Source organism: Lontra canadensis, unplaced genomic scaffold, assembly GCF_010015895.1.
Source record: "Lontra canadensis isolate GAN:19392208 unplaced genomic scaffold, GSC_riverotter_1.0 scaffold13, whole genome shotgun sequence".
Lineage (NCBI taxonomy): Eukaryota > Metazoa > Chordata > Mammalia > Carnivora > Mustelidae > Lontra > Lontra canadensis.
This window is the reverse complement of record NW_022631007.1, coordinates 15987741-16558964: the sequence shown is the minus strand read 5'-3', so window position 1 is coordinate 16558964 and position 571224 is coordinate 15987741. Positions and strand designations below refer to the sequence as shown.

General features: G+C 50.3%; 10 protein-coding genes and 2 long non-coding RNA genes across 32 annotated transcripts; 5 read left to right on the top strand and 7 right to left on the bottom strand.

Annotated features, from left to right (window-relative positions):
* Positions 1-198419: 198419 nt before the first annotated feature.
* ASB1 (ankyrin repeat and SOCS box containing 1) lies at positions 198420-214089 on the bottom strand. Of its 2 annotated transcripts, XM_032857646.1 has the most exons (5): positions 214039-214089; positions 210327-210468; positions 208007-208309; positions 200214-200599; positions 198420-199003 (listed from the first exon to the last, which is right to left on the bottom strand). In XM_032857646.1, exons 1-5 carry the CDS (start codon positions 214085-214087, stop codon positions 198876-198878), a joined length of 1008 nt encoding a protein of 335 aa, XP_032713537.1. In that variant the 5' UTR covers positions 214088-214089; the 3' UTR covers positions 198420-198875. The 2 variants fall into 2 exon arrangements, with proteins under 2 accessions (XP_032713537.1, XP_032713538.1); XM_032857647.1 differs by lacking the exon at positions 208007-208309.
* An 18770-nt stretch (positions 214090-232859) lies between these two features.
* TRAF3IP1 (TRAF3 interacting protein 1) lies at positions 232860-291131 on the bottom strand. 2 transcript variants are annotated; one of them, XM_032857628.1, is made up of 18 exons: positions 290940-291131; positions 287587-287655; positions 287052-287213; positions 285114-285257; positions 284582-285016; positions 283477-283548; positions 282553-282622; positions 280167-280268; positions 278707-278802; positions 273914-274015; positions 271665-271685; positions 270661-270745; positions 270124-270207; positions 267398-267521; positions 267157-267193; positions 264152-264228; positions 235057-235280; positions 232860-233091 (listed from the first exon to the last, which is right to left on the bottom strand). In XM_032857628.1, exons 1-18 carry the CDS (start codon positions 291060-291062, stop codon positions 232926-232928), a joined length of 2193 nt encoding a protein of 730 aa, XP_032713519.1. In that variant the 5' UTR covers positions 291063-291131; the 3' UTR covers positions 232860-232925. The 2 variants fall into 2 exon arrangements, with proteins under 2 accessions (XP_032713519.1, XP_032713518.1); XM_032857627.1 differs by lacking the exon at positions 280167-280268.
* Positions 291132-309813: 18682 nt separating this feature from the next.
* Positions 309814-347316, top strand: PER2 (period circadian regulator 2). Of its 2 annotated transcripts, none has more exons than XM_032857619.1 (23): positions 309814-309918; positions 319990-320219; positions 320691-320753; positions 321933-322084; positions 324496-324617; positions 325453-325654; positions 327328-327379; positions 328276-328418; positions 329987-330065; positions 332143-332249; positions 332805-332958; positions 333214-333322; positions 333819-333944; positions 334271-334352; positions 335531-335690; positions 335786-335907; positions 336753-336917; positions 337729-337968; positions 339826-340664; positions 342567-342753; positions 343827-344019; positions 344922-345072; positions 346845-347316. In XM_032857619.1, the coding sequence occupies exons 1-23, from the start codon at positions 309913-309915 to the stop codon at positions 346992-346994; spliced, it is 3834 nt and encodes a 1277-aa protein (XP_032713510.1). In that variant the 5' UTR covers positions 309814-309912; the 3' UTR covers positions 346995-347316. The 2 variants fall into 2 exon arrangements, with proteins under 2 accessions (XP_032713510.1, XP_032713511.1); XM_032857620.1 differs by lacking the exon at positions 309814-309918 and adding an exon at positions 310414-310537.
* A 4452-nt stretch (positions 347317-351768) lies between these two features.
* HES6 (hes family bHLH transcription factor 6) lies at positions 351769-355237 on the top strand. 2 transcript variants are annotated; one of them, XM_032857649.1, is made up of 5 exons: positions 351769-351855; positions 353044-353165; positions 353712-353798; positions 353910-353991; positions 354217-355237. In XM_032857649.1, the coding sequence occupies exons 2-5, from the start codon at positions 353121-353123 to the stop codon at positions 354642-354644; spliced, it is 642 nt and encodes a 213-aa protein (XP_032713540.1). In that variant the 5' UTR covers positions 351769-351855; positions 353044-353120; the 3' UTR covers positions 354645-355237. The 2 variants fall into 2 exon arrangements, with proteins under 2 accessions (XP_032713540.1, XP_032713539.1); XM_032857648.1 differs by lacking the exons at positions 351769-351855; positions 353044-353165 and adding an exon at positions 353508-353621.
* Positions 355238-374948: 19711 nt separating this feature from the next.
* On the top strand, positions 374949-398093 carry ILKAP (ILK associated serine/threonine phosphatase). 5 transcript variants are annotated; one of them, XM_032857639.1, is made up of 12 exons: positions 374949-375063; positions 383258-383323; positions 383796-383852; positions 386817-386936; positions 388233-388359; positions 390440-390546; positions 390909-391002; positions 391291-391378; positions 392668-392789; positions 395641-395760; positions 397524-397605; positions 397819-398093. In XM_032857639.1, exons 1-12 carry the CDS (start codon positions 375009-375011, stop codon positions 397960-397962), a joined length of 1182 nt encoding a protein of 393 aa, XP_032713530.1. In that variant the 5' UTR covers positions 374949-375008; the 3' UTR covers positions 397963-398093. The 5 variants fall into 5 exon arrangements, with proteins under 5 accessions (XP_032713530.1, XP_032713531.1, XP_032713532.1 ...); XM_032857640.1 differs by having other exon boundaries at positions 397793-398093; XM_032857641.1 differs by lacking the exon at positions 383258-383323.
* A 2940-nt stretch (positions 398094-401033) lies between these two features.
* On the bottom strand, positions 401034-408789 carry ERFE (erythroferrone). Its single transcript, XM_032857645.1, is given in 9 exon segments — positions 401034-401179; positions 402323-402401; positions 403145-403235; positions 403319-403427; positions 403511-403700; positions 403702-403753; positions 404869-404971; positions 406200-406322; positions 408595-408789. Coding segments are annotated over 9 exon segments (1041 nt in total). The 3' UTR covers positions 401034-401080.
* A 6948-nt stretch (positions 408790-415737) lies between these two features.
* KLHL30 (kelch like family member 30) lies at positions 415738-426198 on the bottom strand. 2 transcript variants are annotated; one of them, XM_032857630.1, is made up of 9 exons: positions 426112-426198; positions 424643-424883; positions 423453-424269; positions 422063-422198; positions 420141-420227; positions 419432-419587; positions 418252-418440; positions 417598-417743; positions 415738-416145 (listed from the first exon to the last, which is right to left on the bottom strand). In XM_032857630.1, exons 3-9 carry the CDS (start codon positions 424224-424226, stop codon positions 415894-415896), a joined length of 1740 nt encoding a protein of 579 aa, XP_032713521.1. In that variant the 5' UTR covers positions 424227-424269; positions 424643-424883; positions 426112-426198; the 3' UTR covers positions 415738-415893. The 2 variants fall into 2 exon arrangements, with proteins under 2 accessions (XP_032713521.1, XP_032713522.1); XM_032857631.1 differs by lacking the exon at positions 424643-424883 and having other exon boundaries at positions 426112-426189.
* Positions 426199-432237: 6039 nt separating this feature from the next.
* Positions 432238-458929, bottom strand: ESPNL (espin like). Its single transcript, XM_032857651.1, has 9 exons — positions 458538-458929; positions 457277-457467; positions 455520-455706; positions 453120-453302; positions 444501-444632; positions 437807-437918; positions 436694-436806; positions 435792-435980; positions 432238-433952 (listed from the first exon to the last, which is right to left on the bottom strand). The coding sequence occupies exons 1-9, from the start codon at positions 458829-458831 to the stop codon at positions 432348-432350; spliced, it is 3006 nt and encodes a 1001-aa protein (XP_032713542.1). The 5' UTR covers positions 458832-458929; the 3' UTR covers positions 432238-432347.
* A 1853-nt stretch (positions 458930-460782) lies between these two features.
* On the bottom strand, positions 460783-496128 carry SCLY (selenocysteine lyase). 7 transcript variants are annotated; one of them, XM_032857632.1, is made up of 12 exons: positions 496015-496128; positions 493138-493253; positions 488492-488592; positions 483530-483710; positions 476199-476326; positions 475329-475493; positions 474304-474410; positions 465790-465826; positions 464241-464324; positions 463616-463718; positions 462305-462380; positions 460783-461025 (listed from the first exon to the last, which is right to left on the bottom strand). In XM_032857632.1, the coding sequence occupies exons 1-12, from the start codon at positions 496101-496103 to the stop codon at positions 460872-460874; spliced, it is 1341 nt and encodes a 446-aa protein (XP_032713523.1). In that variant the 5' UTR covers positions 496104-496128; the 3' UTR covers positions 460783-460871. The 7 variants fall into 7 exon arrangements, with proteins under 7 accessions (XP_032713523.1, XP_032713524.1, XP_032713528.1 ...); XM_032857633.1 differs by having other exon boundaries at positions 493138-493250; XM_032857637.1 differs by lacking the exon at positions 493138-493253 and adding an exon at positions 489002-489099 and having other exon boundaries at positions 460784-461025; positions 488492-488588; positions 496015-496084.
* A 1704-nt stretch (positions 496129-497832) lies between these two features.
* Positions 497833-499081, top strand: LOC116867816. Its single transcript, XR_004382667.1, has 3 exons — positions 497833-498291; positions 498596-498867; positions 498986-499081. It is a non-coding gene; the product is annotated as an uncharacterized LOC116867816 (long non-coding RNA).
* A 6933-nt stretch (positions 499082-506014) lies between these two features.
* On the top strand, positions 506015-506919 carry LOC116867800. Its single transcript, XR_004382666.1, has 2 exons — positions 506015-506195; positions 506281-506919. It is a non-coding gene; the product is annotated as an uncharacterized LOC116867800 (long non-coding RNA).
* UBE2F (ubiquitin conjugating enzyme E2 F (putative)) lies at positions 506693-562102 on the bottom strand. Of its 6 annotated transcripts, none has more exons than XR_004382665.1 (11): positions 561574-561703; positions 556993-557126; positions 546653-546682; positions 543108-543173; positions 527134-527201; positions 520514-520584; positions 516314-516371; positions 513595-513627; positions 511267-511329; positions 506892-507498; positions 506693-506797 (listed from the first exon to the last, which is right to left on the bottom strand). XR_004382665.1 is itself a non-coding variant. In XM_032857614.1 (11 exons), the coding sequence occupies exons 3-11, from the start codon at positions 557108-557110 to the stop codon at positions 507448-507450; spliced, it is 558 nt and encodes a 185-aa protein (XP_032713505.1). In that variant the 5' UTR covers positions 557111-557126; positions 559927-560241; positions 561574-561680; the 3' UTR covers positions 506871-507447. The 6 variants fall into 6 exon arrangements, 5 of the variants coding, with proteins under 5 accessions (XP_032713505.1, XP_032713507.1, XP_032713504.1 ...); XM_032857614.1 differs by lacking the exon at positions 506693-506797 and adding an exon at positions 559927-560241 and having other exon boundaries at positions 506871-507498; positions 561574-561680; XM_032857616.1 differs by lacking the exons at positions 506693-506797; positions 561574-561703 and adding an exon at positions 562002-562102 and having other exon boundaries at positions 506871-507498.
* Between the last annotated feature and the right edge of the window lie 9122 nt (positions 562103-571224).

The following is a 571224-nucleotide window of genomic DNA, read 5'->3' as shown; positions in this document are numbered from 1 at the left end:
CATTGGCTGGGCTGTGACTGTCTCTCATTGGCTGAGCTGTGACTTGTCTCTCGTTGGCCGGGCTGTGACTGTCTATCATTGGCTTGGCCGTGACTTGTCTCTCATTGGCTGAGCCATGAATGTCTCTCATTGGCTCGGCTGTGACTTGTCTCTCGTTGGCTGGGCCGTAACTGTCGCTTATTGGCTGGGCTGTTGTGGGAGAGGGGAGGAGGGTAGTAAAGTACTGTCTACTTGCCAGGGTGGGCTCTCCTGCATTGGGTCTGCAACTGAAACCCAGGGGCAGGGCCGAGAGCCCCATTTGCAGCCTCCCAAGGCCGCCCCAGGTGAGGTGGAGGGAACAGGAGCTGCTATAGACGGAGGGACACTGCGCTGGGGGATGGGTGGGCAGGTGCCAAGCTCAGTATCCTGGGCCGGGAGCGGAGTCTGTGAGCAAAGGGCGGGCGGCGCCGCAGGGAAGTGCCCTCCTCAGTGCGCTCGGTCTGTGGGGATGGGGCTGCCCTGCTGCTGCGGCAGACGCGTGTGCTGAGACTGGACGACTGGACGCTGCGGAGCAGGTCGGGGGGAGCCAGGTTCTCACCGTCAAAGCTGAAGGGTCTGGTCAACGAGGGGAGGAGGCTAGACTGACCCGCGACGTACTGGACTGCGGGCGGAGACGTGGGTGAGGACTCGGGTTCAACCTTCCGTCTGTCTGGACATGGCTGCACGGATGGCTACACGGAGGGGTGTCTGCAGAAAGAGGGGAGGGAGGGGGGAGGGAAGAGGGAGGGACGGAGGGATGGAGGATGAGACGGAGGGAGGAGGGAAGACGTCAATGAGGCCAGGTCAAAGAGACACAGGAGGCTGTAAGAGCCCCAGTGCCCAAAGCAGGAGCCATGCGAGCAACAAAACCATGCAGGATTGGGTTATAACCCAAAGTATAAAATAAACATCGATGAGTCCGTAGTGATACACATAACTGATGACATTAACAGAAGGGTAAGAAGAGACAAATGTACATCCTGGAACCTACAGTTAATAATATTTAGCATGTATATGGGGGCACCCGGGTGGCTCAGTGGGTTAAGCATCCCAGTCTTGATCTCAGCTTGTTCTTGATCTCAAGAGTCGTGAGTTCAAGCCCCACATTGGAGTCTAATTAAAATAATAATAATAATAATAATACTTAGTGTATATTTGAAAGTTGCCAAGAGAGTAAATCTTGAAAGTTCTCATCACAAGAAAACAATTCCGTAACTACGGACAATGACACATATTAATGAGATTTATTTTGCTCACTTAGCAATATATGCAAATATCAAATCATTGTGTTGTATTCCAAAACTAATATAATGCTGTATGTCAATTACACATCAATAAAAAAAGTAATGTGTAAGAGACAAATCACCAGTGCAGAATTCCAAATAACACTCGCACATATCCCACTCTGAAGGGAGCATAACTCCCAGCTCCTGAAGTGTGCTCGGTGTGTGGAGATCCCTTCCAGAGAGGACAGTGTGGAAGGGGGAGAGAGAAACTTCACGGTGGAGAAACCGGCAGACACTACCTCAGCCAGGAGAGCAAGGTGGTCATCACTGCCCACAAATCATGTTGGTAGCCTACTCTCTTTTTTTTTTTTTGACATTTTTTTATTTAAATTCAATTAATTAACACATAATGGATTATTGGTTTCAGGGGTACAGGCCTGCGATTCTTCAGTCTTCTATAACACCCAGTGCTCATTCCATCACATGCCCTCCCTAATGGCCATCACCCAGTTACCCATCCCCCACCCACTTTTCCTCCAGCAGCCCTCAGTTTGTTTCCTATAATTAAGTCTCTTATGGTTTGTCTCCCTCTCTGGTCTCATCTTGGTTTTTTTTTTTCCTCTTTCCCTATGATCCTGTTCTGTTTCTTACGTTCCACATATCAGAGAGATCATATGATAATTGTCTTACTCTGATTGATTTATTTCACTCAGCATAATACCATCTAGTTCCATCCATGTCCTTGCAAATGGCAAGATTTGCAAATGGCTGCATAATACTCCATTACATATATACACCATATCTTTATCCATTCATCTATTGATGGATGTCTGGCCTCTTTCCATAGTTTGGCTATTGTGGACGCTGCTGTAACATTGGGGTGCAGGTGCCCCTTCGTTTCACTACCTTTGTATCTTTAGGGTAAATACCCAGTGGTGTGTTGCTGGTTAGTAGGGTAGCTCTATTTTCAACTTTTTGAGGAACCTCCCCACTTTTCCAGAGTGGTTGCACCAGATTGCATTCCCACCAACAGTGTAGGAGGGTTCCCCTTTCTCCACATCCTCGCCAGCATCTGTCATTTCCTGACTTGTTAATTTTAGCCATTCTGACTGGCTGGAAGTGGTATCTCACTGTGGTTTTGATTTCTATTTCCCTGATGCTCAGTAATATGGAGCATTTTTTTCACTCTTGATGAAATTGACACTTTTCTCTGGGATCTTGTTCCCATAATCCCAGTCTATTCAGAGGAAAACATCAGACAAATTTCTCTGGAGAAGCAGCCTGTAATACATCTGACCACTACTCCTCAGAACTGTCAGGGTCATCAAAGGTAAGGGAAGTCAGAAATTGTCCCAGCCAAGACAGCTGAGCCTAGGGATGTTATAGCTGCATGCAATGTGGTATCCTGGGTGAGGGCCTAGAAGAGAAAAAGGATATTTGGTAAAAACTAAGAAAATCTGGGGGCACCTGGGTGGCTCAGTCAGTTAAGTGTCTGCCTTTGGCTCAGGTCATGATCTCAGGGCCCCGCATCAGGTGGGGAGTCTGCTTCTGCCTCTGCAACTCCCCCAGCTTATGCTCATTCTCTTTCTCTCTCTTCCACTCACTCTCTCTCTTAAATAAATAAATAAAATCTTAAAAAAAAAAACTAAGAAAATCTGAATAGAGTATTTTGACTTTAGTTAATAATGATGTATCAATATTGGTTCACTAATTGTAAAAAATGTAGATTAGAATGTAAGATTATGCAGGAAAACTGGGAGGTATGTGAAACTATGTACTGAGTTCCTTTTTTCTGTAAATCTAAACTGTTCTAAAAAATGATGCTTATTGCGGTTTTTGTTTTAGGTTTAAGAAAGTGGGGAGAAACAAAACTTTCTGGAAGGTTATGGACTTTCTAGAAGGCAGAGGTTGTTCGAGAGCTCGGAATGGAATTTTCACTGATCATATTCGGCCCCAGGTAGCTTTGGGTTTGCACCACAAACTTTCCACAACCCCACACAGCTCTAACGTCCAACTGTAAAGAAAAGTCCAGTTCCTTCTTTCTTTTTCCCCAAATGTACAGTGAGCTCTAACTGGGGTTCTGCTGCCTATGTCCAGCCAAAGAAATCCTGGTGGTCGTTCTTCTTGGACTTTCTCAAACTCAGGGTTATGCCATCATTGTCAATGGACCTCACAAACTCCTCGTCTGCTCTTACTTTGCATACACATGTCAGAAGAGAATCACTCGTGGTGCCCTCTTCCTGCGGTGTTCCTCAAGGTCACAGCTGGCCCAGTGAGCGTCTAGTGTGCATTGTGCCTGCAGGGGCCCCCTGCCCGTCTGTTGTCTCCTTGCTGCTTTATCAAACACTCGCTGATCAGCTGTTGTTTTTGTAAACCTGTAAAACTTGAAAGCATAATGTACCTACTGCAAAGTCCACAAATATTTTTTTAATTATTTGAAATACAGAGGTGTAATTTATATTCACTAAAATGCATAAATCTCAAGTGCATTTATTCCTCTCAGTGTATTTTTTACAAATGAAGAGACTCTTAGAACTGCCACCAGGCTCATAAAATGGAGCATTGCCAGCCGTGTGTGTGTGTGTGTGTGTGTGTGTGTGTGTGTAACGTGCCAGCTGGAGATGGAACAGATTTTCGTGACCCCTATTGTTCTGAGTTGTAGGCACACTTCGACTGGATTTCCAGTTGAGTTTCACCATTTCCAGTGTCCTGCCTCATTGGAGTTCATGTTAAATGTTTCCTGGCTGCTGGTGACACTGATTCTACCCTGCTTTCTCTCAGAGAAACATAAAGAACTTCTTAATTTCTATTCTTCCAATAAGAAGTCTGATCCTGCTTGCCCTGTGGCTTATCTTTAAAAACAACTGTGTTTCTCGTAGTGATAGCTGAGGCTTCACTGAGTTTGAGCTGAATTTACTGATGAACCAGGAGGAGGGACCCTCCTGCATTCAGCCACACACCGTGAGCTGCGTGGGGACATGAGTCTGCAGAAGGGACCAGACTGTGCTCCATCTCCCGCCCTCAAGACCCTCCATGAGGTTTTCTGTCTTTGCTGTGAAAGGAAGGAATTCTTCCCAGGGCTCAGAGCTTCCAGAACTTTCCATTGGCTTTGGGATCCCTTTCCCTGATCCAAGGTTCTGGCAGACCTCCTGGACAGTGAGGTCCCAGGGCTCCCTTACAGAGACACCCATGGTATTGTGGTTAAGCCACAGGCTTCAGGGGCAGAAAGATACAGGCAGGCCACTACCTAGCCCTCAAGTGGAGGTTGAAATTGGGATGTTTCTCATAGGGTTTATGCAGGTTTACATGACTCAGTGGAGATTAAGTGGGGAGCATGGGGTCTGGCTGATGGCAGCCACTGCTTTTCCCCTGGACCTCCTATTGGGGATGGGGAGGGCAGGGGTCCTGGTGGAGCTAGACTGGGATCAGCCCCTCCCAGGCACCCCTGACAAATGGGCAGGTCTGGGGGTCTCATCGGGGTCACTCTGTATTCACTCAATACCTCAGCCTCACAGTGAACAAGGGGAGGTCCCTCTGCACCTGGCTCACCCCGATCCCAAAATCCTCGTCACACTGAATGTCAGCAGTCCATTTACCCATGCCTCTGCTCTTAGTTCAGAGTTTCTCAACCTCAGCGGCTTTATCAGGTGCCCCCTGATTGTTGGTTGTCGGGGCCCGGGCTGCATGTTATGGGACATTTAGCAACTCCGCTGGCCTCTCCCGCTGGTTGCCTTGGGCACCCGTCACTTCAAGTCAGAGCAGCCAGACCTGTCATGGGTGTTGCACAGCGCCTCCGGGAGGGAGACCGGCTTTACCCAGAACCACCAAATTAGATTGGGAGCTCCGCCAGGGAGTGCAGTCCGCTCTTTCTTGGTGTCTCCTGGGCCTGGCACACAGTAGGTGTTCATCAGCAGGAAGATCAGCAGGCCCTGGGTCTCTGGGCTGCTTAGCATCGGAGTTTGAACTTGAACTCCACACTCTGTCCCGTCTGATTGGCCGTGCTGAGGCCAGATGACACCTGCCCCATAGCCTTCCTCAGCGCATGGGGTTGTAGCTCCCACGTGTGTCCGGCCCCATGGCCTTGCCAGGTCTCCATCCGTCTGTCCCTCCTCTCCCTCACTGAGCGCCGGGTCCTGCAGGCCACAGCCCTCCACATGAAGCCTGCTGTGGAAGGCATGACTTCAGCACAAAGGCATGCTTCCCATTAAGGGCAGACAGTTCTCGCCTGAGACAGGGACTTCCAGTGGCCAGTCCTCCCGTGGAAGGACATGAAGACTGGCTCGAACGTTATGACAGCCGTGGAGAAATGGGTGCTAATGACCACACAGAGCTAGTATGTGGGAGGAAGCTCTTGCCAAGGAGAAAGCCAAAATGAAACAGGACTCGGGTTCTGGAACAATGGATACATGAATCACAGTAAGTAAAAAAAGTGAGTTCGCTTTCCCCCTTTCATCGACATAGTGATGATCTTAAGATAAATCATCTTTGGAGAAGAATCAGAATGATTGGACTGAGTTTAACTGAAGCATTTCTGGCTAACCTGGGATCCAGTATCCTAACCCAAGGACTGACATCTGTGGGATGCTGGAGGGTTCATCCCACTTAAGGTGACATGCCTTGGCTCACACCGCGGAATGCCAGTGGGAGATCACCCTGAACAGAAAGGCAGCAAACATAAGGGACAGACACACATGCTCTGTTTCCTAGAAATTATTCCAGGTTTAGGGATCATAATTCAAAATCCATGACCCACTTATAAGCAGGTCAAAATGGCCCCAGCTATAAGCAAGCATTTTTTTTCCTAAACTAGAGGAATGAGGCAAGGATCTTGAAGTGACCTCCCAGTTGTGGAGATTTCCCTGGTTGATGGCATTTGCTCCCGTGAAGTGAAATGATCTTCCCGTTGCTGAGATTTCAGTAAATGCAAAAGTTCTCCTGGGTGCCCTCCAGGGAGGGATTTCACTCTCCACGTGTACTCAATGTTCCAGAAATACCCTGAAACTTGTGAGCAAATCCGACATAAAATTTCTAACTAGACCCTTGGTGGTAAAATTTGCCAAGAAGGGACAGGAGAAATAAATGAGCCCCTCTCCTGACAGAGTCTCCCCCGCCCGCGGGTTCCCCGTGATGTGGCCTCTGTAGGAAGACAGCCCTTGCTCCCCACATGCCTTAAGATGCCCCCGCTGTGCTGAGCTCTGTGTCACTTGCGGGGGATGGGGGACTGGGCCGCCCGTAGGGGCAGTCTTCCCTCTGTGGCCTTGACCCCTGTGAGGAAGGGGAGGGTAAGGAAAGCAGATTTGCACACAGTGGGAGACGGAAGCTAAAAATGTGACAGGTTCAGAAATGAGGCAGAGGCGTGCCAGGTGTGGCCTGGGATCTGGGTTTCAGAGTCCCACAGAGCTGGGTTCTCGTGTGACCCAGCTGGGACATCTTGGCAAGTCACTTAAATTGTGCAATCTCCTGATTCCTCACCTGTAGACCAGATGTTCTCATAAGACTTAAATGGCATGCTGTTCTCCCTAAAACTAAATATCAACTGTACACACATAACCCACAAATGAGTCTAAGTATCATTACATTCAAAATTGTCATGAGTTACTGGGGGTCTCTCTCGCCTGTGAGAGCCTATGCTTCACACGAGTGAAAGGGTCCTCAGTGCTGTACCCTGGGCCTACTATCACACAGACACAGAGGGGCTCGATGAATGTTAAGTGAAGGATGAGTATGGTCCCCTAAGTGAAGGAAAAGCTACCCCAGCCCACCCCTGGGAACCCTCACCCCACCCTGCTCTGTGTGACCCTGTGTTTCCTGCCACCTGCATGGGATAATTTTCCAACAAACATGGTGAGGGTAAAGAGGCGCTGGTCAAAGGATAAGAAACCGGTGTTTGGTATCAGTCCTGTCACTCATCACACGTGTGGTTTGTGGGGTGTCCCTTCCCTGCTCAGGGCCTGCGTTTCCTCATTTGCACAAAGATGGGGTTGCATCAGGCTGGTGGTTTTTGAACTGTGCTCCACAAAACCTGTAGATGGTTTTCCCACCAAGACCCCTGGAGTCTTAATCTCCAGGACTCCACACCCCGTGTTACTGGAGTATTTTCGGTGGGACAGCTTCTGAGAAAGACAACACTTGAACCAAAGACTTCATTTCTAAAAGAAGCTTTATCCCTCTGGGCTGAGAGCCTCCTCCTCCACTCTAACTATCAGGCACGAGGCCCAATTTGGGGCTGTGAGGGACAGGGATGTCCCCTTATGGAGACATGTTACCTCTCCCAGGACATCTGTGATTCAGCACGGGAGAGCTCTGCCTTCCATGAGAATCTTCCAGAGCATCTTCCAGGTGTCTGGGCCCATACTCCTCAGGCAGTGAGCCTTCCCATGGGACACAGACACCCATGCCACCTAGCATCACCCAGCACCTGTCAGTTCTGTCACTCATGGTTTCCACACTAACCTTCTCCCTCTCATAAGTGTTCTCTCCACCACAACCCCTGGAAAACCTTGCCCATTTCTCAGGGACAGAGTGAACCCCATCACATGTGCTTCCTGCCCCCTTTGTCCCCCGGACATTTGTGTCTCCACACATTACTTTCTGTGAAGCCGTACAGCTGTCCCCAAGCAGCGGTGACCGCTGGATCACAGGTTGGCTGAAGCCACCCTTGCATGGGTTCAACCAGCAAGGAGAAAGTTGTGGATGGCTTGTTCCTTACATAACAAGCAGAGGCAGTGTCAGCTTCCTACCTCCCAGGCTCATGAGAGGACACCAAACTGGAGCAACCAGGTGACAGTCCCGAGCTGAGGTCACTCTGTCACAGCAGACCTGATCCTAAAATACATCTTAGTGACCTTCTGGCTCCAGCCTGTGCCCTACGGGGGACCTGGGGAAGTCTGAGTCCCACCAGAACAGGGAAGGACATGACACACTGTCCTGGGCAGCCTCTCACAAGACAGCGAGCCTCCTTCCTGCAAGGCAAGGAGGTAAGTAAGAATGGCCTCAGGACTAGCTCCTCCAAGGCTGCCTCCCTCGCCATATTCCTGGAAGGATCACAGGCATTCTGCCGAGACTCAGATCAGACAGCAGCGAACCCTGACTCCATGGTCTGCATGGGATGTGCAAGGGCCCTGTGGTACAGTCCTTCCCCTTCTTTAAGAGCAAGGATCTGTCCTCTTGTCTAAACATAAACTCATTCTTATCTCTCTGGATTTTACCACACCTCTCCTTGGAAACCCCATTTCATCAATGGTCTCTTCTCCCCTCCAAATCTTCATCCTACCCCCGCTGCTGGGTATATGGTGTTTAACCACAGCACATAAACATGCTTCATATACTTATCTTAAAAAGACAATAAACTACTAAAAAACAGACTTCTACATCTGCCCTAAGTCTTCATTCTGCTCTGCCGCTCCTCCCTTCCCTCTCTCCAGATGTGCCCACCTACATGCCAGCTGTTACCTTTATGTTGCAAATTCCTCTATCCCACTCGACTCCCACCCCATTCTCCCAGTTGCTTCCACAGAGCCCGTTTTCAACTGAGTTGTCTCCACCTAAAGGTCCACCTGAAGGCTCTTCCAATTTAGTGTGGCTGAGAAACAGCAGCTTATCTTCCTCTCAAACCTTCTACTCCTCCTGGGTATAACTCCAAACACTTTCAGGAACCAAAAATGTGCCAGACACCCTAGGCTTCTCTCTCTCTTGTTCCTAATGACTAATATTTATGTGGGGACTAAGTCTTATGAACTCTTAAACATTTCTTTCCCTTTTAAAATATTTCCCTTTATTGGCACCATAGTTCCTGCATCGAGATATATAACCTCTAGAGCAGGTATCTTTTGAAAGCTGAGTATTCTGTCAAAAAAAAAAAAAAAAAAAAAAAACTTCAATATTTATTGTATGTAACCTGGACCCACTTCCATGGCTATCCCAGATAACTAAATATAGGTAACTTTGTTTCTCCTGCTTTGTATTCGAACCAAGGCCCCAGGAAGATTGAACCACATAAAAATTATTTTATAAAGAATTGTTTTATACTGAAAATGATGACTAATTTTAAGCCAAACTGCAAAGGAAGGATGGGAGTAAATAAGGGATATTTTCTTCTAGAAACAACTTGTAAAACATTCTAGCCCATTTTTTGGTCCCAAAATGGCTTTAGGAAGAGGTAAAATATCAATACAAGCTTCAAGATACTGTGCGGGATTTCCCCCTTCTAGCCATAATGTGGTAACTAGAAAAAGACTTCCCCTCCAGGTAGAAAATTGGACAAATATGTAAAAATAAAGGCACTTTCTTAAAAAGACATTGGGATCAGAGCTGTAATCTCTGTGAGTGAGCAGTGAACCTTATGATTACTTAAATTTGTACCTAGAGGCACTTTCTGGACTGTAGTGCAAGGGTCTGGCAGTCTTGTGCATTGTGGAGTGAGAGACCAGAGTTCCAGAAGGCTGAGTAGGCAGAGATTCAGAGAGAAAGGAGCTATGCAGAGAAAGAGCCGCAAATCTCAAAGATGTCCCCTAGGCTTCTTGCTCCACACTAAGCTGCTTGTGTGTGCAGTGAAACTCCATGAGGTAGGCTGAAATTCTGGGGAATTATAAGTAGACTAACCCCCCAGAACTCACACAGGGTTGGGAATACATGAGTTCTGACCAGCCAAAGTGGATAGAACACTGGGGGAGTAAAGACTCACGGAGATCTACCCTAACAAAGGTTATAAACAAGCCTAAAAATGATTAGGTGGATTCACAAGCAACTCGAATACTTGACAAAACAATCGTCATTCTTTAAAGGGAGAGAACACAATCCAGCACTCAACAACATATGCACAACGTCCAGCAACTGACCAAAAATTACTAAACATGTTAAGAAGCAGAGATATGCGGCCTGCAGCCAGGAGAAAAATAAGTCAAGAGAATTAGGGAAATAAAGAGATTATGGAATTAGAAGAGAAGGGCTTTTCAAGTAACTATCGCAAGTATGCCCACACTGTTCAGGGATTTAAAAGAAAATATGAGAAGAGAGATCAAAGAAATTGTTTTTTAAAACATGAAATTTATAACTACAAAAAATACAATACCTAAGAAGAAATTCTTACTTAATGGGATTATCAGTCTACACTTCAGAAACTTGATTAATGGGGCACCTGGGTGGCTCAGTGGGTTAAAGCCTCTGCCTTCAGCTCGGGTCATGATCCCAAGGTCCTGGGATTGAGCCCCACATCGGGCTCTCTGCTCGGTGGGGAGCCTGCTTCCCCCTCTCTCTGCCTGCCTCTCTGCCTACTTGTGATCTCTGTCTCTCTCTGTCAAATAAATAAATAAAATCTTTAAAAAAAAAGAAACTTGATTAATAAACCTGAAGTCATAGTCATAGAAATTATCCAATTAAAGCATCAGGGATAAAAAGACCCCAAACAAAGGAACAGAGCCTCAGAAACTTGAGTCCAATATCAATACATCTAGCATGTGAGTATCAGAAGGAAAGCAGAGGGGAGAAAAAATATCTGAAGAAATAATGGTTGAGGGGGCCTGGGTGGCTCAGTGGGTTAAAGCCTCTGCCTTCACCTCAGGTCATGATCCCAGAGTCCTGGGATAGAGCCCCGCATCGGGCTCTCTGCTCAGCAGGGAGCCTGCTTCCTCCTCTCTCTCTGCCTGCCTCTCTGCCTACTTGTGATCTCTGTCTGTCAAATAAATAAATAAAATCTTTAAAAGAAATTAAAAAAATTAAAAAATAAAAAGAAATAATGGTTGAGATGCTTCTGAATTTGTTATAAATTATAAATCCATAGATCAAAACAACAAACCCCGATGAGTAAAAATAAATGTATAATGATATGTGTCAAATATATATATATATATATATATATATATATATATATATATATATAGTTTCATACTATAGAACCTTATGACCACCCAAAAAATCCTTTGTGCTCCACCTGTTCATCCCTCCCTTCCCTCTACCCCTGGCAACCACTCATCTTCTTATTGTCCACATAGCTTTGCCTTTTCCAGAATGTCATATAGTTGGGATCATACAGTATGTATTTTTTTTCAGATTTCCTTCTTTCACTCAGAAATATGCATTTTAGATTCCTCTATTTCTTTTCATGGCTTTTATTTCATTTCCTTTTAGTGTTGAATAGTATTCCACTATCTGGATGTACCATAATGTATTTATCCAGTCACCTCCTGAAGGACATCTTGGTTGCTTCCAATTTGGAGAAATTATGAATAAAGCTGCTATAAACATCCGTGTGCAGGTTTTGTGTGAACATAAGTTTTCAGCTCCTTTGGGTAAATATCAAGGAGTACAGTTTCTGGATCATATGCTAAGACTATGTTTAATTTTGTAAGAAAACACTAAAATTGTCTTCCAAAGTGGCTGCTCTATTTTGCATTCCCACCAGCAGTAAGGGTTTCTGTTGCTCCAGAACCTCAGCCATATTTGATGGCATCAATGTTCTGGATTTTGGCCATTCTAATAGGTACATGGTGGTATCTCATTGTTTTAATTTGCATTTCCCAATAGCATGTGGTGTGGCGCATTACTTCATATGCTATTTTCCATCTGTATGTCTGCTTTGGTAAGATGCCTGTTAAGGTCTGTGACCCAGTTTTTAATTGGGTTGTTTATTTTGTTGTTGAGTTTTAAGAGGTCTGTGTGTGTTTTGGATAGTAGTCCTTTATCAGAGTATCCTTTGCAAATACTTTCTTCCATTCTGTGCTTTGTCTTCTCATTGTCTTGACATTGTTTTTTTGGAAAGAAGAAGTTTTTAACTTTAATGAAATCCAGCTTGTCAATGATTTCTTTCATGGATCACATATTTGTTGTTGTGTGGAAACAGTCATCTTCATACCCAAGGTCAAGTAGGTTTCCTCCTATCTTATCTTCTAAAAGTTTTACATTTTTGTATTTCACATTTAAATACAAGGTCTGTGGTCTATTTTCAGTTAATTTTTGTAAGGGGTGTAAGATCTGTGTCTAATTGTTTTGGGGGATGTGTGTGTGTGTGTGTGTGTGTGTGTGTGTGTTGCATGTGGATATCCTGGTTGTTCCAGTGCCATTTGTTGAAGACCACCTGCCCTATCGCATTGTCTTTGTTCCTTTGTTGAAGATCAGTTGACTATATTTATGGAGGTTTATTTCTATTTCTGGCCTCTTTATTATGTTCCATTGGTCTATTTGTCTGTTCTTTTGCCCATACCACACTGTCTTTATTACCATGGCTTCATAGTCAGTCTTGAAGTCAGGTAGTGCCAGTCTTCCAACCTTGATCTTCAATATTGTCTTAGCTATTGTGGGTCTCTTGCCTTTCCATGTAAACCTTAAAATAGTTTGTCAATATACACAAAATTACTTTCTGGGATTTTGATTGAAATTGCATTGAATCCGTAGACCAACTTGGGGAGAACGGATATCTTGATAATATCAAGTCTTTCATATAAATTAACTTGAAACCTCCCTCCATCTCTTTGAATTCATTCATCAGTTTTGTTATTTTCCTCATAGATTTCATCCATATTTTGTTAGATTTAGACCTAAGTATTTCATTTGGGGTGGGGGTGCTAATGTAAATTACATTGTGTTTTTAATTTCATATTCCACTTGCTCATTGCTGATATATAAGAAAGCCATTAACTTTTGTATATTAACTTGCATCCTGCAATCTTGCTATAATCACTTAATTCCAAGAGCTTTTGTCAATTCTTTTGGATTTTCCACATGAAAAATCATATCAAATCTTATCATCTAAGAAGAAAGATAGTTTTATTTCCTCTCCATAGGAGGAAGTCTATGTACTTTTTATTTATTTATTTATTTATTTATTTTGCCTTATTTCATTAGCTCAGACTTCCAGCACAGTGTAGAAATAGGAGTTGTGAGAGGGGAGATCCTTGCCTTGTTTCCAGTGTTAGTGGGAAATCTTTTTATTTCTTACTATTAAGCATGACATCAGCTGTGGATTTAGTAGATATTCTTTATCAGGTTGAGGAAATTCCCCTTGATCCTTAGTTTACTGAGAGTTTTATCATGAGTGGGTGTTGGATTTTGTCAAAAGCTTTTTCTGCATTTATTGATAATGATAATGTAAGCAAGCCGCTGATGTGATGGATTCCATTAATTGATTTTTGAATGTTACTCAATTTGTGCTCACAGTTGCTTCTTTCCTTTCTTTGTTCATCTCTAATTCTTAATGATCAATACCTACCCCTCATTGTGTATCAGGACTCTCCATCTGGGGATGGGTGTTCAATCTTGATTTATCTTCTGGTAGCCTACTGTAGGTTTGACATGACTCTCAGGAATGAGGGTTAGTGGAGTGTCTACATCTTTGCCTTCCTGAGAACTGTTTTACACTTGTTTCCATGCACAAAGTTTGCAAAATGCCCAGCCCTGATCAGTTCTGATAGTTGAGAGGCACTTATGTGGCTCTAACAGACTGAGATGGGAATGGGTGTTGTGTTGTCAAGGTCTCTAAACATGCTACAGTATCTGGTCTGTGAGTCTTTTGTTAGTTGGTTGGTACAAACGTAGGACATACAATCCTTCACCCCCTTGCTGGCCTTATGTCCTCTTGTCCCTCGGGTGAGCCCATTGCCCTCTGAGTGGGAGGAGACACCACTTACCAGCTCTCCTTTCCCTATGCAACACTGGGTTGTGTGGTAAGAATGGTTGTCTCATCTAGCTGAAGTGAGAGGAAGGGATAAATGTGAACAAGTGTGGTGTCATCCTGCCCTACAATGGGCTATATTATCAGGTGTTTCCAGAGACTTCTAGTGTTTATTGGATTTTTCATTCTTCATCAGTCCAATTTATTGGGGCAGGGGGCACACTGATTCACAACTTGGAAGTATTCCCATTTGCTTTTTTGCTTAGAAACATTTGCCAAGTGGCCACCGATGCTGGCTGTCACAGAATTTGTAACAACCTTACTCTCTTGTGAGACCTCCTCCAGCTGGAGTGACCTTATCTGGTTCATCTCTCCCACTTTGGTTGAGGAGATTGAGACCAAGGCACCAAGGGATCTTGCCCAACACCCCCTACCTTTTCAGACCCCAACTCAGATCACTTTTTCAGAGTTCTTTTCCTTTACAACACAACCTATTCTAAACATGTGGATTATTTCTGCCATTTAGGTTTGGTATGGCATCTAAGAAAAAGCTTCCTTCCTGAAGGGATTAAGATTCCAAATGTTTGGAAATATGCAGCAATTTGGATCTTCTGCACATAATTGCTGTCTTCAGGATGCAGGCTGGGCTTGTGCGGATGTGTGAGGATGAGGTTGAGCTGGCCTCTTCTGCACAGCATCTGTCTGCCCGCTGTGGGCTTCCAGCCAAAGCCCTGTGCCTCTGCTTTTACTCAGACACACACATGGACCCCTGGAGACTGCAGGCGGGCAGCCCAGGAACACGTCAAACACAAGATCCTTAATTTCTTAGCACACAGAGAAAGGGGGGGAAATGCTCACTTAGAAAATTCAGTCTATCTTACACATTAGGTTTCTGATAGTTTTAGCTCTTGTAAGTTTACTAAATCTTTAGCATGATCAAGTGAAACCCACACAGCTCAGCTATTTAGAATTGGACATATGAACCTGAAAGCCTTGCTGCTTCTGCTTTTTCAGAAACTGGCAAGTCTTAAAGCCTCAGACAATATCTTATACACTGCAGAAAAATGTAGAAATGCACATAAATCAACTTGTAAATTAAATATTGTTTAAGAGGAGCAACTTTTCATAAAATTTTGAGGCTACTGGGGAAAATGTGTGTGTGTGTGTGTGTGTGTGTGTGTGTGTGTGTGTGTGTTGTGGATATGGATGTGGAACTTTAAAAAGTATTGATGTATTTGCAATACTTAGACGTCAAGAATCTCATCCTTGGTCTAAGAACACTGAAAGTTATACTAATCAGTTTGCTTTTAAATGATCATATCTAAATACAGAAGATGTAGAAACTGCTCCCATAAAATAATTATGGCAAGATTTTTAAAAATACTTGGGGATAAAAATTTTGTTAAGGTCTCCCTCCCCAAAATATTTTTTACCTTCGCAAATCTGACCGTTCATCCTTGAACATAACTGTAAGGAATTATATTCTTCCCCAACTCTGAAGAGTAAGTGGCTTTCTGCATATGCGGTTTGTTCTGCTTGGTTCCCCTTCCCTCTCTGTGCTGACCCACCACATCTTTCCCATCCAGCGGCATCTCCACCCCTTTGGGGATGCAGTGAGGAGTCAGTTTGTGCTCTGCTCCCCCAATGTCCCCAAATATAGTTATTCTCACCTTGCACTGAGAACACAGCTCAAAGTGTCTCCCCACTGAGCTTTTACCCCATGAGTACAGGGTGTACTTGCTTTGTTCCTCCCCCCTTGCTCAAAGCCCAGCCAGTGCTGAACAGGAGTGGGGTGAGAGAGATGGTTACAGCAGTTGCAAGGGCAAGAAATGGGAAAGGAAAAGGACCTTAGAAAGGTAATAGGTGTGTGTTCCAGAAAGATGCACTGCTACTATATTGCAGGAAAAATGCCTCATGGCAGTTGACACAGATAGCTTCCTATGGCCCCCATGAACCCACAGTTCCCCTGGATACTCTCCTTCCCCTTCACACTCCTCCCCCTTTGGTGCTGCTTCTCACCCCAGTGGTCTCATGCTGTCTTCTCACCTGCTGCTACTTTCCCCACTGCTCCTGTGGTGACAAGGACAGTGTATATGACAACATCTGTGACCCATTTCAGCATTGTTCACAACAGCCAAGGCATGGGGACACCCAGTGTCATCAGCAGATGAATGTGTAAAGATGTGGTATAGTGTATACAGGGGAATATTATTCAGCCACAAAAATGGAAGGAAATCCTACCATTTGCAACAACATGGATGGACCTTAAAGGCACTATGCTAAGTGAAATGAGTCAGATGGAGATAAATACCACATGATCTTACTTCTATGTGGAATCCAAACAAAACAAAACAAAACAAAACTTCTAGACACAGAGAACACATCGGTGGTTTCCAGGGAAAAAGCGTGGGATGATGGCTGAAATGGGTGAAGAGGTCAAAAGACATGAACTTCCAGTTATAAGATAAATAGGTCCTGGGCATGCCATGTACAGCAGGTGATGATAGTCAGTACAACTGTATTATATATTTGAAAGCTGCGAAGAAAGTAGATTTGAAAAGTTCTCACAAACAGAAAAGAAATCATAATTACGTGAAGTGAAGGATGTTAAGAAAGCAAATTGTGGTGATTGTTGTGCAATACACACATACATCAGTATTTGCACATGTTCAAGTAATACAACCATGTGTCAGTTATATGTCAATAAAGCTGAAAAAAACAAGGTTAGAAGCCTTCAGTGGAATAGAAAATGAAACTAATATTTAATCGAAAGTGTTTATCAATAATAAAATAAAATAATAAACTAACTTCTGAATCAGATATAGCCAGCTACCTAGCCAGCTAGATAAGAGTGAGAGAGAAGATAGATAGTAGATAGATAGATAGATAGATAGATAGATGGCTGGCTGGCTTCCAGGAGCCAGACAGTGAACTAAGTTTATTACCATGTTTTATCTTACTTAACTCCCTAACCAAATCTAGGGTATAGACAGTGTTCTGGATGGAGTTCAGGAAACCTAGTTACCTACATAAAATACTCTGTGAACACTGGGCTCACCACCTCCAAACTATCCCACAGGATCCTCTCCATCTAGCTACATTCAATAACCACATTTCTTTTTTAATTTCATAGCCTCCAGAGGACTCAGCACTGGAATAAACATACAGCAGATGCCCAATAAAGGATGGCCCATGATTGTTACCAAGGTCACTGGTGATTCAGGTGGACTGAAGGCATATTGCAGGGTATGCTATATCCATAGTTATTTGGGCCTCCTACAGGCAAATTCTGTCTCTCTTAAAACTTAAATTGATGATAAACATAAAATTGAGAATGTCCGTTTAATTTTACACATTTAATTACATAGATTAAGTCCTATAGATAATAGAATTGTGTTATAAGTAAGACATTTGGAAGCCCCCAAAATTGACTAATATCACTGGAGCAATGGTTAAAATAAAAAAATTCCTGTACAACCAAAGGATTTGTCTGTTCCCATAGGAGAGATTTGGCCCCTTCATTCTTGTTCAGACATACCAGATCATGTGCTTAACACGCAAGCTAAAAATCCATCTATAATTAGCTCTGCCTAAGAGTGAATAAAAGGCATTCCAGAAAAAGGTCTTCAGCAAAATAACATTAAAATGGCCATATGTTTAACTTGGCTTCAAGTTGCAAAATATCACAACATTATATGCTATTAATGTTGTAAACTTATATGGGTCTTTCAAGTGATCCAACAGCTAAAGAAGAGAAAGTTAAGTTAAATTAAAAGGAGGCAAAAGTTCAAGATACATGGAAAGAAATACTCAAAATGTTTATTTTAAAAAAACAGTTCAGGTAATTCCACTGTCCATATTGGAACTTTCCTATTTACAAACACTGGACTGATTTTCAGAAAGTCTTTGGATTCCTGATATATATCAGGGCTTCAGTACAGACATCTGGTGGACAGAGCAGCTAAATATACATTCCTTCCTTGTTTGTAGTCTCCTAGTTATTCTGTTTTCTTTTCCTGCAAAACTAATGGATAGTGAACCCCATAGAGGGGGGCTAACCGGCCCCCATATCAACAACTTTATCTCTTTAATGAAACACAGAGTACACTGAGCAAGGGTCCTCTTTCATAGCCCATTGATATATTCCTCTACATCTATCTGGTATTTTTAATTCCTTAATTGTTTATAATTATTAAATAAATACATATTTACTATAAACAAAATCTGGAAAATGCCAAATAGTATGAAAGTTATCCAAAAATTCTTTTTCCAAGAATGATAGAATAGGTAATTCCTGCCAACACTTCAGCTGAGAAAAAACTAGAAAACCTGGACCAAAAAAAAAAAAAATCTATTGGAAGACATCAGATGGCTAATAATGTGAAGAAACATAAGGCAATGCTCCAGGAAAAGAAAGAAACTCAGAAAGCCCAGATTTTTCCCAGGGCCATATATCTATTCCATAAAAAAGTTTGAGAAGCTGAGCAGTGCTTCAGAGTCACAGGGATAAAAAAGAAAAATAAAGACTGCCAAGGAGAGAGTTTAAGGAATATCTGAAGATAATAGAGTATACAAGTGAACCAGAAATAAATAATTCTTGCAAGGACAGCACCCAGCTTCCTCTCAGACCCTGATCAGTTAAAGTCATCTGGGATTATGAATGCCTGTAAACACCTTTCAAAAACAAACGTAAATTCCCTCTGGAGAAACAACAATGTTATTCCATACCTCAATTACCTCCACAGTTTTTCATACACCTTATCTGGAACTCAGTAAAAACAAATAAACAGACTTATGAGATGATGAGGAATAAAAAAAAAGAAGAGGAAGAGGAAAAAGAAAAGAAAAGACCAATCAAGGGAAACAAATGGACCTGAAGGGGTTTGGATAATGGCATTATGAGACAGACTTTAAAATAATGATCATGGAGGGATGCCTGGGTGGCTCAGTCATTTAAGCTGCTGCCTTCGGCTCAGGTCATGACTCCAGGGTCCTGGGATGAAGTCCTGCATCGGGCTCCTTGTTCAGCAGGGAGTCTGCTTCTCTCTCTGCCTCTGCCTGCCACTCTGCCTGCTTGTGCTCTCTCTCTCTCTTGCTCTCTCTCTCTCTCTCTGATAAATAAATAAATAAAATATTTTTTAAAATAATGATCACAAGTATGTTTAAGTAAATAAAAGACAGGATGGAAGTTTTTTTCAAAGAACTTGAAACTTTCAAAAATGGAAATTGTGACAGTGACAAAACAGAACACAGGGACACAGTGGATGAATTCAGTGGAAGGTTAGACACAGCTGAAGAGAGAATTAGAGAACTTAAGAACAGAAGGAAATATCCAGACTGACAAACAGAGATGCACAGGTAATGAGACGCTTGATAACAAGACCTAAGGCATTACTCAGTTTCCAGAGGGAGGAAAGAGAGATGTACCAGAACTTCAGCAAGCACAGAATGTAGTGAAGGATTCTTCAGAATGAAGAATCAGGATTCTTCACAGAATGAAGCACAGGATTCCTATAACATCTGGAAACACAGAAAAATGTATACAGTGTTTTCAAGAACATCTTCGTCTCTAAAAACAGAAGTATATCATTGTCATTCCCAGATTTATAGACACAGTATGGAATCAAAACCACCACCACCAAAAAGCAGTGAGAGTATGAGTAAAAGCCATATGGAAATGTTCATATGCTTTGACAAAGGGGGAATAGGTTTTTTGATTAACTTATAGGTAATAAGTGGTAATGAGTGGGGGTCAAAAGATACAATTCAGACTAGCAAACTAAGTAGTAGAAGCTTAAATAGACAGAGGAGGGAAGGAAAAGATACAATTCAGACTAGCAAACCAAGTAGTAGAAGCTTAAATAAACAGAGGAGGAACGGACTAAGGACATTATACGAAGGGATATAATGTATAAGTACAAATGTTATATGAATATAAATATTTAAATACTACAAAATTATATAAAAACACAAAATTTCCTAAATACTAAATGAATAACAAAGAGATAAAAAATAAAACAGACAATATGGTAGAAGAACTGCAGTGGCTCTAACATATTTTATAAGATCAATATGCATTAAAGAATATGACGGGAGCAGAGAATTCCAAGTTCAGTCAGTGGAGGAAGGTAAAAGGGAAAAAATTACTGATTAGAAGGAAGATACTTTAAAACTAACTCAAAAAGCCAAGCCAAACTCCATGCTGAGTGTAAGAGACATGCCTCACAGAATGTGATTTAGTAACGGCAATACGAAAAGAGAACAGGCAAATGGAAAGAAAGCAGGGGTTGTGCTCTTGATATACAACAAGGTAGAATTCAGGCAAAAGAGTATCAAATGAGACAAGAATAACAGTTTCTAGTGCTACAAGCTATAATTAAGAGGGGAGATGAAATAATACTTATGTTCCAAATGATGCAGCAAGACTCATAACAGTAACGACAAAAGATACAAGGAGAAATGCTAATCAGGAAGGTTAGCATCAGTGTGCAGCTCTCAGCTAAAGATGGGTTCAGTGAACACCAACAGACCAAAATGGAAACAGAAAACCTACATGGTTTACCCAGCAAGGTGCACGTCAAACCCTGATCTTATAGCAAAGACAGCATGTGTACTTAAAACATTCTTGAAAACCCGTTGACTTCCAAGCCACAAAGCAAAGCTCAGGAAATCCCAGAAAATAGAATTAATATGAACAGTATTTTCTGTTCATAATGAAACAAAACCCAAAATTAATAACAAAAAGTCCTTTCCATGAGACAATTAGAAAAACCTGTCAATTAAAAAGCCTGGGGTCAAAGGCTAAAACTAGACCTAAATTGTAGAATTTCTTAAAAGAACGATGATAATGGAAAGGTCGCAGTGAAATCAATGGAATAAAATTAAAGGAGTAATCAGAAGAAAGTTTATAGTTTATGCTTAACTAAATCACTAGAAGATGAAACAGTAAAAGGAAATATTCCACCCAATATACCAGAAAAAGGAAAAGAAAGTAATTTTTTTAAAAAGCAGAATGAAGAAAATAAAGATAAAGGCCTAAATTAATTCATTACAAAAATAAAAATAATGCAATTAATAAATAAATTTAAATCCCTGTTATTTGAAAAAAGAAAGAAAAATAAAGCAAGCCACAAGCCAAACCAATCATAAAAAAAGGAAAACACAAACACACAAAATAAGAAATGACAAGGGTGATAGTCATTGAAATAAAGGAATTTTAAAAAAACAAGAAACCACTTTGCAAAACTAAATGTAAATAAATTTGAAAATCTCAAAGTAGTGAGAACTTCCTAGGAAAACACAATTTATCAAAACTGACCCCTGTAGAGACAGAGAGTTTCCTTAGACCACTCCCAAGATGAGTCATGGAACACGATCACAGACCTACACCCTGAAAAGCACCGGACCCACCCAGTGAAGTATGTAGAGTCAGCCCCCAGATCCAGCAATCTGCCTCACAGACAGATGCCAGGAGCATCTTCCCTGGGCTCAGGCAGGAAGGAAGAGTCTCTCCAGCACCTTGGCCACTGCCCACACCAGAAGGGCTGTACCTTTCACACGGTGATGGCATTCATTTCCACGGGCAGTCTGGACAACCAGACAAACTGCTTGTCCCTCCAAGTATGACTGCAGACAGCGGGACCTCATTCCTGTCCAGGGACCACTGTCCCACTCCGCTTGGGAAATGCAGCTTGGGCAACTCGAAAGCAGTTCCCATTCCATGTTTCTTTTGTTGGAGTCAGTGTCCCGCGTGGAGCTGCCCCAGGGGCCTCAGCCCGAGCCTCACGGCATTCCAGAGCAAGCCTGATGAAACAGATGGTTTTCTTCAGCTTGCAAAGAAAAGAGGCTTGGATTAAGTTTTTTTAATTTACTTCAAATGCATCTATTATAAGAGTTAAGCAATTTTTGTCTTCCGGTTCTAGAATAATCTTTAAAGTTTGAAACTGTGTGTGTCTGAGTTAAGTCAACTCTTTCTTTGTTGTATTTTTTTGTCTCCATTCGACATTGAAGAAAAAAGCCAACTGACAAAATCCCAAATGTTTACCCTTCCAAATGACCAAGATGCAAGAGTGTGCCTCACAGGGCCATTCCTGCTCTAGAGAGGAGACAAAGGGGAAATCATGTCTCCTCGCCAGCTCCACTGTGGTTCACACACACAAGTCGATGGAGTAGGAGTCGGGTTGTTAAAAATTCAAACTCAGCAAAGCAAGCATTTCTGCTAACGTGAACGTTTCTTTGCCAGCTGGCCATGCCGTGTTGTGTAGACCATCCAAGGCGACTTGCTAGAGTTTGGTTACTCAAAGACTCCTTGCAGAATGGAGCCAAGATGTGTCCTCTTCAGGTTGTGCTCGGGTTCCAACAGACAACGGGGGAAGTACAATGTGTGTCCAAAAGTAGAAATAGCTTTCTTCCCAGAATTCTGTTTCTGAGCCACAGGCCAACGCTTGAATCCCTTGGACACAAGAATCCATGAGCTCCATAAATTATAAAAGGTCCCATCTCACACAAGACCTTTGGTGAGGGCTTTCTCAGGACCCTCCAGGCTCATTGAGAGCAACTCTGTAGAGGTCAGCTGGCTGACTGGCTTAAAGATGCCCCAGCTTTGGGGTTTGTCTCTTCTCAGCTACCACACGGACCCTAACAGCCTAGGGCCCACTGACAAGACAGAACTCTCAGCACACGGAGGTCTGTTTGGGGTCCGAGGTACCGGTTAGGGAGGAGACCTGCATGGGTTTAAGCCCACGCTGGACCTCGTGCACCGGGGCCTTAGTGTGTCTTCATCAGAACGTCTTATACCTTGTAAAACAGAAACCAACCACAAGCAAATCATCCTAACAGTCTGTTGTGGGGGGGACATAGAGGGCAGAAGAGGGTATCAGGGATGAAAAGAGGGAGTTGGAGAGATGAGGGTGAGCAGCTCAGCAGAAGCTGAGATCCCTCCCCTGCCCCAGAAGCAAACGCCAATTTGGCTGGGCAAGAAGGCATTCCTAATAGAAAAAGAGCCCACAGCTCAGACCCCGGAAAATTCACAGTCTGGCTGGAGCCGTGAGAGCTGAGGAAGGAGTCACAAGAGAGGACTGAGACGCAGAGTCAGGAACCAGAAAACTCTTGATAAATACCAAGCAGAGAAAGGCACACACAGGTACAGAAGTCCTGGGACAGAGAGTAAAGAAGACTGGAGGGAGCCCATGTGGGGTGCAGTGTGTGTGCGTGTGTATGTGTGTGTGTGCACGTGCGGCGTGCAGGGTGGGGGAGGGCTGGGCTCCTGGCTCCAGGAGAGGTCGGGGGTTGGGGGGAAGGGTGGTCTGAGGTGGGGTGCTGCGGCCGGCTGAGCAGAGGCTAGCTCGCCCCACTTCTCTCCCCATGAACATGTAGCAAACAAACGTATGGAACACATCTCTTGATCAAAAAGCTCTGTCCTCCATCCTCAGGAAAGGTCGGGCTGCGAGAGCTTGGACCACAACAGACGCAGGGAAGCTTGGCCCGTGGTCTCTCACGAGAGAGGAAGACACGCGGTCAGCTGCGCGGCAAAGTGCTCCCAGATGAGCCGTTGGAAACACAACACACGGGAGCCGCGAGCTGTTAGACTTGGAATCACCTTTAAAGGCTGGTGCTGGGACTTCTGAGCGCTGAGTGCCCTGCCCCCGACTCCCCCTGCTCTCTCCCTAACCCCCCTTGCTCTTTCTCTTTGAGCTTCCCCCTCTCTGACCCCGCCTCTCTCTCCCTGACCCCCCCTTACACTCTCTCTCTGACCCCCCCACTCCCTCTCCCTCTCTCTAACTCCCCTGTCTCCCTCTCTGTCTCTCTGTCTTTCTGTCTCACATCTGCTGAGAGTCCTGATGGCCATCATAAACCTGAACTTGGTTTATGGAGCCAGTCGAGGCTGCTGGGCTGGGGGCTGCCTCGATCCTCAGCCACATCCCACAGCCCAGTGTCCCCTCTCCTCCTGCTCCCACAGTTATGGGGCTTTGGCCCCCTCTAACCTTGTCACCCCTCTTATAAGGACCCCATGAGTAGACTGTGCATTCGTGGAAAACCGGGATAATCTCCCAGCTCCACATCTCTGCCTGCAACACACCCGGAGTCCCTTTTCCATCTCAGGCAGCATCTCAGATTCACCCATCCCACACATTGGTGGTGAGGGTGGAAGGTTATTATGGGGCTCCCCCCCTTCTGGAAAAGAATCCTGTGGGCAAATTCAGCTTCCCGTGAGCCCTGCTGACCTGGCCACGTGGCACACAGTCTGCCCCAGGCACTGGGTCTCGGAAGCGAGGGAGCAGCCCCAGGAGCCCACCCGGGAGGCTGCCACACGGGGGAGATCAGCCACACGGGGCAGCAGGGGACCGTGTGACAGGAGCAAATGGTCTTCACTGAGGCTGACAGATTCTGTCACCCAGAACAGAGCCCAACACAACCCTGGGGAGAGCCCAGTTCCTTAGAAACACCAAGGTGGCCCAACGGGTGTGGGGGTGCCCCTCGGTCCCCACCAGGGCACCTCCTGTGCTCCTCCAGCCTTCCCCCACTCCTTCCTGGAGGAGGCACACCCATGCCCGTCTGCGGCGTGTGGCATACGGGATCTCGCTCCAGGCCTCGCAGCTGCCTGTAAGGATGAGCCTCCTGAGCGTTGATGGGACAGCCCCTTCCCCAGGGACTGGCACCAGGGCCAGGCCTGGGCAGGCACACCTGCTGCTGGAGAGAACCCACCAAGGACCATGAGCTGGGCAAATAGGAGACAAGTGCCCCCATCTGTATGGGGCACATGGGAAGTCTCTGTACTAGCTTTCTAATTTTTCTGTAAATCTAAAATGAGTCTTGAAAAATGAAGTTTATTCTTAAAATCTCTCTTCTTGTGTGATCACCCCATTCTTCTGTCTGGATGTCTAAGACCCTAGGGAGGCACTGGGGGGCCCCTGGGCCAGTGGCACAGGACACTCGGGTCCACCAGCTCCCCTGAGGGCCCCGAGGTTCCACACGTGCCCCCCTCAGACCGAGCACCACCACGTGGAAGTCAAATGTCCAAAGTCCAAGAAGATGTGAGGACGGCGGGCCTCTCTGCGGCCTGAGACAGGCCCACCTTGCCCTCTGCTTGGCTTCTCTCAGCCAAGACTCCTGAGTTTTAGGGCATGATCTCCTGAGCGGGCCCAGAACCGAGGTGCTAGGGCTGGTAATTCCAACATGGGTCCACGTCTAAGTGGGGGAGGAGTTCCCCTCAGACTCACAGCAGCTTGGCTCTGAGAGGCTGCGGGATCACCCACCCCCAGAGGCCCTGCCACATGCTGCTAGGGTCCCTTCCACCAGGACTGGATCCCTGCTGTGCCAGGACTCACTCCCAAGCCTCTCGCAGTTCCCAGAGGTGTTTCCTGGGGTCTGAGTAAGGGTTTCCCTCCGGCTCCCACCTGCCGGGTCCTCACAGATCTGAATTTTCATGCTCCTGGCCTGGCTGCAGCTGGGGGTCCCACTCTCGCCGTGCCGCTGCCCTCACTGGGGTCTTCCCTTGGTGGATCATGGCTCAGGGTCCCACAATGTGCCCTGAGCTACCCCAGTCTCCAGTTCTTGGGAGAAAGGTGGGGGGATGCCCAGAGGATTTCCTATATTGCACTTCTCCATAACAAGAAAGGCACCCAGCATTTAGGGCAGGATTCTGTCCAGGAAGGCGGGGCTCACCTGCAGCCTGAGCTTTCTCAGGAACCAGAGAGTAAAGAGTGATCCAACCCAGCCCTTCTCAAAGCACGAAAGCTGGGAAGGAGCTTGGTGCTCAGGTGCAGGTCTGATCGGACCTCTGTCATTGCAGGCACCATACTTCCCCTTGTGCAACTCCACATCCCGACAGCCTCTATCCACTGCCCATGCACTGAACTTCCCAAAATGTCCAGAACAAGAGCTACACGTGCCTTCAGCCCCAACCTCTACCCCAGCCCGAGGCAACGAGGTCTGTAGGAAGTGTGTCAGAGCCATGGGGAGGCCTCTGGGGAGGGTGCCATCTGGCAGGTCTTTGGGAAGGGACATCTCTCCTGTAACGCATCCAGATGGCTCAGCCCCTGACCTCCACCCCCGGCTCTGCCTCCAGCCACTGCTGCGGGGACGGGTCCTGCATGTGCGCCAGTCAGTGGCACGCAGGTGCACCCAGCACCCCCCCGGCAGGGAGCCTGGAAGCCCAGCCCGGTGGGGGAAGGACAGGAGCTGGTGGGGGCGGCTGGGGCAGCTGCTCAGTGAGGGCTGTGTTGGCAGCGTCCACCCGGGAAATGAAAACCAGCCCCCAGGAAATGAGTGTTCTTCCTTTGGCCTCCTCAGACTTGAGAACACAAGCAGGAGGAAGAGCCAGAGACAGGAGAGCGCAGCTGGTGGGGCAGGAAGGGACCATAGGGCTCCTCCTGATCACAGGAGTAGGGACGCTGAGGAGCTGGGGACCTCTTGTGGGCTCAGCCCGCCCAATGACCTCGAAGACCCCAGCACTCGGGGTGACTGGGGCTCTTGAGTTTGCCCCGGCACGGGGGTGGGGGCAGGGCATCCCTCCCTTCTCCCTCCCTCCTTCCTTCCTTCCTTCTTGGCTCAAGACTACAGAGATGCCCTGAGACCCCCAACAAAGCAGGAAAGAAACTGTGGGCGTTGGAGGTTTGCTGCATTCTGTGGCCCCCAAAAGCCAGACTGGACACCTCCCAGGCAGCCAGCAGGATACTCAGGGACCACACAGATGTATTCGAGCTGTGACAGACAGTCCCCGTGTGTCCAGGCCAGCCACAAGATGGAAGACTGTGCCACGGCTGTCCCCACTCTACCGACGAGGAGGCAGAGGCCACGAGGTTGAGCGACCCGGCTGAAGCTCCGCTGGCCACCCGGGCCCTGCTCCTCACCTGCGCCCCGGCAGGTTGTTCTAGAAGACGGTCTGACGCCTCTCCGTGCCGGGTTGCCGTCCGAACGTCTGGGTCCTGGATGGACGTGAATTGTAACCATTTTCTGCCTCAAATTTGTTTGCCATTTGACTTCTTTTGTTGTAAGTGGATGATCCTTCTAAGAATACGGTTGTCATTTTTGTACTTAATGGACCCAAGCTCTTGGTTGCTTAACTTCTCTGAGTCTGGGTCTCCTGTCGGGGTGAGGCAGGCTCCGCGGGCGCTCGTCGCGGGGCTGCTGGACGCCCGGAGCCCGGTGGGCCACAGGAAGGGCTGCGTTGCTGGGAATTACAGAGATTCTTCTGGTCCCCTCTGGAGGTGACCTTTAGAGCCACCAAGGTTGCGCACGTATAGCGCCTCTGGCGGGAGCCCCGGGCCTCCCCGGGGTGAGGTGAGGGCTCCCTCCTGCTTGCTGGCTCTGGTCTTGCAGCAGAGAAGCCTTCTCGCCCCCAGCGTGTAAAGGTCCTCATCCACACTTCCTTCAGAGCCCTTCACCTTGTCATCTGCCACACTGACCCCTTTAACCCATCTGGAATGTATTTCAGTGTGAGGGAAGGACCCAGCGTTGATTCTCTAACTCTAACCCCCTGTGCCCGCAGGCCTGTTGCAAGATCAGTCTTTTCCACAGCAACTGAATTCTCCCTCTTCTTGGAAGGATCAGGGACACCTGCTCGTGGCCTCGGGGAAGACGGCTTGGCCTCCTTGGCCTCGTTGTCCAGCACAGCCCTCGCCTGGGGGCTGGTCACAGAGTCAGGGGCCCACTGAGGAAGGATATTATCCGCTATAACCGAGGGTGAGGTCACGGATGAGGGTTCCGACACCTCTTTCAGCCCCAGAAACAAGGAACGGCGTGTTGCTCTGCTGTTGGCGCAAGTCCTTGGGCCTCCAGCTGGAGGCTTGCCAATGGGCCCCACCTGCACCGGCTTTCCCTGCTGGAGGGTGCCCGCCTCACCCTGCAGGGGCTGCCGAGGGTGCCTGAGTGGCCTTCCTGGTGCAGGTGGGCCACCCTCTTTGGGCCGTTGCCGTTCTCCCCCGACCCCCCGGCATCAGGTTGAACCCAGACCTGCCGGTACTTCGCCTCTTATTTCCACTCACGCTGTGGTCTGGCTTCCCCTGCACCCCAGGACTTGGCTGGCCTAGGGAAGCCCAAGGACTCCGCTTGTCATGGGATGCTCCTGAGAAGTCTTGGGGCTCCCCACCCCTAGTCCTCTGCTCCCAGGAAGAGGGGACGCATCTGCAGAGCCCATTCACTCTCTCAAATCTGGTCTCCCCCCATACTGCACTTCGTGCCGTGCTGACGCTTAAACGCTCCCCTTCCCTGCCTCTCCAAAGGATCAGTGCTCCGCGCCCCCCCGACTTTAACGCTGAGTAGGTCACTCCTTGTCAGTCACAGGGGGTCACTGGCCCTGAGACGTGCCTATTCCAGAACTCATGGGTCAGTATTTTGGATTTAAATATTTCTCTTCATCATTTCATCCTTCAGTTTGCTATTTGTCTTCCCCCCAGTCCAAAATCACATAAATGCTTTATCGTATTTCCTCCTTTTGCTTTACTAGCTCAAGGGTAACATGACTTAGAAGGAAAAGAAATTAGCCCTCAACCCAGGGCTTCTGGGGGGACGTCATATAGGAGGTGTGTTGACAGAGGCTGGGAGGCTGGGGGGTCTTCCCAGATGGGGATGCGGGCTGTCCCCGGCAGAGGGGACAGGAGAAGAAAGCCAGCAGACAGGGTGGGCTGTGTGAGGAGTGGAGGCAGGGGGAGCAGCTGCGGGGCGGCCCTGCGCAAGGACAGGGAGGCTCCAGGCGAGGACACACCTCAGCCCCAGACCTGCGCAGACCTGGTTCCCTGCCTGTTTCTCTGTGACCTTGGGTCTTGGGGGTGTGGGAGGGGCCAGGGGTAAAATGCAGCATGCATTTCTGCCCTACCTGCCCCACAGTGGTGGTGCGGATGACACTTCATGACAAATTTGCAGGCAGTTTGTAAACTGTGAGGTATTCATCTGGCGTGTTTTCTCAAATGTGGGTGAGTGGTGACTCACAGCTGTAACCCCACACGGAGATCCGGACCCTCAAACGTCATCAGCACCATCCATGTCCTTACTCCCACTTACGAAGCATCAGCTGTGTGCCAGGCAGTTCAGCCACTTGGCCTGCAGGATTCGACTTATCCCCCACATGTAAGCTATGTACACGAGTGCATGTGTACTGTATGTGTCCCCACTATTCAAAGACCCATGGCTCACACACAGGTCAGAGAGCTTGTCTGGGTTCACGGAGCAGTAAAGGCAGATCCAAGGTTGGAATCCAATCTCTGTGTCTTCTCCCACAACCCCGTCCGCTTGGTAGAAGCTGAAAGGGTTGCTGGAATGTCATGGCAAGTCTTCCTCGGGAGATACCGGAAGCAAGAAACCATGGCAGAGGAAAGAGGTGCCCAAGCAGAAGAGGAAGGACTTGTAACGTCAAAGGTCATACGCCCTCCACAGCCAGCATCAAGGTAGTACGAGATGCCAGCCTGGGAGGACCAAGTCCTTTAAACCTCAGGGTTCTGAGGTTTAAACCCAGCCTCTGGATTTGCCTCTGAGGTGGCAAATCCAGTCGTCAGTGGGTGTGCGCTGCACAGGGCTACAGAGGTGAGGAGGGAATACCACTAATCCATAAGGGCTGTTACCAGTGTCTGGCTTCCACTTTGCTGGAAGATGAGGGACATCTATGCATGCTTTGAAATGAAACATTTGTTCCCAATATTATGTGACATTTCTCCCCACTTTTTATGAGTTAATGAAGTTTCTATTATTTTAATATGAAAATAGGTAATGAACAAGTCTGAAGACACCAACCAAAGTCTTGGTTCTCTGAAAGGAAATGAAGTTGGCCAATCCCAATACTGGGTGGGTTTTTCAGAAAATCCCACGTGGAGATCCATATGTGACTGTCCCACCCAGAGACCCATCGTTCTCACCTTTAGCTCCTAGGTATCGTCTAGGCAGGTAAGAATCATTGTTGACCTTATTTTGCCAACGAGGGAATTAGAATATGCAATGGCTGAGCCCCAGAGAATTCAGGACCCCCAACACCGTGCTTCATTCTCTCTTGTACACTTGTCTCCCCAAGCCTCACTGTGAGGACACTGCAGTAAATGCCTCTTGCTGCCTTAAGCTTAAAACATTCCTTGCATTTGCATGGAACCTGAAAAGATCCCGAATAACCAGAGGAATGTTGAAAAAGAAAACCAAAGTTGTCAGCATCACAATTCCAGACTTCAAGCTCTATTACAAAGCTGTGATCATCAAGACAGGATGGTACTGGCACAAAAACAGACACACAGATCAATGGAACAGAATAGAGAGTCCCAGAAATGGACCCTCAACTCTATGGTCAACTAATCTTTGACAAAGTGAGAAAGAATATCCAGTGGAAAAGAGACAGTCTCTTCAACAAATGGTGTTGGGAAAATTGGACAGCCACATGCAGAAGAATGAATCTGGACCATTTCCTTATACCACACACAAAAATAGACTCAAATGGATGAAAGATCTAAATGGGAGATAGGACTTCATCAAAATCCTAGAGAACACAGGCAGCAACCTCTGTGACCTCGGCCACAGCAACTTCTTGCTAGACACATCTCCAGAGGCAAGGGAAACAAGAGCAAAAATGAACTATTGGGACTTCATCAAGATCAAAAGCTTTTGCACAGCAAAGGAAACAGTCAACAAAACTAAAAGGCAACATATAAAGTGGGAGAAGATATTTACAAATGTCTTATCAGATAAAGGGCTAGTATTCAAAATCTACAATGAACTTATCAAACTCCACTCCCCAAACCAAAACGTTCAATCAAGAAATGGGCAGAAGATATAAACAGACATTTCTCCAAAGAAGACATACAAATGGCCAACAAACACGTGAAAAAAAATGCTCAACATCACTGGGCATCAGGGAAATACAAATCAAAACCATCAAAACCACAGTGAGATACCACCTCACACCAGTCAGAATGGCTAAAATTAACAAGTCAGGAAACCACAAATGTTGGCAAGGACGCGGAGAAAGGGGAACCCTCCTACATTGTTGGTGGGAATGCAAGCTGGTGCAGCCACTCTGGAAAACAGTACGGAGGTTCCTCGAAAAAGTTAAAAATAGTGCTACCCTATGACCCAGCAATTGCATTACTGGGTATTTACCCCAATGATATAATCATAGTGATTCAAAGGGGCCCCTGCAACCCAGTGTTTATAGCAGCAATGTCCACAATAGCCAAACTATAGAAGGAGCCCAGATGTCCATCAGTTGATGAATGGATAAAGAAGATGTGGTGTATATACATAATGGAATATTACTCAGCCATCAAAAAATGAAATCTTGCCTTTTGCAATGATGTGAATGGAACTAGAGGGTATTGTGCAAAGCGATATAAGTCAATCAGAGAAAGACAAAGACCACATGATTTCACACATATGTGGAACCTAAGAAACAAAATACTTGAACATAGGGGAGAGGAAGGAAAAATAAAATAAGATGAAAATTGAGAGGGAGGCAAACCATAAGAGACTTTTTTTTAATTAGCCAGAGAGAGAGAGCACAAGCAGGAGGAGCGGCAGGCAGAGTGAGAAGCAGGCTCTCTGCTGAGCAAGAAGCTAACACAGGACTCAAACCCAGGACCCTGAGACCATGACCCGAGCTGAAGGCAGATGCCCGACCAACCGAGCCATCCAAGGAGTCCACATAAGAGACTCTTAAGTATAGGGAACAAACACAGTGGCTAGAGGGGAGTTTGCAGGGGGGAATGGGGTAACTGGGTGATGGGCATTAAGGAGGGCACGTGATGTAATGAGCATTGGGTGTTATATGCAACTGATGAATCACTGAACTCTGCCTCTGAAACTAATTTTTAAAAAAGATGATGTTAGTTGAAAACAAAACAAAACAAAAATTCCTTTTCTGGTGAAACACCAACAAAATTTGCAAAAAAAAAAAAATACATTCACATACCCTGTAGATTACATATTCTGTTCTACATAAATGTCTATTTGTTCTTGACTGTAATTCTAAGTCACTGACATTTTGCTAACTCTAGATCTCTATCCAAAAGCTTTCTGAGGCAGGCTAGTACTTTAGAGAGAGAGCACCTTTTCTTGGCTTCCTAAAACTTTAAAAGTTTCAACTCAATCTCCATCTCCACAATGCCAAAGAAATTGTTAAAAATTGGTCCTGAGACAAAGGTGCAATTTCTAAGGTCATTCAGTGTGTCACAAAACAACTTGGCCCCATGGTGCCTCCCTCCCGACATCTTGCTGCATGGTTGATCATGAGCCAGACCTCCTATCGCTGTCTTCACTGACAGCTAACAGAGACAGGGATGGCCTCTGGCCATGGCATGAGCCTTTAGTCCTTCACTTTTTGCCAGGACCTGTGTCTTTCCCATGACGGAGTACCCCTCCCAGTCTCTGCTGTCTCTGGATCCCAAGAGAATCAGGCTGGGACACAGCAGCCAGTATCATCAAAGATCCCTGAAGCTTGCAGGGCTTCTCTGAGACTCCTGCACACCCAGCCCTACTCAGCCTGGCAGTTCAGCAGTGCCCAGCTGTGGGGAGAGGGAGAACTGGGAGCTCGGCAGGGAGGAGACTTCTGAGAAGTCCAGGGATTCAGGTGCCCACCACTAGGGAGAGTAGCATTGTCTCTGTACATCAGAACTTCTCTTTGCAGTTTGCTTAGCCTGGTCTCTGACTCCTAGGTCGGGGATTAATTCCTAAACCCCACAGATCTGAGTCTCTCTGCTGATCGAGGACTATGTGCCAACGAAATGGTAGAAACAAGAGTCCTCTGGCACTATCGATCATCTTATGAGATGGATGCCATTGCATTCAACTCCTGACCTTGAGGGGGGCTCCTAATCCAGATTCTTTGCAATTAGTCCTACTTAACTTTTGCAAAGCGATGACAATAGAACTTAGTTTGTGATCTCATTTATCACTCTCCCTGTCCTTAAAGTATGAGATGCGAGTGCCCCACCCGAATATTTGAAGAAAAGCCAGTGAGTGCAAAGTACAAATTCCTTCCTCAACGTCATTGGCTTGTGGGCTCATCATTAGGGATGGGGGGGGCGCGCTGGCCTTCATTTGCTTCATCTGGGATTCGCTTATGGAGCAAGAAAGGAAATAGACCCAAATCGGAGCTTGTCTTCGGAATCCATCTTCTTCTAAGCCAAATTAAATGTATGTATTTCATTAACATGTGGTCAGAGATTACAATGATGATAGATTTGGCCAATCTACAGTCTTTCAGAACAAAAATGGCAATTGTTTGCTTGTGGGAGGGAAGCATTTGGTGAGTTTTAAAAATGTGAAAATGAGAATAAACATCCCATGACTCATGAATTAGTCATAGAGTGGGACGTTTTTTCCCCAACTCCCTCGGGCGGCTGGCCTAAGCAAGGTGCTTGCTGGCTGAGCCGACCTTCCTCTACCCCCACCACTGAAATGCAGATGAGGCTGGCTTCCCCTTAGCTCACACCCCTGTGTGCATTGCACTGTTCTAGCAACTGCCAGAGTTTAAATACACATCCAGGAGGAGGCAGAGACCCGTGGTCATACAATTCAGTGTTCTACCCTTTGGTGCTTCTGGGTAATTGCTCAAACTCCTCTGGAAAATGTGTTTTGATCATTTTCTTCCCCAGGAGGCAGAACTAGAACAATAGGGGGAAGTTTATTTGGGCTCAATCGAGGGAAGGATTTTCTAGCAAGAGCAGCCCCCTGCCCCTTCCCCGCCACAGTACAGTCTACTCTGAATTCTGCCACTGTGGGAGTATTTTCAGTACGACCTGGACAACAGTCAGTCAGGGATACTTGGAAGGTGTGGCTTGAGTGCTGACAGTGAGTGGTCTTCCCGTATCCACCACCCCCCACCGCCCACGCCCTGGTTTCCAGCTGGAGGGGACTCAGACTCCAAATCAAGCCTTCCTCTGCAGGAGGAGTAGGCTAAAATACCAGGAAGTGAAGGGCCCCTGGGCAAAGTTCTGCCCCCGACCCTCCGCCCCTGCTTTGATGAGCCAGTTCTAAGGCATGTCCTACTTTTGGTCTGAGGTCTGCAACAGGACAGGGCCCAGCTGCCCACAGGAGGCACCGGCGTTCCTGCTGTTGGCTTCTTCCCCATGTCTTACTCTGCATTCACCTGCCAGTGCTTCCTGGAATCACCTCCAGAGTAAATTACTTGAGCCTAAACCCTTATCTCAGGGCCTGCTCTTAGGGGTACCCCGTCCAAGAAAAGGGGTTTGTGCATTGGGGTGGGCAGACCGTCTAGACAGAGAAACTGGTTCTCACCCTCTGGGACCTTGGCATCTAAGCCCAGGAAGAAGACAAAGGAAGAGGATAAATAATGGTTTGGAGAAGAAGTGACTGAAACCAGGGTAAATCAAAGGACACTGACCATGCCCTCAGAACCAGGAAGAACTGCCCAGGTACCCAGTGACACCCTGCAAGGCCCCAGAGGAAATGCCAGTCCAGGGGCACATGCAGTCTGGTTCTCAGAGATGATCACAGAGGAAACCTCTGTAGCCATTTCTTCAACTTCTGCCTCAGGCTTGTTCTGCAAGAGCTTTGTAGCATATATTTATGTAAACATACATTAAATATATAATACTGATGGCATTTCAAACCAATAGGCAAACCATGGGTTCTTTATGAAGTGGTAACCAACAGGTCCAGATTCATAAAGCTAAGCATGGTTTTATGGCTTAAACTAAAATTATTTCAATTGTGTTTAAAACACAAAACATTAAAGAATGATAAAATTATAAAAATCTAGGGGCGCCTGGGTGGCTCAGTGGGTTAAAGCCTCTGCCTTCGGCTCAGGTCAAGATCCCAGGGTCCTGTAATCAAGTCCCGCATCGGGCTTTCTGCTGGGCAGGGAGCCTGCCTCCCCCTCTCTCTGTGCCTGCCTCTCTGCCTACTTGTGATTTCTGTCTGTCAAATAAATAAATAAAATCTTTTAAAAAAATTATAAAAATCTAAAAAGAAAAGATAGCTGAGTATTTATATAACCATAAAATGGGATGAGAAATTTTAAGACTGGCCCCAAGGCAAAACCATGAAGAGAAAAACAGATTAGTCTACACAAGCAGGTAAAACTTCTTGATGTCAAATAGCATGGAGGACAAGGGGAGTTAGAGAGGAAAAGGGAGTTGAGGGAAATTGGAAAGGGAGGTGAACCATGAGAGACTATGGACTCTGAAAAACAATCTGAGGGTTTTGAAGGGGCGGGGGGTGGGACGTTGGGGGAACCAGGTGGTGGGTATTGGAGAGGGCACATATTGTATGGAGCATTGGGTGTGGTGCAAAAACAATGAATACTGTTACGCTGAAAATAAATTTAAAAAATTATAAAAAAAATCAACACACACAAAAAAACATAGGCTACAACAATATGAAGTAATTTTTTTTTTAAGATTTTATTTGTTTATTTGACAGACAGAGATCACAAGTAGACAGAGAGGCAGGCAGAGAGAGAGATTGGGAAGCAGGCTCCCTGCTGAGCAGAGAGCCCGATGCGGGACTCGATCCCAGGACCCTGAGATCATGACCTGAGCCTAAGGCAGCGGCTTAACCCACTGAGCCACCCAGGCGCCCAATATGACGTAATTTAACAAAAAAAAAAAAAAAAAAAAAACCTTTCTTGATGTCAACCATTCAGTAAAATGGAAAATGACAAAATGGAAACAGTATTTGCAATACACAAGACAAATTGTTACGGGTCTTTACCTGGAAAGAGCATTTAAAAAACAATAGTGGAATAAAAAATGGGCTAAGAACCTGAATATAAGTGTTATATAACTTAGGGGCAAGTTTAATCTCATTCGTAGTCCCAGGCGTTCCTATGAAACAGAGAAGGTCTATTAGATGTCTGAGTCCCACATTGGTGAAAATGTGAGAAGACAGATGAGTACAATCTGAAGTCTGGGTAGAAGTAGAAATTAATCTGAACTGAAAATTGTCCATATTCAGGTGCAATAGAAGCACCAAATATAGGAAGACCCCTTTACCTATGAATTTTAGTTCTAGAAATTTAATGCTTTTCTTCTCCAAATGTAAACTGTGTTTAGAAACAGTTTTAAAAGATACCAATTACAAAACAATGTCTCTAGGGAGAAAATACTAGAACAGAAACAGCTCTCTAGAAACAAAAATTTGATTACACAAACTCTAGTACATCTACACAATAAGATACTATATAGCATTGAAAATAACGTTGAAACAATGCACATATTGACATAGAAAATGTCCATAAAACGTGATTAGGTGAAATCACAGGTTATGAAACTTTTTATGGGAAAAGTGTACATAAATATAAAAACAATCTGAAAGCCACCAACAGTCATTTTTTAGTGAGTAGGATTATCATGGGTTTGTCTCACTGTATTTTCTGACTTTATTAAAAATCTACTACTTCAGGGGTAGGAAAAGTCAATATCTGAAGTTTCATTTTGAATGAAAATTATAAACATAAATCATCTGTGTATTCAACTAAAATAGGTAGGAAGGGGACAAAATACGTCTAATTAAAAAATATAAGGAGAAGGAAATAATAAGGAGTTAAAGATAAATTAAGACATTATGAAAGACATTATGAAAAAAGATAAATTAAGACATTATGAAAGATAAATTAAGAAATTATGCCATTAATAAATGAAACCATGTGTTCTCTGAAAAAGCAATAAATAGACAAGAAATCAGAACAAAAATGTGCATATGCACTATGAGCTCAATTATGTTTAAAAGCAGAGAAAATACCAGAAATAAACACCCCAAGATGTTCAGAGTGGGTGCCTCGGGGCATAGTGTTCATATATTTTTTCTGTCATTCTCCCATTTATTTTCCAAGGAGTGTACAAATGAACGTGAACTTATTTTACAATCCTAAAAAATTGATACCTGAAATAAGTATAAAGGAAAAACATAGGTAAGGAGGGTTTCAAGTGGACATGAAAGATAGCTAAAATAAGGCTGGAGTAAAAATGAAATAAGCACTGGCAGAACATCAGACTCAGGGGAGACAGATTCCTATTCCCACTTAAGCCCTGGACTCAGGGACCCTGAGATCTAGTATCTCCAGTACCCTGCCTACAGTACAGGCCAAGATAGGACCCGGAGAAGGTGAGGCAAAGCAGCTGGTGTAGAAGGAGGCCTGGGTTGCATGCAGCAGGAAGGAGGAAATCTGGAGTGCATAGACAAGAGGCAACCTCAGAAGGTTCAGGTCCAGATTCCCAAATAAAGGGGTGATTATGGGCCCCACTAGGAAAGGATTAGGCTCCCAGGTAATAATCATAAGCAGTTGTAAAGGGAAGCTATAAAGAGTCAGAAGGAAGAGAAGAGGATTTAGTAAACCAAACAACAAGGACAGGAGCAAAAGGGACAGGATGCTGTAAGCCAGGGATGCAGGCACTGCCTCTCATTCTTAGAGATGATTTTGTAAATGTATGTGCTCTAAGCCCCTTTCTGTTTCATTAGTTTGTTAATTCTTATGATTAAGTGCCTATTCAAATTGCAAGTTATTTGTATATTAAAAGGTTATAGACATGTTAGATCAAATGTTCCAGATTTTTTTCCAAAGCACAATGATCAAACAGTTGAATTTCAAAACCTATTGGGTTTTCCAAAGTTTGATGACATATTTTTGGCAAAACTAAGGGGAAGCAGTCACCCTCATACATTGCAGATGAGAATATAAAAATGCACATTCTCCCTTGGATGGGAATTTCAAAATACCTAGCAAAATTCCATATTCATTTACCCTTTGACCCAGCAAGTCCACCTCTAGAAATATATTCAAAAGGTGCAGTGGGAAAAAAATACACAAATATGTATGCATATGATGAATCACTGTGACGCTTGTTACAATAACAAGTGCCTGGGAACAACACACAAGGGGGCTGGCTTACTAAACTGCCGGCTCTCTATAATGGAGTGCTATAATGCAACCATAAAGTGGAGTGCTATAATGCAACTGTACAAAGGGAATAGTAAGTATTTCCATATACTGCTGTAGTTAGACATTAGGACATCCTCCTCAGTGAAAAAAACCAAATGGATACATGACCAACAAGTGTGTGATATATTACTATGTATTGAAAACATGAGAGACTATGAAAATATCTAAGTATTTTTAAATCGAAGGATATAATATAAATTTCCACAAAATTACTGATGTGGGGGTGGAGGAACAGAGTAGTGAGGACAGATATAGAAGCTAAACTTCGTCAATAGCATTGTCATATCTTAGGATATCATATCATATGAAATGATATCATATCATATCTTAGGATCCATGTAAATAATTACAACACAAAAAAAATCTGTTAAAAAGCAACTCCTAGGGGCGCCTGGGTGGCTCAGTGGGTTAAAGCTTCTGCCTTTGGCTCAGGTCATGATCCCAGGGTCCTGGATCGAGCCCTACATCGGTCTCTCTGCTTAGCAGGGAGCCTGCTTCCTCCTCTCTCTCTCTGCCTGCCTTTCTGACTACTTGTGATCTCTCTCTGTCAAATAAATAAATAAATTCTTAAAAATCAAGCAAACAAACAAACAAACAAACAAAAACTCCTAAAAATCTAAAGCAAAATGAAGCCAATGAACTAGGCTGTGTACCTGGTTGATGATAAACCAAACAGAAAGCAACCACTGAATGTGACTTTTAAACATAATTATTTGACTGTCTATCCCTAGTGGGTTATTCTTCAGGGACACGCACAAGCGCGCACGTGTGCACGCGTGCACACACACACACACACAGAGTTAAACTATCTTCAGGAATCATATTGCTGCTAGTCAATGTTGGCATTATTATCCTGAAGTAGTTGTGTGGATAAGACAAATTAGCAATTATTTTGGTGTCATGGAGAATGAGAGGGGTTTTTTGGAGAATAATGCTACATATGGATCAATTAAGTTTAGCAAAATGTTATAGTTCTAAATTTGATTTGGAAGCAAAATTATTTAATTCAAGAATTTTGGGGAACCTGGGTGGCCCAGTCAGTGAAGCATCTGCCTTCTTCTCAGGTCATGATCCTAGGGTCTTGGGATTGAGTCCTGCGTCGGACTCCCTGCTCAGTGGGGAGTCTGCTTCTCCCTCTCCCTCTGCTGCTCCCCTCTGCTTGTGCTTTCCTTCTCTCCCTTTGTCAAATAAATAAATAAAATCTTTAAATAAGAAGAAAGTATTTTATCTCAAAAAATTTGCTGTTTCCTTGCTCTGTCTACTGGGAAGACCTAATTATGAGGAAAATACTAGTATCCATGAGCACCCCTACAGCCCAAAGAACAAAAACATCCTTTGAACTATATACATAAGATTTGTGCACTTTGGAAGCAACCCAAGTGAATAAGCAAAATGTGGTGTAGACACACAATGGAATATTATTCAGTCTTTAAAAAGACAGGAAACTCTGGGGGACACTCTGGATGCTAATTACTTAACATCGACCTGGTAAGAGTCAGAGAGTGATTAGTTCAGATAATGCATATACAGTGCTTATCACTGTGTTTAAAATACAGTCAACACTCTATCAATAATGGCTATTAATAAAAATGACAATAGGAATGAAGAAAATATTTTAAGACTTGGGTTTTTTCTGAGTCCAGTTTGGATACATTCTATATGCTCTGATACATAATATTGTCATTGTAATTACTTTTTAAATAATCTGCATTTGAGATGGCCCTTTCCTCGTCAATCAAATACTTATTTATTGGTTAATCAATTATGTGTGTATGTATGTATATATTATTTTCAAGAGGTTGGATTTTTGGAGGGGGCACATGGATGGCCCAGTCAGTTAAGCATCTGCCTTTGGTTCAGGTCATCATTCCAGGGTCCTGAAATCGAGCCCCACACTGGGCTCTCTGCTCAGTGGGGAGCCTGCTTCCCCCTCTGCCTGCTGCTCCCCTATTCTCTCTCTCTTTCTCAAACAAATAAATAAATCCTAAAAAAAAAAAAAAGAAAGAAAGAAAGAAAGAAAGAAAGAGAAAAGAAAAAGAAGAAGATGACTAGAAACTGACCCATGCTACAACATGGATAAACTTGAGGATATTATACTATGTGAAATGAGCCCAACGCAGAAAGACAAACACCACATTCAGCCCAGTATGAGGTTCAGAGAGCAGTCACCATCCCAGGGCCATCAAGTGTGGGAGTGCCAAGGGCTGGAGAAGGCAAAGGGAAGTTGTTTGCTATAGAGTTTCAGTTTTGCTGGATTTAAAGAGTTCTGGGCATGGCTATGGGTGGTGGCGAATGTTCTTAATATCAGTGAACTGTACACTTTGTAGTTAAGACATTAAATTTTATGTCAGGTGCATTCTACCACATAAGAGGACCAGAAAAACACACAGGCACACACAGAAAGAACACCAACCGTATGTCCAGCAATAACGGAAACACGAGGTGACTCAGGTCTTGTCTGACTCACAGGTGCTGGCCGGGGAGGTTTCCTACGTGAAGCATTCCTGTGGGAGTGGGCCGGGTCCCACAGCCCCTGCTGCCTTCTCCACTGTGTTAGGAGCCCTTCCTGAGGAGGAGCTGAGTGGATTCATAGACCCAGTTTGCACAATTTCCGCTGCCTCTCCCTTATGTGCTGCTCCAGATCCTGCTTCTTTCCCTCAGCTCTCTGTGTGCATTGTCTCAGAATGCCATCTTAAAGACGTCCTTATATCCTGCCCTGTGCAGTGGCTCTTCTAAATGGCCTTCCTGACTCCAGCACTCCTCACCCACACTGGCTCCTGGCCTTGGTTCCAGATTCTCTCTCTCTCTCTCTCTCCCTTCACACCATACTTCATCTTGAGTCTTTGTGTAGGACACTAATTGGCTTCTGCTCTAAGAACGGCCACCACATGTGGAATGAATGAGCATGGAATAGAGTATCACTGTGGTCCGAAAAGCAGAGAGCTTTTGCTCCGTCTTGCTCCAGGTGCTCAGGCATAGACTCATGAAGAACTTGGGGAAGTGGAGTGTTAACAATCACAAAACCATAGCAGATTATATGAACCTGGGACTTTAGAGAGCATCTGATTTCATTGCTCTTACACAGATAATCGGACTGCAGTCCCTAAGTAATGTGACGTGGTCAGATGCCATCGAGCCATTGCAAAGCAGAAAACAGAACACAGGACCCTTTACAATGAAGAGTGGGCTCAAACTAGACTGGGTGGGCCGGATACAGCTGTCAGGACCTGCTCAGCCTGCAGATGCTCACACCTTGTAAAGGGGTTTTACCTGTGTGTGGCCAGAGCATCTCCCTATTACCACTGCCATCCCTGCTTACATTACAGCAGCCTACATGAATCCTGCTACATTCTTTTTTATGGCTGCATAACATATTACCAGCAACTCGTCACCCTAAAACACTCCTGTTTATTAACTCACAGTCCCCGAGAGATGAGAAGTCCAGGCACACCATGACTGGGGTCTCTTCACAGGGTCTCAAAAGCTGAAATCCAGGGGACTGCTGGGCTGTGTTCTCATCTGGAGACTCGACTGGGGAAGAATTTGCTTTCAAGGTTGTTCACGTTGTTGGCGGAATGCAGTTTATTCTGGCTGTAGGATTACAGCCCCACTTTCTTTCTGGTCATCAGCTACTCTTCCCTCAGAGGGGCAGCCCACACCCTTTGCCATGTGATCCCCTCAGGCAAGAAGACACTCCTCTCATACTTCAATTCCTCTGTCTCTGACTTCTGGCCCCAGATGTCAAGGGTCACATGCTTGGGTCAGGTCCACATGGTAATCTCTCCCTTGTAAAGTCAGCTACACCACTGACAATCTAATCACAGAGCGAGACCCATTATATTCACACACACACACACACACACACACACACACACGTTGCCCATGGTGTGCACACCAAGGTGAGATTTGGGGACTATCTTAGAATCCTGTCTGCCAGTGTGCCCCAGAGCAGCCCCAAAAACCTAAACATGGGTCCACAGACTTAACACCACCTCATTAGAGCTGAAGTTTGTGTTGGAAAGAACCTCCAAAGTCAGGAAAGTCGGCTCCATAGATTTCCATATGACGCTGGATTTGAACTTGATTCCAGCTGGGAGGTTGGGGGGTACAGTTCTAGTTGGTCAAAGCATAACCAATTCTCTGCTCTGCCTTCTTAGTCAGACTCAAATCTTCATTATTTCCAGCTTGTTCCCCCACCTGCAAGAACCCTATGGAAATTATTCCTAATGGTCCATGAAAAGATCAAGGACCAACCAAACTCAGATGTCTTCAGTTGCCATGTTCTAATTTATTGGCAATATGTTGAGTAATGCTTTCCTGATTATTTCCCTGGTTTGGTTGCTTTACCAGATGAAAAATGGCCAAAGACAGTTATTAATTAAATGAAAATGCAGCAACCAGATGTGAAGATCCTAAACTCTTTTATTGTGAAGTATCGAAAGAAAGAAAGAAAGAAAGAAAGAAAGAAAGAAAGAAAGAAAGAAAGAAAGAAAGGAAGGAAGGAAGGAAATAGAAACACTGGCTAGAAGAGAAATTTGTCATATCTTTTAGCTTATAAATTTATTTTCAACATCCATATGCAACTAACTTCTGGTTTCATTTCCTATCAAACAATGCTTTGAACTTGTTTTCCTTCTAAAATCATCCCAAGTAAACTCATATTAGCCAGGGATGCAGGCTGCTTTTGTTAAAGAAACTCTGTGAAAAGAAAATTGAATCCATTTCCAGAGCTGAAGAGAAAGCAGTGGTGAAAAACTAATTTACAAAGTGCACTGCACTGCTAATTGACGATGCTTGTCTTGTCTTTTTAAGACAACTTTCTAAAACTTAAGCATTTTAGGGGCATGAAGGAACCAGCGGTTCCTGATATGATCTCTTTGTGTTACAGATCAACTGAGACGGAGAGAAATGAAGCAACTTTCTCGAAGCCACCCACCGGGTTAGCGGGTGTCCCAAGGGTCCAGCTTCCCAAGGGCGCTGCATGTGGCCAGGGAGTCCCTGACCCCTGGAGCAGAGCCAAGGAGCCCCCCTAAGATGCCTCCAACCCACTTATGGTTTCATGCAGAGGGTGTTGCTAACGGAAATGCAAAATGACGTAAATTAGGCAGATTCTCATGTGTTAGTGTTTTGAACAAAGACAGAACATCTGTCTTCACTTTGCCCTTGCAGGACAATCTTCTGCATGAGCATGCTTGGGCCCATTCTGATGATCCTTTGCAGGGTGGGCCGAGCAATGAGGGTGATGTATCACTGAGGGGCATCTCAGGGTCGGCAGTTGGACTCCTAGAGCTTCACTCCAGAGTCTGAAGACCACCTTTTCTAGGGAGAGCTGAGGGAGACCCAAAATAACTTCCCAAGGATGCCGTTTTATGGCTCATGTCCCTACAGGCTTTAATCCCTCTACTTGTCAAAGGGTCGGTAGTGATTACTAAGTTATTCAATACTATTTTTTTCTTACTGATAAGAGACATTTTGAAGCTTAAAAATCATTTGCAAAAGAATTATTTAAGTGTGATGTGTTGACCTAAAAGGCATTAATAGTACTTTGTGGTACAAAAAAAAAAAAAAAAGAAAGAAAGAAAAAGAAAGAAAGAAGAAAAACAATTATAAAAACCTATGGGTTTTGTAAAGAATAACTTTTAAATTCTTTTTAAACACTGGGCCTGTCAATCTTAGCACTGTTGGCCCTGTGGGACAAGTAGCTTGTCCTGTGCAGACCTGTCCTGGGCACTATAAGATATTACACACAGGTCAGATATCAGTAGCACAGCCCCTCCCCCAATTGTTATGATCAACAATGTCTCCAGACATTGCCCAGTATCTCCTGAGGGCCGATGGCACCTGTCAGCATGTTATTGAAGATCAGCAGTCCATTTCAGACTTGAATGCAGACAGTATGCTTTGCTATCCAGGGCCAGGGAGCCCGCAAAGGCAGTTTTACAACAAAATCAATATCCAATACCACCAAATATATATCTGAAGTTCAATTTAAAGAAAAACTTCCTAACAGGCAGAACTTCCCAAAGGAAACTGTTGCCTGAGGAAATAGAAGATTGATTATTAATAGATGTGACTGACAGAAAAGAGAGTCAGAAAACTATCTGGCACAGACTGATGGGAAGGTAACAGTAGGTAGAAGAAGAAGGGATATTCAGCTCTCTTCATTCAAGAGACCGGCATCAGCAGGTATTAAAAAAAAAAAAAAAACTTACCAATCTGTAAAACATTTCTTCTTAAAAGCCTGTTTTCCATCGCTTAATGTTTCCAATTGGGTGAGCTAATAATGTCACACTGTAGAAAATTCAGAAAGTACATAAAAGTACAAAGAGACATAAAAACAATCACCCTCAATCTGACCAAAAGAAATTGCTCTTGACGTATGTTTATATTTCTGTCCAGATAATGTTCTCTGTGTGTTTTCACATTGTTGAGCCCAACTTGTCTTGCTCTAAAAATTCTGGATTCAGTTTTCACCCTGTCAAGAAAACTCTGGAAGCAAAACGTATCCTAATGTAATTAAGCATCCTCCTACTTTTGGGTATTTACAAAAGTCACCAAGACAAAAGCAATTTTGGTCCTGATTGATACATCTCATGATTGTAATATACTTAGCTCAGCACCTAGCTTGACACAGAGTAAGTAAAGTTCTCAGTGAATAAGTGAGAGGGTGAGTGAGTGTTGTTATGACATGGAGAAATTGCTTCCCTGACAAGTTAAACTCCCACCAACAGTGAATTTCTATCTCCTAAAACCTTCACTGTCATTAGCTATTACCCTCTCTTCACTTTGCTGTAATTTGATGGGTGAAAATAGACTAATTGTTCTCTTAATTTAATTTGCATTTCTTGACTACCAGGGACATTGACCAACTTGAGTAGTCAATGTGTTTTGTAAAGAAGATCTGCTTATGACCCTGTTTTGAATTTCTTGAAAACTTAGTTCGTTCTTTATTACTTGCATGAGTCTCACTCTTAATAACGATATTTGGTATTAACCTCTATCTTTTGCAGATGTTTGGGGTTTTTTTTAATTTATAATTTTACATTTGCACATGAATTTGTTTGGGGGAAAACTCTCAGACAAGGCAAATTTATGAATACAAAGTACAAAACTCTTGACAAAACCTATTGCCATAGGACGCAATTAATAGAACAAAATCATGGGAGAATTCATACCTAATGAAATAGAGAGAAAATGAAGCAATTTGTAAAGGACTTTGACATTCAATTGCTGGACTGTCTGGAAATAGAAGGAGTGACAACCATTAAGTGAGAACAGACATTTCAAGGTTAAGAAAATCCATTTGGAAATCTAGGAGCTGAAACACACAGTCATTGAAATAAACAAAAAGTCAAAAGATGGTTTAAACTGTATACTAGATATAACAGAAGAGGTAACCAATGAATTAGAACATGGAGCTAAGGAAATCACTCAAAATGTAGCACAGAGAGAAGAAAAATAAGTTCGGAGACATGAATGTTGATGGAATCCAAGATTCATCTAATAGGAGTTCCTGAAGGAGAAAATGGGCAAGTGGGGACACTTAAGCAGATAACAACATAGAATTATTCATAATTGAAGAAATATGAGTCTCCAAATTGAAGAAGCTCACCGAGAGATGAGAAGGATTGAATTTTTTTTTAAAAAGAATCCAGACATACACATATGATGAGAAACATCAGGGAGAAAGTAAAATATTTAAAACACAATAAACAAATAACAGATTAGCAGCAGAGTTTTTATCAATATGAATAGATGCCACAGCCCTGAAATAATAGTTCCAGATGTTAAGGACATAGAACTCTCAATCTTGAAATCTATGCTCAAGTACATTTCTATAGAGAGATTTACAATGTCTAAGAGAGTTTCTGTACATGCACCAGTGGTTTCCAAATTTGCCTGCATATTGGAATCACCTTGGAAGCTTCATAAACACTGATGTCTATGTCCCACCCCCAGAGATTATGATTAGTTGAGCTGGAGTATGGCTTGGGTTTGGGGATTTTTCTAACATGCAGATAAGTCTGGCATTCATTGCCATAGACCCTTGAATAAAGAATGAACTTTAACAACAACAAAAATGAGCCCAAAAAACAACAAAGGAGTATCACAAAACATAGTGAACAAAGAAGTAAAATATTCTGGTCAATTAAATATTAAACTTAAAATAATACAGCAAAAAATCCAAATTGGACCTTTATTATAAAATATAATAATAATAGTGAAAAACATACCTATTTGAAAAATACCAGGAACTAAAATTCTAAATAACAACATGGAAGATAGGAAGAAGGAAGTTCAGAGGGAAATTATTGTGTTCCTGGATTCTTGTCTTCTTTGTAAAGAGGGCTTAGAGTTAATTACCAAATGCATTTGAAAAATAAGTTAAATCAATTACTAAAGAGTTGTAAGGAGTTATAGGTGACCACAAAAAGTACTGATACAAAATGTTTATCTTTCAAAGGAGCAGGCAACAGGAAAATAAAGAAAACTTTCAACCTAACAAAGTCAGGAAACAGAAAAAGAACTACGGAAAATAATGTTGGGAGGGGAAATGATGCTAGAAATAAGTCCCAATTGTGTCAGTAAACTCAATAAATGTAAATGAATTAAATTATCTTTCTAAAAACGCATATTTTTTAAATAAAAGATCAGATACTAAAATTGAAGCCTTGACTAGACACCAAGATAAAGGGATGTGAAAATCCTAAATGAAGTATCAGATTCACAAAGGAAGGAGTTGAGAACAAGTCCACTGGCTTTGAACTCACACCTTCAAGAATATGGTGAGAACATAGATTTGTGGGGACAGTATAGATTTGTGGAGCATGTCTGTGGTGGAAGGGGTGTTTATAGCTGAACCCTCCCAAGAGGGAAGGGTGGGAGGGGTGACACTTCCCCCACCCCCAAGAGAATGGGCTCAGCTGTGGCTCTTGGAGAAGCCATATAGGTTTGATGTTGAGGGCTTGCTCTAGACGGATGACTTCCTCTGGTCCAAAAAGAAGGGTAGCCAGATGCTTTCACGGGAGTGTGAAGGCTCATACAACCAGAGGTGGTTAGACACAAGTAGCCCTCCTATACCAGATGCCAGGCATACAGAAGAGAAGGGAGCAGGGTGGGAGACAGGGGCAAGAGACAGACAAGAAACAGAAATAGGTATGCACATGCACACACATGCACACACACACACAGCAGCTACGTGAGGCCCTGCCCTGGAGGACCACCCAAAGTGCCTAAAGGACCTTGAGCAGCAGAAACCACAGGAGAGTTGCCCTCTCAGATCCAAGCAGAGAGGCAACCTGCAAAGCGGACCCCAGAGGTCCTGCACAGGTGTGCCAGTGAGGGCATGAACAGCTCTGAAGAAATGGAAATTGCCCCATGAGAGCTGTTTAAAACCTCCACTGGACCTGCAAAGAGGAAGAACCCCCCAACACACACACACACACATACACTCCTCTATTCTCTCCAAGGGTTCAAGCCTGGTCAAGGGTGGCACCTCCACAGAGGCTGTCAAATCCACAACCACAAAGCTCACAGGGACAGAGTGGCCAGTGAATACCATCATTTCAATTAACAGCTCAGAGGCACTTATTCGATTTCTGAATTGAGATGTGTTTGAGGTGGCACACTAGAGGTCAGAAGTGAGTATGGGACCTGCCCAAGCCATGACCACCAATAAGCACACTTTACAAAGACAGGGGACAAAACTAAAGTCCTGCCCTCACTATGGCATAAATCATGTTTGCTGCACATACTAATTACAAAATATTCAGCTACACACAGTGCATGAGAGAAATACCTTGAACACCCCAAAGGCAAGGAAACACAAGGTGTAAATAAAGAGACGAGAAAGAGGCAATCACTGAACAAGGAAAACTTACCTGGCTTTATAAATATTGGACAAAAGAGACTTTAAGGCAAAAAGTATTATTAGGGATAAAATGATCATTTTTAAGGATAAAAGCAAGAGCTCCCTGGGAGATGAATAATCTTCAGTACACATACATCAGATAGGACAGCCTTACCACATACAAAGCAAGAATTGACAGAACCATAACAAGTTGGATAACAAATCCAAAATCAGAGCAAAATATTCTAACACACTTCTCTTACTAACAGTTAAATCAAGCTTTCCACATATCAGCAAAAATAGAAAAGATTGAAACATGCTAATTGACATATGGGATAATAGATAGACTGGATATGGAGATGAGAGATAGAGATGAAGATAGCATGGGGATGGAGGTGGGGTAGCGATAGAGATGGGGATGGAGATGGGGATAGGGATGGAGACAAAGATGGGCATGGGGATGCAGATGGGGTTGGGGTTGGAGATAGGGATGGAGATGGGGAGGGAGATGGGGATGGAGGAGCACATGAGGTTGGGAATGGAGATGGGGATGGGAAGGGGTTGGGGATGGGGATGGGGAAAAGATGGGATAGAATGGAGATGAGGACGGAACTGAAGATGGGGTTGGGGATAGGGTTGGAGAAGGGAATGAGGTTGGAGAAGGGAACGGGGACGGAGATGGGAAGGGACAGGGTTGGAGATGGAGATGTGGATGGTGATAGAGATGGAGATGGCGATGGAAATGGGGTGGAGATGGGGATGGAGATGGAGATGTGGATGGAGATGGGGATGAGGAGGGGATGGAGATGGGGATGGGGAGGAGATGGGGATGGAAGTGAGGATCAGGATAGAGATCAGGATCAGGGGTGGAAATAGGGATGGAGGCAGAGAGAGAGAGGAATCTCCCAGAGCCACAGATACAGACTATGCATTATTTTCAAACTCATAAAATATGTTTTTTAAATTTGAGTACATACATAATGGATCACAAAGGAAGTATTAAAAAATTCCAATGATTTGAAAATATGCACTCCACAATGATTTTATAAATAAAATTTTAAAGTCTGCTAAAATACACCCATACATTTGGAAACTAAATAGCATGTTTAAATAATTCGTGGATCTGGAAGAAATTGTAATGGAGATTATAAATACTGAGAACTGAATGACAACAAAGGAACTATACTCAACAATCTGTGGGAAGCAGATGAAAGGATATAGGAATTTATAATATGAATATACATATATTAGAACACAAGAGAAATTTTAAATTAATGAGCTAAGAATTCACTATGAGAATTTAAATACGAAAATCAATGTAAAACAAAGGAAAAACTAAATAAGAAAATAAGAAAGTTCACAATTATGGAAATCACAAATCAAGAAGTAATGGAGAAATGAAGTAAAGTAAAGGAGAAAAGAAAAATCTCAAAAGCTGATTCTTTACAAAGGATTGGTAAAAAATACAAATTCTTTCCTTGATTAACCAAGAAAAAAGGCATAAATAAATATCAGAAATGAAGAAGAAAAGAATCACTGCTAATAGTGATCAAGGTACAAAAATAAATGAACAATTGTGGACTAATATATTTGGAATCTTATATATGGTGAACAGTTTTCTTCAAAAAAAAAAAAAAAAAGAAATTACTGAAGCTTCTCTTGTTAATAACATGCTCCAAATCCTAGAAGAAGAGGGAAGACTATCTCCTTTATGAGGCAAGCCTCCCTATGGCAACAAAACTAGATGAAGCAGGAAAAATGGGAATATTATAAGAAATTTCTGCACAGCGAAGGAAATGATCAATGAGATAAAAAAAAAAAAGCAACGTGTAGAATAGGAGAAAATATCTGCAGACCACACATCTGATAAGGCATTAATATATAAAACGTATTAGGAACTCATACCACTCAATACCAAAAAGGCAAGTAATCCAATCGGAAAATGGGCAGAGGACCCGAATAAACATTTTGCCTGTAGAAGACACACACATGGCCAACAGGAACCTGAAAGGGTATGCACCAGCGCTCACCAATCCTCAGGACCATGTAAATCAAAACTACAATTCACACCTGCTGGTTGGCTTTTATCAAAAGGATAAGTGGTTAAGTATTGGTGAGCAAACACTTCAGAGCAAAGGGAACCTTTGGGCATGGTTGGTGGGAACGTAAATTGGTGAAGCCACTGTGGAAAACAGCCCTATGGCCCAGCAATTCCACTTCCGGGTATACATCCTGAAGAAATCAAATCGGTATCTCAGAAAGATATCAGCATTCCCATGTTCATTGCAGCGTTACTCACGGTAGCCAAGATGTGGAAGCCACCTAAGTCCTAAGAGTCCGCTGACAGACAAATGGGTAAAAAAGATGTGATGTATACATATAAAATGGAATACCATTCATCCATGAGAAAAAAGGAAATTCTGCAGTTTATGACAAGATGGTAGGAGAAATTAAAAAATGTGGAACAAAGGGTACAAGCATCCAGTTAAAAGATGAATAATTTCAGAAAAAAAGATGATTTCTGGGATTCTAATATTCAGCAAGGTCACTACAGTTAGCAAATGATACTGTAAACTTGAAATTTGCTAAGAGAGCAGATTTTAAGCACTCTCACTGCACCCAAAAAAAGGTAGCTACGTGAGTTAATGGACGTGTTAATTAACCTTATTAGGATAATCATTTCATGATGTAGACATACAACTAATAATCACATCATACACCTTAAATAGATGTAATTTTGTCAATTATACCTCAATAAATCTGGAGAAGTTAAGTAGCTAGTTAATTTTTTAAAAAGAATATTACAAACAGAGACTCAAAACACCAAATAAAATACTGGCAAATAGAATCCTAAAACACCTGAGAAAAATTATAAATCATGACCAAGTTAGATGTATCTTGGGAACATAAAGATGGCTTAACATTAGATAATCTGGCGAAGTGACTTGTTCTAAAAACTGGTCAAAGAAGAAAATCAGGATTACCTAAACAAATGCAAAAGAAGGCTTTGATAATACTAATGAATCATGATTAAGGGAAAGAATTCTTGCCAAGTAGGAACAGAAGGTAATTTCTTAGTCTATTAATAAGTATCTACCCAAACCTTCCAGAGGTATTCTAGTGGGAACATACTGACATTTCTCTTTAAATCTCCAAACTGGGGGACATGGAGCAACACAGCAGACTAGATGCTTCAAAAAGGTCACAAAACCCAAAAAGGGAGTGGGGGGGGGGCGCGGGGAACTGTTCTCAATTTATAGAGATTAAGGAGTGGCCCCTAAACACAGTGTGTGAGCTCGGAGCCTAGACCGAGTGAGAAACAGCCACAGGGACCCTCTCTGGACAGACAGCTGGTCATGTTTCTCCAAACTACAGCCATAGAGGATCTTCAGTTTATTAATTTAAACATTATATTTATTTAATGTAATAAATAAATAATGCAATAAATACATTTATTAATGTATACATTAAATGCTCTTCCCACCAAAATCCCAAAGTACACTTGCCTCCTGGAAATTTTCAAATTGTCCCTCAAATTATCTAGGATGAGGACGAGCTAAAGCCATGCGCTGTAGAGTAATGAAGAGGAGGGGTGTGCCTTGCCGAGAGATTATAGTCCTACAGAGGCATGGGAACCCTCCTGGCTCCTGGCCTCATTGCCTTCTGCAAACTCCCCACCCAGGAACTGCCCTGGGCCCCCATTCCCCATGCGAAAGGCCCTTGTTCTTCCCACTCCTGCCTTCAGCCCACCTAGGGCCAGAGCCACCTATTAGAGGGTCATGATGCCAGCCTTTCTGAAGTGCCCATCAAAATGTCACAGTCTGTGGGGAAGGAAAGCCACAGCACTCAAGCTGTCTGGATGACGGTGTGTGGAGGGATGGGGGTCTCCATCCTCCCCCGTGTCTTCCACGTCCCCACGGCAAGGACAGAAGGTCACTGCAGCTCTCTGCACTCCAGCTGCTGTGCCAGGCGGGGGACAGGCCATCTGGATCTCTTCTGCAGAAAGAAACCAAGCCCGGAACCAAGTCAGCAAAACCGAGGGCAGCCCTGCCCTGTCTCAGAGGACTTGCCACCTTGTCACTCTCTCCCAGTCTCCTGGAAGCATGGAGCATCGTGGCCCCTGAACTCTTGTCCTGTGGACTCCTTTGCTCCCCCGGGGGTGGGACTGTTGCACTACTCCAGTGTAGCCCTCCCCACCCCGCCAGGATGCCCATGGCTGGGCTTCCTGGCACTGTGCCAGACCTCGGCCTGTGGGGAGGGGGGCTTCCCTGCCAAGGGCCACCTAAAAGGGACCCAAACCTGAAACTTCTACAATACAACAACCAAGGCTGCTGGGTGCAGGGGGCATCACTGAAGTGAGAACCCCGCCCCTCCAGAGCCCAGGAGCACCCCCTCCACCCCCAGCCTGGGTCCTCTCCAGGAAGGGGCCCTGAGAGCCTTCTGCGTTCACAATGGGAAGAACTCTGCATGACAAGGAATCCAGAAAAGGAAGATTCAGAGGCCCAGAGAGGAGGGTGAAGAGATCTGGGAACTGTTCCTGGAGGTACCAGCTGAGCTGGCTGAAGCCTGGGAGATGGAAGGACACTTTTGTCTCTTCCCGATTATTAGGACCAAAGAGCTTTATTCTCCAACAACAGATCCTTCCAGGGAAAGTTCTACATCTCCAAGGCACACATGGGATTCTTATCAGCATTCATAACCATCTTCCCCACCCATCTGGTGAGGTGGTTCCCGTGCAGCCGTAATCTCCTCCACGCGGCCTCCTGCTCAGCCAGCTTCTCAGCTAAAACTAAAATCTACTCATCAACAAATACTTGAGTATTGACTGTGCTGCCTGAGTGAGGGCTGGTTCCCAGATCCCAGTACCCCGTGTGCAGTAACACGCCATTTGTAGTGAAGTACTGACACGCAATGACACGCAGATGACATGCAAAAACATGCTTCTCTGGAGCCTTTTCTCATGTGTGAAACTTAATGGAAATTAACGGTGAGCCTTTTGCATCGAGAGTGGAGAACGGGGCGTCTCTGAGCTACAGGTGAGTGTTCTCCTCCTCACTTCTTCACCCCCAGCTGGGACCTCAGCCGGACCACACTGCTGTGTGGGTGCCCTCCTGGGGTGACCACACGGATTCCACAGACACACGTGAAGAGCAGAGACAGCTTCCCACGTGGATGGTCTGACATGGAAAACCCAGCCCAATCTATTCTAAAGATGAAGCAAAGTCAAGACCCTCTCCTTACCCCTGTAAATACAGGCAGGACATTTCTCTTTTAAACTCCTTTTCCAGGAGTTTTGCAGAAGGTCCGTCTTCCTTGGCTCTTCTATGTCTCTGCATCTGTCCCCGCTGTCAGGCATCTCTGGGTCTGTCCCCATTGGCTGTCATGCATCTGTGAGTCTGTCTCCACTGGCTATCATGTGTCTGTGTGTGTCTGTCCCCACTGGCTGTCATGCATCTCCCAGTCTGTCCCCATTGACTGTCTGGCATCTGTACATCTGCCCCACTGGCTCTTACGTGTCTCTGACACTTTCAAGTCCATTCAACTTACAGTTGAGGTAGACCCACTCCGGGACAGGCCCCCTGCCAAAGGGTGGGTGCCAAGGTGTACGGTCCTAAGAAAGTCTTGCCCGTGAGGGGTTCCCAGTCTAATTGAGGGGGAAGCAGGTGAGAGAAGGAAAAGATGACACAAGTAAATGCAGGAACACTGGGAGGGAAGGAATTTTGCCCAAGACTGGGGAAAGGAATGCTCCAGGCTCCCCAGAGCCCAGCACTGGAGTTGGCCTCAATGGATCCCTTACACTGCATTTTATTTGCACATTAAGGATCATTCTAACATAAAAACCCCTCATTCTTCATCTGCTGGGTTACTAGTTTCTTTGTTTTTACTTTTTATTTGGTGGCAGCCTCACTACAGAAGGACTCCAATTCTTAAGGGCAGGAGCCTCACCTACTGTCCAAGCCCCCCACCAGCACCTTCATGAAGGCTGCCTAATCATGGTAGTTGGCTTGGCCATGCCTCAAACTTTTCATCTCTGGACTGGACACATTTGGGTTTTGACCTTGGGATACGACATGAGCAAATGAATGCCAATATTTTAGTTTGATTTTGGGCTATCACAAGATCTTTGCAGGAAGAACATTTGGGGGGAATAACCTCACTGAGTTATTGTTCTAAGAAGTAATTGAAAAGCAGCAGGAGAGAGAGAAGGGGAGCAGGAACTGATGTCGTGCCATCAGCAAGACGCTAAGGTAGGAAGTGTTGCCTAGGAGTTTCCAAATGCACCAAAACGTGCCCAAAATGAAAATCTTGAAAAAGAATGAAGCTCCAAAAAGGGGAATGTGTAGGGCTGTGGCACTGCTGGAAAGGGCCTGACTGTCCCTGAGTGGGCCACCCGCATGCCCAGCTGCCCCTGGCACAGAGTATTTTGATCACAGGTCACTAGGCAACTAGGGAGGTCACATCCCAGTGAGCTAGGTTTGCGGGCTCCCCAGGGCAGGGGCCGGTTTCTCTGATGCTTGCTACGGAGATGCTGGGTCCCTGGACCAGGTTCTGCGGTGACTGCGGCACGGTTCACTCCTTGTGCAGCTGCCAGCCAGCCCAGTGGACACAGGGGAGAGGCCCAGTGCCACCTGCTCTGCTCCTGCTGTTTGCTGGGCTGGGAGCGGTCCGGAATGAACTGATGTGTTCGGACACCTCGAGGGCTGGTGTCTGCTTCGGCACCTGCAGAGTGGGGGCAAGACAGCCACTTACTCCCACGGTCACCTCCTCTGGGGTCTTGTCATTCCTTGTCATCCTCCGCAAGCCACAACAGTGGGCCCAGGTCCTAGCCAGGGGACAAACTGGTCAAAATGGTCCAACTTTACAGAAAAGACAAAGGACGGAAGACGGGAGAGCCCGGGAGTAGAACATTGTAGAAGATCCCTAGATCTGATAGGGACCAGAAACTGGCTCTAATGGTGGCCTTGGCCAAGGGATTTCGTCCCCGTGCCTCAGTTTCCCCACCTGTTCTGTGGACAAGTTTGGTCAAAGATTCCCAGGCCCTCCTTGGGGATGAGTGTGCCCATTCCCGCCGAAGAAGAACAGGAGTCCGTGGCTGACTCATGGGGGTGTTTGTGTATTTCTACATCACGGGCTAAATGGTGTGACCCCAGCTCTAGGCTTTGTACACCTTATGGGTGTGGTGTGGGTGATTCTGATGGCCATCAGCTCCTCCTGCCTGTAGAAGAGAGGCAGATGGTGCTGGAAACCCAGATGCAGAGGGCAGGGCAGGTGGGCGGGCAAAGCAGCGTCCAGGGCAAGCTAGGAGAGGACAAGATATATGAGACAGGAGAGGACAGGAGCCTGTGCAGCCGCCTCCCCCAGCACCCAGGGCACTGGCCCCCACACTCAGGAAGCCCAGGGACCTCGGAGACGAGGGTTGGCCCTCAGCTCACTGACACCTGGGGACGGCCGCATTCTGGTTGTCTGAGAGTTCTGACCAAAAGTTGAGACTGATCTCTTTTGTTTTAACCTTTGCTGTTAGAAATCTTAGAAAAGTATGTGGTTCCTTTCCCAGCCTCGGTAAACAGAGAAGAGATGAGGCCAGAGGCTGCTGAGCTGCCTCTGGGCTCCTTTCAGCCTCCTGTCTCAGGAACGCACTGAGCTTGGCTTTCCTGGGGAAAGGCATCTTCTAGGTCGCAGCAAGCTCACCAGGAGGGCAGCATGGGGTCGGCAGGGGGACATGCCCAATGGACCGAGGACCCCAACCGGCTCACCTGCGTTTCCGCGTGTTGCCCCAAGCCCCACACAGCTCCCCCAGCAAGGAAGTCCTTCTTGACAAATGTGACTGAACTGAGACCCCCGGTGTCGGGCTGGGAGAGATCATCTGAGTGCCACTTTCCTTCTCAAGCATTCACCCCGGTTTCTAACGGTGAGGAAGTGAACACGGTTTAATTCGCTGATTCTGTTCTTCTGCCCTAACAACGCCCCAGGGCTCAGCGGTGTCTCTGCAGGCAGGAGGAGGTGGGGGACCGTATCACTCTGGCTGCAAAGGGCAAGGGTCTGGGGAGCGCGAGGGGCGCTGGGTTGAGGCTGAAGTTGGTGCTAAGCCTGAGGCCATTTCCTCGGGGTGTTCGAGGTTTTTGTAAAGTGCATCTTGATTACTGTAGACCCCCTTCCACTGGGGAGACCAAAGGAACGATCAAAGGGGGTGATGGGAGGACTGCAGGCATCTCCTGCAATCCTGGGCAATATAGACTGGGGAGACAGTCAGGATTCGCACTAGACTCCTGCCTGAGTGGCCTCCGTGCCACACAGCTGTGCGCGATCTCTGAGGAAACCTGGGCTTTGCTGGAGCCACCTGCCACCCCGCCTGGCAGACCAGGCTGGGTGTCCTCTGGACAGAGGGAGGGCTCAGAGCTGCTATCAGGTCAGACCGCTGCCCCCTCACTGAGGACTTGCTCCTCACCTCAGATGGTGTCTTGGGAGCTCACGGAGGTGCAGAAGGCCTCCTTGGAAAGTCATCATCGGCAGCGTGACACCTGAGTGGAGACACAGACTGGCTTTGAAGGGTCTGCTGTCTGTGCCCTCAGAGGCATCCGCCCAAACAGCCAAGTGCACTTGTTTCCTGCAGGAGCTGTCCCTAGTCTCCTTATCTCACAGGCTCTCCCACACGCCTGGAGGACAGAGGTCCTACGAGCTCCGGGCTCCAATCAAGCTGCAGCCGTTGCCCTCCCTCTCTGGAAGCTCTGGGGGTAGGTGTGTCTCCTGTGAGCTCATGGCTGGGGATGGAGGTCTCTGGCCAGCCGCCAGCCCTCAGCCTACAGACCTCAGGAGGAGCACCATGGCCTTGGACCCTTCTCCGGTCATGTCTCCCTGACCCTTCTTCAGTGGTGCTCACTCCACTTTTAGGGACCCTGTGGTGACCTCAGGCCACCTGTATGATCCAGGCTCTCTCCCCATCTGGCTCCTGAAAGTAATCCCACCTGCAAAGCCCCCTTGCCCTGCAAGGCCACCTGTCGCAGGCTCTGGATGGAAGTGAGGACTATCAGGGTCCATAGGATGCCAGCTGCAGGGGCAGGGGCCAGAGAGCTGTGCACTCGTTCTGTTACTTTCTCTTTCTTTCATCCTCTCCCCCGTGCCCATCCTACAGGAAGGGCACCAGTGGTGCAGACGGGGGGGGGGGGGGGGGGGGGACAGGCAGGGAGGGACTGACCCTGAGGCTGGTGAGACTCTGTGTCCCCCCAGGAGGCAGATGGAAGTGTCTTCAACTGAACAAGGGCGAGATGGATTCTGGATGGGAAAGGGCACTCGGGGTACACCATTCTCCAGCAGATGTCCTCAGGGCGTTAGTCTGCCTGCCCACTGCTGCCCACTGTACCTCCCAGATCCCTGGATCCCTGGGGGCACTCTCCTTGGGTTCAGCCCATGGGAGGCAAAGGCAAGAGGTGGAGGGGCAAAGAAGTGGAGGGGTGTTTCTTCCCTGCACCCTCCCCACTTGGCTGCTGCGTCTCCCTCCACAGCTAAGGCCAGGAACCCCTCCTCCACTGCCAGCTCCTACCAGGCTCCATTCAGCCCTTGGAGGGTGAGTGGGGGTGCAGCAGCTCCCCTATGGATTCCTGGGCACCTGGACTTCCCTTCGGGCTCCCTTCCCCTGCCCTCCTCCCACTAGTCCTCACTGACTGGAGTCCTGCTTTCTGCCCTTGACTCACACTAACTCACAAAGGCCTTGAGAAGCCCACCCAACGGTGGCCCTGTGTCATCTCCTGAGAACCCCAGCCAGTTGATGTGATGCACGCAGGCCCGCGTCTGTGCCCTGTGCTCCCTGGAGCAAGAAGCCTGCCCCCCACTGTATCCCTGACTGAGCCCTCCTGCTATGCATACCAGCTGCACCCTCTCCTGTCCAGAGCCCACTCTGACAGCCCACCCTCCACAGGCAGGGGTTCATCCTTCAGGTGTGGCCTCTCCACACCTGTGTCATCCCCCCTGTCATGTGATCGCTGTGTCTCTGTGACCAGATCAGGGTCAAGGCACGGGTGTAGACCACATATCCAGCCCCCCAGTGCCCACTAAATCTTCAGGCTGGGGGACTGTCTTGGTCCTTCTCCATCAGAGCTTCTGCTGGTGGCTCCTGGGAGCTCTTACTGAACAAGTCCCCCTGTTGATTCCTACCCATCGTGAAATTAGAGAAACGCCATCCCAGAGAGGCCAGTCTTCAGTTATCTCTGTGTTTCTGGAGCCACACACAATCCTTGACGTCAGCTCATTTTCAGTGACAGTTTTGGATGAAGTTGGAGCAGGGTGTCATTCTACGCACTGTGTGATCCCCCACTCACCTTTGTCACAGAGTTCTAAGGACAACGACAGGACATAAGAGGAGTCCCCTTATCAGAAACTGTCTGGCACAACAGAAAAGACCCCCACACACTGATGCAGATTCAGAGTCAGATCACTGTCCCCAGTCACCCCATGGTGGGACCTGGTGGCCAGCAAGCCCACCACCCTTATGGCCTTTCCAAGGAACAGCCAGCCAAGATCGGCCCTTTGTCTGAAGGAAGCATTGAACATGAGAGACAGAAACCAAAATCAACAAAAAAGATTTTTAAAGAGAACTAAGAAGAAACACATAAAGCAAAAGGCAGGAAAAAAAATCAAGATAAATAAAAAGGATGCCCTCAGAAAGAGAAGAGAAGATTTGGCACCCATGAAATGGGAGGGGATGCTGAAAAAAGGGAATAGAAACGTGCTAGCAGAACTTCCCAAAGGGGATATTTGAAGCTGGGGAAATCCACCAGAAAGTGGAAATATAGGTGAAAAATAAGAGGGGGAAAGCTGAGAGCTGAGAGGAGGTGATTATCAAATAAATATTTCAAAACCTTTCCTACAGCTAAAGAATACGAGATCCCCAGTGGAAGGGGCCCACCCAGCGCCCAGCACAGTGACTGAAGGAAACCTCATACCCTGAGAATCGTTGAGATTTTTCATTGGGGGTAAAGAAGAGCCCAGAAAGTTTTCAGAGAGAAAGAGCTGGTCACTGGGAGAGGCTGAAACCCAGAGTGGCGTAGACTTCTCGACAACCATGCCAGGAGCACGAGGAAAGTGTCAGGAGTCCCAGCCACACTTTTGATCACATGTAAAAAGGAAGGAAAGAAATGTGCCAACATTTCAAGGTAGCAGAAAGTGTACTTCCCATGTACCATTCCATGGGTTCTTATTGAAGAATATCTTCCACGGAATGAAGGGATTAGGTCAAAAGAGGAAGGTATAAAATCCACAAACCCGAGAAGCCCACAGGGTAGTGAGGCTCAGGGAACGTGTCAGAGGACGGAGGAGATGCCCCACAGCAAGCCTTGTGCTGAGGCTGAAGGAGGACCAGACTGGGCAGGAGGTCAGAGGGCATGGGGTCACTGCCAAGACAAAAGAAATTACAGAATGTGAGTGACCACGTCGAAGGGGTTTTAGAGTTTGTAGCAAGGTTTAAGGTTGAATTTAAAAATAGGTGCATAGAAAAACAGATTTTGGGGGGGGGTACATCAAGGAAAGGAAAAAGTTTGTCCCAAGGGGAATAGAAGAACGTAAGCTTTGGGTACAAGTGCCTTCATTGTGAAAAATATTTTCATGAGCGTTAAGAACAAACATCAAATACTGATTTGACCAAAAATTGGGCAAAGACTTGTGATGAATGGGGTGGAGTGGGGTGCCTGGGAGGGAGTGTGTTCTTTCCACAGCAAGAGATCAAGACCGGAAGCTTGTTATTTAGAAACAGCTCCAAGAATTACAAAGACCTTTCTCTGGATACTTCAAGAGAGATGGCAAAGGGCATGAAAGTCTTGTTTGAACTCTTCAACCAAGTATTTCCTTTACTTTGATTAGAAAGTGTTGGTTTTCTTCAAGGGAAAAAAAAAAATCCGGCCACCCTGAGACATTTTCATTATATGACAAAATGCCTGAAATTTGAAAACTATCAAATTTTTAAATCTTTGAGGGAAAAGATGTGAGCAGAAACTCTTCTACCAAGCTCTTGTACCCGGAGGAAAAAAATTAGGAGACATTTTTAGATATGGATTCTCAAGAACAGTCCTACAGGCACATACATATTCCCTTAAACATTACCAGAATATATATCCATAGTTGAATCAATAAAAAGTCACCAAAACTGAGAAGTCAAAGGTATGGAAAATACATATTTTCAAAACTTACGGAGATCAATAAAAGTAGTTTTCAAAAAACATCAGTTTCAATGAGTACCACTGGAATATTCATTTAAAAATGAAAATATTGCAATTATTCTTCGAGAAGACGTTGCTTATGTTCTGAAATTCAATAATAACATCTTGGATCAAACCCCAGAACATAGCACTGCAGGTTAAAAGGAAGGATGAGTGCACAAAGAATTTTTGACACACTTAGGTAGAGGGGCTTGGTACAATCAGAGCTGGAAAAACCCTAAATGGGTGTGTGTGCTCTTTTTAGGGGCACAAATGAAAACAGCCAAAATGTCCGCACAAAGGATCAGACGACCAACAGATTGTTACTGCCCAGAATCTCGCCCACAGTGAAAACAGGAGTCACCAGGATAAGATGCAAAATATATTCTCCTGTTGTCCCCACCCCCTTCTCTTCTGACACCCTCTTATGATTCTCCCCTAGAAACCCAAAAGGAGAATCCAACAGGTGCATGTTGTCCTCAACAGCAACTCAGCCCTGGCCAAGATGGTGGCCTGGGGATGGCCCAAGTAGGGAGAAAGAAACAGGGCAGAGGCAGACGTGGGAGACAACGCATGGAGCTTGGTTTCAGAAAGCACCTTGAAATTGTCCACTGAGGCACTGTGGAAGGATCGGTGACCTGAACTGAGACCCTCAGGGAAAGTGGATTCCGAGCCAGGATTTCCTACTCACTACTCACAGGTTCTCCTGGAGTTTGGGCGGTGGGGGCGGTGGGGGCGGGGGGGCATCCTGGAACCAAGCCAGACTCGGTGTCTTATTCCTGAAGCAGGGGTAATAGAGCGCTCGCCTGCCCCTAGGATGTAGTGGGCCTGCAGTGATGTCAGGAACACGCGGGTGGGACCCCCGGAGCCCCTCTGCGCGCCCTGCCCAGGAGGTGGTCAGGCTAATGCCTTGCACATGGGCCGTCCGTCATGCCTCCCTCCACCTGCCTCCTCCCCCACCCCATCACCTTCTCTTCCTCAATGGCCCCAGTGAGGTAGTTACGCTTTCTTCCTTCCAAAGGCTGTTGCAAACGTTAAAGAGCCATTACTCTAAATTATTAAAGATGCTTCTGTCTGAAGTGGACGTTTGAGCCTGTCAGGAAATTTCACCTTCAAAGTCGTTGAGCTGGTTCAGAACAATCCCTCACGCATAACGTTTCCTTGATGGGGTTTCCAAGCCCCTTGGAGCCTGTCTGAAGTGAAGTAGTCCATGCTGGGGCCCTGGGGGGTACGGGTAGGAAGAGCCCCCCAGGCTGTTGGCCTACTCAGCATTAACTAGGCATGGTACACAACAGGTCTGAAACAGGCCTGCTTTCTCAGGAGTCATTGTTATGTTGAACTCACCAATTAAAACCGCAAAGCCAAGAATAAGGTTTCCTGCAAGAGAAAAGAGCAAGTGCCTCCCTAGGCTGGCCAGAGACCGCTGGGTGCTCGCCCTCCAAGGACTTGGGGGCTGGGGCTGGGCTCTGGGCTTCTGGACTCTAGGCTCTGACAGCCAGAAATCCAGCCAACGCCAGGGGGGCTGCACCTGGGAAAGGCTGCCCAGACACGCATTACCCTTGGACAACAACAGAATATTTACCTCTACAGAGGTTGAAACTGAATTACCACGAGTTTCCCAAAATTGCTCTACAAAAGGGAGGTAACAATGTTCCCTTAAAAAGAAATCCTATCAACCCCCCACAGATCAGAGGTTGCCAGCGGCTGCAGGGCTTGGAAGGGCAGGGGAACTGCTTAATGGTTAAGGCGCTTTACTTTGCAGAGATGGAAACACTTTGAAAGGAGACAGAGGGTGTGGTTTCACAACAGTGTGAATGGATTCAAGGCCACTAAATTGCTCGCTTTAAAAATGGTTTAATTTTCTTTTCTGTAAATTTCACCTTCATAAACTTTTTAAAATCATTTCAAAGCGCTCTCCCTTCCGGCTTGCAAGGCTCATCAGCTTTGGGGGAAGGGAAGGGACTGTGTGCTGTATGCTCTGGGTAGTCAAGGTGGGGACAGCCCCCCTCCAGCTCCACTCCAGAGGGGTGGGATGGCCGGCTGGGATGGAGTGCCCACCAAGGCCTCTTGGTCCTAGGAGGCCAGCGAATGGTTCTTCTTTTAAAAACCCATACATTCTGCTAGATTCCTGCCTGATGTTGAGGTCTTCTATCCATTTTGAGTTTATCTTTGTGTATGGTGTAAGAGAATGGTCGAGTTTCCTTCTTCTACACATAGCTATCCGATTTTCCCAGCCCCATTTACTGAAGAGACTGTCCTTTTCCCACTGGATATTTTTTCCTGCTTTACAGAAGATTATTTGGCCATGAAGTTGCGGGTCCATATCTGGGCTTTCTACTCTGTTCCACTGGCCTGTGTGTCTGTTTTTGTGCCAGTACCATGTTGTCTTGGTGATCACAGCTTTATAGTAAAGCTTGAAGTCAGGCAACGTGATGACCCCAGTTTTGTTTTTCTTTTTCAACATTTCCTTAGCAATTCGGGGTCTCTTCTGGTTCCATACAAGTGTTAGGATTGTTTGCTCCAGCTCTTTGAAAAATGCCAGTGGAATTTTGATGGGAATGGCATTGAAAGTATAGATTGCTATAGGCAGTATAGACATTTTAACAATGTTTATTTTTCCGATCCATGAGCATGGAATGCCCTTCCGTCTTTCTGTGTCTTCTTCAATTTCTTTCATGAGTGTTCTGTAGTTCCTTGAGTACAGATCCTTTACCTCTTTGGTTAGGTTTATTCCCAGGTGTCTTATGGTTCTTGGTGCTACAGTAAATGGAATCGATTCTCTAATTTCCCCTTCTGTATTTTCACTGTTAGTGTATAAGAAAGCAACTGATTTCTGTACATTAATTTTGTATCCTGACACATTACTGAACGGCTATATGAGTTCTAGTAGTTCAGGGGTGGAATCTTTTGGGTTTTCCATATAAAGTATCACATCATCTGCAAAGACGAGAGTTTGACTTCTTCATTGCCAATTTGAATACCTTTTATTTCTCTTTGTTGTCTGATTGCTGTTAGTACTTCTAACACTATGTTGAACAAGAGTGGTGAGAGTGGGCATCCTTGTCGTGTTCCTGATCTCAGTGGGAAGACTGTCAGCTTTTCCCCATTGAGGATGATATTCGCTGTGGGTTTTTCATAGATAGACTTTATGAAGTTGAGCAATGTTCCCTCTATCCCTATACTTTGAATCGTTTTAATCAGGAACGGATGCTGTATCTTGTCAAATGCTTTTTCTGCATCAATTGAGAGGACCATGTGGTTCTTCTCTCTTCTCTTCTTGACTTGTTCTATCACATTGATTGATTTGCAAATGTTGAACATAGGTAACCTCTTCAACATCAGCCACAGCAACTTCTTTCAAGATATGTCATCAAAGGCAAAGGAAACAAAGTGAAAATGAACTTTTGGGACTTCATCAGATCAAAAGTTTCTGCACAGCAAAGGAAACAGTCAACAAAACAAAGAGGCAACACATGGAATGGGAGAAGATATTCGCAAATGACCCTACAGACAAAGGGCTGATATCCAAGATCTATAAAGAACTCCTCAAACTCAACACACACAAAACCGATAATCATGTCAAAAAAATGGGCAGAAGACATGAACAGACACTTCTCCAAAGAAGACATACAAAGGGTAACAGACACATGAAAAAAATGTTCATCATTAGCCATCAAGGAGATTCAAGTCAAAACCACATTAAGATACCACCTTACACCAGTTAGAATGGCCAAAATTAACAAGACAGTAAACAACAAGTGTTGGAGAGGATGTGGAGAAAGCGGAGCCCTCTTACACTGTTGGTGGGAATGCGAGTTGGTGTAGCCACTTTGGAAAACAGTGTGGAGATTCCTTAAGAAATTAAAAATAGAGCTTTCCTATGACCCTACAATTGCACTACTGGGTATTTACCCCAAAGATACAGATGTAGTGAAAAGAAGGGCCACCTGTACCCCAATGTTCATAGCAGCAATGGCCACAGTTGCCAAACTGTGGAAAGAACCAAGATGCCCTTCAGCAGATGAATGGGTAAAGAAGATATGGTCCATATATACAATGGAATATTATGCCTCCATCAGAAAGGATGATACCCAACTTTTGTATCAACATGGATGGGATTGGAAGAGATTATGCTGAGTGAAATAAGTCAAGCAGAGAGAGTCAATTATCATATGGTTTTGCTTACTTGTGAAGCAAAAGGAATAACATGGAGGACTTGGGGAGATGGAGAGGAGAAGGGAGTTGGGGGAAATTGGAGGGAGAGATGAAGTATGAGAGACTGTGGACTCTGAGAAACAATCTGAGGGTTTTGGAGGGGTATGGGGGTGGGAGGTTGGGTGAGCCTGGTGGTGGGTATTAAGGAGGGCACATACTGCATGGAGCACTGGGTGTGGTGCATAAACAATGAATTCTGAAACACTGAAAAGAAATAACTTTTTAAAATTTTTAAAATAAAAATAAATAAATAAAAACCCATATATTGTTCTGGTTCACAAAGTCATAGGATGAAAAAATATATATAATAAAGAAAATACAAAACATCCATCCTTTCACTACTTAGAAATGACATCTTATATTTTAATGTATAGCCTCTTAACCATTTTTGTATTTGCATATATACTTTTGAAAGTGATTTTGGATTTCTCCACTTTTTTAACCAATTTCTTGTGTTTGGTTGTGTGCAATCACATCATAAGCTTCCGGACACCTCTCTCCCTTACTCTTAAGTCATGCGTTGCCGGGTGGTCATGGAGAAGTGGAAAGATCTTCCAGTAGCCTGCCACTGAGATTTGCTCTTTTAAATCTTTTAAGTTTTTCTGGTCCTTCCTTTGTCTTCATGGTTTTGACTTTAAAAATACCAGTTTTCCATCTCCTCTCAGGCTTCTCTTTATCTTCTGTTCTTTGATTTTGGAAAGCTTAACATATGACATGTGTGCGCACATGTGTGTGCTTGTGTGTGTGTGTGTGTGTGCATGTGTGAAGCACAGTGAAAGGGAAGTGGGGTCTGGAATAATTATCTGAACTTGGTTCTTCTACAGATATTTTAGTAAGAAATAAGTCTTATTTCCTTTGACAGGAATTTGCATGTTTGCAGAAGCCACGACTGTGAATTTGATGAGAGCAACTTGAAGTTGAAGGAGCAGCTCTCCACAGACTTGTTGGTGGGAGTCCCCCCTGAGTGTTCCTGCACCCATGGGGACATGGCTTCGAGCCAGGCACCCTTCACCCATGCATGGGGCTTGGGGTAGCACTGTCAGCCATTGGAGAAGGACAGGCCCCCAACCCAATGCTCTTTTCAGGATTGTTTCTAACTCTCCAGGCCCCTCTCTCCAGCTTTCTGGCATGTTGTGGTGTGCCCTCTCCAAATCCAAGTGGAATTGCCCACTGTCACCAAGTGACAGCTGATGGGGTCAGTCCCACCAGGTGAGTGACTGAGTCTCTCTCACAGGGTCTCTTCTCTCTGGCATTGGACAGCAGAATGACTAAAACAACTAGATCTCAAACAGTGGAGCCTTACACAGGTCGGTGGGATGGCTGCTGTGGGGTGGGACCATGAAGTTGGAAGCTACCCATTTTCCCTGCCTGGTGAGGGCAAAAGTTGCTAAGCAGACATTACAAGAAACCCCACAAAGAAGGGAGTCTCCCCTCAAAGAACTTAGAAGCTCAGTGTGCCGAGCTCTCTGAAATGGACTGTCCCTCTTCGTCTTCATGGCTCTCCACAGCTGTCAAATACACTGAAAAGGCCTAATGAGCAAGTCAATATCGTCACTGTCTTCTGAAAGTTTACCCCCAAATCCCACCATTGCCCTTTCTTCTGCTTGGCCTAAAAACCTTGCTTCTGGAAAGCAACCTGAAAAACAGACAGATTGCAGGGTCTCCTGGCTCTCTTTCCTTGCCCTCCTCATGAGCAGAGTACCCAACAACCCCCTGTGGCCGCCATGTGCCCACGAGGATGCTGGCTGGGACAGACCCATGTGGAACCTGAGCAGACAGTGGCGAGACCCCACATGGTGTGAGCAGGGCTTCAGTAATGTTCTGTTGGAGCAGACACCATGGACTGAGGCTTTAGCAAAGGAGCTGCCTCCTTCTGAGCCCAGGTCTTAGCCTTGGTACGAGGTCCTCCCCTGCCCAGGACTATCTCATCTGGAGCTCCGTGACTTAATGTCATTTCACGCCCTCTACGGAACAGCAACCTGACCTCCACTTAGTGAGAAAAACTCGTCCATCTGTCCAGCTTGGAAAGTAATCATGCTTGGAATTCAAGGCACTGCCGCACCCAATGGTTATGGTCAATAAAATTATAGCAGCCCAAGAAATGGCAACGTGATCAAGGATTGGACCCCCTTGGTGGCTGAAAGTCTGAGTCACTCCACTAGGGAGGGAGCCCCCACGAGCTGACGTTCTAGCTAAGGGGAGGGAATTTGGTCTGGATCATTAAACAAGGAAGCCATAGATATTGACCGTGACCTCATGACCCACTCCAGACGTGAGAGCATTGGCAGCCTTGCCGATTTTCTCTTTGCTCGTTATGCGCACTTAGACTTGCTAACTGTTTTCTTTTCCTCCGTCCTCATGAGCATGATTATTTTACATACAAGTTATCACAGGTTAATTTTACAGTTGGGTCTTTAAGGAACAGAATGTTCATTGGGACTGGGCCACATCCTTTCCAAGGAGGTCTTAAGGGAGGGTAATCTTCCTCCAGGTTTCTTTCTCTGGTCTCCATGGCAGCCCCAGAAGTGGTGTTTTGCTCGTACACTTGTTGTATCCTCCATGGTATTCCCTTTAGCCCTTAGTGGGTAACTTCTTTCACTAGTTAGCAACTCCTATATTTAATGTTCTCAGGTCAAATTACTGGTGTTTTCTGTTTCCTGCCAGGAACCCTGGATGTTGTGTTATTATACTATTAGCAATGATACATGTATAATATTATATGAAGGTATCATACAAATGGAAACTTGAACAAAAATATATAAACCTCCCCAAATGCAAAAATATATATCAAAAAATAAAGAGAGAACAAACAAAATAGACCCACATAAGGAATGACAACTTATAGAGACAATCAAGTAAACTGAGAGCACAAATTTATCATATTAAATAAATGCTAGTAGGCTTAACTCATCTACAAAAGGAAAAAACTTTGAACTTGACCAACAAAGAAAAATCCAAGGCTGTGTACAGAAGAGACAGATCTAAGTCAAAGAAATTTAGAAAAAGTAAAAGTAAAAATATGGACAAGATGTACCAGGCAAAGGCAGATAAAAAAAGGTAGAGATAGTAATCTTGGTATCTAACAAGATAGAATTCAGACAAAACAAAATTAAAAGAGACAAAGTAGAACACTTTATAAAACTTAAGTGTACAATTTGCAGTGAAAATACACACACCAACAATGGTAAGCACAACCCTAAGAGAAGAAAAGATAAATAGAAATACATAACAGGAAAATTTAACACACCTCTCTCAATAAATCTAGGCCAGATAGTACAGATACAGGGGACCCAAACACAACCAATAAACTATAAGTAGATTTTAAGCACATATACTGCAGAATATACATCCTTTTCACACGTACAATACAACCCAAAGGATAAAACTAATACAAACAGGCATTCTCCGATGATTATCAACAGACCTATAAACAAATAACAAAATCAAAAAAGAAAATACCCTGCTATCTAGGAAAAAATATTAAATGCTGTTTAAAAATTCTTGAATCAAGCAGAAAGCACAGACTGATAGAAGAGGTTTTCTGGAGAAGAATAATGAAAATATGGCATATAGAAATCCGTTGGCAAATGGCTAAAATAGTTCCCAGATAAAATGGATAGTATTAAATCTATCTATAGGGTCACCTGGGTGGTTCAGTGGGTTAAAGCCTCTGCCTTCGGCTCAGGTCATGGTCTCAGGGTCCTGGGATCAAGCTCCACATCAGGCTCTCTGCTTCCCCCTCTCTCTCTGCCTGCTGCTCTGCCTACTTGTGATCACTGTCTGTCAAATAAATAAATAAGATCTTTTAAAAATAAAAAATAAATAAAAAATAAAAAAACAATCTATATATTTATAGATAGAAATGAAAATCAATGAAATATTTGGTGCACCAAATGAATTGGGTGCACCCAATTCAGAAAGTTTTTAAAGAGAAAAAAAGCATAAAATAAGGGCCCCAAAGTAGATGATGACAAAATCAGAAATTAAGAAGTTGGGGGGAAATGCAGTGGGACTAATAGTAAACCTAAAAGCTGGCTCTTTTAAAATCTGAACAAAATAGATAAGTCGCTAGCTATCCTAATTAAGAAGACAATGAAAGAGACAAAACACAGATCTGAAATTCTGTGCAAACATATTTGAGAACCTAGATGAAATAACTACTTTTCCAGAAAAGTACAATAGACCCAAATTGACTTTAATATAGACAGAAAGTTTAGCCATGCCAATTACCACCGAAGAAGCAGGAGAATTAAGGTGTCCCTCTGAAGAAGCATTGCAGGAAGATGATTTCATGGGAGAATACTATCAAACCTTTAAAGATTAGATAATCCCACTGCCACATCAATTAGTCTAGATCCTAACAAATAAAGAAAACTTCTGATGTCTTTCCACTAAGCAAACATGACTTTGATTCCCGAACCTGATAAAAAATACCCCCAAATGGGCCACCTGGGTGGCTCAGTTGTTAAGCATCTGCCTTTGGCTCAGGGTTCTGGGATCAAGCCCTGCATTAGGCTCCCTGCTTGGCTGGAAGCCTGCTTCTCCCTCTCCCACTCTCCCTGCTTGTGTTCCCTCTCTCACTGTGTCTCTGTCAAATAAATAAATAAAATCTTTAAAAAAAAATACCACAAAATGAAAACTCCAGACAATGCCACTTGTACATATCAACGCAAATGCTCTAAACATAATGTTAGCAAACAGGAACCTAAGATCAATCTGTTGAAATAAACCTGAATTTGTCCTGGACTTAAATTGGAAAAACAGAATGGATTCATGATGCATTTCATCTTTAAAAACAACATGAAAGATTACTGGCTCTGCCGAAAATCCTAGACACAAAGATCGTCCAGCAGCACTGCCTGCTCCAAGGGCCCATTGATCTCCTAACACCATTTCCCACTGAAAGAAACCAGGAGAAATGGCGGAGCCCAGGTATGGAGCTGAAAGGTACGGGATGAGCCTGGAATGTCTTTTGGCAGTCAGAAGCAAGGAAGTTCCCAAGCCCACGTGGGTGGGGTCCAAAGTGGCCAGGAGAGGCTCCCACCCCGCAAAGATGAGACAACCGCATCACTGATAAAGGGAAGGCTGCGATGCTTTGGAACCTACCGGGAATATTCACATCTATGGGTTTGCGAGGACACCTGTAAAACTCATCGGTCAGTTTTTGAGGAGGCCAGCACATCAACACATTACTTTGCGAACTACAAAAGAAGGGAACGAACCAAGCATGTATCCTGCTCCTTATATAAACTCTTCCTCATAGTAACGGAGGGGAAGTTTCTTTTTAAAGAGATACTCCAACTAATTAAGTGAAGAAATTACAGGAAAAGACTATGAGCACATCACTCCCTCATGAAGTAACAGATGTAGCAAATGATCACCCATGCCTCTAGCATCACAGAGAGACTACCAGGCGGGATGTGCCTGTGACAGACGAATACACATCCACTGATGAAGGATTATTGTCCAAAGGACCCATCTGAACCCTGGAGGCTGGTCTGCGTCTTTCAGTGCTAAGCATATCTGTTATGGGTCATTGACTGGCCATACGGGGGGCAGGAGAAGGGCGATCTCTTATTTTCCTCTTCTTCTTTACTTCCCGATTCAAAGAGATTTTAGGGTGCTGTAGGATCCTACATGTGGTGTGGCCACAGTTGAAAGAAATCAGTTGCATCGTTCGTTGGATGTCAAATTCCCAGAACCCTATGAGACAGGTGTTTCTTTCCAGCATTTTACAGATGAAAACAATGATTTCCCTAAAGTCTGCAGTTAGTTAACTGCAGACCCAGGATTCAAAACTGAAACATTTTTTTCTTTCAAGTGAGGGAGCTTGCGCATACCCCAAGTTTCCCGAATAGGAAGAATCGCTTGGGATTTTTCAAGCTCCCTGGAAATGCAACTACCTCGGGCATTCTTTCCACAGCAATGGGAAAAATCATGAAATCAGAAAAAATAAAATACGCTCCCAAATTTTTTGTGAAGTTGGCATTTTATTTATAGTTTTAAATCCCGTGTCTCTGAAGGATAAGCATGTTTGTCTTGCAAAGCCTAGCTTCATAGGAAAAACAAACAAAACAAAACAAAATCTTGGAAACATGTGTGTCGCCCTTAAGAACAAACAGTAATCATTGTTGCTACAGTCATGGAAATTCTGAATGTCTTCACCAATGCATAATTCAAACACATCCGAATACATTTTATTTAAAAGTTCCCCCAAAAGTTGTCTCCTACTGGCTGATATCTTCAACATGTCCATTTGTTTGATTTTTAGCAACTGGCTCTCGGCATTACATAGGAACGGAAGGAGGAAGATTTGAAGTGGATTAGTGAATTTCCTGAGATGTTCCATGTGTCCTTGTTCCCTGAGAACGTCTTTAAGTGGTACAGGTATTGCAGAACCGGGTTCTTTAATATCTGATCCTCAGCATGAGGGGACCCACCCCCAGAACTAGCTTGATCACAAAAAGCACACCACGCTTCTTGGCTCTCCGGAAATACCCGTCTTTGCGGCCTTTTGTCAGGATTGTGTCACCTGAAGGGCAACCTGAGGGAGCTGGTTCCTGGGAGTCAGCTATGACTTTCCTCTGCACCCTGTTCCAGTAAGGATTCGAAGGATGGCTGAGTCAGCCACAGCACCAAAGCTGACCAGTTCCATAAGGAGCCCAAAAGCATTCCATCCCACTTCCTTAGAATCGTGGCACTGGGCTGACCACGAAACAGTGAGGTCACACTTCGCCTGGAAACCAGTGTGTGGAGATTCGCAGGTGACAGCCCAATTTGGATGGGTAGAATCTTCTGGAAAAGTGGAGCCACCCAGAAAACTCTCCTTTTCAACGTCCTCATTTAAATATTTAAGTTCACTTCTTTGCCTTAATTTATATAGGAAAAAGGTCACTGAAGATTTATAAGATAACCACTTTTCTGGAGCGAGCGCAAAGGACTTGGCGAGACGGACATCCCAGCCCTGTGCAGGTGGCTGCCGAAGGGGGAACCATCAGGCCGAACGCGTTGCCCTCTCTTAATGAATCCTAGGAGTAAGTTCTGTTCCTCATGCTTTTCCTTTTTCTCCTGCAAAGTACAATGCACTGGATTTTCTTTTCCGTTTCTTTGAAGGCTTCCAACAGTTGAATTCAAAGCGTTTCAAGTTCTCGTGCCTCTAAACGGAGTCCTGAATGTCGGCTAAGAAGAATCTTTCAACAGACCTCAGGTTCAAGGTGGAGATGAACCAGGAAATCCTATTTTAACAAGAACTGAAACGCTGGGAAAAGTTAATACTCAGAACCCAGGCTGTCAAGGGCTGCTGGCGGCAAACACTGATGATGAAAAGTCGCTTTGTTTTTATTCTCAGTAACATGTAGTAGCTGAGTACATCTTGTTCAGACTTCCCCGAAAATTGAGAAAATTCACCTGCCTGTGGCATCGAGCAGAAGAAATCTAAACCTCAAAGGGGTGGTTTGCCAATGGTCTCTGGAAAAGGAACCCCGGGCAGTTTAAACTTGAACTGTTCCTAAGCTTGGGATTTCTCTCAGCAGAGCCTGTCCTGCCCACGGGGATATAAATACAGCCCCTCTTGCTTAAGCCAGCCGCTGGACCATTCCTTCCCTCTCTCTGGGCCTCTCTTCCTCGCCTGCAAAGAGAGGGCCTTGGGGTCACCATGATCCCACACCTCAGAGCCTGCCGTCCTGCCAGCCCCAGGGGAGGCCTGTGTGCGAGATGCGAGGTGCCTGCGTACCTTCCTTCCTGGCGGGACACGCGTCTCTGCGTCCACATGGGCACCCACGAGCCACCAGGAGATGCCACACTCCTTGGACGCAGGCAGTGATGGGTCTTCACCTTGGGCTCTCTCGACCTTGAAACAAATCCCTTTTCTCAGGCATATGCACTCCATCCCAGACGAAGGGCAGCGCGTCCATGAGACATGCCTGACCCTTCCCTTGCATCCTCGGGACAGCCCCGTCCCACGGGGGCAAGTGAGCCGGGCACCCAGGAAAGGCACCTGGACTCAGGTCCCGCCCAGGGAAAAATCTCAGCCGGCTAAGTTAGAAACCGCGGGGATACTGGCCTTTGCTCAAGCGATGTGGCCCATCACGTGCCTGCAGTCCACCAGCTACTCCCAAGGAAGAGTGCCACACTCAAGCGGCAGTCCCACACCAAGGCTCTGTCCCCTGACGTTCTGGGGTGCTCCCCTCCTGAAGGAGGCCCGATTTCTGCAGGCGGCAAACCTTCAAAGGCGCCGGCGCAGGGAGGACCAGCTGCAGATAATTTAGCCCGTCCATCAAGCGCTGGCCTGGGCCACATCCACTTCCCTCCAAGCACGGCTGTTACATGTCCAAATGACAGCTGTCAGCACAAAGGAGAGGGCAAGGGGGGCAGATTCCTGAAGCCTTCGAAAGTCGGGCGTGACATCTTTGCATGCCTTCCACGCAGGATGCCGAGCGGACGGTTATTTTCCTCCATGCTCTGCGGCCTCCCCGCTCCAGCCGTGCATGGGACCACAGCCCAGAGCTAACAAACTGAGATTTGGGCCGGCCAGGGTTTTGCCTCTTCCCACCTTGGAGTCTGGTTTCTTGTCTCCCAGGATAAACGCCGGGTCTCGCTGCCTCACCAGCTTATCCGTGAAAAAGACTTGGAGAATCCCAAAAGACACCCAAAAAGATCATTTTGGTTTCTTTCTGCTTCCTTTCTATTCAGCAACGTCGGTATTTGGAAGCTTCATGGGAAAACAAATGATGACCCCGAAGCCTTTGCCTTTCCTAGATGCCATGTCAGGCCAGCCTCAGAAGACAGAAGATGCCGCACAACCATGAGTCATGTGACAGACACATCCAGAGCCCCAGTGGTCAGAGACTACAAGGACATGGCAGATTTTGGAGACCAGCACCCTCCTAAAGCAGGTGCTGCTCGTCCGTGCATTTCAGTAACTTACATATAAAGGTGACAGCACCCGGGATGTCAGCCAGCCCTTCCCTCTCATCCCGTAAGTGCACCTTCCCTAGGAGACCGCCACATCCATCTGTCCATCCATCTGGGGAGAGACTCCCCATGCACCTGCCTGTGCAAACAGCCATGGGCCAGAGGAAAACCACCCCCAGATTGCTGAGCATTTTTCCAGCCTTCCTCAGGTAGACTCCAACTGTGACAAAGCACAGGTTGAGCTATTTTTCCTCTTCCCTCGCTGGACAGTGGCTCCCACCCACAGGACTCGGGTCATCCCTCTATCTCCAGATGCCCCTTCCTGCTCTCAACAGAGGCATGGATGGCCCTAGGTTTTCCAGCTTGGGTAAAAGCCATTGTGTTGGCCAGTCCCCCTGCATGCCCACCAAGGTCCCGTCTGACTCCAAGCAACTCTGTTGTCTTCCTGAGTCCCTTCGTCTTTACCCTGGGACACCCCTGCCTTCCCGGCTCCTGACCCTCAAATTGCCTGGCACCCCAGGGCTGCTGCAGACATGCAGATGGTTGGAAAGAGCTCTCCAGTCCCCCCTGTCCCCAGGACCCCCTGCTGCATTCTTCCTGCTTCTGGGGCTCGCTTCGCTAGCCCCTCAAGCAAGCCACCCTGTCCTCACTTCCTGGCTGACCCAGTGGTCCTCTGGCTAAGTGCCCCATTAGCACTGGGACTGCCGATCTTCTGCGCTGTTTCCACCCTCCATCAGCCACCTGGCAGGAGCTTACGTGAAGTCCTCTTAGACCCGAATAGCATGAGCCAACCTTCCAGTGAAACTTGGGGTGGGGGGGGTCTGTTGCACGGACGTGGGCCAACCAGCTGTCGCTTACCAAGCGCTACCATGGAGGAAACCAACTGTCCATTTTATCGAGGCTGTTTTGCTGAGTGACAAAACACTACCACCTCGGTTGGCAGGATTCTTCTCCTTGTGGCTCAGGTCCCAGGTGCCAGCGGCTACTCCACGCCCAGAGGCTGACCACCACTCTTTGCCCCATGGCCCCTCCATGCTCTGGCTCACAGCACAGAGGCACACCTCTCTGAAGCCAGCAAGGGAGCATCCCCCGCGACTCCGTTCTCACCTCCCAGCAGTTGGGAGCAAGCTGCGGGTGCTCCGCACGCTCCGGTGGTGGGGGGGGAGGTCACACAAAAGCGCCAACACCAGGAGGCGGACACCACAGTCTGCCACCACACTGCCTCCCCAATGCAAGCCTTCTCTGGGGCTCTGAGAGCTTGGGTTTGTTTCCTCGTTCGGAGATGTGGGGGAATCCAAGCTCCCAAAGACCTGGGAATTATAACATCAAAGCTGGAGGGCTGGAAAGTTCTCAGCCCAGCCCCCGATTCAGAGCTGGACGGTGAAGAGAGGGAGAGAAAAAGCCTGTCTCACAGACCCCACTGGAGCAGGGACCGGGAGTGAGATCTACGGTGTCCTACCGCACAGCCCCCAGAGGCGGCCTGGTCTTCGAAGAGAGCTTTCCACCACCTCTCTTACCAGGTGGCCATTGGGTCAGGTGACCTGAGACAAGCTGGCGTCACCGACCTTTTGGATTAGCTGCGCCAACTCATCCTTCTTGCTGTGGAAAAACGGCTCACTTCGAGGTCCTGGTGCTCGGCTTCCTGAAGACATCAACAGCTACAGGCCTTCTCGAACTGGAGTCACCCTTCCTCTGGTTCTGTCAGGGCCGAGAAAAGCCACCTCGGGCTCCTCAGCTGGGAGCGCCCAGAGGGAGACACTTTACAGGGGAACAATGCAAGACGGGAGAAATTTAGAAAGGAAATGGCAATCTCCTCTGGGATCCCATAATAAAATAAACATTCCTCCAAGACATCTGAGGTTTGCATGAAAGAGGGGAGAGTTGCTAACACGTGAAGAATGCAAGCGCTAACGCAAGGTCTGGAATGCGGTTCGCGGCCTCCGTGGGGAGCAGATGTCCGCTCTGGGGCTGCCTCTGTGTCACCCACATGCCCGCTGCTGTGTGCACGGCTCACAGCCAACGTCTAGACCAGGGCCCCAAACAAAATAAGGGCGAACACACAGGGATAAGCAAGCGATTGCGGCTCAGAAGGGCCCCCAGGACGTGGCCATTGGCCAGAGGGTCGACCCCACGTGGGGCTCTGCAAGCCCACAGCCCGGTCCCAGCATTCAAGCCAGCCGGGGTCGGACGCCGGGCCCTCTCTACTTCTTGCTAGTCTCTTCAGGGAAACAGATCGAGATGAAAAACAGAACCCCTTCTTTTGGACGGGGACTTGAAAAAATCTTTTTAGATACCTAGCTCAAGCACGCAAATTAGGTGTGTTTCTATTCCAGTAAACTCTCTGGCTATTCCGCATACCATCCCACAAAACAAGAACCTCGTAAAGAACCTTCCGGCAACTTCTAACCAGTGTTCAGAGGCCCCGCCCCCTCCTCCCCCCCGCAAACACACACACACACACACACACACACACACACACACATCTGTTTGTGAAAGCAGATTGCATTCAGCTGATGTATTCACCAGATGAGTGGGACGTGCCCCTCGGCTTCAAATTGTTGAGTGTGTGCTGGGGTTGTGGGGGGTGCGGACACAGATGTCAAGCAAACCTTTTTAGCACACAGAACCTCTGACGCACGAGTGTCTGCTGATGCTAATTTGGGGCGGCATCTCTCCCCATGACTCACCAGTGGGAGGACGCAAAAGCCGCCTGCTGACCTCTGGGGCCATTTGGACCCTTCAGAGTGTGAAATTTCAATTTCTACATCAGACCTCTCCGTGTCAGGCCCGAAAAAATGCTTCATGTGAGAGCAACGTTGATGCTTTCCAGGTCAGTGTTTCGGCGGGGGAGAGCAGGCGAGAGGAAGAAAGGAGTAATTTCTAGCAGGCGCACATCACGTTTGCAAACAGTGTTTAGGAAACAGACCATTCGCCCAGTCACCCCACTTGCAAAAAGACCCCAGGCCCCAACCCATAGGAGGTCTCTGGGCTGCGTCCTGCATAGGGGGCGGTGGGGAGGCGCTCACCAAACTGCAGCTCCCGGGCCCTCTTCCATAGCCGGGCATGAAGGGACACAGGTCCAAGAGCCAGCAGTGCTTGCAAGAGGCCATGTTGTCCTCACCAGGCCCGTGGAGGAAGAAGGTTACCCGGATCACAGCCCCATAGGGCCTCACCACCCCAGACACACATCTGAACTGCCTTCCTGGGGCGAGCCGTCAGCTCCAAGCCCTGTCCATGTTCCATGCCCTCTCCTCTTCCAGCTCTTTCGCACAGCCGTGGGGGATAGGTCGAGGGCCACCCACCTTGCAGAGGCAGCCTCAGGCAGACCTCTCCTCCCCTTGGGTCTCACTGCTCATTTCTGAGGCCCCTTTCGGATGCAGAACTACGTGATGCAAACTCTAGTGACCTCGGGGTGGTCTGTGTGCCCCAGAAAGCAGAGGCTCTGGGACCCTCTCTGTGTTTGGAAGGTCACAGCCGTCCCTCAGTGGCGAGAGGTCCCCAGCATATCTGGACACGTGTCTACTCCAGAGGGAGTCCCCTGCAAGCCACACCAGGAGGACTCAGGACGTGAGCTCCTGGTGTCTCACACTAAGGCATGACCATTGGCGGTGGGGCACAGGGTGGCTAACTGGACAGATGGGACCAGAAAGGAAAAGGAGCGAGGATCACCCTGGATGTGAGCCTGGGGTAGCCCCCGCCACCAAGCACGGTGGCCTCATTCACTCAGGAGAGGACAGCACAGAGGAGGTGACTATGGTGTCCTTCACCGGAGTTCCAGGTGCCTGTGGCACCCAACTTCTCACGGCTGGGTGACTGGGGCAGAATTGAAGACCTCGATCCCAGAGCCATCGGAGCAAAAACCTCCCGGCAGGATTTTCATCTTCAGTGTCATTCCATGAGGAGTGTGGCTGAGTGAGTTTTTGTGTTTTACTCAAGGATATTTACTGCCGGCTGGGAGGTGACAACTCGATGCACATGGACCTGAGGAGACATGATGGGAAGCAACCACATGGGATAGACTAAGCTCCTCCGGTCGCTGTCCCCAGAAAAGAGCAACAGCCAGAGTGCACAGACGACTCTCTGAGCTGTGAGGCGAACACGGGATTTCTGAGGACAAAAGAGTCTGCCTTGCCGCCATCTAAAGCACAGGTGGGTCCATGGCGGGGACGCTGGGCCACACAATGGGCTACGCAACAGGCCACGCAATGGTGAAGTTCGTACTGACAGGAACCGCCATCCCAGTGTTGGAAAGGGAGGAAGGGTGGGTTTGAAGGACAAACCCCAGCGGTGGCCAAGACAGGGGCCTCCCTCGCGGGGCGGCTGGAGCTGCAGGGAGATGAGCCCAGGAGCTTGTGGAGCCCTGGGCTTTCCTTCCAACGACACGAGACTGACTTGGAGAGAATCGCTCCCGCCATCCACCGTAACGGGCGCCACCGCTCCTCAGCGCATCTCAGGACAGCCAGGCCAGAAGCCTGGGGAGACCATACACACCACACACACCCCATACACACTCCATACACCGCTCCACATGTCACACACCACAGACTACACACACACCACACACTCCGTTCCACACACCACATACCACATAGTACACACACACACACACACCACACATCACACTATACACACCACACACCACTCCACATCACATACCACACATTCCACACACCGCTCCACATGTTACATACCACATACTACACACACACCACACATCACACTACACATGCCACATACACCACTCTACACATACTACACACACACACACCACACATCACACTACACACACCACACACAAACCATATACCACACACACATAGACATCTAGTCAGGGGAGTAAGGGCTTGGCATAGCAGATGGGAGTCCAGACCCACTCTTCTCACTTTAAAAAAAAAGGGCTTCTACATGAGACACCATCTAAGAAGGTTTTCAGCCACGTAAAGTAGGAAGCCTCTGGTCTGGGGACAGGGTTGCTGAGTGATGGCAGTGTCCCTCAGAACTAGACCACACTCCCCCCTGGCCATGTGTGCCCTGTGCCCTCCCCAAGCACAGCGTGTGTTGCTCTCTCCTCACGGTCCATTCCCCCTGTCTGGAAGGGTCCCTCCAGCTCTAGAGACAGCGGTCTCTCAGGACCAGCTCAGCGACTCCTCCCAAGGCTTGGGTGGACCAGCTTGCTGCTCTGGCTCCTCCTTCTATGCTACCGACTTCTCCAGAAGAGAACCAATGTGCAAGTGTGACAGTGTCCGGGGAGGTCTGGCTGTCACGTGTTTCAGGGCTGGGACCCCTGCTGCGGGGTGCGGTTCAGCACAGGCCAGAGCACCTCCGCAACCAGCATGCTCCCCCAGGCCTTGCTGCTCGTGGGTGGGATAGGGGCTCCGGGCAAGGTCCACTCGCAGCCTCAGTCTTGGCCACACATGCCAGAGCCCCTCCTTGGCACAACTTGCCGGGTTGACGAACGTGACAGCAGCCAACCCATCCTCCTGCTGTACAAGTCTACGCCAGACAGGCGATTTCAGAACAAGAAGAAACTGGATGACTGTGCGATCGGGTCTAGGGTTCATCCTAGGGTGCTCCTGGGGCTCAGCCGGGCCCCACAGCCCAGCAGCGGCAGACCCTGGAGGCCAGCATATGTCTTCAGGCTCCAGCCAGCTTCTCTGCCTTCTTTTGGAGCATCGGTGTGCCCTGCTCTGCGGCCATCTCCTTCACATCTGTCCCTGAGTGCTGTTCGGGGGCTGCCTAATCAGATCCGTTAGGAGCCTTGCCCCCGCTGGAAGAGGAGGCCCTAACCCATGCCGAGACAACCGGCGTTTCCTCTGGGCCCTGGGACAGTATCTGATAGATGAACTGAGCAGCCAGAGGGAATGAGAAGCAGATCTGGGGCGCGGTGGGGGTACCTGAAGAGAGCAGGGTGCGGATGCTCTGGGCACACGCCCCCTGGAGGCACTGGCGTGAGCCGATGCTCTGTCCACAGTGCTCCCAGCGGCCTGATCGGCACAGCTCTGTGGCCTGTTGCTCTCCTGGTAACCTCGAGGCAGGAATTACTGTCACTGTGTCACTGGCACAGGAACGGCAGGGACAGAGACACGAGAGGCTTCATAACCTCACCCAGATCTCACTGTGGGCAATTCTCGTTGACACCAGGTCTGTCTGGCTTGAAAGTTTCCATTCCTGACCATGGTGGGGTGCTGGAATCTTGGACGTGAGTTCAAACAGATGCGGCCCGGCTCCCTGGGCAGCAGGGTGGGGGACAGTGGGGACTGAGCTCTTCCGACCCCCATGCCACATCAACGTCTCCGTGACTATAGAGGCTCCCTTCAAGCACCCGGTCCTGTCCAACGAGCCTCATCTGCCCCTGCCGCCGCTGCTTAGCATTGGCAGACTTCACTGCAGAAGAAGCCCCGGCCAGAATCAGCTCCATTCTGAGCTCCTGGCCTTTGAGAGAGGCTTAAAGTGTCTGCTGAGAAGGGGCCTCCACATGCCTGTGGTGGTACCAGAGCCCCCCCTCTCAAGAACCTTTCTAAGTACAGGTTCCAACTGACTCAGAACTGTTGTGATCCAGGTGTTGGTTTCTGATAAATCAACATAGGAGTTTATACCATTAGGCAATGATATCAATATTGCGTGCTTCCCTATGGAAGAGCAAAGGCATTTTTTTTTCAATGAATAAATCAAGAGGGTAAAATAAGTAAGGATACATTATTTGAAGTAAAATATTGAACAAATTTAAAAATTATTAAATGCCAAGTACCTCCAGCCTGTCACCTGATGGGACCTAATGCCACCTAGCAAGAGGGAGAGATGAGATTCTCTGGGGGGACGGATTATTTTTAGTATATAAAAGTATGGATTCCATTCCAACAGTGCTTCCCAAACTGAACTCTTGAGAAAACCAGATGCTCATAATGGTATTATTAAATAGAAAGTATGAGAAACCTTATTTAACCCAAAGTGAAATACTGTTCTTCTGCCTGCAGGACTTCTCAGAGCCTTAATAAACATAATAAAGCTCCAGGAGGGAAACAGTGTACAGTGTTACAGTGTTTTCTGACTTACATGACCACCAGGATGCTTTGTGTGTGAGTCATGGCGGGGGAGGGGGACCGGCTGGGATGGGGGGCAGAACGGAAGCAATCCGTTGATGGATTCCAGGGAACAACTTGGTCGATGGAAAAAAGTTTAGGAAATTCTATGTTCTACATATGCCAGTTCCAGAGGGTACCAAACAAAGCTGCCTCCCAGAATCCCCTATCGCTTCCTAGACGGGGCCAGGAGCTGTATCTGCAATTTCCCAGGAAAGAGTCACTCCATGCCTTAAACCATGGTCACCTTCGAATATAGTCCCCACTGCCTGCTGCACCCACAGGAGTTCCACTGCTGTGTCTACTTAAAGGTGGCAAGTTACCGTTTCTTCCCGGGTCATCAGCCACCAAGGGTGACTGGCATCGCCTCAGTGAACCTCTCAGGCTCCCTGATTTCATTCTTGTTACTCATTCGGCCACAAGTTTGCAGGTTTGGGTGTGTGAAAGCACCTCGCTCTACCTCTTCTCTTCTACCTACCTCTCCTCGCTCCTGTCTGCACCTGTTAAGGGCCTCCGGGTGGACCCTGGAATCTGGGCTGTGCTTACATTGCCAAATAGCTCGCCTTTCCAGGAGTGTTCTGAGAGACACAGACTAGGACATTTTGCTCTTTCTATGACTCTCAGTGAAAAACAAGGAGAAAAGGAAAGACCATCCTGCCATTAACTCCTTGTGCAGCCATCCACCCTCTGGCTTTCAGACCCCAGCTCCAAAGACTGATTTCTATAATCCTCCCAGGTGTAACATCCCACATTTCCACAGCTCTTGGAGCATTAGCCAAAGGTCCCACACTCGTGAGGTGACAATAATGGACACACCAGTCGGAGCAGAACCACGCCGGAGGCTGGGAAGGTGTTATGATTTGCAGACATTTAAAAACTACGCAATTGGAATCATCTGCGATGAGCGTGTTATAAATAAGCCATGTATGCACTGGGAGTTTTTTTCCTAAATCCAAAACAGATTCTGATATATTGTGTGGCACTGGTATGAGAGCCGTGGCCCACGTGCAGCGCCGTTCACGGGTCCGAGTGGACCTTCCGTGGTATCTCTGTGATCAGAATTCCCTCCTCCTTTCTGGCACCAGGGGTTCGGTGTCCAGAAAAGCAGCTCAGCCCAGATGCTGACCACGACTATCCACTCCGCTAGTTAAACCAATCATTGGTTTTTCAGAACTTAGGTGCAACGTATATTCAATAGGGAAGTTCTGTATTTAGAGATTCCTTATTATTTTAACATCACACTGTCATACTCTCATAGGGGTAGAGTCAGACTGGGGAGTACCTTTCCATTAGATTGGAATCACAGAGTCGGGACTGGTGAAGGGACATCAGAGCTACATTTCCCAGGTGGGTCTGTTTACAGATAGGAAACAGAGGGCACGTGGAACCCTCATCCACGGTCCCAGGGCTTGGTTCCATCACTGGGTCCTCCGACTCCCGATCTAGTTCTCATCTCCAGAGAGCATGTGAACATGGTCTTCAGTCCATGTGGGAATTTGATCACCACATGCAGATTTTAAAATGTCTCCAATACATCTTCTGTTGCTCAAGATGACTCTGTTCTATGAAGGCAGAGTGTTTATGGAAAATCATCTCCTCAAAAACTCCTTTTTTTTTTTTTTAATCATCATCGTCTGTTGGTGGAGAAACGCAGCTCAAGGATAAACAATAGCATAGGAATTCAGGAGCAAACCAGAGTTCTTTGTTTGGGTTTTGTCTTGCTGTAATACAGAGGATTTTCATTCTTGCCATCCTTGGTCACCACATTGTTTAAAACTTTTCATCCCCAGCTGCGTGGCTCCGAGCTAAAGATAAAGATCGTTTCATACTGAGCAGAGAGCAGAGGTGAGAACCTTTTTCTGTCAAGAGTCATACAGTAAATAATCTGGGCTTTGAAGACCACAGGGTCTCTGCTGCAACTATTCCCCTCTGCCTTTCTCGCAGGATAGCAGCCAGTGGCAATGTGTAAGCAAATGGGCTTAGCTGTGTGCTAATAAAACTTTATTTATAAAAAGTGGCAGAGGGCCAGATTTGGCCTGCAAGTCAGTTTGCCAGCCCCTGATCTCTATGGTGCTAATGTATCTGAAGGGATAGTTCAGTGAAACATTGTGGTAGCAGTGGATCTATTTTGGAATTTTACAAACATTGATCAAGCACTTAAACAATGTACTGATCTTTTAATGTTTTGCCCAGGCATGCCGTCTTGTGTTGTCATGATCACTGTCGCATTTAAGAAGATGATCAAGGTTTACTGTTGTGAGGCGTCATAGGAATATTCAGACACCGATTCTCAGGACATTTGGATGAAGGGTCAGGAAGAGTGAGCTTTGAGTATTTATCAGAGCTGCTCTGCAAAGCTAAGAAGCATCTCTAAATCCATCAGTGACAGTGAAGTTCTTGGATATAGTAATCTATTTCTCTCTCACACCACTTTGTTAAATAATCCTGAGCCTCCCTTTCTCTATGTTAAGAATATTTGTGTGATCTCTAGAACACTTTGCCGCTAGATATCCACAGTGTGGACGGTGGCACATTCGGGAACAGCGTGGCCAACCCCAGCTGCGTGGTGCAAACGGCATGAGCAAAGCCCTCTGAAGGAAGGTCTCCTTCATCACAGGCTTGCCATCCTGAATCTACTGTTCCATACACATCTGTACGGAAGAGCACAAGAAAACCCCAGAGTGTGAAAGGGAGAGACGACCAGGTCGTAGGCTTCTCTAGATCTGTCTCTGCCCAATTGGGCACTTGCTTGCCTCTCTGCCACTCAGTGGGGATGAGAACCTCTGCCCTACCTCATCTCCCAGGATTGTAGGGTAGAGGAAACAAAGGAGTTGTCAGTCATCACTCCTTCCTACAGATCACTCTGTATTTAAATTATAGCAAAACTAAAATGGGAAAAAAATTTTTCTTGCAATAAGCCATATGTTAAATGGGGAAAAAAAAAGTTTATGGCAAGACTGAATACACAAGTGAGCAGCGGCCAGACCATGGGTGACAACAGAACTTGGACCCACAGCCCTGCAGTGACCAACTCAGAAAGCCAAACCACATGTCTACAGTGACCAGCCCAGAATGGCCAGGACGGGGCAATGACCTACTGCATCCCTCGGTTTTGCTCCCACTTCCCAATCAGTACCAGCCAGCGAAAGTCAAAAATGCTTCCCTCTCACATGGGATCCCTACCTGGAGTGAACCTGCCTCCGCCTTCCCACACCGACACCTCACATCAGGTCCCGCAGGGGGCCCTCCCTTTGTCCCCGTTCCCCTGCCTGCCCATGCATCTCTGCCAAGTGCAGGGGCTGGTGGTTGCCTCTCGCTGCTGCACATCTGAGCAAATGACCTCTGTTCTCATTGGGAGACAGTCTCTGTGGATGTCCCCACCATCTTTGTTCAACCCTCAGTAACTGCTCATGAACCAGCCAACCATTGCCTTCGCTGCCCATGCTGAGCCCACAGAGTCCATCTGTGGCTCCAGAACAGCCAGAGGCAGCCCTGCCAGCCCCCACACCATTACCCCTCCACGATGCGGGTAGTACGTCGTATGGTCTCCTGTGTGGCTGTGACAGTGATTAGCTTGTGCCACAGTATGGACTTAATTTCTCCTCACCTGAAGCTACGAGTTCTGTCCTGTTACTCCAATATTTCCAATCTACTTACATCTCTCTGTCCACAGACACTCTCCTCATTCTGCCATCTCCACCTCTCAACTGGATGAAAGAAGCCTGGAAATTTCTATTACAGGTAGAGATGATCACCACAGAAGGATAAAACGTCTGAGTCACCAGAAAATAATTATTGCATGTTTATGGAAACATGACACAAATGGCTTCAAAATACGTAACAAATTTTGACAAATTCGCGCTTAGTGTGGGAGTAATGTAACCATCTCAGTGAATAGGCCAAGCAGGAAAAGAAATCAGTCAAAAATAGATCGGAACATAATTAATGAGCTTAATTCATGGACATATATAGAAGTCAGCCTACAGCAGTTAGAGAATGCACTTGTTCTAAAAGAAGTGTACATTCAACTTCTACAAAGAAAAAGTAATTTTAAAGACCACATTGTAGGCCCCTAAGCAAGCTTCAGCAAACTTCTAGGACTGTTTTTAATGCAGTCCACATTATTGGAACACGGTGCAATTAAGTGAGAAAGATATGTTCTTTATAGCCCATACATATAGAAAATTCTTTAAAAATAACTCATGATGTAGGTGAAGGAGATTGAGAGAACACTCATCCTGAGGAACACTGAATCATGTTCAGAATTCCTGAATCCCTACATTGTACAGCTGAAACCAATGTAACACCGTATGTTAACTACACTGGAATTAAAAAAAAAAACAAAAACAAAAACAAAAAAAACAAAAAAAAAACACCTCATGTCAAATCATAAATCAAACTGGGAGCTTTGACACTTAGAATTAATAATGAAAATGCCATTAGCTGGGATACAGCTGATGTGGGTCTCTGTTGGACATTTACAGAAACAACAGATTAAAAATCAATAATCTGAGTGTCCAGCCAAAGGCAGATTTTTTTTAAAGTAGAATAAATTCAAACAAAGCAAAGAAAGGACCATAAGCCATATACAGTATAAAGGTCTCTTCACAAAAGTGAAGAGAAGAAGACGAGTAAAAGCAGAATTGTGAAACAAACACGAATCTCTAGCTAGATAAGAGAGAAAAACACAGAAATAAAAGGAATATAAAAAGGAACACAATTATGCATAGAGTATAACATGAAATGCTACTTCTTTATTATTCTCTGAAAAACAGCATTTTTCTTCTACCAGTCAACTACATCTATTTTTTATTGTAGGAGGCCAATATAACTTTGACATTAAATTTCACACAGGAACAATATGAGAAATGAAAACTGGAGTTTGCGGGATCTGCATTGATGAACATAATAAAAGACACTTACTAAAAACATCAGCAGGCCAGAGGCAGCAATCCTTAAAAAAGATAAAAAAGATATCATGACTGGGTGTGTGTATTATAAGTATCTCTATAACTGTACATATGTTGAATTTTGTTATTTAACTCAATATGCATTTAAGGGAGAATTTTAGGTTATTTACGTTTTTTGTCATCAACTTGACTAATAATTTTCTACAGTTTGTGTTATGCCTCTTTTTTGTGTTTTCTGGTTCTTCCCTTTGTTGTTTCCGCACCCCTGTTTATTTCTGGCAGACCCGTCCAAAGTGTGTAAGGGAGCCAACGACAGATGGAAAGGTTCAGGGATCTGGTGGGAACCTCTGGAGCAGCGGTGGTCTCCGTGACTTTCAGACCAGAAAAGCGCTCAACAACAAGTTGGAGTGAGGCAGTGGGAGTGAGGGAGCAAGGCCGTTCCTGACTGTCTCTGTGGTCATCCCTGTGCCATTGCTCACAGAACAGAGTAATGCTCAAAGAATAGGCAGTAAGGGAAAGCATGTGTTTAAAACAAAACTCAATAATTTTTAAAAAAGCATAAAACCAAAATCGGGATGACCAAAATAGATAGTGCACATATAAGGTAGACTATTACACTGCATTAAAAATCATGTTCCAGAAAAAGATTTAATACCAAAAATCTAAGTGTTGATTGGGGTTTGCTTTCATGGAAAACAAATTCAGGAGCTGAATAATATAATTCCTAGCACACATAAAAACATGAATTTTATAGACACAAAAAACTTCAAGAAAGAAATAACAAAGTTAGTAGTGGCTTGAGGGACTATGGATGAATTATATTTTTTTTTCATTTAATTTTATTTTCTAATTTCTACAATAAACATGTATTACTTCTATAAAAGCAAAACAAATTACTTTTAAATGAGATTATGAAATAGGGTGTACTGTGTAATTTCTAAATATAGAGAAAAATCATAAGTACTTTCATAAAAATATAACTAGATATCAAAAGATACCACTAAATACCAAACATATCTAACTATAATCAATGAAAGTTAGAATGTAAAATAAAGATATGAGTATGAATATTTCTGAGCCAAATAATACAAAATTAAAATATTGAAATGTAAACTCTTCATAACACAAGGAGAAACTGAGAAAACTTGCCTGTAGTGGAGGATATTACTAAGCATCTTACAAGTCAAAAGGAAATCTTCAATACTGATATTGAAGATTTAAATGATATAAACAAGAAGGCTACTTTAGTAGGTGTATTAAGATTTGTACCTTTTAGGCACTGAATACATACAATTTTTTCAAACTCATGAAGCACTCACAAAAATGGATCATATAGGAGACAGTGAATAATAGGTCAATGGATTTAAAATGAAATGATGAAGGAAATCAGTATGACCTTGATAAAAATCCAGACAAAACCACTGCAAGAAAACTACAGACCAATTTCCCATATGAACACTGATGCAAAAATCTCCAACAAAGTACCAGCAACATCTGAAAAAAATTATACACCACAGCTAAGTGGGATTTACTCCTAGAATGCAAGGATGGCTCAACATCTAAAAATTGGTCAATATGATAAACCATATGACGAGACAAAGGGAAAAACCCACAGGATCATTTTATTTGATGCAGGAAAAAAAATTTCACATAATTCAACTCTTCTGTGACAAAATCACTCAACGAACTAGGAATAAAGGGATATAAGTCAGCAGCCAGCGTCTGCAGGGTAGCCCCTGCAGGGTAGACCCCTACCGTCTGCACTCTTCCCCTTGGGCATTGCTGGTGTGCGGTTCTGAATGCTGTGGCAAGGTAAGCGTTGGTCTGCTTCTTATGCAGGGTCCTGCTTCTGATGGTTTCTCCTGTCAACCTGAGCAACCTGCAACCCACTCCAGCGGCATATTAGAGACCATCTACACCCACCCATCATAGTCCACCCTGGCTTCCTTTGGAAGCTTTGCAGTAGGCAAAGCAGCCCTCAGCCCTCCCCCACTGACAGCCTGCTGGTGCTGAATCCAGTGCTCCTCTATTATCCTGCAGAAGGCAGTAAATATGCTGGCTGTCTTTGATGGCACAGCCAAGCTGAGGAAGGCTCCCTGCAGTCACGTTGTTTGTCTTACAAAGGATGTGGCCACCTATGATGGTCAGCATGAAGAGCATCTTTTTCTGGGGTTCCAAGCAGGAAGACTGGAGCTCCTCCACCTCGGTTCCCCCTAGCCTCTCAGACGCACTCCTCATGATGGAATTGCAGTCCACCTGTTGCTACTTCTTTGCTCCCATTTTCCTACCTGCAAACCTCCTCCTGATGGGAAGGGGAGTTCTTGTCCTTTCTCTAGGTGGGGAAGGATCTCATTTATGTAGAAACTGGATAGATTGCCTCTTGAGTGCTAAGTCAGGAGAATGACTCAGGAAATCTCTTCATCTTGACAAAGTCTTGCTTTCTTGCTGCAGATACAAAATTCCTACTTTTCAAATAGGAAATGAATGTCTTCAATAATCCCAATCTCTCTCCCTTCCTTTCGAGGGCAGGGGATGCCTCTGACTAAGGAGGAGATGAGAGGTCCAGACATGCAAGAGAAGAATGCACACAAATACATTTCAAAATATTTCATCCCTCTGACACTTGTCGATGAATCTTTGACTCTTAAAAACACATTTGGTTGCTTTCTGGTGATCTGTAGACCTCAGTGTAACAGAAGGAATTTTTTAATATTTACCTATTTATTTTGGTAGCTTCCTGAACTCTCATTTTTATAACTTGTCAGTTAGAAAGTTGTATCATTTTCCAATAATAATGGTTACCTCCTTCCCAGTATACTGTCTCTTGTTTTGTTTTCTTTTCTTTTCTAACTGCATTGGCTAGCAATTCCAGAACTATATTTAATAGTAGCAGTGAAGGTAATATTCTTGTTTTGTTTATTTTTTTGTGATGGGGATAGCATTAGCATTTTATCACTCATCTAGACATTGGCTTTTGAGTTAAATGATAAGATTTTATTTTTCTCCACTCACAAGCTAAATGGCAGCATATATCTTAACAACATCTTGGGCAGATTCTCTAACTTTCTGGTCAGTTTTGGTTATTAAAATCTATCTAATCTCTAATTCTTTTTACTGCTCTCCTCCCCCAACCCCCACCCCAGCCCGTTCTGGCAAATTGCCCTCATGCTATGATCTGTGGGCTTTGACCTGAGGAAGAGTCCTGGCTTGCCCTTTTACTCCTCACCCACTCCCTCTTCTTCCTTGGAGTGTCCACTGGGCAGTATATCTGCCTTCTCCTCACTTACCAAAACTTGAGCTCTATGTTTTCAGGACTGTTGGGGAAGGAACAACAAGTTACAGGTGCTGCTTCCCTACCTGGGGATCTGATTGCAATCTGCTTTTTAAGCTGTGGCCACATAGTGGGCTTGTATTAGTCCCTGATATCCTTTGGGGCAGGTGAACAAATGCCAGCTTTTCCCACCTCACTGGATATTTCAAATTTTGGGGCATCTTGTAGCCTGCTGTGCTGAGTGATTCTCTGACATGGGAGTACCATGGGAGAGATCTGGCTTGATCTCTCAGTAGGGTTGCTGGATTTGGCAAATAAAAATTCTGGATGCCTAATTAAATTTGGATTTCAGAAAAATAATAATTTTTTAGTGTAAGTACATCCCATGGGATAGTTGAGACACATAGTGGAAAAAAAATTGTTGTTTACCTAAAATTCAATTGAACTAGGTGTCCTGTATTTTATCTGGCAACCCTACCTCTCACTTCCTCTTTCTGGCAGGCTTCCCTCTGGGTGAGTTTGGTAGGACCGTCCTTGACCTGGAAGGTTCACATTCTTGCTCTACTGCCTCACTCCACCCGTTTCATGGCCAGCTCTCCCCAGCATGTTTCTCCACTGCTCAAATAAAAACAGACCAGAACCTCATATTGCAAGAGTAGTCCAATCAGGAAATAAGATGCAAGTAACTTGCAGGTAACCCCACTCTTGGAGTCTGTGCGTGGGTACACATAACATAAAGAGCGCATATTAAATTTTAGCAAAAGCCTTTTTGGCATCTGTTGAGATGATCGTATGGTTTTTATCCTTTTACCAACTTACATGATTTATATTCATGGATTTCTCATACTGCATTCCTTGAATAATCTCTTCTTGATGATAGTGTTGCTGTTGCTTTTTCCTGAAGACCACTGCTCTTCCTCTCCCAGTTCTTTATATAGGAATTTAGTATGTGTTTTCGTAAGAGAAATCCAGAGAAGGAATTCTGTTTGGTTCTAAAAGAAATTGGAAACATTTCCACTTATTTTAATTTAAATTTTTTACTATGTTCACGAAGACTATTTAACACAGGAGCTATGTGTTATTTGAAAGCTTAAAATAAATTTCAGTAACACCACGTTTTGGAAATAGATTTTGCCTTGTCTTTTCTTTTTACTTTCTTCCTTCTTCATTATCTGTCCAGTTGCCTAAGGGAGGACAGCCTCCTTTCCCTGGGCTCCATTTCCATGTGAAGGACTCCTGGCTACTGCCATCGTTCCTTTCCCCATGGAAGGGCAGTCCAGTCGGTGGGCGGTGAAGTGAACATCTACCTGGGGACTCTTGCTAGTCTGTTACCCAGCTTCAAGCACTGGGTGCTCATCCTTCCCTGCTCCAGATGAAGGTGAGGTCATAGTCCTGGTGAGGGCCCCCTCGGCTGGGCTGCCTTGAGGACAGACACGGGGGATGGCAGGTGTGGGAGACATCAGGAAGCAGCCCCGAATCTTATGAACTATTTCCTTTTTACAGAATCCATGTTAGCAATGTGTTGTTTTAAAGAAGTTCTTGTTTTGAGATTCTTTTTTTCCAAATGTGGTAGCATGAGGCTATTATAACATTTGTTTATATTTTAAAATTTCCACTGGATCTTTTATGTCCTTTTGATAAATCCCAGTGATGTGTACTTTTTCTTTGTTTTCTAAATCATCCGGATTCTCAGTGGTTTACTTGTTGTTTTCATCTTTTCAGAGAACCAGCTTTGGGCCTGATTAATCAATTTCAGTTTTTCTGTTTATACATTCATTATCTCCCATTTTCCATCTTAATTCATTCTTTTCGTATGTTTTCTGTGTCCTCTTTGAGGATATTATGATGCCCTTTTACTCGTCCCTTGACTCAGAGACGTCTTTCATTCACCCTCATGCTAATTACTTAACATTGATGGTAAAATTCAGAAAGTGATTAATTCAGATAATGCATATACAGAACCTATCAATTTGCTTGAAATATAGTCAACACTTTATCAACAGTAGCTATTAATAAAAATGACAACAAGAATAAACAAAATATTTTAAGACTTGGGTTTTTTTCTGAGTCCAGTTTGGACACATTCTATACTCTCCGATATGTAGTATTGTCATTGTAATTATTTTTTTAATAGCCTGCATTTGGGATGACCCTTTCCTCTTTAATCAAATACTTATCTGTTAGTTAATCAATTATTTTTTATGTGTATATGTATGTATATATTATTTTCAAGAGGCTGGGTTTGGGCAGCACCTGGGGGGGCTCAATCAGTTAAGTGTCTGTCTTCAGCTCAGGTCATGATCCCAGAGTCCTGGGATCAAGCCCTGCCTTGGGCTCCCTGCTCAGCTGGGGGGTCTACTTCTCCCTCTCCCGTTGCCCCTCCCACCACTCATGCTCACTCTCTCTCTCTCTCAAATAAATAAATGAAATATTTTTTAAAACGATGTTGGATTTGGGGATATAAATTTTTATTTATTTGTAATTCTACATATCAGTGTTTGAAAATATGACCTGTATAATTTCATTTTCCCCCATTTTTCATTGTGGTAAAATACACATAACATAAAATTTGCCATCTTAACCATTTTTAAGTGTATAGTTCAGTGTCATTAAATACATTGGTAATGTGCAATCATCACCACTCTAGAACTAATCTATCTCTAGAACTATTTTCACCCCATAAAACTAAAACTCTATAGCCATTAAACAATCACTCCCCATCCCACCCTCTCCCCAGTCCCTGCCAACCATGATTCTACTTCTGTCTCTATGATTTTGATGACTCTAAGTAACTTATGTAAGTGGAATCATGCAGTACTTGTCCTTTTGTGACTGGTTTATGTCATTCAGCATAATGTCCTCAAGATTCATCTATGTTGTAGAAAATGTCAGACTTTCCTTCCTTTTTAAGGCTGAATAATATTCCATTGTGTAGATAGATCACATGCTGCTTATTCCTCTATTGATGGACACCTGAGATGCTTCTGCATATTAACTCTTGTAAATAATGGTATTATTAACATGAGTGTACAAATATCTCTTCAAAGCTCTGCTTTCAATTCTTTCAGGTATTAATTGGAAGTGGGATTGCTGGATCATATGGCAATTCTATGTCTAATTTTTTGAGTACGTACCAGACTTTTTCCCACAGCAGCTGCACCAGTTTGCATTCCCACCAATAATACATGAGAGTTCCACTTTTTCCACATCCTTGCCAACATTCATTTTCTATTTTTATGGTAGTGGATATCCTAGTCGGTGTGAGGTGGTATGTCATTGTAGTTTCGATTTGCACTCCCCTAATGATGAGTGATGTTGAGCAACTTTTCATGTGTTTACTGGCTATTAGTACGTCTTCTTTAGAGAAGTATCTATTTGAGTCCTTTGACATTTTTTTAATCGGGCTGTTTGGTTTTTGTTGTTGAGTTTCAGGAGTTCCCTATATTTTCTGAATACTAACTCTTTATCTATATCCATGTGTATATCAGATTTATCATTTGCAAATATTTTCTCCCATCTTGAGGTTTGTCTTTTTTACACTGTTGTTAGTACCTTTTTATGTAGAAGATTAACTTTTTTCATGAAGTCTAATGTGTCTAGTTTTATCTCTTGTTCCTGTGTGTTTGGTGTCATATCCAAGAAATTATTGCCAAATCCAGTGTCATGAAAATTTTGCCCTGTGTTTTCTTCTATGAGTTTTATGGTCAACATCTAGGCCTTCAAGTTAATTTTTGTATATGGTGTGAGGTAAAGGTCCAATTTTATTCTTTGCATGTGGATATTCATTCCTCCCAGTGCCATTTGTTGAAAAGCACTCTTGTCCAAAATCATTTGACCATATATATAAAGATTTACTTCTAAGCTCTCTATTTCATTTCTTTGGCCTATGTTCTGTCCTGATACCAGTACCACACTATTTTGATTACAGTAGCGTTGTAACAAGTTTTGAAATCACAAGTCTGAGTCTTTTAGCTTTGTTCTTTTTCAAGATTGTTTTGGCTATTTAGGGCCCCTTGAGATTCCATATACATTTTAGAATGGGTTTTTCTATATCTGTAAAAACTGGGGATTGCATTGAGTCTGTAGGCTGCTTTGGGTAGTGTTGATATCTCAACAGTATTACATCTTCCAATCCATGAACATGGGATGTATTCTCATTTATTTATATCTTCTTTAATTTTGTTCTGCAATGTTTTGCAGTTTTCACTGTAGGTCTTTATTCTCTTAGGTTAAGTTAATTCATAAGAATTTTATTCTCTCTGATGCGACTTTAAATAAGATGATTTGCATGATTTCCTTTTCAGATTGTTCATTGTTAGTGCACAGAAGTGCAACTGACTTTTGTGGGTTGACTTTGCATCCTGCTACTTTGCTGAATTCATTTACTTAACCTAAAAGGTTTTTGTGTGGAATCTTTAAAGTTTTCTACATGTAAGTTCCTATCATTTGTGAAAAGAGTTCATTTTATCTCTTCCTTTCCAATTTGGATGACTTATTTCTTTTCTTGCCTGATCGCCCTGGCTAGGACTTCCAGTACTATGTTGGAAAGAAGTGGTGAGAGTAGGCATTCTTGTCTTGTTCCGATCTTAGAAGGAAAGTTTCCAGTCTTGTGCCATTGAGTAGAATGTTCACTGTGGGTTTTTTATATATGGCTTTTCTTATTTTGAGATGGGGATCCAAAAAGACCTGCCATACACCTGTCCCCAGTCTCCAGTGCCAACTCAGAGGAAAGCAGGGCAAGGATGGTGACATTCTAAAGATGGAGAGTCTGTCTCAGTCACTCAAGTAGAAGCTGAGAGATTGTTGTAATAACTGAAGAGTGCTGTATGGCCTTACCCTGTAAATCTGTGCAGAAAAAAATAAACATTTCATTTGCACATTGGTGTATTATATGAGTAAATTCACAACACTACTCAGATTACTGTTTTATAACTTGTTCATTTGGATGATGCTTGAAAAATTCTTATGCAAGCATATCCTGAATCACATGGATAGCTAGCTACACTTGGACTGAGTAATGCCACATTGTAAAACCATATTGGCACTAAGAACTTTTTTTGTTAATTGAGGTGTAATTGGCATATAACATTCCATTAGTTTAAGGTATGCTTTAATTGTTTTAGATAACAGAAAATAAGAGAAGGAAATTGGTATATATGCTTTTATGCATTCAACAAATATTTGGCAAACATATGCTAGGCACTGGACTAAGCGCTTGCGATCCAAAAATAGTGAGATAAATGGGTGGCTAGGACAGGAGAGGTTAAATAGATAGGTTACAGTTAAATATATAGAAACTTAGATACATATATAAATTCTGTTAGATTTTGATAGGTATATATAAAAATTTGAGTGGAAGAACACCAGTAAGGATTGCCAGTACAGGCACTGGAGAAAGTTGTTTTCACCATTTGGCATCAGAAACCATACATCAGGTGGTCAGGTAGGAGCACATTAGAGCAGAGATCATGAAAAGGGATGGCATGAGCTGAGTACGTCTACCTGGTGCACCGGTATGTTTCCCCATTCCTACTCTGCACCTTTCTGTTTTTCTTATGCTGTATTTGTCATATTTAAAGCATAAAGTTGTGTATTTTTAAATATATCTAATCTGTCAGCCTCTGTCTTTACCTAGCAAATTCAATCCACTTACATTTCTGCAGTTACTACCCTATTTGAATTGTTTCTGTCATTGTTGTGCTTTCTACCTTCCTAGATCTTATCTCCTTTCCTATCTTCTAGAGTGGGGTGTGCAAACTCTAGCCTTCAACCCAAATCCAATCCAGTAACTGTTTTTGTAAATAAAGCTGTGTTGGAGAGCAGACACACCCATTTGCTAAAATCTTCCCAAAATCTGCTTTCATGCTGCAATGGCAGAGTTGAATCATTGCAACAGAAACCATATGGCACACAAAGTCAAAAATATTTACTATCAGGCTCTTGATAGAAAAAGTTTGTTTTTTTCGGTAGTCCTATAGTCCTATAAGACTAGAGAGTTTCTTTTTTCCCCCTTTTTTTCCTTTTTTTTCTCTACTGCTTTAAGAGTTACAAATTCTACTCTATTCTCCTAATAGTCATAATTAAAATTCCAACATGTGTACTTGATAAAGTCTAAAGTTAATCCATTTGTTCATATGATCATTCAAAGATTTTAGAATTCTTGCATTATTCTCCCATTTTACATATTACTTAATCCAATATATCAGATCCTAGATTTTTTAGACATTTAAAATAAGTTATTGATATTATTATTGCATTCATCATCAGTCTTTACTTAGATTTATCCATATGTTTACTAATTTATTTGTTCACCATTCTCCTTATAGTTCACTCCCTCCTTCTGGGTTCAATTTCCTGTTTGTTAAAGACATCCCTAGAAGTTCTTTTAGAGAATCTGCTAGTGATAAATTCTCTTTGTTTTCATCATTTCTCTGTAATTCTTGTATGACAGTTTAGCTATGAAGAGGTTTCTGTTTTCTCTCAGCACTTTGAAAACACAATTTCAGTCTCCTAGTTACTATTGACAAGTGGCAGCCAAATTAATTGACATTCCTTCATAGATAATCTTTTATTTCTGCATGCTTTAAAGGCGTTCCATTGTCTTTGGCATTCTTACATAGCTCACTGTTACATACCAAGGTGTAAATTTCCTTTTATTTTTCCTTCTTAGACCTATTGTTTTCCCTGAATCAACAAATCCAGGGCTGTCTTCAATTTTGGAAAATTCTCTCTGAATATTGATTCACTCCCCTTCTCTCTATTGACTCCACCTGGAAACCCTATTGTGCTTTTATTGGACCTTCTTAGCCTGTTCTCAATATTTGTTAACCTTGCCTCCAAATTTTTCATTTCTAGGGGCACCTGGGTGGCTCAGTGGGTTAAAGCCTCTGCCTTCGGCTCAGGTCATGATCCCAGGACCCTGGGATCGAGCCCCACATGGGGATCTCTGCTCCACGGAGAGCCTGCTTCCTCCTCTCTCTCTGCCTGCCTCCCTGCCTACTTGCATCTCTGTCTGTCAAATAAATAAATAAAATCTTTAAAAAATTTTTCCATTTCTTTACTTCTGTGTGCTCACAGCAACATTCCACTTTGCTAATTCTCTACTTAGTTTTATCTACTCTGCTTTTTAACCAGTGGGTTAAAATTCAGGGTTTTGTGGAATTCCAGTCTCTATATTTTTAATTCCTAAAAGTTCCCTCCTGGGGGAACCTGGGTTGCTCAGTTGGTTGAGCATCTGCCTTTGGCTCAGGTTATTATCTCGGGGTCCTAGGATCAAGGCCCACATTGTGCTCCCTACTCTGCGAGGAGTCTGCTCCTCTCTCTCTCGCTCTAAAAAAAAAAAAAAAAATTCTTTTTAAATTTTTTAAAATATTTTTTAATAATAAATTAAAGTTCCCTTATTTTTTTTTATTTTTATTTTTCCATTGTGTCTTTAAACCCACCTATTTTATAATCCCTATTTGATCATTGTTTCCTGAAGCTCCTAGGGGCCTGCTCCTACTGTTTGTTATGTCTACAAACTTACTTAGGATTTATTTTTCCTTTTTATTTTTCCCTTCAGACTGACACTTTGGGATTCAAACTCAACTTCGCTGTGGTCAGCTCTTTGCATCTGCCCACCAGGGTGTGTGTTTTGTTCCAGAATTATTACCTGCCTGGGGTTAATTCCTTCTCCATCTGTCAGACTGGCTGCTGTGTGCCACACAGGTAGGATAGGTTTAAGCCCCACATACACTTGAGGGCAGCCACTGGTTACAAATCTCAAGGAAACCATTCCTTCTCTGCAGAACCAGACCAAGGCTGTAACACTTCCTGTCATCTCCTTGGGTCTATGCCTGGACTCTTCCTTTGTCCACGTTGTCAAAGGAGCAGGAAAACTTGTGCGGGAATCTCAGCTTTAACCTCCAGTCTCTTATGAGTCTGAAGATTCATCTCCTATTTCCGTACAACCATTAAAATCCAAGAATTCACTAGTTTCAAAGATGTACAAAGCCATCTGAACTCCCATCTTTGCCACCCCACAGGCTGCCCCCAGCTCAGCCCCATACTCCTCATTTCCAATCCCTCTTTGGTTTGGGCCCTGATGATAAAGGGCTCTTACCTTCTGTTAGTGGCATTAATGTATTTGTTATATTTTAACCAACATTTCTAGGCATTTTGCATCAAGATATTGTTCATGTTTCTGATTCATCAGTATCACCAGAAACACAAAATATGTATAAACACCAAACTATTTTAAACATCACAAAGCAAACTCTAACATCCCCATCAACCTGTCCCTAGTTTGTTCATGGAAAATACACGTGACACAGGGAATGGGGCCTCCCCCATCATGAGGAAAATTTCTCATCCCATTCCTAGGCCACTGATCCCCAATCTTGCCATCAAAGTTTTGCTATCACTGTAATTCTTGAGACATGGAGGCATGGGAGAAATAATCTACTTATGTCAGTGAACTCTGAGATGCCAAAAATAATTGTGAGAGGAAATAGAGCAGCTAATAAGGTGGTAGTCTCTCAGATCCTTCACAATGCTAGAATTTTGTTCCTTTTGGTATTTCTAGAACATGAGAGAGGTTAGTTCCTGCTGAAGTGCTGTGTGTACAATACCTGGGTCATAACAATTTTTAAGTGAGTCAGTATTTTTATAGTTTAAAGAGCATTTCCATGTACCTTATCTCATAGAAATTTGCTGCCACTATGTCCCCCCTTATAAATGTAGCAAATGAGGCTCAGGGGTTAAACAACTGACCTGCCCCAGTTGGTGTTTTGTGGTCAGCAGCCTTAGGACTCAGCTATTTTTAACAGAAAGAAAATAGTGCCCGTATATTCTTGTAAATCAGGCTAAGAGCCAGATTCTGTTCTGCTGTCACACCATCCCAGACACCACCTATAGGAGCTCAAGCAACATTGAAAGTTAGATCAAACAGCTTTTAAAATATTGTCCTAACATGGAAATTATGTGATTTTCAACCAAATGATGCTAGGTCAAGTGTGGACTGTCTAGAAACTGGAAATAAACCAGAAGAGAGCCAGAGGTGTCCAGGCATGGGGAGGTGGGTCCTAGAAGGTGGGGCTTGATGACATTGGATACTGCATGGTCTTGGGCGGACGTGCTGGGGTCCAGAGTTGCCCGAGGCTGGCACCCATGTCACAGGTTGTTCAGGTGGCAGGAGGAGGTGCCTCACTCCTGCCGGGGACATAAAGAGCTAGTGTGACTCACCCCACCTTTCATGTGCATTTGCTCTCTCTTGGCAGGAATGATTTTCATTGTACCAGAACTCAGTGTGACCCAATCTGTCTGGGGTGATGCATTGGCTGAAATTGCTCCTCAAGGAGAAAGAGCTAACACTGGCTTCCAATAGTAGAGGTTTTGCTCTTTGAGTCATGACTTCCTGGCTTTTCCCCATCAAAAACTGGAAGTCTTAGTGCATCAACAGGAGGTTAGCCATGGGGAAGAACTGACTGCCAGCCTCTTCATGCCTCTCTGGCCAGGACAGGGGCTGACCTGAGCGTGAGGCTCCTCTCCAGAGGTGAGCCTTAGGAAAGCCACAGGGCAAGAGCCAGTAGAGGAACAGAAGCCCCAGACTCTCCCAGCAGACATGGACAAGCTGGGGTCAGACCCACAGTAGGGTCCATGAGGTTTCCTCTGACCAGGGCTGTGGTGGCTGCTGGCTGGTTTTCTTTGGCTATCGGGTAATGAAATAGGAGTGGTGGGTCCAAGTGCAACGTGTCAGGGATGGGCAGGCAGCCACTGGGTCACTGGGATAGGAGTGGCCAGAATAAGCAAGTGACGGTGCATGTATGTGTCTTTCTTCCAAGGAATTCTGCACTCACCCTCCTGGCTTGATTTCACGCTCCCCCAAAGGGGCCGTGGTGATGGGATAGAGATGCACGGGCTTGTGGCCAGGCCGGGCTCTTTGGTGAACATGAATTCTTCACACTCATTCAAACACTGATTCACCCATCTGTCCCCCACCCAGGGAGTGGATGGTTGGGATACCCCCTCCAGCAGAGGTCCAGGCTAGGGGCAGGGGCATGTCTGTGGGCTGACCTGAGTTCTAGCTCAGACTAGCTGTTGGTCCAAGAGGAGGGCCCCCAGCCTCCCAGCCCCTATTATGTTCAAGCCCAGCTCAGGCAATTTTCCCACCTGAATCTCTGGCCACTTCTCCCCAGACCTGGAACCAAAAGGATAGACAAGGCAAAGACCAGTCTCCAAGGCAGTCACAAACAGGAAATGTAGAGGGTGGCCGTGGGCTGAGAAGACAGGTTCAGATGCCTCCACAGCCACCAAGACCCCGCAGACTCAGGAAAGTCATCCTCCATGAGCCTCTCCCGTAGGGATTCAACTCATGTCCTAGAGTTACTATGAGGATCAAATGGAACCGAATGTAGCGAGTTTCAAGGTTATTAGTTTTTAAAGCAATTTTAAGACAAATGCAAGCGGGAACAGGGGTAGGAAGTCCACACGGCACCCACACCTGCCGGCCAACCAAGGACCCAGGGAAGGTCCACATGGTGTCCCAAGGACTAGGAAGGGCATCTCAATCTCCTTCAGCTTGGGATAGGGGAGCTGGGGAGACCAAGTCTGACTTTTCCGGGGACTGAGGCAAGCCCACTGAGAGGGGCCACTGCACAGCCCCAGCAGGGGCCACACAGTGCACCCCCCCCCACTCCTGGCCCCTCTTCCTACTGTCCGCACCCACTCTGCAGCATCTGGCAGCCATGGCAGGCCCCCCACTCTGAGGGGGTCTCCTGCAGTGGCTCCAGGCGGGAGGAAGATGCTGCTTTCCCCGTGGGCTCACGCAGAGCTCCCTTCAAGGCATCCCTGCACCCGGGGAGGCTTCCCACCACATTCTTGGCAGGCTGGGCCTGTCTCCATCCTGCATTGCTGTACATGTGGGCCCCATTTGTAGGGGGCTCGGCGCTGGGGTAGGGAAATCCGGAGGGGTGGCTGTTGGGACGGGTCTTAAATATTTCCACCTGAGAATGTGGACAGCGTACCCCCCAAAGTGATGAAAGGGACCAGAGAGGGCCGTGCTGCCGTGCCAAGAGAAAGGGGGGGGCAGCGGGGCCCCGTGAGGGGGGGCAGGAGGCATCCTCTGGAGGAGCTGCACAGTGCTGAGCCCACAGACCCCCCAATAAGAGGGGGACAGGAGTGCCAGGGCACCAGCCGCACCCTCCATCCCAGTTGTACGCCAGCGGCTGTGTGTTCTCTGGCCCTTAGGGTTCACAGATCCAAGGGAGGCCCATCCCAGGGAGGCTGGCGGGCCCTCAGACCCACCAGGTCCCCGTTACAGCCGCCTCCTCCTCAGCGGCACATGAGTTCCCATATTCATGGGGCACCAGCAGGCTCTGCCAGGGGCCTGAAGCCCTGCCCCAAATGGGCCTGGGACCAGCCCGCCCCACTGCACCTTCCCAGATGAACAGGCTAAAACACAAGGCGAGCGGGCGGACCGCCCCACATTAGGTGCAGAGTTAGCTGCTGACCAGTTGGTCAGTGTTGGCTGCCCCTAGCTCTTTTCAAGCATGGGACGCTCAGCAGGGGCTCTCAGCAGACCGGGGCCTTCTGTCCCGGGGCTAATACTTGAAAACTAAAGGAACAAACCCATAAGTAGGGGACATTCCCTTCCAGTTCTGGCCACACCTAGCACCTGCAGTCCGGCCTCCTACACCAAGGCCAATGTCTCCAGAACCAAACCACCTCAACCCAGCAGCAAGCAGCTGCAGGATTCGCGGGCAGAGCTGCAGGAAGGAGAACCCCACTGCCTCCGGGTGGCGGCCTGACCCAAGCATGAGGCACTGTCCACACAGCAGGCCTGGCCCTGGCTGCCCAGCCCTGAGCCTTGGCCTCCGCTAGTTCTTCCAAGTCCAAATGGTCCCTAGAACCTTTTCCCATCATTGCCGCCCCCCCGCTGCTCCCCATAATGCTAGCTCTCAGCGCTGTCCTGGTTCAGAAGTTTAGAGGCATAGCAATGCAGAAAGACATGGGTCTATTTCAGGGTCTGGGCCATTGCCAAAGCTAGAAACAAAACAAAGATAAAAAATAAATTGACTCCTCACTAGGCAGGATCAGAAGACTCAGGTGAGGGGGGCACCACAGGGAGCACGACCCCCTAATCCCTAATTCCCACGTCACCCCAGCCTATCCCAGGATCTCGTCCACCTGTGCGTACTAGGTGCCCTGAGACCTGCAGCCCATGCAGAGGATGGAGGAAGGAGGAGGGAGGAGGGAGGAACCCCACCAGGTCTGGAGAGCGGTTGCCGAGAGGAAACATCAGGATGGTGGAATCACTGTGTGTTTTTGAAGGATCCCCCTGGGGGTTGCGGGAGGCACGGACCAGGTGAGAGCAGGAAGGTGACAGAGACCTTTGAGAAAATCAAAACACGACCCCTCGTCTAGCCCCTGCAAGCTGTTCCAAGCACTTCCTAAGTATTGATTCATGAGATGCCCATCACCCCCTGTGAGGGTCACTTGCGTGACCCCCAGTGTACAGGGCAGTAGTCTGAGGCCCAGAGAAGCAAACCTCTAAGGTTGGAGAACAATCCAGAAGGGAAATGAGCACCTCAAAAGGGTCCTGGGGGATGTGGGGCAGGGAAGAAGGGTCAGACCCAAGTAACATTCGGCAGCCAGTTATGGATGGGAAGCTGGGGTGTCCTGGGCTTCTGGCCGGGGTCCCAGGGAGCCCGGTGAAGGGAGAGACGAACCCTTCTGTAGGGGCTGGACAATCTGGGCACATTTGTGGGGCATCCGGGGAGCTGTCCTGCGGAGGACTAGTCTGGGAGGTCTGAGGCCCAGGGGACCGAGACAGCGCAGCCTCCAGATCAGTCCTGCAGGGAGAGTGTGGATGGCGAGGCAGAAGCCAGGCAAGACCTGCCCGACAACTCCCGTTGCCCAGCTGAGGGCAGAGAGGTCTGGGGAGAGTACGTGACTCTGAAGTCTGAGCCCTGAGCCCCGCCACAGCTCATCCACAGCGGGGTCCAGCGGGCCCAGAACAGACTCCACAGGAGTCCAGCCTCGGCAGCCTCCTGATCCCGCTCAAGGCCGGAGGCGTGGGGGAAGGTAACACTTGGCCAGAGAAGATCCATCCAGGAGGGAGCCCACAGACGGTGGCCAGCGCAGGACAGAGTGGGGGAGAACCCCGCCCGCCTTGAAGAATTTCAGAGGCAAGGAACCTCTTACACTCCCATAAATGGTTTTCCTTTTCAAAAAGAAAGGAAAAATGTTAAAAAAGGAAGAGCCCTTACAAAGGGCGGTGGTGGGGAGGGGGGTGCTAGTCCTGTTTAACCTCCAGGCACATCTGGGTGGAGGGGGGGGCAGGCACAATTCGTGGGTCCCTGGAGCCCTCCAGTCCGAGAAGGAGCCGCAGCCGCTTGGCGAGGGGCCCGCCTGCTGACTGGAGCTTTGAAAAACAACTTCCTGTCAATAAATGTGAACAAAAGTTTGGACCCATCTTCAAAGTGATGAGTTATGCCGAAAATATGTTCCTGTGAGCGGGGGAGTGGATCTTTCGTGGCGCTCTGGCATTCGGGGAGCTTATAAATAACCAGGCAGGTCTGCCTGCGTTGTGCCTGCCATGGGAAAACACACCGCCCCATCGAGCAGAGGGGGACCTGGCAACCAGGAGCCATGTGCGATCCATCAGGAGGTTAAAATTAGCCCAGCGCCCCCCTCAGGCCAGCCTCCCCAGCAGGACCAGCCAAGGAGGTGCCTGAAGAAGCCTGCTCGGCATCCTGGCACAGGGAAGCAGAGGGGCTCCCCGGAGTCTGGAGTCTGAGCTCCGCACTGAGCAAAGAAGTGGACCCCTGGACCTGCTCTCCCCATTTGCATTTTGGAGGGAAAAAAGGAAGGGCTAGGTTCTACATGTGGTTTCCATCAGCCGAGAGAAGTAAAAACATGTGCTGGCATTTTTGGCTAACATGGTCCTTGTTATTTTAATGAGAAAGTCCATAATTAGGGGCAAGAGTGAAAAGGAAGCAACACCACGCTTTCCCCAGGTGCCCACACCTTGGCCCTCGGGAAGCCCCAGGGCCACTGCCCCACTCTCCCCTCTGCCCCTTCCCTGCCCCAGCAGCCAAGAGGAAGGAAGGAAAGCCTGCACAAGGAGTCTTTCCAGCCCTAACAAGTCCTTCTTCAGTGCCGAAGGTGTGGCCCAAGCAGTTCATTTGTCAGCATTTAAACATCATTACAGCATTAACAGGCGCGCTCCGTGCCCAAGAGTGGGCTTTGCACGCCCATAAATTAGAGTACATCAAACTGGAGTTCATTGAGTCTCCGCCAATCAGAAGTAAGACTTCCATAACTTTTTACAATTCTCTGCATTCTTCCAATTACATTAAAATATTTATTTGTACCTTGCATGATATATATAAACGTTTTATTGAGAACATTTGAAAGCTGGTACTTTAAAGAGAGAAGGGCTGCACTGCCTGCGGGGGGGTGCTGGGGCCAGCACGCGCTCGGGGCAGTAGTTTCTTAGAGGAAAAGGACTCCGGCGGGACCTGCAGGGATCACTGCAGGAGGAACCGGCTGGGCCAGCCGCCTGCTACTTATGGCTGCTGGCCTTCCCCAGCAAGTCCCCTTCAGAGCCGGTCTCTGCTTTGTGTCCCCTGGGCCTGTCATGGGCCCGCGTCCCCAGGTCGCAATGCCCCTCCCATCCCTGCAGAAGGTAGGACATTCCTCAGCATCCCATCATCATGGGGGAAGCAAGGCGGTGAGCTGGGTTAGGAACCTGGAGCCCCACCTCCATCCTGCCATCTCCCTCCGTAGACTCTCTCACTCTGAACCTCAGCTCCTCCACCACAAAGAAGGCCGAGTATTACTGATCACACCCGAGTGCCACCCTCTTGCCCCACTCCACAGTCACAGCTGGTGACCTGCCTTGCCATTCCAGAAGCATTCCTTTCAATGCTGTCTCCTTCCTGTCACTACCTCTCCTCCCTGAAGGTCCATCTACCGCTGACAGGCCAAGTTCTCAGGGACATCCCGTGTCCCAGCAGAAGGATTCTGAGGCCTCCCCGAGGCTCTGCCAGGAGGCTTAAGGTGATGCCACTACCAAGAATCCCTCCTGTTTGCTGAGTGATTGCAAGGTACTGAGCCCCAAACAGTGCCATCCCAGGAGTCCTGACCCCAGACGTCCAAAAGAGGGGTTCCAGCTATGAGGAGGGAGCCGGGTCTCAGGGGCCCATACCAGAAAGCTTCCCCTGGCAGAGATCACCTTGCATTTGGGGACTCCACTGCCTGCAGAGGTCCCTGGGGTGGAAACACAAAGCTCATTTTTGTTAGCCCCTCACGGACCACAAGAACTGACCTCACGATGCGTAATGACTCCGGCAAGATAGAAGCTGATTCCTTGTTCCTCCAGCTGTCCGAGGCAGGTACTTCTGATGGGTGGGCCGTCAGTAACTCAGAGGCCAGCTGCCTCCACTCCCCTTGAACCTGGCCATACCACACACCCCCGGCAGGCAAAGGGCAAAGAGGCTGGGAGGCACCACAGGGGTGTCCGGGGGCCAGATCTGGAGGTGGTGCCCATCACTCTGCTTGCATTCCATTGGCTCAACCCCAGTCACACACCACGTCTACCTGCAGTAGCAGATGGGAAAAGTAGCCCAGCTGTATGTCCAGAAAGAAGGAAGAAGGTTTTGGTGGACAAGTAGCTGTCCAGGCTGCAGGAACCTGTTTATCTCACATAAGAAGAACATGGGAGGCAGGTTTGGCTGCTCAGTGATGCCTTTATAGACCAAGTCTCTCTCTGTCATTTCCACTGGCCACCCAGTCAAATGAGCTGTTGCCCGATCCTTGCTTCTTCATGGTGGCAAGCAGCTGCTGCAGAACCAGTCATCACATTTGCAATCTAGGCAGGAAGGTGGGGAAGAGGCAGGGAACAGGGCTAACCACATCCATTCCCTGCTACAGGAAAGCACTAACTTTCTCAGAAACTCCTCCAGCACATAAGCTTCACTGGCCAGACTGAGTCCCATGTCCCCCGCCTCCAGCCTAGAGGGAAGCTGGGATACCAGAGAAGAGGGCTCCCACAATTGCCCTAGTTGGATCCCATTGCCTGCCTCAGGCTGAGCTCATTGCCATTACAACAAAACTGTGGTCTGGCTCTCCAAGAAGAAGAGGGACGGATATGGAAGAGACACCCAATGGGATTGCTACTGTTGGGAAGCCAATTGTCTATGGGACAGCGTGGTGGTTGACTGCTCTCTCCCCAAATCGTGTTTCCACCCAGAATCTCAGACTATGACTTTATTCACAATTAGGGCTTTGCAGATCTAATTAGCTAAAGATCTTGAGATCCATTTAGTCAAGGGATTGGGACGCACACTACGGGTACCTTGGTAGGTAGGAAGAGTGCAGAGCTAGCACTGGAAGTACTAGAAGTGTTAGAAATACTAACAGTACTAGGAGTGCTCCTTGAAGTGGTCATTTCCACGAAGTCACTGCAAACGCTCTTATCAGTGATCACTGAACCACTGTTCCGAGGAGATGCCCCAAGCCTCTGGTCACCACATTTTCATCTGCCGACCAACATAAGACCTTGCTTTCTGTGTCTTTCTATTTAAAGACACGCGATTTGATAGATGTGGCTGATCTGTGGCCTGGAGCTCACAGCCAGAGCTCTGGAACTCAGGCCTGAACGACGGTCGTCGGATGCTTGTACTTTGTGGGCACTTCCCGGCTCCCCGGCTCAGGAATGGAGACATCTCTTTGGCGCTGGGCCCAGAGCCACCTCAAACAGCAAAATCACCAACAAAGGGCACAAAAATGTGAGAGTGTGGCATCAAACAGAGGGCAAAAAGGATCCCTGTCCACAATATCAGGGCTAAAACAGGAAGGTACCCCTTCTTCTTATTCGGCCTCGCTGAGAATGAGGCCACGGGGCAGCTCAAAGATGTCCCCCATCTGCACGTATCCCCCAAGGACACCAAAAGCACCACGAGGGCTGGGTCTGGGGTTGCAATTACACTGTAGCGAGGAGGCCACAATGGAAGAGGATTGATGGTATCGTGAAGGTGTGGAGCTGACCCCCGCCCCGGATTGAGTGGGCCTTCCCATCCCTGTGGAAGGGACAGCCCTGGGGAAGGAGGCATCCCTGAAGTGTGGCCTGCTTCGGGTGGGCTGCCCTGGAGGGCTTTGAGCTGAGGGGGCTGGCATGGAAGCCCCTTTCACTGTGTGGGGGGAGCATCAGGCAAGGGGTCAAATGGCTAGCTGACCATGAGCGCCGTGGGACAAGTCACTGGCAGCAGACTATCCGCATAACCACGTGCCTCATTCTCATCTAATTCACCTCTTATCGACTTGGATAGCCACTGATTTCCACATCATATGGAAAGGACCACCAGTTTCCAGAACTTGGTAATGAAATAAAAATGGCAGCCTTGGCTCTCTTGCGAAGGGACATCTCCTCAGGGTCAAGAGCCCTGAGATGATCCTCATCACTTTTTCAGAGGGGGGCAGGGGGCTGTGCTGGGGGCAGGAGAAGGCCCTCTGTTCTGTTACACAACTTTGTTTATGGCTGGGTTTTAAGTTGTGAAGGTATTAGAGGTTTGGGGGATCCGAGCCTGGCAATCACGACTTCACCTGTAAGCGGAACAGAGGTGATAAATCGGTTGGTCTGGCTTCTCCCTCACAGACTACCCCAGATTTCGGGCAGGTCCTGGGTTTGTTTCCTGGGGACACTCGACTTACCTCCTGGTCCTCAGAGAAGCCTCTCCCACCCCTTGTGAAGGTTTCAGTGTGCACATCTGAGAGAAAACTCAGAAGCTGTAATTCAGAAGCATGATTCAGACCTGGTGAATACAGGGTTCTTAACCCAGAGAGGGCCAAGCCGCTGGCAGTGCGGTCATGGCCAGGTGGGTCTTTCTTGTGGGCAGGTAGACATGGTCCCCTAGGCCCCACTCTTCGTGCCCATGCTTCTTCCTCTTGCAAATGTCCATCCAAATAACTGGCAAAGAGAAAGTAAGGATGCATTCACGAGGGCAGTGCAAAAGGCTGCTCTCTCCAGTGTTGCTAAGAGTGCCAAGCATTGCTTTTCTACTGAATATTTTGGCAATTAATGTCGAAATATGCATGTCCTCCCTTATATCCCTTAGGATGGCTCCAATCAAAAAAATCAGAAAACAACAGGTGTTCGCGAGGACGTAGAGAAATGGGGACGCTTGTGCACTGTTGGGAGGAAAAAAAACGGGGTACAGCCAGCATGGACACCATAGGGCGGTTCCTTAAAGAGGTGAAAACAGAGTTACGGCATGATAAAGCACACCCAAGCCCGTGCATACGCCCAGAAGAACAGACAGCAGGCTTTCAAGAGAGTTTTGCGCAGCCATGGTCAGAGCGCGATTTTCACCACGGTCAAAGGCAGAGGAGTCCGTGTCCACTGAAGCGTGAATGGATCGTGGACGTGCAGTCCACACAGGCAGTGGAACGTTATCCAGCCTTAAAAAGGAAGCCAAGTCTGATAGATACCACAGCGTGAATGAACCACGGGGACACTGTGCTCAGCGAAAAGAGCCAGCCACAGAAGGACGAGGACTATGACTGCACCCACGTGAGGGGCCCAGAGCCGTCACACTCATGAGACAGGAATGGGGGCACCAGCTGCTAGGTGGGGTGGGAAGTGAGTGTTTTGGGGGGACAAAGTTTCAGTTATGTAAGATGAGAAGGTTCTGGATGGATGCTGGTGATGGCTGCGTGACGGCATGGAGGTGTTTAGTGCACACTGAAAAATGATTCAGGTGGCAAATTTTCTGTTATATTTTACCATTATTAAAGGTGATAGATAGATAGATGGACATCCTTTGACCTGACATTTCCATTTCTAGTTTGTTCTTTGACCAGATTTACCCCTGTTGCAGGGACTTGTTTAGCTATATGCACATAAGCTATAAGTTCTTATCAGTAATATTACAGCCAAAAAACAAAACAAAACAAAATCAGCCTGAATATTCAGTTATACAGAGTCAATCAGAATGGTGGGCAAGCATTAAAAATACTTATTTGGAAATATATTTGTGGATCTAATTTTTATAAAAGTGATTATATATTCATATTGATGGAGAAAATCTGGAAGAATTTATAATAAAGTATTAATGACAGATGATCTCTGATTAATGTAATTTTTTCTGATTTTTGCTTCATCTGTATTTTCTGCTTTTTTTTCTTCTAAGCATGTAATAGTTAAAATAATTTTACAAGCCAAAACATTATCCTAGAGGGGTAACACAGAGCTTGAAGTGTTATTATGACAACTGATATTGCTTAACACCTTTAATATGTCGGCTTTTTTTTTAAGATTCTATTTATTTGTCAGAAAGAGACACAGAAAGAGAGCATGAGCAGGCGGGGAGGAACAGAGGAAGAGGGGGAAGTAGACTCCCCGCTGAGCAGAAAGCCCAATGTAGGGCTTGATCCCAAGACCCTGGGATCATGACCCACCCGGGCGTCCCAGTGTATCAGCTTTTATCACACAGATTATCCCACGTAATCATCAAAAAATTCAATGGTACACTGACTTTTTCCATTTTACAGCTGAAAAGCCTGAGTCTCGTCAAGGTTTGGTCTCTAACGAGGTAACACTTTTATGTCACCTGGTCCTTTCTGGAGTAATTCAGCATATGACTGTGTTGCATCCTTGACCAAAGGTAAACTGGGCAAAGCAGAAATTATCTCCACTTCACAGATGGGCAAAATGAGGTGACAAAGTGTTCAGGCATCCATCTGCCCAAGGCCACAGATCACAAATGCCACAGCTGGGCTTGAAGTCTTGCCTCTTTACTGCACTATATTACCTGTCATTTGACAACTGCAAGAAAAATAAGTGATTTCACATCCTGGCAGAGGCTATGGGGATGGGGGAGGTGGGGGCTGAGACCCCGGAGGTGAGTAAGCAGCAGAAAGTTCGAGACCCCAGTCCTGCAGGATGGCCCCTCCTGACGTCTGCCTTTGCCCCTGAGCTACCCTGAGACTAGCTCCATATTAATCGGTTGAAAAGAAGAAAGTAATTTTTTAAAGGCCTTTTCTTTCTCAGCCTCCCATGCAAGCTGCAGGGGGTGAATGGTGGACCCCAAAGGGTATGTGTGATGTGACCTTATTCAGGGAAGGGGGCTTTGCAAATGCAGTCAAGGGTCTCAAGATGAGGCCATCTGTGATGGAGGTAAGCCCAGGCCCTGTGACAGGTGTTTTTATAAAGAAAGGGAAGGGAGATCACACACAGAGGAGCTGATGTGAAGACTGGACAGATGCACCCCAAACCAACAGACACCAAGGATTGCCGGCATGGAGGGGCATGGAGCATTTCTCCCCTAGAGCTCTGCGGAGAGCATGGTCCTGCCAATGACTAAATTTCAAACTTCTGGCCTCCGGAACTGTCAGAGAATAAATTTCTGTTGTTTTAGGCCACCACGTTTGTGGTAATTTGTTACAGAAACCCAAGGAAACCAGTCCATGGGCTCAGACTCAAGAACTCCCATTTGGTGGAAAATCTCCCTAATTAATCTTACAAATGGCTACCTGCCCATCCCATCACTGACCGGGTGTTCCTTAAATTTTCAGTGGTGATTCGGCTTCCAGCAGAGGACACATGACACATGAGTCTCCAAGGTGGGTGCGTGATTCATTGAAATAGGGACGATGCTGGGTTTGCTCAGTGGGTGAGGTCCTGTCTCTTCCTAGCCCCAAGTGCAACAGGAAAGCCCACCATGGTGGGTGGTCCTGCCACCAGACCAGGGGCCACTGAGTGTCCAGGAGATGTATCACTGACTGCAATCCTCACGGCCAATGGCCACTGCTCAAATGGCCACCAGATCCGCCTGTGATGAAGCTTCATGTGTTGGCTCAAATGGCCCCTTCCGAGGACCCCCTAGTCCCCATGGATCCTGCTCCTGTCCCCACCCTGTTTTCTTTTCTTCTTTCCTGTCACTCTCATGATTAGACAATCACAGGTTATAACGGTTCACATACTGATTACATGTGTGGAAATTCCAAGGAGTGGGGGCACTCATCTCTTTGCTCTCTACCATTCCCTAGCCCTCAGGTCCCTACCCAACACCCAGCTGGTACCCCATAACTCATGGATTACATTCAAGTGGTGGAATCATCTAGAACTCGGTTGTCTCCTACATCTCCAGGTTCTTGGTGCTTCTGAGGGAAGAAGAGTGTCATGGACACACGAATGTCCCCATGCACACTCTACCCACTCAGCAGACGACGGTCTTTGTGCCCTTCAGGTGCCCCTTCTCTCTGTTGTCTCCCTGGGGGCTTTTTCTGGCCATGGGAGCTCACTTAGCTCTAGGTAGGGTAGCCCAGAAATACCAGGAATTTATAGTCAGGGTGGTGAGGGATAGGAGTCAGTGAGTAGACACCCAGAAATTCCTCAGAGGGTTTCCAGGCTGAGCCCCAAATTCTACAGCAGGGCCCAGCTCACTAAATGCTTAATCAGGTCCCCTCTCTGCCCCAATCCTCATTTGGCTCCTTTCCAAATCAGTGACTGGCACTGGGGTCTGTTTTTAGGAACGCCCAGACTAACATACAGCAATGTACACCATTAGTCACGCTCTCACTCGACAGCTAGCATGTGCTCTTATAGCTCAGGGAGTCACATGGGTTCTCAATTAAATCTGGAAAGGGTGTACTTCCCAAATCACCAGACGCTTTACATTTTCTGGTAGTAATCTAGATTTTGAATCTGCAAGAACTATTCCCTGCCACGCAAACCAGCCATTCAGAACACGTTCTTGGCGGGTGAGTTTCTAATTCAAAGGCTTGAGACACAAGCCAGAGGCCAGTCTGCCTCCTTTTTATGTTTGAAAGCATTCACATGGACAGCTCATGGGCTCCGTGATCTGCCCAAGATCCGGCTTGTTCCTCGGCTGCTGTGCTTTGAGAAAAGAATAGGAGTCAGAGGCAGATTTTCATGGATTGATTACCTTCCAACTGGGAAACGTGTCATCAAAGCAGGAATGCTGCTCTGGAGTGAGTGCCTTGGACCCACATGGAGGAAGGGACCATGCCTGCCAGTGGGAAGAGCCTCTCGGACCAGCTGTGCCTCCCTCTAGCCCGCCAACAAGACACGCTCCCGCTCCCCAAGGGCTACCATGCTGCTATCTGCTGGCTGTCCACCTGGACACCCATGCCTGGCCCTGCTGTCCCAAACCAGTCTAAGACTGAGAGCTCCATCAGCCTGTTTGTCTTGGCCAGAAAGCCTCATGACTTTTCAGTCATTCTGAAAACCAGCTGATTGCCGTTTTCGTCTTTTTGTTGGAAGAACGTAAGAACTGGGGATCAGACAGAAGCCTGGGCTGAGAGCATGGTGACAGGAAATTAGGAAATTTGCCAAACTGAACAGGAGAACCTCCAGCACCCATAGAAACCACATTCCCCCAAGTAGATGGACCTGACCGAAAAATCTATTATCTACTACATATGGCTCAGCTGGGAGTTGACAAGAGGGCACTTCTCGGGGGCGGCGGTGGGGGGTGGGGGTTCAGTCCAGCAGAGACCTCAAAGGCAGGGAGGCCTGGCTGCAATAAGGCAGCCACTGCAGGGGACAATGGGGGAGGGCAAGGAGACTAGGAAGGCCTTCCAAGATGTGATATTTTATAACATTTCTTCTAAAAATAAACTAACAAGCATTTATATTATGGAAAATTTGGAATCTATAAAACTTTTGAAACACTAATTGAAATTACAAGCCGTGCCTTTTCATGTTGCTTGAAAACTCTTTTTAAACCTACTTTTTGCATTTGTGTGCCATGATTCTGTTACAGTATAATTTCTGCGAGCATTCTCCTGCCATTAGACACAGGCTATTCCCGGATTATTCTGGACAACTCCCATAGACATCTTTGTCCATAAAGTTCGTCTCCCTTTACCCAAAAACATAGGCGCAAAACCTAGGGTCAAAGGTATGACTCTCCATTAAAATTTAATATGGAAAATAACAATTCTCTTCATAGAAAAAGATACATAAGTAAAAAGATAGCATTGGGCTTCCAGTTTCCAATCTAGGATGTAAGGAGCTTGGAAGTTATAACTCCACTCTAATAACTAGTACAAAGCTGGTATAAAAATAAATAAAATAAATAAAAAATAAACGAAAAAGCAGCAACTCTCCCTGGAATCTTCAGAGAAGTGAGGTCACAAGGCAAAATTGGAGAGACCAACAGAGAGACACAGGGCAGAACCCCATTGGCAGAAAGCTCCTTGGGAACCCGTGCCAGGGTAGAGAAACCTCAACCATAACAGGAATTTCTGGAGGCTCAGTGTGGACAAGTCTGGGGGTTAAAACTCCAGGGACAGGGATGCCTGGGTGGCTCAGTCAGTTAAGCCGCTTTCTTCAGCTCAGGTCATGATCCCAGGGTCTTTGAATTAAGTCCCACATTGGGCTTCTTGCTCGGCAGGGAGCCTGGCACTCTGCCTGCTTTTGTACTCTCTCTCCGCTCTCTGACAAATAAATACATACATACATAAATAAAATCTTAAAACTCCAGGGAAACCCAGTCATCAGAGGCCCCCATACTTTTGTGAGTCTTATCTCTATAGCAGTTGAATCGTGTTCTCACAGTGAATAGGGGAAGACAATCTCCTCACGCTTCTGGCAGGGGGAGAGGAGAGGAACCATTTTGTAATATGGAAGAGTGTTTTGTTCTTCTTAACAAGGCCTGACCTGAAGAAAAACTGCTTTACAAGAGCCCAGTGTGATGGAATATTATCAGAGCCTGAATGTCCTAGAGGAAGGGAAAAGCCCACCTCCAATCCATTCTGGCCTTCCAAATGGGAGAAGGGAAATAGCCAATTCCAGCCTACTTTGGCCATCCTGTTCCACATAAAGGGGAGGAAAACCTGAGAAACATCTGTGCAGGTCACGGTCCGGAGTCATGGGCTCACAGAAAGGCTGAGACCTAATCGAAGGACCAGAGAACACTTTCCACTCCCAATCCCTCACTACCACGTTACTAAAGGCCTATTTTAAGAGTTCCTTTTATCCAGTCCATCATATCTAGCTGCCAAGAAAAAGTTACAAGGTAAATTAACAGCCAAAAAGCATCATTTGAAGACAGAACAAGCACCAGAACCAAATATGGCAAGGGCATTGGAATTATCAAACTGGGAATTTAAAACAAGAATGATTAACATGCTAAGGATCTGATAGGTAAAATGGACAGCATGGAAGAGTAGTAAGAAGCAGGATGGAAATTCTAAGAAAGAATCAAAAAGAAATGCCAGAGATCAAAAACACTATAACAGAAATGAATGATGCCTTCGATGGGCTTTTTAGTAGACTGGACATGGCTGAAAACAGAATCTCTGAGCTTGAGAATAGGTCAACAGAAACTTCTGAGGGGAAAAAAAAAAAACTAAAGAAAAACAAAACTGAATAAAACAGAACAGAGGATCCAAGTCTGGGATATTCAAGACCCAACATTCAACTGTGGGACAACTGAAAAAAGTATGCATAATATATGCCTAAATGGGAATACCAAAAGAAGAAAGACAGAAAGGAACAGAAGGAATATTTGAAAGGGACTAATGACTGGGAATTTCCCCCCAAATTGTCAGACACCAAACCACAGATCCAGGCAGCTCAGAGAACACTAAGAAAGACAAGTGCTCAAGAAACCCACACCTGGGTGGCTCTGTTGGTTGAGCATCCAGCTCTTGATTTGGGCTCAGGTCATGATCTCAGGGTTGTGGGATTGAACCCCAATCAGTACGGAGTCTGCTTGAGATTTTTCTCCCTCTCCTCTCTCTTCCCTCTATCCCCTTCTCTCTAAAATAAATAAATCTTTAAAAAAAAAAAACCTCACACCTAGGTACATCATAGTCAAACTGCATAAAATTGCAGATAAAGAAAATATTTTTCAAGAATCCAGAAGGGAAAAAAACCTTACCTACAGAGAAGCAAAGCTAAGAAATTTATATGACTTCTCAGAAACCACGTGAGCAGGAAGTGGAACATACTTCACATAGCAATCGTCAAGAAAAATCAGGGGCACCTGGGTGGCTCAGTCAGTTAGGCATCTGCCTTCAGCTCATGTCATGATCCCAGGGTCTGGGGATCAAGTCCCGCATCATGCTCTCTGCTCAGTGGGGAACCTGCTTCTCCCTCTCCTTCTATCTACACGTCTGCCTACTTGTGCTCTCTCTCTCTCTCTCTCTGGGTCAAGTAAATAAATAGAATCTTTAAAAAGAAAAAAAAGAGAAAAAGAAAAATCAGGAAAGAAAAATGCATTATAATTCTGTGAAGCCATTTCTGTGGTAAATCACAGTAATTAGTCCCTATGTAGATTCTCTGATGCTGTGATTTGGTAAATGAATGAAGCTTAAGGATACTAGTGGTTCTTCTCAAAGTGTGATCTTCATTATCATTTGTGATGCCTGTTGAAAACTTCAGTTGTACTGAATCAGCATCTCTATAACCTCAGAAATGCATGTTTTTATTATGGAAAAAAAGAGAGTGGAGAGAATGTTGAGGAGGGAAAAAAACCCACCAATCTAGAATTATATATCCTGCAAAATTATCCTTCAAAAATGGATATAGAGAGATAAAGATTTTCATAGATAAACAAAAATTGAGGGAATCTGTTGCCAGTAGACCTGCATTTCAAGAAATTTTTTAAAGTTTTACAGAGAGAAAGAAAGGATGTAGTTCAGAAACATGTCTACATAAAGAAAGGAAGGTTATCAGTGAATGAATACATAAAGGTAAAACAAAAAAATTATTTTTCTTATTCACAATTGAACTGACAGATAATTTGTTCAGGAAAATAACAGTAACAATGTGTCAGCTTATATTCACATATATAATCACCACTGAGTGATCATATCAATGGTGAAATCCACCTTTCACTATGGAGTATGACATTAGCCATAGGACTGTATGGCCTGTATTATGTGGAGGTACATTCCTTCTATACACACATTGTTTTTATCATGGAAGGCTATTGAATTTTGTCAAATGCTTTTTCTGTGCCTATTGAGATAATTATTTTTATCTTTACTTCTCTTAAAGTAGTAGATCACATTTATTGATTTGTTTATATAGAACTATTCTCAAATCCCTTGAATAAACCACCATTCTTTTTACTTCATCATGGTGTATGTCCCTACTGTGCTTTTGAATTCAATTTACTGGTATTTTATTGAGAATTTTTGCATCTATATATATCAGGGATACTGATCTATAGTTTTCTTGTAGTGTCCTTATATGGCTTTGGTATCAGAGCAATGTTGGCCTTGTAATATAAGTTTGGGAGTGTTCCCTCCTCTTCAATTTTTTGGAAAAGTTTGAGGAGGACTAACATTAATTCTTCTGTAAACGTTTAATAGAATTTGCCATGATGCCTTCTGATCCTGGACTTTTCTTTATTTGGGAGTTTTTGATTACTGATTCATCTCCTTACTCATTAATGATCTGTTCATATTTTCCATTTCTTCATGAGTCAGTCTTCATAGCTTGTATATGTCTATGAATGTATCCCTTCCCTCTCGATTGCCCAATTTTGTCAGGAGGAGTAAAAATGCCTCTGTTAACAAATGACATGATCTTATATAGAGAATCCTGAAGACACCACTGAAAAACTGTTGGAACTAATAAACCAGTTCAGTAAAGTTGCAGGATACAAAATCAACAGGACTACTGGCAACAGAAACCAGTTGCATTCTTCTACACTAGCAGTGAATGCTCTGACAATGAAATATAGACAACAAGCCCATTTACAATAGCAGGATAAATAATATAATACTGAGGAATCAATCTAACCAAGGAGGTGAAAAATTTATACACCGAAAGTATAAGATTGAAGAAAGAGATTGAAAAAGACACCAATAAATCAAAAGAAATCCCATGCTGATGAATCAGAAGAATTAATATTGCTAAATGCCTACACTACTGAAAGCCATCTATAGATTCAATGCAACCTCCATCAAAATTCCAATGACATTTTTCACAGAAATGGAAAAAACAATCCTAGAACTCATATGGAACCACAGAAGACTCCAAATAGTCAGCAGAATCCTGAGAAAGAAAACACCTGGAGGCATCACACTTTCTGATTTCAAACTATATTACAAAGCCAGAGTAATCAAAACTAACAGACAGGCATTAAAAACAGATACACCAGCCAATGGAACAGAACCAGGAGCCCAGAAATAAACCCAGGCATATACAGTCAGTTCATATGTAAGTCAGAATATCCAATGGGGAAAGGATAGTCTGTTCAATAAATAGTGGACAGCCACACGTGGACTGGACAGCCACACATGGAAGAATGAAATTAGACCTTTCTGGAGAAGATAAAACAATGAAGACAGTAAAAGGATCAGTTGTCACCAGGACTTAGCAGGAAAGGAGAGGTAAGTAGGCTGAGCACAGAGGACTCAGGGCAGTGAAGATACTGAAAGATACTGAAAGATACTGAAGATACTGAAAGTATGATACTGAAAGGGGATATATATCCTTCCACATTTGTTGAAACCCACAGAATGGACAACACCAGGAGTGAACCCTAATGCAAACTATGAACTTTGGGTGATAAAGATGTGTCAGTGTAGATATGTCAGTTGTAATAAATGTGTCCCTCTGGTGCAGAATTTTGACAGCCGGGGAGGCTGTGGGTATATGGGCACAAGGGGTATAGGGGAGATCTCTGTACCTTCCCCTTGATTTTGCTGTGAACTTAAAAACTGTTCTTTAAAAAAAGTGTTTTTGAAATACACTTGTTTTTGAAAGTGTTTTTCAAATAATAATAATAATGGCAATGGCAAGCCCACCTGGTCCCAGAAGGGTCTAGCCCACCCCAGGTATGTGCACTGTGCGTGGAGATGATAGGAGAAAGCAGGAAGAACAGTCAGGAGGCCACCGTCATGTCTAAGCTAGAGACCAGGTTGGCAGGTGGAAGTCATAGGAAAGTTATTTCTCCATTAACTTTTGAGTTAGTGAGAGGTGCTCTGCCGTCTCTCCTGTCAGGAGATGTGGGGTCCTCTCCCTCTGCTTGGAATCTGGGCTGCCTCTATTCTTTGACCAACACAATGTCCCCATCCCCCAGACTGTGTAAGGCTTCGGGTGCTGGGGAAGGGGTATTTTGAGAGGGAAGACTCTAGTACTCCCGTCCTTCTGAGCCACCAGGGCAGTGTGGAAACCAGCCAGGCGCAGGTCTGACTCTCATGCCAGGAAGGATTGGGCTCAGATCTGGCTGCTCCGGAAGGCTTCCTGAGGAGTAGGATCCCATGAGACCAAGACCAGGAAGATGAGTCTGGAAAGCTGGAAACGAGCTCACCCGGTGAAGAGGACTGCACTGGGTGGGGGGGTGTTTGGGACAGGGGGAGGCAGAGAGCAGAATGCTTCTGGCACAGGAGACAGCAGGGCCAATCCCTGGGACACCAGAACGGTTCAGCGTGGGCTGGAGAGCTGCGGAGGGCTCCTGCTAGACGGAGCACACTGCATAGCCAACAGGAGGTTTAAGGGGCAAAGTCATCGTAGTCCATCCAGGTTAGACAGCAGAAGGCCAGACCCTGCTTGGCTAAGCCATGGCCCTTCCCCACCTCAGTTCCTGGGAGGAGGCCAGGCTGCTGGTATGGTCAGGTTCCGTGCAATGCCTAGTCCCCGCTTGTGTCCTCCACAACCGGTCCTTGTTTCCCATACGTGTAGCGAGAGGCAGAGCTCAGAGCTCTTCCTCTTCCTGCAAGGGCCGCACCTTCATGGCCTCATCTTACCCTAATCACCTCCCAAAGGCCCTGCCTTCAAATCCATCACCTTTGGAATTAGGGTTTCAGCAGGGTAATCTGGGGGGACGTAATAATGGGACCAGATCCAAAAAGCAGTGCACACAAGGACATGGAAGGGAGGCTGGCCAGGAGCAGAACAGGGAGAGGTGAGGGTACTTGGCAGAGGTCACAGGTAGGGGGACAGGGAAGGGCCAGCTACACTGAGGGTAGTGGGCAGGGGGTGGTCACAGAGCCACCTGCATTGACCCCCGGAAGCCCCCAGGTTCCTGGGGAGCTGAGGAGAAGGGGCATGGGGCCCCAAGCCTTTGCATTTCTGGAGCCCCTCCTGCTGGGCATGTGGTGGTCTTGTGCCCCTGCCCCCTGCACCTAGACGGCAGGCAGGAGTGGCCACATGACTCATTTTGACCAAGTAGATGTGGGCAGAGTCCCCTTTGTCACTCGTCAAGGAGGCAGTGACAAGCCGAGGAATGACCCCCAGCTCTCCCACATCCTGACAGCAACAGCTCCATCAACCTGAACCCCCAGCCAAGTGGCAGACAGAGGGAACAGCAGACAGATGTGTGTTGCTCGAGCCCCTGAGATCTGAGGCATGTTTGTTACCACACACCACCAAGCCTGTCCCTGACTGTGACATCCCCTCTGCCACTCCGCCACAGGGAGGAGACGCTGCTGGAGCTGTCATGTGACATGTTTTTCCAGAACTGTGCTCTTAGTGGGATTTCTGTAGCAAGCGTTCAGAATGTCGTAGGCCACTTTCTGGGTATTGTTTTGAGGGCTTTTCTTGTGTGACTCATTCCATTCTCACCACGACCCTGTGAAAGGGGTGCTGTTCTCGTCCTCATGTTAAAGACGGGGAACTCAGCCATGAACAGGTGAAGGCACTCAATGGCAGCCACTGCCTCCTCATGCCTGTCCCCATTCCGGCTGGTTCTGCAGCAGCGTCCAACCTCCCCAAGACCCGACGCCCCAGTGTGCAAGACCAGCACTTCCCAAAACGCATTTGGGGAGGAGACGAGGAGACACTCTGTGGACAAACAGCCATACTCGTAAGAGCGTCTGAAGACCTCCATTTCTGCACCAACCAGAGATCGCAGCCTGCATGAGCATACAACCTTGGGCTGACCCAGCATCTCCCAGACTAATGGACTGATGTGAGTTTTAGGAAGAGCCCTAGAGCAGGGCTTCAGGACCCACCATGGTAAAGCCTCTTCTGGGTCACAGTACCCCCAACTGAGTCTCCTTCAGCTGTCATAGTAAGTGGCCACAACTGGAACATCGTACACCACTCTGTTGTCTCAGTTCAAGGCCAGGAGCCTGAAGCCCAAGAGTGGGCAGAGCCACACTCCCCCCAGAGCCTTGGGGAGGCTCCTGCCCCTCTCTCTCAGCTCCTTGGGCTCCCCCATCTCTGGACTTACGGCCCTTTCCCTCCAGTCTGCCTCCATCTCCACGTGGCCTCTCCTCTGTGTCTCCATGTGTCCTTTTTGTCTCTTCTAAGGATCCCCGTCCTGGGGTCTTGGCCCTACCCTGATCCAGGATGATCTCATCTCAAGATTGACTTCATTCTATCCTCAAATGCCTTTATTCCAAATAAGGTCACGTTCTGTACTTCCAGGTGGACATATCCATAGGAGGACACACTCCACCCACTGCCACCCCCATGTGTTAATCCCTTCTCAATTTCCTGCCCAGTAGCTCTGCCTCTTCCCTTGTTTCTGGCTGTCCATTCCCGTTAACCGTCCATCACCCCTGTTCCCTGCTGTTGATAAAACCCTCACCGAATTCGGCCCCGCTGGCCCCACCAGCCCCCAGGATGCGTCCTGACACTCTGGTCAGGATCCAGTGTCTGGCTGCACCAGGAGACCCTCGACAGCTCCTGTCACCAGCTCAGGTGACTCCGGAGCCTGCTGTTTGTTCTAAGTCCACTGCCCAGATGGGGCTGCCAGGGACCTGGGCGCCGTCACCCTCCCTCGGGCCTCCTCCAGCTTTGGCCCGTTCTCCCCAGTTCTGATTCAAGCCACGCAAGACAGGCTTGCGGAGAGAACCAGCTGTCCCCTGCCCCGCCCCCAGCAAGGTGTGTGCCCAAAGGGGGAGTAAGGAGGCCGCCTTCCTGAAAATTCCTCTCAAGTTCAACCAAGTAGGTCCTGATGGGGAGCGCCTGCCTTCCGTCGGGAAAGCTGAGAGTTAGGCCGCTGAGGATTCCAGCGCTCGTTTTTGGCCGGGACCAGGACTGAATGCGGAGGCTAAGTGCATGGGAATATTATTTCAACGGCCTTTAAGAAAACTAGCTCCACGTCATAAAACTCTTGGCGGGCACCTTTGCGCTTAGCTTTCAGCCTTAAATGCCATCAGTCTGTTTCTCAGCAACATTAATTAAAATCCTTTTAAAGACCGGGCTGCTTTCCGCACAGGAAGGCTCTTACCTGGGGAGCACTTTCACAGGTGAATTGGCTCCTTAAAAGCTTTTAAATTAATGTCATTCCCCATAATTCTTATTTTTCCAAAAAGAAAGTCTTACAACTAACTGCACTGGCTTCCTCCCCCTCGAGTGCGTGGTCGGTGGGGAAGTGGGGGGCAAGGCAAGCTCTGAAGGGGGGTGCTCCATGGGAGGCCAGTAGCGCCAGGCGGGGAGCTGCGGCTCAATGACACACTTCTGGAAAGGGAGGTCTCCCTCCGTTTGGCTCCACACGCTGTTTCTGCAGAGAAGAAATTATCCGTTGAGGGCGAATGCCCCCCACGTTGTTATTTTCCTTGAAGACCCAAGAGCAGCCCGGTGCGCGCTTAACCCCCTGCTTCTGGTAGCGATGAGGACGCCCGTGCCCACGCTGCCTCCATGTGTCCCCAGTCCTGGCCCAGGCCTTCGCCTTGCGATCAAGTTCAGTCCTCCCAGCTCCTCTGTGATGCAGGTCCTATCGTTTCCCTCTGTGAATGCAGAGACAGGCTCGGAGAGACCAAGTAACTTGTGCCAGCTAACACAGCAGGAAAGTGGGAAAGCTGGGATTATAGGTCAATTCTTCTGTCTCCAAAGTCTGTTTCATTTCTGCTGTGCTCTGGAGAGTGGCTGGTTTTGTAAGTGATTTAGCAAGGATTAAAGAATCGGGAGGCCAAACGTGCAACTGTGTTGAGAGTCTGGTCTTGCCATCTGCCCCCCAGGGGAGGTCTCAGCCCCTGGTAGAGTCCCTCCCCTACCTGTTGCAGTGAAGGGGCAAAGCCAGGGCAGGTCTCGGGCTCCCCGTAGAACCCTAGGAGGTCAGAATAAAGTGGGGTGTGGAAAGGCAGCCCAGGGGGCCCCAGGCGAGCAAAGCAGCCACACCAGGGCCCCAGAGGCTGTGGGGTGTGGGCAGCAGGGGCTCAGGCACCAGGCAGCCTCCAGGCCCACTTACAAGAAGCATGAGGACTTCTACCAGGTCCACTGAGAGCAGAGCCTGGCTGCTTCCTTGGATGATAGATCGTGACCCCCCAAGCTGGGAGCTAGAGGTAAGAGGGGTCCTGCAGACTGGACCTGGGGACCACCGGCCAGAGAGAGGGCCATCGGGCTCCTCCTCCACCACGCACTGCTTGCCTACCTTGACGTCAGCAAGACATCCAGGGCATGGGACAAGCGGGGAGCCCCAGGAGCCCTGGGACAGCAAAGGGATGCTGGAGGGGCCTGCCACAGGGCCTGCAGTGACACAAGCCATCTTTAGTTCTCAGGAAGGTCCTCATGCTCACGTGCTGCAGTGAGCACATTGTTGGGGGGTGGGGGGGCAATAGTGGGTGGCTGCAGTGTTAAGTACAGACCATGAAGGGCACAGGAGACCAGGGAGCATCGTGAGCTGGGAGGCCCGCCTGCAGGGCTCCAAGAGTCCCCTCTGGACTTCAGAGGCCAGATGGTCAGCAGAGGTCTCTGAGCCTAGATTCCAGCAGGCCAGGGGCCCAGAAGACCAGCATGGAGGCTCAGATCCCTCCGGACTTGGGAAAGACTGACCCAGGAAGTGCCAGCCCGACCTCCCACCACTGTCCTCTCACCACACTGTGGGATCTCCTTCCCTGCCTACTCAGGTCTAATCAAAATTAAAACTTGAACTTCTGTCCTGTCTACAGCTCAGGCCAGACCCATAAAGTCCCCCACCAGCCTGGGAGAGCAGGCAAGAGTCTGCTTCCCCTCCAACCCCTCCCCTGCATTCTCCCGCACCTGTCCCCACTCTGCAACCCTGGTACTCTGGGGGTAGGAGGCAGGGAGAAGGGGTTATTGGAAACCTCACTGGCACCTTCCTCCTGACGTTTGTCCCCATGTTCGCCATGGGTATTGCTGGTGCAGCCTGTCCCTCCTTCCCTTCAGGAGAAGCTTTCAAACTGGCTACAGCTCAGCCAAGCTCAGAGGCACCCCATCAGCAGCTCTGACTCATTGGAGGTCACAGGTGAGCATGAGAGGCCTGACCCCTGGGCAGGTGACGCCAGTGCCCTTACCATCCTCGGGATTGACCGCAGCCCAGGCAGGATCAATGCCAGCAGGCAGAGGCCGAGGCAGAGACCAGGAAAGTCAGATGGGACACCTCCCCGTAGCCATGCCCGGCAGCCCACCCCTGCCCCCACCAAGCCCAGACCTGGCCCTGGGACATGGGAGGAGGAATCCCTGAATTGGCCATCTAGACAACTGGGTTGATCTGGAAGACATTATCTTTCATTTCTGTTATCAGGCGATGCATAGCCTTGATTCCTAAAATAGGTTTGGTTATTAAAAAAAAAATAAAAAGCCCTTTTCAAAACTTCTTATTAAGGCCTACTACACAGACAGAAAAGTGTGCATATGGTGAGTGTGGAGCTCAACAAATTTTTCACAAAGTGGAGACGCCCAATAAAATAGTCACTTCTTACACTTCGTGTGTGTGGCCTCTGAGAATATTGTTCCCAACTCACAGGAAATGAGTCTTCCTGCCAACGAGGGTTTTAACTCCGCTTGCCGGAGCCCCTCACAGACACACACCACCCAGTGAGGTCCTGGTCTCAACGAGGAAGGCGGAGGGGATCTTGTCAGCCCAGTGGGGACGGTGGACCCTTGCATGTGTCCCCTGGAGTGGCAGCGACCCTCCCCAGCGGCTCATCTCATCTGTGTCCAGGGGGTCCACCCAGCCAGTCAGTCCCACCCTCCCAGGCTGGGCCCACGGCCCCCTGCATGCTGTGTGTGGACCCAGCCCCGACATGGGGTCTGTTCTACAATCCCCGTAGCTGCTGTGAGCACGCCATCCCTGCTTCCCACGCCACCCACACCACCGGGCGGAGTCAGAAAATCTCAAAGAGCCATCTGTCGCATTCAGAAACCAAAGGACACCTCGAGGGCCAGGTGGCCAGTGGGCTTGTCTGCTCAGGCAGCCACAGCAAAGTACCATGCCCCAGGCTGCTCACAGCAGAAACTCAGCTCCTTGCTCCTCTGGAGACCAGGTGCCCAAGACTAAGGTCCCCACTGGTTTCTTCCAAGGCCTGGCTCCTTGGCTAGTAGATGGCTGTCTCCACCCAGGGTGGCCACAGGGCCTTCCCTCTGTATCTGTCTGTGTCCTAGTCCCCTTTCCTTACAAGGGCACCAGTCAGACTGGGTCAGGATGCACCCGAAAAACTTCATTTTTAACTCACTACCTCTTTAAAGACCCCGTCTCCAAAGGCAGTCACGCTCGAGGTCCAGGGACTTATTCCTCTCGGGGCGGGAGGGACACAAGTCTGTCCATCTCAGCCAGATACCTCCTACCTGACCCACACAGATGCCTGGGGGTGCCCTGCACCAGACTCTGTCTTCAGGGGACTAGAACATGCTGTCGGGAGGAGCCCTACTGAGACCTGGCTGGGCCTTGTTCCCCCAGAGGGCCAGACCCTGGGAAGAAGCCCCAGACCCAGCTGTCCATGCCGCGGACCCAGGAGGGGCGTTCTCACTGCACAGCCGTTTCAGGCAACAAGCAGGGCTGCCGTGTGGGGGAGGGTGGCCTTGATAAGGAAGGGGGAGGGGTGGGGGGAGGGGACAACAGTCCTGGCAACTCGGCATTAGGACACACGCATCCGCGGGGGGCCACGGAACCGTCTGCCAACAGCTGTGGACACCAAACAGGACCCGGCTGCACACACTAGGGGCCTCACCGCACCCGTTAGGACTGGGGGTGCCGCTCTGGACAAGCGCGGCACAGGGACTCCCTGAAAACGCGTTCCTGTCTGGACTCCAGAACTGCCAAGGTGTTTTATTTCCTGGACCGTGTAGATCAAAGGACCCTGTTTTAAGACCCTGAGCTGCAATTTCCATTTCTCTGGAGAAATCGTAAGAGGCCATGGGCGTTGCTATCAGTATGGGAGAAGGGGAGAGAAGGAAACGGCGGCCTCCCCTTCGCCAGCAGGACCCGACAACGCCCATAGGGCCTGCCGGGCTCAGCCCTCGGAAATGCCGCGCTGGAAATGAGCTCCACCCCGATGGCAGATAAAGTGGGAATTCCTTTGGCAGAAGGAAAAGAAATCAAGCACAGCTACCGAGCCGTCCCGGCTGCGCAGGAAACACAAGCTCTCCGACGCCGTCACAGAGAGAATGTCCTCCATCAGCTGCGTCTGGAGAAGGGCAGCCAGGGTCTCCGGCAACGCTGGCTGGCAGGGGAGCCCTCTGGGTGACCTCACGCCGTCCAGACCACGGGCCCACCATGGCTGCCTCCACCTTGCTCCTTGCGATGGGAGGCTGCTCGGCTGGAATGTTCTGGATAAAAAGAGACGCTTCCTGATCACTTCCACGTACACTGTTCCCATTTCCCTTTAAAACAGCTCAGCGTCACTTGGGTTTTATGTGTAAGGGGCTCCTAAGGCCACCCACGTCGTGGACGGTGTGTTGCCAGAAAAGCTCCTGGCATCCACATAGCTCCCTTCCTCAATCTGTGGACTCGATCTCACTATTGAAGGGTTAGCCTCTGGCCCTAAGGTACAGTTTTCAAACATTTTTTAGCAGAGGAATCCTTTGTAAGATGAAATATTCTATAGCAGCCTAATATACAGAATAAGGTACAGCGGAGCTCTTTGGGCTACCGTGGGCCAGGAGCCTCCTTTTAGCCCTGGAAGGATCCCAGGTAGTCCCAGGTGCCTGGCGCTCAGGAGCATGCTGCCCAAAACCCACAGGGAATGAAGGAAACACCCAGCCTCCTGGAGGGACAAAGGGACAGAGGGACAGCTCAGGGCATCAGCTCCCAACACGCTCCTACATTACCCATGCGTGAGCTGCGTGTAAGTCCTGCAACGTGCCAGGGCTGTGTCCATTTCTGAGGATAAAACCAACGAGTAGGATCTTGCCTTGGCACTCAGAGTAGTGACAAGTCTCTGGGGAGATATGTTGTGTTTCTGAGAAGCTATCCTGTAGTAAGCCAGATTGTCTCAAATTATTTTGAGTTTAATCCTCCTGCAAAGAGTTGACTCAAAGGCCCCAAAGATGATCTGAAAGGATAACCTGATGGGAATAAAAACTGAGACTTCTGGGACAGAGGAGCAGTGACAGCTGTCTGCCCTGCAGGATCTTCAAATGCGCAGCCGGAGACGGCGACGGCGATGACGTCCGCACAGAATTGTCCCCGATTGGCAGGCAGAGTGCACGAACTGTCCACTACAGGTGCTTCAGAAATTGCCTCCTTGGGAAAAAATCCAAGTCAGAGCCTCACTCCAAACCACATCCCGAAATAATTCCGAACAGATCGAAAAGCTAAGGGTAAAAAAAGAAGCCATAACTGTTTTTAAAAGAAAATACAGTTGCATATTTAACTGACTTCGTGGTAAGTTAAGTAGGATCTCTTAAAGTCTGAAAAGGGTATTTTCACCTAAAATGTATGAGTATCTGTACCTCAAACGATAAAACTGAGCAAACAATGAATCAAGAAAACTATGGGCAACGAGGATGACCGAGGGTTCATATCCTTACCCTGGAAAGTGTGTTCTGATGCAGTTGTTTTTGTAAAAGGCAAGTTTCCAAGAGAAAATGCATTAGAGTCCTCACTGGAATTCACCGAAGAAAAACATCAAAATGGCCAATGACTGTCAAAAGGGCATCAAATCCCAGACAGTAACCAGCATTTTCTTCTCTGGAGTTCACTCTACTTTCTCAATTCTGTAAGCGGCCGTGCTACTTTCCTCGTCCGAGGAGAGCACGAGTGTGAGGACTTGCTTACCCAAAGCCGGCAGAATGGCTGTGGGCACCCGGGAGTGAGGGGTGGACCTGGATGCGCAGAGGAAGGTGTCTGACCTCCTAGGAGCATTTGATGTCTCAATCGGATAGTCTAGACATAGTCTGGATTACACACTTATGTACCTTGTCAAAATTCACCAAGCCAAGCATTTATGATATGTGGACTATTAAACTTTCTCTTGAAAGTTTAAGCTCACTTTAAAAAAAAAATATGTGTGTATATATATATATATATATATATATATATATATGGCCAAAGATATCACAAAAAAATAGAAATAAGAAATGTGCAAAATATATTTTTATTTTTTTAAAGATTTTATTTATTTATTTGAGAGAGAGAAAGCATGAGAGGGGAGAAGGTCAGAGGGAGAAGCAGACTCCCTGTGGAGCTGGGAGCCCAATGTGGGACTTGATCCTGGGACTCCAGGATCATGACCTGAACCAAAGCCACTCGCTTAACCAACTGAGCCACCCAGGCGCCCCAAAATATATTTTAACAGAGATGACTGATAACAGAGAAATGCCTAAAATATACAATAAGCATCAACTCATAAGAAAAAGCCAAATACCCAATAGAAAAGTAGACAGAAGATATAAATGGGCAAAAGAAGGGAGTTGGAGCAAATGAATGAATGCCCAGCAACATGAGAAGAGGCTCAAAGTCACCAGAAGTCAGGGAAGTGCAAATCAGAACCACAAAGAGGTACCACTCTACCCTTCAGATCACAAAAATAGAAAAAACTTAAAAACACTTTACAGGTAGAGATGTGGTGAAAATGTTCTCTGCTATACTGCTGGGGGAAATGTGACGTTTTCTGGCCTTTGAGGAAGCACAGTGGTAACTGCTCTTAAAATGAAAATGGAATACTCTCCAGGTAGAATCCAAGATGAGGGAAACTCCATGAGACAAAGTGTTGGTATTTTCAGAGACACCTGCTTTCTCCTCCTTATCTTCAAGGTTCTGTGAGCTAAGCGTTCACACGACAGGTCCCCTGTTGGATTCTCCACCTGTTAATTCATCCTCGAAGAAGGGACTGACCAAGATGGGTGTTTGCTCCTCTGCCCTCCAGGGATGTTCTGTGCCCCTCTCAAGATCCACAGGAGGTTTGGACCAGTGCAGTAGCCTTCTGTCTGGTCTGCTCAGCTGACTGGATGCAGCACGCTGGAGTCAGCAGGAGCCCATCGAACATGAATATGACCGAGCCATCCTCTCTTGGGTGTTCTTAAGTGCGACATTCCTAGAGGGGCCTTCACACTCTGTCCCCTGCCAAGCACTTGGGTCTCATCTCTCACCACCCTGAGCCTGTCCTCCACTGCCCCCCACCCCTCTGGCCTTTCTTCACTTATTGGACTCCACCAAGCTCTTGGTCCCTTGGTTCACTCAACCTCCAGCATTCTTCCTTCACTTCCCTGGACGCCCCTTCTCCCTCTGGCCAGTCCCCAGAGAGAGCACCCCTGTTTCCCTTCCTCACCCCTGTGACCATTCCTGGTCCTTTCTCATTCACCAGTAAATCATGTAACCCCATGTAGAAACGTCCGGCTCCCTCTGAGGCTGAGGCCGTGGCTCCTTGGAAGGGGGACCACACCTCTCCCACTGTAACGATGTGGCCGAGCGCCTCCATGCACCAGAGGCGCCAGAGGCCCCAGCAGGTGGCCTTTGCCATCAGGGGTGCGGACTGCCAACCTGACTCTGTGTAGCCTGAAAGCACTGTCTCCCAGCAGCCCCAGGAGGACTGGGGTCCACAGCTACGGGACAACATGGCAAAGGTGCAGCCTGCCTTCTTTAGCTCCCCCTACTTCCTGTCTTCTGTGGAGACCCCCTGCTGGAATGAGACACACTAGGACTTTCCGGGAACTTTCCCTGCAGCCTCGCGTGGGTGCTTTGCAGCTCCTGACCCTCCGGGTCTGGAAGGGGGGCTGGAACCACCTCTCCCCTCCCAGGCAGGCCCTGAGCAGCAGAAGTGGGGCCCCCCCGAAGCCCCAGCACTGTAGTCCTCCATGCGGCCTGAGCCCCGCCAACTCGCCGTGGCAGCTTTACAACAGGGCAGCGGCCTCGATGGAGATGGAGCTCTGCCGAATGTCAATATCCTGGACAATTAGGAGGGAGATATTTCAAGAATCATATATGCAAACAGTCGAAAGGCAAATGGTTTTAATAATGACTTATTAAAAGGTTTTTTCCCAGACTGAGAGTCCCATAGCACATAAAGCCCAAAGCACTTAGCGTAATGGATTTAAAGCATGTTCCTCGTGTGACTCTCCCGATGGCCATGCTGACACAGGCACGCTCCCTGGGGGTTTCTGCTCTGCTTTCTCTCTCAGCGGCCCGGGGTGCTCAGGGATGATGGCTGGGCGCTCGGTTCCCCTCGCTGCCTCTCCCTGCAGCCAGAAACGAAATGCAAGGATGCGTTTCCGCAGCGTGCGGTAAACCCGCGCCTAGTCCCAACCAGCTTGCCTAATCCTCGCCCTGTGGGTAACATCTGACATGATTTCAGTACCTCCTGTTCCTAATTTGAAAAGCAGATGAGAAAAACAGTTGAGATAATCTCTAAAAGCACAGCTAAACCCTAAGTTAACCTCACCTTATTTCCGCCATCCTCCACATTTTTTTCCTCTGTCGGTTAATAGCCCTTGAGGAAAGCCTGCTCAGCTCACCTGGAGCAGGGCCAGGCTCCCCAGAAGGACGGGTCATGGGAGGGGAGCCCACAGCCTGGTGCAGGAGGCAGGCTTCCGGAGTGGGATGTAGGGGCAGGACCCCCCCAGGGCCTGGGGGCACCCAGCGTCCCAGGAAGACTCCCACTAGCCAGTGAAGTGAGGGGACACACAGGGAACCAAGGCTGGCCAGGACAAGAGGACAAGAAGGCAGCCAGTTCCCGGACTGAGAGTCCAGGCAGCACCTTGAACATAAAATGGGAGGCAAGTGGGAGGAAGGCCAGATGCCTGCCCGGCTGCCGTGTTCCAGGCCCAATGCTAATCGGAGCCCTGGTTCCGCCCAGGCAGTGGAGCCCGGGTGACCCCAGCTGTGAGGGCACCCAGCACAACAGTCGGAAAGGGCTGGATTGGACAGTGCCTGGGAGCACAGAATCCAGGCCCCATCCCACACTGGAGGAAACCGAGGTCCAGATTCTGGTGGCATACTCCCAGCTCTGCACCCGGGAGAGCCCACTCCACCAAGCCAAGCTGCATGAGGCCAGACAGGTTACCCAAGAAGCGAATTCCATAAAACACACATTGAAACCCATGTAAGTAGCCAAGGGCTCACTCTACCCCAAGCCAAAGAGGGAACTCTAAACCTCATTTATCTAAGGTTTAATGAAGTCAAGTTCAAGCCAGAAGCCCTCCAGGACCCTATCCGCCCTGTCCCTCAGCCTGTTCTTCCCCTTCTGGAAGTACAGCCCACCCCCAACCCACCCCACACACCCAGCCCAGGAGGACCCCTCCTCAGAGAGCGCCCCCAACCAGTCCCAGGGCAACCATGGTGACCGACTGGGCAGAGGGTGTCCCCCAAACATGAGACTTCCAGTTTTAAAACCAATAAAGTCCCAGACACACCAGGGCGAGCTGGTGACACTGCCCTGTTCCCAGGGGCCCTTTGGGAAGCCTACTCCATGTACCCACAGAATGTTCTCCCTGTGCCTCCTGTTTCTGACCACCTTCCTCCTCAACCCAGAACCACCAATGTACAGACCAAAGCTCTTCCGTGAGGCTGGGGGGCATCAAGCAAGGGTCTTGTCTTTCTGCAGGGCCTTGACATGGCCCCACTTGCCTCGCAGCCTTCCCAAAAGCAGGAAACGGAACATGATAGAGACATATTTTGTTAAGCACACATGCATTTGAGGCCTCTTCCCACCTGGCATTCCCCAGCGTCCGCCCCCAAAGAGCAGCTTTTAGGAGTTGACTTACGAATCCCGAGGCCGGCATTGCAAGGGGCTCTCCTCCTGCGACAGCACCCGACAAGCCAGCATTCAGCCCCAGGCACAGGAAGGAACTCTGGGGGCGGGGGAAGCCTTTGTTGGGACTAGCTCAAACACCCCCACCCCTGTCCCCAGGACACAGCTATAGGGACGGCCGTGCACCCTTCTCTGCCCCTGACCCGGCTATGTGGGACGGCAGGGAGACACCTCCTGTGGGACCAGCTGCCAGCTGTCCTGTGCCCCGTGTCCTTTCTACAGGGACATTCTGGGCTGAACATCTTCCTTTCTCCCCTTCCCCTCCCCACGTGCACCTTTTTTTAAAAAAGAGGGCAGCAGGGAAGGAAAGAGAGAAGCAGAAAGTTCCAACCCACACCTGCCTTCTGCTGGGGGTCAGTCCTCTGAGAGAGAATCACGAGCAAAGCGTCCCCCTGGGATGTGCCTGACAGTGGGGACCCTGGGACACAACGAGAGATGCTGACCATTCCAGGACATCCTGGCTAGAGGCTGAGCAGAACCAGGGGCTGGAGTTGTCACCACCCACTTTGCAAACTTCCCCTAATGCCCCTGTCCCTGGCAAGAGGCTGGAGACGAGGAGCTAGGAGGAACCCCTCCTCCCTGTCCTTGTCCTTTCTGACCCACCCTGCATCAGGGCCACAAGCCGTCCCGGCCCAGGACCCCAAGGCTCAGCTGCTGATGGACTTGCTCCCACCCTGCGGACGCAGCCTGCTGCTTGTCCCGCCCTCACCACTCACACTCGTCCCTCCACCTTCCAGCTTCACGATGTCACCAACATCTCTCGCAGCTGATGTCCCTTTTCTTTTGTCTTGTCCTCCATCATTCCCCAGTTCAGTGGAATTCAGAAGAGGCAGCATGAACCCCCATGTCCAGTCCTGCATCTGAAGCTGGAAGTCCTTCCCATTTACAGGAAGTCCTTTGTCAACGGTGACAGCTCCAGAATTTCTCTCAAAGGGTCTGAGGGCCAGCAGTTCCAATGGTGGGGACAGAGGTTGCCGAGGGGGCCTGCCCTTATGCCACTCTTGCCTAGCAAGCAGGCCCTATCATATCTAGACCTTCTAGCAGGCAGGGGCCTGGCAGGTGACGGAGGCCATCTCAGCCTGAGTAACTGGAGAAGCATTCTTTTAAGGAACTATTTACAAAAATATAAGCAGGAAGTTTAAAGAAACTGGTTACGATAGCTCTGGAGCTGGCAACAGCTGGGGGGATGCTGCTGTCGGCCCGGGTAGCTAGGGGGACCTGGAGAGAGGGCCACGCATCCCAGCAGGGGTTCTTCCCAAGCAGAAGCTGAGGCAAAGCTCAGCAGAGGTGTTTATTGGGGAACAACTCTGTGAGCAGGCAGAAGGTGAAGTGGCCCTGAGTCACAGACCTGACAAAGGCCATCTGTCCAGCCCTGCGGGGAGCTTGGAACAGGGGGTGTCCAAGGGCCAGGCCTCCCCACCCACCTCGCAGTTCCCAGGGCGGGCCCTGCATACTGGGAGCTTGACCCTGGCAAGATGTCTTGAGGGTGTCGGCCACGTGCAACCCTGCGGGTGGACAGGTGGGAACCACGTGCTGACCACGCCCCGCTGCCAGGCAGCCATCCTCCCTGGAGGGAAGGGGAGGGGAGGAGGGCATGGAGTCCCCCACCTGCTGCCCCCTTCTCCCACTCTCCCTCGGATGGCAGAAAGCAGGAAGCCCTGGGGGCTGCACAACACTGAGCGGCCAGGGAAGGATGGAGTCCAGTGTAGGGCACCTGCGGTGGTGGGTGGGTGGTGGGTGCCACGGCCCACAGGGCGGGGCCCGTCCTGTGCACACCTGGGGCCCGTCCTGTGCACACCTGCAGCTTCCCTCCCTTATTACTGCCGTTGGCACTTGGAGGAGCTTGGGGAGCCTGAAGGACATTACAGGAGGCCGAAGCAGAGAGGAGCTCACACTCACCCTCACACACATATAGACACACAACATACCACATTCTCAATTCACACGTGCACACACACACATATACACACAACACACATACACACCACATTCACGCACCCGTGCACAAGCCATACGCACTTTGTTGCTGCGATGCTTTTCCAGCTTTCTGCAGTATCTGTAGGTGTTGGCGCCCTTAAGTATTCTACCCCTTCTTCAATTAATTTTCATAACATACACTTTTCTAGAAAATTCTTTCTCCAGCCCCACTTTCAAACACTTGGTGTAGAGCTGTAGGAATTATTCCCGTCCCATGCTGGTTTCTCTGAGCCTGTTTTCATGGGGCACATCCGTGTTTTCTTGTGTTTTCCTTGATCAGCTGGCTAGTAATTTATTCTATTTTCCTAAAAAGTCAGACTGTGGTTTCATTGATCAATTCTATTATGTTCTGTTTTCTAAGTAGTTACTGCTGCTATTATCCCTTCATCCTGTTTCCTTGGGTTTGTTGGGGTTTTTTCCTTTTGAATAATTTCTTTAATTAATGTCTTTTGACAATTTCAAAACTGTAGACTTATCTTCTCAGGATAGTGCAAGCTACAGCCAATGAGCCCGCACATGTAACCTTCCTCTTTCATTCTTTTCTAAATATTTTGTCATTGCTGACTTGATTTTTCTCTTTTATCCAGGAGATGATTGTTTTAATTCACAAGAAGTCCCTGCTCTGTTTCTAATTTGTTCTTTCATTTGTATTTTCACAACATCTGTAGTAGTATCTCAGCCATTTAGTATTTACAGGGGCCCTCGTCTGCTGCGTACAGTTAGGAGACTGACTTTTGGATTCATCTATTATTCACTTCCCTGATACCCTTCTGCAGTGGCTGACTTGTCGGGCACTGAGTACAGAGACCAGTGGGCAGGGCTGGGGGTGGGGCAAGGAGGAGCACCTCTCTCAGGAGCAGGGGCATTTGCCCGTCCATGGGGAAGGGAAGGCCAGACACTGCCTTTCTAAATACTGAATCCCCTGCACAGAATTTCTGGGTGGAGGGGTGGTCTGGGTTCTGGAGCCTGGCCATCAGGACCACAAACTGCCCATGGAGCCATCAGCCCCACTGAGCAGGGAAGGGAAACCAAAGGGTTTGTGTCAGCAGGAAAAGCAGGACTGGCCACACCCCACCCCACCCCTGGGTCCTCACCGGCACACCTGAAATAGAGGGACAGCAAGGGGGCTGTGGGGCCACACTCAGCAGAGGCCGCTGACTCACATCTGGGGCTGCCAGACTTAGAGCAGACAGACCTAGCCTGAGCAGGGGCACTGGTATGGCAGGCAGCAAAGGACCAGGGGGAAACAAAATTGGATCTCAGACATGCCACCAGTCTTGGCCAGTGGACATCTCAGATGACTTTAACTGGACATGACCTTCTCTCTGTATAGCACAGAGTAATTAATAACCCACCGAGCCCACTTCCCTTTGGTCCACACCATCAATCAAGGACTAAGAGATGACTGGTCAAGCTTCTCACAAATGCATTTGTGAACGTTTCTTCTTGTAGCTTCGATCCTTTTTCAAATAAATACGGTTATTGTACTATCCATGATTTTAGGAAAATGTATAACTTTATTGTGTGTTGACCTTTCATCAGTATAAAGGAACCCTCCTGAAGCAGTTTAATATTCTTGCTTTGAACTCAGTTTTCCTGGTGTGAGCACACACTAGATCAGGGATCAGGGCAAAGCTTAGGTCCCGGTGAGCAACCACACTCACCACCGTTATTCAGACGGAACTTTATGTTTCATCAGGCTCTGCTCCCCGCCGGCCTTTCCTTCTTGAGTGATGCACATCTTCAGCTTACTATTGCGGTCCCCCTTCCAGTTGTGAGAACAGATCGCTAGTAGCTGTTGTCGGACTGAGAACATACACGCACGGGAAGTAAGTCCAAAGCCCGAATGGTAAACAGCACAGTAAGACGCAGCCCGGCAGTGGGTTCAGAGCCCTGGCAGGCGCGTCCTCTCTGAGCTATTAGAGACTGTCCCAGGTCCCTGCAGACATCCCTCCGCGAGCCTTTCAATCACACCTTTATCTGCTGCCGTTTAGTGGGGGCTTGTGTGGACGGGGTACGGAAGTAAGGGGTGAGCGGGTGTCTCTGTCTGGCGGAGGCAAACAAGTGGACGGGCACCACCTGGCCCTGAGCACCAGGGTGCCATATACAGTGGCGCCTGAGCGTGCAGGACACTGCTCCAACTGGTACCGGGACGCACCGGTACACAGCATGGGCCCCGCCCAGTGTAGTGGGAACGGTAGGTTAGGTCACCACAGTTCAAGGCCAGAGTTTTCCCAGATGAATGGTCGGTGGGGCTGGGGAGATGGGCTTTCCAGGCAAAGGGGACGAGAGCACAGGGTCCCAGCAAGGGGTAGAGCCCCACTTAGGAGCAGCGGCCGTGGTCAGTCAGAACCGCTGGGCAGGGCAAATATGGGGCCTCCCAGCCAGGTTACTAGACTGTTTCTGATCCGTGAGATGGAGGGGCTTGACTATATGGTTTCTGAGACTTAATTCAGTTTCCATTTTTTTATCTTCAAACCTCTTTTCCTTCCCAGGGCTCCACAGGAAAGAGAGGGTTGGTTGGTCCTGTTAGTGCGGGAGGCACACACAGTCCTGTCTTCAAACACATGTTAGCGTGACAAGATGGCCACTTCCCTCAGCTCAATTCAGACCTTCCACGGCATGAGCTACCAGGCCACCTTCATTAGGCCCGTGTCAGGGTAGCCTTAGTCGGCGCTCACGTCCAGCTGCTGGTGCTGTTGAGGAAACAACCCGACAACAGCTCGCTGCACTGTGCGCCCCCTCATGCCTCTCCCCACATTGGAGGGACGCATGCTCATGCCACATGCCACACACACACACCATACACACGTGCCACACACAAGCCCACACCACACACACACCCACACCACACACATGCCACATGCACATACACACACACACACATCACACATGAGACGCAGGAGATGGTCTCTCTCCAGGATTGTGCGCGGCTTGAGCTACTCGTGGCCTCCCCGTGACCAGAGAGCCTTCAAGGACAGTCCAACCGGGAGGCTGAGGGAAAGGGACAGTAAGGGTAAAGCATCCTTTTGCTCGAACCCAGTTCCCCCACCTTGACTTCACACACACAGGAACATGTGTGTCATGCGGGTGGGGGGGGGCAGTATGTGGGGGTATGCGGAGTGTGGGTACGGTGCAGGTGGGGGTTGTAGTGTGATTTCGGAGAAGGGGTGGGGGTGGTGTTTGTGGGGTAATGTGGGAGCGGTGTGTGGGGTTTCTGGGGTAATGTGGGGGAGGTGTGTGGGGTTTGTGTAAGGGGATGGGCATGCGGTGAGACACGTGTGTGGGGGGAGCTAAGGCACCTGCTGCCTGGGATCACCTGTGCAGGTCCCAGGCCAGTGGGAAGCCCAAGAACCCGAGGCCTGGCCAGATGCGCTCCGTCCAGCCCTGAGCAGAGCCGTGCTTCCCCACACTCCGGGGGCGAGGACAGAGAGTGTGGGGCAGAGCAGGGCAGTGGCTCAGGGGCCCCTGGCTCCATGTGTCTCTCGTGGGGAACAGCACCCAGTGGCCACCAGGGCCCGAAGTGCCAGGGGAGGCAGGCGGGAGCTGCAAGTTATAGTCACATTCTGGAGTCCTCAGGCTCTGGACTTCAAACAAGCACCTTCCAGACACCTCTGTCTCTGACCTGCTTGGAGCCACATTTCCCATGCCCACAGGGGATTAGGGGGGCCCTTAGATCTCCCTCAAGCTGCTGTGCCAGCGCCTTTGCCCCATCCATCAGAGATGAAACCACCAAGGGGGCACTCTGAGGAGACAGGACATCCTGGAGCTTGGCCACAAAAGAATCCCTGAGACTCCAGTAAGGGAAAAACCGGGGCCGGGGAGAGAGGGAACAGGAAAGAGAAGCTGCTTCCAGAAGGAATAGATTTGTGCATGTGCTTTGATCCTGCTCTGATTTTTATTTGTTTTAGCCACATCCTTTTCACTGCACCACTCAGCTCAAGGTGCTTTAAATTAGATGGAGCTAGGAAATACCCTTCCCCAGCCCCACCCCTTCCCTGCGCACAGGCTGTGGTCTTCCGTCAGTGTGAGATGGATAATCACACCATGCTCAAATGTAACTGGAACAGATTGAGGCAAATAAATAAACTCAAAAGCACCACATGCATTTGGAATGCCCTTTGCCATGGTTTCCTAACATGCCTGCAGACAGCTAAGTTTCAAGGCAAACAAAAGTGGCAGTATTTACCCAGCTTTGATTTGGGGCATGGTAAGAGCCCCTGACTCATAGATCGCAGCCGACTGAATTTGCACACAAATCAGTCTGTGTTATCACACATCTGTCTTCCCTTCTCTGCATTCCTTCCTTCCCTAGATTCATCGCCCCTCCTTCTCCCTGTCTTTAGTGGGCCCGTCCAGATGTCACAGTGTCCTGAGAGCAGAGAGGTGGGGACGAGAGAAGTGAGCCTAGAACATCTGATCAAAAAAGGGAACGAGTACCAGCCTGGCCGCTCCAGTTTGGCTCAGCAGTCAGGAGAGACCCGTCTACTGACAACTTGCTCGCTGCTACTCTAGTTAAAGAGACTAATGCCTCGGGGCACCTGTCAGGGAGGCCCTGAAGTGAATCTCTTATCTTTTAACACCTTTCTCTGCAAACCTCACTCCTTCTAGCAGTCATCAATTAACAGTTGTCTGGCCTTGGAGTCCTCACCTAACCTCCAGGGAGCCATCTTGTCCATTTCTGCCTCATGGAAACTCACACATCAGCTCTGGCCCACCCCCAACTGCTGGGGGCTGCTGGGATGGCCTCAAGGTCATCAGCCCCAGCACAGAGGTGACGCTTCATTGCACCAAGATGATGAAAGCTGCTGACGCAGTAGGTACCCGATAGTTAAAGGCTCTGAAGAATATCCATTCTTGGTGAACAGAAAGACCCCTTAACTTTAAATATGTGCAGTTATAAATAACATCCTAATCATGTTTTTCTCGTGATTGCATTAGCTTCACATGATGAACTGAGAGCTTGCCATGCTTCTGGCAAAGTTGCTACAGCCTGACACCCCAGGGGTGTATGTCTCTCTCTTTGCTCTCTTTGGAGACTCTTTGGCTGCTGAGTGTGCATTCTCCCTGCCTGTAACATGGCCCCACTTTTCTGGTATGGAATCAGCCTCTCCCCTGTTGCCTGTGGTCTGTCGGGAGGTGTATTGGTCAGGGTTCTCCAGAGACCCAACAGGATGTATATATACAGAGAGATTTATTTTAAGGAATTGGCTCATGTAATTGCGGAGGTGCGAGTCCAAAATCCACAGGGTAGACCAGCAGGCTGGAGACCAGAGAAGGGCACAGCTGAGTCCCAAAGGCTGTCTGCTGGCAGAATTCCTCTTTGCTCAGGGGAGGTCAGTCTCTGTTCAGTTCAGGGGTTCAGCCAATTGGATGAGGCCCACCCACACTATGGAACGCAAGCTGCTTCACTCAGAATCCACAGATTTAAATGTTAATCTCATCCAAAAACACCTTCGTGGAAGTATCTAGATTAAGACTTGAACAACCATGGCCCAGTCTAGTTGACATACATAATTAACCATGACAGGATAACCCCAGGCAACCAGCTTCCATTACAGAAGTAGCACAGTGTGGCACATACCCTCACTCGAGCTGCAGGAGCTGAAGGGCGGGTGTGGGGGTCCACACCCTCCCCTAACACCATGATGTAGCACTTCCTGCCTCCTGCTTCCCAGCCTCTAGAGCCCCCTTGACTTCTATTCATTCCACACCTGGCACCCAGTCCTCAGTGGATTCCGAGAGCATCTCACCTCTCCCCCCAACAGACACATTCAATATTCTTCCAATAAAACCACTTGGGATGGAGCCCAGTCCTTGAAGGTAATTCTCAAGAGTTGTTTTCCATTTATTCCTACACATCTCTTTTGAATTCTTTCTTCTTAGGTCAATGCTAATTTACAATTCCCAAGAAAATCATCCATCTCATCTGAGGTTTTATTGTATTAGCATAGAGTTTGGGGCAGGGACAGTAGTGCCCATAAATATTCAGCCTGCTCCCCACCCTGCCCCACACTCTCGCAGGGTCACATGACTGGTCTGACCAATGGCCTTTGAGCACATGTGCTATGGGCCAACATATAGAAGAGCCCATGTGTCATTCTCCAAGAGTCTCTTCCCTGCTATCCTATCCCAGAGGGTAGAATCTCAGTCAGCTTGGGTCTCTGGCTTTCTGGGTGGAGCAGAGTCCCTGCTGACCTACAGAGACATGCAGCCTGAAGAAGAAATGTATCTGTATGGTGTTAAACCTCTGAGACACTACTGTTGGTTCTAGCTTGTTCCTAATATCAATTATTTGTATATCCTGCCTAAAAATATCCTCTCCTCCTGAAGAACACAAAAATAGGGGCACCTGGGTGGCTCAGTGGGTTATGCCTCTGCCTTGGGCTCAGGTCATGATCTCAGGGTCCTGGGATTGAGGCCCGCATCAGGCTCTCTGCTCAGCGGGGAGCCTGCTCCCCCCCAACCCGCGTGCCTCTCTACTTGTGATCTCTGTCTGTCAAATAAATAAATAAAATCTTAAAAAAAAAAAGAACACAAAAATATTCTCCTTTACCTCCTTCTGAAAATATTCAGTCTTCCTCGCTTACACCAAATCTTTAATCCAGCTGGAATTTCTTTTACGTATGGAATAGAGGGGGTATTACTTTTTAGATAACATTATTTCCCCTGCGGATAACCAGTTATCCAAAATCTTGTATTCCATTTTCCCTACTCATTTGAAATGCCACCCTTGTCAAATGCTAAATTCCTCTGTATCAAGGATTCCATCTCCGGCTAACTGCATTGGTGACTATGAACTACCTAGAATTAGCAGGTTGTTGGATATGTTTAGTGAAGTTGCTTGTCATCCAATCACACTTGGGTCAGTGTCTACTCTGGACACACAGGATGAAAGGGCCAGGAGCCTTATTCTAGGTGAACGTGTCTAAGAAGAATGAAGTTATCAGAAAGCTTGCAGCGAGCAAACTAGAGATCGGGATGCATGTGAACCAAAAGTCTTCCTAAGGAAGGTCAAAGGGATTTGCCAAATCCACTTGAAGAACAAAAAGTGAGAGCTTTCTGATGAAGAGTGCAAAAGAGGGCAAGGACACAAGCTCCTCAGGAGACCATCCACCTCATACCCAGCTCTGGGATGGAGATAGAATCTTAGAGGCAGTGTTCTTGATGCCAGGACAGCCCTTGAGACCAGTGAGGTAGAAAATGCCAGATAAGACCCACTCTGCTCTCAGGCACATCCGGGATGCTAACTGGGACCTGGCCCCTGGTCCAGCTTACAGGCCTGGGCACAGGAGGAACACCAGCAACTGCAGCCACAGTCCTCCTGTATCAAAGGAACAATCCAGTCGAGCAGCTCACAACATCAAGGACGGACAACCCGGCTCCTCCTGGTTCTGTCTTCTCTCCGTTAGACTACAACTCCTTCTGACAAAAGAGCTGGAAGAGCCCCTGATGGAAGAGGCAGCAGGAAATGCAGATAGTGCACTGGGGTTTCTACCTCTCTCTGAGTTCCTGGGAGTTTCCTGCTGGGATGGCGTGTCTTCATTCCAGCTCACACCCTCCTGGAAGGCATCTTGCTCTGCTAAACCCAGGGCAAGCCCCAGCCCAGACAGGCTTGAGTGCCATTGATAAGATGTGGTTTCAGGCCCCACTTCTTGTCTCCCCAGCTGCAGCACCTTCTACTGGTTGGGCTTCTAGGACAGGACACAGTGATCATTTTCACCTAAGCCATCAAGCCCATCATATACCCAGGAACTTGGGCAGCTAGCTCCTTGGGTTCACCCGTCCAATCAAGCCAGAGAATACATAACTGCCATCCGTCTGCCTCCCTCTGCCACACAGCCTTCCCACGGAGGGCTGGGTCCGTGAACAGCCTTAGCGTCATCTGTCACTCGAGCCAGCCAAAAGAACAGCCAAGAAAGGGAAGCTCTTGCCAGCATTGGAGGTGGGAAGTGATGAGATCCAAACTGTATTTCAGGGAAATATGCTCTGCAAGAAAGGATCTGGACCAAGCTGAGTAATTCATTTGCTTGAGATTTCAGAAAACAAAGGGTTCTGGAAAGTCCAAGCATTGGTTGTCAGGAAGGTTTGGATTTCAACCTCAGCTCTGTCTCTGAGCTGCATGACCTCCAACAACTAGCCAACCTTCTCCCACCACTAGCTGTTTCTCCTGAATAATAGTGGCGAACACCCATGTGAGCCGAGTGGTACAGGGCTGTGCCCCTGAGTGGGTGGGCCAAGCCTGATACATGGCAGGTGCTCAGTCAGTGGCCCTGTATGTGTGGGCAGAAGCTGTGGCCCATCATGGGGGTTTCCTCCCACTCCTGGTTAGAGGGGTCCATTGTGGGAGCAATCAGTGTCAAGTGTTATAAACAAGGAGGCCCTCTCCACTTACCCCAGCTTCCCGAGAATGGGAGGTCCCTTCTCTTTGATTTTAAGACCTCAGCGTGAAGAATCATGTGCTGTGCAAACTCATCACTGCAAAGCCCTCCAGAAACTGTCGATCTAGGGCCGAACAAGAGAAAGAGAAGCCTCTCTTGTCCACAGTAAGACCCCCACTGTGTCCCCAACATGCTGAGTGTGGCCATGTGGGGGTACCCCGTGAGCAGGCCCGTCTCATCTACCCACAAGGGGAGTCCGCAGTGCTCTGGAGCTGGCTTTCCTTAGCCTGGATCATTACAGACACAGGTCAGCCCAGGACCCTGGCCAGACTGCCACGACCCTGCCAGAGACCCTCATTAGCCCTGGGGCCCGGGGGACCCAGCCAGCCCGGAGCTGCCCCTGAGGTTCCCTGTGACGGCATCAGAGACAGAGAAATGTGAGAACAACAAGGCGGTGGGCACCTCAGTGGGTGCTGTGAAGGCCACCACCCTCCCAGGCAACAGAGAAGGGGGCCCGCTGCCAGGCCAGTGCTGCTGACACTGGGACAGACGCCGCCCCTTGCCTTGGCTGTGGGAAGCCACAGGCAAGAGTTTGGGAATCAGCACCCGGACCCGCGCCCCTCCCCAACTCTCTCCTAAGCAGGGCTATTAAAACCCCTTCTGGCCTCCAGATGCACGCCTGCAAGCTATTTCCCTTTTGTTATTTCAAGCTCGGGGGCCTTGATCTTTTGCCACTTTGGAAGAAGCAGAGAAACAAAGAGGTCTGGTGCCGTTGCTTAATAGCAAGGCGGGCTTTCCAGCTTGGGGCCAGTGTTCATACTCAAGGTGCCGACCACTGAGCCATTGCTTCAGGGCAGAGGCAGGGGGATGTGGCAGGAGCATGAGCTCCGATGTGCTTCCAAGAGCACTCAGCATCTCTCCCCTGCAGCCTGCAGGCCTGCACTCACCAGAGGGAGCAGGTCCGCCCTGTTGTCTCCCTTCTTGCAGTGGCTGCTGGAAGACAAGAGGTAAAGGATGAAGCTTCTGACGTCAACAAAAGCCCAGAATGTCTGGGCTCCTGCATCCTTAACCCTGCTTTACTAGTCCAGTCGAAGGTGCAGGATGCCCTGCAGCACTGTGTTAGCTTGTGACCTTTCCTCAGCATTTTAGGAAGAGCACTCAGTGACGAGTCCGCAGATCTTCACTCTGACTCTAGGTGAGCAGGGCCTGTGTTTGTCTTGTTGGCTGCCTGGACCCTGGCTCTGAAACAGAGCTGGGCCCTGAAGGGGACCCAGCAGACACTTGCTGAGTGATGGAAATTCCAGGTCTGCCATGGGGAGCCCACGCATGCCTGAACATCTCATCCATTCCCTTGCTCATTTATTCACGCTCTCGGCAAGCACACTCAGAGCCTGTCCTGCTTACTGGGGCAACCCACCTGGAAAGTGTGAGGCACACACTAGTTGGGAGCCTCCGGCTGGACAGCCAGTGCAGAGGCCACTGCCTGAAACTACCATGAGGGGCCTGCAGCAGATGGCAGGTGGAGGCAGCTCTGAGAACCAATAGGGAGGAATAAACAGGATCCAGGTTACCGGGGACAAGTGACAGCCACACCCTCAGCTCCGTCCACACCAAGTTACAGAGCAGGTGGGGGAAGGGCTCAGTGTGGTTGGTTCAGGAAGTGACAGGAACAGGTGGTAGGGTATCAGGCAGAGGGCAGGTGGTGTCTGGAGATCAGGAAGGTGGTCTGGGCTGGAGTCTGGGACCTGAAGCCACATGAATGTGGGGCAGTAGAGGCTGGAGATGGAGGGAGTCCAGAGAAGCATCCATATCTGGGGTGGGTGGAGGGGAGGGCTAAGAAATGGAAAGTAGGCAGAATGTCAGGTGGGGGTCTTGGGACCGGCTTCTCCTGCCCTAGGGAAATACAGTCACCTCTAGGACCCCTGCTCCTGTAGGAGGGGAAGGTCCCAAGACAAAGGGACAAAGGTCCCACCCTCATCATAGACTGGTCCCCACAAACACTCTTCCCCACTTTGGTCCCTGCAAACCTGCTCCTCATCCCACATTCTCCTGGTCCTGGGGCCTCAGGCCATGGCCAAATCTTCCTGATCCCATAGAAACATGAGCCTGTGCAGTGAGAGCTACAGAAAAAAATATCTTTCTTCCTAGATGTCTTTGTTTTCCACAAGATGCCATTACTCTTGGATCATAAAAGGACAGAGCACCAGGCTGGAGAGTGAAAGGTCTGGGCCAAGTTTCAGCTCTGCTTCTAGGTCGGCAGTGACATCTTCTCTTGGCCTCATTCTCTTCTGGGTGATTGACAGAATGACTGTGTGCCTCCACAGAGGGTCAGACAAGTACCAGTTGGGTATGAAGAGGAATGTTTTATTCATGGTCAGCATAAGGTGAGCATAAAAGATTATATCATTGTTATCCACATCATCACACCACTGTCATCACACCACCACCACCATCACCATCATCACCACTATCATCATCATCACCATTTCTACCAGYACCACCAGCACCGTCATCACCACTATCACCATCACCACCACCACCATCATCACCATCACCACCATCACTGCYATCATCACTATCACCATCACCATCATCACCACCATTTTTACCATCACCACCATCACCATCATCACCACCATCACTGCCATCATCACTATCACCATCACCATCATCACCACCATTTTTACCATCACCACCACCACCATCACCACCATCACTGCCATCACTATCATCATCACCACCATAACCATCACCATCATCATCATCACCACCATCACTGCCATCATCACTATCATCATCACCACCATAACCATCACCATCATCATCATCATATGCATCATGACCATCACCACTACCACTACCACCATCATCATGAACTTCACCACCACCATCACTATCATCATCACCAACACCATCATCAATCCTGCACATGAAGTCCTGCCACCATCTCATCCTGCCAAGTGGTCTTCTTGTGGCAGAAAACACATACAACCATCTGAGTCAGCCCACCCCATTTATGGACAATTTTGCTAACAGAAAGTTCTTTGCCTTTTTATTTGTTTGTTTCCGTTGTAATCAGTCTCACATTCCCATTAACAAAAGAAACAACAATAAAAATCAACATCCCTCCTTCAGGTGACATTTTTAAAATATTTTAAGACAATCATTGCCTTTTTTATCCCAAACCAAATAGTTTCTTCAACCATTCCATTTCAACTTGTAAATCCCAATCCCACCATTTTGAGATAATTATTCCTAGTGCTTTTGTCATGTGTTTCTTCTGTTATTATATAATACATATATATTTACCAGTTAAGCCATAAGATTCATCTTATGACTTGTCCTTTTCATGGAATGTACCAGCCACATGTTCACGAAATGTCCCTCTAAAATAATATCCTTCTCCTCTTTCCAAAATGTCTGACAGTCTCCCCTGCTCCTTATTCTCCGTGGTTTCTGAGAAGTCATTGGAAGAGAACCGCCAGACCCTCCACTCCCAATATGTACCCCTCACCGGTGTCTGCATCCATACCTTGGGCCTTCCCACCTGTCCATGCTCTTCCCCCTGATCACCCCCAGCCCGGGCCTAAGAGCCCTCAGCATACCTCTCCAGGGTCGGTCTCCTGATAGGTCCCCTTTCTCTTTTTCAGTCCTTCCCATTGCTGTCACTCCCTGCAGCATGAAAGCACGAGGTGGTTTCCCCTCTCCAACCCTCTTCCTCCACCAGCACCCTCAACCCACGGCATCACGCCTCTTTATAGCAAATGCTGTGGATGGCTGTCAGTACTCAATGTCTCCAGACTGTCCATCACTACAATCAGACTTCAACCCCTCCACACACCCAGACAGCTCTTATCAACATCACCAGATTAGCTGTTAACAAGTCACTGGATTTGTGAATGATTAATAATTATTAATAATTCCTGGCTTTTATCTTACACTACTCACTATGAGGATGAGGAACAGCAACCCAGAACAGTGCCAGCATTTGAATCTAAGCCAAGGTGAGGGGAAATGAGCAAGAAAGGCAGGGGTGGCCGACCTCATACCCTCTCTGCCACCCCATCTCCACCTGGCTCTCTTTGTGAGCTGGGGGGAGTTGGGTACATACTAACATACAAAGTCCCTGTCTTAGGACTTTTCAAACATGTCCCTGCAGAGGAGAAAGAAGAGAAGAGAGAAGGTCATGGAGCCCCCATCCAGCTGTATCACCTACGTTTGAACCAACTGACCATACCAGTTAACTGTTCCCAGCCTGAGTTTCCCCAAATGGTTATCATGAGAATCAGAAGAGATGCTAGGACTGCCTGGTGCAGAGCTTGCCCCCAGAAGGGCCTTGCAAATGTGCTTGTCCCTGTGGGCTCTGCAGTGAAAGGGCAGGCTCTGATGAAGGGGGACCATGGAGAAAGCGGTCGCTGCTGCTGGGGTCACCTTGGAGGACTGGGGCTGTCCTTAGCTGGGGCCCTAGAGGACAGGTGAGCAGGACAAGCCAAAACTGGCCTGGGCAGAGCCTTCCTGTGACCCTTCTCCAGGGACCCAGCCAGCCCCCATTACCTATCAAGTCAGCCTCTTAAAATGGGAACAGACTCACCCAGGAGAGGGAGGAAAACCTGGGTGAGGGAGGGCAGGCTCCAGCATGGGAAGGGAAGGGAAGGCAGGGGCTGGAGAGCTGGCTTTCAGTCCATCCCCACCACTAGTCACATGGGTCCATTTGCCCACCTGGGCCTTGCCTTCTGATCTTTGACATCAGGCCAGGCTGGGCATGGTCCCATAGGCCAGAAGTTGTACGCACATGCCTGTATGCAAGGAGAGTGGGGAGGGTATGTACACACCCCTGGGAAGATCCCCACAGGACCCAGCACTGGAAACTGAACAGGAACATCAGATTCAATGGCCCAGCCACTGTGGCGGGTGCAGCCTCCCCTCTCTGGGCGGGGCAGGGGTCCTCAGAGAGCAGATGCAATCCCAGAGCCAGGAGGGACCCCTGCAGGACGGTGGGAACACCCTGACTTCTCCTTTGCTCCCTCTGCATAAAAGAGGCTGCAGGATGTTGCCCAAATGCTGCTGATTGAGGAATAGCTGACAGAGGCCCAGGGTGAAGATTAAAGCCATGGGTTAGCGCTGTAGGAACAGCTCCTGATAGGTCAGATCTCAAAGTTGGACATTTAATTAATGAATCCCTCCAAGTAAAAATAAATAGAGAGATGACCCAGCTCAGCCCCATACCACAGAGGGGGTCAGGAAGGAGTTGAAATCTGCCCCACACATGGTGAGGCCAGGAATGTATGTGCGTCTGCGTGTCTGTGCGAGTGCGTGTCTGTGTAAGTAAATACATCGATGTGTATGTGAAATGTGTTTTAACATTAAGAACTTGGATCCTCCATTTTCCTTGGGAGGTGGAAGCTCTCACAGTGAAAATCAGATGCAGGTCCAGGCACGATGGAGAGTCCAAGTCTGATTAAAGCAAGCCTCCTGCCTCTCCTCACTGGGGACTTAGGTGACCCCCACAGATTCGAAGCAGCTTCTGCAGCCCTCGTGTGTTTAGGAGGAGCTAACCATTATCCCGTCAAGTACGAACCATGAACAGTATGTTTCCATTTAAACCTCCTGAGTCTAAGAGGGTATTTCATTCCATGAAAAACCATTGAAATCATGCAGAATTATGAGGAAACAGCCTATTGATTCATGTCAGTCCTTCCTGAACCTCTGACAAGATGAGAATTCTTTCCCAATGAGTCTCCAGCTCCAAAGCTGGATGGATGTTTTGACGAAGCAAGAGCTTTGATGTGAGAGAATTGCCATCATTTGGACTAACAGACGTGCCTGCCGCATGAATGGACCAAGGAGATTTTCCATTGATTAGCCTCGACAAATTCCAGGGGCTGAGGCAGGGTTTTGCCGCATCCTGGAGAGCCAAAGAAAAATGGCACAATAACGCACATTTATCAAAATACCATAAGTTCTTATACAAATCACACCCCAAAACACCTTCTCTCTTATTCACTTACAGAAAAAAAATGAAGATAAATATCAAAGAATCTGAAATCAGGAAAAGCCACAGCCCCATGATGGACGCTCTGGAGGAAACCAGCTGAGGGTGTGGAAAGAAGGCTCCTGGCAAAACCCCCGGGCCTGGGCCATGGGAGGCACCACAGGGCTCAGGCATACAGGACAGTAATTTTTGCTCTCACTGATTTGGGACAAACGGGAAACCCACATGAAACTGCTCACTCCAAGATGAGCAAATACAAGAAAGCCATCATCTTAACCTATGAAAAAATTCAAAATCAAAAAATCAAAATATAGCAAGAAAGCAGACGAAGAGACTTCAAAACACTTACTGCCTCATATTCTTGAGTAAATGAAAGAAAACGTGCAAAAAATATGTACATCAGAAAAAAATATGTATCTCTAGTACCTTTTTTCAAGTCCTATATATACATATATATAGTCATTGGGCTTCATAAACACTGTGCTTATATTATCTTACTTAATCCTTAAGTATTATTTCCATTTTACAGATTAGGAAACTGAGGCCCAAAGAAGTTAACTGATAATTATAAAAACAATAAACGTAAATGGGACAAATTCACTGCTCTTGTTTCTATTTGCTGTATAACAAATCACCTCAAACTTTAAATAAAAGCCATTTTATTCTGTAGCTCAGGAATCAGGGCAGGAACAGAGGGGATAGCTCATTCAGGTTCTACAACATCTGCAGCCTCAGCCACTGTGGCTCAAAAAGCGGGAGATGGCAGCGACAGCCCAACTGGAGCCTCAGTTAGTCTTGATGTGGCCCCAGAACAGGCAAGGGTTACTGAAATGACTTACCTAACCAGTACATGGGATGAGAAGACTGGAACTATTGGGAGCTAATTATGGACTGAATGTCTGTGTCCCACCCTAAAACTCCTGTGCTGAAGCCCTAACCCCCAGCATGGCTGTATCTGGAGATGGGGCATCTAAGGAAGTAATAAAAGGTTGAATGAGGAAGGTGAGGCCCTGATACAATAGGATTAGTGTCCTTATAAAATGAGACACCAGAGAGCTTGCAACCCCCCTCCCTCTCTCTTTCCCATGTAAGGACAAGGGCAGCTGTCTGCAAGCCAGGAAGAGAGTTCTCACCAGAAACTGACCATGCTGACACCCTGACCTCAGACTTTCAGTCTCTGGAACTGTGAGAAAATACATCTCTGTTGCTTAAGCCATCCAGTCTGTGAAATTTTGTTATGGCAGCCCAACTATACTCATATGGGGCTTGTCAGCACTTCTCTCTCTTCAGGTGACTTCTCCACTTGGCTAGTTTGGACTTCCTTACAGTATAGTGGTCTCAGAGGAGTTGGATTGCTTACAAAGTGGCTGTCCCCTCTGACCTCCCCCCAAACAAGCATTCTAAGATACCAAAGCAAAAGCAGACAAGTTTCTTCCAACCTGACTTTAGACATCATGTAGCACCAATTTTCCTGTATTCTGTTACCCAAAATAGTCACAGGGCCTATCCAGATTCAACAAAATTCAACAGAAGGAGGACTATAAACCTTATCTCTTGATAGGAGGGGTGTCAAACAATTTGTGGCTATCTTTAGTTCACCATGTTAACCTTTTAGGGCAAAAGAATAACTCAAAAATCAGGAAAGACTGCATATTTTTGTTCAGCTGAAGAAAATAAACACATTCCAAAATTACCAATGTGTCAAAGAAGGAATCAAAGGGAAATTAGTAAATACTTTGAGATGAATGAAAATGAGAACACAACATACCAAAACTTAAAGGATGCAGCTAAAGCAGTGGTTAGAGGGAAATTTATAGCTATAAATGCCTATATTAAGAGGAAAGATCTTCAGTCATAGGTGGGGTCTGTGAGGGGTGAGTAAAATGGATGAAGGTGGTCAAATGATATAAACTTCCAGTTATAAGATATCTAAGTCCTAGGGATGTAATGGACAGCATGAGGACTATAGTAAATAATTCTGCATTGCATATTTGAAAGTTACTAAGAGAGTAGACCTTTTTTTTTTTTTAAGATTTTATTTATTTGACACAGAGAGAGAGAGAGAGATCATAAGTAGGCAGAGAGGCAAGCAGGGGGGTGGGGAAGCAGGCTCCCTGCCGAGCAGAGAGCCCAATGTGGGGCTCGATCCCAGAGCCCTGGGATCATGACCTGAGCCAAAAGCAGATCCTTAACCAACTGAGCCACCTGGGCACCCCTCACCATTTCTTTTCAACATTGTACTAGAAATTCTAGCCCATGCCACCTTGACAGATTAAAGATGGGCACAAATTCTTTGACATTCCTTCCACCAAGTCATCTATAAATAGAGATAGTTTTACTTATTCCTCTCCAACCTGGATGCCTTTTATTTACTGATTTCCTGACTGGCTGTCAGCCAAGGGCCTGCATTCCTCTTTACACTTTCCTTTTGGCCCCCTCCAGCAATGATGGGTCCAGTCCTTACAGCTCTCTGACTTCTTGGAAAAAGCACAAGATCTACCAAGAAACAAAGACCTCAGTCTTATAACCACAGGCACTGAAGCAGGACACCAACCTAAATGCTTGGAAGCAGATTGTTCCCAGAAGAGCCCAGGCAGGTCTACATCTTATCTGTGGATGCTGAGCAGAGAACCCAACTAAGCCAAGTCAGATCTCCAACCTAGAGAACTGTGAGCTCACAGCCAGAAGCCGTTAAGCTAAGGCTGTGATGATTTGCTACAACAGCAACAGATAACTAATACACACTCTCCCCCTATGACTACTGATGATCTCCTCCAAGACCCTGCGTGCTGCATCAAAGTAGGGGAAAGAAAAGCTCATGTAGGCCTCAGGTATGACATTCCTGCTTCTTTAGGAAAACACCTTTTATGGGCCTGTGTGGCTCCAGGACAAAGAATGGAAGAGAAGAGTGAAGACAAAAAAGCAAGAAGGTAATCCACATGATAAAGTGGACCCCAGTGGACCCCCGATCACTCACCTGGAGGGTATTTCCTCCCTATGCTTCTGTTGCTTTGTTTCATCCAAACCTTCTGGAACTTTGGGGCATACAACAACTTTAAATGTTTTGAGGAGAGTAAGTAGAGGAATGCTGTCCATTTCAATCCCTGCCTTAAAGGCACAACAGTGCAGGAAATAAACCAGCAAGCAAGCTATCCAAAGTCAACTGAGACAGGTGAAGATTCCCAGGAGACTACAAGGGGCTCAGAAGTTCAAGACAGTTTATTTGGGTTTCAAAGGAGTGACCCCAGAAGCTGAAGGACTTTGGAATATCCAGGAGCAGTTTATTTGGGTCATTTTTTTTTTCAGCTTGTTCTTGCTTTAAGATTGTTTTTTCTTCGTAACTTCCCGTTCTATGGATATAATCTTTTTCATTCTCTCTGAGAATAATAATATAATTCTTTTTTTAAAGATTTTATTTATTTGACAGACAGAGATCACAGGTAGGCAGAGAGGGGAAGAAGCAGACTCCCCACTGAGAAGAGAGCCCAATGCAGGGCTCGATCCCAGAACCCTGGGATCATGACTGGAGCCGAAGGCAGAGGCTTTAACCCAATGAGCCACCCAGGCGCCCCACTAATATAATTCTTTTAATTTCAATTTTTTAATTGAATATAACTTAAATAATTAGAATATTTCATTGTAATTTAATTTAAACATTTTTGATGTTCCCTGAGTTGTGTCTACTTTTCTCAGAGCTGACTGCTCTGTCTGTGATCTCCATACTGAGTCTTCCATGCTATCGGTCTCCCTCAATGTCAGCTGTGCTGGGTTTGGTCCTAGACATCTGAACAGTGGACTATGGCAGGGAAAGCTGAGTGGCCGCGGAGGCAGCTGCAAGCTTCATCATCATGGAGAGCACCTATGGGCCTTGCCACAAGCTCCTGGGCATGGGGCAGGCCTCAGCTGGGCAGAACTGCCTTCCTTCCCTTTGTTCCTTTGGTGTCTGTTGGGTGACTTGAGCCCCTCGAGCAGTGCTGTTTCTCCCTTGCTCCCACTTCCCACATGAGGGTCCCCTCCTCAAAGACTGAATATGGGATACCCATGTCAGGCTTTATGCAAAGAGGATGTCTCCTCTCCAGATTTGCCCACAACTGAGACCCCTGCCTCCATATCCCTAACATAATGCAAAACCACCCTGCATGCAAACCACACAGGATGAAAGAATCCTAACTCCGCCCAGCCTCAAATGAAACCAGGTGGAAGAGGATCCTGTGTGGCCTCCTCTGGGATCCCATGGCCAGGAGTCATGGCTGAGGACTCCAGAGGTTTAAGGAAGCCTCGATGGGCACCACGGCCATAAGAAGCTCAGGCGGGTTGTGAGCTGTGGCCCATGGCCTGCCCCAGACAGCTCATCGGCAGCCAGTCAAGGCCTTTGAATCCAAGACCACTGCAGAGGCACCAATCTGCCTGCACATGGCCCATGTTTTAAGCCAACGACTATAATAAGAGATGAGGAAGGACACTATATCATACTCAAAGGATCTGTCCAACAAGAAGATCTAACAATTTTAAATATCTATGCCCTAACGTGGGAACAGCCAACTATATAAACCAATAAATAACAAAATCAAAGAAACACATCAACAATAATATAATAATCGCAGGGGACTTTAACACTCCCCTCACTGAAATGGACAGATCATCCAAGCAAAAGATCAACAGGGAAATAAAGGTCTTAAATGACACACTGGACCAGATGGACATCATAGATATATTCAGAACATTTCATCCCAAAGGAACAGAATACACATTCTTCTCTAGTGCACATGGAACATTCTCCAGAATAGATCACATCCTAGGTCCTAAATCAGGTCTCAACTGGTATCAAAAGATTGGGATCATTCCCTGCATATTTTCAGACCACAATGCTCTGAAGCTAGAACTCAATCACAAGAGGAAATTTGGAAAGAACCCAAATACATGGAGACTAAACAGCATCCTTCTAAAGAATGAATGGGTCAACCAGGAAATTAAAGAAGAATTGAAAAAATTCATGGAAACAAATGATAATGAAAACACAACAGTTCAAAATCTGTGGGACACAACAAAGGCAGTCCTGAGAGGAAAATATATAGCGGTACAAGCCTTTCTCAAGAAACAAGAAAGGTCTCAGGTACACAACCTAACCCTACACCTAAAGGAGCTGGAGAAAGAACAAGAAAGAAACCCTAAACCCAGCAGGAGAAGAAAAATCATAAAGATCAGAGCAGAAATCAATGAAATAGAAACCAAAAAAAACAATAGAACAAATCAACGAAACTAGGAGCTGGTTCTTTGAAAGAATAAGATTGATAAACCCCTAGCCAGACTTATCAAAAAGAAAAGAGAAAGGACCCAAATAAATAAATCATGAATGAAAGAGGAGAGATCACAACTAACACCAAAGAAATACAGACAATTATAAGAACATACTATAAGCAACTCTACACCAACAAATTTGACAATCTGGAAGAAATGGATGCATTCCTAGAGACATATAAACTACCACAACTGAACCAGGAAGAAATAGAAAACCTGAACAGACCCATAACCAGTAAGGAGATTGAAATAGTCATCAAAAATCTCCAAACAAACAAAAGCCCAGGGCCAGACGGCTTCCTGGGGGAATTCTACCAAACATTTAAAGAAGAACTAATTCCTATTCTCCTGAAACTGTTCCAAAAAATAGAAATGGAAGGAAAACTTCCAAACTCATTTTATGAGGCCAGCATCACCTTGATCCCAGAACCAGACAAGGATCCCATCAAAAAAAGAGAACTATGGGCCAATATCCTTGATGAACACAGATGCGAAAATTCTCACCAAAATACTAGCCAATAGGATTCAATAGTACATTAAAAGGATCACTCACCATGACCAAGTGGGATTTATTCCAGGGCTGCAAGGTTGGTTCAACACCCGCAAATCAATCAGTGTGATACAACACATTAATAAAAGAAAGAACAAGAACCATATGATACTCTCAATAGATGCTGAAAAAGCATTTGACAAAGTACAGCATTCCTTCCTGATCAAAACTCTTCAAAGTGTAGGGATAGAGGGCACATACCTCAATATTATCAAAGCCATCTATGAAAAACCCACCGCAAATATCATTCTCAATGGAGGAAAACTGAAAGCTTTTCCACTAAGGTCAGGAACACGGCAGGGATGTCCATTATCACCACTGCTATTCAACATAGTACTAGAAGTCCTAGCCTCAGCAATCAGACAACAAAAGGAAATTAAAGGCATCCAAATCGGCAAAGAAGAAGTCAAACTATCACTCTTCACAGATGATATGATACTATATGTGGAAAACCCAAAAGACTCCACTCCAAAACTGCTAGAACTTGTACAGAAATTCAGTAAAGTGTCAGGATATAAAATCAATGCACAGAAATCAGTTGCATTTCTCTACACCAACAACAAGACAGAAGAAAGAGAAATTAAGGAGTCAATCCCATTTACAATTGCACCCAAAACTATAAGATACCTAGGAATAAACCTAACCAAAGATTCTAAGAATCTATACTCAGAAAACTATAAAGTACTCATGAAAGAAATTGAGGAAGACACAAAGAAATGGAAAAATGTTCCATGGTCCTGGATTGGAAGAATAAATATTGTGAAAATGTCTATGCTACCTAAAGCAATCTACACATATAATGCAATTCCTATCAAAGTACCATCCATTTTTTTCAAAGAAATGGAACAAATAATCCTAAAATTTATATGGAACCAGAAAAGACCTCGGATAGCCAAAGGAATATTGAAAAAGAAAGTCAGAGTTGGTGGCATCACAATTCCGGACTTCAAGCTCTATTACAAAACTGTCATCATCAAGACAGCATGGTACTGGCACAAAAACAGACACATAGATCAATGGAACAGAATAGAGAGCCCAGAAATAGACCCTCAACTCTATGGTCAACTAATCTTCGACAAAGCAGGAAAGAATGTACAATGGAAAAAAGACAGCCTCTTCAATAAATGTGTTGGGAAAATTGGACATCCACATGCAGAAAAATGAAATTGAACCATTTCCTTACACCACACACGAAAATAGACTCAAAATGGATGAAGGACCTCAATGTGAGAAAGGAATCCATCAAAATCCTTAAGGAGAACACAGGCAGCAACCTCTTCGACCTCAGCCGCAGCAACATCTTCCTAGGAACATCGCCAAAGGCAAGGGAAGCAAGGGCAAAAATGAACTATTGGGAATTCATCAAAATCAAAAGCTTTTGCACAGCAAAGGAAACAGTTAACAAAACCAAAAGACAACTGACAGAATGGGAGAAGATATTTGCAAACGATATATCAGATAAAGGGCTAGTGTCCAAAATCTATAAAGAACTTAGCAAACTCAACACCCAAAGAACAAATAATCCAATCAAGAAATGGGCAGAAGATATGAACAGACATTTCTGCAAAGAAGACATCCAGATGGCCAACAGACACATGAAAAAGTGCTCCATATCACTCGGCATCAGGGAAATACAAATCAAAACCACAATGAGATACCACCTCACACCAGTCAGAATGGCTAAAATTAACAAGTCAGGAAATGACAGATGCCGGCGAGGATGTGGAGAAAGGGGAACCCTCCTACACTGTTGGTGGGAATTCAAGCTGGTGCAACCACTCTGGAAAACAGCATGGAGGTTCCTCAAAATGTTGAAAATAGAACTACCCTATGACCCCGCAATTGCACTGCTGGGTATTTACCCTAAAGATACAAACGTAGTGATCCGAAGGGGCACGTGCACGCGAATGTTTACAGCAGCAATGTCTACAATAGCCAAACTATGGAAAGAACCTAGATGTCCATCAACAGATGAATGGATAAAGAAGATGTGGTATATATACACAATGGAATACTATGCAGCCATCAAAAGAAATGAAATCTTGCCATTTGTGACGACGTGGATGGAACTAGAGGGTATCATGCTTAGCGAAATAAGGCAATCGGAGAAAGACAACTATCATATGATCTCCCTGATATGAGGAAGTGGAGATGCAACATGGGGGGTTAAGGGGTAGGAGAAGAATAAATGAAACAAGATGGGATTGGGAAGGAGACAAACCATAAGTGACTCTTAATCTCACAAAACAAACTGAGGGTTGCTGGGGGGAGGGGGGGAGGGAGAGGGGGGTGGGGTTATGGACATTGGGGAGGGTATGTGCTATGGTGAGTGCTGTGAAGTGTGTAAACCTGGCGATTCACCGACCTGTACCCCTGGAGATAAAAATATATGTTTATTTAAAAAAAAAAATGGGTAGGCTTGGGAAGGTGGGACCTGTCTGGATGGGATCTGTGGGGCCTGAGAGTCAATGCATTCCCTGGAAATCTGGGGGTCCTAGTTTGTTCCCCACTGTGCACGGCTGGACTTTACTATAACCTCCTTCCACACACCAGGGCATCCGTTCCCCACGCCTTGTGTTCAACAAGCTCTGGAGAAAATTCCTTAATAAACCACGAGTGTTAATACCCAGGGCAATAAATAAGATGCAGTTAAATTTTCCCCAGGGGAAAAGAAAGTAGGTACTTCAGAATCATAAAAATGTAGCTTTTCCACAAAACCGTCAGTATTAGACATAAATAGAGAACAAAAGGGCACTCGGGTTTGTTCAAACTGTTCCGTTTGTTTATACTAAGTGCACACAATATAAAAATCACCTACTCAATCTTGAAAATCAGTCTTCTCCATCATGTACATGAAAGCTATAGTTGAGAGGTGTGTTTTTTTTAATAACTCCAACCCATTTGGTGGTATCCAAACAGTGAGAAGATACAAATCTTATTAAAAAAAAAAAAAAAGTATCTAGACTCCCATTTAAAAATTAAATAAAGAAATGCACAAAGGCCGGCAGGCAGGTGGGGGCAGCTTCCAGGATCCCGTGAGCTGACCCCCCCTCTACAGGAGCAAGAGACCAGGAGGGGCCTCAGTCCCTGAGGAGGTCCTCCAAGTCCCCCACCGTGCCCCCCACACGCACAGACCCAGTGCCGCAGCAGGAGTTACTAAGAGGAAAGACTCCAGAGAGGTGTTCTGTCAGGGGCCAAGGGCACTGCGAGCCCCCAGCTCTGCCCATTCACTGTGGGACCCAGGGTGTGACTTAAGCCACTCACTCACATAGGCCACTCTTCTTAGCTAAGAACTAGGGACCCAGCCGCACCGCCCAGAGTGGCTGAGTAAAAGCAAAGTCATTGGAGCATGTTCCAAGTGCCCACGACAGAGCCTGGCGCCAAATGGCAATTTTTAAATTACGAGTGACCACTATTAACTGTTGTTTGGTGGGGATGGACGCACACGCCCTGGAAGGGGCAGATCGCCTTGGAAATGAGAATGGGGTGAGGTCCTGTCAAAGACGACGTGACAAACAGAAACGCAACACAGACAGCAGCCAAGTGATTCTAATGTCCTGAATCCACAAGGACAGAGAGAAGCAGAAGAGGTGACAAGAACAAGAGATCAGTAAGTGGCACTGACGGTGCAGATCCAGGAAAGCCAGCTCCTCCGCAAGGAGTTGGGCCAGACAAGAGGCAAACCAGTCAACCCCCGTGGAGCGCCCCAAGAGTTCCCAATCAGGGATGCTCTGTCTCTGGAAGGGGGAAGGGGCCCAGATCGGAGGAGCAGTTGCCAAGTCTTGAAAGAAGCACTGAGCTGCCCGCTCCACTCCATTGCCCTAGCTGCCCCAGAGGTTTCCTTCCCTGGAGAGGGCAGGACCGAGGACCTCAGGTTCAAGTACAGAGCGGAAGGTGCTCCAGAGAGAGCACTGTGGAGGAAACAGAGCTGTCTGCTCGGAGACTTGCAGCCTTCTCCCCAGCAGGCGCCCCAGGGCTGGTGCCCCACTCACCCTCCAGCCTGAAGCCAGAAAATCACAGCCTGAAAGCAAAGACCTACATCTCCTGGCACAGGGCCACCCCTGCAGCAGGCGAAAAGCACCTCCTGCTTCGGCTGCCCAACAAAACACAGGAAGCCCATGTAGATTTCAGGAGTTAAATAATTTTTAGCCTAAGATTATTCCACACAATATTTGGGACATACTTATACACAAAATGTATTCATTGTTTGTCTGAAACCCACATTTAACTGGGCTTCCTGTATTTTTATTTGTTAAATCTGTCAACTTCATGCCCCCTTTGAAGTGTGTGCACATGCTCACACACACACACGTGCTTACACTCTCACGCATGTGCGTGCACAGCTCACAAATATTTTCACAATCTCATCTTAGATACGAGCTGTCAAAGATCATGACACTTTGGGGGAAGCCCTGTGCCAGGGACTGGTGGTGGGGAGAGGGGTGCAGGAGAGGACAAAGCATCTAGGAAGAAAGAGAAAGCTGGAAGACGGAGCTGAGGAAATCTGAACCTTTGGAAGAAGTGTGCTCAGTGAGAGGAGAACTGTAAAGAGACACATCGTGGGGCACCTGGGTGGCTCAGTGGATTAAAGCTTCTGCCTTCAGCTCAGGTCATGATCCCAGGGTCCTGGGATCAAGCCCCGCATCGGGCTCTCTGTTCAGCAGGGAGCCTGCTTCCACCTCTCTCTCTGCCTGCCTCTCTGCCTACTTGTGATCTCTGCCTGTCAAATAAATAAAAATAAAATCTTTTAAAAAAGAGAGAGAGTGAGAGAGACGTCATGTGACAGCTCAGAACTCTTGGGGCAAAGAGAAGGTCCTAGAAGTGTCCAGGGAGAAAACAGGAAGGTTTTCCATGCCGGGCCAAGCATTACCATGGCACAGGCCTCCCCAGCACAGTCCCAGAAGCTGGAAGAGACACAGCAGCATCGTGGAGACTCTGAGCAACCCAGGACTCTAAGCTCAAACTGGGTCAAATACGGACATTTTCAGAATCGCAAGAGCCTCCCAACTGACCACCTCTGCCCCTTCCTCAAGAACGCCTGGAGCCTGTGATCCACCAGAGGCCCAGGAGTCAACCCACCTCAAGGAGACTGGGGAGCAGGACAGAGGTCTCCGACCAAGATAGGACATGGGGAGGTCGGGCGGGGGTTTGGGGAAACTCCACCCAGAGCAGCGCCCACGGTTCCAGGGGAGCCTGCCCCCAGAAGATGGATGGAGACGTGGTGTTTTTGTGGGTGGTGGAGAGCATGGCATTGTAGTCACGGCAAAGGCATGGATGTCAAAGCAAACAATCAGAGTCATCACTGGCCCCAGACAACACAACACCTTGTCAGGCAAGGAGAAGTCATCTCTGTTCTACACGGCTTAGCTGCGAGCAGCAAACACAGACCGTTCATCTCAGGGAGATTATGACCACCAAAGTGGAAAGGCAGGGAGCTCATGTGTGTGCGCGCATGTGGGCGTGTGCCCGCACGTGCACACGTGTGCATGTGTGCATGCGCTGGAGGGGCCCCATGTGGCAGAAAGGCAGCCTATCTGAAAATTGGAAAGTAGCCATATAACCGAGTGGTTCCACAACCTGTGTGGACACCAGTGGGACTGGCTGGAGGAGTAACAGTGTTTGCCCCGATGGGCGGCCAGAGCAGGGCCACCATTCTGTGTCTTCACTCTAAATGCTGTGAGTGTACAGCTGATAGAAAGAACAACTAAACTTTCTTTTTTTTTTTTAAAGATTTTATTTATTTGTTTGACAGAGACAGCAAGAGAGAGAACACAAGCAGCGGGAGTAGGAGAGGGAGAAGCAGGCTTCCCGCCGAGCAGGGAGCCCGATGCGGTGCTTGATCCTAGGACCCAGGATCTAGATCTGAGCTGAAGGGAGACACTTAACTGACTAAGCCACCCAGGTGTCCCTAAACTTTTTTTTTTTTTTTTTTAAATAGAGTTTTGTTTTGTTTTCAATCTAGGCGAGCATCAAGCTAGAGCCAGGGTAAAGACTGGGAGTTCCCATCAGCGCTGTTCACCGGCCCAGAGAGCCGAGGCAGCAGCCCAGAGACTGCATCCTGGTGTCTGCAGCGGCCCAGGGCTCAGAATGGCTGTCTGTCCTGAAAAAGAAAAAGCGGCTGCAGCGTTCGGTCAGGCAGCTTCAAGCCAAGTCCCCTCGCCTCTTATCCTTTTCACCAAGCTGTCTCCCCTGAATTCTGGGGCCGCCCAATTAGTTTCCTGCTTCTGCTGTAACAAATTAGCTCAACTTTAGTGGCTTAAAATAACACACGTTGATTATCTTACACGGTGGAGCTCAGAACTCCAAGTTCAGTCTCTCTGCACTAAAGCCCAAGTCCGCAGGGCTGTGCTCCTTCTGGAGGCTGCCCGCATTCAGGACATCCTCCCACCCCAGTCCTCAACTGAATCACACCCGCGAGACCCTGTGCCATGGGGGGGCCGACGCGCACCCCAAGACCTTCGAATGAATCACACCCACGAAGACCTTGTGCCTTGGGGGGCGGAGGCGCAAAGGCTCTGGGCACGAAGATGTGGATGGTCGGGGTCCATCCGCAGCCCGCCCCAGTCCGGTGGTAACAGACACAACAGAGGAGTTCAGAGGGATGCAGGCAGTTTCTAGAAGCTGAAAACACAGGGAAACATGTCCTCCCTCCAAGCCGGAGAAGGGTCCCCAGAGCCATCTGGGAACAGACTGGGCTTGTAAGCCACCAGACTGGTGGCCGCTTGTGCACTGTGCCCAGTCCCCATTCATAACAGAGACCAAGTGATGACAGGGAAAGGCTCCTACTCTTGGAAGAAGGTTCAGCACTCCCCATGCCCTGGAGACAGAGATGCGGCGCACCACGAGAGAGCCGGCCACACGCTGGGGTCAGGAAGCAGACGGAGTCCCTGGGCAGCGCCTTTGTGATCACGGTGGCAGGAGGGAGCCGCAGAAGGCATCCCCTGTGAATCAGTGGTCAGGACAACCGCGGGCCCACAACAGCTAGTTTGCCGTGAAGACCCATGGCTTGGGTCACAGTCTGGCCCTGTGATTCACAGCCATATGGGGAGGTCGGAGTAACAGATGTCAAAAAGCCAATACAGGATTAGCAGTGACTGACTTGTAATTGATCCATTGTTTCAGCAGCCCTAGGAAGCTAACGCAACGCTCCTGGGAAGCAGGCTCTCGATAGTTGGACAGTTGGAGTGGATGCCAGCAGAGGACTGGGAGCACAGAAGGAATCAGGAGACAGGCTGGAGCGGCCAGTGCCTGAGGCCATTTCCCTCTCCTGAGACCAGGGAGACTAGAAGTCACCACAGTCAAGCAGGGGCTATCCAGGCGTGTTGGACACCTGAGCCCACGCTCAAGACAGGTCGCTCAGCATGGACAGGGCAGCCCCCAGGAGGGCCGCGGTGAGGACGACTCAATGCGGCCTCGCTCAACAGGACAGTCTGTTAGGTTGACAGTGGTCGGGAATCACACCTGGGGTGACGAGAGCTTTGAGCTCTTGTGGCCAGAGGAGAGCAAAACCCCAAACAGAACTGCCTTGGAAAGTCTGCCTGAGGCTCAGCCACCCTGCTGTGGAGAGCAGAGCCAGGGAGACGGAGGGGGTGGAAGGCCCCAGGACGTTCTCGAGGTTTTCACAAGTCTCAGCGGTGCGGTGCGGAACTCGGCTGCAGCAAGGAGAAAGAATTACGGCTTGTGAATGAGGAAAGCGAGAAGCAGCCCCAGCCCGGGTTCCCCCCGCCTGAGACACTGGGGTGGGAAGTTCAGGATGAATTTCAACTGTGAAGACCAAGGTGATTTAGAAGGTAAAACATTTGCGTTTGTGTCAGATTTCCACACCTTCCCTCTCCAGGTCCCTGCGCCCCTGCTCCCCACACCGCATTGCTCAGCCCGCTCCCCCCTGATGACAGCAGGCTTCAGGGGCTCACGTCTGCAGGTTAGAGCCCTCCACAGCCCTCCTGCTCCCCCGGGGCCCACCCGGAGCCTTCCTCGGACCTGATCCTTTGGCCGGGCCACCCGGGGAGGAAACTCCTGCCTGTGGTCTCGCCAGCACCGCGGGGCCAGAGCACACACTACCCCCATTGTACGCAAGCCCCCAGCTGGCCAGGGGCCAGACTCACCCCCGTTATGACATATTTTTTAAATCCTACCATTTATGCATTGGGTTTGGTAGCTTTATGTTGCTGATGTACTTAATTTCACCACTAGGCTGAGTCTGAATGAACTGGAAGGAAAACATACAAATATAAAACAATGCCTGGCCACTCGCAACACCAAGAGAACAGGTGTTTCCTATCTGCATCTCCCTGGCTCTGCATCTCCTGGCTGGCTATTCTCCGTCCTGGGAGCTAGGTGTGCCCCGAGGCGTTCTCTTTTGAACAGCTTTGTGATAAACATTCGGACCGGGGCCCAGCTGGACCTCCCCTTGGGACCGCGCTCTCTTGGGTCTTTTAAATAGAGCAGAGTCAGCAGGAAGGCTCATCTGTCACATCAGTCGACGGAACGCCGGGGTCAACTATGTGCAACCATCCGGTATTTCTAACTCCCACTGCAGATGACTATCTGTGGACAAAGTGAGAGATTTATACCACACTTCACCCCCCCTTCCTTCTAGAATTGTACTCTAGTTTTGCAAACGTGATTTTAAAAAGTAATAATAAAGGGACAGACTAGCTGAATAAAATGATAGGCAGGGAACCCAACATGTTTTGGGAGAACTTGCTTTTTCTTGGGCACCATATTACAATGGAACCTCCCCTCAGGCTAGATGAGAGAAGCTCGACTTTAGGGACCTCCGTGACCCTCCCTTCAGGTCAGAGGCCTGAGCCCACACCAGCAAGAGGCCCACACAGGGGTCAGCCCAATGGCCTGAGTTCCTAGGGGCAGTGTGCCCCCCCTCAGCCACTGGGCTGGCTCCCTGGGCACGCAGCCCACAGAGGCCCACAGTCCCCCACGCTCAGGGCCGGGGGTGGGGGGGGCGTCCTGGTGGTCACTTTCTTGAGGTTCTTCATAAATTTGTGTTTGGTAAACGAAGGTGATGGCACAATGGTATGTGCTACCTCCCCAACCCAGGGACCTGTGCCTGAAGGCTGGGGGCATGCGCCAAGTCACAGGGTGGACCCTGGCTCCTGGGAGAGTCTGCACTTGCACAACATTAAATAGCAAATAAAAAAACACCACGATAGGTCAAAAGAGAAACCATAGGAAAAGCTTTGTTCCTGCTTTTCAAACAAGGGTTCCTGTGTTTTCATTTGGCACCAAAGCCTGCAAATTATACAGCCACCCAAGCTGGTGCCCGGGGTCCTCCCTGGAGGCGGAGGGAATGCGCCCTGTTGGGGTGGTGACACTGGGGGCCAGAAAAGGGCCTGTTGCCTGCCAAAGCTCTGGGAAAGCAAGGCGATTGGTGGGGGCGGGGGCTGGTCCCTTGATTTTAAAGATAAGGGAAGGAGGCCAGAGAGCACAGTGAGGTCGTCAAGGTGACACCACACCACACTCCCCTCCGCCCCAGGTGGGTTTGAATCAGAGAAGACGGAGAGGGTGTGGTGTGACCCTGAGTTGGGACCGCCACCCGACAGGTCTCCCTGCAACAGAGCCGTGACACCAGGGCCTGTCACTTTGCCAGAGGTGGCAGCTGTGGGGGGGGGAGCACCCCCATCCCAGCCCCAGGCTGCTCTGTGCACCTCCAGTCTGAGCTTGGCACGTGCATAAGAGGGGAATTGATTTTTCTTAGCCTTTGGCCTTTCCGCCAGCCAGTGTGGGTTGAGTTTACCAGCGAGAAAGAAACGATCAATAACTTCCGATAGCCTCAACCTACTTGGGCGGCCCACGTATCACTCTTCTGAGTATTTTCAATTCACCTGGCCCCCTGAAAAAAATTTGCTTAGTATGAAGCTATAAATGAAATCAATATAAAGATATTTTTAAAGCTTATTTTGCTCCAATGGGGACCCCAGTGAATACATCTATCTGTTAAATGCATACAGCCCCAGAATGTTTCATTAAGCATCGGAGCCCTCTAAATTCCTCGTCAGGCCCGGCCCTGCAAAAAGAACAGAATTTAAGAGCCGCGAGAATGTCCACTTGGCGGGGCCGGCCCCACCGCCTGTCACAGGGCCCTTTGTAGGACTGAATATATTTTGGCTTGGGGCAGAGAAAATGCATTTGCCAAAAGGGTTATTATTACCTTAGCAGTGATTCATTTAAGCGGTTTCCCGGGAGTGCTGTTTTATTATGATTTCTCAGCTCTCGGTTTGGTTCCTGCCCCTGCGGGGGGACCAGGCGGGTCAGAGCACAGACGGCCCATTCAGCCTGCCCTCGGGGCTCTAGCCATGGCTTCTATCCTGCCGCCTGCCCCAGGTGAGCTGCCCTCCTGAGGTCCCTGGGGGCCTGGGCTTGGGAGCCGTCCACATCCAGGGAAGGAAAGTAAGGCCACCGCCATTCCTGGTTCCCAGGACTCGTCTGTGTCCTGGCCATGCTGGCTGCTCCATCGGGCGGGTACGTTCTGTCCTCGCTCTTACCTTCATTATGCCGAAGGAAGACGGAGACAAAGCAGTGAGAAAAGAAACCGAACATGCCGGTAAGGTCTGCAAGGGAGGCAGGCTTTCCAGAACGGGCTCACCAACACAGACACCACTGGAATGGAGACAGAACGGGATGTTACCAAAGCTCCCGAGTTTGCAATGAGTTTCTTCCTGGGTTTGGTCGGAAAGCAGCACCTTGTGATGTGATCTGTGTGGATGAACGGTCACAGCAGATGCTGGGAAACGCGCCAGCATCGCAGGAGTGGGTGGAGTTGGGAGTCGGGGATGTCCAGGAAGAGTCCAGGTGTCCTCACGGTGTCCTCGCTGGGGGAAGCAGACTCCCTGACATGCAGTCATCAGCCCAACCCGCCTTCCTGACTTCTAACCAGCCTTCCTCTCCTCCCCGCAGGAGGGAAGGGACAGCCATTCTCTTCCTGTCACATGCTGACCAGAGCCCCAGAGGAGGCCCCAGAGCCCTCATCCAAGAGCCCCGGCCTGATGGGAAAGGGCTCCCCAAGGAGCTGTGGGCTCAAGTCGCTGAGGTGGCTCCCTCTTGTGTTCAGCCCACCTCCCCAGAGACTGAGGGCATGTCTGAGGAAATATGATTCGGTCGTTGAACAGCCCGGGAAGCGGGGTCGGGTGCTCCCAATCAGGGGCAATCCCCCCCAACCCCAGCACTCACCTTCCTCTCCATAGAGAATCTGCCCAAGGGAGACCCTCTCTCCCTTCGTGGAGACCTGACCCTCCCACGGAGCCAGCCAAGCACCAAGCTCCCTGCCCATCCCCATTTCACCTCCTAGACCTGTGCCCCCCAGACAGTGGCCACTGGACACAGGAGGCCACTGAGGTGTGTGGTTCGTGTCAAATACACACTGGTATCAAAGACTCTGTACGAAACAAGGACACGCACTGTCTCACTGATGATTTTTATATAGTTTACGGGTTGAAATAATATTTTAAAGAGAGTAAATTTAAAAATATATTAAAATGACTGTCACCTGTTTCTTCTTCCTATTTTAACATGGCATAGACACGGTGTTCAATTCTGTAGCCACATGTTAAAAAGGAATAAGAAACAAGCCTCTTCCTATCTCAGGGTCGGGGAACTGACTAGATCAAGAAGACTTGTCTCATTTGACAGTCCTCCCTGGTAAGCTCAGGCCACCCCAGGAATGAGATTCGTAAGTGGAGGAGGCTGTTTCAAGTCACCAGCCAGGAGGTTCCGGCACCTTCCATCTAGACAGCGGCCACCTCCCACACAGAACAGACAGTTCTGGCCCTGTGAATTCCGCCCCCTCCCTTAGGAGCAGCAGAAGACAATTCTTAAAACGTATCTGAAGTGAATCTAAGCAATCCAAAGACATTCTGTGCCCAAGAAAAGGGTTCTCCTCGACTTTCAGTGTGAGTCCCAGTGAAAAGAACAAGGTCTAAGCTGATGCCCAAAGCAGGTGCCCTTTTGAGGTGTTGCCACAGGACCCAGCCCTTCAGTTAGGACGATCAGGAACTGAAGTTCTGGAAAGGTGACTGACATTCCCCAAGTGACACAGCTGAGGTTCAGGGTGCCTCACCTTTTTCCCCTAGTTTATTAGGTTTTTTAAGCTATGTGGGGGCAAAGAAAGATGGAAGAAAATGGGATATAATCCTAACCTGCTTTTGTTCCTCTTGGAGAAGGAGACAGAGAACGGGAAGGTAGAAGACATCCTTTGGTGCAAAATAAAACCTAGATCTTCAGTGTATACAGATGTGGGGGCCTGGGGGTGCACATCCAGCCACACAATTTGCCAATTTTGAAAGAAGTGGTACGACAAGAAATGGGGAGGCAAAGGATGGGTGCAGTGCAGGAATGAGACCAGTGTTCACTGGAACAGCCCAGTCCCAGCAGGTGCTCGCCTGGGCCATTTACATAACACATCTAGTCTCAGCTTCCCTTTGGCCACCAAGCTATGAACAGCCCCATGTGTGCACAATAAGGGAGCAAGTATGTGTTTTCCAAGCAAGATATCACCAGAGCGTGTGATGAGACACACAATCTGAGAGTCAGCACTCTGAGCACATTTGAGGGAGGGAGGGAGGGAGGAAAGGAGGGAGGACAGGCATCCAAGGACCCAAACTATATTGTTGACCACTAGGACCAAATGGCACCAACTGCCCTTGTGACCGCGGAGACAACAAGAGGAAGACAGAAATCCTTCTCTTCACTGGAATCCATAAGGTGCAGCTCAGGTCTGAGACACTGGAGGTGATGTTGCTGGAGCACAGAGGAGGCAGGGGACTCAGGGAGCACAACAGGGGTTTGCTGCCTCCCCCTTCCATCTTCAGACCCATGGACTCTCCCTCAGGATCTGGCCAGAAAAGGAAGAACCAGAGAAAGGACTACAGTCGTTTTCAGCCTCCTTTCAAATCTGGAAACCCCATCCGTGCTCTCCTTTCTGAAGGAGGAAACAGTTGGGGCTAGCAGAGACCGCCCGCACGCTCCCCGTCTGTTGCTTTCCTGATCTGCTGGAACACTTAAGCAGACCTTTTGGGAAGGACTTCTGGTACAAAAAGTAATCACTGGTGCAGCTAAAAGCTGGAGAGAAAAAAGAACAGGGAAGCAAAGTCCAAGGTCTCAGTTATTAATTTTATGAACTACATGGGGTTGCCATCTCTCTTTGCAGCAAACTTCCTTTGTCATGGATGAATGTAAACATACAAAATTTCATTGGCAATTCTGGTCAAAATATTTAAATAGAAAAATTTATGAGCAAAAGAGTGATTTTATTATTCAGTTCTGTTGCAACCAGCCCCTTGAGTTTTTGCTCAGATTTATTTCAGCTTAAAGGCAGTCTTCTGTTCATTCTCTAATGCCTTCAACCCAATTAACATGTAACAGTTGCTCAAACACTCTTGCATTTTATTTTTTCTGATTGTAAAAGAAACTCATCTTCTTTCTGTTTCTGGGAAGATGAAGTAGACCTGCTTTTTCCCTCTTTTCCGCACTAAGAATAGCTGAAAACTCTGGACATTGTATGCAAAACAAACACAAAACCCCCTGAAAGGTGGTAGACCAGGTAGGGTCCCAGGGACCCTAGGAAGACACACTGTGGGGGAGGTTTCCTGGCTTTGCTCTTGTCTAGTATATTCCAGACTCAGAGATCAAGGAAGCTGCAATCCAGAAAGGTAAATGGGCAAAGGCCCAAAAAGCCCTAACAAAAGCCTACTCCCTCTAGGCAGAAGATCAGGAAAGAAGTCACCTGGCTGGGCAGAAAGTTATTAGACAATCACTTTTACTTCAGCCAAACACGATGGAGAAAGCCGTGGCCCCTCCTCACGCATAAGAGCAAGGGCAAGTGGAGCCCAGACCTCTACTTCCACCTTCCCCTGCCAGCAGAGTATTGCAGGCTTCAGGCCAAAACCACTCATCACACCAAGAACCAGGCAGATCTCAAACTGAGTGAAAAAAGACAACCAAGAGATGTTGACAGCAAAGTGGCAGAGGCGTTAGAATTATCTGGCAGAGATTCTAAAGCAGCCATAACAAAAACGCTTCCGCAAGCAATTACAAACATGATTGCAACAAATGAAAAAATTGAAAGCCTCAGCAAAGAAATCAAATATATTCTAAATGGAAATCTAAGAACTAAAAAGTTTGATAGAAGGCTCAGTGGATAAGCTCAGCAGCAGAATGGACGGGACAGAGGAAAGACATGGTTAACTAGGAGACAAAGCAGCAGGCATTGCCCAAACTGAGCACAAAGAGAAAATGTTCTGGGAAGAGGCACTACAGAGTCTCCGGAACCTGTTGCACTACAACAAAAGATCAAATGTCCATGTCATCAGAGTCCTGGAAGGATAGGAGAAAGAAGGAGGGGCTTTTCTGAAAAACATTCAGAAATATAGTGGCTGGTAACTTCACCGATTTGACAAGACACAAACCTACAGATTCAAGAAGCCGAGCAGGCTCCAAACAGGACAAACCCAAAGAAATCTGTGGACACATCATAACTAAGGTCTAAAAGTAAGACAAGGAAAAGACCCTAAAGCAGCTGGAGAAAAACAACATCGTACTCCAAGAGAAAAGAACAATGCAAATGGCTATGGATTTCTCCTGAGAAACCAGAGTCCAGAAGGACGCAGCACGATTGTTCACATGCTGAAGAGAGAACCGTCTGCCCAGAATCACTGCCCTGGGTAGGAATGAGGGGGAAAAATGAGATATCCTCAGATGAAGGAAGACTACTAAGAGAATCTGTCACCAGCAGACGTGTCCTAAAGAATGCCTCGTGGAGGTTTTCAGAGCAGAAAGCAAACAGTAGAAGAAGAAACTGGGACATCAGTAAGGAAGAAAAACACACATAAGAAAAAGACACAGAGAATGACCATAGGCTTTCCTTATCCTCCTGAGATTTTGAGATTATGTTTGATGTTTATAATTATAACGCTGTGTGAGGTGGTTCTAAATAGATTTAGAGTAAATATTTAAAAGGATGATATCATCGATGGGGTACAGTAAAGGGACATAAAGAGAGGTAAGATTTCTATACTTAACTTCATTCAGCAGAAAGGGACCCCATTAACCCCATCTGAAACATTGCCTCTAGGGTGCCAGTGCCCCCCACCAGACTGAACTAAGGGTGAACATCTGCACCTGAGGGGTTCCTTGGCCCCTGTCCACCAGGGGAGGCTGCTGGGCTGACTCCCCTTTCCTGGCAGAGGGCTATCCTTTCCACCACCTCTTGCAAACAGAAGGGAAGCCATATGCCTCTTGCTGAAAGTCACCTGAAAAGATTGGCTGTGACTTGAAACTGCTCTCTGCTCTGAAGGGCTAGGCCTGTTAGGGAATGACTAGGGAACCATGCAAAGGAGGTTTGGGCTCCCATCATCAACACTACCTGTATGAGTCTTATATTAACCTACCACTACTAGCAACTGCCATCTGGACTCATCGGAGCTGTCCCAGCACTGTACATTCGCAGACCCCTAAGCTGAGGCCACCGTAGAGGAACAGGGCATAGCCAGATGGAGTCTAGCCTATGCAGGTGCTGCCAACGTGGACAGGTAATCCAAAGGAAGAACAAGAATGGGAGGATGAACAAGAATGGGAGAATGTCCCACCGTCAAGAGGAGGAAGGATGATATGTGGGGCACAGGTGTCTTAAAGGGATTCCAAAGTAATCATGGGAGAGGAGGTCCCAGAGCATGGGTAGCTAGAGAGCATGGGGCTCCCCCTTGTGGGGAAGAGAGAAGGTACAGGTCCCCCAACCACCAGCCGACTTGTGTGCAAAACAAGAGCACTGGCTTGCCCTCAGAGAGGCAATTTCCAAACCCCCACTCTTCCCCGTGGGACCAGCTTCAAAAACTTTGGGATTCAGGTAGCAAATAGGGACCAGGGGAACAAAACACACCTGCACTTGTAGAGGTAAGGGGCGAGAGGGCTAAGTCTTGAAGCATCCAGACGAGACTGATGACAGGCTCTGAAGACACGGTTTCAGAGACAGAGAGCCAGAAGGCAAGTGCAAAGCGGAAAGACTCAGACTGTCCCAGGGTCAGCGGCTCGTTCATGCCAACAGTGTGCTTAGGGGTGAGCCCCTGTCTTTGTTCTGCAGGCTGGGGTCACACAGACACTGCATGCCTCCGTGAGCGACCCCAATAAAAGCCTCAGCAAGTTTCCTCTGTTGGCAGCGCTCTATGCGTGCTATCATGCGTCCTTGCTGAGACTACGTGTGTCTATGTGACCACCGGCAAAGCCACAGGAAGCCTGTGCCTGCTTTCTCCTGGACTGCCCCCCGGGCACCTGTTCCCCCAGCATCATGAAGACAAGCTCCACGGGGCCTGAAGAAGGTGCAGAACTCCGGGATCCAAAGGCTTTCTGAGCACCTTGAGTTGGGTGGGGAGGGATGCCAGGAGGGTCAGGATGGAAGGGCCTTGAGCTTTTTGTGCCCTTCCTAGCGTGGGGATACCCTCTGGCCAAGTTCTCCAGCAGCACCTGCCTGCCCTTTAGAGAGAAATGGAGAAGCACGAGGATGTCCTCCCCAAGACCTGGCTGCCTGTGCCCGGGGCAGCCAGCCGCAGGTAGGGCTCTGTCCACAGCGACAGTGGCGGATATTCCAGGCCCTGCCACTCGGCGTCGAGGGGCTTCCCTGTGCCTGGCAGGCTGTGGAGCAGCCTCTCTTCTCCCTATGCTCTGGTGGCCAGTCCGCCGGCTGTGGTACCTAGCAATGCATCCAGCCATGGCCACTTGTCCCAAGGGGGCAGGACCACTGCTCTGGAAGCCACTTCAGTCACGTTCAGGATTTGGTGTGCAGCTACTTTCTTCCAAACCACTTCTGTTTTCTTTATAAAACACACAATCATACAAGCATGTGCACACACACACACACACGCATCCCACAGAAAGCCACCAGCCAGGAGGTACAAATGAATAGATACCTCGGAACAGGGGCCACACAAGTCGGGAGGCCAAGAACCCATGTGACAGCCACAAGGCCATGGCCTTCCACCTTTCCAGCCACGTGTTGTGAGGACAGGGCTCAAGACGGATTCCAGGCTGGTCTCAGCAGATCGTCTCTGCTTTCCGGGAGCAACGCAGGCTACAGGGAGCCCGCCAGCCTCTGCCCAGAGACAGCAGCTTGGAGAGCCTGACCACATGATGTCGCTGTCATCTGGGTCCCATGAGACAGCAGGCTCTTCAGATCTCCAGTGACCGCAGAAGGGGGTTGAGAATATGGAGAACTTCACTCAAGGCAAGGTATCGGGCAGTGGGGACGCAGTGGAGGGTCCTAAAAACCCCTCCGAGCCGCCCAACCAAAGTCCTCGCCAAAGCTCGTGGTCAACGTCTTTGAAGAAAGGTTTCATTCCTTCGTGATTCACACCCCTCCTGGCTCCACAGAGAGCAGAGGCACAGAAACAAAAACGAGTCATCGGAATCAGAGGGAACATTCCAGGGCCCCAGCACCGACACAACCCCACGGCCGGATCAGCCCCCGTAAGGGGGTCACGCCATTCAGAGGGGCGGCAACCCTGGGACAGAGGAATTCCTCATTTCAAAGTCCTTCTGTGAAATGCTGCTGGCAGCTGGTGCGTTTTTCCTTTGAGAGGAACCAGAACAGTTCTAAACTTCGCCCCTGGGGGACAGGCTCTGCCAAGGCAGGGCGGAGGGGGGGGGAGCGTCAGCGCAAGTAGAAATTAGGATTCTCCTGCAAGCGGTTAGGAATGGTGCTAGGGCGCCAGGGTGAGGGCCCACTTCAGTGAGGCTGCGGCAGGAGCCACGTGGGCTGAGGTCACTCACCCTCCACTCGGGAACTTTCTGGGGGAGGGAGGGAGCACGCGGGAAGGAGGGGAAGTTTGTCAAGACTGATGATTACCAGAACACAGTGAAGTGCTCAAACTGTGATCAAAGGGCGGCCTCTCCTGCTTTGGAATAATTCTTAACACTCTGTAAGACCATGGATTCCACCTCGGGCCTCGGGCCACATAGGCCAAAGGTGAGGCTAATTAAAACAACTTATGGAACGTGAGGATGGAGGCAAGAGGTGGAGTTGCAGCTGGAGGAGGAAGGCACCTAAGCCAGCCCCGTATCCCAAGCAGCACCTGGGGATCCAGGGCCCTGTGAAACCTGATTCAGACCAGGGCCAGGATGCTCTCATTAAACTTGAACCTTAAACCATGCCCTTTCATCCCACTGGGCCTTTGCACAGGCCGCCATTTGTCCACCCACCCCCATCTTTAATCTACTAGATTGTTCTGGAAAAATCCCCTCCTTGCAAGATTCCCCAGACCCTAGGACATCACCACGTAAGCCAGAATGCCTCCTCTGGGGCCCACATGACAGCCAGCAAGCCACTTTTCCCATTTTTTTCCCTTGGGTCACTGGGCTTAAGGTCCCAGGAGGGCAGGGCCAGGTCATCCTATTGGCCGGGCACCAAGGGCAGTGGCTGCCCCTTGACTGGACCTCCAGAAATGCTTGTGGAATTGAGTCTGTGTCCTGGGGCTGCTGACACAAAGAACCACAGACTTGGGAGCTGAACACAGCAGAGATGTACTCTCTCACAGCTCAGGAGGCCCAAAGTCCAAGATGGAGGCACAGGCGGAGTTGGTTCCTTCTGGAGCCTGTGAGGGAGACTCTCTGGCAGGCCTCCCTCTGGCCACGAGGGCTCCAGCAACCCTTGGCACTCCTTGAGGCTGCATGAGGCCAATTTCTGCCTCCCTCTTCACGTGGCCTCATTCTCTCTGGGTTTCCTCCAAGTCTCCATGTCCAAACCTCCCTCTCCTTCCTCTCTTAAGGATACCGGTCATTGGATTTAGGGCCACTCTTCCAGTATGATCTCATCTTGACTTGTTTATATCTGCAAAGACCTCACGTCCAATGAAGGCCAACATCCACGGGTAGTAGGGGTTAGGACAGGACACAATTCACTGCACTGAGGCAATGCCTGAGGGAAGGTCAGTCCCAGCCCCAGAAGCAGTAACCTTAAGCATCCCATCTCCCTCTACTTTCCTAGGCCTTCGGTGGTGAGCACTTCCTGCCCTTGGAAAGGTGAGTGTAGGACACCAGGTGACCAGCAGTGCTGCCCAGTAAGGGAACAGTCCAGTCCCCACACCTGAAATCCCAAACTGGAAGTGAGTCCTCAGTCACTAATCATAACCATATCCCAAACACACACATCACACCACAGTTGTGGGAACACAGGCATGGGGGTAAATGTGTGAGTGTGGTGTGTATGTGCGTGTATGAGACATGAGGGCCATATGTGATACGGGTGTGGGTGTGTGTGGACAGCTGAAGGTCTGCCTCATTCTGCTTACCTTGAGAGATTTCATGGACTTGATGTGCTTCATTAGATAAAAAAAAAATGTTTCCAAGAAGCCAGGAAAGTTTCCCCAGTGGGGCAGGGAGGTGGGAGAAATGATATTTTTCCGGCTGCAGTCAGTAGTAAATGGTAGTTGTATTAGTCAGCTCAGGATGCTATAACAAAGGACCACAGGGGCAGGGAGCTTCAACAAGAGAAACTTACTTCCTCATAGTCCTAGCCACCAGAAGTCCAAGATCAAGTGTTATTAGGGTTAGCTGCTGGTGAGGTCTCTTCCTGGCTTGTAGACAGCCACCTTCTTGCTGTGGGCTCACACGACCTGTCCCCTGTGCATTCATAGAGAGTGGGAGATCTCTCCTGCCTCCTCCTCTTGTCATAAGGATATCAGTGAGATTATATCAGCGTGCCATCCTTATGACCTCTTTTAGCCTCAGTGACCTCCTTAGAAGCACTAGCTCCAAATATTGGGGGTTTAGGGTTTCAACATACGAATTCTGAGGAACACGATTCAGTCCATAATAAGCCGTAATTTGAGGAGATATGAGTGCCAACACTTCTCTTTGGAAGATCATAAAGCACCGAGGAGAAAGGACACCTGAACAGTGCTGAAAGAATGTGGGACAAGGTGCATCCTCACCTAGGAAGCTGAGGCATGAGGCAGGAAGTGTGACTGGCTTGGGAGGGGCTCTAGGAATACCTAGTGAGGCCACAGAAGTGGGACCCCTGGATCCACACCTGCTAGAAACACAGGGAGTTTCCTGGCTCCCTAAAGGGGACCCGATGCTCCTGTGAGGGATGTGAAGAGTGAGTGTCTGAGAGGAAAGCAGCACCCCAGTCTCTGTCACAGGATTCCTGGTGACTTTGGTACCATGTGCTGAGGGGACTGAAGGAGGGGTTCCCAGGAGACCACACACAGATTCACAGAAGCCCAGAGCCAAGGGGACTCCAGGCAAGGCATGGTGATTAGGGGAACTAATTATGATGATCCCATAGTCAGCAAATGCACTCATGCAGCACATGTGAGAGATGGTCAGAAGGGCATGGGTTCTAGCAGGAAGTCATACCAGATATGAGCTGTTCACCCATTTTCTTGGGCTTTCCTCAAACATTCCCTGGGGACCAGATCCGTAGCAGCCTCCAGACTGTTCTTCAAGCCACCCTGGAATATGCCAAGTTCAGAGGACTCCCAGGAAGCCACCTGAAGGTGGGGGGTGGCTTACTTTCCCTCATGGATGTACAAAGACAATAACAGGGGGTCCTTCCCCTTTGCTGCCTTTCCCTAGAAGATGCTCTGTGTGGCTCAGACCAGGCTCTGTGTCTCAGGGGCACCACAACCTCGCTGAGCCCCCACCTCCTCACCTGTGGGTTGGTACTTCTCTCAGAAAAGATGGGCAAACGGTACTCAGCTCATGAAATCATTGTGCCAACCACTAATACTGGCCAAGAAAAACCCATGATTCACCCCACAGTGCTGCCCTTTGTATTTGAAGAGGGGATCCCGAAATAGCCAACCAGCAGAGGGCACCCCTTCAGGCCCCAATTCTCTGTTCAACTGGGGCTGGTGTCTCCAGCTATGCTTCTCAGCACCTGCTCAAAGGAGGTGGTGATGGCCCCATTCACTGCACATGGAGCAGGCTAATTTGCTGCTGGGACTTTCCAGTCACTTAGAGTGAAAATAATTGCATCCACATGGCATTTGTTTATAGAGAATTTCACTCATGTTTCACTGAGTACCTTCCTTTTAACTCGGTGACTGAACCACCACCCACCAGGTTCCCCTTCTTCGATTACTGCTGTTTCCTGTTCCCTGAGCAGTTTGGGTTCTATTAAATGGTGTCAGGTACAGTGCAAGAGGGCCTTAAGTGTTGAGTAAGGGTTAGAGATGGCCTACCACACAGTAACTATACAAACTCCCGCAACCACTTTAGCCCTCTGAGCCTCAGTGTCCCCCATCTGTAAAGTTGCAACAATAACTCTGCTAACTACTTCATGGGACAATTATGAAAATCAAATTTAAAAATCATATGACAAAATTCAAACTGCTCCTGATATAAGTAGTCTGGAATTATTCCATCAATCTGCTCTAGTGTGACAGAATGGCTTGTACCAGACCAAACTCCCTGCCAGAAAGAACAAGAAAAGCTGGATAAAACACAAAGATCCCAGGGAGAAGAAAACTGACTGATGTGAGTCTGACACTGAGTGCTGCTCCCACTCTCTGGGTATTTGGAAATTCCTAAGCAGCATGGATGTGAGAGGATTAGAAGCCAAGCAGAAAGTGGCTCTGAGTAAGAGAAGCAGAGTTCCTATCCGCAGAAGCAGATTCTCAACAATTTCACAGTCTACAAGGGGGAAAAAAAAAAGAAAAAGAAAAACAACTATAGTCCAAGGTACCAATTCAGTCAAAATGGGAGGACCTTAAGAGACATGCATAGAAGAGAACACATAGAAGGGAGCCTAACACTCTTCACCACTTGTCTCCTCGGAGTGATTGCTTTTGTACAAACAGCAGCCCATGGGCTGACAGGCCCTGGAGAAAACAAAAGTCAAGAGTCTGAAAAGCCACGCAGAACTTCAGGCACTGTCACTATTGAGTAATTGGAGTTCAGGGTACATCAAGAAGCATACCCATGAGCAAAGATGATCCAGGAATTGAATTGGCCTGACAAAGACCAAAAACCACCTCAAATCAGTTCACTACCTGATTAAATTCAATCAGTCTGCCCCTAATCTAACTGCCTATCATAAGCAAAAGTAATCATTCTCTAAAGGAAGACAATATCATTCAGAACTGCATCAGTTTACAATACAATGCCCAACATTCAATCAAAAATTACCAGACACATTGGACTTAGGATCAAGAGAAAAAGTCACAAGAGAATAATAGTGTAGAAACAATTCAAATATCCATTAACAGTAGAATAAACAAATAAGATGTAGTATAGTCATAGATTTCTACATGATAATAAAAAACTACTGCTAAACAAGAAAACATGGGTGAATTCAGACATAATAGTGAATAAACAACTCAGGGATAAAGGAATACATACTAAGGAATCCATTTATGGGCAATTCAAAAATAGACAAAACTAATCCATAGTGATAGAGGTAAAAAAAAAAAAAGGTAGTCTTTAAGTAAAAAATCATATGTAAGGAACATGAGTGCTGGGGTACTAGGAAGATAAAATATCCTAAGAGAGGTGATTATTCAGATATGAATATTGGTAAATGATGATATAGAGATCGAGGTTGAGACAGATAGAGATGAGTGTGTGCATGTGTGTGTAACAATTCATCAGGCTAATCACAGGATTTGTGCACTTTATCATGTACAAATTATACCTCATTGAAGATTGATTTTATTTATTTATTTATTTATTTATTTATTTATTTGTTTGAGAGAGAGAGAGAGCATAAGCAGATGGAGTGGCAGGCAGAGGGAAAGGGAGAGGCAGGTTCCCCACTGAGCAGAGAGCTCAACATGGGGCTTGATCCCAGGACCCTGGGATCATGACCTGAGTCAAAGGCAGCTGCCTAACTGACTGAGCCACCCAGCTGCCCCTAATTTATAACTCACTGAAAAAAGAAAAGAGAGAAATACTATTAAAAAAAAATAGAACTCAACACATGACTTTATAAGCAGATTATACATTGCTGAAGAGAGAATTAAAGAACTAGAAGATAAGTCAGTAGAAAATTAAATACAGAAAAGAAAAATACAGATGAAAATACAGGAAATCATTTTTAGGGAAATCTGAGACAAGGAACACTTAATATGTGAACAAAGAAAAAATTACAATGTGGTAGGTAGATTTGAGCCCAAATATATCAGCAATTATAATAAATGTAATTTTGTTAAATATACCAATTAAAAGACAAACTATAAGATTAGATAAAAATACAAAGTTCAACTTGATGAAGTTTGAAACTTACAAGAGACATATCTTAAATATAAGGATTCAGAGATTGTGAAAGTAAAAGGAGTGTTCAAAAAGAACACTAATGAAAGGAAAGCCAGTGAAGTTTACTAATATCAAATTAAACTCAAAAGCAAGAAGCATAAATAGAGATCTTTCATAACAAAAGGGTCAGGAAGTATTGACAATTCCAAATATATATGCACCTAAAAATACAGGCTTTAAATATATAAAGCAAATTGGGATGCCTCAGTGGTTCAGTCAGTTATACATCCAACTCTTGGTTTTGGCTCAATGTGATCTCAGGGTTGTGAGATCCAGCTCCGAGTCAGGCTCTGTGCTCAGCAGAGAATCTACTCCTCTCTCTTACTCTCTTTGTCTCTCTCTCCTCCCTCACTCGGCCTCTCCCCCTGTTCACACTCTCATTCTCTAAAAATAAATTAATTAAAATATATATAACCCATATATAAAGCAAATAATTACACAAATAGATGAATCCACAACCAAAATTAAATACTTTAATAAATATCTATTCAAAGTGGACAAAATAAGCAGACAAAAATATCAGTAAATACACAGAAGACTTGAGGAACATATTGAAATCTCAATAATTTTAAATAAACACATTGTATTCTCTATTTTCCCCCTATAGCAGAATTAACCTACAATTGTGGGGAAAAAATTAAAACACTTTAAAAAATAATGAAATTAGAGATATTTTGAAATGAATGAAAATGAAAGTAGAAATATCAAAATTTAAGAGATTAAAGTCAAAGGCATGCTCAAAGGAAAATTTTTTAAGTTTATATGCACATAAAAGAAAAAGAAAAGAGGCTAAAAATCGATCAAAAAAGTCAACATTTCAAGAAATTTAAAAATAACAATAAATTAAACCCAAAGAAGAAAGCAACAAAGCTTAAAGTCTTATCTAGAAGCAACTTGTGAATGTGGCTGTCTAATAAAGTGAACCCCAGTGAGATTCACACATGAGCCACACTATAGAAAGAATTCCACCAGTGAAGACATAGACTAAAGGGGATAGAGACAGAACTAAATTAAAGGAGCTGATTTGATCCCCAAATTCCACTAACAAGAATAAGACTGTGAAAACGACTCCACTGCAGATATGCATCATCTTTCTTACAAAAAGGATGACTCAGAGGGTGGAGCCAAGAGGCCAAAGGACAGAGCCAAGCACTCTGGAGAATCATTTCTGGGTCTGGAGACCTAATCAAGGAACCTCCAACACTGGCCCAGTTGGATGAGAGAACTGCTATGGACCAGCAACTTGTTTGCACCTTCTATTTCCCCCTCTTTAAAGAGGGATATCTGTAGTGACTTTTTGACATGCTGGTCACACCACCGTGTGTTAGGTGTCGGGAACAGATAACTCAGCTCTAGTTTTGTGGATCTGAAGATGGAGAGGAACGATACCCGAGGAGCTGTCCTTCCAGAACTTGGAATCTACAGAGCATTATGGTGAGCACGGCACGCTTGGAGGAGTCTGACCCATGCGGAGAAAGAAAAGGATCTGGTGGGTACAGCTGCGAGGAAATGAGAGGTTGAGAAGAGTTGGCAGGCATGGGGGTCATAAACCCCCAGTGAAGGGTAAGGGAAGTTTACTCTCACGCTCAATGGCGGAACTGGAAAGCCACGTGGGGTCAGTGTAGACACAGGAAAAGGTGAAAATGGGGCCAGATCTCAACCCTGAATCTAAAATTGTACATCCAACTAGACCTGTTCCACATTTTTCACAAGGATGTCTCCAAGATACCTCAAATTGAACATCACCAAGACCAAATCTGGTCTAGTAGCTTCCACATGAGTGAATGACAAGACTCCGTCCAGTTGCATGAGGTAGAAATCAAGGCCCAGACTTTGATCCCTTCCCCCTCTTACCACTCACCATCTGATCAGTCACCAAGACCAGAAGATTTGACTCCCTAAGCAATTCTAGTATCAGCCCACTTTTCTCCATTCCCCTCTCCTGCGCCGCCAACCACCACCACAATCCAAGTTGCAGAATCCACACTGGCCTCAGGAAATGGGAAAATTGTTGACCCCACCCCTAGACATCAAGACTGGCTCTTGTGGCCAATACACTCTTTTCAAAATACAAGTGCTTTTGTAACTTTCCCTAATTAAACCATTAGGTTGCTTTCCAAGGCTCCTGGAATGAGGACCAGAGTGCTTACCTGGCCCAGTAGACACTCCACAGTCCCACCTGCTGCCCCCACCAACTCCCTTGCTCCTCTCTCCCTCCAGCCTCGCTGGCCTGCCTCCTCTCAGTCCCTGGGGTTACTGGGCACCCTACCACTGTGGGCCTCTGCACAAGATCCCCCCTCCCTCCACCCTCAAACCCAGCCTTTCTCCTAGGAAACTCCTAGATTTTGGCTGGGGGTTTCCCCCTAGAAGCCCTCCCCACCCCCTTAATACATGCCCCACTAAACAGTACTCCATTCCTCGGCATCCCCTGCTTGGGCTCATTTAACCTTTGAAATAAGCCTAAGCAGTAGAGGACATTCTCGGTCTCCCCTTATACATGAAGAGACATGGGCCCAGAGGAGTGAAGAGAAATGCCAAGGTCACAGAGCTGGGGAAGTGTCCCAGGAATGGGAGGCTCAGGATATATGTGATGAACAGAACGGGGGAAAAAAACTATCAGTAAAGTACTTCTCACTTAGAAAATGATGATACTGGGGCGCCTGGGTGGCTCAGTGGGTTAAGCCGCTGCCTTCGGCTCAGGTCATGATCTCAGGGTCCTGGGATCGAGTCCCGCATCGGGCTCTCTGCTCAGCAGGGAGCCTGCTTCCCTCTCTCTCTCTCTCTCTCTCTCTCTCTCTGCCTTCCTCTCCATCTACTTGTGATCTCTCTCTGTCAAATAAATAAATAAAATCTTTAAAAAAAAAAAAAAGAAAAAGAAAATGATGATACTAAGAACAGGTAGAGAATAAAATGCTGTGATTAGGGCTTCCTTACTTGTAAACTCCTTCCCTCCCACATATTCTCTTTCTCTCTTCTCCCTCGCTTGTTTCCTCCTTCCCTGCATTCGGTAGCTAACCTGTCTCTCTTTTAATAATTCCCAAGGAAGCTGCCTGAACAGCCTTTCCCACAGATTTGAAAATTCCCTGCAATAAAAACGTCAAGGGTGAAATAAGACTGCATTTTTTCGGCCCTACATCAGGCCAAATTACACAATAAAGGACCAACGACTGAACAAAAGAACTCAGGATGAGGACCACATTTAACTTGCTGGAACCCCAGCTGAGGTCTGTATTAAATGGAGTGGGAGGGACAGCTGAAGTCGTCATTCTCCAATGCTTTTGTACATGGGGGGCAATCTGCTCAGCCCCTCCTTGCCCTCCCCAGGCTCCTGCCCAGCCAGGGCAGATACAAACCCTGGAGAGACTCTGATCAATTCCCACAATGGTTACTGCTGACAAAAATGTCCTTCTTGCTAGAAGTAAAAATTTGCATTATGCCTGCTTGGGTTCCCTCCACTGGAAGCCCTGGGGGCCCAATGTCCCTAGGGCTCTGAAAGCCGTCCCTTCCCTACCTCTGCACTGGGTCCAATGCACCTGCTTGGCTAAATGCATGACTGTGACCATACACGACCCGAATGGACTAGTTCGGCCAGGCTGACAGCATGGCCGCACTTGGAGCTGGGAGGGGCCAGGCCCATTCCTGCACCAATGGAGATGATGCGTCCAGATGTCTCACTGTCTGGGCAGAGAAGGGACAAGGCCTTTCTCAGCACTGTCTCTTTCATCAGGCAGCCCATTCATGCTTCCCAGCTTTTTTTTTTTAACCTTTTTAAACTTTCTTATCTAGGTGAAAGGACTCAAAGACTCCTGCCCCCAGAGTAGCTGAAAATCTTGCTCTGTCCAAATACCAATTTGCACCTTGTTGTTCTATGAGTGACCAGCACTTTCTATCTTGGACCTATCAGAAGTCAGTGCAGGGTCCCCCGAGAAGCTCAAAACACTGGGCACCAGCTCTGGGTCTCTGGAAATGCCTCTGGAACACTGTCTCCTCTGACCTGTCCAGGAAAAGGTCAGGGCCCAGCCCAAAGAATGAGGTGCAAGCCCTCCCCAGAGTCCCCATCCCCAAAATGACCCACAACAGGCCAGCATCTGAGCTGGATGACTTGTAAAGTTGATTTTGATTTGAAGGGCTTGGGGAGGGAAATGTTTATTGTTTCTAGAGTCAAACCAGACGTGGATGGTGACATTCTGATATGCTGACCCCCAAGGTGGCACTCGGTCCCACTGTTCTCATTACACTGGATCTGAACTTACACACACTCCCCATGCTTAATCAGCAGGTCAATCCAATATCCCCACCCCTCTGAGGCCTCCTTAATTTTGACTTTGCCATCACAGACAAGAAGGGGAAATGCCAAAGATGCTTAGTTACTCACCAGAGACTGTCAGTCCTTCCCCTTGATTTGTAAATAAGGAAAATAGGACCCAAAACATAGATATCCTGCCCAAGTCTAGAGACCCAGCTGGCATCAGACCCAGAGTCCTCCAACCCTCCAAGTAGTTCTCAGTCCACAGGAAGACTCACGCTAGGGCATGTTTTTCTCTTTCAACAGGAAGACCCTACAGGACTCAACACTATCACCAGCCCCCGGGGCCTTCTGCTTGTCCATCCTGGCTCTGGAAACCTACTGCTTTTTGGTTTTCACCCTATTTTCCATATAGATTAAGATAATGCTTGAAATCTAAGGTCCTTCTAAGTATCAGTGACAAGGTAGCACTGGGTTCAGGGCTTCCCCTGAGATGGCTGATATGTTAAAATATAAACTTAGTCCCAAGGAAATCAGCATGCACACACACACACACACACACACACACACACCATGCTGGTGTCAGAGGAGGCCTGGTGGAGAGTCAGGACTTCCCAACACTGCCCAGTGGTAATGAGGTGGCCACCCTGCCACCCTACACCCCCTACAGGTTCTGGAAAGTCATCTTCTCCATACCTCAGGGTGTCAACAGAGGCCAAGAAGTGAACCTGGACTTCCACCCCACATGACAGTAACAAGGCCACACCCCCTTCTCTCAGTGACAAGGCATCAGAGGTCACCAGCTAAAACAGATTTAAACAAAATCCCAAATACCCAAAATGTTCAGGATACAACCAAAAATGACTCATCATACCAAGAAACAGAAAAATCTCAACTTGAATGAGAAAAGACAGCCAAAAGATCTCAACACCAAGATGACACATATGCTGGAATGATCTGACAAGGATTTTGAAGCAGCCACCACAAGTATGTTTCAATAAGGAATTATGAACATGCTTGAAATAAATGAAAAAGTAGAAGCCTCAGCAAAGAAACAGAAGATGTGAAGAACCTAAAGGAGAATTTATAACTGAAAAATGCCATAACCAAAGCTTTTTAAAAATTCACTGGATGGCTCCACAGCAGGATAGAAAAGGCAGAGGGGAGAACTGGTGAACTGGAAGAGAGGGCAGTAGAAATCTCCAATCTGAACATCAGAGGAAAAAATAGACTAGCCCCAAAAATTAACGGTCTCAGGGACCTGTGGGATGATAAGGAAAGATGCAACACTCATGTCATCCAAGTAATGGGAACAAGGAGGGGAACACACAAACACTCCTACAGATTCAAGAAGTTAAGCAAACTCCGAAAAGGATAAACTCAACAAAACCTGCACCAGAACATGCCATGAGACTCCTCAAAGCTAAGGACAAAGAAAACACCTTGAAAGCAGCAAGAAAGAAACATCTCTTTTTTTTAAATCTGTTTATTTATTTAAGTAATCTCCACACCCAACATGGAGCTCATGACCCTGGGATCAAGAATCATATGCCCTACCAAGCCAGCCAGGCGCCCCCAGAAACATCTCCCCTATATAAGAAAAACAATTTGAACGACATGATTTGTCATCCAAACCCATGGAGACCAGATGGAAGCAGCACAATATCCAGCAAGTGCTGAAAGGAAAGAACCATCGACGAAAACACCTTCCAAACTTAAGGGGGACCCCGAGTAGCCTCACATGGAGGGGAACTCAGAGAGTCTGTCAGCAGCCAACCTGGAGTAAAGGATGGCTAAAGGAAGCTCTTGAAATGGAAAGGAGGGGCGCCTGGGTGGCTCAGTGGGTTAAAAAGCCTCTGCCTTCGGCTCAGGTCATGATCCCAAGGTCCAGGGATCGAGCCCCCCATCAGGCTCTCTGCTCAGCAGGAAGCATGCTTCCCCTTTCTCTCTGCCTGCCTCTCTGCCTACTTGTGATTTCTGTCTGTCAAATAAATAAATAAAATCTTAAAAAAAAAAAAAAGAAATAGAAAGAAAACGAGAAACAAAGGATCTTGGGACATCAGGATGGAAAACAACAACAGAAAAAGTAAAAATACAGATAAATACAATAAATTGGGCTTTATGAAACTATTTTGCAAAACACACATGTTTTTCAGATCTTAAAACAGTAGTATGAGATGCACAGATGGTGGGCACCTAGGAAATCACTGATACCTTCTAGATGGTTTTTTTTTTAAGATTTTATTTATTTATTTGACAGAGATCACAAGTAGGCAGAGAGGCAGGCAGAGAGAGGGGGAAGCAGGCTCCCCGCTGAGCAGAGAGCCCGATGCGGGGCTCAATCCCAGGACCCTGAGATCATGACCTGAGCCAAAGGCAGAGGCTTAACCCATTGAGCCACCCAGGCACCCCTAGATGTTTTTTTAAAGCTAATTTGGAAGAGTTTCATTCAGATTTCACAAATAAAAAACAATGTCTGGTTACTTTGTTTGCTCTTCAAAATATTCACCATCCTCATTTATAAGGGAGATTCCCCACTGACAGAATTACATATTCATAAAATCTTTCATTTTAGTGCCAAGTTTATTCCAAATAGAATTGCTCAATTTAGCAAATAAAAAGACAGGCTGTCCAGTTAAATGTAAATATTATCTGGGACACAGTAATACTAAAAATTACCTGAAATTAAAAATGTAACTGGGCTTCCTATATTCAGTCTGGCAACCCTATAGGATTTCAATCATTGGGGTCCATAGAATGGGTGCTCTCCTGAGTAGAAGCCCTTCTAGAACCTCATCCTCTCCCAGCAAGAAGCAAGGGACCTGTCATCTCAGTACCACCAGTCTTGGGACAATAAATAAGGTCCTTGTTCAGAAATGTCCCATTTCCACACATCAGGAAGTTCTGGGTTCTTCAAAGTTTTAATTCATCAGGGTAATGATTATCCGGTCTTAGGGACCTTAGAGAAGAAATGAAAGTCTTTAAGCTACTGTCAGGAAAACACTGGTGGGGTGTCTCTAAGGCAGACCTCCTGAGCACAACCCCCCATCCAGCTCACCATGCTCGGCTCACGCTTCTTCTGAAACAATATGGAGAGCCGGGCGGAGGTGAGGCGGATTTCAAAACCATCAGTGCGCATTTCCCAAACCCCTTCCCCTAGGCTCCTGGACATGAAGCCAGACACCACCGACACAGACCTGGGGAGAGAAGGAGGCTGGGGGGAGCTGCTGGTGCACCGTTACCCTGGGCTGGGCAGCCTGCACATCAGGCTGTCAACAAGGAATTCTCTGGAGGCTCTTTCAGTCCAGAAAATGAATTCATTTTTGTCAAAACATGTCTTTCGTTCTTTCATTCATTCACTCAACAGCTTCATGGAGCATCTGCGATAACCCAGGCCCAGGATATACAGCAAATGAAACAGGAAGCTCCTTCCAATCAAAGAGCATGGGTTTCCCTAGGAGACAGCAGCTCCCACTCTGTTTCCCCAGAGAACAGGCTCAGCTTAGGCCTGGAAGGCATGCAAAGTTTTAGCAGAGGCTGTGGTGCAGATCCAGCTGGGAGGCTTGCACCACGTGGGAGGAGGGGTGATAGTGGCCAGCCACACCTCCTCACCTCCCTGAGCGTCAGCATCCCTGCCCAAAGTCAGGCTGCATGGGACCCCACTGGCCACCCAAGGCCTTCTCTGAAACCAGGAGGGTCAGAGCCAGCGTCCATGCTCACTGCCTCAGCCACATACAGACCCCCAGGGTGTCCTCATGCATCAAGCACAAATGGATCTGTCCATCTGTTTCTCGGCTCCTTATGCTGCTAGTCTACTGGTCTTACTGGCCGGGTCCATCTGTCACTGTGCATGCCTGCACTCGCCATCTGTATCACAGCCTCAGGCTAAGTCCTCAGGTCAGGAGGAGCAAGACTCCCAGCATCTTTTTCTCCAGCGCTGGCCAGCTAGCTTCATCCCTTTACGTTACTGCATAATCGTTAGAACTGCCTTTCCAGTTCAAAAAGGAAGCCAGTAAACATTTTAACTGGAATTGCATTAAGTCCCAACATGGAGAAATTTGACAGTTTTGTATAGTGTCTTTGAACAGTGATGTCCTTCAAAGCTATCCTGCATGCCTTCTGCTGCACACAGTCCTGGCTACTTGCCTTCCATCACTATAAACCACACCTTCTTTAATTTCTAATTTCCTGGTCTTGATGCACAGGACGAGACTGAATTTTTTTAGTTGGGGGAGGGTGGAAGGGGAGAGGAGGGGGTAGAGAGAGAATCTTAAGCAGGCTCCATGCTGAGCACAGAGCCCGACCAGGGGCTCAATCTCCCAACCCTGACATCATAAGCTGAGCCGAAATCAAAGAGTCGGATGCTTCACTGACAGATCCCCGCCCCCCAGGCATCCCAGACTGATTTTATAGCTGATTATGCACTCAACAACCTTATAAACTTTCTTACTAATTCTAATAATATATATACTGTAAGGGCCTGCCCCTCCCTGAGGAACTTACTTGTAAACCCCGGATGTAGGTGCGGGGCAGGCCGGATGAAGACATCCAATCAGTGGGGTGCCCATATACCATTAGGGTGAATTGAAATTCAGTTGGCCACCTGTGTGTGGGCGGGGCTCAACCACCCCCATAAAGGTTGGTCTGCGAGGTTGTCAGGAGGAGAAGAAGGAGAGCTGTCGGAGGAAGAAGAAGGCAGAAGAAGGAAGAAGAAGGAGAGTCGGCGGGAGCAGAAGGAGAGCTGTAAGAGCTCTTCTCAGAGCTGTACGTGGAGCGGAGACAGCGAGCTGCGGGAGGCAGGCGGTTCTGTTAGCTCCCGCGCTCAAGCTGCCCTCGAGCGGCGCGCCGGGCCTCAGCCGGCAGCGGAGGCGCCTCCACCACGCGCCCCAGCAGCGCCCACCCGCCAGCTAATGCTGGAGTGAGCGCTGCGGCGACGGGATGCTAGCGCTGCTGGCCGCCGGCTTGGCACTCGTCGTGGCTGCGGGCGCCCAAGACAGCCCCCCACCCGGCAGCCGCTTCGTGTGCACGGCGCTGCCCCCGGAGGCGGCACGCGCCAGCTGCCTGTTGCCCGCGATGCCCATGCAGGGTGGCGCGCTGAGCCCCGAGGAGGAGCTGCGGGCCGCGCGGTGCTGCAGAGACCGTCGTGCAGCAGAAGGAGACGCTGGGCGCGGAGCGCGAGGCCATCCGCGAGCTCTCGGGCAAGCTGGCGCGCTGCGAGGGGCTGGCGGGCGGCAAGGCGCAGGGCCGGGCAGCCAGAGGCAAGGACACTATGGGCTATCCCTCGCGGGACCGGCCACGTTGTGGAGCAGCTCAGCCGTTCGCTGCAGACGCGGAGGGCCCGGAGCTGTGGCCCTCGGCAGCGGTGCTGTGGGGAGCAGCCTCGCCACCACCGAGACGCCAGCGGCCCCAACGCCCAGAACCGCGGCCCTTGCCCCGAGGGGCCTCACCTGAGCGACGTCATTCCTGGAAGCAACCTCGTCGGCAAGCGTCCGGAGCAGCCTCATCCGAAGTGGCCTAGTCTGGGGTGCAGCCTCGTCGGTAAGCGCCTCGTCCGGAGCGGTGGCCTCCTCTGGGGAGCAGCCTTGTCAAGAGTGGCATCATGGGGAGCAGAGTCTGTGTCATCAGGGTTGTTGTCCTCCTTGTCATCGTCACTGTTGTCATCGCCTCTTCGTCGTCGGGAGCGGCATCGTCCGGAGTGGCCTCATCTGCGGAGCAGCCTTGTCCAGAGCAGCCACGTTGGGAGTGGACTTGCCGGGATGGTCGTCCTCACCTTTTCGTAAGAGACAGCCCTGACCGGTCAATTTGATTCTTGATGCTTGGCGCGAAATAAAGCTTTGCTTGACCTTCGCTTTGTGTCAGTCTCGTTCCTTTGATCACAGACCCTAACTATACTTGTATATATTATTATATATATATAAAATCCCGAAGTATATATTTTATATACTTTGGGATTTTCTATATTTATATTATCAGATAACAAGTTTTCTTTTCACCATCCCAATTCTTAGACCATCTATTTATTTTTTGTTAATTGCCTAAGTGCCCCCCAACTCAAAAGCAAGGCTTGGAATTTTTCGCCATTGTTATAATGCTTGCCATGGGAATTGGGTTTTTTTTACAAGTAACCTGTGTCAGAGCAGAGATACCTGCTTCCATTCCCAGTTGTTGAGGTTTTTCTTTTATTAATCAGGTTTTCTGCATCCACTAGTATGATCGTATAATTTTTATCCCTTAATCTGTAAACATTGTGAAATATATAATTTACTGTATAACATAAACATTATTAAGGAAGGCCAAAAACCCACACACAGACCTCACAGTGTGTACGAGCTCAGAGAACTGGAAGTTGATCGCCAGTGTGATAGCCCAAGATGGAGGTTCCGGACAGGAAGAAGCTCCTCTGTGCCCTCCAGCTCTCCCATTCGGACCCCACTACCCCGCAGAACCTGTCCTCACCCACACCCAGGGAGCAAGCCCAAAAGGGAACAGACCTGGAGTAGCCTCAACCTGGCCAGGCGTTCCCCTGGGGAAGAGTCTGGGCCCTGCGCTTCCCGGGAGCAGCCCCGACCATGGAAGAGGGTCGTCTGGAGGCCGGGGTCCAGCCAGCGCCCGCTGGCATGAACCCAAGGAGGGCTTCACGCATGGTAGTTGATAGATCGCTAAAGCAAATGTTCTGGGTTTTCTTTAGGATTTCGCACCTATCCTACGTGAGATAGGCCAGTACTTTTTGTCCTGCCGTACTGGTTGGGTTGCGTCGTCCAAGGTGGGTTGTGTCGTCCAAGGTACTCCGACCTCCTAGGATGAATGACTTTACCAGTTGCAAAAGCGCAGCCCTGCAGCGGGAGCGCGCCTTCCGCACCCTAGCCCTCTCCTGCAGTACCAGGCTGTGCCAGTAGAGGGAGCAGGGGCCGCTGGAGGAGGACGTTTCCCTTCCTGCCACCGCGCGGCTGGCTATCCTTGCTCCCTGTCCCAAGGCCCTTGGTGGAACGCTGCGCACCCAGGGATGTTGTGCCAGGGCACCGGAGGCGGGTTCCTCGTGGACAGTTCAGTGGCACCCCCGCGAGCAGTTTCCTGTAGGTTCTGCAGGTGCCCCCGCCACCCCGCTTCTGGAGAGTTCAAGAACACTCCCCTGGAGGGCTTGTGAGTGGCTCACCAGCAAGTCCAGCCATGTCCCCAGTGGGCTTCTTAGCAAGCCAATGGCACCTCCCTTCCCCATGGCCAGTTTCCAGGTGAATCGTGTAGACATCCCACAGTGTGTTAGGGGGTGGGGGATGGTACCTGGGGAGGGGGAGTTCTGCCTTCTGCTAGCTGGTAGTTCTTGCCCAGCAGTCTTGCCCCAGTAGACATGGACCATCTCCAGTCCAGATCGACCCCACAAATTCCTCTGCCATCTGCTGAGCTGAAATGACACCGTCTCCAACAAGGTCTCAATCCCCACACCCTGCGGCAGGGATTCCTCTCTTCCAGATTTGTTCCTTCTGTGGTACTCTCCTTCACTGTTCCTTAGAATCCTCTTTCATCCCCACATAGTAGAGAAATCACTGGAAAGAGTTAATTTTTTTTATATGAAACCTGCTTTGCTCCGAATGTGATATGGTTACTCTCTGCTGGCCTAGACCCAGAGGTACCTGGTACCAGGAGTAATTACAAGGGACAGGCTTGCACAGATGGGATTTGGGAAGTGATTGTACTCCTAATCTTAGGCAGTGTTGCGTTCATTACCAGTGGGAAACTGGACCCTAGTAATCTGTGGCGTGCACTGGCGTAAGACTTAATCAAGCTATCATCTTTGGTTGATGGTGATTCTGACCAAAGCAAGGGCCTTGGAGCCCCAGTAGTGGCTGAGCTTGTCTTTCCGGGGTGGTTATGATGACGACAGAAACTCCGACATGGGCTGGAGTCTCTCCAGTGCACGAGAGTGGCTCACAGAAAGAAAACAACTAGGTAGGGTGAGAACCAGAGAACGATGATAACCACTCTAAAGGAAACTTTCTACTCATAGCCATGGGGCAATTTCTAAAAATCACACGGAAAAATTAATTGCATTTGTTGAGAATAACAGTTGGATTCACAACCTCACCTTTCTCAAGGGAAAGGCAGGGCACTGACTGGGAAAGGATCAGGAAATGCAGAGTGGGGACATCTGGTCAGACCCAGAGGTAACTGACCATCCTAAACCCTGAGTCACTCCGAACCTTTCTTACCAGTAGTAAGTCTGCCCTGCGGTGTCTTAGAAGATCATTCCTGTGACAGCCTTGCCAGTGGCAGGTAGGTGCCTTGAGACGGGACACTCAACACCACCACACTCTCTATGGCCGCCAGACGTATAGCTAGGGTCAGACTACAGAGTGCTTCAGAGGAACGGCTACACGCTGTGCCCCTGGAAGAGCAGCCTGCCCATCTAGGAAATAAGTGAGATTTTGCTAATATCTATCAGTAGAAACATGGAGAACATATGTGGATCCTGAGGGTGTTAGACCAAATCAGATGGAATATAACACCAAGTCAGACCAAATTCACTGATGATGGTAAAGGAACCAAAGATCCAGATTTAAGCTGCTCACTTGGGCAGCTGGGGGTGACTCTAGCAGCATATTTGATCACTTGATTGAAACCTAAACTCAAAAAATGGCCTATAATTAACAAGGTGATAGGAATGTCAGATGGACTTATGTTGTGAACCACACATTTATCTCTTAAGTACATGCTTCAAGAAGGCCCAGGAGAGACTCCTTTCGAAGGCACTAAGAAACACCTTAGGAAGAGGAGTATCCACACTGTTGAAAACCTCTGTGATTCCTCTCCCTGGCAGGTGGGTGTAGTGGGGGGGTGGGGGGACACTGCCGTAGAGATGGGCAGATGGCCTTATTTCCCTGGGGATGCCGGGATTCTAGAGGCCAGAGGCCAGGTGGCAGGACGTGACCACCAGAGGCAAGGGGCTGCCTCTGTTGGGAAGAACAGCAGGTATATGCCGGGAATCAAAATACCACACGGTCCACGGGCACCTCTAACAGTGGTTCACTGAATATAGCACCGTAGAAATACAAGAGTGCTGGTGATACAACACAGGGGACAATCTTTAGATCTAGGAGCCAAAAACCTGCCTTGAGTCACAACTGGGGATGACTCCCTCTCAGCCAGTCCCTAGATCTAACCCAGTTTACAGTCCCAGACCCCTGGACTGGAGGGGAGGCTGGGTCCCTGGCAAAAGAACCCTGCAAGGCTAGAACCTTTCTTCATTGCCGCGTGGCATGCTAGGCTTGTCAGGAGAGGGCGCTAGAGGGGCACTGGGAAGGGGGCGCTGCTCTTCAGAGTTCCATTGGACTTTTTCCTTCTTACCCCCTCCGCAGGTGACTGCTACAGGAGACAGCAGTGGAGCTCCCCTCCAGCAAGTTTCAGCAGCACCCAGCAGGCAACTTCACCGCATTCCCACGGGAGTCCAGCCTGCTCCAGCTAGCTTCCCACCAAGTTCAACCTCGCCCCTGCAAACAGCTGCCCAGCAAATTCCCTCCACACTCCAGCAGGTGGACAACCCAGGGGACTTCTGCCCTAGAGTAGGGTACAACCACTACAGAACATGCATCGGTTTCCCCCGGTACCCAAAAGATGAGCAGTCCCACGAAACCTTTGGTAAACCAAAATGGCATAAAGCAAAGAAGCAATCACTGTTCAGTTATATGGAAATTTTTTGAGGGTTCCCAGACCCCAAAATCACCTTAGGCTTTTCTAATTACCTTAGGACACATCTTGCTAACAGATACACAAAATATATCAAGACAAAACACAGATGTTCACACAGTTCAAATCCCTGACTGCTTGATGCTGAGATGCCGAGTGTCGTTCCTGGGGAAGGAGTTTGCACGACCACTCTCTGCTGAGAGTACACCCACCTCTACAACGGCTCACTGCAAAATGAACATGGAACACTATTTTCACTTTTCACCTTTTTCATAAAAGTGAAAATCCTCTTCAGAGTTCTTTCAGTTAGCAACAGTGGGGACTAATACAGGTCTTTAGTAAAAGCAAAGTGGTGTGATGCAAACTTTCAGAAAGCAGACAACACCTGTATTTACTGACTGAGCACAGCCACAGGAAAGACGCAGGTCTGAAGATGCTGAGAACTTCTGTGCACTCTCATTTCGCAAAGCTAGTTACTACAACATTTGTGAATGCTTACTTACAAGGGGCACATCCCCCCCGAACTTTCCCACAGTCGCCCCCACTCCGCCCTATTAGTTTCTGCACTAATTATGGCTCCTATGCAGCCCCTGTAGGTCTTACAGTCAATGGTACCTGCCTATTAGGTTCTGGACTTCAGAGGACATAGCTTCTGCATGGGTCCTGGGAAGAACGCTTCCCCTCAGCAGTGCTGGGAAATGTGGGACAGACCCTGGATACAACAGACCAGCTCATACAGCCTGGAGATGCACTGGCAGGAGGTAGGGGGAGGGGACCATCTTGAAGCCCTTCAGTTATTACCTAAAGGTCTTGGGCGACAGAACAAATCAAGCCAAAAGTGGACTGAGAGTTCTTTACTGTCATCATTGCTCCCCACCACCACCCATTCCCTCAATGCTGCAGACCCCAATTCTGCTCTCAGCCCACACACATAGTAAGCAGAAACCGCCAGATAAAAGGTGGCTTGAACAATAAGGCTTTTATTCCCATACCCAGCAGAATAATGAGAGGGAGGCAGTTCCTTTGGAAGTCTGACTTGGAAGCTGGACAAATCCAACAGAAGTCATATGAGGTCAATAGTATCTATGAAAAAAGGTAGACCATCTCTGTCAGCCACAGAAAGACCCCAACTGAGTCCTCGTGACCAAAGCTGAGTCACACCCATGCCATAACTGGCAACAACAGAATGAAGTCCACCAGGGCATCCCTCCCAGCAGGCAGAGTCCACGAGACGGCCTTCACCACAGGCACTGACAAGAGGGAACTGTGGCCAGGGTCCTGGGTGGGTGGGACAGGGCAGCATGGCCCCCAGCAGCCTCCCACACACCACGAGGAATATCCCCAGGGTGGGTGTTGGACTTGTGGCCCACGGCAGCCTCTCAGAGGCTGTTCTCAGAGATTCTCTCCACGCTCCTCCCCTTACAGTGAAGGAGGGAACACATCCCCTGCACGACTTAAGGCTTTCTGCAGTGTGATGCTGAGTGCGATGCAGCCCTTGGCTGAAGGTTTTCCCACACGGGCTGTGCTCGCAAGGCGCTTCTCAGTGGCGAGTTCGCTGGTGCCGATGGAAGCCTCTCTGGCGCAAGGCACTGGGCCCATCTCCGCCTTCATGTCTTCCGAGTGTGAACTTGCTAGGGGTGAAAGAGGCGGGATCGGCAGCTGAATACGGCCCCACACTAGTCCTATTTAAAAGGCTCTCCCGCCGCACAAATCTGAAGTTGGGGCAGGGTTTCCCACATCCTACTCCTAACGTCTTTCCAGCTGCGAATGCTCCGTGCTAAATCCGAGCGATGCTTCATTCCGAGCGCTTAATAGATTTTCTCAGATGGGAACGTTCTGCTGAGGAATGAGCTTGGAGGTGCGGCGAAGACCCCAGCACCACCGCCTCCCCTAGCCCTTCCTGCCGGGAACTTCTGGCGCCCGCGGCACGCATCCGCTCTGACCGCGTCCTGCCCCCCCGGCCGCGCTCTCGAGGCTGCTCTCCGGCGAGAACTGCGTAGCTCCGTGAGGCCGGAGCTGCGGCACTCGCTGCGCTCAGGCCGGCCTCCAGCGTGGTGGCTGCGGGAAGCTCCCCGGCTCGCTGTGCTGCCCGGTGGGAAAGGCGTCCCCGGCGGCTGTGGACCGCAGGCCTCCCGCCACGGAGCGGCCCGGCGCTAGAGAAAGGCACACGGAGGGCCTCTCGGGCGTGCGGGCTCCGCGGCTCCAGCCGGAACTCTCCCGGGAACTCCGCGCGCCGCACCGACCCGCCGGGACCGCCTGATCCACGGCGCTAGTACAAAACACCCTGCCCGCGGGAGCCTCCGCGGCGTAGCAACTCCCGGCCACACCCTCGGGAGTCCTCCCGCAAGCAACGCGAGAGACCACGCCGCCGCCGAGAGTTCGGCGCCACAAGCCCCGCCCCCGGCCGGACCACGCGCAAGGGAACTCCCCCTCCCGGGTTCCTATTGGCCCAGCACCGTGAGACATCATCAAAATGGGTGCCGGGATTTGATAGGAGGGGGGGAGCTTCGCCCCATCTTAAAGGAGACGCGCCAAGCTTTACCAGGCGGGTGCTGCTCCCCACTTCCCGCGGAGCCGTGGGTGTGGTTACTGTCCGAGCGCCTCCTTAGGGAAACTGTTTCTCTGGAAACTGGATTCCTTCCACACACTTGTTGATGGTACCCTTAGCACTGGGTATCAACTGTGTAGCGCTGCCCTTCCCACAGTGATCTGCTGCCTGGGCTGCACTGGTCTCTCCGCGGGTGTATGCACCTAGGAAGCGGCAGCTGCGGCTTTGGGGCTGCCCCATTGCTTTGTTCTCTAACGAGTTCCAGCTCCTTCTGCTCCCTTCCTGACCTCGGGCCCTCCGCTCCGCCTCTGACCTCTCCCTTAGGAACTGGAGGACTAGACAGCTCTCACCCACCCGCTTCCCCACGCTCCGTCCTCTCAGCAGAGCTTTAAGGCTGCCGGGTCCGTAGGGTTCAACCTCAGGGTCGATCCTACTAGAACCAGGTCAACATTAACCACCGCTGCGCCTGCTACTGTTACTGGGATAACTTTCTTGCCCGTGGTTTCCTTCTTGGACTTGGGTCCGGTGGTTTCCAGGGAACGTGTCAGTAACTGAATCTCAGTTCCTCTCCAGGTACGTCCAGAGGCTGGGGCGGTCTAAGAACGAAGACCTCTTGGGGTTTTCCTCACATCTGCTCCAGACTGGTGCTGTCTATGCCCATTGCACAGCCGCCATCCGGGAACCTTTCACTGTGCGAGCTTCCCCTCGCCTCCTGGGGTCGGGTCCCCCACCTCCTGGGTAACATGATTTCCCCTTCCTCGGTTAAATCTCCACTTCCCCTCACTTTGGAGGAGTACGTCCTCTCGTGGTTTCCTAAGTGTAGGTGGAACACACATTTTTAAAGACACTACAAGTCTTTAGCTTGGCTTTTAATCTAGCTGCAAATATTCTTGCCAGAGTTAATGAAAGTGAAGGCTCACCCTCATTTATGGCCCAGTGTGGCATCTGAGGACTCCAGGGCTACTCTGGTCCCCGGTACTTTGTACACGTCCTGTTCATTCTCGCCACAAGTTGTAGGACCTTTTCTCTCCAGTGATAGGTGAGAGTAAGTCGTCTCCTGTTATATCTTCTGTTGTTATCAGCACTACACTGGCTCTTGTGATCTGGAAACCCTGGCCTTTGTTCTCAGAATTCTCTTGATTTGTAGGCATCTACTGTACAACGTGTGAGCATGTGGCCACATTCAGTACTGGCATCTAGGTGTTCCTTTGTCAAAAACCAAACTGCATATACTGAATAAAACAAAACCGAGATGAGTCTCTTGCAAGGCTTTAAGCCTGAAAACCAGGTAACTCAAGGCTACAAAAGCAATGAGCTCCGAGTTGCTCACAGACTAAGCAGCTTTAATGGGACAAATATGAAAATTACTTTGCTTTTTCAGCTGATTGGTTGCCTAGCAGTGTTCTTATTTGGATAAGGGTAGCTGAGTCAAGGAACAAGAAGTCCAGAGGTAGAGTGACAGACCCAGCATTTGGGAACTAGCCGGTGTCCTCTGCTGACTGAGAAAGGCCTTCAACACCAGCACCGATGGTCTATCTTTCATCCCACATAAGGGGCTCCGTTTTCTTCTGGTTCTGCACCTTAGGCTAGTGATATTCCCCAGGAAGCTTCTTTCTGCTCTATTCCTGCGGCAGGATACAAGCCTGATTCCCACCTGAAGAGGACAAGAAGAGACATACGGAAGACTGACTGTTATGAGCCTCCTTCATCTTTCACTGGTTGGGACAGCTACAGCTGCCCAGCTGGGTCAGGACTACGTCTTAACTGGCTCTCAGCCCATCCTTCCACTTTCACCCACACCCACTTCAAAGGTACCTGAGCTGCCCATTCCAGAGCCTTCAGGAGCTTTGCAGTGAAATCAGATTCTCAGATACTCACTTCTTTTGACAAGGTGGCTTTCTCAGATGCATCTATGTCAGTTATCATTCATTCATCTGTTTTCTTGAGAGGTTTGTTCCTAAATTTTGTTGCTATTCCGTCATCTCAGTATATTTGTACATTTTTTGAAAAGTAAAATCCCGCTCCCGTTTCAATGGGATTTTAGAAAGGAGTTATGGCAAATAGCCACACCTACTGCACAGAAGCCTGGGAAATAAAGAATATTCTGGGACTTTAAATGTCCAGCTAAAACTGGGGGCTGTTATCACAGATGGAACTCTGGACAGTGAAGGAAAGCCACCCATCTCTACCACACAAATTTGAGACAAAGTAAGGTCACCTTTCCAGCAGAGCAGGAGATGTGTGTGTGCGTCCGGGGCAGGGTGGGGGTGGGAGGATCAGGGTGTGAACAATGAAGAAGATATCTGAAACAGCAGATAGAGAGAACATGCTAGTGTCGCTGAAATAGGAGTAAATGTCTTTATTTAGTTCCTTCCCTCCTGGGTTCATCGCAAAGCTTCACACCTCCCCCTCCTGCTGTCAGAACACATCACATGTAACAGAGGCCCAGAAACAATGGTTCTGCCCACACTTTTCCACCTCCTCCCCCCTGCAGAGCACTGTAGGGACAATTCACCTTGTTTGAAAGCCATGGATTTCACACACTTTACAGGCACATCCTCTTCAAACTGGAAACCCCACCAAGTAAAACAGGCTTGGCTGGAAGTTTCTATCTGTGCCACATTCTGGGTGCCTCTCTAGAACGCTAAGATCCCTCCAAGCAGTTCAAAAAAGTTCCTCTCTCCATATCTTTCCAGACAGCCAGTCACTTGGCTGAAACGTGTATTCAAAGATTTCACAAGTCCAATTTCTACCCATTGAGATAAGCAGTCCAAAAAATTAAGGCGTGGGGGGAGGGGGCATTGAACGAAAGGGTAATAAAGCACTTATTAAAGTTACAATAACATCTCAAAGAGACCCGTCACACTTCTGGAAATGCTTAACCAGGCACAAGTGTGAGAATAGTCGTGGCCCCGGCTGCTGAGGGCAAACACACCTTCATTCCCGGAGCAGGAAGGACAAACAGGAGCCACCAGGAACATTCCCGCCAGCCTCTCGGCAGGGGCACAGGCCCACTGCAGGTCACACTCTTGTGCCCACAACCAAACAAGGCCCGGGAGCTGTGCAAATGCCGCAGGGCAGAGCAGCAAGCCAGGACCCCGCACATTCACAAACGGCACACTCACACTGCACTGATGTACATTCGTACATTACCTGCTAGAGATCTGAAATCAAAGCAACTGAAAAAAAAAGGATGCCCATGCATTCCAGACACTGTGCAATCCTGTATCAAGGCCACAGAAGTCAGCCCTTCTCCCTGCCTCAGCTCTGCATCTGACTGTCTGCCTAGAATGTATAGTATGTGCTCTTTACACCACCACACTCCAAAATCTGCATGTCCTTCCTGTGGAATTCTCTTGGGACACAGTCCCACTAACCACTCATGAGTGACAATGGTTATTTTATTCCACACTGAGGGGTCAGGTTCTGAGGGGCTGGGCGGGGTGGGGAGTTAACAGGTAAGCCAGGGATAAAGAGGTCACATGGCCAAATGAGGCACTTCCAAGTTGGGGCGGAATCCAGAGTACTCAAGACTATTCACCAAGTGCCTGGCGGGCGGCTGAAGGGGCGGAAGCCTCAGTTCCAGAAGACCCACTGCAAGTGCCATCCCCGACCTGCCAGGGAGCCATGGGCGCTCAGAGGCCCGCCGCCCCCCAAAGCCTGAGGTGAGGGCAGCCCTCACTGAGAAGGCCACACAACACTTCTGGGCTGTGCTTCTCCTGGATTCTGGAACAGCTAGAGGCCCGTCGCCCCAGGAACTGTGGGGAGGCTCTGTTGTCGCCAGAAGGTAAGCTCGCACCTGCCGACACCACACACAGTGCACTCTGCAGCTAGACTGGGGTTCCCTGACGTGGCGACTCCAGTGACAGGCGACCTTAAGAACTTCTGGGGCTTGACAGAGAACAGCCAACATTTTATCTTCCAACCAAGAGCATTTTAAAAAAATAAAAATACTGCCCTCTATTAGCACCTTCGTTACATAAAAGTAATTTTATCACCCAAATTAGGAAGGACATTATCTCAGAATAAAATATAAATCTTCAGGTTGAATAAACTTGACTTTGTCAGTTACTTAATACGTGTCCTTATCCTTATGGACCTGCAAGGAGCCCTCTGTGCCAGGGGCCGATGCTGTCGGCCCCCATGACCGTCACTGTCCCGTGAGGTCCCCAAGGTCACAGGCTCTCCCAGCACCATCACCACCTCCAATGCATCCCCACTGGGAGGAAGGACCAGAGTCACACCAGCAGTTTACAGCCACAAGGACCGCTGGGAACAGAGCGCCTTCGCACAGATCCTGTGGGCACGCGCAGCCAGAGGGCTGCGGAAAAGCATGGGAAAGCCCTTCTCTTTAAGACTGAGTTTCCTCAGCTCTGACCTCACTCGCTGCATGTTCTTCCCCTTCTACTTCTGCATGAACGCCTGATTTAAAAACTTGATTCAGAGAAAAAGAAAAGAAGAAAGGATGGCCCTTAAGCCTGAAAACAGAAACAGAGTCAACAACAAAAAACTGCTAATTATCCTCTTTTTAAACTCACCTAACAAGTACATGCCAGAAGCAAGTTACCAAATATCAAAACAGAACATCAAAAACCCAGCATCACTGCCTTAAACCCTTTTTGGGAACAAGGCAGGACATAAATAAATATATAAGTAACATAAGTAATACAAAAAGGCCTGGATGGGTCTGGGAAACAGAGTCAATACCGGCACCCAGGATGCCAAAGCGGAATTCTCAGAGGCCATCGACACTGGCCCTGACCGCAGTCCCTGCCACATGTCCACAGCAGGCCAGGCCCACCACAGGACGCTAGCGGTTCAATGCCCAGGAGGTCTCCCCCGAGTGGGAACAGTCAGGACACTCCTGGCCCAGGCTGGGGGGACACTCCAGCTCACTCCCAGGGGTCCGTCGTGCCCTCCTCAGGGAGAGCTCTGGGGCCCGGTGGGCAGAGGCCTCCTCAAGTACCACCACGTTTCCCTGCTACAGTGGACGTTCGGGCCCCATGCCTCAGAAACACAATTTCCTAAAGTGTTCTGACAGAGTTACTCTTTCCTCTTTAGTATCCAATCCTGGCCAAGGAAAGGAAAGGGGGCTTTAGTAAAGTATCACTCGAACATTAGGAATGGCCTTAAGCAGCTATCTACACTGATTTCAGATTCATGTTTGGCAGCTATGAAGTTTCACACTACAGGCTGAACCTCACGGTTCTCTGGACTCCGAAAGCATCAGCCAAGTCTGGCTGAACCAACAACCAGACCTGGACTCTGCACGGGAAGGGTGGAGGCCCCGGGCCCACGCAGACTGGCCCAGAGCACAGCACATTCAAGGGGCCGAGCAGGAGCGCCCCTACTCCCTGGCACCCTCTCCTGCCTCATACTACCTCCTGGCCAGGTCGTGGGGAGACCCAACTACGAGAATCAACTCAGTCCATTCCTTTCAAAAGACCCCAGGAAAATGGTTCAATCCCCAGAACAAAGCCCAGCAACCGCTTCACCCAGCAGCAGACCCCGTACCACCCTGCGCCAGGCCCTCACCTCCCACAGCCCAGAGGTCGTGCCCACAAGTGTGTGACTTCTGCACCGGCACCATTCCCGGACGTGGCTTTCCAGAAGGTCCAGGGACAGAGGCACCCTCCCACCCGGGGCAGGAGTGGGGAGGCCCCACCCTAACACACCTCTGCAGAAAGCACCCAGTGGGGCAGACTCAGGGTGTGCCACGCATCTGTAACACGGCCCATCTGGAGAGAACCTGAGCCAAAGGGGCCGAAGCAGGGAGGCCCAGAGTTAGAAGAGCTGAACGGGAAGGTCAACTTACCACCCACTCTAAAACTCCTCTCTCAGCCCTACCGAAAAGGTGACCAGCCACTGCTTTCCCACCTCCAGGGACAGGAAGCCCCCGCCAGTGGCCCTGGAGGTGGCCCAGTCCACCCGTGGGCAGCTCCAACTTCCCTATATCCAGTGAGCCCTACCTCCCCACAGCTCCTGCCACAGCCTAAGCGTGGTCTCGGCCCCACCCAGACCGCCACAAAGAACACCCGAGTCCCTTCTCAGCTGAAGCGCTGGCAGCACTTGCTTCTGACCCTGAGGACCCTCATCAGCACCCACAACCCGCAGCTCACGGCCTCACTCTGACCAGCCCCCGCTCCGCGCAAGCCCCAGCGGCCAGGGGCCCAGGCCTTCAGCAGCAGCACACACGCCCAACCTCAGGCTCAGCCAGCCATGCCGCACTTCCGGTACGGCCACAGCTTGTGACAGGGTCACTGTAGCCCCACGGCACCTCCGGTGACTGCATCCTCCCTCTGAATCATCCAGGGCCTCTTCTCCCCTCAGACCTCATGCACGCACCTGCAGGTCACAGCCTGGCCTTCCGGCCAAGCCATCCAAGACACACAAGGTAGGGTTTAGAATCCTATCCTCAAGCTGCATTAGACAATGACAGACACTGCTTGTCTCCTTGGCTAAAACCTACAAAGCTGTTAGTAATTAAGTAAACCTGTATCCTTAATTCAATCATTACAAATTAGATAGCTCTTATGACAGAAAACCTAGGCACAGATTTGAAATCTGCCCATTCCTAAACACTTCTGAAGGTTAGAATCACGATTCCATCCAGTGGTCACCAGGAGTGGTTTCCTAGGAAACAGCATCACCTGGGGAGCTCTGAAGAGGCAGCCAATGGCCCACCTCTGCGGACACAGCCACGTACTGAGCCGCACAGCGTGGGCGTGGGTGAGCCCTGCCCACGGCCACAGACTCGGGGATGAGAACTCAGCTCGTCTCACCCCCAGCACCCCAGCAGGCCAGGGGAAGAATTCTGACCTGGCTGCTGCCCCCATGCTCAGGTTCTAGGAGCAACTACCAAGACATGAGGTCCAGTAAGGCAAAGAGCAATCAACCGCACGCTAGATGTTTTGTCCACTGGACACCAAGCAACAGAAAGCCTGGAGCCATCCCGAGGACATGCGAGTCCCCCGTCCGGGAGCGTGCAAGGACCAGAATGCAGCGCCGCAGGTGTCTCCTTCGGTTAGAACTGGCAGTGAATGCTGTGGGAGCGTCCTTGGTCCTAATGCAGGCAGTCATCTGACTGGCTAGTTCCTCGGTGTGGGCCTCCTAAAATCAATTCGTGTCTGGAAGCTCTTCCAAGGGAAAGGGCAGAGAGTTCACAAGACCTGCTGGCGTGATGCAGGTAGGTACAGGCACAGGTAGGTACGAGAACAGGTGCAGCGCTGCGGGAGGTCCTCCACTTAGACTCCGGCCAGATGCAGGCACTGACTGAGCTACCACAGCTGGTCCATGCAGCCAAGAAACCATCCTGGGAGGAAGGCAGTTAAGAGATGACACTGCCACGAGAGAACATGGGAGTGGTAGGGAAGAGTGAGTGTAGACAAATGCCACAGGTCACCCCCAGGAGCAGGGAAAACAGACTAGCAAGTTCGTGAACTGCATTTCTGTACTCTACCTTTTTTTTTTCTTTTTTTTTTTTTTTTTTTTTTTTTCTTTTCTACCAAAACTCTCTTTTCATTTAGGTATTAGAAGGCTTTAATCAAACAATGAACTTGAGAAGTAAAAATATAAACAGAAGCACAGTTCTGGAAAGTGCTAGGTGTCCTCCCCGCTGGAGCTATGAGCAGGCCAACTCAGACCATACGTACACACACCACAAGGCCCACTTCGTGAACATGCTACCATGAGAATCCAAAACAGAGATACTGAGGAAGGACAAAATGAAGTTTTGTATGGACTTTTCAGCTGACAACGACCCCAGGACTGTCCAATGCCCCGAGCACCTGAGATGGAATTACAATCCATGAGAAAAAGGCCACTTCTGCTTCACCAACAGCCAAATGGGATTCTGTCAGCAGCACAGACAGGATGTGGTTCACAAGGGCAAGAAGAGGTGTCAACTTTCACTGCAGATCACCTTCCTCCTCACTGCAAGCAACCGCCACGCTTGAATTCTACTCATAAAGCAGAAACTTTTTTATGGGGTCTGGCAGAGGCAGCAAGGGAATCAGATGGAGTCGGTATTTGCCAAGAGCTCTTCTCACGGCCACACGGCACAGACTCAGCAAGGTCCTGGGGACACCTGGAATGCCATGGGAAGAAAAGGAGACAGAGGGAGGGAGGTTAACCAAAGGCTCACTGAGATGGACAGACAGAACCACACTGAATGCCCGAGGCCAATTTCCCAATTTCACAGTGGAGAGAGCGGTGCCTGGGGAGGAAGGTCTTGTCGTCTGCTCCTCCCGTCTGCAGAAGGAGTTCGATCTTCACCTGCGGCACCTGCTCACCAGGACGGCACCACCTTGACCGGGTTTAATTTCCTAGACAGAAACAAGAGCTGACCGCTGAAGGCCCTGGCAGGTGTGAATGACGGACCCTCACCTCCTGTCAGCCTCTGCTCTTGTCAGTCCCAGAAACTCCAGGGGGATCCAGAAGAGACACACCGAGCTGTCTATGAGGAGAGCAGGCTGACAATTCTGCTCTGGGTCAGAACAGCCCGGCCGGGCCTCTGCCTTGTGAAGCAGGCATGACACAGGCAGCTTCTCTCAGCAGGACTCCAAGTGACCATTAACCAGCCCCTTTGGGGGAGGCTCAATGGGAACATGTCTTAATGACTGGCTTAGGAAACTCCAACAACAAAAACACAATAAACTCAAGTTCTGTGAGAGACAAGGGTTAGGGAAAGGTTTTCAACTCAGATGCCCTCGAGACCCAGACGAGGAGGAGGCCGGGTGCAGGCAGGTCACAGACGGCCCACAGCAGCCAGCAGGAGGCACACAAGGTCCACCTCTGAGCCCCAGAGAGGGCCTCGGACAAGAAGACCCAGCCCAGATCAACTGCAAACAACCTGGCCATCGATTGATTAATTCATTACCAAAATCTTCCTTCATAAATAAGCAAGCTATGGAGTTTATTCTAACAAAAACCAGAGGTATCACACAATAAACATAACAGTAATTTGAGTGGAACTGAAGAAAGGGAATGAGGACCCCTAGAGGAGGAAGGGCCTGCCACCTGTTGTCAGGCAACCATTTAAAAACCATGCATAAGTGAAGGGCTTTGGTAAAGAGACTATAATTCCAGGAACTTCCAAGGTGTACTTTTATATATTTCTTTGTATCGATTCTTGGTGTCTAGGAATTTGAAAAGACCACTCTGGAAGTATTCTGGAAATGGCCTAGCCCTAACTGCACATTCTAAGTGCTTCGTTGGAAGAGGTTTTTTTTTTAATCACTACAGCTCGATACATTCAACTGACCCACACAAGCCAGAAGGGAACTTAGGCCACTTACTTCTGGCCTCTTTAAAGACCTGCAGCGCCTCGGGGTCCACCTTCCTTCTGCCTCTTGACTCTGGGCCCAAGGATTCCCACTTCACCAGGTTCAGGTTGGCTCCAAACTCAACAAGCAGACTCACGAAGGCTGCCTCACAGCCATGACGCAGGACAGCATCCATGACACACCCGGGGGAGCCCCGGTAGAAGCCCTGCGTGTTGACGGGACCATTGCAGTTGAAGTCAGGGTTCGCCCCCGCCTGGAGAAGCAGCTTGAAGCACTGGAGGTTGTGGTAGGCCGCGCTGATATACAAGGGGCAGACCACCAGGGAGGTGAGGCGCCGGGAGAAAGGGGGCCGGATGTCAGGAGTCAGGTGGTGGTTGACGTCGACGTCAGCCCCATACCTACAGGGGAGACACAGGGACAGTGAGACCTCGCGGTGGAACTACCGAAGCCATCAGACCCCCACAGCACTGGAGACAGGCCTGACCTCTGTGAGCACTGGGACGCCACTGAGGAGGCACCACCAATCACAGCGGCCTCCTGACTTACAGAGCTGAGACCATTCCGAACGACTCGGAACCCACTCACAAACACTCATCAGGGAACTCTTCAGAGCCTCTCAAGAACAGACAATCTTATGGCTAGTCAAACTACTTCAAAACAATGAAAAAGGAAAATTTCCAAATTCATCTTATGAAATTAGCAGAACAATCCCAAAACCTGACAAAAGCCACACCATTAAAAAAAACAAAAACGAAAATACCCACCAACTAATTTCACTTGTGAGTATCAACTTAACCACCTTCGATAACCTGTTGGCAAAGCAAATCCAAAGTATAAACCACTATTTCATGCAGGTTATTCCAAGAATGCAAGGGTGGTTCCAATATTAGAAATTCTAAGACCCCTGTCCATCATATTCACAGAACTAAGGGGAAAATCATGATTACCCTTATAGATGGAAAAAAACGCGGCATGGGACAAAACCCAACACTAATGCAGGTTTATAAGTACTCAATAAAATAAGAAGTGATAGACATTTCCTTCACAAGATAAAACCCAGATGTTGGTGTCTCACCTAAGAGAGGAAGGGGTGGCTCTCCTATGGAGGCTGGGGCGAGCCATCTACACCCACTCTCCAGCCCATTCTTATTCAGGCATTTTAAAGATTTATTTATTTACTTGAGAGAGAGAGAGAGAGAGAGTGCACAGCTTGATCTCAAGACCCTGAGGATCATGACCTGAGCCGAAATCAAGAGTCAGACAACCAACCAACCGAGCCACTCAGGCACCCCTAATTCAGGCATTTTAAATAAGGGTATTAGTGCAATCCAACAAGAGAAAGCAATTAGCTGATGAAGATCATAAAGGAAAAAAAAAAAGCTTTCCCTATTTTCAGAGGATATGACTATGTCTGGAAAGCCCTGAGTAATTAATGAGAATACAATAAGCAATGAATTTATTAAATACTTTAGCAAAGTTACAAAACCAACAGACTTCATCCATACAAAAATAAGTTCAAATACAAAATGGAAAACACCTTACTTATGAAAGCAAAATAAATTTTAGAATGAGAGATCTAAGCATAAACTTAACAGTACATATCCAAAATTTGCATAAGGGAAGTTAAAAAATACTCCTAAAGTCAAACAAGTGGAACTCAGAAATGGGGAGCCCCACCGCTGCCTTGGAGAGGAGGGCTCAAAACTAGTAAGAGCTCAATTTTCCTGAAGTCTACTGTATAAGTGAAAATCCCATTCTTGGAGCTAAATAACTTGATTATAAATATAAGCAAAAGTAACATCTCTGCAATTCCAGAAGCTGATGATAAAGTTCATTTGGAAGATTGAAGAAGAAAAGATGTAAAAGCAAAGCTTTTTAACATGAAAATTAAACAAAGAAAAACCTGTGCATGGCAAACAGCAGCATAAGCAAAGTAAAGCAGTAAGTAGAAAAGTTGGGGGGCTGTTACAAGGGATTAATAGCCTTATCACAGAGAGAGCCAACAAAAGGGAATGATGGGGGTGGGGGCAGGCCGGGGTGGCACAGTCAGTTAAGCATCTGACTCCTGGTTTCAGCTCCGGTTGTGACCTCAGGGTTGTGATCCAAGGGTCGTGATCCTGCGATCGAGCCCCAAGCTGGGCTCTATGCTCTGCACCCAGTCTGCCTGAGACTCTCCTCTTCTTCTGCGCCTCCCCTCTGCTTGCTCACGTGCTCTCTCTCTCTCTCTCATATAAATAAGTAAATCTAAAAAAAAAAAAAGCTCAACTGCTCTACAGGAAAATGAGCTAGAGACGCTGACAGCCGCAAGCATCTCTCAGTCACCTGAAAAGATACTCAACCTCATCATAACACAAATGCATATTAAAACCACCTTTACACCTGAAACTAATGTAACATTTTACTTTTTTAATTAAAATTTTAAAAAAACTACCCTGAGATACTACTTCTCACCTATCACACTGGGGAAAATCAAAATTGTATTAACCAAGCTTTAAAGAAACAAGAAGTCTCATTCAGTTCTGGGGGCAATGCAAAATGGAACAATCCCACTAGCACTGGAACAATCCCACTAGCACCCACTAAATTTGGCAAGAACTGGGAAAACTACATATCCATTTACCCTCTGATCCACCAATCACACCCTTGGAATCTCTTCCCAAGTTGCATCTGCAAAATTCCAGAAAGATGCACGCACGCAGCAATTCATTAAAATGTTATATGTAACAGCTGAAGGCAAGAAACAACCCACAGGTCCCTCAAGAGGAGACTGGGTGAACAAACCGTGGCCCACCCACATAAAGCAGCACTGAACCGCCGTGAAAAGGTGTGAGGAGTGTCACCACTGCTCCAGAATGACCTCAGAACACACTCAGGCAGGACAAAGTGTGTACTATGCTACTGTTTATCGGAGAGAAAGTGGTTACAATACATTTGTGTTATCTGATACACACCTAGACATATGCATGTTATGCTTATTTTTTCAACAATGGAAGGATCAACTATGAAAGCTTAAAAATGGTCATCTACAGGGAAGCTGAAGGAGATTGACACAGAAGCTAGACCTCTTTTAATAGATATTGTTTTACAGACTTGACTTTGGAACCACACAAATAAGTCATAAAACAAATTAAATAAAAGGCAATCCCCAAAAACTAAAAGCAAAAAGAAAACCACTTTAGCCCAACTGTGTATCCAGATGGTGCCATGCAGTCCTGACTGCTGGGGGCCTCCTCTTTCTGGGTGTACTAAACCGCCAGACCCAGCGGCAGAGTCCCCTGGAAGGCCCTGAGACAGGAGGCACAGCTCGCCGGCCTCATGCTCACAGCTGTCCCCGCAATGATCCCTGCCCAGACGTGAGGAAATCATCTCTTAGGGGACAGGTTCGGGAGCTGCCTGACCTGCCAGCCGCATTCTTCAGCAGAGCCAATCTCTAAATGATTCTAAAAAGGCAGGGGCTTCGGGTCCCCACAAGGGACCTGCCCTTGTCCCTGACCTCAAGGGAGTCTAAATGTATGACTTACTATCAGGAGTTTGGAGTTCCTCCAGCCCAAGTGCAAACTACCAATCTCAGTCCCTTTCATCTAAGCAGAGGCCATGGACTCAAGCACGGAGGGTGGCCTGGCTCAGGGTATCAGAGTCCTTGCAAAGCCGAGAGTGTGCTTGTTAAAAATGCTGCCTGGCGTGGGGCGTGAGAGCCCACACTGGGTGAGGAGTCATGTGTGAGGCGGCAGCAACATCAGACTGGTTACAGATCAGGATTGGCAAAATAAATAAATGTGTTAAGGAGAAGGGGAACCAGGTCTCTGCGGGAAAAGCAAATAATAAAGTCAGAAACGGAGAAGTAGGATGTACCAGACTAGATTAGAAGTATCAGAGTGAACTCAACTGTCAACGTACATAGATACAGAAATATAGACAGAAACGTACATGTAACCTTAGCTCTGTCCAATTGGAGGCCCTGAAAACAGCAACAGCCCATAACCAAAAAACACTATCGGTACCCACGTCTTGGCCTCTAAGCACCACTCTCCACTAAAAGAAACCAGGATGCTTTGAAGAAATGACTCATTCCAGGCCTGACAGGCATAGTACTAGATGAGCCTAGACTATGTTGTTAAAAGAGAAAGTAAGAAACTGGTCAAAGGCTGCAGGGGACATGTCCTAAGAACAGAGCTAGGCTCCAGTTTAAAGACCCTGTCCAGCCAAATCGGAGACAATCTGAGCATCAAAATAAGTAATACTACTATGCGATTATAATTCCCTGGATAATAACAAAACTGTAAGTCTAACACAAATAAATTAAAAATCTGATGAGAAATACGATATATATGTGTTGCATGGTCCCTTGCCACAAAATACGAATTAAATAATTACAGAGGGGAAAAAGAGTAGCTTTACAGTGGAGAAACCCAACAGACACCACCTTAATCAAAAGATCACACTGACATCAGCAGTGATGGGCCCAAGGACAACCCTGTGCAACCGGAGAGGACGTAAAGAGCGCAGCCTTGCTCCTGGGAGAGCCCGGCCAGGCACGCATTATGGGCTCCCCTCTGAGTCACCACTAGACAGACGGCACCGGCTTCCCTGAGCTTCCATCATGCCACACAGCCCTCCAATGCTACCCAGGTTTCATTGGCACATGTTTCATGGAATTAGGAAATGCCAGCATGGAGAAGCAGAGAAGACGGGCAGGCAGGCAGACGCCTAGGGCACAGGAAACAGCCCCATTTTCCAGGCCATGCTTTAAATGGCCAGCCAGCAGTCCTATTCTCTGGCCTGTCTCTTCAACACATTTGGAGTGTACGAAGGAACCTCTCCTTGAAACCTACACTCCTGCTTGCAGGCCTGAGGAGGAGAAGGGAGGGGCACACAGACCAATGTGTTCCCAGACAGTCCTTTCCCCACTGAAGCCGCCATCAGACACCACAAACGTAAACCTCACCCAGCCTCCTAGACACTCCAGCAGGGACAGGAGAAACGCTCCACACCACACACCAAACCAAGCAGAACTGCCATTTCACTTCATACACTCAACCAATAAAGAAAGAGAGAACTAAATTTTAAGCAGTGATTTTTTTTTTCCTTCTCTTGTTAGGGATAGGTCTTCCAAAATGTTTGTAATTTTGGGCAATATGACAATCTGGTATTAGCTGGGCTATGGGAAAGACAGCCCTTCATCCACTCATAAAAATACGCTGGATAGAATCCAGTTAATTTTAATCCTGACTATTTTCCAAAATTCCCCTCCTGTTTTTAATATCTTTGGCAAGGAACCACTGGGACAACTCAGTGAATCAATATAAATTTTGCACATACAGAAACATCACTCCTTTACCTTTTTTAAAAAAATACCAGCAACATTTATCAAGGGAATTTACAAGTAACAAAATGGAATTCACTTGCAGAGAAACAGCAAATCACGGCATGACAGCAGAGAACCCTGCGTGTAAGAACAATGACCTAGGAAGGCAGCTGCTGACATCAGATTTAAGATTGTAGTATTTGCTCAGTAACTCAACCATATCTCTCTCATTTTCCAACAGTCACTAAGTCAGTTACCTGGTAATTTAAAAAAAAGAAACCTTTCTGACATGTGTTCTCGCTACCTCATTATAATAGTAACGTCCTAGCTCCATGAGGGAATGCAATGTCTTCGTAACGGTAACACTTTCTCAAATAGGGCATCTGTACATGCACTTCTCAAAGTCAAGCCTGCAGTTAATCCAAAGCAGTTGTGCATCATGAACTGAAAGGCCTTAAAGGGATTTCTGGAGCCAAGATGAAATTTCACTGATTGATCCTATTCAAAAATAGTTCCAAATTAATGACTTATATTCTCTAAGATGCAAAGATATGGGACTAAGATGGCTTAGATGATCAGGCTAAAAATTTTTAAAGAGAAGGGAAATATCATAATACCCTCATCTGTCTTGCCAAAAGCCAATCCCACAGTCATTTAAAAAATAAAAATAAAAAAACTTTTAATCAAAGTATATCCTCAGTACCTAATTCAAAAACCATGCACAGCCCTAGGCAAGGGGACGCCAGGTCTCTTGCTCCTCAGAACCATGCCCACTGCCACCTGTAACAACGGGACCCTCACCCAATCCTTTCCACACTGAAAATTGTCTACCTAAACTGTACTCTGTCCAACCACAAGAAATGCCTCCAGAGCAAAGCTGGGAAAAAAGCATCTTAGGTAGAAAGAAGTCATTGGAGACACGGAAAATGAAAATATAATCTGGTTCAAATTCTTTAAAAATGTAACAACTGGTACAACTAACATAAGGCCATAAACCATCTAAAATAACAGAAAGGGAAAGCAAACAAATACAGATCATGGAACAAAGATACAAAATAAAGAACAGTTAAGAAACCAAGAGAGAGGGCGCCTGGGTGGCTCAGTTGGTTAAGCGACTGCCTTCGGCTCAGGTCATGATCCTGGAGTCCTGGGATCGAGTCCCGCATCGGGCTCCCAGCTCCACAGGGAGTCTGCTTCTCCCTCTGACCTTCTCCTTGCTCATGCTCTCTCTCACTGTCTCTCTCTCTCTCAAATAAATAAATAAAATGTTTAAAAAAAAAAAAAAAAAGAAACCAAGAGAGAGACATAGACCTAACATCAGCTGTGGCAATTAGGTTAACTGTACTTAAAAAACAAAGAATCCTATACCGTCAAATAAGAAAGGTGAGCACCCAAAGAACTACTTAAGCCCACGAAGATTAAAAACTGAATGTGACAGAACATGGAAACGAGCCTTCAATGAGACCTACAGTTCCCTTTTGGTTTGATAGTGAGCATAACCGACAGGAAACAACTTTTAGCATCAAAACATAGGAAGCAAAAAACACTAGAAATAAAAGGGGGAAATGACAAATCACAACAGCAATTAGAGACTAACAGACTTCTCTGAACTTGGGGCAGAGCTGATGGCTAAAAATGGAAAAAAAGAGAGGGACCATGAGTAAGGCGACTGAGGCTACCACACTGCCTGCTGCAAATAAATACCCGTGGTCACATGCTTTGTTACAAAGCATCCACATCGTGTGACAGTAAAAAAAAAAAAAAATAAAAACTCAAAAGAAGCCCCATAATGCAAATTATTTGTTCCACATTACCTGAGCACGACAAGATAAAAGTAGTTCATAAAAATGTGCATTAAATTTTTCTCCTCCATAACCACAAGAACAAAGAGGAAATCAACTTCAATAATACCTAACTTAAATATGGGGGAAAAGCTTCGCAGGTAAGAACAAAGCTACAGGTGAAAGAAATAATAACCTTGAAAGTGGACACTCTGAGAAGAGTAATGAATAATCCATCCATCATTCAACTGAAAAAGGAGAAAAATAAAGTAAAATTAAGGAAAATGGGAAAAAAATAAACTAGAAATTAGTAAACAGAAAAAGAAGAGAACTGACAAGAGCGAAGAAGTAGCTCTTTAAAAGGACTAACAGACGGGGCACCTGGATGGCTCAGTGGGTTAAAGCCTCTGCCTTGGGCTCAGGTCATGATCTCACAGTCCTGGGATTGAGCCCCGCATCGGGCTCTCTGCTCAGCAGGGAACCTGCTTCCCTCTCACTCTCTGCCTACTTGTGATCTCTGTCTAATTAATTAATTAATTAATTAATTTTTAAAAAGACTAATAGACAATTCTTCCAACACATCTAACTTTCCAGAGAGAGGGGGGTAAATACAGACAACAGGGAAAGAGACGGCCGCCATGGGAGGTAGTGTCCACGGCGCCACATCCCCCACAAGGGCCCGAGCCAAGCAATGGTGGCCGGGTGTCCACAGCACTGACCTGATGAGGGCCTGCAGGAGGTCGGCCCGGCCCACACGCGAGGCATGGTACACAGGGGTGCTGCGGTGGTGCCGGCTGCCGTTGGGGTCAGCGCCAGCTTCCAGGAGGATCTGAGCGCTCTCCAGGTGTCCATTCACCACAGCCACGTACAGGGCGGTCTGTCCTTTCACGTCCACGAGATCCACCTCGGCCCCTTTCCGGATCAGGAAGTCCACACAGTTGCCATGGCCTGCGGTGGCCGCGATTCTCAGCGGCGTGCAGGGGAGCCAGCCACAGCACCAGACAGACTTTTCGTTGATGCGGCTGAGAAAGAGCACAGGGAAGCCAGGCTGTGGGGGCAGCTGGGAACCCCACACACCGCTCTGCTTCCTTGCAGACTGGTCCATGCCAGGAACAGAGCGCAGGAGGGCAACCTCTTCAGAGAGACACCGCGGTACTTCAAGAATGCCTCCGCATGTGCTGTTTTATGAAACGCTGGCTCCACGCGTGGGGCAGAGCAGAACTGCAGAGCCCATTCCACAGCGGAGGGCCCTGAGGCATAGGCAGACTGATGGGCCCAGAGCTCTCGACTCCAGCTCCACAAAGGATGGAAGGGTCTGCCCAGGGAGGCAGCGCAGGATGAACGGCAGACAGTCGCTGGCAATCTGCCAGGGTCCCGAGACCCCTTCTCACCAACCACTCACTGTGGTGGCCTAAGGTTGGCCTTGGCACCCTCACTGGGACCAGGTGACCCCTGTGGTCCCCCTACCTGTGGCATAGCACAAATGCCAGCCTGTGGGAACTGCTGAGGTCATGCAGCGCTCCACTCCCAGCCAATATCAGCTGAAGAAAATGGGCTATGCTCAGCCCTCATCAAAAGTGACCATCAGACTGGGACTCCCTGTCAAGGAATGCCACGGCCATGCAGCCCACTGACCCACGCTGTCACCAACTGAGACACAGTTCACCTCAAGCTCCCAGGGCAGCTGTGAACAAGCCTGGCCATCCAGCTCACAACAGAGTGACACAAAAGGACGCAGTGGGTCAGGGGCTCCTCCTCCAGCTGAGCCCTGGCTCCCACTAGCCCAGAAGACCGAAGTACTCATGGTCACAGTACAGAGCAACAAAAATCCATCAGCAAGAAACGGATTTACTAAAGCCAAATATACGAAGAAAGGTAAAAAAAGTACTTGGAAAAGCAATATGGAAAATACCTAGTTGCACTCTATTTTATTCTATTGTTTTTATTGTACTGTTGCATCTGCAAACTTAAGGCTTCCTTTGGGCGTGAGTCACCTGCATTAATTATTCATGAGGAATCCATCTGCCGTCTTTGTACGACAATTCCTTTCTGGATATTTAGAGCTTTTAAAAAAAAAAATACTGATATCTATTCTAATGAAATAATGCTAGGGCATCAGAAGTTAAAAATAAAGAAAGAAAGAAAGAAAAACCTATTCTTGAATTGTTAGGAATACCTCCCTTGAGAGCTATTCACAAAAAGCAGCATTAATTTCAATATTGACACGCAGACATTTCTTCCATCAATTCACTACCGTCTTAACCCCGAAGGGAAAAGAAACACAAAGCAGGAAGGAGTTTTGGGTGGCAGTCAGCTGCTAATCTAGCTAGGGCTCCAATCTCCAATCCACAAAGCAATCAGAGAACACCCAGAGGGAAGGCAGACTCTGTGCTCTGCCAGGGGTCCCTGGCGGGAAAAAAGGAGTATCAACACCCGCTGCTGTGAAGGAAGAGCCGGAGCCAGTGTGGAGGAGCAGGGAGGAGCAGGTGACTCTGGCAGGCAGCAGGCCGGGCACCACAGACACGGGGAAGACACTACAGACACTGCATATCCCTGGGTGACGAGACAGCTGGTCTGAGGCTGAGCACCAGGCCCGGGGAGGGCAGACACCTGGGGACCAGAGACACCAGAGGAGGGTACATCAGGAAGTCTGCACCCACAGCGGGGTAAGCACATGAAAACAACAAAGTTAGGGGAACTCACGTATACAGCTTAGGGTAAAGAGCCACAGGAGACTTGGAAGGAGGCAGGACCACTCTTGAAGAGAGTAACAGTGCTGCCATCAGGACTAATAGCAAGAAAGCTGACATCAGAGAGGGCCAGAAGTTTCCAGAAAATACCAAGGTCAATGACCGAGCTGGACGCGAATTCAGGTCTCCCTATCCTCACCACTGGCTATCTCCTACCAGTCTGACCATTCTCCCTCCGTCTCCTCCTCCACCCATCTTCACCTGCTCACCAGGGAGACACAGCGCCCTCACAGATCACACCCCTCAGCTTCCAGCAGCAGCGAGCCTGCCCCAGGACAGCGATGCTCACCTCCGGTAGCTCTCCTCCTGCAGCAGGCTCCTGAGGGTCTGCAGGTCCCCCACGTAGGCTGCATCATGGAGTCTCGTGTCCTCACAGTGCTCCAGCGGATGGTCACAAAACTGCTCCCTCAGCCACTCCTTCAAATTAGGACCTGCACTGAAGAGAGGGGCTCCTGTCAGCTAAGGGAAACCATGCTGACGCCAAACGGGGCAGGGGCGGGGGGCGGGGGGGTCCCTCTGCCTCGAGCCCTTTGTCTTCAGGCTGCAGGTCTAACTAACTAAGCTCAAACGTTCCAGAATAAACCATTCCCATCCTCCAGAAATGCCCAGAGCTGAGAAAAATACAGAATGTCTCCCTTAGTGAAACAAGCACATTCCTGACACCAAACCTGACAAGGGCGCTAATTTTTAAAACGCTGGTGGGACAGGAGGCAAGGAGTCAATCCTACTGAAGAATACGGAAGATCCTACATAAAATAGCAAGGTGCAACTTAAAATACATACCAAAAACCCACCACAATATTACTCTGTTTATCCCAAGGATGTAACAGTGTCTTGACATTGGGGGGAAACAAATAATCATCGCCTGTATGACAAGAAGCCACTTGCATCTGGCAAAATTCAACAGGCACACAAATGCTGCTGCTTGTAACATGAATGACTATAGTGACCCGACCTGGGCCATGACCCCACAGGAGTGGCCATGCACAACCCATGAGACAGTAACCTAAGATGGGTGTACTGTACTGAATGTAAGTTACACCTCAGTAAGAAGGAAAATGTTAAAATATATGCATATGAACAGAAAGCCAGCTTCACATAATGAAGACTATACAACTGGAAAACAGTAAAGTTAACTAGAGTCAACCGTACCATGTGCTTGGACAGGGTGAGTCAATGCTAGAAAAATTTTAAATGATAAGAAATAAATTAAGTGGTTTAACAAATCTCTTCGGGGTTTTTATGTGAGATGTGACAGAAATATGACAAAAGTCTATCTGGAAGGGCACCTGGGTGGCTCAGTCAGTTAAGCATCTGACTCTTGATCTCAGCTCAGGTCTTGATGTCAGAGTCCTGAGCCCAAGCCCCACTTTGGGCTCCATGCTGCGTGTGGAGCTTACTTGAAAAAAAAAGTTTATGTGGAAACATGACTGAAAAAAAATCACGTTTTTTAGTACATATGAGAAAAAAAGACCCAACCCATTAACAGAATGTATTATCTCTTATCAGAATAAAAAATAAAACAGAATCAGTTGCCCAAAAAAGACCTTAGTATAAAGATAAATGGGTATAAGGGGTGCTTGGGTGGCTCAGTGGGTTAAGCCTCTGCCTTCAGCTCAGGTCATGATCCCAGGATCCTGGGATAGAGCCCCTCATTGGGCTCTCTGCTCAGCGGGGAGCCTGCTTCCTCCTCTCTCTCTGGCTACCTCTCTGCCTACTTGTGATCTCTCTCTCTCTCTCTCTGTGTCAAATAAATAAATAAAATCTTTTAAAAAAAAAAAGATAAATGGATATCAAAATCTGAGGAATAGAAAGAGTAGTTGCTATAGACTGAATGTTTGTCTCCCCCAAAATGTACTGGAATCTTAAACTCCCCAAAGTGATGGTATTAAGAGGTAGTGACTGTGGTAAGTGATTGCACAGATCATGAGAGAAGAGCCTTCGTGAATGGGATTAGCGTCCATATAAGAGAGAACCCAGAGAGCTCCACACACCCTCCACAGGGTAGGACAAAGTAAGAACACTGCCCCCTCGAACCAGGAAGCAGGCCCCTGGCAGACAAAGAACATGCTGGGCCTTGGTCTTGGGACTTCCCAGCCTCCAGAGCTATGAAAATAAGTGGTCAACAGATCTGTAAAATCAGACCCCTGTTTACAAATTATCAAGTTCTTCCCCTCACACTGGAGCCCAGAAATCAAGAGTTCTGCGGACATCGTCACAGACAGGGGCCTAAGGAAAGAGCATGACCATGGACACCCAGCCTGTGACCAGGCACCGGTGGAAAGCACACCCCTCCACTGGGACTCCTCCCGATGATGAAGTTGCTTTTATATTCACATCAAATCTCTTAAATACCTATTGCAGACAAGGCCTGACCGTTGCCCTTCAGGACTCAACAGAACACTGGCAGGTGTTCACATACACACACACACACACACACACACACACACACACACACGGGTTACTTGAGCTGATCCCACATCCACGCCTGCAGCCAATCAACAGGCAGCCTCAAGGAACCCTCAGGGCAGCCTCCACCCTGATCTTCCTTCAGTTGTTCTCCTCCACAGCAGTTATCCCGCAGTTTCACCCGCCTGAGTGAAAAGGCTCAAAGCAGGGGCGAATAAGATTGAGGAAGTGTAGCGCCAGATGGACAGGTAAGTGGGAGCCACAGACATTTGTTAAGTTTTTCTCTGGGCCTCCCTCTGCCGGCCTCTTTTCAACCCACTCCCTGGCCCAGCTAGGCAGTTTCCTCTACACCCAGCTCCAGATCCAAGGACACTTCAAGTTAGCGTTTCTCTGATCAGCATCTCCACTGTCAACGCAATTACTCCACACAGGACTCAGACCTTACCTGGAAATCTGTGCCCCTCCACTCCCAGGCCTGCAACACTGTAAATAACGAAACAGTACTGCCCAGACAGGAGAGGTGCTGCATACTGGCCAGAGCAGCCTGTGTTCCACACGACTCCCCTCTGTACTGGGAAGCCGCCATCCATCCTCCTCTCATTCCATCTCTCTCTCACGTTCAAATGACATCCCAGACACTAAAGTCCTGATTCAAAGTATCAACCAAATTCTAGGAGAGAAGGGCCTTTGTCTGAACTGCCCTTGTTCATTGGGGTGTCCCCACCCCGGGAAAGGTCTGGTCCATAGCAGTTCCTCAAGGAAGGTCTGCTGAAAGCACGGATGGAGGGATGAAAAGCCAAGTCCCCAAGTGTCAACTCCTTGGAGGGGTAGCTGTGCAAACACCCAGAGGAACGTGTGAGGTCCAGAGCACAGAAAAGCACTGGGTACACAGGGCCAATTGAGCAGAGAGCACAGAGGAAATCCCACCACAGGTTAAGGAGGAACCTCCCCTGAACACAGCAAAGAACACACTTGGCCTGCAACTTCACATCTGCTTAGTAGTTGGGTCTCGGGGTGAACACCCTGCGTCTGATGGCTCTTCTGAGTGGTGAGCGTGAGCATTTCCAGCTGCCGGCTCTGCAGGTGGGCCACGGGCCCCTGGACATGCTGTGTCACGGACAGCTCGCTGAGGGTGCTGTTATCGCTGTCCCTTGCCTGTGCGTGTGCGGTAGCAGCCCAGTCAAGCCGTGGGTGGCGGCGCGGAGAAAAGACACCTGCCGTCCCGAGAGACCGGCCTCTGGGGGCTTCCCAGACCCCTGCACTCAGAGCTGGATGACAACCCGTGTCCTGTTCTTAGGGTCCTATCACATCCCCACCGGCTCACAGACCGGCAGTTAGAAAGCAAGTTCCCAGCGCGACGATGTGCCCGCGAGGCCGAGGAGCGGGCACACGCAGCAGCCGGGCCGCCCCGTCCCGCGTGCTGCGCTGACCCGACCCCGGCGGCAGGGTGCGGCTCCGTGGGCCTGGCCCTCCGGGGACGGGAAGGCACAGCCCCGGCCCACACGCAGCCACCGGAGCCCCTCGGCCAGGGCGCTGGCCCCTGTCCTCTGCCGCCCCGCCCCCCCGCGGCCCGGCGGCTACACGCACGTTACCTGCGGGCCCCGGCCCGGCCCGCCCATGGGGGCCGCCGCCCTCCGCCATGGGTGCCCCGGACTCGCCCGGTCCGTGGCCGTGGCCCTGGCCCTGGCCCGAGCGCACCCCGCCGACCGGAAGCAGAGCGGCAGCGACCACTTCCGGCGCCGAGGGCAGGTGGGCCGCGTCAGGGGCGCGGCTTCCGACGGGCGCGCCCCTCCCTCAAGGGCTTACGGGGCTCTGCGAAGGGAGCCAGCGCCTCCGCCTCCGGGCTCCAGTCGGAACGTGAGACCCAGAGAGGGGGGGCGCGCGCTGCCGGGAGGCGCGCCGTCTCGGGGGCGCGCGCCGGCAGCGCGGTGATTTCTCTGCGGGAGTGGAGGAGTCTGGGAAAACACGCTCACCTGGGAGGCGGAGCCTAACTCATCCCCGGGAGCTCTGGGTGGCCGAACCCGTCCCAGCCCCCGCGAGGGAGGCGTGGCCTTGTACCTCGCGGTTGTGGGCGGGGCTGCGGGCGAGTCGCGCGGTGGTTTGGGACCGTACCCGGTCCCGCGCCGGGCGTAGTTCGCGGTTCAGGTGATCCCTGCGCTCCTCTTTGGGTTGGAGCAGCCCCGCGAGCGCGTGGATGCGAAGGTGCCGGACGTCCAGCCCTAGTCACCGCAGCAGGTTGTACGGGCTGGGCGCCGCTGCGGTGAGCGTATATCTACGTACTTGAGAGAGGAGTGCGTTCCCGGAATCCCTTCCATGAGGGGGGCCTCGTCTATGAAATACTACCCAGTGCCTCACACTAAGCATTTATTGAATAAATTGAGGAACAAAGCAATGCACCTTCCTGCACTCTCGCGCTTAAACGTTGTCAAACGGTGTGTATAGAGTTTGCATTCTTGAGCGCGATTCCCTTGGCTGCAGAGCTAGCCGGCCCTGCGAGGGTGTTTGATGCGGGAAGAGGGCTTCCTGCAATGCGTTCGCACTCGATAAGGGCAGAGAGCACCCCTGTCAGAGGCTTGGGGGTGACGCCCTCTGTGCCACAGGGCAGGGAGCCAGGGGCGTGCCCAGCCCACCGGCCCTCCACCACAGCTGCCACGGGGAACACCCGGGAGCTTCCAAAACACCCCAGCATGAAAACAAGCCAAGTGTCCGTCAGCGGTGCAATCGGTAAACAGAGTGTGGTCTGGTAAACAGAGTGTGGTCTGGCCATCGTGGAATGATACTCAGCCTTCAAAAGGAACGGGCATCGGGTGGCTCAGTTCCTTAAGTGTCTGACTTCAGTTAGGGTCGTGACCTCAGGGTCCTGGGATGGAGCCCCTCATTGGCCTCCCTGCTCAGTGGGGAGTCTGCTTGTGCCTCTCACTCTGCCCTCCGCCTGCTTATGCTCTCATGCTCGCTCTCTCTCTAATAAATAAAATCTTTAAAAAAAAAAAAAAGAGGAAGAATATTCTGACACCTTCTACAACATGGATGAACCTTGAGGACATCATGTTAAGTGAAATAAGCCCGTCACAACAGGACAAATACTGTATGATGTGACTTATATGCGGCACCTGGAGGAGTCAAATTCATAGAGACAGAAGATAGTGTGGGTGCCTGGGCTGGGGAAGGGGAGAACGGGGAGCTGTTTAAAGGACGCAGAGTTTCAGTCAGAGAAGATGATAAAGTTCAGGAGATTGACCAATGTACAACAATGTGAAGGTACTTAACACTTAATTGTACACTTTTAAAAGGTTAAAATTATAAATAATAAAATAAAAAGGTTAAAGGAGTAAAGTTTATTATGTGTATCTTACAACAATTGAAAAATAAATAAATGAAGGAAGGAAGCAAGCTAGCAAGCTTGGCCCCGCCCCACACCCACTGCGGAGGTCCTGACACAGCTGGTCTGGGGTGTGGCCTGGGAGCCCTGTCCCATGGGCTTCTGCTGTGCTGGCATCAGTGCCTTTGCACTGAGGGGTACATGGCCTGAGCAGAGGATCACTCTGTGCTGAAGCCTGGCCCTGAGGTTGCCCTCAGAATGCTGTTTCTTCGTAAGAAAGATCAGAGGCCCCACTTGTATGCATAGCCTCCCACCCTCCTCCAAAATGCCTGCCAATGGGGACCAATGCTGTCTATACTGGATGTGGCACTAACCCTCCTCCACGAGCCTGAGGTTAAGAGGCTGGTGCTGTGCCCGAAACACACAGACACCCCCTAGTCTCTCCTTTTAACACCCATGTTAAAGATCTCACAGCAGGGATCTGCTGTGCCCTCACCACAGGGAGGGGGAGAGTCCCTGGCGTGGAAATCTCAGCCCTTATGCCTGAGTCGTGGGGGCAGGTAGTGACTCACAGCAGAAGCGGCAGACTCTTAGGGAACGACTCACCTGCTCCCAGGAGACCAACCTTACGGCTTTGCCCCAGACTCAGCGGGTTCCCGAACATAGGACTCCCAGTTTTAAAACCAGAGTGGGTTGAGAACCTTCCCCCCACCCCTCAGATTGTTCCCAACCAGCCTGCCTCCCACTGCTTCCCTCCCTCCCCACCAAGTTAATATTTCCTGCTGAGCCACTCGCTGAGATCAGCCTCTGTCCCCTGGGGCTGACAATTCCTAAGCAATCCTCGGAAGTCCCACATGTTCCTTAGCTGGACACGTGGAACCCTTCATACACACGCTCCAACGTCCTTCCTCCTGCAGCTCCCAAGACACATCCAGAACCTGGGGTCTGCCCACAGCAGGTCCTCCTGTCCCCACATAAGCAGCCCAGGGGGCCATGTCCCTCCGGCTCCCCAGATGCCTCCCCGTCCCACCCACTAGGCAGCTGACACCTGGGCTCTCTGCCAGCCTCCGCCCGCACATGGCCACGTCTATCTCTCCCCACCTGAGCTTACAGCCCCGCACAGCTGACACTATCTCTGCCAGCAGACCCGTGCGTTCCTAGAAAGCTGCCTCTGGTCAGATGGGTACTTTGACTCTCTCTCAGGACTTGTTATTGAAAAGATGGATAAAGCCATTTATCAGCCAGAACTGACAGGGTGCCTTGTCGAGGTGCTGTGCCTGGACCCTCGGGCAGGCGTGAGCCCACCCGAACCCTGTCCACAGAACCCATGGCCCAAGGCAGCAGGGGGCATGGTGGCTCCCCAGGAGGACAAGTCCACCCCTTAACCCCTGAAACATGTGATCGTGATCTTGTTGGGAAAGGGGTCTTTTTTTTTAAGATTGTATTTATTTATTTGACAGAGATCACAAGTAGGCCGAGAGAGAGAGGAGGAAGCAGGCTCCCCGCTGAGCAGAGAGCCTGATGTGGGGCTCGATCCCAGGACCCTAGGATCATGACCTGAACCAAAGGCAGAGGCTTTAACCCGCTGAGCCACCCAGGCGCCCAAGGGGTCTTTTTTTTTTTTTTTTTTAAGATTTTATATATTTGACAGAGAGAGACACAGCAAGAGAGGGAACACAAGCATTGGGAGAGGGAGAGGGAGAAGCAGGCTCCCTGTTCAGGAGGGGGGCTTGATCCTGGGACCCCGGGACCATGATCCGAGCTGAAGGCAGACACCCAATGACTGAGCCACCCAGGTGCCCCTGGGAAAGGGGTCTTGCAGATGTGATTATAATGTAATGATTTCAGGCACCCTGGACTCAGGCCCTAAATCCAAAGACAGGTGTGCTGATAAGAGAAAGGCATGATTTGAGACTGAGACACCTAAGGAGAAGCCACGTGAGGCAGAGACTGGAGGATGAGGCCCCAGCTAGGGGAGTCAGGGGCCATCGGGACCAGGAAGAGACTGGAAGGACGTGCAGAACCCAGCAGGGCACACACTTCGATCAGTCCCAGACCTCTGCCCCCTAAAGCGTGCGAGAATACATTTCTGTGTTTAAGCCAAGTGCACGGTAACTTTGGGGGCAGCCACAAGAAACGCATTCACCCAGGCATGGAGCCAGAATCACAGAGCACCAGCTGAGCCAGGGCTGGGAACGGGGGTGGGGGGCATGGAGTCAGAGAAGGGTGTGAAGTTCACCACAAAGAGACAGGAAGCGTCGGAGCCCAGGGGACAGACAGTTGGATGGTCAGCAAAGGCCACTCCCCGGACCACGGAGGAGAGACTGACAGAACCCGTCCCCATGTCGCAGGGAAGTCGTCAGGGCACAATGATGGTATCCGGTTTGGAAAGGGGCACGCTGTCTGCTGTGTGCGGGGAGAAGAGAAGGAAAGGATGCTGACTCCGAGGAGACCCAGGGTGACCCCCTGCCCCCCACACCAGCCGAGGGGGGGCCCAGAGGACAAGAAACACCCACCTCCCAGCGGCATCAGGCACGTGAAGGTTACATTTGTTCCTGTGGGGCCAGACCCACAGAAGCTGGTTTCAGTCAAAAAGAGTCTTCAGGGGCACCTGGGGGGCTCAGTTGGTGAAGTGTCTGCCTTCGGCTCGGGTCATGATCTCAGGGTCCTGGGATGGAGCCCCTCATTGGGCTCCCTGCTCAGGGGGGAGCCTGGTTCTCCCTCTCCCTCTGCCTCTGAGGTTCCCCCTGCTTGTTCTCTCTCTTGCTCCCTCTCTCTGAAAATAAATTTTTTAAAAATCTTTAAATAAAAAGTCTTCAGTTTGGTTCAGGGACAGAAAGACAGGCCGCCCTGGACCCGGAAGCTTCTCTTGACTCTTGCGCTGTCTCTTTCACCCTGCTCCGGTACATGTGTCTCTCTGTCTCTGCCTCCGCCTGCCTCTGAGGCACCGTGTCTTTTTCTCTGTGTCTCCCACTCCCTGTCTCTCCTCATCGATGACTGGTGAACAAGAACTCAGCAGCTTCCAAGGACAGTGATCACGTGTCCTCTCCCAGGGACTATGGACGGGGCCCAGCAGGAAAGGCTTGTCTGTGCCTCAGGACAGCTGAGTTCGGGGGCTGGCCCACAGGCTGGGGCGGTCAGTCAGGGCACCACATGCGGCCTCCCTGCAAGCTGGGGTTCCTCACAACGTGGCAGCTGGCTTCCCGGCGAGTGTCTGAGAGAGGGAGAGGGCCAGGTGGGAGCCACTGCGCTCCAGTGGCTAGAGAAGTCCCCCAGTTCTGCGGCTCAAGGGGTGCACGGAGCTTGCCCACCTCTCAGTCAGGATCGTCAGTGTCACCTCCAGGATTGCAGTGGGCGATGGACACACATGGCTGCAGCTAACTTTGGACGATTCAGTCTCTGCCTTTCCACTGACCCCTCCCTGTCACTCTGTCTGTCCATCTCTGCCTCTCACCATCTCCCTGAGCCTCGGTCTGGCCCTGTCCCGATGGCTCACTCTCTCTTTGGCACCCAGACCGTCCTGCTCTCCCTCTCGCAGCTCACCAGTCTCTCCTCTGCCCACACCCCTTGGCCTTCTCTGAGCGTCAGCCCCTCTGAGAGTGAGACCCTTGGTCTCACGGAGTCAGAAAGTCCAGCCTGACCCCACGTGGCCATCAGCTCGGGCAGCCACCTCCACCACAGGGCTCTCAGTTCACGTTCTTGTGACAGAATCCTGGCCGGCCAGTTGGCCAGGATCAGGTTTCTCTGGCCCAGGGGCCCCTGCTCCAGGCCTGTATTGACTGGCAAAGCCTGACCACTTGGATAATTAAGAGCCTCGGCCGTGGTCCGTGGAGGAGGAGGTTTCCCTCCCTCACACAGTGGGTGCGTGATTTGTCAGGACTTGCCACTGCAAAGGAGAGTCTCAACTTAAAGCTGCAGACAAAAAGCATCATCACCTGCGAAGCAGATGCTGCTGGTGTCCTCAGGCTTTAGAACCACCACGCAAGGAGGCAAGAGAGGAAGAAGTACCTGGGCATTCCATCCCTCACCTGAGGCAGGATTCACATAGTCATTTAGGGTTCCCCAGGGACATGGAACCAACAGGATGTGTGTGTGTGTGCGCGCCTGTGTCTGTGTGTGTATCTCTATGTGTATGTACGTGATATATCAAGACATACACATAACACACACACATTTATACACTATACACATATACACATATGCAAAGAGATTTATTTTGAGGAATTGGCTCAGATGACAGCAAAGGCTGGCAAGTCTGAAATCCGGGCTGGCAGGCTGGAAACTAAGACAGGAGCTGATGTTGTAGTCTTGAGTCCAAAATTCACAGGGCAGTCTGGCAGCCTAGAGACTCAGACAGAGTTTGTATGCCGCAGTCTTGAGGGAGAACTGCTTTTTCTCAGAGAAACCGATTTTTGCCAGTGAGGCCTTCAACTGATGAGATGAAGCCCACCCCAATTATTAAGGGTAATCTTCACGTAAAGTCCACTGATTGTAGATGTTAATCCCATTTACAAAATATCTTCCCTGCAACTCTGGACTGGCAACGCACCACATAACTTGGGGACCACAACCTAGCTGAGTCGACATAAAATGGAACCATCACACCCATGAAGACATCTGTAGAACAGGGATGTCCAGGGTGGGCTGGTGTTTGGGCATAGCTGGCTGCTGGAACTCTAAGTTTTGCCCTTGGTCTCATCCACCTTCAGGATTGCTTTCCTCCATGTGCAGCCTCCATGGTGACACTTTCCTGCACGTGGCAACATCACACACCATCGGACACCTAGCTCAGCAGCTGCGGGAGAGACCACCTCTTGGCTCACATGCCGTATCCATGCCCGGGAGAGCTGTGAGTGCCCTGCTGTGGGCCTCGACCCACCATGGGGGCTCCCACCAGAGCCTGGTGGTTCCCCCCCTCAAAGAACTGGACCAAGGGGAACAGGAAGAGGGCCAGAGAAGCCAACACGCCCACAGAGCTCCTCTCTGCCATGTTGCTCACAGTGCATTGCTTTGGTAACTTTTTCTCAGAAATCAATTTTTCTGCTGTTTGAAGATAAGATGAATTTATTTTATTTTCTCAAAGGTCACAGCCAAAAAACAGTCTCCTCAACCTTCAGCAGTCTTGATCCAGGGGACCCAGGGCCACCCCTGGACATCTCCCCACAGCAGTGGCAACGCTGGGGTCATGGCCCAGGGCATGTGCTGGCTGCTTCTGTAACCATAAAGTAACAGAAGAATGCCCTGGGTTACAATTAATAAGGATCATTGTTCCTGGACGTGAACAAAGCCGGCCTTCATTTCTTTATTTGGTGGCCCATTTGGTGAAGCAATTAAGAAGCGCCCAGGCCAACATACACACAGAGTGGTTTTCATTACATCCTGCGCATTTATTTTTCCAGAGAGAAATAGTTCTTGGGGAAATGTCCATAAAAGCAACCTTCGCGGCTGTGTGATCGTGTGTGTGCGTTTCCTGTAGGAAGTCTGTTGAGTTTAAGGCCCAGCTTTAGTACCACGTCTTAGGGAGGGAGGGGGATGGTGAAGGCCGCCCACAGCCTGGGTGGATGGGGATGTCAGATGTCGTGGCCTGGGCACAGGGCAGGGGGCAGAGGCGGGTGCCCCTGAAGGCAGGCAGTCTGGCTGAGGGCGGGACGGCCTCCATGGACTCCAGCAGCCCTCAGGAGCCCTTGGGACCTATGCCCACCGAACTGTGCTCGCTGCTTCATGTGTTCCTTAGAGACAATTCTAAGGGATCAATTTTACAAGGAACAATCGGACCCCAGATGGAAGGTCTGAGATGCAGGACAGAATGATGAGCAGATATCGGTGAATATGTGAATAAATTTGGACAAAACGTGGCTGCCTAAGCAACAACAAAGCAAATCGTGAGCTGAAAAAAGCAAGGTAAGATTAAAAGACCAGCTACTACAGCCTATCAGCTGAGGTTGTGCTTGTATTGTGGGAAGAAAGCTAAAGATACGGGTTAATCATAGGCTTTGTAAGCTGTAAGGAGTTCAAAGCAGCTAAGGTAACCATTAAAATAACAACTGTATGTTGGGCACCTGAGTGGCTCAGTTAGGTGAGCATCTGCCTTCAGCTCAGGTCATGATCCTGGGGTGCTAGGGTCGAGTCCTGCATCAGGCTCCCCGCTGAGCGGGGAGTCTGCTTCTCCCTCTCCGTCTGCCCTCCCCCCATGCATGCACATGCTCTCTCACTCTCTCAAATAAATAAAATCTTTTTAAAAAATAACAACCATAGGGGCGCCTGGGTGGTTCAGTGGGTTAAAGCCTCTGCCTTCGGCTCAGGTCATGGTCCCAGGGTCCTGGGATCGAGCCCCGTGTTGGGCTCTCTACTCCGCAGGGAGCCTGCTTCCTCCCCTCTCTCTCTGCCTGCCTCTCTGCCTACTTGTGATCTCTGTCTGTCAAATAAATAAAATCTTTAAAAAAAATAACAACCATAATTTGAAAGTCACGCTTTCAAACTAGATATATCTAGGAAAATGGAATACAAAAAATAGGATAAAAACCTTTCTTTTTCCAAAACAAGGCAAAAAAAAAAAAAAGTGAAGCTGAGAAAACACGAAAAGTGGGAAAAATAGAGCCCACGTAGTAAGACCGTATGGTACATCCAAATGGAACACACTCTGCAGGTGAAAACAGAATGCCCGACAGAATGCTTACGAGAGACACAATTAAAATATGAAAATTCAGAGAGATTTAAAGGCAAAGGATGAAAACACATCCCAAGGAGAACTCCATTAACTATCACAGTGGGTGGAAGACTTTAAAATACATCTCTCAGGAAGTGAACAATCAACCAGGAAAAGCATCTCCAAGAACCTGACTTCGGATAAGACAACCAATGGGCTTGACGGAACAGGCACATTACTTACAACACGGTGCCCGGGATTCCTTCCCAAAGTATACAGAACATAACAATAAGCAGTGTGGGCAAGGACATGGGGAGATTGGACCCTGTGCCCTGTTGGTGGGACCACAAAAAGGTGCGGCTGCTGTGGAAAACAGAGCAGAGTTTCTGCAAACAGACTCCCCATATGATTCAGCAACTCCAATGCCGTGCGCGTCTCCAAAAGAATAGACACAAGCAGATTTTGCACACCCACATACACAGCAGCTGTATTTCAAGAGCCAAAGGTGAGAGCAGCCTGGGTGTTCATGGACGGATGAAGAGTTAAATGAAATGCAGTCCATCGGCATGAAGAAATATTTGTGAGCCTTAGGAAGTGAGATCCTGACTCACGGGAAGACATGAAGCTGAAGACAACATGTCCCCTGAAACAGGCCAGCCACGGAAGGATAAAGATTGCATGTCTGCAGTTACACGAGGAACCTAGAGCCGTCACACTCACAGAGACAGAGAGCAGAAGGGCAGGCACCGGGGGCTGAGGGTGGGCTGGGGAGTCAGGGTTTCATGGGGACATGAAAACATTCTGGAGACAGACTGTGATGAGGATTGTACAGCACAAACATAGTTAATGCCCCTGCACTAGACACATAAAAATGATGAAAATGTGCATTTTATGTGTATTTGGCCACAATAAAAAAGGGGGATAATGACATGTCTGGTGTTGTTTGTTACACCCTAGAAAGTGAAAAATTGTTGAAAAAAACTACTTGGAGCTTTTATGAACTGGAGTACATGTGAGGCTCAGAGGGTGGGGACCAGGCAGGGAATCTTCTCTCATCGTGACGCAGCCAAACCAGAAGTCAAGTCAAGAATAGGAGGACCCGGGTGGTGGGAGGGTAATCTGTCAAAGGGCCAAAGGATAAATTACGATGGGCTGAGAAAATATTTGCAATGGAATCACAATAAGGTCTCCATTCAATGAAATAGTATGCAGCCATTCAAACTGTGGCGAAGAGAAGACCTGGGAAAAAGGGGGAAATGGAACAAATTGTTTACTCACAGTAAGATGTCAAAGTGACATTGCAATAGAAACTGTATGATCCCAAGAGCATGCATGTGTGCTTTTGTGTATGTGTTGTATATGCATAAAAAATAGATGAGATTCAGGGCGCCTGGGTGGCTCAGTTGGTTAAGCTGCTGCCTTTGGCTCAGGTCATGATTCAGGTCCTGGGATCGAGTCCTGCATCAGGCTCCTTGTTCAGTAGGGAGCCTGCTTATCTCTGCCTCTGCCCCTCTGCCTGCTCATGTGCTCACTCTCTCTCTGATAAATAAATAAAATCTTAAAAAAAAATAGACAAGATTGCAAAACACATGTTTTAAAGATGAGGAGACAGCAGCAAGCGGCATGTGGGTGGTGGTTGGCTTCAGAAGGTGAGATGATGAGCCACGTCTATCTCCTTGGCGCGGCTTTCTAACTGAACAAGTATTAAGCAAGCAGAAAGCTAGAACCACAAAAGTCTCTGAGATGGAAGCAGCAGTTGCTGTCAGGGGGTCGGACTGGAAACCGGTGCCCACCCAACTTTTAATCCACTCAGTGCTGCCACTGGCCCGATGCCCATCACACACGGTCAACGAAGGTATTGGTGGTCAGGGAAGGACACTGGCATCACTGCCCCTGCCCTGCCTACCCAGGTGGCAGTACCACGGGTGGGAGCAGCCTGGATCTTCCCTGGAGTTGATGAGGCATGTTCGGCTCAGTCTGCAGTGCCCCCCACCCCATCCCATATCTCCCCTAACCTCAGTCCTCGGGCTCTTTCCGATTCTGGATACACCCCTAGGAGAACCTCAGCAGCCTGGTGCCCGCTCAGTCTAGGGGAAGGTGGCCACATCTGGAGCCCCCCAGTGCACCTGTTCCGGAAAACGGAGCCTGAAGGAGCTGTGACCTCAAGCGGTGTTTTGCTGGGCTCAGGGGAAATGCCACCTGAAGGACCAGTCATGGCGGAAGCTGGTCTGGGAGGGGAGGAAAATCCCACTCACAAAGGGAGATTTTGGGGGGCTGTCCTGAAGGGTGAGGAGACCCAAACCGGAGACTGTCCTCTCCCCTAGTTCAGGGGAGGTTCGTTATAAAGATTAATGGTGATATAATACGGATGTTTTTTAAAAACATGACCGACATAAAGATGTGTAGCACACAATTCAGAAATCACACACGGTACTGTTTACCATCAGTTCCATACAATCAGCCCCAGAAAAGGCTCTTGTTGATTTTGCTGAACGCCTGTCCCATAGCCAGAGGCTGCGATTCCCAAGTGTGGTTGTGCTGTGAATGTAGGCTGGTGCTTTCATTCATTTCTTTCCTAAGCAAGAGCAGAGTGAGGCCGGGAAGACCCGCGGATGGGGACTGCGTGCCCTGTGGTGACACAGGCAGGCTCCTTGCTGGGCTGAAAGGTAGTTTTGAATCCGGGAAGGCATCCCTGCGTGCGTCTGTGCTGTCCACGGGGTGGTAGAGAGGGAGAGCATCCCAAGCCAGCACGCACCGTCACCGTCCGTGGGACCAGACTCCCGCCAGGGCTAAAGGGGACGGGACTGGACCAGCCGCAGGAGAGAGATGAGCCATCGGGCTACAAAGAGCCTCAGGGGCTCTGACAAGCGGAAAATGTGGAAGGTCACTAAGTGACGCATTTTCAGGATCGACTGCCTTTGTTTTTACTGTAAGGTCTCCCCAAAATTCCCGAAGGGTAACCCTCGCAGGAACGAAAAGCTCCAGCCACACCTGTGCAAGTGACCTGGGGTGTCACCATCTGGGGGTCTGTGGGCAGACTCCGGAGGGGCAGGAGGCACCCCGTGGCTGAGGGGATAGTGAGGGGAACCCCAACACGCATGGTCCACCTCACCCGAGAGACCACTTTGCCCCTTACAAACTGTGACCTTCCTCATCCCGCCGCAGAGGGACCCAGGCCTTTTAGCCCCACATGGCTGTCGGGGCAGCTGTAAAGACAGGGACACACAGAAACGGTTTTGCAGGAGACGAGCCAGGCCTGGTACACAGGCCCCATGGGGCGGCAGGGGCAATGGGGCCAGGGCAGCTGGGGACACAGGGGAGGGGCGTGCACAGCGCCTCAGGCTGCCCCAGCCAAGTCCATGGCCAAGGCTCTGATTTCACAACTATCTGAACGAGCTGCACACTTAAAATCTGTGGTTTGGGAGTTTCTCTTTGAACGTTCTATTTTTAAATGCATCCCCGTGTTTGTATTGAAACTGCCCCAAAGACACTTGCCTTCAGAGCCATAATCCCTGGAAAGGGAAAACCCGTCAGAAGCAGGCAGCTCTGCTGGGCTCCGGGGTTGCGTACTGGGTGGGGAGGGGAGTGAGGCCAGCTCTGGGGTGGGTCCAGCCACACGGGGGCCCGGTGCGAGTCCCGGTGCCCACATTACAACTTGGGCCTTTGTGGGTCCTTCCTCCACAGAAATTACTAAAAATTGTATTATACAACTGTGTTGATATATTAATAGCATCTATTAAAACATCTACTCTGACCTAGAAGTTCGCTCTATTTTCTGATTATAGAAGTGAAAACACGTTTTTGGGTCCCTACAGTACTGGAGGCACCGCGGGCTCGCCCAGATGTAGCAGCCAGGGCCCTCGAGTGGCTGGGCCGAGTGCCAAGGGTCACCCTGGGGATGGGGTCTGGAGCAGGGCATCACGCAGCAGCCCTTTCCCGAAGGCTCCCCGGGGCCCTGCGGCAGCCACGCTCACTGCAGCTCACCCCTGGCCCATTTACTCCAAAGGTGCCAGGGATTCAGAGCCGGCAGAGGCCGGTAACTTGCTCCTACAGCTTCGGTTTCCCATCTGTAAAGTGGGTAGAAGGGCTGTCTCCCAGCCCTGGAGAGGCTCACGTGGCAAAGTGGGAGCGAAGGATCTTTGTACACAGTTCCCCACCAGGAGGGGTCTTTTTTTCCTGCAGCCCCCCAAAACAGCAGAGGGGCATCTGGGGCATTTCTAGCCCTGACTGAGGTTCAAAGCGCTGAAAACCTACAGGGCAGCTGCAGCCAACCCAGGCCCCCAGCCAGTGCCGGGCATGTGACCGCAAAGGCTGCTGCTGCCCTGGAGTTTAAACGACGATCCTGGAAGGCTCTCCAACAGGCTGCTTGCGAGAGGGGCAGGAAAACCAGCAAATGCATTTGTCCGGATCAGTACCTGCTCCAGGAGAGGCATATCTGGTCCCAAAACTGCGTGCAACGTCCCCCTGGCTTCCCAGGGCTGAGAAGAAGGCCCCCGAAGGTAGAGTCTGTTCAGGGGCGAACAGGGACAGGAACCTCCTCCAGCTGGAGGAGGGCACACTGTATGCAGTGCGAGGGGCCTCACAGAGGCAGCGACGACAGCCAGGCTAGGCTGGGGGGCTCCTGAAGCTCAAGCCGGTGAACATGCTGGGTCAGCCGCTAGGCCAGTAAGGGGCTGGGCGGACCTGGGATGGTGGGGTGGTTTATTCCTTATTGGGGTAGGCAAGGCCAGGTAGTAGCCATGGGGGCATCCAGTGGAATCCTCAGCAGCATCCCTGAGAACTGGTTGACTAGTTCTGCTTGCACACCTCCTCTAATGGGGAGCTCACTATCTACCTGGACCATCCACATCATCTTGGAACCATCCTGTATGAGAGGAGACTCCTTATTCAGACCCAAGGTCTATCACTCCAAATTTCTCACCCATGAGTCAGTCCGACAGCCACAGAGGATAGCTTCCTCCTCCCCCTCTCCAGACCTTGTATTTGAAGACCACGGTCCTGTCTGTTTCAGCTTTCTACTGGATCAGGAAAATATCCCCGTCTTTAATTTTGAGAAGGACTTCCAAGATACCCTTTAAAAGAACTGGACAATTCCCACCACTACATCCTCAACCACACCGTGTATTAATATAATCTTCTAACTTTCACCAGCTGAAAACTGCAGGCGTGGTATGAACAGAGATCAAAACAGCAGGCAGTATCTGTGCGGAGCGTACTGTGGGCCGACTGTCTTTGTGCTCTATAACCGGTAATGCAACTACCCTCCAACAACACACCATAAAGCAGGCGCCCTGTGGACTGACCCAAACACAGGAAAGTGAGGCAAGAGGTTTCAGCCACTTGCCCAGTCACAAGCTAGTACCTGCGGCGTCCACAGGCCGAGGGCAGGGCGCCCTGACCTGCAGGGATTCCCACCCAGGTAACTCCTGCCTGTCTGGATTCCAAACTCCCGGCCCTGTTGTTTCCCCACCGTAAGGTTAAACACAGGTCTCATGCACTTCTGAGAACTCTATCCTTCTTCCGTCATCCAACTGCGCCTAAGTATTTTTCTTATTATTAGAAGTCTGTCTACTATGACTATTACCTCCGCTAGAGATGTTGCAAATACTTCTCCCAGTGTGACATCATTTTTTTTTTTCTTTTTTAACCTTTGCTTGGCTAGAAACGCTTAATTCTTATGAGCCTATGGTTGATTTTTTTTCACCTATGGCTTCTGAAAACTATGTCTATTTTAGAAAGTTCTTCTTCACTCCAAAACACATTTAGCACTTACTCTGCTCTCTCCTAGGTGCTTTGTTCCTATATATTACCTCTCACAAAATAAAACTATAATAAATAATAACATAAATGTATTAGCATGTCAATAAATATTTCTACAAATATGATAAATACAAAATGTTCTTCAATCATTCTAGTATTCTCATATTTTTTAAGTTCTTTAATTTTGGGGGAACTTGTTTTTGTATGTGGTATAAGGCAAGAATATAACTTCATTTTTGCCATATGGATGACCATATGCTCCAATACCATATATTTGGACAACAATCTGAAACGCTTCTCCTTTGAAATGCCATGTTTATCCAACACTAAATTCCCAATTTATATATCTAGTCAGAAGTTGATTAATGCTGTTTCATTAACTTGCATTTTTCTTCTTAGGATTTTATTTATTTATTTGAGAGACAGTGAGCACAAGCAGGCAGAAGGGCAGAGGGAAAAGCAGGCTCCCCGCTCAGCAGGGAGCCCCACACAGGGTTCAATCCTGGGACTCTGGGATCATGACCTGAGCTGAAAGCAGACACTTAACTTATTGAGCCACTCAGGTGCCCCAGAAAGGGTAAGTTTCTTAAAGAAAAAAAAAAAAAAATCATTCTTACACATAACTTTGTCACCAGGGTGTCCTGTTGGGCTCTAAGGGACCCTGGACTAGCAGGCGGTGGCATAGGGCCAGCCAGTCCTCACGTCCTCCAGCGCCTCCCAAGATGGAAGCAGCTGGCTTCTTCAGAGAACAGAGGCGGCCGTGGTGGGGTGGAGAGGTTCCCACCGATGTTCCCGCCCATCATATCCCAAGTGTGGTACCGCCTGGACACCCTGTCCTCACGGTTCTTCCCGTCATCGTTCACCGAGTCAGGGCTGGCCCAGCTTCATGTTCCCATGTCCTGAGTCAATGCTTCATTGCATGGGGCCCGCCCACTTGTTCACACCAGTTGTGCATTACAGAGCCACTTCCCCCAGCTTTGTCCAGATCACCAGTAAAGACGTCAGAGAGAACAGACCCACCAGGAATTCGCTTCAGGGCAACATCGGTTCACAGACAGGAGCCTTTATGGCAAGGTCCTTCCACCAGCGATGAAGGCAAACACACTCCCACGTCTGCCCACAGAGAAGCAGAAACCTCGCCAGGTGTCCGAGGTCTTGAGAGCACATCCCCCCAATCCAGCTTACTAACTTCAGCAGTGGACCCCGCTGTGGGCCACACAGCGCTCCGTGGGCACCCGAGAGCCCTTGCTGCCTCTTGGCAGCCACACGCCACAAGGCATGGCAGGTTTCCAATAGGAAGAGGGGCACGTCATCTGCTGTCCAAACCAGAATGTGGCTGCAGGTGGCAGGGGGATGCTGTTAAATTCTCACTTCGAGAGAAGCCAGAGATGCACGTGCCCTGAGCAGATCAGGATGGCGACCACCCTCCAGGGGCCTGCCAGCACCCCCGGAGCCCGGGCGGGGACTGTAAGCACAGCAAGTGTCCACACCAATGACCTGGCATGGAGTCCTGCACACATCAGCTGGTGTCATCCAGTAGAATACTGGCCTTGATGGAGGTTTTGGTGGGGAAACCTAACTGCTCTATCGTGGTGACAGCAGCATCACAGAGCTGTTCCTGAGACCTGCACAGAGACGTGAGAAAACCGCAAAGGCCAGCACAGGCACTGGGAGGTCCAGTGTGCCGGCTCCGCTGTTCCACCCCTCCCGACAGGCTGGCAGGAGGCACTGGGGTCTCGGGGAAGAGCAGCAGGCGCTGGGACCACAGGTGCTTATGCAGCCCGACCACCCCCCCTGCCCACCTCACTGGGCCCAGCTTCCTAATGGTTCATGGACTGCACTGTCTGAACCCCGTTTTCTTACCAGGAAGACCACTTGCCTGGTTTAAGAAGCTGATTGTCAATTTGGAACTCAGCTCTAAATACGGCTTAAAAAGCTTACAGTTTAAAAACCATTTACATTTCCTTTCACTAGCCAAATTTAAAAAAAAGTCCTTCCCAATCTTCCTTTATGAAAACCCCCAAAACAAGCAAACAGGGCCTCACTTCTGCTCCACTGCAAGGCTGGTAAAACTACACTTACCAAGACACCTTTTGGGTAAATAGAAAAGGTTTATATAAAGTGCATCGTGAGATGGTTCAACTCAGAGCCTGAGGGTAGGACACAAGTCTCCTCTGGTCCTGAGGGGGCGCTTCCGTCTCCCACCTCCCTCCTCAGCGGATCACGTGACTGCCCAGCTCCCTCCGGCCAGTCCCCTGCTGCATGGCAGGAAGCCTGCCCTCGAGGCTGTGGCTGGCTCCTGGGGAGGCATCGCTGGGTAGGCATTGGAAGATCCTGGAGCTGGGGGCACCCTCGCAGCGGGCACGCCGACCCATGGTCTTGTTGTGCATGGCCTCCACTGAAGCCAATGCTCGCGGAAGCTCCCGCAGCTGGTCATGCCAAGCCTGTGACCATGGACATCTGCGTGTTCGCACACAGGTTGGTCTAGCCCCGCTGCCCTTGACCCACTCGTGTGTCCTGACCCTGCGCGCCAAGAGCAGATAGACACAGTCAGCTCGGCACAGCGCAGACAAGGAGGGCAAGCATGCTCTGGGGCGCCGGTCGGGACGCAGGGTGGGACTCCAGACCACCCAACATCCCAAACACACTCCATGTCACTGAGTGACATCATCTCTCGTCACCAACCTGTCACCAGTATTTGTTTAAATTGCTTACTGAAAAGAAAAATAAGCATGACTATCAAAGCAGAAAGTTCACATTTTAGTCCTGAATTTTTTCCCCAAAGGTTTACACATTTTCTTTGAATATAAATTAATGTCAGCTCTACTTTTAGATTAAAATTCCGCAGTGAGATCGCATATTTCCTGGAAAGGTCCAAGCCAAAGCAGAGCTAAAGGTTTAATAACCCCCTTGCATACTTTCTCAAAGTAACAGATAATATCAGGACTTAATGTGTCTCTGATAAGATACCATAATCATCACAGAGACTGTCTAAAACTTCATGAGGGACCTTGAAATTTCTGACAAATGCTTATCAGTCTTATAAACCTTTAATTCATACAGAACATGGATAAGTGTCATGATAGGAATGAAAAGATAAATTTCCCTGAACTTTCTTCACAAGAAAAATAAAATATACATGTGAAAGCACAAAACCCCAAATGCTTATATTTTCTCTAGCTGTGAAGTGAATTGTGCAACCCATACACTTATAGAAAAAATATGTGACTGTTTTTAATGATTTATGTATAAAATAAAAATAAATTTTATGATACAATTCAATAAACTACTTCATACAAAATTTTACTCACATAAAATGTATGCAATTTTTTTTTGCAATGCAAAAATCCTATTCGTATGTACAAATTCATAAAAGGCAAACACATCTTGAAGCAAAACAGTCCATTTAGGGTTATGTCTAAGTCATTCAAATCAGAAGAGAGACAAGTACATGAGGGGGACTTGTTAACGGACACCCTCCCGCCTCCAATAATGCATTTAGTACAATCTGATCAATTTTACAGTGCAGCATAGGAATGGCCAAGTCACCAATGTGTCAAAACAGCAGAGTTTCATAATCTGACCTTAAACTGATTCAGCTTGGTAAAATCACATAACCACCTCAGAAAAGGATTTCTTTTGGAAATGACAGTAAGGAAACCTAATCTGTGCGTTTGTGCTAAGACTTAAAGACGCAGAACTTTCTCAGGCAATTCTAACATTTAAACGGCACTGCATGGTTCACACCGTAAATGTCTAGAAATAACAGCATCAGGACCCAGACCATATGAACCGTATGCCTCCAAACACTGGAATCCTTTATATACAAACTTTGGACTTTTTTTAGTATTTACAATTATCAAATGTGAGTGAAAAACTTAATATAAACCACATTCTAAAAAAAACTTGTTTTACAAAATAATTTCCAAAAAAAAATGGTAACATCAAAAAAATGTTGCAAATTGGTGTGTCCCCTGAAGTATTCCTTCAGCTGTTTGCCTCGAGCTACGGGCCTCTCTAGAACGCACATCTATAGGAAGGACCAGGAAAGACACCGAGGCCACAGGCCCAGGCGAGTACAGGCCCAGAGCAGCTCACTGCTACCTATGTGGGGAAAACCCTGGGGCTGAATGTCCGTGAAGGACATACTGAAATCTCCTAAATATATGAACTTTAAGGCTGCAAACACAAGCAAGAGGCCGTAGGGATGGATGAGAAAATGACAAAGAGGTATACACAGTTGCAAAGAGCTTTAAGAAAAAAAAACTCAGGTGTACCTTATAAAGATACAGACTGATATGAACCCTTTCCAAGGGGAAATGAACTCAAAACAGAGCGGACTCGTGGTCAGGCCCCATTTCTGTTTGTAAGTGCCGTCAGAAGGCAGCCACCCTTCACTGTACTCCCTTCAGGGTCCTGTCACCAGCCCTAAAACCCGAAACCGCGGACATGGCTTCCTCGCGTGCCACCCCCACTCACCTGCTAGCGACTTCTGGCACGGCCCTGAGCACATCGGGCCGCGCGGAGACGCAGAGAACACGTCCGCATGGCAGGCAACACCCCCACTGGAGGAAGGGGACAGAACACGGCCCTCAACACACGGATATGCCTGCGTTTTCAGAGCTCTGAACCTTGGAGGGAGGACATGGAAAGCTTCATTTTCTCAGGAAACTGAACTGAGAGAGTGGTGACGTTCTATCTTCCTTTTTATTTTCAGACTGAAGAGGACTTCCAGCTTTGGAAACACGTGAGCTTCACCTTCTCGAGCTCAGGTTGATGCTGTAGACCATTTTCTGAATCTTCTCCTCGTTCTTCAGGATGTTGGCCTTCACGGCACAGATCTTGTCCTGCTGGTCTTTGATCAGCTGCTCCAGCTCGGCCAGCTCGGCCTTCAGGGGCTCGACTGCACCATCTGTGATGCTGGTGGGACACAACACAGGGGCTCGTGAGCGCCGGGCTCAGCTTAGAGCTGTTTTTTATTTTTATTTTTTTTAAGATTTTATTTATCCAGTGAGAGAGAGAGAGAGAGAATAAAAGGGGAGAAGGTCAGAGGGAGAAGCAGACTCCCCACGGAGCCGGAAGCCTGATGTGGGACTCAATCCTAGGACTCCAGGATCATGACCTGAGCTGAAGGCAGACGCTCAACCAACTGAGCTACCCAGGCGCCCTAGAGCACCTTCCTGATTGAAACAATCAAAGATGACAAAAGTTAAGTTATTCGCAGCATCCAAAGGAAAAGGGTAAAAATATAAACACACTCAGATAAGGATATAAAGGGACGAGATCCTCACACCTGGGAAAAACATTATTTTACCCTCCCCCAGCCAAAAGTAAAGTCAAACATGTCAATCTACTAAGCGGCCTACTCTTTCTAAAGCCTCACATCACATAGAGCAGAGCCCTGGGACAGCAGGGAGGGGACCAGCGCGGCTACCAACAAGGGCCATGGTCCCGGCAGCCCGATATGAACCCCACCGTCCCCCAAGCAGGTTCATCCAACCACCAGGGCTTCCCTACCCAGGCCCCTCCCACTCACAAGTTCCAGGCATGAGGCCTTTCAGTGCTGGGTTACCTGCCAGGAAAGATCTAGAACATATTTGGGAAAGCAAAGATCAAACTGGCAAATACAAAATAAGTACAAAAATGAGTGATGGGGACACTTGGATGGCTCAGTCAGTGGAACATCTGCCTTCGGCTCAGGTCATGGTCTCAGGGTCCTGGGATCAAGCCCCGAGTCAGGCTCCCTGCTCGGAGAGAAGTCTGCATCTCACTTTCCCTCTGTCCTTCCCCCTGCTCATGTGCATGCTCTCTCTCTCTCTCTCTAATTAATAAAAATCTTTAAAAAGACTCTATATAAAAAACAAACAAAACGAACGAAGAGTGACGATTTCCAACTATCCTACCACAAAGCGAACTCAGGTTCTTTCAGGAAGAAGCATCTGCGTGCTACTTCTTAGACCTAAAATCAACTGTAGGAAGGGCCGACAAATCAACATGCTGGGCTCGGCACCAAAAAGTTCTCGGAGATTTCCTAACTCTTCTAATGCTGGACATTTAAACTTTTAAGGGCTTTTTAGGAGTAAGCAAGCTGATAATAAAGACAGCAGCTTTCTTATCACACAGCATTTTATCGCCGGGCTTGGAGACGAGCACTGGGTCCACTCAGGTCGTTTCTGGACAACAACAAGTAATAAAGTGTCATGCATTCCAGATTCCCTGATTATAAACACAGAACATCAAACATTCCCCTAAAATAAATCTCTTTTTAGTAGCCATTATATTTCCTTTATAGTAGCAACTTCAAAATGGGCTCACCAGCATTTATTTCTTTTCAGAGTAAAAAATTAAAATACTTTCGAAGTACAAACAGTTACCAAACTTTGGGGATTTTGGTAAGACACATAAAACAATAATTCCCATACTGCAAAGTTCCCCGTATTGTTTACTGCCTGTACCACTTGAGTGTGAACGTTAACGCCATAACTTTCCTCAAGGCTGCAAAGGCGTGCCCTGTGCCATACAAATGCAGAAGGAAAATACTTCCTTGGGGTGGGGGGGTGGGGGGGAGGGGGAGGGGGATTCCTTGGGAGGCATCCCCCTGGGCTCCCTGAGCCTCCACCCCCGCCCACCTCTGCTTCTTCTGCACAGCCTTGCCCCTGGCCCCCCACCAACCTCTGTTCCTTCTGCAGGCCCCCAACCATGGGTCCCAACTCTGCTCCTCCTGCAGCACCCCCCGCCCCCAGCCCCTCCACCCTGCTCCTTCTGCAACACCGTCCCCCCGGGGCCCCCACCGACCTCTGCTCCTTCTCCAGCATCCACCCTGCCCCCAATGCCCCCACCTCTGCTCCTTCTGCAGCACGCACCCCGCCCCCAGCCCCCGCCCACCTCTGCTCCTTTTGCAGGGCCTCGGCGTGCTGCTTGTTCTCACTATGCCACAGCTGTAGCTCATTCTGCATGGCGTCCACATCCTCCTGGATGTAGTCCATGATCTTTCCCAGGGGGAGCGCGCTCTTGCACAGGGTCTGGATGGACACGCGCAGCTTCTCGATCTCCTTAGAAACTATGTCCTTCTCCTTCTTCCAGGTGGCCTCAAAGATAAGCGACTTCTCCTACAGTCAGTGGGGAAAATGGGCAGAGAAGGAAGCATCCTCACTCCTGAGGCAGGACGGGGACCTGCTGAGGGTAGAGAGCCATGGGAGCTGGGACCGCACTGGCTCGAGCCAGCAGCAGCCCCAAGGTACCAAGCGTGGTGCGGGGACCGACACTGTGCCCAGTGACGGTCCATCCCTTTTCTTCTCAGAGGTACAGGGGTCTTCACCTGGAAGGCTGTCAGGGGGGCACACTTCTATGTAGTAAGATTTCTTTCCCAACTGGCCAGAAGCTTACTGTAGTTACTGTTACCAGAACTGAGGGACGCTGATGATTTTCCCAGAGAGACTGGCAGAAAGCGGCCCTGACCCCCTGCGTCTCAGTCCTTGCATGGGCCTCCTTTCCATCTCAAAGGACTCTGCAACCCATCTCCCCAAGAAAGGGGGAAAGGAACCCTTCAGAGAGGAGGAAAAGTACTGGTGTGGGAGTGAAGGGATGGGAGGTTTGCAAAGGAGGACATGGTGGACAGCACCAAGCCGGGCAGCAGGCCCACTGAATAAGAAGGGCTGGTCAGGGGGCCCAGGCGGCCTGGTGCCCTTGGTGGGAACCACAGGTATGGGGGCCAGAGGGGTGCAGCAAAAGAGACAGCAGCAACTGAGAGCTTTATTCAGTTCTGGCCAGGAATTCTCTTCATGTGAGCTTTTATCACAGGCCTCTCCGAATTTCAGAAGCTGATGCAAGTTGGTGAGAAGCAATGAATAGTTTGGCTTCTTGGAAAACCTTTCCTAGGAGAGGGACACCGTCTAGGAAGCCCTCCCTGGATGCTCCCACTCCATCACGCTGGCTAAGGTGTCACTGCCTCACCCACTCACAGTTTGAGTCGGCCGCTTTTAATTCAAGTATAACTAATGAACTGGTTTTATTAAGTGACACAACCATCTGCGTTACTGGTAATGCCAGCCTCAGGCTGCAGGCTCCGGGCAGGTAGGACCCCCTGCCTGCATCCCCCCACAAGAGGTTCTCCTTAGATATTTGTCAGATGAACAAATGGAGTGACTGACTAACCCACCCGCCAAGAGGCCAGCTCCCCTGCCTCCCAGGCTTCCGCAAGCACAGAGAAAGCCCTCATGTGATGCCTGGCACACACAAACTGTTCAATAAACATGGGGAGCAACGAATGGTAAAATTCATAAACCCGTCAGTTCAGCAAGGTGGTAGGAGACAAGATAAAACATACAAATATCAGTTATATTCCTACATACTATCAACACATGGACACTGAAATTAAAAATAGTGTCATTCACAGCTGTATATGTAAACAAAAGAGAGAAATGCCTAGGTGTAAATCTAACAAAGTATGTACAGAACTTGTGTACTGAAAATTACATAATGTGGATGAAAGAAATCAAAGCAGACCTAAATAAATGGAAAGACATACCATGTTCCTCAACTGAACGATTCAAGTATTGTAAAGATGTCAATTCTCCCCCAGTTGATATACAAGTTTAACAAAATTCCTATCAAAATCCTAACCAAATTTTTTGGAAATATAGATAAGATTATCCTAAAATTTATATGGGAAGGCAAAAGAACTAGAATAGCTAGAACATTTGTTTTAGAAAAGAATAAAGAGGGAGGAATCGGTCCATCCAATTTTGGGATTTTATAGTTAGAGCAATCAAAACTGTGTGGTACTGGCAAGACAGACAGATCAATGGAACGGAATGAAGAATCTAGAAAAAGACCCTCCCAAACATACCCAACAGGTTTGTTTTTTGTTTTCTTTTATTGGTATTTATTTGAAAGAGACACACAGCATGAGCAGAGCATGGGACAGAGGGAGAAGGAGAGGGACAAGGAGAGTCCACCCTGAGCAGGGAGCCCAATGTGGGGCTCGGTCTAGGACCCCAAGATCATGACCTGAGCCGAAGTCAGCCACTTAACGGGGTGAGCCTCCCAGGTGCCCCCTGCCCAGCTGATTTTTGAAAAAGGTATAAAAAGAAATTCAATGAAGGAAACAGAGTCTTTAAATATGTGGTACTAGAACAACCGGATATACACAGGGAAAAAGGAACCTTGACCTCAGTCTCCCATCTTACACAAAAATTAACTCAAAATGGATCACTGACTTAAATATAAAATGTAAAACTACAAAACTTTTAGGAAAAAAACTAGAGGAAAATCTTTGGAATTTAGGGCCAAACAAAGAGTTCTCACACTGTCCCCAAAAAGCATGATTCATTAAAGGAAAAACTGATAAAGTACACTCTATCACAACTAAAAACATTTGTTGTGCAGAAGATCCTACTGAGAGGTTGAAAGACAAATTAGAGAGTGAAAGTACATATTTTCAAACCAAGTATCTGACAGAGGACTAGTATCTAAATATGTAAACTCTGAAAACTCATCAGCAAAAAGCAAACACTCCAATTAGACATGAACAAAAGACACAGACCCTGCATCAAAGGGGATACATGATGGCCAATAAACACATGAAAAGAGGGTCAAAGTCATTACTTATCAGGGCAATTCAAAATAAAGCCACAATGAGATATCACTGCCAGGATGGCTTAAAAAACAAAAAAGGGGCGCGTGGGTGGCTCAGTGGGTTAAAGCCTCTGCCTTTGGCTCAGGTCATGATCCCAGGGTCCTGGGATCGAGCCCCGCATCGGGCTCTCTGCTCAGCAGGGAGCCTGCTTCCTCCTCTCCCTCTGCCTGCCTCTCTGCCTACTTGTGATCTCTGTCAAATAAATAAATAAAATCTTAAAAAAAAAAAATAGTGACAACGTCACATGCTGGTGAGGACGCAGAGAGACACGATTACTCATACCTAGCTGGTACGAGTGTAAGGTGGAACGGCTCCTATGGAAAAGAGTTCGGCCGTTTCTTTAAAAACTAATATGCAATTAGCATCTGACCTCACAACCCTCCTCCTGGACACTTAGCCCAGAGGAATGAGAAGTCACGTTCACACACTGCCTGTGCACGAACGTTTATGAAGCTGTATTCAGAGCAGCCCCAAACTGGAAACAACCCAGATGCCCTTCAGCAGGTGAACAGTTAAATGATCTGTGCTCCACTCACACCCCGGAATCTGCTCGGCAATAAAAAGGGACGAGCTGCTGAGTCATGCAACCTCCTGGTCGGCTCTCCAGACAGCTACACTGAACGAAAGTAGCCAATCTCCAAAGACGTGCTCTGTGATGCATCTGCAGAACCTTCCTGAAATGATGGTATTACAAAAACAGGGAACAGTTACTGGTTGCCAAGGGTTAAAGAGGGATGAGGTGGGAGGGAGGGAGGAGGTGTGGTCATAGAGGGCAAGAAGGGAGACGCTTGTGGTGATGGAGCTGTTGTGTATCCCGACTGTGTCAAGGTCGGTATCCTGGGGCTGACGCTGTACTGTGGCTTTACAAGATGCCGCTGGTGGGGAAAACAGAGTACGTGGGAAATCCCCATCATGTCTTGCAACTGCACATGAACCTACAGTTACCTCAAGATACGTTCAGCTGGAGAAGAGTTAGTGGCCATTGAAATGCCTTTACATTAAAATGCTAGATGACTAACATGAATTCCAGACAATAAAAAACGATTTCTCAAGGAAAAAAGTGTTGTCTTTATACAGATTAGTAAATCTCTTCATTAATTTAGTTGAACACTTTAAAATTCTAAAACCCATTCAAGGGCCCTGGGCGGCTCCATCGATTTGAGCTTCTGACTCTGGATTTCAGCTCCAAATCATGGGATCGAGTCCTGCATCAGGCTCCATGCTCAGTGCAGAGCCTGCTTGAGGTTCTCTCTCTCCCTCTGCACCCCCTACCCCGGCCCTCACACTCTCTCTCTAATAAATAAATAAACCTTTAAAAAATAAATACATGCAGTTCTACTAAAAGCTGTTCACAATGCTTATTAAGTAGTTCCTATGCGTTTGGCCTTTTGTGTTGAGTCTGATACAGAACAGATCGGGGCACGGAACTTAGGATGGGAGAAAAAATCACGAACAAGTCCAGCAAAACTGGTGAGTTATAAGGCAGACCATGACACGGAGGGGTTAAGCAACATAGCTCCCTCCTATCCCAGGTCACCTGGTCAAACCCCCTCAGAGTTCTGTGTCACAGCACCAAGCAGACTTGGGAATACTAGCCTTAAATTTATAACTTTATTTTTAAGGGATTAAGAATTCAAAACAAAATGCATTTGGGCTAGGGTTATGGCAGTCAGGAGAGACTTTTATTATGCTGCAAACAGCTGCAGAACACCAAAACTCTGGTGTTTAAAAAAATACTTTCACTTAAATGAACGTGGCAGGGTGGAGTGGATAAGTCAACGACTGTTTGCTTTAAGAGCACACCTCTCTGACGATAGGCTGATTTATATGTAGCTCGTACAGCTCTATCAGCAAATTTCCAGGCCAACATAACCATTATAAACCCTTGGTTTATAGACTTTCAATACGTATAGTAAAATATGAGAATCTACTACCATATTCACCACCCAGGAATGAGTCATATGAAATATGCTTAATTTCTGGAAACAGAAAAGGAAAAAAATAATGAAACTATATCATTCCACAAAGTGGGACCTACAACAGCCTGCAGCACAGGACGACTCTGGGGAAAAGGGGTGCGGGCTCCGGGACACGTGCTCAGCAGGTGCGAAGCTGGTGCTGAGCTGGCTTCACCATCTCCTGACTTTACGGCCCTGGGAGCCTGACCTGACCTCTCTGTACCTCGGGTTCGTCCCAATAAAATGGAAATCATAATATTTATCCTGCAGGTTGAGATTAAATGGGATAATATAAAACAAGCAGCTCAGTGTCTCGCACATAGTAAACCCTCAGTAAATGTCAACTGTTATTGTAAATTCACCCAACACAGGAACCGGAGCACAAGCCCCGCAGGGGGACGCAGGCGTGCTCATCCCTCGGTGCCAGGACATGGCTCCCTTCCCGCGAGCTATCTCATCGGCGACAAAGCGCTCCAGGTTGGGCACATTCAGAGAACAAGCTCGTACCGTGTCAGCACGAACCAGAAGCTGTTATGTCCTGCTTCAGAGAGCTCTGCCACGGAAAATACCCCCTGCTCACTGCCACGCCCCCTTCCCCAGCGGCACTTCACAAACACAGATAACCCACTCCCGTGAAACTCAACCTCAAAACCCCTTTCTGGAAGACCTGGACCTCGGCTCTGAGCCGGGCACGACCCACTGCGCCCCTGCCATGGCCCCCCTTCCCACGGGGGACGCACATAGGGGAGGCAGCAGAGCATGTCTCCTAGGGCTGCCTGCCCCCGACCTGCCTGACCCCTTGTCTGGCGCAGGCTGCGGACTAGGGACTCAGCTGCTCTCTGGCCAGACAACCTCTGACAAAGTGTATTCCAGAGGCTGGCTGGCCGCTCACACCTGTGCTTCAGACAAAGTGACTTTCCAAGACTTTTCAGGGGACCAGTTCCTTACTTCTGGGACTTAATAGGATTTGCATTTAACACACACACAAGTCCCCAGGAATGTGAGCATTTGTGTTTATGGTGAGTTTTAAGTTTACACTGATTTACTCTAAGTCATTTAAATAAAAACTATGAGTTAAAAAACTTGTTTCTTTCAAGTTCAGTCACAGTGCTTCATGAGAAGAAAGTACTATTTTTAAGATCACGCCTTAAAGCCCAGCCCTCTGACCCTGCCAGGAGTCTCCCGGAAGCAGGCTCTGGGTACAAGCAGAGGGCCATGGATCCGAGAGGTCACACCCCTGAGCAGCACTCTACCCCACACTCAGCAACCCAATAAACAAAGGCTTGATTAATGCAGGGGCAGGGAGGGAATCATAAATCACAGAGCGTGAGTATTTGCTTTAAATAACATACGCTCCCATGACCTCAGGAACTGATTTATATACAACCTGCCAAAAGTTCATTTTCCTTACAAACTGAGGAATGCCTGCATCCAAGTTACAAGAGAAACGGAGAGACTGACAGCGTAACCATTCTGACTGTCTCGCTCATCCAGAAATATTCGCTGACCCAACTATGTCAACCAAACACGCATCTCTCATGTGGGTCAGACCGGATCCCTTAAGCGCATGGTAAAATAAAACAGTCTGCCCTCGAGTACTCCAACCCCTCTGCGCCCACACAGAAAAGCACGTAAAATGTAAATGTGTGGGACAAGATGGTAAAAGTGACCCTGGCAACCTTTGCCTCGATCAAGAAAGCCAACTTGGCCAGGGTCCTGAAAGCCCAAGGCCACCGCCACACTGCCTGCCGTGTGCTCGAGCAGCTGGTCTGCTGGGCTCGCCCGTGTGCCTGGCTCACCCGTACGGCATGGACAGAACCACAAAGCACACAGCCACACGCATCTGCCTCTTCTGCTCAAGCATGTGTACGCCGTTGGTATTTCGTGACAAGAACACACCGTGACTTGTTTACCTACTCCGCAACGGGACGTCCGGGTGATTCAGGGTCTGGGGCTACTGCAACAGCTGCCCAGAGAAAGTGAGTATTCTGAGCAGTGAAGTTGTCAGTGACAATAAAAACAAAACAAAACAAAAAAACAAACAAAAAAATCCCAGCTACGACAGTGGTCAGCAGGCACAACCGTGAATAAGCTTCCCTCTGTCCCAGCATACACGAGTGCAGGACTCTGGGGACACGTGTGAGCAGTGGCACTGTGGGCCAAAGGCTACATCTCCAACTCTGTAACACGGTATCAAACGGTTTTCCAAAACGGTTGCACCAGTGACGTCAAATAGTTTTCATGCACCAGTATTTAGTTTCTGTGCATAAAATACAAGAAGAGCGACTCTTGTGGCATCACCACAATCTGACAGTGGCTGGCAGAGGAGCCGCAGGATCAGTTCACGGGCAGCAGAGGGGGACCAGCTGCAACACAGAACCTTCCACAGGAGAGACACGGATCACCTAAGTGCCTCCAGACCAGCGAACAGGTGTAAGCAGGACACGGTCAGCATGCATGCCTAGGGAGGGAACGCGGTGTGAGGGTCGCCCGGACCTGGGGAATGTCCCACCTCTGCCACTGACGGTCTGCATCAGACAAAGGAACTCCGAGCCTTGGAGACGGGGATGGGGCTCAGCTAAACAATCACCGTGGGCAGAGTGATGTTTACCTCTCCTTCATCCTAAGGAGTCTACAGAAATGGCAGCTGCTGGGACAACTGTCCACAGCTAAGAATTGGCTGGCAAGCCTCCACAGGAGGAAAAACGTATGCCAGGCACCTCCAAGAATGTGGCACAGGGTGGAAGGTGGCCCCATGCTCGCTCCCTGCACAGACAGGAGGGTCTCTAGAGAGGAAGGGGTGGGAAGTGCGAGAAAGGTGGCTTAGCCGGCACCCACTGGGGTCACTGGGGCCACAGCTGAAGCTCCGTGCAGGCCAGAGAAGATGCCTCTTCAGACCGGCCTCCTGACTACCCCAAAAATCTGAAGTAGTTTAAAATCCATCTTTGATAACATGGACAACGGGCCAGATGGCCACTAACAGAGCCGGCAGGCAGCAAGGAAACACAGGACTCAAATTTTCAGCCCCAATAGCCCCTTCTCTATTTAAAGTCACGAAAGTGAAGAATACGACCAGACTGGCCTAAAACTGGTCCCTTCAAACATTTTTATGAAAGCCTATTCTCACATATTTATTCTCTCAGAGGAACTTTAGAATATTATTTGCCAAGGTCCAAAACATCCCCTGAATATTTATTCCATTAAATTTATAAACTAAGTTGAGGAAAATCACATATCATATCGAGTGTCCCATCCAGAAACATTCTCTCGACTTTTTCCAGGCCTTTTATATTTCTTGGTAAAATTCTGTGGCTTCTCAAAATAGTTGCTATAAATCTCCTATTAAACGTGTGGCTCTGTAAGTCACGTTTTTGTTTTCAGTTCCGAGGGGGACTTCATGCACGGTATTTTCAACGGGCTATCGCTGACGTGCAGAAGTACGGACTTCGGAGTGTCTGTTTTGACACTGGGCAGCATACACATTTGTTTCGAACTATTAACCTTTCGGAGATCAACGCGGTCATCGTGGAATGACAGTGATCCCCGTGTCCCCCATGAAGACCTACATGCCTCGCGTGGTCCCGCGCTGGCTGGAGCCCCCAGCAGAGCTGGCAGGACCGTTCCACAGCCTCCATCCCGCACTCAGGGGGAACATATACAGCCACTCACTGCTGCGCAGGATGCTGACTACCCAGGGCACGTGCTCCTCCATCCTCGTTCACTGCACGCGTCCAGTGATACGAGAAGCTGAATCCTACATGTGCCGTTTATTCTTGAGAGAAAACGCAGCTCCCAGTGACCCGACGTGGTTCAAGAACAGCTTCTCGGTCAAGCAGAGGAGAAGTAAGCCATGCCTGAAGGGTGCAGCAGCCACTGAGCTCTGTTTTTAGCTGAGAAGGCCGCGGCAGCAGGGTGACAGGCAGTGCTGACCATTGATGGAAACAGAACCATACTTGGCTAACAGATGCACATCTTCGCTCCTAGGACACGTTCTAGTTTACTATTAATTATATAATAAAATACATGCTTTGGGGGGGGGGAATCAGGTTTTTTTCCAATTCCTAACCATGAACTTTTGGTTCTTCTAACCCATTCTAGCTACAGATTTTTAAGGTTCTATACTTCTTTGAAAATAGAGCGAGTAGATTCTGGGCAGAATAAGAAAACGGGAACCAACTAGGAAACATAAAGTGGAACCAACCAACCTGAGGGCCTGAGAATGGGCAGGGAGAGGCAAGCCCACCCTGGACCTTGCTGGCTGTGGGTGGATGACCTTCTGGCTCTGCTCAGGGTGTCAGGAGGCGGGGACCCTCCTGGGCCTGCTGACAGGCTGGAACCTGCGGACAGGGCAGGCTAGATTCCAGGAGGTCCTGGAAAACAGTCTGAGATAATCACCCAGGGTGGAGAGAGCCTGTGCACAGGCCCTGGCGTCCAGAGGGGGAGCTCTAGCACCCCACAGTTTGGAGGCACTGATGAGGGCGAAAGAACAGTGTGACTGTACCTCCATCACCTCTCCTAGGGGGCACCGCGCAGGGCCAGGAGTGACCTCAGCTCCTGATTTCTCCTGAGAGAGTGAGTGACAGTGTGTGGGGAGCCCCTGGCCTTCCCAGCTATGCAGGACGCTGCCCACGAGACCCCACATCTCTTTCACCCTCTCCAGACGACTGTGTCTCAGGCCACAGGACTCGGGGGCAGGAGCAGTTGGGAGAGAGGCAGACAGGACTCTCAGAGGACAATAAAGAGACAAAGGTCCTTTTGCACTGAAGACCCCATCAAGAAATCCGCCCATGGGCTCCTAAGGACATTTTGCCCATGGATCCGTACCCCCTGCTGGTGCCCAGCACGCACCCCCACCCTGTGGCTGGCCCCCTGTGTGTGCCCCTGAGGGCGGCGAGAGTAAGCTTTGACGGGCAGCCAGAGAGTACACACAAAACCAGCCTGAATCTGCGGGCAGGGAGAGGCCACAAACAAGAGCTTTAGCTTGGCCCTTTGGGAAGCAAAAGGGGGAGCTGTCAGCACCCACCCTGGCGGGCTGCAGGATGGAGAGAAAGCACACGACCTTAAACATTCTGCCCCAAAAGGGAGCAAGAAACTCGGGGCAGGGATGTCCACCGAAGGTCTGAAAAGCTTTAGAGTCCCCAGCAGGGCGGAAGGAAGGTAATGTGTCTCCCAGAGTCAGCGAGTACAGATGGATGAAGTCACTGCTACTTCAAGGCGAACAGAGCAACGCAAGACTCCACGGAACGTGACAATCAGGGAAACACTGGCACCACCAAATATCGCAGTAACTTTCCAGCAACTGACCCCGCACCACGGAGATCTGCAGTTTATCCGGTGAAGAATTCAGAACAGGCATTTTAAGGAAGCTCAATGAGCTACAAGAAAATGCAGAAAGACAACCCAACAAATCAGGGAAATCATACGTGAAAAGGATAAGCAGTTTAACAGAGAGACAAAAATCATATGAGGGGCGCCCGGGTGGCTCAGTGGGTTAAAGCCTCTGCCTTCGGCTCAGGTCATGATCCCAGGGTCCTGGGATAGAGCCCCGCATGCGGCTCTCTGCTCAGCAGGGAGCCTGCTTCCCTTCCTCTCTCTCTGCCGGCCTCTGCCTACTTGTGATCTCTGTCTGTCAAATAAATAAATAAAATCTTAAAAAAAAAAATCATATGAAAGTACCACACAAATTCTGGAGCTGAAAATACTATGAACAAAACAAACACCACAACGGAGAGCACCAACGGTATGACAGATGGGGAAGAAAGAACATGCGAGTTCCGGGACAGACCTTTGGGTTATCCAGCCCCAGGAAAACCAAACTAAACAGGAGTGAAGGGGGGAAAGAAAGCCCAGGCGATCTGAGGGATACCCTCAAATGAAGCAATTGGTGAATTACTGGAACCAGAAGGAGGAGAGGGGCAGGAGGGGCAGAGAGCTTATTTGAAGAAATAACAGCTGAACACATCCCAAGTCTGGGGAGAGTCTGGTGAGAGTCTGGGTATCCAAGTTCATGAAGCTCACCAAGTTCACCAAACAAACTCAACTTCGGGCGACCCTCTCCAGACACATGAGAACAGAACTGGAAAATCACAGGCAAAGAGGGGCGCCTGGGGGACTCAGTCGGTTAAGCCTCTGCCTTCAGCTCAGGTCATGATCCCAGGGTCCTGGGATTGAGTCCCACATTGGGCTCCCCGCTCAGCAGGGAGTCTGCTTCTCCCTCTGCCTCAGTGCTTTCTATCTCTCTCTTTCTCTTAGACTTGCTCTCTCTTAAGTAAACAAATAATGTATTAAAAAAAGAAAAGAAAAAAAAAAAAACAGGCAATGGGAGACTCTTCAAGGCAGTGGGAGAAGAGTTTGTATGTCCCAAGGAACCCCGCGGGACCATAGTGGACTCCTGGCCAGGAGGGAGTGGGACGATGCACTTGAAAGCTGAGGAAAACCAAGTGCTCATGAGAACACGACCCAGCAAAGCTGTCCTTTAAAAATGAAGGTGAGGGAAAGCCGCTCCCAGACAGAGCTGAGGAGGAGGTGGCCAGCAGAGGACCTACCCCCACAGGAAAGCCCGAGAGGAGTCCCCAGGCTGCAGTGAAGGGCACAGATGGGAGGAGGAGCACAGGCACGGCCAGGGAACATGGGGGCAGAGGGGAGCACCTGTCAGAACTGGGGGATGAGGAGGAAGGGCCGTCAGCCACTCTGTACAAAGGCAAAAGGACAGAGTCCTGAAAATAACCTCCATTATGACAGTTTGTTAACGACCACAACCTAAAGAGGTAAACTCCAACTCCAAAAACATGAAAGACGGACTAAAAGGGCAGAGCTTCTGAAATTAGCTTGTTATCAGCACGTCAGCATGAACCAGCCCTTAACCTATCAGATGTTTCATGTGAGCTTCATGGTAACAACCAAGCAAACACCCGCAGTCGATGCCCAAGAGACAGAGAAGGGAAGCAAAGCGTCCCCCTGTGGAAAATCTGATCACAAAGGGCGGAGCAAGAGAAGAAAATGGTAAAATGGAATTAGCAAGTTCTTACCTATCATTAATCACTCGAAATACAAGTGGATTCAAATCTCCAATCAAAAGGCAGAGTTGCTGGACACCTAAAAAAAGCAAGACCCAGCCGTATGCTTCAGACAAGACTCCTTCTCGCTTTACAGACACACAAACTGGCTCAAAGAGATGGAAAAAGATAATCAGTGCACATGGAAACCGAGGGAGAGCAGCAGGGGCTCCACACATTACACTGGCCAGAACAGTCTTTCAGCCGAAAACTGTGATGAGAGGCAGGGAAGGTCATGTCATTACCTGTGGATGGGGTTCCCCTCATCAAGAGGACAGGAGCGCTGGTAGCAGTCAGGGCCAGCCCTGCGCACCTGCACACACCACGCAAACACCGACAGAGGAAGAAGAATGTGTCCGGACTCCCGCCACCCTGACCCAAAGCTCTGTGTACTCAGAAGCCCCAGAGACACCGCGCACCCTCCTGAGTACTCACGTGTGGCGAGAAACCCAGCGGCATTTTGCAAACAGGACAGCTGACTCTGGGGCTGCCCTCGGAAGACCAGAAGACCGGGAAGACTGGAATCAACCCCTGGCTGGAGCTGAAATCTCACGCCGGCTGCTGCATTCCCATGGAAGCACCCACCGCACGTCCACATGCAGCCCAAGCCTGAGTCCTGGTTGTGTCCTTCTCGAGCTTCCATCCCACTGTGCACTGCCCTCGTCTCTCTAAAACTGTGTATTTGTCACGCAGGTTTCAGAGGCCCAAAGACCAGCAGGCGTGTGCAGGCATCCCTTCCACAGCGCTGCTGCCTGGGGAGCAGAGCGGAGTGCCGGGAGGACAGACGGCTCAGAGAGGGATCCATCCAGGTCCCCTGTCCCATTTATGGGAGCAAGCAGAAGCTGCTGTAACTGGCCCGTGCTGGGGTCACTGGGCAGGGCAGCAGTGCACACTTCCTACTGGTCGGGAATACACCCCAAGATCTGCCTCAACTGCCCAGCTTCCCCCTCAAATGAGCCAGGTCCACGGGGCACTGCCACCAGCACTGCCACCACCCAGGGACCCAGGTGGGGACAGGCTCTTTCCTCCCCCGGTCTTCCAAGAGGTTCAAAGGATCAGCCTTTGTGCACAGGAACCAAAGGACAAGGTAGGAAGCCTCCCACCTTACTCCTCCAGGGTCAGCAACCATCTGGACCAGAAGTTCTGGTTCCCGGCTGTGCATCAGAATCACCCAGGGAACTTTCTAAAATACCAAGGCAGGACCTTGCCCAAAGATGGATGTCCTGGGTCTGAGAAGGGGCCCTGGCTCCAGTGTTTCATAAAAACTCTGGACGGTTCTAACATACCAGCAGCTCTAAGCAGGTACGCCTTTCAAGTAGCTTTCAAGGGACAAAAGATTCTAAAGTTCACTCGCTTTACATTTTTTTTTAAAGATTTTATTTATTTATTTGACAGACAGAGATCACAAGTAGGCAGAGAGGCAGGCAGAGAGAGAGGGTGGGGGGAAGCAGGCTCCACACTGAGCAAAGAGCCCGATGCGGTGCTCGATCCCAGGACCCTTGGATCATGACCTGAGACTTAGGCAGAGGCTTTAACCCACTGAGACACCCAGGCGCCCCTCGCTTTACATTTTATAACCATTTCCCTGCTACGGGCAGTGACAGCAAAAGAATCTAAGTTTTAAAATATACTTTACTCTGTGCCCCCTCTCCCAGCCCTGCCACTAATGTTTTCTCTCAAATAAAATATTTTTTTCTAAGATTTTATTTACTTGACAGAGACAGACACAGTGAGAGAGGGAACACAAGCAGGAAGAGTGGAGGAAGAAGCAGGCTCCCCGCTTAGCAGGGAGCCCAATGTGGGGCTCAATCCCAGGACCCCAGGATCATGACCTGAGCCGAAGGAAGACGCTTAACGACTGAGCCACCCAGGCGCCCCAAACAAATAAAATTAAAAAAAAAAAATACACTTTATTTCCCTTTTCACTATCATCTCTGGAAACATTAGGATTATTAAATTATTTTGCTTTTTATTTCCATCCCTTTATGAACTAATTGGATTTACTACTTTAAATGTCCTGCTAAAATATTCATCATTTTTTACCGAAGCTATAACTACAATCTTTCTTCTAATTCTGGTTCATTTTATTTTTACATATTTAGCCTCCTAAATTCTCTAAAAATACCAGACAAAATAATCACACCCAAATTAACCATCAATCCTACAAGGCAGTTTCTGGGCAACATGAAACCCACCTTCTGGTTGGCATGTGAACTGAAAAAGAGATGCTCAAACCCGTCGTAAAAGTCAGGATGTCAGAGCCTTCCAGCAAAAATACATTCCACAGAATGATGACTAGAAGGCATGACTCCAAAGACTGGAAGAGCAGAGGAAAATTCAAAACTAGGACAGTCAGATCCCAATACCTTGCAAGCAGCGGGGCCAAGATGGCAACGATGCATTGCAGACGGTGTTCTGACCTGAGGCAGATACGGGGCTGAGCTTTCACTCAATTTGTGCTCACCATGCCTCGGTTAATCCAAAACCACAAAATTTCAGTGAGCGGTTGAGGTCAGGAAGAAAAGGAAGTAGGGTTGGAGCCTGGTGGGCAATGGGGTGGAGGACTAAAGAAGCTGGCCGGGGATGGTGGCTCTCTGGAGAGGTGGCATGTGAGCAGGGACATGCGTGGTGACAGGAAGTCTCTGACTAAGCAAAATCAGAGTTTTCTCTGATGGGTCCTACTACGGTCCACCAGGCCCAAGGGACCAGCAGCCTGCCTCCAGGTAACTTTGGACTGCCAGCACAAACAAGGGCAAGAAGAGACGTGGCCCACAGGAAAACAGGCCTGTAATTCTGTACAAACACCTACTCTTCCCTACTGCCCACAGACAACCAAAGAGTAATCGGGGAAGAAACAAACTGCACAAGTCTGGGATCCTGCTGAGCCCCTGCCATGGGGTAAGGATAGCTGGACCCACTGTTCATCTCATGGCTTCTGGGGTGAGGATGGGATGGGGACTGCACAAGGAGTCACATGAGAGCATGCCAGAGAAGGACCCTTCCAGGGCTCCAGGCCTCAGACCCATGTACCCTGCAGGCAAGAGTCAAGGAACCTGCGACAAGTCAGGAACAGCTAACCAGGGAAGCACGTGGGCTCCGAGCTCCCAGGATCTCAAGGCATGGAATGGGATGTGAGCTCCTGCTTCTGACCAGTGGCCCTGGGGAGACAAGCCCCCAGAGAGGAACAACTTCTTCCAAGAGGGAGCCCCAAGGCTCCTCAACTTCTGTGAACCAGGTCACTCCTCAGACCTCAACTGTTCTAGGGCACAGGAAGTATTTTTATAAGAATTAACTACATAAAACTAACATAATCTTGATTCTAACACCTAACAACAACAGCACACACACAAAACAGGCTAATGTCCGTTGATCATGGACTTCTGTTTTAAAAGATTAGTAAATTGGGGTGCCTGGCTGGTTCAGTTTGAAGAGCACGTAACTCTTGATCTTGGGGTTGTAAGTTCGAGCCCCACAATGGATGTGCGTATTATTGAAAAATAAATAAAACCTAGGAATGAATGAATAAATAAATAAATAAATAAATATACTAGTGAACTGAATATGATTTTGCATCAGACAAATGACAGACCGTGACCAAGCACCGGTTACTTCGGGAGCACAAGAACCGCTCGACATCAGGAATTCTATTAATACGCAACCATCCCAATGGTTGCCAAGAAAATGGTGTTTGATAACGTGCACATCCGTTTCTTTTCTCTTCTTTTTAAAGATTTCATTTATTTGACAGAGAAAGTGCAAGCAGGGGGCAGTGGCAGAGGGATAGGGAGAGATGTGGCACTGGGATCGCAACCCGAGCCAAAGGCAGAGGCATAACGGAGTCCCCCAGGCGCCCCCTGCACAGCCATTTCTGATTATCGTCCTGCAACAGTGCCCGCATATGGAGGTGATGGATAAATCCTGACTTAAACCACACAGTAACTTGTAATCACAAAATAAGTTTATATAAGGCTAAAAAAAAAAAAAAAGGCCAAATAAACACCAGGAATGTAAGAGTTCAATTAAGAAATCAAAAGGACAACAGAATCAACACAAAGGGAAATGAAGAAAACAGGATAAATCGGTGAAAAGAATAAAAATACAAAAGAGAATGCCAATGACGCCAAAAGCGGGTGGTTTAAAAAGACTGAAAAACTTCTGAAAACACTGCTTCAAAAAAAGGGAAGAAATAGTACAAATTAGCAGTACTATTAATAAGAACAGAACAAAACAAAATGACAAATAAAGCACATGGTTAAAGAATTCTATCAAGAGCTTTTGCCAGAAACTTGAAAATTTAAAAGACACTGATGACCAAAACTGACTCAAGAGGAAAGAGAAAGCCTGAATCTTCCCCTAATGTAAAAATAACAGCCATGCCCTAAAAAGTTCCCATCAAGCTCAGATGGGTCTACACACAAGTCCACAAACTATGGAGAAACACACCATTCCATCATCTACCATCTCTTCTAGAAAAGACAGAAAGAGGGGCACCTGTGTGGCTCAGTGGGTTAGGCCTCTGCCTTTGGCTCAGGTCATGATCTCAGGGCCCTGGGATCAAGCCCTGCATCTGGCTCTCTGCTTAGCAGGGAGCCTGCTTCCCCTCTCTCTCTGCCGGCCTCTCTGCCTACTTGTGATCTATATGTCAAATAAATAAATAAAATTTTTTTAAAAAGCTTCTTTAAAAAAAAAAGAAAAAGAAAAGAAAAGAAGGAACTCTCCCCAGTTTACTCCCAACCTTGACACTAATACAAGACAAGGATCATATGAGGAAAAGAAAATCGTGGGTCCAATTCATCCATGAATATAAATGGAAAAATTCTAATTAGCAAACAGAATCTACCAGTGGATGAAAAAGATAATAGAGTGTAACAACGTTGGTTTCACCTCAGAAACGATCACTTAAAAGCTGTAAGTGTCATTTAGTGAATTAAAGAAGTATAATGGAATCATCTCAATGGAGAAAAAGCATTTCATAAAATTCAACATTCATGATAAAGTCCCACAGTGGGGAAAAAAAATCAAACTTTCTCAATCTACTTTATTAAGTACTACAATAAGTATCATCAGAAAAGAGTAAATTCTAGAAGAACTGTCATTAAAAACCAGAAAGGCAGAAAGTGGTACACTATGATCGTTACTACCCCTCCGGGAGAGGGGTCCTGGAGGCCCCATGGGAGTGATCAGGCAACAGTACAGAAGGCATGAGGCCTGGAGAGGAGGTACAGGGCCATGGAGACTGGAGGTGACAGGAATGAGGGTGCAGCTCAGGGAGAAGAACACAGACTCAGGCCAGGTGCCTGCGTTCACATCCCAGCTCTGGTGCTCACCAGTCCCGAGGCCCTAGACAAGTCCCTTCCCGTCCTGATCCCCCAGATGGGGGTGACAACAGTACCTGTATCTCGCTATGTTCCGTGTTCGTATCCAGCGGCTACTACAACACAGAAAACACAAAAGAACCAACACATAGTTTTTAAAACAATGGTTTGTCAAGGAAGTGGTTATAAGTCAACAGCATTCCTCCCCACCAACAATTAGAAAAGAAATTTAAAACAGAGTATTTCCAGTACCAGAATAGCCTCTCGAGTGCCCACATACAAATCTAACAAACAGCAGACACAATCACTATAGAAACAAGCCACAAACGCTCACTGAGAGGCATTAAGAGCGAACACACGGAGAGATCCCGGCTCGCCCACACTCTTCAGCTCCCCAGAGAGTGCCCCCTGGCGCTCCATCAGCGGCCGACAGTGTTTCTACAGAAGCGGAAAGGACCAAGAATAAATGTCAAATCGCCCAAGACAAGGCCTGTTTATAAACCGATCGGAGCTGCGTGGAATCAGGCAGGGCCAGTGGGACAGACACATACCACAGGCGGACCCGTGGCCTAGCTGTCTGTGTAGCCCATGAGTGCAGACCAGCTTTTACTAAACAAATAGCTGAAAACAATATTTAAAAGGTAGTGTTTTCTGGTCCATGAAAGTTCTATAAAATCTGCATTTTGGTATCCATAAAAAAAACAAATGATCGGCACCTGGCCACACTGGTTCACCTGCGGGTTGTCTAGGGCCGCTCTGGAAAGCTGAACAAAGGTGAGGGAGCGCACATGGCTTGGAGCTAAAAACACGTGCTTTTGGACCCTTGCTAGAAAAGTCTGCTCACCTCCGGCATAGAGAGTCCAGAAAGCACACGAAACCTCCACACACAGCGGAGCAACGTGGAGAGGAGGAAGAACTGGTTATTCATGTTAGAGGAAAAACTGCACCTCGATCTCACAGAACACAGGAAAATCAGCTCTAGGTGGACTAAGGACGGAAAGGTCCAAACAAAGCTTTAAATATTTAAAAAGAAAAAATATCTTTCTGGCCTTAGGAGAAGGATTTTTTTAACTAAGACACAAAAAAAACCCTGATCCTGAGAGTTAAGACTGAGAAATTTTAGTTACATTAAAGTTAAGACCTCAGTCCTCAAAAGACACTTTAAAGAAAGCAAACGAGGGGCGCGTGGGTGGCTCAGTGGGTTAAAGCCTCTGCCTTCGGCTCAGGTCATGATCCCAGGGTCCTGGGATCCGGCCCTCTGCTCGGCAGGGAGCCTGCTTCCTCCTCTCTCTCTCTCTGCCTGCCTCTCTGCTTACTTGTAATCTCTGTCTGTCAAATAAATAAATAAAATCTTAAAAAAATAAAAAATAAAAAAATAAAGAAAGCAAACGGGAAAAGTTTTGGACAATGGTTTTAATGTGATTTTACCTCCCTTAACCCTCTGCCCCGCCCACTGAGTCTTATGAGGTTATTTTTTTCCATAAAACCGATTTTTCAGAAACTGCTTTAGGGCTTTTGCGCTCAGTTCCGTAGTGATGGTACGTTCAACTCTTTTTGCTTAACCAGTTTTATTTACTACAAGTTTCTACTAGCTTCGTTAAAAACTAAGAGGTGAAATTAATTTTGAGACATTTAACTCAATACATATAAAATACTGTTTCAATATGCACTCAACATAAAAATCACTAATGAGACATCTTATATGCTTTTTTTTTCCCTAAGTCTTTGGAATCCACTGCATATTTTATCCTCACCCTGTGTTCAGCCTGCCCTGGCTGCTTTCCACAGGCTCAACCCTCAGGGCACAAGCAGTGTCACGCTTGCTTTTCCTAGTTATCCAGGTAGGCTCTGTCGTAGGCCATCCTCCCCCAAGAGGCCAAGAGCAGCACATTTTGAGCCCTGGAATTACCGCGATGCATTGTTCCTTATTTCTACATGTGTAATGCCAACTGGACTAAACAGCAGGTACCCTGAGTCAACCTGTTCCTCCACAAAGGCTGTGGCTATTGTCCCCTCTTCCTTGAGTGTTTACGGCTGCAGAGCACAGGTACAAGCAAATCCGACTTCTGTTCTTTTGAAAAGAACCCACGGTTTCTTGCAATAGGTTCTTTCCTGGAACATGAAAGCCCCTTTAAGGGTAGACCCACAGCAGGTTCCATTCTTGCTCTCTGTTAAAGTACTAAAGTGCCTCTTAAAAAAAATTCAGACTTCGTTTAACATCCCATTAATCTGGGTCAGGAAGCTTACCACTCGTATCACACCTCACTCTGCAATCTGTCTTGCTGTCCGAACTCCAACACCCCCACTGGGGCAGAGAGCCACGCGGCAAGAGGGCTGTGCCTGCTCCCAGGGCCTGCGGTCAGGAGTCGCGTGTGAGCAGCTGAAGGCAGCACCTGCTGGTCAGCGAGGGGCTCACTGAGGCTACAGCACCCCCGCCACGTCCTCTCCTCCTCCAGAAGCACCGTGAGAACATCCGCCGACCTTCCAAATGCAGGTCTGTTTATTTCATTCTGCCAAGTGCTGCCTCATATTTGATCATTTGTTCCTTTCTGTCTCCCTCTGTCTCTTCTAACTTTTGTTCCAGGAGCTGAACTCATCTAGCAACAAGTTAAAGAGAACTTACGTCTAGCACTGTGCTAGCCACGGGAGAGTCATGGGTCTCCCCGACGAGCTTCCATTCCAGAAGAGTCAGCGGCTGGTCTTTTCCTCCTGAACCACTCAGTCCTAAAGCCTGTACACAGGCCAAGCACAGAAGCCCCTGCACCAGGGTGGGGACGGGGAGAGCCACGGGGCCTGGAGTAAGGACATCCATGTGGGCAAGGGGAGCAGCAGCCAGCACAGGGCAGAAGAAGTCCTAGACAGGCAAATGGCTACCCCAGGGGTGAGCAGGAGCCCACGCGCGCGACAGGATTTGTTGGAGCCTGAGGTGGGTGAGGTGGGTGAAGAGGGCAGGCATGCGGGCCGGGGGGTCAGCAGCAATGGGAGACGGGGTTCGTTCACTAAGGCGATCTCCCAGGACAATGACCGTCACGCTCCTCATGAGTGGAGAAGGGAACTGTCAATACAGAACAGGAGGAAACGAAGATGATCCCGTGGTGTGTGCGAGCACGTGGGCATGCGCGCGACACACACGCTTCCTGCAGCTCTGACCACCGAGAGGGCCCAAGAGCTGAATACCACAGAGGGACGAGTGTGCCCAACAGCAGATCCTGCTTTTGAGACACCAACCTCCACTAAAAGGAATCAGAAGAAATGGCTGGTTTCTGGCCTGGGGCAGGGCAAGGCAAGATGAGCCTAGAAAATCTCCTTGAGCCAAAAAGGAAGGAAGAACTCGAAGAACAACAGGGCAGACTGTGAGGACACAGACGCCAATCTGAAGGAGCCCCCGTGGGACAAATCTGGGGCAATCTGAGCACCAATACAGGAGTCAGTGTGTCAGCCCCTGAGTAAGACTGGAAAGTGAGCCCACGATGACAGAAAGAGGTGACAAAACGGACAGCGAGTGAAGAGCAGGAGACTTATGCGTCCCAGAACATGCTAGTAATTACGAAGGGAAGCGGAGGCTGGAGGTGGTGGAGAAGCCGGCAGAATCCACCCCCAACCCCACCTGTCACGGGACAAATGAAAATGTGCGCCTGGTGACGGGGTGCAGGTGGAAGAGCCGGCCTCCCCTGAGGGTGACTGCAGCCCAAGTGCCTCTCTGAGGGACCCTCTCCAAAACAGCCTGTGGTCTCCAAAGCTGGCAGGGTCAGGAGAGGGAAGGACAGACGATGGCTCTGGCCTGGGAGAGCCTACAGTGCGGTGAGCACCGGGCGCCTGGACAGCGGCCATGGATCACGTCCCCATCCTCGTCTGACACAGAATGACCCGGTTTGCAGAAATCCCTCATTCAAGTGCTCAGCAGTGAGGTCAGCAATCTGTAGTCAAGTAGTGCACGGTGGGGAGTGGCGGGGGGTGCTTCTCCGTACCAGACCCACAACCTCTCTGGCACGTGCCACCACCCCAGGCCCACGTGGCAGCAGCTCACCCTGCGCTGGGGCAGGAGGACTCTGGCTGCCACCCACAGTATGGGCTGTGGGGAGGGCTGGCCTTCCCAAAACCAGAGCTGTGGCGGGCACGGCCGGCTGAACCCCGACTGAGCCAACAGGACCCTGGCAACACAGACCCCATGAGGAGGATGGCGCAATACGCTCCCTCTAGACCCTGAATGTCGTGGTCAGGCATCTCTGAAGTAGTTGAGAGTTCTCAACCTTCATAATTTTAAATGTCTGACCTGCTTGCCTTCAGAAGTTGTTTTTAACGTTGTATAAAACCATTTACTTTATTCAGTCTGTTTAGTTTTTCCTTTTACAGCATGATTTTCTATCATTTTCCCCTGCAAATGAACTCTCTATAGTACCATAAAGCTTTCATAAGCTACCTGGAAACTTAATCAGTACCAAAAATACGAGTATTTAAAAATTACTCCTGAGTTTCAAAATCTAACCGAGCTTTCAGAATGCATCTTGTGGGTAACACGGAGTGTGCACGTCACAGCGTAATTCAGACGTGTCCACACACAGTGTGCTTTATTTACAATGTCTAAATAACTTCATATCTAAAATAAACACATTTGTTTTATTTTAATATCTTTTTTTTTCCTGTAAGGGATTGAAGAATATTCTGTGAAATTTGGCAAACCCCTGACATAATGCAAGCTCCTGGCCAAGTGGCTGTCAGTCATGGCCTCAGGGACATGGCTTTTCAAGGTCTCTGTTAATTAGTAAAGGGGTCCCAGCTGGTGGGGAGGGCTCTTCGGCCAGAAAGAAAGGTTCAGAGAATTCCACCCAGAAACCTTGATAATGCTCCAATATGAAAAATCATACATGCATCACTGCTACAAGCAGGAAATCAAAGTATTTTAATGTCCAGAGCTTCAGTTTCCCACTACTGTAAAAAGACCCGGAAACCCATCTCCTGGAGAAACAGGACAAAGCTGTGGCCCCGGTTTGCCCACGTCAGCCCCTTCTGAGCCTGCTTCCTCAGGTTCAGCTGAAGCCAAGAAAGCCTGACTCAGCAGCAGAGCCCGTCCCTCCAGCAGCAGCTCGCTTCTCTGGAAGCCACTCCTCAAGTTGAGAAGTGGACAGGCAGGAACTAGGAAAATAAAGGCATTTCTCATTTCAAACAGTGAGCACAAATGGGTGTGTTTTAGAAAGAATAAAAATAACTAAGAAATAAGGGAAAAAGTTACCAGGAAATAAATTCCTTTGTTCAAAGAGAAGCCAAAGAAACATGGAATTTCAGGACCGAAATAATTCTGGAAGCAGCTGCTCTACCAAACGCTGACAAAATCCCTATGTGCCCGCTCCACACAGGACAGGGCCTGTGTCCCAACATGCACCTGCTGTCCCCAAGGAGCCCATGTGCCTGGAAGCCGGATAAGCAGAGGGACGCAGGCCTAGAGCATGAGGTCACATGCGGGCACACAGCTGAGAGAGGAAAGCCACTGTGGCTCCCCGTACCGCTGTTACCTGCGAACCACCTGGGTGAGCAGAGATGTGGGAGGCCCGGCCTGGGGCGCCACTCCCAGCAGAAGAGAAAGAAGCCAGATCACACCAACAGCTCGCCTGAGCTCAGCCACAGTGCAGGGCTTTCCAAGGTCCTTTTTCCCTTACACACCCTCCTCATGTCTCACCAGCTGCGTTCGAAAGTCTTCATGCTTCTCCAGACCATCGAGAAAGGTTCGGCAGGGCCAGGCCATCCTCAGTGTCCCCCTGCTGGGGGCCCGCACTTCCCAGGAGGCTGCAGATTCCAGGACCCATGGGACAGAGTCCCTTCTGCTTGCTTACTGCTCTCTGCACAACCTGCATTGGTTTCCACTGAGCTTCATGCATCTTTCACAGTCCCTGATTGACTTGGATCTGAATTCTAATCCTTTTCATCCTGAAGCCACCAGAGCATCAACCCTCCCACCTCAGGGATGTGCCACAGGGACAGTGCCCACACCCACACCTGCACCACCGGGGACCTGAGTTCCAGCTACACACTCAGGCTGGCGTCTGTGCACAGCAAATAGGACATTGACGGAAATAAGGCCAGAATGGCTTCTCAGGCCCAACCGACTAAATCTAGAAGAGTTATAAATACAAAATGATGTGAATGTTAAGCTGGCATTTTGGGTAAAAATAAATTTTCTTTTTTTCTTTTTTTGAGAGAGAGTGCGCGCACACGCACAAGCAGGGGGCAGGGCAGAGCGAGAGGGAGTGAGAGTCCCCTGCAGGCTCCAAGCTCAGTGTGGAGCCCAGCTCGAAGAATAAAATCATTATTCGCCGTATGATCACTCACTGCGCAAGCATACTACCCAGCAGAGGAGGACCACTCAGTCTGGAAATGTTTGTCAGGCCAGAGCTGATCACATCCTAAGAATCCCGTTTTCTTGAGTCATGTACACATTTCCCTGCAGATAAAGTATTCTGATAGTTTACCCATATCATGGCCTTTGTATATACAAATATGGCCCATTTACGCATCATAAATATTGCCATGAAGTTCACACACATATGACATTCAGATGCTTCCCAAACCACTGTCCCAGTCTATAATGTTTCCATGCCACACATCTCCAAGCATCTTTAGGTGATATTGCTGGTTATTTGCTAGCAACAATTTTATATCAGAAACCTAAAATCCCCCACCAGCATACTGGAAGACACTGTACTACTTGGGAACAGAAAACTATCGCCTTGTTTCCTAAAATAAATAACTCACTCTTTACAGCTGAAGTCAGTGTCAGCAGCAGCCGGTTTTGCTACTAACGTCTATCAGCGAAGAATGTCGTAGCATATGTCCCCTTTCTTTCAAAGCAATTTAAATGGAAACAGTATTTCTAGCAAAAGAACACCCATCCAATAATACTAGGACCACAAACATGCAAACTAAAAATACTTTCATCAGGTACAGACTTTGAGCTAAGGCGTGATTTCTAAGGAGCCTTTTTCTAATAGGGTTTAAGTATTTGTGATGAAACTGCACCACCTCGTGACCAAAATAAGAAATAACTGGAAGGTCTACTCGGATCACCAAAGAGAAAATCTGAATGCCTGCCTTTCACAGAATTGAGCGGACGACTGTTCATTCACACAACTTGCTGTAATTGAAACAGAACATGTTCAGGGTAAAGTCACTTTATCCACCTAGAGTCATTTCAAGATGCACATTTCCAAATACACGCTTCTTTCAGATCACTGTCCAGAGACTGCAAGCACAACTCCATGGGGCCCACGGCACAACACTCACCGAGAAGGGCATCAAATACATACATTCACGTCAAATTAAGCGCACGCCAAGGTCTCATCTGAGATGTACAACCTCCAGAGGACATGGCTTATGTGAGCAAGAAGGGGGAGAGTAAAATCACACAAGCTTTAAATGAACTAAAAAAGGAACCCACTAAGAGAAATACTCTATTTCAAAATAAAGAATTTCAGTGAAAAGAAAAAGCCTCTAAAACTGACATTCGATTAGAACTGACCCAAAGCAGAGAAGCCCAACCCAGAGAATGTACAGGATCAGGAGTGAGGAGGGAGGGCACCGTCTCTGAAATGGCCAGCTAGCATCCAAAGCATCTTCATTTATAAAGTTCAAAAAGCAAGTACTTTTAAAGCAGAAGAAACACTAATAAAACTGCTTTTCTGGTTGTTTTTCAAAAACTTCCTCATAAATATGAAGGAAAAAAAAACGCTGGCATGAGCTAGTACCTTACTATTAACAAAGTTTATATTTCCTCTTGAGAAGACAGCGAGTCGGCCAGGCTAATGAAGACAATGCTCCATCTGATGCATGTTGGTTCTGTAATGGATTATTCGAGTCCGTCGGTATAATAAGAGGTAGCTTTCCTTCCAAGGCAATGCCAAAGGCTGGCCTGAGGGACGGCTCGACTACAAACTCCTATCTCCTCAGCACTGAAAAAACAGTGCTCCCCCAAAACAACAGGAAGTCCAAGACAAGAAGCACAATTTACATGAAAAGCAGAGAAAACATCTACCATCTGAATGTTTACGTGAGACCGAAGACAAGCAATTATGACAAGAGGCCTGAGCACAGAGTCTCACCACTACCTCTTTGCAAAATCCACCAGGAGCACTGAAGAATGGACCGAAAGCCCAGGAAACAGACGGTCTGCGAGCTCTCAGAAACAGCTGTAAAAACCGACCTCAGACCAGACCCCAAAGAAAGGCTTCAGTCCAAATAATCAATAACAACACAGACCGTATTCTTCGAACACGAAATTATATTAGGAATTATCCATAAAAAGATTTTCTAAAAACCTTTATGTTTCAAAACTAAAGAACAGACTCCTAAATAGCCCACATGATAAAAAGAAATAAAGTATTTCAAATCAAAATTCAAAGAATTTTTGATATTAATATTTAATAAATTCAAGTAAATCATGCTTAAAGAGAAATGTAGAGCCTTGGGGCACCAGGGTGGCTTAGTCGGTTGAGCATCCGACTCCTGATTTCAGCTGAGGTCATGATCTCAGGGTCCTAAGACCAAGCCCACATCCAGCTCTGTGCTCAACACAGAGTCTGCCTGAGATTCTCCCCCCGCCCCCCACTCCCCCTCCCCACCTCACATGCACACACGTGTGTGCTCTAAAACAAATTTTAAAATAAAAAAAAAAAGTATAGCCTTAAACATTCATTTAAAGTGACAAAGACTAAAAATGGACGAGCCAAGTATTTTCCACAAGAGACTAAAAACATAAATAACCAAAGAAATTAAAAGGAAAAATAAGGAATAGAAATCAGTGAAATGAAAACCAAAGCGAGTATCTACAAGACCAGAAGTTGGGTCTTTGCTAGAGGGTGACTTTTTCAATAGTTTCTTTAAAGTCTCATCAAAGAAAACAAAACACAACAAAAAAAAAAGATTTAGCAGGAACACTGTGAACTGTAGATATATTTTTATAAAATCATAAAAGCACAGGTGAACCATCTGATGCCATGACTTAGTAAAAAGAGAAGGAACAGTTGGCTGCAGAGAGGCTGGGGAGGGCCTGGCGACGCTGGCTTCTGCTCTCCCTCCCACGGCCAAGCGTCCTGCCCTGGGCACAGCCCACACGTGGGGGACAGGCCGCTTCCAGAAACCCTCAGCCCCCAGCCAGGCGGCTGGTCTCCTCCACCCACCCACGTGCCTTGCAAATACTGTCATTTTCTGAGCGCGCCAGGCAGCGAGACGACTAGGCAGATCTATCCTGATCACTGGCTGAGCAAAACAATGCACCGAATAACGGTTTCACTTCATGTGCCTTCGCGGTGAAGATCTGGCCGGAACCACAGACATGGGAGTGGGACGCACAACTTCTGAGAAGCCTCAAAGGAAAGGGGCGTGCTCTTGTCCGCTGCTCCTCCGTCCCCTCCCTTCCTGCCAGCCGCACCTGGACAGTCTCCATGGGCCACGAGGGGCCAAGACGCAGGGGTCACGCACATGGGGGATGGGCAGAAGATGCCTGGGCCACTGCTACATCCACCCTCTGGCTCGGGAGCTGAAGCGCTCCCCGCTCATCTAAGCCACTGACACTTGGGGTCTCTCCTTCACTCACAGCCCAACCCAACCCAAAGGAACAGAAAAACGGAATACACGCACTCAAGAAACTGCCTTGGTGAGACAAACAAAGGGTCAGTCCAAAAGAACAGAACCGCTACAGCAACCCAAGTCGTCCGGCTAAGAAAAGAGCAGGAACTGGCAGCCGGACAGAATCACGTCAGCCGTGAAGGGAACTCACATCACAACACAAGAAATTAGAGACACTGAGCACCGTGAGTGGGGCGTGGGCGGGGGAACTGCGCTTGCGGGCACCGTGGAGGGAGCAAGGAGGACGCAGCCGCTTCTCAAAAAGACCCACGCGCGCCGCACTCTTGCTCATCGGGTCCGCCCCAAGGGACCGGCGGTCTCCGTGCACATAGGACATGCAGGATGCTCTCCACAACTTTCCTCCAAAGGACTGAACCCCCAACAACCCCCACACCCTCACCCGACAAGGGACACACACCCAGGGCACGTCCACAACAGGCACAACCCACAACAAAAGGGAAGGAGCTATTCCAGCAGCATCACCCCAACGGGGACGATGACAGAGAGGGGCTAGCCAGGACAGGAGCACAGGTACCGAGCCCACACGGCCACACGTCTGGGAAACAAACCAGAGGGACCAGGAACAGAGCAGCAGCCACTGGACCAGGCGGGAAGGGGGTCCCCTCTCGCCGGGACCTGTGGGCGGCAAGGCCCACGTCCTCCATCCCCAGCGTGGGCGGCATAGCCTCTCAGACACAGGAGCACACCCGGGCACTGCCGGCCCCAGTCCCTGACTCTGGGCCCGCACCAGCACCAGGCTGCGAAGCCTTCCTGCCACACAGCCACACAAGCTCCCACTGCTGCTGGCGCTGCAGCCACTGCCAGGCTCTGTCTGTAGGGCCGAGAAGCCGTGACAGCCCATGTGGCCCCCCGCGAACACGTGCACATCCCCTCCCCCTGGCAGACCTGTGGGCACCTGAAGGCCAGCCAACGCGCCCTGGAGCCCAAGAGTGCAGGTACACCGGAGTCCCCAGAACCAGAGCTAACAAAGACCAAAGAACCAGACGCCAGGCACCCACCCTGGGAGGGCCTGGGAACAGCACGCCACCTGAGACCAGCACTGGCCTCACAGGTCTGCCCCAGGCAAGACACACGACTGCCGAGCGCAGGCGGTGGCCTTTCAGGTCAGGCTGTTGCCAACTCTGACCCAGGGACCGAGGCCCTGGGGACAGCGGGGCTGCAGCCGAGGCAGAAAAGACATCAAGTCTCCCCGAAGGTTTTAATTTTTTATTTCAAAACCTCAAAGATGTTTTTTGAGGGCCCCCGAGTGGAAGTGCAGCCTGATGCCCCTGTGTGCACCGACAATGATAAGGCTGGCTCATGCCCCGGGCCGTGACAGACATGCGACCCCGGCTCCGACCCGACTCGCTGTGCTGTCTGAGAGCAGCCTGTGTCCACCACTGAGGACACGGATTCCCCACCTCTCCTGCCTGGGCCTGAAGGCCTCCAGCCTGAAGCGCACCCCTGAGGGCAGCCTGTGGCATGGACCCAGAGCACTGTGCAGGGCAAGCACAGGCAGTAAATGGGGACCCCCGAGCCTCGCCCTCGCCCACATCACAGCCCCAAGCTACACACTCGTGGTTTCTGAGCAGCTCCCAGAAATACCACCAGGGCCACATGGCAGCCCTCTGGCCACGAAAAGGACGAGGCCCTGCTAAAACCCCACAGCAAGAGGCCACGGCCTGCACAAAGGCAGTTCTCCCTCCGGACGAGTGAACGGGGGGTGCCGCCAACTAAAGCCCCGGACAGCACTCTTCTCCTGGGACTGTTCCCGGACCCCTCCGATGTCGCTCGCGACTACATGGTCCCCTCACCAACTGTTTCTGGCCATGGATTCACGAAAAACTAGGACATTTTAGGTGGAATCATCTCTGCGTGTGAGTGTGTAAAACATACTGGAAACGTCAGCTGCCAAAAGAACAGTCTTTCTGTTACAGAAGCGGTTAAGTGAAGACATATTCTTATTTTTGAAAGTAGCTGTAACAAGCCTAGCCATGACTTCTGAGGCTCGCTGCGTGGCCTGCAGGTATTTATCCCAGAGTCACAGGCCCAGGGGTGGCGGCTGGCAGGAGGCTGGGGGGTCCCAACAAGACCACAACTACAAGGAAGGCGGCGGGGAGGCCAGGCTCCAACAGCACCTGGATTTAAGCCAGATGTGAAAACTCCCCCATCTCTTATTCTGCAATTAGCCAGGGCCAGGCGGCCCGCCTCCCGGCTCTGCAAGCAGGGAGAAGGGATTGGATAAGGTAGGAAGGGGACAGCCATGGGGTCAGAGCAGAACTGTCCTGTGACCTTGACTCCAGGACACTCAGGAGCAGCCCTGGATTTTCTATCCTTCCAAATGAGGAGGTGGGAGGGAGCCTGAAGTCCATCAGCACCTGCGCAGACATCACTCCTTACCTTCTCTCCAGGTCTGGGTGCCCGCTGAAACTTCTCATAATCTTTCTTGGTCTCCAGAATCTTTTTCACAAGTCCTCCTGTTGAGAATCAGTGGTTTTATGTTATTCTCTAGGGAGCTATTCTACTCTAAATGGGTGAAGGGGTGTTCTTCCTCTTTCTATAATGAACACAGCTTCAAATAATCTTTTTTTGATAAAAGGATCTACTGCAGACTGATACAGTGGGTGATGGAAATTAACCATAAAAACTTTAGAGTGTTTCAAAGAAATCAGCTGAAAGGTTTAAAAAAGAGAGAGAGAAAAAAACTTTGGAAATAGACAACAATTAGGAGGAAATATAGATTAACACTCCAGATGATAACCTTTTGTCAAACAGGTGTGGCAGTCCTAAGCTGTTTCTAAGCACAAATACTCCTTCAATATGAGGTCAAGAGTCTTCAACTTCCTTAAAAAAAAGAAAGAAAGAAAAAGGAAGAAAAGAATTGCCTATAGGGTAAATATCACACAAAACACTGTCTTTAGCATATGGCCTCACTCAAACGCACAGCCACGTGAAAGCGACTGTGGACGCTCGGGACGGCGTCCTGGGAGCTGCGGTGAGGGCTTGTCCACACTGCCAAGGGACAAATGTCAGCACGCGCTGCCCAGTCACAAGAGCAAGAGGGACACACGGAGATCCTGCCAAATACACACACACACACACGCACCACACACACGTATTAACCTGTAATTTTTAAAATCAAAGTGTAAGCCCTATTCCTTACTGTCACCTACAGGGGGAGTGAGAGGACAGCGTGGAGGCCCCAATCTCAGAATATGCCTCCTCTGGTACATTTGACCTTGGAAATAGGACTATTTTACAGAAATAAAACAAAATTATATCCGATTTTTCAATGCCTAAAAACTGAAACCAAAATGGAACCCATAAACCTAAGAACATCACGCTGGCAAGCAGAGCCTAACAGAATTGTTCTGGAAACTTACAACAGAGTAACTGGCTGTCCATCCCTGAAGGGACATACCTGAGGCATCACGCTGGCAAGCAGAGCCTAACAGAATTGTTCTGGAAACTTACAACAGAGTAACTGGGTGTCCATCCCTGAAGGGACATACCTGAGGACAGACAGACCCTGACAGAAACCTTACACAGTCTCCGGCAAACTGATGCCGCTGATAGCTGGTGGTGTTCCAAAGGTGCTGCGTGTGCATGCCAGCCCCAGGGTGAAGCAGACAGATGCCCGACACTGGGAGCCAGGATTTTTGGCATGAGATAGACATGCATGTAAAAATCAAAAATTTAGAAGAGAGTCTAGAATAGTAAAGCTGCACTGGAAATATCAGTATGAGCTTGGATACACGTTCTCATTGTTTTTAAAAAAAGGTAAGAATACCCTTAGGAACAACAACCCAGAAGTACAGTACAGTCAGGCGTACTGTCCCTGGAGTACAGTCTCTGTTTTGGAGAAACAGAGGGCTCCAGCCTTGGGGCAGGAAATACACCACATAAGCCTGGAACATCTGGTCCTCTCAGAAAATAAGTAAGCTGCAAAGTCTCCCAGGCTGTGTCAACAGGCCCCAGAGAACGGCTCCAACAGGCACCCACCAATTACACGCTGGGCAATCTGAACATCAGTGAGAACCGATTTGGTGTGAAATGAGGCCCCTCAAATGCGTTAGAGGTAAACCCATGATTTCACACAGGTACCACAGAGCTATCAGCAACCACCACCCCACATGACCCCTTCAGTCACAATGATGGTGCCAGGGCACAGATTGACTCTGAGGAAAACCCTCCTCCTAGGGGCTGTGCTACTAGGGTCAGAGGCTGGGCGGGGTGGGGAGCCCTGCACCACGGTGTCCTCCAGCCAAACCCTGAAGAAGGGTGGGTAGATGAGAACATCACCATCCTGCAGCCCTTAATGATCCAGGCTAACAGGGTGCCTGGGTGGCTCAGTGGGTTAAAGCTTCTGCCTTCGGCTCGGGTCATGATCTCAGGGTCCTGGGATCGAGCCCCACATCGGGCTCTCTGCTCAGCGGGGAGCCTGCTTCCCCCTCTCTCTCTCTGCCTGCCTCTCTGCCTACTTGTAATCTCTGTCTGTCAAATAAAATAAATAAAATCTTTAAAAAAAAAGAAAAAAAAATGATCCAGGCTAACCTCACAAGCAGACATCAGGAAAAACCAACACCACCTACCAGTATTCTTGCTCAAAACCTGCATCTGACCAAGTCTCTGGGACCAAGTTACAAGAATAAAAGAATATGTAAAGAACCATACCATGGGCATGTAATAAGCAACACTCAACTATGGGAAACCCTAAAGGACAACCAACCAGTTTCCTCCGCAAATACATTACAAGGGAAAGGGGAGGGAGGGAACGCACAGGTTAAGAGAGACCCAAGAGTTCAATCGAATCCAATAGTAAGACTTTATTTGGATTCTGACTCAAACTAGAAAAAAATATACAAAATAACTAGAAAAACTGTGATGATATCAGGAAATTATTTCATTTTTATGGTTATGTTTTTTGAAAGAGAACCCTTATCTTTTAGAGCTAAACCTAACATGTTAACCAAAGACACGATCTTCTCTAGGCCTTGAGAACAGTCTAGGGGAGCAGGGGTCTGCAGCAGCCAGAGGCTTACAAAAAACATAAGCCAATCACCATGGACACCATGTGACGGGTACCGGGGGTTCGTTGGACTACTCTCTCTGCTTCTGCAAATGTTTGGAATCAAGGAAGATACTTGGGAAAAGGAAAAGTAGTATTACAAATACTGTCGATTTGGGAACGACCCCAGAGGTCTAACCCTTAATCTAAGTGCATGCCACGTCAGAAGCCACTGACAGACAGCCCCAGGTCCCAGGGCCCAGCGCCCATCGGCTCTGAGACCAAACCCACCAACCGAGGAGGAGCCCATCCATGCCCCGGTATACCACCAGGACCAACGCGGGGCTCGTGGAGCTCCCATGTTCAAGACCCTCCCGTAGCCACACCTGCCACTCACCGTGCTTCTCCTCGGCCTCCATGTCTACCGCAGGTACCTGGGCAGGAAAGCAAGAAGGAAAAAGCTGATTCTTGAAATGCTGCTTCCATGGATCTCCTCAAGGCAATGACACAGTTAAAGAAGGCAGAAATCTGACTGAAAAATCAGAGGTTCGTTTTGTCTACATAAACCTCAATGCTGGATCAGGAGTTCCAAGGCCGTCCAGGGGCAATGCCAGAAACCGGTGCTCCCATTAACTCACCACTTCCAGCTCCGCCATCTCAGGGAGCTGGGGGGCCGCCTCCACCACAAACTGACTGTCGTCCTCATTGTCAGAGTTCTGCGCGTCTACGATCACACTGGCAACGATTTTCCCACTTCCTGTCCTAAAGAGAAAAAGGAATCAGGTTATATCGGAAGGGCTACTGATCGCACGTCTGCATCAACCCCCTGCATCCCAGGCTCCGAGAGAGGAGTTTAACCACTACCTACCTACCTGCCTCTAGAATGTCACAAAACCCAGGTGTGAAAGCCAAGTGCAGACCCACGCCTGGGTCCCTATGAGAGTTGCCCTCTGTGCTCCCTCCACCCCTGCCCCCTCCCTACACCCCTACCTCCCGAGGGCCCTCAGAGCCTCACTCCTCCCCTGGCTGCACTCTCTGGACACCAGCCCTCCACCTGTAGCCCCTCACCCGGGGAGCCCTAGTCTTCCAAGTCACAAACATCAAGGCAGGGGTGGTGATGCAGCCCCAGACCCCTGCCCCAACACAGAGGCCTCCTGGCTGCAACTCCCTGCCCAGCACCTCCTCTCCACCAAGACCTACCATCACTCTGGGCCAGTCCAATACCCAACTGCCTGGCCCGTAGGCCTGGACCTGTCCTCGCAGGTGACTATGTCCGTCCAAGGGCTCTCTTAGACCTCCTACAGCCACCTGCTGAAACAGCCCTACCTACTGTCACCCCACTGGAGGCCACCGTCAGCTGCCCTCTGCTTAGGCCCTCACACCGACCACACTGAGCCCAAGTCACAAGGCTCCAAACCCAGACACTCACCACCAGCTCCCCATCAGTCCCACCTGCCTTCACTTCTCACGTAGCAGCGTAATACCACCCTGCTTTACTGAGTGCCCTTAACCCCCCCTGCCCTACGATCCCTGGTTCACACACAGACACACCTTCTCCCTTGCTTCAGGGCAACACACAAGGTCAGCAGGAAACCCGTGCATTTGGGTATGAGCTCTCAAAACAGTACACATTTCCCCCAAAACACCCTCAGCTTCTTCGCTGGGCCCTTCAACCCTCACAGGCAACGTGTGGCCTCCACCAGGGCCAGCCTCACCACACCCCATATCTCCCCCAAGCCCTGTACCCCTCGAGCCCCTCCCACACACCATCCCTCATCAGCAAGCCCTCTCCATTCTCCCCTGCCTCAAGAAAGCTGCTTTCCCTATGGCCAGGCCCAGAGGGAAAGCAGCTTTCTTGTGCTTATTACTATGTCTTCCAGATCACTCTCTCTCAAGTCTGCCAACTCTGACTCCACACCACAGCCTCTCTGGCCCTCAACACCTGGTCACCGCTGCCAGCTGCCAGGCAGCCCCCCTGCACTCCTGGCTCCCTGCCAACACTGCCCTCGTCTTTACTGAGAAACAGCCCTTCCCAAAGCCTGGCTCTAGGGTCCCCAAGCCCTCCTGCCACCATCCTGCTTCCATCACCCTGCTACACATCCAGGGTCACCCTTGGGCACCGCCACTGGCAGCAAGCCCCCAACCTCATATCTGAGCACCCCACTCTTGGACCACCATCGCCCACATTTCTGTCTCCGTGCCCGCCCAGAGCCCGCACCAGGGCACCTGCCCACGGCGGGAGAACAAAGTCCACAGCAGCACTTCACACCACGTGCACCCGGAGGCAGCCCAGCTTCCTGCTTCGCACGCTGTGCCACAGACCTCTGGGCCTTCGGTCCTTTAGATGGGGCTGCCAGTCTGAGGGGGACTTTCGACCTCACCCCTGCCCCACTGCCCAGCTAGATGCCAAGAACATTCCCTCTAGGCCCTCCCAGTCCTGACACTACTCGGGATCTCCAGATATAGCCCCACAGAAGGCTGGGGGTTGGGGGAGGATATGACCCCAGATGAGGACCCTCTGCTCAGTTCGACACCCGATCTCTGGGAGCAGGGCTCTGGGCCTCCCTGCCTAGACTTGCTCTGGGTTCACAAGACAAGTGGAGCTCTGGAGTGGAGGAGAGGGAGGTCAGCTTCTAGAACTCACCTACATGCACCATCCCCTCCAAAGCCAGTCACTCTGTGTCCCCCCACCCTTCAGGGACGATGTTCCAACAATCCTCCCACCCCTGTAGCTCCTACCTCCCCAGTTCCCCATCTCCTCAGATCGGTCCCATCACCAGAAACATGCACCAGTCTCCTCATCTCAGAAACAGTAAAGAGTAATGTTCCCACAACCTCTCCCTCCTGCCACCTCCTGCATCAATCCTTCATGTCCCTTACAATGCAGCCACACCTGTCCCCAGTTCCTGCCTCCTGCTCTATTTCAAACCATGCCGGTCTGGCCTGCTCTATTTTTCTATTTTTATGTTTTGATTTCTTGTACTTTCCTCTAAAGATCACACTACATCCACAGGGATAGCTGTAACACTTAGAGAACCCTGTCTGTGGCTTGCTTTCACATACTTTATGACTTTCTGACCTTTTATCTTATATTTGTGTGCAATTAAGCCTTGAAATCTATTTTTTCCTATTTCCCCCCTTGTTGCTTCTATGCTTAGAAAATACTCCCCCCGGCCCCCAACTTCTCTCAAAGAATAATTCCCCCCACCCCCACCCCATGCTATAAATATAAAGCACATTTTCTCTTCAGCTAACTGAAATGTGTGGCTGGGGGCATGTGGCCTGACCCGGCTTCCCCACATGTCAGGTGGCAGTGGCCCCGCCCCCCACCCCACCCAGCACAGCCCCCTCACAGAGGTCTCACCTGTCTGGTGTCAGCGCCTCCACGCTGTCCTGGCGCTTCACACGGGGGGGTGCTGGCCTCGCACTCCCAGGCCGAGGTATTCTTCTAAACCCAAACACGGGAAAACCAAAGAGGGGACATGACACACTTGGACATTTCAAAGTGGACAACAAGAAACAAAGATCAACACCACCACTAATTTCCCACCATCAACATGCTCATCGGGACACAGTCTGCAGAATGTTAAGAACATCCTGTTAATCTGACAGGTTTAAAAGTGTCCGTCTCTTAATCTTATGTTTTCATTAATTTTAAGGCTCAAAAGGAATCATGTAACTCTCAGTAATCAAAACATAATTTACCATAATTATGAATTTCCCTAAATCTTTATAATGTCCTATCTAACTTCTATCCAATACAGGAAAATTAAATTAAATGGTTTCTGCTTTCTTTGCACAAGTATTTCCTCATAACTGAGCTCAAGCACTAAACGAACTGTGAGAGGTGCAGAAAGAAGCAGGCGGCGGCGGCCTGGGCATTGGACAGGGGCCCACAGACCTGAGATTGGCTGGAAGCTCGCCCGGCAGCTCGGAGCTCTCAGATACCTCAGGCTTCTCTGGGCCAGAAGGTCCAACTTCTCCTTCTGAAGCGTGACAATCCAGTGAGCAGTTCACGAAGGAAGAAACACAAACAGGTAATCAATACTTGAAAAGACAGCAATCCAATAATCGCAAATATACATAAGCTATATTCATCTCTTATTTTCATCAACATAAAACAGACGATTCATGTCTAGATTCGGTGAAGATCTGGGGAGACGGGGAAATACAAACTGGTTCAATTTCTTAAGAAATGGAATTCAAAAGGTAGGTTCATCCAGTCAAGCAATTTTACATAAAGAAAATACAACCTGACAGGGACGGACGCGTGTGATCCGTGTGTCCAGATGTTCCCCACCCACCACCCGTGTTAGTGTCAACAGGGGGTGACGTCAGCAGACCCTCGGCATAAAACAGTGTCACCGTCCTAACACGTAACTGAGGATAGTAACGTATTTAATCACACACACACTCACACACACACACTCACACACACACAATGGGGGTTCTAGATGGACATTCATTTAGATTAGAAACAGTGTTTTTCGCTTCCTTCTTGATATCTTTCTGCATTTAAAAAACTCTACTTTGGGTATGTGCCAAATGGTTTTTATAATCTGAGTAAAGCTTTCTTCATTTTAATAAAAAGATTAAATTAGTTAAGTAACAACCCCTAACTACTAAGGCACTTAAATTTACTCCTGCATTTTAAGTAAAAGGGCTTTGTATTTTAGAAAATAGGATAAATCAGACTTTGAATTTAGAAATACACGTTTTATTCTCAGAAGTGAAATACATTCTTTTGGAACATAAGATACATAAATTAAATCTTAAAGTAATATAGTTATGTTTCCCTAATTTACTTCACTAACTCAGTGTGTAAAACAAATCTGAGAGTACATGTTAGTATCTACACACACATGCAAAATCTGTATCAAACACCCAGTTCAGGCCGTTCCTCACCTGCATCACTAGGAGAGTCACCTGCAAAAAAAAAAAATAATAATAATGAGGTACATCAGAAAAACGACTTCCATGTTGGTAAAGCTCAGTGCATTAAATAGCAGGACTATGGAAAAACACAGACCAAGTAACAGTGGACACCTGTCAGGGAACACAGAGCCATTCCTAGTGTCCCACTGCCAAGACTTTATTTTCAAAAATCGAAAGTCAGAGAACAAAGCAAACTATGAATTTTAAAATGCTATTAATGAAGAGAGGCAACCGGAGTATGAAGAGAGTGGGTCACAGACACAAATGAGAGAGATTTGAGATGAGGCAACAGCTGGTAAGCCAGGGAGCGTGAGGGACGAGGAGGTGTGACGCCCCTTCCATGACGGGGTGACAGCGAGCTGGACCCTCCCTCCCGAACTCATCAGCAAGGGTTCTTCCATCAGCTCCTGAACGAGGACATTTCTCCAGCTCCCCATGGCCTACTTCCTTCTTCAAGTGCTATGTTTTGGGGACAAATGGGACGTACGTGGCCACAAGGACATGGGCGGGAGAGCACTGTGGGGGGATGGATTTAAAGTCCCAAGAGGATACTCTGCATGACACACTTGAGACACAGGACCAAACCCTCAGACACACCAGGATGGCACAGGTCCAAGTCAGAGCCAAGGACCCCGGGGAGCTGCCAGGCATCCCCCATTAACTACAAGCCCACCTCCACACAGGGACCTATCCCACACATGAGGACCAGGTCCAGGGCTCCCGAGGGCACACGGCACTCCTCAGACACCACAGTCTGTCTGCTGAGGTGAACTTCAGATCTCTGTTTACTAGTCAAAGACTGACACAAATGGTGCCCCAAAGAAGGTGACTCTGGAAAGAAGAGCCAGGCCTATGGGGCAAGGGGAAGTGGTAGGCCCTGCAGGACCTCTGGGTATGGGACACAGGAACCTCCCAGAGGGCACACCGCACAGAGCAGAGAACGGCCCAGCACCCACAGAGCCTCACAAACTGTGGGTTAGGAGGGGCCTGGAAATCATGTTTCCAGACAGCGCTACTATAAGGATGGGGTGACAGCAAGGACTGGAGCTCGACGCAGGGACAGCACTCCCCCAGGGCCAGAGCAGCTAGCAGCAGAGTCTCTCCTCAACGCCACGCCATCTGGAGTGTGCTTGACAGAGCCCAGCATCTGGCAGCCAATGTGCGGCATGGGGCCCTGGATTCCAGACCCTGGGGCTCTCTTCCAAGCTCCTACCATCAGTGTTGGGGGTGCAACTGCTGGATCTCAGGGCCGACACCCAAAGGGAGAGTGTGCACAGCGAACCCCCCTGTCACAGATGGGGTCTCCCACCCTTTGGCAAGGGCTCCTGCCCCCCAGACACTGGGGTCTTCTCTGGACCCTTCACCAGTGCAGCCTCTTTCCAGCAAGGCATGCAGGCCCTCTTTCCCTCGCCCTGGAAACCACACCCTAGGCCACTCATGGGCCATCTCTGGCACAACCCTTGCCCGAAGTACCCCGGAACCTGCCCGTCCCCCCATCTCCCACTCCAGCCCAGGCTGCTAAGGCTCCTAAACTAACGTAATGCATATGGGACAAAGCTTCCTGCGGGGGCTTTCCCTGCCCCCATGCCAGGGCGACATCCCTTGAGGCCTGGGCATCCTCCAGGCCGGCTCTGCCCACCAAGGCAAACACACCGACAGGCGCTGGCCCCGGGGTGCCACACACTGGGCCACCAGGTGCCAGCACCCACCACGACTGCCAGGAGCTCCGGGGCCCAAATGTGTCCTTCCCCACAGTGTTAAGTGCTGGGAACGATGGTGCCAAAAGCAGAATGTCACCTAGGCACAGCTGAAGAAACCCAGAGAACGTTACAGAGAGAAACACTGGGTCAGGACAGTGTTTCCAGCTGCTTCAGAGTCCTCCCTGAACAAAAAATGTGGGGGTGCATGGCTCGGCCCATGGGCCTTCCCAGAACAGACCCCGAAGCTTGTGTCCGGGGCCTCTCACCACTGCCGGGCTTCACACGTGACCTCCACGAGAGCACCAGGGACCTGGGAGGGGCCAGGGCCACCACAGCAGGACTGCATGCCCTACCCTGGCTGACGTAAGACAGCACAAGGGGGTCACTTGCCACATCTGGTCCTGCTGGTGTGAAGAACCAGGGCCTGGACCCCATGGCAGAGAGGTGCCCCCAGCGTGCAAGTGCAGTGGCTTGGTCTCCCTCACAGGGAAAGGGACAAAGACAGGGCATCCTTCTTACCTTTCTGCTTCACTGCTGGCTCAGGCTCAACATTCTCCCGCCACACACTCGCTGAGTTATCATCTGAAACACTAGCTGAGTTAGTATTAGCTTCTTTTGTTCCTGACAGAAAACAGTGTAAAACGCATCAGGACAATGTCCACGGCAGGCTGGTCCTCTAGGCTTTGACCGCAGAGAGCACGCCTACTTGTCCACGCCTTCCTGCACTGCGAGCTTACACACACCTGACCAAAGAATGTTCCACCCAGCTGCGGCTGTGGGATCAGAAGAGGAAAGGGGTGCCCGGAACAGGAGAAGGTCCCAGGCTCATTCAGCCCAGGAGGAGGTTGGGATCCCCAAAGCCAAAGCAAACTGGTCCCTCTGCCCCCATTTCCAGAAACTTCCTGATGCTACCTGTCTCCATCCACCACCTCCTCACTACAGCCAGGCCCAGATGAGAAGCTGCAGATAAGTGACAACTGTAGCAAAGCAGGAGGGAAAGAAAGATTCCTGTGCTACAGTCCACAGTCCTAGACACACTGAAAGCTCCCAAGCCCCCGTGAACTACTAACTAATGTATCAATGTCTATAAAAATCAAAAAAATATCAAATACCCAAGAAATAATACCTTTTTAATATTAAAAATAAAGGAGGGGGCAGGGAGGTGCTGGAGGAAAAGATTTTTAATGTGGTAGGACTCAGGGTAAAAACTAATCCACCACTAAAGGACCCCCACTCTAAAATTAAACAAGGAGAAGACAAAAATAAAATTCAAAAAATGTTCCCTTTCCTAAAATGCAATCTTATAATTTCTTAAAAGTATTCAAATAAACAGTTTATATCAGAATCAATAGAACTTCACAGAGTAGATGACATAATTTTCTAAGGAAATTTTTTTCAATCTATAAAAATGATCATTTAAACAGTGATTCAAGTAATTATTTATGAAATCTAAGGTAGCCAAAGAATCAATATGAAATACTAAATTCTAAAACAAATGTAAAAATAAACATAAGCTTGGCAACTGTATTTTAAAAGAAAACATGCAAGAATTTTAGATTGTGACATTTTATTTGAAAGTGTCAAAAATTTCCTACACCGTTCAAAGCCTACCAGCACTATAACTAAATTCCAAATGCAACATCTTCTGTCCAAAGCCCAAGGGGACTGATGACACTCTGCACCATTCCTCTCTTCAAAGGTCTACTGGCACTTTTTTTTGAGAGGCCTATGATAGTCGTTTTAACGTCTTTCCCAATATTCTTAAGTAAGCTTTACTAAAACTCCAATACACACAGAGAAACAGACTATACGTTCTGATAATACCACAATCAATTCCTAATCAGAGGACAGATTAACCAGTCTGCAAAATAACAGCTTTAAAGAAAAGAAATAACACACCCTTAAAAAATAAAAATTATTATGAACTGGCAAAAAAATCTGTTGTCTGAATCACCAGGAATGAATGAACCCATCCGGGAAGGGTGTGGTCCCAGCGTCCTAATTTCCTAGTTTGAGCAGGCTCCTCCCCTCTTCAGAGCCTCGGTTTCCCCCAGTTTATGGCGCTCTGGTAATGGGACCATGTGCTTTATAAAGCAGGGAGCACTGTGCCTGGCCAAGCGCCTGCCTGTCAGTCATCATCCCTGAAACTCACCAGGCAGAGCCCCCCACACCGCCGCAATCCACTTCCCACTCTGCCTGCATGCTGTGCAAATGCTCACAGCACAGGGCTGCTGGTGACATCCAAGTGTAAACGCGAACAGATACCCAGGCCCTACAACAAGGGGCTCCGCCTGGCCCAGCAACCAGTGTGAGCATCCTGTTACGGGACACGGAAGTACTAGTGTAACCAGACAGAACACATGATAAAGGCACAGCTAGCCTACGTAGGGTCAGAGCGAAGCCAGATGAGGCCTTTAGATCAAACAGAAACACGGGGAGAAGCAGGGGGAAAGGAATGTCATAAATGAAGTGACATCACAAGGAAATGGACAAGTGTCCAGAGGGCGGAGCATTCTACAAGGTTGGCCACCTCATCTCTTTCACAGCCAGCGCACTAGACTAAAAAAGTAAGGCGGGAGCGTACAGGGTCAGGGGACTGTGGAGATTCGACTCATTTAAAAAGTAAAAGAATAAAAAACATACAGTGTGCTCATCTTAATGGAATCCTGTTTTTTGTTTTTTGGGTTTTTTTTAAATAACACTTTGGAAACATGAAGATTTTGACACTACCGGAGTAACAGTAACCCTGCTACAGAGAACCACGTGGGGGCGTGTCCCAGCACATCGCTCTTGTTTTCCGAGCTGATGCTGAAGTATTTAAAGTGTCGGGATGTTTAATAGACTTTGAAATCATTCATAAAAATGGCTCTAGACAACGCACATATGATGAGACATGAGAACCGCTAAATCTGTATGAGGGGTCGGAGGGGGTTCAAAGTTCTTCCTACTCCTCTGCATTTTCATAGTAAAAACCTTTACACAACTGGACAAAATGACGTAAGTGACAGAAACCAAGCAAGGTGAAGACACGCGGACGGCACAGCGCTCCAGGAGAACCTGGACCGTCGAACGACTGTAAACAGAATGAGGCTCATCACGCCACAAGCATTCCAAGATGGAGCAGGGAAGAAGTGGCTCATGTTTGAGAAAGAAATGGGTAATTTCCTTATTGAGCTCTTCAGTGTTCCTGAAAAAGGAAGCGCACAAGTGCTCCTGTGATGGCCCTGCAGCCACCGTCAGGCCCAGGGACAACAGGGGCATGGTGAGACTGGTACGCACCAGCTCAAGGTGAAGGGCAAGCAGGGGGAAAGGCTCCCAGACCAGGCCCAGCAGCACTGCACCTGGAAATCACTCAGTGAGAAACTCCGCAGCTGTGACAATTGCCGACAAACCCCGAATCCCAAAGTCAAATGACTGGCAGCACAGGTGACCTCTGTCACTGGCATGACAGTGACTGACAGTGACAACAGGGACCCAGGGCCCAGGCAGTGGCAGGGAGAGGGGAGGAAGCACCAGCGGGTCACAGGACCACCAGGACAGGGTGCAGGACTCCACTCTGACCACCAGATGGCACCAGGCTCCATCCGACTCTCCACCCAGAACCACGCTCCCTGAACACTGAGTGGTCAGTAGTGTCTACAAAGCGAGGGTACTTTGGTAGTCCTGGGTACTACAGTAGTAGTTAGTACTACTGTAGTCTGAGTGGCCTCTGCACTTTATTCTGGATCCACGTTACCATCCCAGGATGCGATGCCTCACCCTGACGTGGGGCTTGCAGTCACTAAACTGGGATCCACGAAGCAGATCTGCCAGGCACACATGCAACATGCCAGCCACTTTGTGGACAGACCTCACTGAGTCTCATGGCAGACGTTTAAATAGCCACTTACCACGAGGTCACTGGGGCTCAGAGGACGTGCCATGAAGCTAGCTCGAGGCCAAGAGGTGGGCAAACGGGAGGCACAGGATCTTCCCACTGGTCTGGGATGTGGGCACATCTGCCCACATGGGCAGCACTACCCAAGCCCCCTCCTGCTGCACAAGGACTACCTGGTACTTCCCCTGCTCAGACCGGGCTGGACCAGCCTGCGGCCCAGACAAGGCCCCCCGAGGAGGACTGCACAGCGCTGCACAGTGCAAGCCCGAGGTCAAGTGAGAACTCATCCTCTGCTCCCATTCGGCACCCCCAGTCCCAGTCACCCCACACTGGTCACCACACACCACTGAGGACCTACATAAACCATGAAAGGCTGACCTGCTCAGAATAAGATCAGTGGGGACCACCTCTCAAGAGGCCCACCTTTCCCGGCGGCCCTGCTGAGCCCAGGGAACACAGGACAGAGCAGCTGTCTGCCCAAAAACACAGCTGCTCTCCAGGGCCCAACCTCTTGAAGGGAAAGCGTGTGCCCAGAAGATGTGCTTCCCATGATTCTAGCTACAGGCACAGAATTTTTGAAAGTCAAAAAGATACGAGTTCAGCCTAGACAAATTCTTATCTTTTCCTGGAGTCAAGATTTACACTCTATTTTCCCCTATATGTCACTCAAGATTTTTAGTATTTCTTAAGAATTTAGTTTGACATCACGGCAAATTCTGCTCTTCATCAAGGATCAGCTCATCTGAAATCCCCAGTCCACACGTCTCACTGTTCCAGGGTGGGGATGCACGCATACCCCTTGCACCGCCTGCCACGGGGAACAACCTCCCCAGCGTGCCCTGGCAACCACCTTAAAATCTTTATTATGGGCATTTTCTTAATACAACACAGCAGAGCAGAATGGGAAAGCTGAACGACCATTTCTCTCTCTGACCATCTACATCACCGTGCGGAATCCCAGCAGCAAGATAAAGCAAGCATCTTTATCTAGATGCGAAAGTAAGTCACACCTAGAAAGGCACGTAAGAGTTAACTAAAACTGAGTTAATCTTTCTCATATAATTTAGGAAATTAAAGCAAGTGGTGTATCAAGTCATTTCTGATCTTCACTATCCTGTGGTTAGAAGAATAAAAAAATATCCTTTTTTTTATTGGGGCGCCTGGGTGGCTCAGTTGGTTACACCACTGCTTTCGGCTCAGGTCATGATCCCAGAATCTGGAGATCAGGTCCTGCATCGGGCTCCCAGCTTCATGGGGAGTCTGCTTCTCCCTCTGACCTTCTCCCCTCTCATATTCTCTCTCACACTCTCTCTCTCTCTCTCTCTCTCTCTCTCAAATAAATAAAATTTTAAAATATATATACAATTACATTGAGAGGTAAATATTTCATATCAAGGTGCTGAGAAATATAAACGAAAGAGTATCTTTTTCTTACCAATTTCTGAAGTCGTAGTTTCCTGATCTGCTTCATGATTTAATCCAGATACTACAGAATCTAACATTTTAGCTGAAATATTATCTTCCTTTCTTCCTGATGTAAAATGGTGACAGATTAAAACACTGCAGAGGTTTTTGCCTATGGGAGGCTCTGGTCAGGATAAATGGGTTTACACCAGGCTTACACTAGCTGGTCCCCTCCAGGGTCCCAGGACACGCACCTGACCACCGCTCCTCCCTTCCAGGGCTCTCTGACCAGGACCACGTGCTGGACCACCCCTCACCATGGGTCCTGGCTGGCTCTGGGGCTCACTGTCTTGACGATCCCCTACACTAACTTCACATGGATCTTCATGTGACAGCAGGAAACACCATCATGGAAAAACCCCCCAACTTCTTTGATTTTACCTTTAGTCGCCCCAACTCCCTCCCTGAAGAGCAGGCCTCCAGCTCCACTCTTGTCTGGACACACTGCTGGGCCATGCGGTGGTGGGTGCCTCATATTCCACGTGTAAGAATTCCTGGCACTGCCCCCCAGCCCAGCAACAGGCTTCCCCCAAAGCCTTTGCACTCCAGCAACAGCACCGCCTGGGTGCCCAGACCCCTCCACGGGTCTTCTCGCCATGCCCTCTCCTCTAACAAGGGCCACCTAGTCACAGCGACTCCATATATCCCTTCCATTGAGCACATCCTCAGCAGCGACGCTCAGGTCCCGGCCGTCAGTCTCACTGGGACACGAACTGCTGTCCGGCCTCTATGCCTCCACACTCTGAAAAGGGGATGCTTCTAACACCTGTCCAGTCATGCCTCAGTCCTGCTTACTGTCCTCCGAGGATGTCTACTCACGCTCACTACAAAACTCTCAGCCTGCGTGGCCCAACGCCTCGGGCCTGCCTATTCCTGCAGACCCTATCGCTTTGCCTCCCCGCCCAGCCTCACTGCCAGGCCTCCTGCCCTCCAACAGGCAAGGGTGTCCCCAGCTCAGGGCCTCTGCCCCAGCCTGGACACTCACAGGTCCTCCTTCCCCCAGTCAACTCTGTCCAGACGTCCCCTCCCCAGAGCCTCTCCGCCTGTGCACCCGCCCCTACATTTGACATCAGAAGACTCGTTGCTAACGTGGAAGGGCACACCCTGTGGTCTCCTGATTATCTGTCCAGTCCCTCCACACTGTGCACTCAAAAGGGCAGGTCCTCCATCAATATCCGCGGAACAAAGAAGGGCAGACCTGAGTACACAATCCCACTCGTGACTGATACGTGCTAGGCTGGTGGCTGGGGTGGCCCCGCGCCTCAGCAGGCAAGGCTCACGGCCCTTCTGCTTCCCCCGCTCCGCTCTGGGCCCAAGCCCCACGTCCAGCAGGGCACCCCCCACAGGGCTCCACCTGCTCAGTGGTCAAAGGGAAGCAAGGTGCCGACTCCCCAACAGTCGCAGCCCCCACTGGGGCCTGCATCGTCTTACCAAGCTGCTTCACGGTGTGCTCCTTCTTAGCTTTGCTGTAGGAAGAGTTATGTTCTTTTTCAGGGGAAAGACTATTTTCACTGGCTCTAGAGCCCCTTCTTCCTGATACGAAATTGCATAATGAAAGTACGTATTAAGCTTAATTCATAATGCTGTACAGTATACTCAGTCTTAGTACCTTATTCTGCTATAATTGCCACTTAACAACAAATCGAAAGTATTGTACTTTTGAGAAGAATGTTTTTTGGATTCTATAGAGATCCTAGAATAGTTTTAAGATTCTAAATATGTTTAACAAACAGGATACCCCACACTCCAGTAAATGCAAGGCTGATCCCCTCGGGCTGCGGGGTGCCTCCCTCTCCTGCCAGATGCTGGACAGTCACCCAAATGCGACCCATTAAAGTCAGGCAGAAGGTCAGGGTGGAGCACGGGCTGTGCTGGGTGCGGCCGCACGGTGAGGTCTGCGCCCAGCTCGCCAGCGGGGCGGAGCCATCAGCTTGTTGGCTCAGGAAGGCTAGTATCAGGAAGCCTGCAAACCTCGGTGATCATCTCTCTTAGTGGCCACAGAAAAGGAGCCCATGGGCAGCCCGCTCGCCAGCAAACTCAGATGCACATGCCAAGATACTGGAAGAGCAGACAATAGCAACTGTCCGCTTACCAAAAAACACAATTCAACAGAAGAGCTGCGGGCTACGATTGAACACAAGGCGAGGTCTGCAGTGCAGGGACCACAGTCCACGACGCTTCTACACTCCAGCAGTCACCAGAGAAATGGACAAGGAGAAGGAGATGCCTCTTTGAAACCAACCAAAACCAAACTGTCGTGATCCATGACGAACAGACACAGCCCCACACGTGCACGGGGAGACGCCCATACTAACTTGGGGTCAGAAATATCCGATCTTCCCCAAATCCAGAAAGCCTAAGTTTAACATGGGTCCGACACAAACCTGACCAGTTTATTAGTTCTGTTTATGGGAGGGGAGATTCTTTGGCTCAATGGTTTTAAAATAATCTAGAAGAATAAACACATAAAATGGCCTCAAATTAATGATTCTAGAACACCTGGTGAGTTACTCTGAAAAAATAAACGTCACCTTATAGCATGAATTAAAATAATAAATAACTAAAAAGACTAAATACAAAAATGCATGACAAAACACAAATCTTCATCTCTCAAATCTCTGGATAAACCACCAAAAAAAAAAGACTGGTCACTTCCAGTGCATAAAAATTAAACACTCAGGCAAGTCAGGAAATAACATAATGAGTAGAAATGAACTTGGGGGTGGGGGGAACACTCATGTAAAAACTGGCAGATGTTCTTAACATACAGTGAGCTTATGCAAATTAAGAATAACACTGCAATGGCCAGCACAGCAGTGAGGAGCCCTGCAAAGGACAGACAAGCCCGAGGAGTCAATAAAAATTACGAACACACATAAAAATGCACAATCTCCCTAGCAATTCAAAAGAGCTAGCACCACTCATTTTTCACCTCCCAGACTCAGCAAGCCTTGGAAACCGTGGGAAAGGCGTAGGGCAGAGGGCTCGGTCAGCATACCCCACAGCCGACACGGCCAATGTCCCTGCCCTCTGTGCCAGGCCTCCCTGGGGAACCTGTCCCTGGAGATGGCCCGCCGAGGGAAAAGCTCATGAAAGCATCATGTACTATTCTGAAGGAGAAATTCCAACCATGGTTCTCCTGCCATGCTGCTCTAACAGTTTAGAAAAAGGGCCCCATTTCAGATATTACCACTGCTCAGAGTAACCTCACGCTTCATCTGAAAACCTGCAACAGCACTAGCCCCCGGGCAGCACTTGCCTGCCCTGGACGGACCCTCCTGTCCTGCGTGCTGGCTGGGCTGAACTGGTGCGACCCTCAGGCAAACCCCTGGCCAGGCATGCTCACTTCAACCTCAGCTCTTAGGAGCACAACTCCCAGAAGATGGGGCCTGCTGTTTTGAAACGCAGGAACATCACCTACAAGTGATCCCCCCACCCCAAGTCCTTGCTGGCCACTGAGTCAGGACTGCGCTGAGCCACCACTTCCAAGACACGAGTCAACAAAACAAGGGTGACTGATGGCTATTTCTGGAAAGTTACGGTTCGATCGCATCTTTTAGATCGTGACAGATCTCCAGCAAAGAGGGGGTACTCTGCCGCTGGTGTCATGCGCTCACACACGTACACATGCACGCACGTGGGTGTGTGTGTGTGCATGTGGGAGAGAGCGAGAAAGAGAGACATATCTTCGTCCTTTTCACATAGTCTTTGCTCCCCCCGATGGCAGATCTGCATTCGGACCACAGGGCGGTTCTTCTACCAGATACTATGATTAATACCCATATTTTCAGCTCCTTATATGATAAATCCTCAGTACCTTCCACTTTGGATCTCCGTTTTGGTGCTTTCGTTGCCACTGACCTGGACGCTCTAGTGGAAATCTCGGTCTTAAAGAAAGGAGAACAAACAGAATTAGTTGAGGCACGACACAGCAGTGCGTCGAGATTTACTAGGTAGACGCTGCTCGAGGAAGAACAAAGAGGCAACAGGACACACCAACCACTAACTCCGCACAGCTCAGCAGCCCAGACCTGAGGGTGAACAGAGGACACTCAGGCCTCCCTTATTCTAAGTTCAGAAATCCTTCTTCCTGCAAAGCTCTCCAAAGCCCAGCAACCCGCCAACCACACTGAGTATGGTCTCACCGGATATGTTTATGAGGACCCCATCTCCCTTGCTATCTGCTAATCATTCGCATGCATCGGGACAGCTCTGGGTGCAAACACACACGTGTTCAAACCGAGCACACAGCAGCCCTAAGGTTTTGCTCAGCCTGCCATAACGCCCTCCTAACTGGCCTCCCAGCCTCTGTGCCACACCCGGTCCACCTTCCCTGCAGCTGCCTGGACACGTCCCCAGAAGTGCAAAGTGCTTTAGGGAAGTTGGCCTGAGTAGAACCTCCAGGGAGACGATCTGCTCCGGCCACAGGACATGCGCCACCAGACCTCACACAGGCAAAACAGAACTCGGAGGGATCCCTCCGGCAGCCTAGCTGTCCCAGCCTGCCTGGAGACTGGATCCTCACCCAGACCCTCTCCCAAATGACTCCCGCATCCCTCTGTACCCCACATCACACCCGTCAAATAAGTATATAAGGGAAGCCCAGAGCCCAGCATAGAAGAGCCTGCACCACATCCCCTCCACCCCAGGGTCCCCACAGACTAGAGGAGACCATAGCATGATGTCACCACGTCAACACAGCCATGGTTCATGTCTCTGGAAGTTATTCTTCAAAGTTTACCTCTGTCTCAGCTTTGGAGTCTTTCAAAGATCCATCTGGCATCTTTTTGGACACCTCCCCTGAGCTCGAGGACTGTTAAGAAAAAAATTCATCATATTCTTAGAATTACTCAAATCTGTGACACCTAAAACCACATCGAGGTGCAAGATGTTTCTTGCTGAGCAGCAGTAAGAGCACCCTTCCCTACGAGCATCCGTCCCCCTCCAGGCCTGCGCGTCCGCGGCTGGTACGTGGCCTGCTTCTGCAAGGGCCGTCCGGATCATTCCCAGGAGGGCAGGCTGGGGTCAAGGGGGTTGGGGCAGCACCTCCTAGGAAACTCTGGGACAGCGGGACCCGTGGGACGCCCACGCCAGGCCAAATCTCTTGTCCAGCCTGCTGTCCCCTTAGGGGGAGGGGCACGGCACCACCCGCCAGACACCTGGTCCTTCACCACAGGAGTCCCGAGGGATGCCCAGGCCCCGCCCCTCCCCACGCTGCTGACCTTGAATCTGTCCAGACCTCCACTCCCTCCTTCCTGGCAGCTGGAGACCAAGAGACTTTCACACAACCCTCCAGAGACACTCTGTAACATACTGTCCCCATGAAAACAGCCATGTGCAGGGCCAGCCCCTAACAGAGACCTGAGCCACCTATAATGAACCCAAAAGTAACTTGCACATTTAGAAAACACGGCAACCGAACAAAATTTCTGGCCAACCACAAATTTACCTGAAAATTTAATTAAGCAAAAATTACAGTAGTCGGAGATCTTGTATGTATCTGCTGGCACCCACAAGACCTAGAGAGGAGCCCTGAGGCTCTGTACATTGAGGCACGCCCAGGAGCACATACACAACCGAGGCAGCTTGGAAGGACTGCTCCTGTAGCTACAGGGTGGGCCCCCCCATCTTCAAAAAGCACCCAGATGCACACATGCAGCCAGAGGCTCAGAGCCCCTGAAAAACCGGTGTCAGTCTGGGTTTCTACTGGGAATGCCTGAGTGGCATCATTTTACCATAGCGCTGGAGAAGCAGAGTCCCCATCGCACTGCGACAAAGACAGGAAACACCTTTGAGAATAACACAAACTCTGTCTTAAAGACAGAGGTTTTCAAGCAGGACTTTACCTTTTTCTCGGGTTTGTCATGCTCTCGGCTCTTCTCCCTGTCAGGGTCCCTGGAGCGCTCCCCATCCTTCAGCTTCCGCCTGTCCCTGTCCCTGTCCCTGTCCCGGGCCTTGTCTCGCTCACGCTCTCTCTCCCGGTCTTTCCACCTCTCTTTCTCCTTTCCTCCCTCGTTCCTTCTCTCTCTCTCACGGTCCAGATCTTTGTCGCGGTCTCTGTTGCCTCGGTCTCTGTCCTGCTTGGCCCGGTTTCGGGCTCGTTCTCTCTCCCCATCTCGGTGCTTGTCTCGTTCAGGATCTTTATGTCTCTCCCGGTCGTTCTCCTTCGTCTTCTCCTTCTCTTTGTCCTTCTCTCTTGCTTTGCTTTCTTCCTTCACTTCTTCTTTCTGTTTCCGATCTCTGCTTGTACTCCTCTCATTTATTTCAGAGTTCCTTTTATCCTGAAAAGAAGGTCAAACAACAATATCACTTATAAACGTCTTTACCTGAACTCTAGAAAGACTCATTGTTTTCAAATATGTGCAACCTGCATCTCACCTCTTTATCTTTATGAACTCTGGGCTCTTCTTCTTGTGCATTCTTATTGTCCAATTCCTGAGATTTTGACATCAGTGAGGACCTTCCCTTCAGATCCCCCTTCTCTCCAGCTAACACTCTCTTCACCGCCTCATCGCTGGAGAGCTTGTGGTCCAAACGGGAGGAAATGGAACACAAGGTGAAAACGAGATCAGCACAAGAGACTAATGCAAGTGTCCACATTCGTGGAGAGTTCACTAAACACGTTAAACATGTGGACGTGAAAGTCAAAGGATAAGCTACTAGAAGGAAATGCTGTTATCAGTCACCAAGTATACCACTCCGGACATGACCAGCAGAGTTGACCCAAACTAAGCGAATCCCACTTCAACCCCCCTTCAACTGGCTCAAGTGTAGACATGCACATCATTGGAGGACAACACGGCTACCGCGCGTTGACTCCACAGATGCCACATGGTTCCCACAGGATCGCAAAGGCCCAGCACTGAAAGGGTCTCCCGGAATGATCTGACTCAAGCTCGACTGAACCCCAAAACCCTCCCACGGCCTCCCTGACTCCACGCAGAAGCTTCCAACACTTCCGGGCAGGCATCCTTCTCACTGACATTCTCACTCGCTCCCCAAGGATACACGGAGCGACCATCACACCAGGCACCAGATGTCATGCTGAGGACACACTGGGTTTCAGAGGAGAGGACAGAGGCAGCAGCTAAGCACCAGTGTGCCTACCCAGCCTGGGAGAGAGGAAAGGCCAGGGCTGCAGGAAACAACCTATCCACCACCACAGCCGGACAAAGAAACAAAGGGCCTGACCAAGGCCAGGGACCTCAGCGTCCAGGCGTGGGTGTGGGAGCTGAGAGAGGAGGGGAGGGGGCAGCAGCAGCTCGAGGACCCTAGTGAGCCAGGTCACAGAGCTGGCTGTGCCCACAGGCAACAGGAAGCTGGCAAAGGATTAAGCAGGGAATATGGGAGTCAAAAGTGTTTTGAAAAAGAAGTAACAGGAAGGACGCAGGGGCAGGGACTGGGGACGAAGTCAGGGCACGGGCGAAATCAGCTGTGTGCCTCCGAACCTGAGATCTGGATGCAGATCAGGGTGAGACGCACTGGAGGCCTCCCTGATGCCACCAGCTCCCATCCCCAGCCCCACCCCCACCCCTGCAATGCAGGCTGAAACCCACCCTCTTGCCTATTTTGGAAACGTGGAAGGTTAGCCCCAGCCCACAACCCATCAGGTACATGAAGGGCCAGACTAGCTCTGTCCTCCGACTTAGATCCCACAAAGAAGAAAGGCCCTGGAGATGCCCAGCTGGCATCGCTAGTAAGCATGGCCTGGGCTGGATCAAAGCAGAGAGGCCAAGTCTCCAAACCAAAATGAGGATCTCAGGAAATAGCAAATCAGTCCCTATGTAGTGACACCAGCTTTCTCTGAAGGCAGCGCAGCTCCACTGTTAGTAGCCAGAAGGGAGAGGATCGGAAAAACAGAGAGCAGAGGGGAGAGAGAAGAGAGGAAGGAAGGAATGGAAGGAAAGAAGCAGACACCAGAGGCGCAAAGGCAGACAGAGTTCAGGGCCATGCCATAAGCCCCGAGGAAGCAGCCCAGCAAGTCATCCAGCCCCCAGCCCCTGCCCTGGAAAGAGGCTCTAAAGGAGAAAGCCGGCAGGGCTTGGCCGCTGGGCATGCCACCCCGACCCCAAGAGCCAGTGTCCCTGAAGTTCCCTCATTCATACTTAGCACCTGAAGAACCTGGTATGGCAGACCTTTGTTTAACTGTATAGTTTTGACTCAGTCCTCCCAGAACTCTGAGGCTCCAAAGCACTGCGCTTGGCAGACACCACCCAGGGCTCTCTCCTGAGACCCTGCCCCCCACCCTGCGGGCACCTGTCACCCCGCCTTGTCTCTCAGGACTGCTGCATCTGCGCTCCGGCCCCTCCGCGTTACCTTGCTGAGACAGCATCTGCCAATTCTCTGCAGCAGCTCATTTGTTCTTTCAGGCTCGTGCCCGGCCACGATCCGCGCTGGCTTTGCTGACAGTGGCTCTCCCGAAACCATCACCACCACGTCTATGGCCTTCTGAAGGAAGCTAATTTTTGCATCTTTATCCTGAAAGATTTCCATTTAAAATGCAAATGAAAAGCCCATCCAAGAAAGTCTCCATCATCTTCAGTTTGCTTAACAGGCACACTTACTATTTAAAGCAGGTCAGATGTGGAAATATTCACTCTTTGTAACAAAAGAAAAACAAATAAAGCATTTAGTTTGAGGTGGGAGGCTAGCAAGGACCTTTAATACACTAGTTCCCTTTCTCAGTGGATAAAATTAGCAGGATATGCAGCTGTCAAGAATAAGAAAATGAAATGAGAAAGAGTACAGCACAATTCACGAATTAATCAACCTTATATTTCAACACCCATCAGCATATAAACGATACACATCCACTATTAGGATGAGGGGTGCCCCCCACCCCCCGGCCTACCTTAACATTATCGGACTTCATCTCAGCGTCTGTGTAGAGGCCCTTCATGAAACCGGTCATCCTAATCACCTTCAAAAGATTAAGGCCGTGGTCAGCACCTATCACGGCAGCCTCTGTGTCAGCCTCAGCCCCGGAACCACACACTGTCAGAGCTGCCGGAGTCTGTCCATATCCTGGATTTAACTCCCTCCCACGTAACTCAGCCAGCTTTTGAGTGTCTACTGTCTGGGAGACCTTACGCAGGCGGAACCCAGCCTGGAAGTGTGGACGGGTAAACACTGCAACAGACCTGCAGAGTGCTGAGGGAGCACAGGATCAGTCCCTGGTCCGAACACAGGAGGGGCCAGGGTGTCAGGGGAAGTTTCCCAGAAGACGCTGGATCTACACTGAGCCCACAGGCCGAGTGGCAGGCGGGGGTATTTAGGACCCATATGCCAGGCTAAACAATCCCTACAAAAGGTCCTGGGCCCAGAAGGTCCTGTTCAAGAGAGCAGAACAAGTTCAGCGCAGGAGGAGTCTGAGGCCAGAGTCTGGCAGGGCCAGTGTCAGGCAGGGCCTGATCCAGATGGCTGTCAAAGCCACCAAGAATACGGACTTTCACCTAGGACCCCGAGGAGGCCCTGAATGGTTCAGAGGCAGGGGGATAGCATCTTACGAGGGTCACTTAGGCCCAAGGGCAAGAATGGACTTTGGAAAGAACAGGAATCTCTCAGCGTGGGTTTTGAGTCTGGACGGAAAGGTCTTTCTTCTCACTCACTTTACTACAACAGGGGGATGCTCTGTGCAATTGTCACTTTTGTTTTCTCCCTTCCTGTCCCTCCCCTCAGTCAACCTGTAGCTCCCCATTACCCTGAACCAGCTTTAGGGGTGGTGATTTTCCCTGTTCCTCCCCATGCCCACAGATAGCCAGGCTCCTCGTTCTCTCAGGCCAGGGCTTTTCAAAATGCAAGCAGTCCCTGTAAAGTCAACAAAATGAGTAGCAACAAGCTTTTTTTTCTTTTCTTTTTTCTTTTTTCAAAAAATAAACCAGAAAGGAAAGTGCCAGCTGCCCTGTATGCAGGAAGTATGAATATACCTACATGTGTGTGTTGTGGGTGGAATTAAAGCTCATGTATTCATGCAAGTCATGTTCGTTGGAAAATGGACAGTCCCATGCTAACATGAGGCAATTTCTCTGAGACCAAGCACACCTCACTGGTAAGCTGGCTCTCACTCTCATCAACTACCTAAGAGCCGTGCTATCATTTCTCCTGAGAAGACAGATGGAATATTAAGAGTATCCTACACTTAATACTCCTAGAGCCTTTTCATTTTGTCTCTTCTGAGGTTTTCCTACACTGCTGGCAAGCAAAGGGACCAGAAACATTAACCTTACAAGATCAATGCTTTGATTTATGAAAGAAACAGTTTAGCTGTGGCTAAATTACTAATGTGGTGACTTGTGAAAACAACAGTCAGAGTTAAGATTTTCAGAAGGCTCTTTACCTCTTACATGAAAATGCTTTCCAATATGTCGATCATTCTAAAATCCTTAACAAGCAGGTGACAATTAATGTATTTACCTTTCCATAAGCAGAGAAATTCATTTCAGCATTAGATTAGGAAAAAACCATGAAAGAAAAGCAGACCACTTGTTCTTAACTGCCTCCACACAACCTGGCTGCTGGTTCACCAAGTCAGTTCCTGCCTGAAAGTCCCTCCCCCTTCCCCATTTCGAGGCACTCTGATGTTCCAGGAGCCCAGTGCCACACCAAGACCCACAGGAGGAGGCCTATCTCCGCCGCCTGCCCCCCAGCTCTCCACTTCAGTGGGGAGACAGGACTAACAGAAGATAAAAGCGTGAGGGTATGGTAAGTGCTGCAGTCACTGCTAACTCACTTCTTCCCTTCCGGGTTCAAGGGCACTACCTGCCTACTTCGAAAGTAATGCAGCACACAGCCGTGTCCCTTCCCCAAACACCGTCTAGTGACAGGTGGAAGTATTGCCCCAGCTACAGGAGGCTAGACAAGACAGCGCTGGGATGTGTGTGGGATTCCAGAGAGTTCTAAGCAGTTAGGGTTTTCAACACAGAGGCACACATTATAAACTAAGTAGAGGCAGCAAATGATAAAGCAAAGCTTGTGGAGAATAATACACCCAACCTGTTAGCAGGAGTAAGAAATGAATTTTGAGGACCAATATGTGGAACCCTTGGAAATCTGCAACTTCAGCCTGACTCCTAACTCCCAGAGACCAGAGACCACACCCAAGTCCCTGAGTTCAATGCTCTTAAGTGCACCATGGAGATGAGTTACCAGGAGCCTAGACAGCCTCCTTCAACAAAGAATGTGTGCTGTGCACCTTCTGTGTACCTTACCCAGTTCAGCTAATCCAGGATATGGCAACAAACAAGTACAGTCTCCATCAGCCAGTAATTCACCTTCCACTGGGAAAAAGTTACAGACGACCAATCTCAACGGAGGTGAAGCTGTGCCCTTCATCGGCCAACATCAACCTGCTCTCGTACAGTTTTCCCCTGTGGGTCTCACTACAACCACGTTCAGCAAGTTTTTCCACGGGTATTTATTAAGCATCCTAAATGTGATCACCATGGACAGAAGTATGTAGAAAAACTGAGGATATGAGGATAAAAAAATAAATCACTTAATTCCCCAACGATTTTTGATCACCTCTCATGAGCTAGGCACTGAAGGGGGGAAAAGAATCCCAGAAACGACTCTGCCAGGCACGTGTTAGAAGAGTGCTAACAGGTACAAGGGTAGTCTGGAAAGAAAGAATGCTCAAGGAGCCAGAAGAGCCCGCCCAGGAGAAGAGGTGAGAAGGGGAGAGCAGAGATGAGGGCAAGGAACTCAGTACAGTGGCACCACAGAACTGGGCCTAGTGGATGCTCCTCTGGCAGGACCTGCGCTAGGCTATAGGAGGTCGGTATTTGACGTCAGCCCTGATTCTGGCCCCGGCCCGGCCTGCACCCCACAACTGGGCCCTGACCTCCACTCCCGGCTCGGACCCCAGCCCGCACCCCACACTTGGGCCCTGACTCCCCGCCCTGACCCCCGCACCCGGGCTCGCCCTGCCCCAGGACGTCTACCCTTGACAGCCCCGCCCGCTCCTGGGCCCTGACCCGCACCTGGGGGCCCACTCCGGCCCGCACTTGGGTCCTGAATTCCAGCCCTGACCCCGACCCCGGGGCCCCGACCCTCAGCCCGCACCCCGGCCCCCGGCCCGCAACTGGGCCTCGACCCCCACCCGGGTCCCGACCTGCACCTGCACTGGCCCGCGCCTGGGTCCCGACCCCCACCCGGGACGCTGACCCCCGGCCCGCACCCGGCCCCCGGTCCCGGCCCGGCACCCACCTCCGTGATGATGTCGTGCAGGTAGCGGAACGGGGGCTTGATCAGCAGCTTCTCCGTCAGCGGCGGCCTCCGGATCACCTTCCCCAGGGCCTCCTGCGTCCGCTTCACCACCGCGGCGTTCATGGCGGCGCCACCCGCGCCCGCGCCCCCGCCGGCCAGCCGAGCCTAAGCCGCACTGCCCGGCCGCCGCCGGCCCCGCCGGCCCCGCCGCCGCCGCCCGCTCCGGCCTCGACGCGCCGCTCGGGCTCGCATCCCACAGTGCACCGGAGTCGGCCGCGGCGCATGCGCGGGGCGCCGGGCCCCCGTCGCCAGGGCGTCGCGACCTTAGCAACGGACGCGCGGCGGCTCCCCGCCCCGCCCCGGCCGCCAGGCGCTGAGAGAGGTTTGTACCCAAGGTCCTGCCCGCGCCTGGCAACCGGGACCAAGCCACGCCCTTATTCATCTACCAGGTGTCGCTGATTCCGGGCACCTGTCTTCCACCCACCCGGCACAGGCTAGCCGCGGAATTCCTTCTGGCGATTTGGAGGCTTTATGACCTGTTTCTCGTTCTTTTTTTATAAAAAAGTGCCGATTGCCCCTGCATCTTCAAATCTTTTTTTTATTGACAAATAATTGAGAGAGGGGACATTATCTTCAAGTGTACGACATAATTATTTGATCTTTGTGAATATTGCAAAATGACCACAATGAGTCTAGTTAACATCCACCACCATAGTTACAAAAAGTTTTTATTGTAATGAGAACTTTTAAGATGTAGTCTTAGCACCTTTCAAATATGTGACACAATATTGTTAACTACAATCATCTTGCTGCACCTTATATCTCCATGACTGACTTTATAACTGAAAAGTTACACCTTTTGACCCCTTTCATCCATTTCGTTCTTGTAATGGTATCTTTATAACTTATTAACATTTATTTTTAGCGTTTTCAAAGCTCTTCATTCTTTGCATAGACTCGAATTTCCATGTGGTATCATGTTCCTCTTGTCTGAAGAACTTCCTTTACTAATTTCTTTTCGCAAAGGTCAGCTGGCTATGAGCTCTGTCGCCTTCCTTTGTCTGAAAGTGTTTATCACACCTTCACATTTGAAAGATTGTTTCACAGCATTTGCAAGCCTAGGTTAACATTTTTTCTCTTTCACTGCTTTACAGATTTTACTCCACTGGCTTCTGGCTTACATAGTTTCTGAAGATAAGTCTTCTCTAGTCCTTTGTTCTGTGTATATCTGGCTGCCTTCAAGATTTGCCTTTTATCCTTGGTTTTTATAAATTTGCCCATGACGTATCTAGGTGTGGGAGTTTTTAAGCTTAAAATTTATATTTGATTATTATTTATATGCAATAAGCTCCACCTATTTTACCTATTTTAAGTACACTGATTGATGCATTTATGCTCCTGCACCACAACCAAGGTATATAACAGTGCATGTTCCCTAAGTATTTCCTCCTGCTCATTTGCAATCTACTCCTTCCCCACCCCAGCCCCAGGCAACCACTGATTCACTTTCTCACTATAATTTTATCTTTTCCAGAGTTCCATATAAATGAAATCATACACTACATAGTCTTTTGTGTTTCTTTCTCCTAGAAAGACTTTGAAATTCATCCATGTTGCTACATACAATAATATGTCATTCCTTTTTGTTGCTGAGTAGTGTTTCATAATATAATTTGTTTATCCATTCACCAGTTTATCGATACTTGGATTGCTTTGGAGTTTTGATTATTTGATTATTTAGCACTGCTAAGAACATTCACATACAAGTCTTTGTGCAAACATAGTTTTCCTTTTGTTGCAGAATTGCAGGGTTCTTGTCTCGGGGGGTTGAAGAGTGAATCTTGAGGACACCAAAAAAAAGGTGAAGTGAAGTGAAAGTTTATTAAGTGAAGTTAAGAACAGAAAAGAAAAGTTCTCCAGAGTGAGAAGCGTCCCAAGTGGGTTGCCACTGAAGGTTTTAATGGTCGGTCTTTCATTTAAAACTGACCAGGGAACTGAAATCTTCTTAACGTCTCTACCACTGATAGCACCAAGTTTACCTCTCCTTTGAAGTTTAGTGGCTTTTAATTGTCAGTCTGTAACTGTCATAAAAAATATTTCATCTCCAGGGACACCTGAGTGGCTCAGTCGGTTAAGCGCCTACCTTCAACTCAGGTCATGATCCCAGTGTCCTGGGATTGAGCCACATATTTTGGGGGGCGGGGGTCTTCTGCTCATCAGGGGGTCCACTTTTTCCTCTGCCTCCCCCTCCCTGTTCCTGCTCGCTCTCCCTCTCTTTCTCAAATGAATAAATCAAATCTTTTTAAAAAAATCTCATCTCTGACATTTAAGACAAAAGGGGTGGTCTGGTTATGTTCTCTTGTCTCTGGTTTCTTACCCCTTAGCATTTTTCCACCCCTGGGCTTTCTGTGGCCCCGGTCTTTTACCCCCCCCCCCCCCACCTCTCTCTCCCTACCTAGCCCCGCCTGTCCCTTATTCACTTTCTCTTGGATAAATACCGAGGACTGGCATTTCTGGGTGGTATGTTAAGATTATGTTCAACTTTACAAGATGCTACCAGGGTTTCAAATTCAAGTCATCTTTCATTCCCACCAGCAATGTCTGTGATTTCTAGTTGCTTTGTATTCCTGCCAAGACCTGATAGGTCAGTCTTTTTCCTTTTTTAGGTCAGTCTTTTTAACTTCAGTCATTCTTGGCATGGTGTAGTATCTTATTATGGTTTTAATTTGCATTTCTCTAGTGATTTGTGATTTTGAATTCTTTTTCATGTACTAGTTGGATATTCATATGTGATCGGTGAAGAGAGCTCATGAAGAAGTGTCCCAGCATTAATGAATCACTTCTGTGCGCCGTGGAAAGTAATAAAAGGAAAGGTAGTTCACCGTAGAGAGTCCGGAGGCCAGCAGGAGGAGCTCTCACTCCCAGCGCTGGTTATCAATCGTAGATCCAACAGGAACAGAAGGACCTTGCACATGATTTTGATTCTACCATCCCAGCCACAGGAAGAAAGCTTTCCCCCTCGCCAGGTACCAGCCTGGCCAATGACAGACAGTCACGGTTCAGCCCATGGGAAGTCACTTGCAGCTCTCAGTTGCCTTCCACGGGCCTTTTGTTTGTAAGCGCCCTCCCAACTCCCTCTTTCCTCTATCAAAGAGAATTTCTCTCTTTTGTTCTGGGGACTTGCCTATGGTTTTGCTGTGGCGTGCTTGTTCCTGAATTCTCTGCTATTCCAGAACCAACCCATTTTTGCTGGTAGAATACCTGACAGTTTTATTTTTAAGGTTAAAGGTGCAGAGGACTGCCTAGGCTCTGGGGACTTCATGGAGAACCAGGTTCCTTCTAGTGGCATCCATCCATGCCGCCCTCTGCTGTCCACTGCTCCGGGAAATATCACTGTCCCTGGGGCTAGCTGCATCCTGGACCGCATGAGTTGGGTCATCTGGACAGAGGCCAGGCGAGCCACCAGAGCTCATCTCCCTCCAGCAGCGCTGACCTGGATTCTGTCCATAATTCACCACGCAGGCAGGCTGCCTGTCTTAAGACTTTACTGAGGAGTTAGGAGCCACCTAAGGGAATGACAACCCAGGAGGGAAGAAATTTGGCAACAGTCACTGGATAGAGCTATTCTGTGCTCCGTGGGGGAAAAGCACCCAGCAAATTGCACTCTCAGACATGTTCCCTCCTGGGTGGCCCTGAGTTACCAGCCCTACTCCCCAACTTCCAGGTCGACTCACTTAACCAGAGCACCTCTGTCCTCTGACCCCTCCCTTTTCAAATCTTCCTGACCTTCTAGAAACCCCACCATCTACATATGTATCTTCCCAACTAGCCCCTCTCTTTCAGCACAGGGTGCTCCATTCCTGACTCATCCCAAGGCAGGGGCAGGACAGTTCAATCCCTCGGAATAGTCCAGGGTCATGGGGGACACTGTGACTCAGGCTCCCTTCCGGGGCTCCCAGATCTTCATGGTTCTCCTGATTGTCTACATATTTATCTTTATCACACACACACACAGTGGCTTTTAATTGTCCTGCTTCCCAAGAACAAATGTTCTCAAACAGTTCATCAGCCTCCAAGAAGAAGAATAAAATTGTTTCCCAAATGTTTCGTCATTTCTGAACATCTTTGTCCACGCTGAAAGTAATGTTTCATATTCACATGGAGAACAGTGTTAGCCTTCTTTCTTCCCCTTCCCTGCCCCTGCTGCTGCCCACCACCCCCGCCCTGGCTTCCCTGGAAATCTTCTAAATAGGGGAGATGGGCCTTAGTGAGACTGTGTCCTTCTTCAGGCCTGGGCCCTTGGTCCATGAGGGCTGGCACAGAGCTCTAAAGTGATTAAGCCTTTAGACAAAGCGGCACCAGCTTGCTGCCTTCTGGGTATTAGGGAGAGAAGTGGCAGAATGTCATTCTCACAGGATGGCCAGGAAGAGCCCTTCGGGGGCTGCACCAGATACACAGGATGATATGGTGTGTGAGAGCTGAAACATCCCGGCCCAGACGTCAACCCTGATCTGCTCACCATGGCTGAGCTGGGAAACCAGAGAGTTCTGTGAGGAGCACCACCTCTGAGCTCTGAACAGTGTCTATATCGGCCTGAGTAAGGGTGGTGGAGGATCTCAGGGAGGTCACCGACCCTGGTCTCTGACTTCAAGTGTTCTGCCTTCCCAGCAGACACTACCTAGCACCCTTCCTCCAAAATTCATGCTAGACAGAAGCCTCCTCTGGGCCTGGGGCCCTGGGACAGCTGTGACCTGTAATGGCTTGTCTGTGAGCGGTCAGTCCCCTGGAGTGGTGGGGATAAGGGCTATGCCACACCAGGGGGAAGCCTGATTCTGGTTTCTCCCACAGTGTGTGGGAAACAGGGGAGCCATCTAGGCCGAGGAGGCCCTATGAAGGCCTGTAGGCACAGGGCTTTCTTCTGTCTTTGAGGCTGAGGGCCATGAGAGAGGGTCTCTGAGAGGATCTGGGACAAGGAAGCAGCATCACCAGACCCCAGTGAGAGCCTGTCTGAGGGAAGCAGGCCACAGAGTGGGTATGGCAGCCTTTGGGGACATGCCCCAGCCACATAAAGTGTCCTCCTGAGGCTTCCACATCGCCCAGGCAGGTCTACGCCCTAAGCACAGGGACTGACTGGGGCAAGGGTGCAGGGCCCTGGGGAAGCAGGGCCAACAAGACCCAGCTAAGGATTCCCAACTCTGAGAGAGAGAGGTGGAACCACCTCAGGAGAGAGGGGAGCAGGAGGGGGCCCAGAGGCCAGTGGGGAGTCTCTAGTTCCAGGGCTGGTGGGCGTGGGGCCTCTGAAGCCAAATTACCTAGAGCGCCTCAGGGTCATGTAAGGATTAGCAGAAAAGAAAACATAAAAAAGAGTCACTTGTGAAAACACACAAGTGATTACATAACTATAGAAAATCACAGTAGAGATGTGTTTGAGACATAAAGAGCTGGTAGGAGATGCACTTGAAATAAGCAATTTCCAAATGAATGAAAGAGATGACAGTGGCCATGACTCACCCCAGGAGAGGGAGCTCCACAAAGCAAGGGGCTTCCAGACCCTGCCTCTCCTCCCCTAAGAGGCAAACATTCCCAGAGACAAAGGCCTCCCTGGGGGCGGGGGTTGGGGTGAAGAGCCCGGGATGTGGGTCAACCTGTGGGAAGGACTGGGCAAAAAGGAGAAGTGGCCCAGAGCCTGGACACAGTCTCATCAGCCCTGGATCCAAGACTGAACTCCCTGGCAGGCTCAGAAAGGAAAGCATCAGTTTGCATGGCTGGTCAAGTGCCTTGCCGTGTGCTGCGCGCGCGCGCGCACACACACACACACACACACACACACACACACACACGAACACCTCCCCCCACAACAAGCTGGAAGGTGACAGGCACCATGGTGTGAAGCATGAGGGGTCAGGTGGTGTGGAAGGCCTTGTTCCCTCCTCTCCCAGTGAGCCTGGAGAAAAAGAAGACATGACCTTCCTCCTAAGCTTGCTAAGATCATTCCTGCCTCAGGACCTTTGCACTTGCTAGTCCCTTTAACTGAATAAGTGGAATACTCATCACCCAGATCTTCATATGGCTGGATCCTTGCCATTAGTCAGGTCTCAGCTTACATGTGACCTCTCAGAAATATGAAAAATAGACTCCATCTGAATTCTGCAGCCTAAGGCTGTCATCTTACCTTATTTCCTTTAAAGTACTTACCATTCTGTGAAAGCAATTTTTTTATTCATATCTGCCCTTTCATTTTCTGTCTTTTCCCCCACCATGATCACCCCTGGAAAGGGAATGCAATGAGCAGAGAGGCCTGGTTTATTTGCTCGCCCCTGAATCCCCTGTACCTTCAACATTGTTAGACACAACAAGGCACTAACTATTACTGACTGTTGAATAGACTATGTTCCTATTAAAATGGCTCTTTTCCAAGGGCTCTTAATAATATGGTTTATATCAAAATTTTAAATGAAAAAAATCCCCCCTGGGCCATGAGGGCAGAGCCCCAATCCACAGGTTCCCTTAAGCCAGGTCTCCCAGGGCCTGGGAGTCTGACAGGAAGACCCCTGAAAACACAGCAGAATGATTCCCTGACAGTAGATTCCTGGAGGAGGCACCATGACTCTCATCCTATTTGCACAGTAGCCTGGTTCTCCAACAGGGGCCAAGAACCCTCTGCTGTTAGAGTCCCAGGCAAGCCCTTTCCAGCAAACTCTGGTTAACTAGCATCCAATGTCAGTCACTGCTTGCTCTTTCTAAAAGCAAGTAGGACCGAGGCCCACGAATGGCCTGGGAGCTTTCCACCAGCAGCCAAGTGAGCAAGAGCAGGGAATGGGGGACCCCACCTGGGCCGGGGGCCCAGAGCGGCTCCCGGAACCTACCCCGCCTGCGAGTGCCCCTTCCCCCACCCCCGACCAGACCTCAGGGAGGACTCCAGGAGCACGACTTCCCTTGGAATCACATAAACACTGAGACTCCCTCCTGAACTATCCCGACCTGCATCCCTGCAGAGTTGACTCCCAGGGACCCATGGACCCTTCCCCAGGCCCCCCCCCCGCAACTCCCCCCAAGGACCTGTGCCTCATAGGGCCTCTGTCCAGCTTCCTCTGGGCCACGATGGGATGGAATGAGAATGGTGTGACTGACTGTGCAGTGTTGCCTCCCCACGAGGAAGTGGGCTCCAGGAGGAGGGAAGACACCCACTGTGGGAGGCCAACACTGTGAGAGGCCGGAATGCAGGCCACATGAGCACCCAGGAGGAAGTCTTCCAGCTCTGTAGCAGGTGGGACTGGCCACCAGATGCCCTGGAGACCAAAGCCCCCTCCATCCTGCTCCTCTCTGGGGACACTCCCAGGGGGCCAGCCTCACCTCCAGCTCCTCATAGGCAGCCTGCACTCCAGCAGGGGGCGCCACCGCAGGCCCTTCGGAGGCCGGGGTGGGGGTACCGAGCTCACGAGGCTGTTGTAGGGTTGGGGGAGTCGGGAGCACACAAATCCTGGGAAGCGCAGGGGACGCTGAGGGTGAGCCTGCCGTCCCCCACAGCCTGCCAGCCTGCAGGGAAACTTGTCTCCTGCAGTCGGAGGTCAGAAACAGCAAAGGACGACCCGAAATCAATTATGGGAGCACTGGGGCTCCAGTTCTCAACTTGGGGAACCTTGGGGGGATCAGACACTAACCTGATGGACAGAGGAAGGGAAAAGGAGAGGAGGGAGGGTGGGCCAGAAGGGCCAACTTGAAGGGCTGAGGGCTACACCTCATGCTACAAGGTGGATGAGGCCCGAGGACATCGTGCCACATGAAACACGTTGGCCACACACAGGCAAATACTGTCGGGAGTCCACAGGCGTGAGGTGCCCAGAGCCGGCCAAGTCACAGAGGCAGAAGAGGGGTGGCTGCAGGGCTGGGACCATGGGGAGTCGGTCTGGGTCTTGCATGGTGGAGACAGTCCTGGAGATGGCTTGCACAGCAAGGTGAATGTACTTAACACTACAGAGCTGTAGAAAAAACACCCCTCCGGTGGCTGGAGGGGAGGTGGGTGGGGGGATGGGGTAACTGGTTGATGGGTATGCAGGAGGGCACGGGATGGAATGAGCCCTGGGTGGGCAATCAATGAATCACTGAGCTCTACCTCTGAAACTAATAATACACTGTATGTTAATTAATTGACTTTAAATAAAATAAAATTTAAAGAAAAACCCTCAGGGGGATCGCCTGGGTGGCTCAGTCAGTTAAGCATCTGACTCTTGGCTTTGGCCCAGGTCATGATCTCAGGGTTGTGGGACCAGCCCTGCATCCTGCTGTGTGCTCAGCCGTGGAACCTGCTGTTCCCTCTCCCTCTGTCCCTCTCCCCCACCCCCTCCCATCTCCACCCATAGTTTCGTGTGCGCTCTCTCTCTCCTTGGAATAAATAAATTAAATCTTTAAATGATAATAATAACAATAAGGGACACCTTGGTGGCTCAGTTGGTCAAGTGTCTGCCCTTGGCTCAGATCATAATCTCAGGGTCTTGGAATCCAGCTCCAGGTTGGGCTCCCTGCTCAGCGGGATCCTGCGTTCCCTTTCTCCCCTCCACCGCTCGTGCATGCTCTCTCTCTCTCCCTTCCTCTCACTCTCAAATAAATAAATAAATAAATAAAATCATTAAATAATAATTAATTAATTAATAACAATCCTCAGGATAGGTCCCACCATTCACCCCCCTATATAGGAGAGAACACTGAGGCCCAAGAATTTTCCAGCATCGTGCCCCTAATCAACAGCAGGACTGGGACGGGACTTGCTCCAGGATCGACTCTCAGCAACTCTATGGGACTATCTTGAAGGTACTGGCTCTTAGCCGATTAGAACATTTCCCCTTAGATGACCCTGCAAGCGGGAGAACATCCCCATTTCTGGGTCCTTACTGAGACAGAAGCCCAGACATGATGTGCTTCTCCAGAAAGGCAATATTTAGCTAACAGTTTCGACGTTAGGACTCTCAACATTCACTTTGTTTAATCTGAAGAGATAAATTTTATATGCACCCAATAATTAGGATAAATGTAAGACAGGTAATACTAGGCATAATGCCAGTGTCTGGAAGAAACAGGGGCGGGCATTATGGAGCAGAGCCACTAAATGACGCAGCTCCCCACCACCGAGACTCAGGCATCCACCTGCGAGAAGAGCACGGAACATTTTAAGGTTAAAGCAATTGTTTTTATGGTAAGTGCAGTGACACTTGACAAACAAACCAAAAACAATTCACCTTGTGGGATTTCCTAGGCTCGCAACAAATTGCTGAGTGCTCCAGGCTGGTCTTTGCACGAAGCTCTCTTTGGGAACACGGGCTTGGCTGTGTGTGAGAGCTGACTCGGGGCCTGCACGGGGGCTGGCAGCTGGCTCTGATTCCCAGTTAGCAACCAGGCACTATGCTTTCAGGATATTTCCACCGTCCGCTGCGGACTTTGTGTCTGAAGACAGGCTTAAGCTGTAACAGAGAAAAAGGAAACCAGAGTCTTCAAAATTTTCCAGAAAGAAAGGAGGTGAGCTTTGACAGGAGAGCCAGGGCTAAGCTTCCTTTCCCACCTGTTAACCCCACACCACATCTCTTAAACACAACCAGACACATTTCAGATCTCCCGTACCAACCGAACAAAGGCTTCACAGTCCCTAAGAAGGCGGTTACCAGAAATGGGTCAATCTTTTGATTCTGATGAAAGATGTTAGTCTGCAGTGATAGGCACCCTCACACATACACACACCCACAGCACACATACACACACACACAGCCTGCTCACACCAGGCCAGGCAGCTGGAGGCCCAGAGCCACGAGGGACACGTCCTTCATTGCCCACAAAGGGCATCTTCGAGGATTGCTCATCTCTGGAGTTACAGCAATGTGACCTGAAATCTTGACAACCTGAATATTGAGGGGAGGGAGCCGTGGGGATCAAAGGGTTAAGAAAAAACCCACCCTTGGGTAGGATGAGGTGAGGCTCCTCCTTGGAAAAGGGGGAATTATTCTTATTTGGAGTGAGTTTCAAACAGATTTGGAGAACACTTCTAAACCCAGAGCCCAAGTTTGGTCCCTAAGAATTAAAGAGCCTCCATTATCTTGGCATGCATGTCACTGAAAGTTGCCTCTGAGGAGTCACTGGATGATGAGTTCTGAGTTTGGGAAGTCTGGAGTCCTGAGTGAGGACAGAGAGGAAGGCAGGGATGGAAGATGGGGTCCAGAGTGGGAGGCCAGGGTACACAGCATCCCCGTCTCGGGCACTAGGAGAGGTAGAAACTTCTCATCAGGTGACCAGCTTCTCACTAAGCATCTCCCACCCAGTGCTGACCAGTGGTGCTGTCCTCTTCCAGATGGCATGCAGGGTCCCACCTCATCGTCACTTGTGGAAAAGTAGGGCGGCCCCTGGTTCAACCCTGGAGTGGGAGGTGGGGCACTGCAGGGAGTCAGAGGAGAAAGCCACTGCAAAGGGACCCAGTCCGGGTGGGGCAGAAGGAACCCACCCCCCCAGCCAGGGTCTCCACCACACCACCCACCTCGGGGGCCTGAAATCCCACTCATGACATGTGCAGGACCTTCTAAGGCTGTTTGTGTCTGAATCCACATAGGAATTAACAACCCCGTACTGTGGATTATTTGCTCCAGCAAAACAGAGCTTGGAAGACACTTCCATTGCACCTGCCCCGACAGAATTAACTTGCTTTTATGTGTTCCCTCCCAATGGCGTGTATGTTTCATATATGGTTGTATATGTAAGATAACGTACCCCAAAAACCACAAATTCTGCTTCCTCTTTCACAATATCACTGTGTCAGCACGGGTATATCCATGCCCATCATTTTCTCTTTTTACCTCTCTGTAGCATCTGTGTCTTGCTGTGATTCCTAAAAGCCTCCAAATATCCAGTATGTTCCATCCCACGGTATGTCTCCATCCCCACCGAGAGCTCACGGCTGTGTCCGCTGTATCTCACTGGATTGTTTTCCGCAGTTTGTTGCTTGATCTGCCGTCTGACTTTCGCTCTGTAGACCATGTCGGTTCTTATTTTTGCAAAGATTTAAACAAGAAATATAAGCGTGGTAAATCCCCAGCAGTGGTTGTTCCTATCTACCTGATTATTGAAGACAAAAGCTGGGAAATGAAGAGAAGCCAGACAAAAATAATAACTTTGCAATGAGAAAAATCTAGGCGTTTTGCTTTTTCACCGCTCAGATCCCTGTTCTCTGTCCCTATGAATAGAGCCCCGATCACAGAGCACGCCAGTCTCATCAGATACTGAACACCCTATTCAAAATTAATTTTTTATTTTATATTTAGTAGTTTATAGAATTTGAAACTATCGTTTTCTAATAGCGAAATGCTTTTTATATGAATGCAGGTTAGATAGACCTTAGAACTCACATATTCAAATATATATAAGGTACTAAGTCCTCATTACAGACCATATGAAGGGCACTGGAAAACAGAAAGAACAAAACTAATGTCATTCATGTCCCACAACCCAGAGAAAAATCACTGTGAGAGTTCTGATGTTCCTTTTTGTTTTTCTGTTTCGTGCACATTCCCAAAAACGCGCTCCCCTAAAAACAAAGACTGTCAGGTGACGTACCTTGTCTACAAGGGAGGTCCATTTTCCTCTCCTTAATTGCCGGTCTGGATCTCTGGGGCCAATATTCCACATCGCGGGCGGGGTGGGATTCTGGCGCAGGGGCTGGCAGAGCTTACCCTCTTGGCCACCACAGAACAAACTGTTGGGAACTGAGACTTTCCATGACCTCTGCCTGGCTTTTGACCCTGGTTTGGGGCTGGAAAGTCATGGTCTGCCCAGACTCCCTGCCCTTCAGGCTCAGAAGCAAGAGGCAGGCTGACAGGAAACATCTGGAGGACCAGATCATTCCAGAAGGATGAAGCAGAAATGCCTGGCAGCCATCAGTCCCTCAGTGGAACCCTAATGACTTGTACCAACACTTGGGTGAGCAGGGCCCTTACCCAGGGGACAGAAAGTTGAGTGGCTTCCTTTCTGCTGACAGAAAATTTTAAGGCCAAAGAGAACAGGGACACCTTGTCTGAGGACCGGTCTGTCTCTGCTCCAAACAACATTTTGAGAGCCACTATTAGAAAGCCACTGTGGACTGACTTAACAGCAGTCCTTTTCCCACAGGAAGCCGAGGTCTCAGTGACTCAGAAATACTCTTCCAGTGAAAACTTTAATGAGATTACTTGGTAACAAGAGCCCCTTTTGAGGTCACCTGAACAGTCTGGAACAACAGTCTCAGGTAGGGAACTTTGGGAGCTCCCCCTCTCCTTGTGACTGAGCACACCCGAACTGCTCTTCAAAGCACGCCTGTGTTGGCCACATCAGGCCGGGCCCAGGGTGAGGCGAGGTAGGCCTCTTCTCTTCACACGTTTGGCCCTTGTAGGCATGGTCTCTTTCATAACAGTCACGCTGGTAGATTGAAATTGGCCACAGGGTGGGTACTGACACCGTAAAAATTGGCAAATGCGACAGAACTTTTCCCCTTCAGAGGGCCAACTGTTAAACTTTTACTAGCACACTTGCTGGAGTCATCCCGAGAAACGATGAGAACCAGTTCCTGGTGTCCTGGCCGAACCACTGGCTGCTGAATCACAGACGAGTGCTCCTCGGCCAGTGAGTCCTTCTCCAGTCTGCTGTCATGTGACCTTCTTTAGAGGCCTGGAAGCTAAGGCAAGGCGGTTGGGTGGGAGGTGGGGAGGGAGCAGAGGGCAGGTCTTGAGAACAAGCATTTAGCAAGGAGCCTGCTCCAGGTGGGGACTCTACCCAGGACCCACTGTTCTCCAGCAAGGAAGGAGGCCTAGCTTCTGCCAACTAGCAGGGTCCTGGGAACTCGGGGCTTTGAAATTCTTGGCTCATCCCTCCGGTGGCCCACATCCACGGCCCAGGATCATTCCCTGTCCGACTGTTAACCTTGTCCAGGGGACCTCTCAAGGCTGTGGCTTGGGTCTCCATGAGCCTTGCAGTCAGAGCCTAGCCCGAGTTCCAACGGTCTACCCAGTGGCTGCAGAAGATGGGAATTTGCTGAGCTGCCCTCAAGGCCTCCGGCTTGCAGACTTTGTCTGAGTTTGGCAGACTAGTAAGCCTAGGTTTTGCTTTTCAGGGTCTCCGGAACGCACACAAGGAGCCGCCCTTCTTGGGGATCAGCCTCATTACTGTTGTGGCCCGCTGAAGTCCTGCAGCTTCCTGGTCCCTCGGAGCCCGGCTCTCTGCTGTGTCCCCATTGTAACTGACGACTAGTGAAAACTTACATAATTACAATGCGACTAAGGGTTAGACAGTAAATAGTTTAGGTTTTGTGGGCCTTGTATGGTCACTGCGGCATACTCTTTGGCCTTCTTTTTTCCCCTTTACCTTTAAATATTGTAAAAACCATTCTTAGCTCAATGGCAGTGGAAAAACAGGCCAAGGCTGAACCCTGGTTGCTGCCGTCCCACTGAGCACTAGGAATGGGGTCCCTATGGCCTGGAGACGGGCAGACAGTTCAAGTCCAAAATGAACCCCTGAGAATCTGCTTTCTAGAACCATTTTCAGTATCCAGCGTGTTTGTGTAGATTTTCCCTAGAAGCACAGCTCCAAGAGAGCCTTAAGAACGAATGCTTTCATCTGGAGCTACAATCCCAGGGCAGCAAGAGTGAGGGACAAGGGAGGAAAATGCAAGAGGAGGCATTTTCATGCAGTTTCTGCTTGCTGAGGGCCACATGGGACTTTCAGCAGGTTCATCTGCTGGGCCTATGGGACTTCTCTGGCCTGGCTTCGGGGAAAAACCATGCCCAGGATCTCTGCCCACCAGAGGGCAAAGGGCAAGGAATGGATTGGCTGGTGGCCTCCTGCCTTTCACAGGCTAAGCATAAGGTCAGTCTCGCAGTGCCCATGGAGGAGAGAGGGAAAGAACCCAATGGCGTTTATGACAGTGACACTTCTGGGTGACAGTGACAGCTCCCTGGGCTCTGAGGTCTAGCGAGCCCCAGACCATCTGGGACCCTTTCTTTTTCTGACATGTGTGGAGTGGAGCATGCAGTCTGTGACCTCCCAGAAGGGAGCCAGGGGACAGGGCCTCATTCCTCATTCTTGGTTCGGTTCCTAGGACTCATACAGGGTGCAAAGAGGCCGGGAGAGGACTAGTCTCACAGGGTGGGCCCAAAGCCGCAGGCACCCCCTACCAGAATCCCAGTCTGATACTGTCAGACTGTGGGGTGCTAGCCTTTTTGGCTTCAACTGCTGAATCCTTCAGAGGGGCTAGAAGCTTTGCAGGGTAGGCCTCCCAGGTGAGAAGGACAGGCTCTAATCTCCTAGGGATCCCCAGTCTTCCATGTGTCTCCTCCCCCTAATCTTCACCATCCCCCTCCCTCCGCAGCCCCTAACCTCTTGCCGCCATAGACCCACCCCCTCTATCGGCCAACCCCTCGGGGTCCAAGGCTTGGCAGGCCATCCTTCCCCTTCTTGACGCACTTTGTTCCCAAGCCATAGATACACAGCTTGGGAGAGGCACAGGACCTCCCTGCTCCACTCTCCTTTGCTATCTGAGGCAGAGATCTGGGAGGACTGTCCCATCCCTAGCCCACCTCCTAAGGACCAGAGCCCATTGTGCAATCATCCATTACTTTCTGAGTCCAGAGCGTGTTGTCAGGGGGTCTCTCTGGACCCCCACCAGTTCTTTCAGGGTCTAATGGCCTCCGTGGGGTGTCCTCAATTCTGCTCACAGTATGAGGGAACTCCCCTGGGACAAGTATGCCAAATTCCCTCAAGCACTTGTTCTGAGAGGCCAGCGGGTCCAGACCACTGACTCAATGGCAGGGGTCCTGGGTTGGTTCCGACCACCTGCGAGTCGTTCTGCTCAGCAGCAGTGATAGGGCCTCTCATCAAAAAGGTGCTGGTAGTGGCAATGCTGGGGGGAGTCCATCTTACCTCACTCCCCCGCAGCAGCCGCGTGCTCCCACCAGTACAGTGTCCTCCTGTAGCATGGGACCATAGCAACTTCCATAGTGCCACGGGGGTGGGGGTCTCCTGTTTTTCCCTCCTCCTCCCTCATAGGGCCTGACTTGTTGAGGAGCAGAGAGACGGGTACGCGGTAGCCCTCTCCCCAAGCTTTCTTTTACAGCAGGACCACTGTGTGCCCCAAGGCTGCTGGGCTCCTGCTTTCACACCCGGGCTCAGACCCACAGTCACTTGAGCTCCTGCCTTTGCAGCTGAGTCAGGTGACCCACCACCCCGCCTAGAGGGAATGGGTCCCAACCTGAGAGTGAGCCAGTCAAACCCCTTTGTTTCTTCCCAAAAGCTTTGGTCTGGGGACAAGTGGTATCTTTTCCATGTTGGGCAGTGGAGAGAAGAAGCCAGCGAGGAAGAGCAAACATGGTGGGTAACACACTGTGAGGCACAGGGCAGATATAATGGGGAAAACTACAGGCAGGGACTAAGGCAGATTTCACAGGGCCCTGCTGTTCTAGGACAAGTCCCGTGGACCAGCATGGCTGCACAGACACGTGGTGGGTGTCAGGAACACATGAAAGATGCGCATCCTAGCTGTCCACACCTGCGAGCCCTTTAGCTATTTGAAAAGGAGTTCAGAGGGTTCAGGCAGCACCTGGCTGGCCACGTCATAGAAGGAGAGTTTCGATGGGGGGCGGGGATGTGCAGGGGACGGGAGGGACATTGGAGTTTGGACTCAGATCACCTGGTTCCCAGACTCTGCAGGGGTGGGGCGGTGAGGCCCATGAGATCATTCCATGGACAAAGGTTGTCTCTCCTTGGTGAAGTAAGACATGGCTCCACATGAGTCCTTGTGCATGGTGACATCAAGGGTGTCTTTTGCAAAGGGACAGTGGGGACCTGGACACAGGTCCTATGGAGTTGTGAGGGTTAAAGAAGAACTCACACATGAAGCGCCTATCAGGGTGCCTGACAGGGTAAGCATGTGTGGAATCACAGCTTGTCACAGGCGAGGGGCACTCGGAGCCCTGTGCCCACCCATGAGCATGCAGCCCAGACCTCAGCTTCCTGAGGGACCCGATGCCCTGATGGGAAGGGGCTTCATTTGTCCCCCAGTTCCCAAAACTGTCCCAGGATCTCTGTGGTTGGGGAACCCCCGAGAGCCAGCCCCAGCACTAGTGGCAGAACCAAACTGAGATGAAAGCTTCAGGAACACTCGGCGGGTCTGCCAACTGAGGAGAGGACTTCCGCCCTCTGAAGAAACAACCACAGGGGACATGGGGTTACCTTGTACACAGGTGGCCTGGTCAGCATGCTGTCTTTCCTTGGGCCGCACCAGGAGACTGAGGCATATTGGCAGCCCAGAACCTTCAGGGCAGGGGGTGAGCAGGGAGTACTCCAGCTGCCAGGGACCAGCTGATCTGTAAGTCAGCCCTCAGTGTCCCAAGGCAAAGATCCGGCCCCAGCTCAACCTGCCCACTGCCGCCACCACTTCCCCGCAAAGGGGACACTTTTCTTCTCACTTCGGTCCTTGGGTTTTCTTTTAGTGGTCACGACCAGGAAGTTTGAAGTTTTAGTCTCAAGTGACAGGCTAGCAAACAGTGTTTTGGTTTCAGTTAAAACCATGTCTTTATTTAGAAAGCTGATAATAAGAGGAGTCAGTTGGGTACACATTTTAATCCGGAATCCTACAGACATAAAGGAGACACAACATAAAAAAAGCAGAATTTTGGCCACTAATATTTTCATTCATTTCTATCTTTGAATTTTAATTACAATAACGAAGTAAGCAAGTCTATACAGGTTATTATGTAGTAGACAAAGTTGCAGTGATTTAAATTATTTGCAGATCCACAAAAATAGGTTAACTTGGAGGAGTTACTATAAAATGATAATCATTGTCACGGATTAAAACCCCATTCTACCCGTGTACAATTTAAAACCACCACCACAAACCTCTCGGCAAACTATACAAGAAGGAAACCTTGTGTCTCTGGCGAAGGCCATCAGTAAAACAGATAAACACCTAAGGCTAATATCATACTTCACGGTGAAACGTTGAGCGCTTTCTCCCTCAGATGGGGACAGGGCAGGAATGGTCTGCTCTGACCGGCAGGTGTGTCTGGCCGACACCGTGTCTGTCACATACTAGTTGTCCAGGACATGGCTGGCTGACTGAGTGCAGGAGGGGAGGAGAGGACTGCAGAGGGGCTCTATAAGGACATGAACCCCAGGTACAGAGGGGCCCTCTAAGCAGGGCCTGGGCACGGAGGGGCAGGGCTGACTTGAGCCGGGCCCACTGGAGGAAACAGGTTTGTATATCTGGACTAGGGGCAGGGACAGAGCAGACTTTGGCTGGGAGGCAGGGTGAAGGCTGACACCAGAGGCCAGCTCCTTCCACTGACAGCATTCCCCAGGCAGCTGGGGAAACTGGCTTACCACCCCTGCCCCCAGGCTGCCTTCCTTAGAGCTAACACAATTTGCTTTCCCAGTGGTTTTGTGTGAGAGGTGACAGCCAACCCAACACATTTCTAGGCCCGTGTAGGACGCCCAGGAAAGGATTCATTCCCCACCACCACTTTAGTGCTCCAACATGCACACATATGCACACACATACACACACACTCTCTCAAGATTCTCGGTTCAGTCAGAGTGTTCCCCGTGGATTAGCCTGGTCCTAGGCGATCCCCTCTTCTACATCACAAACAAAGGAGCCAATGAGATACATTTTGCATGCCCCCCAACACTTAGGTCTCCACAAATATTTGTGGAGTGAATGAAAGTTCCCAAAAACAAAAAAACAAAAAACAAAAAACAAACTAGCTGTAAGACCCTGTAAATTGGTTAGGCTCTGAAGAGTTCTAGAGGAATGTGACATTAGGCTACAGGTTGAATATGGAGCAGGACTAAGGAAAAGCTGAGCAGGAGGAGAAGAAATCTGTGTGTGATGTTGGATGAGCTGTCTGTTTACTCTTGTTTCCAGAACAATGGAGCTCACCACTGACGTCAATGTGCGTGAAGAAACAAAAGGCTTTTGGGTGTGTGCAGGGTGCAGCTGGACCTGGATTTGCTTGGTGTGTGTGTGTGTGTGCTGGGAGGGGTGAGGAGGGTGTCTAGAAGTCAGTGTCAGAGAAGCAAGAGGAGGGCCACTATCCTCTTGGAGTGTGAGCCGCGCATAGCAGGCCCCCCAGGGCTTCCATGGGAAGGGCTATCCTGATTAACTTTATTTGCTCCAGTTTGCATCTGGGACTGACAAAGTTGCATACACATCTTGCCAAGGAGAAGGAAAGAAGTGACTCCATCCCAGGAATTCCCGAGTGTGGGTTTGCCTGCTGGAAGAACAGGACCAGTGCAGGGACAGACCAGAAGCCCCTTCAGCCCTTCTGAGCCCAGCCAGCCCACTCTCCCTGCAAGGACCCTGCATTTTCAGAGTCTGCCTTGGAGGCTGTGTGCTCTTTCATGTCCTAGGAGCAGGTATCAGGCCTCTAGCCGGTCTGAGAGGAAGTTCCACTCTCTCCTGGCTTCACGGACCCCAGACAATGCTTACTGAAGGAAAAATGGCCACAGCCATGGTGGTCCAGATCCAGCCCCGTCTCCCAGAGCCCTCTGCCCCCGGCCCGTGTTGCCTTTGGAGCTTGAGCCTTCTGAAAACCTTCCTTTCCCCAAAGCCTTTCGTTGCCCGGCTTCAGGCACTGCTCACTCCGTGGGCCTTCTGCGGGTAACTCTGGCCTTGGTTAATCTACGATCCACACCGCCCAAATGATTACGGTCCCTCTTCAGGAATGAAACGGTCCTTCTTCCTTGATGACGTGGTTGGGAACACGTCATTTATTTCTTTTGTACCTCCTCCTAGTAAAAATGACCCTATTTGCTGAATCAAATATTGCGACACGTGATCTCAAAAAGCAGCAAGACCGCCTGGAAGCTGGCCGTCCTGGTCGATGCCGAACGAGGGTGGACCTCGGAGGCCCGGTGGCCATGCACCGGGCGCTCCCACCCCCCGGCAGCTCCAGCGCCTGGCGGAGAATGAATGGGAGTGAGTAAATGAATGAATGGGAAGGAGTGAATGAAAGAGGTCCGCAGGCAGCTTCTCGCGGGGGCGCGCCCCGGGCCAGTTGGCGAAGGTGGCGGCCTTCCAAGGTCTGAGCTTCAGGGAGCGTTGGGTGTCCGCCCGGCCCGACCGAGGTGCCCCAGAGCTGGTCCGGTCCCGCGCCGGGCTCCCCCCGGCCGCGGTGGTACGCACCACTCAATGCTCCCCGAGCCCGCAGACGCCGGCGGTCTTGAATGGAAGGCGCCGAGGCCGGAAGTGGAAGGGACCACTCGGGAGGATGAGGAGGGGGGACAAGCGCGTCGCGTCTCCATTGAGGAACCGACGCGGTGAACATGGAGTTCCATGTGCGTCTTATGTAAAGAGAGCGACGGGCGCTGCAGCCAACGGACACGAGGTGCTCGGAGGCTCCGCCCCCCCAGTATGCAGATAAGGCTGGGCTTCGGCCAATGGCGGGAGCCGGGGGCGGGCGCGGCGCGAGCAGTCACGTTTTCCACTATGTGACAGCGGCGGCGGCGCTGCGGGGTAAGGGCTGCTGTCCGCGGCGGCTGTGGGGTGGACGGACGGACGCGCGGACGGACGCGCGGACCGGCGGGGACGCGGCTCGGTGAGGGCTCGGCGGGCGCGACGGGCGCTGCGGGCGCGGCGGGCGGACGGGCCGGCGGCACCAGGCTGGGGAGCCGGCCACAGTCCCGCAGCCGGGCTGGTTACGTAACCGCCAGGGTGGGCCTTGGGCCGGGCGGTCTGGGGTCCGTGGACAGGCTCTGGGCGGGCGGCGGCGGCTCCTGCAGCTCATGGAGGCGTGATCCCAGGATTTTCTGGGCTATTTGACTTCTTCTCTGCTTAAAACCGGCCTGGGGGATGGTGGTGGGGGGGCGAGTACTGTTATCCCCATTTTACAGATGGAGAAAGTGAGATCCAGAGAGGTTAGGCAACTTGTGTAGGGTCATGGAGCTACTGAGTGACTGCCACATGGGACTGTTGTTCTGCAGATGATTTTCTTTTAAGGACGCACTCACTCCTCCCTGCGTCCCATGGAGAGAGGGCGGGAAAGGCTAAGGAAACTGAGATTTAGTCCACCGGTCCTTGGGAACATGCAGGGCCCCTTAGGGAGCTGGTTTCCTCCTCAGGAAGTCTCAGGCTGGGGAAGGGCCACTGATGGACACTGGTCTAGGAGCATTACCTGGTCAGCCCATGGGTCCTGTGGACTGGGTGAGCAGAGAGGCAAGAAAGTTCCAGGGCCAAGCTAGGCCTAGAACCCTGGGGGCAGGGAGGCCACAGCCACAATCCACCCCCTTTACCTCTCCCCAACCTCCCTGTTTATTCCCTCTCCTCAGACTAAGTAGAAGAGGGTCCCACTTTGTGATGCAGCAATCACACCATCTTTTTTTTTTATAATTTTTAAAAAGAATTGATTTATTTGACAGAGAGATCACAAGTAGGCAGAGAGGCAGGCAGAGAGATGAGGAAGCAGGCTCCCCACTGAGCAGAGAGCCTGATGCAGGGCTCGATCCCAGGACCCTGAGATCATGACCTGAGTCAAAGGCAGAGACTCAACCCACTGAGCCACCCAGGCACCCCAATCACACCATCTCTTGTGGGTCACCTTGGCTGCCAAAGCGTAGACATGGACCAGGGGGTGGGTAGTGGCCTGCTTAAGCACTCCAGGAAGGCCAGGTAAGGGATGAGAACCCTGTTGCCAGGGTTTCTGTAACCTCCACAAAAGAGAGCAGTATGGAAAGCTGATTCATACAATAGAGCTAGAAAAAACCCTCGAAATCAATCAGGGCAACACCTTGGCTTGACAGATTGGGAAACTAAGGCCCTGATGCCTGCTGCGCCCAGGCTTGGGCTGTCTCCAGAGTCTTTCCATATTCTGAGGGTCTTGATCTGGGTCGGGATGAGCTTCAGACATTCTACGAAAGCCTGCAATTGGGTGCTGAATGCTGAGTGGGCTGGAGTTTGAGGGGAGGAGCCCCAGGTCCCCCAAATGTCAAGAACACCAGCACCACGTCAGAAGCTCCTCTATGAATACAGCTCACCTCCTGTTTCTGATACCAGGGGCCACTGCCTTCTCCCTGGCTGCAAAGGAGATACACCCCACCCTCTACCCCCATCTGGGGTTTCTTGTCTGGGGCTGGGTTTGACTGAGAATGAATAGGGCTCTCTCTGAAGGCTTTAATTGGAAATTGAGCTCTTACATACAAGGTTAATCACTTTTTGTAAGGTGTAGGAGTAAAATAAGGGAAAGTGCTCCTCTTTTTTTAAGCGGAAGCTACGTGATCTGCCAGCTCAGAGATGGCACTGTGGGTGTCCTCCGTGATCTGTCACCAGCATCTTGGTGTGATTCACTGGTACAGAACAAGCACAGCCTGGCTTTCTGTGGGGGCTGGGGTGCTGGGCAGAGAGGGGTGACTCAGCCACCGTTCTGGGACTCCGTTTTCTCATCTGCACAGAGGGGCTCAGATCAGGCAACCTCCCAGGCCTGTGTCCACTCCTAGGTTTTTGGGTTCTGGTTACTCTATGGATGATTTCCTCAGGCCCCTACGCAGGGGACAGAGGGGTCTGATGTGACTTCAGATCCCCTAACGTTCCCCCATGAGCCACGTCTGCCATGCTTCGAAGGACGGAGGAAAGGTTCTCTTCGTTGGCACTGTTTCTTGTGCACACACTCAACTTTCAGAAAAATACTGGTGGGCATGGCTCTGTTTTTAAATGGTGATGTAACTTCGCCGGGCCTCAGCAACCCAGGCTTGGCCGGGTTACTAAGTGGCTGGCAGGACCTCTCAGCATTTAGTCAAAAGGAGAGGGATGCTGAAAACTGCCCTTATGGGCAAAACTAAGACGAGACACATAACCCCTCTGTGCACCTGCTCCACGCCCCTCCCACCCTCTACCCCCTGGGAAGCTGGTCCACTTGCAGACCCAGCAGAGACCCGGGGAGGTCTGGACAGGAGCCTCTGATGGGTACTCTCCCTGAGCTACTGTTTGGTTCCAACTCTCTAAGCCCCACGTCTGTGACAAGCTTGTTACTGTGTTTCCTCGTCCAGAGCAAATCAGAAGCAGTAGGTGAGTAGGGAGGGCAGGCGGTCATGGCCACGGGCATTATCAGCAGGGAACAGTGGTGGAGGGGACTCCGGCCCTGAGCGGCCCTGCAGGATCCCCGTGCTCCTGCAGGCGACAAGGGAGCAGTGGAACAGCTCAGGTGTTCGCAGGTACCCGGAATAACTCCTTCCGTGGACGCTGAGGCCAGGAAGCTGATGTTTTTGCCTTGTCACTGTTTTAAGTCTCATGCTTCTGTGTATTTAAGGCTTTGGAAACAGAGTTGAGAGAATCCAAAGGAGTCTTAGTGAGGCCGAGACATGCGTCTCTCCTGCCTTCCTCCCTTCCATATTTGGACTGCATTTTCCTCGGTTACCCAGCTGTTGCCATGGAGAGCGCGGGTGTTTATTTAGCAGGACAAACATTTTCTCCAGATTACAGCAGGCTGGCCTCAGGGAATTGGCTCCTACCAGGAAGGAGCAAACATGTTACAATATTTGCGGCTATAAACTACCATGGGCTCTGAGACACAAAGTCCAGACTGCGAAAGCCCTGTTCTGTAAAGTGTGAAAACAGACGGAATTCATCCTCCTGTCACAAGTCAGGCTGGTGGTGATCCTGGGGGTGCATGATGGCTGGGAGGGCCACCAGCAGCCTCAGAGGGGGACTGGTAGGGTTCTACCTCTGGAGCTGGGTGCTAGCCGCACGGGTGCACTCGCTTTGTGGACATACATGGATTAAAGACACTGACTTATAATTTCCACAAAGAAGTGCAGTACCATCCCCTTAGGCTCAAGGGCTCTGAGTGTGAGAAGCTTTCACCTGTCCCGGAGTCCTGGCGGTGGCAGTGGAGGGTGGACCCGAGGCCCAGGCTGTGCTTTCATTCCCAGTGTTTTTCCCCATTGATCACAGAAACTATGAATACATGTGAAAGTAGAGAGGATGGCGTAATGAACCCTCATGAATTCATCAGCCGGCTTTAACCAGCTGGCTCGAGGCCCCTCTCCTTCCCTGCCCCCACCCACTTCCTCCCACTCCGGTATTATTGTGAGGCCCGTCCCAGACTGTGATCTCACTGCAGACTGTTCTTTATAAATGTTTCTCTGTCCAGTCAAGGCAGCCCTCGCGCTTAAGGCGTGATCACGTGACCAGCATCAGGGTCCAGGCCAGCTCTCTGCCTTCAGTCTGCCCATTCTCTGCGGCAGAGCTAATGGGCGGACATCTGCAAAGGGGGGCAGCAAGGAGACTCTAGGGACAGGTCCACCCCAGCCTCCCCAGCAGCCCCTTTTCAGCCTGGCTGTCCTTTCCTTTCTGGGGCCCTCTGGGGCCCCAGACTATGAGCACCTCTCCCCAGGGGTGGAACCAGGTTTGCCCAGGGATGCCCAGGGTCCCGGCAGGGCTGGCACGTGCTGGTGCTCTGTAAATGCTTGTGGAAGGCAGGAGGCGAAGTATGCTTTGATGAGCAAGTTGGTTTTGCCAACTTGGCAACATGAGGTCTGTCCATTAGAGCCAGTGGTGCTGAGCAGTGCGTTTTCTGGAACAGTGAATTTTCAGGTGATTTGGTTGGCTTGTTGCTTCACATTTCTGCCATGCTTGTCTGCCCCTCTTTGCGAAGATTTATCTCACCTAAGGTAGTCTTGTGACTCCTATTCAATGAATCTTACTCAGACTTTCGAGCAGGGTCTGGGAGGGCAGCAAAGCCAGGAGTTTTTGAGGAGTGGAGAGACAAGCCCCTGGGGCACACATCGAAGCAAAGCATGTGACGCCTCCGTCCAGGGTATGTCTTCATTGCCTGAGCTGGGGATGGCAGGCTGAGCCCTTGTCTTTTTAAATACAAGCCAGAGACCACTCTGGTGGCAATGAAATACCTGCTTTTTTTTTTTTTTTAAGAATTTATTTATTTATGTGACAGACAGAGATTACAAGTAGGCAGAGAGGCAGGCAGAGGCGGGGGGCGGGGGGGAAGCAGGCTCCCTGCTGAGCAGAGAGCCCGATGCGGGGCTCGATCTCAGGATCCTGGGATCATGACCTGAGCAGAAGGCAGAGGCTTTAACCCACTGAGCCACCCAGGTGCCCCAAAATACCTCCTTTTAAAAAATTATTTTGTTACCCCATCTGTTTTCCTGCAGTGATTGGCAGTGATGATAGAAGCTAGCCTCTGTTGGCTGCAGCTGCGTCCCAGACACTTGGCACATACAGGCTGTGACATTGAACCCTCCCAGCAAGCCATGAGAGGCAGGAGCTGCTGTCAGCCCTCTTACAGATGAGGAGACAAGGCATGGGAGGCTCATGAACTTGCCCAAGATCACGGGGTCAGGAAGCAGTGGAACCCACTGATGCCCTTACCATCCAGGGCAGCTCGCTTTACCCCTCATCCTTTACACCTCACTCACAGAAGGGATACGGGCTGCTTGTCTGGGGAGGGCCGTGGGATGGGACGGATGAAGCGCAGGGTACTGGGGATGGGGCGGGTGGGTAGGAGAGAGGGAATGCTGTTGCCCCTGCCCCTGGGGTAGCCCGTTGGCCACTCTACTGAACTGTAGTGAGAACCTCTGCAGAGGTCTCCTTGCCTCCAGCCCGTAAGTCCATTAGAATTTAAGTCAGATCCTGTTGCACAGAACTCAGTTTCCCATCTCACTCAGAATAAAGCAGAGTCCTTGCTCTGCCCTTGTGAGGTGCCCTGTGATCCAGTTCTGACCCCGTATGACCTCCTTGCCCACTCTGCTCCAGACTGCACCACCTTCCTCAAATGTCCTGCCTCAGGACCTTTGCAGTTGCCCCTCCACCCCAAGCCTACAATGTTCTTTCTCTAGCACCTTCCCGGCCCACTCTCTCACTTTCTTCAGTCTGTCTTCATTTGGGTTCTCTTAAAAGCAGAACACCTGATGCTAGCATTTCACTGGGGGGAGCGAGAGTGAGCGAACAGGGGAGCAGAGATGCTGGGACACAGGCTGGTCTGTTAGCCCGCGGGGGCCTCATCAGAAAGCCTCATCAGAAAAGAAGACAACAAGAAAAAAAAAAAAAAGAAAAAGAAAAAGAAAAAGAAAAGAAAAGAAGACAAGAAGAAAGGATAGAAAGAAGAGCTTCCGAACTCCATTCAAGGGAGGGATGGGGGGGTTACCTGCTGACCTGTCCTATCTCCCATCCCCCACAGCCAAAGTTCACCCCAGGGGGTGTGCTGTCCCTCTGGGCCAGTTGCTTCCCTGGCCCCTTCCGCAGCACCTGGGGAGGCAAGGGCCCACCCACATTGTGGGCTGCTTCGGCTAAGGCCATGCGTGGCCAGCCTGGCCAGAGACTCCGGGCTGCCTCAGGTGTGAAGCCATGAGGATCAGGGGAGCGTCTTCTCAGACGCAGCCACAGGTTGGGGGAGAGAGCGGTCAAGAGGCTGTGAATCAGCACCACACACGGGGGCTCAGGTACAAGGTAAAGTGCACTTGCCTTCTCCGGAGGCACTCCCAGCATCTCCCATGCCGCACCCCTCATCTGCTCTGTTGTTGTTTCTTGGACCGCTTAGCATTCTAAGCCATTACATGCCATTCCCTTGTGGATCATCTCTTGTTCCCACTGGGATGTTAGTGACATGAGGGCAGGGAGGACATCCGTCCCATTCTCTGATGTCCAGAAGCGCCGTGTGTTGTCCGGAGCGAGTTAATCAGTGGAAGACGGCATCTAGCCCTGCCTAAATGCCGTCTGTCCCACTGTTGTTCTTTATTGTTCTATAACTTGTTCCTTGGTGTCCTAGAATCTTCCTCTGTCGATGTGTCTTGTTTTCCTATCTTTAGTAGGTACCTAGTATTCCCTAGCACAGATGTCCCAGGCTTGATGTCGCTAACTGTATGTGCGGGCTCTGGGGATACAGCAGAGGACAACTGAAGCTCCTGCACATTGGGGTGGAGTCCAGCGGTGAACTGGAGGACCGGAAGCCAGGCAGGGGGTGTGGGGCAGGTGGGGGAGGAGTCAGTGCTGTTTGTGCAGGATGAGCAGGTTCTTGGCAGGGTCCTGTGGGCACCAGGGAGCAGCAAGTGCAAAGTCCCTGGGGTCAGAGTTCAGGGTCAGGGCCGAGGAGGCGGCCACAATGGGAGATGCTCAGGAGGCAGCCAGGGAGGCCACACAGAGCTGCAGACACCCATGCAGACTGGGGCTGTGCTCTGAGCCAGGGGGAGCAGAGGACTGGGGTGGGGCCAGGGAGGCACAGACCCCATTTGGAAATTGAGGCTGGGACTGGCCAGGGACTGGATCCACTGGCCACTGGATAGTGGACAAGATGCCTAAGTTGGGATGCCAGTAGCCTCCCTGTGGTTGGTCCTTGGATAGTTTTCTCTCTCCATACAGCACACTCCTGGGTCTTTGTGCACACATACAGGCATTTCTGGGAAGTGGAGAGGCCTCCTAGCAGGGGGAAGGGCGAGGGTTATAAAAATGTCCTGGGCATGCCCAGAGTCCCGTCCAGAAAGACCATTAGTGACCACAACACACAAAGTCCCCCACCTTGCACAGATGGACACTAGATGCCATCTGTCCTGTCGATTCTTGGTGACCTCATTCTTTGCATCTTCCTCACGACTAATGAGGTTGAACATCTCTCCAGGTTTGTGGATCTTCAGTGTTTCCCTTTGTGGGGATAGCCCATCCTTATTCTCTGGTCTCTGTCTTTCCAAAAGTGAGCACTTTCCGTGTTCTCTTTGAGTCAGCTAAGGCATCTCTGAAATGTTAAAAAACAAGCAGACCAAACAAAGACTGAGGAGTAGACTTGCTTGTTTTGTTTCTAACTTTGGTCAGGTGTTTCACTGGTCTGGGGCTTTGGGTTCTCTGTGAGTCAGGATCTTGGCCACCTGCTGCTGCTGAAGCCACAACAAGCAGGCTTGCTTCTCTGGGTTTTCCTCCCTTTGACCACAACCTTGGAGACCATCTTCCGTGTATCAACTCTGGGGCCTGTTATCTTCTGCCCAAGACTCAGTGACTTTCCATCCTTTGTAGGTAACCTGTTTGTTTTTCCTGTTTGCATGTGAGTAGATTTTTTTTTCTCTTGAAAACATCGTTTTACATCGGGACAGCTCTAAGCTTGGACTCTTCATGTAACTTTGCGTGGTGTTCAAGGAGTCCTTCGACTGGCAGTTCCAAGTCTGTCTTCAGCCGGAATGGTTCTCTTGGTACGTGTCTTTCATTAGAGTCTCTGTTTCACTGTTGTGACATCTCTTTCAGAAAGAGCTATTTTTACCTGCAGGTAAAAACACAGCTCTGATGTAGCTGCTCTTTTCCTTGGTGCTTTTCTAAGTTCCTCGCACTCATCCTCCACATTTCTGGGGCCATCTTCTTCGTTATCTACTCTGGACTTGGTCTTTATGATTCTCTGTTCTACGGTGGCATTTTCCTCTCACTCTGTGGCTTCAGCTCATCCTTCATTACTTGTTTTCTTAAATCCACCATTTCTTGATTTTTCTTTATGCTACAGAGTAGGTGCCATTCTGAGTCTGCTGGTCTCCCCATGCCATGCAAGTTGTGTTCATCTGCTCTTTGCTGCACATCTTTTTGGAAGACTCACATTAGCTTTTTCCCATTTGTTGCTTCCTATACAAGACAAGGTCTGATGAGACCTGCTGTTTTCCAGAGAATGGTGTGGTTGGATTCTCCATGGGTCCTCATCTTCAGAAGCAGGCAGGCCTGGGATCCAGCATTGTCACCTGCCTTGTGTGGCCTCAATCAAGTCACTGGCCTGTTTTCTCATCCCTAGACAATGAAGAATGGTCTCTGTTATGTGGTATCTGGTGGTCAATGATCATAAGGGTTATATGGAACAGTGTGTGTGTATAGTTGTCTCTAACAACCAGGTGTCTGGCCTGTTCCTTGGAGCACTTGGAAGCTGTGTGGTGCACACTGCCTGCGCCCAGAGACTCTGCTCAGTCAGGGCCCTCGGGATCTTCCCTCCCCCACTCAGTGCCCGGGGCTGGCCTTCCGGGACTGTGCTAGTGGGTCCCCTTACTATCTGGGTTCCTGACCACAAAGGTCAGGAGGAGAGAGAAGCCAAGGGTTTACACCCCCAGCTCTGTTCCCCCAAATTATAAGTTGTCTGGGTTCCTCTGGTTTCAGTAACCCTTAATTCCTGCCCTCCAGGCCCAGGGTAGTAACAGCTTCCCCCTCCCCATGCCTGCCTAGCTTCCAGGCCCAAACATCTTTTGCTTCCTGCCAGGACCCTGAGAAGATACCATACTGGATCCTTCTCTCCCTAAGACGTCTCTCTCCCCATCCTTAGGCTCCTGGTTGAACCTCTCCCACCTTGCATACTCCCTGCTTCTGCTCATCCCCGGGGTTGTCTTCCAGAATTATTGCAAAAACCTTAAGGGCTGGTCTGTCTCTTTCAGCCCCTCTCTACATTCTTACCCCAAACACGGAAGTTCAAGTTTTTATGTAGCACAGTGGTGAGGACCTTACAAATGCAACAAAGATCATTTATCTGGTACTTCCAACCCTTTCGTGGCCTGGTGATGCCCCCCCCTACAGCCACGTGCACCCCCATGCTGCTGTTGGGGCTCCCACCTTCTTGGCCCCCTTCACAGAGCAACACCTGCTTCACAACCTCCTCTCTCCCTGAAGTCTCCCTACTTCTGCAGCCTCATCTGGGGTTCCCCCTACATACAGCCTGGGCTTGGTCTCTCCTGTAGCTTGTGATAGCCAACACTTCCGAACGGTGCTGCTCCCCGCCATCACCTGGGGAGATTTCCCCAAGGCTCCCCACGTGTTGGGTGGTGCCCACTGATGCTCTTTCATCCTCTTGTGGCCTCCCAGCTAATCCGACAGCAGTTTGATGACTAGGGGCTGTGGCCGCAGGATTCATCTGCCTTCCTGATTCCCAGCTGGTAGGAGAGAGGAGCTAAGAGCCCAGTGGCTAGGAACAAAGAGTACCCGTTATTGACCCTGACTGCTCCCGGCATCTGCGGTAAAATTCTGGGGAGCACTGCCCATGATGGCCGTGTGACGGCCCGCACTCCCCAGGGCCTGATGACATTTCTCTCTCCCCAGCTTCACTGCAGAGCCAACATGAACGGATATGCCGAGTACCCCCCAAGCCCCGGTCCCCCTGTCCAGGAGCCAGAGGAGACTGAGCCCCGCGGAGCCCAGCTCCAGGAAGATGTGCACATGTGCAGTGGCTCCAGCGGGAATGAAACTGAGGAGAACTGCTCCCCGGGGCAGGACTGCCGGGGCAGCCAGGAGCTGGGGATGCTGGTGGGGCCGCCCAGCGCCCCCCCTGGGTAGGTGGGGCCTTCGGACCATGGAGGCCAGGCCACTTGTCTGTTTTTTCAGCATCTCGTCCCACTGTCTGATCGCTTTTGTGGTCTTTAAATCATGATTCCCATGTTTTTCAACATTTAAAGAAAATCTTATTAATTGAGAATAACTAAAATTTACTATAATGATGCTGCTGTTGATGTTGACCCCCTGACTGCGGATGGATAGATGCCGAGTGAGCATAGCGAGATCTCAGGAGCGGGGGGACTGGTGGCTCTACTAGCAGCAGGTGTCTGTACAACATGACCTTGCTCTGTCAGTCCTCCCAGTACATGAGACTTGAAGGTCTTACGCTCCGACTTTATCTTAACCCTGTGTTTCTTGTAATTGTCTTACTGTGTGTGGGATAATCTGGATTGTCATCACTGGTTGGATGAGGGGGTGGACAGAACCTGCAGTCCTCTGAGACTGGCCTTTATTTCTCGTGCTCACAGTCCCAATACCTTCGACCTCATGATGGCAAAGTCCGAACACAGCACGTCTGCAAGTGGCTGCAGGTAAGGCCAGTCACAAGTCCCTTGCTTTACGGTCTCAGAGGACTGGAGATTTGTAATTGGAGGTGAGTTTGGGGGTAATGTGGTATTTTGCAAGCCTCTGCTAGAACCTGTCGGTCTGTGCAGCTGTCTGGGCTGGGAGCTGGCCTCGCCCTCTCAGACCCCAGCTGCTCAGAGCCCCTTATGATGCTCCGGGTCTGGAGCTCCTACAGCTCTGCCTTCACAGGCTTTGTCTGCACTATAGACATGTTCATCTGGAACATTCCTCCCCCTTTCTAGGTGTTGGTAACAACAGTATCCTTAATTTCACATCCACAGACATTTTCTTTTCTTTTTAAGATTTTATTTATCTGAGAAAGAAAGAGAGAGAGCACGAGCGGGGGTGGGGAGGGAGGGAGAAGCAGACCCCCCACTGAGCAGGGAGCCTGACACAGGACTTGATCCTAGGACCCTGGGATCATGACCTGAGCCAAAGGCAGGCGCTTAGCCACCTGAGCCACCCAGATGGCCCCCCACAGACATTTTCGGATCACCACTGGAGCAAACTCCAGCTCTCGGGCCTGGGTGTGTGGGCATCTGGCCATCTTCTCCTGAGACCTGACTCCTGCTTTCTTTCTGTACTCTCTGCTCTAAACAGGGAAGGGCCCACCTGTTTTGTCTTCTTCCCATCTCTGTAGCCTTATGTTTAGAGCTCTTTCATACAATTCTTCCCTCCTTATGGTCTTCCTGTGTTCCTCATTCATGTTTCTGCCACAGGACACCAGTTGGCTGTCCTCTGTCATTTCCATTGCTCTATCCTTTTCTGTCTGACACAGGGCAGGAAGGCACAGGTTTGAGGGGCAAAGCCCAGCTCCAGCCTGGGGGGTGGGGCAAAGAGCCCAAGATGGGGTGGGCTTCTGCAGTCCCCACTTAGGTGAGTGTAGTGGTTCTAGGCTAGAACTTTCCATCTCCACAGGACATGGGTGGCAGCATCAGGAGACATCTTTGGTGGTCACAGTTGGCAAGGAGACTTCTGGCCTCTGGTAGGGAGAAGGCCAAGGGTGCTGTGTATCCTGCAGTGCTCCACAGAGAACCACACAGACTAATATCTTAGTCGTCAGGATGAGAAATGGGACTAGAAGTGCAGGAAGGAGGAATCGGGAAGCTAACATGTGATCGCCTCTTTCTTTATTGCCGTAACAGCGAGCAGTCCGCCAAAGCAGACACGCACAAGGAGCTGATAAAAACGTTAAAGGAGCTGAAGGTCCACCTGCCAGTAGACAAGAAGGCCAAGGGGAAAGCCAGCACACTGGCCACCTTGAAGTACGCGCTAAGGAGCGTGAAGCAGGTGAAAGGTACATCCGGCTCATGTATTTGTTCCCAACTTGTTGAAATAATGTGGATTGTGTCGACTTTCTAAAACCCAACCCTGAAATTGCAGTAGGAAATTCTAGAAGTCTGAAGTCTTTACAACGTTTCTACTGTACTTGACTTTTAGAGGAAAAAACAAAACAAAACAAAACAGGTAGAAAACCGGCTGATAAAAAGGAATGTATTTACGATGTGAAGGTTTTCTGCTGTGGGATGGGGTCAGGTCAGGAGAGCCCAGCATCCTCCAGGCTCTGGCCGGAGCTGAGCTGGAGTTCACTGAAATAGATGAGCAGCTCCGAGTGCAATTTCAGAGTAACACCTACAGTGTTGAGCTGAGGGCTGGTTGTTCCTTTGAAAAATAACAAGATCTTGCCAGATCTTATCCTCACAAGACAGTACTTTAGAGCTCCTGCACCTAAGACCTTGGGCAGTCCATTTCATGTTCATCTAGAAAGGCATGGATTTCCATCCAGGTTGTCTTTTATTCAACCAGGAAACCAGGACAGAGTGCCTCCTTCCATCCCCAGCACACAGTGGTAAGCCCTCCACGGTCCACATTCTGCTTCTATTGTGGACATGCTTGGACCTTTTTATTAGGTGACAGAAACTGTAAGAGCTTTTAGGACTGGTCCATGGTCTAGACCAAGGCTTTCACCTGAGAACACGTGTGCGGAAGTCTTCATAGATGCAGTGCAGGAATCCACGAACGAACACTGCAGTTGCCAAAATATTTACATCATCAGCTCAGAACCTTGACATTCAATAAACTCCAAGCCCCTTATATAACTTCCAAGAGCCCTGAGTCTTCCTTCCCTTGCTGCTGCAGCTGGACTCCCGCTGAGCAGGTGCCCTGCTGCCCCCCACCCCATCTTTTGGGTCTGTCTCCAGGGTAGTAGAACACACCGCTGTGGGGGAGGTGCCAGCATTTCTAGCAAATCATGAACTTGACTGCTCATCGAACTCCTGCAGACACCCATCCCTGGAGGTTTGGGCCGTGACCCCTGCATTCAGGGTCATATCAGGATGCTTTAGCTCTAGGCCGTCAGAAAGGTCCATGCAGCCTTGCCTCTCTGTCTGTCGGTGGGAGTGGGGATGGGAGCGTTGAGAATTTTTAAGTTTCCTCCAGCGTGTCAGAGAAAGCAGCAGGAAGCCTGGAGAAGGTATCCACATGGGCATCCTGATTTTATAGCAGCGAACACTGGGGTGAGCCCTTGTTACACAGGAAACCACCTGTGCTTTGAGGAATTTCTTCACTGTTTCAGTACCTTATGACCAGTAAGCAGGGACAGAAGCCAGGCCAGCATCTCGTTAGGGCAGGTGAGGGAGGTGTTCTCTCCCAGCAGATGTGGGAGCCCCTCCCCTGCTCCACTTTACCTTCACGTATGCGACACACACACGCTGAGGTCCCAGGGGACTCTGTGCATTGGAAATGCATGAAAGCAGAGAAGTCATGAAGGCTGAGTTCAAGGTCAGACAGTGGGCTTTATTCTGTGATCAGTTTACAGGCAGGGCAAGGCTTCTCACAGATAACGATGGATATGAAGTCCTATTTCAAACAGTCTTTGTGTCTTCTAATGTTTGGACAACGTTCGTCGGAAGGGCGTCATTGCCTGTCCCGTAAGGTCTGGTGGGGAGGGCTTGCACCAGGCATGGGGGCCCGGGCTCTGCTGTGTGCTGGCATGCGCTGGCCTCCTGGGTGCCCTCTGCAGCCCCAAATTTCTCTGCCAGCTCCTATCCAAGGCTGTGTCTGTTTGGTGAGGGTTAATACCATGAAAGCAGACACCGTGCTCAGCCAGCCCACCCAAAGGTGCTCATAAACTGCAGGTGAGGGGGGAGGCTCTCTGAAGGGCAGGTCTGCCAGCACCCCTCCCTGAGGACTGCCCCCAGCCTCAGGTGCTGGGTGGGCAGCCCCACGATAGTCTGCCCCCAAGAGCCATATACGTTGTGGGGTGAGTGGCGCTGGCCTTGGGGTCTGTTGGGACCAGTCTCCTGCAGCGTCATTTCTCGCATCTTGTGTTTTTGAGTGAGGGACTCTGTCTGGATGGGGGGTGTCTGTCCCGGCCCCAAGGAGCAGGTGCAAAAACTGCCACAGCCATCCCAAGAGAAAATGTCAGCCTTGTGTCGTGATTGCCAGCAAAGTGAGGGTTAGGAGGAACTCTGTGCCCATGTTATGTAAAATAATGTGTACTTACCATCTAAAAAGTTCTGTAATCAAAGGTCTTCAGATTTTTCAAACTAAAACAGACTTCTGTTTGCTTTGCCTTCACATTTCTCCGCTCCGTTCTCTTGACGTCCCAGGAAGATAGTGTGCGTAGCCCCCTTTCTCATGAGAAGAGTAGAGCCCCCAGCACAGGGAGGTGGGGCCATTTTCAGCCCCCCTTGGTCTCCTCTGCAGCCAATGAGGAGTATTACCAGCTGCTCATGTCCAGTGAGAACCACCCCTGCAGTGCCAACGTGCCCTCCTACACCATAGAAGAGATTGAGAGTGTCACCTCCGAGTTCATTGTGAAGAATGTGGTAAGTGTCAGACATTAGTGACGTCTTAACCCAGAAAGCGGAGCTTCCCCTGGTGAGTTGGCTGAGGCTGAGCACCGGCAGTCAGGGGCTTTAGGACAACAGAGTCTGGAATTTTGGGAAGTCAGCTAAGACCTTAAATAACAATGTAAAGTCCGTGACTCAGACGTAGCTACCGTGTTGGACTCCCGCTGTTTTCTGTGAGTTAGTCCTTCTGTCATGGCTGATCCACCCCCAAACCTTGTGTGTGTAAGAGCAAGTCCCACCTTGACTGAGCAGTAACCAGGTGACCTTAGGCTCCCTTTGTGGGGGTGGGGGGCTGGGATTTGAACTCAGCTGGTGAGACTCCAAAGCCTGTGCCTTTCTAAGCACCCCATAAGGGTGGGGCACCCTTGGAGGTCTAGGGGAAGGGAAGAGAGTTGTCCCTTCCCCTGTGCTCCTGCTTCTCAGAGAGCAGACATAAAGGCAGGTGGGGATCCAGACCTACTGGCATCATGGCAAAACTGGTCTGGAGAGTGGGGCCCCCCGATCCCTCCCATCTCCTCCTTCCGGTGTCCCCACTGTGGCGGAACCCCCTTGGGGCTCTGGGCCAGGGCTCAGGCCACTAGCCAGCTGGGAGCAAACCCAGGCGGGAGCCTCTAGCTGCCCGGGCAGCACCACCTCCCCCGCGGCCCCCCGCACCCTGGGAGAGAGAGGGGCTGGCAGAGGTTTGTGGTTGTGGGTCCCAGCGAGAGGGAAGGGGCTGGAGGGGGGAGCCCAGAGGCCTCTCCTAACCTCCCAGATCTGTGACCCTTGGGGAGGGGCAGCCTGTCCTCATGCAGCTGCTGCTTCCTTCCAGGGTATGTTTGCTGCGGCCGTGTCCCTGGTCACTGGGAAGATCCTGTACATCTCTGACCAAGTTGCCTCCATCTTCCACTGTAAAAGGGACGCCTTCTATGGCGCCAGGTTTGTGGAGTTCCTGGCGCCTCATGACGTGAGCGTGTTCCACGCCTCCACCACGCCTTACAAGCTCCCGCCCTGGAGCATGTGTAGCGGAGCAGGTGAGGTCCCCAGGGCGGTGGCCCAGCTGCCTGGGCTTCTTCATCTGTGGTGTGTAGAACGTGGGGGCTGCTCCTTCCAGGGCGGGGGCAGGGGTGGTTTGCGGGCACCGTAGGCTGAGCCATGCGCCCCCTGCCGGCCCTGCCTCGCGTCAGGCTTCCCAGCCAGGCTGGACAGCCCTGCTGTGGCAGCAGGCCATGCTCCATGGCCTGTCCTTGTCCCCCTCCTCCCACATGACCGGGAGGATTCGGGGTCCAGAAGCCTGGACGCTCTTACCGTGGCCAGCGCAGGCCTTTCCCATATGTAGGCACGGGACAGGATAGTTGACCAGAAAAGTCTCAGCAGAAACATGGCATGGGATCCTGGCAGAAGGTACCAGATCAGCTCAGGCCTTCCCTGCAACTACTCCCATCCCCCAACCCCACCAATGCTTTCAGTGAGCAGAGTGGCCAGCAGAAGCCCGCTCTTGACCTGTGAGTCTGGCAGCATCTGTCTGCCTGCCCCTCACTGGGCCCTGGTCCCTCAGAGCTGAAGGTGAACACATGGGCAGAAACACTAAGCAGCCAGGACAGGTGATGGGAAACAGTGGGCCTGGGAGTCACTCAGACAGGTGTGACCTCATTCGTGATCTCCTGGATCACAGGTCCCTCTCCGCTGCACACACCCCACCTCCTCCTGCTTGTAGTCAGCCGGCCAGCCAGGCTGCCATTCCACCACCGCCCAGCGCCACCACCGCGTTCCCCAGCTGTACCTTCCTGACAGTGGGCTACCTGGGCATTAGGATTGACTCACAAAAAGAGATGGTCACTTTTGGTTTGGGATATAAAGCTGCCCACCTTCTCCAGAATTCCACCCAAGGACTGCCCAGTCAGGTCCCTAAAGCTTGCAGTGTGTGTCATGAGAACCTGTAGGTCACTGTGTGGAAGGGACATCACTCCACATGTGGGTTTATGGCACAAACGGGCCGGCACCGGCTCCCTGGGATGATTGCCTCCGAGTTTGTGTCTGAACGAAAAAGAAGGACCAGGTGACTTCTCTAGGGCCTTTCCAGGCTGGAAATTTTACACCATTTTCCCCTACTAGTGATTTCCTACTTCTCCTCTTTCTTTTGAATAGAGGAAACTTTATGTGAAAGATCAATGTCTAAGATTTCCTTTTTAAAAAATTCCATATTGTGAAAACACCATTTCCTCATCTTTGATGATGCTGCTGGAGTGACATCATGTTTTTGCTAGGTGTTTCAGATTTTGAAATAGGTTAACATTTTAACAGAAAGATTGATATAAGCTTTGAAGTGACCTGAGTTGCTTCTGTTAGAACTGAATATCCCCCCCAAAATATGTGGGTTGAAACGTTTAGGGCTTTATGTGCAAAAATTCTGCCCATCAGTCTGTCTCCCGGAGTTAAATTGTTAGTTGGTGTGTTTGTGGGAGCCTGTGAACTGTTTCAAAACTGGTAAACAGCTGGTGGTAAGCTTTTAGCATTCCATAATTTGGTATGTGCTACATTCATGAAATATGTTTGACTTTAGTCAGTACTGTGAAGAATGATCTCTAAGGGCTTCACTTTCTGCTCATGCAAATATGCATTCACGCCCTGACTCCATAGCTTGGGGGAAACAGAGTGCTGTCTGTACTGTGCTCTCAGATGGCTGACTTTGTACTCTCTCTCTCAGATTCGTTTACTCAAGAATGCGTGGAGGAGAAATCATTCTTCTGCCGCGTCAGGTAAGCCTGTGACAGGTGTTCCCCAACTGAGAATGGCACAAACCTTCTCTCCTGAGCATCTCTTACGGGGTTGAGGAGACGTAGGACTGCCCCCTACCAGTTCCTGCTGTGCTATGACCCCTGTGTCCCTCCGCACCCCTGTTCTTTAGGGTAGAAGCTTTGTGGGACATGCCCCTGCCACGTGCGCGCATATTCCTAAAAAGTCTATGTGAGAACATCATTTCCATAACAAAACGTTGAGACAGCCTGGTCAACAGTGGGGTGATTTCAGTACCCCACAAAGAGAGCCTGGGGAGCCTGGACTTGGTGTCTGTCACCTGGCAAGCTGCCTGAGGACCCCTCACTGGGAAGGCATGTCCCCCAGGGAGGACGCAAAACACACATGCAGCCTTTAGTTCAAATGTGTGTTTTCCCAGGGAGAGCCCACAGCTCTCTAGCTCTCCCAACAGCAGGCTTTTGGCCCAAAACAAGGTGACTGCTTGAGTGTCCAGTTGCAGGGTCAGGAGCAACCCCTGGCCAGGTCCGGGTGCTCTCAGAAGCTGGGGTTGGGGCCTCACCATTGAAGCAATGTCCATCCCCCCCACCCCCGATGGAAGTGCTCTGGAGCAGGGCTCCTGGGAGACCTCCCACCTCCCAGGGCTGTTCACTCTCCTGTCTGCCCTTGATGTCATGGGCATCTGAGCGTGTGGGGCCAAAGCACACACCACAGGCCCAGGCCAAAGCACCAAGCTTGGCCCGGGTTACCAGGCAAGGGGCCTGGCTCTGTGTGGCAGGCTTCTAGACAGCATATGAAAGGACTGCTCTGGAAAGAGCCACTACTGGGGGAGCAGTGACTAGCAAGAAGGGACAATTCCTTCCATCCTAATTGCAAACCTCTAACTGGGCCTCCTCCACAGCGTTGGGAAAACCCACGAGAACGAGATTGACTACCACCCGTTCCGCATGACACCTTACCTGGTCAAGGTGCGGGACCCGCAGGGCACCGGGGGCCAGCTGTGCTGCGTGCTGCTGGCCGAGAGAGTACACTCGGGCTACGAAGGTAACCGCCTGGCCAGGGGTGGGAGGCGGCTCTGTCTGGTCCCTTGTTGATGGTCCTGGTTCACACCTAATGTCGGTAAGGCTGACCGCCAGCCCTGGCCTTGCCTCCCAGCCGTGGGCAACGTCTCCATCTCCCTCTAGATGCATACCCACATTTGCCCCCTGGCCTTCCCCATACCCGGGGCCCAACCACCTCCCCATGTCTGTTACAGGGGTCCGGGTGCTGGCATATCCCACCCATGACTAGCCTGTTCCACAACCCAAGTGCCCCTCCCCCTTCCCCAGCCACTGCCTTCCATCTGTGTAGTGAGAATGGCCCTCAGCTCCAAGTCCCCAAGCCCCTCCCACCCTTATGCACCCCCACACCCGGAAGAGTGCCAGGACACAACTGCCTGCTCAGAACCCAAACCACGCCCCCGCCCCCCTGACCTGGGCCCATCTACTGTCCCCTGCATTCTCCACCCTCTCCACTTGCAGTGGCTTCTCTAGGCAGGCTGGCCCACTGACTCCCAGTCTGTGCTCCTGCTCTCTCCTCCCTTCCTCTACATGTAGAAAGCCAGTCATCACAGCAGGCTTATCCCACCTGTCCGTCCGTGGTCCTGCTCACTTCTCAGATCTGGGCTTTCCCTTGAAGCCCAAATGGCCCCAAGGTGTTTGGCCACCCTGATTCTGTCCTTCTGGCCACCTCCTCCTACTGAATGGCATCATGACGTGGTCCTTGTGTGGTACCAGCCCCCATACCTGGCCTGGAACCTTCCTCATCCTGGCAACTCAGCCACATGGCTTCAGAATTCTCAGAGGGCAGGCACCGTCTGTAACCGACCACAGGGACCCAGTCCAGTCCACGTTTCCTGGTACTCAGAACCTTGTCCCAGGGGTTGATGAGGTCATCTTTTTTAAACAGGTGTTTCCTAAACTGAGGGAAATGTTTGGTGAGTTTGTCTGCAGAGAACATTCTCTTCCACACGGTCTATAAAGATTTAGAGGGTTACTTAGATTTCAACAAGTTATTCCCTGATATGATGGGAGTCTCCTTCAAGAAGGAAGCTTTGAATTTTGAGTGTTTTGTCCATGAACTTGGCGTTTGAGGGAAATTCTGGATAGATGATTTCCTTTATGCAAATTATTCTACCACCTTTGCCCGCCCTAGAAACTCCGAAGTCCCCAAGACAAGGACGTTTGCTGAGAATTTTGAATCTAAAGACTTAACTCATTTCTTAAAAACAATTTGCTCAGCTCCCTCTTGGATCTTAAAAATCATGAATTTGGCCTTCCCCCGTTATTTCGTTAAGAGATGCCTATGGGTCACGACACAGTTCTGTGAATGTGGTGATTCTTCACTTTCTGGACTAAACCCTCCACAAGGAGGTTAAGAAGGCTGGCTGGCAGTCATCGAGTGTAGGGTCCGTTCCCCGTGCGGTGGGCTCTCTCCTGGGTCTACTTGTGAATTTTCTTCCTTTGCTGCCCATCCATCCAAATCTATGTGGTATTTTCTAGTAGCCGTAGTAGAACTATGCTAAGTGTGTATTTGTTAGAATCAGAAACCTATATAAAATTCTATTCTTTCAGCCCCTAGAATTCCTCCTGAAAAGAGAATTTTTACGACCACACATACACCAAATTGTCTGTTCCAGGATGTGGACGAAAGGTAAGTGTGCCGTGACACTGACCCGTCTGCCGCCCCTCTCCCCCACCTCCCCCTGCACTGGGCTTGTCTTGAAGTCAGGACCGTACCCTTCACAGCAGCTGATTCGGTCACATGCTGGTTAGCGTTTCACCATGATCTTGGTGGTTCCCTCATGGCAATTAAGTAAAGCTCAGTGAACGTTCCTGTTTGACATTGAAGCTGTGTAGCTAAAATGAAGGCTGTGTGTTGGTTTTACGGAGGTGAGAATCCACAAAAAAGTTGAACTATAGGCAACGAAATCATTCTGGAATTGCACTAAAAATCTCCTGCGATGTGAATATTATGTAAAGGGGGTGTGTGGGAGCTGGGCATTGTTTTCATTAAGTATATCTTTATTATCCTGTTGAAACTCATTTTAGAATCGCACGTGAGTGAAAGATGGCACAGCCACGGTGGTGGGCTTGGGCCAGGGTTAGGGTTAAAGCTGGAGACACCATTGGCAGGATCCCAGCAGAGCTGCACATGCCGGCCTGTGTGCCACAGACTGCTCCCGGCGCGGGGGGTAGAGGGGTGCTGGATCACCTCCGTTCTGGTCCAGAGAGTCTGCTCCGTCTCATGCCCGAGGCGCTCTAGCTGGAGTGGGAGCACTGCTGTGAGAGTGTTCTGAGTTGGCTGGCTTTGGGTGAGGCCCCTGGAGTGCCTTGCCCCAGCTCCTCCTGCACGACACCGAAAATACCACTGGCTACTGGCAGGGCTGGGGAAGAGCTTTCCTCAGAAGCCCTGGGGGGAGAGGACCTGGGTGTACCGGCACTCTGGGCTTTTTCTCAAATGGGCCAAGGGGGCCTCCACGGGTGCTAACAAGGACCCAGGCCACCCCACTGCCTACACCTGGCACAGAGGCACCAGGCACCCACCCTGGACAGGCCACAGAGCACAGGACAGCTGGACAGGTGGCCAGGACTCCTCCCCACACTCCCCCTTCCTCCTGCCTTCCCTTCTGCCCTTCCTCTCTTCCTCCTCCCCCTTCCCCCCACCGCCGTCCTCCTTCCCCCTTTCTTTCTTCTCCTGTCCCCTCTTCCACCTCTTTCTCCTCCTCTTCCTCTCCTTCCTCTTCCTCTTTTCCCCTTCCCCCTCCTCCCCCTCACCTTGCCAAGCCTTGACCTGGAAGGGTGCCAGGAACATTTTGTATATCCTGTCAAAGGAAAACATAGGCCTGGAGAGAGTGTGTTTTGGACCAGGAGGAGAAAATCAAATAATAACACTGGGCCCACAAGAAAGTTCCATTCTACTGGGAAACGAGCAAGATTTGCTCTAAAGGCTTGGAGAATGTTCTTCCACTGGAGCTGAGGAGTTGGAGGAAACATCAGCTCAGAGGCAAGAAGACTGGCCTCCAGGGGGAAGGCTGAGACTCACGTCCAGGAGAGGGAACAGTAGCTGAGTGGGCAGAGGACGCCCAACACAGAGGCAAAGGGGCACCAGGAAAGTCACCCCCAAACCTTCCCCCAGAAGGTAGAGTAGCAGTGGCAGGAGAAGAGCGAAGGCGTCCAGCCTACGGCGACTCTGCGGGACTAGACAGACACAGTGGCCAGAGTAATAGGACAAGGGAACCCTCTGGAGCTGGAAAGGAGGCACATAGAGTTTTCCAGAGTCCAGGCAACACTTTTTTTTTTAAAAAAAGGGCCATGCCAGCCCCATTTGGTCGAACTTGCTAATGACACGAAGAAAAGAAAAGATCTTGAAAGAGGAACAGCAAAAACATGATCATGATTTATTCTTTCAGCAGCTAAGTCACACGGCTACAGGCCTGAGCCTGTACTGGGCCGGGCTTCATAGGGCCAAGTTTTCTATCCCAGACCTGGGGGGAGGCTTCTGTTTGCTAATTGATTGAAACACTGTTCTCTGTCAGCCTCATTCCCAAACCTTGATCTTTGGGGAATTGAGAGTCTGTGACTTTTTCCCGAGGAGCAGGAGGGTTCCCAGAGCCGGTCTGCTGCTCTGCCTGGAGGCAGTGTTCTGGAGGGGGTCCCCGGAGGGCAGCGAGGGCGCTGAGGCCCAGCGGGGGCTACCCCTGAGCATGATGCCTGTGCTTGCCTTGCAGGGCGGTCCCCCTCCTGGGCTACCTACCTCAGGACCTGATTGAGACCCCCATGCTCCTGCAACTTCACCCGAGTGACCGGCCTTTGATGCTCACCATCCATAAAAAGAGTAGGTCCCATTTGCTGGGAAAGCCTGGGATCAGTGCCCTGTGTAGGTGGGTCACATCAGTTTCCTGCATGTGGGGACAGATGCTGTGGCTCTGTGCCCACTACCTCTCTCTGTCAGTTGAGAGTAATCACCTCCCGTGCGTCCCTTTGTGGGACCTGAAAGCTTCCCTGGCAGGTGGGGGAGGGGGGGGCAGGTTCAGCTGTGGTGACAGAGGCACTGACCAGGCCAAGGGAGTGGGTGATCCATGTCCCCACCAAGCCCAGGTCTTGCAGACACAGGGAACACCGAGCATCCTGAAGAAGACCAGTCAAGGGTAGCAGAGGTGCATGTCCTGAGATCTGTGGTGGCACTTCTGGAAACTTCTAGAAACAGCCCACTGTTGCAATTTAAAGCCAAGTTGTGTGTGGAGGGGGGGTGTTTGAAAGCCATAGGGTCGAGGAGGTTGGCCCCTTATAAAGTTCTGAGCTGACTCCAGAGTGGAGTGCCCCTCAGCTCTCCTCTTCCCAAGAGCACGAGACACCTGTCCTCATGCCCACATGGCTCCCACTCTCACAGTTGTACAATCCGGTGGGCAGCCCTTCGACTATTCTCCCATTCGGTTCCGTGCCCGGAACGGCGAGTACGTCACTCTGGATACCAGCTGGTCCAGCTTCATCAACCCATGGAGCAGGAAGATCTCCTTCATCATCGGCAGACACAGAGTCAGGGTGTGAGTGCTCCCAGGGCCTGGGGCAGCCCGGGGACCCTCATTTCCCCCACCAGCAGGTGGCAGAGGGCAGGACTGGGTGGCCAGGACCCAAGCCACCTCCTGTCATGTGCCTGTGACTCCAGGTGGGCGGGATCTCCTACAGCAGAGCAGTGAGCAGGAGGGAGGGGTGGGTAGCAGCCCAGGGGTGTGCAGGGAGGAGGCCAGCAGGGCTGTGCAGCAGGGGGCCCAGCTGACAGACCAGTTAAAACTGCACAGGGGCCCTTTGAATGAGGACGTGTTCTCAGCTCAGTCTCCAGTGGAGGAGAAGGACCCGCCCCCCCGCATTCAGGGGCTCACAGAGCAGATCCACCGGCTGCTGCTCCAGGTGGGTATGCTGCCTACACGCCCTCCTGTCCCCTGTGCCAGTGGCCCGGAGCTGCCCAGAGACCTGGGCTGGCCATCTCACTCCATCCAGCTCCACTCTGCGCCATCTGTGGTCTGGGCCTGGACAGTCGGGCACACCTGTGGCTTGCAGAGTTGGGGGTGGCACCCCTTGCATATTTGGGGTGCCTGTGTCTGAACTGTAGTCCTGAGCAAGTGACTGAAAGACACACCCAGCCCCTGAGTCCACCCCTGAGGCCCTGCTGCCAACCCGCTCATGGCCCCCCACGGGCGCAATGGGTGGGAGGGGGTCACCGTACCAGGACCTGGGAAGCCTGACCCTGCCAGCCAGCCCAGCCCCACCTGTCCTCCCACAGCACCCCAGGCAGGTGACAGCCTCTCTGTGAGATAGGTGTGCGGGGGGGGCACTAACCCCACAGTGTCAGCCGCACACACCCCCTGAACCGCGTCCAATACCTTCCTGTCTGCTGTGTCCCCAGCCTGTCCCCCACAGCGGCTCCAGCGGCTACGGGAGCCTGGGCAGCAACGGGTCCCACGAACATCTCATGAGCCAGACCTCCTCCAGTGACAGCAATGGTCACGAGGACTCCCGCCGCAGGAGGACCGTAAGTCCCTTCTGCCCCTGTCTATCCTTGTCCTGGGGAGACCTGGCCGCCCACTCTCGGAACCCTGCTCCCTGTTCTACTCTCCAAGAGAGGGGTGGGGACAGCCAAAAGCTGTGACTACAGTTTGGGTGAAAATGACTTAAAGCAGGCAATCAGGCAAGAGTGAGGACTTCACAGAAATGCCACATTGCTCTGCATTCCTGAGATGGCCAAACACGTTTTCTCCGGCCCTGCCTTGCTCCAATTTCTGTGGCTCTCCTCTGTCCTCACCATGAGGAGATAGGGTGTCCTAGAGGGAATAACATGTCCCTTTGTTTCTCCTCCAGGAAATTTGTAAAAATAATGGCAACATCAAAAACAAAAGTCATCCTGGGGAATCTGGAGAACAAAAGGAAAAATCTGCAACAGGTAAGAACTTTCTCTCCATTTCCTTGACGAAATGTTAGTGTGGCTTTGAGTTTCACCCTGGATGGCAGGGAACTGACCTCCTCAGCGAGCTGTCTCCCCTCCCCTGCTGGGCAGCTGGCTCTGTGATGGCGCCGGGCAGCCTGGGCCCTTGCTCCATCAGGCTTGCTGACCCTCGTCGCCGGGCGCCCTTGACACCTGCTGAGGTGGGCCAAGGCCTGCCCGTGGCCCCTGCTGTCACTGGGCATAGTGGCCAGAGTGTGGGTGCTTACACTCACGTGAGCATGTGCACACACTCATCCAAGTTGGGGGGGCTGCCCAGCCAACCCACAAGCAATTGTCCGTCTAAATGAAGTGTCCCATGGGGCAGCACCTTCTTTGTTCATGGGCCCCCCGACCCCGGGGAGCCAGAGGCACAGGGGGCTGTCACCACCCCACACTCCCTGAGCCCACCTCACCATGTTGCAACTTGGCACCCTTGTACCTGGGCTCCCTGTGGCCTCTGTCCCTGCGGGGCTCCTGCTCATCCCCTGCACTCAGGGTTCACCTCCTCCAGGAAGCCTCTGGTGGCTGCCGCATATCTCTTCTTCACCAGGAATTTTGGCATCCGGGACAAGTGGGGGTGCACGCTGCCCTCAGTGGCCATGCTATAGTCTGTGTGGGTGTGCGGGGATGCCACGGGGAGCAGGACACGGCTCTGCCCCTGGGGACCCCTCAGGGAACAGCACAGGGGTGTGTGCGGAGAGGGCAGGAAGAGAAGCATCCACAGCAGTCTGCCCTGGGGACAGAAAATCATTAGCGACACCAGCTCACATTTCTGGGGGGGTCTCTCCTCTCCGAGACTGGGACTATCCATCAACCTTAAAGCATCTGCCATCTTACTGGCCCTGCACATTTCAGGAGTTCCAGGAAGACCTGGCCTTTCCCACTGCTAAGTCCTTGAGCCTGGGGATAGCCCTAGGGGGAGCCCCCCCCCCCCGTGACAGCGCCCTCCAGCTTCCCTCTGGGGGTGTCACAGGGACGCTCGCCCCCACCAGACTGCCTGAAGAGCAGGCTGGCCCTGGGTTTCTGTGTTTGAGAATCACAGCCTGACTTATAGGTTGCATGGAAATGCTTTCTGACTAGAGAATCCGCTTTGGGGGACACAAGTTTTACCTGAGAGAACCGTTTTGTCCTTTCAGAGACTCCGAGTAGTTCCTCTGCTCAGATGAAAGCTGTCCCCGTGGAACAGGACAGCTCTGGTACTAGCCTGCCCGCGGGCGGCTCTCCTGAGGAGCTGGGCTGCAGGAACCCGCCCGCTGGCTCCTACCAGCAGATCAGCTGCCTGGACGGTGTCATCAGGTGCGGTCACCTCCCCCCTCCCCCACCTTCCCGGCTCCTCCACGTGCCCCTGGGGCTCCCGTGTCCCACGAGGCCCTTTCCAACTCTCCGTGCAGATACCTGGAGAGCTGCAGTGAGGCGGCCACCCTCAAGAGGAAGTGTGAGTTCCCAGTGAACGTGGCAACGCAGGCCAGCGATAAGCGACAGGCAGTGGCCAGCCCCCGGCTGCCTTCCGCAGGTGTCTTGTTGCTTTGAGCTGTGCCGCATGCGCTGACTGAGGTCCTCCGTGGGGGTGGGGGTGGGGTCAGGTGTCACTGAAGGCCCAGAGCCCCGCCCCCTCCCGCAGGAAGTCTGAGCAGCTTCAAGGACCCAGTATGTGGGTGTAGGCTGGTTTTTCCATGACCAGAGTAGCTCAAAACTTAGGATCTTCTTACAAGCTGGAGGTAAAGGTGATTTGGGACTTTGAGACTTGGATCTTGCTGGGGCTGCTGAAGACCTGGGGGCACCTCACCCTGCCGTTCTTGGGTGGGTCTTGTTTCTGTGGTCTCTCGGAAGAGCACAGGCCTCCGAATGTTAGCACACCTGAGTCGGATTTCACCCCACAGGCCTCTCGAGCGTTCTGAGTGTTACTGCTGGACCTTACCAGGACCAAACACCGGGTAGCCCCCTGTTGATGGAGCACTCATGTTGGGCAGTCCCACTGTGATGGACAGTCCCTGCCCTAGTCCTCGGGGACACAGAGCCAGCCCCTGGCCAGCACCCTGCGGATGGTGGGCTCCTGGCCATCTGTGGGCCTGTTGGAAGGGCCCCAGGCCCTGGTCAGAGGCCCAGACCCAGAGTACCTGCAGCTTCCCAACCGTCTACCTCCTATTAGAGCACTCAGGCTGTGTCCAGTTCAGACTTCCCTCTTCTCCTGCTTTCCCCTGTGAATAAAGAGCTGGGGACGGGCAGTCATGTGCCCGGGTGTATGCAGGCTCTGCGGGTCCCCGGGGTATTGGCGCACCGCATAGACAGTGGGGTGTCTTGTCCGAGCGGTTTGCTTTTGTTGCATTTCTGTGTTTGTGTCCATTTCCTCTTACAAAGAGACAGCGTCATCCTCCAAGGTGAACAGCCACGCAGGGGTCAGCGCACACCTGCCATCGCTGACGCTGCCCAGCAAGGCGGAGAGCGTTGTGTCCCTCACCAGCCAGTGCAGCTACAGCAGCACCATCGTGCACGTGGGCGACAAGAAGCTGCAGCCTGAGCTCGGTATGCTTGTTGGTTCACCAATGATGTCGGGAGCGGTCTGATTTTAACGATGAAAAAGCAGGGTGGGGTATAGCTACCCCTGTCCTGGTTCCAGCCACCCCTGTCCCAGTCCCAGTCCCTCCTGGTCCCAGGGCCCCTGTCCTAGCCCCCACTGCACTCCAGGTCCACCTGGCGGCAGTTGTCCACTCTGGCGCCTACCAGGCAGAGGCCGTGGTGGTGCTGAGCCCCGGCCTCCTGGGGAATGAGTGAGGGTCCTGGGCCTCCCCCTTCTGTGGGGCTGAGGGTCCCCGCCCCCTCCCCTGTTGGAGGATAGGAGCCAGGACAGGTCCTACGTGCCCACGGGTACCATCCCTGAGTTACCCTGTTCTTCACAACACCCACGAAGGAATGGAAACCCAGATTTGTTCTGTGCTGGGAAGACAGGGACATTGAAGGGAGAGTGCATGGGAGGGAGCCAGCGGGTCCTGAAGAAGGACGGGGGCCCCGCGCCGGCTCAGGGTCTTGTGCTCTCAGAGCCAAGGACAGACCAGGAGCAGCATCTTCAACGTGGGGCTGAAACCCCAGGTACCCCACATTTCAGTTTGCTTCGAAGACCAATCCTGGAGCTGCCCAGGCAGTGGGGCTTTCTGTCCTTGTCTTGTGCCTTTGATGGTGAACTTTTCTCAGAGAGCTGCCTGAACATATCACAGGTTTCAGCCCCAAGCTCTGGAGGCACGAGGCATCGCACATGTGTGCGAGGGGCTGCCTTCTTCAGAGACGCCAGATGCGTTTTTCCGTTGTTTTAAGCCCCAGTGCCCGTCTTCTGTTCCAGAGCTGGTGGAAGATGCCATGAGCGGGCCTGAGTCTCTGGACGGACGGCCGTGCATCCTGGGTGCGGAGAAGGAGCCCCTCAGGACGCTGGGCCTCACCAAGGAAGTGCTGGCCGCACACACCCAGAAGGAGGAACAGAGCTTCCTGCTCAAGTTCAAGGAGATGCGGAAACTCACTATCTTCCAGTCTCGCTGCCATTATTACTTACAGGAAAAGTCCAAGGGGCAGCTAAGTGAGAGAAGTAAGTGGCAAAACCACATTTTAAAGATGTTCTTCTTGGTAGAACGGAGTCCATGGCTCCTGTCGACATGTGGAATGGCCCCAGTTAGATATAGGCTGGAACATCACAGTGATGCAGTCTGTTTCAGTAGAAACAGGTGTCCTGTGTCCCCAAGGCAACAGTGCTAGCAAGAGCAGCGACAGTCCCAGGCTGGCTCCCATGGAACACAGAGCTGCCACCTCAGATGTCTCTCACTGGGTGACTGTGAGGGGCAGGGGACCCTACCCGCCCCATAGGACTGACGGGGCACATTGCGTCAGACTCCTGAGGACACCGTAGGAGGGAGTGACAGCCTTCTCCCCAGATGCCTTCCTAGCTGGGGGGCCTTAAGGCTGGAGGATAGACCCTGGGAGTGCAGAAAGCTGCCTTCCAGGCTGCCCCCCAGCAGGGGTCGAAGGGCATGGGGTGAAGATAGACAGGGCTGGACTGATCAGAGACCCCACCTCTTCCCATGGCTCCCCAGGCCAGACACGGGGATCAGAGCTAGTGAGCCCAGGAGACACGTGCATCATGAGAACCCAGCTTCCCCTGGATCTCTAGGCAGACACGCCACAAAGTGAAAATATGAGAAGTGAAAGAGACTGATGCTGCCAAGGATTATGTCTTTTCTAGTCTTTTCCTTTTCTCCTTCTTCCCCAGACTTAGGGTGACTGTTGGGCCTAATTTCTTTGGAAATTAGGAGGAAGTGTCATCCCCCCCCACCTTGGGCAGACATACTCTGTGGGCCTGATTTAGTATGGAGTTCTAGCTCCCTCTTGCCCCCCTTGGCCCAGCAGTTTTTGCAGTGCACAGACTGTGCAGCCATCCACCGCAACCCTGTCTAGACCCTGATGTGCAATCCCAGGAGCCCAGTGCTTCAGCCAGTAGTCCCACCAGGGGACAGATTTCCTATAGAAAAAACACCAGACAGAGTCTGAGTCACAAAGCCTCTACCCACTTAGCACTTTGCCTTGGATTGGTCCATTTGTCTTCAGCATGGAGTAAAGATTAAGGGAGCACCTGTTGGCATTGCTGACAGAAGGTGTCCCCACACACCTGCTGCAGAAGCCCAGAGTTATCCTGTGTGACAGGAGAGGAGAAACAGGTTCCTGGGACCATCCCAGGCATGGCATGATCCCCCAGCTCAACCAACATACTTCCCCTGCTAGCCCAGGCCCGGGGGTAGAGTGTGGAGACAAGCCCAGAGTCCCTTCTGCTACCCTTGGAGACGTCCAGCCTTCTGAAGAAAAAAGCATTGCTCATCAGAGAGAAGGAAGGTAGTTCCAAGAGCACGTGCTCCCTTCCATCCTCTGACCTCCCCTTGGGCTGGGGTCCACGCTCCCTCTGACAGGCAAAGCAGGAAGCAGCTCATTTTAAGGAACAGTAGTGATGAAGCTCATAAAATTGAAAAATAGGTTAGATGATCAGGGGTGTTACCCTTCACATTTCACAAACCAGTACTGGGGAACAGCTGACACTTACCAGCCTTTTTACTTTTTTGAGCAAATGAAATCTTCTAAATACAACTTTTCATCACTATTATTTTGTCAGGGAAAGGGTATTTTAACACCCGATGAAAAACAGGCATGTGATCTTGCAATTAATGGCCGTCCTTAAAATCGGGTGACTCTGGTTTTATGAACATTTTGCCCTGGTTATTCTCACTTCACCGAGGGCCGGGCAGCACCTGATGGAGGCCTGAGTGGCCACAGGCTGACATTTGGAAACACGGGACTGCTGAACTAGGATGTGTCTTCATGTTTCCAGGAGCCTAGGAGTCTGAAAACTGGCAAACACAAATGTTTGCATCTTAACTCTGGTGTTTTCCCATTATTTTAGCTGCACCAGGACTAAGAAATGCTTCTGGAATAGAATCATCTTGGAAAAAAACTGGGAAGAATAGAAAACTGAAGTCCAAACGGGCCAAGCCTCGAGACTCTTCTGAGAGCACTGGGTCTGGGGGCCCTGCACCCCACCGGCCCCCACTGATGGGCCTGAATGCCACAGCCTGGTCACCGTGGGACACGTCCCAGTCCAGCTGCCCCACGACGCCCTTCCCTGCCTCGGTGCCTGCTTACCCCCTGCCTGTGTTTCCAGCCCCAGGAATCATGCCCACACCAGGGATGGTGGCGTCGGCACCCCTGGCTCCCCAGGCCAGCTTCGCGGTGCCTGCCGTGCCCATGGACACCCAGCATGAGTTTGCCATCCAGCACCCGCCGTTCGCTGTCCCCTTGACCCCAGTCATGGCATTGGTGTTACCCAACTATTCCTTCCCTTCAGTGACCCCCAGCCTGCCCCAGGCCTTCTTCCCAGGCCAGCCTAACTTTCTGTCGGAGATGATCCCTGCCTCGCAGCCTGAGCTCCCCGGCCGGACCTCACCCCACAAAGCGCCATGCACATGTCCTCTGTCAGAGCGTGGGCTGGCAGCTTCTCATGCAGCCACCCCCATGTACCCACCGTCTGCCTCTGGGCCCCCGGGCAGAGCCTCCCCTCCGCTCTTCCAGTCCCGAGGGAGCTCGCCTCTGCAGCTCAACTTGCTGCAGCTGGAGGAGGTCCCTGAGGGCAGCACCGCAGCCTCAGGAACGGCAGGACCCGCAGGGACAGCGGGGACAGCGGGTGCGGGGCCCGACTGCAGACCTTCCACATCCTGGGACCGGCAGCCGAAGGCCTTGCCAATCGTAAGCATTTCCTGCCTTCCTTCCCTAAAGCAGGCAGCGGGGGTGCAGGGACAGGGTGAGCACGTGCGCTCCTGTCTCCCCTCCTGCCACACAGTTCCAGTTGTGACCTAAATACATGGGCTGGACGGGAATGTTTTCCAGCTCAGCGACCCTGTCAGAGTAGATCCCTGGCATCTTCTTATTGTCTGGGGGTCCAGATGAAGGAAGCCACTGGATTGTCTGATGGACACGGGTCCAGATACGCACACTTGACTTCATGACTCGCTCTGGGCCCCAATATTTTCAGTAAAACTGTGGATAAAGCACAGTCAGGTTGAATGCCAGAGCTCAGACCCCTTGGAGGGCAGTGGGGTCCAAGGGGGAGCCGGCCGCAGAGGCACCCTGGGGGGCAGGGAGGCAGAGGCCTGAGCTCTGAAACCAGGCCACGTGCGCCCCTCCTCCCAAGTCCCACGGGATGCTGGTGTGCTGTTCTTGTTCAGTTAATGAAGTCGTGAGCTGCTTCCGGTGAACCACTGGTATGTGGGGACCGCACTGAGGGGTGTAGTGACCACGCTGAGTGACCGGGCTGTCACTGTGCTGAGGGGTGTAGTGACTGTACCGAGTGACCACGCTAAGGGGTATGGTGACCGCATTGAGTGACCGCTCTGAGGGGTGTAGTGGCCATGCTGAGCTGTGTAGTGACTGCTCTGAGTGACCATGCTGAGGGCTGCGGTAACCGCACTGAGGGATGTAGTCACACTAGTGCGGCAGTGTGGCCACTGGCGCCCCTGCCCTTGCTCCTGGGAGGGGAAGCACAATCTCGAAGTCGCAAGTAAACACCTCCATGTGCCAGGGGCCCCTGATTCCTGTGTCTGGGGTCCTGGGCCTATTGTGCTGGTTCTGAGGATCAGAGGGTCAGGATGCTGCCAGGTCAAGGCCATGCCCACTGGGAAGCCAGATTCCCCTCCCCCATTCCACAGAGCAGCAGTCACTGGGGTGCTGCTGACGTGCTTCCCCTCTGCCCTGTCTGCCAGGGTGTGGGAACGAGCAGAAGGCCTTTCTCTCAGGGACCAAGACCCGCTGTCTTTGGTGTGACCTTCCCAAAATTAAGGTTATTATTAGATGACACTCATAGACCACTAGCAAGGGTGTTGCTGTAGACTTAATAACCAGGGGGCATGTTCGTTTCGTCTTCTTTGTTGGTGATGAAGGGAGGACCAGCGACCTAAGGAGGATGGCACTTTGCTCTGTCTCTGAGCAGCCCTGTGCAGACAGCGCTGTGCAGCTCCCCCGAGCCCTGTTCTGTGTGCTGAGCCCTGACTGTGCACAGACCCTCTCTCTGTATGCAGAGCCCTGACTATGTGCAGATCCTCTCTCTATATGCAGAGGCCTGACTGTGCACAGGCCCTCTCTCTGTGCACAAAGCCCCTGACTCTGCGTAGAGCCCTGACTATGCACCAAGCCCCACTCTATACATAGAGCTCTGACAGTGAGCAGAGGTTCTCTCTGTACACCAAGCCTTTGACTGTGTGCAGAGCCCTGACTGTGCACCAACTCCCTCTCTATGCACAGAGCCCTGACTGTGCACTGAGCCTTCTCTGTGCACTGCACCCTGACTGTGTGCTGAGCTTCTTTCTGTATGCAGAGCCCTGACTATGCACAGAGCCCAATTCTGTGTCCTGTACCCTGACTGTGCAAAGAGCCTCTCTCTGTATGCAGAGCCCTGGCTGTGTGCAGAGCCCTGTTCTGTGCAGTCACGCCCTAACTGTGCACAGAGCCTCTCTCTTTATGCAGAGCCCTGACTGTATGCTGAGCCCCTCTCTGTATACAGAGCCCTGACAATGTGCAGAGCCCCATTCTGTGTGCCGAGCCCCATTCTGTGCACTGAGCCCTGACTGTGCTGTCTTCTCCCTGTTTCCAAAGCGTGAGGAACCTGCAGATGCCCGGAATAGTGATGCCCTCTCCACATCCAGTGGCCTGCTCGACCTCTTGCTGCACAAGGACCTGTGCTCGGCCACAGGGTCAGCCCTATCTGGGAGTGGAGCCTCTGCTACATCCGACTCCCTGGGCTCAGGCTCACTGGGCTGCGCTACATCCAGAAGTGGAGCAGGTATGTTGTTGGCACTGGGAGCACCCAAATCCTGTGGGCGTTGAGTGTGTTTCAATTGCTGAATTTCAGGTTTGTTTAGATGATGGCCACCTAATGTTCCTGGGCGTCCGCAGCTTTTCCCGCACCCCAGGCCACAGGCCTGCGTGTGCTCAGGGCCTGGTATCCGGTGCAGACCAGGTCCCCACAGGCATCTAGCTGGTGCTCCCAAGTGCCTCCCCAGGGCCTGCAGCCATGGCTGCCAGCAGGTTCAGGCTCTGTCCTCCTGGCTCACCCTGCCGATGTGCATCCCCTCTGCCCGTTTGCTATGGACATTGCTGTTATCACAGGCCTCTATGCCACCAGCCCTTTTGGACCATCTTGGACCATCCCTCAGAGTCTCTGGGCCTGCCAGGAGGGCCGGTAGTGCCCCCCTTGCTGAGTTAGCTCCCCTCGTGTGAGCTAGGGCGTGGGGGTCTGCTTTACCAGGGAGGATCACTCAGGTGTGATCTGGAACAGCCACATCCGCTCCCCACTGACTGAGCACCCGTCTTCACCTGTTCTCTGGTCTCGCTCCCCACAGAGGCTAATGGCAGAGTGTGCCAGGCCAGCTGCCCCCTGCTGACAAAACCAGCTTTTTTGTGGCCTGACCTAGTCAAGGAGCAGGAGCATGATTTCTTTTGGCAGGGGGCGGTGGGGAGGCATACAGGGGAAGAGGGAGAAAAAGAATCTGAAGCAGGCTCCATGCCCAGCATGCAGAACCTGATGTGGGGCTCCATCCCACGACCCCGAGGTCATGACCTGAGCTGAAATTAGGAGTTGGACGCTTAACTGACAGAGCACCCAGGCACCCCAAAGGAGCACGATTTCTAAGACGCAGCCCCATCTGGACTTCTCAGGGCTGACCCGGGAGAGAATCGTCCCCATGGTGCTGGCTGGTATTATCCAGATAATTTGAGAACTGGAAAGAGGAGGCAAAACCTACCTGTCTAGGCACTTGTTACCACGTCAAACCCTTTGGCTCCCTGAAACTGCCGTTTTATGAGGTTTAACTTCACATGAAAGGTTTTCACTTGCCACGTATTGTGTTTTTAAAGGCAGCAGTGACACAGGTCACACCAGCAAGTATTTCGGAAGCGTTGACTCTTCGGAGAAGAACCACACAGCGAAAGCGAAGGCAGATATGGAAGAAAGTGAACAGTTCATCAAGTATGTCCTGCAGGACCCCGTCTGGCTGCTGATGGCCGACACGGATGACAGCGTCATGATGACCTACCAGATGCCTTCCCGGTAACCCCCGACTTCTCCTAGGGACATGGGCTCACCAAACAACAAGGCCACCCAGTCGGGGGGACTTCCCACTGAGAGCCTCGCCTCTGATTGTATGGACGGAGAAGGAGGGTCACTCTGGATGGCTCTGTGGTCCCGTGGAGAACTGCGGGTGACCTGCCGTAGGCTGGGAGGAGGACGGGCTCCCTTCCAATCCCCGTCGTGTTGCTGGGCTCATGAAGCGTTTGTACCAACGTCTCCCTTTGGCTCAGTTGCCCGTTCCCCTGTGGGCGAAATGGGCTGTGTCCATCCTGGAGATACAGGAGCTCAGGGAGGTGAGCAGCCTGGACTACCAGCTGCTCTGTGGTGAGCAGGTCTGTGCTTCTGCCACTGTGACCCCATGTCCCTCTGGTCTAGGACCGCTATGGTCCCTGTGCCTCAGAGCCCCATGGTGGGAGGAGCTAGGGAAGGAAGGAGGGATTACCGCAGAGGCTCAGGACTGCCAGGCCTCTGGGGGGAGGTGGGAGGGGCTCCTGGGTTTCCTTCCAGCCAGCCCAATGTCTGCTGGGGAGCCAGGACGGTTACCCCACCTGCTGCCTTGATGGTCAGAGTCTCTAGCAAACCAGCCTGTGCAGAACCAAGCGTCTGTGGGTGTCCCGTCCCCCTAATTTCAAATAAAACCTAGATCGTAACTTGGGTTATTTTAATAGAAAAACTACAGATGATAGACTAGGGAGATTAAGGTGCCTTAAGTAGGGTAATTTATTTTAAAGAAAAAGGAAATTAGCATTAAACAAAATCATCTAAAATTAATTAATTAATCCTGAAAGAGTTGCTAGAAAAAGAGGGTTTTTGTTTTGTTTAAACCACAGAATCCCCTTCAGGCACTGTACAGCTTACCTGTTTCTAACTGTTTTGTGAAGGAATCTGGAAACAGTGTTGAAGGAAGACCGGGAGAAGCTGAGAGCCATGCAGAAGTCCCAGCCCCACTTCACTGAGGGCCAGAGGCAGGAGCTGCTGGACGTGCATCCATGGCTGAGGGGCGGTCGCCTGCCTGCCGCCCTGGACCTCACGGTGAGCTCAGCACGCCTGTGCGCACTCCCCACAGCCCTTAGCACTCTCAGTACCCCCTCACACTTCCAAAGCTAGAAAGAGTCTGTTCACGAAGACAAATGATCCCAGGATGCTACTGAGTCTACTTTAAGGAACTTTGCCACCTTGTTCCCAAAAAGATCTTCTGAATATTCCTTTTAGTGGCATACTGAAATTTGAATGTTTTTTCTTTCTTTCACTTGTTTTCAATTTAAAAAACAAACTAGGAAGCAGCTCTCCTACCATGAGCCCTCAGTGTCTGCATAGACCATTAGATAACAGTGGGAACACCACTCCTTCCAGGCCTCAGGAACCTGCAGCCGCACCCTCCTCCTCCACAGGACTTGCGGAGTCATGTCTGTGCCCATCCCCATGCCCTGCCCACCCTGAGCCCCACACCCTGGAAGCTATTCACTTCAGGGTCTCCGTGTCCTTCAGCCTCCTAACGCGCTGCCCTCTCAGTCCTCCAGCTTCAGGACAGGACCCTGATACCCCCAACCCCTCCAGCACTGCCTGCTGCTTCAAGCCGCAGTGCTCTTTCAGCTGGATCTTCACGGTGGCCTCCTCACTGTGCATCCTTCCCCCTTGTCCCTACGGTTGTGTCCCTGGCAGCCATGCCCCAGCCAGTTGGAGTAAAGTGCTGCAAAGCCATAAAAATCTGATACGTCGCCCCCATCTGCCATCTGCCATTTCTCTTCCCTCACTCTCTGCAACCACGTGGGCCTCTCACCTGTCCCTCCTGCCGCCCGGCCTTTGCACCTGCCCTTCCCTCTGCTGGGAGGCCCTTCTGTCAGTCACATGGCTCTTCCTGGCTTCCTTCAGGGGTTTTCGTCACACACCGCAGAATTGGCTGTCTGTCGCCTCCTAGCAAAAACCCCAAGCCTTAGTGGCCTAAAGCCGTGAACACTTACACTGTCCCAGTATCTCTTTGGGCTGGGAATTAAGGAACAGCTTGCCTGGGTAGTTCGGTCTCAGAGTTTCTCGTGAAGGTGAGGGCAAGATGTCAGCGGGGGCATCTGTCGTCACCTAAAGGCTAGAAGCCACACTTCCCAGGGAGCGAGACTCTACCCTGTGAGGGGAGGGTGTCACAGACACGCCCCCCCCCCCCCAATCAGGGGCCTTCTCTTGTTCTGAAGGCCCAGAATAAGATTGTAGGTCTCGTCCATGTGCCATGTTCCTTTAGGCTTTCATCTTGAATATGCTGGGGACACCTGTCACTTGGGCTATTGTCCCTCTCTCCTCCCAGGATCTCCCCTCCCCTCTTCTCCTGGGCAGAGATTTCCATCTTTGTTTGCTGGAGAATCCCAGTCCTTGGGATCTGCCTGGAGCATTACAGGTGATCAACAGATAGGGAATGAGACAGTACTCTGTCATGTCCACCTTCCTGCACAAGAAAACTGAGGTTGGAGAAGGCAGTTAAACTGGACCTTGACTGTGGTCCCACAGGCAGGAAGGGGAGGAGCTGGGACAGAACCTTGAGCCTACTGGTTCCACTATCCTGTCACCATGGAAAGCTGCCTCTCAGATAAGGGCCTGGACGCTCCCCTGGCCTCGGGGAAGTGGGGAGTGGGGCCCCTGGGGAGCAGCTCTGACCTCCCTCAAGAGCAGGCAGGGTCCCAGCAGCCCCTCAGTGGCTTCCCACCTCCCCGCTCACCACGGCTGACCCCAGGTCACCTGCACCTCCCTCAGGTCAAACCACTGTTTGGTAATGAAAAGGTCATTTTTGTTACTGACTTTACATCTTTCCCTTTAAGGAATGTGTTTACTGTGGGAACAAGGGACAAGACAACATCTGCCCAACGTACGAGGAAGATACTCCTCCTCTGGGTCTCAGTGAAGCCACAGACGCCAAAGAGGAGGAAAATGGAGTCCCCTTGAGTCACAGAAGTGAAGAGCGGACCTAGCTCTCCTCCCCGTGCCCCGACAGCTCGTGATCTACGTTAGATGGTGCTCAGAAGCGATGAAAGATTTTCATATCTGTTTGTAATGAAATGGACAGATAAACTTATCGCTTTTTTTGTTTTAGAAAAAAACATAGTTTTCTGAAGGAATGATTTAAAACTGTGGAGAGTGGGAAGGGTCGGGGAGGAAATACACTTTGGTATTTAAAACATAAATACAGAGTTTGGGACAGATTTCATTATTCCTTAACTTGAGAAAGCTGGAATGCCCTCAGCACGCAGCAGGGAGGTTGCCCTAGGGCTCTTAGAGGTCTGTGCCCCAAGGAGGCTTCTCGCTGACCTGGGGATGTCCAGAGGCATCTTCCAGCCTGTGGCAAACAGCTGGGATGCTCCTTGTCCTTCCGGAGCTGCCCCTGGGTGTGTTTGGATCAGATCAGATTCTGTCCTCTGGGGTCTGCTCTGTATCTAGATCACCTAGACATCATCTAGACAAACTAGATGTTTTTGGAATGTACCAAATGGAGATCACAGCCTCTCCTAACTTTCTGTCAAAGTGTTTCGCGTGCGTCGCTGTGAAGCGTACTTCGGCAAACCAGCAGCTTCCGCTTTGGCTACTATGCTGGCAAACCTTTCAATCTGATGTAGTTTGTGTTTGGCCCAAGCTGAGGAGAGATGCTCACTCTGGAAAGAAGAAGCCCCGTGGTTTGTCTGACCAATTCCTTCAGACTGGCACACACCTAGAACCTTCTGTGTATTTCTACATCATCCTCGGGTCCCTTTCCGATCATGACCCATATGTAGATAAAATATGGTGTTGACTGTCTCTATGGCAACTTCCCTTTGCAGACTGGTCTCTGGTAGCCACATTTGGAACCCGTTGGTGTCTGTCCTTCAGCTGGAGCCTCCCAGACACGAGCTCTGACACTGTGAGCTGGTGACCCCATCTGTGCTTTCCTGAGTGCCGTGAGCTCGCCTCTCCCCACACCCTGGGCTGATATGCCAGCCCTTGTTCTTTCCATGAGCCTGACCTCACTCGGGGAAGCTTCCGGTCCCAGCAGTGACAGTCCTCGCGTCACCAGCACTGTCTGGTCACTGAGATACCTGTGGAGGAGTGAGGCCAGTCTGCCCATTTCCTTACAAAACCTCATGTTGCATTATGGATCCCAAGGATTGTTTGGGGGAAAGCTACATTGGTCCCTGGAGTGAAGGTTACCGCAGGAGAAAGAGCTGACTTAAAATCGGGTTGAGTTTGTAAAATCAGAAAAGAAAGCAGGCTTCCTCCCATCCTCTGATGGAGAAGTGGCTGCAAGAGTCAGTGCAGCCTCCTTGTAATCGGCTTGGTTTTCAGTCTTACATTTGGATATTAATCCGATTTTTCTTAAACTCAAATGTAAGAATACTGGTGGGTTTTGAAAATTATTTATAAAGTAACAGCACCTTCAGATGCCCAAAATGAGATGGTAGCCTGTGTATTTGTTGGAGAATAGACGCCTCCAAACCTACCCCCTGCCGCTGAGGTCCAGTCATTAAGGGATTAGATGCTAGTCAAGGTTATATGTATGTTACCTGAACACACAACTGTCAAAACATTGTCCACAGTTATGAATGTTTGCCATTGGCGTTATTTTATTATATGATCTATGCTCATTGATTGTTAAGTGCATAGCTTAACGCGTGCTGGGCAGTTGACAATAGGAGCATTTTGTGAAATTGTTTACATGGTGCCACGTATCAAGACGTGTTTCCCTTAGTATGTGTGCTTACACAGGGGTTATAAAACCTTTTTCTCGATTTTAAACTGAGCCTTCTTTTTAATCTATTCCTGAAAAGACGTGTAAATAAGCTCTCAGAGTCTGTGTAATGACTTGGTCAGCCTTGCCTTCACGTGGTTTGTTCACACACAGACCAAAATTTCTTCACCCAGTGCAATATGTTTGTTTACTGCTTGTGTCTTTTTATGACTGTTTTCGCTTTTTAGAAAATTGCTAAATAAAGCAAGTATATTTTTGTTGTTAATTATATGTACTTTTAATGTAGCACGGGGCCAAAACCATAGAGATCGAAGATTACCAAAAGATGAAACAAGAAAGAAAGGAAGAAAAAGAACTTCAGAAATGCTGTGTGAGGAGTCACGTCAGGCTCAAAGACCTGCCACATCTCTTCCATGGCACAGCTGGTCCCTTCCTGCGCATGCGCCTGGGCATCTCTCTTCCCCGTACCCGCACCGCTCGCTGCCCCAGCTGCCCAGTGAATTCTTAGGATGGAACATTACAGAATGTAAATCTAATCCTGTGACCCAGTGCTGCCACGGGCTTTTCACTTGCAGACGCAGAGGTGGGGCTTCCTGACTGAGCCCCCAGTTCCAGTCCACTCTGAGATGGCCCCAGGCACCCACTCTCTTCCCTTTGTGCCCTGTGTTCCTCCTGGGCTAGCTGGCAGTGTGCTAGCCACGGGGCTGAAGGCAGAGGTCAGAAGGATGCCAGCCAGAAAGGCCTTGTGCTCCATCAGAGACCATAGAGGCAGCACTGCAAAATCCCCTCCTCCCATGCATCCAGTTCTTGCCATAGTGACGGAGCCTTGCCGGGCCCGGTCAAAACAGGGGAGTGCTGCTTCCAACTTCCTCCCACTTTTCATACCCATACCATGGGAAACAGAGCAAGGAGAGGAATGGATCCTGGACCCAGTGCCCAGCCTCCCAGAAGCTCCCTGAGTAGGAGGGAAGGCTTGACTCCCTGCCTCATAGCCTAGTGGTGATGGGGGGATGGGGTGGGGATAGGGGAACAAAGGCAAAGTCCTCCAAGTGGGTATGGAAGCCTCAGCAAACTGGTCTTAAATGGCCAAATATGGCCATTTCACCGAACTGAGTACCACTGGGGACTCTTAATTACATTTTTATTTACCATATAACCCCAAAGTCACCCCCTGGTTTATTTCCAGACCAAAAGGAGCTTCTCCAAGCTTTCTGGGCTGATTGCCTACAAGGGGCCTGGACGTCCATAGGCTGGCTGCTGCCTTTGTTCCCTGGGGATTTATGGCCTGCCACCCCTGCCGCTAACTGGTCCCCCTGTGGCCACCACAGCCCTGCCCAGACTCTGCTGGCCTCTGTTCCTGGATCTGGGGGGATCAAAGGGCCCAAATGCTCAGGAAGTCTGTGCTCAAGCAACCTTTGAAGGTAGGATCAGTCCAAGGGACAAATGGCAGGAAATGGGTCCACTAGGGGAAGCCATGCAAAGCAGGGAGAGAGGGCTTGGTGGCCCTGAGATGGAACAACCAGACTTCTGGGAGGGCCAAGCCAGCCAGCCAATGGACCCACTAAGGGAAATTGGGGTGAACTTCAAAGACGGGTCATTGGGGAACTTCTGGTCCAGCCAAACATCTTATTGACTCCTAATACCTTGCTCTATCCTTATGCTTTTTTTTTTCCTCAGGGTTCTTGGTCACAATGAGGCATATCCCAGCACTTAATTTCTCCTTCCTTCAACTCTATAGAAAGCATTCCTCAAACCCTACCTTCCCACGTAAGACTCTTGAGGTCCCTATCTTTCGCTTCAGACTCCTCCCTTCTCCTGACAACTGTCGTCTATTCTTTTGTTTTTACATAGTCAACTTTATATCATGTTCTGTAACCATAATTATAAGTCTTCCTTACCTTCTCTATAGATTGATTATAAATGTTGAAACCTCATGAACAGTGTTATATTGTTGTGAAAGTGAAAGAACTGTTAACTCCTAGGTCAGCCAGTGTGCTGAGATTACATTTCTCTTTGGGGGAGCTTTTTGTTTTTCCTGGAGTTCCTAGTTGCCTCTCATTTTTTGCTTGTACTATTCACATTTATCAGGCCTTCCTCCCCATACCCATGCCCCATCCAATCAAGTGCTCTATTGGTCTTTTCCCAGAGGCCTCCCCCAGGGTGTTGACCATCCTGTTCCAACAGGGACTGCCTTTCATGGAGAGCATTCTAAAATACCTCTTTGGCTTTGTTCAAATAATATAATGGGTATTGGGAGACATATGCATCAGACTACAAGAAGTATCACTGAGGTTTTGTTTTGTTTTGTTTTGTTTTTCACATTTCAGATTCTCAAAGTAGTGGAAACTTAATTGTACTTACTTAAGGGTCTCCTTCCCTGGAGTGATGTCGAAGTGGTAAAGAATAGTAAAGTCACAGGCCAGTTACGGGCTCTCGTGAGGTCCACAGTGAGCTCCCTCCCCTGTCAGACCCACCACTAGGAGTAAGGGGAGGAGAGCAGGTGGGTCTCTGAGCAGCCAGGTGAGGGGGAAGGAAGAGACCTGAGCTTTCTGGCATGCAGGGGAGATTGAGAACAGCAGGGAATGACTGAAGTAAAGGAATAGGTTTCTCTACCTGGATGAGCAGTGCTAGGCTGGGGAGGTCTTAGAAGCCTGCTCACAGAGAAGCAAATAAGAGGCTGAGTGGTAAGAGGTGATGGGAGGTGAAAATCAGCAGAAGAAACTCTCAGCTAGTTATAGATAGAGGTCTATCTATCTTTAGATAGACTTTGGGAAATGTCAAACCTCTTACCAAACCCACCCTGTCTGTAAAGGTCCTTCTGGTGGGGAGCCCAAAGTGAAATAGTCACAGGGAGTAAGATCCATCTTCAGGTGACTAGGGTGGGGCCTATCTGTGGCCATACCTACTACTCACTGCACTGTAGTCCCTGGATATTTCCTTGCCCTACTGCTCTCCAGCCAGGCTCAGGACAACCCCTCCCCTTCCCTACCCACCCAGGCTTCTGCTGAGGCCAGGCTCTGTGCTGGTTGTAGATAGGAGGCCCCAGGTACCCTTGACAAGGGATGCTTACAGTCTCAAGGGCTGCAGACCAGACCCTGACAATCCAGTCTCTGGTAAGTAGTACGTGACTGGGTAAGGGTGCAGTGTGACTGTGGGGAAGGTGCCCTCCCCCCCCCCCCCCCGGAAAAGGGAAAACGAAGCTGAGGCCTAAACGGTGAGGAAATAGATATTTGGAGGAGTGTTGAAGAATGTTCCAGGTGGAAGGCTCAGTCTGTGCAAAGGGCTGGTGGCCAGAACCCATCTTGCTATTCCAGCTTTGCTGCACTGGGAAGTGTACATAGGTCAGTGGAGCAGGGAACAGGTGGCGGTCCCCAGGGTGCTGCCCAAGGGCGCGGCCCCACGGCCCACCCACCCCACCCGCAGGGAGGCCAGTCTGGCAGATGGGCGGCCCTCGGTGGGGGTGGCGGTCGTCTGGCGGACACAAGCTCACCCGCCACCCGCCGCGGGACAAAGCGGGCCTAGACAAAGGCGCGGCCAACACCTGTCGCTCTTGGCGCGGCCCCGCTTTTCTCCACCGAAGAGGCTGCAGCTGCCAACTGTCATGGGCATCAAGTTACGGGGACCAGAAGGCGGCCTACGCCGGTCTGTTGAGGGGAGGGCTGGGAGGGAAAGGGAGCTGAGGGGGAACGGGGCGGGGGATGGGGGACGAAGGAGACTGGCCTGGGTGAATGAATAGGAGTGGGGACCACGGAAGGACGGTCGGCCAGGGAGCTGGGAGAACAGGGAAGAGTGGGCAGGGAGGAGGACCAGAGAAGGGTGGGGAGGAGTTCAGGGATGTACAGCGGCGGCCGGGGGGTGGGGGTGTTTGTGGCCGGGAGGGAAAGGGAGGTCAAAGGGGGGCAAGGGAGCGAAGGGGATTAGGGGGACATAGGGAGCTGGGTAGAGAGCGATGATGATTAGAAGAGAATGGGCGGCTGCTGGGGGCGGGGTGGGGTGGTACTAGGGAAGAAGGGGCGGGCGGGGGAGGGGTGACCTGAGAAGGAGCGCCTGGAGGAGGGGCGGCGCCGGCGGGCCGGCGGGCCCCGCCCCGGTAGAATCTCCGCGAGGGAGGAGGATCGAGGATCGAGTCCGGGGTCTGGACACACAAATGCGCAAGAAACTCAAGGGAGCTATGGGGCCGCTGCCACCCCCGCTACCCCATGGGCCCCCAACTCGCCGGGACTCCGTAGCTATCCCGGGCCGGACCCATAGACCTTTCCAGGTCCACAGACCGCGGCCTTGTCTGTGGCTCTGTCCTACAGAATCCAGCACCCCGGCACTCGCGCAGGAGCGCGCCTCTCGGGATGCACCTTGCAGGAACTAAGACAAGTGTGACTGCATGAATGCTGCTCCCACGCACAGCAGACCTGGAGGCCTCGCTCAGGTAGGGAGGGCGGCAGAAGCAGCCCTGACCGCCGCCCTGCGGGTCACCGCCCATCGGGTGCCCCAAGCCTCTGGGGTTGTGGGGAGGCCGGGATGGGGGCCGCGGCCGCCAACCACGCCCCACCAGCTGCCAGCCGACCTCGGCTGCTGAGCCGGACAATGCGCGCCGCTCCCATTGGCCGCGGTACGCCTCCAAGCCGGCGGCTCTGGCCCGCGCGGCCAATCCGTGCATTGAAATGCAAATGAGATGCTATAAAAGGGGCGGGGCCGCGGCTGGCGGAAGACGCGGAGGAGCGAGGGTTGCGGCGGCCTCAGCCGGGCGCTGCGAGGGGCGTGGGCGCTCGCCGCGCTCGCTGCTCTCTGGGCGGTGCGGGCCATGGCTCAGGCCCTGGCCCCCGGCCGGGACCGTCCGAGCCGGAAGAATGAGGACGGCTGGGAGACCCGGGGGGACCGCAAGGTGCGGGCCGGGGCCTCGGGGGGGCAGAGGAGCAGGGGGGCAAGCGGGCGGGAGACCCGGGACCGGGGCTCAGCCGCCCGCTTCCCGCAGGCCCGGAAGCCCCTGGTGGAGAAGAAGCGGCGCGCGCGCATCAACGAGAGCCTCCAGGAGCTGCGACTGCTGCTGGCGGGCGCCGAGGTGAGGCGGGCAGGCGGGCGCCCAGGGGCCGCTGGGCCGGAGAGCGGGGTTGGCGGCGCGGCCTGGCCTCACCGACCCCCCACACGCCCCCCGGCTCTCCCGCGGGCGCAGGTGCAGGCCAAGCTGGAGAACGCCGAGGTGCTGGAGCTGACGGTGCGGCGTGTGCAGGGCACGCTGCGGGGCCGTGCGCGCGGTGAGTGGCGGTGGGGCGCGCGGGCGGGGCGCGGGGCGCGTTCGCCCAGCCGGCCCGGGTCGCGGACTGGGGACCTCCTTCCCGGTGCCCTTGTACTGTCGGGGGAGAGGGCGACCTCCGGGTCCCCTGGGTGAGCCCTGTCCCCGCGGGCTGAGCGGGCCCGGCCACCACAGTGGTAGCTCACTGGACCGGACGCCGCTCTCTCCCTCCCACTCCTGGGCGCAGAGCGCGAGCAGCTGCAGGCGGAAGCAAGCGAGCGCTTCGCGGCTGGCTACATCCAGTGCATGCACGAGGTGCACACGTTCGTGTCCACGTGCCAGGCCATCGATGCCACTGTCGCCGCAGAACTCCTGAACCACCTGCTTGAATCCATGCCTCTGCGCGAGGGCAGCAGCTTCCGGGATCTGCTGGGGGACGCCCTGGCAGGGCCTCCGGGAGCCCCTGGGCGCAGTGGCTGGCCCACGGGAGGAGGGGTCCTGGGATCCCCTATGCCTAGTTCCCCAGGCCCCGGGGACGACCTGTGCTCCGACTTGGAGGAGGCCCCCGAGGCTGAACTGACCAGAGCTCCTGCTGAAGGGCCAGAGTTGGTGCCAGCAACCCTGGGCAGCCTCACCGCTGCCTGCATAGCCCAGAGCGTCTGGAGGCCTTGGTGACTAACACCACCCCGGCTTTTGCAAGGATGGGTGTGGCCTTCCCTTGCTCTGTTCCCTCCTCCCTGCGGTCCACAGGTGGTGGGGCTGGGCCCCCCCGCTGGCTCCTAGGTCTGCCGGCTCTCTTCCTTCAGTGGCTGGGATGCAGGGCAGTCCGGGTGACCAGCCCTAGCCCTGTTTCTTAAGAAAGTATTTCTTATGGACCCCACAGCCCCCCAGGAGTGGGTGGAGGGCGGAAGCTGCAGGCAGGAGGAGGAATCTCACCGAACTACTAGGGTTCCCCAGGGTTTCACTGTCCCAGTCTTCTCAGGTACTGTGGATCTGGGGGCAGAGGTGAATGGAATGGTGCTGAAGCCCTTCTTGGTGCTGGGCACTGGTGACGGGACAGAGGGACACCTCAGACCCTGACAGCCCTGGCCTGAGTGGAAGCTTGAACTTGCCACTTGAGTCAGGACACAGGGGAGGCAGAGGCTTTCTGTGGCATTTCCTCCACCTGCCAGAGAGAAGCAGAGCTCCCTGGATCACTTGAGTCTGTGTATTGGGTTACCATCAAATGTTCCAGTTTTATGAAATAAAGCATTTTGGAGAGTTAGTTACCCTTTTGGAGTAAGACTGAATGATGTGATCTCCTTGATGGGTCTAATGGGTAGATACTAAACTAGGGAGGGGTGTTTTTCTTGTACTTGATGCTGGCAAATGTTTCTAAAATCTCCTACCCTTTGTCAGCACCATGATGAGCACAGTGGTGGTGGAGAGCAGACACCTGCGGCATGTCTCACGGTGGACAGCACTCCCACCTCCCTGGGAACTGTGTGCATCCTGGACAGGGACACCATTGTCATGGGGTTTGTCTCCAGAGCAATGAAGTAGCAGGGGAACAGCCTGTCCCCCACCATTCTCCGATTCAGGAGCTTCTAGGAATAAAATGAATGCCTACTTCCTAGCCATGTGGTTTGGAAGTTTCCTTCGAAGACCTGTTTTAGGGTCCATGAGTGTGATGCAGATGGCAGTCTACTTATGTGAGGTGGTCACTCTTCCTGACAAAAGAGGGATTTTCCCCCAGTACCAGTGAGTTCGGGGACATGGAGACCTGCCCCATTCATGGCTTGAAATGAAATTGTCATGGTTCTACTCAGCTTGGACTAGAGGTCAAAGTGGGCCCAAGAGGTCATTCAGAACCTTGAGAGGAGGGGGATGGGATGGGCAGCAAGAGTGGAGGGAAGTTCCCTCCTGGGGTGGGCCAGGAACCACAGACAGCATGGGTCAGCTGACAGCAGCCACTGCCAGAGAGAGCCCAGCCTGGTCACTCCTGCTGCAGGACCCCAAAGCAGCTTGGGTTGCCAATGCCCAGACCAGGGCTGTGATGTGACAACTCAGGATTGACACCTGGGTCTCCTCTCTGGTTGGGCACCTTTGCTTCAAGAACATCTTTCCCAGCAACCCTTTGACAATACCCCCGCTACGACCACTACCATGAGTCCTGGCCACCAGGGGTGTTTCACCTTGGCTTCTCTGTGGTTCAGTCTCAGACCTCAGCCACTAGGCTATAACCAGATGCAACTTATTTTTAGCAACTGGGGAGAGGTTGGGATGGGCTGGGGGAGGTAGCTCCATCAGGTGGGGTTCAAGAGGGATTGGAAATGTTATTCCTGGGGTGCTTTTAGCTGTCCCAGACAGACTGATGTCGGGTGTGTCCACAAGGACATAGATGGAGCGTAGGTGCCCATGCAAGACCTCTGTTGCCTGTGGCTTCCAGCAGCACCCAAAGGCAACTGTGATGCCTTCTGATGCCATTTGGGGGAGGGGACATCCTCCAGGAACTGTTCTGAAGCATCAATGCCTTCCTCTCATGCCCACACTTATCACATTCTCCCAGAGACCCTGGAAGAGGGCCAAGGGGACCCAGGACTTGGGATGCAAGGTGCAGGAGGCTGACCTGGGGGGAAAGATGTCGCTGGGACCAGGACCCTCCTGAGGTCAGAAGCCCCTAACCCAGAGCTCTGGTCCTGCACTCCCCCCACCTATGACTGAGTCAGCTCCTACTGCGAGCCTCAAGAGCAGCCTCTTTTCTCAGACATGCAAGTGCTTCCCAGAGCAGCGACCACTATCAGCCTCTACGGGCTGACAGCCCCTCTTGCCTCTTTGCAACCTAGACCACCCTAGACCATTCCTTCTGAAGCTCTTTGCAAATTTCCCACTCTGTCAGACAACTATTTCCTACCACCTCCTCTCTCTGAAACCCACAACTCTCCCTCACAGGCCTTGCTCTTGACTTTGGTAGCCTTGCTTCGTCCTTCCCTGAGATATGCCTCCTTCCCACTTCAGGCCCCTGGTCCACTGTATTAGTCTTCTGTGGTTACCATACATCGCTGCAAACTTGGTGGCTGGAAATAACACTAACCGATCATCTTGCATTTCCATAGGTTAGAAGTCTGACACAGGATTCACAAGGCTAAAGGAGAGCCTAGTGCTTTCAGAACAGCTACACTCCCTCCTGGAGGCTTGAGAGTGAATCTGTTTCCTTTCCTTTCCCTGTTTCCGAGGCCACCCATATCCTTTGGCAGGTGGCCCCCTTCCTCCACCTTTAAAGCCAGCAACAATGCATCTGTTGCACCCTCCTCCCATAGTCACATCTCCTGCTGACCCCTGTGCCTCCCTCTTCCTTCTACTTTTAAGGACCCTCATAATGATACTGGGCCCACTGGGATAACCCAGGATAATCTCCTTATTTCCAGGTTCTTAATCCTCAATCAGATTTGCAAAACCTCTCTTGCCCATATAACACTCACAGGTTCTGGGAATGACGATGTGGACACCTTTGGGGGACCATTATTCTGCCAAGCATACCCATGTGGGCCTCTGCCCGGGCATCCTGCCTCCCATCATGGTGCAGTATGGTGTGGGCTTTCCACGCAGGCATTGGACTCAGTCCCCTCTGACCTCTCTGTGACTTTGCTGCATCACTAATCTCCCCTCCCTCTGCATCATTCTTTTTTTTATTTTTAAGATTTTATTTATTTATTTGACAGATCATAAAAGAGATCACAAGTCGGGGGGGCGAAGCAGGCTCCCCGCTGAGCAGAGAATCCAATGTGGGGCTCAATCCCAGGACCCCGAGATCGTGACCTGAGCCAAAGGCAGAGGCTTAACCCACTGAGCCCCCCAGGCGTCCCCCTCTGCATCATTCTACAAAGAAGCTGAAACATCTCCATCTAGAGAAAGAGGACATAAAACCTCCCTAGACTTGCCATACCCAGTTAGCCTCTGCTTCATTGCTCTGTTCCAAAGCAACATTCCTCATGAGCACAGTTTACACTAGCTGTCTCCATTTGCACACCTCTCGCCCCTCTTCACACCTCTCCAGTCAAGCCATTGTTCCCTCCCCTCCACTGACCCCACCCTGGTAAAGATCTCCAGGGGCTGCCATGTTTCGAAGTCCAGCCGGCCTGTCTTAAGTTTCTGGCTTACCCTTCTTCCAGTAAAGCACTCCTCATAGGTTATCACTCCCTCCTTCCTGAAACTCTCTCTTCTCTTGACGTCAAAAATTCCCAGTATCCTGGGTTGTCACAGGCCATCCCCAATCTCCTTTGCTAGATGCTCCTCTCCTAGATGCACACTTGAGACTCTATGTCCTTCCCCATCACCCCTGTCCAGACTCCACCTGGTCCATTTGGTTTGTCCCATCATGTGCCCTTGGTCCAAAGCCCCTCTCTGTCTTAGTGGAGTCCTGTCTGCTTAGAATCTCTACTCAGACATCTGCTGGGCATCACAAACCACAGCCCAAGCGCCACAGACTCACCCTTCCCATGCACTGTCACTGCCCACTTGCTGCCCATTCATGGCTCCCCACTGATTAGACACAAAAATCTATAGAAGCCACACTCTGTCTGTCATCTCACCTCCAGTCAATGCAGTGCATGAGCTATACTTTTCTTTTTTAAAAATGATTTGTGTATTTATTTGAGAGAGCACAAGTGGGAGGGGCAGAGGAAGAGGGAAAGTCCCAAGCTGACTCTCCACTGAGAGTTCCACAAAGGGATTGATCCGACCATCTGAGGTCACAACATGAGATCACGACCTGAGCCTAAACCAAGAGTCTGGCACTCAACAGACAGCGCCTCCCAGGCACCCCATGAGCTCTACTTCTAAATCCAGTCTCCAGTTGTCACGTTTGCACTGACAGAGTGCTGGGATCCTCATCTCATCTTGGACCTGGACTTGGGCAGCAGGGCTAAGTCGCTTCCCCACTTCCTCGTGGGGCTCCTGGCAGCGGCCTTCAAGGCTCTACCAGAGCCAGCCCGGCCGCCTCCGGGGTCCCTCCCTCCGATAGCTCTGTAGTGGGCGCGGGCCTTGGTCCCTCCCTCCGATAGCTCTGTAATGGGCGCGTGACCTGGATTGGAGATCCGGCCGGTCTCACTCAGTGCCATTCCTGGTCGGCCCGGAACCGGCGCTGGGGAAGCCGGAGGGCTTTGGGAACAAGGGAGCGGAGCTTCAGGGGTTCTTGGCTGGACTCCCGTGGCTTCCAGCTCGCGGAGCTGCTAGAAGGCTGCTTGGGGGCAAGCTGGTAACAGTCCGAAGGCTTTCTGTGTTTCGGGGGATGGGGGTGGAGGGGCAGGGGTGTGCCCCCCAGGCACTAGCCACACCCTCGCCTCACCCCATCCGAGGTGAACCGCGGAGCCTCCTGGGAGATGTAGTTCTTCTCCTTCCACTTCACTTCCGCGAGGCCGCTTCAGGGGGAGCCGGGACCGCGACTCCCAGAGGCCTCCCGGTCCGGAGGCCACGCCCCCTGCCGCGAGAACCCAGAGCCGGATCCTCAGCCGGGCGGCGTCCAGCTGCTGCGGGGAGGCTCCTGTTGTAGGTGAGGGACTTTGCGGCCGGCCGAGGCTGGGCTGCGGTCTCCCCAGCAGCCCTGCCACCGGGAGAGGAAGAGAGGAAGGTGCCTCGTGGCTCGAGCCGCGCATCCGCGAGAGGGCGCGCAGGCAAGGGCGCCCCGGCCGGTCTCCGCGCAGACAGCCTCCCGGGGTCTCGGGAGGGCAGGAGTATTGACCGCGCAGCCAAAGCCACCAGCGGCAGGTGCCGAGGATGGCGGGGGTGGTCTTAGGCTGCGGAACCGAGGCAGGCTTGTTGAGGTGGAGCACGAGCCTTGCGGACGGAACCCGAGACCAAGCCCCAAGCTCTGCGCGGTGTTCACTCTCCACCTGCGCCGAGCACCTTCTGCGGGCTGCGGCCGAGACAGACTGACCGTACAGACCCCTGCTGTCGTGGAATTTTCATTCCCTGAAGATGGCCCAGAGCCCGCAGAGAGCCACAAGCCATCGCAAACCGCCCAGAGGTCGACAGAGGCATCGCTTTGATAGCAGCCAGGGAAGCCCCTAGTTTATCAGATTATTCTTGTCGATCCTTGGGTTTAGGTGGATCTAGAAGGAGAAGGGATAAGGTTTTTAACTGGGGATCCAGGGGCCTACCAGCTTCTCGTGGAAGCGCCCAGGCATCTTACTCTGGCTAGAACTGTTCTGCTTTGTGGTTACCTCGACCATCAGAGGATGACATTTGGGGTCCTCTCCTCTTACCCCTCCAGATCCTGCCCTCCCTTAAGCTCGAAAAATCTAGTCTGTGCCCTTCGACATCTCAGTCAACAACCATACTGTGGACCTTGTCACTCCTCACAGTTAGGCTAGCTCCCAGCCTGTGCTTGCCTTCTGTCTTAATCACTCTCTCCTGAGAAATTTGTTAGACTGAGATCTGACAAATCAGATCTCACGGAGATCTTAGTCTTCTCCCCGTATTTCCTTCACAGTCATGCTTCTTGAAAATTACTTCTGTTCTCATTTTCTGCATTTGTTCACCTGTTCACTCATCATAAAATTTCGTTCTGGCTCACATTTTTGTTCACTCTACTGAAAACTTCTGGAAGTCTCCAACGGAGTCCTTATTGCCAAGCAGACTCTCCAGATTTCTTCTTACATAAATGTTGCAGTATTTGGCACCATTGGTAACCTCATGCTTCTTAACAGCCTGTTCTCGGTCTAGTCATCCTGCTTCCTCTCAACCGTTCCTTCTCAGAACCTCGACAGGGCTCTTCTCAGCCCTTGCTTTATTGCTGTCCCGTGTTTCCTTCCTTAGTCCTCTTGCCTCTAGACAACAGTCTGTATGATATCCATGGCTTTCCCTCCTGTGTCACTGACTCCAAAATGACTTCCAGCTCAGCCAGGCTCTCTGGACCTCTTGAGGCATTTATCCAGCTGCCCCGGGTTATTGGCTTGTACGTCTCCCCCAGGTTCTTCAAACTGAGCAAATTCCATGTGAACCCAGCTCTTCTGCAGGACCCACACCTCCTGTTGTGTTCTGGATCCCTGAGAGCAACATGGCCATCCTCAGCCACCCAGGACAGATGCCTGACAGTCAAGGAGACACCTCCTTGTCCTTCAGCCGACCTTGTGAGCAACGTCCAGTAACCGTCAGTGCTGCATCTTTAGTCACTGTAACGAATGAATGAGTTGGCATCTCCTTTCTTGTCCCTCTCCCTTGGTCCCTGCTGCCACGTTCTTAAGGTCAGGTTCTCAACCCCCAGCTGGAAGATGGCAGAGATCCCTAGGAAAACTACACCTACTATTACCTCCTGAACTGCAGTCCTTCAGAAGCCCAACACTGTACAGATGAGCAGAGCTCAGGAGTCCCACGATGGCCCTGGGTCCACTCAGACCTTCAGAGCTCCACCTCTGAGCACCTCTCCCCTGTTACCGTCCATGTCTCCATCTGCTTGCCAGATGTGTGGCTACTGCAAGCACGTACACACACACACACACACACACACACCACCCCTGCTGCCCTTCTCTGTAGTTGTCTTCAAGGCTTCAGGGTTGGGAAGGATTTCCTGGTCACCCAGTTTTAGGCAGTTTTCTAGTTTCTCTCTCGTTTTCCTGATGGCATAGTTCAGACAATGTTTATTTATTCTCTCATGGTATTTCCTGGATGCCTACTCTTTGTCAGGCATGATTCCAGTTGCTGGAGATAAAGTGTCTTCTCAAGGTCACACTGTTAGCAGGGAACCAGACAAAACACAGATGATGTGGCCGGCAGCATTTCTGTGCCAAGAAGAAAATAGAGTAGGTCAAGAGGACAGGGGGGGATGGTGTGGAAGCAGGGTGCAGGTGTGGTAGTTTGGTTAGAGACAACGTGTCTGGTAGGCTTTATTTGAGCAGAGAAGTGATGATGTGGAGGAAGAAGCAAGCAGCTCACCCGGGAAGGGATGTACCCCAGGGAATAAATAGCAAATGGGGCGGGTTCTGGGGCCTGGGCAGCTGGGTCCACATAGTCTCCTCACAACTGTTGTGTGTCTGCATCTCTTTCCGTGAGGACAGCAGTGTCATCCATTCATTGACATCAGGTGCCAGGGCCCTCAGGGTACGTGGTCTTAGCCATTCCTCAGATGTCACAGTGACCCCTGAGGGAGGACCTGAAACTCAGATAGGTTCAGTAACTTTTCTTAAACTAGATGTTTTTTTTAAAGATTTTATGTATTTATTTGACAGATAGAGATCACAAGCAGTCGAGAGGCAGGCAGAGAGAGAGGAGGAAGCAGGCTCCCTGCTGAGCAGAGAGCTCGATGTGGGGCTTGATCCCGGGACCCTGGGATCATGACCTGAGTCGGAGGCAGAGGCTTTAACTCACTGAGCCACCGAGGCTCCCCTCTTAAACTAGATTTTAATTTAAAAAACCAGACACACTCCCAGGAAAAGTCAAGCATTATGGAAGGCTGGCCATGGAAAACCTGGGTTTTGTTCTGTCTTCTCACCCCATCCCTTCGTCCCCCTCTCCAAGAGTCTCCACAGTTAACCACTTCCTGGGTGGCCTTTTTGATGCTTTCCATGCATCTAAAGCATAGATATCTAGGATAAATTTATTTTTCTGCAAATGGGACCATTCTATACGTACTATTCTGCAACTTTTTGAACCCAATGGGACCATCGATTCAGCAGTGTGGCCCATGCACCTGCGATGTGCCATGCTCTGTCCTCAGCACCAGGGACACCGTGGTGAGGAGGACAAGCCCCTCCCTCGTGGGGCCCACCTGACCTATCACGTTGCTGCCCACAGAGGCTCCCATGCATGATGGCCTCACCCAGGGTGTAGAGAGGGTTTCCACGCTTTTCCAAGACCGATACTCAGTGAACAGCCTGTGTAGTTTGCAGCATGTGCCATACATTTCTAGAATTAAGATGGCATGTCATTGAAAACGTGTACGTGTCAGATCACTGCCCTGAAAACCTGTTTCGCCTTACACTCCCACCTTCCGTGGAGGAAGGGGCCGTTTCCTGCACTCTCATTAATAGTAGACATCCCTATTTCACCAGTTTACAACTGTGAAGAAAAGTTTTTTTAAGGGAGGGATATTGAATTTTGTGGGTGCAAAACATGCACGGGTCTTGGTTAGAATTCCCTCTTTGTCTCTACTTTGTTTTCTTCTTCTTGCTTTGCTACCCTCGTCTCTGCCCTCCCCCATTGCACCTGTCCTCTGCTGGGCCCTGAACTGACCTCCCTGGCATGGGCTGGATGGGGGCGGGCAGGGAGCATGCACAACTCTAGAGAAGCTGAGAACACATCCCGGGGGACAGCCTGTGCCCTTGTAACCAGGAAGAGTTCCAGCAGGAAGTCCCACTGCCCAGAGCAGCAGGGCCTCTGTGATAAGGACAATGTAATTTCAGGGGAGACAAGATTTTCCTGATCATTAATGTATAAGAAACAAAGGCCATGAGAGAAGAACAATAAATAGGGTTGGAGTGTGGAGGAAAATGTGACATGACCTTCCATCGGCAGGATCCTGAAGGAAGGCTTCCTGGAGGAGGTGGCATGTAAGCCCTGTAGGACAGGCAAGTTCTTGACAGGGGGAGGTGGGAGGTTAAGCAGAGGAGGACAAATTACCTTTAGACCCCAGAGGTCACCATGGTCCTGAATTTGATTTGAGAATTTCCTGTGGCCATCTCTGGTCCCTGAAATGACACCGGAGGGTTGAGAAGGGAGAAGGGGGAGGAGGGCAGGAACCAGGAAGTTGAAGCACACGGGCCTCCCCTGGGAGGGTATCCTGGAGAGGGAGTGCTCCCGCTGGGGCTTCATTCTGCTTCTCCCCTCTTCTCTATACTGCCTTCATGCCCACCTGAGCTCCCTCTCCAGCAGCTTCCCAGGGAGAAACTTCCTGGCGGTCAGTGGGGACTGGGATGGTCGGCAGCCCTGCAGTCCAGCCATGCTGCTCACCCACCCTGAGCTCTAGGGGCCAGAGCCCAAGCAGGGAGGGTAGGCCGAGCCAGGGGTAGTGGGAACCGGACAGGGACTCTGTACCCCGTAGAAGGAAAACCACAGAAGTGGACAAGCAGAGAGTTACCTGTTGCCATGTAACAAGTCACCCCACAGGTCAGCAGCCTAAAACCAGCACATGCTACGACCTGGCGTCCAGGTGTCAGGAACTAGGTGCGGATTCATCTGGGGTTTCCATCTTGGGGTATGTCCGAGGCCACTGTCAGGGTGTCATCCGGGACCGTGGCCTTGTCAGAGGCTCCACACAGACCAGATCCACACACAGGCTTCCTTCATGGTGGGTGGCAGGGTTCAGCTCCTCCTGGGCTGTCCGACTGAGGGCCTCATCCTGTCCTGCTTTCTGGCTGGAGGCCTCCCTCAGCTCTCCATGCCTGGCAGGTGGCAGGCCGCAGGCCACTTCCCTCTGGGGCAGCCAGAGAGGGTAGATGAGGAGAAGGCGACATTTTCTGTAGCCTCATTTCAGGAGTGGCATCTGTCTGTCAGGAGCAGCTTGCGCCCTGGGGGAGGGGATCACACAGGACATGGGGATCCGGAGAGTGGGGTCATCGAGGGCCACAACCTACCACCTGCCGCTCTGTCTCTGCTCCTCCAGCGGCCCCCGGGCCTCCAGACATCGCAATACTACGTCCCGTATATTGTTATTCTGGTATATTCAGTTTTCAAACTGTAGCCTGAATTGTTCCATTATGAGAGAGTTGTAGCCAGTGCGGTGGCAAGAGGTGGCCTCCTTTAAAAAGCATTCTGTCTACATCATTTGCTGCGTAAGCCTTTCCAAGGCATCTGATTACTGTTTGTTCCCATTTCCTGAGGGACCTGGGGCATCTTTTCTTAAGCTTATGAGTTATTTAGGGGCACCTGGGTGGCTCAGTGAGTGAAGTGTCTGCCTTCAGCTCGGGTTGTGATCCCAGGGTCCTGGGATCGAGTCCTGCATCGTCGGGCTCCCTACTCGGTGGTGGGGGGGGGGTCTGCTTCTCCCTCTCCCTCTGCTTCTCCATCTGCTCATGCTCTCTCTCTCTCTCTCTCTCAAATAAATAAAATCTTAAAAAAAAAAAAAGAAAAAGAAAAACCTTACGAGTTATTTGTGTTTTCCTCAGAGCCATAGTGGGCCCCCAATCTCTTTGCACTTCCAGAGGCCCTGATGGTCTGGTCTTGGGAGTGGAGGAACAGGAAGGAGGATCTGGGAAGGAAGTGTAGGGACACTGGCACCCCTGGCCTGAACCACAGATGGATCCAAGTCTTGACAGAATGGTTGTGATGTCCCCAGAACAGGACAGTGTAGGAGGAGCTGGCTCCCTGTCCTCTGGGCTGTCCTGATACGGGCTCTGATGAGGCCTGATGCCGTACAGGAGCTTAGCCAGGGAGGGCAGTGGCCCTCAGCAGGAGGGGCCTCGTCGTCCACGTCATGGTCATCTGGACACTTTTCCTTCACCCTGCATGAGGCCCCTGGAGAGTTAGCACTTTGGCTACTCTTCCTTTCATTGTCTGTGTAAGTAATAAACTGAGTCTAGAAAGGGTTCAAGGTTTCAGCCTTGATGAAATGCAAGGAAAATGAAGGGAGGAGATGGATCCCCGGCCCCTTCCCCAACCTTCTCTTGCCTGTGCAAATTCTTTTTCCCCATTTCCTCTGAGGCTTGATGGAGCCCCCTGGAGATTTGCCCACTTCTCCCTCAGGATATCAGACCCAGGCCCTCCCCAGTGGTTCCATCTGGAGACATGCAGGCTGGAGGGGCTGCTCGGGTGGACGAGCGAAGTATAAAGGACTAGAGATGCCTTCTCTCTTCCCCATCACTGAATTATGGAAATCTGCAGCTGTACCGCTCACATTTTCCTAGACTTTCTCGTGTCTGGGCAACCATTCATGAGTCCATTTTATTCTTGATGCATTCAGGGCGAATTAGAGACTTCAGGACGCTTTGCCCCACGTGTCTCAGCATGCACACATTAACAAGAATTCATTGTCCACAGTCTTTTCCTTTTGGTCCAAAAGTTACAGTGAAACGCCCTCCTCGTAAGTGAACACTTGCTGAGTGGGGACAAATCCCTACAGCTTTGTAACTCAGACCCTTACCAAGATCCTGAGCATCCCCGTCACCCCAGAAATTTCCTTCATGCTCCTCACTTGGTCCCCACTCCCTCTCGGAGGCAACCGCCCAGTACCCTGCCTGGCAATCCTAGAGCACAAAGCAAAAGGAATTTCTAGAGCACTAGAGCCACTGAAAACCCATTGAAAATTTAAAAAGTAGGTATACTAAAATTCAAAATATTTCTTAAGTTTAAATATTTATACAACACCAATTGATGATTTTACTTAACCAGTTTTAATGGAAACACAATCATATTTCGGTAGTGTATTACTTGTTTTCAGTGGAGAGAATGGCCAGGTTGATTTCTTTTGCCCACGTGATGATCTTCAATGTTTCGCTGTCATGAACTGCAGCCTCCGAGACATCGTCTCACAGGATGCCACTGTGTCAGGCAGTGTTACAAGCCTTCTCAAGGTCACTTCCAGAATGGAGAGGATCACCCTCGGCGCTATGAACCTGCCCTAGAAAACACAGACCAGGGGATCACGGTACATCGTTTTCATGGACATGGCTCAGCCGTTCCTAAAGGCGAAACCGCTTTTGTGAGCAGCGCTGTACCAAACGGGACTCACTCTGCAGGGACGAGGTCAGGTGTGACCGCTAACAGTTCAGAGGAGTCTCACCAACATGGTGCTGACCGAAAGAGGCAGCATTGGAAGAGCACATACTGTATGATTCCATTTAAGTGACGTTCAAACTCAGGAAACATGAATCTGGAGCACAGTGTTGACCCTGGGGGCTGGTGACAGGAAGTGGCTTCTGGGATGCATGAAATATGCTGCTTTGTGATCTGGGCCCTAGTTAGTGGAAGTATGTCTTTTGTGAAAATTCTTCAAGCTATACACTTAGGATTTGTGTACTTGCTTGTAAATATGGTTTTATTTCAATAAAAAAAAGTTTACTTAAAAAAACAAAGAAATCAATCATTACAAGCTGCAGAAAATTTTATACCCCATGGAAATAAAGTAGTAAAAATATTTTTTATATAAAAAGTGAATAATATTTATCACTGTCTTACGTGAATAAAGTATAAAAGCTTCCTAGTAAATTTACTTCCCTGGTTAAAAGTTCTCAGAAAATGTTAGGGCAAATCTCATTAGTGAAAAGACAAATATATTCATAAATAAGATATGGATTGCTTACCTCAGCATCTGAGATGGGGCCCAGAAAAGCCTTTTGAGGAAGTGACCTTTGAGCTGACTTTGGGGGCTGAGCAGCCACTTCCAGAGTGGGAGGAAGTTGTTCTAATCAAACGGAATGGCAAGGACCCAGGCTTGAGGTCCAACAAGCCTGCTGTGTCCTGGAGAAAGAAAGGAGCCCAGAGGCAGTGCCACAGTCAAGGGATGGGACTCATAAGGGTGGAGGAGAGAGGTGGGGAGTTGATGGAGGGCCCCATAAGCATAGCAGGGATTCTGGATTCAAGCAAATGGGAAACAATTGAGAGACTTAAAGCAGGGGAGGCAATAGGCCAAGTTATGTTTAAAATGATCTCTTTCCCTTTGTGGAAAAATCAGCTGTAGGAGGGCAAGAGTCTAACAGGGAGGAGGCAGTCTCATTTGTCTAGAAAGAAATGTCAACATGCCTCAGAAATATGGGGGTTCAGTTCCAGAACACTACAATAAATCCAATATTGTGGTAAAGTGAATCAAGTGAACTTACTGGTTTACAGTGCATTTAAAAGTTATGTTTCCATGGCACTGTAGTCTGTCAGATGAGCAATAGTATTATGTCTAAAAAATATACATACTTAAAATGTGTTTTCCTGCTAAAAAACGCTACCCATCATCTGAGTTCTCAGTGAGTTGTAGTCCTTTTGCTGGAGGAGGGGCTCACCATGATGTCCGTGGCTGCTGATGGATCAGGGTGGGTGGCTGCTGATGGCTGGGGTGTCTGTGGCAGGTTGCTAAAGTAAGACAATGATCTGCCCATCGATTGACTTCCTTTCTCAATTTCTCTGTTGAGCGTGATGCTGTTTGATGGCATTTCACCCCCAGGAGAACTTCCTGCCGCTGCTTTAGTGCCTAAACGAACATCATATCCTAAACCCTCTGTGTCTCTTCAACGGTCTTCACAGCATCGTCACCAGGACTAGATTCTGACTCGGGAAACCACTTTCTTTGCTCGGCCCCAGGAAGCGACACCTCCTCCCTCAGGTTCAATCACAAGATTGCCGCAATTCGGTCCCATCTGCAGGATCCACTTGGAATTCCAGTTCTCCTGCTGTTTGCAGCCCCTCTGCAGTGACATCCTCCACAGAAGGCTTGAACCCTCCACGTCATCCACCAGGGCTGGAATCGTCCAGACTCTTATTAATGTTGCTATTTTGACCTCTTCTCATGAGTCACAGCTGTTCTTAATGGTTTCTAGGATGGTGGATCCTTTCCAGATGGTTTTCAGTTTACTTTACCCAGATCCACTGGAAGAATCACTTTGACAGCTGAGCCTCATGAAATGTACTTCTTAAATAACAAGACTTGAAAGTCAAAATGACTCCTTGAATCCACGGGCTGCAGGAGGGATGTTGTGTCGGCAGGCGTGAAAACGACACTCATCTCATCCATCTCCATCAGAGCTCTTCCGTGACCCAGGACGGGGTCAGTGAGCAGTCGCATTTTGAAAGGAGTCTTTTTTTTATGAGTGGTAGGTCTCAACAGTGGCTTAAAATACTCAGCAAACCGTGTTGTACACAGATGTGCTTTCATATTTATAGAGCACAAGCAGACTAGATTTCCCTCAACTGTGAAGGGCCCCAGGATTTTCAGAATGTTCGAAGAGCACCGGCTTGAACTTAAAGTCAGCAGCTGCGTGAGCCCCTCATGAGAGAGGCAGCCTGTCCCTTGAAGCTTTGAACCCAAGCACTGACCTCTCTCTAGCTGTCAAAGTCCTAGATAACTTCTTCTTCCACCATAAGGCTGCTCCGACTACAGGGAAAATCTGTCGTTTAGTGTAGCTACGTTCACTCCTTATCTTACTAGATCTGGACAACCTGCTGCTTCACCTTGCACTGGTATGTTATGGAGACGACTGACTTCTTTCCTTAAACCTCCTGCACCAGCCTCTGCCAGCTTCCGGCTTCTCTCCTGCAGCTCCGCCTCCTCTCTCAGCCTTCACAGAATGGAAGAGAGTCGGGGCCTTGATCTGGGTGCGGCTTCGGCTTGAGGAAGTGTGGATCCTCTATCCGGACCAGGAAAACTGTCTCCACATCAGTAATAAGGCTGTTTTGCTTTCTTCTTATCGTGTGTTCACTGGAGTGGCCCTTTTAATTTCCCCAAGAACTCATCTTTTGCATTCACAACCATTTGGTACAAAAGGCCTAGCCTTTGACCTGTCTCAGTTTCGAAGTGCCTTCCTCATTGTCATCATTTCTAGCTATTGATCGAAAGTGACAGACACGTAACTCTTCCTTTCACTTGCGCACTTAGAGGCCATTGTAGGGTTATTAACTGACCTAATTTCCATATTGTTGTGTCTCACGGAACACGGAGGCCCCAGGACAGGGAGAGAGCCGGAACGGTGGGACAGTCAGGACACACATGACATTGATTGGTTGTCTGTTGTCCTATATGGGACCGTTTGTGGGGTCCCAAAACAATTACAGTAATAACATCAAAGATCACTGATCACAGATCACCATAACGAATATAATGAACAAGTTTGAAATATTACGAGAATTGCCAAAATGCGACACAGAGACCCAAAGTGAGCAAATGCTATTGGGAAAATGGTGCCAATAGACTTGTTCGACACTGGATTGCCACAAACCTTCCATTTGTAACAACTGCAGTGTCTGTGAAGCCCAGTGTCTGTAGAGCCAAGTACAGTAAAATGAGGTCTGCCTGTAATGGGGCTTGCTCTGGGATCACAGTGACAGAACTGGGATGTGGAAGAGTTTTGGAAGTGGAACAGGCAAGATCTATTCCTGAATTGTATGTATGGGATGAGGGAAGGTAGGAATCAAGGCTGATGCCCAAGTTTTGGCAGGAGCCATTGGGTAAATGATGATCTGACAAAGATGAGGGTGAACAGGTTTTGGGGAGAGGACAAGAGTTGTATTTGGCATATATTATAAATGGCATAATTTGAGATGCTTACTGGATATCCAAGTGGGGATGCCAAGAAGGTAGGTGGGGATATATGTAGGTACAGTTCTGAGAGGAGGTCAAGACCAGAGTTATGTACAGATGTGTCATCAGAATGCAGGTGTATTTAAAGCCAGAGAACTAAAAATGATTTTGGAAGCAAATAAAGACAAAAGAGGGTCTAGGACCACACCCTGGGGGTGTCGTGTCAGTGTTTAGATAAAGGGAAGCCGATCCAATGAAAAGGGGGCTCAGAGTGGGCCACATTTCCCTTCTAATGTGAGGTGGGTGGGACTCCAGGATCTAGGGATTACAACCCCCAGAGGGTTTCTTTCCGCCATGACAGTAGCTGGCTCTATCATTCCAGGAAACGGCTACAGATTGCGATCAGAGGGTCAAGTAGAGCATGAATCCATACATTGCCTTTTCAGGACACTGAAATTTTTCTAACCATGAAAGGGTCTACGGCTCTCCCACTGAGTTAAACTCACCGGTTTAGCATTTAGGAACCCTTGTGAAATGACCCTAAGTTAGGTTGGGACCTTAAGTCCTACCCACCTACCCGACCCCTCTCCATCCATTATAGAGATGTGGCAGCCCCACATGCATGCCATTGTGCGCTGCCCTCTACCCGAGATGAACCTAACATTCACACCTGACTTTAAAAGCCCCAGAGAGAAGCTCTCCAGTCCAGCCCCCCTCACAGCCCTTTCACCATTGCTGTGCACTCCACACATGCACTTGGGCACATGTAACACACGTCTCTTGTATTTTGAGGATTGTCCAGTCTGGTCAGTGGATGCCAGAACATTCCTGGTCCTGTATGAAGTTTGAGAATTACCAGTCCTGTTCCCTCCTGACTCTTCTTCCCCCAGCCTTAGGTGGTTATTGTATCAAGTGCTCATCTTTCTCACCTGAAGACATAAGGAGACCACCCCTCCACCCCCGCAGACCTATCCAACAGGCTATAGCACTTTCCTCCAGAGGCTATTAAGAGATTATATCTAATTAACACATGCCAAGTGCCTAACTAGCACCTGGCCCCAAACAGGCCCCCAGTGTTCTCAGTTTTCTGCTCCTTCTTCATAATAAATATAGCAAAGGGAATTACTTTTGCACAGGATGAAGCCTTTTCGACATTTATGCACACTTCCCCACACCAGAGTTGTAATAAAATCCTTCCCGCTGCCTGGAAAACAGTACAGTTGTCATTTTCTTCATTCTCCTCCTGCACTCCAACTGCCTGCTGCCTTGGCCCATGGACAGGATCTTATGGGCTGGGTGTTTGAGGTGTCAGTATTCCACTCTGGACCACAAGCTCTTCCAGTTATTATTGTTCTGTAACAAACTACCCCCAAACTTAGCAGCTTAAGAATCATTTTTTGCTTGTCATTCTGGGGGTCAGGAATTCTTGAAGGGCTCAGCTGGGCGGTCAGATGTCGGCTGGGGCAGGAGTCATCTGAGGGTTCCACTGGGATGGATATCCTTGGTGACTCACCCAACAAGGCTGGCAGCCAGCTCTGGCTGTGGGCTGGGAGCTCGGCCCGCATTGCGGAGGGCTGTGCCTACACAGGGCTTCTCCAGCACGGCAGCCTCAGAGCAGCTGGACCCCTTAGCTGTGACCAGCTCCCCAGCAAGTGTCTCCAGAGAAGCGGGCAGAAGCTGCATGGCCTTTTATGACCTAGCCTTGGAGATCAGATAATGACACTCTTTCCTTCTCTGACAGCCAAGCAGTTACAGTTCGTGCAGCTTCAAGGGGAGAAGACTCAGAGCCTACCCCTGGATGGAAGGGGGCAGGATACGTTTTAGAAGAGCACAAGGGATGGGGGATACTGTCGCAGCAAACTTTGGAAAATACCGTCTGCCATGCAGGCTGCTGATAATGTCCTGGGACAACAGATATTTCCCTTGACTCTAGACAGTTTACATTCTTAAAATCAGAAATTGGGATTTTTTTTTTAAGAGCAAAATGATTTAGTTTGGGCAGTCCTGAGCAAGCTTGCAGGAGGCACCACTCTCGGTTCCAACCTTCTTGACAATCCTGAAGTAGGAAGGCTTGTGTCACCCACTCTGAGCTTCAAAAATGGACATATTCCTTCATTTATTCATCCAACCAATATATGTGAGCACATATTAAGCGCCAGGTGCTGGGAGTACAGTTATGTGTAAAACCAAGACGTGGTTCCTGACCTCCAATGGCTTACAATCTGATGGGAGATACAGCTCATGAATGAAACACTTACATAAATACCTGTAAGACTGTGACGTGGACAAATCCTCTGACGGAGAGGTGCAAAGCGGGATCATGCTTAGGGCACTCTGGAAAGGTTTTCCTGAGGAATGGAGGACTCAGCTGAAATCTGAGGAATGAAGGGGCTTGGGGATGGAGATTGTATCAGGTAGCTAGTGCTGCCTAACAAATTACTGCAAACTAAGCAGCTTAAAGCCACACCCAGCTTGTCCCCCATTTCCACGGGTTGGGAGTCTGGGTCCTCTGCAAGGCTGCAGTCAGGTGTTGGCTAGGTCTGGACTTCATCTGAGGCTCAACTAGGAAGGCTTCTAAGTTGGCTTCTAAGCTCAGATGGCTGTTGGTGGCATGAGTCTCCTTGTGGGGTCTTGGGATGAAGGCCTCAGCTTCTTGCTGACTATCACCTGGAAGTCATCCTCAGTTCCTCACTGTGGTTCTCTCCACGACATGATAGCTTGCTTCTTCAGAGCCAGCAAGGGAGGGAGGATCCCCAAGCAGATTGGGTGTCACAGACCTGTGTCAAAGAATCACATCCACATAATCACATGCGTCTTGACACTTGTGCTAGACTCTGTTGGCCAGAGCAAGTCATGGTGTTGGGTCACACTCAAGGGAAGGGGACCACACAAGTGTTGAATCCTAGGAGATGGGAGATCATGGGGGCCACTCAGAGGCTATCTTCCATAGAGGGGTTCTGGGATAAGAGCACAGGTCTGTGTCAACCCAGGAAGGAGAACAGATTGAAGGGGGTGGGAGCAGGGAGAGAATGGTTCTAGCTGGGACACGCTGAATTTGAGGCATTTTTGAGACATCCAAGAGGTATCATTCCCTCGTACTTATTTGAACCAAAAGGCAAAAGTGCCTCAAATTCAACATGTCCCAGCTGGAATCATTCTCTCGTACTTACTTGAACCAAAAGGCAAAAGTGCCTCAAATTCAACATGTCCCAGCTGGAACCATTCTCTGCTACTTACTGAACCATTCTCTGGTACTCATTTGAACTCACGATCTGGAGCTGGTAGGAAATATAAATTAATAACCCATGTTCAGATGAACAGTAATTCAAGGCCAAGTGTGGATGAAATTGTCCAGGGAGGAAGTACAGAATGAAGAGGACCCAGGATCTAGTCTTAAAGAATTCCATCCCCCGTAGCCAGGCAGAAGGTGTTGGGCCTGTGAAGGAAGCAGAGACAGAGCAACCAGAGAACAGGAATAAAACCAGGAGAGTGAGGTGTCTCACAAGCCAAAGGAAAAGAGGCCACCAGTGTCAGTACCGCTGGGAGTCATGGAAGATGACTGCAAAGGTCAGTTCCATTTAGCAACAGAGTAGGAAGTCAAGGGAGGTCTTAGTGGGAGATGTTCTGGAGATGTGGTGAGGTCAAGCTGGGTTGGGGTCAGCTGCTCTGTGCAGGGGTGGCAAGGGAACAGGAGACTGACTGTGAGTATTGTCAGAGTATTTCTGCTGTGAGGGAGGAGGAGGCAGGTCCTCTCTGAAGGGTAAGAAGAGAGCAGTGAGGTTTCACACACTGGTGAGTGACCTGTGGCACCCAAGAGAGGCATGGAGGCTTGCTGGGCCCTGCAGAGTCCCCAGACCAGACCTAACCAGAAACACATCTGCAGGGGAAACAAGCTGGGTTTCTTACTCAGGGCAGCACTGAGGGAGACCACTGCCCTGGGGCACCTAGCTAGGGGGATTCCGGAAAGTCCTCAGGAGACCGGGTTTGTGGTCGGCAGTTTTGCGGAACACTAAGGATGCAGAGCTTTGCTGTGGATTGGGTGTCAGCAATTCCCGGTGGGGATGACTTCGTCAAACTTATCTAAAAGGCGGGAGACCCGGACAAAGCTCACTCGTACTGGGCAGGACTGAGGGAGGTCCGGTCACTTGTGGCTTGGACTGCGCTCCAACATTTTGTGTGTGCTCAGACACGATGAGCACGGCCTCCTTTTCTTCATCTGTCGAAGGCTGATGTCCACGTTACCTCGAACTGCGTCCATTCAGCAGGAGGACCCCAAGGCTTCGCTGTGTGCCCAGCCGGCAGGGTCAACCGCTGCTTCCTTGGGGCATCTCGGGGAAGCGCCCTCTTTCCCGCCCGCACCAGCCCGCACGGGCGTGTACGGGTCGAGGGAAGCACTCTGCACCCTGTGTTTCCCGGGGCCACCTCGGCTTCTCTGCGTCCACAGCGGGCCAAGACGCGGGCCTGCCGAGCCGGTGTGAGGACGAAGGGACCGAAAGCCTTCCGGGACATCAGGGCCCGCTACGCTGCCACTGAGCTCCGACAGTTCTTTCCCACCCGCCTTCCCGAGACAGGACGCGCGGCCAAGCGAAAGCAATAAGGGTCGGCCCATCCGCCTGCAGGGAACGTGGCGGCCGCTGCATCGCCCCCGCCTACCCAGGCGAAGACACCCTGCGCGCACGCGCACCGCCCTGCCCGCTCGCGCGCAGGACTCTGGGGCGGCCGGGGCACGCCGCGCGCCGATTGGTGGGGTGTCAGGCCCGCCTTCGGGTGATTGACGGCGCCCGGGCCGCCACCGCCCCGCTGCCGCCGCCGCCGCCGCCGCCGCCGTAGCCGCAGCCGCTGCCGCCGCTGCCGCCCGCGGGCTGCGCGACCGCCACTGCCGCCGCTGCCGCCGCCCAGCCTTGGCCATGGACCTGTTCGGGGACCTGCCGGAGCCCGAGCGCTCGCCGCGCCCGGCTGTCGGTAAGCGGGTGGCCGCCCGGCCGGGGACGGGAGGACAGGCGGCGGCGGCCTGAAGGCCCGCGGCGCCTGAGGCGAGCGGCGGGGCGGAGCGGGGGCGAGCGCGGCCTGCCCGGGGCCCGGCCGGCGGGCCTCCGTCATGTCCGCCGCGCACAGAGGAGGCCGGGCTTCGGAGCGGGCCGCAGGCCGCCGAGTCCTTTTGTGTGCGGCCCTCACGTGCGGCGGCGGAGGGCGGCCGGCGGGGCCCAGTCCCGCTCCCGAGCCCCGGCGCCCTCGCGCGCGGTCCGGCTCCGCGCCCCGCGGCCTTCCGGTTGCCCCCGCCGCCGTCCCCGCGGGCGGGACGGCGTCGGGGCTGCAGGTGGCTTTGTGCTTACCCCGGCGCCACGGCCCCCGCCGGCGTCATCCTTCGTGTCTGAGGCCCGAGGGGAGGGCTCGTCCTCTGGGGTCTTAACATTTTACTTTTGCAGTAGTTCTCTCTCGCGTCCGCGGCTCCCAGAGCAGGAGTTCTAGCGCAGGTGCGCGGGTCCGCTGGGCGCCGGGACTGGGCGGGTGCGTGGAGCCCACGCGCGAGCAGCCTGGGACCAGGCCTTTGTTAGTGCGGTGTGCCCAGTGAGCTGCGCTCGCTGCGGGTTTCACTGTGCGGGACTTTCTAGCATGTGCCCACGCTCGACTTCCAGAGGACGCTGCCCCGCAGGCCCACAGTTCTGAGCCCATCTCGGGCGGCAGACGACCTGGAAAAGTTTAAGAGCAAGTTCAGGTTTCCAGGCTCCCCTCCGCCCAGAGATCGGAAAGCCTCCAAGGTAGGGCTCTGGATGTGTGTTGTTCAGTCCCCAGGGGATCTCGACCCGCCCGCTCCTTAGGAGCCTGGAGACCGTGGGTTTGGAAGCCGGTGTTGGACGGAACCAGAAGGGGAACAAGATTGGCCTTTGCTTTCAAAGAGCTGACGTCTAAATGCAAGTGGTTATAATTAAAACTGGCAAAAGTTAAGGACTGTGGGAAACACCGAGCGCGTGGAGGAGTGTTTGCAGTCTGTCCAGGAAGAGTGGGGAAGGAGGCGGTGCTGTAATTGGGCCTCCGGCGATGGGTAGACTTGTGCTGTGCAGAGATTCTAGGCCCGGAACCGTGTGGTGGGGTTGTTAAGCCCTCTGGATTGCAGGAGCATTGCACGGGGCCTGGATTCTGCTTGTCAGGTGTGAACAGCTTGGCCAGCCTTTTGGGGCCATTATTCCCAGTAATGGTAGTTACTCTATCCCCGCTCACCACTCTGATGGTACAGAAACATTTGAATAATTGTCTGTGAGCCATTCACTTTCTAAATTGTTCTAGTTGTGGCTAAAATTGTTTTGCCTGTAGGTGGAAACTCTGGCTTTGTGAACACCCATCTTTTTTTTAACCGTGTTGATGGAGTATACCTTCTTTCTCTGAATATGTTTGGGGCAGAGTTTGGATTTGCAGATGTGCCTATAAGCCTATCATTTAAAGAAGAAAGATCTCCATAACTTTTTACCAGAAATTAATTTGTCTGCTTAGGAGAAGGTACCCTTTATATGATACAAAATCTGACAGCTCCTAACTCTTACAAGTTGGTACTTGGCAGCTTGTCACTGAACACAGTGAGTGGGGAGGGCGTCTCCAGCCCTGCCTGAGATGCCAGGGCAGCAGAGGGACTGCACAGTGTTTAAAACCCCATTCCCTGGAAAGTGGATTAGTGAACTGCTCCTGGGACGGGCACTGATGCCATCACAGGCCCTGCCTGGCTGAGCGTATTTTTAAAAATAGCTTTAAAAACAAAGAAGGCGTGCTTTCTGAATTAGTAGATGATAGGAAGCTGAGCAGGATAAGTACTAGAGTGAGTGACAGAGCTGGGATCCCAGGTTATTTTGACGGACAGTTAGTTAATACCAACAAGATGAGATTTAACAGGTTAAAAAATCATTTGAAGAAGAACAGAATCTGATTTCATGATCTTGTGGAAAAAAAACTGATTTTTGAAAAACTAGTTTAAATGCCATACTTTGTTTCAGAAAGTTGATGATACTGGTTGATAAAATTAAAAATGGAACAAATGAAAGGAAAATAAGGTTGGTTTCATAAAGTGGTTGGAAAGATGAGCAAAACTGCACCATCGTGACCCTCACACATGATGTACAGGTGCTCATGTAGGGAGTACTGAAGACCTTGTCATTTTCACAGTCTCAGAGAGGAGTGGTTTTGGACATGTAATCAAACTGCCTTGAGATCCACTAACTGCCTTCTGTGAATGTTCCCACATCTGTAAAGTAGGACTGCCACCTCTACTGTTAGCACATGTGTTATAGAGTACTGCATGCTTGGTGCTACAGAGTACTGCATGCTCGTTGCTGCACAGTACTACATGCTCAGTGCTACAGAGTATTATATGCTCAGTGCTACGGAGTTCTACAAGCTCGGTGCCACACAGTACTGCATGCTCGGTGCTTAGCGTACGTGCTGCACATGGTCAATGCTTAGTAGATGCTAGTGCTTAGATGTTAGTATATGAGCTGTTAACTTTAACAGTTATTTAAAAGGAAAAAATGGGGACGCCTGGGTGGCTCAGTTGGTTAAGCGTCTGCCTTTGGCTCAGGTCATGATTCCAGCGTCTTGGGATCGAGTCCCACATCGGGCTCCTTGCTTGGCGGGGAAGCCTGCTTCTCCCTCTGCCTGCCATTCTGCCTGCCTGTGCTCACTCTTTCGCTCTCTCTCACAAATAAATAAATAAAATCTTTAAAAAATAAATAAATAAAAGGAAAAAATGCACTCTTAACTGGATTTTGTGAGTGTCTAAAGGGAGGAACTTTCATACTGCTCAGATTACATCAAGTGTATTTTGTTCTTTGATTTTTGTTTTAAACATTCCATCTAATGTTCCTGCCTCCAAGCCTCTGGATTTTCATGGTCTGAACAAAAATATAAAAGGAATACATTAAATGTTTTCAGATTTTGTGCTAAATGAGTAGTTTTCACGCCAGCATTTATAGATTTGATTGCTGAGGGAATCAAGTTTTTGTATGTTGAGAGTTGACCTAAACGAGGAAGTATGCCCATTTCAGACAGGAATGAAAACTCTCTGCTCTATCACACTCCCTAAAAGTGCTACCTTAATGTCTTTAAGATCAACAGCTTATGCTTGATAAGTTAAAGGTGTCCTTTAAGGTTACTTTGACAGTAAGTTGGTTTCAGTTTTATAGGGTGGTTCTTTCACTTACTTGGTTGCTACACCACCGTACTTTAAAACTCCTGTTCAGCTCTCAGAACTAAGCAATTACTGCAGGGTAAGCCATCTTCAAAATACTTCTTTCCAAAAAAACCCTGGAGATCTAAATAGAAAAGTTTAAGATACTAGAAAAAAACACTAATTGTAAAATTTCAGGAGTAAGCAAGAAAAAACTCATAAGAAATTAAAATGGATTTAACTATGTAAAAATCAAAGTTTCTGCAGGACAAAATACCACAAAGCAAAAGACAAACAAAATAATTTCATAGGGGCATCTGAGTGGCTCAGTAGGTTAAGTATCTGCCTTCAGCTCAGGTCAAGATCCCAGGGTCCAGGGATAGAGCCCCACATCGGGCTCCCTGCTCAGCAGGAGTCTATTTATTCTTCTTTTTCTCTCAAATAAGTAAATAATTTTTTAAATCATCTGTAATTTTTTAGTAGCTCTGAGGGATGTGAACCCTCTTCTTCTTCTTCTTTGAGAAAGAGAACGAGCAGGGGAGAGGAGCAGAGGGAGAAGCAGACACCCTGCTGAGCAGGAATTCCCCAATGGGCTCAATCCCAGGAACCTGATATCATGACCTGAGATGAAGGCAGCTGCTTAGCTGACTGAGCCACCCAGGTACCCCTAAGTAGGTAAAGTCTTAAATAATTTCGTACACATACAGATGATCCCTAATAAATGAAAGGCTCAAACACATCAGTAAGAAAAAGACAGGTAGCCCATTTGAAATTGTCAAAGGCTATATGCATCCTGGAAGTTTATGGAAGAAGAGATGCAGATGACCAGTCCGTTAAAACCAGTGCTTAGCTTCCTAAGTCACTGAGGAAAGGAATAGCAAATCAGTGATGCACCATGTTTTCACCCAGCAGATTAAAAATTGGCATCATTGTGGTGAGGATGGAGAGAAGTGGACATTCTCATAAAGTGTGTTGGGGGTAGACATTCCCACCACTTTTTGGAAATAGTTTTGGGCATCTGTTAGATTTAAACCATTTATATGCTTTGACCTAGCAGTCTGGCAGATAAGTAGGGATATATATCTAAAGTTGTTTACCGTGGCATTGTTGTCATGTGAGAAACTGGAATCAGACTGCACGCTCATCAGTAAGGGGACTGGACGGGACGAGTGTGTGGCAGTGCCTCCCACGCAGATCAGAACCTAGCTGTTGGGAGGAGTAATTAGACCCAGGTGTGCTGGCCTGGAATGTTCCGGAGGGCTCACATGAATAAGGGTATACGGAGAATGTTGTGTATAGTACGCTTCTGCGTCTTAAAGAGTAAAACGCACGTACACAAGTGCATCAGTTTAGAAGGTAGAACATACCCACTCAACTGTGGTGGGGAAGGGGAGCTTTTTCTAAAGCCTCTGTGGTATTTGGAGGAGGTACATTGCTTTTGTAGTTGGAAAATTCAGGTATAAAGAACCATTTAGGCAAAATATGTGATCTTGTACATAGCAGCCTTTAGCCAAAGTGAATATAATCAACCCAAGAGTATTTTTCTCAGCACAGCGTATAACATTCAGTAGACTTAGCTTCAGAATATGAGAACTCAAAACAGAACAAAACTAAACCGAGATGACATTAACTGTAATGAAAAATGGTCTTCAGTCGTGTTTTATTCTTTATTCGGGTCTTATATTTAGAATTCAGGGGGCTTCCTCCAAAGTTTTGGGTCCTAGTTACACTTCGTCTAATTATTACTGACCCAAATACTTTGGATTACTGTTTATCCAAATTAGAGTGTTAGGTTCTGGCCATTCAGACATTTCCATTATAGTGTCTATCACCTACAGATATATATTTTTTAAGATTTTATTTCTAGGGGCGCCTGAGTGGCTCAGTGGGTTATAGTCTCTGTCTTTGGCTCAGGTCATCATCATATCAGGGTCCTGGGATTGAGCCCCGCATTGGGCTCTCTGCTCAGCAGGGAGCCTGCTTCCCCCACCCCCGCCTCACCTGCCTCTCTGCCTACTTTTGATCTCTGTCAAATAAATAGATAAAATCTTTAAAAAAAAAAAAAAAAGATTTTTAAGTAATCTGTACACACAACATGGGGTTAGAACTCACAATCCCGAGATCAAGAGTTGCATGCTCTACTGACCAAACCAGCCAGGTGCCCCACAGATTCTTATTTATTTATTTATTTTTTAAGAATCCAAATACAAGCTATTCTAAGAGATCCTTTCAGTGATGCAAAAAGTATTCCAGAGATCAAGAACCTTGGGATTATCGTCGTAGGATTGTCAGGGTTCAATGAGATGGTATATGGAGGCTGTCTGGCACCTTGTAGGGGCGTGGACGGAAACCAGGAAGCCTGGATTTGACTGCCCACTCCTCACTGGCTCTCCCTCAGTTTCACCGGATTGCCTCAGTCTCCTCATCAGTACAGAAGTACAGTAACAGTACTCACCTTATGAAGCCATTGGAAGGAATGAGTGCTTTGGAAACATGTAGAGACCACCGGATTCATGCCCGGCAGGCAGTCAATGTTCATTATTCCTAAGAGTCGTTCTCAGTTGTGACCAAGGAAAATGAGACAATCTCGTTGTGTTTAATTGAAATAGCACTTACAGTATTCCAGAGTGAGAAAGAAGGAATGGGGAGGTTCATTCATTTGGCATGAGGAGGTGGGCCGCTATCTGGGGACGGTGCTCAGATTGGGGCACTATTCTTGAGTGTAGCCAAAGGACAGAGGCCAGGCCGGAAGCCCTATGGTGACGAATGTGTGCAGCATCTGAAAATGTCTTCCCTGGGAAGGACGACTTCCCCACTGGACACTGGCGGTGGAAAGACTTGATTGAGGTGGGTGGTTTAATTTGGAAATTAAAATCTGACCTGACCCAAGGGTTGGTGGCTGTTCAGGTTGGCCTCCTCCCTGTAATGTTCTCTCTCCCCAAGATGCCTGACTCTCGGGCCCCACTGAAATAGTGTCCTTGCTCTTCATCGTCCCATACGGTTCTGAGTCTGTGCGGAGAATGGGCATTTGATGGTTAGACCCAGCTTGACTTGGATTCCTCTTGGAAGTGCCCTGCTAGAATATTAGGGCTTCTCGTAAGAGGATTACAGAGTGAGTGAATGGTTGTTCTAAATGCCATTTAATGTCCTTGTGATGCTGCTGTTTGAATACCTCCTATAGAGTGTTTATGTCACTTGTGAGAAAAATGAAAGTATTTGCAGTTACTTAGTCTGTTTGGAATCCTGAGGGAAAACAGTGTAAGTTAATGGAGTAGACATTTCCCATTTGATTAGGGTATAAAGCAGAAGAGTTGCTTTTTGTTAAATCAGGAATTTGTAAGGTATTTAAGGTACTTTTGACCTAATAACTCCTGAAGAAATTTCTTTCCTTGGAGTTTCCAAATTTTAAATTAAATTTTTGCTTGTAGTTTGTTTTTATTATTTATTTTTTCAAGTAGGCTGCACGCCCAGTGTGAAGCCCAGCATAGGGCCTGAACTCAGGACCCTGAGATCAAAACCTGAGCTGAGATCAGGAGTCAGATGCTTAACTGACTGAGCCTCACAGGTGCCCCTAAATTTTTGTTTTCAAAAGAGCAGACTTGGGGGCACCTGGGTGGCTCAGTCGGTTAAACGTCTGACTCTTGCCTCTCAGGTCATGGTCTCGGGGTCATGAGATTGGCCTGTGTGGGGCTCCACGCTCAGCACTGTCTGCTTACCCTTCTCCCTCTGTTCCTCCCACTGCTCTGTGCTTGTGCGCTTTCTCTCGCTCTCACATGAGTAAGTAAACAAATAAAATCTTCCTTTTTTTAAAGTAGAATTGCTATCCAGCTCATTTCTACTTAGAGGCAGAGGGTTGATGTAGCTGGGTCTTTTGGAGCATGCAGTTGAGCTGGTTTTTAAATGAGGATGTTTCTGTACTTGAACTCAGAGGAACATGAGGTGGAACAAACCTCATAGGATCGGAGTGTGCACGCCTAAATCTTCAGCCCTTTGTTTCTCCCATTTCCTGTGTACCAGTTCCTGTATTTAATAGCTTAAACAGGAAATTTTGGGAAAGCTGGAGAATAAGGAATGGTTAAATTTTATGTGGAAAGGGGTAATTGAGTAAAAAACATTTAAGACCGGTCCTCTTGGTGTATAAATCTTCAGGTTTTTAGATTTAAACAATTTCCCTGGCTTGCTTCTGAGTTTAGGTTGGAGTGTCCAAAATTCCTCATTTTCTCTATAGGTAGTAATTAAGTGGGCACTGTGTGGGGATGCCAAGTTCACACAGACTTGCTTCCATCAGCCTTTCACCTCTGAGCTGGTTGTTTGAGATTCTAGTGGGTGGGTGCTTCAGAATGCTGTTGAAATCGGACTTTCTAAGACCAAAGATCTTTGGTCAGACAGCAATCCCTCTGTCTTTGACCTTTTTCTTTTTTTTTAAAGATTTTATTTATTTATTTGACAGGCAGAGATCACAAGTAGGCAGAGAGGCAGGCAGAGTGGGGCGGGGGGGAGGCAGGCACCCCGCTGAGCAGAAAGCCCGATGAGGGGCTCTATCCCAGGACCCCAAGATCATGACCTGAGCTGAAGGCAGAGCTTTAACCCACTGAGCCCCCCAGGCGCCCCTGTCTTTGACCTTTTATCTGGAAGGACCATGTAATTGTTTTCTTGCTCTAGAACCAGTATTTTTCTTCCCAGGATTCATTTTTTTAAAAAGGTTTTTCAATGTTTGATGCTTACAAGAAAGAAATTATTGAGAAAAATACTTGTTTTCCTCAGGATACCCAGTGGCCCTTCAGATGCCCATTGGGTCATCTTTCATTGCCTTTATGTTGACTGTAACTGTTGGAAGCAAATGTCTTTGTTAAATAGCTGCTTGGAAAATACTCTGTGGAATTTGGTCCAGTGAGGAGGAGAAGGTTTGAGTTTAATAGCAGACCTCTCAGAAGGCCTCCCCCTCTGAAACCCCCATCCTGGCTGATGACTGGATGCTGTCTAAGCAGGCGCTCTGTGTTGTAGGCAAAGAAGCTCAGAGGGGACCTCTGCTTTTTGATGACCTCCCTCCGGCCAGCAGTACTGACTCAGGTACAGTCTTCAGGCTCTCCCAGGTGTGTGTCAACGTGTCATCCTGGGGTTGTAGTTGTCTGAATCTTTGTCCCTTTCCCCCATTTTCAACACACAGATGTTTTAGGTGTTGGACTGTCTTAAGTTTTGAATCCATGGCATCAGGTAAGGCAGAAAAATCCGCTAGTTGCTGGCCCTGAGGAACTGCGTAAAAATGTTGAGCAGTTTTCTCTGGTTCATTTGAGTGTTTATTTCACTAGCTGAAATACGGCTTAACTCTTTCCGGCAGATCTTTGTTTCCTTTGAATTGAGAGGACCTTAAAATAAAATAGGTTCGAGACATTACTTACCGAAGTATGAGTTGCCACTGGACTGACACGAGAGGTTTTGAGTTTATTTCAATGACCTGCATAGGTGTCCTGGTGGGATGGGTTCTGAAACTTGAGCCTCACCCGGGTTCTGTGGGCTCACTGAGTGTTCTGCTGTGTTTCAGGGTCCGGGGGACCTTTGCTTTTTGATGATCTTCCACCAGCCAGCAGTGGCGATTCAGGTAAGTGGTTGGGAAGAAGTTTGATGTGTCAATGGGAGTAATAACACAAAATAATTATTCTTATGTAAAATGTACTTATTAATAGATTTTAACAGGGTTTAGGATTATATTAAGTATAGCATAAGATTTATTAAAATAAAAAATACTTAGGTAGATCAGGTAGAAGCAAAAAGATTATATACTGCATCACTTTTTGGTGATTATTTTTTACTTGGGGTTCAACCTCTTGCAAATAACTTTAAGAATTAAGAATTTAGTCATTTACTTTGAACTTTGTTATTAACAAAAAACAGTTATCTCAAGAGTTTGCCTCTGCCTCTGTCTGTTCCTGACAGACTCAGATATATTCAGCAGAAGTATCTGACATATGAAAGAGTTAAAAAACTTTCAATATCCCTGAACCTGTAAATACAGACGGTCTTCTTTTTTATGGTACTTGTATTAAAAAGACTTTGATCTTAAGAAAGTGAAATCTGAATGACACTGGTTTAGTGACTGGTACAGACCACGTGCAGGAATTTCTTGAAATTCAAGACCTTAGTTGATTATTTTCAGTCAGTCTTTACAGTTCTCAAGAATCTCTTTATTGAGCTGAGTTCATTTTTGTCAAGCCTGTTAACATTGGTTGCACCCGCTCCTATAAATATGTTTTCCTCTTTACGTCCCAGTTAGGGAGAGGGAAGAACAGAGCAGATTCGTGTTGCTTGTCACCATGATGAATCTGTTATTCCGTGTACTCACTGAGCTCTTCTCACAGGGGATTCCCCCAGGTGGGGGCAGGGCCGGGGGCACGGGCCCTGCAGTGGGGGATGCAGGCTGTCTGGTTTCATATGTAGTTATCTTCTGGTGTAAGAACCTTCCTTATGTCATCAAGTGGAACACTTGCTGCTTTTTAAGTAGACTTTTTTGTGTTATTAATTCATTACATAAAAATCAGGATTAATCTAGAATGTATGGATTAAATTAGTATAGTTCCTATATTTAGAAAAAGTTATTATAATCATCTTACACAAGAATTCTCAGGTTTTCAGGCCTGTGGGCCCATGCTAAAATTGTACAGCAGTCTCACACAATTAAGCCCAAGACCTTCCCAATAAAGACAGTATTCTTTTTTCTTTTTCTTTCTTTTTTTTTTTTTTTTAAGATTTTTATTTATTTATTTGACAGAGATCACAAGCAGGCAGAGAGGCAGGCAGAGAGAGTCGGGGGAAACCGGCTCCCCGCCGAGCAGAGATCCCAATTTGGGGCTATATCCCAGGACCCTGAGATCATGACCTGAACCGAAGGCAGAGGCCTTAACATACTGAGCCACCCAGATGCCCCAGTATTCTTTTTTCTTAAGATTCTATTTATTTGGGAGACAGAGAGCATGCAGGAGCAGAGGGAGGAGCAGAGGGGAGAAGCAGGCAGGGCCCAATCCCAGGATGCTGGAATCACGACCTGAGCCAAAGGCAGGCACTTAAATGACTGAGCCACCCAGGTGCCCTCAACAGTATTCTTATAATGAAAGTTAATATGTGCCAACAGGGTTCTTAACAGATTTAATAAAAGAAAGAAATTTACTGTAGCTATGTCTTAGTTCTTCATAGGGCAAAAGGCAGTCAACTAGTAACAGTTTAGAAGATTTTAGCACCATTAGTAACAAGCTTGATTTTTTCGGATATAGAACTAACCTCGCATCCAATGTATTGGGTTTTTTGAGAAGACATTGTCACATTTACAAAAATCAGCTGCATTTTGGCCATAAAGTAAGCCCCAGTAAAGAACTGATTTCATATACAGACCATATTCTCTGACGTCACTGTGATTCAGTCAGGAGTCAACAGCAAAACTGTAAAAATGTCTCTGTTTTGCAAGTTAAAAGAGAGGAAGATTGTTGTCCGTCCACACTGGGAAGGCTGGAGCAAGCAGTAAGTGACAGCAGGCTACCAGACAGACCTCTGGGGCAAGTGTGTTGGAAACATTCGTGAAATCTTCTCCATCAGTATGCCTCATTATGTGGGACAGGACACATGTGTTAGGTTCTTAGGTTCTACTGTTGCAGACTTCCATCCTTTTGCAAGTAATTGACTCTTCTTGAGGGCAGGGACATTTTCTTCCCTTTTTCTACAGTGCCCAAAAATGTCTAGCACATGGTAGTTGAGTAACAGTTGCCTGCTTTCATACTGAGATGTGGAGAATATTGAGAGCCCCTTATTAGGACCATGGCTGCCGTTCATGGGATACGTGGTGAACCAGGCTCCGTGATAAATGCTTCACATACCTCGTCCCCATCAGTTTTAAAGCCACCTTCCAAGATGACAGTATTCTCCCTGGGTCACAGATGAAGAAACTGAGGCTGGAAGGTGAAGTAGCTTGCCCGGAGGCACACCTCTGTGAGTGGCAGGACTGAGACTTGAAATGAGACTTTTCTCCTCCCAAAACGGGCTCACACTGCGGGCGCTCTCAGTGTTGGCTTTGAGCACGGTTCATCCCTCCACACCCATGAACGGCCTCCGCAGTCCTGTTTTGCCTTTCATGATACTAGCAATTCCTGAAGCCAGACGTTTGCCTCCTGTTAACCCCCTTCTGGCACTTACTACTTTTTTGACTTGCTGAGGGTGTGTCACTTGGCAGATTTTGGGAACTTCCCTCTTGATAAGTAAGAGCCTGAGGTCTGAAACGTGTGGGTGCCATGGGCTCTGGGTTTACCACTGAGAACCCTCCATGACCAGTCCGCTCACAGTGGGTCTGAGCAAGACCTGGGTCTTGACCTGTGCTTCCCCCGTTGGTGCCCCAGGCACGCTGCCCCGCCCCTCAAGGTAGCAGCCAGGAGCCCTGCGCCTCTCTGCCCAGGCTCCTACACTGTGTCACTGTGTCATGTTGTCTCTCAGGGGGTGGGGAAGGGGGGGTTGTGGCCTGGCTGCTGGGCACTTTCCTGCCCACCTACAGCTGTGTCTCTCTCTGGCTTTTCCTTGTGTCCAGGTCCTCTCGACACTGCAATGTCCCAGATGGTAAAGAGCGAAGAGAAAGGAGCAAAGAGAAAAGCCCCCGAAGGAGAGAGGAATGGCAGTGAAGAGCTTGTGGAAAAGAAAGTTTGTAAAGGTTTTCACACAGCTTGAAAACAAATGTATTAGCCTTCCTATTTAAAAACAACCCAGAGCAAAACCGAGTTCCGCTTTCCCATTTATGGTGCTTCCTTTTTGTGTCTGTACTTAAGAAGCCAGTAGGGTTCCCTCTTTGCAGACGGACCTGCCAAGTTTACTTTTGCCTCTCCTGCTTTCCCCATTCATGTGTGACCCTCCCTTTGGTCAGACATGAAACCCGCATTTGTTCAAGGGTGGAAACACCAGGTGGACTTAACTTTACCTTCTCTAGTGAACAGTTGGCTTACTGACCACCACCTTCTCCCTGACCCGTCTTTGCTCCCAGCCTGCTGATGAGTGCCCCAAGGTCGGTGATGAGCTTAGTAGACAGCATCCCAGGAGAGAGCCTGAGGCTGGAAAAAGCAGTTGGAATTCATCCTCAGCTTTGTGACTTGTCAGAGTAGAGAAGTGAGAGGTTCCGTCAGAGAGAGGTATCTGTGGGTGCTCGAGCCCGGTAGCAGCACAGTTCATCCCCTGTCCCGGAGATGCCGGGCGGAAGCCGCAGGCACGCGGGCCTGGCAGCTGTGCAAGAGACTGTCTAGTGTGTGTAAGGACAGGGCCTTGAGCGAGCTTGTGGCTGCCTTAGCTGCAAAGGCATGGTGCCTGCCAGCAACGGCTCTGCAAAAAGTGTTCACTTTAATATTTACGGGGCCCTACAGTGTCCGCAAACAGGCTTCTCCCAGCCTCGCCATCAAATATAGATAGGCTGCCGTGCCTCCGCTGGGCTCTTTCCTCCTCCTCGTCCTCAGGTAGAGGAGAAGCAGCCGTCTTAGCATTTGGGCAAGTTCTTTACCAGTCTCAGGCATGGAAATCGGTATTTTCAGATATCCCACAGGGCATTTGGGATAAACTCTGCTTACTGGCATTTCCCTAAACGGAATTTTCTGCCCTCATTAATTCCTGACACAACTAGATTTCTGCGTAATTCCTTGCCGCAGTTCAGGATGACCACACCTTCCTTGCTCTGGTACTAAGGTCTTACGCCCTTAGCTGGAGCCGTTGATGCTAACGTGCCATCGTCTGCCTGCTGTTCACAGCAGAGCCCTTGCAAGACTGTCCTTGTCCTGCATTGGTCGGTTGCAGTTACAGGCGTGCAGCTGGGGACACAGATGGCTTGAGAGTATAGCTGCTCTGTGTGCACAGCTAGGATGTCACTGAGTAAAACAGCCAGAGTTCCCTCTTACTTGCTCTGGGACTAGGGCTTCTGGAGGGAAGAGCACAGTTTTGTATTGGCTTTTTGTTCTCCCTTCCTCAGCCTCCTCAGTGATCTTCGGTTTGAAAGGCTATGTGGCCGAGCGGAAGGGCGAGCGGGAGGAGATGCAGGACGCCCATGTCATCCTGAACGACATCACAGAGGAGTGTAGGCCCCCGTCATCCCTCATGTGAGTGTCCGTGCTCCAACAGGCCTGGGGGGCACAGAGATCTCTGTCTGATGGGGGTTTGGACTGTGTTCAATTTCTGTTTACTGGAAAGAATGGCTTGTCGCCAGGACTGCTTGGTTTGGGGTCAGTGGTTCTCAGCTGGGGTTGGTTTCGCACAGTACTGCCCCTCCCTGATATTTTTGGGTGTCACATGGAGGGCTGTGTGACCGGTTTCTGGTGGCAGGGGGGCAGTGGGATGCTGCCGAACAGCCCACAGTGCACAGGACAGCCCTGCAGCAGAGAATCGTCCAGCCCCAAGTATTATTCCTGCCGAAGTGAAAGAGAAAGGAGCCTCCATGTTGTGGGTCTTTGGGGTGTGGCCTCTTCCTCAGTATCTAAAGAGCTTCCAGCAGAGAGACTCTGACTCTCTGAGCCAGGAGGCAGAGTGGGAAGCTGCTAATCACAGCGCACACGGGAACCATGGAGAGCTAACGTAATGGGGCCCAAAAAGAGAACAAAAAATAGAAATGGCATCAGGGAGAAGAAAAACAGGGAGCATTTTCCTGCCCCTTTGGATAAGTTCTTAGGCATGGAGGAAAACCATCAGAAGGTGGGACATCAGGGTGTGTCCTATCGAGTTAAATGAATATGCATGATATAGTTGGTTACATAGTCTGCGCCCCACCAGGTTTCCATCATCGTATCATCTGTGTGTTATATTTACTGACACCAGTTGGTCCTTAACAGGCAGTGTGCCAGAGCCATGGCTGCTGGTGGCTTTTGTCTGGGCAAGGAAGTGAGGTCCCTGCAAGGCATCCACTCATGGGCCAAGGTAACTGTATGTGTACATCCACTCACAGTTGTCCAGCCGCCCTTGCTCACCTGGAGTGTGCTTGGAGTTAACTTCTGCAGCCAGGAAAGGGACTTGGAGAGCCCCAGGGGAGTGGACCTCACTGGGATCACCAAACATTACTGAGCAAGTACCATGCCTAAGAGAAGGGTTTAGGGTTAAGAACCCGATGAAGTTGTGTTTTCATGGCCCAGGATGCCTCCGTTGAAAAGGAACTCGGAACATGTTTAAAAAGGCTGTTTTGCACGGTAAATGCCATTTCTCATAGGTGTTTTCATTGTTCCTTCTCAAAACAGTTCAAGTCACTAATGGCATTTGTCCCATATATGCATGTTTTCTGGCAAAATTTGGAAGAGGAATAGGGATAGGATAAGAGCGATAAGATGGGCCTCAAGAATTAGATGTTGGATCAGTCTGAGCAGTAATTCTGGAATTACCCTCTGTTCTCTTAGGTGTTTCTCATTGTCTTGGATTAGTAACTGTTTTATCGAGTGTGTTAGCATTTCAAATTAAATCTGATTTAAATAGAAAAAAGTTTATTCTTCAGTGAAAGATCAGTTAAGAGAGCTTGATATTTAAAAAAAAATGTGTCTTCCAACTCTTTTTTTATTATTTTTAAGTAATTTCTGTCCCCAATGTCAGGCTCAAGCCCACAACTGTGAGATCAAAGAGTCGTACACTCTTCGGACCGAGCCAGCCAGGCACCCTAATTTTCATGGTGGTGTTTTAAATTAAAAGTTGAAAACTTGGGGCTCCTGGCTGGCTCATTCGGTGGAGTGTGTGGCTCTGGGTCTCAGGGTTGTGAGTTTGAGCCCCATTAAATCAATAAACTAAAAAAAAAAAGAAAATACCATCAAAATTATTTCAATATTTGTCTCCATTAGTGCTGTGTCCTTTTTAGTCACTTGTGACAGTGTGGTGTTTTACCAGGGGACATCCTCTGTCTTGTGAATGCTGACTGTTTGAGATAAGATTTAGAGGGCTTGGGGCACTTGGGTGGCTCAGTCATTAAACATCTGCCTTCAGCTCAGGTTGTGATCTCAGGGTCTTGGGATCGAGCCTCATGTCGGGCTTCCTGCTCAGCAGGGAGCCTGCTTCTCCCTCTGCCTCTGCCTCCTCCCCTACTCCCGCACACATGCACTCTTCTCTTGTAAATAAATAAAATGTTAAAAACAAAAAAAACATTTAGCACCTTAGTGGTGAGAAGCAGTCTTTGTGAAAATCTCGGTAACCATCAGTTCGTTCTTCCAGTACCCGGGTTTCATATTTTGCTGTTTTTGATGGACACGGAGGAATTCGAGCCTCAAAATTTGCTGCACAGAATTTGCATCAGAACTTAATCCGGAAGTTTCCTAAAGGTGGGACTGAAAACTGGATCGGTTTGGGTCCCTCTTGGTGTGTGTTTGTGTAAATCAGGAAGATGGGGGGGCGTTGGAGAGTTCTTAGTGGCTCTATGAAGGCGGGGCCAGGGGCGCGTGGGCTCTGAGGTGAGCAGGTGGTGGCCGCAGAGGGTGTCTGACTGATGGCACCTTGCACGGAGAGTTTGTGTGTGGGTGTATATCTTGCCTTCACACTCAGGAGATGGTAGACCAAACTCAAATGACCCTGTCTCAGAGGTGGGGAAGCGGAGATGTTCTTGGTCACAGTACAAAAAACAAAACGGCAGCAGGAGGAGAATTTCTTCTCCTGAGAGTTTGTCATCTTGTTTGTTCTGTAATAGGAGATGTAATCAGTGTAGAGAAAACCGTGAAGAGATGCCTTTTGGACACTTTTAAGCATACTGATGAAGAGTTCCTTAAACAAGCTTCAAGCCAGTAAGTGTGACCACGTAAAGATGTGTGAGTGGGGTATGCTTGTGTGTGGTTTTCCTTAAACACAGTTTAGGTCTTCTGAGAGCTAAGTATTGGTGCTCACTGTCTGAAAAAGCCCTCACACTGAGTAAGCTCTTGTAACTGCTGACTGACCCTGAAACAGTAAAAAAGAAAGTTATCCAGCAGCTTCCATGTTGAAGTATAAAAGACACTGACCAGTCAGCTCTGAAGTGCATCTCCAAGCTGCCAGCCTGTTGGAGGTGGCCGTACCTGTGACGTGTGTCCCTACAGGAAGCCTGCCTGGAAGGACGGCTCCACTGCCACGTGCGTTCTGGCCGTAGACAACATTCTGTACATCGCCAACCTTGGAGATAGCCGGGTACGTGGCTAGCCGGGTGTCCTGTGCCATGGGCAGCCCCTCGGCCAGCGTGTGTGTGGCGGGATGGATGTGCTAGCTGGAGAGAAGTCTGTCCTGCTGTGGGGCTGCTGCTGGGGCCCTTGCAGACTCCACAGTGGTGGGGTGGGGAGCAGCAGCCACGCTCTAGGCACATGCACCGCACAGCATGCTTGCACTCTGTCTCTGTGGTGCTGTGGGCCAGCGGCGTGCCAGTCCCTTAAATATTTCCCAGCTGTGTTTCTCTAACCTCAGATAGTAACCCTTGCCTCCCCAAATCATTGTGATTTCAGGAAAAGTCAAAATTAGTTAGATAAGTGCTAGGTGATATGCCATTTGTCCAGAGCCTTGGCCACTTGGAAGAAAAGAAAACTCAGTTGTTTCCCACTGTGACACCCGTATGTCAGCCCCAGTTGTGGGGAGTGACTTGAGGCTGGAGGGCAACACCCTGCAGCCAGGCTCCCACTGCCTGGCCCCCCTTCAGAACCTGACAGTCATTTCCTTGGCCCTTTGTGGCAAGCCTGGTACTCCATCAGTAGCCACGGGGACAGAGTGACCCTTCCCACTCCGGCGGCGTCTGCTGACCTGACCCACCCTGTCCCCTGGAGTGACTGGTACATAAATGCCAGGCACTGGGGGTGCAGCAGCAAACCTCACAGGCAGTCCCTGTGCGAGTTGAGCTTATATTCTGGTGATTTTCTAGTAAACAGTCCCAGTGCGTATGTTGTGTTTAGGCTAAACAAGTAACATGTAAAATCAGCAAAAAAAAAAAAAAAAGACTTTGGAGTCAGATCCACATTGCTGTGCTGGCTGTGTTCCTGGCTCTGCTCCATGACTATAGGCATGATACCTATTCTCTCGGCCTCATCGTCCTCTGTAGGACTAGGGTTTTCCCAGAAGTCACCAAGTGGGGCAGACGTGGCCGTGGAGCACACGGAGGCACATGTGGTCACCCCCTCCCCAGCTCTGCCTCCCGTGGATTCACGGACCAATTCCACCTGGAGAGGCTTTGATCCTCGGCAGGTGCCTCCCTTCTGTGTCACAGGCGAGAAGACAGCCCATGGAGGGGGCGTGGTGCTCGGCCGGCTGGGCTTGGACCCGACTTGAGATACCGGTCAGGGCTTCTCTCCCTGGCTGCTGGGACGCTCCTTGGCTGCTTGAGCCTCTGAAGTCCTGTTTGTCAGTAGGAGGTGGACTCTGAAACTCAGCTCTTAAGCTTTGTCTTCCCCTGGTAACTTTAAGTTTCCTGACTGTCATCATCTCTACGTTCCCAGGCAATCCTGTGTCGTTTTAATGAGGAGAGTCAAAAGCATGCAGCCTTAAGCCTCAGCAAGGAGCATAATCCCACACAGTACGAAGAACGAATGAGAATACAGAAGGCTGGAGGAAACGTCAGGTGACGGGCACTGGCGGGTGGTCCCGGAGGGAGGGCTGTACCCTGTGGGAGTGGCCAGGGACTTCCAAAGGTAGAACCTTCCATGTGACATTGTCTGCAGTGAGATGAGGCTGTCCGAGGTCTAATTTGGGGAAGCAGGTGAATGGATGTTGCATGATTTCACATTATGTCCAACTGGGAGCAAAAGAGGGTACCGGAAACATGGCTCCCTGTGTTCACAGAAGAGGAGGCCTGCCTCAAATTCAAATTCTCCATCTGTAGTGTTTTCTCTGTGCCTAGGGACTTTCATAAATGCTATCATTTGTCACACCTGAATAAGCTACAGTTTTAGGGGAATTCTCCAGAGAGGCAGTCTGAAGAGGTGAGGACAGTGGGTGTTTGTAGCACGTGCTGAGCATCTCCGGGCTTCCCGGATGGACGGCCCCGATCGGCCGGCTCTGTCCACGCCTCCATTTCACCTTTCCCCGTCTCTGACCACGGCATGCTTGCCCTGGCTTAGATCTGTGTCTCCGAGGTAGCTGGCGGAGGTTGGGGTCTTCCCTGAACCACGGGAAAATTCCACTTCAAGGACACTGTGCTAGGAGTCTGGCCAGAGCGTCCCCTGGTTCATTTTACAGTTTGACCATGAGGATGTTCTGTTCTGTTGGGACAAGAGACCAGTAAGGCACTCGCGTAAGACAGTAGTTGCTTGTCTTTGGAAGGGCGGTTCTTCCCCTGTTGTCAGTTGTGACTGCCCTAGCCTGGTGCTGGCCGGTTCAGGGCTCTTTGGGGGGCAGTCAGAGCTCTTAGACTTTGTCCAGAAGTTTCTTAGAACCTTAAAATTCTGCTTTTACCTGACCTCCGTGGAGAGATTTTGACATTGACAGTCCCATGGCTGGCAGTTACTTTGTCTCTCGGTCTGTACAGAATCAAAAGCAGGTTTGGGTGCCTTAGAGACATGCTTAGACAGCATGGCTTCAGGTGGGCCCCTCATGGCCAGGAGGGGAGGGAGGCTCCGAGCAGCAGTGTTGAGCTCTGGTTCGTCCCTCCCCAGAGGCCAGGACTGGCCAGCTGGGTCTTTTCCACCACACCCTCCCCCTTGTATTTTTAAAACATTCGTTTGAAAGTTTTTTGGAAAAAAATTTAAAATAATAGAACAGTTCATTATCAACTGCCTAGAATCAGTAGTTAACGTTCTGCCCTACATGCTTTGTGTGCGTATGTGAGGCCAGCGCATGTGAAGATTGGACACCACCCTGCAGGAAAGAGGGACTGCGGTGGCTGGCTTCTCTCCTGCCTTGTCTAGATCCCTGTTCCCTAGTTTGAACCCAGCGTCATCTGATCTGCGCTCAGCTTACCTCAGCTTCCCACTTCCTTGTGGCATGGTGGGCCAGCTGGGGAGGTGGCAGTCATGTGGGGTCACTGGTGTCCCATTTGCCTGCATTCTTTCATGGGTCATTGAAGTGACTTGCGTTGCATTTCCCTTCTGCTGGGAGCCAGGCCTGAAGGACTCAGCGCAGTCAGCTGGTGCAGCCGTGCTCTGAAGTACAGACGGCTGGTTTCTGGGTCCACGGTTCCCTGGGCTCCTGCTCTCCCCTGTCCCTCCAGCAGGGTGGGGAGCATGAGGCCCGCTCGGATGGGACTCTGCCCGGGAAGCAGGAAGGCAAGCAGCAGCTTCTGTAGTGTGGCTCAGGGTTGCTCCGTGTTCTCTCTCTGGGCTTGGCGGCATGAACAGGTCCTTGGGACCTGCCACTCAATCTTGGTAAAATAAGCCAGCTTGGTGACTCGCGTGGGGGTTCCACAACTGGTGCCTTATCACTTGGTCACTGAAGAAGCCCTCCGTGGGATTCTCACGGTGCTTGTGCCCAGTGCTACTTCTGCCCTGCTGCTGTATCTTTGGCCACTCTCACTGTTCAGGGATCGTGCTCGAGAAGAGTGCTCGGCTGCCCATAGGTGCCAGCAGGTCTGTGGTGACAGCCGTGCCCACAGGGACTTTGTAGCTGCAGTGATGTGCCGGCAGCTGCACGGCAGCCCAGGCCATGGGGCGTTCCTGGCCGTGCGCACTCATCTGCCTCGCCTTCCAGAGCTCTCGTCCGTGGGAGAACCCCCACAGACCTCCACGTACAGCGCTGGGGTTTACTGGGCGCTCCTGTGCCTCGTTGTTTGCCTTCTCCTCCGGGTGCACACGATGGTCTGGGGGCCTGCGAGCTTGCTGCTGCCGGAGGCCCCACCGGAATGGTTTCCGGGGCCCTGAGCCGGGCTCTTTGCCCCGGTCCTAGAACTCTGATGACAGCCACCCCGTTTAGAGGGCACCCTCCAATCTCTGGATGCCTCATTTAGAAATAGAATGGGTGAAAGTGGAACATTGTGCAGAATGCTACAGTTAATCCAGTTTAAATCCTGTCCGTAGCTCATGTGACAAAACCTGCGTCAGAACCTGGAACTTGTCACTTTCAGGTGTTTTCCAAGTCCGATTAGGTGTAAATGCACACTAATCCTCCTATTCTAGCTGCTCTTAGTTCTGGCTGCGTGCTCAAATTACCTGAAGGAGCTTTGGGATAAAAACACAACAGAAAAACAAAGTCAGGTCCCAACCCAGTGCCATCAAGTCCAGCTGGGCTGTGGGCAGGACAGGTTGGGCTATGGGCTGTTCCATCAGGGTGCCGCTGGGCTGAGGCTCCAGACCCGCGGAGATTCAGAATGGACCGTGTAGATACATCTGTATGGAGGCTGAGAGATGCAGTGCTGGTTAATAATGCGCCCCCCCCCCCCCCCCGCAAGCTCCATCTTTCCTTCTGCTTAGACGATGCACTGGAAAGTTCCATGCACCCGTGATCTGTCAGATGGAGTCTTTGTGTTTCCCTTCTCTCAGGGACGGTCGTGTCCTGGGTGTGCTGGAGGTGTCCCGCTCCATCGGGGATGGACAGTACAAGCGCTGCGGGGTCACTTCTGTGCCGGACATCAGACGCTGCCAGCTGACCCCCAATGACAGGTAACAGTAGCACAGCAAAGGCACGGGGCCTGGGCACGGGCTCTTGGGTCTCTTCTTGAACTTGGAGCAGGTGGGGACGGGCCTGGCAGGTGAGGGTGGACAGACTGTCATTTCTGCTCTCGTGGGCCCCCCAGTCTGGTCTGCGAGCATACATGCGAGTGAGTGATTCCAGCACTGCGTGTCTGGGGAGTGTGAGGTGCTATGGGAGACGTGGGGCACATCCCAGTTGGAGGAAGGAGAAGGGCTCTCTGGCAGAGGGAAGACCCGCAGAGCCCTTAAAGGAGGACGGTGGGACACATGGCCGGGCAGATGCCAGTCATGGAGAGTGATGGAGGAACGATAGCAAGGGTGCTCTGGGAATGGGTTGGGAAGGGTCCTGAGTCCCGTGTGTGCTTGCTGGAGAACCAGGGGTGGTACTGAAGCAGAGCTGGGCTAGGTGGAGAATGAGGGGGCCGTGCCCAGCTGCCTGCGGAGATGGTATCCTGCCCATCCACAGCCAGGGGAAGCCCTCGGTGAGGAGCCCTGCTGGCCCTGCTCCCTGTGCCATGTGAGGGGGCCTCCCCATGGCCCTGCCTACCCGGCCTCCTGGTTTCCACTCCTTTCTCCACCTGTGTGGTGGCTGCTGTGCTCTTATCAACCTTAGGGCCTTGGGACACTTCCACCAGCCCCTCTGATTCTCTGAACCGTGCCCCAGGCCCCCTGTTGTATGCACTGTGCTAGCACCGCTGCTCTGGGTTATAGTCCTGGGTTTGTGGGACAGGTCGCTCAGTGTCTGTCAGCGAACTGGAGGGGGCGGGAGCGTGCCTGTTGGGCTCCATGCACACCGTGTGATCTCTGAGTTCTTTGGGATGTGTACCCCATCAGAGGAGGAAGACCAGGACCTGGGTTAGATGCGCAAAGAATGAGGATTCTGCTTCTGCGCTGTGGGGAAGCTCACATCATTCCTCCGTTGTTGAAGGAGCTCCTGTGGGAGTCCCAGGGAGGGGCTCTGAAGGGAGCTCATCCTGGTTCAGACAGTGGAGATAGCTGAGTGTTCTTGCTGGGGTCTTGGACTCTCACAGAGCATTCACGACGCCCTTCTGTGTAGGTCTACACTGTCGTGTGGTGATAGAAAGTCAGCGTGTATTTGCCATAACACATGATGTTTTTTACTCCACGATTTTCCTTAAATTCATTTAAGAAAGTGCAATGCCTGGTGTTTGGGTTAATCCATAATCATATTATTGGTGATTAGGAGGGTAGTCTCAATTCTGATGGATAATACCCCAGTTGTATTTTTTTTTCTTAAGTAGGTTCCTCTCCCAAAATGGAGCCCAACATGGGACTTAAACTCATGACCCTGAGATCAAGACCTGAGCTGAGATCGAGTCGGACACTCAACTGACTGAGCCACTCAGGCACCTGTTTTATGGTTTTTTGGTTTTTGTTTTTTCCCTAGCTGTAAATATTTTTAAGTGGTTTCAACTTCCGTGTCATTAAAGTTAAATTGTTTTTTTTTTAAATTCCTGGCTCAGTCACTGGCTTGATTGCAGCTCAGGTTGTGATCTCAGGGTCATGGGATTGAGCCCTTCATGGGGCTCTGCTGAGCATGGAATCTGCTGAGAGTCTCCCCCTCTCCCACTCACATGTCACTCTCGCTCGCTCACTCAAAAAAGCAAATGCCTTAGCCTTTGAGTAGCTGGACACGTATTTATTTTACCTCCACTGTCAAGCTGTTTTGTAGTTTGCTGCCACAGCCCATTTCTGCCTCCTCCATGTTTTAGGTTCATTCTGTTGGCCTGTGATGGCCTCTTCAAGGTCTTCACGCCGGAAGAAGCGGTGAACTTCATCCTGTCCTGCTTGGAGGTGAGAGAGCTCCCCAGCGAGTGGGAGCTGTGGGAGCTGAACTGGGGGTGTGGAGATGAAGGTGTCCCCTGGGGCACTTGGCCACCATGAGCTCCCCTGCAGGGACCCAGTGCCTGCCCCGATGGCAGCTGGGGAGCAGCGCCTCCTCATGGAGAGCCCTGGGGGGGTGACAGGGATCCCCGCTCAGTGGTGCCCCCCTCTCCTGCCCGCTAGGATGAGAAGATCCAGAGCCGGGAAGGGAAGCCCACAGTGGACGCCCGCTACGAAGCCGCCTGCAACCGGCTGGCCAGCAAAGCGGTGCAGCGGGGCTCGGCGGACAACGTCACCGTGATGGTGGTGCGGATAGGGTCCCCGTGAGGGCTGGCGGGGCTGGGCGGCATGGCGGTGACCTCGCAGGTTCATCGTGTGTGTGTGCACATTCCGTGTGTCTCGTGTACTCCTGTGGGACTCCCGTGGTTGTAAATAAAGGTTTCTTTTTTTTTTTTTTAGTGTTTTATTTTATTACATTTTGAGCAATTCTTGACCCTTCAAGTGTTGTGTTTGCTTTTGGATACACTCTGGGTCTTTCCTTATTAAACTGTCGTCAGCTTCTTGGATTGGCCCAGGATAGTGACCCACTAGCTGCTCAGTGTGCCATGTTTTATAGTTCCTAGCACCTTCCTGTGCTCTCTTGCCCATGAAATGACCCTGGTTGGGGAAGTGACATTTACAGGAGAGGGAGGTAGGAACCCACCTAGACAGGCTGTCAGAGGTTTACAGGCTGTAAACCTCACGGGGCAGGATGCGAAGCTTTGCTGCGGGGAAGATCGGGTGGGAAGTTACTGCTTTCCCGGAGTGGTGTGCCTCAGGCAGGCCCTCCCAGAATGGCATGGAGTTTGGCTTCTTTTTGATTCCATTGGTAATAGATGCGGAGGGACCCCAACACCATGGAGTGCCAGTTTTCTGGGACGTGCGTCTGGACGCCCCGGGGTGGGGAGTGGGCAGTGTCCTGCCTTGAGTGGTCAGGCTGCCGTTTGGATCGGCCCCTGAAGTCCAGCTTCTGCTTTGAGGAAGGTATGTGCGTCTGCTGGGCCCCGCGCTAGGCTGAGGTTGGGCTTTGCGGAGACACTTGAAAGGGATCCTTGTGGTAAAAATGTTAACAAATGCTTATTAGCTAGCCCATTCATAAGAATGAAGTGCTTCTCGAGTCCTTGTGTGAAACAGGTCACCCCATCACTGCATTTGTATTTCAGTAAGGTGGCGCTGAGGCCTCTGTAGGGTTTGCCTCAGGATGATGTAAGTTTCTCAGATCTTGCCTGGACGCTTCCAGGCAAATGCTTGTGCCCCCACCCATCCCAGAGCGCGCCTTATCACCCCTTCAGCTCCAGAGCCCGAGTCCCCGCTGCCAGCACACCCTTCCCCGGAGAGTAGGGCGCGGGTCCCATCCCTGACGTCGTACGGGGGAACAGGGTGCACCGCTGAAGGCAGGCCCCCAGCATCCCAGAGCTGGAAAATAGGACAGCTGATTCAGTCTGCAGCTCCCCACTGCAAACCAGGCGCCACTAACTCCCCGAACGCCACTGTCCCAGAGCTGGGGGCAGCTTTAGCGGAGGCTTCCCCGACAAGCCCCCACCCCACCACTGTCTTCACGTGGTCCAGCCCCAGCCCCTGTGCTGGGATGGGGGGGGGGTTCACCTTCCGCCTCCCCTCCCCGAGTCCCCTGGTCTCCATCCCCAGTAGACTTGGGCGAAGTGATGAAGGTCTTATTTTAAAGTCTGCCCTTTGTCTTTATAACTCTGGATAGTCACATAGCATGAGAATTCTGAAGAACATCTCATCCAGTCAGTTATATACATAAATACATTCCATCTGGTAATATTACACAATAAATATTTCAACAAATTGTGGTATAATACGCTTAGATTAAGAAAAGGGAAGATCTGTGGTTTTTTCAAGGGAAAAATGTCTGCAGGGTCTGTGCCTGCTGGGTGCAGAAGGAAATCCAGGGAAGGGTGCGGCCCCCAGCTCTTATCAGACTGCGAGGGGAGGCAGGACCTGGGCCAGCACTTCCCGGTAGGGCGGGTACCGTCCCTACTGAGAATCCTGGAGGGCCTGCCAAGGGTACCATGTGGGGCTGCTCTGCATATGGGATGTCTGGGCTTCCCCACAGCCAAGAGGGAGCAGGGAGTGGGTTCTTAGTGGAGATGGAAACTGCGGGCCCTGGGGGTCCATCAGACCTGGGCGTGGTCACCTGCTTCTGAGGCCATCTGGATAGTCCCGGTGACTCCAGCCACTGCCATCTTCTCTTCAGGCCTGACCACACCCTGTGGTACCAGATCCCTGCAGCCACGTGGGGGTTGGGTGGGGGCCCCTACACCTTGGAAGAAATCTGCACACAGATGCCCATGTCCCTCCACAGGTCCTATCACTGCTTCAGCATCACGGTGGACTTGGGACCCAGGTCTTAGGGAACCAAGACCAGCTTTCTTGGCATCCTCTCTCAGTCTGTTTGTTCTCCACCTGAGCTCAGGGCCGCATGTGTCCCCAGGTGGGGAAGATGCTTTGAAGAACCGCAGAGCCGGCTGTTGGCTCATGGGAGGCCTCTGCTTTGTCTGTTCAGATCAATGGGCAGGGCCTGCTCGTCTCTAATCTGCAGAGATGTTCTAGGTCTTTCATTTGGTGGGTGGATCCCAGCGGTGAGTCAGAATCTCATAGGGGCTGGGAAGAGGCACCTGTCTAGGAGGAGCGGTGCAGGGCGCTCTGCAAAGGCCATCTGCAAGGTGAACTTACGCATGGCAGACTCTCACTGTCCCCCATTAGCCCCTTTCCAGTGTCGCTGTGGCGCCCGGGGCTTCTGTGCCAAGGGGCTGTGAGACTCTTGAGTCCTGTGGTCACTGCAGAAGTCCAGGCCAAAGGCACCATTGGGGAGGGGCAGGTGGGGACCAGGAAGCCCCAGGTAGAGATGAGGGGAGCGATGTGGAGGCTGCTGCGCTGGCCAGCACGCTGTCCCTGGGAGGCCTTCGGACCCCATGCAGGGCACCCAGGCAGGTGACCAGCCTTTCCCCTCCCTGCTGGCATCCAGCAGTCCACAAGAACACTGGAAAGATGGAAAAGGTGGGGGCCGGGCCAAGGCGAAGAGGCTGAGGCTGTCTGGGCAAGCTGCCTTGTAGGCCAGAAGGGGAACCAGTCTATAGCGAGGAACAGAGCAAGTCCTCCTGGGCACTGAGCCCCACTAGAAACATTGGCTAAGCAACAGCCCAACAGGGCTCTTCTTTTGAAAGACCGCATCCTGAGATCGCTCCTGGTTCTGTGGCTCCCCGTCTGCATGTCCCCTCCCTAGGCTGCCGGTCGTTGGCCACTTCTGGGCTGACCTACAGGGGCAGTGCAGGCGGCTCCAGGGAGCCTCGTCCTGCGTGTGGCCTTGCCACTGAACACTGCCCAGAGACCGGACCCCGCTTCCGCTCACCGGGCAAGAGGAAGGTCCTGGTGTGTCCGCTCACACGCCAAGGAGGACAGCACTGAAGTGGGAGCCGCTGCGCACGGTGAGGGAGGAGCCGCTGGCGTTGTCCAGGAAGACCGAGGCGTACTGCCCCGTCTGCGGAGAAGGGCAGGGTCAGCCCAGGCTCTGCCGGCCTGCGGGTGCGCCCCTCAGGTGAGCACGCCACCGCCCGTGCCCACTCGGCCCCCCAGGGCTCTCCGGGTCAGCAAGATGTTCCAGACTCAAAACAGGTTTCTCTGTGGCACGTGCTTCTCCAGACTGGGGTGAGGGGGGCCCTTCCCCTCGGCCTGGCCTAAAGCCACTTAGCAGAGCCTACCCGGGCCCGGTACTCCGGCCTGTCTTTTCCGGGGGTGGCCCGCACAGCAACGGGCACGCATTCCCCAGAAGGGCTGAATCGGGGGGCCCACCCACCTTCTGCCTCTTAGGACCCCAGGTGGGCCACGTGGCCCCAGCAGTACCGGGGACCAGACCCTCGAATGCCTTCTAGTAAGTACAGCCGGCCGGCTCAGGCAGCAGGACTCCGATTCTGCTTGAGCTTGAGCATGTGACAACCTCTCTGTGCCTTAGTTCCCTTCTTTTGAAATAGTGGAAACACTGCACAAGGCTACACTTCAGTAACGTTTTCTTTAAAAAGTGAATAGACAAAAAATGGGACTACAGACCTCAAAGCACTGATAATTAGATAATTTCTACAAAGAGCTTAGAATGGGGCCTGGCAGGGTGCCAGTGAAGGGCCAGGTGAGATTCCGTACATCTGCACTTAGGTGTTTTCTTGTTTAATAAATCCCTCCTTTACATCTGTTTCTCAATCACTTGCCAAAGCCCACCCCCCGCCCCATGCCAGAAAGAGACGGTCAGGTATGGTTCTGTGTAGAAAGTAGGCCTCCTGCCTCTCATGGTCTCCACAAGCCCAGGGTGTTGGGATGGCAGCCTGAGGGCGTGGAGCCCACATCCGCTCCCTCCTGCCTACACGGAGCGCTTGCCCGCCCTCGGTGCAGGATGATGGGCAGGTCTGAGAACTACATCCTGAGCAGCCGAGCATGGGCTATGGAGGACCAGCCAGGGTCCTTACCCTGGGGAAGGGGACCTGGAGGTGGCCCCACTTCACCTGAACCCGGGGGAGGCACCCTCTCCCAGGCCTGGAGTCTGCCGGCACTGCTCCCAGAGACCTGGAGCCCCCACCAACCCCCCCTCTCTTCCTGGTCACCCCCCAGTCGCACCCAAGCCTGCCCCACGCACCTGCAGGTACAGAACGCCATTGACCGAGATGGTGAAGAGCTCACTGCTGCTCTCCAGGCCCATGACGGCCTCCAGGGAGCTGTGGCGGAACAGAAAGAGAATCAGCCCTCACCCCCCAGGCCCCACCAACCTCACCCACTGATCACCCCAGCAACCAACATGGGCCCAGCTGAAGGCAGTGCTACAGCTGTCTTGGCCAGGTCTTCTGGTGGAGGGTAGTATCTGAACGGGGTCCTCAAGAGGAGTCAGGAGAGTGTCCACAGGGCCAAAGGGGATCTACAGGTGCCAGGAAAGGCAAGCTGGGGCCCAGGCCAGGAGCTGGAGCAGGGCCAGGTGGGCAGCAGCTGGCACTCAAAGGTGGGTTCAGGCCAATCTGTGAAGGCTTCTTTCCAAATGCAGAGTACAAAGTTTGAACTTCATTCCCTTCTACAGCTGTTGTGGGGTGCCTGCTCTGTGCCTGGGCTCTGCTGGGGGTACTGGGAATTTTCAGGGAGCCCACCACCAGGAGGGGGGTGCATGGTTGCAGTGGTCAGGAAAGGCCTCTCTGAGGAGGAGCCTGTGGGCCTCCCAGCAACAGAGAGTCAGCCCCCTGCAGGGGTGAGGGGAGCCAGAGGCTGGGAAAGGTTGGGTTAAGAACAGGAACACCTCCCCGCTCTCCCTTGCTGGAAAGGGAAGGTCCGCTGGGTACCCAAGCACTGACTGGGAAGCCAGGGAGGAGGTGATGGAGGACTGGGCGTGTCCAAGCCTGACCGGGCGCGGGAGGGGGCCACGTGGGGGCGGGTCTGGCGCCGGGGTTCCCACTCCGCCCCAGCGCCCACTCACGCGTTGCGCTGGCACCGGGACTGGATGCAGATGAGGAGGCGAAGGCGGTCCCGAGGGCGCGGCGGCCCCCGCCTGGGCTGCTCGGCGATCGCTGCAGGGGGAGGAAGGCGGGTGGTCACGGCTGGCGGGGGCCCAAGCACTCTGGGGCGGATCCCCCACCGCCCCGGACCTCACCAGCGTGCAGCGTGGCGGTGAGCGCGTAGAAGCCGGCGACGGGCGCCGTGTACTGGCCGCTGGTCAGGTTCAGGCCGGGGCCGCGGCGGAAGGCGCCCTGGGCCTCGGGCTGCGGGACGCACAGAGGTCAGCCAGGGCCCACCCACCGGCCCTTGCCCGCGCCCCACCCCCCGCCCTCCTGCCCAGACTCACCAAGTAGTAGCCGCCGAGCTCGTGCAGTGCGCGCCGCTCCACCGATGCGTCCCGGCGCAGGCGGCCGTGGAAGGCGGCCTCGACGCGCGGCGCCCGCGGGCCTGAGGCCAGGGGTGCGGCCACCAGTGCCAGCACGCTCGCGTCTCCCGCCGCCTCCTCGTCCTCCCGGATGGTGGCTGTGCCCTCGGGGGGGGCCTTGCGTGCAGGGCTCGGGCTCCAAGCGCTCACGCTGCCGCACCGCGCCTGGCACAGAGCGAGCAGTGGCTGCGCCCGCCTGCCCACCCCTCCTCTGGATCAGAACCCGCCTTCTGGAACCCTGGGATCCTGCTGCCTGACACCCGACCAACCGGGGCTTGCTGAGCCTGCGGCTGCTCCTGCTTCCCTTCAAGCTTTGGCTACCAGGGAGCTCGCGGCCCAGTGCCCTGGTTCTCCTGCCTCCCCTTGCCATCCCACCCACGTGTCCCCCTCACACTGCTGTTTTCTCTGCTTACAGTATTACTGTACCCAGAATGCGGTCCTATAAGCAGCCTCGTTCACTTTTGCAAGGAAGCTGGGTGTAAGTAAGTATGGCTGTGTTGCTGGAAATAACATGGAGATCCTTCAGTCTCCAAAGCTCGTGTATTTAAATAAACAATTCGTGGAAGGGGGGAAAGGCTCTAATAGTTCCCATGATAAAGCGAACTCTAGTAAATATAATGAGCCATGGCTGGGCAGCTGGCGTCGCACAGGGTCATCTCCTGGACAGGACACCTCAGCTGTGCTCGCCCTCCCTCTGCTGCCTCCAGCTCAGCGGCCACAGCCTGGGCTGCACCTGCGCTGCCCACTACACCATCCTTCCTGCCCCCCCCACCCCGTGGGGGCTCTTGAGACCACTGAGACTGCCACAGACACAGGCAGGGACACAGGGGATCCAGGGGAAGAAGCTGGGGTCTCAGTTGTGGGGCCCATGTCACCTGGGGTAAATCTGAAATCCCCATGGTTTCTTTGTGATCTGAGAAGCACTTTGCAAGGTTAAGGACCTCTGATCCCTCCCTGACATCCTCACTTGGTGGAGGTTGGGTACAGGTGTCCCGGCCTTGGCTGGGCTCACCTGACTCCCAGAGGAACAGTGGGTCCTGGTCCTCAAGTACCCACTGAACACCCAATGGCCAGTCCACCTTCTCTGCGAAGCCCCAACCTTACCACACTCCTGCCACCACCTGCCCCTGCCCCTTGGCCTCACCCGCATCCGCTGTGGGCTCCTGAGCCCAGCACGGAGCAGGGGCCTCCTTGAATCCTGGCCGACATGGGACATCTAGCTGTCTCGGCTCCTCCAGGAACCCCTCCTCCAGCCACCCGCACAGGGGCACTGCCCCTACCTCTCAGCAGCAGCTGGAACTCCTTCAGCAGCACCTCAGGTGGGATGATGGGGCCAGGGGGGCCCTGGGGACCGGGGGGACCTGGGGGTCCCGGCAGGCCAAGCTGAAAAGGAATAAGGAACTTCATCAGTGAGGCTATCTAGCAGGGAGGTGGGGGACTGTGGGCACCGTCTACAAGCTCTTGCCACTAAGAAGCAGGCAAACAGGGATCCTGCTTTGACCTGTCGGGTTGAGGTCAGCTCCTGGGCCTCAGACTCCCCAGGAAGGCAGCAAGCCTCCGCTTTGAAAGCCACTGGCCCTGAGTGTGAGGACTGCATTGTGCTGGAGGCCCAGGGCTGACTGGGGCGGTGGGGCCCCTGGGGGGTGGGGCTCCCAGCAGGCAAGAGCACCACATGGGGACACAGAGGGGTCCCTGGATGGAGGGCAAGAGGGAAGTTAGCCAACCTCAGTGGGTTCTCTGTGCCTGGCCCCGTGTCGGGGCCTGGGACCCTCAGGGAGCCCACCCTCAGCTGGGATGGAACCCCAACACAGGAGCAAGTCAGTCCCCTGCAAGGAAGGGCACAGGGGAGCTCCAGCTTAGCCGGGGGTGGGGCCAGGTGGCTCCAAGGGGTGGCAGTGAGGCGAGGTCATGGTGACAGCCCAGCGGCCTGCCTGTGTCAGGCTCAGAGCCTGGTGCTCCAGTGTTGGGGCCGACCTGGGATAGGGTGAGGCCAGCCCTTGTTGGGTGGGGGGAGCAAAAAGCCCAAGCCCAGTTTGTAAGCAACACAGCCGTGGCCCAGAGCTCCCCACCCCAGGGAACACGTAGCCATGAGGACCAGGTGTCGGGCTTCTGGCTAGGTTGAATGACAGTGGGAGCCCTAAAACAGCCAGGGTCCCTGGGCTCCCCATCTCCTGGGAACCAGCTGGTATGTCTGTCACTCCAGCCTGACTGCAGCCCCTCCAGCTCAGTCCCTACTGCCCTGCCAGGCCAGCCTGGGCCTCCCTTGCTAGGATGCAGAGGGAGGAGAAGCGGGGGCGGGGTGGGGGGGGAAGGTAACTGATGGGCCTGCCTAGTACAAGAAAACTGATCAGAACAGACCTCAAACTCAGGGTTTGAGTTTGGCACTTCCTACACTCTCTGACCCCGGGCCAAAGGGGAAGGTCTGTCCTCACTGGCAAGGCCCAGGGTACACCAATGGGGCTGGTAAGGGGTGCAAGGGGGTGATGGTGGTGGGCTGGGGGTACAGGGAAGCCCTGCAGGGGGAGGCCCCTTGCTCACCCCCCCCCCCCCCCGGAAAAACACCCCCCCCCCCCCCCCCACACACACACACAGCTGGGGCTCTTGTACTCACTTTCAGCTTCCTGGCTTTGCCTCTGCTTCCCCTCTTGCCGTTGATGCCTTTGTCACTCTGCCTGATAAAGAGCATCCAGGCATCCCTGGGGTCGAAGCTACGTGCCCCCTCAGCGGTGGGCTCCTGGAACACAATCAGCCCCCAGGTTGGTTTGCCTTCCCCAGTGGGTGCCCGCCAAACACATGGAATTTGTCCGGACGTCACCGAGCCCCTGTCCTTGTCAACAGTGTCACTCAGGGCCCTGTCTTTGTCAACAGCGGTGCCCTCCAAGTCAGCGCAGCTCTCCCTCCACGCTTCCCTCCCTTCTGACACGTGGAGGACGGCCAGGCCACACCACTGCCTGGGCGTTGTGCGAGAAGACGACTTTGTGAGTGCAGGAAGATGGAGTGCAGAGCTCTGGAGCCCCTGAGAAGCCAGAACCCTGGCACGTGGGCCACCAGGCCTCTGGCGGTCTCTGTCTGTAGGAGCTGCAGTGAACACACCTCCTTGGGAGACTCAGCGGCAGGAAGGGACCACCAGACTCACAAGTGCCAGGGAAGAGACAACTGTGATCACTGGGGCCCACTGTGTGGCCCCCTCTGACGTTTGGGGGATGCCCGTTTCGGCCCTCGGGGTAGCCACAGCTTACCCTACGAGACAGTCGGGGGGCTGGTGGACTACCTCTGCTACGTTATGACTCAAGGGCCCTGCACGGAGTCAGTCAGCGTCCTTGGGACCTCCTAGACAAGGGCGGCGAGGGTTCCCAAATCCATTCTCCCCCACGCTGCATTCCGACCAGTCCCGACACGGAGAATTCCAGGAGGTCTCTTCCAAGCAGAGACCTTTGGCCCATTGGTTAGTGGGCCTCGGGCAGTCTGGGCCCCAGAAAAGGCCTCCAGCTGGGAAGGAAATCAGCTGGAGGGCGTAGATGAGGTCACAAGCACCACACAGGCAGCTGACAGAAGGACCCAGGGTTTTCGAGCTGACTGGCACCTTCCGTCGGAGACAGAGCCAGGGGTCTCCTCGCTGCTCTGCAGGGCCAGGCGTCTGCCCTCGGGAGCCAGTGGGCTACGGGAGGCGGGGGGAGGACAGGGCCCTCCACATCAGAGGAGCCTGGCGTTGGACAGAGAAAAGCCTCAGAGTGCCCAGGGCCACTCCACGACCTGCTGGCTGCTGGGCCCTGCCATGTGCTGTCTTGCTGGTTGCTCACTGTGGACACAGGACTAGAGTCCACTTGATGGCCTCACTCTGCCTTCGGCGAGGACATATGCCGGCAGTATTCCACGTGGGCTGGATGGGCGTGCCAAGCTGACCGCCGCACCCCGCCAGCTGGACTCGGACCCCAGTTTGGTCTGGGGGGAGCAGAAACAGGCTGGAGCCATGTCAGCCAGGGGACCCCAGCAGACAAGCCCGTGACAGTGTGGGTGGGTGCTGGGCAGCAGCCCTGGCCCCACCGAAATCCCCAGCCTTGAGGGGCTCTCAGAAAGGAGCTGGGGAACCTCTGCTACCACACTGTCTCCCAAAGACAGTCCAAGGCCAGAACCTTTCCTAGAAGCACGGAAGGCCCCTTGCCTCCTGGGGACTCTCCTAACATCTCCCTCCTCCGGAAGGTGTGGCCAGTTGACTGGGTGGGGTTTGCCTTCCCCGACTCCTGGGGTGGGGAGGAGGACTTGGGACCGGCTCCTCCCAGGGAGCCCACAGGGCTGGCGGCTACCTTCCCCCTCTTCAAAGGAGGTGTCCTTGGTCTTCATGGCTCCAAGTGTCCGCTGAAGTCCAGCTGTGCCCGCAGTGCCCCTGAGCATCTCCTGTGACAGCCCTCTCCCCTCCCTGTCTGAGAGGCCCCCGGCAGGCACTGAGCCTCCTTGGAAGCCCCTGAACCCCCTCTTCCCCCAGCCTGACTCTGCACCACCCTCACGGGAGGGTACGGAGCAGAACGTAAAATCACCCCTTCATGGTCACATGTCACAGGACCCCTTGCTCCCCATACCCAAAGGGAGGCACTTTTTTGGGTTTGTTTCTGGGACAGAATTTCGCCTAATAGGCTGGGGGGAGGGTGGCCCGACAAACAAGTTCCTTCCAATTTCATGAGAATCAAGTTATTCACATTTTACTCACTTCCCAACTTCCTTCTGCGCCGCCCCCCTCCCCCTGCCCCTGGCCTGGCCACCGGTGCTCTGATGCCCCGGAGCCACCCCCAGAGCGCCAGGGCAAGGCCGACTGGCGGCGCAGAGTGGCAGCGCCCTGAGTCTTCCCCAGCCCCCAAGACAAGTGCTTCTGTCCCGCCCCCCGCCCGGGTCAGCCCAGGTCCCCTGCCCGCGACGCCGCGCCTCCCTCCGCCCTTAGGGCATCCGGACCCCAGGGAGGCGCGGGCTCGGGCTGGGGAAACTGAGGCCCGAGGCGTCCGGGGCGCTCTTACCAGCGTGCGGGCCAGCGGCCCTGTGCGGCTCTCCCCGGGGCCCGCGGGCAGCTCGTTTCCGAGGCCCGGCTCCGGGCGGTTGCGGCCGTCCACGGGCTCGCCGGGCTCCGGGGAGCGGAGGCCGGCGGCGGCGGCCAGCAGGCCCGCACAGACGAGCAGCAGGCGCGTCCCGGCGGGGCGGCGGGCGGGGGCCATGCGGGCAGCGGGTCCCTCTGGGCTCAGAGCTCGGTGTCTCGGGATCTCTCTCCCGCTCGGCGCCTTATAACGCGCTTGAATCCCCCGCCTCGCCCGCCGCGCGTCACAACTCTGCGCCCTCTGCCGGCGTCGGCGCGAAATGCAGCGGCTGCCAGGGCGCGTGCTCGTGTGTGTGCGCGCGCACGCGTGTGTATGCCTGCCTGTGGGTGTACGTGTACATATGCGCGCGTGTCTGTGTGTGTGCACGCACGTGTGTGTATGTCTGCCTGTGTACGTATACGTATGCGCGCGTCTGCCTTTGTGTGTGATCACACGCTCATGCATATGTCTGCCTGTGTACATGTACGCAAGTGCATGTGTCTGCCTCTCTGTGTGTGCACGCATATGTCTGCCTGTGTGTGTATATGTACATATGTGCGCGTGTCTGCCTCTGTGTGTGCGCGCACGTATGTGTCTGCCTGTGTGTACGTGTACACATGCATGTGTGTCTGCCTCTGTGTGTGTGTTATTTTGCCTGTGTGTACGTGTACATATGTGCATGTGTCTGTGTGTGCACGCACATGTGTGTATGTCTGCCTGTGTGTATGTATATGTTTGCGCGCATGTGTCTGCCTCTGTGTGTGATCACACGCTCATGCATATGTCTGCCTGTGTGTGTACGTGTATGTATGCGTGCATGTGTGTGTGTGTCTGGCTGTGAGGGTGCCCAGAGGTGGAAAGTGGGGAGGGAGGGGGTGCTGCAGTGGAGGGTGTGTGGAGCGAGTGAGGCCTGCAGGATGGAAGGCGGAGTAGGAAAGGGGGACATGTGGTAGGGTGGGGGTACGAGGAGGGGACTACCAGGCTGGGGCGGTACTCTGTCACATTGGCTAGAGGGCCCAGTCCTGTTCAGCAGGTCTGGGCTCCATCTCCAGGCCCCAGGTCCCCTCCCTTTGCGTTGTCCAGTTCTCAGGAGAGCCAGGGTGTCCATTCACCTGGTCCTGGACCCTCTGCCCTCCTGACACCCTTTTCTCTCCAGGGAGCCAGGTCTCCTCCCTCCTCTGGGGGCAGCCCTTCCTCCATCCGTTCCGCTCTGAGGCCTGTAGGGACCAGGAGGTTTATCCTGGTGGCACCCTGTGAGGTTCAGGCCTTGCCAACACCGGTTTAGTACGTGGGAGCAGGAAGACACCCAAAGCCCCTCCCCAGTGCCTCTTTCCCATGTGGGGGCCCCTCCCTTCCGGGGTTGCCTTCTCTCCATGGTTGGGGTGCCCACAACTCAGAGTGGGCTGTCCTTCCCCATCCCTGTGCACCGGAGGAATCCACACTCTGGGACAGTCACCCTGCACCAAAGTGGTTGAACCAAGGCCCAGACTTGGAGGACTGAGCCCTTTGGTGACCTGGCCAGGTGGGGGACTAGAACCTAAGGTCCAGCCCAGTGCCCAGCTAGAGTAGGGGGAACAGACCCTGCAGGCATGGACCCAGGCTCCTCTCTGAAAAGAGCCAGACCACCCCTCGACTCTGGGCTGCTTTGTTCTATGCCCTGCCCACAGCCTCTCTGACTTTGGCAGAAGGCGTGAAGGCAGCATCAAGGTGCCCACACCTGGTGGGCACACTGCGTACTTTGTTCAAGAGTGGGAGAAGGCACAGCTCAGGGACGCACCTTCCGAGGGCCTGCCACCCACATCAGGAGATGACTTCCTCCTCTTCAGAAGAGGGGAGGCCTCACCCAGGCCTATTTCGCGATTGTTGGGAACTGAAAGTGGGTGGTGCCCTCCTTAGCCGGGGGGAGGGGTTGTGGGTAATGCCTAGCCAGGAGCACCCCACCACTCCTGCCCTGTTTCAGGGTCTGGCTTCCTGTACCCCACGGGGGAGGGGGGGAGGGGGGGTTCAGAGGAAATATTTCATGCTTTAGAAAAAACCTCGTATTAGGTGTTCCTTGTTCTGTGACTCTGCCTCTTTTCCTGTAGGAGGTGACTATGGTGATCGAATTGGGTTTTTTTTGGGGGGGGGTGTTTAAACAAACAAAATACCGGACCTACCTTGAGAGTCTGTCCCCCAAGGGGTCTGTGTGTTCTGTGGGTATACTTCAGAGACAAATTAAGACTGGAACAAAGAAGTTCTGTCTGTATTTTGAAAAAAAAAATTTAAATTATCGGTAGAATGGAAACTTTGAAATTTCTAGAGAAACGGCAGATCCCCAAGAAGATATTTGGTAAACACTGGCTTATGTGAGATGCGCTCAACAAAATACATGAACTTCTTTCATCTGCAAACATTCAACCGTTTTGTCACTAATAAGGAATCGAATCGGTTGAGGCTGTTTAAAAGCCATCAAAGAATTAAGGATTTCTTGGGTGGGTTCTCATTTCTTGTCCCCCAAGGAAAGTCTGTTGGGAAGCTGGGAGTGTGGAACTTTGTAGTGATATGTTTGTGCTGGGACATGGGCCTTGGTGTGAACTACTACAGTTTTGTTCAGTTTCATTTTTTCAGGAAGACTTTATCTGGGACCGTAGGAGGCCAAGTGTGGGGCGTGTTCTGTCTCCCAATCTGCTGGTAGAGAGAGGCTCCTGGCCCGGGGAGACGCAACTTGAGATTGGTCATTTCATGTTTCTGAAAACGCACGTCCACACCCAGCCCCTCATCTGCTTTCCACCGACCACACTGAGACCACATGGATTAGTCCCACAAGGCAGGTGGCTCACACAGGGACACCCGGCCCTGGTTTGGGGCCAGGGCCAGGCCTTCTCGCCCACTGGGCATGGTCCCATCTTCCCAACCACATGTCTTGCCCATTATGGTCCTTCCTATTCTAGATGATGAGAAATATGAGCTACATGATGATCTTGAAAGTTCTTGAAAATGCGGCCCTGTCCTTTCCCTTAGACAAGCCGGTAGCCATAGGCATGGGATTTCCCGTGGGGGTCTGGCTGGGAGGGAGGGCCAGGGAAATGCATGTGGCCGGCCACTCTCGAACCCAGCAGGCTCACCCACAGAGCAGTCCAACCTTGGTTGGTAGGTGGACCGTCCCAGGGGCAGCCCTGCAGGGGGGAAGACAGACTTCTCTTGGGGGCCACTCGCAGGCCCTGACTCTGCCTCCCAGCTGATGGTGGCCAGTTTGTGTCAGAGCTCCACAGAGTTTTCTTCTGGTTTCCTTGTCTGAGAGCCGAGATCGATGCACACGTGGCTCCAGGCCTGCTCTAGGGCGAGCTGAGGTCACGGTGGGCGCTGTGTGGGGCTATGAGTGAGGCCGGCTTGCCTTCTAGGCTCCCTAAGTGGCGAAGGTCCCTGACCTAGGCCATCAGCCCCATGTCATGTGGGGCTGCCTTCAGACTGATGTGAAGACAGAGGCTCCAGGCAGAGCGTGACTGGAACACAGGATAGACTGACCCAGCCGTGGGTCTGCTCAGCAAACCTGGCTCTGGCTTGGCCATCTGGAGCAAAGGTCACATTTGGCTTTGGAGGAGGTGTTCATCTCTCCGAGACTCAGTTTGCTGGTCTGTAGAGTGGGTGTGATGGCTGTCGGCTCTGAGGCTCGGTCTGGGATCCCACTCATAAGTGAGGTGTGAGCAGGCAAAGCCAAGAGCCTCGGCATGGAGGCCGGGCTGCTTGGGTGCCCCACTTCTGGGCGGCTGGCCTGGACTCTGTCTGCAGGGACGTGGTGCGTGCTGCTCTCAGGCCCCGATGCCATTCAGCCCAACTTACGCTGTGGAGAGGTGAAGCTTGGGCTCTGTCCCCTTTGGCCACGCTGTCACCTTTCGGCCTTCTGGGAACAGAAGGATCCAGTTTGGGGCATGTGATCCTCAGATGTTCGTGTGACTTCATTGCCATCTCACAGTGGGGGGCCCCAGCCCGCAGGACACCAGCTTTGAGGACAGGAGCTGTTGCCATGTGAAAAACGGTTATTTTCCCAAACAGTGGACAATCCTAGTGACGTCATGGGCCCTGCTGGCGGACCCAAATCAAATCGGTTCTGGTGCTGGTACGGGCTCCCGTCACACGGTCCCGAGGTGATGACACAGCCTGGCCCCGGGGCCGGAGAGCACAGAGGGCCAGGGCCTTGCGTGTTTCTGGGGTCCCATTTCAAAAATGAAATCCACTCAGAGGAGGGCGGGGCTTAGGCAAGAATCCCCCAGGTCAAGGACCAGCAGAAAGCAGGGTCCGGTGGCACCCAAGGGCTTGTCCCCCCGCGGCAGCAGCCCCGGGGTCAGAGCGGGGGCGCATCTGGGGCTGAGGTCCTGGATCCCAGGGTAGAAGTACTGAATGAGCGGCCGCAGGAGGGGACCTGACAAAGCCCGAGGTGTCCTCCCCCATGCGCCCTCATGCCCGGATGAAACCCAATCTTCATTCTTGGGCCCTCATGTCACGGCCTCAGCCCTGGCTTCCCATCAGCCTGCTGCACTTGAGCCGTTCCCACTCTTCTCTTTTCCTCCAGAGGAAGAACCTCTGCTGATGAAGTCATGGGAATAAAAGCTCCCTTTGCCCCCGAAAACAGTGGGAGCCTGGCGTCAGCCTGTTGTGTGGCCTCTCCGTGTCCGGGCAGGCGATCTTTGCTGCTTACTGGAACCTTCCAAACACATGACATCATCTAAATCTCAAATCCGGTGATTATCCCCATTGCACAGATGAGGAAACTGAGCCTGAGATCTTGGGACTGGCCCAAGGGCACTGGTCAGGCCTTCGAAGCTTGGGGTCAGTAGTTCATGCAGTGAAGAGTGACTCATTCCTGCCGCATACCAGGCATGGGGCAGGAGCTGAGAATAAGCCACGTGCATCCTGGAGAGGTCTGTGGGCAACCTCAGCTCCCGGGGGAAGGGTCCTTTCTCGCTTCTACCCAGGGTGTCTCTTGCCTTATTCTCTGCTCATTGTTTCCATGCTTTCAATTAATTCACTTAAAAAAACAGACTAGGGGCAACTGGGTGGCTCAGGGGGTTAAAGCCTCTGCCTTCGGCTCGGGTCATGATCTCAGGGTCCTGGGATCGAGCCCCGCATCAGGCTCTCTGCTCAGCGGGGAGCCTGCTTCCCCTTCTCTCTCTGCCTGCCTCTCTGCCTACTTGTGATCTCTCTCTCTCTCTCTCTCTCTCTCTCTCTCTGTCAAATAAATAAATAAATAAATCTAAAAAAAAAAAAAAAAAACCAGACTAGTTCGCCTCTCAGTTTTAATGTAAGAGGGTAGATTTTGGTGATAGTGGCCCAGGCTGTGTTCCTTCAGCAAAGACCCCAGATCCGTGGCACCCTCTCCCTCCAACTCTCTGTCTGGAGGCTGCGTCCACTCCTTCCCAAGCAGAGGGGCGGAGGGCTGGTGACAGCTCCCCACTGTTGCTAGGTGCCCCCTGGAGGCCTCTTCAGCCCTTGCTGGACTCCCCCCACCTGCCCACACCTCGGAAGTAGCCCTTTGTTACACTGCCTTCTGTTACTCTATTTCAGGGGTCATCTGTTTCCTCCCGGGACCCTGAAGGACACAATAGGCCTGAGCCAATGAATGGGGGCAGCTCAGCGGATCCGATGAGGGGATCTGGCACCCAAATGTTGAGGACCAGGCCCTGGAGTGGGCTGAGCTTCCCCCACCCCAGACACTAGCCCCCCACCAATGCCCCCCATGCTGTGCAGGAGCAGAAGCCGGTCTTATTCTAGAATGCCACCTTCCAACCCATTCGTGATAAAAAGAAGTCCACGGACACGTTGAGTCTTTGTTTTGAAACAGTGTTTGGCTGAGTAGCTTCAATAACTGGAAAACATTGCAGGAGATTTTCATATGGAAAGATTCAGGGATCCCAGAAACCGTCATCTTCACGTCCGTCCACTCCCCCAGCTGACTAGACGGCCTCAGATCTGGGGCTCGTGCTTCTTTGGAAGCAGACCCCCAGGACGCCCTGCTCTGTCTAAGCCTTGGGGTGCAAATTCAATTCTCCCACGGGAAATGGGCATGAGGCTGCAGGTCTGGGAGCAAGGTGGACGTGGAGGGACCCCAGGATTTCTTCCTCGGAGCCCAGGGATGCCAGAGTCCGAGTCCCTGGGGTGTTTCAAGGAAGAGACTTCAAGGAGAGGAAACTCAGTCCAGAGGGAGGTGGGAGCTCCTGAGGCATCAGACGGTCAGTGCCAGAGCCAGAACCAGGCTGGACCCAGGACCCCCCAACTTACAGCCCTGTGTGCCTCCATGAAGCTCGCAGAAAAAGGGGAGGACCCCTTAGCACCAGTGCGAGTCCTTCAGTGGGATACCTCATCAAGGACCAGTGAGAAGGACCGGGGTGGGGAGTGTTGGCACCAGTTCTCCATGGGACCCCAGGCAGAATCTGGGGGCACAAGGGCAGCCCCGAAGCACCCTGAGTCACACCGTGTGCTCGTGGGGGAGCCCATGGGGGCACTGCTACCCTCGCTTAGGAGGCCACCTGGGAGTGAGGCATCAACCTGCCCAAGAGGTGTTGTCAGAAATCCCTGTAGGACCCCCACCTCTCCCTTCATGGGCCTGCTGCTGGGACTCTCATTCTTGCATTGGAGCAAATCACCCCGAGAAACAGGGGTGATCCTGGTCAGAGAGCACGCCTTCCTGCTCACCTCCCTGGGAAGACTTTGCTCACCCTCTCTCCCCTCAACCCCCACATAGGCAGCAGACCCCTCTCCTGACCCCACGCCCTGCTCTTCCCTTCCGGGTGTGTGATGTACATGGGGCCAGAGAGGGGCAGCTGCCAGATGTGAGCACACAGCTGTGGGCCAGGCAGAAGCGGGCTCACAGTAGCCCGGGGCCAAGCCACCCCAGGACCTTTGCTCTGGGTTGCAGTTTCCTGGACCACTCCTCCCTTGTGCAACACCTCCCAAAGCCACAGGTGGGACACACGGCTGAGGACGGCCACCACTGCGTCTCCTGGGCCACTCGGCTACTGTGTCTCAGGCCTCAGACCCACCAAGGGCAGGAGAGCAGCTTCTCCCTGCCATGCAGGTGGCGGGAGTCCAAGCCCTTGCTGCTGCTCAGTGCAGAGTTAGTGCGGTGGCTGCGGGGACTGAGGCTATGTCCTCTGATGTCCCCGGTGGCCTGAGACCAGCACTTAGTGGACAAGGAAGCCCAACCCCAAAGGGGGGCATCCCTCGGGGTCAGGGTGCAGCCAGGCCCGGCCCCATGGGACGAGGAGCTGCTCAGTGCTCCTGGGCTGGGCTGAAGGGCTGGGTCCACTTGGACACGTCCAGAAAGACGGTCGAGGCCCCGTGGTAGAGCCAGAGGCGGGGCAGGGAGCCGTGGCGGGTCCAGGCATCACGCCCACGGTCGTAGGCCTCCATCTCCACAAGGTAGTCGCCATCCATGCCCTGCCAGCGGCCGCCGGTCACGTACAGTGCGTCACCTAGTGGCACCAGCGCGCCGTTCTCATGCAAACTGTGCAGGGACTGCACCTGTGGAGGGGGGCAGTGGTCAGGGGCCCGTGGGGGGGTAGTGGCAATGGCCAAGGGAACCCTCAGGGTGGGGCGGGGCACAGGGGACATGCAGAGAGGACAGCCAGCACCTGGTTCTGCTCCCTGGGACCTCACCCAGGCTCCCTGTGACCGTCTCCCCCCAGGCCCTTCAGACTGTCCCTTTAGTGCTCTCCTCTCCAGCTCACATCTCCCAGGATGATGTGTCCAGGCTCCTTGCTCTCCTGGGCCCCAATTTGGCCATATGTGGAGTTGGGGTGTCAGATGGGGCTGGAGGCATGGAAGCCCAAGCCTGGAGCTGCTCCCCGGGGCAAGTTCTGGGCTGGGCCTCTGATTCACAGTTGTTCTCTTGCAGGGGACAGTTGTGACCTCGCTCTGACAGACACACACACACACATACACACACCAGAAGCCGCTCGTGCCATGGGGAACCTCACTTTGCCCCTGTACCTCCTGCCTCGACCCATGGCCTGGGCTGGGGCTATGAGGTGGGAGCCAGAGGCCAGAGGAGAGGTGGACCCTTCTGGAAGAGCCCAGAGTGCGTGGGAAGGTAAAGGCCTGTCTGTGGCCTACATGTGGAGACGGTCAGGGGCAGCCAGCCCCCAGGAGGCCTGGAGGCCCAAGTGGAGCCCTTCGTGGCCGGGAGGCCCCCCAATCAGTGGCATGGTCCCGGCAGGCCTGGCTGTGGCCCAGCTGGGAGGCCCCAAGAGAAAGTGGTGTCCTGGCAGGACCCACGCAGCACCTGTCTCACTGCAGGGTAATGGGGCCTCCCGTCAGCTGGGCGCTGACACGGGGGACAGCTGCAGGCGGCAGGATGGCGAGGCCCCACTGTGGGCCGGCCGCCCCGAGCCAGGGTGAGTGCAGGAAGCAGTCTGCCTCCTCGGGCCTCCAGGAATTGAGAATCTTAGGGCAGGTGGGGCAGGCCCGGGGTGTCTGGCTAGTGCTGAGGCCACTGCCATGGGCACTGGGCACCATCCCTCCTCTTTCTCCAGAAGAAACACACAGAAAGGCTCGGGCCTGAGGTGCCCAGCATCTGCTCTCTCCATGGCAGAAGAGGAGGGGGTAGCCAGGAGGGAAATGGAGCACCAAGATGTGGGCCGCTCCCACCCCACCCACAGCCAAGGGCTCCTCTCCCCTGCTCGGCCACCCCCTCGGGTAGGAGGTGCCCTCCCTCCGGGGCCTGGCCCACACCAGGCTGTCCCTGAAAGCTCCCTAGGCTGAGCCTGGTTTTGCCCCAGAGAAGAACAGACCACCCCGGGCCAGGGACAGAGCACCCATGGTGACCAGAAGGCCCCGGTCCTTGGCTCTCCTGTCTCCACGTGGGCTCCGGGCCTCATCAATCCTTTCACTGCGGTAACAGCCCCAGGCCCCACTGTCCCCAGGCTGGCTTTCCGCACTGTCAGGGGTCCTGGGTTGGGGGAGCCCGAGGCCCACCTTCTGCCACAGGTTGGCCCCGGGGTCGTACACGTAGACTTTCTTGGTGTTGTCGCCGACCAGGTAGAGGGCTCCCTGCAGTGCGGCACAGCGCGGAGAGGACAGGTACTTGGGGAGGAAGGGCGAGGCGATCACGCTCCACACGTCTGCGGGGACAACATGCCAGGCCCACTTTCACCTGGGGGCCTCTGCCTCTTCCCCGCCCACTGGCCAGGTCGGGTGACTAGGGGCCCCAACTGACCCTGGGTACTGTCAGTCTCCCATGGGACTCTCACACCGACCCTGCAAAAATGGGTTCTGTGATCACCTGCACTGTCCAGAGGATGAGAGGGGAGAGAGGGGGAGACACGGGAGACCCCCTGGAGCCCAACCCTGGCCTGGGGTCCGGAGCCTAAGCCAGCGCCCACCAAGGCTTGCAGGTCCGGGCCCCGTTCCTGGCCCGTGGGGCAGGTTCTAGGCAGATGCCTCAGCCGGCAGCTTTAAGACCCGGAGGTGGGCTCCCTGTCACCTGCCACCCAGCCCCTAGTCCCCATCCCCCTGGGCCCCCCCAACACTGCCTCATCCACCTCCAACAGGGCCATGGCCCTTTGTAAGAGACCTATGGCTGCCTGCTCCCTGTCCCGACACCCCACCCCCGGGCCCTGCGCCGCCCACCTGTGACAGGGTTGTAACACTGGAGAGCCAGGGCGTTGTACTTGCAGGCGCTGGAGCCCACCAGGTACAGCCGGCCCCCGCAGCCAGCCGCCGAGAAGTTGCTGACATACTTGAGGGCGGGGCGGACAGGGGTCCAGACGTCCGTGTAGGGGTCATAGCTCTCCACCTCCACCATGTCCAGGGTGGTGCCTGTCGGAGTGGGGGTGGTCAGGGCTGCCGGGGGCCAGGGACAAGGGAAGGGCCCCGGAAACGCAGGACTGGGGGCTTTGCAGGGGCAGCAGAGGGCTTCCTCAGAGGGGAGAGGAAGGCGAGGGAAGGAAGGCATGGCCTTGCGAGGCTTGTGACTTACCTCTTCCACAGCCAGGGAGTGGAGGCAAGACAGCTTGCCCAAGGCCACAGCGTCAGGTGGTGTGGGTGTGGACACCTGGACCCGGGAACACTTGAGTCCAGGCTGCATGCCAGGGCCCCCACCTGCCTGGGGCTCAGGACCTTGTGTGTGCTCCCTGCTCTTGGCCAGGGGCTGGCCGAGACACCTGGGGTACTCCCTGAGCACCCTGAGGCCCATCTGTCACCCACAGAGGTTTTGGGGAACTCTTGGTCAGCCACGGTCATTTTGTTTTTCAGTATCTGACTGACCATAGGGGTCCTGGGTGTGACTCCTTGCCACAGCTCTGGGGCATAATGGGGGTAAGGTGGGCCTCTGTGCTCAGGCTGGGGGCATGGCGGGAGTAAAGGGGACAGCAAAGGAGAAACCACTGGGTCCCCTCAACCCAGGGACTCCACAGAGGGCGTGACCCTGAGCAGAGGACTAAGCTACCTGTTTTGGGGATGGGAGTGTTCATCTCTGCTGGAAGCTCAAGGCTCCAGCACGCCCCGTCATCATTCTGTTTTCAGAATCCTTGCTGGAGCTCGCTATAGAGGCTCATGCCTGAGCCTCACTCCTGGACATCCAGGCGCCCTGGTGTGGGGCTGGTTTACCCCAGATGGCGAGCTCCTGAGGGCAGGAACGGGGGAGCATGTCTCTGTGGTCCCTGAGGCCAGGGGGCTCTCTGGTCCCTGGTGAGGAATGGGGGTAGGGAGCCACTGTTGCGGGACTGAGAGGCTCCCAGACTGCCCAGAGGTGGTGAGGGGCTGCCATGAGTAGGAGGCCGCTTGGGGCAGAGGGAGGGGGAGGCCTTACCGCCGATGGCATAGATCTCCCCATTGAGTGCGGCGCTGGCGTGGTTGGTGCGGGCCTTCAGCATAGGGGCCACTGGCTTCCAGGTGGCCTCCTTCAGAGGGAAGCTCCAGGCCTGGGTGGTTGACCAGGTGTCTGTCTTCGTGCCCCGGGAGCCACCTGTAGGAGAGGTACTGTCCCCTCAGCCTGGGGTCTCCAGACTAGTGGCGGCTGGGTACTGAGGGTCCTGTCTCCTTCTTCTCCCCATGCCAGGCCCCCATGGTGCCAGATGCTGGGCTGGGTGGTGGGGGAGACTGTAGGTTGCACAGCCTAGCTGTGTGACTTGGACAGGTCCCTCCCTACCCCGTAAACAAGGAGGACAATTTCTGTGGTTTTAGATCTTCACCCGTGGCACAGCTGTTTTCCTCAACCAAATTGTGTACGAGCCCCCAAGTTCCCAGATGTAAATGAGCAGGGTGACCCTCCCACCCGCCACACAGTTCCGTTGGGGGAGACCCTGGCTGCGAGAGCCTAACAAGTCTCCCCTGGCTTTCCATGTTGGACAGAACACGGGATGGTTCCCTGTACCCACACGTGGACCTATGGATTTTAAATGTCCTTGTTTCCACCTCATAGAAACGTCTAGAAGAGTCCCGCCTGAGCTGGAGGGGACAGCCGATTCTCAGTGGCTTCACGGTCATCAGCTCCCTAGAAGGCGCTGCTGGGAACCCACCTGTGACGTAGACTGTGTTGTTGAGCGCGGCGAGGGAGAAGCCCCATTTGTGGTAGTCGGGGAAGTCCGGGAGCGCCATCCACCTCTCTGGCAGGGAGAGAGAGGGGCAGAGGGTCAGGGTGGCTGAGCTTGCTGCTGCTGCCTCCCCTCTCCCCAGCACCTCTTCCCATGAGCAGGGGTATTCCCTCCTGGGGAGGAGCACGGGGCGGGATTCGGCTGGCTACCGTGGGGTGAGGTGGCGGTTGGGGACACCTCAGCTGCTCCACGTACCCCTGCCGGGTCTGGTTCCCCAGGGTTCCCACCTCCCCACGCTGCCCCCCGGAGCCCGGCACGCAGACGAGACACGGGACTGCACCCGGGGTGTGCAGGGAGGTGGCCTGGGTTCTGGGCCCCTGGGTTGGGTGCCACTTCTGACACAGGGTAGTATGTGAACGGGCCTGACCTCTGGTCCTTGGTGGGTTAGAACATGAACATCATTCATTCACTCATTCCTCATCCATCATTCCTTTCTTCTCCCTGAGCACCCTGTGGGCCATGAGCCGCCACGGGCGTGCAGGGGACATGGGGAGACGTGGGCCTTGCAGCAGCCGGGGTGAGTCCAGACCCCCGCTCTCATGCACCACTGTGGGCCCTGGGGACGCATAGCCTCAGCTTGTCCTCTGTCAAGGGGGCTAGTTCACCTCACTCGGAGGCAAGGGGAGCATGGACGACCCGTATCTGTCAAGGGGCTGCTACTCTGTTAGCGGACCTGGGGATTGTCGCCACAGCAGGGAGGGACAGAGCCATACACCCACTTCGGGCCCACCTTCAAGGAGCTACATGAGGGTAAACTGAGACAAAAGATGAGAAAAAGCTTGAAAAATTAAAAATGAGAGTCAGTGTGGGAGTGTGTGAGCAAACGGACACATTTTGGGTGCTCGTGGAAAGCTGTGAGGAAGACCCAGGCCTTTGGGAGGTCCCCTGGGAAGATTCTGTGTACTGTTGACAACCGGCTTTAGGACACGCAGAACTCTGGTCTTGCTGGGCACCTGCCCTCTGGGCAGGGACTGCGTGTCCCCCTGACTCATGTCTGTGTCACCCCAGGGTGGGGACGGCCCAGCAGTCACCAGGCCTTGGCCTGCCACTGTGCCCCCCGCTGTCCTCCCCTTGGGGTTGGAGGGACAGCTGTTGCCGGGTGGAGCCAGCAGAGCTCATTTCCTGACGTCAGCCCTCAAATCCCCTCATCAGCCCCTGACCTGGGACAGCCGGTCTCACGCTTCCTGGAGCCCGCCAGCCACTGACGCCATGGGGGTTGGCTGGTGACTGGCCCAGGGGGCCTGGGACATCGGCCAACGCTCCTTAGAGCTTTCAGAAGAGCTTTCCAGGGCCAGTGTGGCCCTCCAGAGATCCTGCCGTCCTCCTACTCCTCCCCATTTTCTGGGCAACCCTATAATGGGGCCCTGGGCAGGAGAGGCCCCTTCCATGCCCGTCGGGTCCGTGCGCTCACTACATGAGGAGTCCTTTCCACAGATGAGGACCGGCTTAGGGCGGTGAAGTGAGCTGCTAAAAGGCTGGAATTAGAACCCTGTTTGAGCTGACCTAGTCCTTGGATTCCTACCCTCTGGGCCACTGCTCCCCAGCTCCTCATTCTCCCCCTGGGGCCAAGGTTCCATGGGGCATGCAAGCCAGTGACTGTCCCCCCACACGGGGTGGGTTGGGCAGCAACACCATTTACCCTGGACTCCGGACCCCAAAAAGGCCAAAGTTGGGGGCTGTGGCTGGAGTGTGAGGAGGCCACCGTACCCCCGCTGTCAGCCTCCCCTCTGCCTGTGCTGACCTCGAGGCTCTCCTGCAGCCCCTTCCCTTGAACCCCTCAGTCCCTCCACCTGCACGGCGGACACGAGGGACTTGTGGGCCGCAGGGACGGCGTGAGGGCTACTCACGGGCCTTGCTGTTGTAGAAGGCGAAGTTCCTGGGGTGAGGGGCAGGCTCCTGGGCACCCTCCTCGTCCTCCTCCAAGGCCCGCCCACCCACCACCACCAGAACCTCCTCCAGCTTCTGCGGGAGGGCCAGCTGTGCCTGTGGGGGAGGAAGGCCGGGTTAGAGGAGCCGGTGGCTCTGTTCCCCATGCAAGGGGCCCTGGGGGCTAGCAGGCATTTTCTGGGGCTGGACTTTGGTGGGGCAGCTGTGTTGGTGCACATGCATGGGGGCTGTGAGCATGTGTGTGAGCACGTGTGTGTGTCAGCACGTGTGTGTGCACGCACCATGGTTGTGTGGGGCCAGACATGGTGGTAGACTCTCAGGGCGGGGAGAGATGGGACAGCAGGTGCATTTGTGTTTCAAACCTGAGCGCTGCTCCCTCCCCGCAGTCCCTGCACCCATCTTTGGGGCCAACCCTGACTCTGTCCCCAGTTCCTCCCCTGCGCCAGCATGCGGGTGCTGAACTTGGATGACCCTGGCTGGGCAGGAAATCCCAGCAGGGTTCCACCCTGGCTGGTAAGTGGCCAACTGCTCCAAGCTCCCAGGCCCCTGGGGCTCCCCATGTCTCTGGCCCCTCCTGCAGCAGGCCTGCACCTCCCACTCCGGCAGTTCCAAGGTGATTGCCTGGTGGGACAGGGCCTCAGTCTGCTGCCAGCACCAGGACGGCCTGCTGTGCCTGGTGGCACCGGACAGCAGCGTAGCTCGTACTTGGTCCCCTCACAGCATGACCCTGGCCCGAGCTACAGCTGTGTCCCCGGGCCTGGCTCCTGGGGGCTCCTCCAGAGCAGGGCTCTGAGCCGGCTGTCCAGCCACAGACAGACTCCTTTGCTGTTTGTCACTGTGTCCGGAGCTGCCCTGCCTGACCCTCTCATCGCAGCACCAACAGGAAACCGCAGCCCGTGAACACTCGACCCTGTCCCCAAGGGACAGGAAGGGGCCTGCTGCACTCTCGGCCCATGCTGTCTTCCTGCCAAGCTCCTTGCCCTGCTCTAAGGCCCAGCCAAGGTGCCACCTCCTCCAGAGAGCTCTCCCTGACTGGCTAGCTTGCCCAGGATGCCCCCAGCCCAGCTTTGGCCTTTCTCACAGAGCCTTAAGTCTGTTTCCAGGTTTGTCTGCACCAAGCTGTGGACTTTGACCAGGGAGCAGACAGTCACTTCTGGGCTCTCCTCCCCCTCACATCCGGGGTGTGAGATATAACAGGCGCCCTGGGGATGAACAGGGACGCCCTCACAGGTAACCAGCCCAAGGCAGGGAGAGCTGTGAGGTTTGGGGCACGGGGGAACAGGCTCCCTGTACTCCCCAGCCCCATGCAGGTCGGGGTCTCCGGGCCTCCCCTCCTTGCCGCTTGCTCACCTCATCGTGGCCCTGCGACAGGGCCACGCGGCACACCTCCGACTCCCGGATCAGCGGCTCGGTGGCCAGCAGCTGCTGCACACAGGGTCTGGGCACGGCGTCCAGGCGCACCAAGCGGAGCAGCTCGGGGAGGTGGACAGCCCGGGCTTGTGGGTCATGGCGTACCCAGCGCAGCAGGGCCTCCAACCGGCTCTGCTCCGGCTGCACCTGCAGCAGCTCCCCGGCCAGACAGGCAGCCAGCCGGTCCTGGGGCAGCTGCAGGAACTCGTCCTCCTGGGTCACGGCCTCGAAGTTCTCCCGCAGGAAGGCCCAGGCCTTGGCGGCCACGCCCAGCAGCCCCTGCTGCTCCCCGAACTCACAGATGCCCAGGCAGTTGGTGGCGTCCAGCTGCTGCTGCAGGTAGCGGCCGCACACCTTCTGCACGGCGGGGAAGTGCAGGCGGGCGGCCGTGCGGGTCAGCGCCTCCACATTGCCCTGTGTGACCGTCAGCCGGCCCGTGTACACAAAGTCCACCAGCTGCCCCACCACCCCGGGCTCCACGTCCTGCAGCTCCACGCGCGCCGAGAAACTCTCAGCAAAGTCGCCCGCGAACATGGCATGGAAGTAGGGGCTGCTGAGTGCCAGGAGGCCGCGGTGGCAGGGCAGCTCCCGGCCGCCCACCAGAAGCGTGACATCGGCCAGCTTGGGCTGTGAGCGCAGCCGCCGCAGGCCGTCCAGCATGTCCTGCGCATGCGACGGCACGTGGAAATCCAGGTCGTCCACGTTCCGCACCATGGCCACCCGCACCGGAGAGAAGAGCTGGGCCCCGCCTGCGATCCTGGGGACAGAAGAGGGCAGGGTCAGCCAGGGCAGGGCACGGCTCTTTTGCCCGAGTCACCCGTCCAGCCTGCCGCCCTTTCCATCTTCCACCAGCACTGGCTGAGCATCACAGATGTGCCAAGTGCCTTGTTCAGCCCCGTCGCCCTGCACAGTTGGCTTAGTGTTAGACCCATTTTATGGTGAGAAGGTTGGGGCTCAGAGAGGGCCAGAGACCTACCCCCAGCCAATTAAGCAGAGCAGGGTGACACCGGCACAGAAACCATACCCGGCCCCTTCCACAGTTCCGGGCTATGCAGAGCAGACCGTCTGGAGCCTGGGGATCCCTGGGGCCCCCCCAACTCCAAGTGGCTTCCTCTGTTTCTAAATCTGACCTTGTTGGGGAGGGTGATGAGGGTCTTTGGAAGTTTTCCTGCCCCACTGGTCCTCACTGTCCACAGTTACATGGAGCCTCAGGCTGCCATGACCTTGCTGGGTGACCTTCGTGCCAGTTTTCTCAACTGCAGATCCAGAGGCTGGCGGGGAAAGGACTCTGTGGTCACAGTGCTCCCCAGGGGCCAGGCCGCCTCTCAAGGGTGCGTGCCCTCCTCACGTGGGCTGCATGACACCCAGGGTCTGCGTAAACGTGGGGAAAAACAAGCATGAGAGACTCACATCCCCTGTTCAAGATCACACAGCTAGGAAGTAGGGGGAGCCAGGCTCGGGTCCCACGTGCTGAGCCCCAGGTTACAGGACCCTGGGTGTATGTTGATAAAGACAAATACGACTAAGGAGAACTCTCTGGGCAGTGATTTCGAATCCGTGTGCATATCATCGGATTCAGCAAGTGTTCTTCTGGCTTATTTAATTACGTGCATATTCTTTTATGTACTCCTGACATTTTACCCCAAGAAAGTTGCCCCAGATTTCCCCTGGAGCTACCTACCTACAATGGTTCAAAAAGCTGCCCCCCCGGACATCATCTGTCCACCAGGGGGCGCCTTGCAGAGCCAGCAAAGGGAAGGAAAGCAGGAACCAAAACCCTTGGTGAAATAAGTAACATCAGAATAACAAAGGCCTGTAAAGAGAACCGTGACCTGTGGGTGCCAAGGGGCAAGGAGGGCCCTGCTGACTTCGGTGCCGGTGCCAGGGTCGGTGGCAGGAGCTGAGGCCCTTCCCTACACCCCCTCTCCCAGCGCGCCCACCGTACCCAGGGAGCCCAGCGAAGACGGGACAGGTCGGGGCCTGGCCAGCATCCGTCCTGCCTGACCCCCTCCCAGGGAGGCCCTCTGGCTGAGTGAGGACAGAAGATGAGCCCTTGGCCACTGCCCCCCAGGCCTCACATTCCCGTCATTCCTGTGTTCCCTATGGCCAGCCGCTATGGCCTCAGGGGCAGTGGGCAGAGTTCCCACCCGCCTTCTCCCAGGGCCTCAGCTGCATTTACTGACACCTGCCACCCTGTGGTCCCGAACCAAAGGGGTGGGGGCTTCTGAAGAGCCTCAGAGCCTCAGCCTGGTGCCTGTCCAGGCCAGGAGTGAGGAGGGCTTCAGCGGGCGGGACACAAAGGGCCTAAAGCCAGCTGCCCCTAGGGACTGGACACTGGGGTCCTGGCTGCGGCTGGAGGAGGTGGTCCAGCCTCCCCGTTGCCCACCTTTCCAGCCAGGACGCTGAGGGGAGTGTGCCGGCTGAGCCCTCACCGTACCCCAAGGGGCCCAGCTTGACTGGGATTAGGGGTCTGTGTCCAAACACCCAGCACTGTGATCTCTATGCCCCGACAGGCTATCCCGCTCTGCCTGCTGCTCTCTGCCCCAAATCCCACCTCCCATTCCCCGATGTCCACACTCGAGAGTCCCTGGGACCCTACCTCTCAGTTGGCCCTTGGTTCTCCGAGAACTCAGGCTGAAGAATAGGACTTCCCAGCCAGCCAGGGGTACGGATGGACTGCTGGGCTGAGCTGGGCTGGGCACCACGTGGGGACGGACAGAAGGGTATTTTTAGCGCTGTCTGCTTTGGGAGGGAGCGGGAGAGGGAGGGCCTGGTGGGGGAGGGAGAGAGGTGATGCCCCTCCCAGGCTTCAGATCTGGAGGTCCACACTGGACACGTCAGGAGGGCTGAGGTCTCCCGGACCCCAGGGACCAGGACAGACAGCAGAAAGCACTCCAGGGGGATAGTGGAGGCTGGGCTGGAGATTCAGGGGGCGCATAGAGGCCCCAGCTCAGGGCCTGGGTGTGAGCAGGACCTGACGGTATTCACTTCTCTAATGGTCATTGACAGGTCCCCAAGTGGCCTTGTGCTCATCTGTCAACCGGGGAAAAGTGACTATCTCTAAGACATGCCGGTGGGTGAGCAAAGGTTTTCAGAATTTGGGATCTGAGGTGGTGGTCGGGAAGCCTTTGGTGGTTAAAGCAGTGCCCAGAGAGGTAAGGAGGCCTCCCTGAGGGCTCCCCTGGGCTGGTGATAGGGACGCTGGAACTCGAGGCCCCAGGTCATGGCGTGGCTTCAGCCCTGGGGCAGCCCTGGCGTCCTCCTTCCTTGTGAGAGCCAGAGGTGGTGAAGAAATGAGATCATCTAAAAATACAGCCGTGGGGGCATGCAGCCTTCCCCAGAGCCTTGGTTCACAGTGGCCACAGGGGAACCCCTCACAACAGGAACGCAGCCGTGCCCTGGACCCAGGCCACTGAGAGGGGGTCTGCGGATATCCCTTCTGCCAACGATCAGAGCAAAGCTTCCCAGCCGAGGACGTGCAAGTACATGGGAGAGAAGCCAGCAGCCGGGGAGGCGGGGTGAGTGCTCCACCTGTCGCCCCTCCTTCCTTCACCCATGTGGCCCTTGTTAATACCACCATTCTCCAGGCATGTGGGAAGTGGAGGGTCGGGGAGGGTCGAGTCTGATGGAGACACCGGGATGCTCCACAGGGACTGGCCTGATGCGGCTCCAGTGCAGGGAGGCTCTGGGGATGATAACCCCCACTCCTGGCGAAGTTAGGTGATTTCTCAAGGGTATTAGGGTATCATGACAGGTTGGGTCCTGGACAGGTGACCCTTGTCCTGCCAGTGTAGCCGCTGGTCCTGCTCCCTGCTTAGGGGATGGTTGTGGGCTAGGAGCCACAGTCCTGGTCCCACTGTGGACGCTGTCTGGTTAGAATTCAGTCCTTACACAAATTACTGCCATGGCTGACTAGGTAATTACGAGTTTTCAAGGTGCCTCCAAACTCTGCTCACTTGTGCTTTCTGATTCCATGCTGCCCTCCCCAGCCCTGCCCAGCTGAGTCACAGCCCAGCTCAACCTTCCCAGTCTGCTCAATTCAGCCCAGTTCATCCTAGCCCAGCCCAGCCCAGCCCAGCCCAGCCCAGCTCAGCCCAGTTCAGCCTAACCCAGTCCAGCCAAGCCTGCCCAGTCCAGCCCAGCCCAGCCCAGCCCAGCCCCTGCTTCAGATGGTCCCAGGGTCTGCACCCTGGCCTTCAGCATCAGCATCCTGTGGTCGCGGAGGGAAACGCTCATGGGCGTCTCCAGCTCTCTTACCCAGGACCATCCTGGGGACACCACTGCAGGGGGAACAGAGGTGTTACTCCTGTCCCCGTGCTTGTAGCCAGAACACAAACGGTTAATGTGCACCCAGCCCAGGCTGGAGGAAAGAGAACAGGGTATTCTAATGACGGGGCCCCTGTCACAGGGAGCTGCACCCCCCACAATGTGGGGAGAGAAGACATACCACCTCACGGCTCATGTCACTGCTCTGTCTGGGAAACTCGACACCAAGTGCTCGAAACAGATCTTTATCTCAGATTGGTGCAGAGCGGGGCAGTTTTTAAAAACACGTTGCTTGTTTCTTTTCATGATGATAAAAATAACACATGTTCATCCTGGAGTGTTTGGAAAACACAGGAAAATCCGAAGCAGAACACTTCGACCCGTAAAAGACGATCCCCATGAACACAGGGGCCTCTCCCCTCCAGTCTACCCTGCGCCAAAGGCTGCGGGATCTGTGCGGGTCCTGTTTTATCAGTTTATGTCACCTCCCCAGCATTTCTGATGCCATCAGTCTTTGAACGTATCATCTTGGATTTCATCATACTGTGACTATATCACACTTTAAGAATTCGAAGGGACATCCAGTTACTTCTATTAATGGACATGTGGGTCATGTCATTTTGGGCTCAGATAAATAACCACGGCACCACCTCCATGAATCAGAGTCAGAAAGTGAAGTCACGCATTAGAGTGTGTGCAGCCCAATGCACCTCCTGGCCGGTGGGCCTGGGGGCCGGCGTGGGTGACTGAGGCTTTTCCTCCAGCGGGAGGGGACGCTGGTCCCTATGCCTGGTCCGGCACCCGTGGGTAGTGAGGCCCCTGGCACACCTGACCTACTCGGGGGTTTTATAGCTTTACCTGCTTATGGTATCTCTTGTTCCATCTGGGATTTACGTGGGGCAGGGCTGCCCTGGGGTCCTATCCCCCCCACCCGCAAATAGTTTACCAGCACTCTGGAGACTGCTATCGACCATTCCGTCTTTCTCCCATGGATTAGCTGTGGTGTCTTTGTCTTAGGGCAATGTTTTCCGTGTGAAACATCTCAGATTTCTCTGCTCTGATCTGTTGATCAGAACGAAATATACTTTGGGGTCAGAACCACCTGGTCTGAGGGACTACCGCTCTACAATTATGCGATGTCTTCACGTCTGAAATGCCTCTTCCTCTTTAATCTTTTTGTTTACTGGATTTGTTATCTGTTGCTGCATAACAAATGACCCCACAATCGAGTGTCTTTTTTTTCTTAGGATTTTATTTATTTGAGAGAGAGAGAGAGCACAAGCAGGGGAACAGCAGAGGGAGAGGGAGAAGCAGGATCCCCGCTGAACAGGGAGCCCAAGGACCCTGGGATCATGACCTGAGTTGAGGCAGAGACCTAACTGACTGAGCCACCCAGGTGTCCCCCAAATCTAGTTTCTTAAAACAACAAACTTATCTGTGATCTCGCGTGGTTTCCTGGCTCTGGGAGCACCGTAGTGGGGATTCTGCCTCCGGATTTGTCCTTAGCTGGCACCATGGGTCAGCCAGGCCGCAGTCATCTGAGGGCCCGACTGGGGCGGGAGGCCTTGCTTCTCCCTGCATGGACTTCTCTTACGGTCCTGCTCCCAGCATGGCCCAGGGCTCTCCTCAGAGGTAAGGGAGCCACAAAGATGGGAGCCATTATTACCTACTTGAAGCAAGAGCTCTCTCTTCTGCCATATTCTGCCAAACAACACAGAGGGGCACACAGGAGGCGCTATTGGGACGGGGACGCTGGGGGCCTTCTTGGAGGCCGGCTTCACAGCTGTCCTTGTTCACCGTTCCTTTCAAATGAACCTCAGAGTTAGTTTAAAAAATAAGGAAGAGACTGTCTCTGCATTTAACCGGTGCATTGAGACGGGAAGAGTTGTGTTATTAGCCGTATTTATTTAGTCGTGAGGAAAAAGACTTGTTCTTTCAGCACCTTTGGTACACCTTCATTTTTCTTCGTGTTTGTCCTGCACACATTTATGGGCCTGGGAGAGAGATGGGGTGCCCTCTGTCCAGTATTTTGCTGGCTCGTTGGGGAGCTCCTGGGCTGGCACTGGGGACAAGGTCACCTCACTGCATCTAGTCCCCTCACTGAAGTCTGTAGCCCCAGATGCCTTATGGGGCTCTGGGGTTTTACCAACTGGATGACAGGTTTACAGGCACCAAACAGGCCTCAGAGCTGGAAGTATGGCCTTGCTGGGGTCAGCCTCAGACTCCAACAAGGAACATCTGCTCCCCACTGGGGGCTGCTAGTGGGCTGGGGGTTTCCAGGCCACTGAGCATTAGAATCACCCAGTACATCTCAGGAAAACACAGCTTTCCCAGCATCAGCCATGGGGCAGGGGCTCTGAATTCCTAGGGCTGCTGCCCAGACCCCTGGGAAACAGAGTCCGCAGAAGGCATCTGGGGAGTCACCCTGAGTGCCCAGCAGAGGTGCCTCCCCCCCCCTTCCCCCTCCCCCACCACCTCCAGCCTCAAACCTGGATCTGAGCCACCGCCTCACCCCAGGGCTTCCTGGAACCCAGGATGATTGTGGGGCGCCCCCTGCTGGCCTTGGTCTCACCCCACTGCTGAGAAAGTCCTGAGGCCTGGGAGGGACTTGCCCAAGGCCCCAGGGAATGCTCACAGACCAGCCCCTCAAGTCAGGTATGCTGGCCCCCTGTCCAGTGTTCTCCTGACCACCCTGGGCTGGACCACCTCTGAGGCCAGGTCTGTGTCTACTGCCCACCCCCGCAACACCCCTTCTTCTGTGGCCCAGCCCTTGGAACAACAAGATCCTGCAGATGGCACAGGAGGAGCGAGGGAGACTTCAGAGTATCTGGCACCTTCTGACACTCCAGCTCCCCCAGCCCCCCCCCCAGACCTGCCCCTCCCCTCAGGTCCAGGCAGTGACAGTGTCCTGCAGACCAGCCCCCGTCTAGCTCCGTCAGTTCCATCTGGGGACCAAGAGCCTGGAGGTGGCACCATACTCCTTTCCCCTGCTCCATCTCAGGACAGAGATCCCTCCCACAGGGGACTGGCACACCCCCTCCAGATGCCAGGGGTGGGCAGGTGCGGGACTCCCTGGGGCACAGGTGGCTCTCCCTTGCTGCGGGCACATGGGCAACAAGCACAGTCTTGAAGGCTGGCCAGGAACAGGTGCCTCTGGTGTCAAAGGACCACGGGGAGCCGAGCCGGTGCACCTTCCCTTCCCAGCACAGGCAGCCCCAGCTTCACCCCCTCCGGAGGGTCCTGGCAGGCTGGCTACGAGGGCTCTGTGCCCCCTCCCGCAGCCTGCCCACCACCCTCCAAGCTCTGCAGGCTTCTTTCCCGAGGAGGCGGGGCTGCGGGGAGGGGGTTCCCAGAGGAAGATCCTGAAAACTCCTGTTCACGCACCGCCTGTTGGGGCCACTGCACAGCTGAGCCATGCTTCTCCTCTGAAGCCCCCTGCTTTCGGGCCAGCCATCCTTGGCACTCATGGCCTGGGTGGGGACCCATCCTCTTGGCTATCATGGGGGCTGGAAACAAGCCACATCCCACGGCCAGCCACACAGGGCTTTGTCCCTAGTGCTCCTAGCGCCCTGTTCACTCAAGGCACCTGCGAAGCCCTCTGAGAAGATCCAGCTCTTTCCCTTGGTCCCCCTCGGAGAAGGGTGTGGACGACATTCAGGGCCACAGAAAGGGTCATACCTTACCTTTCCTCTCGGGTGTCTCTGCCCTGCCATGAGTCATCTGGGTCTAACAGCTCCCCTTTGCGGGGGCAGGGGCATGGGTCCAGCGCCCTGTGCTTGGAGCCCCTGCAACCACTGCTTCTCTGGGAAAAATTCTTTATGTCCCTGCTCTCCTGAGCCTGCAGCGGGGCCCTGGCACTGCTTTGAGCCCTGTGGCCCATGGGGCTGGTCAGCTGGATGATGGGACAGGAGGCCCACACGGAGCCTACCCTTCGGGGACCAGAGCCTCTGCAGTCCCTGGGGTGGGAACAGGGCACAGCAAGAGAGCTCGTGTCTGACAGTGGTTGGCTTCTCTGGCCGGCAGGCACCCCTGTGTGGGCCAGCTCTCTGACCTAGAGAATTTGGGAGGGCCTGACAGGCAGCTCTGACCACAGCTCTCCCATTTCACTGATGGGGACAGAGGCCAGGGGAGGGGAAAGAGCATGGCCTGAGGTCACCGGAAGGAGGAAGACAGGCTCTAGTCTTGGCTGGGGCCACCGGTGCTGGAGGAACAGAGGAGAGGGACAGCAGGTGACTTGGGCGCTGGAAGGAGGGCCCACGGGAAATGGTCTAGCAGCCCAGGTGCCTGCAGAGCAACAGGGTGGAGGGTCCAGAGCTGGGAGGTCAAGTCCTCTAACTCCAGGGCTGATGGGATTCTGGGTGAGGTTTCCGAAACTGAGCCGCACAGCCGAGGATGAGCCTGTTGATGTGGGACCGAAGGTGGGCGTTAGCACACAGAGTGTCTGCCAGCCTCTGCCAGCCTGGCCTTCCAGCTCAGCTGGCCGCCAGGTGAGTGACAAAGGGGAAAAGAGAGCAGAAAACATGAAATCACCCCAGAACTGCATTCCCAAAAGCAGGCAGCCTGCCTGTCTCACTCTCCAAAGCTGAACATCTCAGCTTCTTTCTCCTTCCAGAAGGCGAAGCTCCGGTCGATGTAGCCGCAGATGTCCTCACTGTTGAAGCTGCCCCGCTGGTGGCCAGGCCCCAGCCCTTGTGCTGCAGCCCCGGGGCTGCCACTAGCGGTGGCAGCATGGGGCAGGGGCCCAAGGGAGGTCAGGCCTGACTTGCGGCCAGGCTCCGGGTCCCAGGAGGGGCTCCGGCTGGAGCCGAAGAAGCGGGCTTTGATGTCCTCGAAGCCGTCGGTCCAGGCCCGGCGGCCGGCGGCCACCTCGTCAGTCACCGCCTTATGGAAGGCCCGAGCAGTCTCCCAGCCGTGGGCACCCAGGTGCTCGAAGACCTCGAAGCAGAGCAGGTGGCGCATTTTACGCTCCTCCGCGGGCAGGTCGCACTCCAGCAGCTGGAAGTAGCCCAGCATGAAGAGGTCCAGCGTCAGGCTGCCGTAGGGCACGGGCGCCCCACCCACGTGCGGCAGGAACTGCTCCGGGGACAGGGGCCCGCGGGGCCGCCGGCTTAGCCGGCGCAGCTGCCGGGCCGGCACGTGCGCCAGGATGGCCTTCCAGTTGCCCAGCAGGTGGGCGATGATGCTTCGCTGCTGCCACAGGTGGCCGAGCCGGGGGCCCGCGCCGGGCGGCGGGGAGGGCGGCGCAGGGCCCCCTGCGGGCTCCTGCGCCCGCGGTGGCCCCCGGCGGGCCTCCAGGGTCCTGCAGGCGGCCGTCTTGAGCGCCGGCGTGTAGGCCGACTTCTTCCAGTGGCTGAGGAAGAGCATGACGATGCGCTCCTTGCGCAGGTTGGCCAGGTCCGGCCTCGGCGCCACCCCCGCCTCCGAGGGGGCCTCCTCGCAGCTGATGCCGGAGTCGCTGGCCTCCTCCGCATCGCTCGGCCCGGGGGCCCCTCCGGCACGGGGCTTCGAGGCTGCGGGCCCGTCGCCTCCCCCGCACTGCCCCGGCCGGGTCCCCGGCTCGCAGGGACCGGGGTCTGGGGCACAGGGCGGGCCAGGGGTGGACTCGAAGTTGCCGCGAAGCGTCCGCACGGACACCCCGCACTCCTGGATCTCGCGCTGCGCCGCGCTCCCGGGGGCACTGGCAGGGGCCTCCCCGCGGGCCTCCTGTGGGGGCCGGACCGCGGGCTTCTCCTCGCCCTGCACCAGCCCGTTCATGCCCTTCAGCAGCAGGGACATGCTGCGCACCAGCCGGGCGATGTGGCCGCACCACAAGGGCAGGGGCTGCTCCCCGAACGCGGCCTCCGCAGGGCCCTGGAGCTCGGCCGCAGGTACGGGCGCCTCCTCCCCCTCTGGCGCAGGCCCCCGGGGCAGAAAGTGGCTGTTGACCGTGATGCGGACCAAGGGCGCGGGCAGCAGGGCCTGCACCTCGGCCGCCAGCCGGCCCAGCTCGCTCTCGTACTCCTGGCAGCGACGCCGCAGCTGAAGGTCCGCGATCTGCTTCTCCAGGTACACCAGGTCGTCCTCTGTTAGCAGCTCCCCGAAGGGGCCCAGGATAGCCTGGTGGGTCTGTGAGTACCGCCAGGCCGCCTGCCCCGTGGGGCCGACGCTCCCGCTGTCACCCTGGGCACAGGGAGGCTGGGTCAGCAGGGCCGAGGCCCAGGGTGCATCGCAGCTGGGAGAGGCCGTGTTCTGGCCGGACACAAGCCCCGGGAGAATGGCCTGGACCTAGGTGCCCCCTGGGAGACCCAGGCTCCTACACACCAGTGGGCCCTCACTGGGACTTAGAGCATAAACAAGGAGGTTGGCCAGCCCCAGTCCCGAGTCTGAGGCTCAGGGCAGCCACTCTGCCCTGTGGGGGCCCAGAAGACAGTGCCCCTGTTCTGTCATCCCCACATTCTCCTAATCTCAGCTCATCATTGTTCAGCCCAGAGGGTGTCTGTCCTCAGAGCCCTCCCAGACCCTCCCAGGCCCTCCCACCAAGCTCCAGAGCCTTCTGTGGTTGGGTAGCTGAGACAAAACAGGGTGGCTTCTCCCACTCTGCTCTTGGTTCTCCTGGTGGCTGGCCTGGCACGAGGATCCAGGCCTGCCCCCAGTGCCCACGGACTCTGGGACAGACAGACAAAAAGGAACCCTGCGCTGGGCTCCCTCTGGGCTGAGGCTCTGTGCCAGCCTGATTTATTATAGCTCAGAGCCCCCTGAGGGAGGGGCCCCAGTTCACCACAGCGGGACCCAAGCCTCCACCTGCTCACTCAGAGGCCCTGCTCTGCCCTGGTAAGTTCTGATTCCTTGGCCCAGCAGACCCAGGGCATGGAGTGTTGCTGCACAGGGACAAAGCCTTTGGCCAGGCTGAGATGCCACTTCCCTCTAGCTGGGGCCAGCACTGCCCAGCACGCTGGACGGTGAATGACACATAGCCATCAGCCACCCATGGCTACAGAAACGGAATGTGGCTTGTGTAACTGAGGAGCAGGAGTTTGGCTTTTGTTTCATTTTAATTAACTTAAATGGTCACAGGTGTCTGGCATGATTGCGTGGGACAGGGCAGCTGGGACCCAGGGCTGTAGAACACTCACCATTCAGACAAAATCCTATCCCTCTACATCCCGCAGCAACTAGAGGAAGCCTGCGACCACCCATGTCAAATCATAGCTTCTCTGCTCAGATTCCCAAAAGCTCCCCAGGGACCTGATGGTGAGCAGTCCTTCCCTCTCTTACCTCCCCTCTGCCCATCATACCTCATTCACTCCGCTCTAAGGTACCAGCCTATGCATACCTTAGGACCTTTGAACTTGTTTTCTCTGACTAGAATCACTTGTCCCAGATTCTCACAGCGTTCCTCTCTCATTACTTTCTGGCCCCCGCTCAGGGTCCCCTCCCCAGAGAAGCTGCCCCCTAGCACCCACATGGAATCCCTGCTCCCCTTTGCTCGCTCTGCTTCTCTCCCTGGCGCCTGGAATCACCTGGCCCGCCCGCACACACCCAGTGCAGTTGCCAAGTCCCCCTGTCTTTCCTGATAGAATGTAAGGGCTGGGAGGGCAGGGATGGTCCCCTTCACTGCCTAGCACGGGGCCTGGCACGAGGTAGAGGTGGGATGAAAATAGTTAAGACAAAAGAGCATGTGGATAGACCACCTCTGACGGGGATGGGGGGGGATGGAGGGGGTGGGTGAGGAGGCGCCCAGCTTCCAGATCTGGTTCCCCTTCATGGTCTCCCAGAGGAGGAAGCTGGGGCCACAGAGGGGCACGCGATGGGGTGCCCGGGTGTCCAGACTCGAGGTGTGGGCCCAGGTACCCCACCTTCCACGTCTCCTTGCCAGGACAAAGCCCCCCGCCCAGCCTCCGCTCTACCCAGTGGCCCCACTGCGTCCCATTCCCACCTAGCCCCACCCTGCCCTGCCCCACCGGGCCCCGCCCCTCTCCCGCAGGGCCCCGCCCCTCTCCCGCCCCGCAGTGCCCTGCCGGACCCCACCTGGACCGGGAGCGCGGGATCCTCGCCCAGGCGCGCCTGCAGCTTCCGCACCATCACTTGCCGCTTCCACTCGGGGATGGGCCGGCCGTGCTCGTCCTGCGTGGGCACCAGGCCGTCGAGGTCGCCCGAGGGCAGCCTGTCCAGCTGCAGCGCCACCAGGCAGTTCGGGGCGTCTTCCGCCGCCATCTCCTCTCCCTGTGCAGACTGGGGGTGGTCACTCAGGGCCTGGAGGGGATCCCGTCCGGCATCGGTGGGGAGGGCCTCACGGGAGAAGGGGTGGGGGGTGGGCCAGGGAGGGACAGGGAGAACCAGCCTGGTAAGCGTTGGCCTCTGAAGACAGGGATCCCCGTGTCCGCTGTGGGATCCAGGTATGTGCATGGGGGGATCGCTGGCTGGAAGAGGCAACCAGAGATTCCTCCCCTCTTCTGTACATGGCAGAGAGGAGGTTGCCACGTGGATGCACAAACTCGCTTCGGGTACAGTTACATAGAGAAAGTCTGGTGGCCAATTCTGAACCGCAGGACTTGTCAGAGCCTAATGTGTGCTCTGTAACTCTCCAAGAGAGGCAGCACCATGCAGCACTTCCCAAACTTGCACAGAACCTCTCAGGGGCTGAGAGTTCCCGGGACCCATTCAATGAAAGGGTGGGTGGGTTGGATTTATAATGGCCTCACGCCCAGAAAGAAAAGGAGAAAGAGGAGCTGGCCTCCTCCAGTGGGTCCTAGGCTGGGTGGGAGACCCTGAGGAAGGACGGCAGTAGACCCCAGGCCCACCCACCCATGGACAACTGCATCTCTGCCCCAGAAGTGACCTGGCCTGGGCACACATAGGACTCATGAGAGGCCAGCTGGGCTTTGCAGGTTGGTTGGGGAGACGGGGACACAGGGGTATGGAGGTGGGAGGCGTACCGTGGGGACGGCCATAGTGCTGGTGGTGACCCGTCGGGGAGCTGCCCAGATTGTCTGCTCCCTCAGAAGAGGCTGGTCAGGCTGGCCAGACCAGGCTGGGCTGGGAGTCACCACTGCTGGGGGAAGGGAAGCAGAGTCAGGGGGCTTCCCAGACTCTGAGAAGGCAGGGGAATGAGAGGAGAAAACCCTGGACCTGGGGCAGAACTGGCTTTCTGGAAGGACCACTAGACTTGGAGCCGAAGACCCAGCCAGTATCCCAACAAATGGCCCAGGACCCGGGACACTGATTTATCACCCAGCATCTCTGGGCACCTGCGGTTTAACCCATCCCCTGTTGAGCTGGCAAGGGCAGAGGGTTGGGCCAGCTGGGGACTTCCTGCAGTCCCATCAGACTGCAAAAGATCAGAACTCTCCTCTTCCTGGCCCTCCCCAGGACCACACCCCAACCAAGAAACACACCCTGCACCATACACACATGCACACACACGCACTCCTTCATATGACTAGGGAGACCTGTGCCACGAAGCGGGGCTTACTCTCACAAATATGGGGACTGCTGAAATTTTTTATGCTGTTCTATTTCATTTTGCTAAAATGGTCCCAAATCCTTAAGAGTCTGTGCCCGCCTTGGCTAGCCTTTGGATGCTCCACCTGCTGGGCTCTCCGGCCAGCAGCAGACCCAGAAGAGCCCCAGGCCCCAGAGACCTGACCTTCGAGATTTACCTCTGGACAAGCTGAAGTCCCCGGAGAGGGGACCAGGCTGCCAAGGATCACACAGGCAGGACAGCCAGGCCCTGGGGGTTGGGACCTCACACAGGGACCCTGGAGGGGGGAGCAGGGGACCACTGATTTGTAATTACAAGCATGTGTCATGGAAAATGTTGATCCTCACTTTAAAGAAGTAACCAGGGCAATGAAGGAAATGTGGAAGCAGCTGAGGCTGGGAGACAGGAAGGATGGCTCCAAATCTGTCCTCACCGTGTGGCACGCCCAGCGCCTGGAGTCAGCTGTTCCTGCAACCCACCCCCTTGAGGGACCTCTGAGCTGAGGGCAGCAGCACCCACTCCTGCCCTCCATGGTCCAGGCCAGTCCTCCTTGGAGATGTGTACTCACAGGTGGGGCTCCTGAGACCTGAGCCCCTTGTTCCTTCCTCTTGGGAGTGCCTTGCAGCGGACAGCGGAGGAGGGGGGAATGGAGGTGGCGGTGGTGTCATCAGGAGTGGCACCTGGGGGCAGAGGGACCCGGTCAGCAGGAGGCCCAGGTGGGCCTTGACATGGGCAACGAGCGATCCCGCCGGGGCGGTGAGGAGGGCACAGAGCAGGCTAGCCCTGGCCCAGTCTCCCAGGGGTGGGCTGGGGAGTGGAAAGCTGCCATCAACACCACTGCCAGGGGAACTGCACCCTTTATCTAAGGGCCTGGCTCCCGGCCTTTGGAGGTGCTGGGCCGGGGCTGGTGTCAGCTTGGCTGACCTCTCTCTGGCCTTATGAGACACGTGCGCACCCATCACACACACACCCATGCATGTGTGTATACACACGTGTAATGGATACAACACACGTGTGCATGTGCACATGCACATACATACACATACACACACATACACACACACACACATACACACACATACACACTCGTACACGTCCACAGCCCTCCCTCGCTGTCCTGGACTTCTGTGCTGAGACAGCCGGCCTGGAGAGGAGCGGGGAGGGAGCATCTTGAGACATCCAGAACACTTCTCAGACACACCAGCAGGGGCCGTGTGGCTGTGGCCACACCTCAGAGCGGGGTGCTGTGCCAGGACCCACCAGGCAGTGTCCAGGCCAGCCCCCTCCCCAAGGCCACTGGGAAACAGAGATCACCAAGATCGGACCCCCGGCACTGCAGAGACCCCCAGAACTCACCCCTGCATCCTGCCCTACACCCAGGGCAAGGCACAGACCCGACTGTGGCCACCTCTCCTGCCTCCCCAGGGACACTGGTTGCAGCCAGGAGGAGCCCTGGACCTGGACGCATGTCCCCAGCTCACCCTGAGCAGCCTCAGCTCTGGGGACTGACCACCCGAAGCCAAGACTTCTGGCACGGCTGACCTAGCAAGCAGGGGCTGTGAGCCGCGGGACCGCACTCATCTCTTTGTGTCCCACCGCATGTAGCAGAGAAATTCTCCAGGACGACACCAGAGACAGGCTTGTCACTTTTTGGCTGAAAGCTGAAAGTTGAAGTCGGGCCAAGCCCATCTCAGAGGGCAGACTCCCATGCTCCCTGCTCCACTGGTGTCACCGTGATGCCCTTCTCCTGTGGGGCTGCCCCCACATGCCTCTCCAGCTCGCAGGGCCACAGCTGCCGGCCGTCGGAGCACCTCAGCCTGGCTGTCAGAGGGCAGCTCCTCACCCCTCCTTGCTGTGGGTGGCAGAGGGAGGATAGGCCTCCAGGCTGGTGCTGGAGAGAGCCCTGAGCAGGACATGGCTGCCTGGCATGGGGCTGGGACCACGCTGTCACTCAGTTTCCTGCTCTGCTCTTTCTGCGTTAAAGTGCTTCAACATTTTGCAATAAGAAGCCCAGCGTTGCTGTGGCCGGTCCTGCTGGGGAAAACCGCTCGGCCACCCTGAGTGTCCCCGCACTCAGTCCCACCTCCCAGCAAGGAGGCACAGATCTTAGGGAGCTACTGGAGCTTGGGGGCACCCTCAGGAGAACCCCTGACCTGCACCCGCTGCCTCCAGCCCCTCAATTGCTCCCCTACCCAGGACCCTCCGCCCACCATGGCCACTGGAACACAGCCTGAAGCCCCGTCTGCCAGCCACCACGCACCTCACACGTCAGTCTTTCCAGGAATCTGGTGGAGAGCCCAGGAGTCCCGGTGCTCCATGGGTGGGGGAGTGTCTGCCAGCCCCTGGCCTGGGGGAGACCCACAGAGGCAGGGGCTGGGTTGAGCACAGGGAGCTGCCACAATACTGGGCTGTCAGGGCTGTCCCAACTGCCGCCCCCAGGAGCGGGAGGCGTCGCATTAATATTTGAAGACTGAGGTATCAGGTGGCCAGGCGGGCTTGGGGCTGGGTGCCGGATCCCTTACCATGGTACCTTAACCCTTCATGGGGCCGGGGCCAGAGGAGCAGACCCTCGGGATGTGGGCGAGGCTTGAGATCCCTGGGTCATGGGAGAGGGAGAAGCTAGCCAGAGGAAAGCCCCAGCACTGGACCTCCAGCCCCAGAGTAGCTCCCAGGGCACAGACAGGGAAACCAAGGCTCGCTGGGATGTGGGGAGAGCTGGGATCAGAATCTTATTTAAGACCCCCAGTCCTTGCTCCAGGAACCCCTTGAATCACTGCTCCTTGGGTTTGGGGGCATCAGCAGTGGAGGAGAATGCTGATGGGGGATGCCTCTGGAGTCTGGGAAAGCCCTGACACTGGTTGGGTTTCTTGCACTCCCATTGAGGATGCAAAACCCTGGCTACTCTTTATGTGGCCATTTCTCAAGGCTGCATCTGGAAGGAGGGACCCAGAGGGATCTCACTGCTCACTGTAAAATGGGGGTTCCCCAAGCTCAGGGGTTCTCAGCCGTGACACCAAACTCCTGTGGGCACAGTAGCCATCTGTATCCATATCGCGTTATGCAGGGACCTGGGGGGGGGCAAGGGGATCCAAGCAAACATAACACTTGCTCTCTGCAGTGGTCTTGGACAATAGTGTCTTCTTCCAGCGTCCGTGACACAGACCTTTGCTGGCTTATGAGCTTTAAGCAGGACCAAGTCAGACCCTGGAGCCTGGGGCCTCCCCCTGCTATCTCCTACCCCTCTTCCTAAAGGAGTCGGCTCTTGGGGTTAGGGGCAAGAAGCTCCCCTCTCCCGCCAGAGCGCAGGAAGTTGGTTTGGGGCTCAGGGGAATGGACTTGGGCCCCAGTGCTGCACCCGCAGCCTGGGGGAACTCATGTCACTCTCCTGGCCCCAGCTGCACCCTCCCCCACCTCTAAGGAGAAATGAGGGGAAGTCACACCTAGGGCCTTGGTTTCCCCTCCTGTAAGTCAGGAAGATGACGAATTACGGGAGGTGCCTGACGGGCCAGCGTAGGGGGCTCACACCTCATCGGCGTGTTCTCACCTCTGAGCTCTACCCGGGCCCTGTCTGCTGTGCTGTTTCCCTGGCGCCAGGAGAAGCCACATCCTGACACTAATCAAGTCCACAAGGAGTTGAAGGGGCTCAGATGTGGGGCTCCGACCTCTGGGTCCTGACGGCTGGGCACATGCCCCCCCCCGCAATTGAGCAATTGCCCTGAGGTCAGTGGTTGGCTCAGCCCTTTCCAGGGCCTGCCATCTCCTTTCCTGTGTTTTGGTGAGATTTGAGCAATGCTGGGTCTGCCATGCATTATACATCGAGGACAGCTGTGGCGAGCCGGGTTACAGGCCTGTAATGCCACCCGGGCTGAGAAAATCATGACCCACAGATGGGCGCCGGACACCAGTCACCACGGCTGAGATTCAATTACTGGCGGCACCGCCAGGCCCCACCCCTCACCGGAGAGGAGGCTGCCCCCGGGGAGTCTCTTGCCCTCTCTGGGCCTCAGTTCTGCAGCAAAGACAAAAGGGTCCTGGGGCCCTTGTGACCTCGGGGAGGGAATGAACACCCGCTGGAGGCCTCAGGAGCATCTCCAGCCACCACTCGTCCCTCATGTTTCACAGATGAGAAACTGAGGCTTGGAGATGCCACGACCTCACCAGCCAGGAAGAGCCTCTCCAGCCCTGGTGGGTACAAGTACAGGGCCAGGGCCAATAAGACAGGCTGGTGCTATGGTGGGGGATGAGGGGCTGCCCCCCACACACACACCTGTTTGGAGGGTCAGGCTTGCCAGCCAGGGCTGCTGTTCCCAAATGCCACCACCTGGCGGGGACCTCACTCAAGCCCAGGGCCCTGCAGCCAGGAGCCCACCCCATCAAAGAGGCCCAACCCTTCACCCAACCCTGTGCAGAGGGGGCCCGAGGGCCAGGTAGTAGGAAGACCCGGCAGCTGGACTGAGGCAGGGCTTGGCCTCCCCGAGCCGAGGGTAGGTCTGGGTGCTGGGCAGTGTGGACCCAGGTCCTGCAACCTAGTGGCACAGCCTGGCTCCCCAGGCCACCTCTCCTGAGACCCACAGCTCCCGGGGGCAGGTGCGGCCGCCCTGTATGTCTTCCACCACCTCCCCTGAGCCTGGCGTGGGAAGAAGCCGGCGCAGCGACCTCTGGATATTACGTTTCCATCAATATTGCATAAGGTGCCCGGCACCCCCCTCCCCAGCGCCTGGGCCCACAACCGACACCCCGCCCTCCCGCTGAGCCAAGTCTGCATGTGAGGCAGGTGGCCTGGGGGGGACCCACACCCCCCACTGCCCTGGGCGCTCACTGAGGGAAGAAGGGAGGCTCCAGGCCTAACCCCAAGTCCCACATGGGCTCCCCAAGCTCTCTGTAGACACAGCAACAAGCCTCAAAAACCAGGGCTTTGTGGACACGCTGGGCCCTGCTGGTCACAGGCTGGGGAGCTGGGGAGTCCTGAGAGAACAGAATTCTGCCTCAGATCCTATGGCGACACCAGGGACACAGCGAGGACAACCCGAGATGGGCCACTTCTTCACGGCCCCAGGGCCGTCAGGAGAACACCCAGAACCCCTCCCCTGGCCGCTCAAGCTGGGCCAAGTGGCCAAAAGGTTCTGACAGATGTGCCGGGGCCTGGGGATGGAGGGCTGAGGTCAGAGACACTGCCCAGACAGGAGGCCCAGGAGTGGCTAGGCTGGGGACTGGCCGGGACCTACCTACTGGCAGCAGGGCCACGCCCACCCCCCTCCTGATCTCAGCTTCCAGGTCGGCCACTGGGACCACCGAGGGGCCAGGAGGGACCCAGGTGGCCAGGACATTCCCAGCCTGTAGACTCTGGAGCTCTGCCCGCTACACCAGGAACCTGTCCAGTCCCACAAACTCCTCACACCCGAGCCCAAAAGAACAATCTTTTACCAAACAGTAACCAATGGAACGTCTCGTACATAAATCGTGTCATAAAGAAATGACTTCCAGCAGTCAGGGCAGTCCTCAGTTCTTAGACCACGACATCAGCACACCCCTGTGCCGCCCCAGGCCGCAGCAGGCTGGGAGGCAGGGCCGGGGGAAGGATCGTCCCACAGGCCCAGGACCAGGGAGGACTGCAGCTCTGCCTCAGTTGGCCCGGGATGCTCCTGAGGGAAAACGAGGCACAGGAACCCCTCGGAGAGACCTGGCATGGGGGGGGGGCATGTCACATCTCCAGACCTTGGTGCTCTCACCTGGAAATGGGGCCACATGATCCCAGGGAAACTTTCCAAAAGGGTGGCCACTAAATTGGCAAAAGCTGTGGCTGGTTGGGACTAATTTGTCATAGCAGCTGCCTCGGACCTGGAATGGGGATAGGGATGGGTGGGAGGACGCTGGGGGTCCTGGTTCGATGCAGACAAGACATCACCCATGAGAACGTCCGTCCACCTGCCCACGTGTCTGTGTTTGTTTACTTGCTCACATGCCCATGGGTCCTCTCCATTCAGCACATGCTGTGGCCTGTTGTGCACAGGGGGCTGGGGACAGCAGGACGGATGGGATTCTTGTCCTTGTGGATGGGAAATATCTCAGTGAGGGGTAAGCCACGAGGGCCACACCCAGATGGGAGTATGGGACCAGAACTCGCTGCCTTCTGGACAGCCATGTGACTCAGAGCCCTGCTCCCACCCCCGGGGTACCCTCAATCTGACCGTGTCACCCCACAGGCGCCCCAGCCATGGTCCAGCCACAGGCCAGCCCTGCTCCCTGCCATAGCCTGGCCTAGTCATGACCATGGCCCTTGTCTTGACCCCTGCCACTGCCGCTGTGGGAGCCCCAGTCAGGGCCTCTGTCACAGTCCCAGTCATGGTCCCTGTCATAGTTCCAGTCACGGTCCCTCCCACGGCCCCAGTCTTGGCCCCTGCCATGGTCCTTGTGATAAGCCCCAGTCATAGCCCCTGTCACAGCCTCTGTCACAGCCCCAGTCACAGCCCCTGCCACGGTCCTCGTGACAGCCCCAGTCATAGCCCCTGTCACAGTCCCAGTCGTGGTCCCTGTCACGGTCCTAGTCATAGCCCCTGTCACAGCCCCTATCACATTCTCTGTTACAGCCCCTGTCACATCCCCAGTCAAGGCCCCTGTGACAGCCCCTGTCACAACCCCTGTCACATCCACAGTCAGGGCCCCTGTCACGCCCCTATCATGCCCCCATCCCAGCCTCTGTCACCGCCCCTGTCTCAGCCTCATCACAGCCCCAGTCACAGCCCCTGTCACAGTCCCAGTCATGGTCCCTGTCACGGTCCCAGTCACAGCCCCTGTCACAGTCCCAGTCATGGTCCCTGTTACGGTCCCAGTCATAGCCCCTGTCATGGTCCCAGTCATAGCCCCTGTCACAGCCCCAGTCATAGCCCTGTCATATCCTCTGTTACAACCCCTGTCACATCCCCAGTCAAGGCCCCTGTCACACCCCTATCATGCCCCCTGTCCCAGCCTCTGTCACGGCCCCTGTCCCAGCCTCTGTCACAAACCCTGCCGTGGCCCATCACAGGTCCTGCTGCAGCCCCATCATGGCTCTGTCATGATCCTTGTCACAGCCCCTGCCGCAGCCCAGTCCCAGAACTGGGCCAGCTGACTTGTGGCACTGGCTCTGTCCTGGCCCAAGACCATTTCCCTGGGACACCAACCTGGTGTCCATAATGAGCTTTCCCCATAACGTGCTGTCAGGGTTGCCAGGGACCCTGTCACCCCAGCCTCCGGGGCTGAGGGGTGGGCACCGTGAAGCTTACCGGCCCAGCTGTCTCCCGCAGGAACTGGGCACAGTCCTGGTGTCCATGGTACTCTGCCAGGTCTGCCGCCGTGTAACCATCTTCATCTCGTAAGGAGGGGTCCACATGGTGGGAGACCAGCGTCTGGCAGCACTGCAGGGAGGGGACACACGTGTGACCACTTCATCACCTGCTTGTGCCCACAGCATTCACTAGGTGTGATGGAGGGCAGGCACCGTGCTGCCCCATCTCACAGGTGGGCAACTGAGACCACAAACAGTTAAGGAACTTAACCCAAGACCCTGCTGTTGTTCACTGCAGGGCCAGGGCTCGAATTCCCAAGGCCCACCCACCACTGCCCCATCCAGGCAGCAGCAGCACCAAGCTCCACAGGCACCAGCACACAGTCTCAGATGGGAACAAGGCACCCGCAGTCAGGAGCTGCCAGATGCTCAGCTGCTAGTAGGTGGTACAGCTGACACCCTGGCTGGGCAGCCTGATCCTGACCTTGCCCTTGTAGTCCACGCCACAGGCTCTAAAGGCAGAACTGGTGTCCGTACAGCAATGCTGGGAGGTATGTGTGTCATTTTCACAGGAAAAAATGGGAAGATAGAACCATAGGCTGATCACTGCGGGATTTGTGAGCAGGGGGTGAGTGATTACAGATGACCAAGATCTTCGAGGTGACTATACCAGAAGCAAAGCAGGTGGGCGGGTGGGTCCCATCAGGGACTAGAGTAACAGGTCCCCAAGGACAACATAAAATATGCATTAAATGTAAAGTCACCTTCCTAAAGCATCAAAGAGGCAAAAAGGAAGTGAGGAATTACCAAGCCAAGCTCAGGAGTCAGGGAAAATCTGGAGGGATAAACCTATCACTCAGAAGTGTTTCTGCACTGACAGCACAGCCTCACAGGACTAGGGAGACCAGGAAAAGCCCAGGGTCCTCCAAAGGTGAGGGCTCCAATTTATCACCTAGCACTGTAGGCTGAAGGATCTACCCTCAGAGTAAAGGTAAACCAGAAGCCAGCCAGCCTCTGCTTCCCTTCACCCAGTGGCCCAGGGAACCTTGAGCCTGGAATGTGCAGTGGGAAGGTCCTGGGCTCACAATTCCCATGGATGCCTGACAACCAGAGGCAAATAAGGTTTCACCCAAGGCTTCACATGACTCCCACAAATTGTTTTTCAAATATAAGTTCCAGCATAGAATCAGACAAAGCCAGGAGCCCAAAGAAATAAGATACCAGAACAAGAGCCAGAAGACCCAAGTCACCAGGAAATAGACCCACAAGGACCCAAGAACTAACAGAACACAACTAGGCTTATTATTTTCAAGGGAATAAAAATCAAGCTTGAAAATTTATGCATGGAATTATCAACCATGAAAAGAGACATGGTGCATTTAAATGATGATGGTTAGTAGGTCAGGAACATAGAAATATACCTGACCACGTGAAAAACTGAAGCTGTAGGAAAAGTGAGCAGAAAATCAGTCAGAAGCAGCCATCCAGATGCAGCACAGAGAGACAAAAAGCTGAAAGCAGAACCTGTCTGTGATACCGTTTGTGGCAGTAAACCCAGAAAGAGGAGAAACAGAATGGATGCAGAAGTCACATCTGCAGGGATAATGGCTGGGAATTTCACAGAACTTAGGGAAGCACCAAAGCACAAATTCAAGATGCTCATGCAATCCCCAGTGGGAGAAATAAAGAGCAATCTGCCTCATGTCATCCCCATAGTAAAATTGTAGGAAAGCAAAGACAAAATGAAAAACCTTAGAAGTGACAAGAAAAAGAATGATTATCTTCAAAACAGTGGCTCCTCTCAGCTGACTTCTTTGTAGAAGCCACCAGGCAATGAAAGAATGACATTTTCCCAGCACCAAAGGAAAATACGTGGAAATTTCCAAGCAACGATTCTATACCCAGCAAAAATACCCTTCAATAGTGATCATGAGATAAAGCTAAACAAAACAAAATGAAACAAAGAATTTGCCAGCAACACTCCCACACTAAGGGAACATCTGAGGCATCGGCTTCAGACTGAGGGGAAGAGATTCCACAGAGAAGGCCAGAGATGCCAGGAGGAATGAAGATGACAAAGTAGTAAATTGTGGATAAATTCAAATAAGCCTTTATTTTTTGACTGAATAAAAAACAATAATGTCAGATTTTTTTTTTAACTGCAGAAATAAAACACATTAAAAATGGTACGACCCCATCAGCCTCATCCCCACCCTGCAAGCTTTCCTGCTCCCTTCTTCCTTGCCACTAGCCTCTAGGCTGTGCCTTGAAAGGCTTAAGCCCATCACAGGAAGCTGGGGGCTGCTGGGGACCATTGTGCTCACACCCTGGAGGCTTGTCTAAGAGATGGGGAAGCAAGTCCTTCCAATACCATTCTGGAGTAACACGTGGACCACTCGTTCAGCCCCAATGTCACCCTGTGAGGTTTATTACTGTGCCTGCGCTACACAAAATGACAAGAGGCACGGAAAAGGACGGGAAGCCTCCCCAAGGTCATCCTGCTAGGAAGTGGGGCAGCCTGGATTCAGAGCTGTGGCTCTAGGAGCCCGTGGTCTTCATCACACTCGAGACAGGAGCATCCCAGGACAACACAGGGCTTGAAGGCACCTCAAGGATGAGCTGGTCCAGGATCCGCCCTGCCATCAGTCCCAATGCCCTCTTTTTTTTTTTTTTTTTTTTTTTTTTGCAAAAGTTTCCTGACACTCCTTTTGCTCTTCTGGCATGAACACAATTGATAATACAATTGCCTGCACACATAAATTTAAAATATTATGCTCTAATGTAAAGGAGAAAAAAATAGTTTATAATTTAAAAAATATGCATGTTACTATGTGAGTATTTGGGCATGGCTGCACCAAAGACAAAGTCTGCTGTCCGTACCATGAAAAACAAAGGAAGGCACTCCAACAGACAAAGCAGATTACTGAGTGTCCTGCTTACACTTCCGGTTATTGTCCTTTTCCTTCACTACCTTAGAGCCAACTACTCTGCAAAGTGTATAAAAATGTTCGTGTTATAAGGGCTCCGGGTGGCTCAGTGGGTTAAGCCTCCTCCTTCAGCTCAGGTCATGATCTCAGGGTCCTGGGATCCAGCCCTACACCAGGCTCCCTACTCCGAGAGGAGTCTGCTTCTCCCTCTCCCTCTGCCTACTGCTCTCCCTGCTTATGCTCTTGCTCCGTCTCTCCCAAATAAATAAAATCCTTTAAAAAAATGTTCAGGGGGCTCAGTCAGTTGGGTGTCTGCCTTCAGCTCAGGTCGTGATCCCAGGGTCTTGGGATCAAGCCCCACAGCGGGCTTCCTGCTCCGTGGAGAATCTGCTTCTCCCTCTGCCCTCCCCATGTTTGTGGTCTCATGTACATAGGCGCTCTCTCTCTCAAATAAATAAATATGTTCATATGATAAATGACTTTTGTCCAGGGAAAGCCTAAATGCAAAATGTGTACATGGAATGCAGTCAATGATCTCCTTTGTCAGTACTGACTGGTTTTGCATCTATTTGGGAATTCACGTCATTATTCCTTGCTGGTGAAATATTTGTTTTATTTTACTCCTGGTTATATGAATTACTTGCTTTCTCCTTAATTAATGAGGTAAATAAAAATCTTTGACACAGGGCGCCTGGGTGGCTCAGTGGGTTAGGCCACTGCCTTCGGCTCAGGTCATGATCTCAGGGTCCTGGGATCGAGTCCCACGTCGGGCTCTCTGCTCAGCAGGGAGCCTGCTTCCCTCTCTCTCTCTCTCTCTCTGCCTGCCTCTCTGTCTACTTGTGATCTCTCTCTGTCAAATAAATAAATAAAAATATTTAAAAAAAATCTTTGACACGGGCTCATTTTATAGTTGAATGGGCATCATGATTATGAGCACTTTCAAAAATTATCGCTGAAAGGGGCGCCTGGGTGGCTCAGTGGGTTAAAGCCTCTGCCTTCGGCTCAGGTCATGATCACAGGGTCCTGGGATAGAGCCCCGCATCGGGCTCTCTGCTCAGCAGGGAGCCTGCTTCCCCCTCTCTCTCTGCCTGCCTCTCTGCCTACTTGTGATCTCTCTCTGTCAAAAAAAAAAAAAAGTTATCGCTGAAAGTACCTACATGTCGAATCACTACAGATCTGACAGTAACACACAAGACGGGTGTTGCCATTGGTGATGCCATTTTTCTCAGCAAGTGGTTTGTGGTAAAGTGAAAATAAAGCAAAATACTATCTTCCCTCACCATGTACAGTAGAATCATTCTTGGAAAAGCCTTACATATATTGACACTATGAAAAATACTGGGGTGTGTATATACACACAATTGAATTTAGGTTCTAAGCTTAATTATATACACTTGGGAATAGCAGGTCCCCTTGTGTCCCCTCCACCACAGGTGCCTCAATCACTGGAAAACCAAACAGTCCTGAAATTTCCGACACCCACTGCAGAGGGTCCTGCCCTGTTGAGAACCAAATGCTCTTGTGGTTCTCGAATCCTCGGTCGTGTCCTAAGCAAGTGTGTTCAATAACTATGTGTCAGAAGAGTGAGTATCTGAATGGAGGAGAGTGAATGAGTGGACGTCAGAGGCTCTGACGATTAAACAGGCCTTCACGGCACCTCTCATAGGAGCAGAAATTCCACTGAGGCAGTCGTGCTCCCAATACCTCTAGTAATACTCTGTAGTAAGTTCACTTCTTGAATTAGAGGTCACAGTAAGTTAGAGTTAAAACTGAGTTAAAACCACTCATCTGAACCCTGAGAGTCTTATTTACACCTGTCTTCTGTCGTTTCCTTTTCAACCTCATCAGCAAAGCCCCACACGACACCCCATCATATGGCAACTTCCTTCTCCAAACAGCCATGGCATCTCAGACCCTCCTCTCGAGATTTCCCAGCAGTCTCTTAACTCAGCATTAAACTTAGTTCCATGCTGTCACCAGCAACCCCTTACGGCCAGCCCTGGCTCCTGCTCTCTGTTCTGTTCTAGAAGCGGACTGTGTCTCGTCGTCTCTCCCTTGCCAAAGTCCGGCTCCTTCTCCTGTTCACACACCACTGTAAGATCCACTGTCTCTATGAATTCTTTCTAGATTTGCTGAGCCAATGCTATTCACACAGGTAGTTCTTGAAATTGTACATCATAATGCCCTGGCGCGTTTTAGAAGTCCTGATACCTGGGGGCCCCACCCAGAACCAATCAAATCAGGATCTCTGGGCAGGTGGAGCCCAGGTGTTTGGATACTTTAAACCTGTCCTGGACACTCCCAGAGCACAGACAACCTTAAGAACCACCACATAGCACTAATCACTGCATCTAAAATCCCAAACAAAAAGTTAGCTATTAAATTCAGCTATGTAGAAGAGACAATTTATTACGGTCAGTTTGCATTTACTCCAGGAATGCAAGGGTGGTTTAACATTTTAAAAAGTAATCAGAGTAGAAAGAAAGGTCTTGAGATGTTTGCCCGCCTATGTTCACTGTGGCACTGTCCACAACAGCCAAGTGCGAAAGGCAATCCAAGTGTCCCCTGATGGATGAAAGAACAGAGGCAATGTGGGTCCATCCACACAAGGGAATGTGACTCAGCCTTAAAAAGGAAGGAAATCCTGTGTCCTGCTACACCATAGTTTAACCTTGAGTATATAACGTTGAGTGAAATAAGCCAGTCACAAAAAGATAACTGCTATCTGATTCTACCTTTGTGATGTTCCTCGAGTTGTCAGACTCATAGGGACAGAAAGTAGAAAGTGGGTTCCCAGGGCTGGGGGATGGGGAGCAGGGAAATGTTTCATAGGGACAGAGTTCCGGTTTTGAGAGATGAAAGCTGGGAGGTCTGCTGTATAACAAGGCATATAGTGAACATCACTGCACCATACACTTAGAAACAGGAGGAGAAGTTGGCGTTTTAAAAGATTTTATTTATTTGAGAGAGAGAGAGAGAGAGAACTAGCGCATGAGGCAGGAGGGGCAGAGGGAGAAGCAGACTCCTTGCTGAGGGGGAGCCTGATGTGGGGCTCGATCCTGGGACTCCAGGATCATAACCTGAGCTGAAGGCAGACACCAATCAACTGAGCCACCCAGCTGTCCCAGGAGGGTAAGTTTTATGTAACATATTTTTAAACTTCAATTTAAAAAGTAAGCAATCGGTATATTTCACACCATTCAAAGAATAAAGATTGTTGATATAGTAAAACAAAACATGTTAAACAATCATTGCTCCCTTTGGAGGCTGCTGGGACACCAGCTCTTTATTCTTAACTTTTATTCCGAAAAATGAGGGGAATCTGTCCCAGCTAAGGAGCCTATGGAGACCTGAAGACTACATGTAGTGTGGTATCCTGGAGGGAATTCTGGAGCAGAAAAAAAGACATAAGGTTAAAAACTAAGGAAGTCTGGGGGTTGTCTGGGTGGCTTTGTTGGTTAAGCATCCAACTCAGTTTTGGCTCAGGTCATGGTCTTGGAGTCATGAGATCGAGCCCCAAGCTCTACACTCAGCATGGAGTCTGCTTGTCCTTCCCCCTCCCTCCCCTGCTCATGCTCACTCTTGAGCACACGCCCTCTCTCTAAATAAATAAATGAATAAATAAGTCTTAAAAAAAACTAAGGGAATCAGAATAAAGTATGGACTTTGGTTGGTAACACTATCAGTTTTGGTCCACTAATTGTGACAAATGCACTATGCTGATTAAGTGGTTAATGCTGGCAGAAATGGATGTGGGTCTTTGGGTTCCTCTGCCTGTACTAGTGTCTCGATTGTTCTACAATCTAAAATCATCCTGAACTACTCTAAAATAAGAATTTATTTTAAAGTTGCAGGGGAGATCAAGCATTATCCTAGGCTTCCGGGACAAAGCAGATTTCTGGAACTGCAAATAGATTAGCAGATGCAGCGGACAAACTAGTAGTGTGCGGTTCCTGTTTGGCCTCCGAGTCTGGTGCAATCAGGGAAGTGGATACTGGACGCTCTGGGCAGGCTGGCTCAGAGATGATAGTAGGACCTCACTATGAATTATTGTTAGGTGTGATACTGGTTTGAAACTGTGTTAAAAAACAAAGGGGGGGGGCTGCCTGGGTGGCTCAGTGGGTTAAAGCCTCTGCCTTCAGCTCAGGTCATGATCTCAGGGTCCTGGGATCAAGCCCCGCATCGGGGCTCTCTGCTCAGCAGGGAGCCTGCTTCTCCTCTGTCTCTGCCTGCTGCTCTGCCTACTTGTGATCTCTATCTCTGTGTCAAATAAATAAATAAAATCTTAAAAAAAGAAAAAAAAACAAAAGGGGTCCTTATCTCTTGGAGATGTGGGCTGAAGTATTTCTGGATAAAATACTGTGAAGTCTCTAGTTCACTCTTGAATAATACAGCAGCCAAGGGGGCGGCGGAGGGCGGGGCACCAGCCAGGTTCTCAGGCTCTCCCGTGGATTCAGGATTTCCGTCAGAAGAAGACTGAAAGCATATCTGTTCTGGCTGTGTGGCCCGAGTTATTCTATTTCCATATGCAGAGGGGGTGAGGACCCACAGGCTCTGGGCTTATCTGTTCAACTCCTTGGGCTCGTAATGAGGATTTCATTTGCAGAAAGCCACGGCTCCAGCCGCCTTCCTGAGAGGGTCCCTCAGGACTTGGGGTCCCCTCACCACCTCCAAATCTTCTGTTTCCCTGCCCTCCGGCCCGCTGCCCCCCTCCCTGGCTAGGAACGGGTGGAAGCTGGGGAGACAGAGCTGGGGGAGTGAGCCTGCAGGGTTGAGTGGTGTCTGAGGAGGAGAGAGGGAGTGTAGCTGGGGTGGGGAGTCCGGTGAGTGATGAGTCAGAGAAAGAACATTTCACAGCTGCTGTGAGCTGGGGTCCCGTCTCCTTTGCCTTCTTCCAAAGGAACAGTGCCTTCCCGTGACTGTGCTTGCTGCAGTTCATTTTACCTGACTCGGCTGACACTGGGCCACGTGGGGCCCCAGCCCCACTTGGGCTCCAGCTGTGAACAGCTGTCCGGAAGCAGAGAGCCCGACTGGGGCACTCAGCTGCGATCTCAACAACATCCTCCCTCTGGACTGAGCTGCAGGTGGGGCTGGGGGAAGCAGATCCCTGTTGGGGACAGTGCTCCGTGGGGCTGGGTTGGGGAGGCAGAGGAGGAAAACTGTGTTTTGCTCTCAGACTGGCCTTGCCTTTCCGTGAGGTCAGTGTGCAGGGGTGCGTGGGGCAGGGGCCCGGCCGAGGGCTGGGTCTATTCTCAGTGTTGGACCCTGAATATTTAAATGTCACCCCTGCTGACTCTGGGTTCCTCATGTTGTCTCCTAGGGGCTGGGTCACGGGAGTCCCTGAGATTTCTTGGATGATAGCAACAGGGCTACCCTCACGCCTCTGAGCGCAGCAGCCAAGGGTTCTCCTGGGACAGACGACACACCCCGGGGGTCTCTGTGCAAAGGAAGGGATGTGCACGGAGGGAGAGCCTGAATTTGGCCCCCAGGTAACTCAGAGTCTGGGCCCTGGGCAGTGACTGCCGTCTCAGCCTCACTTTACCCACCAGTATAAGGGGAACTGTGACTCCTCTCCCACTGGGCTGCTGAGCGGGTTGAATTATTTCTGCAGGAAGTGCGGGAAGGGGGAGCTCCCAGGCCTCCAGCTTCTGGGGGCTCCCAGTCTCTACCTTCCACCTTGCTGGCCTTACCTCCATGTGCCCGTTCTCAGCTGCATCATGGAGGGGGGTCCCTCCCCAGGAGTCTGTCGTGACAGGGGCGCCCATCAGCAGGAGCCGGTCTAGAATGGGTGTGTGGCCGCCTTGAGCTGCAAAGTGGAGGGCTGTGGCCCCCTCATTATCCCGTGCTGTCAGGCCAATGTCGGTGAAGGTGACCTGGGGAAGGTGGAGGAGGAGGACCCTCTGAGGAGGTGACCCCTCGTAGGGAGGCAGACGGGGCAGGCAGCGAGCTTGGCACAGAAGCGGAAGGCAATCCTCCCCAGAAGCCAGTGAAACTCCAGGGGCCACTTCTAGGAAAATTCTGCCTTCCTAATGGAAGGGGCTGGTGGCTGTGGTGTCACCCTGTTTCTCCTTCCTCCTACATTGATGTAGCCAACTTTCACCATAAGGGAGAGGCTGGGAGAATGCAGAGATGCAGCCAAATGGGGCTGGGTGTCTGACCCAAAGACAGCAAAGCCTCCTGCTGCTCCTATACTCCCACGTGGGAGGGACACTGGAGGTTCAAGTTCCATTGTCACCTGCAGCCCAAAGCGTGCTGGCTGATCTGATAGTCAACTGTGTCTGCTGGGAAAAGATCAGTGAGCCGGGAACAGAGGCCCTCCTGTCAGCTGACCCCCCTGAGGGGGAGGACGCCCCGCTCCGGAGTCAGGGACCCAGCTGGGAGTCTGCAGTGGGAGTCACGTTGGAAAGGCCTTTCTGGCCCTGAGATCCCGTGGCCCTGGCTGCTCCTTCCTTTTCCCTGGGATGAGCTCCCATAGTGCTCCCTCCTGCGACCCTCCCTGTTCCCTTGACTCCCCCAAACTCTGACCTGCTTCTCCCCCAGCACACCCCCATGGCTCAGTGCCATGTCCAGAGACGCCCGGCACTCACCACCCCAGGGGCCAAGAATCCAGGTGTGGAGACAGGTACATTTCTGGGGGGCCCACAGTCTGAACCGGACGGGGTCAGAACGACAGGAGAGGGAACGTGAGGACAGCTCCATGGGAAGGCCAGGGTGGGGATGCTGGGCTTTCTCCTGGGAGTGGAGCCGCTCTCAGCAGGAGAAGGGTGGGGAAGGGTGGGAAGGTGGCCGGGGTAGGGGGGACCAAGCCTCACAAAGTGTGTGTGTTTGCCTCTGGTGGGGTCTCAGGGGTGAAGGGCCAGCCTGGGTGGGAGAGGGGCCAAGGGAAGCTGGAGACCAGTGCTGGTGGCTCAATGACCAAGGCAGGTGGCTGGATTTCATCATTTGTTCCTTGGTTCATCAACTTGCTGGGTCAGTGTCTCCAGAGCCCGTGCTCCGCGCCAGGCCCATGGACGCGGTCTTTGCCTCCCAGAGGAAAATTTATAGTCTATCAGGTGCTGGTGCCATGGAGGGAAGACAGAGGACAGTGGGACAGAGGGCTGGCTGGAGTGGCGCCATCCTAAACGGATGGGCAGGGAGGGCAGTGGAGGAGGGGCTCTGCGCCCTGGGGACACTGCTGGGGAGAAGGCCCCTCGGGAAGTATGGGAGGTTCTGAGCAAGGAAGGGTTTTCTCGTCCCCCCCAGTGGCCAGTGTGGCCTTCAGAGATGCCAGTCACATCCTGCTGTTCTTGGCTCAGGGCCCGGCAGGAGCTCCCAGCCCCTCAGGAAAGAACCCTGGTCCTCTCGGGGCCTCTGCCTGTACCCACTCCCTCTGCCCCTCAAACCAGGCTCTCTCCAACTTGGATTAAAAGCTCCTCATCTGGGCAACCCCCCCTTGCCCAACCACTTCCTGCGTCTCCTCAGGGAGACCCCTCTGACTCTGAGATCTCCCCTGGGGCTCCGTAATGAACTCTCCAGGGTCCCAGAGACCTGGCCTAGTCTGGTTTTCTGTGGTGGAAGCAGGAAGTCCCCAGCCCATGCTGGGAAAATGCACCCCCCCCCCAGCCACTATGTGTTCTTGGGTCTCAGGGCTTCCTTCCGGAAAGAGGCCTGAATGCCCCTTTCCCGGGTCCAGAAGGGAAGAGACCGGGCGTCGCTTGGGGCTCTGAGACATCAGAGCAGGAAGTGGCTGAATGCGGGGCCAGGAACAGCCAGCATCCGCTGGGGGCCACCCGCCCTGAGGGCTCCAGGAAACACCCCAGGACTCCTGGGAGAGGGTCACGAAAGTCCTTACTGTCCTGCAGGGGACACTGCCCATCAAGGCTGCACTCCAGGGCCCAGCCTGGGCCTGTACACATGGGTGCTCACAGTGATGCCCCGGGAACATCTGATCCCCCACAGCCTCAGGGGTCCCCAGGGGTCCTGCAGGCAGATGGAGATCCCCCACCCCAGCCAGGCCCTGCTAGCTTGGAGGGGGCTCTGGGACCAAGGAGGGAGCAGGTGCCAGCCGCCTCCGACCTCCCATGCCCCCAGCACCCTTATTGCCCCCTTACCAGCCAGACGACCAGTGAGTAGTGGCCGCAGGCAGCTGCGGCGTGGAGCGCACTCATGCCATCGAGGGCTCGCAGGTGCACATCAGCTCCACAGTCCTTCACCAGAAACTGGGCCAGGTGTAGGTGGCCCTCCTGGCAGGCCAGGTAGAGTGGGGAGGCCCCAGTGCGCGTCTGTCGGTTCACACCACTGTGGGGGAAGGGGAGGATCAGAGAGTGTTTGGGGGTTCTTGTAGGAGGCAGAGCTCCTCCAACCCCCCAAGGCCCAGATCAAGGGGTGGAGAGACCCAGCCCCCCTTACTGGCTGAAGGGCCCCCTAGCGGGTCACCTGCATGGGTATACAGATTGTATACAGCCTTCTTACCCCCGACCCCACTGCCCCCAACCACTGGGACCCTGGAATCCAGCTCTGCACACTCCCTTTTGAGTCGACCAGCTATTCCCAGGACTGGGGCTTAATGGTGGGTGAACAGCCTAGTGGAGCGGGTGGTGGGCAGGTCACTGAGCCTCCAGAGCCCAAGGCCTGCTCTGCAGGAAAGGGGCATTGTGAGCAGTGCCTGCGCCTGGCATCCACACTCCAGGCTCCAGCATAGACGGACTGGAGGAGGGTCACAGGACTCCCCTGATCCCGCTGTGTCTCTGAGCTGCCACGGGGCCAGGTGAGTTCTTGGTCCCCAGTGGAATTCTTCAGGGAGGGACAGTCCTTGACCCAGACTGACCCCAGCCCCTGGTGATGCAGACTTCGCCTGTGGCCCCGTGGTCGGTCCAGGTGGGAGTCAGGGTGCTGGGCACGAGACGCCACACACTTGTGTGTTTTCATGTGAAGTCTCCAGGTTTTAAATGGTAAAAAAAGACTTTAAAAATGGAGTCTAACGGACCCTCTGTGGCTGGCCCGGCCCAGGGCGCCCCCAGTGTCTGCAGAAGCAAGTCCCAAAGACCAAGGGGGTGGGCTGAGAACGCCGGGGAGAGAGAGCTATTCCAAAGCTGAGCTGTTAGGCCTTGTCGGGGAGCAAGTGTGGGGCAGCCGGAAGAGCCATGCCCCCAGCCAAACAGGAGGCCCCCCCAGGAGAAGAGGCACGACTGGAGGCACGTAGGTCATCAGGGGGAAAGGCTACGTCAGGTGAGGGGTAGACACTAAGTCCCACACCCAGCCAGGCCGGCAGTCCTGGGAATGGGGGTAGGGAGGCCATGAGCATGACGTCCCCAGATGGCCCATCTCGGTGCCCACAGCATCCTCTGTGTGGGCCAAGGACTAGACAGACTCTCGGGATGAGGAATGGAAGCCAGGCTGCCCCCTTCCCCAGCTGGCCCCATCCCATCCCTGCCACAACCTGTGTGCCCAGCACCCATTCTGGGCAGCAGACATAGGGCCACAGGCATGAGACTGGCTGCCCTGGAGGGGTTCCCAGTGCCGGGGTCCCCTGACTAGGGCCTCAGGACCACCTGAGGGCACTGTAGGCCTCTGCTCATGACTGGAAAGCGCGCACCTTCCCAGCTGGGGTAGCGTGGGTCCTGACATGGCCCCAGGCAGACCGGGAGAAGCCTGAGTGGGGGGGGGGGGCTTCCTGGCCCCCCATTGCCCCGCCTCTGTGCAGCTAGACACTGCCCTCGGCCTATAGGATCAAGGTCCTTCCCCCTGGTCCTGAGTCTCATGGGCCCTGTCCCCCTGCACTGGCCCCACACTGGGCCCTCCCTGCTCCCCCAGCCTTCCTGGGGTGCACTCTGGGGGACAGCCCGCAGGCGGTGTTCTGGCGGCTCACCTGCCGTGGGCTGCAGCCAGGAGCTTCAGGCAGGTCAGGTCCCCGCTGACGGCGGCATGGTGCAGGGGCAGGGCCCCCTCCAGGGTCTCCAGGGTGGCCGCGTGGCCCTCCCGAAGCAGCCACTGCACCAGCAGAGGATGCCCGAAGCGGGCGGCCAGGTGCAGCGGGGAGACGCCTGAGTTGTCTTGGTCCTACTGGGCAAAGAAGGGCAGGTGGCCTTCTGTGGCCGGCTGGGACCCGTCCCGGCAGGGCAGTCCCAGCACCCAGGAGCCCACCGCCCTGCCCGCATGCTCTTCCCTCCCTGCCGGCTGAGCCAGGTGGCCTGCTCAGAGGGAAAGGCATGGCAGGGATGCAAGTTCAGGTCTTCCGAGTCCAAACCCATGATCCCACTGCTCCCGGGCCCCTCTCTCAAAGGCAGTCACAGCCCTTTCTGCCCTCGGCTCGCAATGGGAAGGGCTTCCATGGGCCCAGCCTTGTCCATGTCGGGCTCTGTGGTCTGCTGCCTGTCCCAGGGCCCTACCTCTGGGCCTCTGTCTCTGACCGCTGCTGAGCACCCGCCTGCCAGCCACGAGTCCTCGCACTGGAAGCATTCCCACGGCAAGCAGCTGGCAGGCCTGGGCATGCCCCCAGGCACAGAAATGGGCACCGCTCCCCCCACCCCTCTTCCCGGGTTGTGGGAAGAGCCGATGGGACCCATGTGTCCTCCCTGTCTGGGACCCAACACCCCTTCTCGGAGAGTGCCCTTACATGCCCCATTGGAGCTCGCCCACTGTCCCACGTCCTCCAACTGCACAAAGTGACCCCAGGTGGGCAGGAAAAGGGAGAGGGTGGGCGCTGCTGGAAATGCCATTGCCTAGATGATCCCTGAGCCTGGAGACCCTCCTTCTTCCCACTGCCCACCACAGCAGGGCCTGGGCTGTCAGGCACAGAGGCCTCCAGCTGTACAAGCCGGGCCCCCAGCTCCTGAGCCCGTGTGCCCGCCATGCTCCTCTACATACTCCTGTGTGGACCCTTTGGGAAACAGGCCCCCAGATCCGGGCTGATGGGAACCCTGGCAGACCCCACTGGCCAGGTGAGGCCAGGCGCTCTGACCTGGGGGAGGGCAAGGGGAGAGCTGTTCTGTGCCAGCTCAGGAGTTAGTGCTGGTTTGGGGGCAGGCGGGAGTGCCCATGCCATGCACACCGAGTCCCTAGGACTTCCCGGCTTCCGTTCCCTCAGTCCATATGGACATCAGCTCCTCTCACGGGCTTGCCCCACTCACCTGCAGCCCGCAGCCTCCATCACGCACCAGCCAGCAGAGCTCCGCCAGGCTGCCTGTGGCCGCGGCGTCATGTGCCGGGGTGGCCCCGTTGTGGGCCCGCTGGTTGCCGGGCAGCTTGGCCTGCTGCACCAGGAACTTGACACAGGCCAGGTGCCCAGCCCGGCTAGCATGATGCACCAGGCCAGCCCCCAGGGCGTCAACGATGCCCGGGCCCAGTGCCCCAGCCTCCAACAGCCGCTTCAGGGTGGCCAGGTCCCCGTCCTTGGCAGCCGTGAGCGCCCGCTTCTCCTCCATCCTCCAGCCCAGTCCACCGGTGGCTCTTGGCGGCTTACGCACAGGCCCGGGCTTCCTGTTTCAGGCGTGGACGGAGCTCCCAGCTCCTGTTACCCGATAAGCAGTGCACAGGGCAGATGGGAGACGGCGGGGGGTGGGGGGGCACGGGGTGGCGGGCCTTGGAGCCTGGGCCTCGCAGCCCTACCCCAGCCACTCCCCAGTGCCCAGGGCTGTGGTGGGCAGAGGGCTCGGGGTCTGGGAGCAGGGTCTGCCCTGGGGTCAGGTCAGGGTTGGGTGCTGGCCAGCAGATGCTTACTGTGACTGGGCTGGGCCTCATCCTCTTTCCGAGCAAGCACTGGGGAGACGTGCCGTGTCTCTCACCCTGAGAAGGACTTCCTGTGTCTAGTGGGTGTTTATAGTTCCCAGGATCCTTCCAGGAAGGCAGTAGGCTCCCCAGCAAATGCTTCCTCTCGTCTGGGCAGCAGCCCCGAGAGCCTCTTCTCACAGGGGGAGACCCGTCCACGGAGGGAGACCCGTCCACTGGGGGGCCCTCTCTGGGGAACTGACGACCACGTGTGCTCGAGTTCCGCGAGGTCTTCACCCCAGGATCCCAGGGCCCACCTGCCTGCTGACGGCGCTATGCGGGATCCTGGCCCTCGGCTGGCCGAGGCCCCAGGAGCTCCACGAACGTCTGAGGAACAGTGGCTCGCTGGAGCCAGCTGTGGGCCCAGGGCCCTAACATGGGAGAGGAAGGCTTCCGAGGTGAGTGAGGGTCTCTGAGGCTGTGGCTGAAGGTCAAGGGGCTTCCTTGAGGGCAGCCACACCTCTTTTCCCAGAGTCTTCCCTTCAGTGGTGCTGGGCACCCATGGCTTTTTCCCGGGCCCACTGGGATCAGCATGGCCTCTGCTTGGAGGCAGCAGGATGCTGACTTTAGTGACCCGTTTTCTAGGGACTTGCAGAGACAAAGTCTCAAGTGAATTTCTTCAGCTGAAGCCTGATCGTCCAGCGATAAACTGGGGTCACTACGTGCCCCTCCCACACCAGCTCAGACACACCAGTGAGCCCCGGAGAAGTGCCCACTAGACAGACTGTCGACGTCTAATACCAGCATTGGAATATTTTATTAGTTCACTGAATTTCTGACAGTGGTTTCCTCAGAGTAATCATGAAGTTCTTGGCACCTTAAAACCACATGTTAAAAGTGTTCAGCTAAGAAATTGATCCTATGCAAAGGGTCTCTGTGAGTCACGCCCTCTGAGGTGCATCGGGATGTCACAGAGGACATCACATCAGGACGTCACAGAGCCTTGGTGAAGACAGAAGAACCCATCTGGGAACAATATTATGATGGAGTGGAGCAGGGGATGGGCAGATTTCCCACCACAGGAGCCACCCGGGGTCACGTAAGCCTGGTTGCCTCCCGACTCCCACACCGGAGCTGGAACCCTGAGTGAATGACCACAGGAAAAAGGCAGGGGGGCTTGGGGGCTTTGGGGGCTCTGGGTGGCCACCAGGCTGAGTGAGGAGGTCAGGTAGGGTGGACACGTTGGGGGATACGGAGCAGGGGGCTGACCTTGGTGGCCCCTCTGTGGAGGAAGGGCTTGGGAAGGGCAGAGTGAGATGAGAGGGCCCAGGGGTAGACGGACCTCAGCGCCAACAGGCAGGGGAGGCCATGACTGCAGCAAAAATCGGGTTTCCTATGTTCATGGTAGCAAGTGACAAGTGACGATGGTCTACAATACTAGGATTTTATCTTCCAGGGGAAATGCTCCCTTCCAGGAGGGTGGCGCTCCCAGCTCCCCACAGGGGATGCTTCTGCTTCAACCTGCGCCACCAGGCGACGGGGACAGTCCCACACAGGTGTGTGCGGCCCGTGGGGTCTGCCTGCCCAACAGACGGGCTCTCTGCTGACCTGGGGATGGGGGACAGGAAACGGGGAGACGGGGATGGGGAATGAGTGCACCCACCACCTGGCACCATGTCAGACACTCTGGGACAAATTAGGAGGAGAGCCGTCCTGGCGCAGCACTTGGAAGGGCTTCCTCTGGGGCGTCCTTGGCGCTAGGCCTGGCACTCCAGCCGGGCCACGGCCTGTTTCAGGTCCTGCACGACGAGGTCCACCTCGGCCCTGGTGGTGCTGCGGCCCACGCTGAGCCGGAGCGCGTTCCTGGCCACGTCAAAGGGGATACCACAGCTCAGCAGCACTGGGGATGGCCTGAGGGGTGGTGAGAGCCTGTGTCAGCTCTCTGTGCTCCCCGGGTCTCAGAGGAGATGGAGGTACAACCGAGGGCGCCGCCAGTGTTCCTGGCAGCTCTGGCACCCTCCCCCCCACCACCGCCGCCAACCCTAGCAGGTGTGCAGATCAAGGGCCAGCAGGCACCCAAGGTGCCCACAAACACAGGCCCCGGGCAGAAGCAGTGCAGCCAAGGTCTCTGTCACATTACAGAGCTCCTGAAAGCCATCCACACAAACACCCCCCTCCCCATGCACAGGGCTAGGTGGGAGCAGGGACTTTCATCGCTGCGGTTCCTGAGGGTCCGGGCCAGAGGCCCCTGCAGAGCAGGGGAGAGAAAGGACAGGGACCACAGCTCCTGGCCCCCTGCCATCCCCTGAGTGGGTGGTCTCATTCCTATTCCAGGGGGCACGCCCCCTCCCACCCTCGCAGGGGCCACATCAGACACCCGCCCCCACCCAGCTACGCCCCCAGCCCCTCCTCCTGCCCCTCCTACCCTCCCCTTCACCTTGTGGCTGGTGAGACCACAGACTACACCTGCCTCAGCAACCCTGCCTAGGAAACGGGCCAGACAGATCCCTTCTGGAAGGTCGGGGGAGCATTCTGTGAGCGCCCTCCTGCAGTCCACACTCGCCCCACCTCACTGCCCCTGACAGCCACTTGGCCACCTGCCGGCTCCTGGCCTCCCCCACCCTTGTGCAGCCCTCCCTGACAGAGCTCTAAGCCAGGGCCTGGTCATCCCAGCCCAGCCCTCGGACCCTGGGAGCCCCCTGGCCTGAGGGGCTCACGCACCACACCAGCCAGACTCCCGGACAGCCCACTGCTGACCATGGCCTGGCTCCTTCTGGGGTTCTGGCGGCCTCACCCAGCACCACACCCAGCTCTGCAGGCCCCCTGCTCATAGTGAGTGAGAAACCGCGGCCCTGTTCTTCCTCCACCAGGGTCAGGCCAGTCTCGGGTGCCCGGGCTTCACATCCTCCCCTCCTGCCCTGGCCACGGCCACTCAATGGGGCTGCTCTCCTGGGATTGCCCTGCACCCGGCAGGGCCACCCGGAACCAACCTGGCCTGTTACAACCCTCCCAGAGCCTCTCACTTTCCCATGACAGAGGGAGCTCCTGCAGCCTGCCTAGCCCCTCCCAGCTGACCCCCACTGAGGCTGCAGCTTCCCCTCCTCCCCTTGGAAGCCCCAGGCCCAGCAGCCTCCTCTGGCCACCTGGCAGACAGGCACTGGATACTGTGGCTCAGGCGCGCGGCACTTACCGGTCCATGTGGTCCGAGTGGCACGCGGCCCCCACGCTGGCCATTAGCGTCCTGCACTGGGCCAGCACTGCACGCCCTGGGGAGACACGGCATGTGGCTATGGGTGGAGTGTGCCAGTGGGGCCCCACCTGTCCGCCTCCCCTCTGCCCTGCTGCAAGTTTGGAGGCTCCCTCCCTTGGGCCCCCTGGGGTTGGGAGGTGGCCCAGGACCCAGGCCGTCTCATCCCTGGGGGGTGGCCCAGGACCCAGGCCGTCTCATCCCTGGTGACAGTGCAGCGGGATCCAGACAAGATGCTTCCTCCTAGACACGATTCCGCCCTAAAATCTGGCCTCGAACATGTTATTTCCGGTCAATGGCCGAAGAAGACCCCAGAACTCCCATCGGCTGCCTTACTTCCTACTTTGTTGTCCCAGTCATGACACTGAAACTTAACATCTGTGTTTTCTAGAGGTGGAGACACGGGGGGTGCTGTTTTGGTTAAGCTGGAAGGCACGTCCCTCTACTTTCACAAGCACAGATACTAGAGTAATAAAGCCACTGGCCTAATTAAAAGAATCTGTCTCATTTAAATGGACACGGGCCTCACCGAAAACAATACATCTATCCCCACAAAAACAGGGATGAGGACTTGATGTGCTCTTCTTCCCACAGCAAGAAGAGCCGGAGCAGCGGCCAGCAGCGAGGCGGCTTCCCAGTGCAGGGTCCCATCCCCCGGCACAGTGACACCTGCCCAGGGCCAGTCTGTGGTGCAGACACACAGTGCTCCCCGCGCCATCCAGGGAGACAGAGGGAGCAACCCCCTCTCCCCTAGGAACTTCCCCAAACCGCTCTGTGCTCTACAGACGTGCTTCCCTCCTGCTCAGGGCACTGAATCTCCTCTCGGTGGAACACTGCTGGTCAGTGCTCTGGGTGAGCCGTGTTTTGTCTTCTGGATTCCAGCGATCCTGCTGGTCCCCAGCCTGGAGGCAGTTAGCGCAGGAACTGAGAGTCCCACAGGTGTGCACGTCATCCTGACTCTGAGCCAGATTTTAAAGTTGACTGCCTCTCCTCTCCCTGGTCCTCATCATGTTCTGTCAAACTTACTGACGGAAATGGATGAAGGAGCCCAAAATTCAGTCTCATCTTCCCTCTCTGCTTCAGTGCCCACAAGTGCGGGGCACAACGGCAAGCCCCCCCGCACCCACGTGAAGAGCCAGGGCAGGGAGAGCAGGAAATGGCCAGATCAGCCCCGCCTTCTGGGGACACCCAGGGAGCCGCTCTGCTACCTCTGGTGCCCACCACCCTACACAGGGACCAGGAGACCCTTGTCACCTTGAAGCTGGGGTCCCCGGATGGAAAAGTTGCATGTGTTGGGGAGTCGCTCGGTCCCTGGAAATTGGCTGTTCAGATGGATTCTCTGCTTATCAAATTCAGCCTGAAAAGGCAATGAAGACTTCAGAGATAGTTTCAAAGCACACACGGGCCTCCCCACTCCCCACCCACAACTAATGTCTAAGCTTGAGCCTTTTCTGGAAAACAAAATCTCAACCTTGACACATAAATTAATTAGTTCATCCATAAGCATCTACCTATAATAATTACAGGGACTCCCTAGAAAGCAAAATTATTAGGAGAAAAAATTCCAAATACGTGTGACCCTCCACCATACAACCACCGAACACCCAAGCTCGGGTGTATTCCTAACATGCCTCTTCGAAGATGAGCCACTTGTCCAGAGCCCACTTTGGGGGCTCTGGGGGGGGCTCTCCTGACTCAGTCTTCTGTCCTCTAGCCTCTACCCTGACTGTCCCCAAGGTCCCCGGACCGAGTTCCAAACAACCCCCACCCTCATCCTGCCTGCTGCCCGGGGCGGTACCAACCCTGACCCTCAGCTCGCGGAGGAAGCATGGGGCCCCCAGACTTCAGGCCACCCCACTCCCGCAGGCCCAAGGCTCACCACCAGTCGCTCCTCCAGGTAGTCTCGAACATCTCTCATGTGGGCCTCATAAGCCTCGCAGTTCCTGGTCACCAGCTCAGCGGCCTGGGGACAGGGACGGCAGCAATGTGAGACAGCATGTTCGACTGTCATAAAGCAAGGAGAATAAAACAGCCTTCCAGCGCAGAGGTGAGATTTCCTGATGATAGAGAAGTGACATTTCCTCAACTGCTCTCTTCCTGGAGCATCGGGGACAGTTGGTATTTACTGAGTGCGGCCAGGAGACGGGGGCCTTGATAAGAGCCTGAGAAGGGTTATCTTCCCTCGTTCAGCAGGAATTTGCTTTACCAGGTGCTTCCTGCTACCTCCAGGCACCAGAGATACTGCCCGTGATGCAAAGAGCACTTCCAGTTCTCAAGGCACAACCAGCCCAGAGACCAAGGGCGGAAGGGAAGAGGGAACAGCATCATACCGAATGAGGAGAGTGCTCTGGCGGGTGCACGGGGCACGCGGGGCGGGCGTGAAGCTGACAATGCATGAGCTAGGGTGCTCATGGCCGTGGCAGAGGGACAGGCAACTGCGCTCCTGGGATGGAGTGACTAAGGGGGACAGGGCCCTGGCACCCCACAACAGGCGGGGTCAGGTACGAAGTGCAGCAGCACAGATGCACACGGGTTTAAGAGAGAGGTGAGATGCCCTGACTTGCACATGTAAGGATCACTCTGGATGCTGCGCAGAGAGTGGAAGGGACCACAGCAGGTGTCCAGATTGCAGATGGGGACGACCGGGTCCAGAGTCAGGGGCCACAGAGACACAGAAGACACAGACCTTGACATCTTGTGGAGACAGGACAGACAGATTGTCCCAGACAGACTGCCTGCTCATCAGTGAGGGAGCCAAGGACCAGGTGGGACTGAGGCACTGCCTATACTTCCACAGTGAGGTCCAGGATGGCAGGAGGCAGCATGGGGAGGGAAGGGAACCAGGGAGGAGACGCACACACATCCATGGGCCCAGAGGGAATGTCCAATAAGCAGGCAGGGACCTTGGTCTCTCAGAAGAAAGGTCAGGACCTGCCCCGAGATGCCAAGTTCAAAGCCCTGAACACAGGCTGGTAGAGCTGCAGGACAGGGTGAGTGCCACGAGGGAGCAGCTGTGGCCAGGAGGCTCAGACGGTCCTGGGAGGCCCTTGGCAGGTGAGGAGGCCAATGTCTGGCCAGGGCAGAGGAGAAACTAGCCGGAGTGAGGCGCATGGTGAAACCTGGTACTTAGGCCTGGAGTCTGAGCGGGGCTGGGCAGGCCAGTGCATGGGCCTGAGCCCTGACCTGTGGGCTCTGACGCCATCTCCAGGTAGCCAGTGTCAGAATCGAGTTCAAGAGTGGGATGCCTGGCTGGTGCCGCAGACCTGCCCTGTGGGAGAACCTACCCCCTACCCTATGTCCGGGGTCGGGAGCCCTGTGCGCCAGGCGGACAAGTGGGAGTAAAGGAGACTGGGCTGGGGGAAGACTCCAATTCTCCCGCACCCGAGACAAAGCGCCTGCTCCATGAGCCCCCGCTCACCGAGGCTTACCTTCCCGAGGCCGGCAATCATCGGCGTGTTCTCTGTCCTGCAAGAGACAAGGGAGTTAGTCCTGTTTCCACGCAGAGCAACAAACCAATGTCCCAAGATGGAGTCTGGTCTGTTAAAGTCATGAGTTCAGCCGGAACCAGAATCACACATGCACCTTTCCCAGGCACGGGCCACATGCTCGCCTCTGTGGCGGCAGTGGCCCCCCAACCCTCCGATGCCAAGCTTCCTGGTCCAGGTACCATCGCCATGGCCCACCTGGGGCAACCCTGGAACAACCCCTGGGTGTCCTCAGGGATGATTCTGTCTGGACCCTTCTCCCGTGCAGGAGAAACCCCTCCTCCAGCTGCAGAGCCCAGGGCCCCCCTGTCAAACCCGGCAGGGGTCAGAGAGCCCAGTTCCACGATATTCCCATCAGCTGGCCAATCAGTTGCGCTCTTGACTGTCACGTGGGATGAATCGTGGGTTACTAGACACTGTGCATGTGCAGGAAGGGGCTGGGGGACCCCTGCAGACCAGAGGCTCACACTCTGACCTAACAAGCTGAAAACACAACTCTTCACTCTATTTTCAAGAAAAACAAAATAAATTGCTAACACCATAATTTTCTGAATTTTCAGTTTGGGCTGAAGTTTGCTTAAACCTTTGGAGCTGGCTGCTGCTTGCTGACCAGCAGATAACAAGATAAGTGAACAGGAACACAGGGCATTACAGGTAACATGATCCTGCTGATCTCCCTTTGACAAGTTCATTGGTCAGTTCTGTTCCTGGAGACGGGTTCTGGCACCTGGGGTGGTCTGGGGAAGAGCAAGGAGCTCTGCATGGAGAATCCAGATGTCTGAGCTTGTCCTACACATGGAGTCCTAATGTCATACCCTCTCCGCATCTCACATCCCTCATCTGCGGGATAGCACGGCCAGACCAACAGCATCTCTCAAGGTCTCTGCCCTGTGAGTGCCTGGAGGGGCTGCCCAGGTGGAAGAGCAGGGACCCTGTGTAGAACCCGGCACCTGTCCCATCCTCCCTCCCCCAAGCATTTGGTCAGCCACCTCTGCCTCCATTCTGGAGTTGTGCAAACCCTGCTTCCCACTCCTAGTCCCCATACTGAGCTACCCTATTAAGGTCTCCTGAACACATGGTGTTCTACTTTTTTTTTTTTTAATTAAGGATGATATATATTCATATGTGATTAAAAGAAATAATACAGAGACATCCCGTGTACCGATTACTCAGCTTCTCCCCAGTAACGCTGTGGTAGAAGATCACAACCAGGATAATGATGAGATATAGAACATTTCCACCCCCTCGAAGTTCCCTCCTGTTGGCCTTTTATACCTAGACCCACTTGCCTTCAGCCCCACACCTTCCTTAGCCATGGGCAACTGCTAATCTGTTCTCCATCTCTAATTCCATCATTTCAAGAATGTCGTATAGATGGAACCCTAGTTATCATTTGGGGGGACAGGCTTGTTCCATTCTCCATCATTCTGTGGACACTCCTTCCAGGCTGTTGTGCACATCAGCAGCTAATCCCTTTCCATTACTGAGCAGTGTCCACACAAACTGCCACAGCCTGTCAAGTCTCATTAAAGGACATCTGGGCAGTTGGCGGCCATTGCCAATGAAGCTGCTAGACACACTTGTGCGCAGGCTCTTGTGTGAACGCAAGTCTGCATGTCTCTAAGTGTCCAGGAGTGAAATTCCTAGATGTGATGGTGGGTGCATATCTAGTTTTAAGAGAAAATGCCAAGCTGTCTTCCAGAGCTGCTGTCCCATTGCCATTCCCATCGGCCACATTTGAGTGAAATATCTGTGTCATCAACGCACTCCGCTTTATCTCTGGTTTTTATTTTAGCTGTTGTGGTAGGTGTGATGTCTCACTGTGGTTTTAATTTGCATTTCCCTAACAGCTAAAAATGTTCCAGGTCTTTTCACATGCTTATTTGCTATATGTCTATCTTCTTTGGTGAAATGTCTGTGACTGTCTTTTGCCTTTATGTGACTGAATTGTTTGGGGGTGTTGGCTGTTGAATTTTGAGAGTTTCCTTTATGTACTCTAGATACTAGTCCCTTGAGGATATATTCTAGTGCACAGCTTGTCTCCTCTTAACAAATTCTTTTGCAGGGTGAAAGGTTTAAATTTTGATGAAGTTCAAGTACCAATTTTCCCTTTTATGGATGTTTTTGGTATCAAGTCTGAGATCTCTTTGCTAAGGCCTAGAGCCTGAGGATGTTTTCCTGGGTTTTTTTTTTTTCCCTAAAAGTTTAAAGTTTTTTGCTTCACATCTAAGTTCACATGTATCCTGAGTTAATATTTTACAAGGTGTGAGACTTGGGTTGAGGATCGTCTTCTGCCTGAGGATGTCTAATTGCTTCAGTGCCTTGGTAAGAGTGTCTTTTCTCCACCAAATTGCTTTTGTATCTTTGTCAAAAAATCACATGGGCATATTTCTGGTTGTATCTATTCTGTTCCACTGGTCTGCTTGCTGGGCTTTGATAGAAATTGGGCTAATCTGATTTATCAATTTGGGGAGAACTGACCTTTACAGTATTGAGTCTTTTGATCCATGAACATAGTATGTCTCTCCATGTATTTCGATCTTTGCTTTCTTCTAGCCACATTAGTAGTTGTCAGCTTGCAAGTCCTATATCTGAATATTTCTGAGTGATTATAAATCATACTGTATTTTAATTTTGTTGTTCAGATGTTCATTACCAGTATACAGAAATACACTCAATTTTTGTATGCTTCTCTTATAAACTGTGATCTTGCTGAATTTACTCATCAGTCCTAGGAGTTTTCTTATCTGTTCCTTGGGACAGAGACCATCATGTGATCTACAAAAAGGGGCAGTTTTACCTCTTCCTTTCCAATCTGTATTCCTTATATTTCCTTTTCTTGACTTCTGCACTGACTAGAACTCCCAGCCCTGCTGAAAAAGAAGTGAGAATGGACATCCTCATCTTGCTCCATAGAACATTCAGGCCTTTGCTATTGAGTGTGATGTTGACTGTAGGCTTTTTTTTGTAAATGCTCTTTCAAAGCTGAAGTTCTCCTCTAGTCATACTGTGAGAGTTTTTAATGAATGAATGAATGTTAAATCTTATTAATGCTTTTTCTGCATTAAATTATGTTATTTTTCTTCTTTTTTAAAGTAGGCTTCATACCCAGTGTGGAGCCTAGCACTGGGCCTGAACTCACAATCCTGAGATCAAGACCTGAGCTGAGATCAAGGATCAAACAACGGAGCAACCCAGGCACCCCAATTTTTCTTCTTTAATATGCTACATTACATTGATTGATTTTGAAATACTGAAACAGCCATGCATCCTTGGAACAAACTCCCTCATGATGCATATATTATTTTTATATATTGCTGAATTCCACTTGCTAATATTTTGTTAAAGACTTCTGATTCTAAGTTCATGAGAGATATGTGGTTCATAGTTTTATTTTTTTGTAACATCTTTATCTGGTTTTAGTATAAATTGATAAAATGAACCAGGGAAATGTTTTCTCCTCCTATTTTTCTGGATGAGACTGCAGAAAAATGGTGTTAATTCTTTAAATGTTTGGCAGGATTTTCCTGTAAAACTATCTGGACCTAGAGATTTCTTTTTGGGGAGTTTTTAAATTACAAAATTAATTTCCTTTTCCTAATAATTATAAAGCTATTTAAATGATCAAGTGTCCTATTAGGTAAGTTGTGGTAATTTGGTTTTTTGATGAAGTATTCCACTTCATCTAAATTGTCAAATTTGATATTGGCAATTTATTTCTTCTTTCCTTTTTTTGTCAGTCTTACTAGAAGTTTATCAGGTTTTAAAAAATTATTATTAAGTTTTTCTTTTCATTCCAGTGTAATTAAAATACATTGTTATGCTAGTTTTAAGTGTACAATATAGTGAGGGATTTGTCAGTTTTCTTAATATTTCTAAAAGGCTATTTCTTCATTTCAATTATTTTTTAAATATTATTTTTGTGTTCAGGGTGTCTGGGTGACTCAATTGGTTCAGCTCCTGACTTTTTGATTTTGGCTTGGGTCATGATCACAGGGTCATGGGATCAACCATTCCAAAAGACTCTGCACTAAGCAGAGAATCTCACCCTTTGTCCCTCCCACTGTTCTCATTCTCTCTCACTAAAAAGAAATAAATACAATATTTAAAAATTATTCTTGCTTTCAATTCCATTAATTTCTGTTCTCTAGTATTTCCTTATGTTTGCTTTGGAGTTATTTTGCTCTACTTTCTCTAAGTTTTTCAGGTGAAAGGTTATTGACTTCAGAGTAATCTTCTTTAAAAAAAATTTTTAAATTAAGATTTAAATTAAGATTTATTTATTTATTTAGAAAGTGCTTGTCAGTAGGGGAGAGGGAGCAAAGGGAGAGGGAGAGAGAGAACTCAAGCAGACTCCCCACTGAGCTCAGAGCCCAACATGGGGCTTGACCTCATGACCCTGAGATCATGACCTGGGCTGAAGAGTCAGATGCTAAACTGACTGAGCCACCCAGGTGCCCCAAGAGTCATCATCTTTTCTTAACACATACATTCAGTGCTATAAATTTCCCTCTCAGCCAGGCTTTAGCTGTCTCACAAATTTTGATAAGGAGTATTTTCATTTTCATTCATTTCGATGTATTTAATTCTTTTGAGTCTTCTTGTTTGACCCATGGTTTATGTAAAGGGAGTTGTTTGTTTCTAAGTTTTTGGAGATTTTCCTAGTACCTTCCAGTTATTGATTTCTCGTTTGATTTCACTGTGATGAAAAACGGTCTGTATGATTCCAGTTCTTCAAATGTAATGGTTTGTTTAATGACACAGGACATGGTCTATCTTAGTGTATCTTCTGTGACTCTTGTAAAGAATATGTATTTTGGGGACACCTTGGTGGCTCAGTCTGTTGATTATCTGCCTTCGGCTCAGGTCATGATCCCAGCATCTTGGGATCCAGTCCTGCCTCAGGCTCCTTGCTCAGTGGGGATCCTGCTTTCCCCTCAGCCTGCTGCTCCCCTTGCTTGTACTTTCTCTCAGTCTCTCTCTCTCTCTCCCTGGATCAAATAAAATCTTAAAAAAAAAATACATATTTTGCTGTTGCTTGATTCTGTTGTAGGGTGCAATGTTCTAAACACCTCAGTTAGGTCCTGTTGGTTGTTGGCTGTTAGTGAGTTCTTCCATATCCTGGCTGATTTTATCTAGTTGTTGTATTCACTGTGGAGGGAAGGGTAGGGAAGTCTCTATCTGTAATTGTGGATTTGTCTGTTTCTCTTTTCAGTTCAACGTTTTTGCCCCACATACTCTGCAGTTCTGTTGTGTACCCCATCACCATTTAGGATTGCTAGGCCTTCTTGGTGGACTGACTCTCATCAGTATATAATGCCCCTTTGTGTCTCTGGTAAAATGCTCTGCTCTAGAGTCTCCTTTATCTAATATATAGCCATTCCCACTTTCCTTTGATTGATGTTTTTTTGACACATACTTTTCCAGTTTAAATTTTCAACCTCCCTCTATCAATATATTTGAGGTGAGTTTCTTATAGGTATCACATATAGTTGACCCCTGAACAACCCAGGTTTGAACTGCATGGGTCCACTTGCATGCAGATTTTTTACAGTACTGTAAATGTATTTTCTTCTCCTTACAATTGTCTTAACATTTTCTTTTTCCTAGCATACTTTGTCGTGAGGATATAATATATAATAAATATAACACACAAAATAATGTGTTAACTGATAACTTATGTTGTCAGTAAGGCTTCCTGTCAACAGTGGGCTATTAGCAGTTAAGCTTTATGAGGTTAAAAGTTACACAGAGATTTTCAACTGTGCAGGGGTTTGACACACTAATCCCTGTGTTGTTCAAGGGTCAACTGCAGTTGGGGCTATTTTAGTTTTTTAACATTTATTGGAGAGAGAACAAGAGCATGCACACACAAGTACAAGTGAAGGGAGGGGCAGAGGGAGAGATTCTTAAGCAGACTCCCTGCTGAGCACGGAGCCTGATGCAGGGCTCAACCTCATGACCCATGAGACCACAATCTGAGCTGAAACCAAGGGTCACACGCATAACTGACTGAGCCACCCAAGCGCCCCAGTTGGGTCAATTAAAAAAAAAAAATCACTCTGTCGATCTCTGTCTTTTAATTGCTGTATTTAGACCATTTACATTTAATGTAATTAATGTTAGGGCTTAGGTCTCCCATTAAAAAAATTTTTTTTCCTGTTTGTTCTGTTTTTTGTTTCTCTGTTTTCTTCTTCCCACCTCTCTGTGAGTCATTTGAACATCTTTCAGAAGGTGAAGTGAACAAAAATCTTATCTCCTTTTACATAATTTTAGTCCTCCTCCATTTAAAATTATCTTAAATATTTCTTCGACATATTTTTTGAACCACACTCAGTGCTATAATTTTTGCTTACACCATCAAACATAATTTAGAAAACTTAAGACAAAAGCCTGTTTTACTTACCCATACTTTGCTTACCCTGCTCTTTCTTTCTTCTGATGTTCAAGTTTCCCTTTTTTTTACTACTTCTTTTCTGTTTAAAGAACTTCTTATAATCATTTTCAGCATAGGTCTTCTGGTGGAAAATTCTGTTAGTTTTTCTTTGAGACTGTTTTGATTTTTCCCTTTATTCCTGAAGGATATTTCTGCTGTGTATAGGATTCTGGCTTGACAAAGCTTTCAACACTTACAATTTATTGTGTCACTTCCTTCTGGCCTCCAAGGTTTCTGATGAGAAATACACCGCTATTTGAATTATTTTTACCCTGTAGGAAAGGTGTCATTTTTTTCTTCTGTCTGCTTTCAAGATTTTTTTCTTTGCCTTCCATTTTCAGAAACTATGTGCCTTGGCATGGATTTCTAGTGGTTTCTCCTGCTTGAGATTTGTTCAGTTTCTTGAGTCTGTAGGTTTATGTCTCTTGCCAAATTTGGGACGTTTGTAGCCATTATTTTTTCCAAGTTCTTTTTCATCCCACCTTTTCTCCTCTCTTCATAGGATGATTGTTAGATTTTCTGCTACTGTCCCCACAAGGTTCCTGAGGTGTGTTGTTTATCCTACCGCCCCCCCCCCCCAGTCTAGTTCCTCCCTGTTGCTTAGATTGCATAATTCTATTGTTCTCTTCCAGTTCAAGGGTTCTTTCCTTGAGCTGCTCTGTAGAACATCCACTGTGCTTATTTTAGTTGCTGTAGTTTTTAGTTCTAAAATTTGCACTTAGTTCTTCTTTACATTTTCTTTGTCCTTGTTGACACGTTCATGCATTTCAAGTATGTTTATAATTGCTCATTGAAGAATTTTTCCTGTGTCTGCCTGAGAATCTTTGTCAGATAATTCTGACGTGTTTGTCATCTCAGTGTCAGTACTGGAATCTATTCTCTCTCTCGCTCTCTTTTTAAAATTCAATTTAAGATCTTTTTTGTTCTTGATATGTTGAGTGGTTTTCGACTGAAACCTGGACATTTTCATATCATGTTATGAGAGTCTGGATGTTACTTAACCTTTCTGTTTTAGCTGGCTTCTTTTGATGCTGCTGTGGCAGGGGGAGGAATATGCCAGTTCATTGCTTCCAGGTGGAGGTTCCCTACTCAGCCTGTGTCAACACACAAGGGGAGGACACACCTTGGCAGAAAAGCTGTGGGTGGAAGCCCTTGTGGTCTCCACTGACCCCACAGTGGGGATACCTTGTTACTGGCTGGCAGGGGTGAAAGTCCTGGCTCCCTGCCAGGCCCTCTCTGACACACCTGGAGTGGGTATGGGAACATCTTGTTACAGGCTGCAGGTGAAAGTCTGGGCTCCCTATTCTGCCTTTGCTGGCATGGGTGGGGATGGCAACAGTTTACCATGTGGTGATTGGCCAGTGGAAAGTGGGTATTATCTAAAAGTTCTCTGAGTGCTGGGAAATGTGTCAGCCTGACAATCCACAGGCCTGTATCCCTGGGGCTACTAATACATTATATGCTAATTTAAAGAAAGGTCTCTGTCTGGCTAAGCTGTCCTGCTCCTGGTCCACTGTCCAGAGAGAGTTGGTTTTGGTTGGACATTTTTTTCTGTCCTCAGTGTATTTGAGTTACAGGCTTCCTCAGCTCTTAGTCAGGGATAAAGGAGGTGAATGAACACCCAGGGGACCCACTACCATGTTGTTCCTGTTTCTCCTTGTTGGAATGTCTGATAAAAGGTGTGGCCCTGGCACCACCTCATTCCCCGGGTACAATGTCAGCTTATATCACAGGGACACAGGAGCTGTCAGAAAGGAAGCCAGGTGCTCCTGTGCAACTCTGCTCATCCCATCATCATGAGAACAGCAGCACATCTCAGCCAGGAGGCCTCCAGCTTTGAATCATCCCGACAGAGACTGAAGATCTGTAAATGTGCAGAACCCATCAATGGAGCAAATTCAGACTCAGCAGTGATGTAGAAAGTGCCATTACAGTTCTTCCAAGAGACAAGGGAAGGTTACCACCCTCCAAGCCAACAGTTGGGCTGGTAGGTCTGAGACCTCATTAAACATCTATCTTACCCTGGCCTGAAATTCCGTTCTTGTCCACCTCCAAACAGCATAGGGTACAGAGGTGTAAGTTCACCAAGCCCTCGGACATAAAGTGCTCCAATCCTGGGACCGTAGAACTGAAAGGAAAAATCAGCCATTTATTCAACAAGAACCTTCTGAGTTCCCACTTTGTATGCACTCTGAGTGCTTAGAAGCACACAGAGAAAGATCCTGTACTGTATGGGCCCCACAGCTGTGCTACCTGTCACCACTCCAGACACGTCAGAGTCACAAACCTTGAGGGTGCAGGGCAGAGCCTGAACTCTTGTTCCTAGCCCGAGAGGGTTGACTGCACATCACAGAACAGAATTTGTAAAAGGAGATGGGCTGGAACTTGAGACTGTCGAGGGCTTTTCCTGGGTATGACTCCATGTTTTCAAACTGACACTTTACAAAAATCATTAAGTGCCACAGTGTCAGGTCAGCACACAAACTCCTTCGGAAACTAGCTGAGCACCATGCCTCAACACAGAGAACTAAAAATATTTCAGGTCCTAGTCAGCTGCCAGAAAGATGAGCAAAGTCTCAGAAGGGTCTTCACTCTTGTTTACTGTTTCCACTACCACCTTGGAGACGAGAGCTGCTAGAACCAAAACTTTGCATTCAGAAGCTGCACTTTAAATCAAGTTAGAGAAAGCAACATCTCGAGTCTCTCATCTTCTGTCCTGGGGGTGGGGCCTGTGAGTGGGCTGATGAGAGGTCTACAGGCACTCTGCCCAATACAGAGAATGCTCAGTATCTGGCTGAAGTCACCTGCCTCCCGTCTCCCCTGAGGCCTCCACACCCCTCCACAGCTCTGCCTGGCCACCCCCCTCTTGTCCCAGGTTGGGTTACTGCTGGTCTCTCCTCCTGCAGCTCGTGAGGGTGTGGGCTGCAAGTTTTGTCATTTCATCCCCTGAGAGCACTGGACAAAAAATGGATGATTGCTGGTGCTGTGGTTCTGCTCTAAGGTGAGCCTTGAGGTCATGGAGAGAAGGAGGCTTCTGTGGATGCACCTTGTGCCCCACGATGGTCAGGAAGTCCACGCCTAGGTCCTCCACATCCACGCGCCGTTTCCCCAGGGCCTGTGCCGCATCTGTGTGTAGCAGAATGACAGGCAGCCCGGAAGTTGCCCGCTTTTGGTTCAGGACTTTAATTCGCTGACTGATTTCAGAGATGGGCTGAAGTAGGGAAAAATAAAGAGTTGAATATGTTGCTTTAATTTCATGAAAACTGAATGAAAGAAATCAGGAGTCATTAATGAGGAGAGGAGGAAGAAGAGGGAAGAGGAGGAGGAAGGAGGGAGGAAAAGGAGGGAAAAGAAGGGAGAAGGAAGGAAGGAAGAAGGAAGGAGAAAGGAAGAAGGAAGAAGGAAGGAGGAAGTAAGAAAGAAGAAGGAAGAAGGAAGGAAGGAGGAAGGAGGAACAATGAAGGAGGAAGGAAGAAGAAGGAAGAAAGAAGGATGAAGAAAGAAGATGAAGACAATGACAAAGATGAAGATGAAAAAGATGAAGACGACAAAGACAATGAAGATAAAGAAGAAGAAGAAAAAGAAGAGGCCTCAGGAGAGATGCATGAGAATATCAAGTAGAGCCTGGACCCCCTTCATTCCTCACTAGACTTTTTTCCCTCCTCACTAGATTTTCTTAGAAGGATAACTAACTCAGGGCGCCTGGGGTGGCTCAGTTGGTTAAGTGTCTGTTTTCAGCTCAGGTCATGATCCCGGGGTCCTAGGATCCAGTACTGAGCCAGGCTCCCTGCTCAGCAGGGGGCCTGCATCTCCTTCTGCCTGTCACAGCCCCTGCTTGTTCTCTCTCTCTCTCTCTGACAAGTAAATACATGAAATCTTTGAGGGAAAAAAAAAAAAAAAAGGATATCTAACTCACCATGATGACTCCCGTCTCGTTATTGGCCAGCATGATAGTCACAAGGCACGTGGCCGGGCGGACAGCTGCCAGGATGTCCTCAACCTCCACCTGACCATTCACCTTGGACACTGGCACAAAGGTGACCGCTGAGGGAAAAACACATAAACCAAGGTTAATCTTATAAAATAACCTGTTTGGGAAGTTCATTTAGATACAGCCTAAGAAAAGCATTCTCCACATTTTAAAAGTAATTTATTGTAAAAGTTCAGGAAATGGTAAGGGCCCACAAGGAGGTAATACACTTTTAGTTCATGAGAGCATCTATTTAAATTTTTTTTTTAATTTAATTCCAGTATAATTGACATACAGAGTTATATTAGTTCTGGGTCTACAATATAGTGATTCAACACATCTATCCATTACTCACTGCTCTTCACGGTAAATGGACTCTTAATCCCCATCACCTATTTCCCCCATCCCTCCACCCACATGCCCTCTGGTAACCATCACTGTGTTCTCTATATTTAAGTCTGATTTGGGGGTTTGTCTCTTTTTTAATTTGTGTGTTTTCTTAATTAAATTTCACATATGAATGAAACTATATAGTATTTGTCTTTCTCTGACTTATTTCACTTAGTACTATACTCTCTAGATCTATCCATGTTGTTGCAAACGGCAAGATTTCCTTCTTTTTTATGGCTAAGTAATAGTCCATTATAGATACCACATCTTCTTCCATCTATCAATGGAGACTTGGGGTGCTTCCACGTCTTTGCTATTGTAAACAATGCTGCAATAAACATAGGGGTGCATATATCTTTTTTCAAATTAGTGTTTTCATATTCTTTGGGTAAATACCAAGTAGTGTGATCACTGGATCATATGATAATTCTACTTCTAATTTTTTAAGGAACCTCCATACTGTTTTCCACAGTGGCTGCATTCAATTTGCATTCCCACCAATACACAAGTGTTCTTTTTGCTCTACATTCTTGCCAACCTTGTTTCTTGTGTCTTTGATATTAGCTATTCTGATAGGTGTGAGGTGATAGCTCATGTAGTTTTGATTTGCATTTCCCTGATGATGAGCGACACTGAGTATATTTTCGTGTGTCTGTTGGCCATCTGGATGTCTTCTTTAGAAAAATGTCTGTTCGTTGTTTTAATTGGATTATTTGGGTTTTTTTGGTGTTGAATTGTATGAGTTCTATGTATATTTTGGATATTAACATTTTATCAGATGTCATTTGCAAATACCTCCTCCCATTCAGTAGGTTGTCTTTTTGTTTTGTTGATTATTTCCTTTGCTGTGTAAAAGCTTTTTATTTTGGAGTAGTCCCAACAGTTTATTTTTGCTTTTGTTTTTCTTGCCTAAAGAGATGGATCTTGAAAGAAGCTGCTATGCCAATGTCAAAGAAATTACTGACTGCTCTCTCTTCTAGGATTTGTATGTTTGGGTCTCACGTTTAGGTCTTTAATCCATTTTGAGTTTATTTTTGCATAGTTTGTAAGAAAGTGGACCAGTGTCATTCTTTTGCCTGTAGCTGTCTAGTTTCCCCAACACCATTTGTTGAAGAGACTGTCTTTTTCCCATTGCATATTCTTTTCTGCTTTGTTGAAGATTAATTGACCATATAGTTGTGGGTTTATTTCTGGGGTTTCTATTCTGTTCCATTGATCTATGTGTGTATTTTTGTGCCAGTACCATACTGTTTTGATTACTTCAACTTTGTAGTGTATCTTGAAATCTGGGATTGTGTTACACCTCTGGTTTTGTTCTTCTTTTTCAAGATTCCTTTGGCTATTTGGGGTCTTTTGTGGTTCCATACAAATTTTAGGATTGTCTTTTCTAGTTCTGTGAAAAATGCTATTGGTATTTTGATAGAGATTGCATTAAATCTGTAGATTGCTTTGGGCAGTACGGACATTTTAACAAATTTGTTTTCCCAATTCATGAGCATGGACTGCCTTTCCATTTGTGTCATTTTCAATTTCTTTCATCAACTTTAGTTTTCAGAGTACAGGTCTTTTACCTCTTTGGTCAGGTTTATTCCTAGGTATCTTACCATTTTTGGTGCAATTGTAAATGAGACTGTTTTCTTCATTTCTCATCCTGCTGCTTCATTATTAGTGTATAGAAATGCTATGGGATTCTGTATTTTGTATTCCACAACTTTACTGAATTTGTTCATCAGTTCTAGTAGTTTTTTGGTGGAGTTGTTAGTGTTCTCTATATAGAGTATCATGTCGATTGCAAATAGTGAAAATTTTACTTCTTCCTTACCAACTTAGATGACTTTTTTTTTTTTTTTTTTTTTTGGTCTGATTGCTGCAGCTAGGACTTTTAGTACTGTTTATTTTTTGCATACCTATACTGGTTTTTGATTTGTGGTTACAACTAGGTTTAAATATAACATCTTATGCATAATAGCACTTTGTAATAAGTTGATGGTTGAACTCATTCTTAAATCACTAAATTTTTCCTCCTCTCCCCCACACATTTTGGGTATGTGGCGTCATACTTTACATCCTTTTATTTTATGAATCCTTTGACTGGTTTTTATATATACTTAATTTACTGCTTTTGTGCTTCCTACTTTTCTTATTTGTATTTATGGTTTTTCTTTTCTACAAAGAGAGTCTCCCCCCACCACCCTTTAAAATTTCTTATAGGGCTGGTTAGGTGCTAGTGAATTCTTTTAACTTTTGTTTGTCTGTGAAACCCTATCTCTCTTTTTATTCTGAATAATAGGCTTGTTGGATAGAGTATGTTTGGCTGCAGGTTTTTTTTCTTCAGCACTTTGAAGGTATCATGCCACTCTCTTCTGGCCTGCAAAATTTCTGCAGAAAGATCAGCTCACAGCCCGATTGGGTTTCCCTGGTATGTAACTGTTTCATCTTGCTGCTTTTACAATTACCTCTTTATCACTACTTTTTTTGCCATTTTAATTGCTATGTATCTTGGTGTGGACCTACTTGCATTGATTTGGTGGGAGCTATCTGTCTCCTGGATCTGGATTTCTGTTTCCTTTCCCAGATTTGGGAAGTTTTTAGCTATTATTTTTTCAAATACATTTTCTGTCCCCTTTTCTCTCTCTTGTTCTTCTAGAATTCCCTACAATGCCAATGTTATTACTCCTGATGGTGTTGCTGAGTTCCCTTAATCTATGTTCATTTTTTATTATTCTTTTTTCTCACTTATGTTCAGTTTGAATGCTTCCCATTACTCTGTCCTCCAGGTCACTGACCCATTCTTCTACTTCCCCTAGTCTGCTATTTATCCCCTCTAGCATATTTTTAAGTTACTGAGTTTTTCCATCTCCTCTTGGTTCTTTTTAATGTTTTCTCTTTATTGAGGGTTTCCCTGAGGTCCTCCACGTTCTTCTCAAGTCCAGTGAATACCTAATGACCATTACTTTAAATTCTCTATCAGGCATATTATTTATTTCCGTTTGATTTAGCTCTCTTGCTGTGATTGTGTCCCGTTCTTTCCTTTGGGACAGATTCTTCTGTCTCCTGATTTTGTCTAACTCTGTCTGTTTCTCCATTTCTGTGTGTCAGGAAAGTCAGCTATGTCTCCTGCTCTTGAAATTAGTGGCCTTATGAAGGACAAGTCCTGTAGTGCCCTCCTATGTGGTGTTCCCTATTCATTAGAACCTAGAGCTTCAGGAGTGTCTCCTATGTGCACCCTGCTATTGTAGCATTTGCCTTCAGTCCCAACTGTCTGCAATGGCTGTCTTTACCTATTGTAGACAGGGTTTGGTCCCTGTGTTGTTAATGCATGGGTCTGCAGGAAAACATGGCGGTGGGACATGCAGTGCCAGAAAGGTCTGCACCAGTCCCCTGCAGGAAGGAAACTGCTGCTGCCCAAGAAAACTATCCAGGCCAGGATGGAGGATGTAGATCCACAGAAGAGTGTGGGGGTGGGGTACACTGCTAGCAAGCTAGGTGGAGAGTGTTATACTATACTGGTTCCCACAAGTGTCCATGTATCCAAACTGGGGGATGGAGGAGGGAAATGGCTCCCACCAGCTCCTTTGTTCTTGGAGAAGTCTCCCAAAAGACACTACCTCTCCAGCACACACTCTGAGATTAGTAAATAAATCTCCTTCCCATACACCCAAGGAGTTGATCAAACTGCTGTTTCTATACTATATCTCCAGGAGGGTGTTAGCTCTACTATCTCTGTAAGGGCAGGGCCTCAGTTTCCTCTTGGGTCTCCTAGCTCTTCCAGAGCCAAGCCTGTTGATTTTTACAGTTCTAGGTGTTAAGCCCCACTGATTGTAAGAACTCATGAAGTGAGGCCCCTCTAGTTTTCAAAGCCAATATTATGTAGATCCATCTTCCCAGGGCAGGTTCTTCACACCTGGGGTGCCTGGATGGGGTCTGCTCCTCTCCCCTCGCTGAGCCCATGTTGTCCCTCCCCACCATGCAGTTCCACGGGTCCATCTGGCTTCCAACCGTGTCTTCACCTTTCCTACCCTCTTTGATGTAGCCTCTTCTCTATGTTTAGCTGTGGAGAATTTGTTCTGTCAGTCTTCAGGTCACTTTGGGGGGTATCTACACTGATGGGGATGTTATCTAGGTGGATCCATGGGACAAGGTAATCCTAGGATCTTCCTAGTCCACTATCTTTATGAGAACACCTTAATGGACCAAAGTACTTAACCTTCACTCACTTGACACTTAGCATTCATTAATCACCTACTAGGTTCTAGGCACTGCTCCAAGCTCTTATAATCTCATCACCTCAGACGAATAAATGAAGGTGATTGAATCAAGATTTTGGTTCAAAATGATATAAGATAAATGTATCCCCTCTCCCCTCAAGATCCAAAATGAGAGAACAAATATTTTCTAAATTAGGGGTATCCTCCTGTGGGCAAGGAATTTTGAGGAATTCCCAGAATACAGAAAGATGATAGCATTAGATTAATAAGAATAGGAAAAAAACACTCAGAACAGTAATAGGCGAAAACCATGACCAGATCTAGTGATCATCCAAGTGCTGGGTGCACAGTGTGGAGTGTTGGGAGGGAGAACTGCGTGGCAGTCAGAGGCTGGGTGTCATGACCTAGCTACCAGCTACCTCACAGGTGGGCAGCAGAAGCACTGGCAGTGACTGAGAAAGAGCACACGTGCCCAAGAGAGGACCGGCAGGCCAGGGCGGGCTCCAGGGATAGGGCAGAGACCAGCAAGAGAAGGGTGGAGCTCATGTATCCATTACAAGACTCCAAGGAGAGCAAAAGAAGGGCCACTCTGGCCAGGATTACTCGTCATGGGGATGCCTGGGTGGCTCAGTAGGGTAAGTGTCTGCCTTCGGCTCAGGTCATGATCCCAGGGTCCTGGGATTGAGCCCCAGGTCGGGCTCCCCGCACAGTGGGGAGTCTTCTTCTCCCTCTCTTTCTGCCCCTCCCCCTGCTCATGCTCTCTCTTGCAAATAAAAAAATACTTTTTTAAAAAAAGTATTACTCATCTTCTTATTAAGCACATGAAAGGATGCTTAACATCCAACCATCAGGGTAATGCAAATCAAAACCAGGAGATACCACTGCACATCTCCAGGATAGCGGCAATAAAAGATAATGACAATCGCAAATGTTGTCAAGGATATGGAGAAATAGGAATCCTCGGGTCCTGCTGGAAAAACATCAAAGGGTGCAGCTACTTGGGAATACAAAAGTCAGCTCGAAAGGTTAAACACAGAGTTAACCTGTGACCCAGCTGTGCCTCTCCTGGGTGTAAGTCCAAGAGAAATGAAAACATACATCCACACAAGAACTTGTACACAAAGGTTCATAACGGCATTAGTCATCATGCCAAATGATCGTCAAAGGTTCATCCACATAAATAATGTATTATTTATAGAGACTGGAATTCACATAAAATGGAATATTATAAATCCATAAAAAGAAATTAAGTACTCGTACATGCTCCATCATGAATGAACCTTGAAAACATGCTAATTGAAAGAAATCAGTCAAAAAGACCACATGTTCTCTGATTCCATTCTCACGAAAGTCCTATGAAATAGGGCAATCTTTAGAGATGGACATGGATTAGTGGTTGCCTGGGGGTGAGGCAAATGGAGAATTACAGTGGGTGGGCACAAAGTTTTGGGGGGTCATGAAATGTTCTGTAACTGATTATGATGACGGTTACTCAAGTGGGTGAATTCACTAAGAACCACTGAATGAGAGAGGGAGAAGCAGAATCCCCAGTGAGCAGGGAGCCCCATGCAGGACTCAATCCCAAGACCCTGGGATCATGACCTGAGCTGATCGCAGCTGCTCAACCGATTGGGCCACCCAGGGGCCCCAAAATCTGTGTAATTTAAGCAGGAGGTTAAATGCAACAGCAAATAAGAATGATTCATTGCTCTTCCCTGTAAGTACGGAAAAGTAAGAAAGACGGGGGATAAAAAGGCAGCAGGGATTGAAAGGAACAAGAGCTGAAATAAGAACGTCAGATTTGATCTCTCTCTCTCTTTTTTTTTTTTTTTTCAGTTAATGTAGTGCATCTAGGTAAGACCAGAAAGAGAAAAACTCCTATAGTAGTCGAACAGGAAAACCCAGAAAGGCTTCACAGTCAAATGGAGCACTATGGTGCTTTAATCTGGGTGATAGAAGTACTTTCCCTCGATCCACTTTTAGGTTTCCAAGCAGATCAGAGAAGCTGAGGGGAAAGTCACTTTGCTTCAAGGAAAGCATTCACCTCGGCTATCTTGGGCCGGGGGAAAGGGCTCTTAGTTTTCAAAAGTCCGTGGTCTGTGCCCGGTGTCTCGAGGCTTCCTCGCATGGGAAAAGTGAAAGGTCAGAGCCACTGCTCTTGCCCACCAAGCTCGGCCAACCCCTCAGGCTGCCTGTGGGCTGTCTGCCCCTGCGCCCATTGGCGAGAACCCCTTCCTGTGCAGAGCTGAAGTCATCCAGCAAGAGCACATTTATTCTGGTGTTTGCCCCCTGACGCTGATGTCCACCCCTACTGCTGATGTCTATCTGACCCTTGTTCTTCCCACCCGAAGAAGTGGAAGCCAAGACTTAATCCTTAAAATCCAAATGAAAAGCACTGTGTAGCATTTATAGGCTTATTATTTCATGCGTATATATTCATTATACACAAGAATCTGAAGTATCATTCATTCAGTTGCTAGATCCAGACTAGACTAGAGCTGCATGGTGATGACCCATTTCTTCCCTAGGGGACACTCTGGCAGCATTCCCAGCTCCCGTGTCCGGACAGGCTGTGTAACCCTTGCACCTGCTGACCTCCAGGGAGGCTGCGAGTGGAGGGTAAATGATTCACCAGGTCCCGGAATCAGTGTGTGGCGGTAGGCGGAGCTGGTCACTCACCGGCCGCTCCTTCTTTGAGCAGGTGCTCCAGGGGTAGGCGGATGGAGTCGTGTTCCACGGTGCAGGTGATAAGATGGGGCGCGGCCCCATCCAGCGGGCTGCACAGCTCGGCCGGGCTCCCCGCAGAGGGGCGGGTTTGGTGGAAATGTTTCACCATGGAATGGATTACTAAGTTGTTGGACTGCAGAGAGCAGAAAGAGCATTTACGAGACCTGGGCTAAGGGGAGGGCCACGGCGACACTTTCTCAGCCTTCATTTTCCTCGTGGCTAATGTTTAAAAAAGGGAAAAATGGTCTCAAAGTCATACATCTTCCAAATGGCCAATGACAAAACCTTCCAAAAAGGTCAGAATTCATTTCCAGTCAATTAATGCCTGTCTTATTAAGCAATGTTATGAATTTTTCAATTTTATAAATTGAAAAAGCAGGTACCCACTGCTGATGGGAGTATAATCTAGCATATGAAGGGCCATTTGGTGTATCTGTCAAATAAGCCCTCTGACCCAGCATGTCTGTGTCTTGGACTTGATCCTATCACTACACTTGCATAGAAGCAAAATGAGATACAGAAAGGTCCTTATTAGGTATAGCACTGTTTGTAATAACATTGGAAAGCCCTTCAGTGTCCACCAATAAAGGGATTTGTAAGTGCCCAATGGACACCAAGGAATAAACATCAAGGAAAAGCTTTATGTGTAGAGACCCAAAGATCTCAAATAGAAATATACTTCATAAATAATAATACAAAAAAAGGTTGCAGACATTATATACAGTATTCTACCCAATTTGTATATAAAGGGGGAAATATAAACGCATTTGCTCCTTATGCAAAAATATCCTGGAAAGGGTACACAGGGAAGGAGATTAGAATATATAAATCTACATAGTTATTTGCTTTTAACGCAGAGACTCTCTGGAAGACACCAAGAAGCTAACAATATTGGTTTCCTATAGCCAGAGTGGATAACATAAGAGTACAGGGTAGGAGAAGACTTTAAAAACAAAACAAAACAAAACAAAACAAAAACTTTTCTCTTATTTTAAATTATAACATATATACAGGAAAGTGTATAAAACATAAACCTAAGTTTAACAGAGAAATGAGGCAGCGAAGACTGAATGACTGTTACCTGATCAAGACAGTGGACACTGCCCCACACAGAAGCACCCGGGGGGTCCTCGCAGTCACTGTCCCCTCTCCACCCCCGCGGAGCTGTCTCCCACACTGATATGTACGGAAATCATTCCCGATTTTCTGGATACTCTGACTTCCTAAGCAAACACCTGTAAACAGTACTGCTTATTTTGTCTCTTTTTGACCTTGGCACGAGTAGAACTGAACAAACTTTTTCTCGGTAAAGATCCAATCCCTTGGAGCATTTGGGGGACCCCACAATTAGGGGGACAGAGCCTGCACTGGGCTGAAGCGCCCACGTGCTGCTATTCTGCATGCAGAGGACTTAAGACAGTATCCAGCTGGGGGGGGGCACCAAGGCAGCCCACGCTGTGGCTCACTGATGGGTGACATGTGGGATCAGGTAACAGGGAGGAGGTGGTCAGGGACCCACAACTCAGATGGGTTTCTTCACCCAGTGGCAGCTTCCGGAGAGGTCCCGGGGCACATCCTTGTGGGAAACACTGCTGCCCCATACAGCCATTCTATCCAGAAGACAGGTTCCCTGGGGGCTCCCACGGCTGGAGAGTCCCCACAACCCCATCTGAGGCCACCATGGATGGCAGTGTAAGAGGTGTAAAAGGTGTAAAAGGTGACCCAATGACTGTGAACAGGATGGAGATACCCAAGATCCTCCCATGTGCCACATATGTCCGTCGGTTGCTGCTGAAACCTGGAAACGGCTGCCCTGCCCTGGGCCACAGCGGGAGTGCAGGGGCCTTGGTGGGAAACAGTAGGTCCCATCTGAAAATGAACCGTGTTCTCAAAGACCACAAATGTCCTTGGCACCAGATGAGACCAGGATGGCCCTACCAAGCAGCTGAGGCCGAGGCAGCTCCTTGTGGGCCACCAAGAGCCTGGCCCCAGGGGTGGGCATGGGGCCCAGGGGCGTGGTGGCAGCTTCCTGACCCGTCACTCAAGATCCCTGTGCACTGCTGCAGGTGGCCATGTGACAACATATTAACATTGGGCCGTGCTAATTTTGAGGGACACTTGGACTGCTGTTTCGGGCTGTCAGGAATGGTCTTCACCTGGCCCTGGTGCAGATGAGCCTCACTTGTCTAGGCTCCACCCTGGGGGCGGGACTGCTGGCCCCAGTGCAGGCTCTCATCCTCAACTTGACCAGATAGTGCCAACCCCTTTCCCCAAATGGCATTCCAGCCTGTGCTCTGCCATATGTGAGTGCTTCCGGCTCTACGTCCACTGTCCACACTTACTACCACTGCAATGCTCAATTTCTATCATTCTTATGGGCATGCAGAGGTGTCTTGATGTTTTTTACTCTGATAACGACACCAAGTATTTTCACCTATAGAAACTGGGCTTCTGCTTGGTGAAGTGCATACTCGAGTTTCTTGCCTGTATTTCCATGGGGTTACCTGCCTTTATATCCTAGATGCTAGTCTTTTGTCAGTTAAATGTTGTGAATGTCTTCTGCCATTGTCTCGCTTGTCTTTTTGTTTTCTTCATCGTACTCTTTGATGAAGTAAACTCTGTTTTGTGGCCTTAGTGGTGGCACAATTTATCAGCCTTCTCCTTTGTGGTTAATGTTTTCTGTATTGTGTAAAAGAAATTCATTGTTCTTAATCATCACAAAGATATAAGCTTATCACCTGAAAGCTTTCTAAATTTTATTCTTCATAAGTAGGTATTTATTATACCCAAAGTTATGATTATTATTTTGTTATGAAGCAGAAATCCAATTTCCTTTTTCTTTGTGAATATACAGTTGTCCCAGCACCATTTACTGGAGACCATTCATTCCTCCTGCTCTCTTAGACTGCCTTAGTCATATATGGTGATCATATAATCTACCGTCTGAGCCAGAAAAAGTTAAGAATAAGAGGGTACTATTCAATTATGTCAGGACAACAGGTACATCCCGGGACTGTCCTGAGCAAACCAGGATGTGTGGCTACCCAGTCATATGACAAATGCTGACATGTGCACGGTGCTGTTTCTGGTCTACTGTCTGTCCCTGCCTGAAGATCACCTGCCTTAATTAGTAGAGCTTTACAGACAGCTGGATGTCTGGTGGAGCAAGTCATTTCACTATGTTCTTAATCTTCCAGAAGTCTTGACAGTTCTTGGCCATATAAATTAGCTTGTGAGATTCCACCAAAAAAGCCTCAGGATTTAGACTGCGGTTGCACACCGGATCTACAGATCTACTGAGGTGGTTAGAACACTGGGTCTCGGGATCTGGGAGCACGGGGAATTGCTCCATTTATCAGAGCTTCTTTGAAGGTGGTGTGCACTAATATTCCTATTACTTTCCTAGTGCGGCCAAGTCGATGAAAACGGTCTTACAAATTCTTTTTTGTAATATTTATTTCTTAAGTATTTGTTATTTTTTGTGCTCTTGTAAATACCAGAAACCGCTAGAAACTCAGAGATGGTTGGCAACTGAGAGGATCACACTAATGCTCCAGCAAGGTTTGACTTTAAATGGAACACATTTCTCTCCTCCTCATTCTTGAAACAACCCATCCCCTTCTCTTGCTTTTCTGTAGAATCCTTTGTTCTAGGAACTTGGCATCGATACTCAGTAATGAGACTCGGATGGCCAGCGCCGACGCTGGTCATGAGACCACTATGGAGACCTGAGGAACCCGGCCGGCAGGATGCACCAGACTCCTATCGAGGCTGCCCGGGCCCTATAGTTTCCTACGAAAGCCCTCAGCCTTTTCCCCCGCGTGGGTCTGCCATTCTGAAGGCATTAGCCTGCTACAGCGTCATGTGCCTGGCGAGGTAATAAACTATTGTTCCTCTTTATCCCCAAACTCCGTCTTCATGTCACATTTTGGCTCCAGAGCAGAGATCGATTTTTGACAATACACCTGCTTGTTGCTGGTATAAAAAACACGATTGAGTTTTGAATCTAATAACTGCTAAATTTTCTTATTAACTCTTTAATCTGGCTGCAGATTCTCTGGGGTTTTCCATGTGGACAGTCACATCACCTGTGGGTGACAGTCATGCCCTCCTTCCCAGAAAGGGAGACAGAAATTACTGTTTGAGCAGAAGCCTGTATTTCTATCAGTCTAAAAGTACATCTGCAATGGGTCATAAACCTCAAACTTCTTTTTAGAAAATTCTTTTTAGAAAATTTTATTTATTTATTTGACAGAGAGAGAAAGCAAGAGAGGGAACACAAGCAGAGGAAGTGGGAGAGGGAGTAGCAGACTTCCCACTGAGCAGAGGGCCTGATGTGGACCTCAATCCTAGGACCCAGGGATCATAACCTGAGCCAAAGGCAGATGTTTAACAACTGAGCCCCCCACCCATGAAAAAGCAGTAAATTTAGAAAAACAGATCGAAGTAATATGGCAACACCGTTGGATCTAGGTAGGAGACACACGGGTGTCTATTTTCTTACTCTTAAATTTCCGAAATGTTTGAAGTTGTTAGTGTTACTAAATGTAAAGGGTGGTTGGTGATTGTAACTGACATAAGAGAAGACTCTGAAATCAAACTCTTCATAAGGCAAACAATTTAGTAGGGATTTAAAGGGATAATTCCAGGGCAAAAAGAAGGGGAAACTCTCTGTTGAAATAAACTCTCTGTTGAAGTTAATTTACACATTATGTTACAAATATCCTACCAGCCACCTGGAATTTACTTTTAGGATAAATACTGACTAACTATATGAAGCTAATTTGCAAAAGAGAAAGACCAACACCAAGCATACCTCTTCTTTTAAAAAAATAATACCAAATAGGAACCATGTATACATACCTTACATATAATTGACAGTTAAAAGACTGCGAGCCTGTTTAGAAACTTTACCTCGGTGCCCCCGGAAGTGAAGATTATGTCCTGAGGTTTCCCACCTATCATCTTCGCGACGTTCTCCCGAGCTGTGTCAATAATGTCCTTGGCCTTCCTACCTTGAGAAACCAGAATGAGAACTCATTAGCATCACTTTACCAAGCCCAGTAAACACATGCTTAAAAGAACAACCAGACAGACATGGGGCGCCTGGCTGGCTTGGTTAGTGGTGGAGACTTTGAGCCTCATACTGGGTATAGATGACTTAAAAATAAAATCTTAAAAAAAAAAAAAAAAAAAAAAGAACCAGACACGCAGGAACAACTCTAAGTGGGCAATTCTAAGATGACCCATTGTCCCGCTAATGTGAACACAATAGGCCACATCCTAGGAATAAGCTGGAGAAGAGGCAGCAGCAAGATAGGAGCAACTCAGTGACACCTACTGAGACTTAGTAAGAAGTGGAAACAGATGGGGGGGGGACGCGCGGGAACCCTAAAATCCCCAAAGACATGGGCTTCCTCTTACCGGATGCTACAGGAGAGGGGAAGCTGGGGCCATCTGCCTTGCTTCCCATTCATCAAGACAGGAGGGTGGAGGGATGAAATAATTTGCTTAAGATCACGCTGCAAAACAACAAAAATAAGCAAAAAGAATGCTGGTGACTCCTCAACACAAGGCACGGTGCTGCGTCTCAGCGCAGGCCCCCGGGGGCCACAGGAGAGGCCCCTCCCACAGGGGCCGATCCGCCGTCCCACGGGGGCCACGCAGCCCAGCTGTGAGCTAGTTCCACCATCTGGCATGGATGAAGGGACCAAACTGTATGTGGCAGAGAAAGGAAGGCGCCAGGACGGGATCTGTGACATGAACTCCGTTCTTACTTGGTCTATGGGCCAAGCGTCTTCGAAGTGTGTTACCATCCAACCCTACTTGGAAGAAAAGAAAGGCACCAAACTACTCACTTTCTCTCTGCGGTTCCGTGCATGTGAATCACACCCCACTAAAGCTGTTGGAGGGGAAGGACGCACAGGGTGTGGACCAACGAGTCCCAGGAACATAAGCTACTGGAACACACAGAATCATGTCCACTGGGGACAGGTCAGAGAACTTCCAGAAACGACCCTATGGTCGCTCTTTTCATTTACTTACAATTTACATTTTCACTAAGATCTAAGGCCACTGGAAACAAAAGTGCCTACTCAAGGAGATTAGAATATCTCATTAGGATGCTAATGAGATGCTGTCATCTAATGTTCCATCTGTGAGTCAGGACAGTGGCCTTGTTCTTAGGTGTTTAGGAGTGAAGCTTCCTGTTTGCAACTTACTTTCATATGATTCAAAGAAATGATAGATCCAGGTAAAGGAAATAAGTGCAGGTGTTCACTATACTATGATTTCAGCTTTTCTGCAGAGGTTACATTCTAAAATAAAACTTTGGCCCTAGGAGTTAAAAAAAAAATAAACCAGCCATGGGATGTTTGCTAGCAATGGCTCTCTCCCCCACCCCAGATACTAATTCAGTCTTTATCTTTTTAGCAAGTAATGTCCTCAGTCCTCAGGACTAAAAAGTCCTCAGCCTTTTTAGCAGGTAATGTCCTTGGAGGAAATTAGCTCCAAGTAATTTCCTCAGGAAATTAGGATATAGCCTGAATGTCAGAGCAGGACCTTCCTGTCATGTTCTCAGGTTTGCTGATGGCACTGTCACGGGAGAAAGTCCCTTCTCTTACACACACACAGGTGCTTCCTTGTGATGGGAAGTATGCCCCTGCCCACAACTCATTCTCCAGGGTTCATGAAAAAGCAATAAATTTAGAAAAACAGAGATCGAGGTAATATGGCAACACCGTTGGATCTAGGTAGGAGACACACGGGTGTCTATTTTCTTACTCTTAAATTTCTGAAATGTTTGAAGTTGTTAGTGTTACTAAATGTAAAGGGTGGTTGGTAATTGTAACTGACACAAGAGAAGACTCTGAAATCTGCCTTTCAGGACATAAGAGGGAGAGTAAGGGGCATGTGTGGGTCCCATGATCCATTAAACCAACCCTCCTTCACTTGGCTGTTCTCACACCAGAGCCCCTCTACTACCTCACAGCAACGGCCCGTTTCTCCTTTCCCATCTCCACCCTATTCTGTTCCCTCTTGAACTCACTGGCAATCAGGTATTCTGGTCCCTGGATTCCCAAACCCACTCTGACCAAGGTCCCCGTGTGCCAAATCCAGCTCTGCGCCTCCTTCCATGCCAGCAGCTCTCCCCCAGGACTGCTCCCTCCTCCTCTATGCATCCCTTTTTGGGCAGGGATCCAGATGGCAGATGGCCCCTGCCCTGGCCAGGTCCTCGAATCCTCTCCAGCTCAGCAACTCAAGACTGATAACCAGCTTGGTGATGCAGACTCTACTCATTCCACCTGGAACCCAGTAGATTATATACATATATCTCCTTAGACATCTGAAACTACACTTGCTCCAAGTTGAATACATGATTTCTTCCCCAGACTTGTTCCTCTTACCCTTTCCTATCTCAGTAAATGGCGACTCAGTCCTTCCAGGGGCCTGGGGCCAAAGGCTTTGGCTCTTACCTTTCTCATACCCTGTTATCCAACCCCACAGTAAATCCTGTAAGGCTCTGTCATCAAAAATACCCAGAAGCTTGCCCCACCTCTGCACTGCCCGACCACCTGCAGAGTCAGGGCCACCGCTGAAATATTCTAGCAGGCTCCCAACTCCACTGACCCCATCGTGGTCCATTCTCCAGGCAGTGGCCCAAGGAATGCCCTGAAAACACCATACACTTTGTACCCTGTGCCTTATCCCTCATCAGAACAGTGCTTGGCATGCAGGAAATACTCAACCAGTATCGGTTGAATCAGCTGTTCTCAAAATGTCATCTGGGGAGCCCTTGGGGCGGGGGCAAGGCACTTTTAGGGGTCCATCAAGTCAAATATAGTTTCATAATAACACGAAAACATCATTTGTCTTTTTATTCTCATTTTCTTGAAAATATAGAGTGAAGCCTTCCAGAGGCTCCCTGATGTGAGTATCACAACAGATAGGATGCAGAAGCCTTCAACCTGCTTGGGTCCTTGTGCTTAAGCTACTGTTACATGGAGGTTTCTGCATCTCATAGCAAAACAATATATTTTCCAGATTTGCTCATACACAATTTTTCTTGAGAGGTGGGTATAAGAACCAAAGAAACCATACTGCGAATCAGGTTTCATAATATGGCTTTCCCCCTTGACCCAGATGCTGCTACTGTGTGTCTCAGTCGTTGCTGTAGTCTGCAGCACGGCTCTGACAGGGCCCGGAATTCCACTCCCGGCTTCAGCCTACTCAATGTGGTCAGTCCTTGACTCACGGACCCTGATGTTATTTCCAGATTTTTACTCTCACAAGCAAGGCTGTGGTAAACATCTTGGGTATCTAAACTCTTTCCATATGTCCTTAACATTTTTCCCTAACTAAATTCTCCCAAAGGAATTATTATCATTATTAAATCATAGTATTGTGAAAATAATTAAATCAATCTATCATAAAGGTGATTTTCTTTCTTTTCTCTTTTTTCCCTCCCCTCCCCTCACTTCTACCTGAGTGTCGACAAGTGAATTGCAGTGCATACTTTAGTTATGGTTCTTAAAGAAATGAAGGCCGTCAGGACAACCAGAAAGACACTGACAGGTTTCATCAGGTCAGGAAGGGGAATTGTTCCTTCAGCATTATTCCTAAAGTTCTTTATAAGAAATGCTTTCTATTAGCATTTACTTGCCCTCTGTATTCTCAAGTTTAACGCATCAGGAAGTACAATTTTCCTAGAGGAAAAATTAGATATGAGGCAATGTCCAGAAGAATGGCCACAACATACATACCAAATAAACCAAGAAATAAGTTAATGAATGACTAGAACCTGATTTTGAAAAAGCTTTTAGTTATGAAGTTGTAAAATTCATACTAAACAGATACGAAAACCCATGAATGTCTGTAAAGTTGTATTTTAAGTACTATTAAATCCTAGGGCTTCGCAACAGTGTCTGAAAGCTCTTTTAGTTCCTCATAATCCATAGTTATGACAGTTTATCTTAATTATCTCTGATAAGCATTAAGAAAGGGATAGCCAGCTGGCCATCTGAAAAACATAATGTAAATGGTGACATAAAACTACTGATTTAAAGTAAATCATTTTCCAAAACTGCCAATTTAATGATCTGTATTAAAACAAGAATAAATGGGAAATAAGAATTTATTTATTATAATGAAAATAAAGAATTTTAAACTAATTTTCACTTAAAAAAAAAGGCCAGGATTATATGCAATCCTGATGATTTCAAAGATCTATTTTGCAAATTTTTCAAGGAACCACTGAGACAGATACATGAAAGGGTTTTAATGGGTACTGTTATTACAAATAGCTCTTAATAAGACATCTTTTTCATCTAGGCAAGGAAGATGGGGCAGTGTATTAAAAACGAAAGGTTATGCTATCAACAGGCTCCATGTTCAAATTTGGACTTCTCTGAAAACTAACCCACAAAAATTTCTACCTAAGGTTTGTATTTACAGAAAATCTATTCAAAAGCAAATGATCACAGGTGGTGTACAATTTCTCTAAGACTGCCTCTGCCCACCACCCCCATATCTCCATATCTGTGAGCACCTTCTAGGATTACCTGCTGGGTAAGGACTGCTGGGATTTCCCCAGGCTTCCCTCATGGCCTCGGTCATGGCCTGGATGACTTCTGGCTCAAGGGGGGTGGTTGCATTACAGTCCATATAAACTTTCCTGCTGGAAAGAAAACACAGATGTGCCTGTTAAGGACAAGGAGATGGAGTATGGGAGCATAGCTGCACTCTGTCAGCTCAAGAGAGCAAATGCCGTCAAGGTCAAGATACTTCTCTGCAGAAACACCACGCAGCCTTCCACAAACTGTACTTGGACATCTCCAAATCTTCATGAATTATGGAAAAAATATGCGTAATTTCCAATAATCTAGTATTTGCTAGTTTCCTTTATATAACTGCTAGACCATCCACTTAGATTTTCTTTTTTTTTTTAAGATTTTATTTATTTATTTGACAGAGAGAAGGAGATCACAAGTAGGCAGAGAGGCAGGCAGAGAGAGAGTGGGAAGCAGGCTCCCTGCTGAGCAGAAAGCCCGATGCGGGGCTCGATCCCAGGACCCAGAGATCATGACCTGAACCAAAGGCAGAGGCTTTGACCCACTGAGCCACCCAAGCGCCCCTCCATTTAGATTTTCAAAAGTCCTTTCCACCCCTTGGTAGGATCAATGGCCCCTGAGCCTCAAAGTCTACCCAAGGGTTCTGAAGGACAGATGGGCTCCTTGCCTCCAGATGGAAGGAGGGGGAAAACATGAGCACCAAGGGAACTGCACCTTCCCGAGGGCTTCCTAACTTCATCGGTAGTTTTTCTTTATTTCTCTGTAATCTCTGGGCTGGCGGAAGGCTCAGGTGATCTAGGCACCCATTCCTGCCCACACCCTCCTCTTTGCTCCCTGACCCTGGGCAAGCCTACTTCTCCTCTCCCACTTTCAGTTTCCAGCACCTGTCATGACCACGCCCCCACCCCACTTTCCTTCTTAGGTCTTTGTTGCATCTTGAATTTCTTGTGAAGCTCCCTGTAGCTCTAAATAAAATTACAGCCCCCAGTCCCCTTCCTCCTTCCTCTGTCTCTCCATGGTACTCCTCATTGTGTGACACACTAGACTCTGGCCCTGTTTACCACTGCTGGCCTTAACAGAAAGTCATACAACAGCTCCGGAAGCTCACAGGCTTTGTTTCCCTCACTGCTCTGTCACTTACACTGAGGACAAGGGCTGGCACACAGCAGGGGCAGGATTTACAAAAGAACAAAGTGTCACAGAAAAGCACAGCTCCTGAAAGATTTTTACCAATATCAAAAACCTTCAGAAACATATATATATATATTAGGAAATCCTGCCTAATACTATTAATTTACCTGATTTTAAAATCAGTAACAATGTTTAAACAGATCCACGTGAAAATTCAAATACAATTACCAACCATGGCTGTTAAAAGTTTTTTTTTCCCCTACCACAGAGTGTTTTATTTATTTTTAAATATTTTACTTATTCATTTGACAGAGAGAGAGCAGAAGCACAAGCAGGCGAAGCAGCAGGCAGAGGGAGAGGCAGATGCAGGCTCCCCACTGAGCAGGGAGCCCAGTGTGGGGCTCGATTCCAGGACCCTGGGATCATCACCTGAGCCTAAGGCAGATGCCTCACTGAGCCACCCAGAGCCTCCAAACTACAGAGTGTTTTTATGTAACACCTTGTTCATAGCTGTCCAAAGTCACCTGATAGGTTTAAGGCTTTGGGAAGTTAGACTGGCCACGGTTGGCCACTCTGGCATTGGGAATCTCCTGGTCCCGCTGTGACTTAAATCTGCATGTTCCCTTAGTCTTGCTTTCACTTCCTATAGCACCCTACATTTCCTCAAGCTACTCGAGTCTGCTCAGTGACTGCAATTTGTCAATCTGCTGGCTGACTGACCCATTTATGGCTTGAATTTCAGATTAACGTTTTATAGATAACTCTGCTCCATGACTTGCTTCCTCCTTAAAATGCTCTCAGTATTGCATGGGAAAGCTCAACTCTACTATGCTCAAAACCAAAATATCATAAAGAGGTATGGTGAATTTCCTCTCCACACCAGTCTCCCTCAGGGGCTTTTGCCCAGCTCCCTTTGCTCAGGCTCAACCAAAGCTGACTGCCTCATCTAAGAAATATTCAGGTTTCGGCCTGGACCCGAATTTTAAAGACACACTCATCGCTCACGTTCAGGCAGAGGGGATTGCCAAAACAGAGGAAGCAACGTCTCAGCAACCAGAAAATGCACAGCTGCAGCGGGCTGAAGACACAGTGTGCACTGAAAGGCCTCCCTGCCTACCTTCCCACTGTCCCCGCGGCTCAGGCCGGAGCCTGGGGGCATCAGCCTCCGTCCCTTTCCCCACACCAGTGCACCAGCCAGACCTGCGGCTTGCGTCCCGGTACCCGCACTGCTCCGGCCAGCACGCCGGGCCACACCACCGCCCTCCTAGATTTTACAAAGATTTCCGGCGTGCCCCTGCTTCCTCACCTGTCCCGCACTCACCCGCCCCTAGAACGCATCCCGAAGTCCGTCCCGAGCTCCGGGGCTCTGCTCCCTGACCGCAGCCCCGCCAAGCCCGGCCGCCCACGTCCGCAGGCTGGGTTCAAGCCCAGGGGCCTGCGCAGCGACTGTTCCCCTGCCCCGGCCGCGCTTCCCCGGACGCCACCTCGGCGGGACCCCTGCCCCGGCCGCGCCCCGGCTCCCACCCGCCGACCCGCACCGCATCCCGGCGCGGGACGCTCAGGCCTGCGGTGACCGCCAGCTGGCAACCCCTCCGGCAGGACCCCTCTTCCGGACAGACCACCAGGCCCCACCGGCCCCCCGCCCCCAGCCTCCCCGAGCCGGGCACCCCTCGCCCCGCGGCGCCTGGAGGGCTTCCCGGAGGAGGGCGCCGGCCGCCTCCCCCTCACGGAGCACACCTGTCTGGCGGGCTCTTCTCTCCGCGGCCGCGGGGATGACTCGCCGCCCGCTCCCGCGCATCCCTGCCGGGCGCCGCCGCCGCCTCCATCCAGACCAGCCCGCGCCCAGTGCCGCGCGGAACTACCGAACACGCGGGTCTCGTCGGGGTGCGCCTCCCCGAGACCCGGAGGGGGGCGGGGCCGCGAGGTCGCCGCGTCCGGATTGGCTGCGCTGTGCACTCTGGCCAATGCCGGGGTCCGGCCCCGGCGGATGGCGATTGGCTGCGCGCGGTCAGGTGACGGGGGCGCGTCACTGGGGGCGAATCACGGAGGCCGGGAGGCGGGCTGCGGCGCGGAGAACGGACTCCCCCGGGAGCCCGGGCTCTCCCCGGAGCCCAGGCCCCGAGCGCTAACGCCCGGGCTACCCGGGGTCGGCCCTGCCGCGGCGTGCTTGCGGCGCCGGGAGGCGGGTCTGCAGAGTTCGGGGCGTGGGGGACGCGTAGTTGGCGGAAGGGGCGCGGGAGCTGAGGAAGGGGTGTCGGGGCCTGGGGCAGGCAGAGGAGAGGGAAGGTGGCGCCGTGACCCGGGCGGCGGGCACGTGGGATGCTGCCGCACGCAGCCGACAGCCGCGAAGTCAGCTGTGCACGGGCCGGCCCTAACGGAGCCCTGAGCACGTGCACCGCAGTGCGCACGTTCACTCTTCCCTAATGTAATCCCGGGAACATCGAGTGCGCGCTGTTAGGAGGACATCGAGGGGCACAAAAGTTGAGCGTCTTGCCCGAGTTCACACGGTAGTGAAGGAGTCGGAATTTGAATTCAGGACTGCTTTGCCAAGAAGTTGAGTTTTATTCGGCTTTTCGAAGACTTTCTCAGTTTGATCCCTTGCTGGGGTCCAGAAGTTGTCTCTTCCAGCTCTGCAAGTCTCTACATTTCTGGGCTCCTTATTTCCTTTCATTCTTGCTTGCAAACTGAGCTCATGTCAAATGTAGCCAGAGCAAAGGACACACTTTTTTTTTTTTTAAGATTTATTTGCTAGAGAGCAGGAGGAGGGGCAGAGGAGAGAATCTCAAGCAGACCCGGTGCTGCGTGCAGAGTCCAAGGTGGGGCTCCATCCCACCGTCCTGCGATCACGACCTGAACCAAAACCAAGAGTCCACACTTAACCCACTAGGCCACCCAGGGCCCCAAGGACACACCAAAATTTAAGAAGCAAAGAGGTACACGGAGCTCAAGAACAATCCAAAAGACGAGGAAAGGGAAAGGAATTAAGAAAGAATGTCCAAGAACAGATGAGAGTGTAAAGTGCAGCTGAGAGGACGTGTGGCAAGTGCCTACCTTATACGAGGATTAGGAGGCACTGATGGATTTAGTTCAAGAAATTTTAGTATGGCAGTGGGGAGAGGGCAGAAGAGTGTGCAGTGAGTTGAGGGATGAATGGAACATGAAAGAATGAAGAATATGCTCAGCCCTTTCCCAAAGGCTGAGAAGGGAAGGAGCCAAAAAGGGGGGTACAAGATTAAGGGAAATATTTGAGGGCCTGAATGTGTTTATATGCTGAAGGGAGGTAGCTGACAAGGACACTGGAGGTAAGAGCCAAAGCCCTGGAAGCATTGAGAAGGCATAAGATTAAGAGCTAAAGTGGGGGGCACCTGGGTGGCTCAGTGGGTTAGAGCCTCTGCCTTCGGCTCAGGTCGTGATTCCAGAGTCCTGGGATGGAGCCCCACATTGGGGGGGGGGGTCTCTGCTCAGCGGGGGGCCTGCTTCCGCCTCTCTCTCTCTCTGCCTGCCTCTCTGCCTACTTGTGATCTCTGTCAAATAAATAAATAAAATCTTAAAAAAAAAAAGGCAAAAGTGGGTGGGGAAATTTGAAAGTAGGGGGCAGGTTTCATTCTCTGAATCTGCAGGGGATGGGAGCTGGAGGGCCCCCAGGGACAGCCGACAAAGTGATTCATCTCAAGCCCTTCTTGGACCAATTGGGCAGTAGTTAGAGGGTCTGTGTTTCAGGGTGGAGATAGTAGTAGTGGAGTCAGAGAGACAGATAGTGCCCACGTGGCTGGTGAGACACCTGGAAAGAACAGAGCACCTGCAAACAGAGGACTGGCTGCGGAGGCAACAACTGTCCTCCTCACTCTGACTAAAAGCAGCATCTGGTGCAACAGGCAGCAGCCACCACCACTATTCCAGGTGGATTGGTCAAACAGGTGCAACAGAGGACTGGAAGGATGTCTTAATTATGGAGATAAGTGCTCAATAAAGACCAAACATTTTGAGGAATGCTATCTCCCTGAAAACAAGATAGTGAGTACAACCAACAGAAATCAGGCCTGAGGGCAAAGACAGTAGCACCAGCAGAGTAAATCTTTAATAGAGGAAACTCCATAAGGAGGTAAATGGCTGCTTTTGTTAAGGTAGTTAGTAAAAAACAAATTTAAAAAACATGTTGGACAAAAACTATAATCAAGTTTTATAAACTCAGTAGAGTTGCTGGGGGTTGGGGGGGAGGGAAGAAGGAATAGAACACAGGATTTTTAGGCTGTGAAACTATTTTGAATCATAGAGGCATACCTTATTTCATTGTTCTTAGATTTATTGTGCTATTCAGATAATGGGTTTTTAACAAATCGAAGGTTTAAGATTTCCTTGGAGGACGTCACTGCAGAGGGGCTGCAAACAGCAGGAGAACTGGAATTCCAAGTGGAGCCTGTAGATGGGACCGAATCGCGGCAATCCTGTGATTGAACCTGAGGGAGGAGGCGTCGCTTCCTGGGGCCGAACAAAGAAAGTGGTTTCCCAAGATGGAATCTAATCCTAGTGACGATGCTGTGAAGACTGTTGAAGAGACACCAGATGGTTTAGGATATCATGTCCGCTCAGGTGCTAAAGTGGCGGCAGGAAATTCTCCTGTGGGTGAAATGCCATCAAACAGCATCACGTGCGACAGAAAAATTGAGAAAGGAAGTCAATTGATGGGCAAATCGTTGTCTTAATTTAGGATCTGACACAGACACCCCAGCCGTCAGCAGCCACCACCCTGATCTGTCCGCGGCCATGGACATCAAGGCGTGACCCTCCTCCAACGAAAGGACTACGACTCAATGAGAGCTCAGGTAATAGGTAGCATTTTTGCAATAAGGTATTTTTTAATTAAGGTATGTACAGTTTTTTTAGACTTAATTCTGTTCCACACCTGATAGACTACAGTACTGTGTAAATGTAACTTTTATATACAGTGGGAAAGCAAAAACTTCATGTGACTCCCTTTATTGTGATACTTGCTCTCTTGTGGCGTTCTGGAACAAAACCAGCAATATCTCGGAGGTATGCCTGTACTATCAAAATGGATACATTTTAGTATCTATTTGTGAAAACAGTTCACACTAAGTGTGAACCCCCAGTGAAAACTACTGACTTCAGGTAATAATGATGTGTCAGTAAAGTTTCATCAGCTATAGCAAATGTTACATTTGTGGGATGTCTACAGTGGGAGAGGTTGTACATATAGGGGGCAGGTTACATGAGAACTCTACTTTCCACTCAGTTTTGCTGTGAACCTAAAAACACTCTAAAAAATAGTCTATTTTGGGAGTGCCTGGGTGGCTCAGTGAGTTAAGCCTCTGCCTTTGGCTCAGGTCATGATCTCAGGGTCCTTCGATCGAGCCCCGCATTGGGCTCTCTGCTCAGGGGGGAGTTTGCTTTTCCCTCTCTCTCTGCCTGCCTCTCTGCCTACTTGTGATTTCTCTCTCTGTCAAAAAAAGAAATAAAATCTTTAAAACAATAATCTATTTTTAAAGGTTATTTATTTATTTATTTATTAGAGAGAGAGCACAAGTGGGGGGCAGGGGCAGAGGGAGAAGCTGAGCAGGGAGCCCCATGTGGGACTCAATCCCAGGACTCTGGGATCAAGACCTGAACTGAAGGCAGATGCTCAACTGATTGAGCTACCCAGGCACCCCAATAAAGTCTATTTAAAAAAAAAGAAAAACAATAAATGGGATGAATAGAATAGGCACAAGGAGAAACTTAGCTGAATGCCTGAGCATAAGAATTCTTTTAGATTATTCCTCAAAAACACAAAGGGATAAAAAATTTGAAAGAAAAGAAAAGTCTATCCAATACAGTGATTTTCAACACAGAGTGACTTTTTCCTCCAGGGCACATTTGACAATGCCTAGAAATAATTCAGTTGTCGTAACTGGGGATAGGTGCTTCTGGGATCTAGTGAGTAGAAGCCACTAACACCCTATGATGCACAGGATTGCCCCCAAATGACAGATTATCTGGCCCACAGTGTCACAGCACTGAGGGTGACACCCTGGTGTGGTTCTACATTGCCATTCTATATTGTATTCCGTCTGAGGACGTCGTTCAGAATTTCTTCTAGTGCTAGGCGGCTGGTGCAACTTTCAGTCTTTGCATGCATGAGGACAGTCTTTATTTTGCCTCCATCTTTCATACTTTCCCTAAAGAATTTTAGCTTGACTATTTTTTTTAAAGATTTTATTTATTTGAGAGAGAAAGCACTTGCTACACAAGCAGAGGGAGGGGGCCGAGGGAGAGAGAGAAGCAGGCCCCCCGCTGAGCAAGGAGCCCAATGAGGGACTCAATCCCAGGACCCCGGGATTGACCTGAGCCAAAGGCAGACCCTTAACCGAGTGGCTCACCTGGGCACCTCTGGAGTTTTTTTTCTTTTAGTAAAGATATTTCTCTGTTTTCTCACTTGCATTGTTTCCAATGAGAAGTCAGCTGTTAACCTTCTTTCTCTTTGTGCCTCTGAGCATCATGTATCTTTATTTCTGGCCCAATTTTCATAGTTCTGCTCTGTCTGATTTAAGCAATTTAGGGTGTGATTTGGTATGAAGAGTGGGTTCCATCTGTGTCCCAGACATTTCATCTTTCATGTTAGGAGATTGTAAGTTCTGTGTAAATTTTTCATTTTAGCAGGCAGAGGTTTGGTGGCCAGAGGTTTTGGGGGCCAGGGGCTCAGTGTGGAATTCCTTTGGCAGGTGCTGTCTGGCTGCCCTGGTGCCTCTGGGCAGGGGATGGGAGTCTCAGACTTACTGAGATAGAGGCTTCTGGGCTGGGCTGCTTGTGGCAAGTTCTGGATTTTTATTTTTTTGTATTTTTATTTTCTAAAGATTTATTTGAGAGAGCTTGCACACGTGTGTGAGCAGGGGAAGGGGCAGAGGGAAAGGGAGAGAATCTTAAGCAGACTCCATGCTAAGTGCAGATCCTGACACAGGGTCCTGTCCCAGGACCCTGTGACTGTGACCTTAGCTGAAATCAAGAGTTGCATGCCTAACCAACTGAGCTACTCAGGTGATCCAGGATCTGGATTTCAAAAATTCCTGTTTGTCTTTGTTCTGGGACACAGTTCATTTGAAATAACTTGATCCTTTTAAGGCTTGCTTTCCAGACACTTGGGTGGGACTAGTGTAGCCGTGAGCATCTATTTTCTCATTACCAAGCTCATCCCTCTCCAGCGCACCGCAGATCACAAATCCATTACGGCTCATGGGAACATGGACTATTCCTGGCCTTCTGTGAACTCCAGGGGTCATTTTCTCTTCTCCTATTGGGTGATGCTCTTCCCCACGCTCAGGCAGTTTCCTCAGGGACACATGCTGGTCAGTCTCCAAGGGATGCTCTGGGAGGAACCCCCTGCAGGTCTCCAGAGCTGGCTCTCTGTGCAGCCCTCTCTGCTGGGAACTCTAGCTCCTCTGGCCTGCCTACATCATTAGTTCCATCTCAAGGTCAGTGCCTGCTGGGTTCCACCTGGGCCTCCCCTTCCCTAGTCCAAGCCAGGCGGGTCTCACTACAGGTCTCACCCAGGGATCGCTGTCCTGCTTTGTGTCTGATGTCAGAAAACTGTAGTTCTGTTTTTTTGCTTTTTGAAATAGGAGGGTTCCCCAGCCCTGTCACCCCATCTTAGGCTAGTACAAGTGTCCCTTCTGTTCTCTTCCTTCTGATGGCTCCTCTTTGTCATTCTCTTCTGCACACTGGAAGAATCCATCAAATTTGTCCCCACACCATCATCTCTTTTTCCAGCATCTGCCCTGCCCTGCGGTGGAGATGTTGCAATGGCTGTTTTCATCCTGTTGTCCTTTCATTGTAGCCTGTCCTTTCATTGTAGCCTGTTGTCCCCTTAAGACTTTCTGATTCCAACTGAAAGGTGCATTTTCCTAAATATGTGGTTTTCTTCCCTGAAGTCTCTTTCAATCCTACACACTCCACTTCCAATGTCCTGTTCATCCTGCTTGATATCATTTCTTCTCTACAGAATCTTTCCAGCTTCCTCAGACTGTTCGGACTTGGCATGTGCAAGCTGACAGACAGAGGTTTGCTCTCCTGTGTGGCAGCAGGTGCCCCCCACAGCTCTTGCCTTGCTGAACGGCATGCCCAGCTCCTGGGGACAGGACTGTCTTGCGCAGACTCACCAGTGTACTTGTACCCCAAAGCTCTTGGAGGATGTACTCCATGTGAGTGATGGCATTGTACTAAGCTCTTCAGTTACTGCGGGATGGCTAAGGTCCTGTGCTCCTCATGCCACCTGACACCTGGGACAGGCAGTACTGCATATGGAAGCCTGGGCAGGACGAGGATGCCCTGGGAACTGCCCATCTGCCTGTAAGATAGGCTTCCCAGTGGCGGCACCACATGACCTGAATGATCTTGAAAGGGCACGCAAGACAGCTGTGGAGCTCATCACAAGGCATGGAAGCACTCTGAGGCCAGGCAGGGCTGTCAGGGCAGGGCTGGCAGAGCGGACAGGTGACCAGTGACAGTGTGCTCCTGCGCTAAACCCTGGGGGCTTATTCTGAAGGCAATGGGAAGATGTGGCTTGGTGAAAGGCTTGGTGAAAGCCCTCTGGGGGCAAGGTGGGGAGGACGTGGAGGCCATCCCACCAGTTTGTTCTGGTCTCACTGGCATGTCGGCCAGGTCTCCCTCCGTCGTGCTGCTCTCCTGCACCAGCTGTGGTGGTTTACACACCTCACTGACTGGTCTGGCAAGGCGCACAGCAACCACAGTGGGACTCCACCTGCTCCCGATGCATCAAGAACCAGCCCAGGGAGACAGGTTGTCTCTTCTCAGACTCACTTGAAGCTGAAACGCCTCAGACACAGGATACCGGCTCTTCTCCCACGGGACGGACCCCACCTTACGGCTCCTCAGCCTCACCCTGGTTGGGAGTGGGGGGGTGGAGGGAAGGACACAGGTGAACAGGGCTCTTGAGGTTGGAATGAATTTTTAAAGAGATGTTTGGGAAGAACAACTGACGAGTACCACGTGGTGTGCATGGGAGCGGAGTGGGGAGCCAGGTCAATGCGGTCTGACCCCAAGAGGATAAAAACCCAACACCGGAAACTGCACAAGACGCATCAATCCTGTGAGGCCAGAGACCGAGCAGACTCCCTCTGAGCGGGGAGAAAACACTGCTGGGTGTGAACTATGGACCAGTGGCTCGACGGGGAGGCCACACAAGGTGCTGTGCCATCCATGGGTAGAGTTTTCCTGGCCAATGGCCCCTGACAAGTAATTACAGCACCCGCCCTACTGTGCTGGGGCCCGGAACCCGGTCTCTCCTCCAGCACTGGGAACACTTGGGCAAGCTCTTCTTCCAGAGGGCCCTGACGTAAGCCAAAAAGTGAACTTACTGAAGAACTCTGGCTCAGTGAACTTGGCAATGAAAATGAATGAGCCCTAAGGTGGATTAAAAAAAAGATTATAATTCAGTCCTTTATACAGCTTAACATGAACAAATGGACATTCTTAACAAAGTGAGGTCCCCAAATACCTTCATCACTGGTTTTTTTTGTTTATCACTGGGCTTTTTGAAGAACTTTTTTTCAAACCACAATTCTTTCAATTCATGTTTTGGTAACCCACGGAAACCCAGGGCATGAGTGGGGCCTTCACTGGGCACCACGGAAGCCTGTGAATTAGCCGCTGTTACTTTGAGGGAGGAAAGGGAGTAACAGATGCTCTCATTTTACAGGTTATTTGGCAAAGGGAGAGGAAAAAACGTTATTTTGCTAAGACTATTAGCATTTTGCTAGACACACTTTCATGAAGAATAATGAACTTATGACAAACCTGACTTTCCAAGGAGAAACATTTTTAAGTGGATGAAGTGAAAACACTCCTGGAATAGACCGTACTTGCTGGGAGAGTTTCGTTAAAGGCTGCAATTGGTGGCTAACCAATTTTACAAATGGAAGTTTACATTAAAAAAATTCTGGTAGATTCTGATAAATCTGCAAGAAGTCTGATTTTGTAGGAATTCGCGATTTTTTTTTTTCTTTCACATCAACTTCTTTAAAGGCTGTGAGAGGTAACAGAGCAACCCTAGAGAACAGCGGGCGTGTCCTTTGAACAAGTTTAACAGATCTTACAGATGGCCACTGCCTGGAGTTTGTTTGCCCTCTGGGATTTTGTTGTTGTTGTTGTTCAACTCCAGAGCCCAGCAGGAGGGCTGTTCCATCTGTTTCCAATGCCATTGGAGGAACACATGCTGGCTCTGCTCCCAGGTGGCCCGGACTCTGTGGACTGGTCTGGCTGCAGCCAGGTCATGACTAGCATGCTTTTGCCTCCCGTACCCACGACGGTGTGGAAGTCTGGCAGACTAAAGGCACAGGAAAAGTGAAACGTTTAAACTAGTAAGTACCAAGGTATATATTCCTTTTAAAGACTGTATGTTCAAACTCTTTTAGCTCCTGCAACTGCTCTGAACCAGCTCTCTACAAAGCTTTCTCATGAACTTCTGTCACACGAGTGCTCTAGCAGGTGCCAAACCCAGCTTCATCTGCAATGGCAGAAATCACGAACAGCCCTCTGAGCCTGTCAGTGCTTGTAAATAATAGTAGATGAATCAGGGGGTCTTGTTAAGCAGAACCCAAGGCACTGCCCCGAGGGAGAGCTCTGCCAACACTCCAAATACAGTGAATGAAAACACAGATGAGCAACAAGGGACACAGACGCGTTAGCACTTGACACTGGAGCCATACACTCGCCCCAGCTTCTTATGAAGACTTCGAAGGGAGGTAATTTGCAGGTGGTGTGCTTGAGGGAAGGGGAGATGTGAGCCTTTCCTTCTGACAGGTCTATCCGGGAACTGCTTCCTCCTGAGTGCGCCCGAAAAACATGCTGCCGACCCATCAAATTCTAAGCAGCAGAATTATGGGGACGCAAGTGGACATTGGAGAAATCTTGGACTTTCACGTCCCAGGGCCTGCTCCACTCCCGTCTGGCTCAGTACACCCACCCTGGGAAAACAAGAAATCTACTGTCACCGGGCTGGTGGAACACATGAACCAGAACCTGAAGTGTTCCGTTGGCCTGAGTGGGGAGGAGACCTCAAGAAACCAAAAAGGCCTGGAAGTCAGGGTTCTGCAGCCACCAAAAGATGCCATGCCACCCCCCGCCCCTCCCCCCGCCCCCCGGCCAAGTAGGCAGCACAGCATCAGTTCTCTGCCTCGATGGGCCAGGCTGGGTGGTGTTCTTAACAAGATGGGGTAAGGGGCAGGGTCCTGAGGGATTTCCATTGGACAAAGAGGGATGATTCTGTCAAGCAGAGAGGTCATTTTTGAAGAATTACTGGATCTCTGATCCAGAACAGCTGTCCCTTCCATTCCTTTACCTATAACACCCGTTATTTCCATTCACCTGTGGGCGCTGACGTCCCTTCTTCACCTACATCTGCGCAGCCTGGGAGCTGCCCCAACAGCTGTGAGGGGCGTCAGGACTCAGGTGTGTGGGCAGGCCAGCTGCTGGCTGCAGACCTACCGAGCAAAGGCCAGCCCTGGGTCCAGCTGACCAGGTTCCTGGGACACCGGCCAGAGCTCCAATTAAAAGTAAGTTACAATACCTCTCACAGGCTTTAGGAGGGGAGATTACTGTTGTCTTCTCACAGGCCCTGAGCCTCCAAGAGGCCAGTGTGCCCTCAATGCAGCCCCACTCTTTCTGCTCCGTGCACCAGTGTGGCCCATCAATCAGCCCCCCACCCCAATCTAATGGGTACAATTCCTGACTACAAATGGGAAGCACAGCATATATTCCTTCCCTGCCAATCTCCAGGAAGACTGACCTCATAATTAGACTGTATTATAAATTAAGAACAACAATCCAGACTGGGCAGATGGAAGACGGGGGAATCCAGAGGTCAAAGGAGGCTGTCAGTGAACTTGAGTGTGCCAGGCAGGCAGCAGGTGAAAACCATACAAACATTTATTTTGCATTTGATTTCACTCGTCCAGATGTCTAAATGCTGGAGTAATCCATCTGCCTCCTTAGTGTTCTTACCCAGCATGGGCCTGCTGGAATACAGACGGCTACGTGCTGCTGCTGCTTCTGATTCCCGGCCCCCAGACCGCCCGGAAGCACAGCAGTCTCAGAAAGCCACAGGTACTGTCTCAGTGACTTCACACACTGGTGGCTGATTGCTGAGGTACCCCTCCTGTCCCTCAATACATGAGGCTCTGACTCTCTGGCATTGCCCACTGGCTCACAACCACAAGACTGCTGTGCAAACACCAAGTCCCTGGCTGGTCTGGGCTCCCACCAGTTTCCTCTGGGCAGCATGTGAGAAAGGGCTCCCTGCCTTTTTCCTTTCCTTTCTCTTTTTCAGTTATCATCCAGATCTAGCTTCCAAGAGTTCCAAGACTTCCTCATCCCATCTGGACCCAAAAGCAAGAGCTGATTTTTAAAAGCCAAATTCTTGTTTCATTTGGACAGAAGGAATAATGTGTCTTTCATATTTTCTTTGTATTTCTCTTCAATAGTTGCTTGACCCAACATCTTTCTGTCTGCTCTATACAATGAAAATACAAACTAAATGAGAATAGAAAAAAATAATTAAAGCATTAAATTGTACAAATTACAAATCTGTTCCAAAATATACTTACATTAAATAAAATACGCATTTCAGTAAGAGATCTACAGTGAATGACTATGCATTCTGGGAAGCTTCACAACATCTAGGCAGGGCCAACATCCGTGGGAGGAGCTAAGAGAATGTGCATCCAATCACAGTATGTAGCGGGTTTCTTATTGCCCCTCTTCGAGCTACACTGAGCACATCATCAGCATCACTTGTGCAGGGAAGGACTTTGAGAAAAGGGGGAGAAGCAAGCGCTAGCCTCAATTCTGAGTTCGTTACAACTTTTCAGGAATCTCATCAATAGCCTATACAGTACAGTTTCCAAAAAGTAAACATGTTAAGGGAAGCAGACAACTCTTTAGAACCCCAAACACATTTTCTTGCTGTATTTATGTGGGACTCTCCATCTACAATGGGCAGTCGTGAAGAGGTTCTTCCTCGGGACAGCATGGTCACAGGATGTGGATGACCCTGTGGGTCTGAGGGGAGCACGAGGACTGGGGAGGGGGAGCTCCCTCTTGGTTGAGGTTGGAGACAAGCCTACAACACACAGTCCACAGCCCCACCGTCTCCTCCTCCTATCATCTGGCATAACGCTTCATGTAGTCTTCCACTTTATTCCGGAAGTCCTCCTGCAGAGCGAGAGGGATCAGAGAGAGAAGAAGGGAGAGCGAGTTAGCGAGGGAAACACAACAGAACAAGTGGGACCCGCCCAAGTCAAGAAGCCACTGTGAGCTCTCCAGAGCATAGGAAGGACTTGGCCTCCAACTCCCACCCCACCTCCGGCCCCCCAGCCACCAAGGCTGCAGGATAATCAGAAGCCCAAAGAGCAGGATGCCCTCTCCCTACGACTCCAGGGGCCTGCTATGTGCAGGAGGCTGTGGGCACGCCATGGGGGCCACTGTGCTGGGAGGGCTGTGGGTGGGGACCCAAACACAGAAGCTCTGAGTGGAAGGCAGTCTAAAACCCTTTGTTTTGCAAATGGGGAAAGTGAGGGCCAGAGTATGGTCAAGGTGGCAGTGTAGGTCAAGACAAGGCTCTTGACCTCAAATGCAGATGAGACAGAGTTGCTGTTCTCCGAGGACGCGTGCCCAGATCTGTCTTCCTAAAACCAGCCCCCAGACCCTGCTGCCTATTTAAAACGTGCCCACTTTTCATGGCGTGAGTGAAGCCCACCATCCGAGTGACTACTGTACCCAGAAGAGCAACCCCCACCCCCCGCCAGGCATCAAGCAGAGGCCACCTGGGCACCTGGCCTGATTCCCTGGTGAAAAGAGGACAGTGTGGCCCTTGGTGTCCCCAGGCCAGTATGGGCAGGAAAGTGCCCAAGGTGTGCCCCTCAGGTCTAATGTTAAGACCAGAGTTCCTTGGCCTTGTAGGACTGAGCAAGGGCCCCCCGGGGCCACACATGCCATGAGGGACTTGGAGCTTGCCCACCCCAGAACACATGCCTTCGGTATTCAAGACACTGTGATCTGACAGGTGGAACTCAACCCTCTTACTCCCAAACACGGCTACTAGGTGTTGTAGGATTGCCATGGGGTCACACTGCTTCAGCCGCATCACATGACAGATAAGGCCACAGGCCACAGAGCCCCTGGTAGGCGCTGTGCTGGCTGCACCCTCTTGTGGCCAGTCCTTGCCTGGAGCGGTGTCTAGAAGGGGGCAGAACAAGGAGGAGGCCTCCTCTTCTGCCACACTTAATTCACATGGTGACCCTTTCAAAGTCAGGGTGGGTTCCTGGTTTTAAGGTCTGAAAATGGTTTGGTGGCTTGTCTGCCATCTCAGGTGAGGAAATGGAGAGCTGCTGAGCCTGCACTTGTGGAAAGGACTCCCACGAGCCCTGACTTGGCCATTCCCACAGCACCCAGAAGCCAACAGCACCATCAGCCGCTAGGGAGCCATAGTCACAGCTCGTGGGATGTGCAGACCGCACAGGCACTGCTCCCCCACCGTCCTGCCCTCAGGTGCTCAGTGTCACCCCCTCTGCTCTCTCCTGGTCCCGGACAAAGCCCAGAGCTCATGGCCTCCAGAAGCCCTCTGTGCTCAGCCTCTGCTGCTTTCCTCTCCTTCCTCTGCCTGAGGGCCCACAGAGCAGAGGCCACAGGAAGACTACAGACTCTGGAGCCAGACTGCCTGCATTCACATCTTGGGTTCTGCCCCTTCCTGGCAAGTCTGTTACCTCCATGGTGGCTCTGATTCCTTAGCAGATCAGGGATAACGAGAGTCCCTCCCTTGTGGAGATGTCAGGAGAATAAATGCTCTCTAGGATGTGGGTGGGATAGGGCTTGGGAGGGCCACCCGAGGAAGCTGCTGCTGTCAAATCACCGCTGTCCTGCCCCCAGCTCTAGTCACGCCAGTCTGTGTCCTCCTCCCTCAACATTCCTAGCACATTCCTACCTCAGGGCCCTTACACTACTGTAACATTCTCCAGAATACTCTTGCCTGATACCCATTTGGTTCACATCTGATCTCTACTCACATCTTGTCAGAAAGGCCTTCTCTGAGCACGCTACATAAAACAGCAAGACCTACCACTGTCCCCCGCCCCCAGGCCTCCATCCGCCACATGCTTAGGTTTCCTCATCTATGCTCTGCCTCTGCTAGCATGTCCACTCTGTGGGGACAGGGACTGTCCGTTCATGAGTTGATCCTGAGCATCAGCCCCTCCCCTGGCACTTCAGTGGCCACCAATCCAACTCGGGGTGAACAATAAGCACAAAATAAAGCAGCAAGTTCAATAGCTGTCGTCATGACTCAGCATGAGGACGGGGCTGAGGTCTGGGGACTCATGTGGAGGCATCACTGTCTGGAGGATTTTAGGTCCACCATACTGTGGCTAACAGTTCATAAATACAAGTCTTCCCCTTATTTCACACAAAGAGCAGGAAGCAACCTTTGAAGAAAATAAAATGATAGACCATTTATAACTGGTCTTTCTCCACCTGGCCCTGTAAATGTTCCCATCATTATCGATTTCTCTTCCTGACTCGGCCTGTAAGACAGTGCTCAGCGGGGAAGTCCATGTCAGGGACAGTGACAGGTAGAGCTCCAATGTGAACGGAGTCGCCTGAAAAGGTGCAGGGGTGCGGGGGGTAGCGGGCAGGAGCACACCTGCAAGGGCTCGTCATCGCAGTGGACAAACCAAGGCTTTGCCAGGCAGTGAAAGCCAGCATAGGCGGTATGGAGGACTGACTGCTGTGGCTGGGGGTGGGCGAGGCCATGGGAATGGGGGGGGGGGGGGGGGGCGGGACGCCCATGCCCAGGGCCGCCTGATGCCATGGCACACCTGCTGAAGGCCTCTGCTGTTCCCAGCCTCCTCTGCCTGAGCAGAAGCACCCACTGACCCTGCACGGCTCACGGCTTCCCTGCTGTGCCTGCTGGTTTGGTGAGCCCCAGCCAGGGTATGTGCCCAGCAGTCCGGCTCTGGCGGTGCCCGCTCTTCGGTACTAGCAAACATCACGCATGGCACATTTAAAATGCCCCCTGCTCTGGCCCGTCACAGGTCTCCCAGAGACAGAGGCCCCTGCTCTTCAGCACTGTATTTAGAACAAAGCTGATGGCATTTAGAACTTTCTAGACTCCAGGCAGGTGTTGGGTAACAGCCTCGGGTGGCTGATTCTAGGGTGGCAAGGATTCACGGGGAAGCCGGTTCAGAAAATGAAATTTGAGGCCCTAGGACTAAACCAGGTTAGCCCTGCAGGGTTGTCTGCTGAGGCCTTAATGGCTAAAGAGCCTGGCCCCAAGTGAAGCTGCGCAACCTCAAACAGCCTTGTTCCGATCCCACAGCCATTCCCAGACTCCTACTCCTGCTCCCAACTCCTCGTCCATGCACTTCTAAGGATGTGCACAAGAGGGATGCTGACTGCATTATCACCTGTAGTTGGGGGAAAACCTGAGCGCCCACCACTCAGAGAATGGTTGAAAAATGTACGGGAGAGCCACTTTATGGACTATTAGCTCCTAGAATGGGTAAGGGTTTATGCACTGATTTGGAAGAAAAAAGTTAAAAAAAAAAAAAGGAACTGATGATTAGAAATAATTAACAGGACCTCATTATTTTGGACGGAAACGCATTGGGCACCGCAGTGCACAGGCACGCTGGAGGACCGGGCAGTGTGAACGCTGTATCCCCATACCGTCAATCCAGTGAAGTAACAGTGGCCTATTTTAAATCCCTCAGACTGAATTCTACTAGGAAATCACATCTAATAGGAACACTTCTGTCTGACCTTGGGTCAAGCACTTTACTCACATTGATCACAACACGTTACTTATCAATCAACTGCTTGAAATTCCAGGCATGGACCTACCATTCCCAGCCTCCTACTTATCTGAGCAAGAGCCGCTAATCATCTTTTTGGCAAATCCATCAACCTCGATCACTATCACTAGCTTACCTTGTCCCTCAAATGATGTTCTGCAGCCTCAATATTCAGTGGATCATCAAAATTCAAAAGATCCTTAAAAAGAGAGAAACCCAAAGTAAACAACGGAAAGAATCTGTTTTTCTGCTGTCACAAGTCTTCATTTTCTGAGCCAGATGACAGAAGTCTACTCAGCAAACAGGAGAAGCTGGAGTAGAGCGATCCCATTATGGATCCCAGGTCCTGTGATGGACACCCATGGTCTACGAGGTGCTTTCTGAACGTCGGTGAACTGCTGACTGAAAGATCACGATGTTTACATACAACTGTCCAAAGTTTGGTGAAAATGAAGGATAATGATCACATTAAGTTCTAAGGCTCTTTTTGATGTAAAGAACCACTCTCATTATGAGCATTTCCAAATAAAAGTCCCATTTTTTCCTCCAAAATTCATTTCTTTTAATTTGTGACAAACATCTTTGCTTCTCTAAGTTTGTGGCTTCTACACTGACCTTAACCAGATCTTCCCTTTATCTTTTTATTCCCCTTCACAGCATGACACTCATACCCAACAGAGATGGGGTGTGGAGCCTGAAGGCAGGATAGCGCCAGGAGGACCCTGTCCCCAGGCATTAGAAAACCCTGAGGTAGGGTTTGGAGCATGAGACTCTTGATCTTGGGGTTATGAGTTTGAGCCCCATGTTGGGTATAGAAAGTACTTAAAAAAAATAAAATCTTAAGAAGAAAACCCTGGAATGGCTACTCCCCTCTCCCCATGAGAAACAACATGGATTTCAAATTGGAGGCCATGTCTTATCTTTATACTGCCTACTCCCCTTCTTAAAAACCAAGGTAGTGAGATTTGTTCTTATGATAAGTCACTGCTTTCCAGAGTCGTCATCGATGGTCACTGTAAAGACAACTGTACTTCTCCCTCAGGAGAAATGTTTAATTTGGGGGCTATATTTCTGATTTGGCAATAAATATGAGATATGACCAATATGTTACAAATATAGCAAGGAAAACTCTTAAGTCTCTATGATCACTTGTAAAGTTGAACAATTAGACTTCAAGTCCTAGAAACAGGGAAAAATATAAAGCACATAGATGAGATGCCCAGGGCATATGAAAACCACCAGACACACCACAAACTCTCCATCTTCCTTACCACGTATCTGACCTAAGATGAACATATTGGCTGGAACAACCACTACAGGCTTAATCAGCAATTTCGGTTGGCCCTCTAGAATGTGTAGCACTGGAGAGACAGGGACTGCGTCAGATTAGAGGCTCAATCAATGAAAAAGCAGTGTGACCTGCTGGGAAGATTTTAAATCCTCCTGCAGCCTTCATGGCTCTAGAAGTAAAACTGTGCACATCCATGAAAAAGCCAAACCAGGACCACAACAGAATGATAGCACTACCTTCCCCGGGGGTGAAGGGAGGGCAGAAGACAGAAGTGCTGGGCTTGCTGCTTCTGCTACAGGGATCACCTGGGACAACAGATGAGAAGGCAGAGGGAGGCAGGGCCCTGGGGGGTCTAATTTTGAGGCTCTGCTGCTTTTTACTTTGCTGCTGGTAAGAGAAGAGCTCAGTGACCTAGGACAGCAGCTTGGCCCCAGATGCCGGTGTCGTGTCAGCACACCTGCCATGGGCCAGGAAGCTGCCCCTCCAATGACCCACCCGTTCTGAGGGCTGGACGGGGTGGGCTCGTTTTCATGGAGGGTCAAGTTTTATCAAAAGCAGCACAGCTTCTCGCCCCACCCCACAGACAGATCCCTGAGGCTCCTTTCTTCTAAAGCTCTTTTATGATCAAAGAGCAGTAACTCAAAAGAATACTATTATATTAAAAAAAAAATCCAAAGAGCAGCTTTTAGCTTCTCCCTGACGCCCTCCTGCCCTCCAGCCCCTGCCTGTGACGGGCTGTTTTCTGCAGACAGCAAACTTCAGCAGCTCATCACTGAGGAGAGAATGGTTCTAAGGTTCCGGGTTTGTGAAAAGCCTAGAGGTCAGGTGACCACACTCCTTCACCCAAACCAGGACACCTGGGAGGGCAGAGGGATGATGGCGAGGGCAGACATGGAGCAGGGTGGGCCCAGCTCCCACAGAGGAAGAGCCGCCTCCGTGAAGGAGGCCGTGGTCCCGGCCCTTCCCTCCCTGACAACCTCCCCAGGTGCCACCCCAAAGCCCCCTTGGTTCCCATCTCACTGTTCCTCTGTCTCCTATAAATCCTACAGAAAGAAGGAGTTCAGTGTCTACAGGGTGCTGTTTTTAATCTCTCCAGGTTATCCTTAGTGTGATGTTTAAAAGCAGTAGTCAGAGGACTCAAGAAAAACTTGGGATTCTGGTCAATATACTTACAGTAAACAAAGAGTTTAATCCCCAAACAACATCCTGGAATGAGAAAGAAAGAAGAAAACAAGTTTCAGGCTCCTGTGCACTTAGTGTTTCAAACCCTTGACCGAGAAATATAGACTGTGGTAGGTCAGAATTTATCTTTAGTGTGCTGTTTTTCCTAAAGACAGAAATTTAAAACAACTTCTCTCCAATATGACAACAGACTTGGGAAATCTGGAGGGGGCAGTCACAGGAAGTATATTACTGAATCAAAGTACCCTCGAGACCCAGCCCAGGGAGCCCACAGGCTGCGTCTGCTCAGGAGAACCCCCCTTCCATCACCTCCTCACCTTCCAGTACAGTGTGGGACTTCTGAAGAGTCATCTTTACAACAAAATCTGTTGTTTTTGTGCCCTCTTGGGGACTAGAGATAAGCTCATTACCCACAGTCCCACAGGCCTCTAACCATTTTATTGTAATTACTTAAAAAAAAAAAAAAGTGATAAACACTTCCTAACATTCAAAGGTCAGAAATTCTCATTAAAATAAGGTGGAAAACCAATGTGTTCTCTCTGGACTGACTTATCATCTGTGATTCAACTGCAAATTCCCTCTCAGCCTTCCCTGTCACCAGCTTGAGTCTTGTCTTCTAAATCAGGCCAATTCTCAGCCCCAGCTGATACTCTGCTAGTTGGCAATTTTAATTGCCGCCTCTGCTTTGGCTCAGCCATCCACCCGTGTCCTTTTGGGGTGAGCTGAACCTGGGGCTGGAGCGGGGAGTGAGCACACATTCTCTGTCTGGTGGAGAGGATGGACAGACAGGCGTGTCAGCAGAACTTCCACAGACATGTTCCCATAGAGGACCCAGCAGGGAGGAGACACTTCCCAGAGGAAGTGGGGCCTGCCGGGTAGAAAAATGGCAGGAGGGAACACCTTCCAGGTGGAGGGACCCCTGTGCCAAAGCTAAGTCCTGAGTAGGCAGGACATGTCCGGGGTACGGCGAGAAGACAGACCAGGCCCTGTGGCAGTAGAGACCACACCTGGGGAGGACCCAGAGTCAGGCCTGTAGGAAGTGTGCAGTGTCCTCTGAGAGCAGCCCCCAAACTCCTTCCCTGTGTTCTTCCCCCAAAGCGCCTACTTGGTGATACACAGTAACACTGCCTACACACCAGAGTTGGCAGCTGTCGCCCACGAGGTGTGGTCATGGACAGAAAGAGACCTGGCCCAGGACTGGGGCAGTCACTGGTGGGCCGCTGTGAACAATGCATACCTCTCCGGGCCTCAGTGTCCTCCTCTAAAAGCAGTGGAGCTGCCTGGGAGCAGGGGTGGGAATGAAGATGGTCTCTAAGTGGTGAACCAGGAAGCTGGCATATACGGAATGAGGTCAGTGTATCCGCAGCAGCTCTGTTCAAAGGCAGGGCCTACAGAGTTAAAGTATGAAGGACGCTGGGGAGAGAAAGCCCAGCACCTGTGTGCAGAGCAGGGCCCAGGCCTGTCTAGTTCCAATCAGGCTTCCCTGGGGGCCCAAAGGACAGTAACCGATGCAGCATCTGAAGTGCCAGCCACGCTTATGTTATGTGTTTGGCGCAGAGTTCGCCTTACAAATAGTTTTAGCTGGGACGACTTTCGTAATCCATACGTCACTGGGCCTAAGTTAACACACGTGCAACAATGCTGCTCTTGAAAGAGAGAGATGGGGAGTGGGGAGACAGAGAGGAAGATGGCATCGTGCGACGTGTCAGGCAGTCTGTGAGTGCCACAAACATGCTACTCTGACACCCATAACCCTTTCAGGTTGACCTGGCACAACTGTCAGCCGCAGAGGAGGAGGACACAGTCACCAGGAACACAGGCCGGGTGCGGATGACGACACCTTCGTGCTGAGCCCCGGGCTAAAGAGACGCACAGGCTGGGAACCCAGTTGGCCCTCTGAGCCCAGGAGCAGGAGGGCACTCTTTTGGGCAGCATGGATCTGGCACGAGAAGGGCCAAGGTTATGATGACTGCATGGATGGCTTCATTAGCCAGCAGAAACCATGGCCGGAGTCAGGCACTGTTCACTACAAAGTGAACACCAGCCAGAAGCCCTGGCTGCCTCTGACGAGAAGCTCAGGCAACAGGAGAAAACTGTAGGTTTCCTACAGATACCACGGCAGAGAAGCCCTAAGCTGAAGCCATAGCCGGTGGCCTCATGGAGCACCCACAGAGTGCATCCCCAGAACCAACCAGAGCCTACACCACAGAAGCAGCTGGGGCCACTTGTTCAGGCCCAGCAGCGGCCCTCTCCAACGCCCTCCCCTGGATGGGGTCCTCCCTCAGGGCACTCCTGGCTTCTGGGTTGCCATCCATCTGTCCAGGCTAGCTCAGGGGAACTCAGAGCAGATGGAGGGCACACCTGCCCTTTCCCTCCTCCCCCTCGCCCCACCCTGGCAGCTCTGGTCTCCTCTGAGAGTGAGGCACCACACAAGACTGGGGGACAGAGGAAGGGAAGAATAGAAATCACATGATCTGAAACACACAGAGTAAAGGGCAGAGGGGAGAGATGGTAACTTGAACCCCCCAATGCCCCGAGACGAACTGGGGGCAGAGAACTGACTGAGGCAAGGGCTTGGCCAAGCAGCCCCAGGTGGGCAGGTGGCAGCAGGGTGTGCCCGGCCATCTGGGTGGACGGGACGGCGAGGAGACTGGTTCCTGGAGGGAGAGGCCTCCAGGCCAGGGCTGTGCTCAAGCGCACTGCACTCTACCTTTAATGTCCTTGTGGGAGCCCAGCCAGTGCCGTCGATCGAATGTTCTCTCAGTAAACTGAAACAGACAGAAAGGCACAGCAGTCAGCAGGTCAGTCAGCCTCCAGTCGCACGAGCTGCAGGTGTGCCAAGCTGCTGCTGCCAAGCCCGTGGGCCCGCGTCTCCTCTTCAGGACATCTGCTTTCCCCGGGCCCCACCTCTCTTCCAGTGCCCATCTCCCTGTACAAGGCCACCTCTACCCCCAAGTCTAATCTCTTGTGCCACGTTTATTGCTCATACACCCAGGTCTTTAATCCTGCATGCACATGAAGTTTTAAGCAGGAAGTAAGGATGCTTAAAATAATGTACAAAGAGCACTTGTCAACTTGATATTCAGAAAATGACAACTGATGCTTAGAGCTTCTTACGTGTTTCAGCACGATCCTAACCTCACCTAACGCCTCAACGACCCATGAGGGTGGTGCTGCCATCTCTCTAATGGAGGAAAGCAAACAGGGCACAAAGCAGCAAGGGCACAGGCCTGGGGGACAGTCCTTCAAACTCAGGTAGCTTCCCTGGAGCTGCAGGTGAACAAGAATGACAGCTCCTAGCACATGTTCTAATACTCTGTTTTTGTTTTTTTAAAAAAGTTCAAAAGGGAAAAATGAAGGATAAAGGTAGATTAGCAAAAAATTCTGGTTGTTCTTCCCCAGTGGGTGGGAGGACCGTGTTCAGGGAAGGTGCACATGCGTTTTGGAGGTATTGTGAGGTCCTGTTTCCTAAGCTGGACCCAAGGGTCATTTCCATCACTGTTCCATCAGCTGTACGTGCACATTACATACTCTCACAGAAATGACTATTCCACATTTTGAAAAACTACAATTTACTGCCCAGTTCCCTTCTGGGGAAAAATTAGTTTGGCACTGTCGAGCTGTATCTTGCTGCTGCTTTAATGTGTATGGAACCGTTCCTAAGCTCACACGGCAGTATCAGGCCCTCTGTGCCTTAGAGACGTTCTGGACCAGAGCATGTTCAAGTTCACATAAGTCAGTTAAAATCAGGAGAAAATATAACTGTGCTATAATCTTGATTGCCAGTGAAGCTCAGTTAGAATAAATAAAATCTTAAGTTGACCACTATCACTTACTTACAGACATCCCCCCCGCTGCCAAGGGGCAGGCCTTATTGCCACGAAAGCTCTGCAGCTTCTGAGTAACTGTTCAGGAGCCACGTGTCAGGTCTAGGGGTCCATATGACCCAGCGAGAGGTCTCCTCACTGAGGCAGGGACAGGAGTCAGTTCTGATTGTCTTTGTCCTTTTGACATACCTTGTCACAATCCTTAGCCATCTACTGGCTCACTCGTTCAATGCCTGTCTCCCCAGCAGCTGGCAAGCCCCACAAAGCAAAGAATACCAACTGCCCCCACTGCGTCTGGGCGCGACCACCATTAGCTGATGGTGGGGTGGGTGGGGTGGGTGGGACAGCTTCACTGGCTGAGCAGGCAGTATCCTCCGACCTCTGTCAACAGCATAGCCAGAGCAGGAGGGCTCTGAACCTGGAAGCCAGCTGTGCCCACCCAGGGCGATAGCAGGTAAGGGGCAGATAAGATGCCCATAATCAGGCAGGCTGTGCTCAAGTCTACAGGCCACAGGTCTGGGCAGAGTGACACTGTGGAGGGAACACACCATCACTGTGCAAGTTCCAGCCCAGCCTCAGCAGGCAGGAATCCTGCGGGAGCTCAGGTAACAGGCCCTCAGAGAGGGCACCAGGCAGGGGATCAGACAGTGCCTCAGGGGCTACACTGGAAGCACGGAGCCCAGGAGAAAAAGTCTCAAGTGCAACCACCAGGGTCCTGGCTCAGGGCCCTCGAATCCCATAGACACATCTGTCCCGAAGCCCAAAGCAGGCAAGGGCCCCTGGTGTCAGGGCAAGCCTCACAAAGAGAGCTAAGTGGCCGGTGTACTAGACAAGGCTCCACAGAGCGCTAGGCACTGGTCAGAGCCGCTGAGTGAGGAATCCAGGTAGATGCCACTGGGCGTCACTGTGGACCAGGAGGGGCTGGCCCAGGCTCGTCTTTCTCTTTGTTCAGGAGATGCCACGAGTCAGTGTTACATTAAGCCCCTGCTGGACACTGTCTAGTTTTTTCATAAACAATGACAAGGTCTTTGCATTTTAATCTGACACATTCTTTCCCACCAATAAACCCCTACAAGTGTAGCTGACAAATCCAAGGGTAAATACAAGTTAAATGTAGACCTTAAAGCTGAAGGACCAACAGAGGTATATCTGCCGTGATGAGAGAGAGCCCGTTCTTCCCCTTTCTCTTCTCTCTCTCACAGCTCCCCACTCCCCCGGTCCGGGTATTTGCTTTTGCACCAGGGCAATGTGAGGAGTGGTGAGCGGCATCTTGTTTCCACAAGCCTCTCTCTGGCTACTGCGGAGACTGAACACCCCTCAGGTGCTTACCACCCACCCAAAACTCTCCTGTGAGTCGCTACTTGTAGCGGGTGCTTGCTTTTCCCAGTGGCTATGTCTTTTTTATCCTAATTGGCAAAGACCTTTACACATGAAGGATGTAACCCAGCTGGTCTTTTGTGTTTTGTGTTTTTAATTTTAATGTGGCTAAATCTATCAATGATCTTCCTTTAAGGTTTCTGGCCTTTGCTGCTGGCAACTGCCCGCTGAGTTCTCCTCATACTTCCCTAACAACCTGATTTCTCAGAGAGAACAAAAGTGACAAGAGAAATTCCTGCTCTGGTATTAACTCTGGTGGAGGGCAGGGTGTGACAGGGAGGTGGTGTGCAGTGGGCTCTCGGGAGAGCAAGCACCAGCGATGGCCTCACGGGAGGAGGCTGGAGAGGATGCCATCTATGGCCTGAAGCTGGAGGAGTCAGATTTTGTAAGTGTGATACTTCAGGGACAGAAGGGGAAAAGGTGGCCTGTTGAAAGTGCATTTGTAACTGTCTATGGAAAAAGAGGCAGACAGGAGAACAGGGGCACTGCACACAAGCTGCATGGGGAGCCGAGTGCTAACTGCTTTTAAGAAGGACAAGGGGGGGCGCCTGGGTGGTACAGTCTGTTTAGCATCTGACTCTTGATTTTGGATCCGGTCATGATCTCCGTCCTGGGATCAAGCCCCATGTGGGGCCTGACGCTCGGCAGGTAGGTTGCTTGTTGCTCTCCCTCTGCTCCTCTCCCAGCTTGCGTGTTCTCTCTCAAATAAATACATAACCCTTAAAAAAAGAAAAAAGAGGAGGGGGAGGAGAAAGAGGAGGAAAAAGAGGGGTCCAGCTTTGCCGGTACTACGGGCAGTGTGTAGACCCCCATCACAGGCAGGGCTGGTGTTCCTGGGGTGGGGATGGACATGACAGGGCACCGACTTTGTCACAGGAGGAAAGTAGAACAAGGCGCTAATGCTAATGTCGACTCTGCGTGGGGCTGAAAGTTATATAACCTGCCCAAGTTCCCCGCTGTTGGCGCTGCTGCTGCTGGCAGAGGCACCGGGTTCCAGCCCAGGCCGTCTGGCACCACAGCCTCACAGCCCCACTGCCGTCTTACTAGATAAAGTGACGAGACACAGGAAGATAAAGCCCAAGGGCTAAGCTTACTTAAGAATGACAAACCACACACCTTCCCCAGTTCCCTACATTAGTGACCAGCAGCCTCGAGAAGCAGGAGTCGCAGATCCCTGATCATCTGCCACTGCAGTGGGGGTGGGGGGAACACAGAGGCCACAACCGACATGAAGCTCTGGGAGAGCTTTCCTGCTTTACGCACTTCAAGACAATTTCGGTAAAGAGAGGCCATCTTAAATACAAACACCCAGGTCTTAAACTTGCCATCTATATCCCCTATCCCCGGATTTTATAAATCCTACTTTTCCTTCTTAGCTAAAATCAGCCATGTGGAGAGATTGCAGTCTCTCATTACAACAGGAGGGGAAAAGGATAAGGAGCCCTAGAGGGAGCACCAGCAGGGGTCTTGGCCATTGGAGGGCCCAGGAGGATGTGGGTCTGGAGGTGGCGGCAGGCTGGGGGGTGGGGTGGGAATGGGAGATCGTCCAGTCACTGGAGTGCAGCCCAAAGGCCTGAGGACGGTTTGGGGAACCCTAATCGGGGCCCAGCCTCAAAATTTCCTCTCAGTGAGACTATGTGTTAGAAAGCCCAATGTTCACACACAGTGCTCACAAACACAGAAGATGGGAAAGAAGAAAAACCCACCTTAGACATATTTCGCCTGTCTCTGTGATGTTGGGGTGCCAGATCCTGGTCAGGCATTTCACTTTGGGAGGCTGCAACAGAGAGAGAAAGAGATAACAGGCTCTCCAAATCGTGCCTGCTGCCACAGACCCATCTAGCCCCCCATTCCACGGCTTACTTGGCACTCAGCTAGACTGGTCCCAACCAGCACTCAATTCTGGCCTCCTGCCCCCCAGTGCATTAGTGTCCTCACACTGCAACCACATGTGCTACTCTGCCCATACCCCTAACATGACCCTTCTACAAATCCCAGGGCTGGAAGGTGTGTGGTGCTGGTGGCGGGACCTCGGCCTCCTCTGACCCTCTCGGCCAGGGCTGCAGAGGAGCCCACGGTGCACTCCAGGCCCCATTCCCACCGAGAGCCTGCAGATGCGATGTTGTGCGCTATGCTGCTGAGCTGTGGCTGAAGTTACTGCTCCTCATGGTGGTAGCTGGGTCCCTGCGCACGTGTTTCTGAAGATGCGGCTGCCATGTACATTGTCCTACCTCCAAGTCTAAGTCTGCTCTATGCTTATAGGAGGGAGAGAGAACGAAAGCAAGCACGTGGGAATGAGGCACACTGACATCGCTGATGACCAGGCATATTTGAATAAAGGTGTTCTTTTAAAGTGACTCTATGATACAAGCAATCCATACTCATGTAAGACAAAAAGACAATGAAAACAAAAGGCAAGATCTCTCTCTTTCCTTTTGTTATGTATGATAATGCCACCCAGAAATAATCTAATACCCGGTATACACCTGTGAGCCTCTTTTCTAGGCGCCGCACAGAGATGTGTGTGTACACGTTCATTTTTCTTTATAGAAGGGGGGACATGGGCTCTCTATCTTTTCACATTCCTTTCTGTCACCATTTCAGATGGCATTGGGCTTTCTCGCCCTCCATGGTACTAGTTCTAGCATTTCACAAGCCAGTTCCTATTACTGGACATTTAGGCTGCCTCCCACCTCTACCACGGACTGTGCTAAATCACTGTGCTCGTCTCTGTTCACGTCTGTAGGAAAGGTCTACCTGGAAGGAAGCCCAGGTAGAGGTACTGCTGGTAAGAGCACGAAGTGTTGTCTGGCCGAGTCTCACAGACACGTCATCTTGTAGACATTTATGTGTCAGCCCTTTGTCACGGGGGGCCATGCTTTCCATGTTTATCATTTGGTATTAATTTGCATTTGGGATGCTACTCTTTTGTAAAGTCTTTGTAATCAGATTTTTGCCTTTGTTACTGACCACCCAAATACTCTTGGTACTTCTCCTAGTACTTGAATTGTTCCATCATCTTATCTGTACAAAACAGACATACTTTTCCGGCACTCCTGTAAGTTTTCCTACTGACTTTAAAACAGCATGACATCAAGAAGCTCCCCCAGATAATTAATCCAAATATGTAAATGTAGGTGTCCAAGGTTAGGATTTAGATTCAGAGTGAGTTTCAATCAATTTAATATGCTCTAACTTGGTTTCCTGCAAGTAAATGTGAGAGCATTTGACAGAAAGTATGCTAGTTGTCGTGCCACTTCCAGAAAGGCCTTCAGGCTGAGGGAAGGCCGGCATTGTGGGGCTGTATGAATCTAAGTGATAATACAGTTTCCATACTGGATAGACTGAATCACCAACTTGGCATTGGAGGGAACCTACAGGCTCTATCTCCCTCCCTTCTAGAGAGTCCATGACATATCTGTTACCCTGCCTAGTGTTGTTCACTAGATCTCCAAGTGTCTGGCTGTATTTGCCCCTCCCCTCCTTGTCCCTTCACATCGTCCATAGTTAAATGTTAGCACAGACACCTCCCCTGCCAGCGGTCCTCCTAACTGCGGTCCCCAGACAAGAGAACAAATCAAAACTGTGGACCCACATTCTGACACACACTTTCCCAACAGATCTTCTAGACCGGACCCCATCCCTAAAGCCAGACAAACAGGAAATACCCAGTTCCACCTCCTACTTGGCATTGCCACCTGCCCCATCACAGGCTGAGAGCTTAATATGTGACAGCCACTGCACTGTAGACCAACGGGGAAAAGGGATTGTTCAGGGCAAGACCGGCTAGCCATCTGCAAAAACATATCTAGACCCCCACTGAAGAGCTGTACTCTAGATCCAGTGAACACACCTGGTACAGAACCGTAAGAGCACTGAAGAGAATGCAGCTGAGTTACCCTGGGCTCTGGCATGGAAAAACTCGTGAAAAAAAAAAAAGCAGATTTTAATACAGTGGTGAAGCAAAACAAAACAATTCTCTCCCCACAAAAAACCCCCGAAGTTTTACAGAATAAAAACAATAAAAAACAAGGGAAAAACAGAAAAATCTTTACAGTACAACTAAGCAAACTAGGTTTAGTATGTGCCATGGTGAGCGCTGTGAATTGTGTAAGGCTGATGACTCACAGACCTGTACCCCTGAAGCAAATAACACATTATGTGTTAACAAAAAAATAAAACTCTAGCTGAGAAATCTTATAAGGAAACACCTGTGGCCACAGTTTCTTAATTTCCTACAAAGTATACATTACCTACAAGAGGAGAATGGAAGTTTAGTTCACTTTCAGTATCTCTGGTTCCCCCTTACCCTCTCTGGGGCTGGTCATGGCCATGTCTCTTGATTTGGTTATGTTATCAAATATGTGTATGGGGGGGCACCTGGGTGGCTCAGTAGGCTGAGCGTCAGACTCTTGGTTTCAGCTCAGGTCGTGACCTCGGGGTCCTGAGATCAAAGCCCCACATCAGGCTCCACACTCAGTATGGAGTCTGCTTATCCCTTCTCCCTCTGCTCCTCCCCCTGCTCTCTCTCATAAACAAATAAAATCTCAAAAAAAAAAAAAAGTGTGTGGGACAGAACATGTGTCCCTTCTAGAGGAAACTGGAGGCAAAGAATGAAAAGTCGTGTCCCCTTTTCCTGCTTCAGTGCATAGTCTCCGCGACAGACCACGATCCAACCATGATTGACATGCCACGGGGGCACCGTAGGACGTGGGTGGGGGCTGTGACACCACACTGAGCCCTGCTCCTTCTCTGGGCTTCCTGATCGCCCAGGGATCCCCAGTGCTATGTCACCACCCTGGCTCATCACCATCTGTGCTGCCTCCCAGGAGACCAGGCTTCTTAAAAAGCTAGTGTCTGACAAAGAACCTTGCACATTTTAAAAGCTTATTTCATGTCACTAAATACTTTCAGCCAATACAGAGAGATCACAAGGAGGGCTTGAGACTGTGAGATAAAGTTCAGGGACAAAAGGACAAAGAACCAAAGGAAACTATGAACTTTAGCTGCTGGGGTGTGGGGGATTTTAGGGGGTAGGGAAACCAAATAGAATTTTCTTTCTTTTAAAAGTTTACTCTGAAATAATGACCTGTTTTACTGACTAGAAGTTTTTCAGAATGACAATCTTAATAAGTGACTTCAACTGAAGAAGCTGTAAGTGTCACAGGTTTTTAAAAAGTCCTTACCAAGCACAAACATCATATAAAGTCATGGAATAAAGGCAAATGAGCCAAGCCTGCTCCACGGAAGTCTCCTAGGCTGCCTACAAGCTGGCTGTGTCCTCATCCAAATAAAACACAGGTACCTGACATTTACTCTCACATACTCTGCCCCAAATGCCTGTAACCCGTGTATCCTCAGACGCTGCTTTCGTCTTCCACACAGTATGTCTGTAGGGGCAGAGAGCGCCAACCGCTGGATAAATGTGAACCGTGTGCTCTCACAGAGCCCTGGAGATACAGCGTAAGCCACTCCCACTCTAGTGGACAGAGACACTACGGAGTGATATAAGCAAAGATTAACTACAAAACAAGTAATCCCAAATACCTGTCTCAGTTGGGCACTAAATCACAGGGTCTCCTGGGGATGGTGTCATCCCCACTCCCTGTCCTGAGCTAGTAGTGACAGTCGCCAGCCTGTTGGTAAGGCTGTAGCCCGAGCCTGGACGTGGAGGCAGAGAGGACATGCAGGGGCAGAGGAAGTGTAGAGCAGAAGAGGCCCTGCTGGCAGCAGGGCAGGGTCTGGGTCCACCCTGAGGGGCTGGCCTCTCAGGGCCCTTGGCTAGAGAACATGGGTTTCATTCCTGATGAAATCAAACCAGTCCATCATTCAGAAATTTCTCAAAGGAGAAAGAAACTAAATATAATGTAAAACCATCATAAGTCACCAATTAATGTAAGAGACATGTCCTTGAGGCTCAGTGGTTTTCTATCCTGTGTATTCCATATCCTATATCTCTGTTTCTTGAAGAGGCCACATAGGGACAGGACAAGATGACAAACATTTTCTCACACCGAGTGGCCACTGGGTTTGTGGGAAGGGCACACATCCTGTGGCTGGGCAGGTTGGACAAGAATCTGCTTTAGCAATGGAGCCTTTTATTCTGGCAAAGCTAACGAGGTATATCCTTAACTTTACCTCTCTGGGCCCCACAGGGGAAGTGAATGGGGGCACCTGGTACATAAAAGCTCAACAAAAATCGGTTCCCTTGTGTCTTCTCATGCTCTGCTCTCTTCTGATACTGGGACTGAGAAGCTCAGCCACTAAATGAAACCTGATGTTCCTGAAACAGTGATCCTTAGACTGGCAGGCCTTGTCTGAAAAGTCCGCCAGCTCATGCTAAGCCCCTCCTCACGCCATCCTCCTCCTCAAACACTCACTGCCTCTCTGAAGAAAAGACTGTGTCACATACCACCCTTTAGCATTCCCCCGACAAGGAGTCCTTAGAAATGACAAATGTCCAGACAACTAAAAGGTCCAGATTTAGGTGCCATATGCCTGGCTATTTCCAGAAAACATCACTAGCCTCTGGAATTCTAAACATCTGTACTTCAACCAAACTTCTCCAACTGCATCTCACCTGGGGGGAGTCCAGTGTCCTGTCAAGCCAGACTCCTCAGTGTGTGATGAGGAAAACAGAGGAAGTCAGCAGGGAGATGGATGGACAAAGACCTGAGATGCACATTTTCCTGTCTTTGATTAAAAATTATTTTTTTTCTTCTTACACTGCCAACTCTTTCCCATCCTCATAAACTACATTCAGAAAGAACTTTTAATGTAGTAGCCTAGTAAAGACCAATTCCTTAGATAAAGGTTTGGCTTCAAATAAAAAAGTGTGCCAGCCACTGAACTGTACCTCGGTGGTAGGGCCAGGGCCTGGGGCAGGAGGCCTAAATCCCACATGTCAGGTAGTAGGACAATCACTGCTGGCAAACTAACAGGGCACATGGGGTCCCCCGTACCCACAGGCTCAAATTAACAAGAGACATAATTTCACCATCAAATTTTTTTTTTTCCCTATTTGATACACCTGGAGAGGTCTAGGAAACATTAGGGGGATGTTTACATATACATATATCTACACACACACACACACACACACACACACACACAGAACTGTGGAGCTGTTCAGAACTGTCACTGGTTTCTCACTGCCAAAGTGAAAATGCCCCCAAAATCCTCAAAACTGAGATTCTCGTTTGTCCTCACTTCTCCCCAAACCCGATTCTTCCTTCAAGTTGACCTGGTCAATCCACCACACACAGCTGCTTGTTCTCACTTCTGTACCTAACACGGTTCCAGAGATTTTGACATCACACAGACCACCCACCCTTGGGTTAAAGGTCAACCCAAGTCAGGACAACTCCAGTCCTATTTTTCCTGAAAAACTCAACTGGCCAGACAACTTTGCCAAAGCGATCCTCTCCTTTCCTTCTCAGAATTCCCATGCATGTGTTTCCTGGCTCTGCTCCAGCTCTGTTATCTGCTACTTATGGCTTTTATCATTTTATGGTCACTTTCTACACTTTTTCTCACCTTCCTAATTGTTAAGTTCCTTAAGAGCAAGGACAGAATGTGACAATACTTGGTATAATTATTACCTAGGTGGGGTCTTTGAGAGATTAACATATAGCTCTGGGGGCGCATGGGTGGCTCAGTGGGTTAAGCCTCTGCCTTTGGTTCAGGTCATGATCCCAGGGTTCTGGGATCAAGTTCCACATCGGGCTCTCTGCTCAGCAGGGAAGCTGCTTCCCTTCCTCCCTCTCTGCCTGCTTCTCTGCCTACTTGTGATCTCTGTCCTATCAAATAAATAATAAAATCTTTAAAAAAAATATAGCTCTGGGCATAAACTACTTATGGTTTAAAACTATGAGTCATTTCTCTTTTCTAAAATTCTAAAATACATGTTTCCTACACCCTGGGAATTTTGGTATTATACCATAAACAAAACTCCAGTTTTAAATAAAATGCTTTCTTTTTCCATGCCAGAATTTAACAAGTAAGACTGGTGCGAACCACACAGGCGGCTCACAGCGAAGGTGCCAGTCTCAGGACAGTCTCGGCTGCGCTGTGGCCCCGGTGTGCCCCGCCTGACACAGCACTCACAAGTGCTAATCGAAAAACAAATCTCTCTCCTAGGGCTCTGAATGCTGCTGCTGAGCAACATTAGTCACAGAAATATCAGCTGTTTTGTACTCAGCTCTGGGACCGGGGGTGGGGGGGTGAGGGGCCGGGGACCCAATGCTGGGGGTGGGGTGGGGCGGGGCCCCTGAGGACCACCAGACCACACCAAGGGGTTAGGACAGCTCAGACGCAGGCTACTCACCACCATGTTGTATGCATCAGGAACTTCAGTTTCAAACTGAAATTTTCCACCCTGGTAGTAACCCTCATCTATCAAAAACACAAAACAAAACAAAAAATCCTTTAAATTAAAAAAAAGGAAACAAAAAGCAAACACCATGTTAGGATATGGCAAATACAGAGAATTAAGAGTTAAACAACAGGACTGCAGGGCTCCTTGTTACTTCACCAAATCCTGCCCCTGCTCTAAAGATGAGCCCCAATCAGCGCCCTGCCGATCTCTGTCGCCCACTAGCTGTGCCCCCTCAGAGGAGACACAGGCACCCCCCCTCCCCCGGGGACTGGTTCCTCTTCCTCAGTCTCCCAGGACCCATCCAAGGAACCCTGTTCTCACCTCGGTCCACCCAACTCTACATTCCAGCACCCATGGGCTCACGTCATGACAGGTAACCATCCTGTTTGAGCTGCAGGGTCGTCTGTTTGCTGCTGGTCGCCCTATGAGAATGTCAGTTCCAAGGGTACCCCAGGGCAGGGGGACAAGCAGCGAGGCATACGGACAGAATCCCTGCCTGAGAGAGAGTGCACAGGCGACACTTCCGGGCTGGCTGGCTGAGGGCTGGCTGCAGGTTTCTGAACAGAGCACACCCTCTGGAAGGGGGCTAATGGGCATGCAGGGGGAAGTCTGAAATCAGGGCAGCACTGGGTCAGACCCCAGGATACAGTCTCAACTCTCACAATGGTGTCAGCCACCTCCCAGTCTCCTGTAGGGTCCAGCCCGGGGTGAGCCGGGCCTGCGCGTGCATTGTAAATGCTGCTGGGGCGGCTGCTAGAAGAGGGCACTCCACCACGAAGGTGCTCGAGCCTGAAAAAACTGCCCCCTCCCTGCTGCCCCACTGGGGCAAATTACTCTGAGCTCCACAACTTGACAAAATTCATACCATCTTTAAAATGAAAGTTCAACTTCCCCCCAAATATTTATCACTGTGAACAAATCAGCAATAGTACATTTCATTGCTTCCCTCAGCTATTTATGTAAAACGAACATTTAATAGGAAGTTGTTAGTTTCCAATAAATCATCACTAAAACGTTTTTTGGGAATGCGTCAATATTTATGTTGTCCAGCAGGTAAAACTAACATTACCTGGACCCCAACATTTTCATTCTTTGCCAGTATGACAGAAGAGAAAGACTCTGTTTCATTTTACATTCATCTGAAGAAAAGTGGCGAGGCTGAAATTTATTTCATTTTGAGTCCTTTTTTCATAAGGATGGAATGACTGATGTTCCATAAGTAGCCTTGTATTACTGAGGTACCCATGTTTTAATTACAATATAAAAAAGCTCTGAAGAAGATTAACCTTTGCCTTTTATATTTGTTATAATGTTTCTTAGTCTGCTGCTTGTCTTTTGGTTTTGTGGTTCAACTAGTTTTCACTTTTGAGAAGCTATTCTTTCTGTGGTTTCTGTCTTTGGTATTACCCTTAAAAAGATCTTTCCCAACCAAGATCACAGAAACACTTGATCTCTGTTTTCTCTTAGTGATCCTGTGGTTTCACATGTTCCATCCGCTCATCCACTCATCTAGAACAAGGTGGTGTGTTTTTTCTCTTTGCCTGCCTAATCTATCACACAGCATTTTTGGTTCTGCCCTCCCCACTGATCTGATGCGTCTACTTCTAGTGTTTCCAAGTGTACCTGGATTCATGACTGACACTACCAAGTCTTTGGAAAAGACTGGGGAAAAATTTTACCTCCAGATACAAGAACTTTCCTAACAAGTGGCATCTCAGATATAAAATAATCAGAGGACACCCTTGCCCACCAGAGGTTCCGTGTTGCACAGCGGTCACTGCAGAGTGGCCTAGTGCTGGGCTATGTAAACGACACCAGAACCCCAGCTTCAGGTGCAGAGCTCCATCTGCTCTCCTCTCTTCTTGCTCCCCAAGGCTGTGCCCCAGCCACTCCATCCTGCCACACCACTGTGGTTTTTCTCTCGCTGGCTTTCCGTGCCACGATTATATAGTTTCAACTCTCTACCAGTTTCAAAGAAAGTATTATTTGGTCTGATGGGGTTTTGGTTTTACCATATTCCTCTGTCCTAGTCAAGCTCTCGATTAGTAATTATTAGAATTATATAATCTCCGAACCCACTGAAAATCGAGAGCAAACAGACAGTTCTAATTTTTGTTCTATTTCATGAACTATGCTTTCAGGAAAGATTGCCAACTCCGGAGCCAGTACTTGGTTTTTCCTCTTCTAAGGTATGTAGCTCTCCCAATCCACCCTGGTTATGAATTTGCCTAGAAACGCCATACTCCCACTTAGGCTGAGGAACAGACCAGACTGAGAGGAGACTCAAGAGCATCTCTTGTTTCCTGTGATTTTTCTTGACAAAAGGCCCCAGGGAAGAGTTCCTGCAGATCCACCTTCTGGGTCTGGCTCCCAAGCTGGCACTTTGCAGGGCAGAGGCTGAGAATGGCCTACGTGGCTCTGGAGCCAGCGGGCAGAGGGGTCATTGAAAGCATCCGCAACCCAGTGTGGACCACATCCAAGTCTGGGACCGGCCCACTACGGCCAGGACTATCCATGGCTGCTGCGGCTGAAAACGTCCTTCTTCTCAGATAACTGGACCTTCAGGTACAACAATGAAATGCAGGAGGAAAGTCCTGGCATCCAGCTCTCACTGGGCTGGCCTATCCCTGCCACCCAGGGTTACAACGACAGGAATCCTCTTTCCCTCCTCTTGTATCCTGGAGCCCAACCCACTCCCTCCTGCCTTCCAAAAATCATATACACTATCTCTGAGCCAGGCGAGGGGTATTCCTGGGAGAAGACTGTCCAAGGCGTAGGTGGGTAAAGTCTCAGGACAGTCCACTTCTAGGTGCTCAGCGTCCAAGTGCATTCTCTCCTAAAATGACGCTGCCTGATAGTCTCAAGAGGGCAGAAGTCCTGCAGGCCTCCCCTTCCCTTTTCCTTCTCACAGCTCCTCCCACTTAGAGCAGAAGGCTGATGTCTCAGCTCTTCTCTTACCAGGACATACTGCCCTCAAGGTCCAAACGTCCCAGAGGACAAAGGTCACAGGAAAGCCCTTTGAATGGAGGCACATGGCAGGGCTGTACTTATCCTACATCCAGTTCTGTTAAGGGCAAAATAGGGCGTTATAAATAAAATATCCCAGTTCATACTGGAATGCCTTAAATTCAGACACATCGTAGAGTTTGATGGCAGGGATGATTAGAATTTCACTTGGCACCTTCAATCCCTAGACTACTATCAAAGAACACATTATCCTCACGAGAAGCAAGCAAACAGGGAGCTAACAAGCCACAGGCACAGCATCTTCTTCCACCCCAGTGACTGGCTCCATGCCTCACCTAACTGCTAGGATTTAAGCTCAGAAAAGAGGTGGCTGATGGTACATCTTAGAAATAAGTAAGACTTCTGCGAGTGAGTCTGACCGATGACTAGGCTGACGATTAGAACTGGTTCTGCCTATTTATGCACTGGAGATAATTCTGATAAACTGAATGAGCTAATCTGCAGTTTCAAGCTTTTGAGAAAATATAAAGCATACATTTTTATATTGATAAAGGTATAACAAAATCAATATCACAAAATTCTCAACTCTTGCTGAGAATTTCAGGTAAAATAACATGTTTCTAAGTGAAGACAGGTCTAATGGTCAGTTGACAGGTCTTGGGAAAGTGGTTTTGGTAAATGCCTCAGAAACCGTGATGCTAAGGGACTCTGACGACTGTGCTTGGAAAGCCTTCTCCAAGTCAGGTGGGTTCCAATTCTCTGCTTTCAACAAAATGTAAGGACCCTAGTCAGTAATCAGCAAAAAGATCAACAAAATATCTTTTATGATATTTTTGGCCTCTAACTTTGAAGTCCAAGGATGGAATGTCATAGCTATAACAAAACACCTTCCAGGCCTGTCTGAACAAGCAGTCCTCAGTGTCTACATCTACAGAAACAAAAAGAAAGAAAACGGATACTGAACCCTTTTTTCTAACATAAAGTCATTCATTCACAAATACATCAACTAAACCAGAGGAACATGCTAATAACTCCATCATTCCCAGATACATGAAATGCTATTTTATGTTTAATAACCATCAAAGCTTGCAACATATTATTTAAAGTCATTATTCATTCAACAATTATTTGATGAGTGCTTATGATGTGCCAGACACTGGTGACATGCCCTTACAAAGCTTACATTCTAGTGGAAGAGAGACAAAATAAATAAGGAAATCATATAATAGAAGGCAAAAGAGCTAAGGGAGTAGGAGCTGTGATTTTAAATAGGGCGGTCAGAGAGCGCAAAGGCCTGAAGAAAGAAGGCCACTGGGGTGAAGAACACTCCAGGTGGGGGGCTGCGGGTGGGGGGGAGCTGAGGCTCAAGAGGCCACTGTGAGAGTGCTAGCTTTTATGCAGAGGGAGACAGGGAGCCATGGGAGGGGTCTGAGCAGAGGAGGGACAGGCTGGAGGCCCTGTGAGGCTATTTGCTACCATGACCCTGGTGAGACAATAAGCTGTTAGGACCAGGGTGGAAGCAGTGAAATGGGAATACTCTGATGGGAGACACACCAGAGTTTGCTGACAGATTAGGTGAGGGGTGAGGAACAAGGAGCCACAGAAGAGCTGAGCTCTCTGACCTTGCAATGCCAAGGGCAGGGTTGCCACCAGAAGATAAAAAGGCTATGAGGGGCACCTCTGCACCAAGTTCCACGTCAGACATGTGAATCTGAGGTTTCATGTCAACACTCAAGCGGAGGTGTCCATCGGCAGCAGAAACATCATTCTGGAGTGTGGGGGAGGTTGGGGCTGGTTGAGGTCGTTTGGGAGCTGTTCAGTAGACAGAAGCACTCAGATTTCATGAGTGGACTATGGAGGTCCAAGGACAGGACAGAGTCTGAAGGGCCCCCATCTGGAAGGGTGAGGAGAGGAGCCAGGAGGAGCAGCTGGCACCATTAGAGGAAGACCAGGAGCCAGGACTGGTGCAAACAATGACTAACAACCATTCAAAAGAAAATGCTTAAGGCCTAAGAGTCTTAAAGAAACTTTCAAAATAATTTTTAAATATACATATACATGTGTATGTATAAATAAATATATATATTTTTATAGAATAGCAGGACAGGGTGACAAAATACTTAGCAGAAAAATGTTTACACTGAGATAAAATTCTGTAGGACACGTGGAATAAAACAAAGAGTGCCAGGAGAAAAGGCAGCATCGACCACTTTCCAATCACTGCAGTAGAGCTTGCTCATGTTTCTCCAAAAATGCACGATAGTGGGTGTATCCATTTAGATTCTACTGGAAACATTTTAAAGAGCAATATAATACTTTTATCTATAAATGTCAGTATTTACAGCACACTGTAAATTATACTGTATGCACATTTTAAACTTAAAAGGGAGAGCACAGCACCGTCCCTGCCAAGATGAGCATACAGGCTGGGGCCAGCAGACTTGTTCTGTAAAGAGGCAGACAGCAAGCACTTAGGCGTCGGGCCATAAGTCTCTGTCATGCATCTTCTCTTGTTTGTTTTTTCATAGCTCTTTAAAAATGTAAAAGTCATTCTCAGCTTGAGGGACACACAAAAACTGGCCCTGGGCAAGTTTTGGCTCACCTTTGGGATGGAGTCTAGTGCGCAGACCCCAACATGAAAATGCACAAAGACAAGGGGCGCCAGGGTGGCGGTGGGGGGGCGGGGCTCAGTTAGTTAAGAGTCTGCCTTTGGCGGGCACCTGGGTGGCTCATCGGGTTAAGCCACTGCCTTCGGCTCAGGTCATGATTCCAGGGTCCTGGGATCGAGTCCCGAGTAGGGCTCTCTGCTCAGCAGGGAGCCTGCTTCCCTCTCACTCTCTCTCCCTGCCTCTTCGCCTACTTGTGATCTCTATCAAATAAATAAATAAAATCTTTATTAAAAAAAAAAAAAAAAGAGTCTCCCTTTGGTTCGGGTCATGACCACGGGGTCCTGGCTGATCAAATACCACACTGGGCTCCCTGCTCATTGGGAAGTCTGCTTCTCCCTTTCCCTCTGCTGATCCCCCTCCCCCTGCTCATGCTCATGTGCTCTCTCTCTTTCAAATAAATAAAAATAAAATCTTTTTTTTTTTTTTTTAAAGATTTGTTAGGTATTTGTCAGAGAGAGAGAGACAGAGACAGAGAGAACACAGTCAGGGGGAGCAGCAGACAGAGGCAGAAGCAGGCTCCTTGCTGAGCAGGGAGCCTGACGTGGGACTCAACCCCAGGGGCCTGAGCTAAGGCAGGTGCTTAAGGGTCTGAGCCCCCCGGCATCACAATAAAAATAAAATCTTAAAAAGAAAAAATACACAAAGAAACTGTGGAGGTGACCTGTGTGACAATGCACGTGAAGGTGGCTCACTGCAGAGGGGAAGAAGCTGCTGTGGCTTGGATTAATCAGGGGAAACCTGGGGGATACACTGTTAGGTACAACCTGAAATCATGATGACAACCATTACAATATTAAGCACACAGACACAGGGAGCATGGACCACACGGTCACTGACCCAGTCACCACAGTGCAGTGGGACGGGCACAAGAACACTGCTTCAAAGAAGAAACTGGGGCATGTGCAGTAAGTAACTGGCTGCAGCCCCACGGCTAGGAGGGGCACAGCCACTGCTAATCAGGCTGTCTCAATGGGAATTGAGGATGAGCAGGGCAGAGGAGGGGAAGACAAAGAGACAGTATCCATTAGAAGGCAGACTGGGAGCAGAGTCGCAGACAGGACTGGTATGAGCCAGCCATGGCAGATGTGCAGCCTGAAGCCAGCCAGGGAGGTGGGCAGGTGCTTGGTGGTGACATGGAGTCAGGAACCAGCAAGGAGCCGGAGACAGACACTGAGTCAGCTGTCATGAAAAGAGGCTGAGATTTAGAGGAAACCATGGGTGTAACACAAGGAAAGAAACAGTAACAATGAAAAAGAAGCAAATAAAACATCAACAGGTAAAAAAAATAGTATCTGAAATGAAAATTTCACTGGATGTGGTCCATAGTAAATCAGACCCTGCAGAAATAGGAATTACCCACCATGAAGCAGAGAAAAAAGTGAACAAAGCTAAAAACTTGTGACCCAATGAAGGTATAGTTTCCATGCAGAGGTAATATATATGCCAGAGTCCCAAGAAGGGGTTTCAGAAAAAATATTTAAAGAAATGTTGATCAAATTATTTCTAAGTTTCATGAAAACCAAACTCACAGATCCAGCAAGCTCAACAAGCCCAGGTGAGGTCAACAATCACATCAAAGCACATAACAGTCAAACTGCTAAAAATGTGGTATAGAGACTCTTAAAAGCAACCAGAGAATAAAAGGCACATCACATAATGTTGAACAAAGAATCAGCACTAACTCAGAAGGCAGCAGGAAAGTGATGCTGAAACCGTCACCACCAGGGCTGCACTACAGACGAATCCAAGGGTGTTCTTCAGGCAGAAGGAAATTAACAGGTGGAAACTCAGACCTACCACAAGGAGTGAAGGTCACTGGGAGTCAGTATGTTGGTAAACACAGAAAGAAAGCAGACTGTCTAAAGCTGGGTTACAACATACGTAAAGGAGACATGAAAACTAGAAAATGAAGGCTGGGGTGGGAAAATGGAAATGTCTTGTTATCTGTCCAAGCTTCCACCTTCAGAACCGGAAAAAGAAGAATTAAACTGAAAACAAGCTGAAGGAAGGTAATAAAGATATGAGCAGGAAAAAAAAAATACGTTAGGGGAAAATCAGTGCAACCAAAAGCTGGTTCTCTGCAGAGACTAAAACCAATAATCCTCTAGCTAACCTGATCAAGAAAAAAGAAAACATTTTCAATAGGAATTAAAGTGTGATATCACACAGACTCCACAGAATTTTATAGGGCAAGATATTAAGAACAACCTTAAATCAACAAATGTGAAAATGTGGAAGACAGGAAAGACATAAATTACCAAAGCTCACTTGAGAATGAATAACCAAAATAGCTCTCCACCTACTAAAGAAACTGTATTCGTGCTTAAAATGTTACCACAAAAACAAAAAAGACAACATTCCAGAGCTGGGGGCCTCCCTGGTGAATTCTACCGATGATGAGTACAGAACCGATACTAACTCTTCATACACTGTCCTGGAAAGAGAAGGAAGCATGTCCTTCATTCAGGGAGAGAGCAACAGAAGGGGAGAAACAAGACCCTTGTCCTGCACCATACGGAAAACAAACTAAAAATGGATCACAGACCAAACTGTAATATCTAAAGCTAAAAAACTACTTTAAAAAAATAGGAGGAGGTCTTATTTCTTAGAGCTCTTAGGGCACAGAAAGCACAGTGCTCTGTATTTGCTTATATGGTCGCTGCCACAAACTCGGTGGCTTAAACAACACGAATTTACTAACTTTTGTTGGTCACAAGTCCTAAATAGGTGGCATGGGGCTAAAATCAGGGAATGGGCAAGGCTGCGTTCCTTTTCAGGGAGCTCTGGGGAAATTCTGTTTCCTTCAGTTTTCAGCTTCAAGAGCCTCTTCTTCCTCCACCTTCAAATTCAGTGACGGCCAATGGGAACGACGACACACGGCAACACACGGCGGAATCTCGAGAGCACTGTGCTAAGTGAAAGAAGCCAGATACAAAAGCTACATACTTTCACACCATTTATACGGCATTCTGGAAAAGGCACAATGATGGGGACGATGGCTGCTAGGGGCCAGGGAACCTTTCTGAGCTGACAGAAACATCCTGTACCTAGACTGTCCTGGTGGTTACACACTGTGTTTGTCAAAATGCAGAACACACCCCAGAACAGTGAACTGTCAATCAGATCTCTGCTACACATGATTTTTGAAAAAGATTAAAAAAAAAAAAAAAAAAAAAAAGCCCATGATACTTAAAAGGGACTAACAGATGGGACAAGAAACCAAGAGTGCTGGCAATTTTTACAATATGCCAGAAAGCTCAGCATTTAAACAGCTTTATACACATTACACGGATGTTTACTGGTGACAGTAAGAATATACATTAGGCATGGTAATGAATAGCTTTAGAAAGAATAAGTCAGACATTTCATCTTTCTGTCACTGGAGGAAACTTGAGTGTCCCAAGAAGAATGTGCCTTGGAGTTACATGCGAGGTGAGGGGAAGAAATCGGAGCAAGAACAGTGTGCATCAGACACGTGGGATGGTGTCAAGAAGCTTACCTGTAGCATCTGGAATGAGCCAAGAAAAGAGCAGTGGATGTTTTCCCAACAAAGGTTAGCCAATGCAAAGGCAGGTAACAGACAGTCTTAAAAGCTCACGTTGCACTTCTATTACATATAAAAAGAGAAGAACTGCCTATAATTCTAGGGTTTAACTGAAAGAAAAGACCTCACCAGAAAAAAGTCTGTTTCTCTTCAAAATTATCCCTTCATGATGGTTATCTACATCTTAAAATTAAAAGTCAACCTAGAAAGAACCAGGGAGAGTATGCCTTCTGGGTCTGAAACTTGATGTGCTAACCATGAATGACTGCAGTGTAGGTCAAGGCAAAGGGCCTGCTTCAGTATTCTGCTCCAACTCAATAGCTTTTAAAATCTCCACAATTATTTAAATGTTGTTCCAAATGTTCAAGGGTGAAAAGAAACCCATATTTCAGGCTTATCAACATTATTTCTTTGTTCAGAAATTAGAATCTTACTGTATTTCACATTTAGAAAGTTTCTGTTTAAGTCCAAACCTCTGAAACAAAGCTAAAAAGGGGCATTAATCAAATTAATAGGGGTAACAGATAAATCAGTTAGAATTTTATGACTTAATGTATGCTACACTTTTATTGTCATGTACCAATTAGGGAGTTTTTATAAATTAAATGTTCAAATTAAAAAAACAAAAATAACCTAACACATTTAGAAACCAATTTAGGTGAACACACAAATACACAAGATCTACAATGCAGCTACAGAATTCCCTAACCAGAATTTTTATATATGTAACATTATTAAAAAGATGTTATTTAATAAAGAAGTTATATCCAGTTGCATAAACCTTACAATTCAGTAACAACAGGAGAAGCAACCTAATTTAAATGGGAAAAATATTTGAACAGACACTTGAACAAAGAAGATACACAATAGCAAACAAACACAGGAAAAGATTTTCAGCACTGTTAGTCATTAGAGAAATGCAAATAAAGGTCATAATGAGATATATACCCACCAAAATGGCTAAAATTGAAAAGAATGACAATACCAGTTGTTGGCAAGAACGTGAGGTAAATGGAATTCTCATTCACTGCTAGCAGGACTGCAAAACAGTACTTATACTCTGGAAAACTAGACAGCAGTGTCTTATGAAGTTAAACTTGCTCTTATCACTTGACCCAGTAATTCCATTGCCCAGGGAAACAAAGACATAATGGCAAAGACCTGCACACAAAGGTTTTTATAGCAGCTTTACACACAATGGTTCCAAAGTGGAAACAACACAAAGGTTTATCAACTGGTGAACTGATAAACTGGTATATACATATAGGATAGAATACAGTTCATCAAAAAAAAAAAAAAAAGAGAGAAAGAGAGATACAAAATACTGATTAATGCTACAACACAGGTGAAACTCAAAAGCATTATGCATTAAAAATGTAACTTACACCTCAACCAATATTGCGTTGAAAAATTTTTTTAAATCAATGATCTACGTTTCCACCTTAAGAAAGTAGAAAAAGGGGGCGCCTGGGTGGGTCAGTAAGTTAAGCGACAGACTCTTGATTTCAGCACGTCAGATCTCAGGGTGGTGAGATCGAGTCCTGCATCAGGCTCTGTGCTCAGCACAGAGTCTGTTTGAGATTCTTTCCCCTTCTGCCCCTCCCCTACTCGCACATATGCCTGTGTGGTCTCTAATAAACAAAATCTTTAAAAAAAAGTGTGGGTGTAGAAAAAAAAAAAGCAAATTAAACCCAAAATATAAGGGATGAAATAATATAGAACAGAAATCAATGATATGCACAAATAACTGAGAAAAACAAAAGTGAATTCTTTGCAAAGATCAACTGGCTAAACCTCAAGCTAACATGATCAAGAAAAAGAAGACCCAAATTACCAATATCAGGAATGAAAAAGGGGACATCAGTACAGATCTTATATACAGTAGTGGAGTAAGAGAATATTCTGAAAAACTTCTATATCAATAAATTCTACAATTTAGGTGAAACAGACAAATTCCTTGGAAGAAAAAATTACCAAAGTTGACTTAAACACAGATGAATAACCCTGTATCTATTTTTTAAAGTAAAAACTTTCCAGAAAGAAAACTCTAGGTCCAGACTATTTAACTGGTGAATTCTACCAGATATTTAAGGAAGAAATAATACCAATCCTACACAAACTCTCAGCAAACAAGAGGAAAGACTTCATTTATTCTACCAAGCTAGCATTGCTGATGCCAAAACCAGACAAAATAATCACAAGAAAAATACAAACCAACATTCCTCATTAATATGTACATAAAATTCTATATCAAAATATTAACAAATTTAATCCAGCAATAGAAAGAAAATGAATAATATATCACGGCCAACTGGGGCTTATGGCAGGAATATAAGGTTGGTTTACCATTCATAACTTAAATGTATTTTACCATATAAAATAAAGGAGAAAAAAAATCATATGATCATATCAATTGGTTGAGAAAAAAGTATTAGAAAGAACTGAACACACATGATACAAACTCTCAGCAAATGAGAAAAAAAAAGGTAACTCTTCAACCTGAAAAGGACATATTTAAAAAAAAAAAACAGAGATAACATCATATTCAGTTAGTAATAAGCGCTTCTCCCCCAGGATTAGGAACAAGGCAAAGATGTGCTCTCACCTATTCAACACCATACTGGAGGTCACAGCCAGTGCAGTAAGAAAAAGAAATTAAAGGCATACATACTGGTAAGAAAGAAGTAAAAACGTCTTTATTACAGATGCAATGATCCTTTTTTTTTTTTTTTAAAGATTTTATTTATTTGGCAGAGAGAGATCGACAAAAGGAAAACAAGCAGGGGGAGTGGGAGAGAAGAAGCAGGCCTCCCGCTAAGCAGGGAGCCTAATGTGGGGCTTGATCCCAGAACCCGAGCCAAAGGCAGACACCTAATGACTAAGCCACCCAGGCACCCCCAGATGCAAGGATCACAGATATAAAAATCCCAAGAATATGTTAAGAAGCTACTAGAACTTAGGGGCACCTGGGTGGCTCAGTGGGTTAAAAGCCTCTGCTTTCGGCTCAGGTCATGGTCCCGGGGTCCTGGGATTGAGCCCCGCATCAGGCTCTCTGCTCAGCAGGGAGCCTGCTTCCTCTCTCTCTGCCTGCCTCTCTGCCCGCCTGTGATCTCGCTCTGTCAAATAAATAAATAAAATCTTAAAAAAAAAAAAAAAAAAGAAACTACTAGCAAGATGACAGGACATGTAATCAATATAATAAACAATCAATTGTACTTTTATATAATTAGTAACAAGTAAAATGGAAATTTAAAAAATACCATTTACAACAGCTTAAAAAGAACAAGAAATACTTGGTGTTATATTTGCAAGACCTATACACTGGAAAGTACAAAAACACTGCTAAGAGACAGTAAGGAAACTCTAAGTAAGTAGAGACATTCACGTGCTAATGCATGGCAAGACTCACTGTGAAGATGCCATTTCCCACAGAACTGATCTATAAAGTCAACACTGTCTCAGTCAAAATCCCAGCACTGGAGAAATGCAAATTAAAACCACATCGAAATACTATTCATATCCAAATACTGTAGAACAACTGGAATTTCTCATACATTGCTGGTCAGTGTATAGTACAACCCCTTTAGAAAGTTCTTAAAAAGCTAAACATAGATCTTCTGTGACTCAGAAATTTCACTTTTAAGTGGAATTAAAGAGAAAATGAATGAACGAGTGAAAATAGGAGTATAAAAAGGATGGTATGAAAATGCTAATAGCAGTTATATTCCTAATAGCAAAAAGCTGGAAAGAATTCAAATGTCCACAAATTGGAAAATGAGCAATTATGGCATACTCATAAAATAAAAAGAAAGAAGCCACTGATACAACACATATGAATTTTAAAACAACTGATATGAAAGAGGTCAGAGAAAAGAGTACATATATAAGATTCCATTCATATGAAATTCAAGAACTGACAAAAGTCATTTATGCTAACAAATCAGAAAGGAATTTTGGGTGGGTAGCCAGGGGTAAGGAATTGCCTGCAGAGGCAGAAGGGAATTTGGAAATGTTGGAAATATCTTTACTAGGGTTGTGGTTACATAGGTGTACACATTTTTTCAAATTAAGACACAGTCCAAATTAGTACATTTTATTGTTTATTATCTTATACCTCAGTAAAAATCTACTTAAAAAGTAAAAACTAAAATTAAAAATATTGTTATTTAAGTCCCTGTTCCTCTCTGCCTAAAAGCTCCAAGTCACAGTGGGGCAGGCTGAGGGGACCCCCCCGCCCCCCACCAAGTTAGCTAAGCAACAGGTTTTCACAGGGTCCTTCCAATTTCACCAAGACTCCCAGGAGTATCTCAGCAAGTCTCTAAGTGTTTGCTTTTTCTCAATTTGTTTCACTTACTAGTATTTTTTCTTACTTTGTGAGTTGATGTGGAGACTTTTTCCCCTCTTAAATTCAGTTCTTTTCTTTTCCTCTACCACCAAAATACATGTCCATCTTTTCTCCAAAGAGTACATTTATTCCTAAGCACAAAAACAGTCTGAAAACAAAACTATGACAATGTTACCGAGTATTAACAGGAACTAACTTGCCAGGAGCCATGTGAAAAAGAGTTTTGGGCTTCAACTACTGATACAGATCTCCCACTCTGACCATCCAAACATCTAGAACTTACTAATGCTGAGCGTGCCCACTACTAGCGGCTGCTAGTGTGCCACTTTCCAAACCCTCCGCTTCACACCTGGTTAAAACTTCTATCAGTCAGGCAGGTCTCTACAGTTTCTTTCCAATACTAAGAGGAGTAGGACTCCAAAAAGCTGTTTTAAGACAAGTTTTTAGGGTTGGCAAGTTTTTAGGGTTGGCAGATCTCTGCCATGTTTCTCTTAATAACAAAGGGCAGGAACCACTGCAGCTTTCTGACACACTAACACCACAAACAATGGGCATACACACGGCATTGGAAGTGCAGGCTGAGCACACAGCTCAGTGTGATAATTGTGTCCGTGATGTACACGATTATACAAATATTACAAATTACAAATATAAATGCTAAAGTACTAAATAGTTACAGACACCAAAACACAAGTTACTTTTTAATTTGATGGAACAGTGAATATCAAAACAACAGCAACTGTGGTCCACTTTCAAGAACAATAAGAACATAGAAGATGGTGTCATAATCTCAGTAATCATAACATCCATGTAATTCCGTAAAAAAAGCAAAAGCAAAAGGAGAAACTCTTATTCAGAGGCTGGACTTGACACAAACCCACGTAAGATGTTAACAAGCCCGGCAAACTCAAAAAAGGTTTCTGAGTGGCTGGGAAGGACCACGGAGCTCACACCTGGGCAGGGAGCAGAGCAACAGAATCTCTACCAGCCACTGAAAATGCCCTAGAAAGGCAGAGGGGAGAAACACGTTTACTACAAACACACAGTCTAAGACCACTTAGTACACACAGAACCAATCTCAACCACCACAATAATTTCTGAAAATACTCTGCATTACTCAGCAGTAATAGTAAATGATGTTCGGAATGGTGACCCTGAGTTACCAAGAAATATTAAAGTGCTCAATACCCCTTGCTAAAAACAGCACAATGCACCATGTTTTATGAAGGTGGCCGAAGAATGGTTACAATTTTCATCACTTCCTAGCTTAAAGTCCTGAGCTACGGTTATCTCTTGACGTCAGGCGCGTGCAACGCCCTACCTCTACCAGCTGTGCTCTGATATTAACTCCCTCCTGGTGCCTTCCTAGTGTAAATGGTACCAGATTGGGTTTATGGACATGTCTGGATACGTCTGTAGAACCTAACTACACAGACCAAATGAGTTTTTAAGTTTTCAAGTACATTTTGAAAATGGGATTTCTCCTGTTATTATAAAACATCTTCCACAGAAAATAATCCATCCTACCTGCAGGCAGACAATCGTCAGGTCTTATTTGTGGGTTCATTATCGCCTACTGAAATTCTGTATTCTCTTGCACTTTCTAATTAGCTAGTGATTCATTATTCTCAGTTGCTCATTCCCATTTCATCCCCCAAATAAAATAACACCCTCCATTTCCTCCACAACCTACCCCACCTACCCCACAGCAGTACCGGCTGCCCACAGCACAGCACCCTCTGCCCAACATAAACACCGGTGGTCCATGCCAGGCTACACTCTGCTAACATTCAAAGCTGAACTGCGGCAAGAAAAAACCCAAGTCCTCCATCTTGCTGCCTGGTCCGACCAAGGAGGGACAGGTTACGGCCCCGGAGCACCCGGAGCTTGGAGACTTACCAGTCCTAATGAGGGTAGCTGGGAATCTGCTTACCTCCCTGTGCCAGACCCTGGGCTGAAATGCTTCACACCCATTATCTATTTAATCATCCTAAGTGTCCCGTGAGATAGGTTCTATTTGGTCCCCACTTTCTAGCTGGGTGGGCTGTGCAAAGAGGCAAATGAACCATGACCACACTGCCATGAAATGGCGGAGCAGGATCAGAACCCAGTTATGATTTCAAAGCCCACACTCTTCACCATACTAACAGCTTCTGTGGCCCTTCATTCCAGTAATTAAAGCTATACTTCATTTCCAAGTATACACCGAATGCCACAGATTCCCTGTATTCAGCTTTCTTGACTGCAAAGCACTTATCTTGTCTTCGTGTGGAATAGTTGTCACTGTCATCACTTTCAAAAGTGAGAGGATAAATCATGCCAAAGGTTCTAGATTTGGGCAGCCTTTCAGCTTTGCTGTCTGAAAATCACTTTAACACTTAGTATGTAAGAATATTACCTGGGGTTACAGTTAGCTGAAAGCAATGTAGCTTGTTTGGATCAGGAAAATGCACCTTACATGTACCTGCAAAAGAAACAGCACATCAGGAAGGTCTGAGAGCTGGCAGCAGTCCTTATGTGGAGGCTGTCCTTGAAACACACACATGGAGTTGAAGGAGTTTGTAGATGCTGCCTTGCTCTTGGTTTGACAAATACTCGTGCCACTGTGCTAAAATTGCAAACCAGTGATTTTGCCATATAGTCTTTCACTTGCCAATTCCAAATTGAGATGGTTTCTTTCAACTTCTAAACAGTCACTAAAAATTGAGGTCTTTCCATTAACTTCAAGAATTATGCTAGTTTACTTTGAAAAGAGAAAAACACATCTCAAGGAGATGAACACATGTGGGTAAGGCCAACTAAACATGGCAAAACCAGAAGAATCCAGGCCAAACTTCTGGGCTGTTCACCCACCACCACCATCCTTATTCATACCCACCATAGTAAACTGAAGTTCAAAAGAAGGGTGTCCATGAAGTTAACTCACAGCTAGAGTTTACCATGGCATTAAAAAGGAGGGGAAAAATGTCTTCACAGACCAACTGGAAGCTAAGTTTGCTTTGCTGGTGAAATAATGCTCTGCTCAGAGGGCAACACCCTACGTCCAACGCACCACATCGGAAGGGGTCTGGGGAATCAGGACAAGGCATTCTCACTGGGAAAAGAGCTAAGAGCTAGTGGCACAGACAGAGCAACTGGCTAAATCTGCTTCCTTCAAACAAATGATACCGAAGAATGGTAAATACACAAAGAATAAATAGCCACTAAATTGGGGATGAATATATGTAGAAATTGTCTATTACTTTATAAATTCAGGAAATATGCTAAACTCCTTGGGTCACTTTCTGACTTTATTCTTTACAAGTCCCACCACTGAAAATATTTGTCTAGTTTTACAATGGTATGAAATTTCATCAAAATAGGACGATTCAAATTAGACTTAGATATGGCCCTTAGAGATCATCTAAGAGTTCAATGTCCTTAAGCATGAAGTAACACAAAGATCCAGAGAGGTTCAGCGACCAGCCCAGGATCACACAGGTTATCAACAGAAGGTTTGTTCCCAAATTAAAGACGAGTTCATGGCTCTTCTCCCTATACCACACCTCATTTCATTACTTCATGAACATGCCAGGCATGAGGCATAAAAACCACACAGAACTGTTAATAGGGCTTCTTTTCTTTTCTTTTTTTTTTTTTTTGCCAATCCCTCAGAAAATCATTGTAGAATAAAAGGTAACTTAATCTAGAAGAGCGAGAAGGGGTCTTAGAGATTACATTGTCACATTTTTTATTTTAATAAATAATGAAGCCGGAAGCCATGAAGTTCAAGACTTTTGCCCGAACCACATATGTGAACAGTATATGGGCTTCATTTCTCTTAATCTTTTTTTTTTTTAAGATTTTTATTTATTTATTCAACAGACAGAGATCATGAGTAGGCAGAGAGGCAGGCGGTGGGGCGGGGCAGGAAGCAGCTCCCTGCTGTGCAGAGAGCCCAATGTGGGGCTCGATCCCAGGTCCCTGAGATCATGACCTGAGCCACAGGCAGAGGCTTAACCCACTTAGCCACCCAGGCACCCCCATTTCTCTTAATATTGACTTGAAATGAGAAATGCTGTCTTTCCAGTGAGATCCATGCAACAGAAATGAAGACAAGGGCTTAGGGAATGTCTCACTGATTGGCGGAAGTCAGCAGCATTCCTTTGTTTTCATACCCGGCATTCTCCTTCATTTCAGGAGAAGGATAAACATAGAAATCTATCCTTCTAGAACAGATTGGCCCCCCCAATAATAAAGTTACCAAGGGAGATTAACAATCAATACAAGTACTGAAAAGAATCAAACATTTTAAAGCTCAAAAAAGTCTTAACAACAACAACAAAAAATTAAGAGACCAGTTTTGTTTTAGTTCAAAGCTTTTCCTCTGTCTGCAGTCGTGGGCTAACATCTTATAATTCCATCTATCTGAAAGAGGTATTTTTTGCCAACAGAGAAACGTCTCTGAACTTGCATATACACAGCTCCAAACAAGTTCTGAATGACTGTTAAGTAGCACTGCTACATAGCAAGGTATTTTGTTTTTCTTGTTAATGTTTTAGAGATATTATTAATAATAAGATACTAGAGAGTTCTTCTTTGGTGGCTTCTTGTTTCCTCTTTAGAATAATGAGTTGCGAACAAACACTGTTTTTGCAATTTTTTTTTTTAAAGTAGGCTCCCTGCCTAACATGGGGCTTGCACTCATGACCTTATGCTCAAGAGTGTATGCTCCCCCGACTGAGCCAGCGAGGTGTCCCCCCAAAGTTTAACTGTTTTTAAACCAAAATTTCAGAGAAGGTTAAAAATATTCTCTATGGGTTAAAAACCAACAATTTCAGTAAGACTCCTATTTGAGGACAAAATGAACTGTGTGTAAGTAGTAAGTTTTTGTGGTCTTGATTAAATATATGCATGTGTGTATATATATATATATATATATGTACATATAAACCCTTTATGAGAACCCCAAAACACTTCCTTCCAGTTCTGACAGAAGAAAACTTTGAGATCAAGCAATTCAGGGATTTTTAAGACATTAAGACATTTAAGACATTTTGACTGAGACCCACACTAAGAAACCTATTTAATATCACAACCCACCATTCCCATAGATAAATAGCACACATTAAAAATAATTTTCCAAAAAATATGCGTACTTAAGGTCACACCCACTACCACCCGTCTAACTGTAGTTGGTGGCAGGAACGGGCCCTCTCTTCTCTGGGTCAGGTGGGCCGGAGAGACCAAGCTCTCTAGAGCATTCACCCAGACCAGGAGACCCACGTATAAAACATCTCACTCACAGTGAGAAACATCCTCAGCCTCAGAACTATTTTTAACCGAACATGATAAAAAGTCCTAATTTTAAAAAAATACTAAAATGGCCAAAACTTTTAGGCTTTAATGGTATTACTAAAATTTGGCAAGGGATTAATAATAGGAAAAGAAAAGCAACCCTCTGACACCTCACACAAGCTAACTGCCCAGTAAGCGAACTTGCTCACGAGTGAGAACTGCACAGTGGGTCTGTGCGTCCAAGGGGGAAGGACCAAAGTGAGGACACCTGGTGACATAACGGGTGTAGTCACCCCAGCTCATGCACGGAGATGCATTACAGGCAAGCACTTTCTGCACCAAAAAGGTGGTACTGACACTCATGAAAACAGGACCATCTGTCACTGATTTATAGATCTTTTCGCTCAAAGAGGACACAGGACAGAAAACTATGGAAGAAATACGAAACCCAACCCCGTCCCCTCCCCTGGTAAATATCTCACTCTCACCTGAACCTCAACAAAATTCTGCTACCTGTCTGCACAAAATTAAAACTCACTCCCAACACACATGAAAACCAGGCTTTGGGCTATGCAAGGTTATTAAAACATGAAAAAAAAAAAAAAAAAAGCTTCTCCATGCAATGACTTTGCAGCACTTACTGTCTGGGTGGGATGCTATACTTACACGGTAAATTAGCTTCAAGCTCCGCAACCTCTGTGGAAACAAAAAGACTATTGTTAATATCAGTCACGCCTCCACATAAAAGCACCGGCTCTAAACCGGCAACTTCTTCCCCAATGCTGAGGAACGAAAGGGACCAAAGTAACTAACATAACACCTACCCTGGGTCTGATGTTTAGACGTCAAGCCATTGAATTGTTTCAAAGGCACAAAGATACTTGTAGGATGCCAGGAAGTACAGTCACAGGCCCTTGAAATGTACTTAGTATAAACAAAAATCATTCAAAATTCACAAAGAAATCACCCACAGATAAACCGGTCACTAAAGTGTTTTTGAAAGTCTTCTTCCCCCGCATAGCAGAACTGCTGTCCTTAGAATGTGACTTACATATACACCTGGTGTCTCTTACAGTTCTTCCAGACCTATCTTCCCCTGCGGCTCACCCAGTGAGAGCTTGAACTTCTCCAGTGAGAGAAAACTCTGCCTCCTGCCGGGGCCCCAGGCTGTGCTGTTATCCAGCTATCTGTTAACATCTTGCTTACGGCCCCAGGAAGGGGGGCTTGGAGCCTTGGCCCTTTGAGTCATCACTCATTCAGTGTTTAAGCCCCACACCCCTTGGCCAGGACAAAGCTGCAACCCCCCGCCCCCGACTATGACTATTAAGAGCTGAGGTCGGGGGGCACCCAGAAATAAGTGGGCAGGCAAGTCAGTGGTGTCTCAGACATAACAGAATGTGCTCTGGGGTTCTGCGAGCACAAAGACTGCCCCCAGCTGTGGAGACTAGAAAAAGGAGGTCTATGGGCCAGGCTTTAAAGAATAAATAGTATGAAGGCCAGCAGAAGAGGAAGAATGCATTCCTCGAAGCTAAATTAGTGATGTGCAAAAGCACAGAACACAGACAAGCACAGAAACCAGAAGGCACACAATGCAGGAGAGCAATGGGTACAAAGCAAGAAAGCAACAGGAAACAAGGGGGAAAAACAGGGCCAGGATCTCGGAGGGCCCTCAGTGCCCAGCTTAGGATTCTCAACTTAAATCTGCAGCAGTAGGGAGCAGAGGGACACTTCTGAACAAGCTTCCAAGCTTTCCTCAAGAGGACAACTTTAGAAAGGGCAAAGCAGAGACCAGTGACCTGTGAGATGGGGACTCTGCAAGACAGCAAAGGCCCAGCAAAGGCAGCGAGGGTTGTGGTGCCTGAGCGCATGGAGGACAAAAGGATCTGCCAGCTGTGACGGGCAGGAGGGTCAGAGATGGCAGAGGGCTGACATGCTGGGAAGTCCTGGGAGGAGGAAGCTGAAATCTGGGTGCATGGCTAGGGCCGAGGTGTCCCCGCGGACATGAGACTGACAGAGGGGAGACTAGTGAAAAGAATGAAGTGTGGCAGAGTAGAAGACAAAAGCAAGGGAATCCCTCGTGACAAAAGGTGGAAAAATAGGAGATACGTGGGGGAACACAGTGACTCAGGGGACAGACTGATCCAAGGGAAATGAGGACCCAGTCAAGGCCATCCCATGTGGATCAGACTCTGCTGAGGGCACTACAAATAGCAGGAAAGCAGGTGACAGGATGGAAACCAGATTACAAAAAACTAAGAAGCGAAAGGGTGGTCAAAATATACAAGCAGTATATATACAAAATATACAAGCAGTAGATACGACAATTCCTTCACGTCAAGTACGGAGCGGTGGGCAGGAGAGGACAAGCTGTGCCATCATGTGGCACAGCTGAACACTTAACGCATCAGTGGGAAGACTGGCAGATAGCTCTAGTGCGGGGCCAAGGGTTTGAGAGATCCCAGACCTTTAATAGCAGCCATTTGAGAATCTGGGTACTGACAGGGGGCCCACTAACTGTGTTGGCTCTGGGTTCCAGGTATTTAGAATGGGTGCTCAGAAAGGTGCAGTGGGGCAGAGGAGGGAGGAGCTGGGGAATGCAACAGTGCCGTGTGGGCTACAGGGCTCTACCCGATGTTCTTGCCTGGGAGAGACAAAGAGCAGGTCTCTTCAGTGGAGCAGGGCACCGGGAGAGGAGTGACAGTTATCCTCTTGCTGTGTGACTGGCAAAGGAACAAGTTTGTGATGATGTGCAAGCCTGGGAAGCTTGTTTTCTTGGATGCTTTGTGTTGTGGTACATTTAAAATACAGTCCCTTAACAAAACCAAACATAATTAAGAATCCTATGAACTGATTATTATTCTTCTAATGACCGCAGTGATCTTTAGTTTTGTCTTTCTGACTGGCACGTGCGTTCTCACCCTTCCTTGGAGTAGGTCAGGGCACTCACTAAAGACAACCAGATGCGGCCAAGGGGGCCCGAGACCACAGTGCCAATGCTCTGACGCTGCCCAGAGCCACGCTCTGCTCCAGCCGCTCACACAAGCATTTGTTTTATCAAAAAAGCCCGTATTTTGTCAAATGACTCATTCATTAATCACTTTAAAATAAATGTTCCCTATATAAACTGTATGTTTTTCAACTACATGCATTTGTGTCTTTTATTATAGCATTATTTAGCTTGCTGGTAAGAACTCAGAAAAAACTGTCCTTGGGGGCCCTTGTTTTGAGAGACTGACATTAGAACTGGCTTTCCCTGGCAAGTCTGTCCCGTCTACAATTGGGAGAACTCTGGGAGTCCAGCTTTAAAGAACACCCAGTGAAATGAAAACATGCTCAGAGGATTTGAGGAGGAGGGGGCCACAAAACAGAAGCAGAATGTTTGAGAAGACCGTCTGCTGCCAAAAGATGGGGAAGAGGGAGGTCAGGACACAAAAGGACAGCAAAGCACTGACCAAGCGTGTGGTGGTGACCAAGCAACAGAACAGACCCCTGCACCAAAGGGATGGGACAGGGGGCAAGAGGCTTATGTCCCCAGGAAGCCTGACTGTTGTGCAGGGAATCTCTGCCCTAGCTGCACATCACTCACGTTCGGAGTTTTTTGCTGCACCCCACTCTTTAAAAAATAGCTGTGGTGGGGCGCCTGGGTGGCTCAGTGGGTTAAAGCCCCTGCCTTCGGCTCAGGTCATGGTCCCAGGGTCCTGGGATCGAGCCCCGCATCGGGCTCTCTGCTCAGCAGGGAGCCTGCTTCCCCCCGCCCCCCGTCTGCCTCTCTGCCTACTTGTGATCTCTGTCTGTCAAATAAATAAAAAAATTAAAAAAAAAATAGCTGTGGTAAGGTACAATTTTCTATAAAATAGACCCACTTTTAGTGTACGATTCAGTAATTTTTAGTAAAACCCGCAGTTGTGCATTCATCCCCTTAATTCAGTACCTGCTGAGCTTTTCACGCTGCTCGTCCTACACAGATGCACCCCACCAGAAGTCTGATGGGGGACCTAGGCCTCTGAAGTTCTTTCTCTCCCCGGGTTTCAGAAACTGCTACAAGAGATTTGGCCGTGTTAAAATATCCCGACACAGCTATTTACATAGAAGGATTTAATAACTTCACTTTGTCGTCTAGAATTCAAGTCCAAAGATGAGCTTATGCTTGCATTTCCAGGTACAGTGGTAGCCAAGGGGAGTGGACAAGGGCTAGCAGAGCCCCACCACAGTCAGGGCCTCCACAGGCTTCGGGTCCAGGAGCAGGCAAGACATACAATCTTGGGAGCACAAGACTTCCAGTAAAGATACTCAGCACTTCAGTTCAGTCCAGTGCAGAAGATCAAAGAGCCACATACCCCCATGGCATTGTCACAAATGACACACAGGTTCTCTACACTTCAAATCATGGCAAATAAGAATTCATTAATATCAGTAGCTATCGCCTTAGAATCTAGGTACAAGAAGTCTATATGGCCAAAGAAACAAGCGAATTGCTTCACATGCCTGAGAGGCCTCTTCGCAAAGCAGCAGCCCTTCCCTGTGTGACCTCACTGCCTGCAGGACACAACTCCTCCCTGTAAAATAGCAAGAAGTTCGGGTATTTTTAACCTGCTAAAGTCTCACCTGTTCCAAGATGCTAACACCTCTACCCCTCAGCAGCCCAGCCTTTCTGGGGGGCACCTTGCACAATTCCAAGGCTGCACAACTTCCTTCTGAGAAATTAGACTCTTTTCCTTTCTAACTAAAGAGCAAACCACAGAGCCCACTTGAAGCACGACTGCCCTTAGATATCAGATTACAAAATTCACCCAATGACCACAGTGGCCCCCACACGGCACATCTTCGTTTTCTGCCACAGGCTCCTCACAACACAGTGCTCTTGTTTCTCCACTGGCTGCCCCTCAAATCGCATTCTTCATGGCAAGGGCTGTATAGTCTGACCCAGCCCCACAACCCCGGTACTTGACCCTGGGCTTGGCACACACAGGGTGCTCAGGAAACACTTTAACAAATAAGTACTCTCGCCAGCAAGCTGCCCGAGCTTCTGGTGTGCCTGTCCTGAGATGTGAGAAGCCTTTCCCCTTGTGTAGCTGGCCCAATGCATTCCAAAGCTGCTGTGGAAGTGTGTTCCCTCAAAGTTCCTATGTTGAAGCCCTGCCCCTGCCCCTGCCCCGCCCCCATGTGATGGTATTAGGAGGTGGGGCCTTTGGGAGGTGGTCAGCAATTAGAAGAAGTCAAGAGGGTGGGCCTTCACGACGGGATAAGTACCCTTGTAAGAGATTCACGGTGCTTGCCGGCCAGGAAACGGTCCTCACCAGGAACTAAATCTGCTGATGCCCTGATCTTAGAGTCCCCAGCCTTTAGCACCATGAGAATAAACCTGTGTTGCTGGAGCTGCCCAATCTATAGTATTTGCCTATGGGAATCTGAGCTAAGACAAAGGGCCAATCAGAGACACAGATGGCTCTTGGCAAGAGCCAGCTCCAAGCCCCGTGGAGCAGGACTGCTGTGCCATTCCACCCAGGGAGAGATGCAGCTACTTTCCAGAAGACTCGATTACCTCCTTCCACCTGAACACTCTCTCTCAGATTTCTTTGACTGGAACTTTCTCTCTTAGCTTCCCGCCTGTCTTCATACATTAAGCACCCCTTCTGCAGTTTCAGCATCCATGCACAGTACCCTTATCTGGGAGACACATGAACTAGGGCAATAGCCCCTCCACAGAGCCGAGGACTGAGGACCTCATGGAGCCTCACATCAGCTCTCCTACTCAGGCTAGGCCCAAAGCACTCACAGCACCCTCCACACTCTGAGGGAGCAAGGCTGTAACCCTAAAAACCAGCACAGCTGCTACAGCAGCGACAGGGTACCAATGTGAATGGAACTCAAGGCCTCATGCCACCCCTACTTTCAACACGAGCTGAGGAGGTCAACTTGAAACCTCGTCTGTCTTCCGCAATCCTCCTTGCCCTGCTGGGCTACAAGGTACACCTAAGTGGGGCCACCAAGCTTCCTGGGCAATGTGACTGGTAGTTAACCCTTCAACAAAGCCTTTTTTTAAAGGTTAACCTTGGAGCCAGCTGCCTTAGCTCCATTTTACCAGGATTCTTCTTCTCTGGGCCACTGCTCCAGCTATTATTTTTTATTTTTATTTTTACTATCTTTTAAGATTTTATGTTTCAGTAAGTTCTACACCCAACATGGGGCTCAAACTCACAACCCCGAGATCAAGAGTCATGAGTTCTACCAACTGAGCCAGCCAGGCACCCTTCAGGGTTTGTTTGTTTTTGTTTTTTTTTTAAGATTTTATTTATTTATTTGACAGAAAGAGAGATCACAAGTAGGCAGGCAGGCAGAGAGAGGGAAGCAGACTCCCCACTGAGCAGAGAGCCCAATGTGGGTCTCAATCCCAGGACCCCGAGATCATGACCTGAGCCGAAGGCAGAGGCTTTAACCCACTGAGCCGCCCAGGCGCCCCACTCTTCAGGTTTTTAAAATACATACTGTAGTGCTGCTAAGTGCTCTGAATATTCTGCCAGCATGGCAAGCCCCTGAGCCCACCCTCTGAGTCCTGGGCAGGGCCCGGCACAGAGAAAGCAGCTCTGGAGAACAATAAATGATTCTCTTTCCCCCACTCTTCCAGAAACTCCATTGGAATAGGGCCCTTCCTATCCCATCCCATGACTGCTCATGTGGACACAGCAGCTGACCTAAGGAGGCACCTGCACCCTGGACTCCGGGAAGCACATGTAGGTGGGCAGCCAGGCCTGGAGCATGGAGGGCCACATACCACACCCCCAGATGCCAGGAACCACCTGAGATGTGAGGACTGGGATGGATAAAGGCATACACAGATTCATTCCCTCTTACTCCCCTAATTCCAGAACTGACCCTGAACTCAGCTCAATCCAAGTCTCCACATTTAACAAAGACAATAGAGGGGAAAGGTTCCTGCCAGGGTGCCTGGAGCCCTCTGGGGTCTTTAGGGATCACTAACAATAGGCTGGCACACAGCAGGGATTCAAATGCCTCCTGAACGAAGAAATGAAAGAAGAAGACACACACAATCCCATTATACAAAAAGTGCCAAGCTTGGGCTAGCTAAGACCCTGCTAGGCTTTTCTGGCAGGTAGGGTGCACTGTCAGACTTAGAACTTTTATGGACTCAGTGGCCCCACAAAGGTCCACCAGGAACTCAGCACGATCTGCCCTGTGACTAAAAACACCGGTGATAGCTCCCCAGTTAGGACCAGACCTGCACAGATCTGACACTCTCCAGTGTCCCCAGCTCCTAGGATTCAGGGCAAACAGCAGCCCTCAGTCCTAGCCCAGAAACACTCGATTATTCCACACCCTCCAGGGACTGCTGCTACAAGCATCCTTCCAGTTCCAGTCCGGAGGATGTCCCTGAGTTACCTAAGGGGTGCAAATGAAAAGCTGTTGTGACCAAGGTACCGGCAGAGCAGAGGCCTCCCCCGGCCAGCTGCTCCAAGGTAGGCTACGGTTTTTCCATGGACAGTGGATTACAGCCTTCCAAAGGCAAGAAAAGGAACAGGAGCTACAGCTCTGCAGCCACTACCAGCCCTTACCATTACCGGTAACTGTTCCTGCCAACCTCCAATCTCCCCCATCTATCAGCTCAACCCTATTGCCATCTGCACCAAGCCAGATCCTGTACCTTTGGGCCACGGGATACATATCCCTCCCTGCCTCCTCAGACCTCCACAGGGCTCTCAGCAGATGGCCTTCAGCTCTCAGTCCTTCCAGGACTATGTAGATTGCACAGACCCCCTCACCCAGGCTCCTCACTCCTCTCAGGGCAGCCCCTCTGGCAACTGATCCATGCAGAGCAGGAAAACCTGACCATCTCACTTGACTGGGGACTGCTCTGAAGGCTATGCTTGCCCAAAGCAGAAGCTGTCTGGGGCCTTCCCCAGAGTTTGATTTCTTGCTCTGCCTGTTCCTGAGTCCTTCACCTCCCTCCATGGGTATCAGTCCCAGGGATACTCATTTTTAACTATCCTGATACCAAATTCCCCAATCCTAGGAATCCAGCCTATGGCGCTGAATCCCAAGACACATTAACACACTTTTCTACAAACTAATGATTGTCCTGAGTAACATTCCCACATAAGCCAAAGCCACAGACCAGGAGGACAGTGCTGACTATAGCAATCTTGTTGAACTCAGACATCCAACTTCTCTCCAAGTTCTCAAAGGGGACATTCCCTAGAAAGAACTTCACCATAATCACCCCTCAAGTGCCCCACAAGGCCATGGACTCCTAGACTCCACACACCACTTCTCCCATCTGAAATCCCCAGAATGAAGACATCCCCCAAATCCAGCCAAGCAAAGGAGTGCTCTAGGTGCAGATCGGGCAATCACGGACCATCAGAGCATCCTTCATTATACATCTGCTCTTCACAGCCCCTTCTCTCAGGCCAGGCCGACCCTTGCTCTCTACCCACACTCCCCAAATGCCCAAACTGCTCACCACTCAGCCAGCCCAGCCTGGTCCAACAGTCCCCTGAGGAAAGAGGGAGCAGGCCACATGAGGTCTGTGTTACACTGAGCCCTGCTGCCTACAACTACCCCAGAAACCTGATCATCACCAGTGCCCTGGGAGGATGGAAACAGGTGGCCCCACAAGGTGGTTTTGCACCTCTCTCTCTGATGAGTCTCACAAAGTCAAAGGACCTTAGCAAGGCCCTGTAAACCCAGCCAAAGACATCTGTCCTGGGAGTGGGGGCGGAGTCTAGCCTTATGAGCCTCCATGGGCTCCCCAGGGCTGCATCAGGCCCTAGAGCCCTTTGAGAGCTGCCAGGTGAATCCCTGAGCAGGGTGGACATGTGCAGAAGCCCCAGAACCTCCTTGAATGCTCTCTTCAGTGGATGTGCCCTTCTGCTCATTCAGTTTCTGCTTGTTCGGTCTGCTCCGCTAGAGCCTACCCCACCCCCAGAATGTGGGTGTGGCTGTGCTGCTACAAAAAAGTTGTAATCTGGGCACATTTCTTTTTTTTCTTTTTTTTTTTTTTAAAGATATTATTTATTTATTTGACAGACAGAGATCATAAGTAGGCAGAGAGACAGGCAGAGAGAGAGAGGAGGAAGCAGGCTCCCCGTGAAGCAGAGAGCCCGATGTGGGGCTCGATCCCAAGGACACTGGGATCATGACCTGAGCCGAAGGCAGAGGCTTTAACCCACTGAGCCAACCAGGCACCCCTCTGGGCACATTTCTTAACCTCTCTGAGTCTCAGTCCTTTAGCTCCAGAATGAACCACCCACCTGGCAAGGCTGAGCAAAAGTCAAACAAGAAGTGCCCTATAAAGTGTCCAACAGAGGGCCTGGTTCCAAGTGCCCTGTGTACAAAAGCTATTAACCACAAGGACATAGTGAAGAAGACAGAGGACAGCCTACTCGCTGCTTCCACCTGCTCCTCTGTAGCTACTATCTGGGCCTTCCTCACTGTAGCTCCGGGGCACTAAACACCCTCCACTTAAGGACCGTGATATCACATCAAACCCCTTCCCCAGCTTGCTTGGATCCTGGCTTCCTCCGCAGATGGAACCCTTGAGCCAGCATCTGAGAAAGAGACTCAAGTTGTATCAGGACCATCCAAGCGAGGAACGGTAGCTCATGTCCCACCCTCTTGACCGCTGCAGTGCCATCACAAATTATGATTTCAGTCTGACATAGTGGGTAATGTCAAAACCTAAGAAATGATTCTTACTCCATCACTAGCCAATCATCCACCAGGCTGGATAAACCAGCGCCAAGGCCAGATTCAGGGGCAGAAAAAATAAGGAAGAGCGCAACACGTAAGACTCCCTAAAACTGATGCCTTCCTAGTGCCACTCCTGCCAAGCTCAGCAGTGCCTTGTTCCCGAGGACAAACAGTGCATCCACCCACACCAGCTCTCCTGCCGTTATGTCTGTTTCAGGACACACAGATGCCAGCCAACTCATGGTGTCTACCTGATACAACATGAAAACAGGCAGTCCTAACCAAGTGTATAGCTCATTGCTTCCTAGCTCCTTTACACTTAAGAAATGTAGACACATGCCATAAAGTAAAAAGTGCTGCAAATTCTAAGCTCCTTAAGGCAGGAACTCTGTCTTCCTCCTCTTCTGTAGTCCTCATGACCCCAGGAAACTGCCTTTGCACTTGACAGTTACAAGTTTGATTAATGAATGAATGCAAAAATGCCATACAAACGCATGCATATTCACACACACACACACACACACTATAAAAACCCTTCTCCAGGGGCGCCTGGGTGGCTCAGTGGGTTAAGCCTCTGCCTTCGGCTCAGGTCATGATCTCAGGGTCCTGGGATCGAGTCCCGCATCGGGCTCTCTGCTCCGCAGAGAACCCGCTTCCTCCTCTATCTCTCTCTCTGCCTGCCTCTCTGCCTACTTGTGATCTCTCTCTGTGAAATAAATAAATAAAATCTTTAAAAAAAAACCAAAACAAAACAAAAAAAAAAACCCTTCTCCAAAGACTACAGCTCTAGGACACTCAGTTATTAATTCTGTGAAGGGAACTAATTTTGTACAAGGCTCTCTTCAGGCTATGACTTGAATAAGGTACGGAAGGATCCTAGAGATTACTGAATTCCACTCCCTCCCTTTATAGACCAGAAACTGGTGCTGAGGTGTTAAGAGAGGGAGTCTGGAACTCCTTGGGACTAAGCACAAGAAAGGAAGATACACCCCCCCTCCCCACTCCCAGCCCACAACCAGCCAGACACTGACAGCACTGAGACCAGAGTACCAGAGTCCTCCCACAGGCATTCTGGCAGCCTCTACAGAGCATATTCCAAGTGTGTAAGACGTACCACATTTTCTTGTCCTCAGTATTCCCATAGTGCAAAGTCTTTGAAAGCGATAGGCAATTATATTTTTAGATATTTTCAAATAGGTATTCCCACTCAGCAAATGGGTGCTTCATATCTCCAAACAGCCTCCAGTCAGAGTTCATTTTGTTACAGGAGAGACACCAGCTCACAAGGATTACATTACCTTTAACAAGCAGCCTGTCTCTCACAGACACTCTCCGAGTGGAGTCGGAGGCCGTGGCTGACGTCCGGGACCCTTTGAGACCGTCCTCCCGCTTCAGTTTGCTTGCCAGCGTCAGCATTACTGCTACCTTTACCCTGAGACAGACCAAAGGCAGGGTTATGGACACGTCTCTAGACAATGACTGGAAATTGAAGACCAGGCCAAAGGTGGTTAACTTTTTCCTATAATTAAGTTACAGAAAAATTCAGCAGATAAGGCGCATTCGTAAGACTGCATTCCTTTATAATTAATTTGGGAAATCTCCATGCCATCCTCTGTAAGTCTAATTTTTTAAAGTACACAAAAATTTTAAGAAGGGAGAGCCATGCATTTAATACTCATTGGGCACCAAGCCCTGGGACACAGTGGTGACAAAGCTCCCATGAGCTCGTGGTCTAGGGGAGTCTCCACCAACGGGTTCCATGTTGGCCCACCCCTGTGCTCTAGCTAAGTGTGCCCCTCTCTGCTGCAGGGACCATGCACCTGTGTGTGTGGTGTGCCCTGTGCCTGGCCCATTGCAGACTGAAGGGAGTATCAGCCCTGGGAAGGAAGAAGCAAAGCAATGCTTTCTTTTTCTTCTTCCTCTAACCAAGGTATGGCTGGAACCTTAAGAAGCATCTTTGCATTTATTTATGTTGTGTCTTATTTACATTTTTTAGGCAGTATAAAGATCAGTATTAAGTCATAATTAATGCCCCAAACTAAATTCTCTTCAGTGGCTGCTTCCAACCCATCTATGCTTCAGGCATCCCCTAAAACTCACTGAAAGCTCACTGTGAAGGACAATAAAGGACAAAAAAAAACACAAAAACTGGTCACCAGCCCAATATTCCCATAATTTCCTTTGTTGCTTTCATATTATTTCCTTTCAATACCATTCTGATTGTTTTCAAAAGAAAAACGATCTAAAACTTCCAAATTAGAAACTTGACCCAAACACAAAACTTTTAGTTTGAGGCCAAAATACTGAAAGCTAAAATAAGAATACGCTTCCCACACTGGTATTTTTAACCATTTTTCACCCAGGTTTTTTTTTTTTTTTCCCACCCAGGTTTTTTACTTCTCATATCATCTTATTCTATGTATCTTTCCCTCCTCCAAAGACTTTCAGATTTTATTTTCTATTATGTATGCCATAAAAAAGAAACCTACTGAATATGATCTTCTATATTGTATATGACCCACACACAAACACACAACTAATCCCTTTTAGAATCATTGGTCTAAATGCTTCAAAAGATGGTTCTATTGCACATTAGCCTTCCAAGCTCCTAAAATTTCAAATCTGGGAAGGACTTCCCCCTCTAACCCCCAAGTCGCACTCTTTTTTTTTTTTTTTTTTTTTTAACTGATATAGATCCTGTGACGATGGGAGCCCGGGATCTGGCTTGGATGAGGCCACTCAGTTGACAGAAGCAGTAACCACAAAAACGTCAGTTTCTGTGAAACATCTGAAAAAAACATTTTCAAAATGTTTTCGCAAATATTTTGAGTGTGATGATAGTTTTAAGGGTATAGAGATACACATCAGCTGATCTAACTGCATACTTTGAATATGTGCAGTTTCATATACTTCAATCATACCTCAACAACGTGGACACAAATGTGAAAACAAACCAACATTAGTTTCTTCATTATCACTTGACCATGCCATCTCCCCAGATGAACGTACACAGCGGCCTGGACCATAACCAACACACATCTCAGCTTTACCCAGGGCAGGGAGGTATTGGTTTGGTACCTTCACGAGGGGGTGGGGCTTGGGGTGGGCACAGTCAAACAGCCATAGGGGCTCCAGCCTATACCTACCAGAAACAGAAGCACCATCCAGAGCCAGGTTCTTTTGCTCAGCCCCCACCTGGAATAATCTTGTCAGGAATCCCTTAAACAGACTGGGATCACAATAGGGAGTTTGTCACCCCAGCCAAGTCTACCACCACACACCCAGACTTGAGCACATCAGTCCTGCCACCTGGTTAGGGCTGCCTGAAGATGGACCAAGACAAGCATCCTTCACAAGGTCCAATTGGTTTTTATCCTCTAGCTGACCTTGGCAATACAAATATGGCAAAAAATAAAAAAGCCCAGCATGAGTAAAGAGAGTTCTGTAGGCAGAACTCTAGGAAAGTCCTAACAAAGAGCCCCATGGAGAAGCAGGTGCCAGGACACATGCCTGGTCTCCACCCAGCTCCCTGAGGGCCTGCCCTGAAGGAACCACTTGGAGGGTCCAAGGCAAGACTTGTTTACAAAGGCTCACACCAAGACACTCTTCTGTGTCACTGCAGTCTGAGAATTCTGCCCCCCCCCCTTTTTTTTTTAGAGAGGGGGGGGAAGGCACAGGGGTGGGGGGGGGGTGGGGCAGAGTGTTGAGGGAGAGACAATCCCAAGCAGACTCCCTGTTGAGTGAGGAGCCCAACTTGGGGCTGGATCCCAGACCCTGAGATAAAGACCTTAGCTGAAGCCACAGATCAGAGGCTCAATTGACTGAGCCACCCAGGATTCCCACTGCTTATTCTTTTCTACCCCTACTACTCCACACTGAAGCCTACTCTGTGGGCACAATATGCCTCATACTCAACTCCACTAAGAGCTGGATTCCTGGCTTGCAATCTTCAAGTTTGTGGCCCTTAATAAATAGATGGGGCACTGACTGAAAGGTATAAAAGACAAGGATACTCATGTGTTGTTGTCTATCAAAGAGAACACCCCCAGTATTCTAAGATCTAAGTGTATACTGACCACCTATTTGTCCACCATCTGTATTACTACTGCATGCCACTGCAGGGATAAACCTAAGGCCTAATTTGGAAATGTTTCCTTAGCTGTTAAATTAATTCTCTATAAAGAGATCTGAACAAAGAGAATTATTCAAACTGTCAAGAAGTTTGCCAACACCTGCGGTTGCTTCAGGATTCTCCTTTCCTTCCGTGCAGTGCTTCACCCATAGAAGGCCCCAGAGCTGCCCCTTGACTGTGGAGTACACAGTGTTAGGGCAGCATTTCTGCTGACAAGATGAGCTGCACGGAAAAGCATGCTCAGTTTCTTTATCCCGCAAGTCCCAGTCGGCCGGTTTAGTCCATTTAGTTCCTCCTCTGGGTGGGACTTGCTCTTGGGCTGTTCAAAGATTCCTGCATGCAATTTACTGGTCTCATCATCAAGTCATATTTACTTGGCATTCCTGCCTGTAGTGGCAACATCAGGCCAGGTCACCTGTGCAGGGAGGGATACCAGGAGCCAGTCAGCTCCTGAGTGAGGAACTCCAAATTTGCAAATCTTCCTGATGCGGAAAAGTCCCAATCTTAAAGAGTAAGAGATGGGTCACTAGGGGACAACCAACTTCTCTAGCCAAAGAGGCCCTTATCAGGACACAAAAATGTCCACACTGTACCCTCCTCCTTCAGAATGCCAAGGCCCAGAAACCTCCCACCTGGCAGGAGAGTCACCTTGGTTGGCAGACCGACCTTTGGAGCCCAACCCTTTATTTTCATCAGTAAACATGCCCCCTCCTGCACTACCTACTACCTCAAGCGCAGGCAAATCTGGGCGGAGGTCCTCAAGCCACACACCAGCCAGCCCAGTGATGATTTGTCTCTGAAGGTCTCTCCCACCCTTCTGACCCCCACCACCCACCCTCATCCCCATACCCAGCGAGAAATCCTTTGCAAGCCGCCTTCCTCCCTGCTCCTCAACATCAGCTTTCCCATTTCTGGAATCTTCTGTTTAATCTGATGATATCCAGGTCTGGAGTGCCCTCCTTCCCTTCACCGCGTACTCCTATTCCTTCCTCAGGACACTAGATTCCTATCCAGGGTCCAGAATCTCCTCCAAGAAACCTTCTCGGGCCACTCCAATCCATCCTGCGTCCACTCCAGGGCCTGAGGGACTGCAGACACGGGAGGGCCCGTCCCCTCATGTGACAAATGAGGAAACTGAGCCCTGGAAGGGCAGGGCCACACCCAAGATTACACACCAGCGGAACCGGGTCTAGAATCCAAGACCTGTTGTTCAGATCATTCCAAGATACCCTCCCCCCCCCCCCCCCCCCGTGAGGGTAAAATCCTCCGAAGGAGTCGAGGCCGCCCCCAGCCGCCGGGCAGCTCCCGGCGGGTTGGCGAGCCGTGAGTCCCCCTCCCCACCCCCGCCGCTCTCCGGGCCTAGCCGGACTCCCGAGGCGGAGGAGTCGGACGGCCCGCGTCCGAGTCCCGCGGCCCCCCGCCTCGGCGGGCTGGTGACCTTGGGCTCCGTTTCCTTCTGGACAATGCGGCCCGCGGCTCCCCCGCGACGGCGGGCTCGAGTGAGGCCGTGTGGGCGCCGGCACAAGCAGGCGCTGGCTGCGGGCTGCCCCTCGAGCCCGGCGGCGGCCGGCGCCCCGGCCCTTTCCCAGTCAGGCAGTCCGGCCCCGCGCCGCCGGCGCCCGGCCGTGAGAAGCGCGCGGCCTGAGGCGGCCCCGGCGCCGCCCGCCCTCCGGCCCGCCCGCGGTACCTGCGCCGCCCGGAGGCCCGCGGCCGCCCCTCTCCCGCCTCGGGGCTGCGCGCTGCTCACCTGGGCACCCCGAGACAGGTGAGGCGGGCCCGGCACCCAACACCATGCCCGGCCGGCCGGCGGCGGCGACACACGGCCCCTCACAGCCGCACCGGCTCCGGGCGGCGGGACCGGAAGTAGCGGGGCGGGGACTCGGCGACTCTCGTCCGCGGCGGCCGCGACGGCAGCGGGCGCTTTAAAAAAAAAATTCAAAGCCCGGACGAACTTTATTTGGAGCCTGACACGCGAACAGCGGCGTGCGCCGGCCGGGGCTGGGCTCGGCAGCTGGCCTCCCGGGCCTCGCTCATTGGCAGAAGGCGCGGTCGGCGGGGGCGGGCGTGAAACTCGCCGCCCCTGCTTATTGGCAAGTAGCGACCGGGGGCGGGGTCCTCCCCACAGTTCTGGAGTCTGCGCATCCCGGTGCCCGGGGCTCTGAGCAGCGTTCCTACCTCCATTCATTTCGTGGTGTGTGGCGCCTGAACCTGCGCCTCAGAGGTGGTGGGCGCAGTCTGCGATGCAGGAGCGGCTGGGCCTGAGCTGCCCGCCTCGGTGGATGGGGTTCCCGCTCTGTGCGCGGCACAGTGCCCTGGGGGCGGAGGACCAGACGTCAGGGGTGAGGGGCGGGGCGGTCAGGTGTGCAACAGCCACTCATCAACCCCGAGGTATGCTTCGGGGCAGCCTGCAGGAGTGCCTGGACCCTTTCCTGATCTTGTCTTTCTCCTCCTACACGTGTGTAAAATACCTGCTTTATCTATTTCTAGCTTGTTTAATACAAATTCTCATGTCCATTTGTACCCCTGTGATTGAAATAGGCGCTGGGGTGGAGGAGTCAGACAAGAGGGCTCCTGAAGGAATGGGTCGTCTAAAAGATGAGGTTCACCACATGGACCGGGAAGAAAGAGCCAAGGAGTTAGAATTTTATTTCCAGAAGCCCCATTGAGTGGTTTTAAACAGTGGAGTGACTAAGTTTTCTTTCTAAAAGAAGCTTCTGGCTCTCATTGAGCTCGTGGGAGGTGAGCCAGGCAAGGAGTCAGGAAGACCAGTGAAGAACCAACCCATGGTATTCCTTCTGTTCTGGAACACTTCCCGCCTTCTTTGCCTGGCTAACGTTTGTTTTCCTAAACTTAGACACTGCTTGCTCAGAGAGGCCCCACAGTCGGGGAGGTGCAGGTGTCCCTCAATGACTTCACAGGAGTTCTGTGCTTCCCCTTCTTGGTGCTGGAGACTTCCTGTCACTGCCTATTTCCCCAAGTTCAGCTCCTCATGTTCCCCATCCTTCTATGTGCCCTCCCCCATCCTGTCACACAACATGTGGTCAAAATCCATCTGCTTGATAAGTACTGCATGCATATGTTGCTGGAGTCCTGGTGAAAGAGGATAAGACGGTGCAGCCAGGCAGCAGGTGAAGGGACCATTAGAATGACTTGAAGGATTGCCTCACTCACTAAGGGGCCACTCTGTGTAGGACAGGCTGCAGTGCCCAGTGCTCCAAATCTCACCACTGTGGGTAAATGCAGCCATTTCTAGCTCCACTTCTCGAGGCTGCCTTGTGCCTTCACCTGATGTTTATTTCAGGCTCCCTACATTGTAAACTCACAATCACATCCTGAAACTGGTATTTTGTTACAGTAGTTCCCCCCACCCCTTATCCGTGGTTTTGCTTTCCAAGGTTTTAGTTACCCTCAGTTCTAACTGCAGTCTGGAAGCAGGTGATCCTTCTTCAGATGTAGTATTAGATGATCAATAGTAGCCTAATGCTATGTCATAATGCCTAGGTCACTCCCCTCACTTCATCTCATTGTGAGAAGAGGAAGGGTGAGTACACTACAATAAGATATATTGAGGGGTGCCTGGGTGACTCAGTTGGTTAAGCAGCTGCCTTCAGCTCAGGTCATGATCTCAAGATTCTGGGAACAAGCTCCGTTTTGGGCTCCCTGCTCAGTGAGGTGTCTGCTTCTCCCTCTGCCCCTCCCCCAGCTCATGCTCCTCCCCCCACCCTTGCTCAGGCTCTCTCTCTCTCAAATAAATAAATAAAATCTTTTTTAAAAAGATATTTTGAGTGCGATCACACTCACGTAACTTTTATTATAGTATTGTTACAATTGTTCAGTGTTGTTATTGGTCGTTAATCCCTTACTGTTCCTAACTTATAATTAAATTTTATCATCGGTATGTATGTATAGGTAAAAACAGTCTCTGCAGGTGTTGGTAGAATCCATGGTCTCAGGAGGGTCTTGGAATAAATCCTCTGTGGATAAGGGGGGACTACATATCCCCACTTCATAAATGCAGAAACTGAGGCACAGATGTAGGCTGCCTGACATGCCAGAGCTGGGGTTTACCCTCAGCTAATGCCCCATACCCCTTAGCAACTGGTGATCCCAGTAGCCAGGAAAGGAGTCGAGTAGACCTTCATGCTTCCTTTGGAAGCAATTTGTCCTCATCCAGGGCCTCTTCAGAAATGGAACTTGCACTAGCTTAAGCACAAAAGACTGAGAAGGCTGGCATGCTCACAGAAGCCAGGGAGGTCAGCTCTGGGGACCTGGGGGGCAGCAGGAGAGCCTATTGTGAGCAGACCTCTCGTTCTTAGTGGTTCCATCTCAGTCTTGGCCTCTGGAGGCTGGCCATGTCCTCCCAGAGGCCTCCTTGGAGCTGGGGTCTGGCTTCAGACACATCATTACAATCCAGGCGGTCAAGGGAGCTATCCCCTTCCTCCCAATCTCACATTCTCTGGGAGGGTAGGCTGGGCTTGGATCCCACACGCACTGCGTGTGCACATGGGAGAAGGGGAGAGGGTCAGTTGTGAGCCTCCCAGAAGGGTACAGGTGCCAGAGGAAGAGCAGGCAGACAATTCACCAGATGTCCTTCTCACTTACCCTGAGAAGTTCAACCAGGACTTCCAGCCGGAGCATGGAAGGGAGATGGCCTCTGTCTGTTTTCAGCTAGGCTTGCCTCTGGACACACAGGCTGCACAGTGATCCCAGAAGTTGTCTTGGCTTGGCCTGGGGATCACTAACCTGGACGACATGGTGTTGGCAAGCCAGGGATCTGGGAACTCTTCAGCCCAGGGCAGCAGATCAGCTGATTAACAACATCTTCTGTAGCAAGGGTGTGGTTGCCTGGTGTGAGGCCTGCTAGGTCGGAAAAGTGACCTCTGCTGGTATGCCCGGGAGGGGCAGCCTTCCTCAGCCACCCATTCTGTGTTTCCCTCTTGCACTCACTGTGGATCAAGCAGAGCCCTCCTGCATCAGTGGTACCCCATTGGGGCAGACATTCCTGGCTCTGTGTTTCAGTGAGAGGTAAAGCCCATAGCCTGCGTGAGTTGACATGAGAGCTAGGCCCACAGGTCGAGTGTTTTTGCTCTCCTGCCCTGCCCTGTCCTGTGGACTCCAAGCTTTCCCAGGGCAAGACCTTCCTAATGTGTCAAAGCCAGCCCCTTGCATGGATTGGGAAATAGCCCCGGAGGCACGTGATACTGGATAGATGTGGGTGGAAGGGTCCAGTTCAGCCCTTAGCTAGTACTCACCTATTCCAACCTGTTCTGTGTTGTTCTAGGTTACTCCAGGGTGTGCGTCCTGCCCCCAGCTAGGCTTGGTTCTCCCTGGGAGCAAAGCCCAGGGCACTGGAGAGCCGGCCTTGACATACACAGGGCCCTTGTTTCTATGCGTCTTCTGAAATCTATGCCAACAAGTCAAGAACTGTAGCAAGAGCATCTACCAAGTGTGAGAGCCTGAAAAGGACAGTGTATAAACTGTAGACCCCAGCCTCCAAAAACATGAGCTCCCCAGGGAACTAGTAGTAGGTAAATCCCACAGATGGGAGTGGGGAAGTTCAGAACAGATTCCTGAGGTTTGCTGTGCAGGGGAGAGTCCTGTCTGTCCCACTGGAGTTTAGAGATTGCTGGGGGAAGATGGGGAGAACAGGCTGACCACAGCCCTTGCCTTAGAATCCAACTGCAGAGGCCGACAACAAATGTGCACAACCCCAGGCCTTGTTGGTGCCTTCTGCTGCCTAAAGTGGCAGGTTCCTTGTTTCTAGGAAAAGCTTTACTGGGGCTTTCAGGAAGAAAGGGCCCTGGGTCTGATCTGGAGAGGGGAGGATGAGGCACCGATGAGAGCAGACTGAGTGGCTAGAAGTGGTTATGGGGACCTGGGCAAGTTGTCTTAACAAAGACCCTCAGCGGCCCTGCTGACCCAGTTCTGACATCCACTGTGGCATGGGGAGGGTTCAGGTTCCGGGGCCTTGGGCCAGGTGGGAGCTATGATGATGATGATGGTGCTGGTGATGGTGATGATGGTCATGTCAGGGGCTATCCAGGCAGCAGACAATTCAATTCTAAGTACTGTGACTTTAATTACATATCCGGTATAATTAACTTGTGACTGCTCTTAAAACTAGCCCCCAGGGAAAACATCAGTTTCCCTTTATTCCTTTGAAAGATAATAAAACAGACTGTGACAGTGATCCTGGAAAAGGATTGAAACACAGTGGTGTTTTATATATTATAGGACTGAGACTTCCTTCATTCCCCCTAAAACAACACTGGGCACATTTTAGCAGGAGTTGTGCATTGTGCCTGGAATGCAGACATTTGTAACCGATCCCCTGATCCATCCCCCTCCACCCCTTCCTGCAGGCTGCACTTCCCCCTCCAGGCTGCCCATCAGATCAGGCCCCAAAGCTGGCAAAGCTCTGAGGGAAGCTGACTTCCTCCAGAGCCTTTTGTTTTTCCTTTCTTGCAGGAATGTATTGAAATGGCTGCCCGCCCTTGTCACACTCTGTCCTGTTTTGCATTTCATATTCTTTTGTATTAGTCACTGACCAAGGTCGATTCATATTTTCAGGTGTGTCTAGGCTGCTGATGCAGAGTGCTGTAAGGCTTAGCTCCGGTAGAGGACTTCAGTAGTAAGAATGTGTGCCTGTGTGCATGCATGCGTATGGCGGGCATGTGCTTGTGTTGGGTACATAATAGACTTGACCTCATTTCTGGAACCTATGAATTTGTTACTTTACATGGTGCGGAATGGACTCTGCAGATGGGATCAAGGTGGGTCCCATGACCTCAGGGCTCATTGGACAAATCCAAGTGGATTCAGAATCCCAAACCCACTCTTGCAGTGAGGTCCCGCTGCCTTTGTTTTATATTTTGTATAGTATCTATAGTTTTCATTACTTTAGGTATCTGACTTTGTCTGCTTTGGGGACTGCTACGGGCAAAAGGCCACAGAACGCTGTTTTCCCTTAAACATGATTGATGGTGTTTACCGTTAGGGTTTATATAAACACTCCAGTGAACAAGGCAGGAACATGGTCAGGAGGGACCTTACCACATTCTGAGCATTTATAACAGTCCAGGATGGTATCCCTGAGTGCATCTCGGGCTGCAGCCCTTAGGGACACACTGGGGCCACCCAAGGCAGTCCCACCTCCGTGTGTCGAGCCTTTCCCCTGCAGCCACAGCTCTCTCTGACTGGGGAGTGGAGTGAAGAACCGACATTCTGGTGACTCCTTTCCAAACCTTCATAACTAAAACCCTACTCCAGAACTCTGGTGACAGCAGTGCTGTGACATCTACCTGTGAAGAGAAGGAGCCATCATTCAGAGTGGACCTGGGCTGCTGCTTGCTCTGCCAGCATCAGGGACCCAGCACAACCCCTTAGGAAGGCAATAAGATTCTTTTTAAGATTTTATTTATTTGGGGCACCTGGGTGGCTCAGTCGTTAAGCGTCTGCCTTTGGCTCAGGTCATGATCTTCAGGGTCCTGGGATTGAGCCCCGCATCGGGCTCTCTGCTCAGTGGGAGTCTGCTTCTCCCTTTCCCACTCCCCCGCTGTGCTCCCTCTCTTGCTGTCTCTCTCTCTCTGTCAAATAAATAAATAAAATCTTTTTAAAGAAAGATTTTATTTATTTGAGAGAGAGAGAGAAAAAGAGCATGAGCAGGGGGAAGGGCAGAGGAAGAGAGAGAAGCAGACTCTCTGCTGAGCAGGGAGCCCAATGTAATGGGGCTCAATCCCAGGACCTCAAGATCATGACCTGAGCTGTCGACAGATGCTTAACCACTGAGCCACCCAGGAGCCTCAAGTCTTACCTTCTTTTGACACAGCAATTCCACTCTAGGGATTGGCTTGAGGCAGTAATCCAAAGGCAGAAAAAGCCGGGGCACAAAGATATTCACTGCACATGTACAATAGAACTTGAAACTGACCTCACACTCAGTATTAGGGACCTCATGCTCAGTGTTAAGGAACTGGTTAACTGAACATAACCCAGCGATGAAGCTTGATCATTATGCAGATTATGTAGAACCATGAACATACTGATTAAATTAAATGAAGCAAACAAGGCTCAAATTGTAGAAAAGCAATGCCTACAATTCTGAAAAAGACAAATAGGCAGAGACAAGTAAATGAGAAAAAATGAACATAATTTTTGTGTCAGGGTAGTAGAACTTTGAGTTTTCCTTTTTTTTTTTTTTTTCTTTTTAAGCTTTCATGAATTTTGTTTATTTGTTGTCTTCAGAGCAATATGAAGGTCTCGCTTAAACATGATCAATCCTTCACTGGAGCACGGGTCTCACCAAGCAAGTGGCTTGAAGGCTGCTACTCACTACAAAAATAGATACAGAGAAGCCTAAGTTCTTCCCTAGACAGTGTTTAAAAACAGGTGATGGGCCCCTGGGTGGCTCAGTCAGTTGAGTGTCTGCCTTCAGCTCAGGTCATGATCCCAGGGTCCTGGGATCAAACCCCACATCAGGCTCCCTGCTTAGCAGGGAGTCTGCTTCTCCTCCTGCATCTGCCTGCTGCTCCCCCTGGCTTGTGCTCTCTCTCTTACTCTCTTGAGCTCTCTCTCTCTCTCAAATAAAGAGATAAAATCTCAAACAAACAAACAAACAAAACAACCAAACAACACAGAGCCTGGATGGCTCAGTCGGGTAAGCATCCGCCTTTGGCTCAGCTCATGATCTCAGGGTCCTGGGATTGAGCTCTGCCCCTCATTGGGCTCTCTGCTCAGCGGGGAGCCTGCTTCCCCCTATCTCTCTTTTTGCCTGCCTCTCTGCCTACTTGTGATCTCTGTCAAATAAATAAATAAAATATTTAAAAAATAATAAAAAATAATGAAAAACAGAGGATCCATACCACGCTTCCAAACCCTTTCCGAATTCCCAGAAGACACAGTTACTTTGAACTAAATGATGACTGATAGAGGTAATAGATTAGCTTTAGGTCAAATCCACGTCGTGGTAGAATCCGTGTGCTCTCCGGACAGTACATTCAGGCCCACTCAACGGGATTCTGAACGTACATTTTCTTTTCTCTCCTTCCTTCCTTCCTTCCTTCCTTCCTTTCTTAAGCAGGCTACATCCCCAACATAGAGCTCAATTCAGGGTTTGAACTCACAACCCTGAGATCATGACTGGAGCGGAGATCAAGAGTGGAACTCTCAACTGACTGAGCCGCCCAGTTGCCCCCGAATGTACATTTTCTACAGGAAGATGTAGTCTGCCTCACAGCCATCCCCAAACACATGGAAAAGCAGACGCTATCTGCATCTGAGAGGCTGGGAACGCAGCCCTTGGGCTCCCTGGTGCAGATTATGATGAAGAGAAGATGGAGAGGGCACAGACAGCAGGATGAAGACAGACGCAGAGACATCCACCCTTGAGGGTTTACCTAGTATTATTCTGGAAGTTCTGGCTAACTCAAGAAGGCAGGCACCAGAAATAGAACGTGTTATTAGAAAAGAGGAGGCAACACGACCATTACATAATGAGACAATGTGATCAGCTCCGGGAACATCCAAGTGGCAACTGAAAACTAAAAGGGAATAGGGGAGATGAACAAAGTGACACCGCTTAAAAAAAAAAAAAAAAAATCAACAGGTATATTTTCTGTATCAGCAGTTTCTGATTAGAACTTATAAAGCCGCCCTTTTTACAGTAGTGGGGCAAGAAAGACACTAAAGTATTTAAATAACCTTACTGGCAGGTAGGCATGATCTGGATAAAGAGAATGATAAACTTTAGGTTTCTCAAAATGTACGTGGCAGAGTCAATAGTGTTCACGACGCCCGCGCTAGGTGCTGATATTTGAGGGAACAGGCCAGGAATCCACTGGCAGGGACCAGGGAGGCCCGAGCCCCAGGAAGGCTCCTGCTCGCCTCTAGGGGTCAGCCTCCACAAGGATGGCCACAAAGATGGTGTTGGAGACTGGAATACAAACACCCCTCTCTGTTGTTCTGAGCAATACGTCTCCCCCCACAGGGCCCTGGGTAAATAAAGGCAGGGGGCTCGGGGAGTGAGTCCCAGCAGCCGCCCACAAGAATGAGTAGCTGCACATCACATGTGGTAAAATGGAACCATCAGTGGCACGGGAATGAATAGTATCATGGTGTTTCTGTAAAAACAGAGTGTAAATAGAGATATGTTTCCAAAGGACTAGAAAATATTGACAAGTGTATTGTATATGACTTTGCTAGGGTTGCCGAAAGGAAGGCTACAAATGCTGTGGTTTAAACAAACGTGTACTGCTTCTCAGCTCCAGAGGCTAGAAGCTCAAGAGGAAGGTGTGGGCTGGTTTTCTCTGAGGCTATGGGGGAGGCTGTGCAGGGCCTCTCCTGTTGGCATGTGGGCCCCCTCTTCTCCCTGTGTGTATGCCTCTGCCTTCAAATTTCCCCTCTCTTAAATGGAGTCAGCCATAGTGGATTAAAGTGACCCCCAAGGACCTCAATTAAATTTTATCTCAGTAAAGCCCCCATCTCTAATTAAGGTCACATTGTGAGGTTCCGGGGGGCCCCTGGGCCGCCAAGGAGGTAAGGTAGCTGGCGGCAGAACAGCGTCCAGTCTCCTGTGGGCATCCCAGAGAGACTTTTGGAAATAATCTGGGATGCTAAGGGTCTGATACCAGAACTATCCTGGGAAAAGCAGCCTCCCCCCACCTCCTACCACTCCGCATCTGTCCACTTGCGGGGGGACCGTCCTGACTTCAGTCACCAAGAGGAAAGACAGCCAGGGGCACGCCAGGTCAACCTCCAGCCCTCAAGGGGCAGCCCCCTCCAGCTCCCCTCCCCGCCCGCCCACGCCACAGATACGGGGGAGGGGGCGCAGGGGGGAGGGCTTGAGGGAGGATTGGGGGAGGAGGGGGTGGTCAGAGGAGGAGGAGGGCAAAGTGCCCGGCAGAGCTTGGTCAGCATTTCCTGACCTCCACCCTGGGACCCGGGCGGCCTCTGGGGCCACGTGGTTGCGGCTCCGCCAGGGCAGCCCAAGAGGACGCGGCGACATGCGGGGTTCTGAGTCCCCTTCTGGGGCGCCCCCCGTCCCCGAACGGTGAGCCCTATGGCCTAGCGGGAGGCCCACGCGGGGAGCGGCCCTGGCGCCGTGGGCCGGTGGGCTGCGGGTCGTGGCTCCGGGGCCGCACTGCGCTGGTCGCGCTCCGGGCGGGGCCCCACTGGGCACGCAGCCAGGGCTTCCCTGGCCAACATGCGGCTGGCGTCCCTGGTCTGGGAGGGATCGGGTAGGAGCTGGCTGCCCGGCGGGACCAGCCTGCAGGGGGCAGGTCGGAGGAGCCCTGGAAGAGCTAAGTAGAGGCAAATTTGCAAGTAGAGGCGCCTTATACACAGTGGGGGCTGTTAGTCCTCAGGCTGGGCTTCAGGACCCCTATGCCAGCCCGCCCCCCTC

Excerpts from the sequence above, each read along its gene's own strand:
- UBE2F (XM_032857616.1), bottom strand. The coding sequence starts at position 557,110 with ATGCTGACGCTGGCAAGCAAACTGAAGCGGGAGGACGGTCTCAAAGGG. Across the intron at positions 513,628-516,313 it reads CTCCCACAAGGACATTAAAG|GATGTTGTTTGGGGATTAAA; the intron begins GTAGAGTGCAGT and ends TTCTCATTCCAG. Across the intron at positions 507,499-511,266 it reads AACATCATTTGAGGGACAAG|GAGGACTTCCGGAATAAAGT; the intron begins GTAAGCTAGTGA and ends CTCGCTCTGCAG.
- TRAF3IP1 (XM_032857628.1), bottom strand. The coding sequence starts at position 291,062 with ATGAACGCCGCGGTGGTGAAGCGGACGCAGGAGGCCCTGGGGAAGGTG. Across the intron at positions 282,623-283,476 it reads ACTCCAAAGCTGAGACAGAG|ACCGAGATTTCCACTAGAGC; the intron begins GTAAACTTTGAA and ends CCTTTCTTTAAG. Across the intron at positions 267,522-270,123 it reads GAGGCGCTGACACCAGACAG|GACAGGAAGTGGGAAAATCG; the intron begins GTGAGACCTCTG and ends TTTTCTCTTTAG.
- ESPNL (XM_032857651.1), bottom strand. The coding sequence starts at position 458,831 with ATGGAGGAGAAGCGGGCGCTCACGGCTGCCAAGGACGGGGACCTGGCC. Across the intron at positions 437,919-444,500 it reads TGCGGGAGACAGCTGGGCCG|GTGCCACTCCTGATGACACC; the intron begins GTAAGCTTCACG and ends CTCTGCCCCCAG. Across the intron at positions 436,807-437,806 it reads AGGTCTCAGGAGCCCCACCT|TGGTGACTCCCAGCCCAGCC; the intron begins GTGAGTACACAT and ends TTCCCCCAGCAG.
- PER2 (XM_032857619.1), top strand. Across the intron at positions 325,655-327,327 it reads GAGCATGTGTAGCGGAGCAG|ATTCGTTTACTCAAGAATGC; the intron begins GTGAGGTCCCCA and ends TCTCTCTCTCAG. Across the intron at positions 335,691-335,785 it reads TGCCTGGACGGTGTCATCAG|ATACCTGGAGAGCTGCAGTG; the intron begins GTGCGGTCACCT and ends CTCTCCGTGCAG.
- HES6 (XM_032857648.1), top strand. The coding sequence starts at position 353,541 with ATGGCTCAGGCCCTGGCCCCCGGCCGGGACCGTCCGAGCCGGAAGAAT. Across the intron at positions 353,799-353,909 it reads TGCTGCTGGCGGGCGCCGAG|GTGCAGGCCAAGCTGGAGAA; the intron begins GTGAGGCGGGCA and ends CCGCGGGCGCAG. Across the intron at positions 353,992-354,216 it reads GCTGCGGGGCCGTGCGCGCG|AGCGCGAGCAGCTGCAGGCG; the intron begins GTGAGTGGCGGT and ends TCCTGGGCGCAG.
- SCLY (XM_032857632.1), bottom strand. The coding sequence starts at position 496,103 with ATGGAGGCGGCGGCGGCGCCCGGCAGGGATGCGCGGGAGCGGGCGGCG. Across the intron at positions 475,494-476,198 it reads ACGAGACGGGAGTCATCATG|CCCATCTCTGAAATCAGTCA; the intron begins GTGAGTTAGATA and ends TCCCTACTTCAG. Across the intron at positions 464,325-465,789 it reads TGATTGCCGGCCTCGGGAAG|GCCGCTGAGCTGGTGACCAG; the intron begins GTAAGCCTCGGT and ends CCCTGTCCCCAG.
- ILKAP (XM_032857639.1), top strand. The coding sequence starts at position 375,009 with ATGGACCTGTTCGGGGACCTGCCGGAGCCCGAGCGCTCGCCGCGCCCG. Across the intron at positions 383,853-386,816 it reads AGCCAGCAGTGGCGATTCAG|GTCCTCTCGACACTGCAATG; the intron begins GTAAGTGGTTGG and ends CCTTGTGTCCAG. Across the intron at positions 386,937-388,232 it reads GGAAAAGAAAGTTTGTAAAG|CCTCCTCAGTGATCTTCGGT; the intron begins GTTTTCACACAG and ends TCCCTTCCTCAG.
- ASB1 (XM_032857646.1), bottom strand. The coding sequence starts at position 214,087 with ATGGCGGAGGGCGGCGGCCCCCATGGGCGGGCCGGGCCGGGGCCCGCA. Across the intron at positions 210,469-214,038 it reads GGCCGGGCCGGGGCCCGCAG|GTCCTAATTTGAAGGAGTGG; the intron begins GTAACGTGCGTG and ends TCTTCAGTGCAG. Across the intron at positions 199,004-200,213 it reads GGTCTTTAAAGAGGCCAGAA|GTGTCCCCAGGACCTTGCTG; the intron begins GTAAGTGGCCTA and ends ATGGCATTCCAG.
- KLHL30 (XM_032857630.1), bottom strand. The coding sequence starts at position 424,226 with ATGGTGCGGAACGTGGACGACCTGGATTTCCACGTGCCGTCGCATGCG. Across the intron at positions 422,199-423,452 it reads TGTCGCAGGGCCACGATGAG|GCACAGCTGGCCCTCCCGCA; the intron begins GTGAGCAAGCGG and ends CCTCCCCCACAG. Across the intron at positions 417,744-418,251 it reads GTGTTACAACCCTGTCACAG|ACGTGTGGAGCGTGATCGCC; the intron begins GTGGGCGGCGCA and ends TTGTCCCCGCAG.